Source organism: Sturnira hondurensis, unplaced genomic scaffold, assembly GCF_014824575.4.
Source record: "Sturnira hondurensis isolate 20B ecotype Veracruz unplaced genomic scaffold, ASM1482457v3 Scaffold0006413, whole genome shotgun sequence".
Lineage (NCBI taxonomy): Eukaryota > Metazoa > Chordata > Mammalia > Chiroptera > Phyllostomidae > Sturnira > Sturnira hondurensis.
Genome location: NW_028079044.1, coordinates 48443363 through 48982416, shown reverse-complemented (window position 1 = coordinate 48982416; position 539054 = coordinate 48443363). Strand labels below are relative to the sequence as shown.

General features: G+C 51.8%; 7 protein-coding genes across 21 annotated transcripts; 4 read left to right on the top strand and 3 right to left on the bottom strand.

The window, feature by feature from the left end:
* The first annotated feature begins 53471 nt into the window (after positions 1-53471).
* Positions 53472-93686, top strand: NDRG1 (N-myc downstream regulated 1). 2 transcript variants are annotated; one of them, XM_037048588.1, is made up of 16 exons: positions 53472-53609; positions 64224-64304; positions 66359-66394; positions 75514-75619; positions 77503-77623; positions 78149-78211; positions 79024-79084; positions 80227-80313; positions 82355-82411; positions 84970-85073; positions 86274-86330; positions 87106-87157; positions 87839-87886; positions 88750-88785; positions 89090-89141; positions 91798-93686. In XM_037048588.1, the coding sequence occupies exons 2-16, from the start codon at positions 64242-64244 to the stop codon at positions 92037-92039; spliced, it is 1185 nt and encodes a 394-aa protein (XP_036904483.1). In that variant the 5' UTR covers positions 53472-53609; positions 64224-64241; the 3' UTR covers positions 92040-93686. The 2 variants fall into 2 exon arrangements, with proteins under 2 accessions (XP_036904483.1, XP_036904484.1); XM_037048589.1 differs by lacking the exon at positions 53472-53609 and adding an exon at positions 60217-60316 and having other exon boundaries at positions 91798-92699.
* A 5763-nt stretch (positions 93687-99449) lies between these two features.
* Positions 99450-125009, bottom strand: CCN4 (cellular communication network factor 4). 3 transcript variants are annotated; one of them, XM_037048584.1, is made up of 5 exons: positions 124739-125008; positions 112908-113187; positions 107934-108194; positions 105340-105623; positions 99450-103540 (listed from the first exon to the last, which is right to left on the bottom strand). In XM_037048584.1, exons 1-5 carry the CDS (start codon positions 124805-124807, stop codon positions 103241-103243), a joined length of 1194 nt encoding a protein of 397 aa, XP_036904479.1. In that variant the 5' UTR covers positions 124808-125008; the 3' UTR covers positions 99450-103240. The 3 variants fall into 3 exon arrangements, with proteins under 3 accessions (XP_036904479.1, XP_036904482.1, XP_036904481.1); XM_037048587.1 differs by lacking the exon at positions 107934-108194 and having other exon boundaries at positions 124739-125009; XM_037048586.1 differs by lacking the exon at positions 124739-125008 and having other exon boundaries at positions 112931-113142.
* A 35226-nt stretch (positions 125010-160235) lies between these two features.
* On the bottom strand, positions 160236-363020 carry TG (thyroglobulin). Its single transcript, XM_037048581.1, has 48 exons — positions 362954-363020; positions 361842-361950; positions 360635-360732; positions 359309-359512; positions 358835-358994; positions 352476-352582; positions 351844-351987; positions 351435-351629; positions 347058-348140; positions 346055-346642; positions 344149-344388; positions 340945-341079; positions 340490-340567; positions 339818-339930; positions 338859-338961; positions 337537-337737; positions 333916-334128; positions 332582-332736; positions 329511-329667; positions 328060-328284; positions 323014-323163; positions 320124-320294; positions 315194-315310; positions 314560-314679; positions 313245-313349; positions 309186-309377; positions 303929-304093; positions 297635-297700; positions 295704-295784; positions 292025-292162; positions 291226-291399; positions 289845-289956; positions 288163-288242; positions 287330-287473; positions 284641-284703; positions 262821-262955; positions 261213-261377; positions 257046-257265; positions 255238-255331; positions 253104-253263; positions 246724-246926; positions 193171-193335; positions 192082-192249; positions 178643-178824; positions 175864-175971; positions 163075-163209; positions 161396-161586; positions 160236-160428 (listed from the first exon to the last, which is right to left on the bottom strand). Exons 1-48 carry the CDS (start codon positions 363018-363020, stop codon positions 160310-160312), a joined length of 8298 nt encoding a protein of 2765 aa, XP_036904476.1. The 3' UTR covers positions 160236-160309.
* Positions 209681-242373, top strand: SLA (Src like adaptor). Of its 2 annotated transcripts, XM_037048583.1 has the most exons (8): positions 209681-210109; positions 221194-221291; positions 229851-229950; positions 230743-230829; positions 232935-233038; positions 235467-235598; positions 239322-239454; positions 240322-242373. In XM_037048583.1, the coding sequence occupies exons 2-8, from the start codon at positions 221231-221233 to the stop codon at positions 240533-240535; spliced, it is 831 nt and encodes a 276-aa protein (XP_036904478.1). In that variant the 5' UTR covers positions 209681-210109; positions 221194-221230; the 3' UTR covers positions 240536-242373. The 2 variants fall into 2 exon arrangements, with proteins under 2 accessions (XP_036904478.1, XP_036904477.1); XM_037048582.1 differs by lacking the exon at positions 209681-210109 and having other exon boundaries at positions 220949-221291.
* Positions 363021-368739: 5719 nt separating the features above from the next.
* Positions 368740-434986, bottom strand: PHF20L1 (PHD finger protein 20 like 1). Of its 4 annotated transcripts, none has more exons than XM_037048577.1 (21): positions 434701-434986; positions 432518-432637; positions 414465-414636; positions 414242-414326; positions 410509-410597; positions 410208-410297; positions 405946-406159; positions 405257-405385; positions 400082-400164; positions 396390-396642; positions 394244-394432; positions 393773-393979; positions 384912-384968; positions 383856-383963; positions 381246-381410; positions 378765-378946; positions 377757-377856; positions 376161-376356; positions 373899-374265; positions 372490-372649; positions 368740-370758 (listed from the first exon to the last, which is right to left on the bottom strand). In XM_037048577.1, exons 2-21 carry the CDS (start codon positions 432598-432600, stop codon positions 370616-370618), a joined length of 3072 nt encoding a protein of 1023 aa, XP_036904472.1. In that variant the 5' UTR covers positions 432601-432637; positions 434701-434986; the 3' UTR covers positions 368740-370615. The 4 variants fall into 4 exon arrangements, with proteins under 4 accessions (XP_036904472.1, XP_036904474.1, XP_036904473.1 ...); XM_037048579.1 differs by having other exon boundaries at positions 405257-405382; positions 410208-410285; XM_037048578.1 differs by having other exon boundaries at positions 432518-432633.
* A 5886-nt stretch (positions 434987-440872) lies between these two features.
* Positions 440873-463496, top strand: TMEM71 (transmembrane protein 71). Of its 7 annotated transcripts, none has more exons than XM_037048572.1 (10): positions 444203-444464; positions 444868-444956; positions 446094-446170; positions 447399-447459; positions 449166-449378; positions 450835-451007; positions 457352-457537; positions 461013-461088; positions 463002-463063; positions 463154-463496. In XM_037048572.1, exons 3-10 carry the CDS (start codon positions 446131-446133, stop codon positions 463252-463254), a joined length of 912 nt encoding a protein of 303 aa, XP_036904467.1. In that variant the 5' UTR covers positions 444203-444464; positions 444868-444956; positions 446094-446130; the 3' UTR covers positions 463255-463496. The 7 variants fall into 7 exon arrangements, with proteins under 7 accessions (XP_036904469.1, XP_036904467.1, XP_036904465.1 ...); XM_037048570.1 differs by having other exon boundaries at positions 444203-444525; XM_037048574.1 differs by lacking the exons at positions 444203-444464; positions 444868-444956 and adding an exon at positions 440873-441087.
* A 19795-nt stretch (positions 463497-483291) lies between these two features.
* DNAAF11 (dynein axonemal assembly factor 11) lies at positions 483292-538287 on the top strand. 2 transcript variants are annotated; one of them, XM_037048568.1, is made up of 12 exons: positions 483292-483390; positions 489715-489882; positions 494342-494419; positions 499929-500098; positions 504343-504536; positions 509549-509737; positions 512326-512403; positions 515075-515140; positions 518306-518375; positions 519244-519339; positions 530607-530692; positions 537928-538287. In XM_037048568.1, exons 1-12 carry the CDS (start codon positions 483381-483383, stop codon positions 538103-538105), a joined length of 1383 nt encoding a protein of 460 aa, XP_036904463.1. In that variant the 5' UTR covers positions 483292-483380; the 3' UTR covers positions 538106-538287. The 2 variants fall into 2 exon arrangements, with proteins under 2 accessions (XP_036904463.1, XP_036904462.1); XM_037048567.1 differs by having other exon boundaries at positions 512326-512478.
* Positions 538288-539054: the final 767 nt, after the last annotated feature.

The following is a 539054-nucleotide window of genomic DNA, read 5'->3' as shown; positions in this document are numbered from 1 at the left end:
CCTCCCCGTGAAGGCATCACCAGTCCCACTCCACGGTGGGGGGGCAAGTCAAAGTGGGAGTGGCTTGCCCAAGGTCAAAACATGGGGAGCACAGGAACTTGAACTCAGACACAGTGTTCTTTCCTCTGGACCCCCTGATAGTTTTTGGCGAAAGTAAAGCGCTGTCGATGTGGAGGACCACCATGGTCTAGTTCAGGAGAGGAAGCCAGGGAGCCCACCTTGTGCCTGGTCTATGCCTTGCGCCAGGGGCTGGGGACTGTAGCGGAAGTTCAGTATGCCCTGGCTCAGGAGCTCGCAGACCAGTGAGAGAGATGTAGAGTTAGACACGCTCCTAGGGACTCTGAGAGGCTCAGCCCCTGAGCACCAGAAATACCTTCGTGGAAACTGGAGCAGTCACGAGGTCGGAGTTAGAGGGGGTGGTCTGCTTTGCTCTCCTCAAACCCCCAAACTGCCACCGAGGTGGCCTCTGGGACCCGCCAGCTACCAGAAGTCTTCCAGTGGGAACCACCCTCTCAGGCTGCAGGGAGACCCCAGACCCGGATCACCCGCTCATGGTTCTCTTGTGTCTGCCTCGCATATTTCCCTGAAAGGCCCCTCGAGCGCCCTGAACACTCACTTTTGTCACGTCCAGCACAATATTCTTCCTTTGAGGATTGGCGACAAGTCCAAACAAACCACCCTCTGCACAATTCATATCATTCTGTCTAAAATCACCAGCAAGGAGGTGGCAGGGCGATCGCAGGGAGAAGAAGGAACATAAATTTCTGGATTACCGAAGAAACAGGACAAGGGTCAGGACTGTTGCAAGAGGGCCCAGTGTGGCTGAGTGTGAAGAGCTGCTGCCCCTCGCCACGCCTCACCGCGTCTGCCATCTAGGTCACGCTGCGGCCACGGGCGCCATGCCCAGGACGAGACGGGACTGCTGGCTTGTCCTAGAACACGCGGCCATTTTAACGGCAGGAAGGGAGGAAACTGAGGCTCGGAGAGGGGGAAATGCCTTGCCCAAGGGCACCCATTGAAGGTGGTCAAGTGCAGAAGCCCAGTTTTAAAAGGCTTTAAAACCCACCCAGTAACTGACCAAATCAAGTGTTAGGCTGCTTTGTTTTTCTCTTCTCTGTTTTGTTTTCCATGAAATCCAAGGCTGGGTGGGTAAGAAAGGAATCGGATACACTTTCTCAGGCCTGGAACTTTTCCCAGAGCCCTGGGGGCAGAGAACCAAAATGTGCAGACACACCCTCTTGGCCCGAAAGTTCTTTAAACAGCCCTTCCAGCCCGCTCAGTTCCTGTTTGTCCCATGGCGAAGGGAGGTCAGAGCGCAGGGAGGCACCAGGGCTCACCGAGGGCAGGGCAGACCTCACTCCTGGGCATCCCCGAGCCGGGCAGGCGGCGGGCACAGAGCAGAGAGAGGTCAAGCTACCTGCCTCAGGCTGCACAGCAGGAAGAGCTGGTGCCAGGATACAAGTGGGTTCTGCCAGGTCACAGGGCCCCTGTGACCATCCTCTGGAAGCAACTTAAAGGTGAAGTAGCCTTGGAGTCAAGGGTCTTGAGCCAAGTCCCTCTCTCCGGAGGCTAGTGGGGGTCACCTTCTCTCCTATGGCCGGTGGGGCCTGGAGTTCTGACCGGGAACATCTTGCATAGAACCCTCAGCCCCAGGGGCCAGGTGGTTGAAGCTGGTGAGCCAAGCAAGAGCCTGCCCAGCCCTGTCATGTTGCTCCAAAGCCACACAGAGAGGCCCAGCTGGCGCATCGGCCCAAGGACCCCGGGATGTGGCCCACGGTGGGGCACCTCTCTCGAAAGCAGGCTCTGACCCAGGAAGGTGGGCAGGGCTCCCCCTCTCAGGACAGGTCAGACACGGGGAAGGCAGCCGAGGCTCCTGGAGCAGGGCCTCCTTTGACAGCCCTCCAACATCTGATGGGCACAGCCATGCATCCTGTTGGGGCTCTCCCCCTGCCTGCCTGTTGGCCTCACTCAGCGCCCACATTGCCTGGGCCACCCTGACCTCCTTCCGGTTTCTCGCCCCAGGGCCTCCCCCAGGTGGCACAGAGACTCGGGCTCTCAGTGACTCCCTGGGTCAGTGACTCCCTGTGAGTGACGGGGCTCATCGCTTGCCATCCTCGGTTTCCTCACCTGTCCACCTGTCCCTGGGGAGCTTGAGGCTGCTGCGGCTAGGACCCCTCCATTCTCAAGTGGGAAGACCTCCATTACCAAGAGGAGGAGGCCAAAGAGAACTCCATGACCCCATTGAGCCCACCAAGGGCCACCGCCTCTTCTGCTTGGGTCTCCCAGGGCCCCAAGAAAGAGCCACCATCACCCCCATATCAGAGGGAAGGTGGGCAGAGCAGGGAACAGAACCAAAGTCACAGGGGAGACGCCCTTCGGGAGTCTGGGGAAGCCCAGTGACCCTGCAGGGAGTTGAATAATGTCCCCCAGCCCAAAATATATAACCACCAGGGACCTGTGAATGCTGCTTGGTTTGGGAAAGTTCTTTGCAGGTGTAATGAGGGCTATCTAGAGATTGTGCTGAGTTAGGCAGAGCCTCAGATCCAAGGTCAGGTGTGTTTGTGAGAGAAGGAGTGGGGATCGGAGGCATGGAGGAGAGCTCACCAAGAAGGAGGCAGAGGCTGGAGCAATGGGCGTGCCCCCCGAGGAATGTCAGGGTTGGGGCAGCCACAGGCAGCTGGGCCGAGTCCCCTCCCCCCAGGCCTCCAGAGGGAGCCACCCCGCTCACACCTGGAGTTCACTTCCGGCCCCAGAGCGGTGCCAGGACTCTGTGCTGGGACTTTTAAGCCCCTGGATTTGGGGTGATCTGTTTCCCAGACACAGGAAACGAATGCAGGCCTCTTATCAGAGCAAAGCAGTAGAAAAATGGACTGTCACATACCTAAGGTGATCAAAGAAACCAAATGCCAGAAAACTTCCCCCACTCCCTGCAGGCCCCAGGCGAGTCCCCTCCCCTGCTCGGGCCCTGAGGTCAGAGAGGAAGGGAGTGTGTGTGGTGTGAGTGTGTATCTGTGCTTGTGTGTGACGTGTGAGTAGGGTCTGCGTGTTCGTGTGTGTGATGTGTGCGGTGTGTGCGTGAGGTGTGTCACATCCCTGTGTGGAACCGGAAGAACCCAACTGCTGTCCTTCTGGACTTCTTGCTGGCCCTGTCCCCCCACCGCCTGGGGGACAGAGCGCTCTCCTGAACCCCAGGGCCCGGCGCTGGCTCAGATCAGCAGCTGTCACGGGGCAGAAGCACAGCCTGTGGTGGGCGAAGGGACACTCAGTCTCTGCAGCCCAGTTGTGGGCCCCGAACCTCTCTGGCCTGTCTCCGTGAGCACCCCCTCCCTCCCTCACAGCCCCATGGGGAGGACAGCACTGTGGCTCCCAGAGGTCTGACGTGGCTTGGAGTCCCCTTCGAGGACATCCGTGTCCCGCCCAGCAGCGGGGCAGGCACGACGGGAGCACCTGTGTGCATCCTGGCTGCGACACGCCCCAGCCCAGTCTCTGCCGAGCAGCCCCGACCTGGCCCAGAGCCCCAGCTGGACAGGAAGAGAGGACTGTTCACTGTGTCATGTTAAAAATACTTCATGGGAAGTGACATTTCCCTTCTGCCCAGGCTGGGCTGGGCTCAGGGATTCCAGAACATACGCCCTCACTACCAGGGCTCAAAACCAGGCTCTCTACTCCCAGCTTCCAAATGGCTCAGGTCCATCTCCCCAGATGCAGCAGGACTGGGGGGCGCTCCCAGGCACCCAGATAAAACCCCAGCCCCTCCCCACCAGCGCTGAGGCCCTGTGGGTCTAGCCTCCCCGCCCACCCCCCCTTCTCATCCTCATCCACTTCCTGGCCCCATCCACTGCCTCTGAGTAGCTCAGGCCCTTTCCTCCCCACCAGCTCACGTGCTGGGTCGCCACCCCTCCCCAGGCTCTCCCCACCCTCGCCAAGCCTGGGCTTCAACATTTCCTTTCCAGAGACGCTTTTCTTTAACCACATTGTCCAAGTCGGTTTCTCGCCCCCGTTACTCACTCCGTCCTCGGTCCTGCACTCACTTCCCCTTCCCAGCACGTGGGACGACGGCATGACAACGAGTGTGCATTTGTTGGTTTGTCCACCTGTGGATTGCATTTTGCCCGCCCAGGACTGTACGCAGCCAACGCTAAGGAGTATGTCTTCCTTGTTAACCAGTTTACAGACAGGGGCTAGTTTTTGGTACGTAGCCGAGGCGTACGTCGGCCAGGATAAGATGGGTTATGCTGCAGGGACAAAGGTCTCCGGATCTCAGTGACTCAAAGTCGTGAAGGTTTCTCTCCCACTCATGCTACGAGGACACTGTGGGGGACTGGGGACTGGGGGCTGGGGCCGCACCATTAAATCCCTCATGGACTCAGGGTCCCGAATAAGAGGCCCTGTCTTGACCTTTAGCCTTCTACATAAGAATGTGGAGAATTGCACTGGAATTTCAAGTTTTGTCCAGAAGTGACATAATTCACTTCCTTTCATCAGCCAGAGCTGCTCCCACAGCTCAGAAGACCCAGAAGGAAACAGAAGCAAAATATTTCACAACAAGCCCACGCAATGAGCCTGAGGCAGCCTAGTGGAGGGTGAGAGGCATGGGACTGGTCACTCGGGGCACACAGCCCACGGCAAGCCAACTGCCAGATAGACAAGTGAGGCCCCTTTATACCTGCCAGCCAGCCTGCAGCCGGTCTACCAGAAAGCCCAGCCGGGAGCAGCCACGGCCTGACCAGAGAGTTACCATTGCCCATCTGCCTGTGCGCAACAATAAAAATGCTGACTGTTTCCAGCCACCAAATGTGGAGTGGTTTGTTATAGAGCTCAGTAAATATTTGTTGAATGAGCAAAGAGGAGCATAGCAGCTTTTTTCCCTGCTGTGCCTTATCTACCAAGTTCAGGCTGGGCCTCCAGAGCTAGGAGTCCTGATTGGAAATGTCGAGACCCCCCCCGCTGCCCCCAGCCCCCACCAGTGGGTAGAGAAGGTTTTACTGGAAGGTCCGGGTTTTGCTCTGACTCCATCACTCACTTGAGTGGTTCTTGGCTGAGTCTTTTTCCTTTTGTGAGTCAGTTTTCCTGGATGAAAATCAAGGGGCCCATTTTAATGTTCTCCCGTGCCCCCCAACCCCAGCCCAGCCCTGTGGGTTGTTCCCTGCAGGCTGGGGTGTCCCAGAAGACAGGCCACCAAAATGTGGGGAGGACAAGATCTGGTGGCCTCCCAGTGGCGTCCTGGCCCAGCCTGATGGGACTGGAAACTGCGGTTCTAGCCCAGGGAGCTGGGTTCATGCTGCCCTTGAGTTTGGGACAACTCAAGCCAGGGGGAGATTCCAATTTCCTGAGGGCTTCATCTACCCATCAGGGGCTCACATCCCAAAACAAACCCCACCAACACGTAAGCACGCCTCTCCACGGATCCCGGCCCAAGGTCGAGCCCTTGGGGTGCAGAGGCAGCCACCGTAGACCCCAGGTTTGCAGGAGCCCTTGGTGCATTGCAGGAGGTAAAGGCTCCTTCCAAACTTAGGGTTACCCCTTAATTCTGCTGCTGAGCTCATCCGCTGGGCTTTTCATTTCACTTATGGTATTTTTCAGTTCTCAAGTTCTGTTGTGTTCTTCTGTCTTCTGTTTCTTTGCTGAGACTTTCTGTTTCTCTGACGAGGCTTTCTTTTTATTAGTATTTTTTCCAGCATGTTTATAATTACTCACTGAAGCAGTTTTGTGGTCGCTGATCCAGAACCTTTGCCAAATAAGGCTAACACCTCCGTCATCGTGGTAGTGGTACCTACTGGTGATCTAGTCTCAATCTCGGTAAGAATTGCCTGGTTCCTGGTATGATGTGATTGTCAGTTGAAACCTACACATTTTGGTAGTGTGTTATGGAGACTCTGGGTCTCATTTGTCCCTTTTGCTTTTTTCCCCCGTGTTGCTCTCGTGAACAGTGGGGGATGCCTTGTTCTGCCGGACGAAGGGAGAAGTTTAGGTTCACTCTCTGACCTCTAAGGCAGAGACCCTGGGGAGTTACCTGTTGGTGGTCTCAGCTAGGCCCCATAAGGCCTTAAAAAAGAAGGGAAGCAGCCCTGACTGGTGTAGCTCAACGGATTGAGTGCAGGCCTATGAACCAAAGGGTCGCTGGTTCGTTTCCCAGTCAGGGCACATGCCTGGGTTGTGGGCTGGTTCCCCAGCTGGGAGTGTGCAAGAAGCAACTGATGTGTCTCCACACATCATCAGTGTTTCTCTCCTTCTCTTTTTCTTTCCCTTCCCCTCTTTCTAAAAATAAGTAAATAAAATCTTTAAAAAAATAAAGAGGGGAAGTGGGTACAGTTGCGGCCCCCAGCTGTGACCATGACACTGAAGAAAGGAGAAGGTCCTTTACTTGCTCGATCACACAGCCGCCGTGTCACGTGGCGAGGCTGGGAGCCAGCCTGGGCGCATCCATTTTCTCTCTGGCCTGTCCGTGGTGGCCGTGACTATTCAGGCAACACAGGGAAGAAGTGACTGTTCAGGCAACCCAGGGAAGTCCTGGGCAGGGCCAGGCCTAGGCGTCCATGCATGCCCTGCTCACCTGGCTCTCCCTTAGTCTGTTTTCCCGTCTGACAACTGGGGCTCGCTCATAAGATCTTTACGTTTCAATGAGACAAACGTGCAAGATCGTGCAGCACAATTCCTGGGGGGCCGTAGGTCATCAACGTGTCTCCTCTCATCCCTGCTCGTGCGAAACCCTGTGCCGTCTGGAGGGAAAAAAACCCACTGTGGGCCCGAGGGACGGTCACCCACCAAAGAGCCGACCCCCAGAGAGCCTGGGAGGAGACGCAGGGGGCGACCTGGAGACGGGCTCCGCACAGAGGAGTCCCAAGCTGGCCCAGCTCAGATTCCAAACTCAGTTCCAGGAGAGTCCAGAGGACACTGCAGCCCGAGAGGCAGGTCTCCAGGATGAAAGGCACCGGGCTCCCCTCCCTATGCAGAGGAAGAGGAGGGACTGGGCGGTCAGTCACGCCTGCGATCTCAAGCCCAGGGCTGCTGCACCCCAAGCCAGGGGAGCGTTGGGGGCTGGGGTCCCTGCAGCAGGGGGCCCTCCAGTCCATGTGGCCTCCTTGGGATTCCTGAGCAGGTTTTCAAGGGCCTGGGGCAGCTTCTCCCTGAGGTCCAGACTCAGGTCGGGAGAAAGGATGGTCGTCCGTTGCTTCAGTGGAAACCAGGGAGTGAGGAGGGTTTTGCATCTGGTGGCTTGTTCAAAACCATTTCAAGACAGCTTGGCTTCCAGTGGCCTCCCAGACACCCTCTGTCTCCCCAGGTCTTCCCATGGCCCGCGATGCTCTGGGGCACCTGGGGGGCTGCGGCCTCTACCGCCCCACCTGACATTTCACACCATTGCTGTCTAGGCCCTCCCCGAAGGGCCCTCCCTTACCCCCTCCATGCAGATCCGCTCTTTTCCACTGGAAGAGAATGCCGTCTATCCTCACCGCACGTCCTCGCCGCCCAGGGACAAGCCGAGTGCTTTCCATTTCAGCGGCAATGTCGTCCCATGTCATCCCATATCCCTGCGACCTTCTGCCCCTCTGCCCCAGGCCCCCCTCAGTACCCGTTTGTCCTCCTGGTCACTGTGAATTTTGTGACTACTTTTTGTATCTTGCTGCTCTTCTTCTTTGCAGCCTGAACCCAAATTCCTTGAACGTGGAGATGTCAAGTTTTGGGTTCCCTCGTATGTCCCTGCTGTCTAGCAGGGTGCCATGGCACAGTTGTGCCCACAGATATTTCATGAACAAAGGAACCACGCTTGGAAAATCTGCTTTTCCTGGAGGTCAGGGAGCTGAAGAGAACTTGCTAGAAGGGAAAACAAAGTAGGCCAAATATATAAGTAAGTGTAAGAAGACCCCGGACAAAATTGGGAATTTATTTCAATGGTATAAAATATTTCTTACTATTTATGGCAGACTTATGATGTGCCTACTATGCCAGGGAAGATGGTGAATTCGACAGCCAGACCCTCTCCTCGGTCAGGACCCTGCGGTAGAGGGCTGCGTACTCTGAGCATCAGCTCCGATACCCACTTTGTTCTGTAATGAGATAAGACAGTCCTTGACCCACACTCAGGTGAAGAGCAATTGGTGTGTATGGGAATTGCCCTCTAGCAGGAAAGTGGCGGTAACTGGAGAGGTTCTGTGAGTGACAGAAGACCTGAGGAGGGAAGGTGATTTTGGAGGCCCCTGGGGGCAGGGTGGGCCCATCTGAGTGGACTCCGCAAAGCCAGGAGCCGGAGAGGGGAGGGATGGGCGGGGACCATGTCCAAGCTGGTGCACAGGACGTGGTGGAGAGTTCTCGGTGGTTTGAGTCCAGGTGCAGAGCAGTCTGTGGTTTGGGAGGTAAATTTAGAACCCCTTTCTGCCCCCGGTTTGCCTGGTGTTTACAGAGACTGGAGACCTGAGAAGGCAGAGGATTTTGGAGGGGGGAGCGGCCGGCGGGGGGTGGTGGTCCAAGTTGCCATCCAAAGGACCCTTGGGAGGAAGGGGCTGCAGTGGGAGGAGCCAGGCCAGCCACACAGCCAGGGGAGGGAGGAGAGGGCCAATTCAGGCCGATCGCAGGAAAGAACATGGGGCAGGGTGGTCCTGTGGGAGGATTGGTGAGCAGGCCACGCCGCAGGGGCCCTCTGGGCCTCGCGGGTTTGCAGTGGCACCTGCGGAGCACGCCAGGGCGAGGTGTCCAAGCACTCCCACCCAAAGGTCAGGAAAGCTCAGGCGGCTCCTTCCAGAAGGATTCAGGGCTGCTGTTGTCTGGCTTCTTGGCTGTGATGTGACCTGCCAGCTTGGCTCTGCATCTCACCTGCAGCTCCGGGCAGGCAGGGCCTGTGTTCCCAGGCGCGCCCCCCCCCCCCCGTCAGTTGCATTTGTCCTATCGCTTCTTGGCCTAGAGCCAGGACAGTCAGCCCGGTGTCCGGGAGGAGAACCGAACCCGTGGCCCAAACCCGTGGACTCGGTAACTTCACGGGCCATTGACGCTCCCTTGGACTCAAACAAAGGCCCGAAGGGAACATGGCGCCTGGGGCTGTGTGTGGCCCCGGGCTTTTTCTGATCCACCTTCTTCGTCTCTTTTCTTCTGGAGGTTAATGCGCGTCCTCGGCACCCCCATAAGAACAGGGGGGTGTTCGGGTACCCACCATGCCCTGCCAAGTGATGGTACAACCGGAGGCGAGTCCGCGGGACCTGAACCCCCCACCAGGGGGCCGAGCACTTTACCGAGATTCATTCGTTGATTTTATTTTAGTCACTTTTTCACCGACTTCTTTTATGTAGGTTCTCTTCTCTTCTTTTTCTGCCACAAGGAAATGGAACGGGGAGGCATGTGGCCGGTCCCAGCCAGGAGTGACAGACAGGGTTACAGCGCCAGGCCCCTGGGTTTCCACCGCACGCTCTCCCTCCTCTGAAGGGCAGTCTGCCCCTTTCGTCATTTAAACTTTAATTCCTACAGATTAAAACAATTACCTCTAACTTTTATTTTCCCACTGAATTGCCCCACATTTTTATGAGTGATACTTGTTGTAATCCGTTTAGTGGTGACTGAGGCACACAGCCTTCCCTGGAATATCGGGAGGGGAAAGGCTTCTACAGATTGTTCCTCCAGCCTGTTTTTCTAAATTGTGTGTGTGTGTGTGTGTGTGTGTGTTGGGGGGATCTCTCGTAGGAATGTGGCTCTTTGAGAATAAGAAATCTTTCCAGGAAAAACAAATCAACACTTGCAGAGAGATGGATTTCTTCTGTTGGTGGAGGCTCGGCTGCTCCCTTACTTGGCCGGTTACTCCTCCCAAACGAACCCTCAACCCCAGCCCTGTGCTCTTCTCTCTGAACTCCAAACATTCCTAACTCTGCCTCTGCGGCCCCATCACCGTGCGTCTGCACGTCGCTCCAAAGCTGCCTTTGTCAGAGGGTGAGTCACACACTACAGTGAGATGCCCCCAACCCTGAACATGGACCATCTTTGCAGCAGGGACCATGTCTGCTCCTCCTTGTATCCTGGGAACCACGCTCACTGCCCGGCCAATAGCATATTCTCCATACACGAGAAGTATCCGAGTGTATAGCGCCCCAAGTAGGTAACTTTGAATTCCTTTCTTGCGCCCACCTTGGTGAATCCCACCTGTCTTTTGAGGAAGCAGACCAGCTCTCCAGGACCCCAGGAGTCAGAACAGAGACCAGTGAGTAGAAGCTTCGATGTCAGAAAGAACTTTCAAAACTTTCCAAAGAGCCCTGGCTGGTATAGCTCAGTGGATTGAGCATGGGCCTGTGAAGCAAAGAACTGCAGTTCAATTCCCAGTCAGGGCACATGCCTGGGTTGCAGGCCAGGTCCCCAGTGCGGGACACATGAGAGGCAACCACACATTGATGTTTCTCTCCCACTCTTTCTCCTTCCCTTCCCCTCTCTCTAAAAATAAATAAATAAATAATATTTTTTAAAAAACTCTCCAAAGATGACAAGAAAGGCAGGGCCTTCCCGACAAGAGATATAGTCGAGCAGAGCCTGGTGGGGCACTCGTTCCCTACAGACGATTTGAGTGTTCTTTCAACGAGTAGGCACTGCCTCCGAGCCCTAGATAAAGAGGAGAGTGGGCCTCGGATGATGACTGTGATGGTTCTGGGGCGTCACTGCTGTTGTCTGTCTCTGTTACCTCTGGTGCATCCCTTTTCAGGACCTCTCTGGTCTCATCTATGAAAGGAAGAAGTGTGGGGAGGCTTCAGAGGGGCTGGAACCAGGCATCCCACGCTGTCTATCTTCTCAAAGAATCAACCCACAGTGGTCCACGGTCTTGCATCAGATGTCCGTTGTAGCAAGGTTGATAGGAAAACGGTGTCTAGAAACCTCAGTATGGCAATAGGAAGACTGTTCAATAAGTCATGGTATAACCGTACTGCAGCTCAGTGGCTTAATATTAAACAGATTAGGTTAGAGATCTATGTATGGGAAAATTCTATCTCCATATATGTTTCAAGCAAGCACAAAGCGTGACATCCAGCACACCACCACTTTGTACGTGTGCCCACGTAAATCTACCTTTGCTACAAGTGTAAGGAGACAGGTAGAAAGATGTGACTGTTAGTACCAGGCACAACGAGAAGTGGGACTAGAACTAACCCAGGTGGAGAGGTTGTCAGTTATCATTAGAGCCAGGTCCACACAGTGGAAAACTCAGAAAAGCAGCGGCTTGAGTAAACAGAGGGTATCCTTGCCTCTCACAAGAGGCCCGGCACTGAGGAGGCTCCGTAGCCATCAGCTCACTCTGTCTCTCTTTCTGCTTCACCATCCTTGACTAACGGCCTCGAGCCTCAAGGTCGCCCGAAGTCAAAGATGGCGGCTGGGGTCCTAGCTGCTGTGTCCATCCAGGGACGTGGAGAGAGCTGTTCATGCCCCTTTGGGGGAGCTATAGGAGAAGTCCCGCCAACCACACTTCATTGCAAAGGGGGCTGGGAGATGTCAGGTTTTTTTTTTTTAAAGCTTGCTACGATAATCATATGGTATTATATCCCATCATATTGTAGTTTAATCTATTGGGCCGCCCCAATAATAAAGGGCTGTATTACTAAGAAGGAAATGGAGAGTGGATATTGGGTGGCCACGGGCTGTTCCTGCTGCAGGAAGAGTAACTGTTTAATTGCCACAGTGCCTGGCGAACTACGGCAGGAACACGCCGCTGACCCTCGAAAAACCCAGTTAGGAAAGGTGTTGACAACCGAGGACAGGGGCTCCCTTTTCTGAGCAGGTGCCGTGGGCCAGCCAGGCATTTCCCGTCACCTCACTTCATCCTCACGATCGCCCCGCAGGGAACACGACCACCCCTTCCCCTTTGCCAGAAGAGGAGTCCGAGAGACAGGGGAGGGACACAAATGCCCAACAGTGTCCTTGTCACCAAGGGGCAGAGCCCGGGCTGGGATCCAGGCGTGTGTGATTGTAAATTCTGTGCTGCAGTCTCTGAGACCATTTTCAGGATGGGGGAAATACACACACATACACACAAAAACTAACTCCTGGATAATTCTAGCATCCTAATCTTGAAAGGGGCTGGATTCCTTAGCCAGATTATTAGGATGGCCGCAGGGGGCAGATACCGGTTTGCACTGACTTCTTGCTCTCTGATGGACATCACCCAGTGGGGAGGCTCAGGACGCCAAGCTGGTTTTCCCTCTAGCAGGTATTCATTTCCCAGCAACCTGAACCTTTTCTTTTCTTTTTTGTTCCTCTTGTTAGTTTTCATGCCAGCATTCAGACAGAGACAAGGAGGCAGAAAATAAAGAACACATTTTTTTCTCCCCACCCCACCCCTGTTTCCTGACTTAGGTCTAATTTCATAAGAGCGAGGAGGACGAGCTCCGAGCCCTGAATAAACACTGGCTCCCCTCGGGTCTTCGGGGCTTCGTCGATGGGAATTTATGAGCGAAGCACGGAGGGGAACCTATGGGACAACAGCGTTCCAGCCAAGCTGCTGTCAGCTGCCCGCTGTGTGGGAAAGCACGAGAGCCGTGGGTGTTTTCCTTGAAGCACTTTCAGCTCTGGACAGGAGGGGAGCAAACTCAAGGAGAGGATATTGCCTTCCTCCATTCTCTGCCAACTTGGAGCTTCGTTCTCGGTCTCTCTGTCTTACCAAGGTCCAGTTTCATGCCTGAAAGGCAGGCATTCCTTGGAGAAATGAGAACCTTCTTCAGCGGGGCATCTTCCCCATAGCAGGTTCCGGCCAGTCCTTACACCTGTTTCCCAGGCACTAGTGCTGTCTCGGGAAGCCCAGGGGGCAGGCGGAGCTTCCTGCCGCCCGGGGCTGGCCAGGTGCTGGCGAGGGTGTCTCTGTCCTCACTTGGGGCGTGGAAAGGGGTCAGCCCGACCTGAGGCGGAACTCCACCGCAGCTGAGGGACCTCGGCCAAGGGCTGCACTCCCCTGGCTGGGTTTCAGTGGCTGAGAAATGGAGAGTGGAGCTGTGTCCTCACTCCCCCTGCCCCTGTAGACCACTGTAAGTCCTTCAAGGGAGGCAGAGGGTACCTTACTCCTCTCTGGGCCAATGCAAAGTCACTGTGAAAATCAGAAAACGAACAAAAACATTCTCCTATTAGTACCACCCAAGACTACGCCATTAGCCATGACTAGAGACTGGCTCAGAGGTAGCAGGATAGAAACATGTTACTCTAAAATACTCTGAAACCTAAAAGCCCCAGGTTCAAATCCAGGCTCTACCACCTACCTGCTGTGTGACCTTCAGCACGTGATCTCTCTGCCCTCTCTGTGCCACAGCTTTCTCATCTAGAAGTGGAACTAGTAATAGCGATGAGCTCATCTTCGAGCTGCTTCAGGAAAGGGGCTTAGAAACGTTCTAACAGTACGGACTCGATTAACACGGACAGCTGTCTGTTGTTACTTACCAAGCACTCAGACAAGGTGGGGGTCCTTCCACACCACATTCCCTCCAGGCAACTGCCACTTCCAGAAAAGATGGCTGCTTCGTTGACCACTCCGCTGCCCCTCACAGCATCCCAAGACCCATTGTGGCTCCCCCCTCTTCCCCTGAGTGGGATCCAGGAGGTGGAATTCCAATGAGCCAATGGTGAACTGGAAAACAGCTCATTCGAGCCCAGTGCCTGGTGCCAGGATCCAACCTTCGCCTCCCGACGGGGCTCGTGGCGCAACCTTAGGCTCAGACAGAACACCGATCAAGTGAGGCAAACACCATTTCCTCAGCAGGGAAGATGTGATTGGACGGAATCCGAGGGCCAGGGCTAACTCAGGACACTTGAACTTGGTGCGTTTACTGAGCATCCTGGAATGCTGGGTGAGGTGTGGCTTTATCTCAGGCAAATCCATTTACTGAGCTCCTCCTGAATATCTCCCCTTCTGGTAGCTTCTTTGCATATTTAATTCTCTCAACAGCCTTAGGCTGGATGTGCGGTCAGCCCTACAAGCCGTTGGTTAGGGAGCACACCTGGCTCTGATGTAGCACGGGGGTCGAGCTGGGGGATTCTGGAATCAGTCTGAGGGGTGGGAGTTCCGGGTCTGTTGCTCGATGACTCAGTGCCTGGGGCCACCGACCGGCCCCCTGCGGGGCTTGGCCATCTGGTCGGTAAACTGGAGATGACACCCGTGCAATGGGCACAGAGTGAGAAAGTGTGCACAGCGTGCCTGGCACACATTGTGCCTTCAACAACGGCAGTGAGTGACAGTGCTTGGACAGGGCCTGCGTGGCCCGGGTCCCCGGGTTAAGGATCACCCCAAAGCATGGTCCCCGGCCCTGAGGTGATGGTCTGGGGGAAGGGGAATGAAGCAAGCCTGGGGATTGCTTCACATCGGGCTCCTGTCACAGAGGCCCCTGAATCCCCATGAGGTTCATGACATGCCTAAGAACGCCATGACCCCGAGGGGTGGGCCAAGGACTGCCCTCCGTGTGCTTCATGCCAGCATGGGCTGGTCCCCTCCACACGCAGGTTCTCCACCCTCCCCAGCCCTGCCCCCACTCCAGTTCTTTGCCGAACCCCCTTGGGGAGGGGTTGGTTGAAGAAGACTTGCTTCCCCCAGCATCTCTCTGAGTCTGGGTGAGCCCTCCGTGTGGTCAAGGGCAGGATCCAGCCCCCACCCCCAACCTGCCCGGCCTTGGTGGGGCTGCCTTTGTCTGGAGGCCATTTGTCTGGCACACGGCAGGGAGTGGGGGCCACTAGCCCCATAGCTGTGAAGGGGGAGTACTGGCAGCTGGGGAGGCACCACAGGGAGGGAGCTGGTAGGAGTCAGGGAGGCTGGCCCTGGGTGAAGGCCTAGGAAGGGGACTCCAGAGACATGGAGGGGACAGTGCCTTGTGTGTGCTGCAGCCTGGGCTGTGGCAGCGCCTCCCATGCCCCCCTGCTGGAAGGTCCGTGGCATCGCAGCTACCCAGGACACTTGGTGCATGAGTCTTGAGAGGGAAACCCAGAAAGGAGGGGGCCAGTGCTGCCACCGGGCTCGTATAAACCCCGCACGAGTCTCTGAGCCTGTGGGTACATCAGCTCCCTCTGAAACACTCTCCCACCCAGCCTCCCTTTGCCCTCCTTGTCCTCTGCAAGTCTGGCCACTTGGAAGTGGCCTCCACCTCCACCCCCTTGCACTGCTTCCGTCCAGCTGGACTTTACAGTGGAGAATTTGCCAAAAGGAGCTAAAGCCCATGCCAGCTCTCAGGACAAGCAGCCCTGGGTGGGTGACCTACTGCTCTGTGTTCCTCAGGGGTCCCATTCACAGAACGGCAATCACAATAGCATCTCCCCAAGATGTCCTCCTGTGGGTGGGGGTGCAGGGACAGCTGGGACCTGTGGACCCCACCCTGACCACACATTCGGAGGCGGGCCGAGGACATGTGGCCTCTGTTATGACGGAGGAGGGAAGCAGGTCCTGGAGGGCTGGGAGGGTGTTTGAGCCCACAGAGTGACAGCGAATAAGAGGACGGAGAGCGGGGATGGGCTGTGTAGATACTGAGTCTGGGCCCTCCCTGAGGCTGGGGTTCAAATTCAGCCACTGAGAGCCAAGGCATTGAGCGAGCTCTGTGCCTCAGTATCCTCCCCTGGTAGCCAAAGCTGAGTCTGGAGGCGTTTTTGGCAGGGCGATGACATCCTCTGTCAAATGCAGCTCATTGTGTCCTGCGGTTCATGCCAAGCCCCAGCGTGGCACCATGGCCTGGATAAGCCGGTCCCGAGGCTCAGTCCTCCAGAGGTGAACAAGCTGTGTCTTCCCAAGTCGACTGCAAAGAGGGAAGGCCACCCTTCCCTTTGGACCCCCACGGCCCCCAGCCTGGGGAGAGATGAGCACTGCTCTGGAAATGCTGGAAGCCCAGTGCTCTTGGAGGCGCCTGCCCCAGGCTGAGCCCTGTGGGAGGAAAAGCAGAACAGAAACAGCCTGGGGAAGTGAACACACAAACAAACCCACAAACAAGGGATGTGCTTGTTGGAGAGAGAGAAAGGGCCCATTCAGCCCTGGGCCCTGGGCGCCCAGCGCTTCCTCCAGGCCTGGAGCTCCGGGCAGCTCGCACATCTGTCCTGGGGCCTGGCTTCCCCAAAGCCACCTGTGACCCCTGGCTGCAGAGTCCTGACACGTCCCAGAGTCAGGCAGGGTGAAGGCAGCTTCACATTCCGCAAACACTCACGCGCTCGCGGGCGGGCTCTGCCAGACCGCCTGAGCGGCGTCTCCTTCCCGCTTCCTCTTCCTGCCACTCTTCTCTTTGTCTCCTTTCTCGCCCTTTTGCCTCGGAAGTCCCGGAGGCACACAGTGGGTCTGACAGCTTAAACAGAGAGAGTTATTCCAACCCTCTGGGGAGGGGAGGAAGAGACGGAGGTAAAGTACTATTTATTGAGCACCTACTGTGTGCCGGGAAACGCTGCTAGGCCTTTTCGTGGGCTGCTCCTGGCAGAGAAGGAACTGACGCCCAGAGTATGAGTGGGCGGGGTCTGACTGAGACTTGACTTCACTTCTGGCACAAAATCCACTGGGTGTTGAGGTGCGAACTAGGGCAGAAAAGAGGAAAGGCTACAGTGAATGAGGAGGCAGCCGGCACACAGTAGGTGTTCAATAAATACAGGCCGTGCCTCATCTCGGAGTCTCTACAGTATGTACTGAAGACTCATCTAACGGACGGAAAGAGAAAATGGCTGCTCTGATCGATTCATTTACTTCATTCAACAAATAAGTCCTGAGCACCTACTACGTGCCAGAAACGAATATAGCATGATAGAGACAGCAAATGCCCCTGCTCTCGTGCAGTTTATGTTCTAGTGCGGTGCTAGGGAGGGGCAGTCCTTCCCTGCATTTATCGGATGCCAATGTGTTGAGTGCCTACTGTGTGCCAGGTTCTGCTCTCTGCCCTGTGTGCTTTCTCCACCTTCAGCCAGGCAAGGAAGCAGCGGGGCCACGCTACGAGGGGGCTTGAGGGAAGGGGCTTTTCCTCTGACATCTGCCAGACAAGTTATCCTAATTAATACCCCCAAATCAGCAATAACAACAGTGGGAACAGGCTGCTCAGAAGCTGCTCCAGAGACACTCCGACCCCAAGGAAGTCCCTGTTAACCAAACTCGGGAGGAACATTTATCGAGGGCCCACTCACACTGCAGAGGCTGTGCTGCACGTTCCTGACGTCACCTGGCGCCCCCAGCACTCTGTCAGACAGGGCTGGGGCCTGAACTGTGTCTCCTTCCACACTCATGTGCTGACGTCCTAACCTCCAAGACCTCAGAACGTGGCTGTGCTTAGAGACAGGGTCTCTAAAGAGGTGATTAAATTAAAATGAAGTCGTTTGGATGGGCCCTGATCCAATCTGACCTGTGTTCTTGTAAGAAGAGGAGATTAGAAGTCAGACAGGGATGGAGGAAGACAGTGGAGATCCAGGGAGCAGACAGCTGTCTACAGGCCAGAGAGAGGCATCAGACGAAACCAGCCCTGCCGACACCTTGACCTTGGACTTCCAGCCTTCAGAATCATGATGAAATAAATTTCCATCCTTTGAGTCTCCCAGTCTGTGGTCCTTTGTGAGGGCAGCCCGAACAGACTGATGCAGGTAGGTGCTATGTCCCAGTATACAAACTGACTCTCAGAGAGGCAATGCAACTCGCCCAAGGTTGCACAGCAGAGAACGAACCCAGTGACTTGGGGAATTCAGATCTGTCCGATTGCCAGGCCTGCGTGCTCAGCCACACGGCACCAGGCAGGGCTTTGTTCTCAGATGCCTCTTGGGCCCATGTCCAAGATGTGCCTTTTAAATACCTCTCTGCAGGGAAAGCATGTTGGGGGAGGGAGCTGGCCCTGGGCCTTCTCCACACCCACAGACCTGCCCCTGGGAGGGCCCGGCAGCACCCTGGGCAGTGGGCTGACTGCCATCAGGCCCCGGCCCCTGTAGCTGGGCCAAGCTAAAAGAATTCTCCATGCATTCTGTTTTATTTTCTAAACAGTCCTGATCTTCAGAGGCAGTGACCTTTGGAGAAAGAAAGAAAAATGCAAAATATTCCAAAGATAGTGAGTACTCTGTAAAGATAACTCTCTAGACCAGGGCACTACAAGCTTTTCCTTAAAGAGACAGAGGGTAAATATCTCAGGTGTGGCGGGTCAGGGAGTCTCCACGGCAACTACTGGTTCCTCCGTTGCAGCTGGAAGCTGCCAAGCGAATATGTCAATGAGTGAGCACTTTTGTGCTCCAATAAAACTTTATTTATAGATGCAAAATTTGCATTCGACATCGTTTTCACTGTCATTGAAAGATACAATTATTCTTTTGGGCTTTTTTTTCTACCACTTGAAAATGTAGAAATCCTCCAGAGCTTGCAGGCCCTGGGCCGGATTTGGGTTGTAGTTTGCCTGATGCCGGGTGGGTGGTTGTATCCACCGTTTCCGGGAAGCAGTTTAAGACCATTAGAGCTTGGAGGGCCGAGTGAGCAAGGCCCTCCCACCTCGGCCTACAGATGGGGACACCGAGGCTCAGAGTTGGAGGTGACCTCAGACTTTCGGAGGTGACTTGGGGACCCAGCTCTACCTCTGGCCTCCCAGTCAGAGCTCCTTCTCCCACCTTGGGTGCACAGGCCCCACCACGGAAGCGACAGTGTCTCTTTGTGACGTCAGCTGCACACCCAGGAGCGCAGTCTCAGCTCCTGATGAAAGTTGCAGGACAGCCGCCCACTCAGGTTCAAGTGCTGTGAGTTAGAGTCACAGGGGGTGGGGCCAAGGAACTGGGGCAGTACGGCACGAAGGCTGATGAACTCCCAGCTGGAGAGAGTGCTGAATGGGGTGCTCGGTGAGCGTTGTGTCGGCCACTCCATGAATCCTCAGGACAGCCGACCAGGTTAGTCACCATATTTGCTCTTCAGATGAGACCCTCAAAACCCAGAGACACACAGTGATCCAGGGCAGCCCCAGGTCTCAGCCCCAGGCCTTGCTGGCTTCATAGCTGGGTGGACAGTCAGCAGTGGCAAGTCCCCACCTCACCCTGGTGGTCCCCTCAGGCCAGATGTTGGGCTTGGTAATCTGGTCCCTGCAGACCATAGGGCTGAGCTAGTTAGCGCGTTTCTGGTGCATTCTCAGGGACATTTCTCAGCGAAGGCGGAGCACAGACAGCCAGTGAGTGACACACTCCCTGGAGGCACCGGAAGGCCTTATCTTTCTGTCTCCAGAAACTCCGATGATATCATCACCACCTTACCTCTCTGTTCTGTCAAGACATTTTAAAATCGAGCCTGACAAACAATCACATGGCAAAAGACATGCTCTACAGGTATACCTGTGACCACGGGGTGTGACGCTCTCGCAAGAGAGCAGCCCGGATGTCAGAATAAGAGCTGAGTTGAATCAATGATGGTCCATCCACCTGGCAGAAGAGCGCACAGCTGTTGGAGTGAGACTGAGGGATATTTATAGCTATTGCCTTGGAGAGGTGCTCACAGCATACTACGGGATAAAACTGATTGTACAATCATGTGTCTAGTAAGAGCTCATTTAAATGAAAAACGTATGTATGTGGGACATACGTGCACAGGAAAAGGTCTGGAATTTTATGCGCCATAGTGTTAACACACTGTTTGGGTTCGTTCATTCATTCATCCCACTAACATTTTTCAGTACCTACTATGTTCCAGGAAACCTACTAAGAGCTAAGAACACAGTAAAAAATACAAGAGAAAATTCCTGGGATGTGGGGTGATTTTTTATTTTTAAATGGAGTGTATTTTTTTAGAGCAGTTTTGTGTCCACAGCAACACTGAGCAGAAGGGACTGAGGTCTTCCGTGTGACCTCTGCCCCAGGTGCACAGCCTCCCGAGCTATGAACACCCCCATCATCGAGGGGGTGCCTCTGTTACAATCCATGAACCTGCTTTGGCAGATCGCAGGCACCCAGAGTCCGTAGGTTACAGGAGGGCTCCCTCCTGCTGTTGTTCATCCCGTGGGTTTGGACGAATGTGTGATGACACGCACCCACCATGATGGCACCACACAGAGCATTTTCGCTGCCCTGCAAATTCTCTGGGCTCTGCCTGTTCTCCCCCCGCTCCCTCCCTCCCCCTCCGTCCCTGGCAACCACTGATCTTTTTACCGTCTTCATAGTTTTGCCTTTTCCAGAATGTCATAGCGTTGGAATCAGACAGTATGTAACATTTTCAGATTGATTTCTTTCCCTTGGTAATATGCGTTCCTCCGTGTCTTTTCGTGGCTGGGTAAGTCGTTTCTTTTTAGCGCTGAATAATGTCTTCCTGTCTGGTTGGACCAGGGTATCCAGCCACTCACTGAGGAAACTGTTTCAACACGTTATCGGCATAAAACACACCGCGATGGCTGCATTCCGGTTTCCACGCCACGGCTCTGGAACCCGGTGCGCGTCGCCTGCTGCCGGCTCTCCTGCAATCCTAGCTCGAGTGCTACACTTTCATCTGAAAGATTTGATCTGTAACTGGATATCATAGAATTCGCAGTTGAAAAAGTACATTCACATACCCAACTGGGTCCAAACATTCTTATGAGTTTGCTCATATCTGAATTATTGGTTTTTACCTTTTTATTTTCATGAATTAAAATGGAACCAAATTTATAACTCAGGGGCTCCTTTGCACCGGCCTTACATTCAGTGCTCAAAAGCCACGTGTGGCCACAGGCTGTCACTCTGATACCAGTGCTCCTGCGCTGCGTGTGTGCATCACCCACCTGTCCGTTCATTCACTCATTCATTCACTCACCACTCGTTTGTTGGGAGGCCCTAGCCCTACAAGCCACAGTGAGAAGGAGCACAGAAGCAGCCATGGTTCTTTCCTAGGACAACATCACAGGATCCCTTCTCTCCCCCACCAATCACTTCTCCTCCCCATGCCTCAGTCTTCCTTTCTGTAAAATGGGCAAGAGGGGGCAGAGTGTGCCTGTGACCCTCAGGGGGCCCACCCCACCCCAGTCAGTGAGACTGCTGTGGGGGGAAAACCCAGGAGCCTGGGGGCAGGCTGAGTTGGGTCTGAGTCACAGCTCTTTGCCCAAGTTCTGCCTCCCCTCTAAGCCTCAGTTTCCCCACCCGAGCCTGGCAGGATTGCAGGGGGTAGCTCTTGTGGAGCCTTGAGCTCTTCGAGCCCCCGGCCCTGCACTAACACCCCGGGAGTCACGTTGGCTGACAGGAGGGCAGGACAGACGTGGGAGGTCCCCACCAAGCCAGGTGGAAGGGAACCGCAGGGAGCAGCAGGCGTGGAACAAAGTCTGGGCAGTGACGCAGGTGGCAGGAGGCAGGAGGCACGTGGTTGCCCCGCCCTCTCCCCTCCCCGCTCCCTACCTGCCCCACCGCCTGGCTCTGCATCTGGCAGGAGGCCTTGCTCACATACTGCTGACTCACCCCTTGAGGGATTCCTAGGAGGTGAGTGAGGCTCAGCACGTCCCAACCAGGGTGGGCGGGAGCAGGGAGAGGGAGGATGGCTTTCAGTACCAAGGGCCCTTCTCTGGAAAAAGACGTCAGCCAAGGGCCCTCTTGGGGTTCAGGCAGCCGGACTGTGTGCCAGCCCTCCTGAAGGCCACTGTTCCTCGTGGGAGACAGACATAAGTTTACCCTGAGGCCAAGGGACGTGGGCGCCAGGCGGGGCCGGCGGAGCGGTGATCCTGGCTGGGGCTCTTTGCTCTCTGAGCTGCAGTTTGCAAGCTGGAGAAATGGACATAAAAACACTTGCTCAGCCCTGTCCCTTCCACACTGCTAAGGGCCAGTGCCATGCAGGCAGGCCTCAGATGCCCCTAAAGCCAGATGAAGAGGCGGGTGGCGGCGGGGGTGCTGGGGAGGGTGCCCCAGGAGTGGAGGAACCCAAGTCTCGCAGGCAGCGAAGCCTGGCTTTGCTGCTTGGAGGGTGGAGGGTGGAGGACTGGGGTCTCACTTACCCGCCCCACCACCTCGGTGGGCTTCTGTGCGAAATAACTAAATTCTACCTTCCCCCTGTGGCGAAGCTGTCCCTCACGATGAAATGAGATGGTGGGTGTGAGGCCAGAGGGGGTTCCCTGACCACGCGGGGGGCCTCCTCCACTCATTCTTACGTGTCATCGCTCTCAGGTATGCTCCTCTTGGTCAATTGGTTTTCTGTTTCATTTTCTAGACTCTCAGCTCCATCAGGGGCTTGGCTTTGTTTCCCACTGTGTCTTCAATTCCAGAGCTAAATGAGCCCTCGGGAAATGTTTGTTGAATGAATAAAAGAGAGTGAATGGCAAAGAGCATGCTGAGAACGGCTGTCCGTGGTCCCAGGAGGTCTTGTGATTCCAGAACAATCAGGAGGGGCCCAGGGAGACCCCAGAGGGGTTCTAAGGAGGTGAGTGAGTCTAGGCTGATGGAGCAGAAGGTTCCAGCAGCCTGAAAATACCAAAAGAGAAGAAGACACTCACTCCCTTGTCCCAGGCATTGCCAAGGAGTAACTGTGACACCAGCGAGGGGACCCACAGCAGAGCGGGCAGGACACGCGGACAGGTTCTGGGGAGTCAGAGTGTGGAGGACCTTCTTGGGTTTGGCGACATGTGGGCTCGGCCTGGGCTCTGCGCGGACCGCGGGGGCTGAGGTGCCCTTGTCTGTGAAGTGCGTGGTTGAAAGCGAAACAAGTATCAAGATGAATGAACATTACTGTCACACAGAGAAGACAGCAGGTTGGGCCCGGAGGGTGGATTTTTGCTGCCTTGGATGTTGGCCGTTATTGTCAGTTCCTTGAGGAATGACTTGGGTGGAGCGAAATGCACAGAACGCACGCGTCCTAAACGCATGTGCTACGGCTTCGCACCATGAAACCGCCCATCAAGACGGAGAATCCCCGCTCCCCAGGGACACCCCGGTTCCCCTTCTGGGGCAACATCCAGCCCTTCTGCAAGAGGTACCCTGATTCTGACCTCTCACTCTATCCATGGCCTTCTCTTGCACGTCATCGACGTGGAATCACGTGGTAAGAGGAGGGCATGCCCGGACTGCCTTCGTCCCCTCCCGAGCCCTTGCCACGCTGCTCACAGAGAGAGAGCCCCCAAATCATGGCCTGAGCCCTGGCCCCCCACAGAAGTCTCATGGAGCCCTCCCCTGGTCCCTGTTTCACAGTGGAGGACACTGAGACTCAGACAAGCCTAGCGCCTCGCTCAGTGTCATACAGCTCGCTCAGTGTCATACAGCTCGTTGGTGCCAAAGCCAGCTTCAGAATCTGGTGTGGGCGGCCTAAGGCAGGGCCCGCCCATGGCAGGCGGGTGCCAAAGGGGTTCCTAACGAAGAAGCCGTGGTGAGTAGTCACACCCCCGCCACGTCACCTCCTTAGCAAAAGTCGTAAGCAAGCCCCATCCGTGGTCTCTGTGTGTCCAGGTAACGCACCTTTGGAAGAAGCCTCAGCACCCTCAGGCGAGCAGGCCCCTCTTTAACCACCTAGGGCACCTCGGTCCCGCCTCCAGGGAACCTCCCTCCTCGCATCCCTTGCTTGCTCTCAGCGGCCCGAAAGAAACTGCAAAGCCGTCCATCCTGGGAGCTTTGAAGGCCTTGCTTCTTGCCAATGTTGTCAGGGCGGTTTAAACAGTGTTACAAAAATGCTGGACGGGTCTGATGTTCTGCCGCCACGGACTGCAGTGAGAGCAGGTGCCTAGAGAGCTCTGGGGTTGCCACCAACAGCCAGTGGGCTCTGACCTCCAGAACCGCTTCTGCAGAGCGGGCCCACGGTGGCTGCGGGGACAGATGGAGACCAGGAGGGCCTGGCCAGGGCCAAGCTCCAGAAAGGGGCTGCCCGGGGAGCTCCCCTGGAACCAGGCAGACCCTGCTTTCTCTGGGCTCTCTGGGCCCTTCAAGGGTCCTCTCTTGCTCTGCGTGCGTCCCCTCTCTCCCTCCCTTTCTCCTTCCTCCCCTCCCCCTCCTTTTACTTCCTCCTTCTCCCTCCCCCCACCCAGCCCAGAGATGCTGCATCTCTTGCCCCCCTCCCTCCTGCCTGTGCGTACAACCTGTGATTTTAAAACTCTCAGGGCCCTCAACCTGGTTGTTACTGGGTAAAGCGCCCGCTGACAAAGAGCAGAATGGTTTTGAAAACATTTTATTGTGTGTGCAGCCAAGGGAGACTGGAGCTATAATGACTATGATCCGAGGCAGGGAGTGATAAGGGTCCCGGAGAGAACAGCCCTGCTTCTTCAGTCACGGTCTTGGCCCTTGGGTGTCCCCAGTTCCCTGGGACAGAGACCTAAGCAGGTAATTATGGGAATGAGATAAGGGTAGTAACAGAGGTTGTGCAAAGATGATGTGGGCCAAGGAGAAGCCAGAAACTTTGCTCAGACCCAACAGGAAGCTTCCAGTAGGTGGGGCAGGGCTGGGGGGGCATGTGATCTGGGGGTGGTAGAACAAGCCGGAGCCTGAAGGAGATGACAGGGGTGAGGGGGGTGGTTCCAGGCTCAGGAGAGGCGGGGCAAAGGGGCAGAGGCATGGAACGAACTGCCTTGATTTGGAAACAGCCAGCTGCAGGTTTGTGCGCCAGGAAGCACGGGCTCTGTATTTGTCACTGCCCCGTGCGTGCTTTCTGGGTGACTGGGCAGGACAAGCAACTATAGCTGTCTGAGTGTTTGGGAGACTGGGTTGCATGTTCCCTGTGCTCGAGGCTCCTGTCAGAGTCGGGGTGCTGCTGACAGGATCCCCAGTGCTCTCAGGCTGCGTTTCCACTGGGGCTCCCTGTCTCCCTCACCAGAGGAAGTCCCCAGTGCCAGCGTCTCTGAGACTGCGGTGTGCCGTCAGACCCCTTCATGTCTAAGGAAGAGTGACAGCTACCACATACTGAGCGCCTACTGTATACCAGGCGCTCAACAGGCTTCATCTCCAACCCTCACAAGAACTGCAAGTTGAGGTTAACATCCCACTTTACAGGTGAGGAGACTGAGGCACAGAGACGAGCTACAGTGCCCAGGCTTTGCACGGCTGATAAGGGCCCCAGCTGGGGTTCAGACCCAGACCTATGCCTGGGCGCAGGGGTGCTCAGGAAATGTTTGAGGACCCTATGGTTGTGTGTAAATGAGGAGTAGAACACTCAGAATTTGAGCATTAGACCCTAAGGATGAAGGGACAGGCTACCAGGTAATCCTGGCTGCTCCCTGACAATCCTTCCACTGTTGTTCCTTGATTACCTCCAGCCATGGGGAACTCAGTCAGGAAACCCAGGTTCTGGGCCTGGTAGTCGAACCCGAGGACCTCGAGGGCGGCCCCTGTCTGGGCCTGGTCTTTGGTCTGAAACACCATGGTGTTGATCACTCCAGTGAACTGACCCTGTCCCCTGGGTAAACGGGAGCGAACATTTTATTGTAGGCAGGGTACCTATGGCCAAGACAAGCAAGGCAGGAGCCTGGCCCTACCGTGGAAAGTGGGTCGTGGGAGAAAGAAGCAGATTCCTTCTGTTTTGTTTTGAATCAGGGTGGGGAAGGGAGGGAAGGGGGCAAAGTGTGGAGAGGTGGGTGCTGGGTGCGGTGGGAGAAAGGCGGCCACCAAGAGCTGCTCTCCGCCGGGTGCCTGGGTGGTCAGGGGGTGGGTGGGAGGCCAGGGGCTGCGGGGTTAGGGAAAGAGGACCCTGTCTCCGCCTGGTGTGGAAACTTCTGGGAGTTCCCTGCCCCCCTCATCACTGCAGGACCTATCGGAACCCCTACACCTCTCCTTCCTCGCCTCCCCCCCCCCCACTCCCACTCTCTCGGCAGCGGGACGGCACCCTGGCCCCAGCCCTCCCGCCGCAGACACCTGTTCCACGATCTTCCCTAAGCTGTCTGCGCTGCCTGGGTCATGTCATCGCTCCTCCCCCTGGAAAGTCCTCCTCGTCCTGCCACCTCCTCCAGGAAGGACCCAGGGCCTCCTCCGAGCCTTCCCCCGAGCCACCTTTGAATGCAGTGAGGCGTGTGTGTGATGTCCCCTCCCCTGACGGGGCCCCTCTTCCTGGGGCCGGTCTAGGGTGCCACTGTCCCCATGCCGAATAGGGATATAGAGCAGTGAGGACAGACACACACATGTCCCAAGCAGCTCAGACACCCCTTGGACCTGCCTCAGATGGCCACACTGCATGGGAGGAAACAGCACGGGGACAGCCAGGGTGACACAGTTGTAGGCTGGTTCCTCGGACTTCCCAGCAGTGCCCTGCTTCTTCTTCAAGGCCTGAGTGAGCCCACAGCTGTGACTGGGAGGACGGGAGACCAGGCTCCCTGTCACGGAGGTAGCAGCCGACTCAGTGGGTGAGGGGCAGCATCACGGCTCCGTCTCCGTGGACCCCACCCTCCGCCCTCTGCCTCGGGGGCTGCAGGGGCAGTCGGATCCTCAGCGACATCCCTGAGGCATGTGCCATTAGAGGAGTCACACCTCCCACAGCGGTTCAATCACATGATTTAGTGGAAGTCTCATAAAAACCAAAATTGCCCTCCCACAGCTTCAAAGGTGCCTGTGAGTTGCAGCCCGGGATAGATTCCTTGGTTTGGTGACTGGCTCATGTTTCCCGGAGACCCACAGGGCCTGCTCCCCGAGGCCTCCCCGCTGTCACCCACGTCCCCTGTGGCCTGCTTCCTGGTTTGAATACGATGTCCCACATGCCAGGAATTCTCTCAACCCTGGACAAACCTGGACAGCTGGCCTGCTGACACCACAGCTGCTCAGGGGGGGAAGCCACGTGGCCCCAAGACCTCACCAGAACCGCTGACAACCGTGTCCTGTTACCAACACGTGGGCCCCTCCCCTTGTCCTCGCGCCCGCTGCTCCAGCCGCACCCGCCTCCCTGCTGCCCCCGGAACACTCCACGTTTCCCATTCAGAGCCTTCGCACCTGCTGCTCTCCCAGAATTATTTTCCCCCTCATGTGTGCATTGCCGTCTCCATCCCTTCCTTACATGCACCCCTTCCAGGGACGCCACCTCGTGTAAAACATTTGGCCTCTCTCTCTGCCGAGGAGAGTCCCCAGGAAGGGGGCCTGCAGGCCCTTCCTGGCCTCCAAGCACCTGACACTCTGCACGTCAACAGGTGGAGCCTGAGGTGGCTTTGGGCTCTTCCCACCCGTACGATGGGGTGGGGACGGCATCGCGCCTGTCCAGGCCTACCTCCTGGGAACCTCCTCCTGCTGAAAGCCAGCTGGCCGGGCAGAAGTGTGAGCGGCTGAGGCCACCATGCTGCAAGGAAGCCTTCGCTGGCCGTGTGTGTGTGTGTGTGTGTGTGTGTGTGTGTGTCTGAGGGTGGGGTGGGGAGGCGGTGTTTAACAAAAGAGAGATGCCCGAGCAGCCCCACTTCTGATGAGGGGCCTGCTCTTCGAATGAAGGTGCTGGTGCAGCCCCCGAGGCTCCACGTGCAGCGAAGAGGCACCCGGCTGAGCCAAGCCTGTGTTACGGGATTCTGAGAAATAATAAATGGACTTCATCTGAAACCGTCCCATCCGAGGGTTTGTTACACACTAATTAATAACGGGACAACTGCCATGGGAACGAGCCCCACCAGTGTGCAGCCCGGCGCCCCAGCGACCCCGTGGTCGGGCCCCTCCGCCCCCTGGGCGTTCCTTGTCTGCAGGGTCAGCCGCGCGGCCAGCAGCATTTGTGTCACCTGGAACCGGTAGAAAAGCGAGCTCGCAAGCTGCCCTGGGGAGACGCTGGGGTGGGGAGCAGTGGTCCGTGCGTGGGCTTTACGAATAGGTTTTAGTCTTTTTAGAATGGTTTTCGGTTCGCTGCAGAAGTGAGCAGAAAGTAGAGACTCCCATAGCCTCCAGCACCCCCCCCACGGGCAGCACCTCCCCCCTTATCAACATCCCCACCAGGGTGGGTGGGGGAGAAGGGGGGGCCTTTGTTACAATCGATGAAACCTCATTGACAGGTCCTAATCACCCGCGGCCCACAGATTCCAGTAGTGTTTGCTCTTCTGGACCTTCTGTGAGGTTTGACAAATGCGCAGTGACATGTATCCAATCTGACAGCATCGTGCAGAGTAGCTCCACTGTCCCAAATGTCCCCTGCTCTCCGCCTCTTCAACCTTCCCTCCCACAACCCCTGGCCGTGATCGATCTGTTTACCGGCCCCGTGGGTTTGCTTGCTCCGGAATGTCATAGAGGTGGAATCATAGGGTACGAGGCCCTTTCAGAATGGCTTCTTTCACTTATTCATATATGTCTCAGATTCCTCCACGTCGTCTCGCGGCTCGATAGCTCACTCCCTTTCGGCTCTGATTAGTATTCCGCTGTCTGGGTGCGCCACTGTTCCTTCTCACTCACCGCGGACGGACGGCTTGGCCGAGTGATCTGTGTTTTCACACACCCTGCAGGTGACTCCGATGTTTACTAGCATTTAAAATCATTATTTTTTACAATATAGCTCCACAAAGTTAATTCTGTGGCCAGTCCTTGGCTGTTTTCTATGTCTGGATGTCTTTTTCCCCCTCTCTTGTCTTCCTTCTATTTGGAAGGCCCCTATAATGTCACTTCTTGCAGAAAGTACCCTCAGGTCCCCACCGTCTGAAACAATGGGTCCCTGGGACTGTCTCCGGGGAGCGTCTGTCCCTGTGGTGCACTCCGTCTGGCTCTGCCTGCCACCCCGCTGCCCCTGCCCCACCCCCGGACTGAGAGTTCCTGCCGACAGCACAGGTTTCCTCCAGCCCCTGGCTCCAGGCCGGGCTTACAGTGGCGCACAATAAACGCTCTAGGCTTGGATGGGGCAACCGGGGGGCGGTCTGGTGAGCTCCCTGACAGACTCCCAGAGAAGCTGGCGGCGTGGCAGAGTGATTTTCATCACATTCCCAGGAGCGACATCTTACAAACACATGTCTCTCCAGACCAAAATGCATTTCTAAAAACAGAACTGATAAAATTATTTCTTTCTAACAGCGAGGAAAAAAGGGGGGGAAATAGCATCCATCAAGCACTGTCCATCTGCCAGCACTGTTTTTGCCGTTTTCCTGTCTTATTATTCCTCATCCCCCAGGTGGATATGTGGGATCCTTCCAGGGGGAGGCAGCAAGGCTCAGAGGCGCTCGGTGGCTTGTCCTAGGCCACACAGCCAGGGCTGCCACACTGGCCCAGGGCCAGTCCACTTAGAGGAAGGACCCAGTGCGGGGAGAAACAAACTTTTTGCAGGCATGTGCCCTTCTTCACACAATCCTCAAACTGCCACCTCTTGCGGGGGTGGGGTGCCACATCTCCAGCAGTCTCTGTCTTCGGGAGGCATCGGGGCGGGTGGAGGGGGCCCCGGCAGAGACAAGCAGAGGTGTTCCTCGTCCCACAGGCTGTGTGCTGGGTCAGGCCTGCTCTGGTTGGGCTCCAACTCCGCTTACAAGTGGAAGCTGGAAAACGGGTGCCGTGCCAGTGAGCTGCTCCCCCTCAGCAGAAACGACACACTCCACACTCCGCAGCACCGCGAAGAGCCAGGGGCAGGCGGCCTGGGCCGAGGGTGCAGGCCCGCGCCGTGCCTGCCCGAGTCCGCGTTTCTGGGTCCTCGCGTGCACACTGGGGTCCATGGGTTGTGACATGCACGTAAGCAGGTAAGTTAGTGATTAGTATGCCTGCCGGGTGACCTGGGCTGGAAATCCGGGGGCCGCCGCTCACGGTGGGGCTCTTGCATTGTTCTAAATCTCAGTGACAGGCTCTCCCTCTGAGTGGCCGTGAGGATTCTGAGACGCAGCGTTAGCCACCCTGCTCAGTGCTGGCCCTGGGGCGGCTCCGCGGATCTTCGTTACTGCCAAGTTGGATCTGGGACAGAGTTTTCACACAAGCTGCTTCCAAACTGTCGCAGCCAAACTGGGAGAATTTGGCTCCCAGTGCTCAAGAGAGAACAGTGTCAGGGGTGGAGGGGTGGGTAAGTGTACATCGCCCCGATTCTGGCTGCAGATCTTGGTCTCCTGGGCCAGGTCTCCTGGCCACACCCAGAGTCAAAGGACCAGACTGTGCCGAGTGGAGGCAATAAAGGCTCCAAGCTACTGTTAGGTCAAAGTCCTTATCTGGAATCCAAATGCCATGTTTTACAGGATGCAAAGCCGACCCCATCCAGTGTCCCTGCAGAGCTGTGAGGGATGTGACACATGGCATGCCCATGGTGGCCAGAGTACAAGTGCAAACTCGAGTCCAGACTCCAGCTTTGCTCCTTGGGCAGATCCTGGCTCCCTCCAGGTCTCCATTGTTTCCTTCCCCAGAAGGGGCTAAGGGGGAGAAGTTCCCATCTGCTCTGAAAGGACCCGCAGGAGTGCACAGCGCCTCCAGGTGCAGAGGAGGCGGAGGAGGCACCGCAGACGGCAGCCAGTACCCTCCACTCATGCTAAGGCAGTGTGGTCAGTGCCTCACTCAAGGTCGCCGGGTGGTGAGGGGCAGGGCTGGGAAGCGAGCCCCAGAACTGCCAGGTGGTAAGCTCTATACTCCGACGCCCCTGCCCCCCAACCTGCCCCGCATTCCACCCCTGCTGCCCTTAGGAAGGTCCCATCTCCCTGGGAGTACAGAAGCTGCTCACAGGGGCCGAAATCTCAGTGGGATCCAGCACCTGAAAAAGAGCATGAGGGAGATGTAGGGGGTGGGGGGAAGCCCAGGAGGGGCAGTCCAACTTCGGAGGTAATGTCCAAGCTTCCAGGAGGAAGTGAAGCAAAGCGGGGTCTTGAAGAATGACTGGGGCTGGTGGGGGGGAGTGGGCTGGACCCCGGCCTGTTGGAGCCCGACAGTGCCCTGGCTTTGGGGCAGCTCCAGGGACAGCTGCCGGGGGTTGGCGAGGTGGGACTTGGCCATCACTGAGGGCTTTGGCAAGGCTGCACTGGGAGCCCAAAGAGGTGTTCCTTTCTGGATTCTTCCACACACCCCTCCTTCCTCTTGGCCCCACATCCCTAGCCCCTCCCCTATGCCAAGTCCCGGTGCCCCTGAATTGGTAGCAGAACCAACATTGGTGGTGCCCTCTTAACTAGGCACCAGGATGCATCTGGATACGGAGGTAAAACTCTGAAACACAGGACTAGAGCAGAAGAGAGAGTTGCCTGAAGTCACATAGATGATAGGGGATGGTCAGGATCCTGGCTGCCTTCTCTCTGGTTCCAGAATCTGGCATCTGCCCATTCAACTCGCTGTTGTGAAGGTCGAGGGAGCCTGTGTGTGGTGAAGACAGGCCCAGGAAGGGGTGGCCCCGCCTCCTCAGTGACCGCACAGCAGCGTAGGGACTGCCCATTAGCCAGCATCTGGGATTCTTCGCTGCGTGGCCTCTAAGGGTTTCGGGTCATTCAACTTAATGCTCACCGGTGACGCCCTGTACAGGAGCCACTATTACTGTCCTCAGCCTCTGTTTCACAACAGGAAGCTGGCACACCCAGTGTGAGGGGTGTGTCCAAGGGGACATACTGGCTAGGACTTAAAGGTAGCCTGGATGCAGCTCACCGCCCTAACTGGAGCAGTGCCTGAGGTTGGCCAGCCTGGGCCCTGCACACGTGGAGGCTGAACTCCAGCTTGAATCCTGCTCGCTGGGGCTGTGCCTGCCAGCTGCTCGGAGGAAGGGGCTCCTTGGTGCAACCAACGCCCAAGGAGAGCCGGTCAGGCCTGTGCTCCTGGGAATGGCAGATGCTGACCACATCGTGCCTTTCATTATTTGCACGATTGATTTTTTTTTTAAATCATGACCTTCTCGGAGCCATCTAGGAGCAGAGATAAAAAATGCCAAGCACTTGAAGGCTGTGAAATGGGGACCTAGCACCTGCTCCAGCAGGGAAGGCATGTAAACATCACCCTTTAAGATGGCCTTCCTCCAGCAGATGGAAGTGAGCCCCGGGGCAGGGAGGCTTGGCAGGCCCGTCTGGGTGGCGTGTCCACACCATTGTCCCAGCTGTCCCTCTTCTAGGGATCGGTCTGGCCGATATTCCCATTGGCCTCTACCAAGATCTCCGTAGGAGCATTGTCTATAAGAACAGAAAACCGGAGACCACCCGACAAACCAAAGGGAAGGGGGAGGAGATCATGGTGGTGCGTCCGAATTTGGAGCACCAAACAGACTTTGAAACGAAGGAAGTAGATTCGCTGATAACAACAAGTGGTACAAGATTTGCTTCGAGTGTAGAATATTTAGTACGCCGTGAGACCATTTGCATAAATATTTTGATGTGGGTGTATGTATTTAATCGATGTTGGAGGCAGCCAAGCGTGGGGTTAAGTTCAAGTGTTCTGGAATAAGACCGCTGCGGTGCAGGCCTGGTCTCCTACACTGGCCAGGTGAGTAGGGGTGAGGATGGGTGACTTGCCTGACTCCCGTGTCTCAAGGTTAAGGGCTCAGACCCAGAGCCAGGTGTCTCGGTTTTGCCATGTCCTTCCTGTGTGACTGGGACCAAGTGACTTGCTCCTGCTGTGCCTCAGTTTCCCCATGGGAAAAATGAGCACGCGGATGATCCTTTCTCCCCAGGGCATGAAATAGGTGAAGCCACATGACACTGTCTTGCAGCCTAGAGCCTGACTCGCCCCCAGGAGTCTCCGTGAGGCTGAAGCCTGAAAGAAGACGCCGGAGCAGTATACACAGCTGACCCTGGCCATCAGCTCTCTGAAGAGCATTTATTGTTGAACTCACATGAGTTCAACATTTGAGATTTTTGAAAAAAAGCATTACTTTTGCATTCAGAAAAAGAAGTCATGGATTTCAAAAGAAGATACTAGCGAATGGCCCTCAGGAAGAGGCCCATGTGTCCTCGCACTGCGTTCCCTGGAATAAAGGGGGGTGGACTTGGGGCCCAGGTGCGGGGCTCACCACCTTGGGTGGCAGTCCTTCCCCACCCCCTCACCCTCCAGCGTCCTGTGCTCCTCACTGTCACTGTCCCCCCCCTCCGGGCTTGTCCCTCTACTGGCCAGCCTCCCCCAAAGCCCTGGGAGCTCTCCAAGGACGAGGATGGCACCTACACGTGTCTCTGCATCTCCGGGCCTGGTCCAGTGCCTGGCCACAGTGGGGGCCTAAGGAGGGTTTGCTGAGCACTGGGTCTTGGGCGTGTTACCCAAGGGCTTGTTGAAGGAACTTCCTTCTGCAGCCTGACAGTAAACACATTCCCTTCTGACCCTTCAGGAATGCTCTTGGCACCAGCTCCCGGGTCAGGTCCTAAAAATGAACATTGTGCGCTAATTACACAACAAAACAGAGCATTCTGAACTCAGCCTCCAGGCGGCTGACCCTCTGCTCGGCCATGTGGTCAGCCAGCTGCAGCACAGGCTGTCTCTGGGGAAGGGACCTCCAGCCCCTTCAGTCCTGGGCAGCAGCCGCCGAGGCCTCCGGGGCAGACGGAACGTGGACCTCAGCAGCGAGAGACCCACTCTACTTATTGAACAGAAAGAGTTTTATTTCTAGCTACGAGTGTGAGAATGCGCGTGTGGGCAAACAAAACAGAAACAAAGATAAAAAATATGTAGGACTGGGAACAAAAGGTAAAATCACCCTTTTCTACCTAAAGTTTGTATCTGGCTTTTATTTCCCCTTTCACAAATCTGGAAAATTATTTCTTCCTTGGAAAAAAACCACTTGGACAAGCACATTGCTAAGGGCAGCTGGCCCGGCTGGGCGCACCATGAAGGGTAGTGGGGCCAGAGCCCGGAGAGCCATCCCGGACCTGGGCGGCCACACCCCGCTCCAGCCCGCACCTGTCTGCCCTGCAGGAATGTGCGCCCCAGGACACCAGTGTCCCTGCTCTCAAGTAAGAACCTGGAGAGCTGGATTTTTACTTAAAGTGTATTAGTTTTTTCAAATGCCGCTGCTGGTGGTGGGTGGGGATAGTCACGGAAAAGGAAATGAACAACAAACACGTCTCTGTGGTCCACACAAAGCCCTTGAGTTCCTGGCTCCTGAAGCTGCCCCCCTCCCCCCATTTTACAGTCGAGCCAACCCACGGTCTCTAGGAGTCAGGGGGTGGTCCAGCTGGAGGCCTCTGGTTTTCCAGCCCAGCCTGTGCCCTTGAGGCCCAGGGTCTGCACACCCCAGTGGTGGGGTCTCTCACAAGAGGAGCCAGGCCTGCCTGCCTGCCCTCCAATCTTCCAAAAAACCTCGTGATAGTAGGTTTGTGCTCAGCGTGTAATAGTGAGTCCCAAACTGTTAAGCGGCCCCCACTTGTAGCCCCAGAAGGAAGTCCAGTGGTATGGGACTCGGGCCATTACAGAGACACTGGGATCAGGGGAGAGGAAGGCTTCTCTGGAGTTGGAGTTCAAGGGCAGGAGGACTGGAGGCAGCTTTGGGGGTGAATCAGTGAGCTAAAGCACCAGGCTGTGGGTGAGGGTTAACTCGCACCCTGGGCTGGGAGGAGCAGGACGATGGGAGATTTCATCATGGTAACTCCAAGCAGTGAGCGATTTAAAAGGCATGAATCATTTCAGGACGTTTCCATTTAATATTCTTCAGTGGGAGTTAACCACAGGTTACTGAAACCACTTACCAGGAACTGAATCTGCCTTGATCTTGAACTTCCCAGTGTGCAGAAGTGTGAGAAATGAATATTTGTTTTGAAGCCACCCAGTCTGCGTATTCAGTTATGGCAGCCTGAGCCAGCTAAGGCAGAAAGGAGGAGGCCCCCGCCTGGGCGTCAAGGGGCTGAGTTCGCGTCCCTGGCTTGCTAGCTTTCCCGACTGTGCAGGGGGGACAAAAACCTCTACAGTGAAGGAGATGTTTGCACCAAAACTGACCAGCACTGGGGGTCCCCATATGGATAGCTGCCTAGAAGCACCCCCCAACCACAGCAGGGGAGGCGAGGAAGCCCGGGTGGGAATCTCATGCAGCACTTGTCAGGAAATGTGTGGGGTCTGGGAAGCACAGATACACCAGTCCCCTCTCTAGTTATCCCTTGGCCTGCTCTGGCCTCGGCTTTGTGGGGGCTTGACCAGTCAGCCCGGCAAATGCACTTGGACATGGCCCTGTGCACATGTGCATTTGGCGCTTAGGCAGCACTTTTGCTATTAAGGTTTTTGTTTAACTAGAAGAAAAAAATAGACACGTACTCCCTGCCCCCATATATCCTGCATAACTGCCCAGCTGACCTTGGCTCCACTCAGGATCAAGGTCATCCAGGGCCTGTCAGCCCACCCGGGTAAGGACAGGAGCTGCATGTCCTTGCGCCCAGAGCGCCGGGGGCCGCCTTCTTGCTCTGCCTCTGCCCCTTCACAGCACCGTGGCAAGGATTCAAGATGATGTACGTGCCATGTTGTGTAAGAACCTTGCTCGGTAAGATCCGCACCACCATGAACAACATGATCCCTGAGCCCCTCCGCCAGCTCACTGCCCTCCCAGCCCCATCCCTCCCCCTCCCCCACCCTAGGATGGGTAAGACCCGTCCTTGTCACTCCCAGGCCGTGCTCACCCCTATAAAGCGTACCCCACGATGAACGCTATCGTCATTTTTGCTTGTGTTAACGTTGACCACCTCTAGGTCTTCAGACCCCAGTCAACATCCCTTGGTCTGAACCAGTTTATTCTTAAATGAATAAATAATTCATTATTCTTAAATGAATGGATAATTGGGTGAATGAACAAACAAACCGCCAGTGACCTTTCCAGCTCCGTGGGGAAACATACTAGGTCTTCACCAATCGATAGTGATCTGTGCCTCCCTTTGCAGGCCACGCCTTAGAAAACGATTCCTGGGTTCCACTGCGTGACCCAGTGTTCAGTGGACCGGACGGCCTGGCCGGGCAGAGGCGGGAGAAGACATGGGGGCCAGGCCCGGGTGCACAGTGCACTGTCCGTGGAGGGTGAGGCGACATCGCACGTGCCTGTGTCCTCTCGTTCAACCCGCCCCCCTGCGGTGGGCTGGCTGGGCTCCCAGCCCTCAAAGACATGCCTTACACTGCATCTGAGGGCCGCTCCGGGTGAGTCGGAGGGACGCTTGGCGCCGGAGTGCAGACCCCGTGAAGGAGAACCACTCTCCCGCCATGCCCAGATTCCCCCCACCCCCTTTTGGAAACTCAGCCCTGCGAGGGCCTGCCTCCTGTAGTACCATTGAGGCAGATGGGCATTTTTCTTAAGGATCTTAATGAAATACCAAGACGGGACCCGAAGAGGTGGCGTCTGATTTCCCTGTCATCAGGTCTGTGCTTTATTTTTTGGTGGTTGTGCTTCTATTTCTTGAGAACAGTGCAATGATCATCGCTGCACGGACTCCCTAAGAGTCAGTATTGTTCCCATGTCGCTTTTCTTCTTGCTTCTTTGCTAGAACATGTGTAAGTAAGAGAAAGACACCATGATCACCTACCCTCGAACGCTTCAAATAGCTTCTAAAAATGAGGGCTTGTTTTCACGTAACTGCACCCCACAATCTCCCCCAGAAAACGAACCACACATTCCGAATGTCCTTTCACACCCAGCTCGTATTTAAATGTCCAGCACTGTCCCCCAAATAACTTTAACAGAGGCTTTTTTGTTTGCTTGTTTCAAATCAAGTTCATACCGGGCACTGCGGCTGATGCACGTTGAGCCCCCTTAACCGAGAAGCGACTTTCTCCTGCCTGTAACCTCTGTGTCTTGCATTTTTAATGCTGACGTTGGCCTCTGGTCAAGAGCAGCCCACTCTCAGAGAAGACCCCGCACCCTGCAATGGTCCACCGGCCCCTCGTCCACCTAGAACTGGTTCCTAGCTTGGGCTAAACTGGGCCCCGTTCAGAGCTGGCTGTGACTGGCCGTCAGTGAAAGGACACTCTGTGACACCCTCAGAGGTAGGGGGCAGCACACAGAGACAGGGTCCATGAGGCCAGAGCAGAACACGCGCTTGTATCAAAGGGAAGCCAGCGTTGGGATTGGTCCTGCCTGTCACCCACTGAGTCACCTGCTGTCCCCTCCCCTGGCCAGGTGCACGGTCTCACCAGTTTCTCCTTCCCTGTCCCACGCGCCCACTATCTTCTCACCTCGCGGAGGTCCAGGAAAAGCCCCAGGCACCCATGGATTGTTCCTCCCCCTCCGCCCTGGTTCCGTGTAAAGCCCAGATGGATGAAAACTTTCACCATCACAGAAAAAAAAATAGAGAGGTGGAAAAATCAATACGTAAATAGGAGAAACAAGAGCAGAAATATAGGTGAGTAATAGTGTACTTCATGGAGGTGAGGATGAACTTGAAGTGTGACATTGAAAGCCGACACTGGACGGGCTTGGTATCTGCACAGCCCTGCACAGGTCTGCCCACACCCGGCTCCAGTGGGCCTGCGGGTCTCCCTTCCACGGAAAGGGGAAGAGCCAGAGAAGGGTAGGGTCCCAAGGTCAACTGCAGGGGAACCTCAGACCCCGGCCTCCCCCTCCCAGCTGGCCATCTTTCTCTCTAAGGAACAAACACAACCATACCCTGAAGAGCAAAGAAACTTATTCTGGTGACTTTCAAGGGTGAAGGTACCCGAATGGTCCCTGTATCTTAAAGACCAGGACAGCATGAGCATCATGTGACAGCTCTAAGTGACGTGTAGGACCTGAAAGTCCACCGTGACCATGCCCCCACCAGAAGGCACTTCTTCCCTAGAAAAAAACCAGTGAGTCCATGCACCCTGCTACAAGCAAAGGCCCTCCACTGTCTGAAAACCAAAATCCTGGGTAGTGTGGCCTGCCGATCATTTTAAGAAAATACAGAGAAGGCTCTAACTTGAATACAGATGAAAGGAAAATGATTGGGAATACAGTAATACATAGCTCACTATGCAAACGTCTGGGCAGGGCTGTGCTGGGAGACTGCAGGAGGCAGTCAGATCGCCTACACCTGTGCATAAATACAGTTGTTGTACGTGCAGTTACACACGCAGGCCCGTGTGGGTGTTCTGCTGGCCACTCAAAGCACTTCTCTGAGTGACAGGATTTTCCAAAAACAGCAAATGGCCAAGTAAACCCCAGAGCCGGGAAAGCGCAATGTCTTTGATCTGCCTGGCAGGGGCATCCCAGGAAATTCAGGGGATATTGACCCTGCGCACAGCCCCTCTGAGTGTCTGTGCAAAATGGACACAGGTTCTGGGCCCAGATCATTGCAGGAAACTGCATTACTTGCGTGGATGTCTAGTGGGTGGGATGGGGGAATCTCTGCTGTTCAGTACGTGAGTGGACTAGGCCGGGGGGGTGGGTAGCATGTCTGTAATTTACACCAGTCAGACCATGGGGTATGCGTGGGGTGGGGGGAGCAGCAGGTAAATAATGACAATAAAAATAATCACTAATCATTTACTTGGATAATTTTTACTACATGTCGGAGATGCTTCTAAATGCTCCTGCTGTATTAACTAACTGAATCCTCATGATGACGTTGGTCCCACTTCCACACCCATTTTACAGATGAGGAAGTTAAGGCATGGAGAGGTTACCAGACTTCCTCGAGGTTACACAGGTGCAAGGTTTTAGCTCACGAATATCTACTACATGCAAGGAATGTGCTAGGCATGGGGAGTGTAGAAATTACAATGCTTAGGGTCCAAAGCAAAGAGAACTGCTGTTTATTGAGCATCTATTATGTGCCAGGTTCTCCTCCAAAATGCATCTTCTTCTTAGGAAGGCAGCCAGTTGGTCCAGGGCATGGGAAGGGGGCTTAAATATTCCCAAAGCCAAGAAGTCGTGTGTGGGGCTGAAAAGCAGGTGGGCAGGGGGAGCAGGGAGGAAGAGGAGGGAGGGCCATGTGCACTTCCCAGACTGTATTGTTTGCTCAGGGCTTTCACATTCTGTGCCGTGTCTGTACCTCACCAGCAATGGCACAGAGAGGCTAGGGAGTTTGTTCTGGGACACACAGCTACTAGGATCCAAATCCAGGTCTTGGGATTCCAGTTATAGGCTGTTGTCACTGGTTCTAAGCATGTCCCAAGAGCATCCGGGGAAGCTCCACATGTGGCTGACAGCACGGGAGTTGACTCTATGGGACTTTGCCTCCTGACTCTGCTGCTTAATGCCTTTTGGGACCTTGGCCCAGCCCTTTCCTGGACCAGTCTCAGATCCCACCCACAGAGCAGGACAGCAGAACCTGGTCATGGGGCAGCTGTCTGTGCAAAGCCCGGCACGGTGCCTGGCACATACTCAGCACTTTCTAAGAAGCAACTGCCCTCAAACCGTTCTCCTGGATGGATGGGCCATTTATATCTCTCCTCTTTCTCCCACAGAAACTCCCGGGACAGGTGATAACAGCGGTGATTCATTCCCGGGAGAAAAATCTCAGTTTTGCCCAACTTTATCAAAGGAGCCGTCAGTTCACGGTTTTCTCCCCTTCCAAGACACTGGCATGTGGTGGAATGATGATGTCATTGGCACAAGGTCACCGTGAGCAAGCACCCACCACCAATGGCCCGTGTTCAAACCCCGGTTCCTCCCCCGGCGAGCCCCACCTGGTGGAGGGGCCGCACTTCAGATTCCTTCTTCGTGGTTTAGGCAGCTGTGAGCGTGGAGCTCAATTGGATCTGCTCACAGGGCTGCGGAGGGGAGGAGGATTAAGGAAGTGAATGCATGTGCTTCCTGAAACCATTCTCATTGTCCCCCAAAGAAGGAAGAGCTCTGAGCGCACTTCCAACTGCGGCCGATACTGCTGCACTCTCTGTGGACGGATGATAACCAGGAGTTAATGCTCCACCCCTGTCCACGTGACCCCCGTCGGTCAGTTTCGGACTGTAACAGCTACTTCACTCCTGGAGCAGGCCTGTGCGGGCTCCTCCGATCACAGGCCCGAAGGCCAGGAGCTGTTGCAGAGAGAACAGGCACTTACTCTGTGGAAATGAGCAACCCCACAGCGTGCTGGCAGCCCTGAGTCAGCATCCGGCCCTGCCTCTGCATACAGGGAGGTGGCTTTCCAAACACGAGTCCGTGAAGAACGTGCTCTGGGCCTGAGCTGAACCGTCTGGGAAAAACTGTCCCCAAGGCATTTCCCAACCACGGAAGAACCACCCAGCTGTGTCCCAGAGGCAAAGCCAAGTGGAGGCCTAGGAGGTCCTTAGATAGCTCGGCTAGGGCAGAGGGAGCTGCAGGCCGAGGCCCCCCTCCACTGCCTCGTGGGAACGCAGGGTGGCTGAGGGGAAATCCAGCTCTGCCACTTGCAGCCACTTAGGTCCAGGAGTCCAGTAAACTCCTGGCAGGTCACTTACACTCTCTGATGCTCGGGCTTAGCTGGCAGAGTTGTTGGAAGGATCGGAAATAATGGACTTAGAGTACTTCGTCATCTGGGCTCAGTTCTGGGTCACTTAACACGGACCCGTGTGCCCACATACCTTGTACTTCCAATTCTGCCTGGAGGAGAATGGTCACGGTGGGTAATAGAGCCACAGAGACCCCCAACCCAAGGCACGAGGGCTCCCGGAGCAGGGGACACCAGGACAGTTCTCAGTGAGATGCGCCATGTGGCTCAGGCAGCCTGGGTTCAAATCCTAGCTCTGTACTGTGAACCCTTCAATGTCCACGTGGACCTCCTGACCCTGGGTCCCGTGACTATGACTGTATTTGGAGACCAGGACTTTAAAGATAAAATTAAGTTAAAATGTGTTCATTAGAGTGGGTCCTAATCCAGCATGACTATTGTCCTTCTAAGAAGAGATTAGGATGGAGACAGGAACCCACAGAGGGACGACCCTGTGAGGACCCAGGGAGAGGACGGCTGCCTGCAAGCCAAGGACAGAGGCCTCCGGAGGAACCAGCCCTACTGACGCCTTACCTTGGACTTCCCGCCTCCTGATGTGCAGGAAGATCAATTTCTGTTGTTTAAGCCGCCCGGTCTGGGGCCCTTTGTTACTTAGCCCCAGCCAGCTAACACAAGCCGTGTGACGTGGTTTTTTTTTAAGTTTTTTTTTACTTAAACTCTCCGTGCCCACTTTTTTTTTCATTTATGAAAAGGGGCTGTAATGGTATCTCCCTCATCATCACGTTCCGAGGCTCCGAATTGAGAAAGCACTCAGAACGGGGCCGGAGAGCTGGCGCTCAGTGAGTGTCAGCCATGTTTCCAGTGACGGTGACCCTGCCCCCCACTCCCTGCCCCTGGACCTGAGGGGCCGAGGTTCTTTACCCACCTGGACCTATAGCATTCAGTGCACGAGTGGGCTACTTGGCTCACTGTTGTTGGACAAATGGGTGAACGAGTGAATGAATGCTGTTTCAAATGCTTCTTAGGAGACGGCAGGACTAATTTATGGTTTTAAATGCCCTAAAATTGTATTTTCAGTGGACACCTCTCTAATATCTAATGGGAAATGCTTAAAGACAAAGTGGGTACCCAAGTGTAAACATGTGGGATTTCTTTACTTTGGCGGGGGAGGAAGGAGGCTGTCTTGCCAGACAGCCCTGGGCTCCAGCCAGAGGCTTACCTGCATCCTGGGAGGCGGACGCAGTGCTCGTGGAGGACGTGGGTGACGAGGAGGACGTGACTGAGCATGCAGACAGGTGTGGGCAGGGTGAGGTGAGACGGGGATCCAGGTGGACCGCCCATGAAAACAGCAACCTGCCCCAGCGAGAGCTGAGCAGACAGACGGGCCAGTGCACCCCACGTGCCCGCCCACGGCGGCCTTCTCCGTCTCTTTTGTCTGTTGAGTGTGAACCTTCTCCTCTGTGAGGCCCCCTCCCCTTCCCACTTTCTGGGCCCTGATCTCCCAGCCTTCCCATCGGTAACATCAAAGCCAGTCTGTGGGCCTGAGAAAGAGACGGAGAGCTCATGCATCACTACAGAGAACCCTTTGGCTCTTAAATCTATATGGTTGTGCCCAGAGTCAGGGATTGTGGTGAGCAAAGATTTCCTGGAAATGGCGAGGTTTAAACCCAGTCACTCTGGAGAGCCAAGTCAGCCACCCCAAGCCAGCCTGCCATCTGCCAGTGTGTCCCTCCATCTGGTCAACATTGACAGTAAGCATCTGCTGAGTGCCAGCCAGGCCCCGGGTGGTGGGGACGCGCTGCTGACCAGGAGATTTTTCTCCAAGAGCGAACACCCAGAGAGAAGGGACAGACCCACAAACAGGAAGTGAAGCTTCAGCGTGACATTGCCAGCCCAGAAAGGCTTCTTCAGGAGCACGAGGGGGAACAGGGGGAACACAGGCAACGGAGGCACTTCACCCCTGACGACATCCTGGAGGACCTCAGAAGGAGGGACCCACAGATGCGTCACTGTCTCCAAGTGGCCACGGGAGTCCTATTCGGGCTGGGTAGGGAACATCTGCAGACCATTCTCTGCAGAGAATTGAACTTCTCCCGGTGCTTCTTCCTGCTAATGGTTGCAGGTCGTTCCAGCTGTCCCCGAAACCCAGTGTAGGTCCTTATCTGCCGTCAGTCAGGGTGGAGAGAGTTTGCTTCCCTGTGTCCTCTGGGGACTTGCCCTGTGTTACATCAGCCCCATAGAACTCTCCGAGATGCTGGAGCTGAGTGCTGGCTTATACCATACTCACTGGTCACATGAGTGAACACTTGAACTGTGACTAATTTTTCATTTTTCACGGGGCCATTAAAAATAGCCCCATGTGGTTCCTGGCTATCGCATTAGTCAGCGTGGTCCTGGGCACTGAGGAAGCCACCCATTGGCCCTGCCTCTGCTGCTTCCTGACAACGTTGGTCCCCCAGGTGCACCGTCTGCAGAGCTGGCGTTCCATCCCAGGCAGGTGTGTGGTGGCGGTAAGAGGGTCGGCACAAAGGCAGACACCCCCAAAATAGTCATTTCCTTATTATCTGGAAATCAGTTGAAACCTGATGTGCCGCCCCCACGTTGCCGGTTCTGTGGGAATTTGGTCTTGGTTGTGAATGGGGCACGCCTCTCCCACTCGGGCTGTGCAAAGTGTCCAGGGTTATAGTACAGAGCAGCCAGGCATTGGGCAGTGTCAGCCTCCTTCCCGGGCACCAGAACCTTCTGGAACCTTCTGGAGAGGGTGTGTTGAGGGTACTGCAGCAGCCCCTCCCCCTCCTCAAGGTGCTGGGTCAAGGGCTCAGCCCCCAGCAGAGCCCTAGACCTGTCCACCCCAGGTAGAGGCGGCTTCCCATTCCACCTTTAAGCTTCTCTCCTTCCTGCCAGGGTTCCTGGCATAAAGCCTTGCTTGCTTCAGGCTTAACCAAAACAGAAGCCAGTAAGGGCTGTGCCTTGCTTTGGGCCCAGGAACTCTAACCCCAACCCTAACCCCTGAGTTGGGAGAACTCAAAATGGCCAGGTTTGTTGCCTTGATCCCTGCTGGAAAAATAAAACGAACACTCCCACTGCTAATACTACAGAGAGGTATACTTTCCCACAGAATGGCCACACACCACATCGAGAAAAGAGCGAGGGGCCAGGAAAAGACATTTGCCACCAAGGGACTAGCACATGCACAGGGACAGAGGCCGTTCAGCCCTGTGGCCACCAGATTCCAGTGTGGCACCCAGAGTAACTAATGCTAACGGTGACAGCTTACTGAGTGTCCGCTAGGTGATTATCTCCATCAGTCCTCACGCCAATTCAAAGACGAGGAGACTGAGGTTCCAGGAGGTTCGCCAGTTTGGTCCAGGCCCCCTGGGATGTAATCCCGGCCTCAGTGCCTAAGAGTTTCAGTTTCCACAGCCAGACTTGGACCAGATGAGGAGCAAGGAAGGAAAGGAGGTGGCAATTTGCTTTGGGAATAGGGGTGTCCCAGAGGGGAGAGGCCGCACCCTGAGCCAGGGAATGAGTCAAGGGAGCCAGACGACCGGGAGTCTGAATCATCCAGGTGACTATAGAAATCGGGAGACGGGGCCAGCCCAGTCCCCCAAGCCCTTGGTCTGCCTCTGAGCACGCACAACTTTCCCAGCCGCTGTTAATGGTCAGTCACCGGATCCTGCCCAGTTAATGAGTAAAGACATTATCTCTCCTTCGCAAAATACAGCCCCACTGCCCTGGGCAGTGTGGGGGAGGAGACACCACCAGCGATGCCCTTTTCCCCTCAGAGGAGTGGATTGTGGTGCAACTAGATTCAGAATACCAAGATCTGGGACCTGGGACCAGGTTCTTGCTCCCTGGTGGTCAAGGCCCCCCAGCGACAGAGAGGGAGCTGGCTCCGAGTGTTTTCCCACAGGACAAGAAAGGCTGTTGGTGGAGCACCTTGCCTTTAGAGGTTACTTGGTAGTTTAGAAGGAAGAATGTGGGTTTGGGGGCCATCCAGACTCGGTGGTTGAGGGCAAACTTGGAAGCCAGGCTGCCTGGGTTTGAATCCCAACTCCACCACTTAACCAGCTGGGCCATTTTGAGCAAATGACTTAATTTTTTTGTTCTGCTTTGGTGTTTCCATTTATAAAGTAGGGATGCTAAAAAGAGTATCCAATGTCTTTTAGTAGATGTGGTGAAAGCATGATTATTACAGGCAACGGGTTTATGAGCGTCTCCAGTACCTAAATACTAAATAGGTATCAGCTGTTCTCATTAGCCAAGAACCCTCAGCCCATGACTCCACCTGTCTGAGGCCCAGCTTCCCCACTGCAAAGTGGAGACGTAATAACTTCTTCGTGGCTGGGCTGCTGATATAAGTAAAGACAGCTACTCAGTCCCTGAAAGGCCCCTCCCCTCATTCTCTCCTAAGAATCCTCAGGTGAGATGCTCTGACTTCCCATCAGCCTCCCGGACAGGTGGAATTCAGAAAGGAGAAGGAGACGAGGGAGGGATGAGACATGGGTGGGCACCAAAGAGAGGTTGGGCACTGTCTGGTTCTAGAGGAGCTTGACTAAAAGGGGCCCTGAGTCACCGGGAAGGTCTCCGGACAAGGAGCAGGCTCCCGCCTGGAGGTGTGTGTGGCCAACTGCAGCGATACCACTGAGGGGAAAGAACGAGATTCTCTGAGAAAATTCCCAGATGGAAGTATAGTGTCTTCCAGGTGCCATTTAATAACGGTTGTCTCTCCATGTGCTTGAACGCAGCTGCTGTTGGCCCTGGGTCCTCCAGAGAGAACAAGTTCTTAGGAATCTTCGAGACTCAGTCCTCCCAGCTTTGGGGCCTTGGGGAAGCCACCTCACCTCTCTGAGCCTCAGTTTCCTCATGTGTGAAACAGGATGAGCACACTTGCTTGGCAGGGGTGTTGTAAAATGAGAAGTAAAACGCATCGAGTGGCTGGTACGGTACCTGGCATACAGTAGGTGTTCGATGAACACTTGTTTCAGAAACAGAGCTCATCATTCTTTTCCACTTGTGTTATTTTCTAAGTCGCTCAGCCCATGTGAGCCGAGGAGCCTGAGGCCCAGGGCGGGAGGTGGCGGCTTGTCCCCCACAGGTCCTTGTTAGGGGAACCAAGGACTGTGCCTAAAGGGACCACTGCAAGTTTGGTTTCAAGCCTAGGAGCTCAGACATGGGGTGAGAGAGAGGAGGGCTGGGAAGGGATGTTTTTTTAATCTCTATGGATGAACACAGAGATGATACGTCTCAACCACGGACCTCCCACTTCTCATCCTCGGAGGCCAAGCGTCAATCCATAAATAGATGGGCTCGTGCAGGCTTGCTAGCAAACAGTGACACCGAGATACAGCAAATGTGTCGAGACAGCGACAAGACACTGGCCTTCACCTACCACATGGGCAAACGTTGACAGAAGTCACCGTCATTCAGTTGGTGGGGCCCACTCCCATTCTTCCTGTTGCAAGTCAGATTGCATCAATGCATCAAAAACCTTGACACATGTGTACTTTTTGGCCCAGAGATTCCCCCACAAAGGTTTTCCCCCAAAATGTACAAAGATGGGTGGCAGGAGGATGTTCACTATAGCTGAAAACTGGAAACATCACCCCAAGTGTCTAGCTACCTGTAACATGTTCAATGAATGTGGTCAACCCACATCATGGAATAAATGCTGTGTCTTATTAGGAATGATCTGGACGCCTCCTGGGTGATGGCGGCAGTGGGAAGAGCTTCCAGGGGGTGACCACAGGCCTTGTCCTGCCCCCGGTTGGTGCTGGGTTCTTGGGTGTCCACTTTATAATTATTCTGTGCCACAGTGCGCTTAAAGTAGATGTGTTTTCTGTTCTGTGCATACTGTATTTTATAATAAGAAAGTAAAAAAAATATGTGACAGATTTTTTTCAAATGCAAAGATGTTCCTTGTGTACGGCTATGTGAAGAAAGCAGGTTATAAAAATGTCAGTCTAGTATGAGAGCAGTTTTAAATACTGTCATCCAAATACCTACTTATAATTAAAATGCTATCATAAATTTTTAAATAGATGCTTACGCCCACCTACATACACCCATGCCCCTATAAAAATGTCAGGGAAAAACATACACTAAAACATTAATAGAGATTATTTTGGGGTGTTTGTTTTATTTTAATGTTTGTGATTTATTTTCATCGATGTATGTATGTGCCTAGGTACTTAGTGCGTTTCTGAATTTCCTCATAGTTCTCCATGGAACATTTATTTCTGAAACACTTTTATTTTTTTTATGTGAGTAACAACCATCCATTTCTATAGCACGTCCCCGTTTATAATAAACCAAGGCCTGCTGACGTGACATGACACCGAATGGGAAATCACCGTGGATGTGGCAGAAAGGCATTTCACCGTGACACGAACCGGACATCGGCTGTTCGCTCCAGGCAGGCAGGGAGCCCCAGATGCGGCTCTGCAGCTCTGTCCCTTGCGTCACCTGGCAGGCTGCTGGGCTTGTGGCGGCCACACTTCCTCTTCTCCTGGCATTCCCTGTGCTTCCCCGTCCTACGAGACGGCCACTACTCGGATGTGAGGTCCCACGGCCCTCTCGTGTTGCCAGCATCCTGTCCAGCAGCCACGCAGCCTGTGTGCCGCCGGGGCCGCCACCCTGGGCCTGGACCAAAGGCTGGGTTGCTTTGCGGTGCTAACCAAGTCTCAGCCTCAGCTTCCTCCTCTGCCCTATGGGGCTGAAAGTGCCTCCCTGTCCACAGAACGGGTGGGGCCTCCCGCGGAGAAGCATCTGTGCTCCTCGGGAAGGACTGTGCAGGGGGGAAGGACTGCTATGTACAAACCTCTGTGCCTGGGCGGTGAATGCTTCCAGCCTGGTCAGGTTTTCAGTAAGGGCTTGCTGGTTTCCCCTCCTATCCCTCCTGTGTTTGCTGTGCCCCAATCTTCTTGTACCTCGAAAATAGCAGTAACTCCTCCTGGTCCAGCCCACCCTCCCCCGGAAATGGACACAGGTTCATCCTCTGGTTCCTTGTGCCTCGGAGGGTAAATGCTTGTGCCGTGTCTCGCTACCTGTGAGGCGTCTATTGCCAAATCCCCTCCTCCTGCATTTGATGCTGGCGGTGGTCAAAGGCACACGGGGCGAGAATGCCTGTGTGGGGTGAAGGTCCCAGCTCTGTCCAGGAAGAGGGGACAGCAGGCCTCCCTGCAGAATCAGCACCATCCTTGAGCAGGGGCTTGGGAGCCTCTAGCAAGGGGTGAATGGAGTCAGGCTTAGCTTCGGAAAGCATCACACGTAAAATCATAATCATAATCATAATCATAATCATAATGCAGTAGCTCCGCCTTCCTAGTGGTAATAACACTGGGCAGGATAATGTACTGACCAAGATGGAACTGACCACCAGGTCCAGCAGAGGGGGACTGACTGAGGTCTGATTAACACAAGGAATGCAGAGTCAGGTGACAGTCCTTCTCTAATGTGCTTGGGGGGGACATGTCATGGCTGCTACAGAATCCTTTTGCATTTCCTTAGCTGGGTCCCATGTGACTGTGGACCAGAAGCCATCAGTCAAAAGCCTGGGGCATGGCGGGGGAGATCTACTTAGACTCAAGTCTAATTTCCCTACCAACAAAAACAATCGTTTGCTCAGAGAGACAATGCAGCCTCGGAAGCCAGAGGACTAGATAAATCTTAGGAAGTGCCAAAGAACCATTCCACATCTCCTAATCCTGGATGAGGGACAGTCGTCTCAAGCTGATTGTCTAAGCGTAAGTTCAAATCTCTGTGCTTCCTTCCCTTTCTCCCTCCTTTCCTTCATTCAGGTAGCGAACATCACGTAAGTTTTGTCTGCCTGGTGCAAAGTGGTGCATCCCCAAGGTAGAGGATCTGCTGGCCCTGTCTGCAGGGAGCCCTGCCCTGTCTGCAGGGAGCCCTGCCCTGCGGGGGCACAAAGCTGTGAAGGTGCCTGGCACGACCGGGCAGGGCAGGCGGGCAGGTTCAGCTGGAAGGTGCAGTTGGTGCTGGTGCAGGCGGAGACAGATGGTCAAGCCAGGAAGGTGGGTGGACCATGAAGGGCCAGTGATTTCACCATGAGTGCCTGTCAAGCATACCTGCAGGCTCCTTAAAACTCCCAAGGCCTCTTAGAGAAACTGAGAGAAACTTCCCAGGGGTTCTGCGCTCCTCAGAGATGAGAAGGTCTCCAAAAACTGACCCAAAATTACCTGACAGCCTTCTGATTTAAATGAAAAGGACTTGCCTGAGAACAAGGCCAACAGGGAGTAAAACTGATCTGGGAGATACCAAGAGGTGAAGAGACAGAGGTCTGGGGACATCAGGCCCTGGATCCAGCTGTGCCTGAAGCAATCATCCTCTGTACTTCACTGCTATGCAAGCCTCTAGAGACGCCCTGCCTTTTATTGCTTAAGCCACTTGAAATGATGCCTATGCCACATATACACTGAGGAGTTCTAACTAATAAAAAGAAAGGAAAGCACGCAATGCTCTGGGGATCAGAGAACAGTGAGGCCCCACTCATCCATGCCTAATCTACAGGCTCCCTGCTTCCCGTGGTCCCCTCTCAGGAAGTTTTTTCCAGGTGCTCCAGGGCCATATCGCTCCCTGAGACCTTGCCTTTTTACTTAACACTCCCAGTGACTGTAATTACAGACCGTGCCATTTTCTATTCATAGCACCTCATACAGTGCTTGATGGATTGTAAATGCTCGACAACTATATACTGAATTAAAACAAAATAAATGCAGTTGGAAGAGAAGGAGGGGGGTTTCCTAGAGCAGTTGACAGCTGGCCTGACCTCAGAGGACAGTGACTCAGTCAGGATGGGCTGGGTCAGGCTGCGGCAACAAGGCCCCTAGAGTCCCAGTGGCAGCAGGATTTATTCCTTCCCCAAGTCACAGGTCTGTTAGGGGTCAGCTGGGGACTCTGCTCAGGCTTCCTCCCTCCAAGCCCCAGGGGATGGAGCCCCCCACCATCCCAACACGGCTGGTGGCGGTAGCGGGAGTGAGGAGACAGGGGTGAGTCACAGGCTGGCTATTTAAATTCCCTTCCGGAAGTGACACGGATCATTTCCACACCCCATTCATTGACAGAGCAAGTCCAAGGATGTGCCTAACTCCAGGGAGGAGGGGCGGGAAGTGAGGGCTGGAGAGGATGGCGAACACTCCTAGTGCTTTCCCCTGATGAGTGAAATCTCCGTAGGTGAAGAGGGTGTGGAAGGACTTCCTAGAAGGAGAAACTTGCTTGGTCAAAGATTCAGAGGAGAGAGTGAGCAGCATATTGAAGGAAGAGCAATTGGTAACCTGGGGCCTGGAGGAGACAAAAGTCTGGACACGCGCAGAGCCATCTCCATCGCCATGCCCAGAGCGGCTGCTGAACTAGGCAGGTGACAGGAGCAGAGGCGGGTTTAGTTAGGCAGGACCCGTGACTGAGGGGGTCCGAGACGACAGCCAAGCATGGCATGGAGTGAACTGAACTGGAGAGGGCAGATGACAAGATGGGGCACCTGCTGGGAAGCCAGGCAAGAGCAGTGTCATCGGGGCAGCTGGAGCAGGCCAGGAAGCAGGTCTCCGTCAACGAGCTGCGACCATGTGATAAATACGCAGGACGCATGGACTGGGGTGAATCTTGTCCCTCCCAAATTCCTTTCCACCCAGAACCTCAGAACGTGATCCTGTTTGGAAACAGGGTCTTCGCAGATGTAATTCGTTACGGTGAAGTTACACTGGATTCGGGTGGCCCCTAATCCAACATGGCTGGTGGAGGAACACTAAGGCAGAGACAGGAAAGAAGCCATGCGATGACCCGGGCAGAGACTGGAGGGATTTGGCCCCAAGCCCAGCGGTGTCTGGGACCACCACCAACAACCACCAGAAGCTGGGAAGAGGCGAGGAAGGAGTCTTCCCGGAGCCTTCAGGGTCAGCACGGCCCTGCCCGCCCGCTGACGGTGGACTTCTGGCCTGCAGCACTGTGACACAACACGCGTCTGTGGTTTGAGCCCCTCCGTTTGTGGCAATGCGTTTCGGCAGCCCCGGCAAACCACTGCACAGCAGGAAGGAAGAGAAACGGATTTTCTACGGGCCAAGAGGTGCACAGCTCTCCCGTAGGCCCACAGTAAGGATTCTTTCCGCAGCCTGGACACAGGCTGGTATCCAACGGCATCGGGTTTTCCCCGAGCTCACAACTGGATAATATAGGTCAGGCATGCTCCCAGAGGACGGGGAGAACGTCCACAGGTCCAGAGTAGGCAGTCTTTAGCCCTGCCCCCAACAAAATCCAAGCGAGGCTGCAGAAGGTGGGGACAGATCAAAGAGGAACTTGCATTTACTCACGTGTTCAATCAGTATTTGCTCGATTGTGTGTATGCGTTGGATACTGTGTCAGACGCCAGGGCAGACAGTGACAAGGACAATGATGATGGTGATGATAATGATGGGGAGGGGACTTAAGGAAAGCGGCGGGGTGGGGGGAGGGGAAGATGATGGTGCAAAGGCTATTGTTTTTCCTAACAAGTTTTGTAGAGTTATTTGGCCAGGTCCACCGGGAACTTGATAAATTAAGCAGTGGAAAGTGAAAGTAAGAGGAGATAAGGAAGTGGAGACCACGTGTGTGCGGCAGCTGTTGAGAGAAGTTGGGGGAGCGCAGGCTGAGAGGCGCTGGGCTACAGTAACTGGTGGGAGACTCAGGGTGCAGACAGGATTGGTCTAGTGGGTCCTTGACCGCGGAGCATGTGAACATCATTCAGAAGAGAGGGACACACGGCCCTGGAGAAGCGAGGGGGTCAAGAGGGAGCCCAGAACCGGAGCTGGGAGACACTGGTTTTTCAGGAACCAACTTTCTCATCTCAACAGGAGGAAAAAGAATAGAGAGAGGAAGTGCAACTGAGCAAAGGACATACAGCTCCTAAGTGCTGAAATCAGGGGGCTTCTCCACGAGCTGAAGCTGCCTCTTGGGTCTCTCTCAACTCTCTGTACTCAACACAACCCAGGAGAGGGGATTGGGAATAGAGGGTCGCTATGGTCCTTGCAGTTCAAACCTTCCACGAAAAATTTAAGGGGTTGCTAAATAGAAATCCCCAGGCGACATTAATCCAGAAAAATCCAGTCTCATCCTGTGATGGGTTTGCAGCACATGCGCATGTACCGAGCAACCCAATTCCATTGCTGACCAGCGAGAAAAAGAAGTCATTTAAAGAGCTCAATACAATTGTGACGGCATTTGGCTCCAAGAGCTACTGCTGCCTCAGCGGACCAGGGTTGGGGGACGTGGCAGTGTGGGCACCTCTCATTTCCCGGGGTGGGGCACTCCACAGACTGAGCACCCTCCACCTGCGTGTGTGCCCAGGGTTGCACCAAAGTCAGCCTTTCCTGGAGTGTGACCACCTCGGCCCTGTATAAAAAATCAGCTGCACCCAGCGCTCCATGAGAGCAGCAGCAATGCCTGGCAACAGGAGGGAGAAACTGGCTGGGCTGGGCCTACGGGAGAGGGAGTGCGGGGTCAAGGGGCACCTCTGCAGAGTTTCTCCAAGCTGATGTGGACTCTGCAAGGGTCTCCTTTCACCCTGGTTCTGGAACACCACTGTACTGAGAAACTTCTTCACTGTCCAAACTCTTCTTTTCTCTGTGCTCCTGGGGCCATCTCCCCTCTCCCTTCCCCGCATTTGTTTTCTACCCACTGTCTTCTAGAAATCTGGAGCTCTTAAGCACAAACCCAGCCTCCTGTTGGGCAGCTGGGGGCCTCTGGCTGCAGCTTTGAGTTGCTCTGTGCATTCTGCCTCGAAGATTTCCCCCAAAGGACAGGAGAGGACCTGGCCAGGCTGAGGGCCCTTCTCCAGCCTACACACTGGGGTTTGCATTTGTCACTGAAGGAGTAGGCAGGCTTCTCTAGGCTTTTGAATTTAACTCGGTGTCTTTGGCAGGTAGCAAACCATAGGTGCTCCATAAATGTTTGTTGAAAGTCAAAACAGTGGCGGTAAGGGGAAGGGAAGTATGGGAGGGGTTCAAGAAAGCTGCTGTACAGATTGCTAGATATGGAAGGGTCTTCAGACAACTGGGTGGCTGTGGAGGAGGCACCATTTCAGTCATTGCCGTATCCCCATGTCTAGCATGGTGCCTGGAGATAGTAGGTCCTCGGTCCTGTTACCAGAGGGACTGGCTCAGCTCACCCTTCTTGTGTAACTGGGGAATGGAGACTTAGAGCCCTTGGCTATGCCTTTGAAGGAAAGGACTTCGCCTTGCAGTCCTTTCCCAGTGGCTGAGTGCAGAGCCTGGCTCAGCAGCGGCTCAGTAAATATTTGCGAATGACAGGATAAGTAGATATCAGGGCCTAAGGAGGCAGGTGGGATGTCCAGAGGACAGCCGAGTGCCCCGCCTCGAGCAAAGCATGAAGAGAGTCCTAATCAGCCAGAAGAGGCAGGGTGGGGGTGCAGCACAGGAACCTGCAACCACAAGGGTGGACAGAGGGCCTGGGGACAATGACGATGTCCGGGCTGGGGATGGTGACCTTCCTTTACTGTGCAATGCTGTTCCTCGGGTGCAGTGTCTTTCACTGGAATTCCCCGGGGAGCGTTTAAAACTCCCTAATGCCTGGGCTGCACTCCCTGAGGTTCTGATGAAACTGGCCCTGGCGCTCCCTGTGTTAAAGAAAGTTCCGTAGGGGACTCTAACATGCAGTGCAGGCTGAGAACGCACAGTTGTTAAACAGAATCAAGACAGCAGAGAACAGCTAAGGGAGGAGAGGGTGCTCAGCGTAAGTTCCAGGAACCAGGAGAGGAAGGAGTGAGAGGCTTCCCAGCCAGGCTCCTGGGGAAGGCCAGAAGGACAGGAGGGGTGGGGCTGGGGGGCAAGGGCAGCTGGGTTTAGAACTGGGGAGATGGAGGGGAAGGGGATAGCTCGAGCGTCAAGATGGGGTGGGCAAGATGGACGAGGTTAAATGAGATGAATGATTTCAGCGGAGAGCCGATGCAACAAGGAGAGGGCTGGGAGTGAGCATCGCAGGGGGCTGGGTCGAGGGAGAGCACAGGAGGTCGCGTGCCTGAAAGAAGCTAAATAGGGCTTGGGAGCTAGACCTGGAAGAAGTTGGGGAGACAGTCGCCCCAAAGGGATGTCAACGCATGGCGCGACGGGACTCGGAAGTATAAATTCTGAGACCAAGATGGGAGCCACTCGGTCACACAGGGACACATGAAAGTCCACAGGCACAGGCATGAGCGCGCATCCGTACACGCACAAGCACACAAACGCATTCCCCGTGCACGTCAACCCACTGCGCGCGGCCTCTGGGACAATGCAGGGACAGCAGAGTCGAACCGAATCCCCAGTCGAGAGGTCCCTCCCGGCCGCGCCCCTACATGGGCTTGCGCAACAGGCAGTGGCTCCGCGGGCGGTGGCCGAACGCTGCCAGAGCTGAGCTAGGCGCGCGGGCGGGAGCGGGAGGAGCGACTGCTAGCCCGGCGCGGGCAAGGGGTGTGTCCCCGCAGTCTATGGGGCCCAGGAGGGGCGGGGCCGGGCGCGGCGCGGGGGCGGGGCGGCGGAGCGTATAAAGTCGCCCTCCTCCCGGACATAAACAAACCTCACCGGACTCTCGCCTTAGTCTGTGGAGCGCACGCCCATCCTTTGCTTTCCATTCAAGCCAGGCACCGCCGGCCTAGCTCCAGCTCCTGTTGCCTTTCTCCCTCTACCCTAGGTAAGCCCCATGCCCTGTTGTTGCGAGGCAGAGGGGTTCGGTCGGCCACGGGTGCTGCTGAAACTCCTGGACCGCGCTTTGCGATCCTCTGGAGCTGCAAGTGCGCGGCGACCCCGTAGTGCAGGCGTTTGGAGGGTTTTAGGGCGCGAGCACCTCTGGAGTGGGGGCTTTTGGTTAGGGAAGAGAAGGAAAAAGAAAGATGAGTACCCGCGCTTCTTTCCTGTAGCTGGGGAGGTGGGGTCCTGGGGGTCATGGAGGCGGTGAAGAGCCGGCGGGGAACACCTGGATCCCGCTTCCCACCGTTCTTCCAGAGTCGCTGCTGGCGGCTCGGGCGGAGGATCGCGCTGGAAGTGGGAGCAGGGAGGGCCTAGGCATGTGTGTGGGTGTGGGGGGCTGCATCGCTAGAGTAGGGTGTCTGGGGAAGGAGGGATTGTGCGCGAGCTTGTGTAGAAAGGAGATGGGTAGAAGCTGGAGATGAGGCTGGAGAGGGGGCGTGGGTGTGTCTGGTTCACAAACTGAGCCAGAAAGGATATGCATCTGAGGGGCGGGGGCCGACTGAGCCTCGAAGCCCGGTGGTGTGTTGGGGGGACGGGGTTCGGTCCGAGGTGTGTCACAGATGGTACGGCTAGCACAGGAACGAGTGTGTGGGAGCGCCGCCGGGCAGGCTGCGCCCCCAGATGTGGCCCGGGGTTGGCGCTGTGGTGGCGCGCGTCCTCAGGGCCTCTGGTAGCCCTGGGCTGGCTGGGGCTAGGAGTGGCGTCATTTTCGCCTCCGCCCACCCTCCCCAGCTTTCCTTCTCGCCCCTGACGCCCCACCCGCTTGTCCTGCTCTCCAGGGAAGAGAACAGCTGGAATTGCTCCGGCAGTCCGGGGAGATCCGCCGCGGTCTCTGATTCAGCCTTGGGTAGGGCGTGCGCAACGTGGTGAGGTCAGGGGGAAAGGCGCTGTCCGCCCCCCTGCTGTCAAATTCGTGGCAGAGACTGCTTTGTCTCTGCCTCTGTGGTCAGACACCCCTGCGGGTCAGGGGCAGCACCTGGCAGTGGCTTGGAAGGGGGAGGTGCCTGGCAGCGGGTGTGGGGGGATCTGGTGGGGACCCCCAGTTATCTTGTGCTGGAGAAAAGCTCTGCTTCACATATGTCCTGGGCACTTCAGTTTGTTTGGTCGCTTTAAGTAACTGAGAAAGACTGACGATTCAGAGAACTCAGCGAGCAGCCACATAAAAGAACTTAAGTCTCCTCACAGCATTCAACAGCCATACTGAAGCTTCTCCTAAGCCACCTCAAATGAACAAAATATCTAAATACAACCTTGTTCTGGCTATGAATACCCAGTTTTAAGGCAAACCTCCCAGCCCAGCCTCCTCCTGGGTAGAAATTTTGGAGTCTTTCCTAAGTTTCCCAAAAGGGAATTGAAATCAGCAAGGTACAGAGAGAGCCAGTCCCAGTCCCTGCCTTCCAGGGGCTCGCCAGCCTGGGTGGAAATGTAGGGAAGGCCCACAGCCCAGTCCCGGGTGGCACAGGGTGGGGGCCATGGTGGGGGGAGGTCAGGAAGCACAAGACCCCTGCAGAGGAGCGGTGCTCTGGTGTAAGGAGCGAAACCTGGGGTGTCCCCTGACCTGCAACTTAGCTTTGTGGTGCCCCCTCTCCTGCTCGAGGATCAGCTTCAGGAGGCCGAGGAGGAAGGCTGTACTGGCCTCGCCCTGAAACCTGGCCCCTGGCCCAGGGCCTGGCACTTGGGAGGAGTTCAAATACATATACTGAGTGGATAGTGTGGCTCCTTCGCCGGTGATTACTCAGGTTCCTGGTCCACCTTCCCACTTTACATTTTGGAACTGAGGCCCAGAGACAGGGGGCACCCGCCAAGGCCCCGGTAGAACTGGAACTCACCTCCCAGTCCCCTCCGCTGGGGTCTCCGGGGGGAATGAAGGTGGTCAAAGGTGCTAGGCTATCAGAGGAGTGATCAATTGGATCTTGAGTGAGTTTCTGGTGAGAAAACTTTCCAGACAGCATGGGGTGATTTTTTGTTTATTGACTTATTTTTAGGGTAAGCCAGGTATTCTTGAGTAACAAACAAATCAGCCTAGAGAGAAAGGGCACCGCCTGCCTGCTGAGTGGTGGCTGCCTGGGTTCAGGCCGCCCCCTCCAGGTGGGACTGCACATTTGAGCAGCACTGGAGGCCCTGGGTGCGCTGGAACCTCCTGCCGGAAGCTTGCCTCGGTGTGGTGGGGAAGGAAACCCCACTGCGTTTTTCTGATGTCCTGAAGCTGTGCTTCTTCCAGAGGACCCAGCTCCAGCGCATCCCATCCAAGGCCCTGTGCCTCCCAAAGACAGCCCAGGTGACAACCAGGCATCCAAGATTTAGGTGGGGGGTTGTGGGGGGCAGGGCATCTCTCCCCAGAGCAGCTGCTGTGTCCCCTCTTCCCCTTTTGTCCTTGTCAGAGGTCTGCCCGGGCTGCTCTGGGTCCACTAAATGGCTGCGAAGACCGAGGCCAGGGAGTGAAAGGGACTTGCCTCTAGCCACATGGCTCGAAGTGGAGGAGCCAGGCTTTGAACCCAGAGAGATGGACTTGAAAGCCTTCATTGTTTCCCCTGACCACACGGAGGGCTGACTGGAGACCTGCCAGAATGAGAAGCGTACCCAGGCAATTGGGGGCTTCCCCGATCAAGTGAGAATAACACACTGTCTTGTGAGGACGTCGAATGTGAATGGAGTTAGTTCGTGTGAGAGAGTTGACAGTAGAGCTCAGCCTGTGGGGACACCACTCGGTGTCTGTCGACAACTCTCACAAATGCCGTTCCCGGGGCATCTCCTTGGCCATCGGTGTCAGGAACCTGGGCCTGTCTTTGGAGTGGACCTGGATTCCTGCATGCATTTCAGGCTGCCCCGCCTGCCTCCCAGGCTCAGTCTGGTCCCGGGCCTGCCCTCTCATTGGCCCTTTCCCTTTACATTTGAAGACAGAGGAGCAGCCTGGGTGGCAGTCTTTGTCGCAGGGCCCAAGCTTAATTCCCCAAACCCTCGTTTGGCCTCCTGCTGGGCCGCCTCGGCTTGTGGAGGGAAGGTGTGCAGTGGGGGACGCTGGGTGCCAGTGGAACCCAGTGCTCCAGGGTGGACATCCGGGCCCCATTTGTGGGCTTTCAACAAACTCTCTCCCGGGCCATCCGGGTGGCTCATGCTTGTCCTTTGAACTTCCAGTTATTACATGCGCCCCCTCAGTCACCAAGCCAATTGTTCCACTGCCAGAACCCCACTGTGCACCGACCGGTGCCTTTCCCAGGGGTGTTGCAGAGAAGAGGGTGGGCAGCACTGCCTCCCGGCTCTGCTTCCTGCTGCTGTGTCCCAGACCCTCTCCCGGACCCTCCGAGGGTTCTGGGCTCCATGCAACGTGGGAATTCTGGGTCCTCCACTGCCTCGCCCCCAGCAAGCGAGTGCAGCTGGTGTCTGCCTGCTCCAAGGGCGCTGTTTTTTCATCCATTCAGCATCACAGGGCTCTGAACGCTCTTGAGTTTCAGGCTCACCAGGCCCTCGAGGAATTGCTAGTCTATTTGTCTTCCCAAGCATCATTTTATTGAGTTTGAGAGCCTTGGAGAACTTTCTCAAAGGTCCAGATTGTTGACTAGGTTGGTTATGTAAGAGAAAACATTGAGAGTTAAGGCTGCCAACTTCCTCGCCCTCCCCAGAACCTTGAGTTTTAAAATGTCCAGAAAACATCCAGAAAGCCCAGAAACTGCTTTGTAGCTTGATGTCAAAAATCTCTTTGGCAAATAAAGGAGAAAGAACATACCCACGGCAAGGTGGGGTAGCCAGGGTGTACCCCAAGGCTCCTTTCCTTGAGGTTCATGCGGACAGGGGGCTATTCCCTGGAACCTTCCGGGAAGACGTGAACCAGACAGCAGCAGCGCACATCACCCATCCCCGCTACCACTCCCCACCCCTCTTTTTGGTTCTGTCCTATGAAGAACCCGGTGTGCTGGGAGAACACTGCTTTCATGTGGCTTTGAACCCGGCGTGTTTCGGAGAGTACAAAATCTGGGCTGGCTGCTGATGGTTGCAATTGACGCTGACCTGTCATTAGTTCCCCAAGCCTCCCTCTGTCTCTGTGTCACTGAAGGACTCCAGGAAGCTGAGGTCTTCCCGCGCCTCCCCTCCCCTCCACACCTGCACCCACCTCCAAGGAGTGAGTTTTTCATCTTTCCAGGGAAAGGGGAGCAGGGAGTCAGGCTTTCAGGAAGTCACGTGGACCTTAGCTTTCAAGCCTCTGGGCTCTCCCTGCAGGCTGGCGTGGTAACGCCCACCCTCTCCCATGGCCTCCTTGCGAAACGCATGGAAGGACTAACCTGGCCGCTTCAGGAAGGCCCTTGGGGGAGACCTGAAAACAGGAGTCCTGGGAACTTCAAAGGGATGATAGAAAATCTAAGATGTGGACTTTGCCCAAAGCTTGGCCTGCTCACGGTGGCTCGGTGGTGACTTTGGGGGGTGGAGAGAGGAGCAGGTGACCCCCACTGACTCATGCCAGAGAAGCCTCCCTCCTCGGCGCTCCCTCCTGGACTAAGTGTACGTGTGTGTTTAGAGCAAGCGGATGTCATGGGCAGCTATGCCTTGAGGGTTGTTTTAACCTGTGCCAGCCGGATGCTTGCTTGGTGACCTGGGGAACATTTCTTGACCTCTCTGGGCCTCAGTTTCCCCACCCATGGAAGGGTGAGCGTGATGGTGCCTATTTTCTCAGGTAGCTGTGACGCTCAAAGGAAGGCAGAGCCCGGGGAACCCTGTAGAAGCAGCTCTTGCCGCTGTCCTCTCCGTGTGTGGGGTTTCACAGTGGCCTCCTGGGGCCAGTCGTGCTGGGGTGGGTGCATTCTGGACACCCAGCCCATGTCATGGATGTTTCTTTGCTGGAGATTGCCTCTTCCCTGCCACATGGAAGTTCCAGGGGCCCAGGAGAGTTTGCTGAAGCAGGTGTCGGAGGGGTGCCCCTAGGTGGCTGAGTAGAGAAGTGCCGGAGCTGGACGGAGGCTCCTGGCTCATGAACAGGGAGGGGTCTGGGTCAGGAGCAGAACAGGGACCTCCAGGTAGACCTGGGCAGAGCAGAGCTGGGCAGCGCCCTGGTGAGACCCCTGGGTACACCAGATCTTTGTGTAGTCCTGTACCGCCTGGGCTCCCATCTGCCCCAAGCTGCCTATAGGCCACTCTATGTCCGTGCAACACAGGCTGAGCATGTTACAGATGGAAGCTGAGGCCCACAGAGCAGGTGAGTCCAAGTCATCAAAGTCGTGTGGCAGGAGCGAGGCAGGGTCCCCTCACCCTGACTCCTAAACCAGTGTTCCTGCTGTGTCTCCGAGGCTTTGGGGAACCATTAGCTCTGTGTCCCCTCACTCCCCTGGTGACTGGTTCACAATCTCAGGTGGCCTCAGATACCTGAGATGCCTCTGCCCACTGCCCTCCCGGCCCTCGGGGTCACAGCCTCTCCTTCTTCCAGCGAACCCCAGTCTTGGCTTGTCCTGGGACCCATGAGGTGCGGCCAAGTGCTGACTTCTCCTGAGCCTGTTGAACCGGAAAGTTATTTGCCCCATCCCCTTGGATTTTCAGTACTCCTTGACAGCGTGGCTCAAGGGGAGGAGACCCATGCGGGTGCATTGGGTCCGATCTCTGGGGACTCATGAGGCATTTTCTTAACGTCTTCTGTGTGTCCCCTTCCTCACTGGGCCACTGTGAGGCTAGTGGCATCTAAAACACAGGCAGTGTCCTCATGGGTGGCCCTGTGTCTCTGAGGCAACCAGGAAAGGAAATCACACTGATTAATTAGGCAGCTAGTTACCAGATTCTACGCACCAGTGTTTCATCTAAGCCCCACTGGTACCCGCTGGGAGCTGTGTCATTATGCCCATTTTATAGATGAGCAAACTGTGGCTCAGAGGGTAGAGAACTTGCTGGGGATCACAGAGCCGATAGAGGATGACACCCCAGTCTGCCCCTCAGCCTTCCTTCTTGCTCCTGGCTACCTTTGGCTTGTCTGACTTTGGTTTTCTCTGAATTCCTTTTGAGAGGGAAGTGAGGAAGGAAGAAGTGGGGATAGGAACCAGTGTGGCAGCTGGTGGGGTGACTTGGAGCCCAATTTTTGGCACTGAGTGGGGTTTTAGTGGAAGGAGCCTTGTCCTGACCTAATCCCATGTGTGGGGGGGACTCCATCTGTGCTTCTTGAAGACAGGGCTGGCCAGACCTCCTCACCCACCACCCTGCATGGTGGAGTGGGAGGCCTGGGAGGTTGAATTTGGGGCTCCCACCCACAGGGTAAGGGTGGCCTGACCCTGTCACCCCGTCTGCTAACTGATGGCCTTGTCCCTTTTCAGTCTGACATTCTGCACTGGGGCTTCCCAGGAGGCAGTGGAGAAGGGCATGGACCGGCATCCACTGCTTGGCCTCAAGCCCAGCGAGAGAACTTGCTGAGCCAAGAGGGACCTTGTGTTGCTGGGGGCTGACCCCTGGGCGTGGGCTCCAAGGGGTGCCCACTGGGGCAGTGGTGGGGGCCTCAGCCAGAGCAGCCCACACCAGGTCTCCTCCCAGCTGCCCCTCCCTCCTGGCGAGGGAGGTCAGTGTTGCCTGTAAGGCTGTGTCCACTGCAGGAACCTCTTCTTTCAGCGAGCCCCAGTCTTGGGGTGGAGAATTTGAAGCCCAGACAGGAGACTTGTAGAAGGAGAACGTGGCGAAGAAGTAAGGGTGAGCGTCAGAGGCCCCTCCTCTTGGCCACACCAATGCTGCCTTCTGAGAACAGGGGTGACACTGAGTGACACTGAAGCCACTCAGGCCCCTGGGACTTCAGCCTTCTCCCTCCCTGGTGAAGCTGCAGGGTGGCTGGGTGTGCACGTGCCTGTGTGCAGGATGTGTGTGCGTGCACACAGGATTAAATAAGAACTGCATCTAACAGGTGCTCTCTGGGTTTATACCAGGGACTGCCCTCGATCAGTAATTCCTGCCCGGGGGCAGTTTCACCCCCAGAGCACATTTGGCCAAGCCCACAGACGGTCTGTGTCTTGCAGTGGGGTGAGGGTGGTGGTGGCTGCTGTTGGCACCTAGTGGGCTGAGGTCAGGGGGCTGCTGACCCTCCTCCAGTGTCACACCAGCCTTGGTTACAAGGAGTGACCCACCCTGGTGTGAGCAGTTCGAGGTGGGGAGCTGAGCCCTGGAGGTACAGTGATCGTGGGAGCCACCTCTGCCCCACCCTTAGGATAGTGTGGCCTCATCAGGGGACAGGACAGTTCGGAATGACCTGATGAGTAGCAAGTGCTGGGGGAGGCCAGGGGCTGTGAGCTCCATGAACAAACATGGGTCTGTTTATTTATGGCCATGTCCCCTACTTGTCACATGGCAGGACTCGTCCACAAAGCTGTTACTGGTATTTTACTCAGTGCTGGGCACCTGGGAACCTAGTACAGGAAGCCGCCTCTGAATAAATCACTGTTTCAAACTGAGCTTCCTGAACCCAGACGGTCTTTGAGAACAGGTCTTATCTCATGGGGTAAGGGGCACATGGTGGGGAGGGGGAGCCCCAGGGGCTACTAGGGGGTGTCAAGCCCTTTCCCTGGCTTTATCCAAAGCATGCCAGCTTCCTCCCACCTTGTCTGGGAAATCTGTTTTTTTCTTATTGAACTTCATTATACGATTTTCTTTAGACAGACAGCTTTGAGAATAAAAGTTTGCAGAGTTCTCTGGCCAAGGCAACAGAGGCAGAAGGGTGGGCCCTCACCTGGCCCAGGTTGGTGGGATGGGGCAGCCAGCTGCCTTCCTGCGCATCACCACTGGGGGGCCTGGAGGGGTCTGGAGGGGTCCAAGGGTTGCATTCTGCAGCCCTAGTTTGAGCAGCCTTGCTCATGGCGGACAGGACACTGGCCTAGACAGGGGTCGGGCCCAGCTCTCCCTACCAGGGCACTTGCTCTTCTTACTAACTGCAAGCTGCCCCAGGCCTGCAGCCCCCTCCCCCCAGAGACAAAGAGTACAGAAGCTTTCTCTGCTGTACTCGGTCTCCCTGCAGATTCCCGAGTCCCAGGGTGCTTACTAGGTGCTCCCTGGTGTCGACTGAGGTGTCTCAGCCTCGCACTGTTGAGGTTGGGATGGGTAATCCTGCTCCCGGANGGTCGGGCCCAGCTCTCCCTACCAGGGCACTTGCTCTTCTTACTAACTGCAAGCTGCCCCAGGCCTGCAGCCCCCTCCCCCCAGAGACAAAGAGTACAGAAGCTTTCTCTGCTGTACTCAGTCTCTCTGCAGATTCCCGAGTCCCAGGGTGCTTACTAGGTGCTCCCTGGTGTCGACTGAGGTGTCTCAGCCTCAGCACTGTTGAGGTTGGGATGGGTAATCCTGCTCCCGGACAGTGCTACCGGCTGTAAGATGATTGGCTGACTATCCAAGTCCTTGGTCTCCGCCCACTAGGCCCGTAGCCTATCACGGTCATGACCACGGACAAGGTCCCCAGACCTGACTTCCCTCGGGGTAGTGGGGCGGGGGGCAGAATCGCACCTCCTTCTCGTGAGATTCTCAGCAGCCTCATCTCTGAGCCTCCTCATAAGCCTGAGCCCGAGCAAGGCTCCCTGAGGCCTGTCCAGCTCCCACATTCAGCGATTCTCAGGTATTCAAGGGACACGGGGCAGTTTTCAGCCTCTGCCTCAGTGGTCAGGGAAGCTGGGCTCTAGGAATGAAAAGAAGGCCTGGGGCAGAGAGACCTCACCAAAGACGCCTGGGGCGTCGTGAAGGCCGGAACCGAGCCCTCTCCTGTTCCGAAGGATGATGAGGACCCTAGTGGGGACTGGCAGCCCGAGGTGATCCCAGCACCTGGCAGTCGGGGAGAACTGACCACACCGGGCCAAACAACAGCGTGGGCTTGAGTCCTTACTACGCAGACCTGCTTCCACGCACATTGCTCTCGTGGGTCATGACCATTTAAGAATGAGTTTAAGTACGCACCTTGCTAGTAAGCCGCATAACTGTGCACGTATTTAGCAAGTGAGTTGTGGCCTGACTTCGCCCCTGGTCTGTCGCTAGGAGCTACAGGGAGGCCAGGTAGTGAGATAGGTGGTCTGCGTGTCCTGGGAACCCACAGGTGGGGCTGAAGAAGGCTGGCTTGAGTCCCCCCAGGGGACAGAGGCAGACCGCGCTCTCACCCTGGGTCCTGAGACGAGAAGTCTTCTCACCCTCAGCAGGATGGGTGGCATTGCCTGGGCTTCTGGAAGGCTCTCCAGGCGGTGTAGGCGAGGTGTCCCTTGGGCCAGGGCCACGAACATGCTGAATTAGCAAGGCCAGCTGACCTCAGCTTTTCATGCCTCCGGACTCCGAGCTGGCCGCTGCCCAGGAATGCTCACAAATATAAAACTGACTTTGTTTTCAGAATGTTCTGGAGCCTCAGCTCCAAAGGCTGCATAAAGGAATTCTTGTGGGGCTGGTTATCTACCAGGGCAGATCTTACTGGGGCCCCAGACCAGAGCATCCCCGGAGATCTGCCCCCGGAATGCCATGTGTCAGCACTGGGGCGGAAGAGGGGTGGCCCGGGCTCTGTTGCCACCTGCCCTCTGAGAGGTGCCTCCCAAAGAGGATTCTTGTGGGTTCCAGCAGCCGGTCTTTGGACTGGTCCACCTGGACTGGGATTTCAGTGGCTTGAGCTCTCTCTCTGGCCATTAGATCTGGGGGCCTTGGGTAGTCGGTGGCCTGGGTTTCTGCCCTGGAGCAAAGCAATGTGGTGGCCTCGGTCAGGCTCGTTTTTAGGCAGTTTCCCGATTCAGGGTTTCAAAGGTCTGGGTCTGTGAGCCAGAGGCACAGGGACACGGACTCCTGTTGCTTCCTCCTTCTCCCTGTCCTCTGACCCTGCCTGCTCTCATCCTGGGTCCTTCGTGCCTCACCAAGTATTGGCAGGCACTTAGTGCTCCTAGTTTGACTCGCCATCTGTAGGAATAAAGGTTGTCTCCCCCGCTCCCGGATCAAGCTCCCAGAGGTGTGCTCATCAGTACCTGTCACTACCCAGGCCTTGCTCCCCGGGGAGTGGGTAATGCAGTGTCCCACCATCTGGAATTCTGTTCACGCTAGCTCTGAGCTGTCATCTCCGTGTCCTTCTGCTCCTGCCTGTGTCGGCTCCAGTGGGGGCCCTCCCCTCCTGAACCTTGCCCCCCCAGCACGTGGCCAGGAGCCCTCCATGGAGGTGGGCGTGCGGGGTCCTGTGGCCACCCCCCTGTTATGGATGCTTTGAGGGTGAGAGAGGATGAAGTTTGTGCCTCCTCTGACCTTCTGTCCCCTTTGCTTGTCAACCGGGGACTGCCTGACTTTGGGATCTGCGATGAGGGTCTCCTTCCAAAATGTGGTAAAAAATGTCCCCGGTGTCGGGTGGGCCAGGACTGGATGTGGAGACCTGGTTTCGAGTTGATCCATCTGTTTCACGGAAAGGTAGTTGCGTCCATCTGTGAGCCTCAGCTTCCCGGGGCCAAGGCTGGGCTGGCACCTCGGGTGGGAGGGCCCCTTAACCAGATACGGGCGACACAAGAGGTGACAGTCGCTGGGCAGGTTTTCTAGCCTCGGCTTCGCTTCCTTCTGGAAACATCTCTCAGCAAGAAGTGCTAACCTCCTGGCCTTTGTCCCCTCCTCACAGGCAGGTGACAGCAGGGACATGTCTCGGGAGCTGCAGGACGTGGACCTTGCCGAGGTGAAGCCTCTGGTGGAGAAAGGGGAGGTGAGTAGATATGTTCCTGGTTACTCCCTGTTCACATGCACAATCACACATGAACACACGTGTGTGCACAATGTGAGCACGCACACCCACTACTTCCTTGTTTCCTCAAGTCCCCTTGACCAGGAATGCAAAGGGACAAGATGTACCTGTCCGAGTCCCAGCTTGGTCACTAAGTGCTGTGGCAGTGTGGGCCGGGCCCTCGCCCACCCTGAGGGGTTTCCTGTGCGAAGCTCACTGATCCCATTTGCAAAGTAAGGGCACTGAACCAGCGTTCCTCTAAGCATCCCCTACCCTCAACACCCTGTGGCTCTAGAACTTGCAACAGGAAGCCCACTGTCCAGAGGCCCTGGCTACCCCGTAGCTTAGAGGTTAAGGTCCTGTGCATACTCTGGGACCAGACGGGCTGGGTTCGGATCCTGACTGTGACACTCAGCAGCTTTGTGTCCACCAGGGGCAAATCCTTCAACTTCTTCATGCTCCAGTCCCCCAACTTGGAAACAGTGATGCTAGGGCTTATGTCACAGGCCACAGTGAGGATGGAGTAACCAGATGGAATAACCATTCCGTATGTGGGCGACATGGAGCAATGAGAACCTCGTCTGGCATGGAGGAGATGAGCCACGCCCGTGGGCTCCTTATCATCGTCTTTTTTGTCAAACGTTTCACTGCAGCCAGGCCTCCCTGTTGGACAGTAGCCCCTCCCCTGCGGCCTGAGTGGGCACGATCCATCCCGGACTGGCCGTTCCGATGATGGCTGCCACAGGCCTTTACATTTGCTGTAAAGGTGACATGGTATTTTTAAACTATGTTTACATCCCAATTCTTACTGAGCCTCAAAACGGCCTGTGTGATGCATCTTTTTAAAAATGTAAAGCTCAGGCTCAGACGTGAAGACCTTCTAAGGTCAACCCCGTGTTTTCAAAAATAATACCCAACGTGTGTGACCATGAACGTCCTGCTTGGCTGTCTCTGGGCAGCCGCAGTCCAGGGGTCCTCTCAGGCTGCCTGACAGGGTGACTCTGTGGTTGGGCGTATACCAGGTTCTGTGGTTGTTCCCGTTTTACAGAAGAGGCAGGTGAGCCCTGTGGAGGTTAATTGGGTCACACAGTTACAATGTGTGGGGCGTGGAGCCAGAGCCGGGCCAGCCACCTTGGTGAATGGACGGTTCAGGGAGCTCCTCTGTGACTCTGGGTGTGGCTGCCCTGTTTTAGGTGTGTTGACATAGACTCTCCGCTCTGTGTTTCACAGACACGGGAACTGACCTCTGGCAGGAGGGGGTTCCCTGGCAGGCAGCACACTGGGCCCAGGAGCCTGGGGAAGCTGCAGAATGATCCTGATGATTTTACATTCGGGGTCTGCAAATGCGTTCTGTAAAGGGCCAACTAGTAACTGTCTCGGGCTTTGCGGGCTATACCCTGTGTTGCAATATCCAGCTGCTCAATGACAGCGTGAAAACTGGGAGTGAATGGGAGCGAATGGGCGTGCTGGGTTCCAGTGAAACTTCGTCCACGAAACCGGTGGTGGGCTGCAGTTTGCTGGCCCACGCTGCTCGCTGTGCGGGCCCCGAATCCAGGTAGCTCTGATGAAAGACGGACCTGGGGCTGGAAACTCAGAATTGTAGGATCGAGGGAAATGCCTAGAGGTCTCTGCTCTCCATGTCCACCCCTGAGAGAGTGGATTTTGATCCAGATGGTGGGCATCCGGGGAAGAAATTTAAGGACAGCGACAGGGTCAGGCTTGAGATTTAAAGGTGTAGCACATTCGTGCAGACCAGGAGACCAGTTACTAGGCAACTAGGGTCTGGATCACGCAAGCTTGTGGTCAGCTTGGACCTTCAGATCCTTTTTCACCAAGGCTGTAGTCAAAAAGGAATCCAGGAGATGTGTCTGCTCTTCTGCTGGCCTGTTCTTAGAGATGAAAAGAAAAGTCTCTCTTTGCAAGGGGTGACAGAGGGTAGATATGGACTCGGGCTGGGAGGAGCCTGTGTGGTGCTTTCTGCTGTCTCTGCCCGAGGAGCTGCGACGAGACTGACCAGCTCTCCTGTCTCTCCACAGACCATCACCGGCCTCCTGCAGGAGTTTGATGTTCAGGCAAGTAGAGCCCGCGGACTCCCTGTCACCTCCCCCACTCCCTGTTCTCTCTTTCCTCCTTCCTGCCATTGGTTTGAAGTAGATGTCCCTGTCCAGATGTTGGGGGCGCGCGGAGAGAAGGAAGCTAGTTTCCCACACTTGGGTCCTTCTCCCAGATGGAAGGGGGTTGAAGTTCTGGCCGGGGAAGCCTGTCAGTCCTGTAGAAGCAGGAGGGAGACCCAGCCCCCCTCGACACTGTCGAGCTGTGGGATGTGTGAGGGAGGGAAATGGAGAGACCTCGGGTGGGCTGGATCCTGGATGGGAGGGAAGAGAAGCGAAGGCTTGATGCTCTTGGCTCTGCTTGGGAAAGCGGAACCGGCCTTCTCTGTGGCGTCCTGGCTCTGTCCCCACTCCGGGTGGGCCTCGGGGCAATCGGGGAGTTGGGAGAGTTGGGGGAGGTGGGTCTTGAGTTTTGTCCAAGAACAAACTTTAAGAAGAGTGGGCTGGCCTCTCTCAGCTGAGCCATTGGTCAGAACCTCAGGAACTGGAAACCCTGGACTCTTCGTTTTCCTGAAGTCTGTGGGGACCGCAGGCGGTTTCGGGCCCTGGGGATGGGACAGGAGCCTCAGTGTGGTGGGGTTGTGTGGGCTTCCCAGAGAAGAGGAGAGGAGCAAATGCAGGCAGATGCAGGCTGATATGCTCACCCGAACCTCTGTCTGCACATCGCCCAGGTATCCCACTGCAGCCTGTCTGAGCTCTTCGTCTCCATCCTCTGTTCTTCTCCTCCCCCACCCCAGAGAACTCTGCTCTTCCTCCTGGACCTTGTATTTCAGTGACCAGCCCGCCACCCACGTCTAGAGGCTGGGAGTCTTGGTGTTGTCCTTGGAGGGAGGGGGAGGGTAGGGGAGCGGTTGGAAGCGTGGTCTGTTTCGAGGACCAGGTGTACGAGCGTCTACCTGAGCTCATGTTCAGGCATGTAGAGGCTCGCCCCATCTCGGCTCTTTGATGCAGAGCAAGTTGCTTCAGCTCCTCTCAGCCTCAGTTTCCTCACCTGTGAAGTGGGGAGAGTCACTCCAGTCTTGCGTAAGCAGCAGAGGAGAGAGGACAATGACAGGGGCCCTAATGTGATGTTGCCCACATCGGTGTTGGGTCCATAACACACCCTGTCTACTGACTCTGTTGTGAGGTTTTTTCTTTTCTTTTTGGCGTGTGTGTATGTGGTTAAGTACACAGATGCCAAAATGTACCGTGGGAGCCCTTCTTCACTGTGCCCTTCGGGGGCAGTCAGTGCACGCGCACTGCTGGGCAGCCATCCCCAGCATCCACCCCAGAGCTGTTCTCATCCCGTGGAACTGCTCGTGTCCCCGTGAGACACTGAGTCCCCGTGTCATTTCCCTCCAGCCCTGGCAGTCAGTGCTCTCCTCTCTGTCTCTATGGTTGTACCTGCTCTGAGTGCCTCATGGTGGTGGGATCATATGACATTCCTCTGTGTGATTGGTTTGCTTCACTCACACACTGTCTTCAGGGCTCGCCCGTCCTGCGGCGCGGGTCAGCTTCCTCATCTCTAAGGCCGGGTACCTGTCCGTCGTGCGTAGAGACCACGTGTTGTTTATCCGTTCATCTGTCAGTGGGCACTTGGGTCGCTCCCACCTTTTGGCTGTTGTGAATAATGGGTGTACGAGTGTCTGTTTGAGGCCCTTCTTTGAATTCTCTTGGGTATGTGCCCAGAAGTGGAATTGGTGGGCCGATCGTATGGCTATTGTAGATTTTTGGAATCTTTTTTTTTAATTTCTTTTTTTAAAGATTTTATTTATTTATCTTTTAGAGAGGAAGGGAAGGAGAGAAGGAGAGAAATATCAATGTATGGTTGCCTGATGTGAGTCCCCTGCTGGGAACTGGCCTGCAACCCAGGCATGTGCCCTGACTGGGAATCGAACCGCGATCCTGTGGTTCACAGGCCTGAGCTCAATCCACTGAGCTACACCAGCCAGGCGATTTTTGGAATCTTGATTATGGGTCTGGAAGTAAGAAGACATAGTTTATGTGAAGATCAGCCCTCACTTGTGTGTTGTTCTTCGTCATCCGCCCAGCCCGGCTCTGAGTTCCTGCCCCAGGACGGGTGGTTGGTAGAGCAGGGACCATGAGTTCTGGCCCCAACTCCTGGACAGGCCACCTCGCAGGCTGCTCAGGCTTGGGTGGGCCAGGGTGCTGCACCCTCGGGACATCAGCAAAATGGGGACCTGAAGACCCCAGAGGGAAGCCTCAGGGAGGAGCTGGGACAGGCGGGGGACCAGCCTGGGCTGAGCCCTCTCAGTCATGCACAGCTGTCCTGGGAAACTGGGGGCACTTTTTCGACTGTGGCTCCTTTGCTTTTAATAATGTAAGCCTGGCATCGTCGTAGGTGCTGGGGACACAGTGGTGAGCATGACAGGCAGTGGTCCCTGCCCATTAGTGAGCATGGGATGTGCCCCAAGCATCATTCTGAGCATGTCACACGTTTTGCTCTCCTAATGCTTGAAACGAGTCTTATGCCCATTTGACAGGTGGAGAACCTGAAGCACCGAGAGGTCACGTAGCTTGGCTGAGGTCACAGGGTTGGAAAGGGCTAGGGGCAGGGATGCACTTGACTGAAACCATTCTTCTGACTCCCCAGCAGGGGAGGAGTCCTCCAAGGACAACAACCATAAGAAAAAGGAAGCAAACATGACAGTCTCAGCGACTGTGGGGACTGGGAAGATGATAGTATTGGCTGACGTGATGGGGCGTGGCCTTAGGTGGGGGGTCAGGAAAGGCTTCTGGAGGAGGTGACATTGAACCCAGACCTGAATGCTAGAGGGAGCCAGGCATTGCGGCCCGAGAAGATTCGGCGCCGATCAGCCCAGGCAGAGGCAGCAGCAGGTGCAAAGACCTCTGGCCGGCCTGGGTGCTGAGCCAGTGGGGGTGGAACGAGGTTTTCCTGTTCACCGTCCCAGCCTTCTGGTGAATCCCAGTAGCTGAGCTGGTCTGACTGCTGAACGACGCTTTGTCAAGGCTGGTTCCAGACTCTTTGTGTGAAACTGTTACTTTAGATTTGGCTCCCGGATCTCGCTGACTCGTATTTGTGGAAGTTCCCTCAAATCTCCAGCAGCCTCCAGCACCGTGGCTGTGGAACATTGTAAGGTGTCCTTGGTGACCAATGCTCTCTGTGCCCTGAGGGGTCTCTGCTCCCAGGACTGGGGACAAAGAATGACAGAGCCTTGATGAAGGGTGGCAGCCAGATCTGCCAGCCCAGGGACAAAAGGACAGTTTCCTGCGTGCTGTGGATGTCAGCGTCCTCCGATGAGCCGGGCCGGGGTCCAGGTGTTCCCTTGCTCCCTTGCTGAACCTTTTGGGACTTGTACCACCCTCCCTACTTTACAGAAGAGGAAACTGAGGCTCTCCCCCGGCCAGCAGCTGGGAAGGAGCCCCATGGCACCCAGCTCTGTCTGGCCCAGCCCTGCCCCCTCCACCACGATGCGTCACTGCAATGCTAAACCTGGACCGGCCGCGCTAGGCCTTGTGGCCTGGATTTCAGCTCGCCTTTGCCCTTTCTATCCAAAACACATCTGCTCAGGGAAGTAACTGCACAGAGCTTTGGTGGGCTGTTGAACCCGCGGAGGGTGAGCTGGTGTGGGACTCGAGCATGCGTGTGCCTTCATGGGGACCTGCTTTCGTCCCTGCCTGTGGTTGGTTCTCACCGCGCGTTGAAGTGGCCCCAGCGGCCAGTTCCTCGGAGTCCAGTGCAAGGCATCCGAGCTGCCTCCCTGCCTGTGTCCGTGGGCAGCAGCGTCACTCCTGGCAGAGCATTTGGTGCTCTAGTGTTTGGGCTAACTTAGGCAGACGCACCCCTCCTTTTCCGAAGTAGTCCTGGTGTGTGTGTATGTAAAAACTAGACTCAAAATGCGCCACGTCGCAGCCCAGAGCTCCACAGCAGGGAGGAGATGGGGGAGGGGTCCGCTGCCAAGTTGCTGGGTGGCCCATCTCAGGAGGCAGCTCAGCTGACAGGGCAGATGGCCTCTCGGCCTTATCTCTCCCTGGCTGACATCACCTTAGGGTGCACTGTTTGTCCTGGCCTGGGTGACGCGTAAGGCAAATTGACCATGTGAGGTTCTGCCAGCTGCCGCAGGACCGTGCTTCGGGGCCCTCAGAGCTCAGGGCTGGGTGGGCTGCCGGTCGGAAATGCTGCGGCCACGAGCTGGCTGTGCAGGGAGGGCCTGGCACCGGGTTCTGAGCAGTTGTGTTTGCAAATCTGATGAGCCGGGTAGGTGGGAGCAGTTTGGGTCCCAGCTACTTTCTTTGGCTAGAATTCTAGTATCCAAGAATATCCAAGCTGGCAAGTGCTTTATGATCCAGGCCTACCCCTTCTGCTCCAGGTGGGGGAGCTTGGTTGAAGGCCGCAGGGGGGAGGGGAGGGGAGGGAGCAAATGAATCTTTGCACATTCCCTCATTGGCTCAGGCCTTTTTTGCCAAGGTGGGGAGGCACTACCTCCTTGGCAGACANTGGCTGTGCAGGGAGGGCCTGGCACCGGGTTCTGAGCAGTTGTGTTTGCAAATCTGATGAGCCGGGTAGGTGGGAGCAGTTTGGGTCCCAGCTACTTTCTTTGGCTAGAATTCTAGTATCCAAGAATATCCAAGCTGGCAGGTGCTTTATGATCCAGGCCTACCCCTTCTGCTCCAGGTGGGGGAGCTTGGTTGAAGGCTGCAGGGGGGAGGGGAGGGGAGGGAGCGAATGAATCTTTGCACACTCCCTCATTGGCTCAGGTCTTTTTTGCCAAGGTGGGGAGGCACTACCTCCTTGGCAGACGGCAGACCAATTTGGAGATGTTAAGGAACTTGCCAAGGGGCACTGTGGAGATAGCCCCTCGTGTGGGCCCGTCTGCCTCTTAAATATGAAATGAACACGGGGGCCGTAACGGCTGAGATCTCCAAGCACCGACTGTGCCCCAACTGGGCTGACCTCTCCTGGTACCACCTCACCTTACCCTCACAACAGCCCGGCGGGGAGGCATTGCGCTGTCTTCGTTTCACAGCTGAAGAGTGAGGCCAGGAGAGGGTTTAAGGGGTCACTCGGCGATGCGATAGATGATGAGATCTGACTGGGTCTCCGCGTCTGGAGCCAAAGTCCACGTGACTGGGGGGATGGGGGTAGCAGAGCTGAGTCCACTGCCCATCATTCTGCCCGAGGCCTTAGATCACCTCTCCTGTCGGATTTTCTGCTCCTAATTCCTTCCACCTGGATCTTTCTTTATCCAGAGGGTTTGATTTGATTTGGTTTCCATGGAATCTGTGTTTGTGTGCTCACCCGGGCTCTGCTGGCAGTGAGCTGATGTTCCCACAGGGCCCCGGGGCGCTGGGGCAGGAGGGCGGTGGGAGGGTCTGCTGGAGTCTGGCTCCAGCTCTGGAGGTCGGGGTCTGGCGAAACTGGGCGGGGGGACATCTGATCCTTGTTGGGGTGCCGGGAGTGCCGCTGATTTCTTTCCCCTCTCTTGGAAGCAGCTCTGATCCCAGGGAAAATGGAAATGGTGACCTTTTCCTAATTTATTTCTTTCCACACAGTTGCTTCTCAGTTTCATGCCCCCTGACTGAAGGTGGGCGGAACTCAGAGGCTTGGAAATCCTCCACCTACCCTTTCCCATCCTCACCCTCCTCACCCCCCCCCAACTTCCTGGGGAAGTCATTGGGACTCACAGCAGACCCTGTGGCAGGTGGCATTGGCACTCATCTGGTCAGTGCAAGATGAGGTTTTGCCTCTTCCACTCTCCTGGTGGAGCGGGGGAGGAGCGCCTCCCCCACCCAGCATCCCCACGGTGGAGTCCTCCCGGCTCTGTCCAGTCCTGGTCACCAGGCTGACCCAGTGTGGATACCCTTCTCCTGGTGAACAAGTACAGGGATTTCTGTCCCTCCCAGGGACAGAAACAGGTTCAGGTCAGCGCTATGGTTGCCAGCCACGTGCCCTTGGCCAGTTGCCGGACTTCCCCAGGGACCTAGTTGTCTAACCTGAAAAACTGGGGAGCATCACTGTCCCCGAGGTGTCAGCCTCAGACTTGGCACGAGTGTCTCCTCTTGCCCCGCCCTCTGCTCTGTGGATCTCCGCCCCTCTTCTCTTTCTTCCCTTAAGCCAAGAAAGACGTTGCTCCGAGCTCTTTCCTCCCTGGAGAATTCCGCTCATCGGCCTGGGTTCCATTTCACACTATTCCCAGGTGGACACCTCACTGCCCTCAGCGGTTCATTTCCTGACTCCCAACTTCTTTTCTTCTTCTTGACTGGAAAAAAATCTGAGAAAGGGAGGGAGTAGCCACAGGTCCCGCCTCGGATCTTCCGGTGCCCCAGGGCCCTGCTGCAGGGCCCTGGGGCTCAGGGCCTGAAGGTCCAAGGACCTCGCTGGACCCTGAATTCTACCTGCAGGTGTGTGCCTTTGACCGCTGGGTTGCAGCCCCCTCGGCTGGCTTTTCTTTTCTGTGAAGTGGCTATCCTGGCTTTAGAGTATTTGCTCAGTGAGGGGTGGCTGGCCTTATAGCAAACGCTTTTGTGTTCCTGCCACACGCACGCCCCTCCTGGTCATCCTTCATTCTTTACGTGCTCCTTACCCAATAGAAAGGATGAGATCGATGGCACCACGGGGCCTTCCCCTCCCCCACTGTGGGCGCAGGAGAGGAGCCAGGAAGACGGGGGAGGGGTGCGTTAATTTGCAAAAACATGGTGGTCTGGAGCCTCTGTTCTCATGGTTTGCCTCTCCTTCCTCAGGAAGCCTTGACTTAATTAATGCTGTGTCTGATTTGCCAAACTCAGCTTTCTTTGCCTTGTCCCAATGGGTGCCCTCTGCTCTTGGGCCAGGCCTTGACCTGGGCTTGTTAGACTGTGGGGAGGGCAGCCCAGTACGCCAGCTGACTGGGGGCCTGTGTGAGCCTGTCATCCTCTTAGAGTCCAAAGCCTTCAGTGTCTCCCTAGGGCCTGCTGAGCAAGGATCACGGAGGGAGGCAACAGTAACGGGCCTCAGAGCTCCCCCGGGTTATTCAACCAGTGGACTTAGGCATCGGGCTTGGCTCTGTGGCTTCAGGCTAATCACCCCCGGGACAGGTGTCCATGACAATGGCCATGGAGGGAAATCTACAATCTGCAAAGCATTTCCCCATCGTCTCTACTGCAGTTTCAGTCTTGGGAGCACTTATCTCCCTGGCCAGATGGGCTTGCTATTGACCGCATTTTAGCTGAGGGAAGGAATCTCAGAAAAGTCTGGCAGCGTGGCCAAGGGTGCATGGTGGATGTGTCATTGTCCGCCGTCGTTCGTAAAGCTCTCAAGCCAGGGCTGGCAGGCTGAAGAGTGTTGGGTGCTGTTTTCACCACCTGGCAGGTGGCAAGCTGTGGGGACAGTGGGGACGGGTGCCATTCCAGCACTTTCCAGTGTGTAGGTGGTGTAGACCGCAGATCTCTAGGTGCTTCTGCTGGGCCAGAACCTGAGGGAGGCAGAGCCGGCCTTTCCCTCTGGGAACTGGTGGTCAGCGGCAGGAGGCAACTATGAAATAGGTGTTTGTTCTCGAGAAGATGCTGCAGCCAGAGAGCAAGGGTCCGGATACACGTTTGGAGAGGGGCGGCTGTTGGTTCTCTGTTCTCTGTGTTGCTTCATGGAGGTGCTGGGAGATAAAAGCCGTCTACAGTCCCGTCAATGGGGGACCTGGCCCACTGCTCCCCCCTTTCGAGAGTCCCAGTGCACGCCACACATTAGTTTCCTTCATTCACGTGGCTCCTGGTACAGAGTAGAAACCACGTCAATGGGCACAGGCTTTGGACTTGGATGGTCTTGGGTTCAGATCCTGCTGCAGCGTTGCAGCTGTGTGACCTGGGGAGAGTTCCTTCCCCTCTCTCGACCTCGGTCTCCTGTGGATGGTCATTACCCAGCAGGCCCTGAGAACCTGCTGTGAGCGGGCAGCCGGGCCAGGGCCTGAGGACGTAACAGTAAACAGCAGAGGCAGCCCCCGCCTTCTTGGGCAGGTTTAGTTCTGGTTCCACAGCCATATAATTTTAAGGCCTCCAGAGCGATGAGTCAACATCTGTTACTCATCCCCACCCATGGGGGACTTCTGGGGACATACTGGGTGCCAGCCAGAGCTGGGTGTCTCATACCTGCCACCAAGGGGGTGTCTGGGCCACCAAATACTGAGGATCCCCTTTCCACCAGACCCCAAGCCCGTCTCCTCTGCTCAGGAACCTGGGGCCGAGGTGGCTCTTTCTTCATCTTACAGGTGCAGACCTGGGGACTCGGAGGGAGTGGGGAAGGGTGGAGCTAGGATTTAAACTCTGATGTCCCTGGCTAGTGGGGACACTGCCTGGTCTGGCCTGTTTTTAGAGAGTGCCATGTGGGTCAGCTAGAGAGACAATAGAGAATGTGGTCCCCACAATGCACCATTATTCCTGCAGCAGCTTCAGGGCCAGGCTGGGCCCAGCAGATGATCTGTGGCCCCCACTAGGGGCTGGGCCGTGGCTCCCAGGTCTGGATTTCTCCAGTGCTTGTGTAGGCAGGAGGGAGGGCGTTGGGAGACGGGCAGGAGACTTCCTTCCTTCCCCCCCTTTTTTCTGAGATATGTCTGTAAGATTGACAACCACGGATTTCAAAGAATGGGGAGCCAACTTGGTCTGATGCCACAGCCCCGTCATGGGTTAAATCCTTTCTCTCCATCAGCTTCTGCTGCCCCTGTCCTGCCCAACTCCAGGACAGGGTTCTCTGGGCAGAGCNAGGAGGGAGGGCGTTGGGAGACGGGCAGGAGACTTCCTTCCTTCCCCCCCTTTTTTCTGAGATATGTCTGTAAGATTGACAACCACGGATTTCAAAGAATGGGGAGCCAACTTGGTCTGATGCCACAACCCCGTCATGGGTTAAATCCTTTCTCTCCATCAGCTTCTGCTGCCCCTGTCCTGCCCAACTCCAGGACAGGGTTCTCTGGGCAGAGCGTTACTGCCCACGCCCAGGGCGCTCCTGACCAAATGAGAGGGCACTTGGCACTTTCTCAGCACATAGCCGGAAGCGCCCTGGTGTCTGCCATCCCCATGTAAACCATCCCCATGTAAACCACGCTGATGCTGCATGGCCCACATGACAGGCCCCTCTGTCTGCTCTCTTCCCGCAGGAGCAGGACATCGAGACTTTGCATGGCTCCATTCACGTCACCCTGTGCGGGACCCCCAAGGGGAGCCGGCCAGTCATCCTCACGTACCACGACATCGGCATGAACCGTAAGTTCCAAGAACCCGTGGTTTTCCAGTGACTCTGTTCCCACCGAGGGTGGCGGGGAAGAGGGAGGCTAGGGACGGCTGGTGGTGGGGACTTTCTGGAGCTGCCCTGGGAAGAACTCTTGCTGCGTGTTGGAAAAGTCTGGAATACACTGCATGAAGACGCAGACCGGTCTGTGTGCCTGCAGATGCTGGGAACTCGGGGAGCCCCCACCGCCTGTCTGTGTGACAATGACTTCTTTCAGCTAACGAGTACAATGGTTTTTAGTATTTTCAGAGTTGTGTAACCACCATCACAATCAACTCGAGCGTGTTGCCACTCTGAAAAAAGCCCTGTTATCTATCCCCCCATTTCCCTTTCCCCCCAGCCCCTGGCAGCCGGTACTCCGCTTTCTGTCTGTCCGGTCTGCCCATCCTGGACATTCTGTAGACACGGGTCACATGGTGGGGCGTCTTTCTGACGGGACTGGCCTCTCACGACGGTTTCAGCTTTCATCCGCACCGTGGCACCTGTCAGTGCTCCCTTCTCTGCTACCGAAGGACCTTCCGGGGTGTGGAGGGACCGCATTGCGCCTGCCCCTGTTTAACTGATGGACAGCTGGGCTCCCACTCCTGGCTCTTCTGAGTACCGCTGCTGTGGAAGTGGAGACTGTGACCTCTTCGCATTACCAGAACATGTTACCCTGTGTGCGTTCCCCATTTGTCACAGATGGGAATGCAGTGAGAGCTACCCTGTGTCAAAATCATGCCGAGTAGACGTGATGATTCAGGGGCACTCAGAGGCCCAGTGATCTCTGTAAACTGGGACACGGCAAGCTGGGCGCTGGCTTGGCTCTTGATGGACAGACCGCCCGATTTGCATTTTTGCTCTTTCCGTTTATTAGCACCCTTGAGGCTGGAGATGATGCCAGTCAGTGAAAACCATTTCTTTTCGTCACTCTCACGCCTCTTTTTATCTCATTTCCTCACCTGGGTGTCCCTGTGTCCGTTACGTATCCGATGGCCAGTACTTTGACAGCAGTCAGCTTATTTCACTGACTCTGATGACGAAATGGAATCGCAGGGGGTGGAGATGCTACCTGCTGTAACAAAGACCCCAAACCTCTGTGGCCTACCACAATGTATGTTCTTTCTCACTCATTTAGCAACCTGAGGGCATTCTGTGTGGCTCCTTCCACAGGGTGATTCAGGCTCCAGGCTCCTGACGGCTGTGAGTCTGCCATCCCCTGGAGCCTCAGAGGCTTCTGCTGGCTCCGCTGCAGCTGGCAGGTAGCTGACAGAAGAGAGAGAAACCTAGAGGACTGAGTAGCAGGGGTTGCAAGGAGGAGGCAAGACTCACATGTTATTGGCCAAAACCTGAGCACGTGACTGCCTCTAACTACAGGGGAGGCTGGGAAATGTAGTCCAGCTATGTGCCCAGGATGAAAAGAGAAATGGTTTGATAACCAGCTGGCCGTCTTTGCTTTGGGCTGTCAACTCACCCACAGCCACATTACAAGTGGGAGTTCGTGCTTTGTCTCCTGTGCTGCTCCCCATGGGAAAATCTCCTGTGCCCTGGCCAGTGTCCCCCATAGAGGGTTTAGGAGACCCAGGGAGAGTCAGTGGAGTAGCTGCACTGGAAGTTTAAGGTCATCCACCAGTGGGTACAGTAGAGTTTATGGACCATCCCCACCTCCACACCCATTCCCTTTCCCATGGCTCACTCTTGCCCTTTATCACCAGAGGAAAGTGGGACAGGGAACGACACGTAGACCTTCTTTCTTATGAAGCCGTTTCCTTCTGCCGCATGGGAGTGCAGCGAGCAAAATGGATACGCTTTGCATGGAGCCAGCTGGTTCATTCCGCCCTTACTTCCTCTTCTCCTCTCTCCCCTGCCTGATCTCCAGACAAAACCTGCTACAATCCCCTCTTCAACTCCGAGGACATGCAGGAGATCACCCAGCACTTTGCTGTCTGCCACGTGGACGCCCCTGGTCAGCAGGACGGCGCTGCCTCCTTCCCCGTGGGGTGAGAAGGGGAACTCGTGCCCCAGGAGAGGGGTAGGGAAGCCTTGCAGGGTGGAAACAGGTAGTGGGGGGAGGCGTTAGCCTGGCTTTTAATTTTTATTATTGCGATAGAATATAATACTCTTCCGTGAAGCCAAGTCTGTGATAGAGCCCCTCAGCCTTGGTGATATTTATAATCTTTATATGGAGGGAGAGCATAGCAGCTTCACTGGGGTTTTGCGAAGATTAAATGAGTTCACAGTGCTCAGCAGGTGCCTGGGGCGGGACCTGGGGCACAGGAAGCAATCGGCAAAGGGCTGTTTTACAGAGAGAAATTGGAGGATTAGGGCTGGAGACATCCTTGCCTACACGGGGCAGGCTGTGCTCACCTGGGCGCTCCCAGCGAGCGCCACCTGGCACGTGATGGGGAGTCTGGGCACACAGGGCAGGTTGCCTCACCGTCCCTCCCCTTCAAGCCTGTTCCTATGGCACGGTTCCTTCCCACCGGGTCCAGCCCTCGCTGACTCCTCGTGTGGCTTCTCCCAAGGTACATGTACCCTTCCATGGATCAGCTGGCTGAGATGCTGCCTGGAGTGCTTCACCAGTTTGGGTAAGCTTGAGGGGCCTGCTCCCCCACCAGCCTGCAGGGAGGGGTGGCTTCTAGCGTCTGCCTTTCCTTTGGCCTCGATCTGACCTGACCACTGACATTTAGGTTGGAGTTTGAAGCTCAGGGAAGAAATTCGCTTGGCTCTCTTGCACTCACTGTTTTCTCTCTTTCCTGCAGCCAGCTCCTTGTAAGTTGGGTTCTTCTCTCTGAGTGATGATGTCCCCTAAAGATAGCACCCCACTCCCCTCCCCACTCCCCCCTTCTCTAACCCTTCCCTGCCTTCTCTTCTTTCCTTGCTTTGTCTTCCCAGTGGAACATTCTGGACTAGGATGGCCTGATCCTTCAACTCTTCTCTCTCCAGGCCCTTCTTCCAAGGCTCATTTTCTTCTTATTTGAGCCTTTTGTGTGAGGATGACACCTCAGACTTCTTGCCCAGTCTATTTTCCTGCCAAGTTTTAGAATCCAAAAAACAGCTCAGGAGCGGGAAGGAGCAGTGATGGGCCTTCCCGTAAATGTCAGACGGTCTCCGAGTGCCTGGGGTTCAGTCAGTTGGGGAGTGAGGGAAGGGGACGAGTCCCTCCAAGGTCATGGCCTTCTGTTAATCCATAAAGCAGGGTGCATTTCAGGCCACAAAGGCACAGGACGGCAGGGTGTCCCCACTCTGCCTCGCCTGCAAGCCATCTCGGCAGGGACCAGGATAGACACTGGGGCGGATGAGGTCCCCTGGGGATGAGGAATGGGGACGGGGGTTGGGGGGTGGGTAGGGCGCACGGCACCACCTCTTCTGTGACGTGAATTTTTGTTTCTGCTCTTAGGCTGAAAAGCGTCATCGGCATGGGAACTGGGGCCGGTGCCTACATCCTCACTCGATTTGCTGTGAGTTCTTGGGCGTTTTTATAAATTACATTTTCTCTATTTTATTTTATTTTTAATTAATTTATTTTTAGCGAGAGGGGAAGGGAGGGAGAAAGAGAGGGAGAGAAACATCAATGTGGGGTTGCCTCTCATGTGTCCCCTACTGGGGACCTGGCCTGCCACCCAGGCATTCGCCCTGACTGGGGATCAAACCAGTGACCCTTTGGTTCGCAGGCCTGTGCTCAATCCACTGAGCTACACCAGCCAGGGCTAAAAATTACATTTTAAATGAAATTAATTCAAGATAAAGGAAGGAATATCGCTTACACACCGACTGCTTTTCTTTTCCCTTCCCTGAAGTGTCCCACTAGACACACTCTGCACCAGCAGCTTGGTGCACTGAGCGGTCGACTCTGGGCAGGCCCTCCTGTCCCGGAGTGTCCTGCTGTGCTGCTTCCGTGTGACAGCTTTTGTACGTAAGGGACTCTCGGATCCTGGCTAATTCTAAACTAGAATCAGAGCCACCTGTGTTAACATGACAGTTGTCACTTACGTTACTGTGGACCCAAGGCAGGGCTGCTGGGTCCCTGTAGCCAGTAGCAGTTGTTTGAAAATGCGACGGAGCTCGTTTTGTTCGACTGGAGGTGTTCTGCCCGCCCATCATGCGTGAACTTTGCTAGAGGTTAGCAACGCTGACATAGGTACAACGTGGCCTGACTATCTGGGTCGAAACTGTATCGTGTACATACATGTGTATGTATATGAGATACATGTAGTCTTGTAAAAGTAACAGAATTCTCATTGATGGCTAAAGAGTCTTTCTGAGCCTGTCTGATTACAAAGTTGATCGTGTGACATACCCATTTCACAGCTAGGGCAGCTGAGGGGCGCCAAGGTGACGTGACTTGTCCAAGGCAGGCCTGCCAAGCACGTGTGCATCTGCATCTTGGCTTCCTCTGCCTGTTCCCTCGGGGGCCCCATGCAGTGTTCCCTGAGCCGAGACCTGAGTTCTGCGTAGGATGCGGTGCTCTCGAGAACACCATCCACTCTGGTGGCCCCCATGAGCCCTTTCCTGGCCCTTCTCTCCACCTTTGGTTTGACTTGAAGTTCATAGTATCTCAGATCGCCGGCTTGTGTCCCTCACCTTGTGTCTTGAATTGCAGCTGAACAACCCGGAGATGGTGGAAGGCCTGGTCCTCATCAATGTGAACCCTTGTGCGGAGGGCTGGATGGACTGGGCGGCCTCCAAGGTGAGTCTGGGGGCCTGGACTGGCAGGACCCCAAAGCACAGGGGTGTCCTTGCCTCTGCCAGAGGGGTGGCAGCACCAGGAGACCCCTCCTGGTCGCACCCTTTCACCAGCCCCGACTCCCCTCCCTGGGCCCCGAAAGCAGGTTCCCTCTGCTTTGCTTGGAGTAGTACACTGGCCTCAGATAGGTGCCGTTTGGAATCCCACAGGACGCTGCTGGGTGAGCCAGCAAGGCCAGGGTCCCTGAGCCAGCTTGGACAAGCACTACGGGCAGAAGTACTCGCTGGGGACCATGTGTCTGCCAGGCTTTTCTCAGGACACTGAGAATAAAAAGATGAATAGTCCCCGGCACCCATGTGTCATTGATGCAAAAGAAATGTGTAGTTGGTACTGACACCGTGCTGCTTAGTTTACGACAATAATAATCAGCTAACGTGTATGGAATAGTTACCAGTGGCTGTTTGTGCTCTCTGTGGCTGTGTGTGTGCATGGCCTTATTAACCTGTCGTGGGACTGCAGCGGGTAGGGGTTGTCATACCATGCACAGAGGGGGAGATGGTGAGCAAGGTGGTTAAGGAAGCTGTCCAGGGCTACACGCACTCGGCAGAAGGAGAGTTGGGGCGGGATGCAGAGCCCCTGGACCCGTGGCTCTCGGCCTCCCCTGTGATGTGCTCACAGGCCCTTGTGCTGCCCGTTGTCAAAGGCCCCCTGACCCAAGCCCTTCGGGCTGGGCACGGAAGGGGCAGGACATGTCCCTTCCTGGAACACTGGACCCACATTATCTCGGGAAGCTCTACTCTGGCTGGTGGTCTAGGGTTTCTTGTTTACTGAAAATGATCATTGTTTTTTTCATAAACGCCCCAGTATTTGCCAAAGAGACGGGGAAACCATTCCAGTTGAAACAGGACAGAGCCTTCCACTGGGGCCATCCTGGGGTGTTTTTGTGCCAAGGCTAGGGTGGTGGCTGTCGGAACAGGAGGGTCAGAGGGGTCATGCCCCTCCCCACTCCTCCCGCCCCTGCCCTGGCCAGCCAGTCGGATATTGCCTTTCTCCCTGGAACGTTCTGCCAGAAGGTGGGAGGGAGCCCTTCCCTCCAGTCTGCATGACATTTGGGAGTGGAACACACTCCCTGTTTTTTATTTTATTTTCCAGCCAAGGAAGTGACATTCCAGGCAGCCAGTTTGGCTCCTCGATAGCTGCCCTGAGCCAGACGTGGAGAGCTGGGGGCATCAGCCATGGGCTGAAGTGCAGCCTGGGGGGCGGTGTGCAGTTTTAATACCAGCACCATATCCCTCCTCTCTGACCCCCACCCTGGAGGCAAAAGACCTACATCAAGGGTCTGCTGTGGGTCAGGCATTGGGGTCAGAGCCTGTGACGTGTGGAGTTGCTCCCATAATCCTCACCGTGACCTGTGACTTGGCAGTTCCTGGCATTCTCAGCTGCGGATGAGCAGTCTGAGGCCCAGAGGCTTTGTAGCCTTCCCTGGGCGCCCAGCTGGGGAACCCCTGGGCCCTGCGTGATGCTGCAGGTGGTCAGCACACGTTTATGGAGCTCCTGCTGTATACCTAACCCAACATTGTTGTTAGAGGTAAAAAGGAGAAAGTCATTTGTTTCTTTAATAAGCTCAGTTTATTTGGGAGAGGAAGGTGGCTTGAGACAATCTGTAGGATCACTCAGGGAGAGCGGGTCCTGAGGTTTAGCCTCGGACGGCTGTGCGTGCGTTTAGGGGAAACAGACAGAGTCCTGCTCGCTGATGACCAGGTGCACCATGCAGCCGGAAAGCTAGGAGTGAGTTTGTCTGTTCAGCACACATGTGTGCATCTTCTGTGCCCAAGGCTCCGAGAAGAAGCAGCAGATGGAGACCCAGGCCCTGCCTGCCCAGGCCTCAGGTCTCATAAGTCCCCAAAGACAGGTAACCAAGCCCCCCTTGATGGGGCACTCTCAGACCCGAGTGCTGGGTGCCCCAAGGGCCGAGGGGTTTGGCTAACCTCGTCTCACCACCGCTAATACCCTCTTCCTAACCCCACTGTTTCTGTCCCCCCAGATCTCTGGATGGACCCAAGCCCTTCCAGACATGGTGGTGTCCCACCTCTTTGGGAAGGTGAGTGGCGCGCCTGGCATTTGGGCCTTTGCTCCGAGTGGTCGTGTGCTGCCTGCTCGTAGGGCATAGACACAAACCAGGCAGCACCGATGTCACCAAATAATAGGACTTTGTTCATCTTCACCAAGTTGTCTGTTCTGTTTTTAACGTAAGTCTTTTTTTAAGCCAAAGTGTAAAATCTGACAAATTCTGACCAGTTCTGAAATACCCCTCAGCCGCCCAGGGCGAGGTGACCGGCTCCGTCTCCCCTGGGTGGCCCACTCATCCCCACCTGCTCCCGAGCAAACAGGTGTGACCGCGTCAGGTGTGGCTGTGGAGCAGCCCCAGGGGCAGAGGCTCTGCTGTGGGGCTGGGGAGCTGTGGCCCCTGCCTTTGGTGCTGGGGGGGTTCCTGTGGCTGCAGTGGCAAAGGACCACACACCTGGTGCCAGAAGACCACAGAAGTGAATCCCCTCACAGTTCTGGAGGCCGGGATCTTGGACCCGAGTGCTGGCCAGGCCACAGTCCCTGCACCGGCTCCTAGGAGGGTCCTCCTGACTTCTCCCAGCATCTGGGCGCTTGGCGTTCCTGGGCTGTGGCCGCCCACTCCAATACCCACCCCTATCTTTAACATGCTCTTCCCTGTCAGTTTCAAATCTCCTGCCTTTTTCTAAGGACACTTGTCATTGGATTTAGGGATCCCCCCTGCCCCGCCCCGCAGGGATAATCCGGGATGATGTCATCTCAGGATCCTGAACTTAGTTATATGCACAAAGACCTTTCCCCCCAGTGAGTTAATATTCACAAGGTCCAGGGATTTGATGTGGACACATCCTGGGGGCCTCCACTCAGCCCACGGCAGACCCTTTTCCTCTTTGGGCTGCATCTCAGTCTGGTGCCTGTCCTCCCCGCGAGTGCGCGGTCCGCGCTGGTGGGAATGTGGAAAAACGGAACCAGCGCTGGGTCTCCTTGGAGGAGGGCTGTCCAGTGGAGGGTGAGAGTCTGGCCTGGCTACACTGTAAATTACTTGGGGTCTCTTGGCGCCCCCAGGTTTCTGCAGTTGCGTTTTGATCGGAAACCCCAGCACAGCCCCTCAGACTACATTTTCCTGACTTTTCTTTGAACAGCCGATTGGCCTCTTTGTGGCTTAAGTTCTGATTTGATGACGTCAGGCTTGGTGTCGTTGGCCCCTTGCACCTTCCCACTCGGGCTCTGGCTGCCACCGATCAGTCACAGCGGGCTGTTTTGCGGGACCTACGGCATCTGCCGCTGTGCAGATGAGAAGCAGGGCCAGCTCCTAGTGCATTTGTCTGAAATCACATTCAGGAAGGAAGGGGGGAGAGGAGGGCCTCTGCAAAGCTCTGGCTGGCCCCTCGGGGAAGCAAGATTATCCTTCCTGGCAGCTTCCTGTTGCATGAGTTGGTTTTTGTTTTGCAAACATGAAAATCTCCACCTCTCCCTGTGAAAAAATGATCATTGCTAATAGTTGTGTGGATTGTTACAATTTACAAAGGGCTTTCCAAAGCGCACAATCCCTGATAAACCCCACAACCTGATGAAGCGGGTAATATTTATACCCTCCCCGCTTCTTTTGGGGGGCACCGAGTCTCAGAGAGGTTAAGACGCTTTCCCGAGAAGGGGCAGTGATGGAGTTGTGAGGAAAGGAGAAACTCTCCTTTGCCCTTAATGTTCTTCGGCTGATCAGATAATCCAATAGATGTGAGACACATTGGCAAGAGAAAGTGACCAGATTTAACTATATAGATACAATGTATGTGTGGGACTCCCACGTGCATGAGACAGTCTGAGACAGAAAGGGAAACTGAGGTGGATTTGACCTTCTCACCTAAGGAGGAAGCAATGCACCTTGGGGCCTCTGCAGGGAGAGAACACAGCCAGTAGTTAGTTTGCTGGTCACGTGGGGAGCTAAAAAGCCATTTCTGGTGATGACTCTTATTTGGGGCCAGGTGCCTGGCTTCAGTTCTACTAGGCCACAGGTGGCAAACACACGGCCCGTGGGCCGGACCTGGCCCTCCACCTTGTTTCTGCCTGGCCATAGCACCGAACTTGCTTAGCTGTTAAGGAAGAGCTACGTTGATACCGTCCTAAAGTTACCTTCTGCCCCTTGAAGGCCACCCTGAGGTTGATGTGGCCGCCAGTGACAATGAACGTGACACACTTGTACTACACAGTGAAGCAGCTGGGATGCGGAGCTGCTGTTGCTTTCAAGCCTCCAGGGTCTTGGTTGTCTTTAGCTCGAAATAACTTGAGTCCCACTGAGGAACATCTTGGGGTGGCTTGTTCTGAACCCCTGCAGAGTCAGGCTCCAGAGCCAAGGAGACTGACTTCCACCTGAGCCCAGAAGGGTGTGCTTTGCCTGTCTAGGTTTGTGTCCCTTTATGCTACCGGCTGATGTTCGCCCGGCAGCCTGCACCTCGGTGTGGCTTCCTGAGTCTCCATGGCAGTGTTGTGACTCGGGCATCTTCTCTTTCTACCTCAATAACCTGGAGAGTGGAGAGGCTCACGACCAGCCCAGGGCCACGGGCTCAGTGGAGGACATTTCTCTCTCTCCAAATGCAGGATGAGATGCAGAGTAACGTGGAGGTCGTCCACACCTACCGCCAGCACATCGTGAACGACATGAACCCCAGCAACCTGCACCTGTTCATCAACGCCTACAACAGGTATCAGGAGCTGCACAGCCCTTCTTACCAGGCGCCCTTCATGGGCCTGGATCGTGGGGTGAGGCAGAGGGGGACTGTAATATTAGTAGAAGCAGCAGCCCCTGAATTTGAGCAAATAGAGGATCAGGACGAGGTGCCCTTAGCCAGGGGCTTCCTGGAGTTTGAAGCACTTTGCAAGGAGCCGAGCTACCATTCTAGACCAGCGGGGATGCAAACACAGCTGGGCCTTGGTCACGCCTGCAAAGGGTTGGGAGCACATGCCAGTGACCATGGTGACCACCGGAAAGGACAGGTGAGAGGAGAGCTGAGAGAGTAGCAAAGCACTGGGGGAGGGGGGAGCCCAGGGAGGTGCCAGGCGGTGGGTGAGTCATTCCCAGGATGGCGGACCCCTGCGCATAGCCTTTGGCAAGGCTGTAGCCCTCTGTTCCATAACCAGACGCCTGTCTGGAGCTCAGCTAGGGGAGGAGGCAGCTCAGGGCCACTGGTGCCAGCCAGAAGTTCTGGAATCTCCAGGGAGATTCCACACAGCCTGCTAGGCCAGCTCCGCCCTGCCCCCGCCGATGGGGCCCGAAATGACTTCCTGGGCTCTGTCCTCCCATGCTAGCAACACGACTTCATGATGTGCCTTAGAGTCCGTAAGGAAGTCCGGTGTCTGCTTCTCCCCGCCCCCTCAGGCGCTCAGTGCAGGAGGGAGCAGCACTGTGTGCCCAGTGCGTGAGAGTGAAGACAGGGAGGCCGAGTGGTCCCTTCATTCTGCAAATGCTTCCTGAGAACTGGAGCGGATCAGGCTGTCGGCTGGGCAGGGGGCACATGGAGGGGACCGTGGAGAGCCCAGGACTTGGAGTTGGGGGTGAGAGTGAGGTTCAGACTAAGGGTGGAAGCAGAGACTGATTGGGGGGCTAGCCCCTGGTCAGGTGGGGGCTCCAGGAAGGCAGGGACCCTCTGTGGCAGAAGACGCGATTTATACTCGTATGAAAAGAAGATGTTGGGGCCCATGATGTGGGCTCTATGGGACATGTCCCCGAAACCACTTCTATGGACCCCAGGAGGCTGTGGTGTGCCAAAAGCCATGTGACCTCACACAGGCTGTCCAGTGGGTGGCTTGCCAATGGCGGGACCTCTGGGGCTTGACTCAGGGTGAAGGGCTTCCTCCCAGGGTGAGTCTGCTGATGCCATCAATGGTGATTTTGTCTTCTGTAGCCGGCGGGACCTGGACATTGAGCGACCCATGCCCGGAGTGCACACGGTGACCCTGCAGTGAGTTGCTCCTCTCCCCGTCACGATCTAATTCGCTCAGCTCCCAGTTCCTGGCAGGGTCTGCTCTTCCAGTTTGGCAGGACATGGGGACCAGTGGGACTGGCCCGGGGCCATGGCACGACCCCGTCTTGCTTGTCTTCACCCTGTGTAGGAACTGAGCTCCCAGGGTGGCTCCCAGACCTAGGTTGGAGCCTTGGGCCATAGATGAGTTCTGACCGCACTTTGGATGGAACCTGTTGAGCACCTACTTTGCAGTGAATACTGTGTTAGCTTTGCCTCACAGCCTGGGGGTGACTGAAGCACAGAATGCCGCCCCCACCCCCAAAGTGCCCTGTCAAATTAGTGGGAAAAGGCAGGTTTGGAAACATGCAACTGTGTTCCACTAGCAGCAATGGTGCCAGTTTTGGGTTCCTTGAATGAACCACATTATCGGAACCTGAACTTGGCACATGCCATCTCCTGTGTCAGCCATGTCCTTTTTGTCTCTGATCTTGATTGCTGACAAAAAGCCTACTCATCCTTCCTTGATGGGAGGGTGTTTCAAATAAAAACCTCAGAGTATAGAAATTCTCTGATGAAATTCATACTAAAGTGTAAATGATTTACCTACCTATTTTATTCTAAGAACAAAGCAGAGGGTGGAGGGAAGATGAAGGAAAATGAGCAAAAAGTACTGGGGAAACCAAAATGATTTTTTAGAACCTTGGCAGGCCTAGGAGCACAAGAAGCTTTAAAATAAACTTTGTGTTAATCCCCCTTTTCTCCCTGCCCCCAGGTGTCCTGCTCTCCTGGTGGTTGGGGACAGTTCTCCTGCTGTGGACGCTGTGGTATGTAGAAACCAGCCCCTGGCCCTGTGCCTAATTCAGCAGTCCAGATCCGACTGGCTTATACGACGTCTCCCTGCCTCCCTCCTTCCTTCCCTCTGTCCTCCTCAGGGCAGGTGATGTCTTCTAAATGCCATATTGGCCTCCGGGCGGAGGGCCCAGCCTTCAGGCAGAGGGCCCGGCCACCAGCCTCTTTCCTGGTGACTGTCAGCCCTGGTGGCTTGGCAGTGGCCCTCTGTCGCCTCTCCCAGGCCCCCTCGCCTGCCCGTCTGCCTTCTGTTGGCCTGTTTGTATGAGCGTGTTTTCCGCTTGGCTTCCTGGCCAAGAGGCGTCCCTGCCATTCGGGAGACCCCGGTGGTGCCCGATTGTCTGACAGGACAAGGGGCACTGGGGAGCTTGGCTTAAGCAAGGCTTTCTGGCTCGTTTCACCCCTTAATTTCCTCCCGTGATCCCGTGGAGACACAACAGGGCTCTGCCTTTCCAGCCTCCCCAGAGCGGGGGACACGGGGGACACGGGGGACTCAGGAGTCTCATCTCCTAAGGCCACCTCTGTTGAGTCCTAAATCCCACGTTCTTCCCTCTATGCTGGTGGGAACACCGGAGCATCTAGGGAGGGGGAAAGAAAGGTTGTCACTTTGGCTCCAGGTCGAAAATGAACACATTTCTCTCCCCTCCCTTGTCCAGGTGGAGTGCAACTCGAAACTGGACCCAACGAAGACCACTCTCCTCAAGGTACAAAGAAAATGTCGAGTTTGCATTTGTTCTTAGAAATTCTGACGTTTTCCACCAAAATTGAGTTGTAACTCATTTAGGCAAAGCTGGTGGTCAGAAATGAGAGGAAATAGTTATTTAATGTACCTGTTAGCAACATCTTTTGGGTGCTGGCTGGTAAGATGAGAAGATCCCTCTGTGGGACCCGAGAGGTCTCCAGGCTACAGCCTGTCACCCTTGGGATCTGACCTTGAGCCTGGGCAGTAGTGGGGCCTGGCATCACCCACTCTCTCTGACTCCATCCATTTCCCCCGAAGGCATCCCTGTGCTCCTGAGCCAGGGCCCGGTCAACCCCGCTCCTGGGTCAGTGCTCACATAGGCCTGGAGTGACATTAATAAGTGCTGATAGCTTTAGGTTTGGTGATTTAGTAGTGGCGTGGGGAGTGAGCCCATTGACCAAGGCAGCCTGTCAGGAGCCCCGGGAGGCCTGGGGTCTGGAGCCCAGCAGCTTCTTTCTGTGGGCACCCGTGAAGGGAGTGTGTGCCCGGGGCCGTGTGTGGCTCCCCCAGCGCTCTCCGGCCCAGTTTCTGCCTCTTACAGGGGACAGTCTACCTTCCAGGGTTCTTGGGGAACAGAGTAAAATTATCGACAGGGCCTGGCAGAGTGCCCTGTGATCAGAAGCTACAAGTCACAGTGGCCAAGAAGACCCAGTTCAGTGCCGAGACGGACAGAAATAGAAGCAGCCTTGCTAGAAAGCTGGGCGTTTCTCTGTAATGTGCCTGGAACCCCTTAGTGGGCAGGGCAGGCACCCACGGGTGGCCGGCCCAGAGTGGGGATTGCCGTCGCTGAGGTCTGTGGCACTAACTGGCCTCCCTATCTTCCAGATGGCGGACTGTGGTGGCCTCCCACAGATCTCCCAGGTGAGTCCCGTGTCACTGCCCCCCAGCATGGGCCTCTGAGACCTATTACTGCTTCTCTGCTCACTGCTTGCTTGGCCCCCATCTCCCTGTGACCTCTGACGACACATTACTGTTTGTATTCGGAGCTTGCACCACAGGACTCTGCATCCTGCGGTGAGCATCCTTCCTATTGAGTATGGAGGCCTGGTGGCCTTCCCTCCTGGGCCAAGGGCTTTAATGAAGGTGACCACAGGCGCAGCTCACAGGGCCATTCCTGAGCTGGAGCCCTGGTGACTGACACCACTGTCCCCCTGTCCTCTCACAGCCTGCCAAGCTCGCCGAGGCCTTCAAGTACTTCGTGCAAGGCATGGGCTACAGTAAGTACGGCATTTCCCAGCAGGCGGGTGGGCGGAGGGGGCGAGGGCAGACGGGACCCTGGGAATGCGATGCCCTGCACCAGGTTAGGGTGGGAACTCGGGAACAGCTTGGCCAGCCGCAGCTTTCTGCCAGCCGGGTGGGTCAGGGGTAGAAAGAGTCAGGGCACAGGCGGCAGTTCTGACCGAGTGTCTCGCCCCGTGGGGACCCCTTCTCCCTCCATGGTTGAACAGGAGACGTGTTTCACACCAGGAACGTTTGGAGATGTAGGTGAAGCACCAAGAAGGAAACAATGAAATGATGAAAATCTGTTTTTAATTTTGATCACTGCTGTCTGCAGAGACTTTTGGTTACAGTGATGGTGGTGGTGATGACAGATTAGTCATAAGTCCTTTATTTGTTCTCGTTTAACCACCCAAATAATCCTGCGAGATACTCCCACCTTCATTTTGCAGGTGATGACATTGAGGCTTTGAGAGATTAAGCAAGGAGCAGAGCGGGGATTCCAGGAAAGTTCTTTAAAAACTGTAAAATAGCTCTGAGTAAGTGGGTGATAAAGTTGCTTATATGTAGAACAGAGTGTCTTTGCTAGAACATTAGATCCGGGAGTTGGAGGGTCAGGAGCAGCAACATGCGGCTGCTTGTGTGGCAGTTACATTGTAGCTTATTCGTCAGACACGCGGCCCCAACCCGGACAGACAATCCCGGGCCGAAGCGCTGTCCCGGGCGTGGCCGCAGCTGGTGCCCGTTGGTATCTCAGCCGTGGTTCTGCCCTGACGTGGTTTCTTTGGCTCTTTCTGCCCACTGCTTGGAACTATCATGTATGTGCCCATCTTAACTAGGAATTCTTTGTACTTCCAATGTCTTTCACTTTTTCCCTGAGACTTAAACTGTTTGCTCGTTTAAAATAGTAACAGTCTGTCTGACCACAGTTCTAAGATTGGCCTCAGCCGTGTTTAGTTTCTCGTGAGGCCGAGAACGGACGAGGCTGATTTACTGGCACGTGCTCGGGGCAGGGTCTGTGTCCCCAGGTGCCCTCTGCCAACAGAAACCATCTGTCCTCGGCTCTCCTGCCTTCTGAGCGACCCTCCCTGTGAGAAGGCGTGCAAGCAGAGCGGTGGCCGGGCAGCACAGGGCCTCCTGCATTTCACCTGCTGGCTGTGAATTGCGGCTCCTTTGCTTGGCCTCCCCGGGTCCGGATTCCGGCTTGGAAAATTAATCCTGGGGAGAAAGGAAGCCAAAGCCAGGCCTTGTCCCCCAACCCCCGTCGCCGAAGCATCCTGCAGGTTGCAGGGAGATGACAGGAGGAGCTAGAGCCCTAGAAATGTCCCCTAAAGTGGGAGAAAGCAAGCACATATCGAGCTCCTACTCCAGATGGCGGGCGAGGCGAGACCAGCCCTTGGTGTCCATGACAGGGTCCTGTAGTGGAGGAGGGCATTCAGTATGGCAGGGGTGGCTTCTGCGCATGGGTGTCTGCCACAGAAAGCCAGCGCGTGTGCCCATGGAGTGAATGCTGTCACCCAACACCCATGAGTGTGTTTCAGCTGCCTCGGTGTGACGTCCATTGTTCCACGTGGCCTTTGCTGGGAGGCTTTGGTTAGCTGGTATGGCTGCCGTGATGACCCTCCACAAACTGGGTGGGTTAGAACAACAGAAATGCACCCTGTTACACCACCACTGTTGTGGGGGCTGGAAGTCTGAAGTCAGGATATAGGCAGCACCGTGCTCCCTTCCATGTTTCTGGAAGGTTCCTTCCTCACCCCTTCCAAGCTTCTGGTGTGTTGCCAGCAGCCCTTGGGGTCTCTTGACCTATAGCTGCATTGCTCTGATCGCCGCCTCTTACCTCTACATTTTTTTCTCCTCTGTGTGACTGGGCCTCTGTCACCTCCCCTCAGAAGGACAACAGTCACAGAATTAGAGTTGACCCTAATCCACCAGGACCTCACCTTAACGTATTATGTTTGCAGAGACCCTTTTTCCAAATAAGGCTCTGCTCTGGGATCCCAGTGGACAGGAATCTGGGGACACTGCTCAGCCCAGTACAGATGGGGGACTGTTTTGTCCTCGTTACATTTCATCAGCCACCTGCCCCGTGCAAGGGCGTGTTGAGCCCCAGAGGATGAGCGGCACTCCTGATTGTCCCTGGGAGCCCAGGGGCTTCTCGGGAAAGGGATGCGGCCACTGACAGCTGGCTCTGCCATAGGCATGCCATGTGGCCTCGGTGTCCCCACCTGTGGCCGGCTGACCTCGTTGACATTCGAGTGCTCGCTGGCAGGACGGGGCGGGGGGTGTGCACACGAGCACTGATTCTGTGGGGTCCACACGAGCGTTCCCATTTTGCAGATGGGGCCGCAGGGCTCAGAAGGGGACACTCCCAAAGTCACTGAGCTGTTGAGCAAGTGACAGAACTGGGAGTCAGATCCAGGTCTGAGTTGAAACCACCGTGGTGGCAGCAGGTCCTTCCCCCATCGGGGCCTCACTGTTCTGTGTCTGTGAGACAGTGTGAGGGTGACAGGGAGCCCGGTGGCTGGATCACTGTGAGGCTGGGTGGGATGCAAAGATGCTTGGCCAGGCCGGGTGCAGGGGGCCCACTGCTGCCGGGGGTGCAGCTGCCTCTAGCGTCCTGCCACCCCTAACGGTTCTCTCCTCTCTCCCCAGTGCCCTCTGCCAGCATGACCCGCCTGATGCGGTCCCGCACGGCCTCGGGCTCCAGCGTCACGTCCCTGGAGGGCAGCCGAAGCCGCTCCCACACCAGCGAGGGCACACGCAGCCGCTCTCACACCAGCGAGGGCACACGCAGCCGCTCGCACACCAGCGAGGGCGCCCGCCTGGACATCACCCCCAACTCCGGGTCCACTGGGAGCAGTGCCGGGCCCAAGTCCATGGAGGTGTCCTGCTAGGCGGCCCGGGTGGATGGCCGCCCCCGGACTGTGGGGTCACCATAGCTGCCCCCTCCTGCAGCCCCTTCCTGCCCCCTGCCTGCCACACTGCACGTAACTCGGTATTAATCCAAAGCTTATTGTGTAAGAGTGAGCTCTGGCAATGCCAATGTTAGAAGGGATTTGTCGAGGGCCGGGCGGGGGTGGGTCGAAGGGAAAGAAGCGCCCCCGTGGCCCCTGTCTTGCCCCCCCCAGAAATACCACACTGCCAAAACAAGAAACCCAGCGGGGCCCGGGTCAGGATCCAAGCTTAGGCCGACCTGGGCATCCTGCTTCTAAGGGGTGTTTTGTCAGAAGTCCAGCCCACCTACTTCCGGTTTCCTCTCCAGCTAAGGGCGCACCGACCCAGTTTCTGGGAACAACACCCTCTTCTGGTTTGGGGAGGAAGAGAACAGTGAATTGGGGGTTCCTCATTTAGACAAAACAGGAAGTGGGAAAAAGAGGTGGGTCTTATGCAGAGGCCAGGACAGTTTGGAAAAGCAAATCTACGCAGCTACGTTGAAATAGATTTTTAAAGTTTGTGCATATACACACTTAATGCCGAGGCATACAAGTCTGCTTTTCTGATGTTCTTGTAATGAACAGGAAAGCAGACAAGAAAATCTGGCTTTACAAAAAACAGAGACGCAAACGGTCTCAGCAAACATTTGGTGTCCTGGATTTAAGGCACTGGCTCTGTTCTCTGCCTCCCCGTCCTCGGCCCCTGCTTCCCACCCCAAATGTGTGAGTGAATGGTTATTTCATTCATAGGCAAGATCCTTTAAGTATGTGGTTGCTTTCCTTGGGATGGAGGGGACATTGGGAACAGCTGTATCTGGCTGCCAGGCGTTTCCACGTATTGGGGCAGGGACGGGGGTAGGGTCGGGTGGGGTAGGGTGGGGTGGGGCTCAGGTACTAGATGTCAGTTAGAGGGTCCTTGTGGTTGTGACCAAATCCAGTGTGGTAGTGACTCCAGTTGATCCCGTCCTGGTTTCCAGGAATCTTCTGTGATTGAGTTAAATCTTTGGCCTGACGTTTTCTGGCCTGGGAACCCTCCTGGGTCTTCCGATGGCCTGGTTGCTTGTGGCCGGGGTGGGGACTCAGGTGGGGGGGGGGGTGGCTGAAGACACAAGGGTTCTGGAATGTTTATTCCATAGGATTTCCTCCCCTGTCCTGCCTCCCGCTCTTCCCCACCCCTCTAACCCCCTTTCTCCAAATGGGGTGGCACCACTGACATTTTGGGGCAACGTCAGCGTCGCTGTCAAGTTCCTGTACTACTGCCTTTTGATCTTCATTTTGGCTAACATGGATCTTATAGGAAGTTTGATCAGAGTGAATGGGACATTGAGAATCGGCCGCGGGGACCTCGTGATTTCCGGGACCCTGGAGTTGGTAGAAGGAGGTTGCCAAACCTTGTGGGGAGCTTGAGGAGTGATGAGTGATTCGGTTTACCTGCCACTTAGCACCTGAGAGGCTTGCCCTGGCCTTGTGCAGAAGGGTCAGGGGTCAGGGGTCAGGGCGGGAATGGCCGAATCCAGACAGAAAACCGCTGTGTGTGAGTCTTTCCAGAGGAGTTTCTTAATGAGATATTTGTATTTATTTCCAGACCAATAAATTTGTAACTTTGCAGTGGCTTGTATTTTTTCCCCTCTACCCGAGAGAGCGTGCTTGTGGCCGTGGGACATAGGGACAGGTCTCTCCCTACCTGGGGCCACCAGCCACGTGCCCCTCGCCTTGGGTTCAGAGCATCGCTGTCCAATACAAATGTAATGTGAGCTCCATATTTTCTGGTAGCTACAGCAAGAAAGACAGAAACAGGTGAATTTAATCTGAAGAATGCATTTCATTGAACCCAAGGTACCCAAAATATTACCGTTTCAGCATAAAATCAATGTAACAATTATTCAACTATTTCAAATTCTTTTCTTTCTCTTTTTTCACATTCTCGCCTTTATACTACGAAAACCAGTGTGCATTTCGCATCACAGCCCCTCTCCCGTCAGACTGGCCCCCATTCCAGTCCTTGAAAACTTGGACAGCACAGGGACAAAGGACAAAGCTTTCAACCTACAGTTGGAGGGAAGCATCTATTTTTATGTTTTATTTTTATTTTAGAAATGCATGTGGGAAGATCACTCCTTTTCTCACATCGAATAACAACCACTGCAATGCTTGTTTTTGCTGAAAAAAATTACAATAGGTTTTAGTATAACCTCCCATTTTTCTTTAAACTTTTAAGATCAGTGTAAAATTTACAAAACAGTTACACAGAGAGCACAGTGAGCCCCCATGTACCCCTCCCCCAGTCCTCATTATTAATGTCTCACGTTATTATGGTACATCGGTCACCACTAAGAAACCCACATCGGTACATTGTTATTAACCAAGCTCCACGCTTTACCGGGATTTCACTTGATTTCCCCTGTGGCCCCTTTTCTGCCCCAGGGTCCCTCCAGGAGACCGCAGCACATTTAGTCGTTGTGTGTCCTCGGCGTGCTCTGGCTCAGAACAGTTTCTCACACTTGCCCTGTTCTGACCTTGGCAGTTTTGAGAAGCACGGGTCAGGCATTCTGCAGAATGTCCCTCCGCGGAGGTTTGTGCGAGGCTGCTGGGTCAACGTGGCTCATCGCCGAAGAGCGGAGCTTCGATCCCCCGGCTCTGGCAGCATTTGCCAGGCCACTCCGCTGCCCTCACCTTTCCCACCTTCCTTTCAAAGTAAGGTACCCAGCACAGCTCCCACCTGAGACACGCCCTGCTTTAAACAGCTGTCATGCTGTTATCTATAATGGTTTCTCTTCACGTACCTTGGAGCCTGTCTTAGAGTGTGTACTGACCGTAAACACAAAGCGCATTGTCGTGGGGAGTGGATGGGCTGTAATCCGAGGCTCTGTGGTGTAGGAACTGGCTTTGGAGCGTGGAGAAGGAGTTGAGTGGGTATGAATAGGGAGACAGCGTTCCCAGCACGGGACCCAGCACGGGACCCTGGCACAGAGGGCAGAAGGTGTGTGCATCCTATGAGAAACCTGCAGCACAGACTCGGGCATGTGACTGTGCTGTGCGTGGCAGGAAGTGGGGCAGGAAGAGGTTTGCATGCATACAACACAATACCTAAGATCACAAACGAAACCACTCACCATGGAGTACAGCCGCCCTGGTGGTGCAATCGTGGGGCATAGCATCGTGGGATGTATGCAAACAAGTCAAATTGGAAGGTGGAGGCAGGGCTCCGCCTAATTTCCAAGCAGCGATCAACACAATACCTTGGATATTTACCACAATCGTACTAAGAAAAACATAACGTGATTTCAACTAGATGACATTAGGGTCTGTGCCTATGTTTACATAGAGAAAAATGCTGAATTGTAATTAGAGGTTAGTAAAAACAAAGATGCATTTTCTGCCACCCAAGGATGTGGCCCCTGAGATCTACTGGTGGATTCTTGGTCTGAGGACCCAGGTTAAGAAGCCCTGCTCCGGAAGGGGCGGGAGGAGGAGCATAGAAGCTCCTCCGTATTGTATTCCACAACACAGTCAGTGCCTGTTCTGCTGCAGCTCCTGGGCGGCAGTCAGAATAAAGAAGGGGCAGGCGGTGGAAAAGCCAGCCGGCAATCAGCAGGGCAGTGGGTGTACACATCAGCTTTGAGGAGGGGGCCGCACCAGGGAGTGAACCGCCCTGGGGCTTCTTGGTGCTGGGTGGTGTTTACACTCAGGTGCTCTGCCTGGAGGCTGTTTTGCCAGCTGGGGAATCTTCCTCAAGCTGCTTATTTTGGTTCCAATGGTACGTTGTTCCTGCAGCAGCAGGGAGACCAGGTGTGCACGGAGATCAACCACCTGCAGGTGTGCAGGGCCAGCCCCAGTCTCCATCTGCTCCTTCCTCACAGTGCCTTCTCAGACACAGCCTCAGAATGTGAGCCGTTTTGTGGGTTCTAGGTGCAGCTGACATCCGTCTCATTACAGATTTGTCTTGGGCTTCCCGGGCTGCGTGGAAACACTTTGTGGCCCACGGGGAAGCTGACCTTACGAGGTGGCAGGCGAGATCAGGGAGGGGTCTCCATGGGCAGATGTGCCTCCTTCCTCCTAAAACCATATTGCTCTGCATCTCCTAAGCCTGGGCCTACATGACCTTTTGGCCCTTGGACCCAGAACCAATCAGGTATTTGGGCCCCAAAGGTGGAAGAATCTAATTGGCTCAGCCAGACTCAGGTGTTTCCACTCACTGTCCAGTCAACTATGACTAGGTTCATTCTACTCCCGCCACCTCCCCTCCCCCACGTACAGGCAACAGGGGCTCCCAGTCATTGATATAGTTGCAGCAGGTGAATTGCTCTGTCCTTTGAAGAATGAAATCGGTTGATAGCAAGCTGCCTGCTGTAGGACAGGCTCTTCCTCAACCCTGCTCTGAGAAGTGTTTCCGGAAGGGCCCTCCCTCCCGGGAGGCACTGACTCAGACACGACGGTGCCCTGGCCTCAGTCGCCAGTGCGGCATCTCTAACGGGCGTCACCTTGCATTTCCTCTTCCCTGTCACCAGCATTTCCTGTGTATCTCCAGGGGCTGCACAGTGTCCAGCACCAGAACATGAGGTTGTTGCTAAATAATGAGCACTTCCTCTAGTAACCGCAATATTCAGCTCATCTTTTCATTTCTTTTCCGCCTCTTTATCTGTGACACTGAGTTATCTCGCCTCACAGATAAGAAATCCGAGGCTTAAGAGATGAAAGGGCTTGTGCCGCCACGTCTAAACTAGACTCCATCTCTCCTGCCTTTGAAACGGTTACTGAGCACATGGCTCACACAGGCAGCCACTGATGTCCTGGGACAGTGGAGCATCAGTGCCCTGGGGACTAACATCGTGGGCGCCTCTTCAGGCTGTTATTGGCTGGAGGGGTGGGGCGGGTTTCTCCCTCCACGAAATAGTCCCACCCAGATGTGGCTGACTTACTGTATTTTCTAGCTCATCCTCGACCCTTTTGTTTCCTCTGCTGACAAGCTGACGTTCTCTCAGGGCTACGGACAAGCGTGCTTCTAGCAGCTTCCTTTCCCTCTTTATGGGAGGGACTAAGAAATCCTCTCAGTTAACACTGTGTGAAAAATAAGAGTCATTGGTTTGGGCATGGAGGTCTGGAAATGCTTTTTATGGAATATAATGGATGGCACTATCCGTGGGCCAGGTGCCCACTTTTTCATGGCCTTACAAGTCACTTTCGCTCAGTCCTGCATTTGGAAAGAACCCAGGTTCGGCCAGAACTTGGACCCATTGAATATACCCTTTATGAGGTTCCCCCTTATCAGTGAGGGGTGGGGAGAGCACTGGTATGGTTTTTCTGCTATATGGTTTTTTACCTTCAGAACAAAGTGTTCTGGCCACTCCATTCTGTTAAAGAGCAAGGGTAAGTGGAGTAACTATGAAGGTCTAGTTCAGTGGCTTTATTGAGTGGTTCACAAATCAGGTAGGATCCCACACAGCACGCAGAATGGTGCTCCAAGGACGGGCACAAATGGGAGGTTTTTATGGGCAGAAAGAGGTGGGGACAAGAAAGCTTTTAAAAAGTGGATCATTTCAGACAAGGTCATTTCTGTTAGGGGAAGGCGGGGGTCTCAGCAGGCCGATCACCTCTCTAGTGGCGACCAGGAAATTCCAGGTGCATTTATTTAACATTCCACTCCTGGCACACTCTCGCTCCAGGGAGCATGCCCGTGCCTTTTCTTCCCTCTCAGGTGTGGGTCTCCTAAACTGGAAGAGTCCCCATAAGAGTTGCAGCCAGGGGAACAATGGGCAGTCACAGCTAAGTTCTCAGCACCTGTCCCCAAGGCCCCCTTTCTCTGACTTCCCGGTGAGCCAAAGCAGCCCTGCCTCAGCTCACTCCTTCAATCCTAAGCCCTTCCTTGTTTCACAGCCTCCAGCTTTAATAAATAAAATAAAATAAAATAAAAATAAAGTAAATAGAAATAAAAAATAAATGAAATAAAATGTATTTTAAAAAATTTTCTCATTAAAAATGGGAGTAAAATTTTACTGACACTGAAATTAGTTTGGGTAGTGAGTCTTGACTGAGCTCAGCACAAGCCACTCCGTTTCTTTTTAACACTTCAAATCTCATTTTGCCGAAACTTCAAGTATGTGATCTCACCAGAAACCTCCCCCAGAGTCTGCGAAGGCTTCCACAGGACTGCGCCACCTAAATTCCAGATTTGGAAAAAAGTATGCTTCAGGATAGAGGTGTTCTCGGAAACAACATACGTCGCAATTATTTTTATTGTAATGCAGTCTCTCCTTGATTTTTATTATAATTGCACAATGTGTTTTGAGGAGAGGTGGGTGGTGGGGATTTGGCTGGAAAGTATCAAATATGTCACTCATGTCATTTACTCCAGTCATCTGCACATCTGGGCACCGGGCCGGGTGGCACGCTGGTTTGGGAGACGCAGTAAAACAGGACACCCTTCCTGCCTAAAAGAAGTTGACCATGTAATCAAATGAGAGCATCCAATGAAAACGTAAAAATCAAAAAGGGGTCAGGCAGTATCTGATTAAAGTGAAAAAGCATTCAACCGAATATTGGTGACTTTTGCTTCATATTTGCTATTTGGAAATAAGAACGAAATAAGTAAACCACGCAGATGTACATCGACTCCCATTTTCATCTACCTCGCTGATTGTCTGGTTCATGAGGAAACGGAGACTCGGATGGTAAGGGAGGTGCCTGCAGGTGCTCACTGAGCGCTAGTCTGAAACTCTGCACGCGGCAGGCATTCGATCGTCGTCTGTCCTCAGCACCACAAGCAAAGCACTATCATTTCCTACGTTCCACAGTGGAGGGAACGGCAGTTCAGATGAGTGACATGAGGGACGACTCCGAGAAGAGATCTAAGAGCCATCGGACTCCCAGAGTCAGACCTGTGTTTGCTGTATCAGGCAGCCTCCTTCACACTTCTTCTGCCTCCCTTGGTTCCGAAGGCAGCGGGCGGCAGCCCCTCTGTCCATCCACCTCACCACCCAGTGGCTTGCCTGGTTCCCGACAGGGGCCAGGTGCGGCCCTCAGCTCAGAGGACACAGTCACAGTCCCTGACCGCAGAGTACCACGTCTAGATGGAGGCACAGAAAAGCACCAAATAAATGAGTGGGTGACTGAGTAAATGCACGAACGCTAAAATTCCCATTTTAGGTTTAGGCGAGTTGTCTTGCAGCCTGCATACCTTTGTAGGCTGGTCTTTTCTGAACGTCAGAATTCCTGCTTTCATGTGCATCTCCAAACTTTTAGCTCTTTTTATCACCATCCATAAAATAGCTGGGACCCAATTTTCCCTGTCTGTACCTTTACCGAACATGCTCGGTGCTTCCTCAGGGCCGCGTAATGACTGAACAAACAAGAGAAGCCACCACATCCAGGAAGTCACTTTGCTCATGATTTATTGCTTTAAAGAGAAATGCTATAAACAGGGAATCTGAGCAATGAAAATGCTTCACATTGAACAAACATGTTTACACAACACAACTCATGAGCGGAATGAGGAATGCAGTAAGTCAGGACGGAGTGCCCAAGGGCGATTTCCTCTCTATTGGGAAATTCCAAGATGATTTTTTGGTACATGTTTTTAGTCACTTACAGAAACTGCTGGAGGAACACTTAAATATTAAGTCACAGTTTGAAAACAGATACAATCACACGTATATACAAACACACGCACATACGTGTGCAGAGGCACAGGACTGACTGGTTTTGACCATCCGGGAGTCCAGGCCGTGCAGGGTCATCACGGCAGTTACCTTGGATCCAGCTAAGCCTCCAGAAGCAACGACCTAATCCAATACAACCATCACGGGCCCCGCTGCTTCCCCGCAATCCCCACGGAGACTCAGCACGCTGTTGGTGCGATCGTAGACACTTACGTCATCCGAGTCTACTTCCTTGGATCGCTCTCTGACTCAGCTTCGGTTAAAATCACAGCTCTTGTCTGCAAAGCCTCTTGTACCATTGTGGTCTGGGGTGGCCAGCTAACTGGGCTTATGTCAGGAGAGGTGGCTCAGAGGACAGACTGACCTTGGTTTGCCATCGGGGCCTGTAGTTCAGAAGCTGGTGAGAGCTGGAGCGAGGGCCGGAACCTCGGTGAACCTCAGTGAACCTCAGCTGCCTTATCGCTAATATGAGGATAAGATAACGATGCCTTATCTTGAATAAGATACTTCAGTAAAGCACCTGGCACAGGCCTGGCACGAGGTAAGCATGCTGCGAGTGCTTACGGTAAGGCTTAGCAAGAATGAGGGTTTGGCAAATTCAGGTCTCCCGCCCCTCCCACACCTAAGCACACCAGAGAAGTCCCCTCCGGGCACGAACATGAATTCCTTCATCAAAGGTGCACTGACCTTTAGTCTATCTTTCCCTTGGCCTAGAACATGGAGTTACAGGGGCTGGAGAGATCATGTGTCTGAGGAATTTGATCTCCTTTGCCATAGTGACCCTCCGACAGGGGTCATTTTCACTCTGTCTGGAGTCCCCCTTCCAAGGGCAAGGCAGAGTGGAATGAACTGAAATTTGGGCTTCAGCTTTTTGAGGGTTGATTTCTCAGCCTCTCTGAGTCTCAGATTTTCCATTTATAAAACGGAGAAGAAAAACTTACTCAAACTGCCGTGATAATTAGTAAAAGCACAAAAACTTAGCATAGTTCTTAGCATCAAGTAATCACTCAATAAGGGGACATTCTTATCATTGCAATTGTTATTCTTAACTTGCGTTGAAGTAGGTCGTACAGCTGCAGGCTAATTCCCACTGCTTTCTCACTGGCCCCACGTGGATTTGAGACCTTCCCCACATGGTCCTGCAGAGGATGGCTCTATTTCTGAAGACAAATACTAACTGGAGCATTCCAGCCCTTGCCACCCATTCCCAGGGCAATCCCCAGCTCCTCCAACCAGGTTTTCTAAGGTCCTGGGAGCCATGCTCGTTTCCCAGATTGGGCTGTGGATTCAGCGAGAACCTCGCCCTTGCGTTTGTGCTGAACTCCAAACAGGGTTAGCTGTCATTGGTCCTTGTCCTTTGTAGATGGCTGGTGATTTCATCCTTAGAAAAGCCCACACAGGCTATGGGAGGGATTATTTAGGGGGAAGTTCTCTTCACAAAGAATTTTTTCAGTAACATATATGTTTCTTGAAATACTAAATGCCTCTTTTCCTATGGGATGTAGAGTAAGACCCAGCTGACAGCAATGGGATGGTCACACACCTAAGCAAAAAGGGAGCTTCTGAATGAATGAAGAAAAGCACACCCCCGGTTTCTTTTATTTGTCAACCCCAGGGCATGCCTTGCACTGGGCTGAGCATTCAGGAGGCCACAGGATGGAGAACACGTCGTGGTTCTCTGTCCCCGTTCAGGGCCCCTCTGCGCACAGAATTCCCTTCGCTGCACACCGTCCAACATGCAGCGCTGGACCAACGAAACCGTCTCTTAAGTGCCCGGTGAGCACGGGCCCTGACACGAAGGAGGGGACTAACTACGGGGACCCACGGATTTCGGTCCCCCCACCCCCAGTATGTGTGGACGCCCAGGCACCTGCTTGCTTTGAACGTCAGATTCTTGTAGCTGGCAAAGGGGCCTAGAGAGGCCATAGAGAAGGGCAAAGAAGTCTCTGACTTTAAGCTACTTTCCTGCTCGGGCGCGTTTGGAAGCTCCGAAAATCAGGGGACACGGCGGCTTATGACGTCAGCCCAGCTGGGATTGGAATCCTGATTCCCCCTCTTACCAGGTGGGCGACTTTGGCCGAATTCCCTCACCTGGCTGAGATTCCAGTTCACATTTGTGAGAACAGAAATAATTGTGGGCACTTTAAACATGGTTCCGTACACTAGCAGTGCAGCGTGAGCAGGGCACGTAGACGGCACTGCATGAAAGAATAGTGACCTTAAGTACTTCTATTTCACTAGCACAATAAACACTCGCCTCACCCACACTCGTGACGGCCTTCTCTTCGTGTTAGCCTCAACCCCTTTCTTTGGCTTTTACTCCCCGTGAAGTAGGTTTCTGTTTCTACACAGCTAGTAACCCGCTGTCTTCGCTCCAGAATTGCGTTGTTTGGGTCAGCAGGCCCCAGTCTGTAAAATGGGCCACTGTGGTGGAAGGGGACATTGTATCCTGAGCCCTGTGACCCCGGCCACCCAGGCTGACACAGACAAGACCCACTGCTTGGTTTGACCCCCACCTGGCCGGAGCTCTGAGTCATTTTGGGAAGCTCTGGCCTGGACTGCATCTGAAGCTCCGCAAGTGCAGAAAAATGTCTCAGGACCCCATTCTCAGGGGTCAGACAGGCCACCCCAGGGGCTCCACCAACTCCCATAAGCCCCCAAGCTGGGCAAGGGTCTGGATTTGAGGAGTCCAGCCAACCCCTGGTGTCCTGGTGGCCAGTAGCAGGTTCACGCTAGAGTCCTCCCTCCTTCTGGAAGCTGACTGCCCTCGCTCTGCCCTGCAGCGCTGACTGGGGACTTTTCCATGAACAAGAAAGAAATTTGTCAAATTGCATTTCTGACCGAAATGAACCCAGGTATCCTTCTCAGTGCAGGAATGGAGAGGAACTCAGCCTCGACGATGCCCGGACTAATAGACACGGTGTTTCGTGAGAAATCGAAGCCAAATAACCATTCACCTCACTTGGTGAGTGCTGGGTGGCCTGTGGCATGTAGATCTTTGGAACCAGAGGTGCTTCGGTGCGCTGTGCTCAGAGGCAGGGCTGTCTGTCACGGCGCCTCCCATCAGGGCCCCAGTAGCAGACTGTCCCACTGAACTAAAGCCCGCCTATCCTGCGAATGGATCTGAACAGTTTTGTGCTTGGCATCTCAAGGGGGAATCAGGGATATTCAATGTCCAGCCGATTCGGCCCCTCGAGACTCAGGAGGAAGCCCCCGTGGCTTGCACAGGCCAGATCAGGCTCCATGGCACCGTCTGGGACAGGAGGAGCCAGGCACTTCCTCCAGAGCGCCTGTGGAACGCAGGCAAGGACAGGGCGCGCAGTCTGGGCCTGAATGGCAGCGCGGCATCATCTGAGTGGTCGGAGACAGGAAAGGGGCCGTGGGTCTGGGTCAGGGTCATTAGGAATGAATGGGAAGTGGACGGGAGGAGGCTCCATGGGGGGCCTCCAGGGGCCGGCTGCTTTGCCGGGACTGGGCCGGGCCCCGGGTGCTGTGTGGCATGCCTGCCTAGTTGGCGATTTCTGAAAAGTCGGGGTAGGAGTCCAAATCAGCAAAGATGTCATTGGGGTTCCGACAGGTCAGGTTGCAGAAGCAGGCATTAATCCAGAGCACCTGGCGAGAGAAGCCAGGCCCATCAGGGCACTGGAAGGAGACGCTGATGGTCTTGGACTTGTACGGGATGCAGCACCTGTTGTCCGTGCAGACCCCGCAGTACTTGGGCCGGTAGACACGTGTGCTGACGCAGCCGGCGAGGGTGAAGTTCACGGGTGCTTCTGGCTGGTATACAGCCAGACATTTCTTCCCTTCCTACGAGAAAAAGGTGTCAGTTGGGGGTGCTCTGAGGACGAACAATGACCTCTTTCCTCCAAGCCCTCAGTGGTCCCTCCTTACTCGCCACAGGAAAGCCCTCCACCTTACTTTGAGACCTGCAGCATCTTCAAGCTGGGAAGGCCCTCCCTGACACAGCACGGCCCAGCTGTGTCGACCCGAGGACCACAGAGGGGGCCGGCTTGGCTCACTCAGCTCCTGCCTGTCTGTGATTTCCCTTCTTTCTTCCACTTCTGCCCAGCCACTGCCCTGTCCTTCGTCACAGTTTCAGCAACACAGGGTGCCTTTGTAGCTCCTTCAGTCAACCAAATGCCCCCAGCTGGTCAGTGGCAGAACCACCAGGGGACTCCATGACTGGCAACACGCTTTGCCCCGCCCTGTCCCTCTTCAGCTTCCCGTGGCCCCTCACACACCCTTGTCATGCAACTTCTTTAACTCGATGGGAATTATTCAAAAGGAGCCCCGGCTCTCCACTGGGCTCCGGGCCGTCAAGAGTGGGGCTCCTTCTGGGTGTCTACTGTCTCATTCCATGCCTGGCGCATAGTAGGCACATACTAAACCCATTGAACTAATGGTTCTGGGGTCTACCATGGACCAGCACTATGCCACAACGGAGCAGGGAGGGGGAGCAGATCCAGGTGCATGGGGTGCGGGGCTCATGCAATTTAAGGAAACAAAATTGGGTGGTAAAGGTGGGGGTCAGGGTGACAGAGGAGACTTGAATGAGCTTTGTGGTGAGCCCCCGTCTACTGCGAGGTCACCGTGCACTCAGGGAGCTTGGGACTTTGTTCTTATTTTTCCTGTGGCTGCTGGCTGGTACAATCATGCTTTCATGGTGAGATGTCTGCAGGGCACCTACTGCCCACAAAGTGCCCAGAACACAGAGGCCAGTGGGACAGGGAATATAATCAGAGAGGGAGGGGAGAGCAGAAGAGATGCAAGAGAAGGAGGTGGTAGAGGATCCAGACTGACAGAGGGCTGCCCATGGCAGGGCACAGGGCACAGGGGACAGGGCACAGGAGGAATCGTTGGCAGCTGGGCTGTCAGGTCTACTGGGCAACCCTGTCCCCAAGAAACCATCAGTCCTGAATTGTTTCTTTTTTCCTTTTCAGTGGCATCGGGCGTATGAACAGTCCCATGGCACAAGTGAGGAGGACTGGAATTCGGGCTGTCAGGCCCATTTCTGAGTGAGGATTGGAGTGCAGTCGGCTGTGTCTGCTGCAGACCGTCCTCAGTGTCCTTTATTTTGATTTTTCTCGACCCTCGGAGCTGGAAGGGCTGTCTGAGATCAACTCCAGTATCTTATTGGTGTGGAGGCTGGGGCTCCGAGATGCGAGGAGACTGTTGCTGTCCCTTGCAGTCAGCCGCAGACAAGAATGCCCCGTCTCCAGCTGTCCGGCCCCGGCCCTGTTTAGTGCTCCCCTGTCACCCAGTGTGGCTGTCATGCAGTGCATGGGGATGGCTGGCGCAGGAGCAGAGAGAATGGCGGTCAGTGGGGGTTCCTCAGAGTCACCCCAAGAGCCCTCCTGAAGGCCCTGGGTTCTCTCCAGAGCGACCTTGATTTGAACAATCTGCTCACCACTCTCACTTTCATTGAGTGAAATGTGCAACACTCCAACCTGGTAACACTCGTTGCCCCCATAACTGTTGGGAGGGGGGCCTGGTTATTCCCATTCTACGATGGCCCCATGAGAAAGTTTAGGAGCCGGGCTCAAAGCCAAGCTTTTCTGGGCAGTCCAAGTCCTGCCCACCCCCGCTCCCCTGGGAGGCGGACCCACCTTGATGAGTGGACGGATGTCCGTGTCACAGGGCCGCAGGCTGCAGAGGCGCCGCTCCTGCTCAGGCCAGCAGTGGGCATTGGCATTGGAGACCCGCGTGGAGACGCCCAGGCCACAGCTGGTGGAGCAGGGACTCCAGGGGCTTGCGTAGGCAACGCAGTTCCTGTGCCAGGGCTCAAGCTCACTCTCAGCCGCCGAGAGTGGGGACCACGTTCCCCATGAGTCCCCAGCTCTGTCACCTCCAACGCCCCCATCACTGCCCTGCACGCTGGATCCCTGAAACTCTGCAAGGAGAGAGGTGGCAGGCTGGCTTCTATCTAGTTGTGGGTCCCCAGGGAGAGGAGGACTTGTTCTGAGTTCCTTCCACTTCTCTGGGGGGAAGACCATCTGTAAAGACGGGGGAACTGAGTTCAAATCCTGCTCGTGGGATCCTAGACAACTCACTCTGGCCTCTGTCTCCTCATTGGGACCATCGCATCTGCCTCGTGGAGCTGGTGTGGGAAGAAAAGGACTCTAGATACTGACGATGTCTCGGTCATCTGCTTGGTGCTGGGCATGCAAGGTTACGAGACACTGTTCCTGCCCCTGTGAGGTTAAGGTTACCTGGGGAAGGCCAAAGGCGGTGGCCACACCCTAGGACCCAGCATTTCCTCTGGGCAGTGCTGAGGGCACAATGGTCACGGAGCACATGGGCTTCAGAGTCAAACAGCTTGGGTTCAACTCTAGCACAGCCACCTGCCAGGGGGATGGGCGGGGGCCTCTGCCTCCCAGGGCCGGAAAAGATCGGGCACACAAGTGACAGCACTCCAACCGTCCCTGGCCCTTAGTAAGGCCTCAGTAAATGTGGGCTCATGTGGTTTCTCGATCATCGACCAGCAAACACCAACTCTCGGACGGCACTGTTAATGTTTACGTCCCGGCATCCAGAGTGTGGTGAGTGCTCACCGGTTCTTGGAGAGATGGAAAATGGAAAGAGCTAGGGATGGAGGTGGGTGGAAAGCCAGGGAGACAGAGGAGGGGTCCCACAGGAAGATGGAACGAGGTGCACAAGAGTCAGACCCCAGGAGGAAGCCAGTCTCAGTGTGCAAGAGAGCAGAGAAAGGAACAGGCAGAGGGAAGGCGAGGAAGACAGATGGAGAGAGAGTGTGGGGAGGGGAGGGGAGGGGAGGGGAGAGGAGGGGGCCTGGGAGAGAAAGGTGTTACAAATGGTGGGGTGGGGGGAACAGAATTGGAAAGGGAAGACCTCCAATGGGAGGAGGAGGAGGAGGAGGAAAAAGAGGGAGACTCCGTTCCCCACATGCAGACCTTCCAGGCTGACAGGTGTGCAGGGAGCATGGACGAAAAAAAAAACGAGGGGATGGAGGAGGGAGAGAAGCAGGGGAGGTTTGGGAGACAGAGGGGAGAACGGAGAGTTCTCGGGGGGAGGGGCAGGGCTGGGCTGGCTGAGCTGGGTGTGCTGTCAGGCTGAGGGGAGGGCGGGGTGTGCCTGGGAGGACAAAAAGGGCTTTGGTTTCTGGGTCACGCACACGGCTCTGCCTGTGTTCGGTCAGAACGGGGTCACTGGGCCACACACAACGGGCAGACAGCTGCTGCCACACCTCCTGGTGACCCTCTGTGGCTCTGCCAACTGGGGGACCTGCTGGGGCTGCTGCGGCCCCGGGTTGCTAGGGACACAGCTTTTCCTGTCACCTCTTTCATGGGGCTGGCCCAGGAGCTGAGGGGCCCCCCAAGCTCCCTCCAGAAAGGCAGTCCCAGCCTGAACCAAGGCAGGGGATGGGGGTGGGGGAACCGCTGTCCCTCCCTCCCCAGTGCGCCCTCTGCTCTGCTCTCCAGTGAGTTCCGTTCTGAGACACTCCTCACTTGGCTTCTGCAAAATCTCTTCCTGCTTCCAACCTGCCTCTTGGATCTGTCTCTCTCAGCTTTTTCCTCTGTCCCCACAGAAAATGGCAGTGTCTCAGGGCTGCCCGGGAGGCTCCGCTGAGGGCCACTCTGTCCCCCAGGACACAGGGAGGTCTGCAGGGAGTTTGGGTGGTGACTGTTTGCGTGGCAGGTGTGACTGGCAGCCAGTGGGTCGGGGTGAGGGACGCTGCTGACGTCCCACAGTGCACAGGGCGGCAGCCCCATCGCAGAGAGTCACCTGCTCCCAACAGTGTCAGGACCACAGGAGGGGCCCTCCCTGCCACCGTGAAAGGTCTCCTGCCTCTCCTGCCCTTGCACCTGCGGCTCCCGCCGCTCCTCCCCGGGTGCCCGCCACGCACTCACCCCTCCTCCACCTCCATACCCCCACCCAATCGCTTAAGTAGGATCGTGAAGAAGCACATGTGCCTGGCTTTGTTCTGTATAGAGCCCTTCCTCATTCTATGCTCAGAGGATCCCACACGACATGCAGGGCAGAGGGTGTCACTCCCATCGTGCCCACGGGAAACAGAGGCCAGAGGAGATGTGACTCTGCCAGGGTCACTCAGCTAGCGAGTGGAGGACTGGGAACTGGACTGCGGGCTTTGTGGTCAACCATAGGCAGGCAGTCAGAGCTCCAGGAGGGTCCGCCCCCCTCCCCAGGGCCAGCCCTCCCAGGGCCCACGCGCAGCACCCACCTAGGGCTCCCGTGTGGCGTGGTGCTGTCTTGCGCAGCCTCCTGGCCTCATCGTCACACACCCACTGTTCACAGCAGCGGCCAGGCAAGCTGACCCGCCGTGGGTGGTGGCACCAGAGGCGTGGGGGGCGCACTCGGAGGCACAGCGGCGTGCAGCCCACGGCGCCATCCACACACGTGCAGTTGAACTTGCAATTGGGTTGGAAGGACTGGCCATTGCTGTAGCGCACCCCGTCCAGGACGCAGCCCACGCCGACCACCTCTGCGAACACAGCATGGCCAGGTTAGGCCTGGTGCCCCAGCCAGGGCAGCCTTCCACCGTGGACCTCACCTGACCCGGGAATCCCTCACCATGGGGGAGGGGGAGTCAGCAAAGGCAGGGACCCAACAGCGATGGGGAGTGGGTGGGACTTGAGCAGAGAGAGAGCAGGAGTTCCTTTGGAGCTTCAGCTGAGGCTCATTGAGTAACACCTGGTGCCAGCGTAACAGGACCGAGCATCGCAGGACTGGGGACCCAAGCGGCAGCCCCCTGTCCTGTCCTGAGCTCAAGGCACAAAGCCTGGCACCGACAAATATCACCAGGGCCATGGTTCTGAGTGCGGCAGACACGAAAAACCAATCAGAACACGTGGAAACAAAGATTCAGTCATTCCCTGCATGTTGATGGGATGTTCCAGGCATTGGAGATTCGGCAGTAAACAAAACAGGCCACAGCCACACTCGCTGACCGATGGGAGGGCCAGCGTCAGTGAAGCTGGGCGAGTCTCCTTCGCCACCTCCTATCACGTCTCCGACTTGCAAGTCTGGGTGTGGCCTGGCCGTCTTCCTTCTTATTGAAGGATTTCCAGGGACTCAGGTCACCGTGCTCTGCCATTGGGCCCTCACTCCCCTCAACAACACCCCAAAGGGCGGTCAGCTGCACGAGAGCAGGGACGGCAGGTCGGGCCTTGTTGGAACCCTGTCATTGTTTCCCTGCACGAATGCATCTGTGGATGGATGGACAGACGGACGGATGGATGGGAGCCAGGGGAACTGCTCTTGTGGATCACCTGACATCCCAAATGCCTAAAGAGACAGGCACATTTGTCACTTTTTCCTTGATGATCAGCCAGCCCTGAGTCATCACCCCTCATTAGTTACGTTGCCAGGATGCGAACTCAAGTTGTCCAGCTCCAAAGACTATGCGCGTGGGTTTTCTCCTCCCTCACGCTCCACACTGGGGTGTCTGAGCCTAGAACTGGGCCTGCCCCCTCTGAGGATGACCTCAGACAGCGCCAAGGGGGTGTCGCCAAAGGAAAGTTAAAGCACAGAACATAGCAGTGGACACGGCAGCCAATCCCACCTGAGGCTCGAACGCATTCCCTAGCTGACTTTCAACAACCACATGCGGTTGGTCTGGCTAAGCTCCTTCAGCAACGAGCCCAAGGTCACGTAGCCGGCAAGCGCCAGAGCCAGGATTCAAAACCCAAATCTGCCGGTCAAGTTCACGATCCTCCAGCAGACCACACTGCCCCGGGCCTGCCCCCGCGGCGAAGAAGGCAGAATAGTGTTTATGCAACAGAAATAGCCAAAGAGGAGAATTCAGAGGCTGTTCTCTGCCCACGGAAGTGTTTAGTTTGGCTCATAGAGTATTTAAAAAATTTTTTTGAATGTGTTGCCAACATGTACAAATTATACCCAAATCTGGATTTTTGGATTTTCTCGAAAACAGAGAGGAATGGCCGAGACCAGGCTCACTTCTCCGCCTGCCATCGTGGCTGGTGCCCAGGACCGGCCACCTCTCTAGCCAAAGCTTGCACTCGACATTTCGCCAGAGTCCCCACCATTCTCGCTCTGCGTTTTATGACTCCATATTACAAGTGCTCATTTGTAATTACCTGTCTTGTCCTGAACTAGTTATGGGCTCCTCTCCAAGGACAGGCTTAGCTGGTCTGGGAACTGTCCTTTGGCCAAGTGGACCATTGGATGAGGAATTCGTCCTTCTCTCACCCCCTGTCCTTGCCCCATGGTGTCTTCCTCTCTGTCACCGTCAGGCCCTGGGCTCTCCTTCCCTGAACGAGGGGCTCACGAACTCACACACTATGGCAGTGTTTCTGGGAAGATGTCCAGAAGCACGCCAGGGAGTGTGTGTGTGTGTGCAGGCGTACACATATGCACAAAATGTGGTTGTCTGTGTGTGTGTGTGTGTGTGTGTATGGTGGGGTGGGTGGGCAGGTCAAAACCAACAGGGACAGAAGAGTTCATTGTGCAAAGAGGCTTGAAAAGAGAAGGCTTCTGCTGACGGCTCCCCTTTTGGGAACTGGACAGTGGACAGAAACACTCAAAACCTCTGAGAAGCTCTGTAACACCTTTCAACTTTATTTATTCCAGCGTCTGCAGACCTTGGCCAGGGTGACACCTATGAAAGTCTCCTGCAGGCCACAGTCTTCCTCCCAAATGAAAGGAAGGAAGCACACAGAGGTGCATGGTGAGCAGGAGCTGAGAGGCCGCCGTGGCTGAAGACACCGAGGGGTGGGTGGGCTGGGGTGGAGGGGGCGGTTTCCAGGTGGGGAGGGGCAGGCAGGGGAGGCAGTTCAGGCCTGCACAGGCTCTGAGTCCATGAGGGCCTGTCTGCAAAGGTGTGGTGCCTGGCACATGCTAATAGGTCAATATAGCTTTGGAGATTGTTACAATCCCGGTGAACTGACTGACCTTTCCAGTAACCTTGAAGAACAGCTGTGGAAGGGGAGAGAGATGAGGAGACAGCCTCCTCTGCCGGGAGGGGATTCGAGTGCCGGAAGGCTGAGTCCAGCCTCCAAACCTGGGTTCGGGGAGCGAGTGTGGCACTGATTCCATACAGTGGCACCCTCCCCTCATCCACGGCTTTGTTCCCCACGGTTTCAGTCACCTGTGATCGACCAAGTCAGAAAATATTCCAGAAACAAACCATTCAGAAGTTTTAGATTGCGGGCTGTTCTGAATGACGTGCTAAAATCCCACACCCTCCTGCTCTCTCCCACTCGGAAGAGGAGTCGCCCTTTGTCCAGCGTGTCCACTCTGTGGACGCCCCGTCCCTCACTCACCGTGCAGCCGGCTTGGGGATCAGATCAACTCTCACGGGGTCGCGGGGCTTGTGTGCGAGTCACCCGTACTTCACTTCTAACACCTCACGCACTCAGCGCTCATTACGTACAGAACACAGTGACGACTGCTCTATTCGTTACTAGTCGTTACTGTCGGTCTCCTGCTCTGTCTAATGTATACATTCAACTCTACCGAGGTGTGCAAATATAGGAAAACACAGAGCATGTGTAGGGTTCGGCACTATGTGTGGTTTCAGGCCTCCGCTGGGAGTCCTGGAACGCACCCTGCAGGTAAGGGGGGGCTGCTGTATGTCGGTCTCCCACTCGGACACACCCAAAGATCACTCGGGGAGCTTGTTAAGCGTGTGGCTTCCATGCCCACTCCTGGCAGTGCGGGGGCTCAGAGTCACACTTTTAACCAGCACGTCGGGAGATCCTTTGCAGGCCGGTGCTGTAAGTCCCATTCAAACACCCAGCTCTGGGGGGCATGGTGGATCTGAACACCAGGAATAACAGAAGGATGGGGTTTCACAGGCGGTTACTGGCAGAGCCGCAGACAGGTGACTTGCTGTGGAAGGGGACACACATGCCAATGGGAAGAGAGCAGGAAGCACTCACAGGTTAGCCCCTCGGCTCAGATGGCATTGTCTGACTTGGAGTTACATCCACAACTCATCCACAACCCCTCCCGGGGGTGCAGCGGGCTAGCTGTGGATGAGAGACTGTGCTGTTTGCAACTACGAAACAGGGTGCATGTAGAGCCAGAGTTATGGTGAAGGCTTGATTCGTCACCAAAGAAAAACAGAGGCTCTTGGGTTTACGAGGCTTTGAGGGACTTTTCGGAGGTTGGGCTGCCCCGTCCTGACGCCTGGTCACCTCTCTGCATCGTGCTGGGTCATGCTTCCTGGGTGAAGGCTTAGATGACTCAGGCCAGATAAATGCCAGTCAGACAGAAGCAAGGGATCAGAAAGTGGCAGAAAGGAGGTCTTCGGGAACCGAAAGGGCCATGATGTGGCACTCAAAGAGAAAACAGAACACAAAGACCAGCAGCCCCCCCTTTACATGAGGATACTCTAAAGACCTAGAGGGGGAAAAAAAAGCAAAGGCAAATAGAAACGCCAGGAAAAACACAGGGCTTCATCAGAAAGGAAATTCAAACGAGCACAGGATCTCCTGCACAGCAAACAACGCTCGAATACGCATAATAGCGAGGGTTGGGATGGCCGTGCAGACATAACCATGACAACGCTGGAGATAGGGAGGTGCCACGTGACATTGAGGAGCTGAGTCATTAGCCCACTAGCTGTCATATAAGGTCGCTGATAGACGTTTTAAGTCGGTCCAGGTAGAACAATTGATCTGTATTGTGCAGTTACAACTACCAACCAGAAGAGAGGGCTGAGAAGTTGAGTAACTGTAGTAACTGGGCATGGGTGGGTGGTACGAAGGAATGATTGCAGGCTGCTGGCTTTTGTTCTTTCAAGACCATGGAATTTTTAAAGTGTGTATTATTTCAGCTTACAGCATCACTAAACTAGCTGGAGCTCGGCAGGGTCCTAGTGGCCCTGGGAGGCCACGGGCACCCAGTGGGGGGTCCTGCCACTAAGAGAATGCAGCCAGGCCGAGCCAGTCCTGGTAGCCCCTTCCCCCCTGGCATCTGCCATGGATGTGCCTCCAGGGCTGAGGAAAGAGCAGAATGCCGGGTTCCGGAGGCAAGAGGAACGCAGGCATCTCCCCTTGTCCCGTAGGGCCCAGCCTCCAGCCTCTAATGATGGCCGGGGGGTGGGGGAGTGAGGGACACCTCCTGCAGAGCAGGAGCCTGGCCAGAGGAAGGGTCCAGGTGAGGGGCCCTGGGCCAGAACTGGGGGGTGCAGGGGGGCCAATGGCCAGAAGGGAGGGAAGGTGTCACTTACGTGCACACACTCCTATTGCGTACCTCGGGCGGTCCCCGCTGTAGTCACAGTAGAGGCCCCGGTGGGGGTCGCAGGTGGCAGCCTCTGTGCAGTTGTCCCCGAGCTGCTGGGCACACACCTTACAGCACTCACAGCCATCAGTGATGAGGCTGACCCCCAGCGGGCAGCGGGGTGGGGATGGTGGGCACTCGCAGGGCCACTTGCAGAATTGGGGCTGTGAAGATGTGTCCTCCGGGGGTGCCGGGGTGAAGATCATGGCCGTGGGGGCTAGAGACAGGGCCTGTGGGGGGGGATGGCAGAGATAAAGGGGGGCTGCCAGGCTAGGGTCAGAGCCCAAAGGGCCTGCCAGCATCTTCCCACTTTCACGGTGTTCAAAAGCCTTACATGAAGTCATATTTCTCCTGCATGCATTTAATGGCCCATCTCCTTTCTCCTCAAAAGGAGAAATAAGGCCAAGAGCCTGGAGTTCAGGGACATGAAGCCAGTTGCTTGAACCCCCCGTTGGTGGGCTGTGGGCCTGGACTCTGCATCAGAACTCTGGCCACCAAAGCCCCATGGCTGTGTCCTTCCCCCTTCTCTTCTCCCTCCTCCCTCCTCCTGGGGGTCGGTGAGTTGGCCTTGAGTGACACATGTGGGAGCTGAGGCCCTGTTTCCTCCACAAAGGGCCCCTCGGAGCTCACAGGGACCCCAAACTCAGACTCAACACCTGGGCTCAGCCAGCCAACTTGTTTCTACGGCTACTGTTGTTTTTAATTGTCATCATTGTTTTCCCCTCTGAGCACAGGAAAGGACAGCAGGTACGTGGGCTTCAAGCTGCCTCTACCTCTGGGGTCCAGTCACCTTCCCTCCCCTCCCTGGACAACCACCCAGACCCCCACTCTTTACACAGGAGGAAACCTGGGCCCACGAGAGTCCGCAGTGCACAGAGAGCGGGCCTTCGGTCAGCCTTCCAGGCTGGTGCGGTCCCTGCGGGGAGGCACCCAGTCCAGGCGTCTCACCCGTGACTTCAGAGTCTGAGGTGGGCAGAGGCACCCAGGTGCAGGCGGGCCCCAGGCCACCCCTGCATCTGAAACCGGAGGAGCCCTCATGGTGGAATTTGCAGAACTGCCCGTCATTGTCGAACCACAGAGGCCGGGACACTCAGTCTCCTCCCTTTGCCGAGGAGGAAACTGAGCCCCAAAGAGGCAGAGGGACAGGTCCAGGGCCACACGGCCCCCGTCTGGGCCCAGGCGCAAACGACTCTCTTAGCTCCCCTTTCCACCCCCTCCGCCTCCTCTGGGCTCTTTCAGTCACTCAGCAAACGCTTGCGGAGCTCGCTCTTAGTCTCTCTGAGGTTGTCAGCATTTGCAGAAAAAGGGGAACATCTCCTGCGCCCAGGGGACCCGCAGCTGATAGGAGGGACAGACGGGGGGCGATTTGCCACAACATGGGGCTGTGTGCAGAGGGCTGTGTCCCGGCTGGGATGCTGATCTGCTGGACTCCAGTTCGGAGCCCAGTGCATGGTCAGTGTGACAAATCCCTTCCACCAGGGCAGGACCTGTGGAAGTCAAAAAGGCAAGCCCTGCCTGGAGGTCCGGTCACCTCCGGGCTTGGTGTCAGATGCGTCTGCTGGGGTGGAGCACACTGCTGTGGGGTGACCAGGGCCGGTCAGTCTTCACTTGGGATGTAGGTGTCTGCCTACCTCATTCACTTTTCCTTGAAAGCACCGCGTGACCACGGACCCCCCAAGTCATTAAATGCAACCCCACATACGCGAGCGCACTTCACTCCGACCGACTGACTGTACAGGGAGGAGAGGCTTCCCTGCTGTGCTGGAAGGGGGGGCAGCCTCCCGCACTGGCGGAGGGCAAGCAGAACCTTATTCTCCACCCATGGAGAGAGTGTGAGGCCTGTGACAGAAGTGGCCTTCTCGGGGGGCCTTGGACAAGCTTCCTAGCTGTCCCAAGCCTCAGCACCCCCATGTGTGATGCGGTCACAGGAATGCCCCCCAGAAGCCGCTGGGGGCCCGAGGTTTCACAGCGTGTGCAGATGTACTTGCGCAGGGGCTGGTGTGTGGCACTTAAGAGCATGACTTCTCCTCCCTACCCCCCTGTCCCCAGAGTGTCCCCCAAACACTTGGAGCCTGGACACTGCGAGTTGAGTTGGGTGAGCTGTAACCTGGTGGGACCCGTCTCCACACCATCACTGTCCAGCTTGCTGTCTCCACACCAAGTTAAAGATCCCAGGGAGGAAGTGGCAGAGAGGCCCCCTGGATGGGCTCCTCTGTGCCAAGCCCTTGCTGTTGGCGCCATCTAGTGGTGTAAGACCTCCCAGAGTCACGTACACTCACACAAGCAGGGTGGCGCAGCACGTCCACTGGCCCTTTGCCCTACCTAGTACCTGGATCATTGTCATAAAAATATGGACTCTCCGTTTTCATCCTCAAAGTAGCAGGAGAAGTGTGTCGGCTCAAGAGCAAAGAGGCGCCCAGACAGTGTGTGCATTGACCCCCCTGAGAAGTGACCCAGACCCTGGTCCCAGCTCGCTGGCCCTGCCACGCCTGGAGGCCAGCCATCAGCTTGGCTGTCATCAGCCCTGCTGTAGAGCCCGTCCCCTCTGTGGGTGGCAGGAGGTCTGTTGGAGCTCCTACTTGTGCTGACCTAGAATGGACAGTCTGGGGCCGTTTGGGGAGGGTGTCTCCAGTCACTCAGACCCCCTGTTGGTGCCTGCGCAGAACGACGTGGCCATTGAGCTCATACCCTCTGCCACACTTTGTCCCAGTGACCACGAGAAAGTATCTCTTGTGATTCTCTGTTTTCAACCCAAAGCAATAAACCTGTTCTTGTTTTATGGGCGAAACTCATAAAGCACAGAGGCTCACGCAGGTAGGTGGGGACACAGGAAGATTTGGAGAGGGCTCTGTGTCACCAGCTGCGGTAGGCAAGGTGCCAGCGCCCTTGGGGTCCCCTGGCACTCTCACCAGCCTCCTGCTTTCTTTGAATTAGAGCCTGACCCTGCTTTGCCAGGCCCAACGGGAGCAGACGGCAAAGCCAGAACCTCCCCAGGCAGCCCTGATGGCTGTCTTTTTATCCACAGCCAGCTGCTCGGCCAGGGCCGGCTGCACCCCTTGTACAGAGGGAGAAACTGACCATGGCCAGCCCGGTGCCACACGGGCCAGCACTGTTTTCATCTCACAGCAGACGTGATGAGGGACATGAGGTGGAGGCAAAACATTGTCCCAGGAAGGCCAGAGAGAGTGGAGCCCAGCCTCGTGTCCGTCCAAATTGCGGGTGGTCACATCAAAGTCTCTTTGATGATGGCCCTCTGGAATGGACTTCTGCAGATGCCACTGCATTTACAGGGAAGACAGGAAGGAGGAGGCAACGCCGAGACACATCCCGGCAGAGCAGGGTGCCCAGTGCTCCCCAGTCACAGCCTGTCCTTGCTGGGTTCCCCTGGTGCAACACTGAGCACACCAGCCTCACCCACCTGTCCCACCCCCCACCCTCCTCAGTAGCCCCTCCCAACAACAATCCAGCCCCTGCTCAAACAGCATTCCATTGGAAGCACCTGGAATCTTTAATATTAAACACCTGTGCCTGGATACTGCCCCACCTCTGCACCCCCAGGCACCCTGACTAAGGTGGGCTGGGCAGGAGCCTGGCACTGAGGTTTTTCCAGGGGCTCAGGGTGCACCCAAGGTTGAGAAGCACCAGCAAAGGCCTGTGGACCTTGCTGAAATGCAGACTCCCGGACCCCGCCTTGACTACGTGGCTTCCCTTCTATTAGGCCGGGCCCAGAATCTGTGTTCTGACCTGGACTTCTGGTGATTCTTGCAGGATGGGAACCACCCCCTGGGTGCTGGGCAGGGGAGGCAGAGCGTGGGGACTCTGGATCGGCCTCCTCTGTTAACTCGTGACTCGAATGCCACTGCACCGTCCCGTGTTACTCACAGCCTTCCGAACACCAGTTGGTGCAGAACACACACCACTCTGCACCATCCCAGGCTGCCCACCACTCTGTACACAGGCCAGGCACAGTTCACTGCACGTGATGTGCCTTGCCTTTGCTGTTTGGTTAAAGTGACTTAAAAATGGAAAGAGAAAGGAGCATAGTGCCTGCTGAGATCTGGGTGTTTGTGTTCCTCCCCAGTTTGCACACTGACCTCCGAAGAGGGTGGTGCTAGGAGGTGGGGCCTTGGGAGGGAGGTAGGTAAGGGGGGAGGAGCCCCCGGCTCTCACCCCTCCCATCATGGGCTGATCCATGGAAGATTCCAGGGAGGAGCCAGGGAGAGAGGCAGATTGTGACCACGCCAGCACCTGGGTCTCGGGCTTCCAGCCTCCAGAACTGTGGGAAACAGATTTCAGTTGTTTATCGGCCACCCAGCCAGTGGACAGACTGGGCCGTGTCAGGCACTTAACCGTCTGGACGAGGAGGGGATCAGGAGGTGGTTAAAAGCAATGAGTTGATCCCCTTTATCCTACTGGTTGGATGAACTCAGCACATGACAACTGGGAAGGGAAAGAGCAAAGCTGCTGTAGGGAGAGCCATAGGCGCATGGCGAGGTGACGTGGAAAGGCAAGCAGACGCCCTGGCTGGTGTAGCTCAGTGGATTGAGCGCAGGCCTGTGAACCAAAGGATCAAGGTTCGATTCCCAGCCAGGACACATGCCTGGGTTGCAGGCCAGTTCTCCGTGGGGGATGCATGAGAGGCAACCACACATTGATGTTTCTTCCCCTCTCTCCTTCCCTTCCCCTCTAAAGATAAATAAATAAAATCTTTCTAAAATTTTTTTAAAAAAGGAGAAAAGAAAGGCAAGCAGATGCGGATCTACTGGTTTCTCCCCGGCTCTCTGAAAATGGACCTGGGGACAGGTCAGTGTCTAACTTGACTTTGACGCATCAGTTTACCTCATTTTCACAAAAACACATGGCTGTGGGCATGGGAGCAGGAAGCGTGAGGCTAGTGGTGGTGGGCGGGCCCCGCAGGGGACCTGAAATGTCCTCTTGGGTGACTGGAAGGTGGGCCCGCCTTCTGGTGAGAGAGTGTGAGGCTCATTGGCGAATGAGGCTCTGGGGCAAAGCGCAAGAGGCATGACTTCTGTCTCGAGGGGAACCTCCCTCCCCAGCCCCTGGCCCTCCCAGCTCTGTGGCCTGTGCCCACGCTCCCCTCTCTGAGCTCCTACCTCCTCTGTTGCAAAATGGTAATGATGACAGCATGTGCCAGCGGCCCAGGCAGAAGTCACTAGAATTATCCCCATTTCACAGATACGAAAACTGAGGCTTAAAGAGCTTAAGTGACCGGAAGGCCTCACAGCTGGGAAATGGCCCACGACCCGCGTATCCCTCCAAATCCCTTGTTTGTAATCCAGGTGTCATTGCTGCACTCCTTCACCATTTGTTCCTTCACCCATCCATCATTCCTCCGCCCGCCCACCCATCGCACCCCTGCACTAAGCATCTCCTATGCGGCTACAGCTCAGATGAAGAAGACCTGGTGCATCACAGCACAGAGACACACGAAATGAGACAACACGGTGTCGAGGATTGTGTGGGACTGAGCCCAAGCTACTGAGGGTCCCCAGAAAAGGGTAGGGGAGCCTAAAATGTCGGGGGGCTTTTTAGGGATGAGTTGCTCTCTCTGGCCTCTTCTGTGGCCAGCGCTGCACCTGGCACAGGCTGGGCCAGCTCTCAGTGAACAACAGGGCAGGTCCCAGCATTGGTTTGTTGGAGCTGGGGAGGCTGCACCCAGATTGTCCTCGAGGGGGCAGGGTTGAGACAGAAATGGCCTGAGCTGGCCCAGCTGGGCTGGGGGCTTTGGGAAGGGGCTGCCCTGTCTGGAAAGCAATCTGTGTTCACCCCTCCCCTGAAGAGAAGGGAGTGGGGGCTGGGGGAGAATGTAAGGCCGGGCAGGGGCCCTGGGGCTGTGCAAGTGACCCACTCACCCTCCCCACCCGCGTCACCACTCTGTTCCCTGGCTGCTGGTGTGACTGACTGGGGCAGCCACCGTGTGAGAGGATGGACACCCCTTTTCTGAGCACCTCCCAGTAGTGAGCCCCTAGGGATTTCAACCTGGGTCCCTGGTGGGCTGCCCTTCAGGTGCCAGCAAGGAGCTCCTTCGACTGGTCTCCCGGCCATCCCCGCGAGGCCAATCAAAGGTGGGATTATGAGTCCCCTGCTCTCTCGGGAGATTCCCTGTTCTAGACGCCCTACCGCCCGCTTCCGGCACCCAGCCCAGGGCAGGCTCGTAGCACAGGTCCCTTCCCTCCACTCCTGGACTCAGAGAGGGATTCCGCAGGGGCTGGGGCCCCTCCCTTTCTCTCACTTCCCCCTCCCCCCCACTCGCACCTCCACACCAAAACTCAGCAGACCCACAGCCCTCCCAAGCCTGGACTTGCCTCCAGACTGGGGGCCTTGGGACGGGCGGGCACAGATTTTATCGCATCCCCTGGAATGTCCATTATTCCTGTTCTGCCCAGTTCCTCCTCCGATTCTACCCCCCTCCTCCTCCACTCCCTTCTCACAGGGAGAGTCTGAGAAGGGGGAGGGGGAGGAGAGTTGGCTGATTAACAGGATGTCAAGGCAAAAGGAGAGACTGGAGTCCTTCTGATGCAATGGTTTCTAAGTCGAGTGTGCACAAAAGTCTCCGAGGCGCCCCTTCACATGCACTGCCCCCCAGGAGTCAGAGCTCAGGGCCCTGGAGTTGGTATGTTTCTCCCACGGGCCTCTGGTTCTCAACACACTCCCCTCTGCTAGTGTAAAAAGCCACCTCCCATGTGCGAGCCTCCCTCCACAGTAGGGACCAGGCAGCCGTTTATCACCACATCTCTGTAGACAGGAAAAGGTGGGCCCAGAACGGAGCTGTCAGAGTTCATGGAGAAATTATATGGATGGGCTGTGAAGTCCACGGTCAGCAACAGGGGCCCTGACTCAGGGTTGTAAGACACAAGTCTCCCTGTAAGAGTCGTTGTCAGCACCATCAGCACCACCACCATCCTTACCATCCCCACCATCAGCACCATCATCATTAGTACCACCAGCATCACCATCCCCACCATCAAAACCATCATCATTAGTACCACCAACGTCACCATCACTGCCATTGTCACCATCACCACCATCATCACCATCACTATTTCTTTCTCCTATGTGACAAACCAAACGTGGTCACTGACTCTCTTTAAATGTGCAGGGAAGCTGGCCAGGATGTGGAGACCCTGGAGCTTCAGAAGACCCCACGCCCCCAGCACTGATCCCCGCACATCCCCCCAATCAGCCTGCCCTCTCCCTGCCCACCGGGCGCTGAGCCAGGTCTCTCCAAACGCCTGCACACTGGGAGGTGGAACTCGTCTGCCGTCAGCGTTTCAGCCCAAGCTAGGAACCCCTCGCCCCTGCTGCTGGAACCGAGGGAACCACTGTGTGTCTCACCTGCACTTCATTCTTTAACTCCCCCAGCACACCCAAGACACACGCACTGATATTAGGCCTTTTACAGCCATACCCATGGCTCAGAAAGGCTGGGCTCCTTGTCTGAGGATGCCCAGCTAGTAAGTGAAGGAGCTGGGATCGGAACTTGGTATTTTTCCTCCCCACCCATGACAATTCCTCTGTCTACACCTGCGTCTTTCCAGATTAACACTGTCTAGTGAAACATAATGTGAGCCCTATATGGAACTTGACATTTCTAGTCACCACCCTAAAAGTAATAAGGAACAGGGGGAATTTGTGTTAATGAAATATGACGTATTTCGTTGAACCCAATGTGAAAATTATCATGTCAACGTGGAGTCAATAGGAAAAAAATTACGAGGAGAGCCCCACAGTCTTACATGCACGCGGAGTCGCAGGGACCCGGCGTGCATCGGCTCTGACAGACCCTCTGGGGCTCGCCACATGTCACGTGCTTGGCAGCCTCAGTGCCAGTCTAAACTGCGAGGGCCCTGCTGGCCTCGCGGGCATGTGGCGCTCCAGTTGGTGCATGCGGAGTGCTCAGGACGCTGTGCCCAGACCCAGAGGGCTCCGGTCCTGGGGGCACAGGGCGTCCTGTCGGCGCTGTGAAGGAATGAGCACAGCGTCCACCGTGCTATTGTGACCCCTCCTTCCTTTCCGGGCTGCAACAGGCATCCTGCCTGGCCCCTCCCAGGTCCCCGCCCTGAACCATATGGAACCCGGTGAGTGTAGCAACCCTCCCCACTGCCCTGCTGCCCGCTGTTTGCACAGAGCCAAAGGCAGCCTCCTGGTGTTTGGCTGCTTTGCTGGCAGGGTTGGGGGGGCAATTTTCTGAAACCTGGGGGAGGCGCCTCTCCCCCATGCTGCTCATGAACCCAGGGAGACTGCCCAGCCCGAGGTCAGGGTCTGGCCTCCCAGGGAAAACAGTTCTGTTCCCGTTCCAGAGGGGGAGCCTGCCAAGGGCTGTGCCAGGTGGGACGATGAGCTCGTCCCTGCCGAGCTCCCACCGACGCCCCACAGAAGCTGTGGGCAGAACGGCCGTGAGTTCGGAGCAGCATGCCCAAGTGGCCAGAGAGGCTCTGAGCAGGGGACGTGTGGGTCTGGGGTGTGGGTGGGATTTGAAATGCTTCCTCAGACCCCAGCTGCAGACAGAAGGTGTCGTGAAGGCATCGTGGTTCACGTCCTCACTCTTCTGAAAAAGGGCTGTGCCACAGGCTCAGCCCCCGCCTTTCTGCAGGGGGCGCTCAGCAGGGAGAAGGAGCTTGCACTGCGCACCCAGCACACCCTCCTCAGGCACGCACGTGCACCATGGGCACTTACGAGTTCAGGCAAGCCACGCACACACGTGCCATGCGCACCACACACACGAGAGGTGGTATGGGTGGCCGACCAAAGACCTCGTGTTCGCTCAGAAATTTGTGAGCACGACATTTGTCCACCCAGTCCCCGCTCCGACCCTTGAGGGGTCCCGTGTTCACTCCCCAGCTGCAGGGAGCTGGGGGCTGCCATCATGGCCCCCTTAAAAAGGGAGGGCAGTGAGGCCCAGCACAGTTCAGGGACTTGCTGAAGCTGGAAGGCCAGGGCAGAGCCTGCCCCGGCCTCTTTCTTCTGGTGACATCTGCCTTCTTGCCTCACTGGCCTGTAAGCTCTGGTAGGGACAGGGACCACAGGCTCATCACCTCTGCACAAGTATGGGGACCATAAAGGCAGTGGGCTTGTGGCCAAGAGCTAGACCTGGGTCCAAATGTTGGCTCCACTGTGTATTCACTGTGTGAGCTTAGGCAAATGACTTAACTTCTCTGAGCCCCAGGTTTTGCATCTACAAAGGAAGATAATGACATCTGCTTAATAATATTGCCATGGGAGTCATGGGAGGCACTTAATAAGGGTTTGTTGGCTGAACTGAGGAGGCTCTTAGTTACCTACACAGCATTCGGCCCAGGACCGCACCGAGTGCCTTGGCCCCTGGCGGGCACCGAATCCCGGGGAAGGAAGAAGGGGGCAGCGAGAGGGGAAGCAAGTCTGCTCCGCATGCACCTTTATCACCTATTACGTTCCGGAGATACTTGGCTCGGTTTCTGCACTGGCTGCCCATCCCGCCCCTGATTTATCTCTTCCTGCTTCGATTACAGACCCTCCAGATAATGCTGTTCCTCTGATAGGGTGAGGCCCCCCCAGCCCCACTTCCTCAGCCGCTCCTGGCCGTCCGCACAGGCGCCTCCTCCCATACGCACATCCATATCATTTTTTCCACTGGAAATCCCACCGGGGCTCTGTGCGGCCTTGCACTCCCCTTACGTGCCAGGGTCGGGGACAGCTGCGGCTGGGATTTGGCTGTAAGCACAGCACTGGTTGCCATTTGTCCCACGGCCCTCACAGAGGAGGGGGTGGGGGGTGGTAGAATGCCCCGAGTGGCCTGGCACCTGGCTTTGTGCAGGGAGTTCCTGAACTGGGGAACGAGTGGGTCGCATGGGGTTCCTGGAGATGGTCCCAGAGGGGCCTGCACAGAGGAGGGGCCCGCACAGAGGAGAGGTGCCTTGTCTCCTCCTGGGACCCTGCCCTCCATTCTGCTGCCTGGGACCGCCTGGGCTCCTGGGTCCTGTGCGTGTCCCCTGGGCTGAGCCCATGGCTCAGCGCCCCCTCCTCCCCAGCACCAGTGGCTCTGCAGACACTCAGGGCTCCAGCAAGACACCCCCGGCAGGCTTGTCCCCTCCCCTTTTCACGCAGACCTCACCGTGCCTCTCACCTCTTCTCCAGCCAGCCCCTGCCCTCCCAGCCAGAGCAGCCCTGAAAAGAGGGCTGGCTTGGCTCTCTCCTGTCTGCAGGAAATGCTCAGTTTCCCCTAAGCTGGGAAAGCTCTGGAAGAAAGAGTGTGATTTGGCAGGAGAGATCTAAGTTTGAACTCTGGCCACCAATTGATTCGGGGACCTTGGGCAAGTCCCTTACCTGCTCCATCTCCGTTTCTTTCATTTGCAGAAATGTTAATGTATGTGTTCTGTGTACGGCAGACGGACATCACACAAGGCACGGAGGACTTAACCGTGAGTCAGACAGACTCTCCCTGCCTTCGTTGTACCCTGCACAGTGCTGGGGGAAACCACCACCCTGCTCCCACGAGGCACCTGGCTTATNCTGCAGGAAATGCTCAGTTTCCCCTAAGCTGGGAAAGCTCTGGAAGAAAGAGTGTGATTTGGCAGGAGAGATCTAAGTTTGAACTCTGGCCACCAATTGATTCGGGGACCTTGGGCAAGTCCCTTACCTGCTCCATCTCCGTTTCTTTCATTTGCAGAAATGTTAATGTATGTGTTCTGTGTACGGCAGACAGACATCACACAAGGCACGGAGGACTTAACCGTGAGTCAGACAGACTCTCCCTGCCTTCATTGTACCCTGCACAGTGCTGGGGGAACCCACCACCCTGCTCCCACGAGGCACCTGGCTTATAGGTGGCGTCAGCTCTCAGCCTCAGGTCCAGCCCAATCAGAATCGGTGTCTGGGGGCCCACAGCTATGCTACTTGCTTCCTGAGCCTCAGTGTCCTCATCCATGAATGGGGCCCATTGATCCCAAGGGAAGCCATCCGTGTGAGTGGGCAAGAAAGCCCCTCTCGCATCCCCCCTCCAGCCCTTGGCTTCCCAGGGCCAGGCGGAGGAATCCTGGATGCAGAGGCTCTGCCAGCTGCCCCCCAGCACGCCCGTGCCTGTGCCCACGCCCACGCCCACACCCAGCCCTGCAGACGGCCTCTGTGCCGCCACGTGTCTGGCTCCCTGAGCTTCTTGGAGGTACAGAGCTTCCTCCCTTCCCCTTGGCGTGCCCTGGAATGGAGGTGGGAGACAGAGAAGCCTAGGAGGCCCCAGTGACAGTGGGCGTCGTGCACAGGACCCAGCCGTGCGCGCTGCATAAACTGGAGGTCCGTGTCAGGCCAGAGCCGTGGCGGTCGGGGTTAGAAATTATCCCGAGCACTGTTTACTCAAGAGGCTCTTTTGTTGGAAGCTGGCATTTTCCTTTCCAACTTTTCTTGGCATTTTCCACGTCCCCTTCCTGTGGTATACCCAACCCTTGGGGACTCATTTTTTCCAAATCGAAAGGCTCAAGAAGTCTGCTAACAACTTGTTCACTTTATGCTGCTCAGAGAGGGTGAGGAACTAGTGCAAGGTCACACAGCCAAACCTGGCAAAGCCGAGTCTGGAGTCCAGCCCCCCAGCTCCCAGGGCTCCTTCCTTTCAGCTTTGTTTCAGGTGTGAAGGGAGGCGTGGAGGGCTTGTTACTTTCCTTCCTTCAGGCTGCCCCTTCCTCCTGGCCCTGCCGGAACCTGCTGACCCCATGCAGCCCTCCTCCTCGCTCCCGCTCCAGCCCCTCTGGCCCTGTGGGGGCCCCTCTCTGAACCCCTCCAGGTAGGACTCACCGTGGCCAGGGCACTGCCCGCAGCTGCTGTGGTCACTACTGCCAGCATCCAGCGCAGGAACCACCTCATGCCTGGAAGTCAGTGGCAACGGCATGGACCGAGCAGCCCAGCAGACCCACCACCTCTCGGGACGGCTGGGCCGAGACTGGCCAGCCCATCAGGAGCACCAGCTACAGCTCTTCCCGCAGCCCTCGGGGGTTTTATTAAAGCAAGATCTGACGTCAGGGGTAAGGACAAACCCTGCATTTTCCTCTGAAAAAAAACTTTTCCTGCCTCTCTCTCTCTTTTTTCCCTTTCTTCCCTCTGTCCCCACCTCCAGCCCAGGCTTGGCCGGCCTCCCCGGCTCTGACAGTCTTAAAGGGAAAGTTACAGGGTTATGATTTCACACTGGGGCCGGGCGGCACATTCTCACAGAGGACCTGGGTCATCCTGGGGAGTCCGTCACACAGGTGGGGCGGGGGACGCCCTGGGAGGGTGCAGGGCGGAGGCGGAGCTACAGTGACCCTGGTGGGCGGTGGGAGCTTTGAAAGCCCTCCCAGTGGAGAAAATGAACCCGCTCTCCTTTCTCCGGGCTGCTCCCATTTCTGGTTTCCATTTGCCATCTTTCGCTCTCCCCCCGGCTGTCAGCAAAGAGGGTGGCTTTTAGTGCGAGATCTAGAAATGATAGGAATTCACTAACAAACTCCGTGCTGTGCTCAAGGTCCCACCGTGATCTCCGCTGCAAACTGAAGCTGTGGTTACACATTTGCAGGAATGCCTTCTCTGCTCCGGGGCCAGGCCCCTTGGGGCTGGTGTCGTCTCCCCACACCAGGGCGGTTGTCCTGCTGGGTTTGGGGTGTCTGGCCTTCACCCCCTGCTGATGCTTGCCACACAGGTGAGGGGCCTCCCATGGGTCCTGTTCTGACCCCGTTCAATTCCCTCATCCCCATGTGGACTTCAGGCTCAGGGACAGCCTCCTGGGTGGTCCCCCAACCTCCCTTCCCCCACACTGTCTACCGTCCACACTGCTCAGAGCCAGCAGGGTAGGCCCTGGGACATCGCATGAGGCATGGCCCTCTCTGGGCTGCGGTCTCCCAAGGCCTGCCCACTGACTCAGCATGGGCTCCCCAGGCCTGTTCCTGTCATGCCCTTCTCTTGGCCGCCATGGCCCCCTAGCTGTCCCTTCACACCCCAGCAAGTGTCCTCTCTGGGCCACAGAGTGCTCCTCCCAGTGCTGGACGGACGCGTGGCCCATGGGATGTCTTCAGAGACCGCTCTCCGAGGCTGGAACAGCAAGTCGGTGAAAGAGGGGAGCTGAGCAGGGGCCCCATGAGCCTGGGTGACGGTAGGCGTGTACAGGGTGGCGTGGGGGGGGGTACAGTTTGCGTGTTCCCAGGCATGAGGCCAGGGCGCCATACAGCATCACTAGTTCCTGTTGTTCTTGGTAATTTATTTTCAGCTGTGCCGCAGAGGGTCCAGGGCCCACTGCCAAGGCCACGCAGGGCCCCCTCGGACCGTAGCATTTACCTGCTCACTCCCACCCACCCCTGCGTCCCACACCTGTCCCCCATCCTCCCCAACAACAAGGATCTGCAGCCTCGAGTTCGCCCGATTTACGTGTGTGTGTCACATAGGTAGCATGGCTGTTGACTTGACAATGGCATGTAAAGCACCCACTGTGTGTTAAGCACTGCTCTGAGTACCTTGCAGGTAGGTACTCATATGGTTTTCTCTTTATAGTTGGGGAAATCAAGGCACAGAGAACTGAAGGCACTTGCCCAAGTTCACGCAGCTAGCAGGGAGCAGGTTCAAGGACTGGGCCCTAAATTCTGTGTAATTTTGAGTGTTTTACGCAGGTAAAGGCTAGGATGCTACAGCTTCCTTCCCCTTCTGTTCATTTCCACAGAGTCCTAGATTTTTCAGATCCCTTGGGCTGCCTCTTTCTAGTGCATTGCTTCTGATGGAGGCCTCAGTTTCCCCATGTGTGACCTTCAGGCCCGGTGTCATCTCAACCCCCCTGGGAGGGGCCCTCATATTACCTCCACAGACACGGCCCCTTACAGGCCCATTGGTCTGTTCCGTAGGATTCGCACCTCACCATTGGTTGTGACCGTAGCTGATGGCATTCCCACGTGCAGGTCACCCAGTGCTGCGGGCACAGGTCTGGGGCGGACTTCCATCTCCGGTCCCTCTCCCACTGCGTGACCTTGGAGAAGTCGCAGAAACTCTCCGTGCACTGGTCCCCCCCTCTAAAGCAGGGATGAGAAAGGGGCTGATCACTCGGAGTGGCTCGTGGCGTTGGGAAGTGCTGTGGAGGAGGCAGGAGGCATGCTGAGCACACAGTAGGTGCTCAGTAAAATGCTGCAACTGTGGTGGACCTTCTTACTCAGCCTCTACAGTGGGAGCTCTGCAAGGACGGGGTCTTGACTGGCCACTCTGTGTCCTGCATTCTGCCCCGACACACAGTAGGGAAGGATGGGGGCCCACACTGGGGGCAGTGTTGGGGCTGGGGTCTCACCTCTCCCTGCCTGGGTCCCTGATCCAGCTGTCCGCATCTCCCTCTCAGCCTGAGCCAGCTCCCAGGCGCTTCCTCTAGCAGATGTCTCAGGGCAGCTGTAAAAAAATTCCAAAGTGGGGCTTGCGGGGAGGGGGTCTGAGAACCCAGGCCAGGCGGGAGCATTCCCATGCCAGACAGAGAGGGCCCCTTGAGCGGAGCCAGATGCATAGAAGATCCCAGGAGCTTGGAGGACCAGGCGCCTGGAGGCTCCAGATCCGCTCACAGCCTGTTTGTTTGTCATTTGTTTGTCTCACGAAGGCACACGGAGCCCACACAGGGCAGGCAGCACGGCGCCAGATCCTGGGGCCACTGAGACACACGACGTGTCATTGCCCGGCACAGAGGCTGCATCTGCTGAGCCACCCCGGCTGCTCCACAAGGCAGAGTGTGGAGCAGGGGTCTGCTCTGTCCTCTGCCTCCCTGCCAGGCCGCCTCAGCAGCCCAGGTGGGGCTCTCCCTCTCTTGCTGGGGCCCAAGCTAGAAGGGCGGAGACACTGAAAGGTGTCAGGGTGAATGTTCTCCAGGCCCCAGCCGGGGTAGCTGGCTGTGCTCTGCCAGGCTGGGCCACTGGGCCACCCATGAGGGGCTCCTGTACCTGTCGCTCAGTTCCTGAGTCACAGCAGGAGCACACCTCTGGCTTCAGCCTTGGGTGCAGGTGGGGGCCCCCAGGACTCCCCACTTCTCTCCTGGGAAGGTGGAGGGGAAAAGCAATGGCTTTGGGAGCAGGCTGGCCTGCATTAACCCCCCACTCCATTATGTGCCAGGCAGGAGGTCTTGGGGAAGCCACGTCACCTCTCTGAGCCTCAGTCTACCTGTCTGTCACTTGGACGCAACCAGGACATCTGCCTCCTGAGGTTGCCATGGGGCACGAATTGTGTGGAGACCATGCCGATGCTGAGTAAATGGTTGTCAGGAATATTCTTCAGTGCTCGTCATCACAGAGACTCCATCTTCGTCCCCCACCCGGCTCACCTAGATCTCAATACTCACTCTCTTTCCAAGTCTCCTCTCTGCAGCACAGCTGTGGGTTGGGACACAGTGTCCCCCTTCCTCTCTGTCCCTGCCCCCTCCAGTGATGCCCCAGGGCTCCCCGAAGTCCGGGTGAGGCTTTCTGTCTGTCTCTCTGCTGACACTAATTGTGGCACAGGCAGATGAGGAAACAGACGTGGAAACAAGGAGACAGACACATCAGCGCCCGCCCCCCGGGTCTGACTCACACCCAACAGCCCCCAGCAGCCTGTGGGGTGTCTCTCCTAGAGCGGAGAGAGGTTCAGCTCACCTCAGACCCCTTGCCTGCAAATGCCCAGGCGTCTTGACCTCTTCCGCCCGGAGACACCCTTCCCATCTGGACTGTCAGGGTCTCTGTGGCTTTTGACTCAGAGAATCTGGGGCATCTCAGTTTCCAAACACCGGGTCCTGCAGGGCTGCGCCTGCCCCGAGGACAATCCCTGAGACAGTCAGGGGGCCTTGCGCATTCGTTCAATGCACTTACGATGATGCGGACTAACCATTATAGTACACACGCTCTGTGCCCCACCCATCCCTCCCTCCCTCCCTCGGCCCCTGGCAACTCTTGATTTTTTTACTGCTACCACGGTGTTGCCTTCTCCAAAGTGTCACAGCGTTGGAAACATACAGTACGTGGTTTATTTCACTTCACAACGTGCCTTTATGGTTTCTCCATGTCTTTTCATGGCCTGACAGCGCACTGCTTTTCAGCGCTGACCCGCCCACCTACGGCAGGACCTCATGGCAGCTTCCACGTTTCGGCAGTTTCGGATAAAGCTGCCATACACATTCACGCGCAGGGTCTGTGTGGACATAAGTTTTCAAGTCCCTTGAGTAAACACCGAGAGGCGCAATTGCTGGAGTAGGTAGGAGCACGCTTAGGTCTGTAAGAGAGAGCCAATCTGTCTTCCGGGGTGGCCGCACCGTCAGCACCCCACCAGCAGGAGTGGGCGATCCTGCGGCCCCAGGTCCTCGCCGGCACTGGGTGTGGTCAGAGTTCTGGGGCCGGGCCGTTCTAATCGGTGTGCAGTGGTACCCCATTGTTACTTTAATTCCTCCCCATGTGTTAGTTCGTCCCCCCAGAGTCACTGCATGAGGCGGTGCTGACATCACTGCCTTTACCTACGTGGAAACCGCGGCTCCCAGAGGTAAGGTGTCACCCAAAGTCATGGGAGGGGCAGAGCCGGGGTTCTGACCTCAGACGGCAGGTGCCCTCGCTCAGGGGTACGCCTTTCTGATCAGGAGCTTCAGAATGTTCGGGGTGGGGGAGTCCGGGAGTTCTGGATTCCTGGGCAGGTGCGGTAAAGAGCTGGGTGCCCGCTGGCTCATGGGGATCGCGCTGGGTTCGGGTTGGCAGAGGGCAGGCTGGACACAGGTTCCAGGCTGGGAAGCCACCAGCAGCCCTGCGGTGGAAGGGAGCGTCGTGCTACACTTGTCCTGGGTGCAGAGGCTCCCCAAAGCACCCAGGCGTGAGAGGAACGTCAGAGGAGTAGGTTCAAAGCCAGCCTATGCCTAGAGACACCCCAGCAACGGAGTCATCCAGGGGAGCCAGCCAGGGGCCAGGTTAGGCCAGCGATCGGACTGTCTGTTTTCATCCCTGACCTCCTGGGCAGCAGAGCAGCTGTGATGCGGCCCAGTCTCAGAGTAATTGTGCTTGGATTCACCTGGAAGCTTTGACATGGGCAGGTTCCCAGGACCGAGGATCAGAGGTTCTGAGTCAATGTGTCTGGGAAGCGCTGTGGAATCTGCCTTCACAGACACCCTTCCTAGGGCGTGTGCAGGGGGCTTCCTTGGAGCTGGCCTGGAGAGACTGGGCAGGGCGGGTAGGGCGAGCAGGCGTGTGTGGTGGGTTCCTGCAGGCCAGTCTGGCCCAGCTCCTTCGGGGGAGCTCCGTCTGGGGGGTGGGGGTGGGGCTGCTGCTCTCGTGCCCTGAGCCTCTGACACCTGAAGCGGGCGACAGCATGTTTCGCCTGGGCTTGTGAGGGTGCAACGAAGCAGCTGCTTCAGCAAACCACTATGACCCCGGTGAATGAAAACCTCAGGGACTGACTCTCTCGTGGTTCTGGAGGTCTGAACGCAGAAACTAAGGTGCTGGCTGGGCCCTGCTTTCTCTCGACACTCTGTAGGAGAAGCCTTCCTACCTCTTCTGGCCTCAGGGGGCCCAGGGGCTGGCTCTGTGGCTTTTGGGCCCATAGCTCCAGTGTCTGCCTCTGTCTACACATGGCCTCCCCTCCTTCTCTCCAAGTGTCTGTCATCGGGGTCTCTTATCAGGGCAGCGACTGAGTTTACGGACCACCCAAATAACCCAGGATGACCTCATGATTTCAAACTTAGTAGCCTCTGTAAAGGCCCTGTTCCTGGAAGGGGTCGCATTCGCGGGTTCCGGAGACTGGGACACAGACTTTCTGACGGTCACTGCTCACCCCCCTGCACTGACTTACATAAAAAATCCAAGGACAATGCCTGGCAGAGTAGGGGCTGAATAAACATGACCCCCCTTCCTCCCACTGCTCTGGCTCCTCTGTTGGTAAGTCTCATTGCCACCTTCCAAATAAATACCTGCCCGACCACTTCTTACCACCTGCACAGCCTCACCAGGGATGGTGCCCACCCCGGGGTCGAGGGGTGGCTGTCCTGAGAAGAGCCAAAAGGCTATTCTGACGGCCGAGTTGCCAGCTGAGGCTGGACGCAAGGGGTTCAGGGCAGTGGCCGTGGTCGATCGCAGGGCTCCCCAGGTACAGCGATGGAGCCTGGCTGGCCCTCAGGGAGCCTGGCTGGCCCCCGACATTTCCTGATGGTGTGAGGCAGATCAGCGCCTCGCTCCAGGCCTCAGTTTCCCCTCCGTGGGATGAAGAGGAGGCCCCCACTCTGCAGCATCAAGGCCGGGTGACTCTGCATTCAAATGACTTATCTCTATATATGGACAGCGCTGGTTTCAGGGGAAGGGGCCATGGTCAAGAGGAAAGTGGGGTTTTCTAGACGTGAGAGACCAATTCCCTTAATCTCGTACCCAGCACCGTCCCAGACGACCTCCCTGCCTCTCTTACCACACGCAGCTCCTTCCTTCTCAGCTCATGCTGAGCGACCCGTGGCTCCCCCTGAGCTGCGCCACACCTGAGCTGCGCTGTGCCTGAGTGCCAGCTCTTCCCACGGAGCCTACGGCAGGTTCTTCCCTACAAACTCTTACTCATCCTTCAAGGGTCTGCCCGGGGCTCATGTCCTCCAACAATACTCTGTATCCCCCAGATTCAATGGGGAGCAAAGAGCTGTCCCAAGTACTGTGGGAATAGGGATTCCATTTATGTTGCAAATGGGAACCTATTTATAGCATTGACTCCACATGGGAGTTTCAGGTAGTAGGAGCTTCACGAGTGAGTGTGGAACTGGGCCAGGGAAGGTTTGGGAGGAGGGAGTGTGTGCAGGCAAGTAGGGAGGGCCAAGAACGCTCCCTCATCAGTCTACCAGGTTTTGATTTTGACCCTGTTGCCCATTAGGGTCCCTGTGTCCACCCGGTCTCCGTAAGTTCCCACTCTGGAACCCCATTGTCCCTCCTGAACTCAGGGAGCCCACTGGACGGGAGCCCCTTCCTCCATCAGCACGACGTGCGGAGGGTACCCCACCAGAGGCTCTCAGGGATGCGGGCCTCCCGCACCCTGGTCTTTCCCTGGGACTTGGAGAAGGGTGTGTCCTCTGGATATGCCGCAGGGTAGGAATCCAGGGCGGGCGAGAAGATTGCATGAAACCCACTCCAGAAATCCCGCCCCCCTAAGTCCGTTCCAGAACACCAAGGAAGTTCTGCACTTCAATGTCCTCCTGTATTGTCCACCTTTTGGGTCAGTGACTACCAGACAAACTGTGAGGATCGCTCCCAGCTGCTTGGGCTGACATGGTGAATCCAGTATCTCCAGCTCGTGAGTTCATGTCAGTAAAAAAAGCCTGATCCAATATCCTGTTCCTTTCACCCTGACCCAACATCCCTATGAATCATTTCAGTACACGTGACCCAGGCGCCTGTTGATATAAATTAGCAGCGTGTGCAGGTGACAGATCACATTCCTGAGTGCTGCTGGAAATCGCATCTGGTCATCGAAACAGGGAGGGATGGTGGAGGTGGACCCTGGGAGGGTTGCCACCCCCCTGAATGCAGCTACCCCAGGACATTACCTAAGGGGTTCTACAGACACGGAGGGTGTCCCTCTCAGCTGGGGCAGGAGGGTTACTTCAGCTTAAAAAAAGGAGGCTTGTAGAGGGAGGGAGTAGGAGGTGGTCCTCAGATTCATTGTGATTTCCCATCTCCAGGTGAAGGGCCCCCTCCTCCAATCCCTCCTTCCTTGCAAGGCTGTGGACTCAATTTGCATTATAATTCAGCCACCCTGAATTTGCACCAAAAGTCAGGATTTAGTGTTGGGCGTGGCTTCTCAACCCTGCAGCCACAAAAGACAAGGATTTCTTTCAGGACCACAGTACAAGTGTGGGTGTGTACACACACATGTGTGCATGCACACACAACTCCCACTAGTTCATGGTTGTTCTCAGTAGAAAAACATTCTAGACCCATGGCAGCCTGCTATAGTCCCGGTTCTCCCAAGCTCTGGATGGGGACTGTGTGTGTCTGCCACGGGTGGTCTTATCTGTCCACTGTTCAATGCTCGGGACCCATGGCTTCGAGTCACGGCATTCTTAAAGCCACATCCACCCACTGCCCCCGCTTCCTGGAGATGGTCCATTAAAGATGCAGCCTGCGTGGCCACGTGCCCCCTGGTGTCGGCTGGGGAGGCTGTTCGGCAGATCACTTGGGCATGCGCCCTGTGGCCCAGCAACCCCAGTCCCCGGACATTGTCCTAAGGACCAAAGGGACATGTGGGAAGATGTTCATCTGGGCTTTGCTCACACCGGGGAGGCTCTGGAGGCAGTGGGGCATCCATCCGAGGGAGTGGGGATGTTCAGGGTGGACAGTGTGACCCGAGAGCCCCACGTGGCAGTTTGAAACAACACACAGGTGCGCACGGAGCAACAGGAGAGAGCCTCCAGCCCAGTTTTGAAGGGAAGACACAAAGCCGGAGCGAGGTCTCCAGCCAGCACTGCCCAAGTGAACACGACTCAGCCACGCTCCCCTAGTTACAGATCTATGTGCATGTTCAAGGGCACACGCTAGAGATGCTGCCCATGTATGAGGAAGAAAACGGGTGGAACTGGGGAGGAGGGAGAACAACAGGGACCCAGAGAAGTGACTGGAAAGCATTAATGCTACAGTGCAACATGCCAGAAAATATGGTCAACCTCACCAGTCTGCTCCCTGGGGCAACAGCACAAATTTAAGAGAAATTGAAGAAGAAGAAGAAGGAGGAGGAGGAGGAAGAGAAAGGAGGAAGCAGGGGGAGGGAGAATGAGGAACAGGAGATGGGGAAGGGAAAGACATGTTTGCACAAAAACCTCCGCAGGCTCTTCACGGCTGCTTCGCTGGCGAGAGCCCCAAACTGGAAACGACGGAGGAAACGCCCACCCATGGGCGATGGTCTAACCCAGCAGGGCTCAGCCGCAGGGAGGAATCCTGCTCAGCACCAAAGAGCAAATTAGAAACCAGTCCCAGTCCATGCCTGCTGGTGTCGGGGAATGGAGGGTCACCTGGCTGGTGGTTGAGGACCTCATGGGTCCTGGAGATCTGACCCTGGGCTCTGAATTGAGGGCTTTCTCTACTTGCGAATCTCTGTGGGTACAAATAGTAGGGAAGACCTCAGATATTCCTGCTTAGGTGGACTTGGAGCAAGTGCCTGAACTGCTCAGTACTCTGTTTTCCTTTCTGCTAAATGGGGGTACAGCGCTTATGCCATGGGGGGTGGTGTCCATGCGGCAGTGAGCTGTGATCTTAGCCCTCTGTGGGGGGCTGGTGCAAGGGCAGGGCGCCTCCCCTAGGGTCAAAGGCACGGGTTGCTGGCTTCTGCAGCACTCTCGGGCACTGCTGCACTCTGAGCCCCTCTCTGGGCCTCAACTTCCTGTTCTGTAAAATTAGAGGTTGGAAACTTCTGCCTCTGACTCCCCCTGACTTGCCTGGCCAACCTCAGCTCCTTCCTCAGAAGCAGGGGGTGAGGGTGAGGGGCAGCCACCTCGCCCAGGGAGCCAGCAGCCGCCTGCAGGGATGGCACTTGATCCATTTGCTTTGAAGACTCCTGGGGCATCTCAGGCTCTGCGTGGGCAGCTTGGCAGGGGGCAGGTGCCTGGCCCCCACTGTCCCCAGCCTGCATGCCTCCCTCAGGCACAATGCTGCCTGTCTTCTCTCTTCCAGATCTGGGTTAGATAAACCATCTGCTTTTTTCTTTTCCCTTATTTGCTAGGAGTTTCAGCAAATTCTGCCCCTGAGGAAGCTGCCAGGTCAGTGGGAACCTGGTATTTTTCAACAAATTGAGCTCCATGCGATCTTCCACAGGAAAACCAGCCCAGACTGGTTTCCACTCACCCAGTCCACGTGCTCAGCAGACGCAGGAGGTTCCCGGGTGCAGGGCACGCCCGGCACTCTGGGCCCTCGGAGAGAAGGTTCCGTGTGAAACCAAACCCTGCTGCTCATTTGCTGGGATCTTTGAACACGCTCCTCAGCCTTCCAGTTTCTTCCCCTGGAAATGACAACGACCATTACTGGCCCAGAAAGGGCTTCTGTGAAAATTAGAATGGAACATTTAGAAAGAGTCTGGATACATATCAGGCACACAGAGAAACACTGGCTCTTTCAATACCCATTTATGTGTGTGTGTGCATCTGTGTGGGTATGTATATATATAAATACATAATTTATAGTTCTTTAAAAGCAATATTTCCTTATAAAAAAAAAACCTTTTAAAGAAGGAGTTCAAAAGGTGCAGGAAGATTTACTCCCAGAGATAAGCACTGTGGCCATTTTGGTGACTGTCAGTATTTTTTATACTCATGTTACAGGTATACTTAGAAACTGAAGTCACGCCACTTTTATTTGAGATCTTGAGCTAAAAGTTGTTGTGCCTTCAACGCCCCAGGGGGGGCCTTGTCTGAATGGCTGCCTGACATCCCCTGTGTGACTCATGAGAGCAACCCCCAACAGCAGGCACTTAGCTCGCGTCCAGCTCTGCCCACTCTAGAAGTGCAGGCGAGGGATTCGAACCCAGGTCCGTCTGAGACCAAAGCCCAGGAGAATTGTGTTACCCATGATGCCCTCCCATGGGGTTTAGGCTTCTACACCCGTCAATCTCTGAAATTTCTCAAACACCACCTGAGGTCCGTGGTGGCTCCTCCCTCGACCTCTCTCCAGAAACCCGGGAGCTTGGTGGCCACACACAGCCCACTGAGAAGTTCCACGAGCAGCCACTGCTTCCTCACGTGGCCTGACTGGGCGGAGGGGAGGAGAGGGGCCTTTCGGGATGGGGCGGGGGATGGTGAGGGAAGATGCCAAGTGCAAGAAGAAAAGTATTTGCTGAGTTTCTTTTTCATCCTTCAGGGCTTGGGCCAGAGCTTCAAAGCACCAGTTCAGAAGTTTCTCTTATTTTGAAAACCAAAATCTGGTTTTATTTTCCTAAGTGGGAGAAACCCGGTGTCATGTGTTTCTGAATCTGTTTATTCCACATTTCAGAGAACACCGCGAGGGGCGGGGAACAGCTCAAGGTCAAGGTAGTGGTGTGTGCAGGAGGAAGCTCTCTCCCTGCTGGGCAGGACTGTCCTGAAATGCATCTCCGGCGGCCAGATGGCTTGCAGAGGCCAGAACTCCCCACCTCTTGGGCTGGTCTCTGCAGCCCTGCGCCGCCAGGGCCCCCTCTCCCAGCTGCCTGAGCATCACATTCCCTTTCTTAAAATCCAGTTTTCTTTTTGTCCTCAAGGTATGACCGAACCCCTTGAGCTTTGGGCTGAGGGATGCGTCCTCTCCTGGCCCTGCACCCCCAAACTCCTTACACTTTTTGCCAGACCCCAGCGAGGGGCTGGGGGCCTGTGGGTTCTGCTTTCTGGCCTCCCCTCCAGGCCTTTCTCATTCTGTTCTCTTGGCCAGGAAGACACACCCCTGATCTCACCTTCCCTCACAAGCCCCTTCTCCTGGCTGCCTGGGAATTGTAATCAGCGTGGGCTGTGGGTCCAGCAGTCTGGGTTCCAGTCCTGGTTCAGCCACATTTTATCTGTGTGGCATTTAGCAAGTGACTCAACTTCTCTGAGCTTCACTTTTTATGAATTAAAATGAGGCCCACAATTACAGCTCCCTCTGGGGGTTCGTGATAGAGGTTACAGGGGGCCATCACCTATGCAGTGCTCACAACGGCACCTGGGCACCGGGGGCAATCAGTGCTAGAACATTCCTGACCTCGGGCACCGCCTCCTTCAGGAGATTACTAATGGTTGGAGATTCTTTGGTAACCTAGTCAGGCAGAGTCTATTTCTACTCCCCTTGAACCTGGACCAGGATGTCGCTATTTTGACTAAGAGAATGTGGAAGAAGCCCCTCAGTTTGGGCCCTTACTGTTAAAAGGGGGTGGGGGAATCTCCTCCTTGGCCTCTTACAGCCAACCAGAAGGACCCCAAGACGATGTGGACAGACAGATGTGCCATCTGAGCCCAGGCTGTCGCTGTCCCCGCCATGGTGCCACCTCAGAGCGGCCCCAGCTGTCCCCACTGCTGTCTGTTGTGTGTGTCGGAGATGAACCACCCAGCTGAGCCCTCCGCTGTCCCTCATCCATAAAACTGAGAAGAATAAAGTGGTTGTTTGAAGACCCCGAGTTCGGGGTGGTTTGTTATACAACAAACCACAAGAAAGAAGTAAAGTGCCTTCTCCAGGAAGCCTCTTGGATTTTCCAAGTCTCAGATTTCTGTGCCAACATAGACAGTCACTCCTGGGAGTGACTCCTGCCACCTCCGCATTTCTGTTCCCTATTCTGCAACTTGTCCTGGGATGGGCTCCCTCTTGGGACTCAGCCCTTGTCTTCACACACACATAGACACACAGACACACAAACACACACAGACACACAGACACACATATACACAAACACACAAACACCGACACACACATAGACACACAGACACACAAACACAGAGACACATATATACATAAACAGAGACACAGAGACACACGAACACACAAACACACAGGCCTCTGCATGTCACAAATCTTACCATGAAGCCTGGAGGGTCCGGAAGGAAGTTCACTCACAGTAATACCTGCACTTGAAAAGAGAGGGAATCACACTCATGTCTCACCCCACCGCACCATCGGCCTCTCGGCTCTGGGGTTTGGGCTCACTCTTCTCTTGTCTCACCTCCCCTCGACCCTGAATTCATCTTCATTTCTAACACTTCTCAGTCTTTGTCTCGTATTCATTTATGCCCTCAAGCTTCCAGTATCAGCTCAAGCTGCTGGCCGAAGTCCCTTCCTAAACAAACTTCTGTGGCAAGCTGTCACCTTCGTACAGGGACCTCTCAGACCAGCATAGCAAAAATGGGCCACCCCTAGAACCTGTCTTTACTTTCCCTGATACTGTACGTATTTTACATGTTTATTATTGTCTCTCTCCCTCACACTGTAAACTTGAGAAGTTCAGGGACTTTGTTATCCTTACAATTAAGTCCACAAAGTCCAAAACACTGTAGACACATCATGGGGGCTGAACGGATATTTTCTGTATGAGGACATAAATGAATTGAAGGGACTATGGTGCAAACTATCAGTACCTTTCAATGAATGTATTCTGCTACACAGTTACTAACCTGGAGCCTCTTGTTGTTAGAAATTGCGCATCCACAGGCCGGGTCTAAAGATCAGAAATTGCACGAGATCAGGCCGGAATAAGAATGCAAGGGAGGAGGGGTAGGGAGCCCCGGTATGTTCCTGCCCAGCCCTGGGCCTGCACCGCCCCAGCTCCCCAACGACACCACCTTCCTCCTGCTCTCCCGCTGCCTTCCTTGCTCTGGGCCTCCCAGTGGCCAGGCCAGAGAATTGCCTCCTAATGCTTCAGAGTTAATGTTCTCCAGGCCTTTGCATCTTTAAGGCGAACCCGTGACCTAAGGCCATTCCATGGGTCTGGAACAGGGAAGTTCTCTCTCATGGCTGGACATGATGCTGTTGCAACCCAAGTCCAACCTGTGGTTCCTCTGTGGCTCGCCCACCATGAGCTCACTTGCGCGGCATTCACATCACCCCCAATTTGGCTAAGACAAGCCTGCCTTGGACTTGGGCTAGATTTGTGGTTGGCCAGAGGCATCCAAAGCCAACATTGAACCTCAGACTTCAAACCCCTGAAGCTGGTGTACTGGACTTGTTGGTTTCATGTTCTTGCTGGGAGTAACTCTAGAAGAACAGCCAGACAGTCTGGGAGTGGAGAGGGTACCAGCCTCAGCCAGGCGTCCTCCTAGCCAAGCGTGGGTCACAGACTGAAGGTAAGAGGTCAGAGTGGTGCCTAGATGGGGAAACTGAGGCCAAGAGAGGCCCAACAAACTAACCTGGCTGACGTGGTCATGCCCTCAGGCCAAACGCAAACCCTGAGCCCCACTGTTAGGATGAGACAGGTACCTGCTCAGGTCTTGCTCTGCCATGTCCTTTTGTGGCTTCCAGTGGGCCTGCCAGCTGCTCCAAGCCTCAGTCTTCTCATCTGTAAAATGGAACAAACACATTCATTCCAAAGTATCTGCTGGAGAGATTAAAGAAGAAAATGGACTTCGTTCAAAAACAGTTCAGCTGCTTCTTGAGATACTGAACTAAAGGTCCCAGCACCTGAGCCCTGGCTCCCTTGTTACATTAACCCGAGAGGACAGAAGGACTTTGAGGGACTTGCAGGAGTTGTCCTCCCATCCCAGCCATTCCAGACCCTCTGGAATTCTCTGATCTCCCTACTGGAGCCCAGGACTCCTTTGGCTATGACGTACTCTGCTTGACCATGTCCATAGTCAATGTAGAATGCCCTTTGGGGGTGACAGGCAGGGTCCAGAGCTCTGCCCCGCACTGGAGGTGGCCACTGAAGGCTGCCCCTGTGTGATCTTTGGGGGCAGGGTGCTCAGTTGGGCCTCTGCTGTCTCTTTTGGGGAGTACGTGGTAGGTTACAAAGGTCATCTATTTGGTGTTAATGGTCTTCGGAAATTAAGAGGTCTCATTAATGAATGAATCAATGAATTAACTAACACTCTCTCTACGGCAGGTCTGGTGCTCGATTATGAAAAGTCAGAGATGAGCAAGCCATGACCTAGTAAGGAGTCCAGTCTCCTGAGAAAGGCAAACAAGCAAACCCATTGGAACCATCCAAACCTCCCGCCTTCTCCCAGCTGGTCCTACTACTCCGGGTGGCCCACCTCCACAGTCTCAGCTGTCACTCTGTTCCACTAGAACTGTGTCCTCCTCTGGCCCCTTCAGGTAATATGATGCCCACCATCGCTGGGTCCCTGGTATCACCACATCTGTCCTTTGCAACCGCATCAAGGGTTCCTCCATGGATGCCACTTCCAAGCCCCCTCTGGCTGTGTTTTCTGTCTCCTTCAGGGATCCTGGCTGATGTGTGCGTGGGGATGTCACCACAATCACCCATTTCTCACTCAGTGACCACTGGGCCACGCCCCCTCTGTGTCAGGCATGGCACTCTGTACTGGGTGCACGAAGTCCCATCAGCACAGGCTCCTGCCTTCACGGAACACACAGACCAGTTGGGAGGCAGCAAATTAAGGTGAAGAATACAGCACAGTGTGAAAAGCATTGGGACAGCAGAATGATGGGATCAGAGAGGGGGTAGGAGCTGGAACAAGCCAGGGGAGGATGAGAACTACAAAGCTGGAGGCATCAGACAAGAGGAACAGGGTGTGGGCAGGAACGGAGCTGCAGGATGGCCGGGAGCTGCAGTGGAAAGACACACACATCAATAAGATCGAAGAGAAAGGTGTGTGGGGAAGTGGGCACAGTAGACTGGGAGGCTGGCACGGCCATGCTCTTGAAGCCCCTGGATAGCTAAGGACCTTATTTATTTATCCTCAGGAAGCAGGGGGACTCTGGCAGAGTCTTATATTAGAGAATGAGAATGAGATTAATGAATTAGAAGGATGGGGCAGCTGTGAAAAGGTGAGATTGTGGTGATTGGAAGAGATTTAGGATGATGAGTCTCCAGGCAAAGAGAGGCACGCAAGGATTGCTGGAAGCCTGGCCCGAGGTGGTGACAGTGGATGTGGAGAGGAGAGGACTGCCATGAGTGATGCTTCACACGTCAGAGCCCACAGAATTCATTGACCGTGGCAATGGGGAAGGGGAAGGAATCTTCACTGATGGTCCATCCTTCTTTCTAGCTCAAGCAATTTGATGAAAATGATGCAGAAATTAGCAGGACTGCGTGAGGGTTGGCTTCAGAGGAAAAATAAAGCATCAAGACCTTTGCGTTGGGTGTAATAAGCCAGAAGCTCCCGAGACAGTCTGAGTGGAAATACTGGGTAGGGAGGTGGCGATGCGGGGGCAGGTGTCTGTGCTGAGGACAAACTTGAACATGGAGGTGAGGCAGAAGGCACTTGGTTTTCTGCAGCCATGCTCTGCCTGAGAAAGAGGCTCACACCGCCTCCCTCCCTCTGCAGGGTCCTCTCCCTTCCCTGACCCCAGAGTCATCCCTTTTCTTATGTCCGCCTTGCCAACCCTCCCCGGCACACATGCCTCTGGTCTTCCCTGAAATATTATAAAATCCCACAGACCTGGCTTGCTCCTTTCCACTCTAGATGCCTGTGACTAATACTAACTGAAGCGATAGCACATGAAAAAGAAGGCAGAATGTTGTGAAATCCCAAGAACCTTCCGAGAACTTGAAGACCGAAGTCCCATTGTCTGGGGGCAGGGGTGGAGTGGAAGGAGGGGGGAGGGAGGAAGTGGGATCTCAGGGCCTGGCCCGGGGACGCTGGAAGGGATACGGTTTCCAAGTGGGCCTGCGGAGGACTGGGGCCAGCAACATCACTCCTGCAGCCAAAGATGACTGCGGAGCCGAGCACTGTGAGGAGATCATTCTAAAGCCTTTATTTACAAAATCCCCAGGTATCTGGGTATTTCGTTTGGACATAACTGAGCTGGTTTTTGAACTTTTTCAGGGTCTCTTCGTTGCTTCACCTGTGAGCTCATGCATTTCAGTGCTTTCAAGCACCAACTGTGCACCCGCATGTAAGTGGCCTCCTGGGCACCCTAGGCTCGTATGTCCAAAGAACGTGACAGACATCTACAGGACAACAGGTCCACCTGGGCTCTCAGCGGGACCTCCAACACGCCCTTCCCACAGGCATGTTCCTTGTCTAACCTCTCAACAAATCCTCTTGACTTTCTCTGTCAAAGGAATCTCGACTCTGGAGATACCTGCCCTCCTCCACTGCTGCCAGCCTGATCCACGCTGCCCCCTGCCCCCCCCCGCCCCCCACCACCGTGGCAGCGGCGCCTCCTCATTGACCCCCTCGTCAGAGACAGGGAATGGAGTAGCATCAGGCCCTGGGAGTTTGCTAAGACCTGGGATAAAGGATGTGAACCTCTTTGAAGCTTATTTTGACCCAGATTTACATGCCTGTTAATTTCAGACGAGATCGGGCATGTTCAGGGTGGTATGGCCGTGGACTACACACCTGTAAATATCAAATGTGTGAGTGTGTGTGTGTGTGTGTGTGTGTGTTCTAATGTGCTGATTCTTTCATTTCTCTGGAATTAAGTCCCAAAAGTAGTGGGATTGCTGGATTGAAAAATACATGTTTCAAAGGTTTTAATAGAGGAGAGGTATGTTCCCTTGTTCTTTGTAAAACTGCTTTGGCTATGTGCGCCAGCATGCTTTTTATCACGTTCCGCCCACAGCAGGTGTTACCCATCTTTTCGGATCTGCCAGTCAGGCAACTGCAAAGTGGAGGCTCCTCATCACATTCACTTTTACTTTCCTGATGTCTCCTGAACTGGAGTATCTTTTCATATGCTAATTGTTTATCAGGACCGCTTTATTTTGTACTCCTGCTCATGCTGTTTTGGGGGGTTTGTGTTTTCCTTGTGCGTTCACAGTGGAGATCTCTGTATGCTGTAGCCGTCCATCCTCTCCCCAGCGCCTGTGCGATCTGCTGCAGTCCCGTTTCGTGAGCTGGATGAAATGAACACGCTACCGAGTTCTGCACTGGTCAACCCACAGAAAAGCACTCCATGCCTCAAACCTCTGCTTCCTCCCCCCTCTCTCTCCCTGGGCTTACTTTAGTTCCCCTCCCTCCCCCAGGGAGTGGCTGGGGAGGGAGGGAGCAGGAAAGAGATACTGAGCACACTTGACGCGCCAGAGAATGGGCTGTGTGACTTGTATGTTACCATATTTCATGAAATGAGCTTAAAAAATTGTAATCTCCATTTTACAGATGAGGACACAGAGGGTCGAAGGGGTGAATGTCTGCCCAAGGTCACAGACGTGGCAGATTGAAGATCCGGACCTATGTCTGTCTGGTTCTGAAACCTGTCCTTCCAAATGCTCTCCGCTGGCGCCTGGCTCTCAGAGGCTCACAGCCACCCTGGGGGGTGTGGGGCAGGCTCCGTCTCGCCCCTTCCTAGACTCAGGGGGCTGCATGACTTGACTTCGTCACATAGAAGGTGGGCTGGAAACCTACGGCTTCCGTCATCAAATCTAGAATTATTTCAACTCTGGTGGTGTCCACCTACCCTTTTTCTCTGGAGTTGGGAGCCCTGGGGTGGGGTGGGAGGGGTGTTATTAGATGAACCTTCTTTTTTCAGTAGATTTGTCCCCCAGGGGGCTTAGGTGAGTGGGAGAGAAAGGGGCGAAATGTGTAAAGGGAGGGACTCTGAAATCCCCAGGACAAAAATAACCTCACTTTCCCCCACCTCCACTTCCACTCCCCATCCAAGGAGGAGCAGCAAAGTATCTGAAACCCTGAATGACTAGAAGCAAAAGACAAATATTCTGGTTGCCCATATTTACATAAGAATGCTCTTACATTTTCCTTTCCTGTTCTCAGCTTATGAGCTGGCAGGCAGATGTGGACACCCACCCACATGCGCACAAGGATGCGTGCCCAGATACACGTCTCACACACGCAGGCTCCGTGCGCACAGGCAGCCCTCCCCACACGCCAGAGACCGCGGACACTGCAGTGTCACCGGAATGTACTTCATCTTCTCTCCAGACCCATGTCTGTTCTTCATACAAGAAGCCTACAGCTGGGTGTGTCCTCAGAGGCGGCCTCTGAGTTAAGAATTCGAGTGCAAGGGGTTTATTTGGGAGGTGACTTGGGAAATACCACTGACAGGGAGGACCCATGAGTCAGGGGCATTTTCAACCCACGGTGGGGACCTCTGGCAACAGGACCCCATTCCACCAGAAGCTGTGGGAGGCTGTGGAACACGTCTTGGAATCACCCCACCCGAGGGGCTAGGGTGCTGGAATATACAGCGATCCACTTCCTTTCTGTTGCAGCTGCAGACTGGTGTAGGAAGAGAAGCAGGCTTTCTTATCAGCCTGTCTGATGGGCAGGCACACGACACAGATCAAGGGACTTGGCCGTCACATCAAAAGGCCTCAGTGCCCACTCTGTCCCTTTCTTGTCTGATACCTCAGAGAATTCCTCCCTTGTCTCCGAGCCTCAGTTGCCCTCATCTATGAAATGGGAGCACACAGTTTCCCACCAAGACGGGTGGAGACGAACCGCTGACGAACTAGTGCACGTCAGCAGTGACTGCTTGCGAAGTTGACTCTCTGAAGAGATTCCTTTCCTGACTCGCTACCTTCGCTTTCTTCGTCCCTTCTCAACCTCTGCTTGTTGGGAGGCCCAGGGCACAAGGCTCAGGCTCTGTCTTCTCTAGGACACACGCCTCGGTGACCTCAGGGACCTGGAAAGCTCTGAGTGTCACCTGGAACAACACTCGGGGCTCCCATCCTCTTGTGTCCTTTCCGCCTCCTCTGGAATAGATCTGGAGGCTGACACTTGTCACCTTGGCTGCTGTCACCCTGGCCTGGCCCACCGTCATCTTTCTCTGGGATCGTGGTAATAGCCTCCTGACTCTTCTCACCTTTGTTCCTGTTCCCCTGACTGTCCTTTCTTCACAGGAAAGCGGGAGGGGTCCTTTCCTGATATCAGTCAGACTATGCCGTCTACAGTCTTCTAACGCCTTCCCCTCTCACCTAACGGAAAAGCCACAGTTCAGCTCACAAGAGGGCCTGGACCCCTGACCCAAGTCTCCAATCTCACCTCCTCCCCCCGCTCCCGTTTACTCTTCCACAGCTACTCCCACCCCCTCCTACTGCTCCACCTGTCTCAGCATCCTCCGGCCTCAGGGACTTTGCACATGCTGTTCCCTCTGCCTGGACGTGCTCTCCCAGAGACCCACAGGGCTCGCTCCTTCACTGCCTCCAAGACTTTGCTCAAATGCCACCACCCATTGAGTGAGGTCTGCCTTAAGCATCCCATTTCAGGTGTCAAGGCCATCCCAGCTCGCCTCCTCTCCCTTTCCCATTTTGTTCTTCTTCACAGCACGTACTGCCATTTCCTGATGGCAACATGTCTGTGCTCATTTTATTCACAGCTCTTTTCAGCCCATGAGGTCACTTCTTTTTTGGCCTGTTCCGGTCACTGCTGAGTCCTAGAGCAAAGCCTAATGATAGCAAGTGTTCCATCTTCTGTTGAATGAACAAATGAATGAACGAGTGAACGATGTGATTCAGAGCCTGACTTCAGGAGTCATGTGCACCAGCTTAGTCTCATTTCCACGACTAATGATTTGTTGCCTGGTGAGCTTTACTTTCTCATCTAACTCAGTCTCCTGATCTGTAATACGGGGCACACAGCAGTGCTTCCCCTCGTGATGGCTGTGGGGGCTGGTGAGATAGGATATATCGGCCACACAGAAACAACACGGACATTAAAAAAAAACTAAAAGGTTATAAACCTAAAAAATAAAAAGTTACTCATAATCCTACCAGAAATCCCAGAAATAGCTGTTGTAAATATTTTCACATGTTTTTCTTCTGGCCTTTTGTCATGTACATTTACATGATGGGATACTACGCAGCAGAAAGAAAGAAAGAAAGAAAGAAAGAAAGAAAGAAAGAAAGAAAGAAAAAGAAAGAAAGGCTCCTACCTTTCGCAACAGCATGGATGGAACTGGAGAGCATTTTGCTAAGTGAAATAAGCCAGGCAGTGAGGGACAAATACCATATGACCTCACCTATTACAGGAAAATAATGAACAAAACAACAAGTGAGCAAAATAGAACTGAACACATGGAAACAAGGGACCGACTGACAGCGACCAGGGAGAGGGGAGGAAGGGGATAGGGGACAAAAAAGGGGAAGGGTCTAGTCGAGGCACATGTATAAAGGACCCACGGATGTGGGCAACAGGGCGGGATGGACTGCGGGCAGGAGTGGGGGGATGAGGCGGAGCAGGGGAGAGCAACAGGAAAAACCTGGGACAACTGCTATAGAAGAACGATAAACAAATTTTCGTGACAAATCTGTGTGACTTTCATGAGTGAAAACAAGCAACGAGCATGTCCCGAGAAGGAACAGAGGCCTCCGCGGCACGCGGCTCTCTGGGCAGGCGGACTCTTCGCCCCTCCGGTCCACGTCCAAGTCAGGAGAGTCTTTCAACCACGTTTTAATTCTTGTGCGCCACGGAGCTCACGCTCTTATTTACAAACCCATGTCTGTCTTCTCCAAAGCCCTCATTCCTACCACATATCAATTAGCGGCTTATATATATATATATATATATAGTGGCCATATCCGCTCCGCCATCTCTCTCTCTCTCTCTCTCTATATATATATATACTATGTGTGTATATATATATATTTCTCTCTCTCTCTCTCTATATATATATATATATNCCCTAAACAGGAAGAAGGTCCCATCTCAGTTCATAGGGCAAGGGTGACTGAGAAATTCATATATATATATATATATATATATATATATAGAGAGAGAGAGAGAGAGAGAGAGAGAGAGAGAGAGAGGCTGAGCTGTCCTCTCCAGCACCCTCCTTTACATTGCCTATAATACCACTGGGCTCTACAGTGCAGAGCAACCAAAGAGGACATGCACTGTGTATTCCAAGTCAAATGGCCCATTGCTCCTTTATTTTCTGGTTGCAGCCCGAAGAACGGCTGGTTGCGGCCAGGGAGCTGGGTTGTACCCGGCCCTGCCTCTCTCACTCTGGGCCAGGCCTACATGGCCACTGGGTCTCTGAGATCCCCGTACGCAAAGCCCAGATCCTGGAAGAGAGTAATTACACCTGATGGGTGTCATTAGGGGACAACGGGAGGACATAATCCAGACATCCAGTCCCCATCTTTGGCGTACCAGCTGGACGGACAGAAAGAAAGAGATGGCGGAGCGGATATGGCCACTAGGACCTGCGGGGTTTTGAAGATGCTCCGGGACCTCCAGGCCGAGGTGGGGCACTTGAACACGGAGCACAGAAATGGTACAGCGAGCTGTGTTCTGGGCAGAGCAGCCGCGGGAGGAGAGAGCCAGGGCAATGGGTGTGGGGAAGGGTTTCCGGGGCCCCTCTGAGCTGTTGGGAAGGAACACGGGTCCTCAGAGGCCCACCCTGAAGGCAGGGCTGAGCTGACCGGAGTGTGAGGCTTGTCCGTGGCAGGCTGCAGGCTTTCGGAATGAGTCAGGGGCTGGCTGCTGACAGTGGTATTTTCCACCCAGCCATATGGGCTGATTCTGAGCTGCAGAGGAAGACGCTGGGCCAAAGGCAGCCTGAGAAACCTCAGATCATATACAGATTTCCCCCTGTCCCACACCCGACCCGATCTCCATATATTAGCATATATTAGCACCATGCATCGCCTCCAGACCCGGTACCCTGGGCTCATATGCACACACACACACAACTTCCAGCCCCAACTGATTAATACCCCCCTCACCCCACACACATAGTGTGACAGGGTTTACACACTCGCACTGGGCATGTGCAAAAGGAAGAAGTCACATAGCGCATGACCAGGGGGCCTCCCCAGGACCTGACACCTTGCATGATCAGTGTAGCAGGGCGGGTCGGGGGTGAACCCCCACCCCCTCGAGTGCAGGCTAAGGAACTTCCATAGCTGCAAAGCCTGTGGAATGTCTTGGGAATGTCTGATGAAACGGCAGAAAAGATGGAAGAGACGGTGTAGCTAGAGATGGTGGGCGGCTGGCTCTGGTTTATGAAAATGCCGTAGGGAGCCTTTCGAATTAAGAAAAACAAACTTGGCTGCCCCACTCCACTCAGGACATGAACATGGACTGGCAATAGATAAAGAGAACCTACTTGATAATGGAGTAGGAATTCCAGATGTTTTTCTGATGGGCAGGGAGAGAGAGAGGCCAGAGTCTAGAGAGGGGAGAAGAGGAAGATAAGGGAAGAATTCTCTCTAGAATAGCATGTAGGAGGCCAGGCCTGAGCAGAAGGTAGAAAAAGCAAGGTGCCCACTGGTGCAACGGCTGAGAAATCAGAAGGCCTAGTGTCCTGTGCCGAGTTGTCTCCTGCCCTCGGTGGGTCGTGGCTCCTACCCACCCTGCAGAACGAGCCCACCACACCAGCAGCAGGGCCGGGGAAATGAAGAGCGAGGGTGGACGTCGACAGTGGGCCAGGCCCTTGGGGGAGAAGGCACCAGGGACAGGGGCGAGGTGGAGTAGGGTGGCTGGATTCAGAGGTCACACTCTGGAGGGGAGAGGGCATGAGAAGGGCGCATGCGGGGATTCTTCCTGTTACATATGCAGGGCCATTGCCCGGGCGTCGCTGGTATCCAGGCGTTGGGGTTGGGGATGAAGGCCACAAGGTCATGGGTGTAGAACTGGTTTTCTTGCTAAAGAGGTACCTCCCACCACCACACAGAGAGGCAGGGGCCATGGGTGCATGGGTCTGCCCAGGGACAGGGGCCACTGCATCTCCCAGTGGGGGACTGCACAGGCTGCCAAGGGCCGGCCGGTCTGTGTTTGGGTGCCCAGCGCTCAGAGCCACTGTCTGGGGAACCAGCTGCCAGTGCTCAGAGGGCCACAGGAAGTCGCAGTCCCAGCTGCCGTGGCTGCAGGACCCAATCTAGGGGGCAGCTCAGCCTGGGTGCCGTCCCTGTAGCCAGGAGGAGAGGGCTCCCAGCCCCGGGCTCACTGTCCAGGTCACGGAGAGTGGGTTCCCTTGGCCACGTGAAGACATCTTGCTGCTCCCTGGAGTTCATGGAGTGGGCAGGGGGCTTCCCAAGGTGGGAGGGGAGACCGAGATGTTTATTCTCATGAAAGGAAAGGCAACCACAAGAGAACAGGAGAATTTGGATACAGGAGGTCGTCTGCACAGGCTGTGAGTCACGGGAGCCAGCCAGACACATTCCTAGCCCTTGAACTGCTCCCTCACCTTCCAGAGAAGGAGACGGGCAAGTAACTGATAACAGGTCGGCACTGCAAATGGTGACATGGTGACAGTGACATTCTGGGGGGTAGACATTCTGGCGAGTAGAGAAGAAGGTTCCTAGCCTCCTAGAGGGGCCTAGACAGGCTTCACAGGAAGGAGGACAGGAAGAAGGAAGAAGTGAGAAGGAGCTCGCCGGGGAGAAGAGAGGAGAGGGTTTGGGTGGAGGAGACAGCTTGAGTAAAGGCCGACATTGCTTGATCCCGAGGCTGGGGCTGGCCCGGTAAGAAGCATTTCTGCACCATGTTCTTCCTGACACCCCCAAGCTCACTGCCTGCAACAGGAGAGACCGAGGCCTCAGCCAGCAAGGGCTGGCTGTGGATGTCTAGCAGCCAATGTTCCTGCTGCCTTCTCCCATTTCCCCAGCTGGGCGGGGGCGCGGGAGGCGAGGCTGGGAGAAATTCTGCATCTTTAAGACGTGGGCAGAGACTTGAGGAGGAAACGTGACTTCCACATGTGTGTGCACAGTCAGAGCGGTAGGGCCCTGCGGTCACCAGACGAGAACCGAGGTGTATGAGCCCAGGTGGGCCTGCCGGGTCAGGCCCCAGAAGTCACGTCCCCCACACAGAGCAGGTTCAGTTCCCGTTAGGGACAGCATAGCCACCGATATCCGTCTTGTCTGTCCCCAAGCCAGGAACCTACCGGGGCTGCCCCAGAGGAGAGCACCTCTTTCTAGGTGACCTATATGCTCCATGGGGACACGTGAAGGCCCTGAGAACACTGCTGGAGTGAAGAGCCTGTGTCTGGCCCCGCCTTGGCTACACAGAAGGTTCTGTCCCGACTCCGCTTCTGGGGAAGCAGGTCTGTTTCCCTGCCGCCCTGTGAAATACGGCGTGGCCGTGGGTTGGAGGAGGTCACGTGATGGAAAACACCTTGGAACGGGGGTCCAATGACAACACCCAGGAGGCCCCAGGGAACAGCACTGTGAGGTTGGACAACTCACTCACCCTCCCCGAGCCTGGGATTTCCCACCTGTACAATGCAGGTAACACTCTGTGATCTGGCCTGCTCGCCAGGTCAGATGAGTTACGAACACTCATACCCTGTGAGCACTCCTGGAAGGCAGTGTTTACATAAAAGAGGCCACAGGTGGAAACCTGGCGACTCCACACGGCCACTGAGGGACCCTGTGCCAAGCCACTCGCTGGGGCCAGGTTATATCACCCTCAGTGTCCCCCTCCCCCCCGGCCTGCCAGCAGGCCCTGCTAGCTGATGTCCTAGCCACTGTTGGGGTCCCCTCCTCTCCCCAAGCCTCAGTTTCCATCTAGAAAATGGCAGAGAGGGACAGGCTTATCCCAAATGTCCCCTCGAGCTCGACATTGCACAGGACCACGGTGCTATGGGATGCCACCCCAGGTAGCACTCTCCTCGGTCCTCGGGGAGAAGTTGAAAATGGGGCTGAGGAGCACCCAGCCGAGGAGGCGCTGTAAGACTGCGCCCGGGTGCCCTTAACGTGCGACTGTCAGGCTCTGGGCGCTAGCCCAGTAGTGATAACATGGTCAGGGAGAAAACACAGAAATCGTTTCCATCAAATGCCTATAAATGCAGGCCACCTACTTCTCTTTGTGTGATCGACCAAACAAACCGGGACCTGCCCCGACATCAGAGAAAAACAGACAGCCGTGAAAGGGTGCGAACTCTACCAGCCTGTGGAACGGGGTGGAGATCTCCAGGCTTACGCTGGACTGCGTATGATCTTTACTCGAGACAGCAGAGTAACTGCCCCCCAAGGTTGCAGGAGTCTGGGCTCCAGTGACACCAGAGCAATATGAGTACAGGTACTGGATTCAGCGCTGGAGCAATGGTGCCACCACCGGCACTGGTGCTGGACTCTGTGCTGCGGTAATAAACCGCGACGATGGCAGAATGAATGCCCTTATCTGACTTAAAGGTTTTCAAAAGGTAGGCTACAAAATCGTATGAAGCATGGGGGCCTTTTGCTTGAATGCACAAAAAAACTCTATGCTATAGGAATATTTTTCTAAATATAGATGAAAGAATAGACTCCAGATGTCACAAGTGACTCTCTGGGAACTGGGGTTCGGGCACTTCATTTCTCTGCTTCCCACTGGCCTGCTTTCGGTCGTGCGTTTTACGCCTCTGTGACCCACGCCGTGAGTTACCCGCCGGTCTGAGAAGGGGCCGGGGAAGAACTGCCAGGCAGACAGATGCCAGAGGCACAGCCGTGGCTGGAGCTGATGGCGACCCGGCTCTCTCTCTGACTGCTAACCCATGTGGGAGCTATTTGGGGCCTGTGATGTCACCCGGCAGGCCAGCCTGTGGCTGTGGTTATGATTTCACCTGCTGTCTGGCTGGGCGGCTCTGTGGCCAGTGAAGTCACTGGGTGGGGGCATTCCTGGGGGCCGCCTTGTCCTTCGCCTAGGGAGCTGTCTCATCTGGACTAGGTCCACAGGGATGTGCCCCTACAGCCCAAGAAGTTCTAGGGGTGCAACGGAGCAGATGACTGGGCCTGTAGGCACGAGGGGGCGGGCCTGCACCACCCTCCTTGGGGCTGGAACTCGCAGGCCCCCAGTCCTGCCCAGCCTGCTGACCACCTGCCACTCAACCATTGAGAGGGTTCACATCACACTGTGTTTACCAGACTTTGCAGGAGATTGTTAAGGTCAGTTCTGACTATTCTCCCAGGCCCCCGGCATGCTGAGCCCTAACACAGTCCCACAATGTGCCCTCTGGGACCCTGAGTGATTAACACCAACCCACCTTCACAGAGTCTGGTCGGACGTCCCCTCCCCCTCGATCACCAGGAGGCCACCTGCACGGAAATGGATGCAGGCCCGGTGTCGAGTTCCAGGTCCAATCCCTCCCACGGGAGTGGCCTTGGGCAGCATTTCTTCCTCCTCGGAGTCTGGGTGAGACAAGCGCTCACCCCCCACTTCGTGTGAGGATGAATGATGAGGTCTACTCTGGCTCGGCCCGTCCGGGACGCTGCTCACTGTGCGACAAGCAGTCCTCCCGCCTCTGCGTTTCGCCGCAGCTTCTCCTTCCGGATGTTTCCGGACACTCCGGCGACTGGCACTGAACCCTCCAACTCTCTGTCCATCAGTAACAGGCGGGCACAAATAACTATGCGGTCAGGACAGGCATCTTATGTTACACCTGGGGATGGACTCGGAGATACACGTTCGGGGGGGTCCCTTCTCCGCAGGCACCCCAGGATCTGGCAGAGGAGTCACTGAGACTCTGGGGCTCCCTCTGGCCCAGCAGACTGAGTTTGCTGGGTCTCCGTCTGAACCATCAGGCACCCCTGTGTCTGACCCAGATTCAGCCCCCATGAGCCGGAAACGAGGTAAGAAAGGAGAACAGCGGCTCCTACCTTGGTGGTCCGTGAAGCCACAAGTAAAGATGCTCACCCCCAAGTGTCTGGGCATGACCTACTTGAGATATCTAAGTTCAAGGTGGGAGCAGCAACATGCTGTCCCCCATAAGGCCTCCCCCTTCCCTGGCTCCCTGTGCCCACCCCCCCACGCCCGTGACCCATCCGTGGGTGTGAGGCATCGTGCAGTGGGGGGGGGGGTGTCAGCAGTGGGAGGAACTTGCAACATGGGGCTTACAGGATCTGGGGATGAACCTCAGCTTTCTTGAGAACATTCCTAGATTCCTAGAGCATGAAATACACTAGTCCCAATAAAATTCCCCCCCCTCCCAGTCTCCCAGTCAAAAGGTCTTGGTCTTAATTTACCCTGCCTGGGGTTCAAGGCCGAATGGGCCACGGGCTTTGATAGCCACACAATGGGGTATCTCAAAGGGCGCCCAACATTTAAGGAAGAGAAGCATGTGGGAGCCACTGGCACGGTGCCTGGCTTTCAGGAGACACCCCCAGTGGTGGAGACAGTCACACTTCTGATACACTTGCTAAAAGCACATACTAGTCAAGAGCTGGGTGGTTCTGGCTTTTTCATAACCTGGAAGCTCCATGTGTCGATTTTCTACTGCTGGCAGAACAAATCAGCTTACAATGACACAAATATATTCTCCCTCGGTGTCTGTAGGTCAGAAGTCCGACACAGGTCGAATCAGGCTAAAATCAAGGTGCCGTCAAGGCTGCCTTCCTCAAGGGCGGGGGGGAATTCGCCTTCAGGCTCCTTCAGGTCATTGGCAGGACCTAGTTTCTTGTGGCTGTAGGACTGAGGTCCCCTCTCCTTGATGGTGGCCAGCCGGGAGCCAGCCTCAGGCCCCAGAGGCCTCTGTGCGGCCCTTGGGGGGGGTCCCCTCATCTTGGAGGCAGAAGGAGCTCATTGAGTCCTGCTCAGCCTTGACTCTCTCCACCCTCCACTTCCACCGCCAGCCAGAGAAAGTTCCTGCTCTCGGGGACCTTGGGATCGCTCTGGGCTCCAGCTGTGTGGTCCAGAAATCTTCCTCCATGAAGTCTTCATCACACTGGCAAAGTCCCTCTTGCCACGTAACAATCTCCTCACAGGTGCAGGTATCAGGGCATGGGTATCTTTGTGGGTCGTTACTCAGCCCGCCACACCCTACCATGAATTCTGTCCCACTGTGAGAATTCCCTCGCTGAGAGACTCTGGGCTGTGGACCTCTGAGTTATCCTTTCTTTCAAAAAGCACTCCCTGAATACCCACTGTGTGCCGGAGACTCATTAAGTGCCTGGAATATAAAATGGGAATGCTTCTACTCCTAAGAGGACTGAGGAGAAGGAGAAAGGGGCGCTGAGTGTCGAACCTACAGTAGCGTCTCAGGCACACTTCATGCGTGTTCTCTAGTGGTCAATGGCACCCCACTGGACAGATGGGAAAACCGGGGTTCCATAACCTGCCCAAGGTCACCCAGCTGATACATGGCACAGTGTCCTCTCTGACCGTCCAGGTCAGGACACCTCTAGTCCACACAGGGCAATACCACACCTTCTGGGACCGAGGCCTGGACCTCCCACCTTGCCAATAGAGGTGACATCCCTCTTCCCCCAGCAGGTGAGCCTGTCTGGGTTTGTCACCTTCTGGAGGGACGTGGGGGTTTCCTGAGACAGCTGGAAGGGACAGCTGAATAGCTTGCAGTCCCTAGTCTGGTGGCCCAGGATTCTGCAGAAGCCAGGGGAAGACTATGGTGACAAGGGGGCGCTGGGCCCTGAAGTCTCCTCCGGCCGAATTTACATGTTCTTGGGGTCCAGGTGCACTCCTTCCTCTTTCTGATGAGCCAGTGAATGTCTAGACAGTCCTTCAAAGGGCAGTGAGCTGTGGACTTCAGTCCTCAGACGAGAGTTTTAGAAAGAATCGGGAACTGACTGGGTGCTCAGTACCAGCTGCTGAACAGTGTGGAGGACCTAAGCACAAACACAGAGAAACCTAAATTAAAAAGCACGCATCCTAAGAGAAATTCACCTGCAGTCACAAACACTATTCTTAATCACAACCGCCGCCTCCTGTGCAGGTACGGAGCACAGGTGCTTTCATGGGCCCTTGGCAGGTGTTTATTTACTCCTCACGACACCCCTGATCTCATCACTAACTCAGGAGGTGTTCAGAGACATTAAGGAACTGGCGCTGGCAAGGCGCAGAGTCTGGGCTCGAAGGCAGGTGCACCCTCTGCCGATCACAGCCACGCTCCTCCCACCAGGTCACGCAGGGATACCCTTGAGGCCCCGCCTGCACTGCCTTCCTGCGATGCTGGGGAGTTGCTGCTTCCCTCCCCCTGGTGTCTGGTTAAACACACCGAGCTTCAGGAAGGCCAGAGCACCTGGCCAAGGGCACGGTCTGGGGGGGGGGGGGGCGGCTCAGGGAGGAGGGAGAAACAGAACCCAAGGCCAAGCCTTGGTGCACCCACGCTGGGTTGTCCCTCTCTGGGGCCACACCGGTCCAGAGCCCAGACTGGTGTCTGACGCCACATTGATCGCCACCCTATGGGAAAGGCCTGGTTCTTCTTTCTGCTCCGGGACTGGCTGATGGAGGGTGGGGTGGGGGGTGGCTTCTTTTTTCTACTCAGAACATTCTTTCCCCAGCTCTTCCATGGCTGGTTCCAACACGTCAGTCAGATGGATGATGTCATCTACTCTCGAGAGGGATCAGGGTGCCCTAATTTCTCATCACCCCCACCTCAGATCCGGCCTGGCACACGATGGGACTCAAGGATGTTTGGGAACAGCTGGATGAGGGCAAGAGGGAACAGTAGTCTTTTTCAAGGCAGGATCTAAGGAGCTCCCCATGGAGTATAAGGAAGCAAAGAGGATCCCAGGGCCACCTGAGAAAAAAACGGCTGAGACCCCAGACAAATGTGGGCCCTTCTCCCCTTCCCAAGCAGACATGCCCCAGGCCAGGCAGTGCTTGGGGTAAGCCCGGATGCTGGTCACTGCCCCACGCTCACCGGGTGGCCCCACTTCTCTGTTTCCCACGGGGACTCTTACTCACTTTCTGACCTTGGATGGCCCAGAACACTGACTCACATGGGCACAGTCAGGTCAGGGTGTTGGGCCTCAGCGTAGACTCTGCAGTCTGGCTCTGGGGCTGGAACTCAGCTCCCTGGTGGGTGGGAGCAGAGCTGCTGTCGGGAGGAGGACGGGCAGGGCCTCAGGGATCCTGGGAAGATGAGGGGATGATGAGCAAGCCAGGGGGTGGGGGGTGCGGGTGAGGCAGCTCCTGACCGTGACAGGCTGCCTGGAAACAAGCTGTGCCTTTGCTCACGTGGGGGTCGAGGAACATCACCCCACGTGCCTGAGCTTTCCACGCCAGGCTCACCTTTCTCTGTCCTTTGCACTCAGCCTGGAGTCACCTTGCTGGAGAATGCTCTTCGCTCTGACTTGGGTGCCCTCTTCTGGTTCCTGACGCATCTGCTTTATCTTGTCCCTGTCCTCCCCACATTCCACTGCCTCGTGACCTGCAGCCCTCCAGCCTTGGAGCTGGTCGGGCATCAGCACCGTTGTCTCTGTCCTCAGCACTGAGGAGAGGGCCGGCCAGAGCAGGGAAGGAGCCAAACAGGACTCCAGAGTGGCAACAAAAACAGCTTCAACCCCTGTCCGTCGGTGTCGGCTCGCGCAGGACACTCGCTTCCGTTGTTTGGTGGGAACTTCCCTCAGTGCTTGGAGGGCCAAGAACGTCCACGTTTTCCAGCTGGAGCACGTGCCCTGACTGGTGGAGGAGTCTGTGCTGAGTCAGCTGGGGAGCTGCTGAGTCAGAACTCCAACTCCTGTGTGACTAGAAAAGTCATCTATTCTGCTGCCTTTAAGGCAGTCATGCCCAAACCTGTCTGAGCCCCACTGAGGGTGATGTAGAGATACACGCATTCCTTGAAGACAGGCTACAGGCACAGACTCCGTGGGAGAAAGAGGGAAATGAAAGAAGGAGAAAGGAGAAGACAGCAAGGAAGGAAAGAAGAAAAGGAGGAAAGAAGGGAGGGAGGGAGGAAAGAGCGAGGGAAGGAGAGAGAAGAAATTGAAGGAGAAGAAGGTTAGCGTTAGGACTACAAGAAGCATAACATTATAGTCTAAAATATATCATGACTGTAAGCAACTGATGAATTACAATAAAAGACAATCTATCTGATCTTAAGAACCCAGGGTTGTGTCACAGACCAGGGGAATGCGATGCCGGCTTCAAGTACATCGCTTGGCCTGGGGAGAGGCTGGTGGGATTAAGGGAACCGGAAATCGGTGGTACAAGTTGGTAAATCACACAGAGGAAACAGACTGCGCAGAAGCTCGGGGTGACCCGAGCAAACTGTTGAAGGAAGTGGCTTCTGCAGAATGGGGTGATGGCAGCCTGGGGACTACAGGGGGTCATTCCTTAAGTACGGGTCTTGTTCATTTGAAAATATAGACTTCCAAGCTGTATCTTAGCCCACTTATTCTCAAAATTTGGCGGACAGAAATCCGTTTCGCACAAGCTTCTCAGGTGACTCTCATGCCTTCAGACCTGCCCTGGTGCTACTGCCCGATGGCCTTGGGTGGCCTGGGAGGAGCTGTCCGTGCTGCCCCAGCTCCAGTGGCAACCAAGGTGCCCCTGAGCCCCTGGTACTCTGCTGCCTCTGCGAGGGGGCTGGACAGGGGCAGGACCTTGCAGGCTTGCATCGCAACTTCCCTCGGAGAGAGGGACCGGCCTTACTCAGCTTCTTGCCTCCTCAACTGCTTCCAGCTTTGGACGAAGATGACTCAGAACAAACTGCCCTGTACTCAGGACCAATGTCTTCAGTTCATTTCTCAATTCCTGCCTGACTGAGCATGAAAGTCACTCTGATTGAGGTGCTGCCCTTTTCACCTCCTGACTTGGCATGACCTTTGCCTTCCTTCCCTCTGTAGGGGGAGCGGGGTTCACCACGCCTTCAAGGCTGTCTCCTTGGGGCAGAAGAGTGAGAAGCTAGGGAAATGCCTGGACAAGTGGCATAAAGGAGACTGAGACTAAATAATTAAACAAGGCCAAGCACCTTGAGCCAATTACAGCCAGCTCACGAATCACACAGTTCTATCTGCCCTGACCGAGGACACTTAGAACGGTTTATACTTTCCGGAGTGTCCTGGGAACAGAACGGCCTCGGTTCCGGTTCCTTTTTAACGATGTTCTTGATGACGTCCTTTGAAAACAAAACTAACCAGAAAATAATCCTGTCCCCTGTATCCACACATCTTGATGAATCGACATATTGAAAGACATACCTGGAAAGCTAATGAATGTTCTGTTAAGACATCCCGAGACCTCCCCTGGGATTCCTGCCACCAAAGAAAGATATAAAGCCTGAAAACAAAGGACCCGTGGTGTGTCCTCACTAGAGAACTTCCATGCCTCGTATCCCTGCTGTCTTTCTCCTAAACTCTGAGGGTCCCTGTGAGACCGGCACCCTGGGGAGCAGTGGGCAGTGGCAGCTTGTCCCAGGCTTACCCCTGACCTTGCCTCCACGGTCCCCTTTTTCTCTGACCTTTTCTCTCCTGCTGCTGCTTCTACTTCCAGCCCTTCCTTTGTCTCCCTGCTCCCAGTTCTAACACCATACTCTCCGAGTCACCAGCGCTCACGTTGTGAGATCTTCCCTGCACGAAGAACCCACGCATGGCCGACTGGCCCGAGTCAGGGCGGCTCCGGGCCCAGACACTGCCCCGTATTGACCCCACACATGAGCCCATCCCATCTGGAAAGGGCTCCAGGGGAACCTCAGGGGAACACCAGAGTGGAGACACAGCCTAGAGTTCTGAAAACAGCCCTGATGGCAGGGGCCGGCGGGGGGGCCCCACGTGTGCCCTGTTCCCAGCCTCTTCTTTAGGAGGGGCCCAGGGGTCCTCCTGCTCCCACAGTCTGACTCTGTTGTATGTTGTCCCTGCGGCTGTACCTTTCTGAGCGCTGTCCCAGCACACAGACCATGGTGCCCCGGCCTTCAGATCCCTCCCGTTTCCCACGCCTGTCTTCTCACAGGCTGGCAGGTCACAGGGGCCGAGTCGGCTGTGAACCATAAGAGCTTTCTGAACAGCACTTTACATTTTTCTGTTCACATGCCCGAGCACCCTCCGCCCGCAGCGCGACTCTGCAAAGTGGGCGTCGTTACTACAACAGGATGTAATAATGGGTTGTTTTTTCTCACATTTTTCACAGGCTGAGAACAAATAGCAGGCAGCACCCTGTGCTGGACCGTACGTACAGGGCTCACAGAGCAGGCTGCCCAACCTGGGTCCCCAGGCTCAGTCCCCCACCCGCCCAACCAGTGAACAACACACTTTCAGGGCTAGTGACGGTGGATTCGGGGTTTTGGTATTGGACTGGAGTGTGCTTTTTTCAGTCAGGAAAATAATAAGCTATGCCTGGAGTGTGGTCCAAGGGCAGGATAAAATATACCTCTGAACAGGTATAACAATGTATTAGGTTTCAATGCCCGTTGTTAACAAATCACAAATGGGCTCATAACAATGCAAACTGATGAGATGACGGTGGTTCTGAAGGTTAGAAACCCAGAATGAATCTAGGTGGCTAAAATCAAGGTGTTAGCTCTGTGAACGTCTTTCTAGAGGAAGAAATTTAGTGGGAAATTCATGTCCTTGCCTTTTTCAGCTTCTAGAGATTTCTCACAATCCTGGGCTCTAGCCCTTCCTCCATCTTCAAAACCAGCAACACTGGGCCAAGTTCGTCCCCTGTTCTCATCTCTCTGCTCCTCCCTCTTGTCTCCTTTTTCCACTTTTAAGTACCTTTGTGATGACATGGGGCCCACCAGGGCAATCCCAGCTACTCTTCCTATCAGCTGACTAAGCCATACTGGTCTAATTAAATCATGGTAAGTCCATTCCCTAAAAGTGGGGACACAAATATAGATGCAAAGGGCGTTCTACCAGTAATTTCTGGGAAGATTTTCCTACACACAAAAAAAGAAGAACTTGAAGGGAAGGTCTTGCACCCTTCTCTGCTTGCCTCTAGCACAGGATGTTGTGAGGAGGGGGTGTGATATCCGGAGCTGTGGCAGCCATGTTGCGTCAGTGAAGTGAAATGTTCTCTGTGTGCTGAAGGTGGCAGAGAGGAGGCTGGGAGGAGCCCAGGCCCTTGAGGACATGACTGAGCCATTGCTCAATCCCAGGACCACTTGTCTCTGGGAAGACCTTTAGGTTAAAGCACTTCAGTTGGCTGCTGGGTTTCTCATCCTAGCCGACAGAGCCTATAATGTAGGTTAGAGGTCACCTAGGTTCAAGGGTCACCTAGAGGTCAGGAGGTATTGAAGGACACACAATGTGACTGTAGACCAATTTGAAGTCCAGGAAGTACAAGGAAACAGAGAAGTCCGAAAACCTGGGTTGAACTCTGATTCGCTGCCCCCTTGCTGTGTGAATTCAGACACGCCCTAAACCACCAGGAGCCTCACTTGCCATGTCTGCACAATGAGGTGACAGTCCCAGCATGGGAGGTGTCCCTGAGTTTGGTCTGTGCTCAGACGAGACGATGTGTGTAAACTCATCTCTGACAGGCCATGTAAATGACGGAGACTATTAATCAGCTCCACCCACTTTCACTTTGGGTTAATTGTGTGTATGTGTAACTGAGAGAGAGACAGACAGACAGACAGCTATAAATAGATTTGCCTTCATAAGTGTGTCCCTTAGGAGGGTGAGTGATAGAATCAGTTGCTTACCTGGGAACCCAAATCGGCCAAAAGCCGGGGTCCTGATTCCATCTCTTTGCATGTTCCCCTCACATTCGATAAAGTCCCATCAATCCTTCTTCCTAAATGGTTCTCTCAGACACGTTCCTCCCCCCATTTCTGAGCCTCGGGTCAGCTCGTTACCTCTTGCTTAGAATACTGCACCACCCTAGTGGCTCTCCTACGCCCTTTCTGGAACCCTCACAAGGAACCTTTCTAACACACAGGCAAGACTCTGGGCCTGCCCTCGATGGACCCCTCACGTCTGTCCGCCTGCTCTCCTCTCCTTCTGGAGGGCGGGCCTCTTGCCTCCCCAGAACCCGGCACAGGGGCTGCTACAGAAATATTTGCTGGAAGGAAATGGCAGAGAGCAGTCCGGGGTTCAAAATGCAGGAAGATGGGGTAAGATTAGAAGATTATTAGGACACAGTTTGGCATCTCCCAAGGGTATCCTTGAATGAATAAACAAGAGTCACCGATGTGTGACTGCAAGTAGACACTTTATTGAAAGCTCGTGGCTGTTTTAGACAATGAGGTGCCCAGGGTGGCAGCCTGGTGGGGGGTCGGCGGGGTGGGTGGAGGCGTCGGGGGTTGGTCACTTGCTATAGCTCTGGGAGCCTGGAGCTGGGAGGTCCAGGAGGTCCTCTCTCGGGCCAGAGCCAGCCGGCTGCTCCTCCTCTTCACTGCGTGTGGCCAGCCCATCCTCGGCTTCATCTGAAACATGAAGGGCAAGGCTGGTCCTATCCAGTTTGGACTTCCCTTCCTCATCACTCTCTCTTTGACCCGAAGAGACCCAAGCCTCTGAGGGGTGCTCCCTGCTGACGCCCTACAGAGGGCGTTTCCAGATAGGCTGGCCACAGGGACAGGCAGACATAGCCTGGCCACAGGGACAGGCAGAGGGTATGATGGGACTTGGGTGCATTGACAGACAGCCTCCGGGTCTTAGAAGGTAAAAGCAGGGTTGAGCATCCAAAAGGCATTGGACAAGGTCACTTCCCAGATGAATGCTCCACTCTGCGTGAAAAACTCCTGTCGTTGTGAAACACTCAGCCCGGCGCCCCTCCCTGGGAAGACTTCCCAGCCCTCGCTCCGAGGCAGACTTCCCGCCAGCACCAGGGAGCTGAAGGCCAGGCACTGGGCTCAGTCCCTCCTTCTCCCCTCCCTCTCAAAGCTTCTTAAGGGCATTGCTTGTATCTTGATGCCTCCAGTGGCCTGTTTATGGTTCCTTTTCCCTCCTTAACACCTCTTCAACAGGAAGTTCTCTTCAAGAGGAAGTTCTCTTCGACAGGAAATCCATTTTGACAGGAAGGGGTAGAATGCCCACTCCTCCCCTGGCTAGAACTCTCTCTCCAAGACGTTTTACCCAGCTCTCAAGGGCAGCGAGGAGGAGGTTCAAGGTCCTACCTTCTCTCCTGACACCAATGTAGCAGGCTGGCTCCCCACTCAACTGTCCCACAGCCCCCCCCCCCCCAGTGTCCTATCTCTCTCACGCCCCTTCCTGCCCCCATCAGAACGGAGGCCCCTGGCAAAGAGGAGTGCCCCAGACTGGGAGCTCCTCGTGGGAGGCAGGCATGCTGATGGCCCCCCAGTGACCTGGTGGCTCCAGTATGCTCAGTTAACCACAGCACATCAACTACCCACCCACCCTCCAGCTGGCCCCACCTGTTCCAGGCTCCCCTACCTGCAGGTGCCTTCAGGGACCTGATGTACTTGGACCAGAACGAGCAGTCAGCCCTTTTCAGGCCCCGGCGATTGGGGAGCAGGGCACTGAACTCCTTGTAGCTCTCGCCGTCGGCACCAGAGACAAAGTCAGGCCAGGGGACTGCAAACTCAGGTGCTTTCCTCGAGAACTCGTGAGGGTAGTTGGGATTTCTGGGAAAGGGGAAGGGAGAGACACCCGTGAAGGAGGCCTGTCATTCCTTTCATCACTTGGGATTACTTCCTCTAGCACGTGACCTCAGACGACCCGCTTGCACCTCTGTGGGGGTCCGAGCAGGATTTAACTGCTGCGCTACAAGTGGTTAAAGTGTGAAGGCCCGGGCTCACACTCTCAGGCCATCTCCAGGAGAGGAAGGCCTGAGGTCATGACCCAGAAGCTCAGGACCTGGCCACGCCCCTCTGGGTTTCTGAACGCTCAGGGGCTGCTGTGCCCCTTTCTGCCGTGGTGTCTTTTAATCTGGACCCCATAGCTGGTCTCTGGGATGCCTCTGTTTGCCGTGGGCTTGGGAGGGAGGGAGGGCCTAGAGCCAGGCAAATGGATCTGCCACCTGCAGGTCAACTTCCTTTGGAAAGAGGATGTCACATGCCCCCGAAACAGGCTCCTTCTCAGACTCGTCATCCAGAACCCTCTCCTAGCATAGCCATCCCCCACACTAGCCAAACTCCAGCCCCACCTGACCGCCTGACACTCACCAAGCCGGGGTGTTTCTCACCCCTGCCCTGGCTCCCACAGGCTCCTCCCTGGAGTGCCTGTTGTCTGTCCTCGGCACCCTACCTGAGGATCCTATCCATCCCCTGAGGCCCAGCTTCCATGTCACGTCCGAAATGAAACATTTTCAAATTCCAAATGAAAAGTCTTTCTATTCAACTGCCATGAAATACTGGGTCAAGTTCTCTGTCGTCCTGCTTTTAATCGTGGTTGGGTTTCACGTTTCTGACTGCCAGCAGCTTGTCTCTAAACATGACTTTTTGACCTGTTACCTTTCCGGGGGTCCAGGGACCGTGCTAGGTGGCCAGTGCGGGCACGGCAAGGGGCAAAGGGAGACCGGTGAGCTGCAGGTGGGAGGAGCAGCAGGAGGTAATTTGGGAGGTGGGAGCAGTGGGTTTGCTAAAAGGGCCGGAGGAGAGGTGTGTGGGGTGGCTGGAGGCAGATAATGACAAGTCTGAGCTTTTTCACTCAATTTGATAATCCAGCACAGTGGTTCTCAACTCGGGGTGACTTTGCCTTCCAGGGGACATCTGGCGATGTCCGAGATAGCTGCAGTTCTCATGAGTGGGACGGAGGTCAGGTGGAGGCCAGAGACACTGCTAAGCAGCCCATGGTGCCCAGGACGGTCCCCAGCACAGACAGCTGTCCAGCCCTAAGGTCCACAGGGCCGAGGCTGAGAAACCCTGATCAAGGCCCATAAAATGCGATAGAACAAGGCAGAGTCAGACTGCAACTTCTCTTTGCCAAGATGAATCCACACCAAGGTAGTTTTGGCTGGAAAGGGGAGACTGAGCCAGGGAGACCAGGGGCCAGTGACTCCCCAGTGGAGGAAGGCAAGCACGAATCCATCAGTGCAAAACACGGCCCCTGTGTCTAGTGTTGGGGGGGCAGGGAAGCGCAATGAGAGCATCCGGTGCACATGGTCCACCCACCCGGATCGGATGAAGTTGGAAAAGTACTGCATGATCTTCAGGGACAGGGCTTTCTCCTCCTGGGTAAACTGCCCCTCGTAGGCAGGGTGAAAGGGCAGTCCGAAGGCGTATTGAACGTCGGCCAGCGATTCCAGGCTGAGAAAACACACGGAAACAAGGATCAGCAAAGGTAAGGAGGGTAATACACTGCTGGGACAACCAAATGAGCTGGAAACCAGCATTCCTCCCCAAATGAAGACTTCTCTCTCTTTGTGTTTAGGCTTCTATTCAGTGCTTGGTTCAGCTGCAGTCTCGCTGGACCTTTACTGTGGTGGCCCCCTTGGGGCAGGCCTGGGGCCTGTCGGTGAAAGCAAACACCGCATTGATCACCCAAGCCTCGGAACGGTCTGTGAGTAGTTGTCCGAGAGGACGTTCTTTTGACCATACGCCAGCCTCAGTACTTACGGTATCAGCCGAACACCTGTCTGTTCGAAGCGGCCTGTATGTTGAGCCCTTCTCTGTGCCAGCCCTTGTTCACATACGGCGTGTATGCTCCCGGCTCCTCAAGGCTGACATGCACCCATGCAGCCCACCCTGGTACAGTGCCTGCCCACAGGTCACTAAATACAAGTATATTCTATGGCAGAATGGATATCTAACGAGCTGCAGGCAGGAAGGAGATAAAGATCAGGAGGCCGGACAAGTGGTTTGAATGGACGGAGCTGGAGCTGGCCCTGGGGAGACTGGCCCAGGGTATATGGGTCCCTGGGACTGATCAGGGGGAGAGTTGGGGAGCTGGGAGGGACTTTATAGCTTAACAGTAAAGAATCTGGCCTTCCCCAAAGAGAGGTCTGGCCTTTGTCCTCAGTGTCTGGGGGGTAATTGATTTCATCCATGAAAGGAGCATCTCTGTTTAGGAAAAGGCTGGCCACACCGATCGCCCGGTACGTGTGACCACATCCTACCGTGGTAGGGTGGGGGCTGGCCACACCAAAACACCGACCATGTGACTCAGGGTGGGGGATCTGAGTCACACAGTCACGGCCCAACTTGGAGACTGAGAGTAACCACATGGGTCATCAACCAACCAATCAATCGCGCCTGCCTAACGAGTCCACGGTAAAACCTTCAAATGCCAAGTTTGGGTGAGTCTCCGGAGTGGCAGTCCTCAGTGTGCACTGTCACACATCAAGGTCAAGAGAATGACCCCTCCTAATTCCACGAGAGACAGCGACGGACCTTTGTTTCTGGAGCCCCCATGACCCGGGCTCCAACTGCGCTGCTGTTCCTATGCCGACCTTTGTCCGCACCCTCCCCTGCAATAACCATCACCATGAGCACAGCAGCTCTCAGGGGAGGCCTGCGTGACCTTCCAGTGACTGATCAAACCGAGGGTGGTGTGGGGCCCCCTTTGAACTTGCACTTGGGGTCAGAACTGACGTGGTCTTGTATGAAGACTGTGTTTTCTGACCTTGTAGTTGCCCCAAACTTATCCCAAGAGCCAGTCTCTAATTTTTCCGGCAAGGAAAACAAGGTCCAGAGAGGTTTCTCCATTTACCCAGAGACACACAGGAAGTTGAACAAAGGAATCGGATCAGAAGTGTTGCTAGGAAGCACAATGCTAACTGAAAGGCCCAGAGGTATGGCTCCGCCCTCTGTGTTAGGGTGGGTGACGTCTGGCAAGTCACCAGACCTCCCCGATCCCCTGCATCATCGGCTACGGAATGGGTGTTTGAATCCCTGCTTCACAGGGACCATGGAAAGACAGTGTTTGAAGTGAGTACTTCGAAGGTAAACGCAGTGTGGCCCAGTTCTTTCCCCTTCCAGATGCAACCGGCTATCATTAAGGTAACAGCAGAAACTCTGAGCAGGGTACAGGGTCACCAGCGAGTCTCCTCTGTGTGGTATAAGGCAGAGAGCACCTAGTGGACAGATGTCCCGGGGACAGCACAGATTAGATGGCTCCCAGATAAACGCAGATTGGGCAGAGGTTGGCTGAGTACGAAGGAGGACCCTCTGTGAATACGCAGTGTGGCTGTGGCTCTGACTCAAAGCGATTTCCTACAGTTTCTGCAGACTGGGAAAGGGGATTTTTGAGTGAGGCCAGCGACCGTGGGGACTAATGGGGACGGGGCTGGGGCCCAACGGCCAGGTCCCAGCTTAGCCGGGGGACTTCTGAGGGGCTCAAGAGCGGAAATACCTCCTATGACCCCGAGCATCATCACCAGGTGTACACATGACAGACAGCAGGCTGAGTCACTCAGCCGACATGTCGCTCAATCACTTACTGCCTGTGTAACTGAATGTCATCTGACTTCTCTATGCCTCAGTTTCCTCATCGTGAAAAACCAGACCGAACCAGCCACGTCATGTGGCAGCTCCTGGAGACGAGTGTCTTTACCAAGGCCAGGCATTATAACGGGTGTAGTGCTATTGTGTCCTTGCAGGGCCGTGACACCGGCAGGCCTCGTGGGAGGGAGCGGGGACGTGTGTGACCTACAGGGCCAGCTGCAGTTGGTCGGGATGGGAGAAGAAGAACCACGGGTACAGCACTCCACCGCCAGGCACCCGGACCCCCTTACAGTGGGGTCGGCTTTGTTCCTGAGAGGAGAGCAGGAAGGGGCCATGCCGTAAAAATTTCTAGGCTCCGGGGGCCTGAAGAGCAAAGTCCACACCCAGAGCCGGGACTGTTGTGTTCGACCTCAGAAAAGAGCCGGATTCTGTGGGTGCCAAGCTGGCCTGTTTCGCCGCCAGCTCTGCTCAGCCTGTCACAACTGTCGGTTCCCGAGCACCTGGGATGTGCCAAGGACCCGGGAGGCCTTTGAACACCGACCTCCAGGACCAGCCGGCCAATGAATGCGTCATCTGCCTGTTTTCCAGGCAGCAAGGCTCAGGAAAGAGAAGAGACGCAGAGAGCCAGGATGCAGAGGGGAGGGTCTTGGCCTTACTCTGTGCCCTGTGCACCCTCCCTGTGGGCAGGGCGCTGAGGGTCACCAAAAGGTACTCATGAGCTGAGTTCTCAGCATTGTTTGAAGGTCTGTAAAGGGAAGAGGAACACAAAGCAAAGAGTGCCAGGAAGACAGAAGCTGAAACGAGGCCCATAGAAGCCATATCTCACTGAAACCCACACGGGGTAGGTGCAGAATCACTTTCACCCGTATTGCCTCAGGGTCCCTATACACGGACATTATGGGAGCAGGTAGCTGAGTTTTTACGTGGGAGGAACCTGGGTTCACGGAGGCTGTTTTCGTGGCAAGGCCCCACAGCCACTAATGGCGATGCCAGGACTTCAGCCCCAGTCTGTGGCTCCACGGCCCGCTGTCCCCACCAGCTTCACTGCATGGGTTTCCTCCACCAGCGTCACCACTGGTCTCGTGGAGGTCTGCACCTCCTCAAAGCTTCCCCCTTGGGGCTGGCAGTAGAGAAACCGGGGCAGCAATGGGGACGGCCCTGTTGCATCTGCTGAACCACCAGGGCCTGCTCCTTCCTCTCGCAGTAGAAGGAAGGGGAAATGGCCCTTTTCTTATGAGGCCCTTTACAGAAAGCGCTGTGTTTGTTATACTGCTTCCCTAAGAAGTCACCACGCACATGGTCACCTCAAAGGACACACACACAGTGTCTGGAGTTCGCAAGTCCCGCTTCCATTGCACTGGGCAGAAATCAAGGTGCCCTTCCTTCCGGAGGCCTTGGGAAGGGCCCGCCTCCCCATGGGGGTTGTGACCACATGCAGGTCCTGGAGCTTCCCCAGGCTGTAAACTGAAGGCCATCCTGAGCGTCCAGCGGCCACCACCCACAGTCCCCTGCCTCTAGCCTCAAAGCCAGCTGCACCAGGGAGTCAAGTCCTCCGCACACCTCACTCTCTGACATTTTCCTCTGCCTCTCTCTTCTGCTGTCAAGGAGAGACATGTCATTCGACTGGGCCCACCGAGATGACCCCGGACAATCTGCCGTCTCAGGTCCTTCACCTTGATCACATCTGCCAAGTCCCTTTGCCGTGGAAGGTCAGAGAGTCACAGGTTTAGGGGATTAGGATGTGGGCATTTTAGGGGGCGTCCTTCTTCCCCCCACAGTGGCAGTCTACTGCTTCTTCCGAAGAAAGCTGCTTTTTGGATGAACAGAGACAAACTTTCAAGACCAGTGTCTTCAGTTTAAACACTAAGTCGATGGCTTAGTGTCTGTAAAATCTTACACAACATACATAACCTCTCTGAGCCTCAGTGACCCTGTCTGTAAAATGGTGACACACTCATGCTTCCAAACACTGAAGTAGGTTTTGCAATAAAATATTTCAAATCTCTGGCCCAGGTTCTGGCTCATATGCCCATTTATTTTTCCATTTTTCCTGGAAGAAGAAATACTTGAAAGCTTAAGAATGTGGGGTGGGGGGGTCTTTAATCTGGGGGTTCCATTCCAAGGTTTCAGAAGGCCACCAGTTCCTTGATATTATGTGGGAAGCAGTGTGACATGGTCACATGCCTCTCTGTTGGGCAAGGTGACACAGCTTCAATCAGGTTCTCAGGAAGAGCCTCACCAGTGGCGGGCCGGTGCATGTCTGACAGCTGGTGTGCACCGCGTGGCGAGACGCCCTCCTTGGTAGCATGTGCCAATTTCTGTGGTGTCAATACTCCCACCACAGACAATTCCAAATTACCAACAGATGTGATGGAACACGGAGCTGGGAAAAGACATGCACGCTGGCTCTCGAGAACTGGTGGCAGCTGGCGCCAGCCCACCGCCGCTGGTGACCCAGGAAGGCTGCAGAGCACGGCTGCGGGGGCCTGGCATTCCAATCCATCTGATGTGTATGTGCGAGGGCTTCTGCTTCGTTTTCCCTCAGCAGGGCTGATCTTTATCAGGACGCCGGAGTTATTTTGAGCCGTTTAAGGCAGACATCTGGAGGAGGGACAGACAGTGGGAACCTCGGGTGATGGCACTTGGGAGTGGAGGACCAAGCCTGCAGTGAGTCTGGGCCCTGGCTGAGAGTCCCGGGACCCTCCGGAGGAAGAACAGGGGGTCTGGATGCAGCGTCGGCAGGAGGAGACACAGGAGAAGACGCCAGGCCTGACGAGGTAAAAGGAGAAACTCGATAGCTGAGTGTGTGGAGTCTGGGGCCAGACGGTCCCTGCACGTGGGCTTGGCTTCTTCGCTCAGTGTGCGTCTGATCACTGATAAATCAGATAACAAATCCGCTGCAGTGATACGGGAGTACGGTCCTGCTGGTTCTACTCAGCTTTCAGTGGTCATTTGCGGTCTTTGGTCAAATCTTCCCAAGTCTGACAGTCACTTGTCTTGTGCTCAGGTCAGGTCTGGATCTTCTCATTGTCAGACGTGGGTGCGGGGCCTGGGGACGCTCCCTGCCCAAGCTGAGCGGGCTCGGCTTCAACCCCACCTCCAGCACCGGCTCTCTGAGCCCTGGGTTTTCTATTTGTAAGATGAGTCTGATCGGCCCTATTCAGCCTCCCACGTGGTACCATCAGATGCTTGCGGAGACAGGGTGAATGGATTTCCTTCACAACGTACAAACTGCCGCCCGAGGAGGACTGGCTGACACTGGTGACGTGACCGTTGGCCAGACTGGGAAGAACTGAGCAGCCACACAGCCTGAGGGGTGACTGTGTGCGGTTCGGTCTCAGGACGAGAATGTAGTTCAGAGAGGACGGTGGCCAAACGTAGGATGTCGGGACAAGACAGATCTGGGGCCACACTCAGAGGAAGCTCACTGCGTGTCCCACTCTGAATGGGCACTGGGGATAAAGGAGGAGCCTCAGCCATTCTGGGAGGGAGCTGCAGCCTAACAGGAAGTGCCAAGTGGTCAGCATTTAAAACAAAAACACAACTCAAAATGCTGTGAGTCGTATGATTGATAGATAAAGTGACAGATAGGTATCGAATGACTGAAATATTTACAAAGTGCCATGAGAGAAGAGAGAAGAGTGATATTATTTGTTTCAGACAAGGAGATGGAGAGGAGTGTATAGAAAGTCAGATGAAGTCACAGCTGACTTAGGCCTCAAAAGGGGGGCAAGGGTTCAGCCAGGGGCTGCGGGGTGTTTTGGGCAGAGACCCAGAGCATGGGACAGCATGGGGTGGGCTCTGTACCTCGTGTGGAGAGGGGACAGGGAGGTGTGCCTGGGTGAGGGGGCGGCTGCCTGGGACCCCTGTGACAGGTAAGAGCCCCCAGCACGCTGGACCTTGCACATTGTGCTGAGAAGCACATCACGCTGCTGCCAGGTGAAACTGGGATTGTTCCTGGTCCAGAAAAACTAAAAGTCTTAGAATTACAAAGTGACAGGCTTGCTAAGGTCCTTCAGGTTCCAGTTCTGTCACAGTGTGAGAACTGAGGCCAGAAGAACTGAGGGCCACTTTTTAAAAGGGACGGAGATGTCGGCCTTTTCTAAGCAGGCAGTTTGCAAGCTGTCTTTCTTTTAGAGCCCTCCCTGGAGTGGTGGGAGAATAAAGGTGGAAGTGACAGATCTCAGGGTCCCCGAGTTGTCCAGGAGAGGCAGAGGCTGGTCCTTTCTACGTGACACCTCCCCCGCCCACCTTACCTGTCAGCCATCCCTCTCGCCTTAAATCTTGCAGGTGGGGGCCGCACACTTCAGAGGTTATTCACTGTACCAGCTTCTAACGAGAGCTCTGACCCCAGCACAAGGGACCCTCACTGGTGAACACTAGGAGCTAATTAGGGAGCACGGTGACTGAGATGGTGTCGCCAAAGCAATGCACTTGACCTTGGCCATGCTGACGCAATGAGCCGAGCTGGGAAGACGGGTTGAGCTGGGCGATGCTTGAGGTGAGGGGATAGAGGGCAGGTTCTTTCTTGCATGATGGATGTGGTTCTTCTAAGGAAAATAGGTTCAAGAAGTTCAGGCTTCGAGAAGGCCCCTCACTCTGGCCCATCTGATTAGACCAGTTTGAGAGCCTGTTGTTCCAGAAACTCGTTTCCCTGTTGTTCTGTCTGTAGGAGGAAGTTTATCAACCTCATTCCCATAAAAGACTCCCCTTCTTATCTCCAGCGGGCATCTCCAGATAACTTCCTCCAGAGGAAATTCGGGAACCAGGGGAATGAACCCTCCCCACGCCCGCCCCACTTCCCAGGCTTTCCTGTTGAGGGGTTGAAACTTCGCTAAGTCACTTGCACGCAGAAGCCTGTCAGTGTGCTTCTCTCCGGATGCATCTCATGCCCAAGCGTTCGAATCTGCCCATGAATTATGGACCTACCACTTCTGTTCTACAAAAGGGTTCCTACACAGCTCCTTAAAAAATGAGCTCCCCAATTTACTTAAAATACTACAGTCCCACCTCCTGCCCCAAGGGAAATGCTTGCAACATTTCCCTAATTCCCTAAAGCCCAGCAGAGCGGGATGATTTATGGTCTGGCAGTGCCGTCGAAGCTTTCAGTGGCCTTGCTGGATTAACCCGGCCCTCTTATTCCCGACATAAAGCATGAATAACTGTGGCTCAGAAGAGGCTGAACTCTCCTGGCCTGAAGCATCATTCCCACCAGGAAGTTCAGTGTTTACCCAGAGCTAACTGTGTTCGTCTCTAACTGTTTACCCCGTTGTGTTTGTTATCACAATTAGAAAGCTTAATCACGTATCATGTGGATGCCCTACTTTCAAGAAAGCAAGACTGGCAGTCACAGACCACACATTACGTTTCTGCTTTTGCAAGAAATTCAAAGGGAGCACTCCAAATGGCATTCACCTGCTTGTGCCTCTGGCCTTGGGCTGAAGCAATGCCAGCCGAACACATGTGCATGCTTAGAATGAAACCTGAAGGTGTGAGGTAGAAACCTATCTTACTCATTTTCCGGGAGTTTCCATTTTAATTGGATTTTCTGATGAACCAACTGACCAGTGCATGGGAAATCAGGGTTTCTATTCTACATTCTACTTAAGGAAAAACACGTGGCCTTTACAGAGCTGGGTTTTGAATGTGAAAGAAACGACCAATGGGCAGTCTGTACACTGTGTCCTCTTAAAAACCTCCAACGCCTTCCCAGCGTGCTCAGATGAAATACTCCTTTTGGCACATCATTGTTTATAAACTTCCATGTGAACTACAAGACCCTTTTGCCCCCCGAGTCTCCAACCACTTCCCTTTGCTTCGACAAACTCCGGCTCCTGGCCTCCTTCTTTGCCCCGGGAACATGACAGGCCTTTCCCTTTTCCCCTCCCTCGGGCGGCTGTCTGCAGGAGCCCTACGGTGGCCTGTTCTTTGCACCCCATCCTATTGCGAGGCACTCATCGGCCCCAGTCCCTGGCGTGGTGCCGGTTTCCAGAGGCTGTCCTGCCAGCTGTTCTATCTCTAGGATCTGGAAGAAGACCCGGGGCACGGAAGGCAGTAGGTAAATCCCTGCTGAATCAGTGGATGCCAGAAGCTCACCGGTATCTGCAGGCTGCAGTGGTCAGTTTCAGGAAATGACTGACATCTATCTTCACTGGGAACTAAGCTTGTTAATGACTCGGGATGTAGCCAGACCAATGGACCCAGTTCAAGAATCCAGCCACCAAGGATTATTTTCTTTGGTTTGCTAATTCCAACAAACTCACCAAGGCAGTCAATGAGAAAGATAATTTTCTGAGTCTGAAATGTTAAAACCCCCTGGAATGCACAGAACTGTCTCAAACACAAATGCAGTGCTGTACAAAGTGTCCTCAGTCTAGAATTTACGGCTCTGTTTTCCAGAGTTGGGACAACTCAGAAAGATGGAACATTACTGCCTATTCAGTTATTTTAAGTTTTTTTCCTTCTTAGAACCTTATTTTCCCTAAAGGGAAAAGAACCAATATTGAACAGCTACAATGCGCCTTTGATTTAACATTCACCAACTCGAATCTTCACCCTCTGAAGAAGATGTCACTATGCCCATTTTGTAGGCAAGAAAACTGAGGTGCAGGGACCTGCTCACATGAAGAAAACTCCTAGTGGAAGAGATGGAATTAACCTCAAAAAGTCTGTTCTTCCACTGTCCTGAGCCGCTTGTCCCCAAGTTAAAGAATGGACTGACATCCTACATGGAGCCTGGCTAGACTTTCGATCCCAAGAATCCTACCGCCACCCCACCCCCCAATTCAAAATAACTCAAGACTCTCCTCATAGAGTTTGTCCCTCAATTTCCGGGACAAAAATCCCGTCCATAACCACGGTGAGCTTTTCAAGAGCCACACTCCTCTGTGATTCATTAANACTCCTAGTGGAAGAGATGGAATTAACCTCAAAAAGTCTGTTCTTCCACTGTCCTGAGCCGCTTGTCCCCAAGTTAAAGAATGGACTGACATCCTACATGGAGCCTGGCTAGACTTTCGATCCCAAGAATCCTACCGCCACCCCACCCCCCAATTCAAAATAAGTCAAGACTCTCCTCATAGAGTTTGTCCCTCAATTTCCGGGACAAAAATCCCGTCCATAACCATGGTGAGCCGTTCAAGAGCCACACTCCTCTGTGATTCATTAACCACAGTCGGGGAAAAAGTGGTAATTCGTTGGGTTTTGCCCACTGGCCACGCCAGGAAAGCTAATGAGCACTCACAGGGAGGTAGGCAAGAGCCAGATGGCTGGGAACGCACGGCGTACACATGTGCTCTGAGTCTGCAGGCCTGAGCCAGAAATAAATGAGAGAGGTGTGACAGCTCCGGGGCACAGTGCGAGACACCTGCCACCAAGCGGAATCAGCTCCTGGGGCTCATTCACGGGTTCAGGTGTCCGCTCCATAGATGGCGCCTACTGTGCCTGTGGTGGGGAGAGAGCAGACGGACAGGGCACTGGCAGGCACGCCTCTCAAAGGACGCAAGGACCGGATGCGCTCGGCACTTACGGTTTGCCAGGCATCATCTGCTGTCAGGTTAATCACCCCAGGGACCCTCTGAAGTAGGTACCACTCTCCTTATCCCCATTTTACAGATGAAGAAACTGAGTCACCGAGGAGGTAAAGTGACTGGTCTAGGTCACTGAGCTAATGAAGGTCAGAGCTGGTTTCTAACCAAGGCAGTCGGCCGGGGGTCCCTGCTGCAACCAGGATACTTTCCTCCTCTGTTCACGTCCCCACTGTCTCTGCCTGTAAAATGGGTTGGGGGTGCTGAGTGCTTCTCTCCTCCAACAATGACAGAGAGTTAGAAGGCACCTGCACAGGGAGCACACTGGTTTTTCACACTCTCTCAGCTGCAGACCGTGACATTCCCTCCAGGCTCAGATATGAGACAGTGGGAAAGGGGCTGGGGCTTGGGTCCCCCGCCTCACTCCCTCCCCCTGGCAGACCTGGGTGCACCCTACTCCTATTTGCAGGTGGTAAAGCCGAGCCCCAAGGAGCCTGTACACCAGGTTGGAAAGGCCCCACTCCTGCTCCCGCCCTGTCAGATGAGGCAGGTGGATCACTTTCTGTCCTCCAGCGTGATTTCCTAAGCACCTAAGACACCTGCCTCCCCATGCCGGGAGGGTCCCTGGGCCCTGGGGTGCGTGACTATGAAGACCCAGGGGCACTGACTCTAACATGACTGGTGCTCTTATAAAAAGGAGCAAATTGGACACAGACACAGGGGCAGACGGCCACTGCTTGCCAGGAAATGCCTGGGACTGTCAGAGGTTGGGATCCTGGCCTCCAGAACCACAGGATTATTCATTCATGTCCCTGGAAACCTGGAAACCTCTGTGGTGCTGGGCTAAGGCAGCCTTGGAAAAGGAAGTCAGGTGGGGACAGAGCGCAATGGGTTGAGGCTGAAATCCCGTGGATCCTTTTGTTTTGCTTTGACCTCCCACAGAAGATGTACTTCTTATTCATTTATCCATGTTTGCCAGTGTACGTTTGGGTGGTGAAAGGTATGTGTATATTTTTTCAGGGTTTTGATGAACTTGCTGCCCGAGTATTGTACCTTTTGTTGTAATGTCTGCTGGAGAAGGAGGGAGGAAGAGAACTGGACGGAAGGACTGTGCCTGGGGCGTCCTTGCGCTCCTGAGAGCCTGGCCTTCAGAAGTTTCAGCCAAGGCTCATGCTACAGATGCCGGCCCACACTGGGCCTCCCTGGCCGTGGGTGCCACGGGGTTACCAGGACTCCTTTCATGTCCGCCCGCACCATCAGCATCCTTTCTCATGCCTTCTCTCCCAAATGTCTGCTTACCGGAACCCTAGCCCGCCTGTTCCTTTTCCTCCCGCAACCCAGATGCAGATGCTAGGTCAGGTTGAAATGATAAACTGTTCTAAGCAGAGAGACCACGTGCTTTAGTTGAAAAAGAGTTCTGGGGCCCAGAGAAGCTATGCTAGGTCACTGCTAGTCCTCAGGAACATCGTGCAGAACTCCTTGAACCTCAGACTCTTCAGCAGTGAAACAGATGAACTTTAACCCTACCGACCTTACCAAGGTCCTGGATGTGTCGTGAGTGCTGTAAAGCTGAGTAACCAGGAGAAACCAGGGACACCATGGGATCTTAGGGAAGCTAGGTGGCCTTGGGGACCGTACTGGTTTCCCATGGCTGCTGCAAACTTGGTAATAACCCCAAACTTGGTAGCTTTACTGTCTTACAGCTCTGGGGCCCAGAACTCCAAAATTGGTTTCACTGGGCCCAAAAAGGTGCCTGTGGGGCCCACGCTCCCTCTGGGGCCTCTGAGGGAGGAGGCATTTCTCATTATTCCAGCCCAGGGCTGGGTGCTGGCGTATATCAAATCTCTCCCTGCCTCTAACAAGGATTGCATGTCGGGCCGACCAAGGGTGACCCTGGAGAATTTTCCCACATCAAGGTCCTTAACTTAGTCGCATCTGCAAAGCCTGTTTTCCTACAGATTGTAGGGGTTGGGGCCTGGTATCTTTAGGTGGCTATTAGTAAGCCTACTACAAAGATGTTTCCAATTACAATGAGAAATTATATATGTTAATGTTGCATTGTTGCAAAATAACTCAGGTGAAAGCCATGCATGAGCTGGATAATTTGCCTCATTTTGCAGATGAGGACACCAAAATCAGAGAGGCAAAGGAGCTGGCCCAAGATTGCGCAGCCAGTGAACAGTGAGGCTCTAGCTCACCCTGTCACTCACAAAACAGACCCCAGACGCGGGTGATCAGTGGTGACCTTGGAGCATCCTGGCTTCCACTGTCAGATAAAGTCACATCACCCAGTCCTGGTGTCTTCTGGGCTCTGAGCCCTGACATTCGGTTACCGGTGGATGTCTCCCGGAGGCCCGGGTGCTGCGGAGCCGCTGGAGCTAGGATCCAAACCTTAGTTCTCCTTCTCCTTGGCTCCTGAGGAGCAAGGGTCGCATTCTGTGCCCACTGGTGCCCCTTCTCTTCTGCGGACTTCCTTTCCCTTGTACCTCCTATTTTTCTTTTCTATTTTGATCATTTTATCGCAGCTGGAATTTTACTATAAGGTACATAAACTCTATTCTGGGAGTGAGAAAGGCACATAAAGTAGGTGTAAACAAGAGGTTTCTTTTGCTGCCCCCAAACCCTTTCATGCTGTGGAGAGCTGTTCTGTAGGCGAAGCTGAGTGCCCAGTCTTCAGACACCGAAGCCCTCTCCCCACAGGCTGACCCGTTAGTAGCTGCGACTGCACTTTCTGTATCGTGTCACTTTGCTTTCCCTTCCGATGATACCGTAAAGTACAGTGGCTGTTGCTACTGCACCCACGTTTCAGATGATAAAACTGAGGCTCCCAGAGACTACGTGACAAGTCCCATGTCACTGCGTCAGGACTTGTACCTTGGTCTGGCCCCCTTTTCTCTGCTATCCTGGAGATCACAGAAGAACAAGTGACAGGGACCTCCTGCCAGACTCCCCCCACTCGTCAACACCCACTGTGGCCACACAGCCACCTTACCTGTCATGGCCATAGCTTTCGGGAGCATGGTACATGAAGATGTTCCCTCGGGCTGTCCTTGCCCAGAGGCTGGCCATGTCGATCACGGGGCAGGTAATGAAGTAGTCCCTATAGAATGAGGACAGGGAGGGGTCTAGTGACACGCAGCTCTACAGACAGCTGTGCAGGGCAAAGGCTTCTCCTCCCAGGTAAGGGTCCTTTGGCCACCAAGCCCCTGTGCACAGGCTCCAGGGAGCACACACCCTCCTTGAATTCCCCAGCCGGCTTGATGGAGCAACCAGGGGCATGGCACATGCGCCGGTCTGGCTTAGGGCCAGTCATGGCCACACACTGGTGTCCACGGAGATGCATCTCAGGATCAAGACACTCGTGAGGCAGGCAGAACATCGGTGTCACTTACAGATTTGGGCACAAAACATTTCATGGTAAAATAACTACAACATCCTACGGAGCAGCACATATAAAATCATGGGCACCCTAAGACACAGGCACCTCAGGATGCTTCATGCACGTGAACTCTCAACTGGGCTGTCAACTGGGAGACCCTCACTCCAGGGGACATGTGGCAATGTTTGGGGACTTGTTTAGTTGTCAGAGCTGGAGGCGGGAAAGCTTCTATGGCTTCCGGTAGGCTGAGGCCAGAGATGCTGCTAAACATTCTACAATACACAGGAAAGCCCTCCCCAGCAAAGAATTTTCTAGTCTGAATGTCAACAGTGAGGAGGTAGAGGACCCTGCTCCCTGCTTTAGACTCCCCAGGTTTCACACCTGCTCCCCCTTTTCGGGGGCGAGGATGAATTTCAGAAGCCCCGGCTCAGCACAGTGGGCCAGCACGGGGCGGTGTCTGGCTGTGTGCCGAGCAGGGCTGGCGTGGTGAGAATCGGGCAGACCTCAGCGGGCCTGGTGCCCAGCAGGTTTGGAATCCCACTCAATCCCCTGCATCCCCTTGCTGCTCCACCTCCTCAGTTGAGAAACAGGGCCCATGGGGTCCCGCCACGCGGAGATGTTGTAACAACCAAGCTTGATGACACCCATGGAAGTCCCTCGATGAGGAAGGCTACCACCCCCTTAGCCGGTCTGCTGGGCAGCTCCAGGGTTTGTAGGGAAGGCTCTGAGGGGGGTGGGGCTGGGGTGAGGGTCCGGAAGGGCAGGTGAAGGTGGCATAGTCCCCCTGAGAGCAGAGGGCAGAACAGGGATAAGAGCAAACCTATGGAACGGTCACACACTGGCAGCTCCGTGGGAGTGTTGCCAAGGGGACTGGAGGCAGGGAGGCCACCGCCTGAGTCTGGCCAGAAGAGGAGGAGGGCCTGAGCTAGGGGAGGGCTGGAGTCCACAGGAAGCCTTCCTGTGTTACCAGCCTGTCCTCAGACCTTTGCTCTTGCCTAGTGCGCAGACAGCCCTCAAAGCCAGTTAAAGGCAAATCTGGGGCAAGAACTCGAGCCCCAAGCTCTTTCTGTAGTGTGGATCTGAGCCAGGCCTGACCCGGTTGTGAGCCTTTCAAGACTCAGGCACCCGTGACTTCTCGGCGTCCCCAAGCCTGGGCCTCTGGGAATAGCAGCTGGCTGTTTGGTGTTGGGCAGAGCTCTCTGCTAGAGAAAAAATCAAAGCCTTTCTGGTCCCCATGATCCGTGATCCCAGTGGGCGGAATGAAGGTTCATCCTGAGCTAATGGGCTTCCACTCGGAAGCACAGACTCAGGTGGAGAGATCGCCCCAGGGAGTGGGTCTCGACAGGCTTCAGTGTATCCCTTCCCAACACGTCAAGTTCAGCACAGGCCTCTGAACCTTGGTGTTGGCTCTGTGCCCAGGGACAAAGAGCAAGGGCGAGGGTGGACCTCCAGGAGGAAAGAAGTTACAGGACGTTAAAACCACATGACCACATTCTTCCCAGGGAAACAGAGCAGCATGTCGAGGGGCTGAGATGGGCTCCAAGGTGACAGACAGACAGCTGGGGTCCCCACTGTGGCCTCGCCCCCAGGGGCCTCCGCAGGCAGAGAGAGCCAGAACCTTGGCTACGGTTTGATTCCATTTAAAACTCACTTCTCGAGCACCAGCTGTGTACTCAGATGAGACACAGCCCTTGACCCCAGTGAGCCCCCCACGGCCTGAGGGGCAGGCTGGTCCTGACCAGCGCAGTGGGGTGGGGACAGCACATCTTCAGGCAGATGGGGTAGGGGCACCTGCTAACTGCTCCTGGGGTGGGACAGTCAGGGATGCCTTCCCTGGTGCAGGGAAGCTTGAAGCAATGAACTTGACCAGCAAGACACACAAGCGGTGAGTGTGAGACCAGCACCCCACGGGAGCAGGGCTGTGTGGGCATCGGGCAGAACCTTCCCCTGTGCAGGCCTTCACTTCCCATGTACAAGGTAACACCTGGCAGCACTGTAGAGTCACCTGGGGCCGCTCTGAAAAATACTGACGCGTAGGGGGCCTGTGTGCCCAGTGCCCTCTGAAAGCTCCCCACACGGTTCTCAGGGGCAGCCCGGGTCTGAGCGTCGGAGTCCTCTCCACTGGGCTGAGCCCAGCAGGCTCTCCATCAGCACTGGCTGAGCGGCTGCTTCTCAGTGGGGGCATCTGACAGGGGCCCTGGCCGGCACTGTCTGTGCCCCGCACAGGCTCGAGCACTCCTAGGGATAAGTCAGGCCAGCCCCAGCTGTGTCCTGACGGAGCGGGGCAAAGGAAAGTGTCTGTGCCAGGTCCCACACCGCAGGTCTCTTTCATCACCTGACCACCACCTTGGCCCTGGGGGACAGCAGTGGAATGGCATCCCCAGGCTCTTACCGGGTGGCATTCTCCAGGGCCCAGGAGAAGGAGGCGTAGTCGTCAGTGGAGTGCTCCAGGGAGTAATACCACGTGGCGGCGGCCTGCACGTTGGGGTCCGCGCCTTCCCCGCCCAGCGAGTTCTGCAGGGCCTGGTAAAAGGCTGTTTTGCTACTGGTCCGGCCTTGAGTTTCCTCAAATTGCTTTTTAAAAAAAAAGAGAGGAAGAGGGAGATGAAAATTCCCCAGATTCTGAAAGGCTTGAGTCAGTATCCTTCATATCCTGGCTCTAGAATTTTCTGTGGGAAACAGTGGGACATGGCATTAAGCCCATGGGTGCCAGAGTCAGACTGCTCGGATGTGAATCCTAGCTCTGCTCATTCCAGCTGTGTGACCTTGAACGCGCGGCAGACCCCTCTGTGCCTTCCTCTCTCCACCTGCAGCAGACCCCATGCGAGGGCCTCCTTGCAGGGCTATGGTGATGGCCAAAAGCGTCACCACGTGAAGAACAATGACTGGTGCCTGGCTCTCAGTGAGATCTCGGTGAGAGTGAGTTGTGAGCATGATGGCAGGCCACACCGGGGCCTGACTTCACCCGGACCAACGTGTCACCTGGTTGTGTGAGGAGAGCTAACTTCAGTGCCACTCAGTGGCTCCATCTTTCCACACAGGACTGCTTTCTGCACACCTGTACACTGATAAACCCTCTTCGTCTGGCGCCAGCTGCACGCCTGGCCTCGGAAAACAGCCGTGAACATGCCGATCAAGCTCTCTGCTCTCACAGGCCTCATGCACGCGTGGGTGGAGATGGAAAATAAGCAAATAACTGTACACTGCAGCGGGGGCAGGTGGTACGATGAGAGACCGAGCAGGGAGAGGGACAGGGCAGGGGCGGTCAGGGAAGGCATGTGGCTCTCTGGAGATGCATGTGCACATGGAAATACTTCTCTCCTCCCTCCCTTCCTCCCTCCCCTCCTTCTTTCTTCCCCTCCTCCCTTTCTTCCTCCCTCTTTCCCCCTCTGTCCCTCCTCTGTCTCTCTGCCTTCCTTTCTGTCTCTGCACCCCTCCTGTCTGCCCCAGGTAGGCTGGGAGGACCACCTGCCTCCCCAGGACTCGGTTTCCTCGTTTCTGGAGACAGGGGAGCACACTGTCAGCGACACAGCTGCTGGGCAAGTGGCCAGACCCCTCGGCCCTGGTCCAGTCCTGTGAAGTGTGTTTACATAGTTATAGGCTTCTACGTCCCCATCGAGACGGGCTTAGCAGGACCCCCTGGCATGTCTAAATGGTTTCTCTGAACATTTCCACGCAAGCAGGGCCTCTGAGCGGTTGGCAACCCCTCCTGGCTGAGACACTTTTTCGGCCGATCCCCGGGTGCACTGCCTCAGCCTGGCTCAGCAAGAAGAGGCCAGACCAGTTGGCGGAATGATTGATGAGAGGTATGTCCGTGGGCTTCAGGAGGAGAACAGGGAGAGGCAAGCCCAGAGGGCTCTGTTTTAGTTCTATCGTGTATTTCTTAGGAAAGGATCTGAAGCAAGTATGACAAAATATTACTGTCTGTTAAACCTGACTAGAGAACACACAAGCATTTATTACACCAGAGACTTTCAGTTGTTCTTGACCATGATCTCTGTAGTAAGTCATCTTATACCAGGGGTGTCAAACCCATTTCACCAGGAACCACATCAGCCTCTCGGTTGCCTTCAAAGGGCCAACTGTAACTTTAGGACTGTATCGATGTAACTCCTCCTCAACAGTTAAGAGAGAGCTCAGCGCTGCTGCAGGATAGAAACAGGTGCCCGGCAGGTAAAACAAGGTGCAGGGTTGGGTTCAGTCCTCAGGCCTTGTGTTTGCCACCTGTGTTTTATACATACAGATCACGCAGACACACACTCACCCATGGACCTGAAATAATGTTCATGAATAACGTTTGTACTCATGGTTCTTTCCATACATAGTACTTCGGATCATTTCTGTCCTGTCCTGTATTCAAAAATGCTTGCCTGCAATCTATTAAGTTGACAATCTACTAATAGCTTAGGGGGAAAAACTGCTTTGCATTATTCTCTGTTCTTGTTCTGAGCTTTTGGAATATTTCATAGTAGAAATGATGCTGGTAGTCATTTTCATATCTCCAATTACTGCCAAACATGTAACAGGTGTGTTTCTCTCAAATAGCAAAATAGTTGCATCGAATTCCTGCCAAATTCCAATGGAACATGCATATGAAGGATTTAGGACAGTTCTGGGCACCTGGACAATAGACACGATTATTATTGACCTGTCCCCAGGGAGGGCAGGGGCTCCTGTGTGTCCTCAGGATGCTGTGCGGTTGTTGCCAGAATGGCCATGTGGCCAAGGGGGTGGGCAGTGCTCCGTGTGGCAGCAGCCCCTCACAGGTGCTCAGTGAACACGTACCGGACAAAGAACGGGGGAAATGCTGACCTTTGTGGCGGTAATACAGGCTACGGGCTGCAAGTAGCGGTCCCAAGTCAAACCTCTTGGGTTCCCACCCCAGAGATGGAAGGACTTGGAATTGACTGTTAGCTTTCCCACACGTTAGCTGTGTGACCTTGGGCAAATGACTTAACTACTCTGTGCCTGTTCCCCCATCTGTCAAATGGGCTTTATAACACTGTCCTGAGACTAAATGAGATGATACCTACAAAGTGCTTAGTCATTCCTGTTGCTGGATATTGGTAGACCCCACCTTGTGCCTAGTCCAGACTGGCCAGAGCAGCCATGTCGTAGAGAAAGGCCTGAGCGGTGCTTGTCTCACTGGTCAGGAGCCCAGACCCTTGGAACCTCTCTTCTGAATCTCAGCTGGGAAGCGGTCAAGCCCACCTAGTGGGCAGAGTCTCCTTTACGGCTTTGCAGACTCTTCTCCCACGATAAGGCTTTTAGGAGCACCGGGGCACCCAGCCTGGGCACTGCTGGGAGTCCCTCTACTGTAAGCCAGTCTGGACAGACCCCCAGCTAGGAAGCTGAAGGGAGGGGTCCGGTTTGTGCTTCCTTAAGCTTGCAATGAGTTTCACATTTTAAGGGGATCCGAGCCCCTGGGACAAGCTGGGGCACGGCCTTGTTCTCGGGTCCACATTCTGGTGGCTGGAGGGTGGACCCAACCCCCTGGGACCCATGGGAATATCCAGGGACCCCTTTTCAGCAGGACCTGCACCTCTCCGTCCTTGGCAAGGTCAGCCACACAGATGCTGCTGCTGCTGCTGGTTTGACTAGAGAGCCAGCAGGAGGTGGTGGGGCCCCCACCTGACCACCCGCTGGCCGGTGCTGACCTCCATAAGCTGTAATTACAGGCAAGATGGGCCTCCGAGCAGGCTTGCTGCAGGCTGGGCCTCATTAAGGGCCATCCAGAAGTGACCTGGCCTTTATGTGTGTTTTTAAAGGACTGCCGTTCCTATGTCCTGGAGAAAAGTGACAGTCCCTCAGAAACAGAGATGACGGGGGGCTTCAACTGTCACCTGTAATGCCTGGTGGGTTGAGCGTGGCCCTGGCATGTGAGAGACCCAGATTCACATCCAGCTCCAGCAGGTGACTTCAGACACATCACTGCCCACCAAGAAGTCCGTTGGCTGCACAGCACTGGTGGTGCTGGCGTGGACATCAGAGTCGAACGAGCGAGCGATCGGGAAGCGGCTGACATTTGGGTGACAGTGCAGATGGCTTCTCTCTCCCCTCTGGGAAGTCAGTTATTAAAAGCAAATGCCCTTGGGCTCATCTCCAGTTCAGAGACAGGAGGGAGAGCTCTTAGCTTCAGGGTCTTTATCTTCAATTCACCCTTCATCGACAACGTTCCACCCAGTGCTGATGCAGCTCTGGGCATTCGGGACAACACGGGCTAAGTCCTCTGCCCTCCAGGGGCTTCAGATTGAGCTGGGGGACTGATGGCACGTTCAGTGGTAACAAGGGTGACGGCACATGCCAGACCCGTAGAGCAGGAAGGGAACTGGGCATTCTGGATGGTGAGGGTCGAAATGGATGCGCAGCTGCTGCGGCCTTACCCTGCTTTTGCCTCGGGAGTGGCCAGGAGAAGGGTCCTCTGTTGTGGTCCACGTGGAGGACAGACAGAAGGCTATCAGCCAGGTGCCCCTGAGTCACTGTTTCCAGCTCCGTGGGGCCTCAGTAGGGACCCTGCCAGCCACTGCCTCCCACTGGCTCCCTCTCTGGCCACGCTGATCCCATGGTGCCACTAAACACCCCACGTAACCCTCGGGGCTCTCCCCACCTCCGCGCGGCTCTCTGCTGCTCGGGGAAAACCCCCCTCCAAGCCCCTCTCGACTCCTTTCCCTTGTCTTGGACCAAGGAACCCTCCCTCCCTCCCTCGGTCCAAGACAGGGAAGGTCTGCCAAGCAGGGTCTGGTCTGCCTGCCCGCCTCTGGGTCTGTACTCAGCAATCATGTCCGTCAACCCCTCCCTCCACAGCCACCTGCCTCCCCCGACCCTGCACCCAGCTATGCTCTCCAGGTCACTGGTGGCCACAGTGACCCAGCCCAGCCCACGCTGGTGCTGGGGCCGTCCCCGTCCCCACACTGTTTCCCCCGTGACCCATCATCCTCCCCACCTCCTCCTCCCCCAACTGCTCTGTCTCAGGCTCACGTCTAGAATCCCTTCGGCTCTCTTTTAACTGTTAAAACACTTTTAAATGCTGAGGCCCCCAGCTGCCACCCTGTCCCCTTCTCTCCCCCTTCTGTCCACGCACACTCCATTCCCTCCCTTTGCCTTGACATCAGCCTGTGCGTTAATGATTCCTGACTCTCCCTCCTGCCTGCACCCTGGACCCATGTGTGTCCAAACAGGTCCCTTCCCCTAGGGGCTCTCGGGTCCCCCAAACTCCACGTGAGCACAGTGCACCTTTATCACCTAGAAGTGCTCTTCCTCACCTCCAGAGCTTTCTTCCCCTCCTAGTTTCCTATTCTCAGTGTCTAAGAGCGGGACTCAGTCAACTGATGAGAAAAAAGAGACACCTCTAGTCTCCTTCCGTTTCTCCATCTCCCCACATTCTTTTGTACCCCAGTCTCGCTGACTGCCCCCCTGAGTACTTACTAGCCCTCCCCTCCTGTCCACTTTTCTGCCAGGTCCTGCCCTCATCCTCTCCTCCCCATCATGGGGCAGGAGCACCAATGCTGTTTGTGGCAGGTGGCGGGTTGGGGGAGGCGTGTTTTGTACACAGAAAGTCCTTAATGAATCTGTACACTGGTTACTCTCCGAGTTAGGCAACATGGTTATGACATCACAGGTCTGAGAAGAGACCCAGAGAAGAACCCCCAAAGGAAGAGCAGGCAGCCTTCACCAGGTCCTTGTAAGTCTGTGGATGGAGAGATGAGTTAATGAGTGTCCCAAAATTCTCCAGAGCCCTGAGTTAGATGGAGACCAAACACTCGTTTGTTCATTTAACGGACACAACCAAATGACTCCCTGCTGGCCAGCAACTGTGTATCTAAAATGAATGTGATGCAGACCTTGCTGTGGGGCAGAAGGGGTAATATCGGAGAGGACACTCGTCAATGAGCGAAGTGCCCCCTGAGAGCTGGCTGAGTGTCCGCGTCTGGTGGGAAGATGGTGTCGTGGAAAGTGTGCAGTTTGGGGAGCATAGAGCCCCCACCTCGAGCCTCATGGGCCCATGGCCCTCTCTCAGCTTCCCTTCCCTCACTCAACCAAATGGCCCCTATCAAGTGACCCGGGACCTACATCCTGTTAGGTCCAGCGGCCAGACCGCTATCCTCATCTCACACCACTTGCAATGACATCCGACACTTGACCTCGGCTTCCTTTCGGAAGCTTTCTTTCCTTGGATTTGATGACATCAAACTTTCCTGGATTTCTTCCCAACCCGTGTCTGCAGCTCCGACATCTCTCCTGTACAACCTACTCAGCCTCATGGGCCAATCCAAGACAGACTCCAAATGTGGCTATTTTTCACTGATCTGTTGTCTCGCACCCTCTTGGACCTTCCTCGCTTGCTCCCCGGACTTCACAACAGAGTGCAGTCTGGCCTCTGCTTCCTGTGCTGCCCCTCCGGAGTCAACTGTCCACAGATCTGCCAGATGCTCTTTTTAAAATAGATAAATCAACATAATCACTTCCTAGCTTAAAATGTTCCAGTGGCTGCCCACTGCAAGTAGGATAAAACCACTTTTCTGATGATGAGGTCTTATTTAACATGTTCCTCCAACACATCAGCTTTCTCCCCACCCCTGCCCCCGTTACCCACAGGGCTTCCAATAGTCCGACCTCCTCTGGCCCACAAATGAGCCCTACCCCAGGGCCTTTGCACTGGCTCTCCACCCAGCTATCCCAAAGCTGGTCCCTTCTCATCATCCAGCTCTCAGGGCAGTTACCTCCCCCGGCTTCCCTGCTGAAGGAATTCCCTCCATTGCATCACTTCCTCTCCCATGGCCATTTCATTTTCAAGACCTGAAATCCTTAATGCATGTGCTTACACAGCACGGCTTGTGTTCTCGCACCAGAACAAGAACTCCACAAGTCAGGAGCTTCGTCTGTTGGGCAACAACTTCCCCCTGGAGCCTCGGGGAGAGCCCCCCAACAAATAGACACTGGGCATGTGCATAAACTGATGTGTGGGTAGCTCCACTAATGACCGTGGGTGTTAGTGGATGGGGGGGCCTGCTTCTCCATCAGGCCCAGGGCCCACCACACACTTAGGGGCCGTCACAAAAATATGTCCCTTTAAACTTCTTTTAAAATCAGAAAACAAATAAGTAAGTAGTGACTGTATAATACAGAACCCAGCCTGGCTTGCATTCCTCTTTTACCAGTGCCCTGAAGAGGAAATACGATCTAGGAAATAGTAAACATAATCATGGCTCTTATTAACACGGTAACGGGTAAAAGTAACAGGTCAATCCTGCCGATCCCCAGCTTTCTCTGAACTGAGAATGATAACCACCACCCCACCACCCCGGTGTGGCCATGGCAGTTTTTAGGTGAGGTGACAGTGGAAGAGTCAGCTCCGAGGACCTGGCGTGCAGGGCCCATTATGTGCTCAGGACGCCCAGAGCCTGGGGACCGGACGGGCCCCTGGACTGGAGTCCACTCAGCACTCTGCTGATTGCACTGCACCCACTGGAAGGGCAAGGAACTGCATGCAGTTCACTGGTTGAGCAACTCGTCCTGACCGAGTTGGAGCCAGGAGTTGAGACCCGTCTTCTGATCTCAGGTCCTGGGCTGGGTCAGACTCCGAGCCCGCCATACACCCGTGAGTGACAGGGGTTCGGTGCAGCAGCGCCTCTCTTCAGGAAATCGTGTGTCCTTACTGGGACTCCTGCTCGGTCCTCTGCTGTAATCTGTCACCAGAGGCTTGATTTTCCCATGCTGGGGCTGGTGCCAGCATCTCGAGCTGCCAGGTGCCGCTTCCCCACTCTCAGGCGGGAGGCCCTCCCCTGCCCCCGGGGCCCCCCTCCACCTGCTCCTGGACGAGGCCAACTCCCTGCCAAGCTCCGGGCCAAGGCAGCCGTGGCCACACGCTATTTCTGATTTGTCTTGCCTTCCTTGAAGATGCCTGTGTTTGGAGGGGCAGGCAGAACATTGCATCTTGGAACAAATCCGCTTTGATCATGCAAATTAAAGCTGGTTAATGTAGGCAGACTGTCAATTTCACCAGTTAGGAAGAGAGAGAGAGAAGGGGGGGGGAGACTCCCACCACGGCCAGCGACGGATGAGGAATTTCAGCAGAAAGCTGCTACTTCAGAAAATCGGCTCATTCTCCGCGGACGGAGCCTTCCCAGGCATCTCGGGCAGCCCTGATACGCCACGGGTATGTCGCTAACTTGGCAGGTGTGGTTAGGGCTCTGTGGGTGGGCCACGGCTGGGTGGGATGGCAGGTGGGTGTGAGAGTCTTCACTCACTTGGTGGAAGCCCCACCCACCCACCCTCTTTGGTCGTCAGAAATTTGGTGGTTCTCTACTGCAGTGACAGGTGGGTCCCAGGGGCTGCACTTGGCGGGGGCCCCACTGCCCCGTCCTGTGACTCCCCAGGACTCGAATGATGTGTGCTTGTGGGCTGGGCTCCAATGGTCCTGATGCAGGGTGGGCGCGAGGAGAAAGCGTGTGGGAATGTCTGCCACCATCTGGTCTCAGGCCAGGGCAGGCCATTCGGTGACTGGACGTTCTGTGTATTCCTCCTGCTTTCTCTGGGCAGTTTTCTGGGCCAGAGACAAGAGTTTTGAACACAAATCATAATAGTACAGTTACAGAATGAAGTCAAAAGCTAGTATTTACTGAGCACATCCTATCTGCCAGACAGTGGCATCGAGTCCTCTCCACACGTGGATATTCACTAATAACCTCCTGAGTGTACAGACAGGGAAACTGAGGCCCGGGCTCAGGAACTCAGATGCTCCTGACTGCAGTCCAAGGACCCTGCCCCTGCTCTGTTGGCAGACACGGGGGGACGAGGTCCTGGCCAGCTCCTTCAGCACTGCGTCCCTCCTGCTGTCCCTCCCCCACCACCGTCCTTGAGGTCCCGCAGTTGGTGTCCATCTCTCCAGACCGTGTGCATTTCCTGGTGTTCGTTTTCTAGCTCCTCACCCAACTGTGAGCTCTTTGAGGGCAAATGCAATCGGGGCAGACAGTCCAAACACAGGGCACGGTCCTGGCATGGAGGCCAGGCCCTTGTTCAGTGTAGCATGACTCGACAGCTGGTCTGGGCGCTGGGAAACATGCTTGACACCCCACTCTAGGCCGATGTGGTGGTTTTCCACAACTGATGTCCTGCTTCTCTGCAGAGATGAGTTGGGGGGGGGGGGGGCAGGCGCTGCTATTGAAGGTGAAGAACCACTGCATTGAGGCCTCAGCAATGCGCTGTCCTGGGTTCTTCTCAACTGACGGTAGTTGGACCCAGATGGTATAGAGCCTGCTGGGTGGCGGGGAAATGGAGAAAGCCACAAACTCAACTCTAAACCCAGGTTGTGAGCGGGCGGGGGTCAGAGAAGGTAACCCAGAGGGCGTGCACTGGCAGGATGTTTTGAAATAAAAGAGAAACTTCGATACGGGGTCTACAGGGCAGCTGGCAGCCCCGTGTCCAGCCGTGTGTCCACGGTGCTCCCTTGCAGCTCTGTGTCAGGTGGGACGCTGAGGCTGGTCTGGGTTGGGTCGTAGGGCACGGGTGGTCCTGCTCCGGAGTTGAACACGCACGGGGCCGCACCTTGTTCGGAGCCAGAGGACCGCAAGTGGAGACTTGGCTTTGGAAATGGCTAGTTACGTGACCTCGGGGCAATCATTAACCCTCTTGAAGCCTGTTTCTCCCTCAGTACAATGGTATTCGCCACCATTTGTGAGCGCCGATTGCACAGCGTCCTGGTTGAGGTGAGCGAGCAGGTGGCCGGAGCAGCGAAGCTCCTGGCGCACAGTGGCCCCGGCAGTGGCTGCGTCGGTGTGCACACGAGCACTCAGCACACGCACTGGGGAGGGCTTCCCGGGGGCGCTGCAGGAAGAGAGTGCCTCTGGGGGTGGTCCGGCCTGGGTTTGAATTCTGCCTTCTGCGGACCTGGTGTCCTGCCCGAAAAAACAGTGATAGACATTCCTGTTGCATAAGGCTGTTGGGGAGGGATTATTTCATGGAAGACTCCTAGGTCGGATCCTGGCACATGGCTGATTCTCTCACTTCATTCTGTCACTCTAATAAGGGTTCGTCGGGCCCTGACTGCACCAGACACCTCCCCAGGAACCAGAGATGGAGTCGTGGTGCTCACGGGCTCCCACTCTGGTCAAGGCAGAGACACAGCAGAGGAGTACATGCTGTGCCGAGGGGCGTGAGCGCTGAGGACAGGGAACAGGCTCATGGGAGGGAGAGTGCTGGGGCTGTGGCCGCCCTTCCCATCAGTGCCGACCGCTCTACAGAAGCAGACCCCGAAGGAAGCGAGACAGTGAGTTTACCTGGAGAAGAGCATGCCAGGAGAGGAAGAGCCAGTGCCAAGGCCCCAAGGTGGGAATGCGCTCTGTAGCGTTGAGGAATGCTGAAGGGAGCAGGGAGGATGCCACACAGGGCGCCAGGGGCAAGTAGCCAGAGGTGAGGTTACGAGAAAAGAGAGGCCGCATCAGGCAGGACCTTGGAGGTCATTGTGAGGACTGTGGCCTTTATTCTGCGTGAGATAAGGCCACTGGGGGGCTTTGGTAGAGGAGCAACCGGATCTAGTTTTCACTGTGAAGGGACGGCTCGGGCCACTGTGGTTCTTGCAGACTTCAGGGGCAATGGCAGAGCAGGGGCCACCTGGGGGTTAGCATAAGAATCCTGGGCCAAGATGATGGTGCGGATCAGAGTGATGGCAGAGGGGTGCATGGATTCCGGGTACACTTCAGAGACAGAGCCCATGATTTACTGGCAGACCCTGGTGGCGTGGGAGAGGGCAGAGTCCAGAGGGACTTCCGGGGTGCAGGTGCAGACGCACGGGCTGCTGTTTACTGAGGTGGTAAAGCCACAGTAGGGGAGCGTGTTTTGGGGAGGCCAGGGGACAGGTGGAGTCGGCAGCTATTTTGGATATGTTAAGAGTGCGAAGCTATGAGATACCATCCAAGTGAAGATGTCAAACAGACCACATGGGCTACACCAGTCCACAGTCCAAAAGAAAAGCACAGGCAAGAGGTGTAACACAGGGCTGGAGGTAGACACAAAGGAGGCGTCAGCAGCAACGACGTTGGAAGCAAGGAGCTGGCTTCCAGTGCAGCCATGTCTACGGCCCTCTTCCTCTGGATTCCCCACAGCAGCACTAAGGTGAACTCAAGGCAGAACAGGACGCAGGCTCACAAAAACGACCCAGGGGCCACACTAGTGCACGCTCACAAGACAATGAGCAGAGAGGGAGCCATGAGAGGACCCGTCTCACCGAGAATAACTGCAGAGGGGTGTGTCTGGGACCGGGGTTTGGATGGCAGCCATGGCACTGCCGTGCCCTCCCAGGGTCCCCCCATCCTGGACTCGGGGGGCACACTGCCCTACAATTCCCGCCAGGGCCAGCGAGCTAGTGTCTGCAGACAGTCTTCCCTTGCACGTGGACCACAGAAACATCTCCCTGAAACCCTCAGAGGAAAGTGCAATGAGAGGAGTGAACACGCATGGTTGGGGAGGGGTCCCAGTCCTCTGGTCAAGGCGCCTGGTTGGAGGGGCTCAGAAATTGAGGACAGAAGCGAGGAACTCCCAAACGCACTGCCAGGAGAGGACCAGGAGGACCGAGGCAGCCGCCTGACCAGGCAGCCTCTTACAATGGGCTGGAACAGTCAGAGAATATAGACTTGGGCTGCACTCCCATTGGCCACAGCCCCAGAGCCACCAGCAAGAGCCCCTATCCCAGCCCCCGTGGATGGCTTTTCCATGGCTGTGGAAGGGGATGGGAAGTAGCCAGGGCCTGCTTCCTCCCACCCTTCTGGGATCAGCCCCAGGCTCCTGAGGTTGTAATAGTTCTTCCTCTTTTTCTAAAGTCAGAGATGGAGGGGACACATTTTTAGCATGTGGTCCAAAGAACCAGAGCTCTGAGGATACAGTCTCTTCTGCACAAAGACCCCCACGTCCTGCCCCGCAGGGCGGTGTGAGAGGAGGTGCATGGATGGACGAGGGCCGGGGTTGATGGCCGTGTGCCCCCACTGTACCCAGTTTATAGGGTGCCATCTCCAGCGAGGATCCTGGAGAGGCTGCAGCCCAAACACAAGAACCTTTGCTTCCTTGTCCTGCTTCCTGTTTCTGTTGTGTTTGTGAATGTCTTGCAATAGCTCAGCACGTTAGCCCAGGAATATGCATGGGTATCATTTATACTAAAACGACTATGCTGACTCATTTTTAACCAATGACGGGCCTGGTCAACAGTGTTTGAGAGCCCCTATTTTAGAGGGGAAAAGCCGAGGGCCAGTGGGGACAGCAGTGTGTCATCAGCACGCCCGGTGTGCCGGTCTGGCTCAGGAGCCCGGCTGCAGCCCCACCAGGTCACTCTCGAGCGATACGTGATGCACCAGGGTGAAAGCTCTTCATCGTGGGCCGTGAGTCGACTGGACGGGAGCTGATCGCGACTAAGCTCTGCTTGGTGCCATGTACCCCCCCCCTCTCTCACACACCCAGCACAGCTCTTTCCACACACACACACACACACACAAGCATATAGGTTACGCAGAACATATATCTGTACATGTAGTAATATGAGTAATACTAAATTCACAATGTTCTCTTCTCACACTGCCTCACCTCCTGAGATAGCCAATGTTTGTTGCTTGCTGTGTATCTTTCTGCACCTCATCCTTTCAGATAATTCACTTAAAATTACATTCGCATATGCACCGATAGACACAGGTTGGCTGTTTTTGGAGGTGCGAATGGTACCTTCACGTCACATTCCTTAGCCTTCCTATTTCTTGTTTCCCATTTAACGGCACGTTGCAGGCATTCTGCGAGCCAGCACAGATGGATCTAGTTCATTCTCTTCACCACCTGCGTAATATTTAATACTCTGTGGATCTTGATTTATTCAGCCATGTCCCTGCTAATGGACGTTTGAGCTGCCTCCAATGTACTGCCGCAATAACCCACATTGCGGCAAAGGCCCTCGTGTGGCCAGGACGGCAGGACCTCTGCCAGGGTGAGAGAGACCCCTGAGTGAGACAGCACCTGCGGGAGCAGACTGCTTCATGGCAGCCGAGACCCCGTGGGCATGAGTGGCTTTGTTGTTGCTAGCTCCAGCGATGGCCTTGGGCTTGACAGACCCGGATGGAGCCCCACATTCAGGGGTGTGTCCTCCCTGCGTGCATGCACTGGGCCGCCAGGTTTGACAGCCCACGGGGCTGTCCCTGTCAGGAGCACGTTGACCGGGAGGGCTGGGTGGACCAGGCAGAGTGTGCTCAGTTGGCCTCTTCCAGGGTGAGCCACACCCGCGTGAGGGGCGATGATGTCGGTCAGGACAGGAAGAGTGTGTCCAGGCCAACAAAGGGCCTCACAACTCATTCCCACTTGACTGTGCAGACGACACCCAGCACGAGGCTGCTTTGCTAGGGGCACAGTGCCTGCTTTCCAGTAAGAAAACCAGCTCGGAAGGCTGGGCTGGGTTTCCCTGCCAGGACCGGGAAGCAGTGCCCTCCGTCCACCTTCCTCTCCTTCTCCCGGTCTCAGTAGGACAAGCACCCTTCATGGGACGGAGGTATCTACAGGCTGGACCCTGGGGCCACAGAGCTTCCAGGTCGGCCTCTGCTCGCTGTTTCCCGCGGCGAATCACTCACAGAGGCCATCTGTGGGTGTGACTGTGTCTGTGCTGCTTCCAACTCTGCACAAGTCACATATCTGTGCCCCAACCCCAGGACCACACCCTAGGGAGCCACTACACAGAGAAATTTACTCAGCGATTGTTTTGCAAATGAACAAGTAAGGCAATGACTCTTGAACAAGATCAGACCTTGAGGACTAGAGCCAGGGCCAAAACCCTGCTGGGGACCCCGAGCCCCCCAACCCCCTGCCTACCTTCACGGCCCTCGCTCTGCTGATGAGTCCGTCGTCCTGAGAACTCCCAATGAGCAGATCCACCTTCGCCCGCGGAGCCCTCTGCAGCGCTCTGGCCGGAGCCTCTCGGAGGGACTGGCCGTCGACCACGGGACCCCAGTAGTGGAAAGGGCCGCTCACAGCCAGCAGCTGCGTCGGGGGCAAAGGAATGCCATTGTTTACCCGGGCTTTGTTCTTTAGAGCGGAAGTGGGACTGAAGTGACCAGCCGCGTCGCTCTGCCTAACTGTGTGGAACACCGGTGCTGGTTGTCCACTTGAGCCTCGTCTGGGGACCCGCGGCCCAATGGCCAGAACAACAGCAGGCAGGACACCACGTGACAGTGCCAGGGTGTGAGGTTGAGTCTCACTCTGAGCAATGACTGGTCCTCAGGGTCCCGCACTGAGGTGAGGGCACCCACAGGAAGATGGGTAAGCCTAAGCCCAGGGGTGCCAGTACAGCAGGAGACAGCAATCGGGGGAAGGGGTGGCCAAAGGTGGGACATGCCAGGGAGATGGGTGGGCTTTGGCCGCTATCTGCTTAGCTCCCACCTGGGGGGCTGAGGATCAGACCCACCCCAGGTCTGTACGCCTAGGCTCACTGCCGAAGGCATCTGGCCATCAGCTCTGATGACCACAGGAAGCCCTCCTAGTGTCCCTTTGGTTCATGGCAGGTCCAGCCGGGGACCATGGGCAGGATTGCAGGCAGGAGAGGGGAGCACTCAGCTGCCCAATCCAAGGGGCAGGGTGGCCCCACTCCACTACAGTGTGACCGCGTCACAGTATGCTCAGTTGTGACTGCCACCACGGTCCCCACACTGGCTTTCTCCTTCTGCTCCACAAGGCCCACAAGGTCCCACTTTACAGGTAACATCCCAGGTGCAGAGCACCTGTGGGCTACCAGCACCCACACTCGGTGCACCATATACTGGGCCCATACACAGTGCCAGGGGCAGGGAGTGTGCATGGTAGCACCGGCTGGCTGTCAACCTACTAAGTGGCCTTAGGTGGGCCATGTCCCCTTTACAGGCCATTTGTAAAATGTCCCTTCCCAACCTGCACACCAGTGCCCACCTTGGTCTGGGCATCATTGAGGACGTCGGCGGGCTTCTGACGGAGGCAGGATGCCATTTCCCGAGTGGACGAGGTAGGGCAGCTGACCTCCTTGGCCAAAGCCACAGTCTGCTGCTGAGCCGTCTCCTGGCTGATGACAGCGGCGGGGGAGAGCGGAGAGCCACCCTGGAAGAGAGAGCAGACTCGGCTGACAGTCTGACACTCCTTCCCTCCTGCTCAGCCCGGAGACCGCAGGGCGCATCCCAGCACATCCACACTCAGGGGCCAGGACCCGCCAGAGACGCCCGCGGGCACTCGGGAGGTCAGAACTTATCCGTATCACCTCAACACGCTGTGTGACCTCAAAGGGATGTCTCCCTCCATCTCAGTTTCCTTCTCTGCGAAGTGCGGGCACTGGACAGGGTAGGGGTGAAGTGCAGTCTTCACTATGAACTAAGGCCGCACACTGAGGAGAGGGCTGACGGTGGTTGAACAGGGACCAAGATCAGGATGGCGGCATCACATCCCGCCACTGCTCCCGGGGGCCTGTAACAGCAAGCTTTCCCGGCTCAGTGAAGACGGACTTGGACTTTACGACAGATGCCCACCTAGAAGACGACGGAAACGCTGACTGCAGCAGTGAAATCGCTGTGAGTGTCTTCTGAAACTGCAGGCTGCTGGGAGCATGTGCTCTCTAAGAATGTAGGCAGTGGGAGCCAGGCTCCAGGAAGAAACTAGAGCACAGGGAGGCCCAGCATCTTGCCCAGCCTCACACAGCTTGGTGAGTGGCAGAGCCGGGTCTCCAGCACAGGCAGCCTGCCTCTGGGTCACTCATGCCACGCCCGTGCTCTGCCACGGGCGTTTTTATATCCAGAATAACACGGTGTATCCTTAAGCCGAACTGGATGCTTTCAATCCAATGTAAAGAGAGCAGGAATCTGGCTGACCCCACGGTGTATGTCTCCACCCCTGGCCCCACCCCAGGTTACAAATATCAAAACCCAAATGAAACACCGGGAACACAGCACTTGGTTTCCTCACGCATGGAATGGGCCGAGCAGAGGGTGCCTTTCTCGCTGGGTTGTTAAGAGGATCGTTGCAATAAGGCCGAGGAAAGCCTTCTGGAAATTGTTAAGTGAGGTACCCGTGCGCACCTGGGTCATTCCTATGACCTTGATGCCAAAAGGACAGAACCTCCGCCCACAGGGGAGGAGACCCACCCTCCCAAGTACCCAGCTGGACATACATCCTGGAACAAGGGGGTGCAGGCCAGCCCTGCCCTGGAATATTCCAGGAGCCTTTGAGCTTCAGAGTCAGGACTGAGGGTTAAGGGCAAGGCACAGACATTTGCATGGAAACAGGCCATTCTGAGGGCAGCCCTGGGAGGAGCGGACACCTAAAGGGCCAGGAGAAGGCCTAGGACCAGTCCTGGCCACCAGGACCGTCGCAGCTCCAAACCCCAGAAGCTCACTGCAGCACTGCAGGGTAGAAGCTCTGTGCACCAGGCCTGGCTCCCAGGTGTAGGGGATGACTTCATGGTGACTCCGCACCCTTTATCTTTGGGGCACACAGACATGGGACCCATGCCACGTGGCACCTCCGGGCCGAGATGCCTGAGCATCAGGAGAGCTAACCCTGGTGGAGTGTTAGGTGTGTCCTTAGTATTGGAAAGACATGAGTGCACTGAAGTCTCACAACCTTCCCACGAGGCAGACAACACAACCACCTCTTTTTTCTGATGAGGGGCGTTGCGGCACAGAGAGGTGAGCAATGGCTCAGGGTCACAGGGCAGAGGCAAGACCTGGGCGTGGTGCCCAGGCTCCCCACCAAGCCTTTAGCCACTGGTCAGCCTCTCATAGACACCTGGCAGGTCCTTGGTGAGAGAGGTGGCAGAACTACCACTATTGTTACATCTATTTCACTGTCAGGCTCCGGGAGGGACCTTGTGGCCAGAGTCAGAGGCAAGGCTGATGGTCGGAAGCCAAGCTGAGGGAGAGCGCAGCCAGGGGGCAGATCCTGACACAGCCACACCATGACCAAGAGCTCCGATCTGCTCAGCACGGGGCAGGCAGCCTGGGGTACAGACTCAAGACAGGACAGGCAGCATGCGTGTCTTCCTGTCCTCAAGCTGCCTGGGTAGCCGAGGTGAGGCTCCTGCCATCGGTGAGGTGTGCACAAAGCTGCCTGCTCGGACCCCCGCCAGTGGGGCTCGCTCTGAGCTCAGCATCTGTGAACAGGGAGAGCCCCAGGCTCAGGGTGAGAATAAGCAGCAATTATAATAAAATGCCCAGCCAGCCTGGGACGGGGATTCTGCAAAGGAGACAACAAACAGGGTCGGGATTTTCAGCCAGTGGGTTTACCGTTCCGACAAGGAGGGGCCTGCTTTTCTGAGAATCACTGAATGTGCTTTGTCTCGAGAACAGACACGCAAGTGAGCACGCGCGCGCGCGCACACACTCTCTCTCTCAAGGTCCTCAAGGTCAAAGCCCCACATTCTAGGTTGCGAAATGACCTGGCATACAGCAGATGGTGGGGGTGGGGGCCGCTGAGCCCGGCCTGGCCCACAGGGGACTGCAGGGAGACGTGGATTTCGGGATGGGCCCCTCTGAGGTTTTGCACGTTGTCTCCAGCTATAAAAAGCTAGAGTTCCTGATCTGGCCAGGAAGTGGTTAGAGGCGTGGGTTAGACTGATGCTGTAAGATGACTTAGAGAGATTTCCTCTCCAAGTATTCAGTTTTAGTTGATCTTTCTGAAGGAAACCTTTTTCCTCATGGAAAATCGGTGGTTGAACCAGCCGGCAGCTGGCTCAGCCCTCACGTTAAAGCACTTGGTTGGAGACAAGGGACTGGCAAAGAACAGGGGCTTCGGGGGCAGAAGGACCCGGCTCAAGCTGCAGCCCTGCTGCCCCTGATGAAGTGACCATGGGCACAGGCAGGTGACTGACGTCCAGGGCCTCGATGTTCTCATCTGGGAGTGGGGACAATAACTTCCCAGTCATTGCGAGGACGCACAGGAGATGGTGGGAGCCCACTGCTGGGGGTGGGGGTGGAGCGCGTGCTGCTGTTGGTGTGTGGTGGGGTGCCCGGGCCCTGTGCGGGGTTCAGGGGGCCAGGGTCCTGTCAGCCTGCCGGGTCACGCCAGCAGTCCCTCAGCCCTGGGCCGGCAGCTTATCTAAATCTGAGCTTTCAAATGCCAATGAGTTTCCGCTTGGTTTTCTTTTTTTTTTTTTACTTTAAAAATAGTGTAGGGCAAAACCACAAGTGCTGGCCACTGCGTTCTGACCTGCAGCCTCTGAATGCGGTCAGGTGTCTTAACCTCAGCGAGCCACTGCCTTCAGGTGACCTGGGTGAGTCACCTCAGAGCCAGTATCTACCCTGTTTAAGCACACATACAGACACAGTCACAGACAGCAAGACACACTCCCACAGACACACTCAGAAACACACAGTTACAGACACACATGGACACGCAGGCACGGAGAGAAGCACACTCACACGCAGTCACACACATACACACATACACACTCAGACTTTCTTGGAATGGACACCTCAGCGTGTCCCGGTCCCAAGAGGAACCACTCACAGGCCTTTCATGGAGAAGTCGCTGACCACAACAGGGAGGGGATGGCCTCTGTGACAAGTGTGGCAGTCCCAGGAGGACCCACGGCCCTTTCTTGGGGGGATCAGTGAGCCCAAGGATGTAGCTCCAGGTAGAAAGCAAGTCCTCCAGGAGGCAGCTTCTCTGCCTCCCTCACACGTGGCTTTCTCATCGATGAGGGGACAGTGACGTTTGTCTCGTGGGGAAGGAAGGGCAGGTTGGAAGCTTGGTGCCCCTCAGGCAGCACGTGGAATCAAGAACTTAATTCATGCAGACCCCTTGCCACAGTGCCCCGCACAGGGACATACTGCTAATGCAGTAATTATCATTTTGTAAAATGTTATATCATGGCCTAAAGTGCCATTCAATTAAACCCCTCATTACAAACAAGGCTGACGGGCAGCCAGTCCCTTGCAATCTCCTTCCTAGAAGTGCGCTCACACTCACGTCTGTGTGAAATATCAGTGAGACACAGATACTAGCGGCCTCAAGATGAGGCTCCTCAGCACCAGGGCCAAGAGGGAGCCAGGAATCCCCGTGCTGGGAGAGCTCGGAGGAGGGGAGTCTTATGAGCACGAGGGTGGCCCGAAGGAAACGGCTCTGAAGTATGACAAGTGGGCTTTGATGGGGAGAAATGGTTGGGGAAAAGGAAAGAGGGTGGGTACCTATGCTTGGGGGGGGGGGCGGGGCTGGGATGGCAGGGACCTGATTACCCAGAGGAGCTGTACAGGGGGGCAGCTCCTCCCACATACCCCAGCATCCCCCAAACAGGGGAGCCCATAATGTGTGAGTGAGGGCGTGGTGGCTGAATGGATGATAGATGGATGGATGGACCGATTAATCCTCCTGAGTGAAGAGAGGTGTTTGCATTGAGGGACAGTGAGGGACAGGGTTCGGAGGGCATTATAGCTGGCCTAAGTTAGCAGTGCAATTAAGAGGGTGATAAACCCCAGAAGGCAGGAGATGAGAGGACAGTAGAGGCTCCTGAACTGGGTGTTACAGAAAGTACGTTTTTGGAACGTCATGGAGTCATTTGTCTTTGCATCCTCAGTGCTGAAAACGGTGCAGAGCCCTCAGGGGGCGCTCATGGGTGCCTGAGCATGGAAGGGCCCTGCAGATGACCTTCTGATGGCAGAGGCTGAGGGGTTATTCCTGTGCCCCCAGGCCTCGCCCAGCACCCCCACAGAGCAGGCTTCACCAAACAGAGGTGGACGGAATCGAGCAGAAGTGAATGGCTGGATGGGAGATGACTGGCCAGCTGAGTGGGGGTGAACAGGAGAGGGTGTCGGAAGTAGGGGGCCCCGCAGAGACGAAGGGGAGCCCAGGCCCAGAGTGTCACTTCCACTGCCCTGCATGGGGTCCTCACCCAGAACGGGCCCAAACCCGGCAGGCCGTCACCAGGATATTGCAGACAGGTTGACCTGGGGGGTACCATCAAGCAGCCCAGACTCGGAGAGAACTCTGAGCAGAGATGGATTTTTGTAGACTACCACACGTCCAAGCGAGTGTTGGTAGTCTCTAGTGTTTCCACACTCATGTTTTACTCTCACTTGTAGCACCTTCCAACTCTAGCCTTAGGGCGCGAGGGCACACTTCCCGTTTCCTCCTGCTCCTCTCACCCTTCAGAATCAGCAGCTCCTGGGTTTACTTGGTGCAAGCCCCGGGGATCTGGATGAGAAATGCAAGGTGTAGCTTCGTCCTTGCTAATGTCCTGTACTGTTAGTTGAGTCGCTGCTCTTGCCTGGAAGGGTCTCACAACCAGGCCCAGGAGGGGACCCCCTGCTGCTTCTGTGACCGAGCAGCATGCGTGGACAAAGTCCCTCCTCTCTCTAAACCTCAGGCCCCTCGGCAGCGAAGCTTCCTCCCTCCTGTGGGATGGCTCCGAGCCCTCCTGACCCCCTCGGCTTCTCTCTGCCTCCATCTTGCCCCCTCTAAATTGGACAACGCTGAAGGGAAGTAAAAGAGAATGAACATTTAGACAGCCCCTTTAAAGGGCCAGGCCATTCATGCACATCTTCTCTCACGATCCCTCAACAACCTGTAAGTGCACTTGGTGTTATGCCCACATCCCGAAAAGCCAGGTGGGATGAACCAGAATCCACCTTGTTGCTCTGACAGGCATTGATAATTAGTTGTACCATGTTCCGCTTTACATGGAGCTCTCGCTTATACGGTTACATTTACATACCCATAACCACCCTACAAAGTACAAAGAACTGATATCATTTACAAAGAAGCCACACAACTTACATAATTATTCTTTTTCACATTCCCCAATTTGTTCCATAAGGAATCTGGGGTATATGCAGCGAGGAGGGTCAAAGAAGCTCGTAACCTGCTGGCACCAGGTGAAAGCGGTGAGGAACCCACATTTTCTGACTCCAAGACTCTGTGGCTTTCCCATGATGCCACGGAGCCTTCACTGATGGCAGAGGCCGTGTGACATTACGGGCATGCAGTGCCACCTTGCCACCTCCCCTATCATCCATCATTTCACCAGGTCTTTGGACAGTCCGACTCCATCAGGTCCCTGGGTCCTCTAATCAATTCAATGGGAGGGAAAGATGGGTGAGTCCCATTGGCTTTTCATACTTGTCAGGATATTCTAACTTTTCTCCAGTGAATTTCTGTTATATTTGCAGTTAGAAAATAATTTAATTACATTTAAAAGAATCATTCCCCCCTAAAAATCTAACTGACTCTCATTAAGAGGAAAGTGCTCATTCTTCTTGTCATGTCCACCAGTCAGCAGACCAAGTGCCATGGCCAAGGTCGTCTGATAACATTCTGCCAGGGGAACAGAGCAGGACAGAAGGACGACCCCTGAGGGAGGAGGGAGGTGTCCCTGACTGAGAGGAAGGGTCCCCACGACAAGGGTCCCTCACTGTCACTGCAGGCTGGCCAGAGTGACAATCCTCACACCCTAGAAGAAGGCTGGAGAGCACTGCTGTGAATCCACCTGCATTACTCGAGGGCAGTTCCAGGCAGCACAGAGCAACTTTTGCAAAACTGTAGAGCAACTACAGTGGCACCAAACGCAGGGGCGGAGTGAAGGAGAGCGACACAAAGAGAATGGAAATGACCCACAGTCCTCTCCATCACGGAGGACAGCTGCTCCATGCCGTTCGTTAGGTCTGTCTCGTCCGCTGCCGTGTGGCTATTTACATACGCATTTACATGCACGAAGGACGTGAGAGCCTATTGGCCCCGAACCCGTCTTCTTCACCTAGCAGTCCATCACGAACGTCACTGCGGGCTGACGCCTATTAATTCACCAGGCTGCCTCCACTGCCAGCGTGCAATCTGCTGTCGGGGCTGTTACGGAGACAGTCACAGTAAGGAGCACCTGCCGGTCCCGGAGAGTGACAGACTTGGATGCCAGCCCCAGCTCTAACTTGTAGCTGCTGGCTTTGGCTCTCTCCTCCCGTGTCAGAAGGAGTATAATGACATGGATAGTTCCCTAAAGGATTGTTCGCGCGAAGAAGTGAGATGATTTTCATATAACACCACGGCGCACTGCAAATTCTAAGTATTCAATAAGTGATAGCTGCGGCTTCTAATTTTATGATGTTTTAGGCAACGCTGCAATGTACATCTTTATAGCTAAATCTACCCACATATTCTTGATAATTTCCTTACACCATGGAATTACTGGGTCAGAAGGTGTACTTTTTCCCTGAGATATAATAAAAATGTACTGAATGAACTGTTTACATAACATTTTAATAGTTTTCCATTAACTATATATATATATATATATATATATTTATATAAAAGTCTGTATTAAAGGAAGATATTTCTGTGCTATATGGGTAGTCTTTTAAACTACATTTCTTGGCCTCTACAGCTCACTTCTAAAAAGTGGTTTTATTGGACTATAACTGGTATCATAGTGCTCACTCATTCAAAGCAGGCAAGTCAACGTTTTTTAGTGACATGCACAGTCATGTCACCATCACTAAGTTTAGAACATTTTCATCACCCACAAAGGAAGGAACCCTGTACCCATCGGCAGCCACTCCCTGTTCCCCACTAGCCCCATCAGCCCCCGGCGACCACGGACCTGCTGTCTCTCCCTGCAGGGACAGTTGAGAGCAGGCAGTGCACTGAACATGTGGTGTACATGGGGCCACACGATCCGTGGCCTTTGGTGTCTTTTTTTCACTTTACCCATGTCATAGCATCCATCAGTGCCTCACTCCCTTTCATTGTCAACTGCTGTTCCATTGTATAGACATAAAATATTCTCTCCCTTCATCAGCTGACAAACACTGGGGTCAGCGACTGTAAACAATGCTGCGATGAACACTCCCGTTCAACTTTTGTGTGCATGTAGGTTTTCATCCCCCCCCCCCCGGTTGGGTACTAGGAGCGGAACCACTGGGTCACACGGTCACTCTGCGTTCAGCCTTTGCAGAAACTGCCACAGTGCTTTCTAAGGCAACGCAGGGGTGGCCCAGGCTCTCCACATCCTCGCCCGATCTCACGCTCATCTGGTTTATCACTATTATAGCCCTCCGAGTGGGTACGGAGTGGTATCTCACTGGGATTCTGATTTGCATTTTCCTGAAGTCGAAGGGTGCTGAGCTTCTTTGCATGTGCTTTTGGGCCACTTGTACATACTCTCTGGAGAAATGTCTATTTGAGTCCTTTGCCGATTTTTAAATTGGGTTATTTGTCTTGTGGTTGAGTTGTGAGCATTCATTAGGTCTGAGTGTTGTTCATTATGTATATGTATTCAGATACGAATCCCTTATCAGATAGATGATTTGTAAACATATGCCCTCATCCTATGGGCTGTCTTTTCACTTCCTAGAAGGTCTCTTTTGCAACACAACTGTTTTTAATTTTGATGAAGTCCATCTTTTTTCTCTGTTTCTGGTTTTGTAGTCATATCTAAAAAACCATCGCCTAACCCGAAGGCCAGGAGTCTCACCTTGCATTCCAAATATACGTGTTCTCAAAACCTTTTTTCTTTTTACCACATGCTGTCAAGCTGTCCTGCAGGAAGGAGGCACCTTGGTATATTTTTATTTGCAGACTTAAGTCGCCCACCGAGTAGCTGCACCTGGAGGGGAGACGGAAGGTGCTAGCTGTGTCCTCAACACTTCACGCACTATTCTCAGTTTGTGCTGGGGAAACCTCTGAGCCAGGGAGCCACACCGTGCCCCTTGTACTAGAGAGTGACCAAGGCTCAGAGAGGGTGCGTGACTTGCCCCAAACCACCAGCTGCCTGGGAAGTGGGTTCAGGCCATTTATCTCAAAGTCATTGTACAACCCACCTTCCATGCCCCCAAGGAAATAGAAGGAAGTGACTCTCTGAACTCCACCTCTTCTGCAGACATTTTGGCTTAGCTACACACTGCCCCCTTTCACTGAAGGCATCACCATGGGGACCCCTCTATGGGATCCTCCCAGGCCAGGCTTGGAAAAGGGGAGGAGCTGGGTCTTGGCTCTGCCCCATTAGGACGGAGCTTGCTCTCCTGCTGCGTCCTCCTCCAGGTTCTCAAAGACCTGACAGAATGCTTTTTCCGTCTATCACAGCACTGCATCTAATTGCCTCAATCACCTCCCGGCTGTCAGAAACCATTTAAATGCTTGGCACTTGAGAAGAAGTGGTTCCACAGGCAAAGGTGTCTCCTTTTACAAGTGATGCCTGAGTGACCGCCAAGGCGACAGCGATGCCTTATTCCACAGGGAATGCAAGGTGCAGGCTCCTGAGCTGTTCTGTCTGTTCTCAGCGAACCATTCCGACATACACCTGGGGTGTGGGTGCCCTTTTAAAATAATCCCATCGTTATAACTTGTAAAGTGCCTAGATGTGTCATTCTACTCATTTATTCCCATCGCTTTGCTTCCCAACTAACATCCGGACCAGAGAGGCTGCTGTAGACACACCCACGGGGGCTCCTGAGGACAAGTTATCTGCTTGACCAGCTGGAAGGGAACCCTTGGCTCTGGTCTGTCTTCAGGCGGAGCTCACCCCCAGCCCCTATGTTTGGCCTCATAAGTTCAGATGGGCTCAGCATTTTCCACTGTGCTGACCACTTCCTGCTCCCATATGTGGTCCAGCTGGAGTGAGGTGTGAGCCCAGGAAGGAGCATGGCCCAGACAGCCTGGGGCCTGCAGTATGAGCAGAGCCTCCTCCCAGACCCCCTGCATGGGCACGCCCAGGGCTCTCGCTGCATTTCTATACACCTAAACAGGTGCATGCCAGATCCCTGACCACTCCGCTCCTGGGACCCATTTCACATCCTTGCCAACACTGTCCCCCTCAGATGTGCCGGGTACAGACAGGTGTGGATTACTGTGCTGTAGAGAAAACGGACCAGCAAGGGCTTCGGGACTAGATCCATCGTAGTGTGCCCTGTACTGACAAAGTATCACTTGGAGCCTCGGTGTTCCCATCTCTGAAGTGGGTATAGAATACTGTCTCAAGGTGTGGCATCAAAAGTATGGGCCACAGGGCCCATCGGCCCAGGTTCAAGTCCAGCTTTCCCTCCTGCTTGCGGTGTGTCCTTAGAAAAGCTATTAACGTTCTCCATGCCTCCGTTTCGTGTATATGAAGAGTGTGTATATTAGTGTACCTAAAGTTAGTGAGGAAATTGGTGTAAAACAGGGATAAAAATATTCTTTTGCGGAGATGAAGTGATGAGACAATGTCTACAGTGCTTACATGAATTAGGCTTCCAGTAAGCAGCAGCAATCATTCAAATCATAATCAATATTTCACAAAGTTCTTGCAAAAGTAGATGAAAGAACAGACTTGAAAAATATAACCTGCAAGGCACTATACAGACATCGGGGATTACTATTTATGATGTTATTGCCACTCCAACTGAAACAAAAAGTAGTGAAACATTCTTCCTCTAAAGATCAGTTTGGGGGTTGAAACTTTGTTCTGACCAAGGATTTCCAAGCAGCCGAGTTGATCGGCCCGCCCCCGCCCCTCCCCCAGGCTGCCCGGGCTCCTGGTTCAGTGGGCAAAGAAAGTCTGGCTGACCATTTCACACTCATCCAGACGTTCGTCCCCAGGTGGCACCATTTTAAATCTCATCAAGGCCAGTTTTGAACTTGGTCTTTCTCACATAACGACAGATTCTGGTCAGTAGTGAGAAAGCACATGTCCCCGAAGCAGTAAGGCATCACGAAATGGAGAGTTTGAGGGAGGTCTGGCCAGAGCGATTCACATTCCGTTACAGATCGTAACCTCCTTTTGGGCTGTGAAAGCACATTGCTGGGGGACTAAAAGTGATCGACACACTCTGTGCCACTGGGCAAGTCCCAGGTCATTCTGGCACCATCTCAGCCATCTCCCCTCCTCCCCACCTGTGGCATAGGACATCTAGGCAATTGAAGAATCTCACCTTTGGGCAGCGGACAAGACAAGGGGGTGTGTGGCTGGACCCCACCTCTTGCAGAGGTTGAGAGCAAGAGCCCTGTGACCAGACTCTGACTCAGAGGCGTGAAAGGACCAAAGCCCTGGAACCCCAGCAGGAGACGCACTCCTGGTGCTGGCAGATCCTAAAATGAGGGGACGACCCTAATGTGCCATTCCATGTCACCAGAACAGCCGAAGGGAATGCACAGGCAAGCCCAGCAGTGACTGTCCAGGTAGTAGGAGAAAGTGGAAGGTCATTGGGAAGGTGGCTTAGGGCAGCAAGGACCCGCTGAGGAATCCAGACAAATGCCCAGGACAATATGGGGGCTGGGGCTGGAAGGCTGGGGCAGATCAGGACTGAGACTGAACTGATTTGAGAAGGGCAAGTTCATCAGCCTTTCCTAGGTACATTTGAGATGGGCCAGGAGATCCCAGGAGGCAGGATGACTAACGATTGGCAGATATTGAAGTTCCTTCCAACTCCAGAGAAGATGCAACTGACATCCTCTCAAAATGAAACAAAAAATAAGAAGGCACAAATTGAACCTCCTGGCTAGCACTGCCAAAGGCCTAGCCTTAGTGGACTCTGCTCATGTTCAAGGTTGAGCTGAACATCATCCCTCCATCAAGGCTTGGGCCCACTGTAATACGGAGAGAATTTCCTTTGTGTTCCCTCCTCTCTGGAACCCCCACCATGCTGCCTGCTATTGTGGTTCACCCCTGGCCCCTGTTCACGGAGCTCCTAGGTGGCTGGGCACCCGTCCCACTTACCCTCATCGTCCTAGAGCTCAGCCTCATGGCTGGCCTGAGGCTAACATTCATTTACTCTAATATTCATTTAAATAAGGCAATGCCTGAGTTAGACACCATAAATAAAAGAGTGTGCATACTAGTGTATCTAGGGGAAGTTAGTAAGAAAAGCAAAACTGCAAAGTTGCAGAGACCGGAACAGGACCCTGCTCAGAGGCCTCCCCAGAGTTTGGGGGAGTCCTGCTTTTCAACCCTCCCACAGCTGAGGGGCAGCGTGGCCTCCCCAGGTGGACGCAGCGGGGCTGGGTTGGGCAAGACCGAAAAGACTGTCCTAGTGAATCAGCAGGCTTGTGCAACTCCTCTCAGCACGGCGGCCAGTGGAAGTGAAGCTTCTACTTTTCTTTTTCCGGAAAACACTCTGTGCCAGGAGGCCCCCCCAAAGGTACGCAAAAAGGTTCTGATGACACAAGCATTTAGGTTCCGCTCCAGCTGGGAGACTGCAGCTCATCCAGATGGACCACTCACTCATCCAGCTTCAGAGATGGTTCCAAAAACACGACCTCCCGTCTCTAGAGGAGCAATAGTGTTTGACCTCTTCCAGTTGATTTTCGTGGTTGGCTTATCATCTTCCCCAGAGGGGGGAGTCAATAGTCACAAAGCACATGCTCTTGTTTAGAAGGCAGCCCAGTTGCATTCATTCACTCATTCATTACTTCATTCATTTAATGGGTGATTACGGATCATCTCTTTGGGGCAAGGCTCAGTGCTAGGCTCAGTGGTCCTGTGTTAGGCGTGTCCCTGCCTTCCGAAGCTTATATCCATGTTGAAAGGGAGGCGTCCATATCCAGTGGACCCCCACCATGTGCCCTGCACTAGGCTAGCTCATCTACATGCATTCTTCCACGGACCCTGAAGACCCGGAAAGGAAATGGGAATAGTAACACTCTCAGGCTCTGGAGAGATTCAGAACACTTTGCAAGGTCACACTGCTCCCCAAACCGCCCCCTCCTGTTCTCGATTCCAATATGCATGTGTCCTGTCCCTGAGGGGCAGGTAAAACTACCAGGGGTATTCTGAGGGCGGAGCAGCCACCTTTGGTTGGGGGAGGTCTGGGGGTACATGTGGACGAGGTGAGCTCGGGATTGGGACTCGCAGGAAGCAGGGCATTCCATGCAGGTAGGGGATGGGCAGTGGCAAAGTACATGGTGAGGAGGTGGGAGGCTGTCTGGGTGCTGAGGGACACAAATAGTCCCTGTGGGGTGTGGGGCCTGGAGGCCTGGTGTAGGGGGACTGTCACGGGACAATAGTGCAGAACAAGCTGTGACGAGCATCGAATGCCAGGCAAAGGGATGGAGTCGGTCATGGGGCAAACAGAAGTGTATGGTGGGTGCTGCAGGAAGATGGGGGCAGGACCTGTCTTGTTTGGGGGAACAGGACTGGGACACCATGGGAGGGCCCCATAGCAGGCCAGCACAATAGTGGCAGTGAGCTCACCCCTGGGGGGCTCCTGAGCTAGACGTGGGTGGTGTCGCTGATCACCTGGGTGACCTAGAGCAAGTAAGTGAAACCCTAGGAGGCTCAGTTTCTTCAGGCGAAGTCCAGACACACAGAGTAATTAGGGAGAGTCAACAGGTGCCGTAAGCAACAGCCAAGTTTCTTTCCTGGCTCCCCAAACATGAGTTCCCTCTCCCTTTTTTCTTCCCATCAGTGCTCCGAACATTGGCAGCCCTGAACCCTGGCATTTAACATTCACTTTACCTGGTCCTTCTTCCTCTTCATCTTCTCATTGGTGTCACTTTGGGCTCCACACAAACTCCCTTCCCGGGTGACAGTTCTCCTTACTGTCCCTGTTCCCTCAGCAGCTTTCTGTACCATCGCCTGCTTGTTTCTCTAGCCCTGACCCTATAGCTGTGCCTGCACATAGCAGGTGCTCCACAAACACTTGTTGAAGGAATGACTGACTGACTGACTGAATGAATGGGTCAGTACTGATCCAGCCAGAGAAGGGGCACAGACTGGGCTCTCACAGAACTTCTAGCTCGCATGGGAACTTGTGAAGCCCTTGCTGGACACAAGAGTCCCATCAGCCACTCTATGGCACCAAGAACACCTTGTGTTCAGTCCACGCCCACTGCACTTCCCTCCTGAGTGAACTAACTTACCCCTGGTTCTCTCCTTTGAGAAGGAGTTTGCTCATTCTTGAGGTTGCCTTTTTCATCTTCTAACCTTTCCCACGTTTATATAGAAAGAAGAAAAAGTACTTTGAGTAGAACTGGGGATCTGTTCATACTGGACCACATTTCGGGGCTTACTCACTGCATCCCTGCCACACGACGCCAATTGCCCTGAGACTGGCAGCTGGAGAAACAGGCTTCGTTTGCTGGGGTGAGGACACCTGCCATAACCCCAGCTGGGGAATGTGACATCTGGCTCCTGACTACCTGAGTGTGCAAAGCTAGTTGTTCACACAGCAGAATACTTCATTTCTGTAATTTGAGGACTCAAGCCTCGGACTAAATTGATTGATCTTCAACGCTCAGGGGAGTCCTGCTGGTCTGCCCATGGCCATTACCCCTGCCTTGGTAGCTAACGAACTGACAGAGCCCCTGGAAATCAGGTGCTTTCTCTACCGATGGACTCGCATGTCTTCGTGAGCTCGGAAGCATTGCCTCCTGACTCGTCGCTAGGCCAGGACTGACACCAGACTCGAGCATCCCACTGCGGGGGGACATCCCTTGCCAAACATGGGCTCCAACCTCCACACCATCCTTCTGCATGGGCAGTTTTAAGACATTGTCTAGAACGTACTCTGATTCCTGTCAGTTACCCCAAGACTGAAAAAGGACATGATGAAACATCCAGGCCAGGGGACGTTAGCAGCAGCACCCCAGGTCACCCAGTTCCCCAATAAAAAGGGGCGGAGTGGGTACCGCAACCCTGGCCCCTGGGGCTCCACATTCGGAGCTTCTCCTCACAGAAGCTTCTCCTGCTGAAACCTGTCCTTGGATGAATATCCCACTATGGTCCCTGCCCATCTGCCCTCAGACTTGGTGCTTTCTTAGGGCCCCCGTGTCTCCCCCTCACCCCCCAAAGCCTGTGTTAATCCCGCAGTTCTTTCTGCATGAGTCTCTCACGCCCTGGCCCCTCCCGAGAAGCTCCTACAGGTCTCAGCTGAGGCACCCCCATGGACGGCCCCTCCCCCGCCACTGATGGCTGGTGGGAAGGAGCGTCGCGGGGTCCTCTGTCACAGTGACCATTTCCTTTCCTTCCAGCTGTCACCATGACTGGTGGCTGCCGTAGTTCCATCTTTATCTCACGGTTCCCCAAGAGAAAGCAGGCTCCATCGGCATAGGATTTTTGTGTGCAGCTAGATTCTGGGGCCTGGGACTGGCCCCGTGACATTTCATGGAATAAATGATGAAATAGGGGAATAAATTCAGAGATGCTCAGTAGATGTGTTTTTTTTTTTTTTTTGAGAAGTTGCCCCAAAGCTCACGTCTTCTGACTATTGGTCCAAACCTCTTTTATGCCTCTGTGTGAATTTGGGGGAAAAAACTCCATTTGTAAGCAAATTGCCCACTGGGTCTTTTGCAACATTTCCTCTGTCCGTTCCCAGGGTGCCGTGCGCCCTGCGGGTGTTTTCACAGGCCGTCTAAGGAAGCATCTATCTAGTACAGAGTTCCTTCTAAATTTAGAAGCGGCCCCGATGTTTTCAATTCATCTTCGATAACTACAACAAGTGAGGTTTCTAAATGACTGTCCCCCTCAGCGGCCGTGTCGGCCCTGCTGGGTTGGGCTTCTCAGCAGCAGCCAGAGAGACACAGGCCCGGGTTCTGCTCCAGGACCGGCTGTGTGGTTCTGGCAGATCACTGGACACCCTATTCTGTCATGTCCGTGAGGTGGGGCATTGTCTAGGGCTCTCAGAAGCGGCCCCAGCACACCCAGCTCTAGCAGACAACTCCCAGGCCCGGAGTGAACATTTGGCAGCTGCTGCCTCTGCCACTGACAACCCCGTGCACTCCAGGCGCCAGGGTTTCCTGCATGAGCCTGGCATGTTCTGAACAGGGAGCTGCATGTTATTATTTGTAAAAGATTTAACCCCATCAGAAAGTTGAAACGCTACAATGCACACACGCCCTTCACCTAGATTCCTCCGATGTTATTTCCTCTGATGTTATTTTGCCACACTTGCTTTCCGTCTCTCTCAGGTTCTCTTTCTCTTTTTAAAATGTATAGTTTATATTTGTTTCTTTTGGTGTACTGTTTAGACATTCTGATGCCTGACCTCCAAAGACATCCACATGCCTCTCCTAAACCCAGCACGTTCTCCCACATAATGACAACGTCATTATCATACCCAAGGAAATTGGTGCTGCCACGCTATTACCTAACACGCGGTTTATACATCTGAACGCCGCCCCACCGTCCCAATAATATCCTTCCCAGTCCGTCTCCCCTGAGCACGCATTGTATTCAGTTGCTGTGTTTTCTTAGTCAACTTGAATCTGCAACCTGTTTTTCATACCCCTCCTAGTTTCCCCTGGTGCAGCCCAGCCAGGGGCAGTGTGCCTCGTCCTGGGAGGCTGGCGGGCAGCTCCTTTCTGTAGAGGGGCTTTGATGCTACTATTTTAAGCCTCTGCCCATTAAAACCTAGTCCACGGCAGAGCGGGGCCAGAAGCTCTGCTCCGGGGCCAGAAGCTCTGCTCCGGGGCTGACTTGGCAGCGACCTAAGGAAGCAGAAATGATTGGGAAACCCAGGAAAGAGAAGCTGCCACTCCTGGGACCCAGCGAGTTCCAGGGGCCGTGAGCGCAGCCCCCCGGCCTCTTCTGCCTTTTAACTTGAGACAAAAATGTCCCAGGCTCTGAAAGCCGGAACGTGGCCTGCCCTTTCAGAGGAATCCAGCTGCCCATGCTCCCAGTGCCTTGCAGAAAACTCCCTAATGCCGCTCTCTTCCCTGTCCCTGCAGAGAGAAGGCGGCTCAGGGTGGTTGCTGAAAACAGGAACCTGCCCCTCTGCGAGGCCCGCGCCTTCCTCGTTTCTCACAGAGGAAGCGTGCGGCGTGTGTAGCAACTGCTGCTCTTCTTGATAGCATGGGCTTGTCTCCACCCGTGGGAGGCCCAGCTGCCCGCTCACTCTGCCGGACCGACTGCAGCTGATGCAGAGGCGCTGACGGCAATCCTGGCACCCCCGCGTCAGCTGCTCCCAGGGGAGACCATGTCCAGCCTGTGAAGGTACCTTGGGGGATGTGGAAGGGGCCAGGCAGGGAGTGACATCAGGAGCCCTTAGATACACAGCTGGCAGTGGGGGTGACTTTGGGGAGACAGAGAAGCTCTTGGTGAGAACAGGCAGGGCACCGTCTGTGGGGAGGCCCAGTGCCTCACTCAGGGCACAGCACATCCCAGCTGCTCAGTGGATATTTGATGCATAATTACACGGCCCAGAGGGCTGGGCAGCTGGGGCCAGCACGGGCCCACCCAGGGAGGCTTTGAGGCTGCAGAACAGCCTGGCACACAGAGGGCTTCTTACTAAGGACAACTGCTGCTTGCTGTCAGACTTCTGGCAGTGTGGCCTTGGGCAAGCCAGCCTAACCTCTCCAGGCCTTTATTTTCTCCTAGGTGAAGGGAGAGTAATGGGATTCCATTCACACAGGTATTGAGTAGATTGTAAGTGCTAAGATATGCAAAGTGCCCGCCAGTTTCAGACACAAAGAAGGTGCTCAATAAATTCTATCAGTAAGGCGTCCTGTGGCTAAAGGTACAGAGAGCCCAGAGAGGCCAGTGCTCATGGCAGTGCTTCTGGGAGTCCAGCTGTGCGAGCCTTCTTCGGGGAAAATGCCAACAATAATTGGTATAATGAGTGGTAAATATCAAAGGACGTGCTGTGAGTGTGAACGGGGCAAGGGTAGGGTCGGGAAGGATTTGGAGAAGTAGGTTTGTCTCAGGTATATGGCACATTCCATATTCTTCAAAGTTCCTACATGTCCAGAAGTCCTGGTGTGTCAGGGAAATGACCATGGCTCTGGGCTCAGAATGTCCTGATTTGGGGTCACATATGCGAAAGGTAAGAGACGGTGTCTCCCATGCGAAGTGGCCAGGGGAGGCGCGTTGCATGAAAAGCTATTTTCCTACAGCCCTCAGAACAATTTGGTAAGACTGCAATTATTATTTGCTTTTGACCAACAAGAAAATGAAACTCAGAGAGGTTAAGAGGGTTGTCCGAGTCACACAGCAGGGAGAGGCACTAAGGGCGGAGGTGGGGGTGGAGAGAGTCTCAGCGAGAGTAAGAATGTAAAGGGCCGGAGGGTGCATTTAAGGCAGTGCTCTTCATGTTGGGAAAAACACACCCCATATTCTGCAAATTGTCAGTCTGTGGTTTGCTCTGAGATGCTGAGCCGCAAGCCTCTAAACCGGGCTGCGGCCCTTCCAAAACTGGGGAGGTAAGACCAAATCAAAGCTCCTGTGAAATCTTTGCAGTTGATATTCTCCAGGTAGGAGAATGCTCTTCCAGAGCACTTGATATGTTCTGACCAGCCTACCACTGCTAACATTAAAAACCCACGGGCAGACAGACTGAAACCTATTTGGACTCCAGCACCCCAGATGTAGAAGCAGAGCAGTAAGACGGCTGCATGGAAACTCTCTGACTCAGTGGCCACCCCCTAGTCAACACTCTGGGCCAGCCGCCAACACGCTTTGCAACTGTGGGCAAGTCGCTTTGCCTCTCTGAGCATAGTTTCCTTTTCTTAAAAAGAAGGCCAGCTTCCTCATGTGTCTGTAACAAGATTAAATTATATTTGGCATGTAGGAGATGCTACATACTGAATCATGGCTATTAATATCAGCCGTAGCCCAGACGATGGAAGTACATCAACTTACTGGGTACTTCCAGGCTGTATTCACTGCGATGCGTCAAAGGACACAGCCCCACTCCTCGATTTTCCCAAGTGCCTACTTCCGCGTGCTTCCCCATCTGATACAGTAAGTGATGCGGACCTGGGAAGGTCTGCATTGCAGCAAACTGAAATCACTTTCCTAATACAGAAAAAACTTCCCCACTCTGAATTTTGAGAGCTGGCAATGTAGTTCAAGGGGAGGGTACTTCATAAAGACTTAGAAATTATTCATTCTGGTAAACCCCAGCCAGCTTCCTGCACTCGTAAATGCTGCTCAATTTTAATTTTCCATCTGACATCCAGCAAGAGTTTATGTCCCCCAGCTCCGAGAGAGGCTGGAGCTTAAAAACCTCATTAAGGATCCCCAGCACGTCAGGCCAGACCATTTGGCTCCTGTCAGCAACCCGAGGGCACTGGCAGGACTTTCGTTCAGCCACCATCCCCTTGCTCGTCCATCCCTCCCACTAATAAGTATGCAGAGGCCACACCATGTGGCTGACTCTCTCCCAAGGAAATAGCACTCTGGGTGCAAACCACTTCCTCCCACCAGAGAACCACCACGGGAGGGGGCTCATTTCATGACGGTAACTCGAGCTCCAGACAGAAACTGGGGCCTCAAGGGCTCAGCGACTCACTTCTGTTGTCGAACAGCTTGGCGAAGTCACAGTTCCCTCCTCAGCACCTTCCAGGCAGCTGAGGCTATGGCCAGAGGAAGACTCGGGTCTCAGAGGGGTGCGGGAGAAGCCGGGAGACTCCCAGGCCTTCCGAAGGAAGTGAGGACTGTCCTCCCCATTGTCCTGGGCAGGAGGTGGGGGGAATGACCACCTTGAGAGGGACAGGCTGCCCTGCGCACAGTCCGGTCCAGGCTCCGTACAGACAATGCCTCCCACCACCAAACCACATTGAGTAAGCACATGCTATGTGCCAAGCAGCTGTTCAGACGTGGCTTTTCATTGAGGACTGTATTAGCATGGACTGTGGTCTCAGGAAGTTTATTACCTGGGGGTTAGACACACTTGGAGAAATAGATACATGATGACAAATGGTGGTGTGTAGACCCCAAAACAGAGGTCAGAGGGGAGCCAGTGTAGTCAGTAAGGTCTGTTAGATTTTAATTGCCACACTAACCCTGGGAGGTAGCCACACTCCTTCCTGATTTACAGATGTGCCAGTTCCCCCTACTTTTCCCCACATACCGCCCCCCAAGTCACAGGGACAATCGGCTTAACACTTACAACCTCTGAATACAAATTCCAAACACCCAAAGGGTCAGGACCCAATTCTTGATTTACTGCTGAGCCAATACAGACGGGCCCATCCCCGGAACACCTATTGTGCGCCTGACCCTCTAGCACGCAGAGAAGCCTGACGAGAGCGTGTCATAACAGAGGACAGAGATGCTTTCTGTAATCCCCCACCCAATCCCTATGCCTGACAGTGGAGCAGATAAGGGCTGGCCGGGCTCCAACCCTGGCTCCTCCTCTTACCAGCTGGGCCACCCCAGACAAGTTATGTAAATGCTCTGACCTCGGCTTCCTGCTACTCACGAGGCACAAGGAGAGCGGCAGGTCTCTCTCCCAGGCACCCTGACTCTTTCACGTTCATCTGCTGTGGTTCGTTGCCTTAAGGAACGACCACTGTGTTCCAGCCGGGAGCAGAACCACATGTGAGCTGAGGTCTCTGTCCTCACAGTACTCTGTCACTCATCAAACAATGACACAGACACTTGCTGAAATTATTGTCCTCGTTGAGGGCCATGAATGTGTTCTGAGGAGGGAAGAAGAGAACAGAGAGCTGAAAAGGGAGTGACTGAGGGGCAAGGACCCTGAGCAGGAGGCTCAGGATACGCAGAGGCTGTTACGAGGCAAAATGTTACTGTAGATTTCTCTCTCGCTCGATGCGTGTAGGAGCCACACTGATGACTCGTGTGTGTGGAGACGGCAAAACCGAGTCTTGCCAGGAAACGTGACCTAGCAAAGCGATCCCTGACGTGACAGTCCCTGGACCCCGACGTCAGACCGCCGTCAGCCCGCCCTCGACTCTCCACCCACCCCCCCCTCGAATGAAGCCTGTGTCTTCTAGGGTCCATGTTTAAAACGAAAGGAAAAAGCCTACTTCGACCTCACTGTTTCCCCACGCTGTGGAACGGTGCATCTGTGTCACCTAATATCGAAATAGTTGTCTTTACGGCTGCTTTTCCATTGTCAACGTGGATGGCATCGGCCGAGTTACAGGCACTGTGGGCGTCCAGGGCCTGGCCAGGGGTTCGAAGCCCATTCGCGCAGCCTGATTTTTGGCAGAAAATGTGTTCTGGGTCCAACAGAGTCACAGACAAGGTGGCACTGTATCCCACCAACCCTGTGTCTTGGGGGATTCCTGCGTAGGGAAGGCTGATCTAGGAAAGAAAGAACTAGGGGGATTGTTACTTTTGATTTCAATGAGTGATAAAGCCAGATACCGCTTCCCAGACTCCCACCAGGCCTGCGCAGAGAAGGCACATCCCTGGTCACATGACCTGCCTGTGCAGGGACGAGCCTCGGAGACCCTTGTCACATGCTCACCCTGTAACCCCTCTGACCCTGACTTGGGAAAACCCAGCAAGGCAGAGATGGCTATGCCCATCTCTAAAACAAAAACAACGGAAAGAAGTTTAGCGACTTAATAAGGGGTAAAACTGGAACTTTCCCTGGCACCAGGTTGCCCCAAAGCTGGCTTCTTCCCATCATATCCTAAAATGACCACAAAATGGTTTGTACTTTATAAGATGCTTCCATAGCCTCCTGGCTAGTCTCCTGGGCACCCCGAGGTAGAAGAGCTCAGAGCACAGGCTGATGGACACAGGCGTCAGACCTGAGAGCCCAGCCGACAAATGGACAATAGCTCTCCCGCGGCGGACAGAGTGCCACACGCACACCAGAGCCTTGTCCAAACTCGCTGAGTGTGCTTGAGCAGGCCGCTTGCCCTCTCTGAGCTTTTTCTGTGTAACAACACGAGGACACTAAATTGCTATTTTCCCATCAGTGCCCTAGGAAATCCTAGGATTGGGGCGTGGCATCAGGAGGCAGCAAGGGGCCAGAGTGCTGCCCCCATCACGTTTGGAGCTTCTGGGGCCACTTTCTTAGGCCAGATTTCAAGCCAGCAGGTCTGGACTGGCCTGGCTGAGCAAATCCCAGGGCCTCCTCCACGTGGTTCTCAGGGGGGCCCCCAGCTTTGCATCGGGCAGGAGGAGGAGGCGGGGGCGGTGGTGGGTCTTTCTGAGCTGGCTCCCCGCTCTCCATGGGTCCTGCCCTGCCCGGTGCCCCAGGGCCCCCGCTGAACCGCAGCCTCCCTCGGGGAAAAGAGGACACGGCGGTGTTGGTTGGCGGGCCTGCGGCTGCACCTGCCCCAAAAGGAGAGCAGGGAACAATGTGGGTCACACGGCAGGTGCACCTGTCGAGCGAGGTCAGGATGTGGTGGGGTACCCCCGGAAATCCTGCAAGATCCTTGGCAGGGAAACCAACTGGTGTCAAGCCCTGTCCCAGCTCTTACTGTCCCGGTTGCAGAGTGCTGCGACCCAGGCAGCACTGGGCAAGTCCCGAGTCAACAGGGAGGGTAGTGGGCACCAGTCACAGAGCGGGGATAGTGGAGGCCAAAGGGCTGCGAATCACCATCTGGCCCAGCCTTTCTCCGTTGTATGTGAGGACCTTGAGGGTCAGCAGGGACCTGCTCAGCCTGCGCAGTGAGCCGGCAGACCCCCCAGCCCCTGGAGGAGTCAGCTTTGGTAAATCTTTAGCTATCCTTTCTCATCAAACTTATCTTTGCTTTGGATGTAGTCTGTAATTTAATCCTCAGAACAATCTCGCAGGGCATGCACTTAGACCTCAAGTTTATGGATTTGAAAACTCGAGACCCGGAGAAGTGCAGGACCTTCTCACAGGACACACCGCCAGCCTGGGTGGGCAGTCTCTGGAATCTGCACTCAGTCTGGCCTGCTTTTAAAAACACCGTTCAAGCCCCCCTCATTCTTCCCAGTCCTGTGCATGCATGCAGAAGAAAACCTGGGGATTTCAGAAAGGTGTAAAAAAGAACATGATGAATTCACCTTGGAGACATCTTGGAAATAATTTCCTTTAATATTTTTCTACATGTGGACATTCAAGTTTTACAAAATCGGGATGGTGCAAACACAGCTGGTTTTTCTTTTCTTTTCCCCCGGAGCACGAACAGTCCTTTCAGATGGTGCTATGACATTTGCCCCCTGATCACGCCAGGACACTGGGCAGTGGCCCTGACAGCTGAGATCTGAGCAGGCCACGGCCAGCGTCGCCCTGCTGTCCCTGCCACTCCCCACAGCCAGACTCCCAGGCCTGGGCTTCCAAACTTTGCCGCCTGACATCCACAGGACCCCTCGGAATCTCTGTGTCCCTTGTACGAAAGAGTTACCCAGAAGTTTACCATCCCCGATGGGTGCTTTGATGACTTTTGAAAATCACTTTTCTGTTGCACTCACAGACCACTGGTTTCAGAGTCAGCCAGACCTGGCAGGAACCCTAGCCCTTCCTCTTCTTGGTCCTGTAACCTTGGACAAGCCACTTCCTTTACCTCACCTGCACAGTCGAGCTGTGAGCGACCCAGAGGGCGGCAGCTGTAAAGGGCTTAGCCCCGTGCCTGGAGTAGGGTGAGAGCGGATCTCTGGGAAGGAGGGGGGACCAAGGTTCTGGGAAGGCTGCTGGGCTGGGTTCCAGTGAATGGGAGAGCCCCACTGTGGCCTCCCACGCACGCATTTGAAGCAGATCCTGTGAGTGGGCTGGGAGCCATCACACTCTGCGGAAGACCTTCAGAGGCCGCAGGGAGGACTGAGCCCCTGAGTGGGTGTTCATATTCCCACTGTCGCCATGGTTTTTCAGCTGCCCCTGGTTTTACTAGAGTCCAGACCTGCCTGCTCTTGGCTGAGCGTCCTCTGGCTCCCTCCCCCTTCACCTCTTGGCACACTGTGAAGTGGTTCACGCCACCTTCCATTCCAACAGCAAGGTCCCGAGAAGCCTGGCCTCTGTGTTTACAAGATAATGCAGTGCACACGCTGACAGGAGCCCTGGGCTGGTCCGGCAGAAACCTAGCCGGGCGGGCACATCCCACATTCCTGCCGGCAGCTCCCTGCTGGCTGTGACCCCTCCGTGCTGTGCGTCCCCTCTCATGGTGGCCCCGCCACTTGCTGACCAGAGTTCTTGGTGATCTTTGTGCCCCTGGAGAGACAAAGCGTGGCCCTGGACAAAGGACACGGGTTCTGAAGTCAGGAGAGGTAGGTGGGCCCCCGTGTTTCCAGTTCTGGGAGCGTGCACTGCTGCGCTCACTGGCTGACCTCCGCCGGAGGAGGTCAAGGAGGAACCTCTGCCCTGGGGGGCACTGGAGGAGGGTTAAACGCAGTGGCCACTGCTGACTGCCCACCGGGGGGTTGGTTGCAGAGCACACATGAACTGCCTCCCCTGATCCTGACAGAGAAAGGCACGGTTTGCTTTGTCTAATGGGGCTTCATACGAAAGGGATGACAGTCCTTTTCCCTTCTTAATAACGTTCCAAAAGTCACTGAGTCCTGATTGCTAGAGTCAACTCAGTGGCTCTCTCTTTGAAGAGAGTCTTTCCACTCATCTCATTGTGCAAAAGGAGCAAACTGAGGCCCAAGTTCACGCAAAGAGCCTGCGTTGGTCCACAGGCTGGGGGGAAATAAGAGGCAGAGACCCCACTCTGCTCCTCGGACATCACAAAGAGAAGGGACAGAGAAATCAAGAATTTTCAGCACCAGAGCTAATTAACTCATTTCTCTTTTGTCCTCTCCTCATTGTTTCTGGAAGCAATTATATCCCCTACTCTCTCCCACCTCCTGCTCCTGCACAAAACTGTCACAGATTAAATCAAATTGTTCAGCCATTTCATTAGCAAGACTATGGCTCTCATTCTCTGGGGCATTTTCCACTCTTATCCAATAAAAGTCTTTTCCAGAGAAGTTAACTCCTTCCTGGAGGCTACAGGAAGCCAGTGAGCACTACTAAGGGGCTGGTGAGCCCGATGGGTTTCTCTGACCAGTGTGGGATGCGGTGAGCTTGGGCCCCGGCCCCGGCCCCGGCCCGGCCCTGGCCTGCACACCGACTGCCAGACAGACAGGAGAGGGAACGTGTCAGAGCAGAAGACCCTAGATGCCTAGGACCTACTGCACCCTCCTCATCTCTTGACCCTGGGTATGTTTCTTTTCTTGGACGGTCCTTAGCTTTCCCAGCTGAAAATGGCAAGTTTTGAGTCTTTTTGGTCCTATGCTAGAGTCCATGGATCTCTCAAACTAGCATGCAGATGTTTGAGGATCACAAAGCCGTTGGAAGAGAGGTGAGGTCAGAACTCACTTGCATGGGTAACCAAGGCTTTCCCGAGGAGCGTGCAGGGCTGTGGCATAAAGGAAGGAATGGGATGGACCTGGGAGCTGGGGTCACTACTTGGCAGTGACTCAGAGGAGAGGATGAAGCAGGAGGGAAGAGAAGACAGGCCAGAGGGACAGGGCCTGGGGGTGTCTGGAGGGGTAGGGTCGGACACCCCAAGCGGGTGCCCTGGGCGCAGGGTTAAAGGAGCAAGACTCTGTCTTTGCTGGTCTTTGATACCAAGTGCCAGGCTATAGGAAGGAGGATGGCACAGTTAGGAGAGTCAGGGGGCGCAATGCAGTGTGCTGTGGTGCGGGACACGAGAGAGAATGAGGTGGGGGAGGCCTGTGCACACAGTTCAGGGTCATCTCTGCATGATGGGCCTGCTAGGACCTTGCTGCACAGGCCCTTGCAGCTCTGCAGCAGGCAGAGGCCTTGGCAATGACAGAAGGGGGATCTGGGGGACAGGGGTGACTGGTGGGCTCCAAGAAGGCACTGGGAATGGGACAGAGATGGAGGGAGGCCTCGATGGCACATCTGTGTCACTACTCCGAGTCAGAGGCTGCTGGCTTTGCTCCTGCCCCAACACACCTAAGGGGGTGGGACCACAGGGGCCTGCCTCTCACGAGGTGTGGGCTCAGCATCCCGCACAGCAGACCCTCGGGGAGTGTCTGCCGCACTGCAGGGGAAGAGGCTTCTGGTTGCTCTACCAGGCATGGGTCCCCAAGCACACTTTCAGAGCACTATTTTTCTTGACTTCACGCAACAGGCTAGGGGCTGGGGACAAAGGAAACTCGTCCCTGCCGCTGAAGCCACGCCGACACTGTGAAAGCCTGCCAGCCTGCTGGGAAGGCCCTGTCGGAGTCAGAAGTGTCCCCTCAGCTGTATTCAGGGCAGGGCAGGCAAGATGGAGAAAGAAGTGCCCAGCCTCACGTCAGGAGAGGCTCACCCTCACACCCTGCCCTGATGTTTCTGGGCATAGTGACCAGTGCGATCAGAGTAAGATGGAATTCTTAACTTTGAAGGTGAGGCCCGTTCCAGCCACACCTTCTATGGTGCAGAATGAGCTGACAGTTTTTGCAAACTGTAATTATCTTAAGGGCAGCATCTTTATATTATATTACTTTGAGTTATAACTGGCAAATGGTTCATATAAATATTTGAAATATATTCGCTTCCAACAACTCTCATTTTGGCTGTCCTCGTTCCCTAATACGAGAAGCATCCCGCCTCCCCCCTCCTCCTCTCAAAATGAGGAAGCGGTGCAGCCTTTGAAGAGCCTTGCTGGGAGAGCGCAGAGTGCCCCACAGTGTGAGGGCACAGTGCGCGGGGGAAGGCTCTGAGGCTGCGTGGGGTAGGACTGGCTGACTTTTGGACCCTTTCAGATGCCTAAGGCCTTGACCCTAAAAGCAGACAGGGAACGGGAGGCTGCTCAAGTCTCTAGATGGGCCGTGCCCGCTGGGGGCCTGTGGTAGCAGCTCTCCTCTCTGTCCCCAGGAGACCATGCTACAGAGCCCCAGGCCTGGCCTCTGGGCTTCAGGCAGCTGGGAGGATGGCTTTATTCTGCAGTCATCCAAGTCCCCTTCTAAAATCCTTGGGTGAGGCCCACAGTCTGAATGCTCATCCTTAGAAACAACCAGAAAAGGCACTTGAAATGGCAATAACTCACGTGGGTTATTGTTGGGCCATGGTAAGTGTTTCTCATGGTTTACACGTTAATTTTGCAGCCACGACCCAATGTCATTTTCTTATTATTCCCCACAACAGGCAAGAAGAGGTCAGTAACATGCCCAAGGTCACCTAGCTTGTGTGTTCCCATACAGAACCTGAACCATTATGGAACAAACCAGAGATTTAGCACCTGTGGTTCAAATCCCAGCCCCATGGTTACATGCTGTGTGACCTTAGATAAGTCCCCTACCTTCTCTGAGACTCCGTTTCCTTCACTGCATTGGGGTTAGGATGCAGGGACTTTACAATAATCAAAGGTATACAATGACATCTGTATAGATTTCACTATACAGTGCAATAGAATGTTCCTCAACCATAGAAAAGAATGAAATTGTGCCATTTGCCACAACGTGGATGGACCTGGAGGGTATTCAGCTCAGTGAGATAAGTCAGACAGAGGGAGACAACGAGCATATGATTTCACTTATATGTGAAATCTAAAGAACAAAAAAAAAAAAAAAAGCCAAACCAAAACAAACTCACAGTAGAGAGAATAAACTGGTGGTTGCCAGTTTATTAGGAGGGGGGTTGTGGTGGGCTGAATAAAAGAGGGGAAAGGATTAAGAAGTACAAATCGCCAGTTACAAAAATAGTCACTGAGATGTAAACCAGAGCATAGCAGATACAGCCAATAATATTATAACTATGTATGGCGTCAGGGTGATCACCTCGTAAGTTTTATAAATGTCAAATCACTGTGCTGTACACCTGCAACTAATACAATATCGTATGTCTACCAGCACTGAAAAACAACTTTTAAAAACGAGCCAACAGGTATAAAACTGTGACGCATGCAGCAAATTCAAGGTTTTATTGTGGGGCTCTCCTTTTGCCCTGTTAGAGCACGGGAACTCAAACAGAAGAGAGAACGGTGAGCCGGAAAGCCCCCTGCCCTCCCTGCCTGAGTTGGAAAGCAACACGCAAGCACAGTGCCGGGAGCCCAGGCAGCCCAGGGCCCGGCCTCAGGCTTGAGAGGCCCTGCAGGCCACGTGACCTCCCGAGTCTCTCACACAAACACGGCTGGCAGCTCTCTGTCACCCAGCATGCAAGGGAATGGAAACTTTCGCCACCAACAGCACTTGCTAGCAACTTCCCTCTCTGTGGTTTTTCTCTGTCATTCCCTTGATAAAAGAACTCGCACTGCGTAAATGCAACCAACATTCATGAATCTCATCTTCACATGAAAACAACCACCTTTCAAGAGCGAGCCGCTTGAAACATGAGGCACGATGTACCGTAAACTGAGCCATTCCTCACCCAGCGGGCTGGGCGCGTGGCTGACTGTCTGTGTGTACCCCTTGTGCCGCAGGCTCCGAGCGACGTCCACGGCCCGGGGAGCAAGAGAGATGGGCAACAGCGTGCGATCCACTCCCGCGCCTCCCGAGAGGACTCTGCCCTGCCCGGATGGTAAGTCTGGCTTCTCTGCTGCGGCACATAACTCTGCCCTACAGGAGCTCAGGGAGAAGACCTGGTGACAGGGTTGCTGGCCACCATGTGGACAGAGCGATGGGTGCACACGGGGCCCTCAAGTTGCTCCTAGTTACTCTTTCATAATTAAATGTTTAAAAGTGTTGGGCAGTGGCACCCTGGATGGATGCCGATTTGCTGGCGTTTTGGGATGGACCTCTGAGAAGGGCTGGTTCAGTTCCTTCACTTCATAGGCAGAGGAAACTGAGGCCCACGGCGGGAATATAAGCTCTTTGTAGATTCCCGCCCAGGGGGGTCTGGGCTCTTGCTCACCGTAGACCTGGCCAGCCTGTGCTTTAAGGTTTTCATGCGTATAATGTCATCGTGGGTACATGATGTATATCATCCAAGCTCTGCTCGGGCTTTTGTGATGTGACTTGATAAAGCTGGATGCTAGACCTAGGAAATCTTCCGGAAAATACAGGAATTCTCGTGTTCTATTGGTAGGATCACAAGGGTCAGACGTTCTCGGGGGAGGGCACAATGTCCCAGGTTAATCAGTGATGACAAAAGTCAGCCTTTCCCAGGGATGCCAGGTGGAGCCAGACTCCCGAAGCCACAGTCCTTTAGGGGCTGGACAGAGAGCTAGGAGAAGACACCAGCAAGCAGGAAAGGATGGCTGAGAGTAAGATCCATCACGCTCTGGGTTCATGGTGTTGGTTGCTTCTAACAGCCTGGCTCTATTTGTCGGGCATGGCATTGGGAGACACACTGTATGGGTCCACTAGGGAGTTGGGAAGGGGGTGGCCAGGAGGTCAGGTGATCCACTGATGTCCCCAGGCTGAGTCACTGGAGACCCTGGGACAGTCCCTTCCCCATTTCACAGCACAGCACTCGGGGCCTGGCCTCCCTCTCTTTATGGGTGTGACCATGCCTAATTCCCCATGCCCCGTGAGCTGCAGCTCTGGGCAGAGACGACCACTGGAATGTCTGCCAGGCCACAGCTCAGGGCAGGAGTAGACAGAGCCAGGTGTCTGCCCGGCCTCTTCCTGCTGCTCATTCCATGACTTCCGGGGCCTCTAAAGAGGCAGCCTTCTCACTTCTTCCAAAATGGAGACAGCCAGGTTCTGCACGGTCTCACATCCCCTCAGAGGTCCCCACAGGGGTATGTAGAGACCCCACTGCCCTGCTCGCCACCTGCACCAGATGCAGGCACTTCAGGTGGCCCCCCTTTCTAGCCCAGTAATTATCCCCCCACCCCAGCAAAAGAGGGGAAAAAGAACAGTTCCTGGGACAGAGGTGCTGGAAGTGTGTGATACAGTGGGGTGGGGTGTGGGCCCCTGGGGCTTCTGACAGCAGGGGGCCCCTGCCTCCCAGGCAAAGCTTAGCACCGTGTGGAGCTACCAAGCCCGCAACTGATGGGAGAAAGCCTGCCCCCCCCCCCCACTTCTCCAAACCAGCTCAAGTCGTGCTCCCTCCCGGGTCACGGCCACTGCTGGATAACTGACACTGTAATGCCTCGGGGCCGGGCCCGGCTCACTGGGCACCTGCCCACCAAACCCGTCTGGCGTTGTCGCCTCTCACACTGGGGCCGAGGGGGCCTGCATGCCTGAGCGAACCCCATGAAAACATGGGCCTCCAACACTCCCTCATCTGCCTGTAGTTTTTACATGCAAATTGTCGTGAAATAAGTTTCTCTTTTTCCACTGTGTGGGTGGGAGGTCACCTCGAGAGAGGAGGTGGAGGGTCTCCCCACCCCTCCGCCCCCTGGGTAGAGAATTCCCCAGGTCAGACCCAGTTTGTAATCCAGGCGACCACATCAAGGGCTGGCTTTTCCATCCCCCACCCCTCAAAAGTTCCCCTTGTGCTCAGCCCTAACTAGATTTCCTCTTTCCTCTGACACCTACGAGAACGAGGGAGAAGGAAGCGGTACCACTGATGCCACACGCATTAGCCCGTATTCAAACGCAGCAGAGGCTCGGCCTTCCACGGGACACGCACCTCCTCGGCTCACACTCGCGCTCACTCATCCGTTAGTCTCAGGCACCCGGAGGTGGCGCACGGGGCTGCTGCTTCAGTCCCCCTGCATTCGGGGCCTCCTTGCCATCAGCCAGAGCCTGAGAGTTCCGCACCAAAAGCCCTGTGGAAGGCCAACCAGTAGACTTCTAAGACAAACAAATTTTCCGAGCTTTCAGGGGTTCATTCTTCTCTTAAACCAGAACTGTAACTCTTCTCCTAAACTAAGCTTTCTAGAACATTCCTGATTGGTCTCGTTTCCAGAGACTAACATCACAATAGTCGAAGAGGTAGCAGAACTTGTAGAAACAGGGCAGGTCTCAGAGGCTAATGACCTTGTGGGGCTGCTGGCATGGCGCCCGGGAAGCTGTGGGGCCTTAGGTAAGTCACTCAGCCACCAACGAGGCAAGACTCAGCTCTCCAAGGTCAGAATGACCCCTCCCTCACGGGCCGCAACCCGGCACGAAGGAGCTGGCTGATAAATGTGGGGGGAAGCCCTGTTTTTTCAACCCCGTTTGGGGTTCTCTGATTGCACGAGGCTGTGTTTGAAAAGGCCACCCCCCCACCCAGAAAATTGTAAAGCGGTGGAATGGAGGACACCATGCTTGATGGCTCATTTTCCTCTACTGTTCCACACGAAATGCCAGACGCCTGCCCTGTGTCAGACCCAGGTGGTACAGACTGGAACAGAACCAAGTAATGCCTGTGTTGCGGAGAGACTGCGCATTTCCATTTTATAAAGAAAGAGTTTAGTCTCATTGTTGGGATCTTGTACCCCTGGTCCGTTCTCATCCTCACATGGCCTGACCTAAAGTGAAGCCTCCCTGATGGGGTGGCGGGGGGAGCTGCCACCCCAGCCGCTGCTGTGCAGAACCCCTTTCGGGCAAGGATGGAAACATGCTAAGCAGTGTATTTACATAGCATCAAGGGCGCTGCCCTGGTAGAAAAAGGGGTGGGCGGGGTTCTGGGAAGGAAGAGGGGGGCAGGGAAGTCTCAGACCCAGCCTGGCACATCTCAGGGAGTGGTCCGCAGACCCTGGCCTCAGCTCCTCTGGGAAGCCACCAAATGTGGATTCCCGGGCCCTGCCCCAGGCCTGCTCATCAGAATCCAGTGATGGGTGGGCGAGAGCATTACACTGAATGGTTCACGAGCGATTGGTGCATCTTGAACCCCTAAGCCAGCAGACCACAGACCTAGCTTTTAGTTCGGCCCTTACACGGACACCCAACGACAGACAGGATTCCGTAGTCGTCTGCTGTGTTCTCTGTCCTCGTGTGAATTGGGGATAATTAGTTACTTTCTGCCCATAGTGCTCTAGACAGGAGTCCTGGTGCTTAACCCACAGCAAGTCTCAGTTCTCGCGATGGCCACAGCAGATCGCCACCATCATCCTCTCCACTTCACAGTTCAGAAAACTGAAGCACAAGCTGGTTCAATTATATGCCTGAGGCCAGCTCGGAAGGGGACAACTGGGATTAGAAGCTAGGCAGCGTGACTTTAGAGTCCCTCCCTTCACCCCAACATGACAGGCCAGGAGAGGACAAAAATGGACTTTCAAGGTGCTCATATATCCTGACAGGGGAGGTACTCTCTTGAGAGAGGCAGAGCACGGTCCCCAGATTTAATGGCAGAGCCCTGGCGAGGGACACCACAGACAGGCAGGAGGCTGCCTCTGGTCTCTAACTAGATCTGGATTTCTGCTGCTGGGACATCCGGTGGGTTGAGGTGGGACGTGATCATGTACATCTCCGTGCAGGTCGTAGGTGTGATAGAAAAAGGACGAGTCCTCCACGCCCACAACTTCGCACTGATTGAACGGGGTAAAGGTTTTCTAAGGGAGCCGGCAGGCAGGAGAACATCGGGGCATGAGGAGCAGGGGCGGCAGCACTCGGCTGGGACAGGAGGCACTGGTGGGGGACAGCAGAGTCCGTCTGTGTTCTCTGCTGATAGTCACCCGGTTCTGAGATGGGGCCCTGGACTCCCCAGGTGTGAGCCCCGTACCAGCTCTACAGTCTCTCCACTCCTCACTGTGGCGTCTAAGCACCGTAGGGTCTGCTTGGCCCAATCAGCCCCATTTAACAGATAGACAAACCAAGGCTTTGCACAGAAAACAGCTTTTAGATGACTGTGTCTCACTTTCCAGACCACGGGATGGGACCCACAGGCACAGCCCGTGCTTCGTGGTGACCAACAGAACTGGGCTGACCTTCTCTCAGGCCAGCCTGCCCAGCCCTGTCTGATTGGTTAGTTGAACGTGCATGTGTTTCCTGGGAAACGTACGAAAAGTAAGGCCTGCTTTCATCCCTTCGGGGGCCATGAGCTTGGGCATGACTCAAGGGGGGCATGAGCAGAGGCTGAAATCTCTGACTTCCCGTCCTTGCCCACCCACTCCCCTAAGCTGCTGTGCCAACGCTGAAGCCTCATTGAACCCAGCCTTTGTCCCAACTTGTCAAGGGTCAAGTGTTAACTCGGGGGAACCTGGTAATTCGGCGCCAAGGAGAGCTATGTGGCTTTGTGACATGAACATCAGTTTAGAAATCATAATCTCTCCTGGACGTGTTACAAAAACTCCCCCAGTCTTGGTTTCTTCACCCTTTAAATGAGAATAGACTTTCCCTAATGAATGCCTGCTTTTGCTGGATGATTGCAAACGAGACCTACTAACAGATTCTCAGTATTTCAAAAGCAATAGTAACAGTGCTCTAAGAAGTAATAATGCAATAAAAAGGGAGGGGGCCGTCATCTTTGACCTTGTAATATCTGTGGCTGGTAAGTTCTGCCTGGGTTTCCTTCCTTTTTTGGATTCGTTTTCTATTTTTACACTTTTGTACATTTTGTTCAGTCTGACTCATTTTTGAGTTAAGCTATCAGCAAATATTCGGTGTTTTGAATTTCGTCTTCTGTTCTCACCACATGGAGTTTGTTTTTGGCAGATAAGAATGTTATCAAATGTATGTGACTAAGAGGCTTTTGAGAGTGCAGGCCGCCGTGGCCTGCAGCGGGTCTGGGACTGGAATGGTAACCCGCCCCCTTGCACACCTAGGATGCTGGCAGCCACTGACGGAGGAGGCGAGCTCTTGTGTCCCGACCCGCCCGTGCGAGGCCATTTTGATGTTTCCCATTTTTATACATAAAGAGATCAAGCTCGGATTAGCTAAAAATAAACCTTTTCCCAAATCACAGAGCTATCAAGGGGCGGAGGTAGAATCTAAGACAGGTCTGATGGATTTCAAAGCCCGCTCTCTCTTCTGAAATTTCTCTCTGGATTTCTCTTTTCATTCCCGGCGAGTACTCATTTCATCACTTACTGTGCTGTCTTAGCTCACATCCACAACAACCCCGGCGGCTTCCCCAGCGCTCCTCCAGGTCACTCACTGATCTGGTTCAACTCCAACGCCCCGCTCTCCCTAAAGCCAGGGGCTCCAGGAATATGTGACAATACACTGGAACCTGACAAACGCACTTAGGTGTCCTAGTTGCCTTTGTTGTGCTGCAGGGGACAAAGCTCAGGCATGACTTAGGTGGGGTCCGGCCACCGACTGCATGTAGGAGGACCGCCCTTCCATCAGAACTGCTAACAAAACCCTCCTGCCTTCTCCCTTGTCTGTCTTCAGTTTTTTTGGCGCTGGTGACAAGGTGATGGAGGGGGCTGATCTCTTGCAAAGGGCCACTTGAAGGCGATTACCTTTAGGCAAAAGTCCCAGTGCAAGATTTATCTGATTGATGTTCAGGCATTATAACTATAAACACATTGTTATTACGGGGAATTCCACAGGAAACTCACCTTTGCTATTGCGAAATTGAAACAGTCCAGCCCTTTAAGCCTCTTCACCAACCCCCACTGGAACCGTTGTTTTTATAACGGGGTTTTGCTTTTGTTTTTTGTTTCTGCTAGTTTTTGATTTCAACGTTAGGAAAGACGGTTGTTCTGCTTCACAGTCTTACTCTGGAGTCAGAGATCAAAGCCTCGTCCTGTCCGCAGATCCAGGCCAAGGTTCTCTCAGGGGCACAGATACCAAACGCGGTGGCAATATGTGACAATACACTGGAACACCTCTCCTGTCAACACTCGTTTTCTCACAAGGGCTGGTTCTGTGACGACCCGCTTACCACGCTGCCTGCCACACGCCAGGTGGCTTCTCCTGCTTGCTTTACCAACAGTGGCAGATAGCAAGGACCCAGTAGCACTGGCCCCCTCTCCCCATGGTCACTCAATAAAGCTGCCTGGAGCGCCCTTCATGGTACAGGCGTGGTGCTGGGCCAAGGGCCACCAGATAGCTGCTCCTGGGCTTCACGGTCATGCCCCTGATAGTCACAGAAATTCAAAAATATGACCTATCCTGGAGTAACTGCTCCAAGGAAAAGTCGGGGTGGGAGGGGTACAGCAGGAAAGCCTGCCCTCTGGGAGGAGACTTTGAGCGGATGGAGGTGGGAGGGAGGAGAGAGGGAAGAGCAGGGAGTGTCCTGGGCAGAGGGCAAGGGCTCTGAGGATGCGGAAACCAGCCAGTCAAGAAAAACGTAAGTGCCCGTCACTCTGCTCCAGAAGTAGTCAATAGGTGGCCTGCTCACACATGGGGCCATTTGTCCAGATTCCCACCATGACAGCCGTTTCCAAACCCTCATTTCCCAGACTAACCCAGGCCCACGTGGGGAAGGACACGTCCATACTCAGACTGGAAAAGTCAGCCTCCGAACCAGGGCAGCGTGACTGGGCAGTCGCACAAACAGTGTGCATTAGGCCCCCTCGCTGGCAGGGCACCTCTCGGGGGCCTGTCCCAAATTCTGTATTTGCAATTTCACATTCTTTTTCTTAAAGAGGACCTCCAAATTTACATATGCTTCACGCCCCACCAAATCTGGACCCAACTCTTATTAGAACTCAGGACTTCTGCCTTCAAGCCCAACACACACAGATACACACTCAGCGCTGTCTCTGGTTTCTGGCGGGGTCTGGGCTGCACACCCCAGAGGATCCCCTTTTGTTAGTTCAGCAACATGGAATGGGAGGGAGGTCTCCCCTAAGGTGCAGGGCAGGTCGGAGGCTTCACCGGGTCAGCCCTTCTGCACCGACACTGATCCTTGTCATAAGCCCGGAGCCCCTCCTGTGACCACCGCCACCGTGAACCACTTTTGGTTTCCATCGCCTACCCGGTGATGGTTCACACTCTGCAACTCAGTTTCCCCGAATGACTCATTCATTCGTCAGTTGATAAACAAATCCTGTGTCAAAAAGACCTCATTCAACTTCCTTACTCAGTTTAGCACTTAAGCTAAAGTGCCTGTCTGGGGGTGACTGGATCATAGAAAGTGGCCTGTTAGAGCCACCGAGGCTGCCATGCCCCAGTGCTAATTCTCCAGATTTTTCTGGGTAAACGGGGCAGGGAATGACCCCTCTTACCATCACTTGTGTATTCTTCAGAAGAGTCTAGAATGTGGGCTCCATCAGAGCAGGGAGCCTTGGTTGGCGGTGTCCATCACGCTTGGCCTAGGGGAGGCCGCGCTCAGTGAGTAATTGTCAATGAATGAATAAATGTTACCTAAAACTCTGAGTTCCGATGCCCAGCCAACGATGGAGTAATACGTGTCATAGCACACAATTACTGTAGTTGATGATTTGTAAGGGGCCCCAGTGGTACCCTAAATCCAATGCACCGGAATTAGGGCAAATGGCCAAGGCTGTGAAATGAGAACTCTGCTTACTGACGAGAAACAGATTCCTGTCTTATCGCCGCTTCTCTCCCCCACAGCAAGCTGCGCTCATGTCTGCAAAGGGGCGCACTTTCCCTCTCAGAACCTCACCAGAATTACTTTCAATATACAGATGATAAAAAGTTCTGACTTTTTCTTTCGCCCCCGCCCCTGAAGTCTCTGTGAAATAGATCCCCAACGTGGTGCCTTATGCTCTAGATGGAACAAGTGCTTTATTGAGATGCAGAGTCAGTTTCTGGGGTCCAGCGGGCCCTCAGAGCTCAGGTGGCCTAACCCCCAAAACCCCACGATGTTATTATCCATGTGGGACCCTCAAGGCCCAGAGAGGGCACCCGGGGCGATGGCACTAAGAAGAGATGTTTTTGGAGCCCCTTGTCATTTATAAGGTGGTGCCATCTCATCTCATAAGGTCCATCTCATGTCCATCCCATCTCATAAGGACCCTGGAATGGGGTGGTATCAGCCCTGCTTTAGAGGTTGAGAAATTGGGTCTGGTGGGCATGGGGGGGCTTGCCTGAGGTCGAACAAGTCAGTAGACATGGAGGCAGACCCTGAAGGCAGGCCTTGTGCCTGTAGCCCATGGGCCCCTGGGTCCCTGCTCCTCAGATGAGACCATCAGGGCGGAGGAGGGCCTGCCCCTCCGGGAGCCCCCCAGAGCCCTGTGCTGCCATCCCTGAACCGAGAAGGGCCCACTGTGTAAACTGCCGTTTCAGAATAAGTCGGGTGTCTCTAGCTGCAAAGGCCCCAGGAGGGATTCATCTTTGCAGCCGCCCTTGGCAGGACCCGCCTTTAGCTCCTTGTGAACAAGAACCCCGATTGTCCCTGTTTCCCCAGGACTGGACGGCGACTACCTGGCCGTGCTGAGTGATTACCCGTCTCCTGACATCAGCCCCCCAATATTCCGCCGAGGAGAGAAACTGCGTGTGATTTCTGAGTAAGTTGGCTTTCATAAACTTCTACAATACTCTCAAGAAGGATGAACTCGATTTGACGGTCAGGTTTCAGCTGTAGCTGTTCAATTCCACATGGGCCCTGGCCCTATTGCGGGGGAGGCGTTTGGCCCATACAGAAGTCCCTAAGGCTTTATCCCCCTCGATGCTGCCGGCCTTCTGAAGCCTTCAGTGGCTCTCCATTGCCGACTGGGTAACAGTGTAAATTGGTCCTTTATGATCCAAACTCTGCTTCTACAGTAGCCTCATCGCCCACTGCGCATGCTGTGTCTGTGTTAGTCACCAGTGCAGACCCGGGAGGAAGGACCAGGGGTCTGAGAAAAGGCCCCTGAGAAACAAACAGCATTGCCTTCTGTCCCACCGTCTCCCCCTGATTCGAAATATGCTGTCGAGCAAATAGGGGTTCTAATCCCCTTTTATTTAAATATTCTTGGACACAGACATGGGAAACTATCTTGGTTCTAGCATAGGGTGTAAATCAGTACAAGCACATGCTTAGTTTTTAAAAGTCTCCAATTGTGGAACATCAGCTGGAAGCATCTGCTGCTGGTCTCTGGTGGCTGTTGCCAGCATGTGGGGAGATTTCCTAATCAGCATGGAATGGGGGCTTGAAAACTAGATCTTCTCATGGAGAAATCTGGGTCAACGTGGCCAACGACACATCTTTAAAAAGAACGTTCTAATGCACCCCGGGTTAAATCTGATTATTCTGTTTATTCATTCATTCATTTTGCTATTTAGCTGTGACACTTTCCTACCTGTTCTCATTCCTACAGTGAAGGGGGCTGGTGGAAAGCCATTTCCCTTAGCACTGGCCGAGAGAGCTATATTCCCGGAATATGTGTGGCCAGAGTTTACCACGGGTGAGTACAGGTCTCAAGTACCTTCGACACAGCATGATATTTATGCTAATGACTCCTGGGCGTACACAGAGGGACCCCAGCCTGGTGGAGCGGGAAGGAAGGCACTGGTTTGAGAAAGTCATTTCTCCTCTCAATGTAGTTCATAGGGAAAGGTGCCATCTTGGCAAGCCCCTCCCACACTCTAAAACTCGGCAGCCCCATCGGGAGGACAAAGCGGGTTAGACCTTTCAGCTCTAACGTGGCGCTCCTGGCACATGGCAGTTGACACCCAGGAAAAACAGGGATGCAGTCGGGACAAAGGCTAAGTCAGTCTGCCTCGGTTCCAGGCCTGCCTCTGTCCCTCACTGGCTGTGACAGTAGGCAAGACATGCAAGATCGCGCATCAGTTTCCTTTCCTTGCCTGTCCACTAGCGATCGTAACACAGAATTATAGAAATAGTAATACAGAATAATGTGACCGCCATATAGGGTTGTTAGGAAAGGGAGATGGGGTCATGCACAAATAATTCTTGGAACAATGCCTGGCACTGCAGTGAGCACTTGGTACACATCAGCTACATTCTTATCAAATCACATGCAAAGAACACCGAGCACCCAAAACACTACATATCCCACTTGACAAATGCAGAATCAAGCAGAGAAGGAGAGACTGAAAAAAAATCAGGCGTGGAGGGTGAGGAACCATACCACTCTGCCCTGCATTCCTGTGGGAGAGGCCTTGCCGCCTGGAGGGCGGCTGCAGAGGCCAGCGCCCCCCACCCCCCGCCTGCCCGGGTGGGGATGCATGTGGCTCGGCTCCCCAACTTCCATGCAAGAGTTTTCATGGTCTGTGGGTCTTCACACACACAGTGCTTCAGGGGCACTGAGCTGGCCCCGTTGGTGACCAGCTTGCATGCCATGGGGAACACGACAGGTTGAGAAATACCAGAGCATTAATGTCTGCCACAGTGCGCCCTAATTCTGACCCACAGATTAAAAGCCAGGGTCCATTCACCAAATACAGCAGGCAGTTAAAAAACAAGTACAAATGCTCTGAGTACACACCAGCCAGCTGCTAACAAAGCATTTGCTCCCACACGGAGACCGGCCACGCCTGCTCTGCAGCACGAGCGAGGGCCCACTGGCTGGGAACCGCCTTGTGCACAGAGCTGCTCCCGAAACGCACTCACAAGTGCCGGCCCTCCTACAGCAGGTGCACACCCCACGGGCGAGCTGAGTACCATTCTACAATGGCTTTTCTTCAAGTGAAAAAAAGCAAGAAACACATGTGAATGCACAGAGCAATGATAACTGTATTTAAAATAGGTTGGGAAAAAAGGCGACAAGGAAATACAACTAGTGTCAAATGGTGCTTGTTAAGTTGATGAAACGAGGCACCACCAGTTCTTTCTTTCTTTCTTGTGTCCATTTATTCATTCACAAATATATACCCAGCTCAATGACCTGGACATAAAAGTGGAACCCCAAAGGACAGCCAGAGTCCCTGCCCTCATGGGGCGGTGAGGAAGGGGCTGAGTAGCTAGATTGTAAGGGAGAGAGACATTAGAGGAACTACCAAATAGGCACCTTATCAAGTGCCTAGGATGCTTATGGATTACCTAGTACACAACAGGCCCAGGCCAGGTGGCATCTGAGAAAGGAGATAAGAAAGCTGTTTTTTGGGTTTTGTCTTTTGTCTTTTTTTCAGAGACGGGGGGAAGGTGGGGGAGAGAAACATTAATGTGTGGTTGCCTCTCATGCACCCTCTACTGGGAACCTGACCCACAACCCAGGCATGTGCCCTGACTGGGAATCAAACAGGCGACCCTCTGGTTTGCAGGCCTGTGCTCAATCCACTGAGCCACAGCAGCCAGGGTTGAAAGGTTGTTTTATGCATCTTTGTGTTCTCATTACTCAGTGTAACACCTGACATTCAGTAGATACTAAGGAATTTTATTTGAAAGATTAGCAGTATGAATGAATGAACTAGTGAAGAGTCCATCGCCCTCGTCTTTTCGGTCCCAATGGTTCTACATTAACTGGCCCTCGATCTTCATTTCTGAACCTCCTGTCTTTTGTGGGGAGGGTTTGCCCCGCACACTCATGGCTGCCTTCCTACTTCCCAGCTGGCTGTTTGAAGGGCTGGGCAGAGACAAGGCGGAGGAGCTGCTGCAGCTGCCCGACACGAAGATGGGCTCCTTCATGATCAGAGAGAGCGAGACAAAGAAAGGTGAGCACCTCCCATGCACCTTTTCATGCTTGGGTCAGACAGGCAGGTTGGGCTCCTTAAATGGCTCATCTTCCCTCCTCCGGTAAAGCGCACAAATCAAACAGATGTGGTCAGCTACTGACAGACTGTACGCTGCCAGTGACGTCAGCATCAAAGCGAGGGGACTAGTCCCAGATAGTGGGGACCTGGCCCCCTTTCAGGCCCTGCCAACTCCTCCCATCAACTGAGAAGAAAAGTGAATGCCAGGTGTAGGCAGCACCCGGCCAGAGGGTGTGGCTTTGGACTAGGCCTGGCCTGTGCTCTCAAGCTCTGAGACTGAGGCCGGTCATTTACTTCTCCGAGTTCAGTTTTCTTATCTGTGAAACGGAAAGAAAACCCCTCCCTTGCAAGGTGCTGGAGCGATTCCAATGTCATATGTTTGTGCTGGTCTTGCTACACAGGAGACCCCAGCGCTAGTTCCCTCTTTGCCCAACAGTGAAATCAGGCATCTTCAAGAATCGGAACCAGCAGATAGACTCTTACGTACTCACCCTGGTCTTTATCACTGTGATTTCCTTACATCCCACACATTAAGTGATTCAGCAAAAATGACAGGGCAGGCCTTTGCCGTGTTCAGAGCAAGGGTCCCTAATTCTAGTTCCAGCTGCATGAATTATTGAGAAGTTACCCACTCTCTCTGAGCCCAGGTTCCCTCATCTGTCACACGGGATTAAAAGGAGGGGAGTGCTTAGCATGGCGCCTGGGACACAGAATATGCACTCAAGCAGACACAAGACACTTAACAGCCCCGGCTTTCCAAGGCCAAGTAAGATGAATAATAACTACTTAGATATAGAAGATATTTTCCAGTTCTTGGCCTGCATCTTGCACACTCGCTGTCAAAGAAGAGGAAACACAGAATCTGAGAGGATTTTCCCAGCACCTATTAGGCAGCAGAGCTGCTTGGTGCCAGTGCCCTTCACCAAAATGAGCAGCAACCTTACTTTGGGGAAGCAGGGTCCACAGATACATAATAAAATCCAATTACAACTTTCCCCTCAAAAATCTCATATGCTAGAGGAGAGCAAGATCAAAGCGAAGGGAAACTTCCTGTGCATGTCCCAGGGTCCCCAAGCAGGGGACCCAGACCCAGAGCCTCTAAGCTGGCGTGGCCGGGGCAGGGAGAGCCCAGCCTGAGGCACCCGAATTGATCTAAAAATAAAGCTGTGGATGGGCAGAGCTGCAGCTGGGCTGGGCCCGGGTGGGGCGGCAGGCTCCGCTCCCTTGGGTATGCAAAGTTCTCATGAGTTTCCACCTGCCCCCTTCTGCCTACTTACCATACTTCAAGTCCCTGTCGACATTACCGGAACACACATGTGGGGCCAACTCAGAGGGCAGGTCTGGGCCAAGATAGAGATGCCCCCCTCCAAATCCTAGTCCAGAGAACTACTCGGGACAAGGGTCCAGCCCCAGGTCTGCCATTTCCAAGCTGCATACTTCTGGGCACATCACCCAGGGGCTCTGAGCCTGTTTCCCATCTATAAAGTAGGTGGGGATAACACCTCCCCAGATTTTTCTGAGATCTCATGGAGATGTTGCTCCAAGACAGCAGAGCCCAGGCCAGCACAAGCAGCAAAGACTTGCTAAAATCTAGTACCCTCCCCTCTCTCCACCTCAGGCCTTTTTCACCCCTGGACCCCGCAGAATACAGCACAGGAAGGGCTCCTAAACGTGCCCTCAGTCAACCCTCCAATTTTCCAGGGGCCAGTCACGGCTGGGAGAGGTGCAATGCCAGCCCAGGGTTCTGCTCTCACTAATCCATGTCGGGTCACCACTCTAATGGTGCTTAAAGAGAAAGAAGGCACTTTACACATTTCTTAGGGAGACCTGAAAAAACGACTCAACTGCCACTTCTTCAAAAGCTCTGAGAACACCAAGCCTAAGTCAGAGGGAGCTGGGCCGAGAAAATAGGGGCATCACTACGAGGCCCTCTCAAAAGGGCGGTGGCCCTGTGGGGACAGGGATGAGATGGCAGCACAGACAACTTAGTGCACTGGAAAAGAATCCAAGGATGACCCCAGACAGACCCTGCCCTGCAGTAAACCCACAACCCTAACCACTCAATCCCGCCGAAGGGCCCAGAAAAGGGTGTGGAAACACCCCATGTGGTAACCTTGCAAGGCAAAGACGAGGCCTGCGTGCCTGAAAACCTGTCCTGTAATAGGGTTCACACGGTGTGGCTGCTGAAGTGTCACGTGGTCCCTAAAGCGTGAGCCGCGCCTGCACAGACGGGGTTCTCGTGGCTGCTCCCCGGACGGCGTGCCTGCGCACCTTTGCTGTGTCCCAAGGCTGAGAAAATCTCTCTGCCTCGGGGATGGTGGGCCCCTTAGTCAGCTGCCCTCGGGTGGGTTCTCGTGGAAGCCACTGACCCGTCCGCTGTGCCCTGCAGGTTTCTACTCTCTGTCCGTGAGACATTGGCAGGTAAAGCATTACCGGATCTTCCGCCTGCCCAACAACTGGTACTACATTTCGCCCAGGCTCACCTTCCAGTGCCTGGAGGACCTGGTGAATCACTATTCCGGTAAGAAAGGCTCCACCAGGACAGCTCTATGGGGCCTCTTTACTAACTGTCCTGGGGCGCCCTCCATCTAGGGTGCTCCTGGGTCACGCGCACAAGCCGCGAGTGCATGTTGCTCTCTGCCGCTGCTTCCTGCTCCATGTGTGCTTTTCCTGTTCGTTCAGACTGTAAATTTCAGACTAAACCCGGCTGCCTGCAAATGCCGCCTAAGTGAGTGAAACACAGCTGATGTCCCGTTCGCCCTCTCTCTGCCTGTGAATGAAAGCAGCCAGGGTGCCCCTGTGTTCACAGCCTCAGACAGCTGGGACTTGCTGAAGTGGACCATGCGTTTGCAGGCCTCTGGGGGTTTGTTCTGAGACACAGCTCATTTCCCCTTTTCTGCACGTCAGAATCCCCCTTGACCTTCAAGTGTTGAGTCTCTGCTCCAGCAGATGCCAGGGTTCTTAGAACTCCGCTCATTCTGCCTGGAGACCTCGTTAACCGTGTTCTGGCCTGTGTTTCCCAACGAGCTGCTCTTAAAGGCCAAGGGTTGTGCTTCATTCATTCATGTGCCCTTCCTGGACCCAGGAGAGAGGTCAGAATGTTCCACTCGGACCGGGGTGGGGGCCATCTGCCAAGACAGCAGAAACAGAGCGAGGATTTTGACAGAGGAGATGGGAGTGTGGAGTTAGACGAGGAAATCTGAGTCAGACTAAAAGCCCCGAATGCCAGGGCAGGAACTGGACTTTTGCCTTACAGAAAAGGGGGAATAGTGAAACACTGGCTACCCATCTAAACGCTGGGTCTGGAACCTCTGTGTTCGTGTCCCATACCTTCTGGGCAACCTGGGGCTGGTTGTTCAGCTCTGTGCCTCCTTTCTTTCTCTGTGTCATGGAGTCGCTAACTGTCCCTGCCTTGGGGCACTGCATGATTCAGAGTTAGTGTGTGCCAAGTACTGGGGCTCCAGCTGCCCCTCAGCAGGGTGCTCCCTTCCCCCTCCTTCCCTTGAGTATTGGAGAGAGAAAGAGAGGGAGTTGCCTTCACTTTGTTAGTGTCTTCCCCTTACAGGTTCAGAAGGTCCAACCTCACACCCCCAGGGATCTTTAGGGAATGGGGTCTTGAAGGGCATTTCAAGGAGAAAGGAAGAGTCCACAGGGCCCGGGTTATTAGACTGGGCCTGTGAGAAGTGCAGGTCATGAAGGAGGTGTGGCCGCATGGGGGACACAGGCCAGAGCTCAGATGTGGGCTCTGTGGGGCCCTGGACAAAACCCCCTGCCTCTCCTGGACTCAGCCCCTCTCTCACAGAAGGTGGATGCAAGCAGCCCCCCGGTTGTGATGACTGCTGAACACAATCGTTCATGTGCTGCGGGCGTCACAGCCTGGCATGCGGCGGGTGTAAAATAAATGATAACAAGTATTATCTCTGTGATACCCGAAAACCTAGCAGCTTGGCTAAAAATGAAAGAGGAAGGGAGTCCTGGAAACAGTCAGCTTTTACTGATTATGAGTAAAGATTGGTTGTGGCTTTTAATAACAACCATATGAGAGGTATGCAGACCATGAGTTTTGCATAGGCAAAAGCAAACACGAAAAGGATATCACCCCAGCAAGGATCTCACACACAGGGTGGTCCGAGCGGCTTCCAGGCCAGGGTCACCTGAGCACAGTGCACAGCATGGCGCAGGGCCTTCCAGAACTACCTGCCAGCCGCCACGTCAGTTAACAGATTGCAGTCATCCATTTACCCCTGTGAGTAACTGAAAATGAACTGAAACCCTGAAATGCTTCCTGTGCCCCCAGGACCCCAACGTGGAAACAACACGGGCAATTTCACCTCCCACCAGAGTCTTCCTCAAGGCACAGAGTCAGAGCAGCTGTGCACGAAGGGGCTGCTTATACTCATTCCCCGGGGGCTCTGGGGCAAATGACCTAACATCCTGAAGCCTCAGTTTCTTCATCTGTAAAATGGGGATGAAAATGCCTCTCATGGGGTTGTTGTTAAGACCCCCCGAACATCATGCATGTGAAGCGTCTGGCATCCGAAGTGTTCCGTGCATGGTGGTGATGGACAGAACAGAGAGGGTGGGATGTGAATTCGGTTAAAACAGGACCAAAAAAATGCAGGTATGGGATAAGGGGACCCTTGAATGTAGAGCTGGAGCTGAAAGGTATGAGAGGAATGAGTGTTCTAGAGAGTTCTGTAGACAGGGAGAATCAGACAAGCGTGTCCAGGCCCCAGAGGCCACACAGGATTTCTTTCTTCTCCATTTTGGAGGCAATGAGTTGCTTTTGCAACAACTGCCTGGTTCTGAGTCCATGAGACAGTTTGGGTCCCAATTCTGTGCCCTTGGGCAGGTGACCTGATGCCAGGACCCTCAGTCTCCTCATTCCCCAAACTGGGACTCACTGTCCTGACTGCTCAATGACGTGGGGCCTCACTGAAATGATGTGTAACAGGCCAGCTCAGCACAGGGCTCAGGTCAGGTGCTTACATGCACTGGTTCCTTTTCTCTTTGCCAAACTGTCTTTTTCACCGGAAGGACTGACCTTCCTAAGGCAGGACTGTCTCAGAGTCCCCTACCTGGGCTGTGTAATGCCACTGCTTTCTTCAGTCTTTGTGTCTCACTTAGTGCATCCCCCCTAACCCAGGAGGCCATTCACTTCCCAACCCGTGACAGGTAGTTATTTCAGATCCACATCCAATTAAGCTCCCTCTGACCTCAGGGTCCAGTCTCACATTACATGGGACAGCATGGGTGGACGTTCGGGTTGACGGTGAGAGGCAGACTGAACGCTGGAACAAGGCATAACTGACTGCCACCCTCTGACAGCCTGGGCTTGCTGCCTCGCTACAACTTCCCTGCCTTCTTTGGCGAGGTCACCCCTGGCCTCGATCCATAAGTAAGATAGGAGGTGGAGATACCCATTGCTGTAACGTGCTTCCTAAAACCTGGTGACAGATTTGCTGGAGCCAGGTGGAGTGTCCCGCTGGAGGCCAGCAGCACCCAGCACCCTTGGCCAGACACTCCATTGCCTTGTGACATGAGAGCAGTGGGGTGGCAGCCAGAGGAAGCCCACTCAGAATTTGGCCCATTTATCGGAATGTCGGAGCGCAGCCAGAATCCGCCTTTATCGCCATGCCATGGGCTAGGAGAAGGCTTCCGAGAGATGGAGGTTACATCTTCATGTTCCTGGAAAGGGGAGGGACCCTGGAAGCTCAGGCATGTCATACTAGCTGAGGGAGAGAAGAAATGGACTTAATTTTCATGTCCTCTGTGCATGAGTCTCTGGGGTAAAGAAGAGAGGGTTTTGTCACTTTTCATGTCATCCCCTTTGTCTCTTTCGCCTTGAATCTTTGTTTTTCTCCTCCTTTTCTATGCCTTTTATCTTTTTGGACCTGTCTTTACTTCCTCCTCCTCTTCTCTTTCTCTCTTGCTTTCTTCTTCCCTCCTCCCTTCCCTCCCCCGTTTCCTTCCTCCTCTCTCTTCCTTCCCTGTCTTCTTCCATTGTTTCTTTCACCTTCCTTTCTTCCCGTACACATGTCTAGCCCACCATGCTGTATTAAATGCTGCTCTGTGTGCTTTGGGAAAGCCAGTGTTGTACACAGTGCCCCCCACCCCCCACTGCCCCGCACACGAGAGCTTCACCCACGTTGATGGAGCTCTGCTGGACGGTCCCTCAGCCCCACCCCCCACGCCGGCTACGGCACCTCGGCGTCACTGACCGGTGGTCTGTTTCCCTCCTCAGAGGTGGCCGATGGCCTCTGCTGTGTGCTGACGACGCCCTGCCTCACTCAGAGCACAGCTACCCCCGCAGTGAGAGCCACCGACTCCCCCATCACCTTGCGCCAGAAGACCCTGGACTGGAAGAGGGTGTCCAGGTGCGGTGTCTGTGTCTGTGTGTGTTATGTGCGTGTCCTCTATAAACACATGAGCCTGCCACATGGAAACCGAGGCCAGTTACAGCTGTCCCTGCTGAAACGTGACGGAGGGCACACAGAGTGGGTACAGACCCCTGGAGCGCCCCTGTCCCCTGGGAGGCAGAGAAGCCCCGGGGCCTCACACAGCAGGTGGCATGACCCTAGCCACTCCCTGCCAGGGCTCCCAGCCCCTCAGCTCTGCAAACAGTTCCCGAGTCCTCACTCAGTGTTAGCAGGGTATTTTCTAGCTGAAAGATACCATCTTTGTTTTTCTAATTGTTAGGATCCAAGAAAGTAATGTACAAATAAATCTTGTATAGATTCAGTATTATTTTAAACTCCCTTAGAAAGTTGAAACATACCAGCAAAATCCTGAGTTGGCATCTTTTTTTTTAAAGTGAAAACATCTTCCACTCATTTGTTTTCCCTGTCAGCGTTCGCATTTTAGGGACTTGTGTAGCTGTGGATTGGTGGGTTGTCCTATTAATTGAATGCCCATCTAGACATCCCATTGGGACATTCAAAGAAAACTACAGATCAGAACTGCCTAAGAAATAAATAAAACTGCTTCTCCTTATAACAAAAGTATTCACTAAAATTTGCTGTTAGACATTTTAGCCATTGAAGGACACCGTGGTTCAGAGACGTGAAGCGATTTACCTAAGGTCACACAGCCACACATGTAAGAAGCAGAACTGGAACAGTAACCTGGTGAAATACTAACCGGGCTGTTTTTTGGTCTTCCTCTCCTCACTCTCTGGCCCTCCATCCCTCTGTGTCCCTCTCTTTCTTTTTTTCCTCTGCCCCTCCCCGTCTCCCCACTCCCAGACTTCAGGATGACCCCCAGGGGGCAGGGAACCCGCTCGGCGTGGACGAGTCCCTTTTCAGCTACGGCCTTCGAGAAAGCATCGCCTCCTACCTGTCCCTGACCAGCGAGGGCAGCGCCCCCTTGGACCGCAAGAAGAAGAGCATCTCCCTGATGTACAGTGGAAGCAAGAGGAAGAGCGCCTTGTTCTCGTCGCCGCCCTACTTTGAGGACTAGCCGAGAGCAGATGCCACGCCGAGTGCCCGGAGGAACGGAGGTTCGGACCCTCCCCTGGGCTCCTGCAGAGAGGCACACTTCCCTGGCCCCTGGGGAGCCTCGCGTCTTCCAGGAGCCAAGGGAAGCTCCGTGAGACTCTCACTCCCACCTTCCCTACCCACATGATGACCTGGGGAACCCTCTCTGGTGTCTGATCAGTCCTGGGATGTCACAGAATGTTGACTTGTGATGACCTGACTTGGCAGTGTTTCGGGAGAGCCCGACTTGTATGTTGTACACGTGTGCTCGTGTTTGTGGGAAAGACAGACACTCTCATCAGAAAGTGCACTGGGACCATCCTCCGACCAGCTGTCCAGATGGCTGCACTCTGAGCTCACAGAGAAAACTTCTGAATGAGAAATGTCTGAGGAGAAGATGAGCCAAATGCTGTGTCCTGGCCACTGTCTGGGTCTGCAAATTGGCCTTGTACCTGGAACTCTCTCAGCCAGTCCACAGAGACCTTCGGTATGCGTCTTCTCTCTCTTTAAGGGGACTCAGTGACACTAATCATGAACCTTCCTGATAAGCCCTGAATCAGGAGATCTTTTTACCCTGCTGGTCCCAAAGCCACGTATACAGAAGTCAGATGGCCTCCCTACCTCTGCTGGGGGCACGGCAAACAGGAGAGGGGCAGGCTGCTGGCTGGGGGGTGCAAGGCGGGGCCTGGAACTGCACAAGCTTGTACCATGTCCCAGCCATGGCTTTGCCGCCCAGAGAGCTCGGGGGCATGCGGAGGTTCACACCTAAATTAATGCGCCAGGGGTTCATTCATGACTACCTGAAGAGGCACTGTGTTATCTCCTGCGTACGGTGTCAGGCCAAAAAAATGAAAAGAAAATGACCGAGAGAAGGATGACTGAGCCCCAGGTCCCGGCAGAGGCAGTCATAGCGTGAACAGGGAGAAGCGTGTACTAACAAATACTGTGCATGTGGGGTGGGAACACAGAAATCAGCTCCTGGCTTCGGGGGGTGGGGGGTACAGGGGTCAGGTTACGGTGACCCAGGAGCTCACATTTCAGCGAGACCTTCAGAGAGTGGAAGTCTCGACTGGACTAAGGTCAGAATGTTTGGATTTGGGTGGAGGAAAAAAAGGGGAATTGCTAAGTTCTAAAGAATTCAACGCACCCAGTATTTCACTCTGAGGGTCTGGCATCCACATGAATAAAGTGCTGAGCTCCAGGAAGGTTGGGGGTCACGGGGGCTGCACTACCCCTACGCCATTTAGTGATGGCAGAGAGACGCAGTCAGGTAGCCCTGGAGGAGAACCCTGTGTCCCCAGGCCGTCCCGGGACCCTGCTAGGAAGGAGGCTGCAGATGAAGCTGTGACTCATTGTTGCCTCTGCAAAGGGGCTCCGGGGAAGGATGGGTACACATGATGTGGCATCTCTCGCCACCCGATAGAAGTCTGTCTGTCTGGCACATGCATTCCGTACCTCTGAAATCACTGCCCTCGAGGTGTGTGTGCGAGAGTTTACATGATCTTCCATATCGTCAGATTCCGGAGTGTTTATACAACAAGACATCTGTGGTCTCCTCCACGATCTCCAAAGGCTGCTTCAAAGGGACCGGCCAGTGTGCAGGAAGTAACTGTGACACTGTGGACGCTGACGTCCGACATAAAGCAGAGTGGCCTTTCGCACTCCAGATGTTCGTAACAGTGTCTTACGTGCTATTTTCCGTTGTGACTCATGCGGGTGGAACATGTGGGGAGGACTTGGAGGGATTTCTAGGTGGGAAGCATTAAGTTTTGCTAAATCGTGTATTTATTCCTGATTAAAATAAACCTAACGCGTATTTAACCCCTGGAATGTAAGGAGAACTTCCTGGGCGGCCTGGGTGGGTGGCTGATTCAGAAGCTTCTGTGCATCTCAAATTCTCAGAAACACTTACAGCTGGAAAGGGAATAAAACACGAAACAGCTGGAGAAGCCTCGCCAGCTAGAATCCCAGCGCCTTCTCGAGGCGCAGCCTTGAGCAAACCAGGTGTTACAACTCCGACAGTGTCTTATCACACTTGAAGGTGGACAGAAAATCTCAATGGTTGTTATGAAACTTCTGTCTCACCTGGACACCTCCCTGTATTCCCTCTGATACCTCTGCAGTTTGTTCTCCCAAGAATTTCCTTCCACAAATATCTCTGGACACCTATTAAGGACCAGACATGGCTCTGGGTGCCGGCGCTGCTGCCACGTCCAGCGAACGAGGTCCCTGCTACCACAGAGCGTGATATCATAACTAAACAAGGAAACTTCACTGTGCAGAAAAGAGCACTGGCTGCTAGATTGGCGAGTGACCCGTGGGGGCATCGCTTAATCTGCTGCTTAGGAAAAGCCCCCCAGGGGAGGCACTTGAGCTGAGGCCCAAAAGATGGGAAGCAAAGACCAAGGAAGAATACTGGAGGCAGTGGGGTTGGCGAGGTGACTTCTGAAGGCGGGGTGCCGGGCTGAGTGAGGGGTGAGGGGCTCTCTGGACAGAGGTGGGCGGGTCCAGCAGGGCCTGGACTGGACGGGAAGGGGCATAGGGTCTGTTCTAGGAGAAATGGGAACCCCCTGGAAGGACCGAAGTGGGACGTGGCATCATCTCAGTCCCATGCTTCATGGAGCCCACTGGCTGCTGGGTAGAGAATGGATTTTCAGAATTCCCACATTCTATTCTGTACCTGACACATAGTTAAAATGAAAGGTTGCGGAGTTTGATAATAAAGGGGTGGCAATGTTTCCGTGCAAAGATGAACAAAAGGGACATCTGTTGAATGTCGCGGCGCAATGAAATTTAGGTGAAAATGCATTTTTGCCTATGGACAAAGAAAGATGGACAGTAGGAACGACCCGTGGAGGAGATACAATGATTGAACCCAGGTTAATCTAACACAAGTTTCAAAATACGTTAAGCAACTATTACAGGGACAAATAGGTAATAATTTTATCTGGAGATTTTCACACAACTTTCAGAAACTGACAGATTACACAAAGGTAAGTATGTAGCTAATCTCAGTAACACTATATAACTTCCCTACCAACAAAGAACACCAGGCCACAGGGTTCTAAACAAACAAATGTAAGTTATTAGTTACTCCAAGAGTCTATCTCACCTGCTAGTTCTACAGTTCTGACCCCAGGATTTGCAGAAAGACACACTTTTATCAAGAATACACCACCAGCTTGCATTCATTCCCTAAGCATCTGCTGGTAAAAAACACTCTAAAGAACCACTAATATGTTGAAGCGCTTTAGTTCCCTGGATTCCAGACAATTTCACATGCGTCGCAAAGACTGATGGGAGCAGTTGTAAAAGCTGCTCCTAAATGACTGGAACAGACGGCGAGTTTATTTTTAAATACACTACCGTTTGTTAAAACAGATTCGTTTTCAAAATTCCCCAAACACCTAAACTCTCCAGAATTTTCAAAAAGAAAAGTCTGCCTTCTGAGCCTCCTAGAAGACAATCTCGGTGTCTCCTGGGTCCCACTGAGAGCCTGGTTCCTGAGGGGGCCCCAGGGAAACACCTTCGGATCAACTCAAAGTCAGGAAGGTCTGCTTTCAGTCCCAGAAGCTGAGCGCTAGCTGGGCTCAGACCTCCTGCTGCAAAAATGGGACCCCCTGCGGAGGGACAGACTGAACAAAACTAGAATCAAAGGACAAAAAACACATGAGAGGGGAGGGAGGGAAAGGAACTAGCCTGTGGGTCCCCTATTCATCTGCTCGCCCACCCCCTGCCCAGATGTTAATTATGCAACAGTTAGGAGACAGCTGTGCTGGGTGCTTGGGGCTCCATGGAGAGCGAGGCACCCGGGGTCCAGTTCTCCCAGAGTTTACGGTCGTGGGAGGGAGATGGGCTGGGCAGTAGGAATAACTGTGGAGGACAAATAGGGCAGACAAAGAGGAAGCCGGCAGACGGTGCCTCATGCAGAGGAAAGTGTCTGTACGGGGCAGGATGGGTCATGGACTCCACGGAACACGAAGGAGAGAGATGAAGCGGCAGGTGGTAGGTACAGCTCCGGGTCGGGGACAGTGCCGATGCTGACCTAGCACCAGTGGTGCCCGAACAGTGGCACCTCATAGCCTCTTTATGAGCACCGGCTTCGACCCCAGGGGGGCTGGGTAGAGCAGCAGTGTCTGCTAGCTGGTCTGCGGCATTAGTCCCAACCGTCTCCCTCTTTCCTTGAGTTGTGTTACTTAAGAATCTCCTTACTGCTCCCTCTGCCAGCAGCATGCCCCCCCCCATTCATCCTCCACCCAGCTCTAAGAGAAGTCTCCCTAAAGGGAAGCAAGTTTCCCACCTGCTTACGAGTGTTCACAGCAGCACGACTCACAGAAGCCAAAGCGCAGGCACGACCCCAATGTCCATCGACAGAGAATCGAAAAACAAAATGCAGTCTATACGTATAATGGAATATTACTCAGCCTTAAAAAGGAATGAGATTCTGATAATGAACTACAACGTGGGTCATGGATGAACCTGCAGGTATCCTATGTGAAATAAGTCGGGCATGAAAGAGCAGAGCTTGTGTGATTCTGCTAATGCAAGGCACCTAGACAGGCAAGTTCGTAGAGACGGGAAGTAGGGGCGGAGGAGGAGGGAGGGGCGGTTTCACAGGCCCCAAATTTCCGTTCAGGAAGACAGAAGATCTGGGAATGATCAATGGTGCTGACTACACACCCGTGTAAGTGGACTTAGTGCCCCTGACTTGTATTCTTAAAAGGGATTGAAACGGTAAACCAAACCAAACAACAAGCAAAACCTTTTAATGACAACGGCTCCCATGTGCTTGGGATGAACCCCAAGGGGGTCAGTACAGTCCAGCTGCTCTGTACCCTCCACCCCGCCCCCAACACCAGTGCCCAGGAAGACCTGTCCTCCACGGCGTCTCGGGGCGCTGCAGATATCAGTGAAGTGTCAGGCGGTCCCCGGGCACAGGACTCTGCCGGCACAGTCCCACACAGTCCCCAGCTTTCATCCACACAGTGCCTCCCCCAGAAGCCTTTTCCAACACCCCCTCTTTCCCCTGTGTTTGGTCGGGGCTTCTCTCAGAGCCACACCAAGACCCTCTCTCCTCCTATCAGCTCCAAGTGCTTGCCCCTCACCCCACAGCTTCCTAAGGACTAGGACGTGAATTATCTAGTGTGGCATTTCCAGGGCCCAGCACAGCACCTGCGGAAAACCGGACACTCAGCACAATGAGAAGCTGTTCCCTGGCAGGATGGTTTTCAGGGCCTATGCTGGGGTCAGCCAGGTTATTTCTTCCATCATAATTACTGTCGTCACCAACATCATACCGTGATCATCAACGCTGTTACATCAGCAGCAGCAGCTGCAGCACGACCACCCAGCAGGTGCTTCAGAGCATGCAGCAGAATTATGAGTGTTGAGTTCTACCTTTGCCTTCATTCAACAGTTAGGAAGTCGGCTGGTCAAACCTTTGGAGCTCTGTGCCCCGCCCAGGGCTGCTGACTCAGCTGCCTGCCGCTCCTTGAATACTCACGTGGACAGGGACCACCAATGAGGGGGAAGGGATTAGTGAGAGTAACGAATCACCCAGTCCTGTCCTACGGTTCAGTGCCATCGCAGGACAGCACTGGCATTTCCACGCTGTCCTGCGCAATGCCATTGGCGGGGAGGGAGGGCAGGGGTGGAGCGTGGGCTGGTGAGGAAACCAGACAGCACAAGGGAAGATTGGGAGTTCGAACCTGGAGATGAGGAGAGCCACACCGGGAAGCAGATGCGAGCTCTCGGTTTGACTTCTGTCCTGTTTCAGGGGATGCTGCCAGGTGCGGTTAGCACAGTGTTGGCCAAGCTCTACCCTCAGTGTTAACTTCCTCCACCATCTCCACCGGAGGCCTGTTCCTCCTGCCTCCCATCCCTCCGTTGGTGCCTATGGGCAAGGGAGGTCCTAGAGAGTTCAGACCACGAAACTCAAGGGCGGCTCCCCCACCTGGGATCATTAGCACTGAAGGTGTGAGTGGGCAGCCCTTGGGGAACCCCTCAGCCCCCAGGCGCACATGTACATGGAGAGACGGCCACGAGCAGGCCACACACCCAGAACACAGGATAAGGGAATCCAGGCCCTGGAAGCCACTGGCCTCAACAGACAAAAAGCAACTGCTCACTGGGCGGCACCTGCAGCCAGGTGACGACAAAACAGCAACTCACCATCAGCACGGCTCTCCGGAAGAGTCTGGAGCTGCCAGCCCCGGTGGTTAGGAGGTGGATGCCAGCGATGTCAGCTCCGCCGCGGTCAGCTGCCACAGCCACTCGCCGAGCGTCCCCGCCGAACACGCCGATGTGGGTCTGCACCCAGGCCAGAGCTGCCACCTGGTCCAGCAGCCCCCAGTTGCCGCTCACCTCGCTGGACCCTGCAGAAAGAGGAAAGCCTTTTATTTTGTGTGATTTTGCGACTGAAATGTATCCTGGTACTGTGCAGGCTACCCACGTGGTGCCTCTTGGGGGGGAAGGAGGGACCTGGACTTCTGTCCACACGGGTTGGGGCTGTGGCTCCAGATACAGGGTGGCCTGTGGGATGAGCATGGGCTCACGAATCAGAGCCACCCGAGCGTGGGGTTAGAAGACCTTGGACAAGTGTCTGCACCTCTCTGGGACGCAGCTTCCTGACCTGAGACAGGCAGGGGCCAGCACAGCCGCTCAGATCAGAGACAACTTACATCCGGGCCAGCCCCTGGCTCGGCCCAGCAGCAGGGAGGAGATGAAGCTCCCGCCTCACGTCTTCCCCCAGTGCCGGCAGCCCCCCAGGTCCCTTCCCCCCAGCGACGGTCAGGCCCAGCCATGGCTCTGGACCCACTTCCCTGCCACTGCCCCATCTCCCATGACCTTTAGTTGCATTGAGCTGAGCTGGTCTCACCTTCCTGTTTTCCTAGACTTCAGTAACCACATATTGAAAGCTCAGCACCATTCTTTCTACTGGAATGAATCAGATACACACATACACACACACACAAATGCACAGCAAAAGCACGCTCTTCCCCTTGGCATGAGGGACACTACACATCCGTGGCATTCTGACCTTCCTCTGAATTCAAAGGATTCTTCTTGTCAAGCGACACCGCTAACCACTCCAGAACACAGGCCTGTGTGGGTCTGAACTGAGGCCCACACCCGTTTCCCTCTAGAAGCCCCCACAGACCCTACGCAGTCACGGACCGCGGAGATGTGGGTGATGCTCAGGAGCAGGCCGGAGGGCCCCCAGCTCTGGCCCCTCACGCCTCTCCAGGGGCCTCTCCCGCAGGCAGCACAAGTCCAATCAGCCCCACACAGGGGTGACTCAAAGTCTCCTGAGCTCCCCTGTGGGCAGCATTTCCAGTGTCTCGTCTCTCCCCTCCAGTGCAGTGCTGCCCGCCCATGCAGCTCTTGCACAGCCCCCAACCCCGCCCGTGCCCCTGACACTTCTGTCTACTGAGCCCACACACCCTCCCCAGCGCTCCGGCGACCTGCAGGGATCCTGGCTGCCACCAAGCCCAGAGCCACTGGCCAGCCTCCCGGATCAGCACCTTCCTCCCTGCAATGAGCTCCCCCCTACATCCATGGTGGTGTTTTTTTTTAGTGAATTTATTGGGGTGCCATTGGTTAATAAAATTACATTGGTTTTGAGTATACAATTTTATAATATATCATCTGTACATTGCATTGTGTAAGTCAAGTCTCCTCTGTCACCATTTATCCTGGTCTTTTAAACTTATATTTTGATATTTTCTCCCCCCCATCTCTCTCTCTCTCTCTCACACACACACACACACACACACACACACACACACTGTGCCCTACCCTACCTAAAATCTCCCATCTCACCCCATTGTCCCTCGGTCATGGTCTGTTTTTGCAGCACACTCAAGGCCCTGTGGGACAGGGTCATACTTCCAACCTGCACCAGTGCCACAACCTCCCAGGCTTCTGACCAGTTGCTCAAACACATGGCACCATCCTTCCCAGGCCCACTGGGCACGTGGGTGGCCTCAGCCCAGAGCCCTTGCCCTGTCTTCCCTCCCTTCCTCCTCTGGCCCAGCCCTCCCTCCAGTCTCAGCTGCAACCTCGGTTCACAGGCGGCCCTCGGGCGAAGTAAGAGTCCCCTCTCAGGGTATTCTCCCTGAGGCCTGCCAAGCTATGCTGAGCCCCCACTAAAACCAGTGACACATAACAGGTGCTCAATAAATGGCAGGTGACTGAAGGACCATAGTTAGGAGGAACAGGACTTGGTATTAGGTGAGAAACTTGACCTCTGTATTCCCGGAGGAAAAAATCTTGCACCCCCATCTCCCACTGGTACCCCAGTGCTGACAAGAACCCTGGCTCGGTGGACAGAGCAGCAGGAATTTCCCTTCCTGCTGGGGAGACTTTCGGAACTTCCCCCAGTGCTTTTCACGTGCCAGGGTTGGGTGTCGCTGCCGCCGCCCTCGCTGAGGACTTCTGCATCTGTCAGGACCAGTGCGTTTGCTTCCAGGGCCTTAGGCAGGGCCGGAAAGCGGGACGCCCACTGAGTCGGTCCATGCCTGCATGTCCAGTGACAAGGGGAGTTTGGGGAGGGCAGCGCTGACTCTTGCTTCCCATCTCTCATTGTCCCAATCCCGTGATAAGGGCCAATGCTGACACTGTGGGGTGACAGACCCTTAGGAGGCCAGAGTGAGGCAGCGTTCAAGGGGCTGCTCGTCACACACGTCTGGGTTGGACTTGACCTCATGCCAGGCAATATGCTAGATTCGGCAGAGGACGAGACCGACGAGAGGCTGACCCTCGGAGCACCCCGCCTCAAGGGCAGGCATAGAAGGCCGCCACCCAGCTGGTCTGAGGATCACTAGTCCAACCCTTTACTTCACTGGTGAGGGACTGAGACTTTGAGAAGAAAAGAGTTTGTTTAGGTGCCAATTTGACTTAAACTCCAATGCAAACTCAGAACTTTTTGTCCTAACATACCATCCAATTCGACAAACATTTGCTGAAAAGCTATAATGCACAAGACACTGTGTTATTTTCATTAAAAAAATCAGAGAGCTCTATTTATGGAACTTCCTCTGCTCCAAAGCCTTCGTAACTCCCTTCCTCCTGCTGCATCAAGTCCAAACCTCCCCTTGGCTCTTCAGACCATCTCCAAGCAACGCCAGCCTGCACAAGCGGTCGGGGGTCCCTGGGTCCAACGCTGGCCCTTGCTAGCTGTCTGGGCCCACCCACCACATCCACATTCCCTCCCCTGCAGTCCAGCTAAGGCTGGGCCCCGAGTCCTCTTATTCTCAGGGCCCCATTCCTATCCTGCCCAGCTCGGTCCTGCCACAAACATGAGCTGTCCCGTGATGCTGGGGACGTGAAGATGGAGAGGGCTGTTCTCCACTGACCAGGGGCAGGCCATTCAGTGGGGAGACGGGTGTGAGTAGAAGACCTGGCCAATGTGACAACACCACTACCCACACGGCCCAGCTGTCCCCGAGCTGCCCCTCCACCTCCAGGCTCCAGCCCCTCCAGTCAGAACCAACCCAGCAAACACTCGATTGTTTCTTCATTGTTTTATTGGCTCTTGCCTGCAAATCCGATTTCTTCAAGGATCCCTCTACAGCTCCTTAGCACTATTCTGAGCTCACAGGGGGTGCCCGCCCCCGTCCTGTTGATGGCCGTCAGTGAGAGGCAGCTGGAGTGCTGGCTCAGCACACAGGCTACGGGGCTCGAGGAGCCAGGCACAGGCCCGGCTCCACCACCTAGCAGCTCGGAGGGCCCTGGACGAGTTCCTTACCGGAACTCGATTGTCTCCTTCCATGGAGAGGGGATAACAACAGTGCCCACTCCATTCAGCTGCTATTATCATTAAATTGGTTGATACTGGCAAACAGAACAGAACAGTGCCTGGTATAAAGCTCTGTAAAAGTTGTTTGTTTTTTCCTAAATGGAGTAAAATGGGTCCAGGTCCCGGCGTTGTCTCAGAGATGCACTTCGCAGAGCTGGCCTTGGCTCTAGTGGCCCCTGTGATGGGTCCCTTGCTGGGACAGGCCTCGGTCCTGTTGTTCTGGCTGGGGGCATGGCAAACCCCTCAGGAGGCCTCCAAGCGCCCCAAGCGTGATGAGGTCATGGTGACGGGACCCTGTCTGGCCATCTTTCTGGCTCCCTGGCCAATGCTCACTCTCCCCGTTCCCACTCCCAGAGGAGGGCCTGCAGCCACGCCCTGGTGCCCCCACGCTCCCTCCAACCCTGCACGCCCCCAGTTGCCCTAGCTGTGCTGCTCTGCCAGGGACAAAGGCAGTCGCTGCCCACTCTGCCCCCAGGCCCATTTCTTCCTGCAGGATTTAGGCTGGGGAACTGGCCTCTCCAAGCCTGACACCGACCCCTCACTTCCTCTCCAACTGCTCAGTTCATCAAGAGCCATGGCTCCCTGCTGGGTTCGGCTGCCTTGTCCAGCAGAGAGCACGGGTTTGGCTAGCAGGCCACAGAACTGGTGCCAGCGTGTGTGGGCATCTGGTTCCCACCCCTGAGCCACTGACGGCACGCACATGTACCCAATGAGAGGATGCACTCCGCTACTGGGAGATTTCAGGGACAGACCACAGCATTCTCCAAGGTCCTTCCTGAGTTTCCCTCCTGGCTGAACTGCCAGGAGGTGCCGAGGAAAAGATGCAACATCTCGGGAAGGTGGGAAATGCTAGGAGGTTTAGCAAATAACAAAGAAAAACTGCCAGAGGAGAGAGGAATGTGAAAGACCGACCCAACTCAGTAAGCCCGAAGGCTGTTTCTGGACACCCGTGGGAAGAGGCCACAGCGTGTTTCTTCTGCTTTGACCACCAGGGTTTATCAGCCAGCACACCACTCCGAACTGCGGGGCGTAGAGCCCCCTGTCCTCTCTGAGCCTCGTGGCTGCACCCGGAAACCACCACACAGCGCTGGCCTCACAGCGTTGCCCTGGGGATGACACCGGCTCGTGCAGGCCAAGGGCTCGGTGAGCTGGCTTTCCTTCTCTCTGGCTGATGGCTTTAGGCACAATGGACAAGGTGCACTGCAAATCAGGACTGGAAGGGCTGAGGTTCTGGAAGTTCCCTTGGCCTCCCACACCAGTGCCCCGCCGGCCGCTGCAGAAATGAGTTTCCCTTCCCCGAAGCGCACAATTCTCAGTGAGACTGCAGTCCATGCAGTCATAACCCTCCACCCACTCGGGGACAGCGGACACATGGAAATTCTCTCTTCTGTCTGGGAGTGCTCTGAGCCAGGGAGCCGCCATGCCAGTGGCAAGCTGCGCCTGACCGCAGCTCACCAGGAGAAAAGGCCTGGGTTCCGCCTCTTCAGGGAAAGGGGCTGCTGGCCCCGGGTTTGTCAGCCGGGTCTTTGAAAGGGAAGAAAGTCCAGGTGAAGTGTTTTCAGGGTGCGAACAGCCAACTCCGCTCCCCCGAAGGCGCTCTGAAGTCTGTTTATCGTCCACGTCTCCCACCTTGGCAGCTGGTGGTTCTCTCCTAAATTGTTGCCAGTTTCACGGTGGTTGTCCAGGCCCAGAATCTTCGTGGCACTCACGGCCTCATGCCAGGTGGCCCACCAACCCTCACTCCCAGCACCCCAGGGGGTCGCGCTGGATGCCCATCCCCTCACCCACACGCTAGTCCCGATGTCATTCCCGTCAGACTCCCTTCCACCCACCAGACCCCTCTCAGCAGGCGAGACACCCCAGGGGTTAAGCGGAGTCCCGGGAGAACAGAGACCAGCTCAGTGCCCGCCCTGAAGGCCTCAGACAGCCCTCTCCCACGCACCCCCTCCCCTGAGTCTCACAGTAGCTTTGGAAGTTGGGTAACATGGTTCTCATTTTACAGAGGAGAAAACTGAGACTCAGCGAAAGAAAGGGTTTGGGCCAAGGTCACAGAGATAATGGCTGGCTCCTCAAATTCCCAGACTAGCGTGTCAGCCCTGTGCCTGACGCCTGCCTACCACTGGTGGGGGCTGGAGATGGGGAGGATGTGGAAGGAAAATGGGGGGGGGGGTGGCCCAAGCTGCAGGCCCACCCTGGGGTGGAGGTACGGGCAGAGGACAGACATGTCTAAATGGAAGGGACAGGCCGATGTTCACCAGGGAGGTGGGAATCGAAGGGAAAGCAGGCTGCCGACGCAGCCCTCACTCCCAGGCAGACAGCTTCCCTGCGGGCCCAAGAGCCGCTGCACAACCCACCCCTCAGAGTTCTCCAGGGCGAGTCGACCTGGCGATGAATCCTGGCTCTGCTCTTGCCTGACTGTGTGAGCTGGGTCAAGTATCTAACCTCCTGGGGCCTCCACACACACACACACACATCACACACACACATCACACATCACACATCACACATCACAAGATAAGACATGCAATGTCCTTCGGACAGCTTCAGACACAAAGTTCAATCAGTGGTGACTGTCACCATGTCTGTGGGTGTTGGCATCCCTGCAGGGCCTCCTGAGCGTGCTGAATATTTCTGTGTGCTCAGCTGCACTGGAGGAGGGCCAGCGACCATGAGGGGATGAGTCTTTGGGAAGAAGGAGCCAGACACACAGAACAAGCCTCAGCTCGGGGATCGGCAGTCCCCACCAACTCACCAGAACTCAGGAAGCCGAAGACACCCACTCGGTAACCAGCAGTAACCACGATGAGGTTGCCAACAGCAGCCAGGAAGGAGCCATCGAGGACCAGGCTTCCCTTGCCGCCCTGGCTCTCCATGGTGTTGTGGAAGAACACCAGTACAGATGCACTGGGGGCCTGTATAAGTGGGGGGAGAAATATGGGAGCTAGACGTTGGCCCATTTTCACCCACAGGAGCTTGGCGAGGGCTCCTTTTCCATGTGGGAGCCAGATTCTGAGCCTACACAGGACTTCTGCCATCAACTCTGCCCTGCAGGCACACCTGACACCGTGCTATGGGCTGAAATGTGTCCCCCGCAAATTCACACACTGAAGCCCTAACCTCTAGGCCTCAGAATGTGCTGTATTTGGAGACAGGTCCTGAAAAGAGGTAATTAGCTAGTGGTCCCTGATCCAATATGATGGCGTCCTTATAATAAGAGACTAGGACATAAACACACACACGGAGGAAAGACCACGTGGACACACAAGGAGGAGGAGGAGACCATCTACAAGCCAAGGAACGTGACTGCAGAAGAAATCAACACCTTGATCTTGAACTTCAGGCCTTTAAAATTATAAGAAAACAAATTTCTGTAGTTTTAAGCCTCTGTTTGTGGTACTTTGTCAGAGCAGCCCAGGCAAGCTAACAAACCCCGCTTCACAGAGGAGAAACTGAGGGTCACAAAAAGTGAAGACACTTGGCCCGCAGTGCAAAGTGCACATGTGGCCGGAATGGCAGCTCACAGCAGAGGCACAGCCTGTGTCATGGAGCCACTCAGGCATCCAGGACCCCAGTTTCGGCCACTAGTTTATTCCAGAAGGAAGTTCTGGGTCCTTGGTGGTCCTTTCCATCTGACCTTTCTGACTGGAACCCCATCCTGGTAACGCAGAGCTACCTTTGACTGAGCACTGACCAGCAGCCAGGCACTGCGCTAAGAATTTTATTCCTTCAGTCCTTAAACAGCTCTATGAAGTGCCATGTTCTTAGTTTTACAGATAAGGAAGTGGAGGCTTAGAGACGTGGAGTAGCTTGTCTGAGCCCGCACAGCAGCCCGGAGGGAGCGGAGCTGGGCTTCGCGCCGAGGCCGACCCTTTTATATCAGACTGTAGTGTTCCCACTGGAGGCCCCAGCGCCCCACCCCAGGCCGGGGTATGTGCGAGGCCCTGGTGTCTCATGCCATCCGGGTCCTGCCTCTCCCTGCTGTGACTTCCCCACTCCACGGGCCATAGGTTCTGACACACCAACAGCAAGCGCCAACTGAAGACTGGCTCGATGGCTGCTGTGCCCACCTAGAATGTCTCCTTAGAGCCACCACCCCCGTGGTAGGCACTCTGATGACCATAAGCAGCCTGCCCATTCTGGAGGTGTGGGAAGAGGCTCAAAGTGGTGAATTTGCTTCTAAAAGAACCTACGGAAGAGAAGGGGCTGACCCAGAATTCCGACTCTTGGCTCCCCTCCCAGCACACTCTCCTGGGTTCTTCCATCTCTTAGGTGTTGAGTCTTCATATATGATGACATTTTAATGCCCTAGACAAGGGCTGGCTGAGCTGGCCCTGGTTCCACTTGCTGAAGTCTATCAGACAGGTCAGGGCTGGGCCCTGGGCCCCCTACTACAGTGCCCTGAGTTGTTTTCATGGGCAGTGCACCGGCAAGAGGGAAGGCATCACCGTTTGGACCGCCGCAGCAAGAGTCAACGCAGCGAGGGCCAGGTGCAAGGTCAGGGTCAGCCCTTGGCCTCTGAGACCCCGTCGCCAGAGGAAGAGTCCACGCTACTGGCCGCTCCCCCGCAGGGTCTGTCCCTGTGGGGCCCACGCGCTGCTGTAGCATTCCCGGCTATGGCAGCCACACTCCTCCCGCCATGGCCAAGATGGGGTGACAGAGCAGCCAAGACAGGATGGCAAAGCACTCCCGGACCGGGGGCCTCCCTGCAGGAAGGGGCCCTGGGTTTGCAGTCAGGAGGGGGGATCAAGCCCCCATGCAGCCCAGGCACTGTGTGTCCTGCGGGGAGCGTAACCTGAGCAAGGAAGAGGGAATGGTGCTGGTGGCTGCGGGGTCGGGGTGCTGATGGGCAGTTTTCAGGCAAACACGGCAAAGGCTTCGGAACTCACGGTGTTCTGAGGGACAAACACGTTGAGGTACAAGCAGTCCTCGCTGACTCCGGACGAGGTGGGCGTTCTGATTCCCGGCTGCCAGCAGCTGGCCCTGCAGGTACAGGCTGTCTGACTTCCAGGGGAACCAACCAGAGACAGGCCCGTGTCCCCTTCCAGCCCAACACCAGCGGCCAGAGCCCGCCAGCTCTGCAACAGTTACGCAATTATGCCCCCGAATCACTGCACAGAGCCCAGCACGCGGGCCCCTCTATCACCACTCGGACTTCATCGGAGCAAGGCAAGTCTAAGCCACTGACATTTGGGGGTTCATCTGTTAGAGCACACAAGGCCCCCTTAACCATTCACCTCCCTCCCCATGCTCAAGTTAGAATGCACTGCTTTGCCTCTAGGAAATGGGGATGGGAGTGGCAACTGAATGTCAAGGAGAGCTGGGTGGCTATCACTGTCCCTGCCGGGGGCCTGTGGAGGAATATCCTTCAGAGACAAAGGCGCCAACCCAACACAGAGAAGAGACAACAGATGCTGCTCTGGGCCTTGGCTTTCCTTTGCTCCCAGTGTTCAGACCTGTCTCCAGACAAAGAGTCTGGCCTACTTTCTACACCAGTACCAAGTCCAAGGGTACTTGTTCGAGCATCTCCTGGCCTAAGAGCTGAGACCCTGTCTGGGACACACCTAGTGTCGACGTGATGGTAACTGAGCCAAAAGACAACCCTACCATCCTACTCGTCCCCCAGCCTCATCAGCCCCGGGCTCCCATGAACCAAGTGCTCTAATTAATCTCCACTCAAAAGCCCATGCGACTCGTCCACCACATCTGTCCATTGGGTTTATCCCTGGATGGTAAAGTGCTCCGATCAGGGCCGATTTGTTCCCTTTGCTTCCCGAAGGTGGAGAGTTACCGTGGCATTCTGCTCTGCATTCTTCTGCCACGGCCCTGGTTGAAGCCTTTGTCAGGCCTTGCCTGGAGTATTCAGGGGCCCCCATTTCGTCACACTTTCCGGCCTGGGCCTATGCACGGCCCAGCAGCCAGCCATGGGTGGCAAGGGGCAGGGAGGAGACAGTGGCCTTGGGAAAGAGCTGTGCACGCCTGTCGGAAGGGCAGATGCAGGGGGAGGGGGAGAGAGGACAAGCAGAGCTCTTTTCACAAGCACTCTGACTATGGTTTAATTGGAAGAACCACCAAATCTCTCTAACGTGTCAGCTGCTAAAGTCATATAGGCAGAGGAAAGAAAGGGGCAAAACTGGGGAGTTGATGAGGGAGGAAAACAGGATCTGAGTGCTTTTTCCCTTTCTTTTTTGAAAGTTTCTTTCAATATTGTCCTTCTTGGGGAAAAGCGTCCTCTTTCAGTTTTTCTCATTGCCTGCTTTCACATACACATTCCCTTCTCTGCTGTATTTCTCAGCACAGCTGAAGTCAGACATGGCCAGGAGGTGCACGTGATGTGTGCACCCCCCTGCAGGCGTGGCCCCTAGAAACCCCCCGTGGACTCTCCCACAGCCTCTTTCCCTGGATGCAAGGCCAAGGGAGGTGCGTGCTGAAGAAGGCGGAGCCTCCATCAGCTGGGCACCTGGACCCCTGAATGAGGCAGAACACCCTGACCCCTCCAGCACCAGATGGACTCCACAGAAGCAAGATCGTGCGAGTCACTGATATTGGGGGTGGCCAGATGTGAGAGCACACAATGCCCCCTTAACTCTATATCCCACACCCCACACACCACTCACACCACTCTGCCACCAAGTCTGACTTTGCCGGGTTAGAACGGCGGAGGAATTCACCAAAGTGTATTGCACTGGACACTTACCGTGGCTTGGTGGCAGCCCAGGACCCTGTCCAGTTCAAGGACTCTGGTGCCTTGAAGCGGCTTTCCGCCAGGGGCGGGGCAGCATAGGGCACTCCCAGGAACTGGTCCACTTGCTTCCACGAAGTGCCCACCCGGATGGCCTGGGACCTGCCCAGCAGCTGGCCATGGGGGCTGATGGTCACAGAAGGTACAGATGCCCCAGAGCCGAGCGGAGAGACATCTGTAGGGACAGGGAGTAGGGGAGGAGGAGGAGAGAGAGCAGAGGGTGCTCTGTTTACAAGGGATATTCCGCATATGCTTTAAGAAACAAACACTGCTCTTTGCCTTTTAAAAATATGGGTAATTCATTGAGACCCCCAAAGCTTACACTGAGTGAGGTTAGTGCTCAATGTAAAGAAAAACATGATAGCAGAGAGAGCTGGTCTTTCCCAGGCACTGATGGGGCAGAGGGCATCTCTAATCCCCTCTCTCCTGGCCATTGGCCATCTCATCAGTTCCTCCCAAGAGACTGACCCAAGCCCTGGGTCCCTTCCTTACTCAGAGCCTGGGGCCGGATGTGTGTTGAAATTGAGTTGTTCGGGTCTTTCAAAGAACCGAAGGACACAGACACACAGTGTGCGTCTTCCCCGGGAGGTCTCGAGGAAGACCCCGTCTTTGATCACAAGTATTGCTGTGATAGGGCGCCACAAAGAGGAATGAATACAGGTGATCGTTTCTTCAGTCACAAAATCCAGGTCAGATTTTGCAACCAAATGAGTTTGACACAGACTTAAAACTATTTCCTGACTTTTAGACTTTCAGAAGTCTAAAAGCAGCAAAGAAACGGGGGCCACATGTGCATTCATTGGAGAGAAAACAGGTGCAGAGACCTGGGGTGGGCAGCTGCCAGGCCTTCAAGCTGATGTGGGATTCAAGGCCAAGCCCTTCTGGACCCTGGCTCGGATCTTGCCCGGTTCAGCCAGGGTCAAGGGCCTCTGTGGGTGCCTGCAATGTCCTCCTTCCCTTTGCTCACTTCCCAACTCCACCCAGTCTGTTAGGCCAAGGCTGCTGCCACCTGCCGTCAGAGCTCCGTGCTCCAGGGCGCCTTCCACCCCCTCCCTGAAATGCCGATCACCAGACACCAACCAGCTGCCCTGAAGCCCTGGCTTATCTCCTCTACTAACTGCGCCTTCCAGTCGTTCATTTAGTTCAATAAACTGCCAGGTACCATTCTCAGGGACCTGAGACAGGCTTTGTCTGATTCCCCACAGGGCTTAGGGCCCCCCTTCCTGCACAAAGGACAGTCGTACTGGAGAGGACATTCTCTTCCTCCCTACCCCCTGTGTGTGTGTGTGTGTGTGTGTGTGTGTGTGTGTGTGTGTAGTTTCTTACTATTTCCATCAGGTGTCTTTGCTTTTCTCAGCTTCACCATCTGTTGATTGAGAGGAGCTTTGCTGTTCCCTCTGCAGCTGCTTGTTTGTATGTAATACATGTATGATGACTACCAGGAGCCTGGGGCAGGAGGCAGACAGACAGACAGACCAACCGGCCAAGTCTATCCATTTCTCAAAATCTGGGTATGATGCAATGGTACCACCGAAGGTGACTGTGCCCCAGGGGACATTCGACAATGTCTGGAGACAAGTTTTGGTTGTCACAAGGGTGAGGGAGAGAAGCTGCTGGTGTCTAGGAGCCGAGAGGCCAAGGATGCTGTCACACGTGCTGCCGTAGATAAGGTTAGCCCAGATCGNAGCCTTTTCCAACACGCCCCCCCCCCCCCGCCCCGCAGCAAAGGATTCCCCGGGGCCCAGCTGTGAGTGGCCCTGGGGCTGAGAAACCCTGGTGAGCCATGTGTCCGTGACCTCCAGACCCCCGAGGGTCAGCAATGAGGAAGATCCTATGGGTGGTCTGGGGAGTCAAGCAGGCCTGCGTTTTACATTATGGACCACACTTTGGAAAACTTTATAATTTTTGGAGGCTTCATTGTCCCACCTGCAAAATAGAAATAATAGCAGTCCCTACACCCTAGAGATGTCAGGAATAGGTGACATCATGCGTGTAATGGCTCAAGCCCAGTGACTGGCAAATGGCAACTCAACACATGGATGGATGGATGGATGGATGGATGGATGGAATGAGTGAATGAATGAAAAAGAGAGAGGGAAGAAAGAAAAGAGGGAAGGAGGAAGGGAAGGAAGCAGAGAAACTGAATGAAACCTTCTTTGTTGCAAAAACAGTGGAGTGTGAGTTGGAACACAAAATGGAAACTCAGGATGGAAAGAAATCGCTGCTGCTGTTTAGTCTGGCCGCCATTACAAATCATGACTGATCTCTCCCCCCCAGCGCCCTCTCACAAGACTTCCTGCTGCAATTGGAACTCACGGGGGCCCCGGCGGGCAGTTGAGGCTGTGAGCACCACACTGCAGGACTTTCCAAGGCTGGCCTGTTGGCTCTGCAGGAACCGGCCCCATTTCGTGAACGTGGCACCCTCCGAAGGGGAGCAAAGACAGAAAACTCAAAAGCAAAGAATTCCCAGGGAATGCAAGCTGGCTTTCCCACGGGCAGTGGTACTCGGCCCTCCCTCGCCGAGGCCGCCGGAGGAATCCCAGACGAAACGCGAGCCACCGTGGGGAAAATGGTGGGTGTGCTGTTCTCCCTTCTAAACTTTTCTGCAGAAATGGTGGATTCTTTCCAGAATATCCACGTATTTAGGCCACTCAGCTATTTCTTCCCTGCTTGGGTGAAGAGAACTAGCCCCAGCTCTCGGTGCCTTCGGTACTAGCAACGCCTCTGCGACTGCAAGTGGGCAAGCATCTCCCACTGCAGGTGCGCATGTCACGTGGACTTTAAGTCACGTGCAGTTCACAGGGAAAGGGCCTAACTTATTTGACAGAACTGACACCTCGAAGTCAAGGCCTTCCTCAGCAGGACGAACCCACAGACTGGCCATGCTGTGGGTGTAATATTCAGCTGAAATCCAACGTGGCGAAATAACAGAAATGTCCAGACAGAAGATGAGACTTGAGATCCAGGCCCGAGATCTCAGTACTCCCAGGCCTGAGATCTGTGTTCCCAGACATGGGGGAGGGGCGTCCTCAAGGTTTGAGGTGGAGGAAGGGCGGAAGAGGACAATTATCGCTGAGTCCAGACAACCCTGAAGGGCCATCCATGTTCTAGGATGGGGTGGGACAAATCCAACTGCTACCTAGTTTTATAAATAAAGTTTTATAAATAAAGTTTTACTGGCACACAGCCACATCCGGGGATTTATGAACTGTATTGTCTGTGGCTGCTTTCCTGGTACAAAGGCAGAGCTAAGTAGTTGTAACAGAGGCAACTAATATCATGCCTGTGGAATGCTGACCTCAGCCTTTAAGGCAAGATGGCAGATACGGCTGGCATCTCTAAAAATTAGTAATTGTACCCAAGAAGTCTGTTTGGGCAGGCGCACCGCCAGGCCCCCAGCTCCCGTGCGCCCTCTTACACAGACCTCACCAATTTCACTTGGTGACGGATTCAGGTGCCTGTTCCCATCTCCTTACCTGCTTCCTCCCTGCACCCCCAGGGCCTGACAATGTCTGACACGTGACAGCACCTCACAGGTGGTTTGCAAACTAAACCAAGCCAGGAGCCGCTGCCCTTTCTGCAGGGACTCTGACGTGGTTGTGAGGCAGTGTGGTCTTGTGGGAGAGGACTGGAGACCCGGCTCCAGTCCCTCTTCCGTCTCAACTCTCTGTGTGGAACCAGAGGAGTAACTCAACTTCTCTGGGCCAGCGCCTCCGGGTCTCTAAGACGGGATAAAAACCCTTATCGTACTGCCACACAAGATCAGCATGAGGATCAAACAACACAGGCGTGTGAGAGAACTTTCTAAACCACCAAACAGTAATAAAAAGTGGTCTGTGTAATTATTTTACTAAGAAACTCAAAGGCCAGAATGGCTTCCTTCTACAGCTAAAGGAATAAATGAACAAAGATGGCGCGGAGAAGGTCTGCACTGGATAGAGGGGTTTCTGCCTTCCTTCAGTCCATCCCTGGAGAGTGCCGCTGAGCCCAGGAGAACTCCGGCTGGCTTTTCCTTAAGGACCTTGAAAGTCACTGCCCACGAGTCACCACATACTTGAACAGTCCCTCTCAGCCATAGCCAGGCTCCCAGGAATGGCCCCAAAGGCACAGGCCTGGACTTACTCAGCTTCCGGTAGATGTAGGCGGCCTCTTCACGGAGCAGAAGTTGGCAGTACCGGGCCTGCAAGCTGTGTGTGCAGATCTGGGCATCAGGGTAGAACATACACCTCAGCACACCAGGTCGGGTCTGCAAAGTGGTGACCAGGCAGGCTTGGTGACGGGAACACTCTGAGGATTAGAGGGAGAAGACTGAGGGCTGGGCCTCAGAGAGGGCTGGGCCATCACCCATCCATCCATCCATCCATCCATCCATCTATCCATGCATCAGTGCATCAATGCATCCATCCATCCATCATCCATCCATCCATCCATCCATCCATCCATCCATGCATCAGTGCATCAATCCATCCATCCATCCATCCATCCACCCACCCACCCAGCCACCCAAACACACAACCCACCCACCATTTATTCAGTCAATGACTTACTCATTTGCGCACCTGCTACACACCCCAGACACTGTTGTGAGGGCTAGAAATAAAACACTGGTGCAGGAGGACCTGACTCTCCCATCAACCCACTTTCCTTACAACGGCCAGCTCTTGAGTAGTTCGTTTATTCATAAAAGTGCTCTTGTCATTCACCTATTTAAAATACCCCACGGCTCCCCGCTGGTCACAGGATCGAGTCACACCAGATAAAGCTCCCTGTACTCCAGCCTTTGCCTTCTTCTTCCACGTCACCTGCCTCCCCACCAGGGGAACATCTCTGCAATGCTCCACCAGGGATGACACCATTTCCCATGTGTGCCAGCTCCTATACTGGATAGATCATTTAAATTAGGCATGGCACTTCGGCCCGAAGAACAGCTTTGAAAACAGTGTTGCCTCACTCGTTTGGGCCACTGTGTTCTGCCTAAAGGCCTTATTTCCACCCAGACTCTGTGCTGCGGTGCCACCCAGGGTTGTGCGGTGCACGACCCGCACCTCTGTACCTGGCATGTCTGTAAGACGTGCACAGTGTTACCCGCCCTCACAGGGGAGGGGATCCATGGGACACAGCATTGGGGGTGTGACCATTACCTAATCCCCACCTCTTGCAGAAGCTGGTCTTTGTGGCACATTTCCACTGAGTGGTCACCCAGCTCTACCTCTAAATGAAGTGCATTTGTGGACAGCTTTGTCTATAGGAAGTTCTTTATGTTGCACTGCGAACTGTCTCTGGAAATCTGAGTGCCAAGCATAGGTCTGGGCTTTGCCCCATGGGCTCGGCCAGAATGAGCCAGTTTCTTCCTCAGCACCACGGCCCACCTGGCATCTCAGGACAGACGCTGCAGTTCACTCACTGCCTCCATCTCAGACTAGCCAGCCCCCTAGAGCATTCCTCCGACCCTCCCCCAACCTGGTTCAATGTCACTCATTTTCTATGTGGTGTGTATCCCCGTGGGGACCATGACTGCGGCTGACTGTGGCTGACTGTGGCTGACTGCAAGGGTGTGAGGACACTGCAGAGGGGAACGCACCCAGGGTCTCCCCCAGGTCAGTCCCTGCCTGCCAGTACCCCATGGTATCTTGGGGTCTCCTCTGTGTTCCCGAGGTCAGAATCTTGAACTGCATTCGTATGAGGTCCCATCCCAGTCAACGCCACTATGGGCTTGGAGACTCCCCTTACCGAGCAAACAGAGGTCTCGGGCAGCAGAGAAGTTGCTGGTGGCAGCTGTGCTGACGTGGGCAACATCAAAGCTCCTGATGGACGGGTCGATGGCTACTGAAGAGAGGGCCAGGGTCTGCCACGAGTCCAGGGCAACTGGGAGAAAGCACAGAGGACAGCGGTCACACACTGTGGTCACCTGGTGTATGAAGATAGCAAAGTGCCACCTGATGTCCCCAGAGGGCAGCCCCAGGGTACCCTCTCCCCGGTCTTTATTGTAGTGTGATACATTCCTTTATCTACCCCTCCCTTCTACAACCACCTATTAAAAGTTTTTTACGGGCCAAGCTCTGTACCCCAGCTGAGGGATGCAAAGGTTGAAAAAAAAACACAGAATGAACAAGAGCATGGCTGTTTTTTCCAAGCAGGTCATGGTATAATGGGAGGAAGTCAAAGAGAAGACAAACATCGTGCACTTGTTCGAATGCAGTGATTAGAACAGCACCAGGAACATCGATAACAACAGACGTATGTGTGCCTGCACCCATGGCCAGGTCTTCACAGCACGATATCGTGAAGCCCTCCCCCGGCCCACAGAGGGAGGCACTCTCTACACAGACGCTGTGGTGTGCTGCCCGGGCCCCCTCCAGGGCTGAGACTTTCATCTCCCCAACCTATGGGAAGTCGGTGGCTGCAGGCTCCCGGCTGAGTCCCTCCCCAGGAATTGCCTTTGGCCTGGATAAGCTGCTGCCCCTCCCCAGGGTCATCCTGTGCCCCCAAAAGCTAGTCCATGTGGGAACACAACGACCCAGGCCCTTGCCTCAAGATGGGGCAGCTGTGAAGGGCCAGCCCAGTGTGACAGCTCACTGAAGCACCGATGGGGCCATGGCTGAGGTGGCATCACAGCTGGACTTGTGCCCCTGCCCAATCTGTCCCTCACTTCCTTGCAGCTGTGGCTCCTAAAGGCACCACACCCAGAGCTCCCAGCCTGCAAATCTCCATCGCAAAGCCTGTTTCCTGGAAAACCCCGGCTAAGATAGAGACCATGGAGCACGGGCGAGGTTCAAACAGCTTGCCAAGAGTGTGCCCTTCTCAAGGGTGGAGTGAGACTGAAAGTAGGTCTTGCCCCTCCCCCCCACCCTACATGCTGCTTCCCACATCCTGTGCACAGGTCGTGCTGTCACGGCAAGTGAGAAGGACACGCAGTGTAGCTGCCGGGAGGAGGGCTGGCAGAGATCTGCCACAGCACCTGGGTCCCTGTGGGGACAGAGGTGACCCTGGACAGGGGGCTTCAGCTTCCACTGAGAGAAAGGACTCACAGCCTGGTCAGTGGGCACATTATTCTATCTACGAACAGCATTCAAGAGGCGAAGTGCTGCCCCCAACACAGGCCTGCACGCTCATTCGGGAGTGCTCTCTCCAGGGAGCTGTTCCATGGGCGCGCCATGGAGAATTAATGGCGGAAATCTATTTACTGATTTTCGGTTTTGTCTTTGACATTTTTCAGAAGCTCACGGCACTTTGCCTTAATATATTTGCGAGCTTGTACTGTGTGCTAGCAGAGCTCTGAGGTGACCTAGAGACGGCGCTTTGTGGTTTACAAAGCGCTGTCACTCACCAGCCAAGCCCTGTGGGGTGTAAGCCTCACACCCGGTCCCCGCAATGTCCCGAGGGAGGGGTGGGCAGAGATGTCAGTGCCCCCTTCACAAAGGAAGGGTCGGAAACTTGCAGAACTTATGTGACTTTCTAAGAAGAAAGAACTGGTCAGTGACCAAGCCAAAGATAAACTAGACCGCCTGGCTCTAAGCTGTCCCCTCCATAGCCGAACATCCTTTCCAGAAAATCGTCTCCAGGTTAAAAATAACAAGAAAGGCCATTGTTTTAAATACCACCACACTGTGAGGGAGCGCCTGCCATTTTTTTTAAATCAAACCTGCTTCTGACACCAAGCAGTGGGGGCCACCAGAATCAGGACGGCAATAAAGAACCAAGACAATCTTAACACCTCCACCCTTTCTTCTTTTTAAAAATAAAAACAGAAAAAGAGAAGTCACCAAAATATACCACCAGACTCCACCTGGACTCAGCAAGAAGAAGGCAGACCCATACTGGTCTTGGAGCCAGGGGGCCAACTTCAGTACCAGGAGCCCCGTTTTTCTGAACTTGGGACCCATTTGCACTGCCGCACACTCTACACTTTCATACTTTCAAGTATACTATAGAAAGTATACTTTCTATACTTTCTCAGGTGTCTTCCACGTGCTGCTGTTCTCACGGTCAGTACAAGTGGCATTTTGGCAACGTGACCAAACTGAGCAGCACATTTTTGGATGACAAGCACAGCGCCGTTTCGGAGAGCAGTTATGATGGGGCTTCAGGACCCAACCTGCCAATTACGGTCTTAAAATGGAAGCCCCAGCCACACTCTCATTTTGACGGATGTCTCGGGGAAAGCGCTGTAATTGAAGGATGAGTTTCATCTCTAAAGTGAGAGCCAGCTCAGCTGTCGCCATCCTGGGGCCTGGAGCTGAGTGTCTGCCACACCCGCCACCTGTCCCCATCCTCCCATCAGCAAGGGGCCCCCAGGATGAGAGATGGCTGTCATGCCGAATCCAACATCTGGGGTTCACACATCTCACAAACACGCCGAGGACAGTTTCTTTGTGAATGCCAAAGCATGGGAAGCACAGGGCACCTGCAGAGCATTTCGTGAGTTTGCCAAGAACCCAGCAACACCACTGCCTCCAATATTCACTCTCACCCAGGCTGCAGCACTGTGACTGTGTGCATGTTACAGACCGGGAAACAGATCCAGTAGCACTCAAAGGCCTTTGCTGACATGGGGGGGCATGCCAGGGCTCACGTGAGCTCACATCCTTTAAGTTCAAAGCCAGGGTTTACTACAACCTAAGATCTTCTCTCCAGAGAATCAGGTAGTGAGAGCTTCCGGGCACACCCGAAGGATGAGTCTGCACTAGAGCCACATCTGTGGCTTTTTGATTCGCTTTAATTTTTTCTTTCATTTAAAATATATTTTATAAATGGCAATGCTAGCATCACTTAAGTTTTTTAAAATCTCCTCTTGAATTGGAAATGCCATATTTAGCGCACGTGAAGTGCTGCTAAGTAAGGACTTCTGGAGGGCGGCTGCTTTTTCATTCATTTTGTTAATTCTGGTTCGACTCACACACTGCTTAAGCTCCAGTCACTTTGTGATACAGTTTGTCCTCTAAGGGTAAAAGTCTCCCCATATTGTTTTTCTTTTAGAAATATTTCTCAGTTACTGTTGGCTATATATTTATCAGATGGAATTCAAACCATTTTGTCAAGTTTCGAGAATGCTCCTTTGGGACATGAATTGGAAAAATGGGTTTGAGAAAAAGATTTAAAACTCTTTATGTTTAATTTTTGATGTCATTACAAATGAAATAGGACTTTTTCATTATAAATATTTTAAATAGTTATTATTGACCTAAAGGAAAGCTATTTCTGGGTGTGTATTTCTTTCTAACAGGACACTGAGTTGCAATTTAGCCTCTTTCCTCCGTGGCTACTTTGAAGACAGGCTCCAGCTGGATTCCAGATTTAGCAATGACACGCCACAGACCCTGTAACTAGGCATGGCTCTGAGCATCATTAATAGGACGGACTCTGATGAAGCAGCCAGGCTTTTTGAGTTCTGTCCCAGCTCCTCCCCTTAACAGCTCAGTGACTTTGGGCGAAACACTTCTCTCCTCTGAGCCTCAGTTTCCTCGACTGTAAAATGAGGGTAGTACGAGATGCTCTCTCCTCGAGTGGAGATCAGGAATCACTGAGTTCCTACTACAGGGGCTGGGGGGACTCAGTAAACACAGCCATTTGCCTTGGCTCTGGGCCAAGCTGCAGCCGAGTCACTGCCTTTTCAAAACTGTGGAGGTCTGAGCCTGACTTAGGTACCAGGGGGCGTCCTCTAAGGGGTACAGGAGCCCCAACCATGGTGGCAATACCACAACTCGCTTCCTGATTTCTGCCCAACCGCTGCGTCCCTTGCCACACGCTCCCTCCAGCCTGGTCTCGGGGCACCTGCTTCCTGCCTATCAGCACCTCGCCCTCCACCCTCTGGCCCTGTGGCTCCTCAGCACACTCTTCACACAGCAGCACCAAGAGTGTGTGCGCCTGCCTGGCCACCGCATCTCTGTCCCCACAGGAGACCTGCTGCTGGAAACAGTAACGTTTGTGAGTGGTGCCTCAGGTTTCTGCGAGCCTCATGGGCACCCACATGGACCATCCCTGCCTGCAATCCCCATCCTGTTCTTCACCCCCACACTGCAACGCTTCCTCCCCGGGGAATGCATTCAGCACCCACCCTGCTGTCCCGCCCAGGAATCCTGTCATCCTCATTGCCTCCCCTCTCCCTGGGGAGCTGTCCTTTCTCCTCTGTCAAGATTCTGGCCTCACCCATGTCACTGAAGTTACAGGCACTCCAGTTCCTGAGATCCAGCCAGGCATCCGTCACCAGCCTTACCCACTCTCATGTCATCGCCATATTCCATCCAGGCCCCCCTTCCAATCTGATCACCCCAATCACTGCTGAGCACCCTCGGGGCAACAGGCCGAGTCCTCAGAGCCTCCAGCTGCACTGCCCCTCCCACTTGCGGTGCACCCCAAGGGTGCCACACAGTCAGATACCACCACTCTATAAAAGTTGAGCTGTTGACTCACAGCAACTGTCCTCCCAGCAGGAGCATGGGCCACAGGGAGGAAAGGGGACAGGATAGTCCCCATGGCCACAGAGCACTCCTCGACATCACAGGGCAGAAACTGGGTTCAGAATCCACTCTGTCCCCAGCAGCCTAAGACCTCCTCCTTCCCAGCAGCCAGAGCACACCCTCTTGGCCTCTGCCCCAGACCCTGCCCCAGGCCTGCATGGCGGTGCTGACGAGTCTTGGCAACAACCTAAGTATGAAACACACCTTGGAGAACATGCCCTTAGAGGTAAGAGGCCATGAGGGCTCATTAGCAGAGGGGTGATGGTGACCCTAAAGGGGAGAGAGAGTGACACGCAGCCCCTTCCCTCAATGACAGAGTACACTGGCAAGGGTGCTACCATCTAGTGAGTAGGCACCAAGCATTTGACCGTTCCAGACGATCTGACCCCCCCTCACAATGCCCCACCAAGATGAACAGCAGCCCTATGCTACAGAAAAGAGCCCACAGAAGGCAATGACCTACCAAGGTCATGGGGGCAGAGTCAGCATTTGCACCCGGGGCACCCCATGGCTTTAGGTCCCACAGAGCAGCTGTGAGTGGGTGGGGTAGAGGGGAGGGAGGGGCTGGGGGCAGCAGAGAAGTAGGAAGCCTGGTGGGGACGGCCGGGGCACCTCTGGGGCTCTGGGCAGCATGGGCTACATACAGCCTCAGCACAGGCAGGCCTCGGGGGTATGGAGCTTCTTTATTCCCTTCCAGAACGTGTTGTATTCCCTTTTAATACAAACTAAGTTTCTTTCTTTGAGTCACTAGATGAGAACGCATTTGGAAATTTCCACCAATATATGGAAAACTATGTTAATTTCATTTTTTTGTCTTCCCTCCCCCTCCCTTTCTGCCTTCCTTTCCAGACATCAGTTAAAGGAGAAATGTTTGATTTGGGTTTCAAGGCTTACTTAAGAGTAATTGCAACCATTAAAAATAGCTTTAAAAAAAAACTAGAAAACCACATAACTGCAGGCATGTGTTCACCCAGTAGGGACAAGTCTGTCACTTGCTGTCTGGGTAACCAGAGGTAAGTCCCTGCTCTGGCCCTCATTTTCTTACTTGAGAAACGGGGAGGACGTGTTTTTCAGTGTTTCTGAATCAGATCAAAGTACAGAAATGTCAAACCAGTAGCAAACGCCAACCCTCTTTCCAACACTCTTTCCAGACCCATTTTTTTAATGAAAAAAAAAAAGAAAACGGGGTTTTCTTAACGATCACCAAGACTCAAGATGACAAGGAGTGTAAGCCGCAAGGCTTCCAAGGATACAGGATTCTTCCTGTTCTTGGTGCCGTCAGAACCAGGCACAGCGGCTCTTGGAGCTGAACACAGGAAAAGCCTGAGGCCATAGCAGAGGGGCTTCCATGCCCCAGCCGGCTGGCTGGGGTGAGATACCAAAGTCTTGACACCCTTCAGGAAGGAAGAGCGTCTTGGGCCCCCGCACACTGCCGTGACCTCGGGCCTAAGCAGAAAGGAACACACTCACTGATGCGCTGAAGTGCCCAGAGCTGGAGGCCCCCCGAGCTCCCTGGGGGGGGGGGCTCCCGCGCCACAGCCGCTTTGGGGAAGGGCCCACCCTCAGACATCCTGACTGCGCATCACACACGTCTTTCAAGTGCGAACCACGTCACGCTGGGCTATTTTTACCCTGCCAGCACTCAAATAAAAACCAGATGTTCCTTTGATAACAGAAGGAAGAAGAAGAAAAAAAGACACTTGTTGTCATGTGTTCTTTTGAAAGACGATGAGCGAGGGCCAGATCTGCCTGCTGATTTAGCATTTCTCTGGAGAGAAGGCCCCAGCCCCGCTGCGCCTCTCTCCACACTTACAACACGAGAAAAATACCTGGACACATATGCACTTCTGTTCAGCCTCCACATACCCACTTTTCAGCTCCCCGGGGAGCCTGCCTTCATCTGTAACTTTGCCTCTCCAGGGCTCAGCCGTGGAATGACAGTGATGACACCGAGGGTCGGACTGTGTCTCCCCAAGACCCTGAAGTCCTACTCCCACCCCGGTACCTCGTAATGTGATCACGTTCAGAGTCCAGGCCGTTACAGAGGTGATTCAGATAAAGGGTCATTAGTGGCCCTTCTTCACCCAGAATGACTGTTGTTCTCATAAAAAGGGGACATTCGGGCAGAGTCATGCACAGGAAAGATGATGTGACATGGGAACGACATGGTTCAAAGATGGTCATCCACACACAATGGAGAGGGTGCCAGAATAGATCCTTCCCTCGCGGCCCAAAGAAGGAGCCAGCCCTGCCAACACCGTGACCATGGACTTGCAGCCTCTGGGACAGTGAGAGGATACGTTTCTGTTGTTTGAGCCCCTTGTTCGTGGTGCGTTGCCATGGCAGCCCAGGTGGACAAACGCAGCCAGCGACTGCACAGTAGCCATGAACATCCATTCCCTGACACCCAGAGAGCCTGCTGTGCCCCATGGCTGTGCCCCAGCACAGAAATGCTAATCCTAGCAACAATTCTGATCATCTGGCCTAGTACATGTTACAGTGGCTAGTCTTTAGTAAGCAGTTCCTATTTTCCAGACACATTGCAGTGGGCTACATGTGTTGTTTAATCCCTCCAAACATGGCCAGGTCCATGGCTGCTCTGGTCACCCTGCTGGATGAGGTGGCATTGCACGTTGTCAGGAGGGACCACTTTGGGGGCACCAGGTCCAGCCTAACCCCAGCCTCATCAGCTCTGACTTCGGGTAAATTACATTCTAGGTCTCGATGGCTATTTTGTTTTAATCTGTAAACTGGAATAGTGGTGTCCCCTGTGTCACAGGACAGGTCTTTCTGCACGTTAAGGGACACAATTTGCCAGTGATTGTCCCAGCCTTCCTGTGGGAGGGGCTGGAGGAGCTGGGGCTGCCGCCCCCCCCCCAGTTGTCCCCATGCAGGCGCCATCACCCCCAGTGTATGCACGGCACGGAGAAGCCAGCGCTCCAGATGCAGAGTGAGGGCTGAACAGAACAACGCCTGCAAACTGCTTGGGGCAGAAGAGGTAACAATAATATTTAGAAGAACCTGGCCCCCGTGTGTCAGGGGTTTGGACATGTCCAAAGCCAGAGCTCCTACTCTCTGCCAGTGGCTGAATGCCCGAGGGCATCTACGCCATCGCCTGTCCAACAAGGTGTTTCCAACCCAAGTGTGAACATCAATAGTGCTGATAGGACTGCTGCTTCCCCTTCCGCTTGCTGGTCAAGACTGTCCCACCATGGGGCACAGCTCTGGTCCCGGGGCCAGAAAGGCCAAAAAAGACCCACTCGGATGACTCAGGCACTTGGGGCAAGGACAGAGAAGACAGCACATCTCCAGGCTGGAACACGAGTCTGCAAGATTTCTCCTTTGAAAGCCAGACAGTAACTATTTTAGGCTCCTCTAGCCACGTTTCCTCTCCATCCCAGATTACTCTACATTTTCTTACAATACTTTCAAAGTGTCTGAGGCCCATGCTCAGCTCAGGGGTCAAAAGCAGGCTGCAGGCTGTGGTTTGTGGACCCCTGGTCGAGAGGCAGAGGCTGAGAAAGGGTCGGTAGACCCCCAGGGGACGGGAGCCAAAACCCCCACAGGCACCCTGATGGGGGGCGTGCGAACCTCTTCCAAGAATGAGGAGGAGCCTGGAAGATGCCATCTGGAGGGTGAAATACTGTCATTTTATATGTTGACAGTTGTCCTTCCTAATTTGGCATGTTCAAGTCCTTCTACAAAATGGCGATGCTCAGTTTGTTCTGGGTTTAAAAATCAGTCTGGTTTGGTGGAATGAAAAGCTGGCAGCCGGGAGCTGTCCGCCAGCCCACAAGAAGAACGTGAGTCCAGCCTGTGGCCTCTCACCCACGTGGCCTCTGTCGCTCCTGTCCTGTCTCCTCTGCTCTCACCTCTGTGAAATCACCCCGCCCCCATCACAGCTAAGCCCTGAACTTGTCTCATCCTTTCCCCACTCCTTTGTCCTGAAAACAAGGGTCCTTCCCATGACCGAGGTCTGCAGTGTCCCCCGCCCTCATTGTAGGTCACAGCCATCTGGCTATGGAACCTTCTAATTCTCCTCAACTGTGGGTGCCTGGTCATCCTCCCTCATTCTTCAAGTTCTTTGCCAGCCAGCTCATAATCTTCATCTCCACCCCTATTCCTACTACAATCTTGGGTGACGTGACCATCTCTAGGGATAGTAGATGCCTAGTCCACACTCTGGCCTCAGTTTTCTGGCCTCTTCAATCCCTGAGATTTTTACTTCCACCCCCTGCAGCCAAGCACCTTCAAGACCACATCCCAAATCCACCACGGCCCTGACTCCATCACCCTTTCAGTCTTAGCTTCTCTAAGCTCTGCTTCTGTTCCATCTCACGATCCTCTTTGCTTTGGGGCCTTTTCACACATTCATCCCACAAAACCCAGCTTTTCAACTTCACTGTGACTTCTACGCTCTCAGCCCCTCCGGGTGATCCACTGAGACTGACTTCTCATGAACAAGGCCTCCCATGGCCCACCATTCCAGCTTCCCTGCTATCAGCACCTCCACTCCCTTCCATCCCAGTTGCATTAACCCAATAGGCCTGCTTTCTCTGCAGCTTGTCTTGGCCGCTGAGCCTGACTACAGACATGCCTACAGACCGCCCGATGGTGCTTTCACAGCTGTGGATCCTCAGCCTCACCCGAACTCTCAACGCTGCCTGACAGCTCCACCATCTCTCTTCCGCTCCACAACACAACTTCCAACACCTGCCACCCTGTGCAGACGTAGACGTCATCGCACCCTGCGCTCTCAGCATGTGCCTCCCGCGGAAAAGAAGGGACATTAGCAGCATCTGCCCAACTCCCTGTGCCCTCTCCACTCCGCAGTCTGACCCATCCTCCCCTTGTTTCCCCTAAACAGGAAGGGCAGCTGTTAGGAGCCAACCCCCTACCTGTGCTCCCGAGGGTGTTCTTTCTCCCCCTCAGGGGCACCCATCTATCGGCTGTTCCCCATGCCCGCCCCACTCCTGCCCCCCCATATCTGCTCTCTGCTCCTGGACACAGACATGTCACTCTGCTTCTAAACACACTCACATTTCTCCATCACCAGAGTAGCATCTTACTCTAACCCACGAGTTTTTAATGTGGCATCTGGGTCTCAGGAAGCCTATTTCCCTGAAAATATAGGCATAAATTTGGTATGTACCCAGGGGCAGAGTGTTTTCAATACAGTGTCATGGGTGGCCCATGACCTAAAAATGGAAGGTCACCAACTAACAGGCCACAATTTTTTTAAAATGTCAATCCCATGTTTTTCCCTCAGAGCCAAGATTCTTGGGGAAAGTTTGCAGTTTCCACATTCTCCAACGCAGCATTTGCATTTAGGTGCTTCCCTCAACACTCCACTCTATCTGCAAAGTGGTATTTACGACCACATCAGGGAACGTTTGTGGTCTCCGTCTTCCTTGAAATTACTGACCACAGCTCCCTCCCCTGGTTTCCATGACAACACATGCCCATCTTTAGCTATTCTTCTGGCTTCTGTTCTTCCCTTAAGTACTGTTGTTTCCCAGGGATCTGACCTTGACCTCCACTATCTACATCTGACACCCCCCATGCATGATCTCATGATCCCTGTGACTTCAAATACTACTGACATGTTAACCATTATGAAACATATCTGCAGCCAGACCATTTGCCCAAGACTCACGCAGAAATATTCAGTGCTTATGAGACACCTCTGAGCAAATGTCCCCCAACCCGGCGTGTGGAGAGCTGAACACTCCCTCTTACTTCCATCCTCACCAACACTCTTCACCTGGTTCCCTTCTTATGTTCTGTATCTTGGGAACTGGCCCAAGAAAATCACTCCCCACGGGACTGCCCAACCTGAAACATCAAACTGCGTCCTTGACTGGTATTCTAGAAGACTGTCCATCAAGAAAGGGCATCATAAGAGGAAAGCCGGGGTAAGTATTCCTGCAAGTCCAAATTTCTCATTCTACCATTATCATCAGAACGCTCCCTGGGACAGACACATCTTATTCAAATTCCCAACAATAGACATGGCCTCCCGGGTCCCTCGCAGACGGACAGCTGCCTCCCTCACCTGCTTCTTCAGCCTTACCTGTCATCAGCCTACCTCCCACCGCCCCATACTGGCATCTGGTGATCTGGCAAAACACATGCGTTTGGCTTTGCTCACTATTCCCTTTCTGTCAGCATCCACTTAGAAAGTCAAGTCAGTTTACTCACACGATGAACTCATGTCACCCTTCGAAACCCAACTCAGATGTCACTGCCGACAGAAACCCATCAAACACTCCTTCCCCCACCCCTGAGTAGGTTTTCTTCAGCTCAAAGCATCTTATAAATATGTCTACTGTTCCAGTAACACTCTGCGTTACAACTTACTTATATTTTTATCTCTCTGTTGAAATATAAGCTCCTTGAGATCAAGGAATTTGCCTCAGTTTTTGTTAATTCTCCAAGACCTCTCATAAGGGCATGTAAAAAAATGTTAACAGTAAGATTAGTAATATAGTTGTAGCTAACATTTATTAAGTGTTTTATGTGTTAAATAGGAATAACATCACTATTCTGCATGAACAGCCCAGCTCAATTGTATGTATTAAATGAATTAATACCATATTTTGGACCATAAGATAGGTTTTAGAGGAGGAAAATAGGAAAAAAATTTTTGAAGCAAAAAATGTGGTAAAATATTTTATAACATAACATTTCACCAGTGTAAATGTAAACAGAACTCAACAGCAGCATTAACAATCATTATTCCTCCCAAATTTAGGGAAAAAGAGTGCGTCTTAGAGTCCGAAAAATATGGTAATAAGTTAATTAATAAAAGAGAAATAAAATACTAATTTTTTATCTCAACAAAAATTCACACTGGAATTATCCCCATACCACAAAACTTCAGTAATAATTACTGAATAAACCAATTAGCAAGCCGATAATGGGCAATTGTGGCACAGTCCAGTTTATGAAGCACTCTCATGCACACTGTGATATTTAATAACCACATCAACCTGTGCATTAATCATATTGTTATTACTGGCTTGCACGGGGCTGGCCTGCAGCCCAGAGGTGGGGTGTGACATGGCCCAAGCTGCAGCTCGCAGCTGGCAAACCCGGGGCTTGACTGGAGCGCCACGTCCCGATCCCCACTCCGCCACAACTGCCTGTTTCTCCCCGTGACTCAATGGCAGTCCCCTCCATCGTTCCTCTTTAGTGGCATGTACATCGCAAGCAGAAGTTTCCAAGGGCATCTGAAAGGGTCTGGGATCTGTTGAGGTTGTACGCGTGTGGGCTGGTGAGTAAGCATCTGTTACACTGCTAACCTCAAAGACGCTTCTAGAGAAATGTCTAAGTTCCCCAAAACTGTACCCGTAGAAGTGGACCTGGGGCTATGATCAGTCCCTCTCTGTCCTCAAGACAAATTACTAGGCTCATCATGAACCAAACTCTGGGCGGACATTGAAAGGCGCGGATTAAACCGGATTTCTCTCTAGGAAGTTCGACTTTCGTTGAGTGGACACTGCTCAAATCCCCCTGAAAACAAAGGCCATCTGGGAGACAGTATGACAGGTGGGTCTCCTGAGAACACCTGATCTCCTCTTTCTTGGGGTGGTTGTGTGTGATCCTGGGTACCTGGGCCAAACTGCAGAAATTCAGAAGTGCACACAGAGAACCAACATGAGCTCAGCGAAGTAACTCCAATCACACAGAGTCCTCCCTAGAAATGTTGAACAAGAGCCTTGCACAGAGGCCCTCCCGACCTCTCGGTGGGCAGCAGGCAGCCCCCGAAGGTCACAGAGCCGGGTCAGACCCCCAGACTGCACACCTGCCTCTGCCTCTGCAGTCGCTGTGGTTCATCAACATGCGGTGTGTTAGGTACCAGCCCCGGCGCATCCCCTACAAGACGTCAGCCAAATCTCGCAGCAACTTGTGGATGTAGGTGATGTTATAAAGTCCACCTCAAGGACACTCGGGCTCCGAGCAGTGAAGTGACTTGCCCTGGGTCCAACGGCGCCTCCTGGAGTAGAACTAGAACTGGAACTGAAACTCGGATTCGCCCAGGGCCAGTCTCTGCTTCCCCACTTCTGCAAGTGTCTGCCACGCACCTTCTGTTTGCTGCGGCTGAGTTAGCAGAACAAACAGAAGGAAAACAAAGCCACCTTCGAGCATCACTGAGCCAATTATTAGAGAGATCAAAATAGGAAGTGTAGAGGGAAACGCAGAGGCCATTTAAGCCACCCCCTCACAGTGAGGAAATCTCCAACATGCTTGAATCCTCCAGAAGCGGGGAGCTCATCACCTCAGTTGCCATCACAGCAGAAAAACCAATGCCCTGTCCTTCCACCATCTGAGCCCATGCCCCCTCACCTCGCCTCCACTGGCCCTCCCAGGGTGCCAAGCGCTCCATCCACACCGAAGCCTTTCCTTGGTGCCTCCCAGCTGGGCCCCTCCCACCTCCTGGGGCGGGGAAGGTGACTGTTTCCTTGATAAACCAAGTTGCTTTTGCTCACCAAGGAGGTCAGGGAATTCAGCAGAGACCAACAAACGGGGACTGCCCAAAGGATCACTAAAAAGCAACTCTGAGCAGCACTAGCCACTTGTAACACAGCATTACCATTTTGTATCAACTGTTAAAATTAGCACAAGCCACAAAAATGAAGGAAACCCACTGATGTCGGTGGACTGCACTCAGGGATGGTTTGATTCACAGTCAGTAACAGAATGACTTGAAAGGCCCTAGGCAGGGCAGCCTGTCTAAAATATACCCCCCACATGCTTGTCAAATGGCTTGAGTTTTCACTCTGAGAAATGAACTCTTTCTGATTTGCCTCCCTGTTAAAACATGAACACTTTCGGGGGAAATGTCCTATTAAAAAAGAAAAGGTAGGCCCTCGTTTGGCATATTTTGTTCTGGACTTTTTCTCCCTTAAATTTGAGCACACCCCTGATGGACCAACCAGGTTTAAAGACGCACTGTCTGGGGAGGAAGTTATTTAGAGAAGTCGTGTGTTTTCTCCATCCTCTAGGTCCTAACAGGGGTGTAAGGCACAGCCGTGCAGCAAACGCCATTGCACTGCCTCCGAGCACACTACCTGCTCTCACACTGGCTGTGCACTGTCCCACTGCGGAGGCAGCACTCCCAAAGGCCACCTGGCACAGGGTGCCCTGAGTCCTGGCAGGGCTCGACCTGACCTGGCTATTCCAACACAGCCGACCATCACCAGGCATTGCGGGTAGCGATTTTTACACATGATCTCTCTTTCAAGCTCAATGAGCAACATCTTTGAAGATGACATCGTCATCTCCACATTACAGGTGGGGCAATGGAGACTCAGAAAGATCCTCGGAACTGGTCAAGGTCACACACCTAGGGCCTCCCACAGCCCGTGTGGTTTCCGGAACTCCACCACCACGGGCAATCACTTCATTCCTTTACAGACTCCTCCTTCCAACGAACGTTAATGGAATATTAGACTACTGAAAGACTATTCGCTTTAAACACTAACCAAGAAAAGTAAATACACATGTTTTTTAAAGACAATATAAATATAACATTGAGCACCTACTGCATATTAGACATTTTGCTAAGTGTTAAGATTAAACTGTGAATCGTAAAACTTGTGCCCTGGGGAACGCTGTCTAGCAGACAAGCAAACGAGAGAAATTCATTCATTCTTTCATTCAGTATTTCCTGGGTACTGACTGGTACCAGTCACGCTTCCAGGTACTAAGCACAACAGTGACCCAGACACAGGAAGTCCCTGCCCTGAGCAGCTTGCCTTTCAGAGGAGGGGCAGACAAACACACGAGAAGTAATCAAGGGAGAACATTTTGTAGCAATACACTGTGTGGAGACAATGAAGCTGGTGAAGAAGCGGAGAGTGTGGTGGCCGGGGTGGGGGTGCAGAGGGGCTGCTGTGATAGGCTGGGTGGAGGTCCGTTTGAGGAGGGGACATCAGCTGGGAGCAGAGGAGGAGCAAGCCCTGGAGAGAGAAGTTAGGAGGAAGTTCCACAGGGCTGGGCTTTCTGCCGGCTCTGCACAGCCCCGGGTGCGTGGCACGGAGTCGGTGCACACTGAGCACTTGCTGAATGAATGGGGGCAACAACAGCTGTGTCAGAGAGACCATAACTCCTTCCCAGAACCAGCGCCAACGCAGCTGGCCGGAGGCTGCCTCCTGCGTCCGTGGGGAGAGTGGAGAATTCCACACTGGGGCCAGGTTCCTCCCATTTCCTGTCCTCCTTGGATCTGCCACCACTGTGATCCCAGTGTGCCAGCTGTGTCCCTCTCCTCCTCTGCCCCTGGGTCTCAGAGAAGCAAGGACGAGGTCCAGGGAAGCCGCCACATGCAATGCTGTGCTCACAGCACACTCGGCCGCCCAGGCAGTGTGGCAGACAGGCATCTGGGCCACACCCCTGGCCTGGGGGTGGAGTTTGCTGCAAGCCGAACGTTGCAGCTGCCACCTACATGGCCCCCNTTGGATCTGCCACCACTGTGATCCCAGTGTGCCAGCTGTGTCCCTCTCCTCCTCTGCCCCTGGGTCTCAGAGAAGCAAGGACGAGGTCCAGGGAAGCCGCCACATGCAATGCTGTGCTCACAGCACACTTGGCCGCCCAGGCAGTGTGGCAGACAGGCATCTGGGCCACACCCCGGGCCTGGGGGTGGAGTTTGCTGCAAGCCGAACGTTGCAGCTGCCACCTACATGGCCCCCTCAGCACTCCTGAGAGAAGGCAGGAGTGGCGTGTGCTGGCAGCCCTGCCTCGCTGGCCCCTGGGGTAGAGCCTTGTCCGCAGACAGCTGAAGTACCAGTGGGGCACACCGAGAGCTCCCTCAAGTGTGTGAGAGTGTGTGTGTGTGTGTGTGTGTTCACATAGCTATGTACACATTTGGAAAGGAAACTGAACTTTCATACAAACACCAGACAATTTTGGAGTCGGCACCCGCACCCACTCACCTGAACCTCGCAGCTGTGGACGGAGGAGTAGCAACTAGCTTTGGGGCAGTCCAGCAGCCACGATGGGAGGGGTGCAGGGGACAGCGCCCCTGGGTTGGTACGGGACAGCCTGCACAGTTCTGGTACCACCCACTCCACGCTCTGAGGTACCCCAATGAGACTACTGAAGTACAACGTCCCTGGGACGAGTGCCGCGATGCCCCTCCAGGTCCCCCCCTTCAAATTCGGAGCACACTCAGCGCACTGACTGGCAAAGCCCTCCGGACACAGGAATGTTTCAAACATGCAATTTTGTGACTGTGCCATTACCTGTGACTTGGGAAAGGCACCTTCTCTGGAAAAGCCTGGGTTTGGACTTGGAATTAGTGCTGGCTTTTCTTAAGCACTCACCCATTACCCAGTCTGCGCTGAGCACTGTGTTTTATTTATTTCCCAACACAGGCCTACTGGACTGACAGTTCCGGTGTTCCACCATCATCCTCATTCCCCAGAAGCAAACGGAGGCATATTACCAGCCTGGGACTCTGGCCCCGGGGCACTCAGTGGCTCAGGGATGGAGCCGGCCTGGAAGCTGGGCAGACTGACTTCAAAGCCCACCGCCGCCCCAGGAGGCCTCCCGCTTCCCTCAGTTAGATAGTGTGCACACTCCCTGCCAGTGCTGGCTCTTCTTAGGGTCACACGACTCTGTCTCCAGCTTAATGGGAAACACTTGCTGGAAAGATGACTGAATTCCATCAACCTACAAGCACAGCTGAAAGTAAAGGATGGGGGCAGAGCAGACAGAGAGGACAGACTACCATCGTGGCCCCAAAGACCATTCTGGCAGCCACCTCCGAATTCGGGCTCCAGGACGAGGTTAGGGGTGGCGCTGGACAGCTGAACAGGCCGGACTTCATTTAACGGAGTCTTTCTCGGCACCCTGGCACACCCTCTCCGCTGCAGCCTCACTCACAGCTCTCTCTGCTGGCAGCAACCTGTGCTGCCCCCACCCCTCCAAAGGCACTCAGTCAAGGTCAAGGGCTGGAGCATGTCCAGAGCTAAAGGGTCTTTTGAGGTTCCGTAGGCGAGATTAACTTCACACAACAAATTTCTAAAGACTCTCATCCTGTGTTTTCCTCTGGCTTGCAACTCAAATGCTCAATTTGCTTCAGCGGCACCTATGAGCAATGTGCTGCTGACACAGCGCGTGAGAAGTGAAATGCGAGGTGTTCTGGGAATAGAACCGAGGAAGATCCACCTTCGGGTGTACGGTCGGCCTGCAGACGGGCTCCGGTGCCTGAGGCTGCAGCCCGAGCTAATCCGGAGCATCCTCTCCAGATTGGGTGCTGTGGGTCTTTCAAACTGCAGTGGACATTTTTCTCTTAAGAAGATGTAACATCTTTACCACTGTGCTTGTTTAAAAGAGAAAATGGACAATTTTCTCCCAAAAGAGTAACCTGATACTCTATAACCCAGATGACACAACTGACTTCATTTTCTCAAAATCTACCTTGTCCATCCTCTCAGGCATCGTCCCCTTCACAGCCCAAACGAAGAGCGTTGGAGTAGCTTTAAAGCTCATTGTGCCATCACTTAAAGCCCTTCGAGGACGTGTGGTACCCAACACACTCTACCACTCAGCCTCCCGCCCGGCCCGCCCCCTCCTGCCCTGCAATCCTGAACATCTTGTACGCGTATTCCCTGCGTAGGTGTGCTGTGCTAATGTGTGCCCCTGGGATTCTGTTCACGCTGCCTTCTGCCCAGGACGCCTCCCTGTCCCCTCCTGGCCACCTGACCGATGTACGCTCACCTTCAATGTCCTAGCTCAGGGGGTAGGATGGGATGGGAGTAATAGACAGAAAACTGTACTTGAAAAATAATTAAATAAAAAAAATTGGAGAAAAAAGATGTCCTAGCTCAGGCATGATGTGCCCGTGATGCAGTCCTGCCTGGTGGTGGTAAATTTGGGAGAGTCTTCCCCCTCCTGCTACAGCCTGAAGGTAGGTTCACTGTGGTGGAAGTGGTGCAGCTCCCTAAGTTCTACCATCCTGTGCCTTTCTCCTGACTAGAATGTGGACTCCTACCTTCGCCAGCAAGACCTCCGGCCCCCAGCACAGCAGCCCCCCTGGAAATGAGTGAGAGTCCCCAAGCCGTTATCCACAAGTGGCCGGCATGCGCGTATTCACTGCCCCGAACTCAATGGAATTGAAATGATTTGTTTTGCCCTAATTCCTTTCTATACGAACCGGCCCTCGAGCTGCTGTCACTGCTGACGGGTGGATGGCTCACCCGTCCACCCCAACAGGTCTGGCCAAGGCCAAGGACGTTCTCTGGGGCAACACCAATGAAGCGCTTGGAATGATTTCGAGCCCGTGGTTCGCACCCAGGCCTGTGAGAGTTCAGAAGTCCCTCTGCTCTGCACACCATCCCCACCGACCAATCGGAGCATCAGAATCCCCTTTCATGCTAGACCTTGAAGGGGTGGCTTATTCACACACTCCTACAAGATTCAAGGCCAAGAGACTAGGTATCCAGACAAGGGCAGGGACTCGAATGTCCACCTCGCTCACCCTGTCCGGAAGTTCAGACTGAATAGTCTTATCTAACTCAGAGGGGCCAGAAACACATGGGTCCAAATCCCAGCTGGGTCACTGAACTTCGCAGAGCCTCAGTTTCCTTATTTGAAAAACAGACCTTGCCACCATCAAACCTTCTTCTGAGCATTAAATGATTTATGAAATGTTTGGTATTTAATAAATATCTCCTTTTATCCCCGAATGGAAACCACGTGAAGATGAGCAGCATACGTATGCAGAGCGAACACACACACACGCGTGCGCGTGCGTAACCCATGTCAGAATCACGCGGATGTGCCCATATCCTGGAGACAGAGCTGCACGCTCCCTCTGGTTTCCATCAAAGGCACGTGCTCTGACTCCAAATTCCAGTTTGGGAACTCGAAGCACAGATGGAACATCGGCTCTGATGTCTCCCCTGCTTGCAAATCACACTTGTCAGAGGCTCATTTAAAAATACTGTGGCAGCTCACTGTGCCTTGGAAACATCTACTCAGATGCGTAGCATTTGTGTGTGTGTGTGTGTGTGTGTGTGTGAGAAGGGGGGTGGGCTGTGCTCCACCTTTTTTTGTAGGTAATTCACATCTCAGCAACACAAATGTTTAGCAAAAAGAACAGGGTGGAGGCACATAAAATCTCTCTGAGATACTTACATGTTGGTTGATTTATGTGTCTGACAGTGTGCTGTTGACATTTAGCTGTCAACATCCTCTTTACCTGTAATTTCAATCAATAGCATTTTCAAATGATAATACTTAAGGATTCCCAGGATATGGCAGAAAAACCCAACTATTTGAGACTAATTTTAGCGATATAAATCTAGACACTTAAAATATAAAGTTCTCAGCCCTGGCTGGCGTAGCTCAGTGAATTGAGCGCAGGCCTGCGAACTAGATGATCGCAGTTCGATTCCCAGTCAGGGCACATGCCTGGGTTGCAGGCCGGTTCCTTGCAGGCTAACTACCAGCAGGGGATGCACAAAAGGCAACCATACACTGATGTTTCTCTCCCTCTCTCCTTCCCCTCTAAAAATAAATAAATAAATAAAATCTTTCAAAAAATAAATAAATAAATAAATGAAATATAAAGTCCTCAAAGACAATCATCTCACGTTGGAGAATGTGCCCTCAGGAAGTAAACTGGACATGGGCAAAAGTGTATGCACCAAGGTATTCAATGTGGTATTTTCATAATGGTGAAGAATCCTAAACAATCAAACGTCCAAAAACATATGAATGAGTTGCGAACTGCAGCGTGTCTACCTGGTGGGATAATGTGACAACTGTCGCTGATCACCCTGCACTGTCCTCACCTGTTTCTTCATCGCCAGACTGGGAGCATCGTGAAAGTAGGAACAAATGAATGAATGGGTGAGGATGCACAGGCATGCGTGATTTAGAGAGACACACCCGGTGGGCACAAGGAGGTTTACAGTTGTGAGCGCGCAGATGCAAAATTTGTTCATGCATTATTATGTATTAATGACTGTATCACGTTCCATACGAACCGCTGTGAACCTACTTTTGCCCCGCCCTACGTACAGTTTGGAAATATACAAATAATGCAATGTTAGGTAAAAACAAAGAAAACCCTGCCTGACGGGAGTGACTTCCTAATAACTCTGTGGCTTTTCCTTCTACATCTCTGTATTGTTTCAACTTTCTGTGAGTAATACTTGTTAAATTAGGACCAGTCTCGAGGTCTGCATGAGGAGCAAATGTTGACCACAGTGCTGAGGGCGACACAAAGTTTTCGTGAAAGGTTGAAGAGGTTTTTTTAATAGGAAATCACTGCTTTTAATTAAACATGGCACATTTCTCTTCTCTCCCTCCACAAACCCCTACAAAACGGAGTAATAACTAGGCAGTCTAAACCCACAGATAACAGAAGACCGTGGAAAAGAGCAAACAACTGCTGGGGGCGGGGGTTACAAACGTGGAGATGAAGAAAAGGAGAGTAAAGTGTGCTGACAGGCCCAGCAGCGTGGAATAACTAACACGCCAGGTACCCATAGAGCAGGGTGTGGACATGGCCTGTGTCCTCCAGGGGCGGCCCAGGCAGCCCAGGAGGCAGGAGGCCCCCTGGAAGGCATGGATGAAGCCTGGGGCTGGAGCGAGGCGGCTCAGCTCAGACCCCGTTTTGGTGGTTGGTAAGAGCAGGCGCTCGCCATTACCCTGCGGGACTCCTCAGTGACCCATATGGACCTGCTCATCACAGTTCAGTGCACTGTCTCAGTCCCAGGGCTCGGTATTCCTCGGTTTGGAGAGTGAAGGAGGAAGATTAGAAAAAGCCGATAAAAGACAGCCCTGAGCTGTCATCAAGCGAGGCGGAACTCAATCGTCACTTCCAAAACTGACAAGTCAAGGAATAGCAAGAGTCATGTATTATCTAGAAATAGGGAGGCCAGAATAAGAAAAAATAGCTGAAGGAGTCGAAGGTGGTAGGTAGCCTGCGGGGGGGGGGGGGGGGTGTTGCAGCAGGTAACAAGTTGACTAAAAAAACTTCATAAACCTCTGGGGACTATGTGATGATTTCAAATGTTTGCATGCTACCTTGATAAAACTCAGACTCGACTGTGGGCAGAGTCTGGCCTGGACGAGCATCACGTGTTTGGCTCTGAGTTCGCTCCGCCCTCTCCAAGCCCCACCTCTGCGATCGCGACGCGGCAACAGGTGGCCCACACGGACAGGGCTCCAGGAACCAACCTCGCACAGGCCGTGCAGACCGAAAGCCTTAGGCACAGAGCTCGGAGGTGCTCGGACACAGACGTTCTGGATGTGCGTGCAGAAAACACATCACATGGGATCGTTCCCCTCGCCGTGTTCACGGAGAGGAGGAAAGGGGGAACCGAGCACGTGGGCTGAGGACATTTAACCTTTCAGCCACAGCCTTGACCCTAAATGACTGCCTCCCACAGAAGCTATATTCTGTCACTTCAGCCGGAACGGTAATGACAGGTGTCTAGAGTCCCTCAGACATCATGTCACAGGGCTCTCAGAGCCTCTCATTTCCTGACTATGGGAAGGCAGTGAAAGGATGTGCGGTGAGGCCCACGCTGGCCTGCCCGCCCCCACCTACCCCATCCAGAGCGGCCACCTCCCCGAACCTGCTGCTGCCTTGTGACCAGCAGCCTCAGGCTGGGCCGTGCTCAGGGCCAGTGCCCTGCCTTAGACATCCCGGTGCCTCCCAGTGTGCCGATGGCCGGGAGCCCGAGCTCTCCTGCACTAGTGAAGAGCAGATTCTTTCTCTTCTGACCCATGAGTGCCAGCACTGTTGACACTGCCCTGGACCATGCAGGTCTAGCCGTGCCATGACAGGAGGAAACGATCCTTAGAACACAAACTGGGAGGATGGGGCTCAGGTCCCATGCTGCTTCCAGTCAGCTGCACTGTTTGGCCGAGTGGTGACATTGCTGAGTCAGGTTCCTCACCTGTGACGTGGGCTGGTACCTGCCCAGTGTGTGCATGTGCGTGTGACAGATAGGAGCTGGAATTAATGTGTGAGAGGGTCCAGCAAGCTGTAAACTACTGGCCAAAAGGAAGGAGTAAGAGGGAAAGGAGGACTGGACACTGTTGTCAAAGACATGAACGAGCCAAGGACTCACCTTTCTCTGCGGGGGAAGGCAGAAGCGCAGAAGGACAAAAACTGGGACCGTCATTTTGAGCAACTGCAAAGGACAAAAAGGTGGCCTGTTAGCTCTTCCTCACCCTCAGTGTCCCTGAGCTCTGAAGGCATTAACAGAGGAGTGATTTGGTAACAGCAAATTTGGGCTTGGCGATCACGCCCGACTCCCAGCACCAGCCCTGGATCCGTCGGGGTGGGCTCGGGTACGCTCAAGTGGCAATCGAAACACCTCAGGGGCTTAAAACAACAAAGCGGGACCTCCCCTGTGCACCACGTGCCAACGGGTTGGGGCCGGAGACCTGGCATTTCTAACAAGTTCCCAGAGCCTGCTGACTCTGCTGTCCCAGGATGCACTTTGAGGGACACTGACTACGGCTTCCATCGTCATCGGTGCTCTGCGAGCTCTTCGGTCAACTCCCAGGCCTCCTACTGGCTGTCCTCTGGGTGCCACTGCCCCCAGCCAAGCGGCTGGGCCCTGGCACACTGCTCGTTTGTTCAAATGTCTGTCTTTCCTGGAAGACAGCAGCCCTCGGAGCAAAGACCCTGAGCATCGGTGCAGTTTGCAGAGAACAACCTGGCCCTCTGTCAAGGGCAATGACATGTCCACGCCTTGGTGACTGCTTTGGGGACTTTATCTTGCAATTCAAAGTAAGCTTGGTTTGCAAAGGCACATTTAGACAATACAGACAGAATGCTGGAAGGAGATCACAGTCCGATGCCCCGAGAACAGTTAGTTGAGAAATACCAGGCAGCTCACCTCAGCAGAGAATGGGTCACCTAGTTCTGCTGCTATTGGTCACTTGCTCTTGCTCACCCACCATCGAGTTACATGACAGGTGCCACTCATCCTGTGGGTGGGACCTTCTCATCGCACAGGAGTAGCTGTGCTGTGAGGGTTCTCAGCTTCCCTGGGCCCTTGCAGCATTGAAATCATCAATGACCCCCATCCCTGGGAGGACCAAAATTGCCCTGGGGACCCTCCTATGGTGTCACCTCACTATGCAACCTTGAGCAATTCACTTGGCCAATTCACATTAGCAGTGATCACTCAACTTTCTGCTGCTTCCCGACTCTGCCTCTGGGGACATCAAGTTGGCTTAAAACTGGCCACAGCAGGCATATTTACACCACAGCAAGCGGCAACTGCTAGAAACCAAGCTTCCCTCCACCTTCACGGGTTGTAAAATGTCTGCCAGTGCAACGCTGAGGGGGGCATCACAGCAGGCGCTACCTTGCAGGGTTGTTTGGGAACAAAATAAGGTGTTTTCTGCAAAATGCTAGCCTAGGGCCTGGAGCCAACTCGGCACTTAGCAAATACTTAGCTAGCATGTGAATGATGGTGAAGAATGGATTGTACAGAGACTCTACCTACATGTGGCAGCTTCTGTGAAGGGTACAGACAGACCTAATTAGAAAAGCTTGTCATTTCCTTTCCAGGTTATGTTCCTGTATCTAGAATTGCGACAGGGTCCAAGTGCATTTGCTTGGCAGCAGAAGAGAAAAACTGTGAGGTTTCCATTGTAATTTTAGAAGCCACATCAGACTTTGTAAACAAACCAGTGACCCTGCCCTGCGTTCAGGCCTCACCCAGCTGCAGAGAGAATGGGCAAGACTAGTTTCTTCCAAGAGCAGAGGGTACCCAGGCTGCAGGGCCCACCCACTGCAGGAAACCCAGGTCTCTGGGGCAATGCTTGACCAGAGCTGCCTTTGCCCCCTGCCCTCCCACCCTGGATGTAAGAATACTTCCTTCTGGGTCCTGCTGCCAGGAACAGGCAGCAAATGGCCTCATCTGCATTCACGATTGCTCATCCATGCCCTCAGTTCTGTGCTAAGACCCGTGGGACTTGTTGTTCGCTGTGGACAGCAGTCAGAGAGCACATTCCCGCAGGCCCTGCAGGCCCCGTTTGGGTGCACCCTGCGGCAGGCGTGTGCCTCTCCCCTCCCGGAGTCCACCTCGGCCTCTGCCTCATTCCTGTGAACGCAGCTTGGTGGGAAGGCTACGGACGCGCTGGCCGTGGGAAGCTGCCTGAGCGCTGTGATACTTCTGAACAAATGGATTCTTTCTTAAGCTTCTTTTGACTCAGTTCATCCCTGAGCAATATAAGGACGGAAAATGATATGTTCCGGCATTAAGTGGGACGAGGAGATGGGAGGCAATGTGGGAGGAGAGACGTGTTACATTCTAATGGACAAGACAAGAAAACTGAGGGAACCAAGAAGGGTGAGCATCTGTCTGCTCCCCCACCCAGTGACAGCACCTTAAGGGCACTGTGAGAGACCCCGTCCCCACCAGTGCCTATAGCCTCGCTGGACTGTCAATCAAGCTGCCCCGCCCTTGTGGGTGGTCTCCCAGCCACGGACCCAGCTCTCCCCCTTGAATTTAAAGCTTGAATGCAACCACCCAGACCTTCTGGAGGAGGATGGCTGTGACAGTGACGCACGAGGACGTTGCCTGCTCCTTCCCGCTCAGCCCATCCATGTGCTGAGCCTTTGTCGGTCATCTTTCCTCTGAGTTTATCGCTTTCCATAAATTCCTTTTCTGCTTCTGTTCTTTGCACCCAGTGAATTCCAAATAATCTCCTTCCAGGCCCCAGGACATCATTTGAATACACGTCTGGAAACCGGCCAACTAAAGATGCCCACAGAGCAGCCCCGGGGACGCCACTTACCAGGCTTCTGGTACCATCCGAAGGGATAGGTACGGACCTCGGTGTCGGGAGGGCCACAGTCCCAAATGCGCCAGGCGCCTCCGTTTTCCTCGCTGCAGGTCTGCAGTCCCAAGCTGTTCAGAGTTAGGCATGTCACCTCTCCACCTGCAGCAAACAATAACCAGGACCGGGGAAGGGATCAGGACAGAAATTCTAATTGAAAGAGGGAAATTCTGCAAACTATTTGTTAGCGGGTATTTGGAATTCACAACTACTTGTATTCTAGGTATGACCTTAGCCGAGGATGGAAAACCTGGCGCCTGATGACCCCTGGCGACCCCTGGCGACCCCTGGCCTGACAGCACAGGAACGAAGGCAACTGAGACTCAGGGAGCACCACTGAGAGCCCGGGGCTGTGCAGGGTCTGTCTCATCGACCCCTGGTCCTCACACGGCCCTGCAAGCAGGTCGCATTTTCATCCCCACTTACGGTGGAGGAGACTGAGGGTCAGAGATTCAGTGACTTTTCTAGGGTCACACCACTAGCATGTTTTAAATACAGATCACAGAATGGACGAGAAGGCAGCTAGGTGGAGAGTGAAAGGCAGGCGGTTCTGATCGGGTAACAGGGTTTGGAGAGCTGAGTGGGTACTGGACCAGGAGCCGCGTTGCAGCCGTCACATTTATGAACCAGCTCCCTCTCCAAGCCCCCGCTTCCCACCTGCGAATGAGGATCGCTCCTCCCCACCTTCCACATGCAGGTGCTGAGGATTAGACCAGATCATAAGTGCGAATGAGTTTTTTGGACTGCCAAGTGCCCTACCAGGTGGGGGTGGGGGTCCCTACCACTTTTACCTGTTGACTGGGAGACATTTAGAAAGCCAAAGCCAGTGCAGCACGGGTCCAGGTCACACAGTCGTTCGCACTCGAAGAACCTGGGGTGAGAAGGGAAAAGGCCTGAGGGATTTCATTGGCAGCCCAGGACCTGGGACCTGGGAATGGTGCAGGGGGTTGCGGGGATGGCTGATTGCAGTCATTGCTACTTCCGAGGGCCTGCTCTCTTTATGACTACCTAACCTGGGGGTGCTCCGGCCAAGATGCATGCGTGGATTTCTAGCATCCTGAGTCCCCCCTGCCCCGACCTGATGTCCCAGGTCAGATCACTCATTCCTGACTCCTGAGAGCTTGCTCCACCTGAGCTCTTCCCTGTGGGGACCCCACTCAGTCTTGGTGTTCTCCTCCCCTTTCGAGAAGCCCGTTGAACATGAGTCATCCTGGTAGGTGAAGCCTCCATCTCCCAGGCAACCCCTCGGACTCCGGCTGCCCTTGTTTTCCTCTCACCGGTTTACCTTTGTCGGAAGCTCCCTGCTAAGCCCCAGCCTGGAGACCGCGCTTTCCCATCTAACCACCCTGCTCTGAGACCCCAGCCCCGTCCCCACACCAGGGTCAGGCTGAGCCCTGGGTCCACCCCTCCTTCTCCTGCTCCCTTCCCCCACCCACACCAGCACAGGTGGAGCTAGGCCCAATCTCCGGAGACTATCTCATCTCATCGTCTTATCTTTATTTTCAAAAGATCTTAAAAGCCACATGACATGGTTTTACAAATCGAGAATACGGTCCAGAGGAGCAAGTTCATAGCTCAACGACCGGCACCCTAGAACACAAAAGCATCACCAGGAGGAAGCTTATTTACAATTCAGGGGTTTGAACCCCACCCCTGGACCTGCTGAGTCAGTAGGTCCAGGGGAACTCAGGTGTGGCTGGTCACAGGCTGCCCCACCGATTCTGGTGCAGGGTCCACAGACGAGGCTGAGAGAAGCAACGCCTCCAGTGAAAACAGCTACATCGAAGCTAACTAACTAAAAAAATGATAAAATACATTTCTCAAACACTACATAAAATAGCCCTGGCTGGTGTAGCTCAGTGGATTGAGCGCAGGCCTGTGAACCAGACAATCGCGGTTCGATTCCCAGTCAGGGCACATGGCCTGGGTTGCAGGCCGGTTCCTTGCAGGCTAACTACCAGTAGGGGACGCACAAAAGGCAACCATACATTGATGTTTCTCTCCCTCTCTCCTTCCCCTCTAAAGATAAATAAATAAATAAAATCTTAAAAAAAAAACACTACATAAAATAAATTGTAAGTCCATAGACGCCTACAGCCCCGTGAAAAGTCCGAGTTGCTCTCCAGGTTCTGCACGCAGCACGGTGGGACTCTGCCCACCAACTTGACTGGGATGTCAGATCATTGTTACTAACTGGTAAGACTTGGCTCGTGTCTTTTTACATCTCCTTTGCATCCACTGACTGGTGGTCCAGGGCTAAATTTCATGTTTAACACCAGTAACCTGCCTTAGCCAAGTTCTTACACACGGTTACCTTCTTACTACCTTTTCCAACCTCCCCTTTGGGTTTTGCAGTTTTTATGACGTCTGTGCCTTTAACAGACACTGTGCCACCTCCCGTGTGCAGTAAGGAGGCTTCCTCACAAGCACCAGCTGTGGGGCCGGGGTGGGGGTGGGGGATGGGGCAGCTTACCCACTGGAAATGGGCTTGGCAGACATGGGCACCTTGTTTCGGATGGAAATCCCCGTCAGCTTTTGGAACGGCAGGCGGGTGTAAAAGTTCTTCACTCTATCTTGCAGCACAACTACGTGGGGGAAGAGGAAACTTGTATCATTCAGGGAGAAACTGGTTGTCTCCACAAAAATATGAGGATGAAGGTGTACGAACCAGACCGAGAGCTTCCAATGACAGATGCATATTGAACTCCCACCCCGGTCTCCCTACAACAGTAGTGAGGGGACCCCGGTAAAGCCATGCCTCACACACAGACAGACAGGACAGGGGATAAAGTGACACGATTTTCCAAGCCAAGGAAGCACAGAGAAGAGTACCAAATTGAGTTAACAGACCTGAAAACGTTTAGGTTTTTTCTGTAGAAAAAAAACAAGACGCAAACCCCTACACCTTCTGGAATCGTGAAAGGGCTTCATAGGACAGCGAGAGGATGCAGGTGGGATGGAACAGGAGGGTATGAGGTCCCTTCAGGGAGCAATTAGGTCTCCAGACACCCTCCTCTGCTTTCTGCACGGGGTGGGGGTGGGGGGTGGCAACAGCCCTCCCCCAACACAGAAGTAGATCGAAGCCTTATTCTAAAGAGGAATACTTTGTTCTGAAGAGGACGAAAGAGAGAGGGTGTCGTGGGTGCAGCAGGTACAGTTAATGGTGGGAACGCCACACGGAAACTAGAGGATTCTTTCAGGTCAAAGTACTGGTAAATACTGAGACTCTTTCTCCAGACCTTATTCAGAAGCCAAACCCGCAGCCCCCAGCTTTATGCCCCTAGGCCAGATAGTACAAGATTCCTCTGGAGGGAGGGCCCCCAGATACTGACTAGGAGGATTCCCCAGGGGGTGGCCCGGCCAGACTAGTGGGCAAGGAAACCCGAAGTCAGCAAGCTCGGAACTTGCTGGATCAGCTGCAGGGCCTTCGTCTCCTGTCTGAGTGGAAAACCAAACAAGAGTCCCCAGATGACTGAGAAAGGTCTCTAGCAAAGACGGTAGAACAGAAAATGGAAGAAATGGAGACTGCATAGAGTGAAAAAATCCCCCTGCCCTGGGGAAAAAAATAGAGTCCTTAATGTCCTCGGAGAGAAAAATCCACTCTGTTGCAGGGCCCCGGTCGGTGGGGTCCGCCGCAATCAGTGGAACTCTAGCTGATCCGGGCACTGACGGCAGCTTTCTCTGGGGAATTATTCTCAGAATAATCCCAGAGCAGAATTATCCTCGACAGTCAACCTGATGCGTTTCCGAATGGCTCCCCATCTCTATGAGCATGGATAACTTTATTTTTTGTACAAAAGAGACAATCTGCACACTTCTGCCCAGGGCTCAGGCCGCTGCCACCAAGCGCTCACCTTTCTTCCGGAACAGGGCACTTGGCAGGCGGGGCAGGAGGAGTCTGCAGCCCATGGGACTTGACTCCAGGACATCGTCACACACCTGGGCCTCTGGGTAGAGGGTACAGGTGAAGTACGAGGCGCTGTCCATTATCTCCGCCAGTTGACAGAAAGAGGGCTCCTGGACGCAGCCTGCAGGCCAGAGGGCATGGGGTTTAGGGCCTGGGAGGCCTGCAGGACACGGCTCCCTCCAAGGGGCTTCTGAGGAGTCTTCCTGGGTGGGGCAGAGGCCCAGACAGCCGAGGCTATCCAGGCTGGAGAGCCCGAGAGAGCCCCCGGGGCTCTGAGAAAAGGCGGAGTCTCACAGGGAGAGGGTGGGCGCTGCTCCACTGGCTCTCCCCGGGACCACCTCAGAGATAGTCCAGGCCCTCGGACCAGAGGCCACAGGGCTGGGAAACCACTGTGAGCTTGGTGAGTGCCCTCCCGGTTCCCGCTCCTGTGCTGGGCTTTGCCTTGAGCAGGCATGAGCCCTCCGATGGGGGTCTTTTCCCCAGGTTAAACACCAGGCCGAGAACATGGGTTCTATCTGTTGGGTAAAGGGTGGATGAACGGATGGGTGGGTGGATGCATCATCGGTGCTGGGTGCAGAGGAGAAATTAACTACACTAGAAGCCTCCTGAAGGTATGGGTTATATCCTTTCTTTGTATCACCCACGGTACTAACACTGAGGTGACCTGGGAGTTATGCCATTGACTTTGACCCTAAACGAGGCCTGTGGCACTGGACCAGCCTCGGATGAGGTGTTGGGACACTTACGAGACAGGCACCACAGGTTTGCCTGCTGTGGTGAAAACAGGGGTTTGAAAAGCCAGTGCCGCTGGCTGGGCAGGGGTCTGTCCCCACCGACAGTAACCGAGCTAAGGTCCACAGGCACAAAGAGCTCCGCTGTTGTGTCTGAAACAAAAGGAAGGAGTCAACCATTTCTGTCCTCACCTCCAGAATCAATCAATGTCTCTCTCTCCTTCTCAAGTCAATAGAGCTGGGAGCCTGGATAGGCACAAAAGTTCAGAAGGCCCCAGAAAGTCCTAAAAGTCATGTAGTTGCAAAAACCTCAGAATCTTGGTTTGGAAGAAACCATGGGAGCCATCTGGATCAACTTTTCACCCAAGCAGGACTTTTTCCCATGCTATTTCTGGCCGCCGCCCTGCAGCCCGGCATGGTGCATCTGTGCCCTCGACCGCAGCAGCACACCCCACTGTTAGGAAGCCGCGGGGTGCATTCCGACTCTGTAACTTTGAAGCTTTGATGCCACTCTGTCTTCTGAAGCCTCATGGGAGTCCCATGCCCCTCCCAAAGGGCAGCCTTCATCTGAGGACAGCTGTCAGCGCAGCTTAGACCTGGAAGTCCCAGCCCATCCATTCCCCCAGGCTTTTCTTGTGACTTCAGACACTGTGATCTGCACGTCAGGCTCCTCCTGAGCAGCCTGCTTCCTGAAGGCCAAGTACAGGCTCTCCCCTTGGTCCAGGCTCTCCCGCATTTTGAGCCTCATCCCCAGGAGCCTGAACTCACCTTCCCGCTGCAAACCCTGGTGACCCCAGCTCATCACCTATGGCTGTGGCCATGGCCTGTGTTTGCCTGCAGGTTCACCTTCCTCCTCACCCACCCGGTCCTCCTGGGCTTCAGGGACCAGGCTGTCCCATCCTGCTCTGATGGTCTGTGGCTCTACAAATAGGTTCTCCATGCCTGGGGGTGGAGGGATACTTGTGCACCCCAGAGGGACTTACATGGTGGGCATGAAGCAGGTCACGGAGATGAGCTGAGGCCCAGTTACACGGCCCTGAGTGGATCACAACCCACATACACCCCACTGTGCCTTGGAGTTTCCTTTCAGCAACAGTCCTCAAAGGGGGCAGGGCTTAAAGGATGTATGAGCATCTGCCAAGGCCAGCAGTCTACTGCTGGCAGACAGCCCAGGGACCCAGCGGCCAAGCTCTCCTCCAGGCCGCCCCAGCCCTGTGGGTGACTGCATCTCGCGGTGCTGTACGGTGGCCTGTGGAGTGAGGAAGGGAAAACGAGGCAGCGGGCCTAGAGGCTCCCCTGAAGTTCCTTCGATCCACTCTGCCCTCAGAGCCTGTGCATAGGCTGCCCCTGGCCTGGGGCCCCTTCTCCCAGGTGCCCTCCCAGAGACGTCCGCAGATCTCCCCACTTCTTCAGGTCCCTTAGCACCCTTCCTCCCCTGTCCCCTCCCTTCACCTGTCCCCATCTCAGCCCTCGTCCCTGTGTGTGCCGTGGCTAGCACGTGCGACTTCTAGTCTGTGGAAGCCCCCCCCCCCCCGTGTCACAGCGATGTGCTCCGGAAAGGTCCAGAGGGGACGGAGCGAACACCGAGCTACCCAGTGTCCCTGGTTTACAGGCTGTGGTAGGAAGAATCCGCTTTCTTCTCATTCTCTCCAACTTGGCACTCCCCTTGAAGGCGAGGAGGGAGTTCCCATTACCGTCCCTGCGTGCCCTCACGCAGCCTGACCGCAGTGCCCCTGAGCAGAGAGGGGCGAATTTCTCACTTGTTGTGAGTCTGAGAGGCTAGGTGAGCAAGCCCGCAGCCCATCACAGAGGAGCAGATCCCAGGGCTTTCTGCTGCTGGGCCTTTACCACTTTAGGTCCAGGAATGCAATCAGCAGAGAAGGGGAAATGAGCAGAGCTTTGTCTACTCACGCTGAATCCCTCCCAGATCTGGGGTGGGAGGGGGCAGCTCCCCTTCTGGTGGGGCAGGGTGGGAAGGGGATCCTTCCTCTTGGAATCATGGGGTTGCTTTGTGGATTGTAGATGCGGCCCTGGATGGTGTGTACGGATGATTTTACAGCATTCACACTGACGTTGCCACATGTCATCTGCCCACCCTCCTTGGCACCGTCAGGGCTGAGCATACCAACCGCCCCAGGGCGGCAGGAGTGGAGGGCGGTGCCGGGGCCAGAGCAAAGGGGAGGCCACACCCTGATGGAAGGGACAGCTTGTCTCAGCTCGTAGGACGTGGGGGGGCCAGGCGGACATTTGAAGCCAGCGTTTCCAGGGATTTTTCTGCTTTTCTCTACAGAAGCTGAAAATCGGAAAATCTGGATTTTTACATAAAAGTCTCCCAATTTAAAAATACTGGCTTAAAAAAAACACCTGACCCTGCAAATCAAACAAAACCCTTCTGCTCTGTCAGCTCAGGAGTCCCCGGGACTCAGCTCCCAAGTCCACTCTGTCTGTGCCCGGAGCAGCGGGTATTCTAGAAGAATCCAGGCTTCAGCGTCAGCTGCATGCAGTGTGCATCCTGGCACTGCTGCTTAGCCAGCGCCAGACCCACTTCGACAGGGCACACCAGGGCACGCACTCCCTAAAGCCTCACGTTTCTCATTTGGAACATGGGACTAACAGGGCCAACTGGCAGAGTTGCCATGACGTTGGCCACATGATGCCTATAAAGCACCAAAGGGCCCCTGGGTGGAGCAGGATTTGAACCCTGCGGTCCTGACCCAAGAGCCCACACTCCACACCAGACACAACCCCCAAGTCCCAGAACTCCATGAATGCAGAATGAAGCCATAAAAGCCAAGCAACTGCGACGGGATGAGCCCCTCTGGGGTGGCTTCTGTGCACTGTCTCATCTGGTCTGCACAAAAGGCCCGGAAAAGGCAAGATACTAGTATCTGGGGGGGCACATGGTAAGTGCCAGGCAATGCTCCAGGTGTTCTAGCTGGAATGTAACCTGTAATAGTGGGAGGAGAGAGCAAGGTACATCCTACACGTGCGGAACCAAGGCCCTCTGTAGATGAGCAAAGTACCCATCACCACGCATTTCATCTGTCTGCAGTGCAATGGGGTGTCTGGCCCTCAAGCCCTGACTTCTCCCTGTGCCAGCAGACAGGCCTGCCTGCCCTGTCTTCCCCTCATCTCTTCTCTTCCTCTTCTTCTTCCTCTTCCCCCTCCCTCTCTCTCTCTCTGAGTTTTGGCTCTACCTAAGGAGTAACAATTGTAGATGCTAGAGAAAGAGAAGTCTCGGGCATCACATACATTCTGCCCATTATTGCACGCATTTATACTTTCCACAGCATAAAACCACTCCGTCTCAAAGGGCTCTCCTAGGTAGCTCACTAGTTAACAGTTCCACGGGGTTCACATTTCACTTACACTCTTCAGGGCTCACCTAGGTGAAGCCATTGACCCCGGTCGGATGAACCTTGCTTTTTAATGAATGTTGCTGGCCTTGTTCTTAGGGCTGTTTTCTTCCCAGGGGCAGGGGTGCCTCTGGAATGATTTCACCCCACTTTCTGTGCCAGCTGCCCCTCGGAGGAACTGTCCAGACTCAGGGCTGTAGAATCGCCCATACCCCTGGGTCACAAGCCGCAGAGTGGAGCTGTGTCAGTGGGTCCGCTCATCGATTAGACCTTTCGCAGCACTGCCTCGTCTCCACAGCTATTCACCCAACCTGATACAAAGGGTCTGGGGTTGGTACCTGTCTCCGCTGGCACTGTTGGCCTTGGTTCCATGTCCCTTCTACATCCCACCGACTCCGGCCGAGACCCCACGTCAGAATCTAGGAGCAGAAAGAGAACTGCTGTGTCACTGTTGGGGAGAAAAAGAGGACCAACGAATGGCACTGGCCGTGGGAGCGGTCCTCCTGGTCTGCACCAGGGATAAGATCTGGGGACAGCGTCTGCACTCTCTGGCCTCTTATGGACCGTCAGCCAACCTCTCCGTATCAGAACTATTATTGTCGTGGTAGTGAACTTCGTAACATTCACAATCCCCTTTAAAGTTAAGGTACTACTGTCATAAATATCAGTCTTTACAACACCCTGTGAAGGTACAGGACAAGACTTCCATCTTACTCTCGAAGAAACCGAGACTCAGAGAGGTGAAGTAACTCATTCCAGACATGCTGGGGATAAGCAGACAAAACGGCCAGGCTGGGCACAGGAAGTGGAGAGAGCCAATGGGGAGAGTGGGGCATTAGGTGGGTCGGAAGGGGTGCTTCTGTTTCGGGGGGGGGGGTATCTTGGGGAAAAGCAATTTCTTGATTTTCCACCAGCCAGTGCACCATTTACCAGAACTTTCTGATAACTGGGAAGCACTGGACTTGGAAACAGAGCCTGGGCCCCACCCCCCGACCTCCTGTGGGCATTTCACTCAACCCTCCAAGTCGCATTTTTCTTGGCTGAAAAGTGAATGAAAATGTTACCCGGTCATATATTGACCTCATCAGTAGGACTAAAGGAGAAAAGGAGCATATAATCTCATCATATCATTTAAAAATAAAAATAATGATGGGCACTTTCTTCTTTTTCTTCCCCTTCCCTTTCTTCCTCCTCTTCCTTCTGCTCCTCACCACGCAGCACCACCACCACCTACCTTAGTCAGCATTTATCGTGTGCTGGGCACAGTTCTCAGGACGCTGCCTGCAGGCCTTGCCAATGCCCACACAGCTCTATGAGGTCAGCACTATTCTTATTGCTGCATTGCCCACAGGGGGTCCAAGCTTAGAGGTGCTACTTGATGCGCTCCGGGCACCTGGGCGCTAAGCTGTGGGACCAGAATTCCTACCCAGGCACGCTGAGTCCATTCTCTGTGCTCTTGACACCACTTCACAAGCACAGAAAGAGGTCACTGGTTCTCTCTCTTAGGGGACTAGAGATTGGTAAGGAGGGACCATGGGAAAAGGAAGGAAGTGACACGGGAGCCAGGGATACTTTCCTCGTGCCTCTCACCCAGCACCTAGGGCCATGACGTGGACTGGTCCACTCCTTGCCTGCTCCCTCCTGAGACTGGAAGCCTTACAGGTCCGGGCTGTGCCTCACCCACCCCTCTTATCCCATAGTCCTCAGCCTCACCCCAAATGCCTGCCCCAGTCCCTGGCTCTGAGTGGACACATGGTCAATGTTCAGTCAACTTCAAGCAGGACAAACACACAGAGGACGCCAGACGTGCACTTGGCCGAGCCTCCTCATTCTACCCCCACCTGCTCGACACATCTGAGTAGCAGGAGCCCATGGACCACCCACCTGGGGGCGTGTCCCTTCACCCTGACCTCAGAGAGCGAGGCGCCTGTGGCCAGGCCCCCTGGGAGAAATGCCTCCTGCAGTTGGCCACGGCCTCAGAACCCCCCTCCCAGGAACAAGGGCAGCTGTGGTCAGCGAACTGGACCTCACGGAAACCAGGGCTTCTGTCCTCCACCCTTCCTTGGTTTCCACACTTTCATCTTCTTTCAGACTCTGGTATCATATCTGATGAGAGCTGAGGCCCTTCTGTTCCACCCAAAGCATGAACTTGGAAAGAAAATCTACCATTTTCTCTCTGAGGGGCAGAGAGGCCTGTGAGTGAGGGTTGGGGCCAGACAGGCTCGTGCCATCACCCCTGCCCCCGTCCCCCCGCAACCACAGAGCTTACCTTTCCAGAGGTAAACCTGCTGGAAACTGGTCCAGGAGTCCCGAGTCCCTTCCAGGGGCGAAAGACCTGCAAAGGAGGACGTTCATGGCTATGACCTTGAGAGGGCTTGTTCTCATGAGGACCCACATGGCCACACTGCCTCGGTTCCCCCACACTGCCCCCTCCTGGGTGCACCCCCAACAGCCTCCTGGAGCTCCCTTCCAGCAGAGCTGCCAGAGCTCTGGTGTCTTGCTCAGGGCACCAAAGAGGCTGTTGTGGTGAGGGGTCATGGACCTGGGACAGAATCACTTAAGGAACCAGAGACTGGCTTAAAAAGAAAACAACATACTTGAGAACTCTCTTACTATCCTCCCACTTAAGTCCCCCGAGACCCTTGCCTCCTTGGCCAATGGGGATAGTAACTGTGAGGAAGGGGCCAATATACAGACTGTCTTCTGCAATATTTGACATGCACCCTATTATTGGTTGCCACCATTATTTAATTTATTTCTAATATTATTACGTTTTCTTTTCTGCCGAACTACACTCCCCTGGATACCACCCTGGGTGAGACTGGATCTGCCACGCCATTTCCTGATGTCCAGTTGCCTCTCTCATCTCTGTTCGGCCCTGAGATGCCGCCCACTCCCCCTATGGTCTTAAAGGTGCAGGACTGAGCTCAGAAAGCACAGATTCTGGAGGCCAACCACCCACACACGTCAGGAGACCGCTGGCTCACAGCTTGAGACAATAAAAATGATCACATTTGACCTTTAAGTATTAGTAAGAGCCGTGGATTATGGTAGCCAGCGATTATTAGGAACCTTAGCCAGTGACCCAACGTCATAATAAGCACCTTCCACGCACTGTCTGACTTCAGCCTCATAGGTCGGCATTTAATTTCCAGGTGGAGATCAAAATGCCGGAATTAAAATCCCATCTCTCTGGCTCCAAATCCCATGCTCCAATCACCACACTCAGGAAAAGGGAACACGCTATTTCAGAAATCTGTCCATCTCACATGGCAAGCATCCAGAAAGGTTAGTGTGTCCAGAGAGGTGTGCAAGAAAGAGCGAAGAGGTCCAGTTTGACACTGAACTAAATGGAAGACTCGGGTATTAAAGTAGCGAGTCCCCACCGCCAGGATGCCGTACTCGGGAGTGAGCCCCGAACACTGAGCTGCGCTTCCACTCGGTTCTGCTTCCAAAATGGAAATGAACGATGATGCTGGAACTCCTCGGGCTGCCCGACACTGAGGCGGTCTCCCGAAAGGGCCCACTCGGAACTCTCTCCCTGCCTCCTCCGGGGTGCGGGAGTCAGTTACAAACACACGGGGAGTGAAAACCTATGGTGTCCGGGAGATGTGCCCTTGGAATTCTGAAGTCAGAGGACTCACTCCACACAGGAGACCACACCGTACACTCCTGTGACACCAACACAGAGCGGGCCATCTGCTCAGGCTGTGCAATTTCCACTATGAAGTTGTGATAACATCTGTTTATTATGAAGGTCAGCTAGGAGACCTTGAACCTCACCATAAGGGAAATTAAAGAATTTTTAAAATGTATGTTTTTGTACCCCAAACTATTTGGAATAACTCTTTCAAAATATTATAGGTACAGTTTTTTTGAAACATAGATATAAAAAAATAAAACTTCAGGCCACGCATTATGATTCTTAGTCTGTAAAAGTTGGAGAAGTGAGATCTTACCTCTAGGGTACTTGGTTGCTCTCAGATCTGAGACTGAAACCAATAACCACTTCGAGACATAGTTGACCTTGGGGTAACTGAGCTGAGCATTAGACTATGGGCTTCCAACAACTATTCATTCAGATCCCCGTGCCTGGCCCTGCCCACGAGCAGCGACCCTTTACAAGGGAATTCCGAGAGGAGGGGCCCCGCCACTCAACAGTCCCTATGTCTGATGCGGGTGAGTCTCTGAGCCTTCAACATGGTCCTGAGGTTCTCGACTTCGTCTGGTAAGTGTGACCGGCTTTTTGTGGAGTGGAAAGAAAAATCCCGCGTGCCCTCCACTGCCCAGAGAAAAGCAGGCACTCCACACAGAAGCACGCAGGGATCAGGACACACTTTAGCCCAGAATGCACTGCGCTGTGCTAGGAACCAGCCCTTGTCACGCACTTGTGGTCCATCTCAAGACAACGGAGCCCTGCACCTTCCAGGCTGGTAAGCCTGAACCTCACCCTTGGTTTGGGCTCATTTCTACACAATTCAATCCAATGGAGTTCAGTTAAATTCTGCACACGAATGTTAGCACCTTGGTAGAGACAGTGACCACCTGACCAGCATCCACAGACTACTCAGTCCTTAGAAACATCTTTGTTTCCCCCAATGGCGCTAAGTATCAACATGATTGCCTAGAACCTTGTCTCCTTCCACCCAGCTAGTCTCTGTGAATTGCTTGAGCACACCACCTTCAGGAAGGCTTCCGGAAGTCACTGGCTGGGCTCTGTGCACAGCACTAACCAAACACCTGTCTTCAGGCTCCCACTTCACGGTACCTGTCCAGCTCCCTGAATGCGCCAGAGCTTCTCGAGGTTGGGAAGTGGGTCTTACTCCCTTTCACGTCACCCACAGCCAGCATAAGCCCTGCAGAGCACTGGTCATCACCGCGTAAATGAAAGCAAGGAGGAACGAATGAGGAAAGCAGAGCCGACGATGATACGCAGAGCCCACCAAGCGAAGCAGAGCCCCACCCGCCCAAGGACAGCCGCTGGCCGCCAAACTAGTTTCCCTGAGGCAGACTTCAGACCCTTCACTCCCCCTGCAAACTCCGCCGCTTCAGTGCTGCTGACTGTGAGGGGGCACACAGAGCCCCGGCAAACATTACGCCTCCTCTTCCCTGCTAACCAGTATTCTCGGGTAGACCGTCTGGGCTGTCCAGGTGTCTGTCCCACTCCTTCCATGACAGCTGGGTTAGACTGTCCCCAATACACAAACAGGCCTCCAGACTGACTCATCACCCCGCCCTCTGTAATCAAGGCTCCAGGCGCATGTACACATTTAGGGCCCTGGGGGCTTGGCGTGGAGCCAGACTCTCGAGGGTGGATAGGCCTCGTGTGGTCCTGGCTTCATAACACTTCGGCAGAGGTCATGAGCTATATCAGGTGGCCCGTTGGCATGCACAGTCTGGGAGTGGGCAGGGTTCTGCTCTGGACAACCCAGGGTTCAAGGCCACTTTTTACTGGCCACCTTCCCCTCACTGCATCACTTCCCTCATCTCTACTCTTATTTCTTGCTTTTCCTAACTAAGCTGTGCTTCTGGAAGCTTGTCCTGAGCTCTGCTTAGTGCTGAGCACACAGAAACCCACCACCAATGAAAGCTATTGCACAGGGCTGACAGGGTCACCCTGCTTGCAGGGACTCAGCAGACACTGAGTCTGGGGTCATCTGGCGACAATGAACATCGTGGATGCGTTGTAAGTTTCTCCACCAAGTTCCCAGCACCCTGAGATAATGACAGTCACCTATGCAACACGGACGCCTGTGACAGGGACACCAGCCACCAGGCTGGGCCTCGCCATTGCTCAGTAATGAGAAGCCTTTGAGACTCAGAATAAACCTGGAGTGGCTCTGCCTAGGCCTGTATTTCCTCTGGAATGTCAAGTCCCTGTGGGCATCAGAGAACATTTAATCTGCCTGGTTTTCACTCATTTACACTTCAAGACATTGTCAGAAATGAGACACATGAAATGAGAAATGAAAGCTCTCAGCCCCAGAGCTTTCTCAGCCTTTTTTCTGAGAAATAGGACAGTCGGTCCAGCCAACACCTAATCCTTGAACACATCCAGAGACACCGCCTGGAGGCTGAGGAGGCATGGACCCTTCACAGATGCCTCTCAGGCCAACCCAGGCACAAAGGTCAGACAGAAAGGAGTGAGTGAGCGAGCCCCACACTGCCCTCCTCGCAGCTGCTCACGCAGCTCCCGGCTTGTCCCTGCAGCTCACACCTGGCCTGGCTCTCCTGTCCCATTTGTCCCTTCCTCCAACCTCCAATCTGGGACATCACAGATATCCTCAGGCTGCCTGATACCCCCAGGACAGGATATCCTTCTTAAAGTAGCGACTGCACCCCACATGCACACTTATACACAGGACAGGAAATAACCCCCACACTTCAAAAGTCCTTTGGGAGTCGGCGCCCCCCAGGGAGGCCAGACGAGGGCACATTCTTCACGTCTTGGGCACATACCAAACACATGCTCCACGTTAGGCAATCCATGGTGGACCTATTGCCTGCGACTATTTCATCCGTCTTCTATCAAGTGCCTGTCTTCACCCTGGGCTACCTCTCAGAGTAACGCATACCACGTGTTGAAGATCCACTGTGTAAATGAGCTGCTTAATCTTGTTTATCCCACAAGAAACCAAGTGTCTCGGAACGTGCTCACCCGTATTCTGTATTCTCTGTGCCAGGTTTTGTGCGCAATGGTGTAAATGAAAACCTTAATAAGATGCAGTCCAGGTATAAAATACAACAAAAACAGTGACAGGTTTTTACAAAGGTGGTGTTGCCTCACATGGGCACTGTGCGTCGGCCACTCTGTGAGTCCGTCATGTATGTCTCAGGCCAGTGCCTGAACAGACGCGGCTAAGAACGGCACCTGGGAGCCAGACTGCCTGTGGCCAGCCCCCAGCCCTTCTACTGATGAGCTCTGGGACCTTGGGGAGACCTCCCTCCTGTGTGCCTCGTCTCTTCAGCTGTCCAACGGGGACAGTGGCAACCCCAGCACCGCCTCGAAGCGATGCTGAGGATCTGTGAGTTAATAAAGGAGAGGCCTGAGGGCAGGGCCTGGCTCACAGTGAGCAGGATGTGAGATGCTGCTGTTATTGCTACATGATCGTTACTGCTATCGTGGTCATTGTATCGTCCCCTGCATCATCACACAACACTGTGACACGGACTGCCACTGCCCCATTTTGACGGGCAAGCGATGGAGCCCCGTTAACTCACTCAAGGTCGCGTGCTGGTGTCCAAAGCTAGTGCTCAGCAGCCCAGGCAGGCGCTCTGCTGGGCTAGTGAGGCACACGGACAGGCAAGGCCCCACCTCACCGCACTGGCCACTGGCCTCCTCGGCAGAGCAATGTGCGGAGCAGGCAGGAAGCTCCATGAGCTGGTCTGGGAGGGCTCCCGGAGGTGGTGACTGTGAGTTTCCTACTGTGAGGACACTGAGAGCTGCAGTCTTGGAAAGCCCTCTGGGAGGCAGGAGGTCAGGGTCTCTCCCAGCCCTCTGAGGGTTCCACCAAGCCTGCCCCTTGACCCCCCTCCAGCCTGTCTCCTCCAGTCTGGCTGATATCTGCATGTGCGCTCACCCTCCCCCGCTCAGAGGTGGAGCCATGGCGTCTCCGCCACACTGAGTAGCTCTGTGTGGTCAACTGCAGCTCAGGACAGAGCAGGACCCACATTTCCCACACGGGGATCTGCTGAGACAGGGCAGCACAGGGCTTGGGAGCCAAGCCTGGAGACCTGACTGCCCCCTGGGGCCTCAGTGCTAACACCCCCTGGCCCCGTAAAATGAGGGGGTGGGCAAGCGATCTCAGAGGTGACTTTCAGCTCTAATGCTGAGATTGGGGGAAAGGCTGGAAGAGCCTCTGGAAGGAAGAGGGGGAGGAGCAAGTTCAGTGGTGGTTGTGTTGATGGAGCCCATGGAGTGGGGCCCACGATCCCTGCACCCCCTGTGATTAGAATGGACAGTGAATTGTCGCCACGGCAGCATAGGGTGCCCTGGGCATTGGCTGGGGAACGGATGACATTTTGCCATCACACATCTTCCACAGACTGTGCAGTTCCGGCCACTAAAGGGCAGGGTATTCCCCATGCCTGGACTTTCAGTCGGGCCACCTGCTCTGCTATGGCCACTGCAGTCCGATCCAAGCCCAATATTCATGAACCTGGCGAGTCTTTCCTGGCCCTCTGCTCACTCCACCATCCACAGGAGAATGTACTCATAGCAAAGAAGGACGAGAAACTGGGACGAGAGCAGGGCCAGGCCACCCCAGCCCTGTCCAGACCAGCCATCGGCCCCCAGGTGCACAAGTGAGCCAGACTGAGGTCAGCAGCGCCGCCCGGCTGAGGCCCCTCCCTCCGGCCAACTGGCAGCCTGGAGAGCCACCTCGGTGCCCCCTTTGCAACGCTGCTGAGATGCCGGGGACGTTTCCTCCGCATCTGTAGCACGGCCTCTCTGCAGAAGTACAAACCACTCAGGGCGTGGGGAGAGCTCCCAGGAGAGCAGCAGAACACCTTGCCGGAGAGGAAAACTATTCTGAGGGACCACGGGCAGACGGCAGGGACTTACTCTTGAACTCCTGGCCTCCCAGACGCAACATCACCTGGCGGCTCCCCTGGTCGTATGTCACACCAGGACATGTGGCATTCGCCTTGGCCTCGGAGGGGTCCCTCCAGTCTTTGATGTTGCAAAGCAGGACGTCGGGGGAGCTGAGCAGCCCACAGATGATGGGACCTGCAGGGTCACGAGAGGGAGGGGAGGTTGATGTGATAGGAACAAGCAGAGTCCTCACAGAGACTGACCTCAGTGCCCCTATAGGCTGGGGACAGGAGACAGTTTCTTGGGAGTGGACAGGGACCCTAGGGCTCAGGAGCCTGGTTTTAAACTGGGTTGTTCTTCCCTGAGAGTTGGGTTGCTGTCTTCCAGGCAGATTCCCACAGGAGGGGCAGCCAACACGCCTGCTGACCCTTCTCTCCCTCATTAGAGCCCTCCTTCATGGGTCGCAGTGACGACGACGTCTCGTGTGCCACCGTGCATCTTTCCCCCACAGCCCGCTGCCCCTGCTTTCTACCCGCACCCAACAGCAATCTTGCCGAGACTTCAATGAGCTGAATGGCAGCTTCTCTCCCTCTCTCTCCCTTACCCCCCTCACACACACACACACACACACACACACACACACACAGAGGAGATCATTCTCAAAGGGACTGAGAAAGAAGTATTCAGATTCAAAGTCAGGAACTATCCCAAATGCAGAGGTATGCCCGTTAGCACAAGCTCCCCTGGTGGGAAGCGAGCTCCTTGTCCCTGGAGGCATCCAAGCAGAGCCCATGCTCCCTCGTGCCTGGGACACATGGAGAGAAATCTACAACCAGGGGAAGCACTGGACTGTTTTCTCTTGAGTACGTCTTCTCATTTTGCGTTTTCAAAACCTGCCCTATGAGGATGGCTTTGTTTGGTGTCAGGAGGACCATCCCCGGTCTGGCCGAATTCCACAGCGACTTTAGCTACATCTCTGCAATGTGCCAGTTGCTGTGTATGTGCTTTAAGTGTGTTAATCCCCTTCATTCTTACCGACATTATTATTTCCATTTTCCTGATGAAAAAACAGAGTCTCGTATAAGTTCATTGCCCAAATTTACACAGACCTAGAAATAATTTATAGATCTATTCAGCTGCATAATCTTCTTATGTGATTCAGTTGTTCAGACTCTCCTGGGAAAAAATATGGACCACCCCACAAGCCCTAGTCTCTTCCTCTCTTGGTTTATGTCCAAATCCAGATGCAGCTTCAAACCCATCTCTCACCAAAATGTGCCCAGAGTAGAAGACTCACACACGCCTGGCTGCTGGATCTGACAGGAGTCTGCCCGCCCCCCTCTGGCCACTGCTCCGCTGCGGCAGCAGCAGCAGCATCTCCGTGTAAAAAAATCTACCTTAGAGTTCCTCTAACACGGTGGTTCTCAAGCCAGGGCACTTAGACTGATCCATAAAGAATGCTGGGAGAGTTGTAGAAATGCTCGTTCTTTGGCCCCAACCCCGGAGTTCCTGATACATCGTGGCGGCGGCGGGGGGATTGGTGTTCGTAAATGGCACCACAGATGCAGGTGGCTCTAGTACACAGACAGATGCCAGATCCCCTGACCTGGAGGGACCACTTCTCAGATGAGGAAACGGAGGCAGGAAAGCGAGGGCGGTCTGGCCGGTGGCGAGAACAGGAATGGCCAGCCAGCAGTGGTGTGCCCTCCAGGCCCAGGCAGCCAGGCAGTCAGAGCCCGCCGAGGGCCCAGAGGAGATCTGAGTGCCAGGCCAGCCCGTCCCCAGCCAAAACACTCACAAAGTCAAACAAGTGCAGGTGTGCTGCCCCTCTGCTCCCAGACCTCGGGAGAGAAGCCTTCTTCTCTAGGTGCAGGAGTATCAATGAGAACGCTGAGAGGCGGGGCCAGCTGGACAGCAGAAGCCACCTCACTGGTTCCATTGCCAGCTGCCCTCACACTCCCGTGGCCCGTGACCCTGGGGCCATGGGAGTCCCTCTGAACCCCAATTCCAAGTAGTGTTGACTGAAATGTAGGAAGCATCACGTATGTTGCTTGACTGGAAGCATCCCGAATGTTCCTGAATAACTACCAGTAGAGATTAAGCCATTTAGGGGCTGGAGGTAGGAAGGGGTGAGAGGTGGGAAGAGGCTGGAGGGATTGGAGGGGAGAAGGGAAGAGGGGGAGTCCACCCAAAAGTTAAATGGCTTCCCAGATGGCAGGGAAAGGATGGAGCAGGACTCTGCCCCTGGTCATCAGCGGATCCAGCCAAAGCTTTATAGTTAGAAGGCTAAGCCCGCCCGTCAGACAGGACTGGGAAAAACATCTGCCCGACGTTTTATGTCTGTCTCGGAGAGAGCTTAACTCACAGCTCGGCGAGGCGGCCGTCCCACCGCCCAGAACCCACAGATCACTGGTGACGCTTGCCGGGAAAAGCGATCAGGCCGCCAGCCAGAGCGGAGTGGAAAAAGGGTTTTGTGGGCCTGCTGCTCCGCGGAACAAAATAACTCTTCCATACATGATCCTAAGGAAAATGAGCTCAGCCTTTCCACCTTGAAAAGCCATATGGTCTGGTGAGTCATCAAGCCTCTGGGGAGACTGGTGTCTGCAGAAGAGACATTTAGCTCGAATGAGGCAGAAGGCTCCCTGGATTTGAAGTGTGGTGTCTCTAAATACATGTATACATAACGACATGTGTGTACATACATGCACACTATATACACATGTAAGCATTCACGTGTGTGTGCACATATCCACCGTCTATCTGTCCTTTGCTTATCTAAATCTCAGCATGACGCTCACCATATAATCACAGAGCACTAAACCTACAAGGAATGTTAGGGTGCCACTTACCCCCATCCAGCTTCCCACCCCACCACACCAACACAACATCCTCATTTCAGCCACCCTGACGGCTGTGAGCTAAAGTCTGCACTTCTCAGTCACCACCTCGGGACCAGGGAGAGATGGCTATTTCATCCCGCCAGAAGCTATAATCCACCAGGGAGGTGGACAGGTGAGCTCGGATACGAAGAGAAGAGACAGAACGCTGCTTCGGGAGGAGAAATTGTACAAACTGATATCAAGGTTGGGGAATCTAGCATTGGGGGTGGAAGCAATTAAGATAGTAACACAACTGGCAAAAATACTACTACTACTACTACTACTAATAATAATAATACAGTCCAGATTCCAGACAGCAGAAGCAGGGGTGAACTTAATCTCCATCCCCAATGTACTAAGAAAGCAGCAGCAAGAAATGGGAGTGATGAATCAGTGCAGGGAAAGAGAGCGTGGAGAGGGATTCAGCATGATTCCCAGATTCTCGGCTGTGCTCTGCCCTGAGACAGAATTTGTAACAGAAGCAGGTGGTTTAGGGTAGAAGCTATCCACCCCTGCAGAGACGGGCTGACTTTGAGACCCTGGCAGGACATCCCAGGTATCTGGGCAGACCGCAGATGAGTGTGGGCACCTGGGCCTCTGCAGAGACCCAGGAGGGGTGAGGGCAGAGCCGGCTGATGATTAAGCTTCAAAGGAACGTGCTCAAGAGACTGCACGAGACGGAGGGGACTGAGTAAGAGGAGGATGCCAGGAAAGTTGGGAGAAGCAAATTTAAAGAGCTGGGAAGTGGTCGGCGGTGTCAACAGCTAGAGACAACCAGGCCAAGGAGAACGGGCAGACAGAGCTGTAACTGGGGAGGAGCTATGGTAGGAAAGGAGAGAAACAGAACCAGAGTTGGAGGAAAGACCCAAGGTCAAGAGCTCTGTGACGTTGTGCTCCTTTCAGCTTTTAAGGAGGCTGAGAGTCTAAGAACTCTGGGCTTGTGGCATGGGGGCTGGTGAAGGGGGTGGTTGAGGACAGGCAGGGTGGAGAACAGGACCGACGGAGGAGGGAAAGGGCTCTCTAGCACCCACCAGGCGGGGTTTGCTCTCTCGGGAGGAACGCTCTGCAGGTGCTGGATAGGTGCTGGCCTCATCACAGGTGCTACAGAAGGCAGGTGCTTTACGAATGTTTGCTCACTGAGAAGCCCAATGTCACAGTTATTCTCCCAAACACACATCGTCTCCCTGCCTCTATCTCAGCTCACACGAAGGCCTACCCTGGACCAGACTGTCTCTCTTCTCTCGCCATCTAAGCACTGCCCAACCCACAAAAAATACCCCACATGTCTCCTCTTCCAGGAAGCTTTCCCTGACTACCAAGTCCCATTGGTATCTCCCTCCTCTGCACTGCAAGGCTCTCATGGTCTCGATACTCCTGCTGCCTCATTAATCCAGCCTGGTGCACAGCAGTGAGTAGTGCACGCTCCCTGATGGTGGCACAAATGGACGAGTGGGGGTCATGGTCCTTTCACGGCACCCCTGCCTCCCCAACCAGGCTCTAAGCTCCTTTTGTCTATTTCCAACACCCAAGCACACTGGACTTCACATATATGGTGGTCACCGGAAGTGAGGTCACGGAAAGACTATAAAGGCTACTCCAAATTGGTTTTAATCTTCAGAATTCTCCATAAGCTGAATGTAACAGCCCCATGGGTGGTGCAGCTGCGTCCCTCTGTTACTAAATGCATAGCATACAAGGGGCCAAACCCACGTGGGGCCCATTGTATTGGTAACAGTCGTTCCGCAGGTACGATCATTATCGGTATTGTCATCCGTATTTCATGGGCAGGCAACCTGTACCTTAGTTTAAGCAGCTTGTCCAATAGTGCAGAGCCAGCAAGTGACAGGACAGTAAGTGCCTTCTTTACCACCAGTCTGCACAGCCAAGAACATGGATTTATTTCTACAAACAGAAGTCCACCCCCCACTGTTGAGAGATGGCAGAAAATCCCAGTCCCAGTGCTCACAGAACCCGGCATTCTGTCAGCACTCAGCAGACAGCCCTTGAGTGAGTGACCCTCGATGCTGGGAACAATGGACATGTTCTGAGTGGGGTGGCCGGCCCAGGCTCCAGCCCGGTAGGGAGGTGCTGTCAAAGATGCACCTGGGCTTGGATCTTGGCTCTGTCGCTTGGCAAGCCCTGTGTCTAGGAGCAAATGGTTTAAATTCTGAGCCTCAGTTGCTCAGTCTGTAAAACGGAACTCATAATACCTCCTCTGAAGACATTGATAGAAAAAAAATGGTATCACAACGTAAAGGCATGTGCCATGTCGAGAGAGGCACCGTGTGTCCCTGACCTTGTATACCCCCTCACACATGGATGCGGTCACCTCATGCCCATGAAGTCTCCCTGTTATACACCCTGGCTTCTGTGGCCCCGTGTTTCCCACCCTTTGTCAACTATGTTACCTCCACGGACTTGCGTGAGGATGAAGCCGTCACAGCATGCATCACGGTCACATGCAAGAAGGCAGAAGAGATGAGCCTCTGTCAGACTGGTCCCTGAGGCTGCGAACACAGTGGGGCTGTACATTCCAGAGAGTGTATTCTGGAAACCAGTCGGTTCGAAGATTTTCTGAGTCCTTGTGGTGAATTCTTGTCCTGGGGAAAAGGCAGAAAAAAAGCTTTTTTAAAAAAAATATTTTTCATATTTATATATCTTTAGAGGGGAAGGGAAGGAGATAAGGAGAGAAATATCAATGTATGGTTGCCTCTCGCGAGTCCCCTGCTGGGAACTGGCCTGCAACCCAGGCATGTGCCCTGACTGGGAATCGACCGCGGTCATGTGCGGTCGATTCACAGGCCCGCGCTCAATCCACTGAGCTACACCAGCCAGGGCAAAAAAAGCTTTTAAAGATCTTAAACCAATGCAGAGTTTTCTGTGCCATGAAACTCGGAGACATGTCTGTGCAGGTGGAACATGGAGCCAGCGGCCAGGACAAACACCCATGACCCCTCGGCCCTCGGAGGGTCTAAAGGTGATGTGTGGAGAGCTGGCACTTGTTACTATCTGCAGGATGACCCGCCGATACTGAGCTCCAACCACACCCACAGACGCCATGCCACGGGCCTCGCCTGCAGGACCTCATCGTGCTTCACCGCCCTGAGAGCTCCGTTCAACCTGCTCTGCGACCCCGTCTGTTTCAGTAACGCAGCGTGTGGGGCAGGAAGCTGGGCCCCGCATGCTGGTTGATCGAGTTTCCCCCGCACGTCACTGCCTTGTGCCTGCACCCAACAGGTGAAGGCAGAGCAGCGAATGCAGAGAAACGGGCCTGGACACAATGCGCCTCAGCCTGCGTTCTTCCTCTCACCTCAGACTGGCCACTGGCTCTGGCTCCAGTGTGACAACTGTGATTTCCCCTTTTCTTTGTGTTTCGGGTCCTCGGCTCCATAACTCAGGTGTCCCTACCCTTCCCTGCACCTGCCCCCACCAAGCTACCTGCTTGTATGTTTCCTGAGGTGGGTTCAGCATGTCTCTTTTTAAACCGTAGGGTTTTCATTTTCAATGGAACTGTTACTGTTTCCTTGGCCCTCTAGTTACAGTGTTGCAGCTGAGGTTCTGCCCGTCCCTGTCCCGACTCGACTTCTCCAGTCAGCCCTGTTTCCTTTCGGAGCCTCACTGTGCACATGTGGGATGATGCACCACACTATAGCCGAAGTGCATGTCCTGCTATTACGTCCTTTGTGCGTTTGGGGGAACAGAGCCTCACCCAGCTAACAGCGTTGCCTCGGTGCACACAGCTGGTGGGCGCCTGGGCTCGTCACCACTCCGGCCTCCCACCACCCGGCACTCACTGTTCTTAACTGCCTCCTGCACCCGGAGCCAGCATGGAGTGTGCAGAATGAGGCCCAAGTGCACAAGCTGCAGAACAAGGCAGACCTGAGTGGGAACTCCTACAGCACCCAGCTATCAAGTTCCTAATTCCTGAGAGCCTCAGCTTACCCATCTGCACGATGGGGATGACCGTGTGTGATCCTCATGGATATTGAGCGGACGAAAAGACAGGCTTATAGAAAAGGCTGAGCCCTGAGCCCAGCCCTCAGTGGATACTCAGCGGCTATCTTGCAGGTCTCCAAAGGGCCGCTGTGTACTCCCTGCGTGGGCTGGCTCACTCCTCCCTTCTCCCAGACTAGCCAGCAAAGCCCTCGCTCATCCTTTACCAAAGCCCAGCTAAACCTAAAGGGTCCCTCCCTTCAAGTCTTGCCCCGAGGTCCTGGTTGCACCTGAGGCTCCCTCTTTCTGGACCTGCTCTGTGACAGAGGGGACGGGGCTACACAGCCTCCGAGGAGCCTTCGAGCACTGCCTTCTTCTGATTCTGAATGATCTCCAGGCCACTCCTCCATGGTAAAGGCTGCAGACTTGAAGTGCGTGCAGACAAAGGATGGTCTGGTTCCAACACCAAATCAAGCTGTCTTGCCCTCTAGGTCAGTGACCCCCCCACCCCCACCTTTCTGACACCAGGGACTGGTTTAGTGGAGGACAATTTTTCCACGGACCAGGGTCAGGGGGATGGTGTGGGGATGATTCAAGCACATTACGTTCCGGCTCACCTGCTGCCATGCGGCCCAGGTCCTGGCAGCCTGTACCAGTACCAGTCCTTGGCCCGGAGGTTGGGGACCTCTGCTCTGGGCCACATAAGCTCAGGCATGTGAATGAATGTGCACGTCTACCTACCCAGTTGCCACAGACTGTGCTGGGGACATGCAAAAATGTGTCCTTTCCCCTCAGCTGTGACATTTTATTCCCGTTGTGCCGAAAGACAAATTTAAAAGTCACCCCTGATCACAGTGGGTGTCGGACCCCAGATTCAGTTTCCTTTAAGCCCCTTCTCTTCCCACTACACTGGGGTCCAGGATGGCTGGGTCTCCACATTTTACAATTAGAAAAATAGAAAATTTTTCTGCTTAAAAAATAGAAACTTTTTTAAAAGCCAAAGACAAAAATAAAAAGAAACAAATAAAAAACAGTCCTGCCCTTGATTAGTTTGGCAGCAAGTACGCTCCACAGCTTCCTTTGCAATTTTCCCCACAGTGTAAACTTTCGGGGGGGAGGAGAGCAAACACTGTCAAAGACATATAATTGCATTTTTTTAAATGTGATAAAAGACCAAGGTATAGTTTGAAGAAGAAAGTTGAGGGGCTACTCACTGTATTTCTCTTCCTTTTGAGAAAATCATCTCTATGCTTTGCTGTCTTTAAAGTGGAATAAATACTGGGCAGGAGTCCTAGGAGCCCTGGCCCCAGATCAGAGCCTGCGCTCTGCTGGACTCACTGTCCCAGGGGAGCCACCTCCGACACAGGACGGAGGCAGGAGGTGGAAGAAGGACTAGAGACAAAAACACCGGCGCGTGTCCCCACTGAGGACGGAGGTCAGATGAGGCTGTGGGCTGGGCGGTGGCATGGTCCCCACTTGCTGCAAGCTATTCGCAGCATAAGTCTGAAGCTGCTGGGAGCCAGGCCTCCTGCCCTGAGTTACCGACCTAAGAGAATGACATCCTGCCACCTCTTGTCGCAGCCTCCAAGTCCCTGTTCAGACCCCCTTGATTGTCTCCCGGTCCCCAGCCTTAGCCCTGGGTCAGCAGGAATGAACACAAATGTAGAAATCTCCTGCACCTTCTATTTCCACAGGCCAAACACTGTCCCGAAAGCCTCACACAGGTCCTCTCATGACTAGTGACACCTGTCCTACTAGAGAGGAAACATGGAAGCCCAGAAAGTCTGGGAACGTGGCCCCAGATCGCAGGTCACACGGCTGGCGCATGGCAGAGTTGGCACAACCCAGCAGGCAGCTCCAGTGTCCCCACCCTGACATCTGGCATCCCTGAGAAGTGGTGGAAGGGCAGGATCCCGCCCTGCCCTGAGGCATCGGCAAGGGTGGATGGTTTTAAAAGCCCCCAGGCAGCGCTCGGGCACGTGCAGCTGGAGGAGGTGCGGAGGCCTCTGGGTGAGGACAGGGGAAGGGCTTGGAGGTTTGGACGGGTTGTGGGAGCATCCCACTGCTTCTGAGGGCTGGGGATCAAAGGTCAGGAGAGTGAAGCTCCATGCGGGGAAGGCCCGGAAGGCCCGGCTGCAGGAACCCCGTGCCCAGACGCTCCCGGGTCACAGGCAGCCTCCCAGGGTTGTGTGGGGCACAGAGTCCGGACTCTGCACTGTAGTTTCTCCCCGGCAGAATGGCCCTCCCCATCCCTGTGTGAGGCTCAAGCATGCGGGTACCAATGCGAACGACATGAAAGGTCCTCAGCAGCGGACTGTCTGAGGAGGACAGCGGAGACAAGTCTGCCCAAGGAGCAACGGAGCGAAGGGAGGGAACCGGGCTCCGTGTGTGTGTGTGTGTGTGTGTGTGTGTGTGCGCGCGCGCAGGGGTCTGGGGGCGGTCTGGCTCCTCCTGGGTGCGCCTGCTGGGAGGCAGCCCCTAACATCAGCCAGGTAAAGCCGCTGAGTCCAGAGCTGCCATTCCCGCCCACTTACCCTTCTTCAGATACGCGGCCAGCGAGTCCGGATCCCGGCTCCTCACTTTCACCTGGCAGCTGAGACCGCCAAAGCCCGAGGCCTGCGAGTTCCCCATTGCGTCTTCTAGCTGGAGATGCGAGAGGCTGCGTTATCACATCCCGTGATAGCTAATTCGGCAAATATTTATCGGCCCTAAGCACGGCGAGGCCCTGGGCTGATGAAGGTAACAGAGGAACAGTCCCTGAGCACAACTTCCTCCCGGTCTACTGGAGCACACCGACAGTGAGCCGACCCTTCCAGCCCCAAGTCCCAAGTGTCACTGCACAGACACGTGCCACTCAAGGGAGGGTGGTGACAGAGGAGGGACAGATACATCCCATGGAGAACAGGAAGCTAGGAGAGTGCTGACACTTAGGGGCCCGCCCCCATCCGTGTGCCTCCAGGATGTCGTGAACACACGCGCACGTGTAAGCACAGGTACAGGATAAAGGGCATGCCAGGTACTCCTGTCGATGCTGCTACGAAACGGCTAACCAATGTCCTTAATGAGTGCACGCCAAATTACGTACATCCGTAGAAGGGACTGGTACGTGCCGTTAAGAACAACAACGTTAATTAGTGAGATACAGGGACAAAAATACATATTGTACAATGTTAGCAAATAAACAAACAAACAAAGAGATGTTTGTAATGCACAGAAATTTCCTGGATGGATCCAGAAGGAGCTGGGGAGCAAAATGCAGGTTTGCGTGGGTTGACGGCCCAAGGAGTTAGGAGGCAGGAGTGTGTGTGGCTTTGCTGCAATGCCCACCTGCCCTAATTCTCAGGAACGATGAAATTGCCAGTATTCTACCAGCTTTGACTCACAGAAGCAGCTGTCTCGTGAAGTTCTAACTAAAAATGTAGCTGTTTTCTGTTCAAGCCATAGTCATACTTCTACAATGGGAAGGAGTGTCTGCCGGGGTCCAGGGCTGGGAGGGGCCATGGGCGCTCAGGGCTCTGGACGACGACCGGTAGTGACCAGTGCCCAGGGTGCCCCGTGAGTAGGCTGGTGGGAACAGAAGGGGACACTCGTCCTTGACATTCCCTCTTGACCCCCGTGTCAGGAGGCAACACTGCTCAGGGGAGCTTGCCTCGCGTCCATGTCACCACGAGCCATCACAGTTTGCCGCTGGCTCAATCTTCCAGAGTCTCATCGCTTTGAAGAAATGGAGGTAACATGGGGTCTGCTATGGACAATGTCATCCCTTTGCCTAGTCAGCCCAGTGCGGATTCAGTCAGCCTGTGTCCAACAGGCAGAGGAGAGGCAGACGTGCCACCTGGCAGCAACGACTCACCTGACCAGAAGCTGTGCAGGCGATGTTGTCACTTGTCCAAGTGTAGAAGTCACATGTGACATCTGGTCCCACTGCGGACACCGTGAGGAAGCTGCAGGACTCATCCGAGGCACAGTCTGCAAGCACCAGGGACCGTCACCCATCTGTCCCCCCAGGTGATGCTGAGGGCAGATGGACAGCCCCCCACACACACACACACACAAACACACTGGCCTGCAACACGGGATGACAATGACTATCCGTAGATGACTACAGGGTTATGAGATACTCCTTACTCAGACACGCGCTCAGTCAATAAATGGCAGCCGTCACTGCCCCTCTCTGGCCTCACGGTTAAAACAGGCAGATGTACAGCCCAACTCAGACACGTAGCTCCGTAAGGAACCAGTGCCGTCCATTCTGCTCCTGAATCTTTGGTGTCACATTGTCCTTGGCCTACAGTGGACGCATGATAAACCCTGAATGAAATTACGCATTAAGAGTACCTCTGGGGGATCAGCTGACTGCAAAGTGTTTGGATAAAGTGTATTTTCCGTGACAGCGTCAGCAGTTTTGTTTGATTTGCCTTGTAGATCAGCAGAACATATTTCAATGCCACCCCCTGGAAGCCCACCTCCCCACACCCCTTACCTGCCAAGCACTGCGCCAGCGGGGATTCCGAACCAGGAACCTTGGACCTGACTCCCGTGGCCACGTCAGCACTGAACATCACCTTAGATCCTGGGGCCTGCTCAAATTTCTGCATCACTGAAAGATAGTGTGAAACTCATGAAATCTGATGCACAAGCCTTGAAGCCAAGAAGACTGCTAGGTCAAGAAGCCACCTTCTGTCACAGCCCTTGGTCACACAGATGTCCCATGGGGAGAATTCCTTCTAAGTTCGGCCCAGCATGCTGCTTCCTGTGTATCAGTGAGAGCTACTACTTCTGTCTCCACTTTTCTATCTCACTGGCAGGCAGTAAGGAGAAAATGCAATATTACATTAGTCCTTACAACTCATCGTTTCTCATGGGTAGTGATTTTGTATCTAAAGTGATATTTCCCTGTCCTTATTTCTAGGCGCTAATTATATCTTTTTTTTTTTTTAATGAAAATTTTCTTTTTAGTCCTGACTGGTGTGGCTCGGTGGACTGAGTGCTGGCCTGTGAACCGAAGGGTCACCAGGTTGACTTCCAGTCAGGACACGAGCCTGGGTTGCAGGCCACATAACCGATATGGGGCGTGCAAGAGGCAACTACACAGTGATGCTTCTCTCCCTCTCTTTTACCCTCCCTTCCCTCTCTAAAAATAAATAAAATCTTTGAAAAAGAAAAGAAAAAAGAAAATTTTCTTTCTGTGGAACTACTTGACTTCTTTCTGGAAAGAGGTAAGTTGTTTTTAAAAAGACAAATAGAACACGTGCATGTGGGTTCGGGGAAATCCGAAAATGTGGCACGTGGCTGGGGCACTTCTGTGACAGTGTTTGTTTAAATGGGAACTCGCGTGTGTTTTCCTAGCTGCCGCCCACACACCCGAGCTCTGATCTGGGGGGACTCACACAGTCACATGCTCTCGGAACCAGATGAGGGAGGAAAAAAGTGCAATTTCTCAAGGCTACGAGACGTGGAACTCCCGCTTCACCAAGTGAAAAAGGCATCGTGATAACTCTCCAGGAACGAGCTTAATCTCACAAGCCAAATTGCCCAAGGATGCCACTATTTTGCCATAAACCAAGCCCCAAAGCACATGGGTACTAGTTTTTCTCAGATATACGAGTCATTATAAGCATGTACGCACGCACTCATTCTCATACGCATCTACTGCTTTATAAAAGTGATTGTGTCTGGGTTGGTTTTCGTTATGTCAATAAATTAATTCAAGGTCATGCAAAGCGATCTCTTCTTGACTTTCATAATAAGTGCAGGAAAAAAGTTGATTCCTTTTGGGATCAGGTTGGGAGAGGGGAGTGCTAATATAATAGAAATGACATGCTTTACGTCTTCAGAATTGTTCGACATAGAAAGGCATTCTAATTTTACAAAGTGGCTTTCACGCCAGTCGTGGAAGTTGTCAATTTCGTGTGCTCAACCCACACTTAGCCCCTGCTCTCCTCTGCCCTCTCGCCCTCTCTCTGCAATTTTCACACTCCTGTTATCATTCGCAGAGACTGCGATTGCCAGTCCCGCAAACACTGTGTTTCCTGTACCGGTGTGTCCTTGTGGCTTGACGGGCATAGACCAGAACCTCACAACATTCTAGAAGACAAAATAAGATCAGAGAAGTCTTTCAGTTTTCAGTTAAAGTCTTTGCAGTCATGAAAACGCGTGAACTGAGGACCTCAGGAGACAGCCCCTGGCTTTTGGGAAAGGGACGCCTGGGTGATACAGAGCTTCACTCTGCAGCGCTCTGAGAAGAAGCACACGGCCAAGCAGGACAGAAACTGTCTGTGAGCTGGGCTGCCAGTGGCTCCATGGAGTCTTGAGTTGGCTCTCAGGGTGGTCACCCTGCTGCTATAATTTCCCACAGGCCAGACTGCTACTCAGCACAAACATGCAGGGTCTTGGGGACAGCACAGAAGGTCACCATCAGAATGCATTTGATCATGATTCTCAGTATTTCCGTGCCTGTTTCTTTCCAAGACAAGGACAATGTTCCAAGAATATCTGAACCCCCACTGGCTAGGAGAATGACAGGCATATTAGTTTCCTGTCTATTAGACGAAAGGATGGATGGATAGAAGGAAGAACAGACACGTGAACAGACAGATGACCACCGAAATCCCCACAACACCAGGAAATCTGGAAAGCATGTTACGAAGGTGTTCTCTGAGCATCTCCATCCCCTGGTTGTGAGGATTAAACAGCACAGCACGGAACGCCCGACACATGGGAAGGACTCAGTGGGCACCAGGTCCCTGTGCCGCCTGCAAAGGCACCTGCCTAAGTGCTGGGGCTTGTAAAACCGGCTGCAGGAATTCAAGTGACAGGAACAATTCATTCATTCTGACAACAAGCACCATTGCCCTGGAACAGAACAAAAGGTATGATACAGTTCTAGCCCCAAAGGAGAGTCCAGTCTAACAAGGCCAAGGCCAGAGCAGAGGCCGAGGTACGTGGCTTTACTATATTCCGGGAGCAACGCAGGACCTCCGGACAGTCTCAAGGGGCTTTGCATGAACAGGACTTCCTTTGAGAAAAACTGCACGGAATGCGTCCAGTAGAAAAATCATTGGAGGGGGCAAAACCGGCTCAGGACGGAGTTTGGAGGCTACGGCCGCATTCCCTCTGGGTGCTAACCCAGGCCTGAACTAAGTGGGGAGAAGGGGGTGGGGTGAAGAGGGGGCACTTCCTCTCAGGCAGAGACCTGCTGGGGAAGTTATACAATGGAATTCTACGGCTTTTTCAAGAGGACAGAACTGAGAGTGCCATTTCACTTCCAAAGAGACGGTCCTCTAAAGGCAAGCGAGAGGATTCTGAAGAAAAGCTTGTCGACACCCCAGCGGGGGCCCGACTCCCTCACGTGGAAACCCTGCTGCACATTCAGAGAGGGCGGCCAAGCCCTGAGCTCCGCTCACTAAACCCGAGGTGTGGAGGCTCTACTGTGGGCTCTTCCTAAGCCCCAGAAGAACACAGGGCAGAACGAGAGACGCTTGACAAAGCGCATGTTGCCATCTGCGGANGAGACGGTCCTCTAAAGGCAAGCGAGAGGATTCTGAAGAAAAGCTTGTCGACACCCCAGCGGGGGCCCGACTCCCTCACGTGGAAACCCTGCTGCACATTCAGAGAGGGCGGCCAAGCCCTGAGCTCCGCTCACTAAACCCGAGGTGTGGAGGCTCTACTGTGGGCTCTTCCTAAGCCCCAGAAGAACACAGGGCAGAACGAGAGACACTTGACAAAGCGCACGTTGCCATCTGCGGACAGGGACGTGGAGGGGGCTGAAGTTGAGACACAAGCACTTCAGGGATGATCCCAGAATGGCCAGGAGTCACCAGGCCCTCGGTTGTGAAGGACAGCAGAGACCTGCCGGCCTGACCCCTTAAAGCCTTCCAGCTCTCACGCCCCTGGCTACCGTATCTGCCCAAGAGGAGGAACGATGGAAAAAACTAATGACTTCCGTTGGATTTGCAAATCTACCCATGGAAACTGATACACACAGATCCCTGGGACTCTGCGGTGCTTTGCCAGAGGAGAGAAATGATTGGTCTGGGCATTAGAAAATGAAATGTTCTCACTTGCGTTTTCCGGTGTTTTAAGTTATCAGCTGCACCAGCTTCCCTAGAGAGCAGTGTGGCTACGTGCACAAGGGTGCATGTGTTGTGTGTGTGCAAGTGTGCACATACAAGTCTGTCTAATAAGGAAACAAATAAATCCAGGCAGGAGCAGATGCGCAATGAAAGGAATGGGTTTAAGGGCCAGACACACACCCACTCAAGTCAGTGAAACACTCTTTGCCTCACTTTCCTCAACTAAATGATGGGGCTGACGACATCTGCCCTTTGCCTCCTCACTGAACAAGTTTCCATGTGATCACCTAGAGAAACCACCTGGCACGGGCCTGGCACCCTGAGAGCCCATGTGTGTCCTCCCTCTCCTTCCATAGACAGCTGAGTGGCACTGGCAGCCGGGGCTTGCTTCCCTGCGTACAAAGGCAAGCCACAGCCTTCGAGCAGCAGAAGAGATCTGAAGACAGGAGGGTGGGACGAGAGGCCCTTGCAGATTGTCTCAGCCTGCTCCCTGGTCAGCAGATGAGGAGACAAGGCAACTAGTACTGAGACCACTAGTCATTCCGAGATACGTATCACCTCTTATGCACACCATCACTAACATGCTCAGCTCCCCAGCCCGTGGCCTTCATATTCCCATTTACAGTTGAGAAAACTGCTGAAGGCAAGTGCCTTGCCCCAGACGACACAGCCAGCCAAGGGCGCCATTGGGATTAAACTAGTTCCGAGCCCGCTCCCATCACCCTGCGCCCCGTAGGAGGTCTCTCAGCCCGCCACAACGTTCCCGCCCATCATCCCATTGCAGGCCTACGCCCTGACACTGCTCGGTGAGTTCTGTCTTCATGGGAGGGTTTGGCCTGCTCAGTGTCTCAGGGGGCCACTGCAGGGCCTGTGGACCAGAGAAGTTGAGCAACCTGCCCTGGGATGCCCAGCAAGTAAATTATGGAACCAGGCCTGGCCCTCAAGCCTTTCCACAACATCCCACTGAGGGGAAAAGTGCTGACCAGCTCTTTGGAGGCAAACTGCCCCCCAAAAGGGAAGCCTCAGAAGGTTCATTTTTTAAATTCTTTTCTCATGCATCCGCAGGTATTTGGGGGGACTGTTTTATGATGTCTAAACCTTACTTTCCAATGATTAAAAATAAAAGAGAGAGAACAAAAGAGCAAAACACTAATGATTGGTGGGTCTAGGGGATAGGTATTTGTCTACCCTACTACTATTCTTTCAACTTCCACAAAGATTAAAATTGTTTACATAAAAATTGGAGAAAAATGCCTCTCTCCTGTCGGTCCCTTTCTAGGAAGCCCTGGAGACCACCCCATCCCCCACAACGTGGCTGGTCTCAGGGCCTGCACGTACTCAGACACTGGGCGTCCGTGAGCAGGGCCTCTGTTTCCGACCACAGCAGCCTCCGCCCCTCGTCGTCCACACAGAAGGCCCTCCCACTGTCCCTGTCCCTCTGGCTGGCTCGGTACTGGCCATCCTGGTCACACTGCAGGCCCATCTCATTCCTCTGACAGTCGGTGACACCTGGAACCAAGACATGGACACAGCAATCAATGATTGATGACAGGCCTCTGGGGTTCCGCCCCTCAGACTCCCAGGCGCCCAATCGCTAGTCAGATGTGCAAGTCACAGGTCTGAGCCAGACACTCTAGCTTAAAACTCATTGGTGACTCTACCCTGACCATGTATGGCATCCATTACGCTATACTACGTTTAAATACAGAAATGTTTTCCTTTTTCTATCAGACTCTTAACATCTTGAGGACAGGGAAGGTATCTCTACTTGTTCTGATTTTCCAGTACGTACTTGGCACGAGGAAAGTGTGTGCATGTTCAGAAGGGAAGGCCTGGATGGGCCTCCAGGGCTGCGAGGTCAGTGGAAGGCACCCTTTCCCAGCAGCCCACAGACCTGGCTAACAGCCGATTCTCTATCTCTTAACACTGCTAGTCACGTGACTAACCGCTGACTGCTGACGACATGTTCTGCAAAGAGATACAAAGGCTACTTTTTAAATGACATGCTTTATATGCCATATATGCTATACATGAATTAAGTTATCAATCAGTCAATAGCTACTTGGTTGTTAACAGAACCTCAGAAATCATCCAGTGGACCTGCAAGGCTAGGAAACAGGAGAAAAATGTTTTTAAGTGAGAATTATAACACAGACCTTAACTGTGTAGAGAAACTGAAATCCTAAAAGCTATCCCAAGACAAAAGGAAGCCCATGAAATATAAACTGTTGGCATCATTTAAAACCTGGCAGACTCTCCTGCCCTGTGCTTCTCCTCAATACGATTCCATCTAAGCACTCGGACCACATAAGGCAGCAGGCAGGAGGGAGGAGTTAATGAGCCATGGAGAAGCTCTGAGGCCTGAATGAGACACTCAGCACAGGCCCCGCCCCCAGCCCTGGAGACCAACCCATCACTGAAATCTCATCTACACCTCCAGTGGGCTGGGAGTGCGATCACATGACAGCCCTCCCCGCTGCAGGGAATTCTGCCAAAGCTCATCCCCATGGTGGGATGGGGGTGAGTGCTCACAGTTCTTCATAAGCATAGTAGTGGATTCCACTTCGCTGTGAACTAAATGTTTGCCTCGAGTTCACAGGTTGAAGCCATTAACCACAGTGTGACGGTATTTGGAGATTGGGACCTTAGAGAGGTGACAAGGGTTGAGTGAGGTCATCAGGGTGGAATCCCCATGACAGAGTTGGTGCCCCAACGGAAGGGGAAGACCCGGGAGGCCCCCACTCTGCACGCACGCTGCACCCCAAGAAACTAACCGCACTGGCATGCAGGTCTGGGACCTCCAGCCTCTGAAACAGTGAGCAATGTTGGTTGCTGAAAGCATGCGCCCCACAGTAATGTGGGTCTAGCAACCTGACCTTGACAAAGACACGTTTTATAACCACCCTAAGCATGTTGCACCACTGGCCTCATGTAACAAACGAGGAAGCTGACCTTCAGAGGAGGGAGGCGACTCGGCCTGTGTGCCAGACCAGGAGGGAGGGAGGGCAGGGAACGAGAGGATCTGCCTGGGACCTCGTCTCGGCCCCTTCCTCTGGCCCGTCATGCTGGTACCACCCCTCCATCAGCAAGGGTCAGTACGGTATGCTGACCCCCTTAAGAACACCTTCCTCTAACAGTGTGCCAGCCTCTCACGCCGCCCCAAACCACAGAGGCCGGGGTTGCTGTGGGCGCATGGGGAGCAATGCCCCAATGTCAAGGGCAGGGCACACCTGCTGAGGACTGTCTCTCTAGGAGGAAGGTCAGACTCCTGGCCCCCAAACTCCTCTTACTTTCTCAGAATTACCACCCTACTTCCCTGCTCTCCTGACCAAGGAAACTGCCTTTATCAGAGAAGGTGACTTGATCTCTTTCAATTAATTATTTTCATATTCTAGGCATTCTTCCATTTTTAAACAATAACAGTTTTCCTCTTGTTGACACAATTTCAGGCTAACATAGAAAAAAGAAACCGCACAAGGCAAGTCATGAGTCCCGGGCAGGAAAAACCCAGCAACACCCAGGTGACTGTCACGTAAGGAGGCCAGGCGAAATCACGTGACATATGGGAAGTCTGCGAGTACACGCAGTCCCGAAGAAACAGAAGGGCGACAGGCCTGTGGGCTGCATGGTGGTGAGGCCAGGAGGTGGAAACTGTCTTTCACTTCTCAATCTGATAAGGCCAACCCGAAAATCAGAGGTTTCAGAAGCAGACGACGCCCAGATCGAAGGCCAGCCATGCTGCCTACTAGCTGAGTGCCTTTGGCTAAACTACTTCTCTGAGTCTGAACCTTCCTACCTGTGAAAGGCCAGCCCACACTATTTCCCTGGAAGGGGAACGGGGAGGACTGAGTGAGACCGCGCAAGGAAAACACCCGGCCCAGCCCCCAGCAGGCACGGGCGCACACAGACGGGGTGGCAGCGACCCCTCGGACGTTTGGCTGTGTGTGCGTGGTTTTCAATGGTGGGCGATGCTGTCCCCATGCAAACCACTCTGGTGCTCTCCGGAGGCACGTCCCATCGCCATTAGAACTTGGTGGGGCAGAGGCAGGCCTCTGCCACTAACGGGGCCAGTGACGCTGCTGAATCCACAAGGGACATACAAGGGACAGCCCCCCCAAATGAAGAATCATCTGCCCCAGAGCTCAATGGTGCCGAGGCTGAGGCCTTCCCCTGCGGCCCCAGTGCACCGTGGGGTCTGTGTTTCCCAGCGGGACCCTGCGGGACTTACAGTGGGTCTGAAGGAAAGCTCCAGCAGAAACGGTCGTTCTGCCCCTGGGACACGGGACGCAGGTCAGGCTCCCCGCCCGCTCCTGGTAGAACCCCACAGGACAGGGAACGCACTGCTCCTCCTGAAAATAGCTTCCTTCAGGGCACTTGACTAGAAAAGACAAACAGGGAAATGACGTTAAAGACGAGGCTCTGTCTTTACAGCAAAAACCTCACGACACGCAGGGCCTGCACGCGGGACCCCCAGATTGGTGCCAGACCTTGGTCCTTTAACACACGTGTGTGGGGGACCCGATGCAAGCCAGGCCGGAGGGCCAAAGGTGAGCTGTGAGGAAGGCAGACAGGGTCCTGCCCCACAGGAGGTGACAGGCCAGTGGGATGAGAGGGTGTCAGACAAGGATTTCAGAAACCAGTGAGATGAGGCAGGTAGGAGGGCTTGCTAGCGAGCAAGGCCCCGCGGACCAGAGACGCTTGGGACGAATGATGAGAGGCACCCTGGGCAAAGGTCTCAGAGAAGGGACGTCCAGTGCAAAAGTGCCGAGGGAGGCGTGAGTTTGGGTCACTCACAGAATGGGAAGGAGAAAACCCACACAACGCTGGCTGCGGAGGTAAAGCTTGGCAGACAAAGGGAAGAGGTGACAGTGGAGAGCAACTTGAAAGATGAGGTGCCACCGTAAGGTACCACGGGAACATTTCCCAAAGGGAAGGGCACCGTGCAGCACAGTGTGGGGGAACACATGACTTCGGATCTGAGCCCCGTTGTCTCCAAACCGAAGCTTTTCCTCCATCCACCAATTCAACCAACTTCCTCTGACCGAGGAGTTAGCACAGACGTGTGGGGCAGGCCAGGATGGAGCCAATGGTGACTTCACCACTCCCACCACCGAACGCACTCACCCCGGCATTTCTGAGTAAATCAGAAACTCGAGATGCAGCCTGGAAACTGAACCTGTGCTTTCCAGCCTGTCCTGAGCAGTTACCAGCCTCACATAGAGACTGTGGTTTCGTTCCTCCTATGAGTCAGGCTGTTGATCATCTCTGTTTTAACCCCAGTCCTGGGGCTGCTTTTTCAAGTGGTCTCCAAATTCATGGCTGAAGGCAAACAAAACCTCTGCGGCCTACCTGAGCCGCCTGCCTCCAGGTCCGAGGGGCAGGTGAAGGGGCTGCACACTCAGTCGGTCGCAGGCCTCTGGGCGATGCTTAGGGACTCATATTCTGCTCCTTTGCATCAAGGATATCAATGGTCTTGTCCACCCGAAGGAGGCCTTGTGTAAGCCAGAATGAGGCAGTGGCTGCATTATCGTCCTCCTTCCCACGCAGGTGGGCCCTCTCACAGACCAAGTCCACGGCAACCATGGGGCATTCGCCCTTCAGTTAAGCCCCTCTGTGAGTCACTGGCAGCCCCCTGTGGCCTCCATTTGCTTCTCCACAAAACCAGACAACGTGGCCTTTTGTGTTTGTGAGTTTCACGAAGGGTTTGGTCACGCCAGCTTGGTCCCATCGTCCTGCAACCGTGATGGCGAAGTGTCTGCTGCAGGAAGCGTCTGTGAGGAACCTTGATGGTTCTCCACCCCCTGGCCTGCCCCGCTCAATGCCGTGCCTGGCACCGCCACTTCTGGACTTAAAGCTCACCCATGATGCCTCCCCACCAGTCTCAGCCCCTGGCTGTGCCCCAAGGCCCCCCGACTCTGGTCCCTGCCTGTCTCCTTGCCCCCCCTCCTGCCACATTTCCTGAACACCCCATTCTCTAGCCATGTAAGTCACATTTAGTGTCCCCCAAAAGCCACACCACTTCATGACTCCCTGCTCTTGTGTGAATCTCCATTTCTGGGATGTCTTTAGCAGCCTCCACACAGGTGGGTGCATGTACACACACAAGCACATGTACACACATAAAACATGTGCACAGACACATCCTTGCTTGTCCGCTCTTGTCCAGCAGCAGTTGTAACTCACCCTTCAAGTTCATGCCAGCCTTGTCCCCCAACAAGCCGTCCCCAAGTGCCCTGCCTGAGGCGGACAGAGCTCGGTCACGCGATGTTTTAGTTCTCTTCATTTACCTCTCTCCAACCTCTTTCAAGGACCGTCAGTTCCTTGAAAGCAGAGCTGCGATTCGGCTTCCCTGAGTATGTAACATGGCGTGTGACACAGAATTACATTTTGAAAGCTTAGATGGATGGGTGAATGCATAGAAGGAAGAGAGAAGGGAAGGGTGGATGGAAGGAATGAAGACATACTTCTGCAGAAAAGTCCCATACAGAACTAGCTCCACATAAGAACCTGTGGTGAATAAATAAACTTTAGTGTCCTCCAGAATGGAAAATGAAAAACCCAGATGATTTCTCTGGGATCCTCTTTAACGGGCCAGCCTGGCACTCAGGCTGCCAGCCAGTAATTCCAGGGAAATCACAGGACTGGCCTTGAGACCAAAGGGTGAACGTAACTGACCCTCCGGAACTACAAACAGAGCCCCAAGCCCCCGCAGTCTCCAGTCCCTAGATTAAGGCCACCAGGCCTATGGGAGTCGTGGAGGTGGCTATTCCCACCACCCTCCAAGAGGATCACCCAGATGAGCCCCCTGAGGCAGCCACAAATACCCCGCTTCTTCTCCACAGGACAGTGTTCTGCTTGTAGCCCCACAGCTGTGTTCCAGATGTGCTTCAGAAGGAAAGAGAGCCAACAGGGTTGAGAGAAGAATCTCGGTGTGATCCCACCGAGGAACCCCTGGCTGAGTCAGAAGACACGCGGTGCAGAGGACGGGACAAGGACTTTGGGATCAGAGACGCTGAGTTTAAATCTCAGCACGGCCTACCGACACCAAAGCCTACCTGGCCCCTTAGAGAAAAAGATCGCCAACTCCTGGGCTGGAGCTGGTAGCGCAGCCCAGGGAAAACCTTCCATTTCTCCTCCCCCTGGCACCCCCGCTGTGGCTCCCACTCTGTCTGAAGCCCGTCACCCTGGGGCCAGTTCTGACCGAAATACATGCAGGTGTCCCCCTTCGGGAAACAGTCTCAGCTTCCCTCCTCGCCTCCCAGCTGAGCTAGGGGACCCATCCTGGCAGACAGGAACTAAAAACCTAGCAATCCAGTTCCCAATCTGTAAAGCTTGGGATCAGATCTCTAGTCTAGCTCCTTTATCGTATAGGACACGGGTCCCTACCTCCCACCCCTCTCTCCTCCTCCCCAGCCCTGCCAGCATCCCCCCGAGGAACGGGACTTGCTTAAAGGCACAGGCAGAACAGGTGCCTTGACCTGACCCCTCATTGGCACCCATGTCCTCCACCTCCTATTGCTCCACACTTACGGGGGCACACCTGAGTCAGTGCGCCTCGGAGTGGGGCTCCCAGACCCCTTCGCCAGCTCTCCCTGGAGTGACTAGGAAAGCAGCTCCAGCCACACACGCCCACCCCACCCCCAACTCAGAGACGGGCAGTGGAGCCCAGGGCTCCCCGTGGGGAGTCAGAGGACACGGCAGCAGGCGCTAGAGCACACCTGCATCCCCATGACCCCATTTCTCGCACCCCGGCAGGTGGTGCCATCCACCCCTCTGCCAGTTCTTGTCCTCTGTGTCCGGCTGCTCTGGTTCCAGAGGACCTGGGGTCACTCACCCTCAGACCTTCCGTTTCAGGAACCTGAGTCCCTCCCTTGAGTCACCCCCGCTCTGGGCTCCACATGGGCACGACCTCATTTTGTGCAAGCCTCAACCCGCTCCTCTGTCACATGGGGACATTCCCTGCCACCAGGGACTTTGGGAGAAACACTCGTGCAGGTGCGTTCAAACGGCAAACCCTCTATAAATGCCGGTGCGAAGCGGCTGTGTTGCTGGTGTCTGGGTTAAGATTTGGCTGCATCTTAAGCTCCACTTGGAGTTCAGAACTTGGCATGGATTTCATGACAGGAAAGGAAGGCCCTGGAGCTTCTGTGCTGCAACCAATATAAACAAATAACAAAGAAGCGTCTCCCTCAATAACAGTAAAAGTGACTCTGCGTCTGGCGTCACGTGGGAGGAAGGCTTTTCTTCATTAGACCTTGGAAGTTTCTGTAGCAGACAGAACAATGGCGCCCAAAGCTGTCCACGCCCCCATCCATGGGGCCCGAGACTGTGTTCAGTAACACGGCAAAGGGAAAGTAAGGTTGCAGATAGAATTTAGGTCGCTTGTCAACTGCCCTTATAACAGGGAGAGCACCCTGGGTCATCAGCTGTCTTTAATTTCCAGGGCTGAGAAAGGACAGGCAGAATCCAAGGGAGCCGTGACCACGGAAGAGTGGTCAGAGGGCTATGATGCCACTGGCTTTGAAGATCAAGAAAGGGAGCCATGAGCCCAGACATGTGGGCAACATCTTGAAGGTGAAAAAGTCAAGGGCGGCCTAGGGCTTCCAGGAGGAGGGCCGCCCAGATGACACCTTGCTATCAGCCCAGTGAGACCGAGGTCAGAGTTCAAACCTGCAGGACTCTAAAATCCTGAATGCGTTATTTGAAGCCACTAAGTTTGTGGTAGTTTGAAGTGGTAGCAACAGGAAATTCACACATCTCCCATTCAAGGAATTTGCAGCTGCATTCTAGTGAAGACAGCTTCCAAGGCTACTGACGTGCAAGGCCAAGGACAACCCTCGTCAACCTCCACCAGGAGCAGTCCCCTGAGCGGTCAAGTTCAGGGCTCATTGATGGCCCTCTGGAGGGGGGGGCGGTGGCGAGCAACCCGTTGCCACAACCAGGCTAAGAAATCTCATGGAGCACATGGGGTAGGCCCTGGCCTTTGTCACAAAGACAGTGCACCCCAGACCCCGGGGTCCAGGCTTATCAAGAACCAAGAGAAAAGGATAACTTCAGTCATCGGGTTCTCCCTTCTGTCCCGCCATCTGCGCCTCTCATTTCAGCTGCTACCTTCGGGGTGGTGATGACCTGCCCACGCGTGGCGGAGGACTGAACAACTTTCACACATACACAATCCTCCACTCTGTCTGCCCACGCTCTGGGAGCCCTGGTGGCCTTTCCCACGGCCCCACACGGCTCAGTAACAGCAGTCCAGGGAGGGGGGTAGACCTACCGCACCCCAGTGGGTCCTGAGTGGCATTGCTGGCAGCTGAGAGGAGGTGGAATCCTTCCAAGCACCCATATTGTGCCCTGGGAAAGGTGCCAAAGCCGTCCCCTCGGAGGAAGCGAACGGAGGTGTCTGCGGGGAACGGCTTGGAATCCAGATGGAGCTGGAACATCCCACTTTGGATCAGATCTGCGAAGCGCCCAGCCAGAGCCTTGCCCACTAAGGCTTCCTCTGAAAGACACAGGGTGGACAGCAGTGTCATCCCACTGTCCTCTGCGGGGGTCAGGAGGATCGGGGACAGAGCCACCCGGAGCACGCACACCGAAAGGAGACACAGGTATCATCCAGTGCACCACTGCACAGAAGGGGAAACTGAGGCCCACAGAAAAGGACGACTGGCACGACGTCACACAGAGTCAGAAGACCAACTAGCCCTCCAACCCGCATGTGCCACGTGACCCCTGCTGGCAGGGGACATCACGACTTCAGTCACTAATCTAAGGTGCACCATCTCTGAGCCTCCTTCCCCCAGCTGCAAGATGGAATCGCCCCTCTTGCCATTGCCAATGGTGATGAAGGAGACCACATGACGGGGCCACCCCAGGAGAGGACAGAGCCTGCAGGAGAGGACAGAGCCTTCCACTTCCATGTTTGCTGAGCCAGCCTCCTGCTGCCTCACGGCAGGGGCTTCCCAGGAAGAGGGAGCATGAGCCCCAGCATGGAGGAGTGTCCACAGCAGGCTGTCGTAAAGCCAGCGAGGCCTGACACTAGGAGGCAACACCTCTCTGCCTTTTGAAGCTCCAAACGAACCCCACCCAAGTTACCCAGGCTCTTTGTAGAGGAAGACAAGGGAACCTTTAATTCCTCATGCTAGGGGGTGAGGGCAGCGGATGCAATTGCCCCTCCGGTGATCCCCTGGCCACCTCTTCCAGAAGCTCCCCTCACAGGACAAAGGTGAGCCTCGGCCAGTCCGACCCTCGGGTACCACAAACTCCACCAGGTTTCTCCACAGACCTTTCTCCTCCCTCAGTCCACCCGTATTACAGCTGCCCTGCTTGGACAGCAGGGTCAGCAGTGAGAGTGGTCGCAGAGGATTCACCACCCAATGTGGGCGGGACGTGGACAATGACCGGCAGAGACTCTTCCCCACCATTCTCTCCCTCCCACCCTTCCTCCACACCTACAACCCTCTCTGTGCCCAGAAAATCAGGAGGGGAATTAGAAGACGTTCACAGAAACACAATCAGGTGACATGATTTAACTCTAGTGAACTGTCCACCAGAAATATACTGGTTTTTGCAGACTGTCCCATACTTTGCTCCCCCTGCAGGCCAGGTGAGTAAGAGCAGATGCTCACAGGAAGGCATCATGCCTTCACCAGCCCCACCTGCCCGAAGAGAAAACTAGACTCGGGGACCTGACATAGCTGGTGTAGGGCAGCAATGCAGGACACGTACCAACGTCATGCAGATCAGGCAGAGAGGCTGGTGGGATATCCTCCAATCGCAATTTCCACGTGACGTTCACTCCTAAACGCTCCCTGGTCAGACACTCCACCTGCACTGTGGAGTCATCGCAGACGGGAATGGAAACGGGGGTCCCAAAAGTCGGCACCTACAGAGACAGACGCCTGCAGTTCAGGAACACGGGAGGGGGCCGGCTTTCCTGATCCCACAGCAGATCCGGACTCCGTTCATGCTGCTGCTGGAGGAGGTCATCGAGAGGGCGCGACTGCGGGGCGACCTGCCGGCTGCACCCAGGCCATCAGAGGCTCCTCACTCCTCCCCCATACTCAGGACACGCGCTCTGCCCACCGTCCCCACAGGGGAGGCTGTTTCAAGGATGCAGCCTTGAGGTGGACGAGACTGAACCCCATGAAGGTCTCTGCATGAACTTTGAAGACTCTGGCGGGCGGTATGGAGACCTACTCATCTTGCCGCCGCCCCAGACAAGCCAGGCACGTGAGTCCCCTGCTTATGGGTGCTGTCACCTACCAACCTGGAGCAGTCTCACTCTCTTCCTCTCTCCTTGCCCTCCGCATGGGGGCCAGTCTATCAACCAACCGGTACTTCCTTTAGTCCTCCCTGCGACCCCCTCAGGGCATGAAGCATTATTAACCCCTTTTACCCAACCTGAGAAACACCAGGCTCAGAGAAGGTGAATAACCTGCCTTGGTCACACAGCTTACAGAGGTAAGTAGAGTGAGAACTGAGTGTCCTGTGCTTCAAGAGCCTGGAAGCTCCTAATCCATGGTACCATATTTCAAGAGTGAAACGATGTCAGCCGACTGGGCAAACGTCCTCACAACAGGTACACCCAGCAGGAGGGACACAGCCCTTCCTCCTCACACACCGTAGTGCCCACGGGCTCCTCTGCTGTGGCCACCCAGCCTGGCTTCTCCTCCCAACCTGGGTGCCGACGCCTCCGGTGCCCCCTGAGTGTCTGTCACCCCAAGGCTCTCTCAGGATGGGTGGGTGGCGATGGGCCCGGAGTGCCACACCAGCTCACCCCGGGAGCACTCTGAGCTCCTGGGGACGACTCTGGGGGGCAGCCTGTACTTCAGGACATCATCGGTATGGCGCGCCACGCACAGACTGGCACCACGCTGTAGTACGCGCCACATGCCACACAACACCCAGGATGAAGGTGATGTTCATACTGTTGTCCCTGGATGGGAAACGGCTGATGCCAGCCTGGCAGCGGGTTCCATGCCTGAGCATTCCCCGTCAGTCAGACCTTGTGCAGAGTGCTTTAAACACATGAGCTAGTTTAGTCTCTAAAACGATCTGTGGCGTCAGGATTATCATCACTGCCCACTACAGATGAGGAACTGCCAACAGTCACACAGCGAACAAACAGTAAAGCTGGGATTCAAACTCCTGCTAACCCAGAACCTGTGACCTCAACCTCTCAGCAGAGTGTACCAAGCAAGAGCTTCAGCTGCCCATAGTATAGCACTTAATCCGACCCTCCAGGCTAGGTCCTCTTGGCCTCACTGCACAGATGGCTGACGTGATGGTTAGCAAGACCACTCAAGGCCCAGGTCAAGCAGGAAGGAAGTGGGAGAACCAGACTCTGAACCAGATCCATCCGACTTGAAAGCCTGTGTATCATCTCTGACCTCTGAATAACACCTGCCCCTGACCCAAGAGGCCCTCTCTCTCACTGTCACACCCAGACACCTGTTCCTGGAAGCCCCCGCCACCAGGCCGCTGCCCTGACTGCCTTCTCACCCATCTGTCTTCAGAGGGCTCCTCTCTCAGGTCTGGGGATTCTGGGATATTTCACCCCTTGCTGTGCGAGGTTTTATTTCATTTCACTAAATGGCTGCACCGTGTCTACACCCAGCCCTCGAGCCCAAACCTTACTCCCCCTGACGTCCCCTTTCCCCACAGTGCAGTGTCTACTAAGTAAGCCATCCGGGCAGCCCTGCCTCCCTGATGTGTCCCAAATCCTTCTGCTTCCAATCCCGTATGAAAGAGCCTGGACGGACCTGGACGTACAGAGCAATGTGCGATCTTGGGCGACAGTCTCTACAGCCACCACCACGGAGGGCGGTGGCACCCGCTGAACGGTGCACTGGACTAATGAGAGCTAAGGCAAGTACAGCCCCACCCCCCACGCTGGGCTCAGTGAGCAACGGGAGGGAGCGCTGGGATTGGTGCCAGGTGCACTTCTTTGGGGCAAAGGGGACAATGTCTGTTTCTGTTTGTTTTAGAATCAACACTCTCTGGCCTGCTTGTGTGAAAATGCGTTTTCTGCAAAATTCTTAGCACTGGGTGCTAAACACGAGTTGCTCCGATGAATTAGCAAACTGTGAGCAGAACAAGGAATTACTGAGTTGAGTGACTTTTGAAGACTCACTCTGTGAATCCCGGCGGCTTCAAACCACCCGTGCCTGTTACACGGCGAAAAGCCTGACGTGCATTGTTTATGGTTTCACGTCCTTCCAGCTGGCGTGCACCAACCTCCAAGCAGGGAGGACCCCGAATGCCTTCTCACGGGTCTGCCAAGAAGCACGTCTGTCCCGGTGGCACAGGGAGTGGGCCGCGGCACCTCTACCGCCCTGTCCTGCATTCCTAGGCTCTTTCTCCACGGGCAGCGGCTGCACTCCGTGGCGTCACAGCTCTGCCATTTCCCAGCCCTGTGCCCCCAGGCAATCACTTAACCCCTTCATCTTCACTCCCCCCGATCCACAAAGCAGCAATAACAGGGTCACTCTGAAGCCTGCATGAACCCATCCATGGCAAGGGATGCACAGTGCCTGGCACACGAGAAGTGCTTAGCACACATCTAGTCTGACATCTTCATGTAGCGAGAGTGGCCGGGAATGAGATAGATTCAGACTCCGCCTCTGCCACTGCACAGTTGGCCTTGGCCGAGCTGCTTTCTCATCCCGGGCCTCAGTTTGTCCACTGGTGAAATGAGTGGGTGTCAAACTCTAGGTTTGTTTGAGCACTGAGGGTTCCTAAGACCACACCCCTGAGCTGAGGCCCAGTGCCCGAGGTGGGGAAGGCCGGGCACCTACCTGGATCTGGCAGAAGCCTCGGGCGGTGAGCTCATCTAGGATGAAGACCTGGAACGCCAACAGCAGGCCCGCATAGTCCGCACTGCACACCTTGCCCAGCGGGAGCCGGAGCTGGAACTGTGCTTGGGTCTGCAGGGCCTGCCACAGCTGCAGCCCTGCAGGAGTGTCAGAGGTCAGCAGGCGCAGGGGACAGCCCTGTGGGACCCTTTGCTGTTCCTTCTTTGGTCTTTTTACCCCTGCAAAAATGACCCTCCTTCATTCAGTTTGGAACACACAAGCACTGCCATGTTGCATTGTCATCCTCAGAGCCTAAGTACTTCCTAGCCTGACAGCTGGTTCTGGAATTTCTCAGCACTCACAAGCCAGCACAGCCTGCCTCAGTCTCCAACCAGGCTGCTTTCCACATTGGGGGCCCTAGTATTCTTCTTGGAAAAGCTTCCATACTATCTTGCATTCCAGCAGGGCAGCGCCGTGTGGTTTTGCCAGTTAAGAGCAGACACCACAGCCCGTAGGAAAGGCATGCCCAAGGTTGTTCAGTGCACCCTGCACCCCTGTACAGAGCAGACCTGTGCTCGGCTTTCGGAGTTTGAGACCCACACCTCTCTCCTCCCAAGTCCCTTGCTCTTAATCCACTTGTGACCAGCCTGCTCTGGATTTCAGCTCAGGCCATTTTGTCATAGTCAGGGTGACAATCCACTTTATTTGTGCACATCACACTTGGACTTTTTCTGGATAGCCTTCTCTATCCCAGAATGCTTTGCAACAAACACTGTCCTTTGACACTCTGCCAGCCACTCAGCCGTGAGCCAGTCCCCGCGCCCGCCCCTGCCTTGCCTGGCTCAGTAACGATGCCAGCCTTTGCCCAGGCAGACACAGTCGGGAGCCCAGGGCTGCCTCCCAGCCAGTGCACGTGGACGTGTGCTCGTGGCCGGGCAGGGCAAGAGCCCTGCTGACATTCAAACAGGGCGCAGGCCCACAGCTCTGCCTGGCACTAGCCCCGGAGTTCCAGGTGCACCTGGGGGAGGGAGCGGCTTGTGTGGAAGAGTCTCACTCAGATGCCAGACAAGCAGCTTGGAGCTTGTCAACACCAGAATAACCGACATGGCCACTGGAGCCCCTGCCTGTGAACACAGTCCTCTATCCCAGACACCCCAGCGGCGCCTGAAATGATGGCAGCTCTCCAAGGAGCAGGTAGCTCCAGAGAAGCCACAAAGGGGTCTGTGAAGCACACCGGCTCCTTCTAGAAATGCTCCCCAGGCCCTCTCTCCTGCCCCGGAGGCCACCCGGTGCACATGGAAAGGCTATACCGGTGTGGAAAATGCAAGGCCACTCACGCTGGCAGGCCCGGGGATGAGGCGGCTGGGACAGCCAGCGTCTCCTCTCAGGGCTGCACACCAGCGGCCCAGCTGGGAACACACTCTGGGAGCCCCGGCGGCACAGCAGCTGGCACAGCTGGATGGCAGTGCCCTCTGGGCTGGAGGCTCTCTCACACAGGATCACTCCATCAGCCACATCTGATGCATTGAATGGCAGTGGGCACTGCGGGCCTGGAGGAAGGAAAGAGGGCCAGCTGTGGGTCTCTGCCCAGTGCAGGCAGCTGAGCACCCCTGCCTCTCTCCTCCTCTTCCCTACCCACAGATATGCAGGGCTCCTCGGAACCTGGCCTGGGCCTGCTCCCTCCCTCCCTGCCCCCTTCTTGGAGGAGCCCGTTGTCACTCAGCTTCAAAAGACCCTGCATCGAGGGTGACTCTCAGATCTTCATCTCCAGCTCAGACCTCTCGAGCTTCTTCTCATCTCGAATCCAATCACCAACCAGTCCTCTCCACCTCAAGGCCAACATGTCATAACTCACTGCTGCCCCCCGCCCCCCCCCCCACACACACCTGTCCTTGCTTCAGTACCTGGCACTCAACGCACGCACAGCCCCGCCCACCACCCAGCTATCCCAGGACAAAAACATGGCAGCCCTCTTGGACAGTCCCCTCTCCTCTGCCCAGGGGCCAGTGAAGGCTGTGGCTGCCCGGTTCTCAACTTCTCTGCATCTCCACTGCACTCCCTTCGCCTTGTCTTTGGACCCTTGGGTAGCTTCCTCATCCAATCCGGCCCCCATTCCCGACAGAGGAATTGTAGCCAAGCTGGACGTCAACCCTCCGTGCCCCGGGTGCCTGCTAACCTGGCCTTCTCTCCCCACTCCCCTCTGCCCCCAGGAATGGCTGTCTTTCCCTGAATGGCTCTTCGCCGCACACCTCATGCACCTCCCTCTGCCTGCTCATCTGCCTAGAGGACACTCTGTGGACCCTGAGTTATCAGCCCGACACCCCCAGCTTTCTAACACCTTCCGTGGTTCTCCTAGGCCTTCCTAGGGCTCCTTTCTCCAAGCTCTTCGGCAGCCGGCATCTTTCTCCACGTTGTCAACGAGTCAAAGAGTCCAATCACTGCCCACCGTCTCCCCACGGGACAGAGCCACGAGGAACAGAGGGTGGCTTTCCTCTGCTCACCCAGACCGCAGCACAACGCAGACCATGAACGTGGGTGAAACAGGCAGGTGAGTGAGTAAATTAAAGAGCAGACACACTCAGTGGGATGATGTCGCACCGGACCAGAGATTCAGTTAATTATCTGACTCTGGGGCACAGCCTCCCTGCCTGTTTATGTCTGGGCCTGTGATCTGCAATTCACACGTGATCATGGGGACTCGGGGGCCTCAAAGATGGACAGTGACTCAGTTTGAACTCCAAGGTGCAGCCTTGACTTCTTTCTAATAAGAACGATAGCCTCTGGCCAAGAGTTTGCATCGTGATTTGCAGGGGGCTGAGTTGGTTCTTACACAGAGTCGGCCGTGGGCCCTGCGGCCAGTCTGCCAGGCTTTGAATCCTGGCTCAGTCATGTACCAGTTGAGAGTCCTAGAGCAAGTTACTTAACTTCTCTGTGACTCAGTTTCCTCACCCTGAAAATGGTGAGGATAGTGAGAATGCCTACCTAAGGATGGAGTGACTCAAAATTAATTAAGGCATGCAGGGAACTTAGAAGAGTTGCTGGAACATAATAAATACCCGACAAATGTCAGTTGTCGTCACTGTTATTAACAACAAAAGGAGCATGCACTGTTGCCCACAGTGACAATTTTAGGATGCGGGTGTTTGCGTAGTTGCCCTTGGAGGAGACCCCTTGTCCCACAGACGTGGGTGCTGAAACACGGGAGGCTACCTCCTCTGCCCCACGGCCCACAGCAGCAATCGGAGAGCCGCGGGTGACCCCAGAGGCTGTGCACGGCACCACCGGGCTGCACAGTTCACAGAGACTGTTTGAGTTCACCCTAATGGTGACTCTAAGAAATCACTATGACCCCGCATGCCCATTTCACAGAATGGGGAACTGGGATCCAGAGAGGCTAAGGGACTCACCCGAGGCCACCCAGCAGGGAAGAGAAGAGCTGACATCCAGTCTGTCTGGCTGGCTCCCACCTCTGAGCTGTCTCCACCTCACTCGGCAGGAGGCCAGGAGGAGGAGCCTTGGGGAGGCTCGTGTTAATGTTGGCTGCTCCACTTGCTATGTGAGTGCCTTGGGACATGCACGTGAACCTTCGAGCCTCAGGTCTGCCATCTGTAAAACTGTGGGACTGTCCTATCCACCTACCTGCTCGGGATCAGGGATGGGAAAAGCACCTGTTAGCAGGTGAATCTCTGCACATGTGAGCTATGATCACGGCACCCTACAGGACCGCCACGTAGGGACTTCCCAGCCCCTGAAAGAGCTGCGTTCCCAGGCCTGCTACTGGAGGAGACACAGCGGTCTGCTCCCCGGGGCCCTGGGAATTAAGAAATGGACTGTTTCCATCCTGGGACTGGTACCACTTCCCTCAGAAGCACACAGCAGGAGTCCCTCTCATAAACACCCACTGTGTGCCCTGCATGGTGGCAGCTGCCGAGGGCACAGAGGTGTGCATGACAGGGTCCTTCCCTGACCGCGGCCCCTCACAGAAGGGGGCGAAGCAGGGCTCGGGAGAAAAGCTGGGCCGTGAGACTGTGGGCCCATCACAGGTTGGGGGCGTGAGGCGGGCGGACTGGAGGGGAAAGCACCCCCACGAAGACTCCCATTTTGTCTTTACAAATACAAACACAAGTTCATGAATACAGGAGATCCTCTTTCCACATAAAAATCACCAGACTTAATCAAACGTCTCTGCAGTTCCAAAAGGTCGCTCCGAGATGGCAAAACTTAAAAGTGATGCTGAGCACAAGAACCACAGACGAACACTGCTTCCATTGGAACCAGAATCACTTGGCGCAGCAGCTGTCAACGCCGCCAGACCCAACACCCCGATCTGTGGGAAACCCGCTGCAATGTCTTTATTTATGGTCCTGAAAGGAGATTCGGAGTCTGCCCTGCTTGCTCAGGTGAATTTTAAAATGATTGTAATGCCCTGTGACTTGAGTAGACAAGAGAAAGGCCAGTAACTGATCATTAAATAATAGATTTGAACACATAATAATCTATTTCAATATTCTAATACATACTCCTATGACATAGTTTAATACTTGATATCCAAATAGTTTTTAAACTAGAAATAAAAATAAACAAGTCAACACCTGCCCAAATTCCCGTGGCCCAGGCTGACACGGATGCCTCCCCACCGAGAATGTGCTCTCGGGCCCCTTTTCCCCCCTTGACATTGGGAGACCAGGACCTGGAAGCCCCTGGCCAACCAGCCTGCGCTTCCTGGGTGCCAGCCTGGAGGATCCCCACAGGACCTCTCCCCAGTCTCAGCTCCAGGGCTGAGCTCTTGTAGGAAGTGGACACCAGTTTCAACCTCATGGGAATCAGTGGCAACCCCGTCCTCGTGCTCACCCCATCGCCCTGCCCCACTGCCCTGCCCCTCTGGAGTCCCTCCCGCCCCTCCACAGCCCACACCCCCAGCCTGAACGAAGGAATCGATGAGCAGGGCCATGGCTTACTCTCACAGGCTGGCTGGCTCCCAGCCACGCGGGTCCCGGGCACTTCCTCTCCGCTGCCCCGGACACACCAGCAGCTGCCCTGGGCTGGGTCACACTGCACGGGGTAAAGGCCTCTGTCCTCTGCCCCACAGGCCAGGGTGTCGCCTGGGCCAGCTCGCCTGGAGAGGACGCCGGTCTGGAGTGATTCACAGAGGCCCAGGCCTGGACACAAAGACAAGCCTGATGGAGTCTTTGCCCACTGAGGCCCCAGAGCCCCCACCACCCACAGGCACCACCCACCACCACCTGCATGCAGGGTCCTCCTGGGGCTGCGCTGCTTCTTGCTGGGGTGCTGACCTCAGGCAGGGCAAAGGCTAGGCCTCACTCTGCTGTGCCCCCCACCACACACACACAAACACACACACACACACACGCACAGCCTGCCCTCAAGGAGCTCAGAATATGCAGGGAGATTTCACATGTGAGCAACTGAAAGCATTTGAGATCTTGCTTCCCAACACACGTCATCAGCTCAGCACAAATAAACTCTCATTAAAAAATATATATAAAAACAAATAAGCGAGCAATTATAGTTTGGAGTGGTAAGAACAACAAGGGCAATTTAAGGGCCCATAGGAAGGCCCCGAACTCAGGACAAGAGGCCTGCAGGGACTTGGAATCAGCCGGGGAGGGTGGAGAGGGGTGGGAATATTGCAGGGGGCAGAACCACAATACAGGAAGGCCTAGGAGGAAGAGTGTTGCCCTCTTAAAAAGCCCGACTAGAGCTTATTACCCCCGGATCCCGAACGGTGAGAGGAGGGGAGGCAAGACATACAGGAACCACGTGCTCAGGGTAGGTGGTGAGCAGCGCGGGCCTGGCCCTCAGGACCACAGGGCATGTGGCTGGCTCTCAGGCAGAGGACAGACATCAGCACATTTGCACTTGAGGGACAGCATCTGGACCGCACCGTGTAAACCAGGCTGCAGGGCCAGGCTTGGAGCCGAAGGACTTGGCAGGGGCCTTCTGTGTCACCAGTGCTGCTCATCTGGTCACCCCGCAAAGGCACGAGTGCCCATCTTAATTGGGGCCAGCACTGGCTTGTGCTTCTGGGTTACAAAGCACTTCCCGGCTCTCTGCCGTGTGCATTTCTCCCAAGAGCCCACTGAGGCTGGGAAACATTGCACCTGTTCTACAGATGAGGAAACTGAGGCACAGTGAGGGCAGAAGCTGCCACGGCTCTGGAAGTGGCAGAGCTGGGACAGGCAGCCAGCTCCTGGGACATCACACCCAGACCCGGTGCACGGGAGGAGCCAGGGGCACAGGGAGAGGGGCGACTACTCACACTGGGCACTGCCATTTGTGCTGGGCACGGCGCCCTCCCCCGAGGCCTGGTCCACACACCAGACACCAGCCTCCGTCGCCTGCAGCCTGGCAAACTCTCCTGTCTGGGACAAAGCCGAGGTTGCGTCACCCTGGGGAAGGTGCTGGTGCTGCCCCCAGGCCAGTGAGCAGATGGCAAGAATGTCCCTTCCAAAACTACCAGTGACAGAATATTCCTTCCAAAACTCCTGCACACGGCAAGAGGCTGTGTGGGGGAGGTACGACTCTAATCCGGACCCTCTCTGCCCATCACCGGCACTGACGGCGGAACAACCCCATGATGCAGGGCCCCGGGTACCCCATTCTAGGGCCCTCACCTGGCTTCCATAAAGCCCCTGGGGGCTGGGCAGAGCAGGTGGTACTGCTCCTACCAGACTGGTTATGGGCCAGGAAACAGGCCCAGGGGCTTCACTCAGCACATCAGTGGTTCGGAGTCCAGCAGGATTCCTTTCTCTAGGAGCTTTCTCTCCCCAAACCCACGGCTGCCCTGAATTATTACAGTCACCCAGGGCGCTGGGGAGGGCCATGGAGTGACGTCTCCCATGGAGGTTGAGAAAATGGGATATAATGTGTATTCGACTCTGCCAAGGTGACTTTAGAGAAAGCACGCACATGTGTAAATGATTTTTCAAAGACTCTTCACGACCGGTACTTCCTTGGGCCCTCAAAACAATCCCAGCACCAGGCAGGGTGAAAATGTGGTCTGATCACATGATGTCCAAAAAACTGACGCGCAGAGAAGGTGAGTAAATTGTCCGAGGTCACTCGACAGACTCTGCCAGGACTAAGACAAAAATTCACACCTGGTCCGTGTGAGTTTTTAACAAAAACAAATTTACTGAAGACTAGAAAATTCATCCTTGCCCCGCAGAAGCAAGTTCTGGCTCCCTCCGCAGCCTGCCTGGGCCTCCAGGGCCTTACCTCCAGGCAGGTTGGGATGAACAGGTCTCCTGGTGAAGGGTCTCCTTGGGATCCAGCCTGTTTCCAACCAGAAAGCAGCGCATTAGCTCGGGATCTCTCACAGGTGGTGGGGCCTACGGAAGAGAGAGAGAGAGATGCTCTTAGCAGCCTAGGGTAGGTCCAGGGCAGAGCGGAGAGCCAGGCTGGCTGAGCATCCGAGCCGTGCCTCTGGGTGGGTGGAGGGACCCTCACGGAGCGCTGGAACCTCATGGAAGAAGCGGGCTGAGGTTCAGGACAGCGATCTGTGTGAGTGCATCACCTGTGAGATGCAAAGTGGGCGGCTGATTTCCTGGGTCGGACACCAGGGAGAGGCTCTGCTGTAGAACAGAGGTGAGCTGGTGGATGGAACCACAGAAGGGGCTGGAACTGCCCAGGAAGCAGGTCTGCAGGGAAGCCCAGGGCCCTTCGCCTCCCCCTGCTCTCTCCCCCCACCCAGGAAACTAGGAAGGGCCAAGGTCTGTGAGGGGTCTTCCAGGCCTGGGGACTTGGGAAAGCATGGTCTGGCTGCACACAGCGGCGGGCCCACGGAGCCTCCACCAGTTGGGTAACAACAGCGGGCACCACCAGCCCTGAGTGCCCTCTACCAGGCCTGGGCAGGGGAGTGGGGTCGGGGCGGGGGTCTGTATCACTTACACTGCGGGGCCTCAGGGGAGTGGGCCGTCAGCGAGGCAGGGACGTACTGTCCCTTCCCATCCACACACCAGCAGTACCCTAGAAAAGAGCCACAGCCAGAGTTCAGGACGTGTACAGGGCTCATCCCCTGGTATCCCACAAACCACTATCCATCTTTTCATTCCTAGCAGGGCCGGAACAATCCCCTACCCGTTCCCCTGGCCGACATTGCTCACAGTCACAGGCCTTAGCACCCTAAGCCCCCCAGCAATCATCCACTTGACCTTCAGGCTGGTAGAAGGTCACTGCTCCCCTTGTACAGGTGAGTCACCCAGAGGCCAGAGAAACTAAGGGATTCGCCACCAGCTACCAAAGAGAGCCCTGAAGTCCGGCTCGCTCGCCCTAGTGCAGGGACCTTTCCACTAAATGAAGAGGGGGTGCACCCCCAGCCTCCCACGGGTGCCCATCTCCCTCACCAGTCCCGGTGTGGCACTGCACAGGCTCCCAGCCTCCAGAGGCGTCGCACCGGGGCACGTAAGTGCTAGGCCGAGGAAGGGACACTGGAGAGGAGTCCCCCAGGGAGAGGCGGAGGTTCTGATAGAAGTCGAAGGCTGCAGTCGGAGACAAGAGCAGATGCGAGCCCCTGACCAGGACGGCTCCACAGCATGGGCTCTGCCACCGAGAAGAGCCACGCGCATCCCTGCACCTGCACGCAGAGGTGACACAAACGCTTCCACCCAAAAAGAGACAGTGGCGCCTCGAACAGTGACCAAGCACTCACCAGGCTGTCCCCGAAACTGGAACGTGAGCTGAAGTTTGAGGGAGTCTTTGTCACCCTCTCGCTGTGACTCCCATATGAAGTCACCCAGGTCAATGACACGCCTTCAGTAAATGAGGTAACGGCAGCGACAAACACAACCCTTTAACATGCACGATGCCCAGGCCCAATCAAAGCTCCTGCTCTGATGAACTGATCCCTCACAACCACGCCCCGAGAGAGGTGGCACTTCCCCATTTCATGGGTGAGAGCGGCTCACCTGCGGGCTCACCGCCCGGAGGGGGCGGTGTCGAATGCAGAACACAGAAGCACGTCTGTGCTCTTCCTCAATCAGCTCCCAGAGGTCGGCACTTCCCCCAAGGCAAGGGAACGGGCTCAATGAGGAAGCTCCACCATTCACAGAGAGTCACCCAGCTGATCACCAGGCCCTGTCCTGGTCCCCACATCCCCCAGTCCTGCTGGCTTCCCCCCACAGCATCCTCCACCAGGGACACACTGGACATCGCGTCTGCCATTTTGTTCCAGTCTCTGCCATGGCAGCCTCTATTAACCCTTTGGTGCAAAGATTCAAGTTTATTTTGCACATGGAGTAGTGTTTGCCTGGTCATAGGCACTCAAGAAACACTTGGTGAGCGAAAGAAAAGACGTGCCTGCGCGAGAGCAGGGGGAGGGAAACAGCCACCTCACACCGGGGGGCTCTCCCACCTCGCCCCCTTTTGGCCATAAGCCTTGTGGCTCCAGGAGCAGAGAGCGCACCAAGCTCAGGACCCCAACACCCCAGTCACAGCCCATTGGAGGAGACCAGGGCCCACTGGGCCCTGTGGATAGGACTCAGGAGTCCCACAAGCTTCTGCCCAATTCCTGGCATGGTATCTCTTGGCTGTGTGATCGTGAGCAATTTGCCAACCTCTCTGAGCCTGAGCTTCCCCATCTGTGAAGTGGGTCTTAACAGGGTAAGTGTGTGTTTATATCAAAAGAGCTATGCACCAAGCCCATGCCGGGTATAGCTATGGACCTTTCCCTCTGCACCCGCCTCACCCGGGGACGCTGCTACCATGTTCTGTTGGCCAAAGACACTTCGGTCCCTTCCTGTCCTGCGGCTCTAGTCTTCGGACTCTCTGGAACCTGGAGGTCTACACTCAAAGCTTCCTCTCCTCTACAACAGAAGAGATGCCTCTCCCCGTCTTGAGGAGTCCTGGGAAAATCAGCCCTTCCCAGTGGAAAATGCCCGACTCCAGCCCGACTCCAGTGGAAAATCCCATCACTGCCACTCAACAAATAAATCTCTGTGGCTCCAACAGCTTCCCGTCCCCTTCCCTACATGTCCTCCACTAACCAAAGTGGTCACAGCTCCCAGGGCAAAATCCCACCCTTTATAAACATCCAGTCCTGTCCGTGCACCCAATGCAAAACAACTGGTTTCCTGCCCAAAGCGAAAGTCCTCAGGCCTCCAAGGAGCAGAGAAAGAGGGCAGGGCAGAGGCAGGACAGATGTCGAAGCAACATTTGCTGGGCCCCTGCGATCTGCCAGGCCCAGGATATAAGGATGAATAAGACAAGGCACAATGCTTTGTCCTCCAAAAGTGATGACAGGGGGCAGGGGGCGGGGGGGAGCAGGACACAGAGCTGGCACGTGGGAGGCGTTCACCTCAGGTGGGATTAAGGGAGCAAAGGGAACAGACCCACCCATACGACAGCAGACCTCTCGGGACGGGGAAGCAGGGCGTGCTGCCCACGGGAGTGGGCACTATCTGTCTTGGCACAGATGGTGGCCAGAGGTGACTGCTTTGCTGTCTGTCACCCAAGACCAGACGAGAAGTCAGCTGAGATCACCTGACAAGGGATGGGGAATGCAGGCAGGCTTGGAGACAGGGATCTTTTGTCCCTCTCAAGTTGGCATGGGGTGAGAGAGCCAGGAGAGGCATGGGGCCCCTGGCCGGAGCGGAGAACGAACAGGGGCTATGGGGCAAGACAGGTCTCGGCTGGGCAGTGGCTGGGCAGGGCACAGAGAGTCAGGGGCAGACCACGCTGCACGCCCAGGCTGTGCTAGCTACTCGCTGGCTCAGCCTGGGCCTGCGACTTAACCTGTTTCTGCATTTTGAAAAGAAGCACAGCAGCCATTATAGCATCGCCCCCAGGAAACTGCTGGGCAGTCAGACCCACTTAGCTCGGTCAGCGCCCAGCCAGGGGTGGGAAAGTGCCCACTGTGGGCTCTCTGAGCGGCTTCTCTGCCCCACACAGGTACAGGCTGGTCTTTTGGAGGTGGCATCAACACTAGGCGAGTTCACAGGTGGGAGGCGCCCCGAACCAGTAATGTCTCAGTATGGAGGGTCCTTTTGGTCCCCACCCCACTCAGGGTGCTCCTAAATTCTTAGAAGTGGATGGAAGCTTTGGAACTGGCTTTAAGGGGAGTATGAGCCTTGGGGGTCAGAGCCCCTCACACGTTAATGAGTGTGTGTGGCTTCATGGGGGGCTCCAGGCACCCTCTGAGATGGAGACTTGCCCCCACTGGCTCTACTGGAGCGCTGGGGGGCATCTTGGAGAGCCATGCATGCCTCCGCCTTTCTTCCCCGGGAACCCACTGGCCTGGGGAAACCAAGGCAGCAAAGCCCTGAGGATGACAGAAGAGCAGCCACCCCAGCTCCTGCCCCCCCCCCGAGAGATGGGAGGAGCCACGGGACGTGTGCAACACTCACTGGACTGGGCTGCCAGACGCACAGCATAGTCGCTCCCACTCAGAAACCGCTCTACGAAGGTCTCCCGGGGTGGGGTGAGTGGAGGAAGGGCGAGCTCCTCGTTGGTCAGCCTGATGCCCTTGGCCGCTAGGAAACTCTCCCCCAGAGGGAACCNCCCCCCCCCCCCCCGAGAGATGGGAGGAGCCACGGGATGTGCGCAACACTCACTGGACTGGGCTGCCAGACGCACAGCATAGTCGCTCCCACTCAGAAACCGCTCTGCGAAGGTCTCCTGGGGTGGGGTGAGTGGAGGAAGGGCGAGCTCCTCGTTGGTCAGCCTGATGCCCTTGGCCGCTAGGAAACTCTCCCCCAGAGGGAACCAAGAGTTGTTGGAAGCCAAGACCACCTCTTCTGTTTCCTTAATGAACTGCAGGACCCGAAGCCTCGCTTCTTCACAAGAGCCGGGACCTGGGGGTGTAAAGACACCACAGACGCAGACAGGTGCATCAGTACGTGTGGCTCCCCGACCCCTTCAAAGTGTGCACACACATGCACACACGTGTGTGCACACAGACATGTCTGCTTCAGCCATTTCCTTCTCACCAGCTCTCTCTCCACAACCCAGACTGCTTTTTCTGATTTGCCTCCACAATTTCATTCACTCGAGATTCATGGAAGACTGACCCCCGGAAGAGGATTGGTAATCACGAATGTCCGTTCAACACCAGGCACTGCCCAAAGCATGTTCACTCAGACTATCCGATCTAACCCCTGCAACAGCCGACATCTGTGTGTTGACTTTGAGGTTAGCCTCTTCCTGGAACTTGAAATCTTAACGGAGGATCCAGTAGAGGGGTCTCTAGGCCACTCCAAATGCCCAGGGCATGGCAGCTCCCATTGCACATTCTTGTTACCGAACATTCTAAAAACCCACTGGCTGTTAAAGCCTAAATTCCAGCTAATGTTGAAACTGTCTGATTAATTTTAACATTATCCAGAAAGGGGTGGGCAATGCTGAACATCGCCATGAATGGACGGAGAGATTTCAATGGACCTGTAGTAATACCTGTAGTACTAGCTACACTGGCTGGGGGCAGTCTGAGCTGATAATAACCGTGTCGCATCTGGCTGCTTGTGGTTTGAAACTGCGGTGGGGGTCTACTTGGTAACGAGGCATTTTACTGTGACACCGTCTGCCTCATCTGTTCATGCCTCATACACCGCAGCTTTCTTACAAGTCCATTGTCACAGACCTGAACTTGCAGACCTCGTTCGGCACCTCTCCTTTCATCTAGTTCCCTCGAGCAAATCGAAGGCAATGCAAAGGCAGGAGCACTTCCTGCGGTCCCGAGCACCTAGCGGCGTCCTTGTAAGTAACAAGACCACAGCACTAGGTGCGGGTTAACTAAACCGAGCACCCGATTTCCGAGAGAGACTGAAGCGTTAGTCATAGAGGGTACGAGCCGGGTCATATTCCCCCGAGAGCCGTCACCAGGCCTAAGAGAACGCTTTGTAACCAGAAGACATCCAGTTAACATTTGAGGCCCTGGTGTGAATAATTACATGAAAATGTAAAGCAGAACTCCATTAGCTTTGTCAATCCCTGACCGCGCAGACGTGGGGAAATGGCTTCCCTTCTATGACCCTCAGTGTTATGGGTGAATGCTTGTGTGCCCCCCAAATGCATGTGTCGAAGCCCCAACCCCCAGTGTTATAGTATTTGAAGGCGGGAGTTTGGGGAGGTGACTAGGTTAAGATGAGGTCGCGCGGATGGGTACACAAAGACAAGAAGCCAGAGCTCTTTCTCTCCCTGCCATGAGGCTGCACAGAAAGCAGGTGGCTCCCTGCAAGCTGGGACAAGGCTGGCACCAGGAACCCAATCTGCCAGCACCTTGACCGTGGACTTCCGCCCTCCAGAACTGTGAGGAGCAAACGTCTGTGGGATCAGCGCCCCAGCCCATGGTATTCGTTTTTAGCAGCCCAAGCTGGCATGCATTTGGTTCGCTCCGCCATACACTGAAGGCATGAACCTGGCCACAACTAAACTCCCATCCGGCTTTGGCGCTCAGTACCCTGCCACCAGACACCCTTCCTTCTAAAGCACAAATTCTATTCTTCACACGGTTTAACTCACATGCTGGGACCTTGCTTGGCTCGGTCCGGGTTCCTTTCAGCTCCTGACCAGCTTCATCCACACACCAGCAGGTCCGAAGGTCAAAGTGCGCCAGAGGGGCGCTGAAGTCTGAGTAGGGCCCCGGGTACCGGCGGAGCTGGCCGTTGAGCATCTGCCAGAAGAGGTAAGGCTCCAGGAAGACGCCCCCTGCGGGCTGGGTCCGGTTCCCTTCCAGCACTGCCCGCGGGACATCTTGGAGAGAAGAGTATCTTGCCAACTCCGGGAAGATGCCCTGCTGGCCCGCCTCATACAGACTTTGAAGAAAGAGACGGAAGCTTTTGGAAGCTGCCTCTCGGTAGCTCGTGAGCTTCACGAGCAGTTCGGTACCAGCCAGCTCCTGGCTAGCGTTGCTGTGAGCCCTCCACCGTTCGTACCACTCGAAGGCCTGCTCGAGGGGCCCGTCGCATTGCACCTGGCGCCACTGCCCGCTGGCACCGCACTGGGGGATGTAGATATCAGAGAGGGCGGGGGCCTTGCTGGAATTGGAGGCCAGGGCCCGCACGGCCCGGAGGAAGGCTTGCTCGGCCTGCAACTGACAGGGTGTGGGGCCTGCAGGGGAACAGTGAATGCAGAGTCAGGTCAGCGCATTTAAAAGCAAAGAACAAGATGGAAGCTCTTGATGGCCCAAATGCCATCCGACACCTTATGCGGCCACAGAGGCCATCATGTCGGCACGGGGAGCCTCCCCTCACTGAGCAGGCGCTGCCACTGAGACCCACTGTCATCACCAGGGCAGACACGCACATGCCAAAGCTCAGAGCCCGCACACATCTGCCTATTCACCCCTTAAAATGTTTAATCTGACTGAGACCTCTCTGACCAATTTTCAAATTAACCAGAACATTTTGCCATGAACAGAAGTTTGAAATCTAGCTGTGACGGAACGCTTTGTTCTCTGTGACGCCTCGTGTCAGGGTCCCCAAAGAGAATCCGAGTTAGTAGGTAGAATACCTAGCAGACTCACATTGCATGGCTTGCCCAGGTCCACTCTGAGTTCCGGGGATGGCCTGGCCCTCCGCGTCCACACAGTAGCACCTGGAGTCGAAGCACTGGACAGGCAAGAAGTACCCCTGGCTAGTACAAGAAGGCACGGACAGGCTGGACCCCACGGGCTGGCTGCCCAAGAGGCTCTGCATCTGAGCCCTTTGCTTTTCACACTCCGTGGGGCACCTGGGCCGCCCGCCTCTGACCCTCGAGCCAGGCAGCTCTTTGCCCCGGGAGCCCACACACCAGCACTCCCCAGCGTAACACTGGACGTCCTCGTAGCTTCCTTCTGCTGTGCAGGATGGGACAAAAAGGCTGCCAGGCACCTGCTCACAGCCCTGAGAGCTGAGCACCATTTCCACCACGTCGCCTAAATCCTCGGCTATGTCTTCTGGCACAGAAATCGCATGTTGCAGGAAGAGGAGGAATTCTGGAAGGTCCAGGAGAGCAGCAAGGGATCTCAGGGCGTTTTGGTTCTCCTGTAAGTCAACTTCAAAGCCAAAGCTGCCCACAACTGGCTTATTCATAGCACCGCCCTCCTGAGTGGCTCCGGGGGGCTCCAGGGCAGGACTCAAATCCAACCGCACAGTGAGGGGTGTGGCCAGATCAACAAGCCCTCCCCTGTTCTGGAAGCCTGGGAGACCAAGTCGCTGGAAAAACTGACTGAAGTTAAAGGTGCCACTTGTGCCAAGGGCTCCAGACAAGTTAAACTGACCAACATTCACCAAAAACTTCCCTCCAAAGAGGTTTTGCTGGAGTCCCTTCGGGTTGTTTGTGAACTGAAGGGCCAGATGAGCCTGCTCGCGGGAGGGAAAAAGCATTCGGATGGCTTCTTTGAGGAGAGTCCCTGAGGCCGGGAACTGCTGATTCTGCCCTTGGACCAGGGGGCGGAGGACCCCGGAGTCCACAAAGAGCTCCTGGATCCAGGGTACACAGGTCAAGGCCAGGCCAACCACTCCCTGAGAGGCCTGCCTTTTTCCGGGAGCCTGGGGCAAGCCCGAGGGCCCAAAGTGGAGTCGGGACAGGGCCTGCCGCCGCTCCAAGGTGCAAGACTGGTCCCCAGCTGTGCCGGACAGAGTAAACAGGAAAATACGTTTTAATGTCACAAACAGCCCTGAGACAGCCCCTCAGGTCTGTCTGGTAGTAAGATGTCAAAAAGCCCTGTCTTTTTTCCGTTTTTTTTTTTCTTGCATTTAGCTTTCACTTGGAACCATGTCCTCAGAGGCCACTTTGGGGAATGAGTTTTCCAGAGGATGTGACTTCCTGTCCTGGCTTTCACTAGTGCTGACCCCCGTGCAAGGCCATGGTCATTGACATCGGCCCCTTTCTGAACACCTGACCACACACAGCACTGACGATGTGATTCAGTGATGCCTCCCCACCCCGTACCCACCCCTGCCCATTACTCATGTCCACTGGAACCTCAGAACGAGACCTGAGTTGGACATAGGGTCTTGGCAGATGTGATTGGTTGAGGTGAGGTCCTACTGGGTTAGAGTGAGCCCTGACCCCAGTGACTGGTGTCCTGACTGGTGTCCATCCAGGGCCATGGATGACATGGAGAGACACACAGGGACCACCAGGACTGGGGCAGGGCGAGAAAGCGTCTTCCCTGGAGTCTGCAGAGTATGCGGCCCTGCCAACACCCTGGTTTCAGACTTCCAACATCTAGAACTCGGAGAGGAGGCATCTCTGCCATTTCCGGCCACCCAATGTGTGGCCACGCGTCACCACGGCCCTAGGAGACCGGTACACCCACAGTCCCTGTTTCTTAACGCAGTGTGGCTTCCCAGCATTCTCTTGTTGGATTCTCAATGGCCTTTAATGGCCTTCATTAAATGGCCTTCATTATACGCTGTTTAATGTGGCTGCCTAATTCTTCCTTCTGGGTTGTCTGGTCTTGGCTAACTAGTTTGTAGTCTCTTTGGGGATAAAAAGCATACTTCCAATGCATTTAGTATTCCCTATAATAAATATTGTTCTATGCTATAATAAGTAATGTCATTATCTACTATAGGAAGTATGATATTTCATATAGTATAATATAATAAATATAATATAATGGTGCACATTTGGCAAACACACTTAGCATATTCTTCTAGGCTTCTTGACCTTTCCCTGAAATTGCTAGTTAAATAGCAATCAACTCAGTCAGCTCCCAACATGGTCTGGTTATTCTATCCGAATACCCCAGCTGAACTGTAGTCACAGGAAGAAAAATTATCTTAAATTCAACTCTCAGCATCCCAGTTCATGGGCGACAGTAAATAGGCTCCATTTCTCTCTGTGGGGCCGTAACTACTGGAGGTTTTTGACCACCCACCACCCTACCTTCTTAGAGTAATTCTCTCCCTCGGTTCACATGGGTGCCAAACAGGAAGTCAGCCAACTTCCTCTGTAACCAGGCAACATAGAAAGAATGGGAACGTGTGGTCAGAGAGAGGGAGAAAGGGCCGCGTCAGAACACGCCGCATACCCCTCGGCAAGGCCAGGCCCCCCTCTGAATGGCCGCCACGGGAAGGCCTGGAAGAGCCACAGGGTGCTGCCTTCCCAAAGCACAGAAGACCCTCCCACTCGTGCACAGTGTCACTCAGGCAAAAACCCAGCTACTGGTGCCATGTGGCGTTTGTTCCCACAGACACAGGATTCATGTGCCAGAGAGAAAAAGGAGACATGCGTGATCCATGCAGGTGGGAGCTCTCTTCGTTTGGAAGCCTATAGCTTTTCATGTCCACCTGAAAATTGGAGGGCACGATATTCTGTAGGTTCTAGTAGAATTACAATGCGACTGTAAACACCTTCAGGGCAGAACTTCACATTTTTCTCTTCCTGCATCTGCACACTTAACAGAGAGATACTAGGGAACAGCGCAGAATGCCCGACACGCTAGGTTGGGGAAATCGTGGGACTAAGGATTTGTTGAGTGAACACCTGAACCTGCCTGTGTTGAGGCTACAAATGGACCCGCATTCCCCACTGGTTTCAAGGTTTGCTGCCTCCTCCCAGTTTGCCCTAGGAGGAAGCCCACAGGGCCCCTGGATTCCATCCTGCGAATCTTACTGGTAGGACCATGTCGAGTCCTAGGGGACGCCTCGCGCCATTTCTCAAGCCCACACCCTTCTCCCCAGCCCACCGCTTTTTCCTCAGCATGTGGTCCCTATACTGGATTAAAGAGTGTCTCCCCAGATTCCTGCCCTTCCTGGACCTCAGAACGTGACTTCCTTTGGAAATGGGGTCATTGCAGATGCAATTAGATAAGATGAGCTCACACTAGAGTAGGGTGGGCTCCTAATCCTATACAATGGGAGGCACCATAGGAAGAGAAGGGACACAGAGGCAGACACGGATGACGGAGGCAGACACAGATGACGGAGGCAGACACGGATGACGGAGGCAGACACGGATGACGGAGGCAGAGCTTAGAGGGATGCAGCCACAGCCAAGGAGTGTCAAAGGCTGTCGGCAGCCACCACCAGCTGGGAAGAGGCCAGGAAGGAACATCCCCTTGAGGCTTCAGAGGGAGCCTGGCCCTGCAGACACCTTGATTTTGGACTTCTAGGCCTCAGGACATGGAGGAAATACGTTTCTCGGGCCTAAGCCATTCCCTTTGTGGCACCTTATTACAGCAGGAAGGTCACATGGTCCCTGAGCCCAGTTCAGGACATTGCACTGACCTTCAATGCTCCTTTGAATCTTCCCGCCGAACTCACTCACAAAACCCATTGTGGTGCTCACCAGCTTAAACCCCCTCAACATCCTCACCTGCCCCCAGGACGGGGCTTCTAAGCCTTTGCTTTCATATGAAAGACCTCAATGTCTTAGCCTTGCCTTCCCCCTACCCATGTTCAAGTTCAGAGCCCCCGCCTGAGGATGCCCCACCAGGGTTTCCCTCTATTCTTCTCACAGACCCAGTGGCCATTAGCCAATCAGTGTAGTCTACTGTCGACATCCTAATAACGTTGTTCCTCCTGCTCTCTATAGAGAGCTCACCCATCCTTATTTTCCTCCTCCAGAGAACATCTTTATTTGAGAACACTCATCGAGCACGACCTGTTCCACGAAGCCTTCCTGAATACCCCCTCTCCCTACACTCCAGGAGGCAGAATCAACCCGCCTTGCTCTGGGCTGCACCTCTCTCGCGGCACATCCAAACTTAACCCTCCTTTCTCTCTCTATCTGCGAGGCCCTGGGCGCTGGCTGAGCTCCCTGAGGAGGAAACTATGTCTGACACAGGACAAGCCACGTGCTAGAAGTTAACGATGAGAAGTGCGTTTTCCATCACGACCACCAGCTCAAAGAGCCTGTGGGGTATCAGCGTTCCCAGGTCCCCGACTGAGAGTCCTGATAGAAGACCCACCGCAGGACGGCGGCTGCTCCCACTGCTCCTGCCGCCGAGTTCCAGCGAGCTCCTTTCCCTGCGCATCCACGCACCAGCACGGCCCCTCCCTCTGGCACTGCGCAGCCTCATAGTCCCCACTTCGGAGGCAGCCGGGCACGTAGGGGTGGCCAAAGTTGGTGGCTGCAAACCGCTCCACTTCACATTTGGTGGGGCCTGGGGGAAACCCATGCAGCAAAAAGCAGTCAGTCAATCACTCCCGCTCTGCTCCCAGCCGGCCTTCTGTTTGCTGGGAGCACTTCCTTACGTCCCTGCACCACCCCCCATCCCCCTTGGCTGGAACAGCCCCACGGAGCCTGTGGCGACTCTAAAACCCAAATGCTTTTCTCCTGGCAGGGGCACACACTCGTGCTGTCGGCTTATTACTCACATCGGAACCTGCCAGAAAGCACTAGCTGAACTGCCAGGAACCGTCTCCGCAATATCCGGTACAGGGTGGTCTCGGCGAAGGTGGAAGCGAGGTCCAGGCCAGTGAAAATGGTGTCGTAAATTTCATCAAGCAACAGCTCCACACCTGAGCGAAGACAGCAAGGGTTTCAAGGCATGGCCTCGCTCCGAAAGGAAGTCCTCTCTTGCCACTCAAAAGGATATCGAGAAGGGCAGGGCCTCCACCGGAGTCACTAGGCTTCTTTGGGTCTGAACAAGGCTTGCATGGTTCCCCGAGTCAAGGCTGCCGTGTAGGACCCGGCAGGCTGCTCACAGCGCAAGCAGCATGGACGAGAGAGAACTCGAGAATCCAGCCTGTCTTCCACCTGCCAACTCAGAGCTGCCTCCGCCAGAAGGGGGCACCCCTCTCCCTTGTGCACAACAAGGCTCCACAAGGGCCAGAGGATCCCCATTCAAAGCACCATAGATGGAAGGAGGCGAGCTAGCCATGCCTCCTGGACACTCACGGCAGCCTGGCTGCGGAGCAGGCCCACACTGCCACCTCTGCCCTGCAGGTGACGAGGCCGAGGCTCTCGGGCCTGGCACATGCCACTCCTCCTCTCAGCCTGGGCTCACCTGTCTCAGTCAGCTCACGCCCTTGACTGTCGGCACAGTGGCAGTACCCAGACACCTCGGGGAACCTTCTCCGGAAGGCTCTGAACGTCACGAACGCATCTGGAAACCTGAAAGGGGAGACTGGTGGTCACCATGTCCTAACAGGCAACTGCTCACGTGTTCTCCCCGTGGAAATACATGAACGTGGCACCATCTTCTCTGGGGAAAAGGAGTGTCTTATTCTTCAGCTTGTGCCCCTCGCCCCAGGCTTCCTGTGGTAAGTGCCTTCCTTTCCTCAGTTGGTCTTAACCGGCCAGAGCGAGGCTGGCCCTGCCATGCAAGTAAAGCTGTGCTCTGCTGCCCTCAACTAATTAGCTGTTTTCCTCACTCTTGGCCTTTGACCGACATACACCCAAGCACACATCTCCTAGGATCAGGCAGAAAACAGGTGATGAACATGGCCTTCCCTGGTCCCCATACTAGAATGTAACTAGAGACCAAGGCCAAGTTTGCCTCTCAACCACACGGCACATTCCAGGTGCCCTCATTCAGGAGATCAAACAACTTCCGAGCCCTTTACAACTGTTCAGGAGCTTGAGAAGGAGCCAGACTCCATCCACCACAGCAGGACATTTCCCAGTTCCATGGTCTGAAAGGCACACACAGTCAGCGTGACATGACTCGCAAGAGCCACACAGCCTTTCCGAAAGTTCAGGAGAAGTGGACCTGACTTCTCAGGTCTGACCTGCTGATGGCCATCGGGAGCTCCTCGGGGGAGGAGGAGCCAGGTCGGGAGACCCAAGCCTCATGTGTCTCCACCTCTACGTGGAAACACACCCCCAAACGGTAAGTTAGAGAGGCAACAGCTCCCCACACAAAGACGCCTGGCACTGTGGAATCTAGTCTAGCAAACTCCTGAGGCGACATCTGTGTCCAATGACAGGAAAACTCAGAAGTGAATTACAGTGCATCCCCTAAGTGGCGTGTACCTAACATTACGTACAAAGGACAGATGCAAATGCAAAACAGCCTGAACACCCACGTGCTGCTGAGACCACTATGCAAATGAGCCAGCTGAGAGGCAACATATCCTGCAGACACCCCTGCTCAGAGCCCAAACACACAGCACAACAAGCATTCATGAACTTGAATGCAAATGATATGCAAATGAATATGCAAAAAAGCCTAGGAAAGCACTACAGAATTAGGGATTTTTCCCACATCATTGGTCTATTACTGCGTGTATGTGAGTTAAATACAAAAGAATGTTATAGTAAGTGAGTCATGCTTAGTAGAGACTAAAACCTCACTTTGCTCAAGTGGCCATGGATTGGAGGTATATGATAAACATTCATTAATTGGAACCTGGGATAATTCAGTTCTACAAGTACTTTTAATACTATAAGAATTACTTGCATTTATTCAGCCACTACTTTGCAAAATGTTTGATATGCATTGACTTGTTTAATTCAACTGAACACTCCTAAAAGGCAAGTGGTACTTTTCCATCCCCATTTTCGCGGCATCCTGAAATAGAGGTGGGAGCTAGGGCCCAAATTCCGGTCTTGGGCTCCAGGACACGCCTGGGCCTGCCGCTGGTGCTACCCAGGGTGTGTCGGGCTGCACCTGGCTCCTGCCCCACAGCCTCTGTTCCGCTGACGCTCTTCTCTGTGTGCCTGACACCCAGCTTTCCCTGCCCCCAATAGATGAAGACATACATGCCGGGTAAAGGCACAGATGGGTCACCTGGCTGTCCGGAGGTTCTGAAACCCATTGCAGCACCAGGCACGGGAAGTTTAAATCACTCTCATCCCATGGGCTGCTCATTCCACCCACAGGCCCAGCTCCACATCCCGTCCCAGGGCCAATGGGGTCAGCAGGGTCTCAGAGCCATCTTTATCCCACTGCCCTAGGGTAGATACCTCTCTCTGGGTGTCTGGCCTTGTAAGTTGCCCTGCACTAGGCCCTCCCTGTCGGCATGCCCCCTTCTCATATACTGGAGAGCACCACGGCTTCAGCTAGAGGAAGGGTCTTCCCATCCTCTTGGGAAGACCATCGTAAGGCCACCTACTGCCATCTGCCCCCTCCTCGGGCTGGCCTCCGCACCCTCTGGGGCAGACCCTCCGCACCATCGTCTTTAAGCCCTCCTTGCCATTCTGTGCGTGGTGAAGAGAGCAAAGAACGCAAGCCAGGTGCACTGGCACTACAGTCCTGGTCTGACCAGCCCGAGTTCAAGCTCAGGTCGTGGCTGGCCTGGAGGCAGAGAAGTCACCGATGAGGCTGCATGGCATGTAAAATGTCAGTGCCAGCCAGCACTCTAGGCCTGCCCATTGGCGCAGGCAGCTGTTAGCCACCCCCACCCCCCACCCCGGGTCAGATTCTCCAACTCCTTCACAGATGGTCCCCCCAAAATCAAACCATCAATTAATAAATTAGCAATGTATTTGCTTCCCTCCTGTACCAGAGCAGCTCTCCTTACGACAGGAGCTGGTGCCTGGTGCACAGACCCCCACGTTGTCTCATGGGAGGGCCACCCGATGACCCGTCTAGGAGGACCTGTCCCCTCGGTCACTCACATTCAGGTTACGATGCCCCTCACCCTTCTCACTGACGTATCTGGATAGCAGGGGCTGCCAAGGCACTGGAGGTGAGACTGGCTACCAAGGAGGTTTGAGTGAGCACAGTCACTAAGGACAAGGGCTGCTTTTTAAAAAAAAACCCTGTGAACTGAATTTAAATTTGGATGGCAAAGGCCTTGGTAATGGCACTAGCTCTTAACACCCTTACCTACCATCTGCTTAGCCAGAATACATTTCCCTGATTTCAGAGTTTGGGTGAGGGCCCATGAAAGAGGGGGAAGAGTCAGAACTGGCAAAGCTTATTCCCCAACACAGCAGGGTTTTTTAAAGTCACCAGCCAAATAAGTGGGGTTAGCAGCGGCCTTCTTCCAGAGGCAAAACAACCTACTTCAAATAGGCAAACACTATGGCCAAGTTCAAGTGTAAATCATCATCCACAACAGGTTGGCCAATGAGCTGCCCACAGGCTTCCATCCTCCCTGTGGGCCCCTGGAAGAAAGTCAACTGCCTGACGCCACTTCTGCATTTGAATTTCCTGCCAGAACCCCCTCGGATTCAATATTTCAAAATCAAACCTGAGGCTTCTCCTTTCCAAACCCCTTGGCTACCCTCTATCTAGAAACCAGGCCTCAGAGTCATCCCAGACTCTTCCTCTCCCACACGCTCCCCTTTATTCCTTCACCAAGGGCTGTGGATTTCACTCGCCTCTCCATCACCCACCTTAGTCCAGGTCACCCCCTCTCACCTGGACCAGCCCTGTAGCCTCCGCACGCCCAGAGTCACCTCCCAGCACCCACTCGGCTTTTCTCAATCCCAGTCCATTCTTTTCTAAATCTAAGTAGAACGATTATTAAGACTCCCAACCCCCACCCCAGGCTTCAGATTCTTGGTGCAGTCACGGGGAGGGACACAATCACTCCTTGCTTATCAAAATTCAAATGTAACTGGCCATCCTGCATTTTTTTAATCTGGCAGCCCCAGGTGCTGAGTGTAGACTTCCCAGGCGGCCTCCACCACAGCCCCTGCTGCCGGGTGGCGGAGTCCCGTGGTGGAGTCCCTGGGCCTGGCACGGCCCAGGTCTGCTTATCAGAAAACTCCCCAATATGGCTGGGCTTCCAGGAACCAGCTCCCTGACCCTTCCCAGGACCTTCCTAAATCAAAACCTGCTCTGAGGCATGCTTGCTTACAAAAAAAGGAAAGGATCCCATTTCAGAAGTAAATCTTTTTGTTGGCCTTAAACAATGCATGCTTAGTCCTGAACTTTTGCATTTAACTCGACTGCCCTCTTGTGGAAGGAGCTGTGAATTGCGTCTCAACCTGGCACCCACCAAGTTCTTTGATGTTTGGATACAAGCAATTAATTGCAGGCCTACTGTGTGCAAGGTTCTGTGCTATGCACTGCAGGGGAAACAGAGGAATCGAGGTTGTGCAGGATTGTAAAAGACACCAGACAGCTCTAGCACCTGCTGAGTGCCCTTCTCAGGGTGAGTTCCTTAACCTCTCGTGTTTCAGATTCCTCATCTGTATGCTAGAGACCATAATTATCCATCCAGTTATTTTTCTAAGTATTAACATGGGCTGAAGGATGTCAAATTCCCTGTCTGTAGAAGCACTCACTTGAACTTAAATTGAGCATCAAAGAGTACCAGTTAATCAGACTATCTGGAGATTTGTATGTGATTGCAGACAGGCCATTTTCTGGGCCTGGGGGTGGCGGTGGGGGGGATCTAACCTGCATTTGCTAAACCTGGATTATGCATAATAATTCCCTACAGACACATAACGATTTACAATGGTCACAGTGGCTTCTAGAGAGGTTTCATCAGATCTTCACCTGCCCTAACAAGTAGAGGGTGGTCTGCACTTTACAGGTGGGGGCGCCGAGGCCCCAAGAAGGCAAGTGACCAGGTCCCTTTGCCAAGCAGTGTCACAGCCCGAAAGGGACCAGGCAGATGGATGGAGCAGAACAGACTAATACTGCCACAGGCCCCAGCGGACCCCCAGCCCTGGCGGGTGTGCAGGGCGTCCGAAAGGAACAGTCAAGCCCCATTTCTCAGTGCTGGGGGGGACGCACACAGCCTCCCACCTGGTTGTTTAGAATGGGAATTCCGAGTTTTGCACATGGGGTTGAACAGATGAAACTGCTGATATTCACAGCCCTAAGAACTCCCCTCGTACACATGCACACGGGAAAGAAACCGGCTGTTTTGGAAGCCAGTTTCCAAAAGTGCGGGTTCCCCAAGAGAATTCCCATCAGTGTTCTCAGCCTAATAGTCTTACTTACTTTTGTCATGGTCCCCCTTATCCTTGAGGGACACGTTCCCAGAACCCCAATGGATGCCTAAAACCATGGAGAGTGGCAAACCCTTCTGATACATACTGTTTTTCCTACCCATACACACCTATGATGAAGTTTAATTTATAAATTAAGCACAGTAAGAGACTAACACCAGTGACTAAGAAAATATTACAGTTATGATATACTGAAATAAAACTTACATGAATATGGTGTCTCTCTCAATATCTTACTGGACTGTACTTACCTTTTCACTTAAAGGAAGTACTTTACTGCTTCTCCACAGCATATCCAAATTGCCAGCATCACTATTCTTGTGCTTTTTGACCATTAATAAATAAAACCAGGGGGACTGGAAGAACACAAGCACTGCGACACCGCGAGAGTGCACGGATCTAATCACCAAGCCGGCTCCCAGCGACTACGGACAGGCCCGCAGTGTGGAGACACGGAGACGCTGGGCGAAGGGGTGATCGCGTCCGAGCAGGTCTCGCGAGATTTCGTCACATGACTTGGACTGTCGCGCGATTTAAAATTGTTTATTTCAGGAATTTTGCATTTAATACTTTTGAACTAAGGTGGACCTCAGGTCACGGAGGTCACAGGAGGCAAAACTGCCTATAAGGAAGGGCAGGTGTGCTCAGGTCGCTTCCCTTCTCCTTGCGCCCCCGCCCTCCCGCCAGGGCCTGTCACAGTGGGAAAGCAGCCATCCTCATTCCCAGGCTAATCTGATTACTTGGGCGGAAATCCATCCTGGACCTCCCCTTTGATCCTTGATACTTAAATCCTTAAAGTTACTTCTAAGTGCATGCACACACACGGTTGACCAAAAACAAGCATAGATATGATCATAGCCATGCTTTTTACAACACGGACTTTTTTCCTTCTCTGCCGATTTCCTTCTCCTCGGCAGCCCTGACCCTGCTGGTTCCCCAGGGCTGACACCCAGCCTGTGCTTACTGATCCCTCTTCGTGCTCGCCTAGCTCTGGGCAGACACTGGCACGGTCATATACTGGGGGATGCACATACGGGGATGCACATTCGGGGGTCCACCAGCTTGTTTCCTAAAATTTACATCTCATTCTGTTGTCTGGGCCATGCATCCTATATCATGTCAGCATCCCGGGGGGCAGAACCCTCTCCCAGTCCACTGGTATTATGTTTAACGCTCCATAAATATTTATGGTGGCTATTTCAGGCGGCTCAGTCACTCTGTTTCCAGTTTTCCCCTACCATGAAAACTGGCGCAGTAGATGCCTCCGTGCACATGGCCACACATTCTGGCTGGGCCTGGGGGCTCCTGTGGCTGTGTCTGTAATTCGAATAGCTGTTGCCAGCTTTCTTTGTTAAAAATGCCACTGCCCTTCAGCTCATGAGAGTCAGGCCTCTGTCAGTTCCCTCCCCACCAGCCCGCATACGTGACACGTCACAGCACCCAGCCCTAAGGTGGATGCGAGCTAAGACAGGCCAGTGACGGGCACACCTTGAGGCCGGCTCGTCTCACCTGTTGTAGCTGTTCACCAGGTCGAAAAACATCATGTCCGTGGTATTGACGAACTTGCACTGGACAGGCAGGAATCCGCCATCTGGGGAACACTGGGGTGGCGACTTGTCCCCCACCCCGTGGAGAAGGCGGCGGTTTCTTATCTCACAGCTTCTTGGACCTAAACATTTCCAAGGACAAGCGTTCCCCTCGTACCCATGAACCAGTGCAGATGCTTCCGCAGTCTGCAGGCATGCACCCATGCTGCTCACCCAAATAGACACCCAAATAGGGATGAAGATCATCGAAATCCTGCTTATGCTTCTAAGAATCAGTCAGGGAACAGTCTTCCTCACCCACCCCATGGAACTGTTACAAGTACTAAGATCTTCCTTCAAGGCTTGGATCTCGGGGCCAGGTCCCCTGCCTTGTGGTTGCAGTGGGGAATGCTGCACCTCCCTCCTCCCCGGGGAGCTGGTGCCCAGTGACACTTACATCTCGTGGGCCTCCCCAGCTGGCGGGTGCCATACACTTCCATCCCTTCTGTGTCCACACACCAGCACTGCTCCCGCTGCACGTCACACTGCACAGGCATGTACGCCCCCGAATCCTGACACTGAGGAAGGTAGGAGGTAGCCGTGCCATTGAGGTAGCCACTCAGCAGGACTTGCTGCTTCTGAAGCTGGCAGAAGGACAGACCTAAGGGCATGAGGAGCAGCATCAGGTCTCAGCCCAGGAGAGCTCAGCTGCCTCCCTGGATGGAGGAGGTGGCCCTTTCCACAGGGGAGAGTTGCCACCAGGCTGTGGAGTCTCAGTGAGCAGGGGACAGGCTCAGGGCCAGCTTTCTGACTGGACGTCCACCTTTATCCCAGGAAGGGCAGCTTTCATCCTGCCCCACCAGCCTCCAGGACACCCCACTGCCCCGCTGCTGCAGAGGTAGGTGTGAACGGAGTCAGGCTAGGCTGTCAACAGAGCTTGTCTGGGTCTGATTTTCCCCATGTGCTCACTGTGCAACCTTGGGGAAGTTGCTTCACCACTCTGTGCCTCACTCTCCTCCTCTATGGGATTGAAACTGCCCTCTTCAGCTACATGAGGGTTAGCAACATTAACAGTCTTGCCCCTGTTGAATAGCCACCATGTGCCTGGTGTTTCTCATGTGTGTTAAACCCTCATGCACCCTGTGAGGCCAATCCTGTGATGCTGTTACAGGCGAGGAGCCATAGCACAGTACAGGCATGTGAACTGGCCAGCGTCCATCAGCCAGAGTGCTGGGAACCCCCGGCCGGGACAAATAGAACCCAGAACCAGCCTTTCCCCACTGAAGGCTTGCTCGGTTCTAGGCTCAATTTCACTGTTCAGAGGTGGCCGGCTTAAGTGGACCTTGTTTTTAGGCTTAGCTATGCCATACTCTAAATGGGGACTGTGTTCCTTTGACCACTCACATAACCATTGTGTTAACAGGAAAGTTCTAGATCTTAGGGGAGAACACACATGGTGTGTACCCAGCAGCTCCCTGCTCAGAGGCCTTGGATGCCTACTCGCTGAGGTGTCCTCGGCACCAGGCCCAGCCGCTGGCATATGGGGGGCTCAGCAGCTATTTGCTGAACAGGTGACTTGACTATCCCACTGGATTTCACAGGAGTCCTGCAGGACACAGGCCTTAGCTGAAGGACAGCCAGCCTAACTCAGGGGGAGAGCTAGCAGCCCAGAGGGGCACTTGCTTACTCACGTGCCAAGCCCAGTGCTCTCTCCCAAATGTGTGTGGTCCTAGCAAGTCCCCCCTTCCCATGGGACAGCCCTGTCCCCCTCTTTCACACTTACATGCCACAGGCCGCCCAGGCTGCCTGCTGCCGGGTACCTCCCTGCCATCAGCATCCACACACCAGCAGGAGCGGCCATCACTCCTACACTGGACAGTCCTGAGGGAGGGAGAAACAGCATGTGGACAGGGCTAGGGGCTCCCGAGGCCACTGCCCAGGTTGCCTTCCCTCTATCCCTCCAGTCTCCCAAGTTTTAATTCATGTACATTAGGGAGGGGTTGGAGCGGAGGGGGTAGGACTTGGGAAAGGGAGAGGACTTCTTTTCTGTCCTGCCAACTCCCGAAGCCCTGGTCATTCGCTCCCCAGATCCATCAGCAAGCCCTGTAGCAAACGCCTGTCCTGGTGTGTGACGCTCCAGCCATGTGGAGGCTGCAGGTGGTAGAGTTGGGGTCTTCCTTCATGGACCAGAGATGGGGACACCCCATGGGGGGGTCAGAGAGCAGGGCCTGGGTTACAGGGACCCAGGGAAGCACATGCCTGGACTCTCCCAAAGGCAGCAATGGCTGCTCTGAGCCAGCGGGTGATCAGGTGCTATTTTAAGAGGAGTTTCACGTAAAGAGAGTAGGGAGGGCTTCAGCGGCTAGAACCAGGGAAACACCACATAAATAAGACCAGTGATGGTGAGCCATCTGACTTTTCCACTGCCCCAGAACCCCCAGGGGGCAGAGCCGGCCCGCTGGACAAGGAGCATCACTCGCCTCTGGGGCGCATGCGCGAGTGTTGATAAGTGCATTTGGGTGCCTGTAAAATGGGGCAGGGAGGGCTGTTCTACATTTTCTTAGACCTACAGAGGGAGCCCCCCAAGTTCAAGGTGACTGGGAGAGCCTGGGAAGATCTATTGTATTTCGGACAAAAGGCTCCTGTGTATTCCGAGGTGGTGGTGGTGTTTGGATTGCCACTCCACGCCACAGGGAGAGAGTCCGGGACCCAAGTTCGTGACAGGGCAGCAGAAAAGTCCTTTCAGGGGGAGCTCACTGGGGACCCATCAGCCACCAGCCTGAAGTCCAGGTGGCTTCGGTTCCCTCCACCTCTGGCTTCTCAAGAGGGTAAGAAGGGAGGGGAGGCACTTGGAGGGGGCACAGAGAGGTGCCCCTCCTTGTGACAGTGGCCACATTTTAGTACAGGAAGGAGAGGGAAGGGCATAGCTCTGGGGCGGGGGAAATGAGATGTTTTTACGAGGCCTCTCAAGACCCCAGTGTAACCCTTACTGGAAGTTGCCATCTTCGGCGCACTGGGGGACATAGTCCGCTTGCTTCTGAAAGGCCCTTTCCCTCTGCAGTTCGCAGGGACGAAGGGGCTGGGCGTCCACTTGGTATTCTATAAAAAGACAAGGGACTCGTCAGAGAAGGGTGTGGCCAGACTCCAGGAACAAAGACAGGGTCCCTCAAGCACAAACACTCTTCCGGGCTCTTGTTTCTAGCATCACCACCCACCATTGGGTTCCCACTTGCAATTCTGCAACTATTCACATTTTTCCAAGTATGACATTAGCTCATTTAATTCTCAACACATCCCGTGGATGGGGGCAAAGGGGCCGTGTTTGTCCATGTGACACTGAGGTGGGGACAGTGAAAGTAACCTGCTACTGGCCACCTGCTGGCAATGGAAAGATTTAGAACAAACCCCTGCACGGCCACTCCCATCCCCACAGGCTGTGTCTGGGTTGGGTCAGAACATCTTATAAAGAGGCTGTTCCTGAATCTATCATCCCTCCCTGCACACAGAGCAGCTGCCTGGTACAGAGTAGAAATACAAATTAATTAGTGCGTCTCATGTGTCTTGTTTTCACTGAGAATGCAAGAAAGGTGCGGGGCTTGCTCAGAAGTAGCAGCCATGCCAGCTTGGCGTCATCTGCTGCCTTTGCCAGGGAGGACGCAGGAGCTCAGACTCATCCAAAGTCATGCAGTAAGCGACTGTGCCAACCTGAACACAGGTCCACAGGCAGGTTTGTTCTTTCCCTACCTGCTGACCATTCAAATACCTCTCCTGAGTAACCTGGACCTTGAGATAGCTAGGGATATTTTTATAAAAAGTCAGTGTCAAAAACTAGCTAACAGTGTGGGGTACGAGGAGTTAGGATCAAACGAGGGAGATCTAATTTCCCGTCTTCTGTCCACCAAACACTAGCTGTCATCTCAGACAACTCAGTCCCTTCCTCTGCAAAGAAAAGAGCAAAACAACACCAAGGGGGACATTCCAGGGATTAAATGAGATCTCGGGTGTTCACAGGCCCTGGGGCAAAGCCTGGCTGGCTGATTTGGGAGCTCGGGCCTGAGGGCTCCCTCCTCCTCCCGCTCCACGGCTTGGGCTGAGGACTCACCGAAGATGTTAGCTGATACCACGTAGGCAGAGCCCAGCAGAGGGAAAACCCACAGAGCCAGCACCATTCTTCTGGGCCCTTCTGGGGGTGAAGGGATGGACGCCGTCCTGCCCCAGGGCTCTGGTCAGGGAGGCTTTATGGAGCTGCGGTGCCCACTCCCCCCACCCCCGTCCTGCTCTCAGGGAAGCAGCCCCGCCCTGTTCTCTCTGCAGGTCACAAGGGCCCCTCCACCTGCCCTGCTCCCTGAGGACACTTGTGTGGCCAGCGGGGGATAAAAATCTTGCTGAGGAGATCGGGGAGCAGGAGCAGGCAGAACTGGGTTGGGTGGCTTCAAAATTCATCTTTGTGTAAACAAGTTGGAGCTCTGAGGTTTTGTGGGCAACAGGCTCAGGCCCATCGGGAGAAGAGCGATCCCTCCTTTTCCTCCCTCCTTCCTTCCATCCCTCCTTCCTTTCTATCCCTCCCTTCTTCCTTCCACCACTATTTATTTAGAGCCTGAGAGCAGCAGACACTGTGCTAGGCAGTAAGGGTAGGGGAGAGAACAAAGGCAAAATCAATAATACAGAATGGAATACTATGCAGCAGAAAGAAAGAAGGAACTCCTACCCTTTGTGACAGTGTGAGTGGAACTAGAGCATAATGCTTAGTGAAATAAGTCAGTCGATGAAAGACAAATACCTTATGAGCGTACTTATAACTGGAATCTAGTGAATAAAATAAACTAACGAGCAAAATAGAACCAAAGACAGGGAACTAACTGGGCAGGGGGCAGGTGGTAGAAGGAAGGGGAAGGGACTAGTCAAAGAACATGTATGAGTAACCCATGGACATGGACAATGGAGCAGGGATGGATTGTGGGCAAGAGGGGTGGGCTGAGTGGAGAGGGGCAAAAGGGTAAAAAGAAATTGGGACAGCTGTAATGGAAGAAACAATGTAAAAATGTAGGTTTTTCTCACTGGAAAAAAGCACAGAACGTAAGAACTGTGTGAGCAGGGGGCCAAGCGCACACACATGCACGTTCCTGTCCCTCCCCTGCTGCCCCTGCCCCGGACCTCAGACACCACCAGCCTCCCACAGAGCATGGGAGCCATGTCTCCCGCACAAATTCCCTGCTACAGCGTGCTTTCTCTTAGCAAAGCCAGCTTGCTTCCTTCACTCCTGCCCCTGCATACCCTGGCAAGATCATCCCGTGCCCCTGAGCCCCAGCCTCCTTCTTGAGAAAATGGAAATGAAAGGAGAATAATAATGGGTGCCTAGTTGTGAAGGGGGCTGCAAGGGAATAAATGAGACATTGGCGAGTATGTGCCCAAGAAATGCTTGTTGATAGTATTGATTTTCTCATTTGCAAATGACCCTGTGCCAGAGGTTGACAGGTACATGTGCAGAAGAACCTGGCGGGGGGGGGGGGGGGGGCAGTGACAAGTCAGGACAGGCAAGGGGTGGTGGCCAAGCAAAGAGGATGTGGCACTTGAGTGGAGACAAAGGGTGACAGAGAATCTAGAGGGACATTGTTCAGGGAAGTGGGGAGGGCAGGGGACAGCCTGGGAGGTGGGGCCCGCTCCACTCCAGGGAGAACAATGAGGGAGGCGTAACCACAGGACAGAGGTCTGCACGGAGGAAGAAGGCTGCTTAGGTGTTGCGAGGGTTAACATTGATAAGGCACTTGAAACAGTGCTGTATGTAAGTATGCAGTACTGGTTCCTGTCTCATTTTTGTGTGCATGATATAAACTACAGGAAGTAAAACTCAATAGTTATTTTAACTGACAGGTATAGGATTAAAGTCGGTGAGAAGCCCTGCTCTGTACACCCTTCCCAAGGAATCACACCAGCCCACAGCTCCAACATCTCCAGCTCTGGCTCCATCATCAGCTCTGGCTCCATCACCAGCTCCAGCACCAGCTAGACTTTTCTGCCTGGATGCTTCACAGACATTTCAAATTCAGTGCATTCCAAGTGGGACTTCCCAACGCTTGTAACCTTAATGATACGGCTGTCTCTAATAGTAAACCTGACTCTTCCATCTTAGACCTCTGCCCCCCATCTCACCAACTTCAAAATCCTACCAGCAAGCCCATCCCTTGGGCATGGGCCCTCCTCTGCAGCCTCACTGCCCCTGCCTCCTTCAGGCCCCCAACTCCAGAGTAGCTGACAAGCACAGCCTCCTACCCAGCCACCCTGCCTCACACCCTGGCCCTTGCCAGGCTGCTTCTCCAGCTGGAGAGGTGGGAATGGAGACACACTTCTCTGGTGTCCAGGAGGAAGCCCAGGCAGGTCTTGGCGCCCATGCAGCCCTGGGGAAGAGGCATAACTAAGAACGAGACTTGGATTTAGGTTGTTTGAGTTGTGCTGGCATGTGCTGGTAGAGAAGACATGAGAGGCAGGGCTCCCTCCGCCCTTGCCTCCCCCCTGCGCCTGAGCTACACAGGCCAAGTTGCACCCCATGCTATGGAGAGCCAGCAGCCTGCCTTCACTGTTGCAGTGTAATGATCGTAGGCTACGTAACAAGCCCACCCCGAAGTGCATGCACAGAGCTGGTGCAGGTCAGCCTGTGCTGAATCATCCTCGCTGGCCCAGGAAGCAACAGAATGGCAGCAGCAGCTCCTGCCCCGTTGCGCCAGGGGTGGGGGGCTCCGCTCCACTGGGTTTGGGGCTTTGAGGACATGGGATTCATAGCCCTGGGGTAAAGAAAGCTGTGAGGTCACGGAACTGCAGAGGGTGAGTTGTCTGCACTTCAGACTGAGCCTGGAGGAGGGCAATGCCCAGACGGCTGGGGCAGCAAGCGTGCTCAATGGGCCAGAACTGCAGGCACACGGGGCACAACCAGCACCCAGAGCCCCTGGGAGAGGTGCTTCTCTCCGCGCAAGCAGCAGAGCGATGAGCTTAAAGAGCACCAGGCCTCCTCACCACGGAACTGAGCTCTCATCGTGACTCAGCAGCTGGTCACGCTCTTGCCATGGAGCCTCTGTGCTGGGAGGGCGAGCAGACTTCCATGGTAACCTGGGTGGCAACGCCCTGGTCTGGTCCGCTCCAGGCTCAGGCCTCCATCACTCTCGCAGGCTCATCACTGGCCCGCCACCTTCCCCCTCTCCTTGGCCCCCAAACACAATCACATAACCTCCTCTCATCCCTTTCCTTCTCGAAGACCAGTGTGCCGTGTATAATGCACGCTCACTGAAGATTTGAGGGAAATGGAGAGTGAATGGGATTCGGGGGAGGAAACTGCTTCAGAACATCACGTTTCTGGTGTCCAGCAGCTGCTGCTCACCACAGGGAACCGCCTCTGCCTTAACCAGGCCAAGCCCCCATTGCCCACACCAGGAACTCAAAGCCACCCCCTCCCTTCCCCTGGGTTGCCAGAGGAATAATCCAGATTTCTGATACTTGGCTTCTGCTTCCAGAAAGGTGGACAGATACGAACAGACATACTTTCCCTGCTCCTCCTGCTAAGCACAGCTGCAAGTCCTGGACGTTATGGATAAAACAGGGCACACCGAAGGTGGGCTGGGGAAGACAGCCAGCCAGCAACCTCAGGATCAGAGGCGCAATGTGGCAGTAAGTTGCCTGGGCTGAATTTTGCCTGGTGTATCTGATTAGGCGTTGGAGATGCTGTAATCTAGAAAGTTCCAAAAAACTCAGACCCTGCGCCCCCAACAAAGCCTCTGGAGCCCAACGTCCAGGGAAGGGCCCCACAGACTTAACTGCAGCTCCACTGCCCCCTAGCTAGCAGTGGCGGACTGGGGAGAAGTGTGGTCTCCCCTCGGCAAGGGTTAGGAGGAGGTTCCCCCAGGCCCCGAGCCAGGGGACCTGTGAGGACCCAGGGCCTTCACAGCAGCTGGGCAGTATCAGCCCTTCTCACCCAGGGTCAGCAGAAACCACGTGGGGCGCCTGAATTCCCACCCCCTGCCTGGGGTCTCTCCTTTCTGATGGTGGGGTTGGAAGGGGCCAACGGAGGGGCAGCGCTGTCACCACTGCCGAGCAGCAGCAGAGCCATCTCTCTGCGGGGTCCCCTGAGGAGCAATGAGGCACCGCACACCCCCCACCCAGCACAGGCCTATTGGGGAGCCTGTAACCCCACCCCAACCAGCAGGAACCTGGGTTTCTGCCCCACCTGGTGGCGGAGGTGGTGTGCCTCTGTCCCCACCACAGGGAGATCAGTTGAGTTCTAACAAGGGAAGTTTAAAGGCGACCTACAGTTTCTTAGATGACACCCAGCTGTCCCAGTTCTGACCAGAAATCACTGGTCACCAAGAACCCTCAAACACCAACCTGAAGGACCGGCTACACCAGACTGCGCTCAGCGTGCACAGTACCTGGCGGTGAGCAGCCCCAGGGAAGGGACCCCTCTGGCCGGGACTGGCGGTTCCAATGACCAGCACACACACAAGGTTAGAACCTCGGCTGTGCCAGTCCCAGGACATGGTCTCTATGAGAAGCGGTGCAGTGCCAGCTGGAGAGGCAGGAAGCAGACAGTCCACGCCGAGGACCCTGCATGTGTACTGACAGGAAGGTGTGTGAACTTGCTGGGTTTCAGGGCGGCCCTCGGAGTGATGTTGTCCCCAGAGAGGAAGTCCCCAGGAGACCCAGGTGACCAACCAAAGGGGAAATGGGGGCTCTGCTTTGAACGTGTGGAATATGAACATCCGAGAGGAAGTCAGTCCATCAAAATGGGTGTTAGAAAAGCAGACTTTATCCCTAAGTTTGAAAATAATAATCCACTGGTGTGGCTCAGTGGATTGAGCGCAGGCCTGCAAACCCAAGGGCTGCTGGTTCAATTCCCAGTCAGGGCACATGTTTGGGTTGCGGGCCAGGTCCCCAGTAGGGGATGCGCAAGAGGCAACCACACACTGATGTTTCTTTCCCTTTCTCCCTCCCTTCCCTTCTAAGAAATAATAAAATCTGAAAGAAAATAACTCAGTAGAACCACACACCAGTACGAAGTGCAAATTACATTCATCAGTAACACACAGAGAATGATCGCTCCTCACCAATGTCTGGGTAGCCAGAGTTACCTTTTCAAGGAACACCCTCTTCTAGTTTATTGTTTATACTTACATATATATCCTTGTGGGTTTTTAAAAAACCTTTTTAATGCTCACCCAAGGATGTATTTATTGACTTGATAAGGAACATCAAGGTGAGAAACATCGACTGGTTTCCTCTCAGACCCACCCCAACTGGGGATTGAACCTGCAACCTTTCGGTGCACGGGTGACACTGCAACCACTGAGCCACCTGGCCAGGCGCTTGTGGTTTCTGAAGTCAGACTAAGCAGAAAGGAAAGCGGCTCATCTGAAACCTCTCAGAGTAACAGGCCTACACTCTCTTAAATAAGGAATGCTTAGCCCACTAGTTTGCTCAAAGCCTTCAATCCTTGACACATTCTATATTAAATGGATACGTACATACAATGAGTTAGGTTTATTTTCAAAATTGAAACTCACGAACTTGGGCTTCCAATCCATAGACACAGGAGCTGAGTAGAGACCCCAGCGATCTACTCCTCTGCAACTCCCAGGTTGCTGCCTGCTAACAAGTAGTGACCTAACTGGACGGAAATGCGCCCCGATCCAACCAGTCACCAGGGGCCGAGACGGTGAGGGCTCCGAGGTACAGAGGGGCTTCTTCAGATGTGACAAGGGTCTAGGCACCGCCACTGTCTTCAGTTCATATCTAGGGTTTAACCACGAGAGGGAAGAGCACAGAGCTGCTGTTTCAAACACAAAGGAAAGATACAGCATCGGTCTCGAAACAGACGTTAGCAAGTTTACTCCACACATGGAATATAGGCACTCTTTTTACTTTAATATGAAAATTTAAGCAACTATCCCAAAATATCACCTCTACTAAAGCTTTTCATTTCTCAGCAAGATCTTTGACAAAGTTAATGTATCACAAGTAAAGACAGGACTGTGTTTTATGTCTACTGCTCTTTGGCACATTTGTCAAATCAAAGAATCTCAAAGGCAAGAAAAACTTTTAATGACTATTTTGCACATTCTTTCAATCATCTTTACATCAAAATATAAGGCCGCAAAAAGGCAAGCTGAAATTTTAAGATATGTGGAATAGTTTTAATCAAGAGTTTTACATACAGTACCTTACATATAGAACAGTGTTTGCAAATTTAAATAGTATCTGAATGTACAGTGGTATGTATTCTTATCAAAGATAAATCTGCATTTACTGCCTACCAGTTCTCAAACGCATTTATACAGACCGCTCGAACTGACACTCAGGACGAGGCATAAAATATTCAAGTGTCATATGCCATCGCACAGCCTCCTCCTAAGTCTTTTCCCCCCTTTTTAAAAGAGTTTCAAAACCTGTACATACATTAGTTTTAAAAACAGTCTGTTAAAAGGTAACATTTCATGTTAACCATCAATGCTTATAGTCTATAGTAAGAAAACTAGGTATGTGTGGATATAAATATGTGGAGGCCAAGCACATACGCACGCCAAGCGTGGGTCCCAAGCACGCACCCACGCGCCCGCACCCCTGCCCGAGAAGCGCAGGCGCGCACCTCACAGGGCCCCGCGGACGGCGGGCCTGGGCTCCGAGTCCAGCAAGAGCTAACACAGCAACTTAGTTGCCTTTGGTTTCAGAAACGTGTCCATTTGTGATCAAAGCTAAAACTTTTGAGTGTGCATGTATTTTTTAAAAATAAAATTCATCTTCAGAAATGAAGCTTTTCCAGTATTCCACTACCAGCAGTTTAGAAACCCACGGCCACGAACCCGTCGGACAGTTCCGTCACTCCTCGTCCCGGCGGAGGCTCTCGGCACTTTCTTCTGAAGGCAAACTCTCCGCGTACTCAGGGCCAAACGAACGCCACGAGCAACCCCGTGTCACTCGCAGCATCTGTGACACCTACACGTCCAGGGACTGGTGGTGCCGTGTGAGACCTGAAGACCTGAAGGCGCCGTGCTCCCCTCACCCCCAAAACCCCTGTCCTGGGGCTGTCGTCCCCGTTTGGCACACTGACCCTCTGCAACCCATTTTGTTTGCTACGAGCTCAATGCCCACAGCAAATTCCAATTATTTGGTGTTTGTTTTTATAAGATATTCGTAGTGAAGTAAGAATTCCAAACAGTTCCCCCAGAAGCGAGACTGCTACGGTCAGTTTTCTGATTAAGGACATCGGTCACCTAGGAAACAGCTCCTGACCCCGTGGCAGTTTCCGTCCCCTGCGCTGCCGTGCAGCTGCGGCAGCCGGTTCTTACACAGCCTGTCGACCCCTCCAGAACTTAGGTTGCCTCTGCAACTGTGTGTTTGGCCAAGTGCTGGTGTATGAACGAGGGTCTTCCTATGAAAAACTACGTAAATATACCGTATGTCTTTCTGCGGGTGTCTCGAGCTCCGGGTAATCAACTACTCAAAAACCCTGCCAACTCAACTCCCTTAGCATAGATTATATTCTACTCTCACCCTGGCATATAATACAGTGTCATTTGTAGCTTGCTCATAAATTCTTTTTCCTGTTCACTTCCTCAATAAAGCTGTTCTTCACTTTCTTTTTCAAGGTACCATCCTACTGAGGTCACGAGTCAGCAAGTGACCAAACACCACTATGCTTGTTAACTACCCACCCAGCAGGCACATGGGTAACAGAAGCTATTTGGCTGCAGAGAGCCGCCCCTCCCTGCGGGTTTCGCAGCTGTCATACAGAGCACAGAGTCGCTATCTGCTGCACTTTGCCCATGTCCACGAGAAGCTGCCTGATGTGGCGTTTCAGCTGGGGCAGTCTTGTGAGAGGGTCGGGTGGCTCCAGCTCCCCCGTGAAGTCCAGCCAGCTTTCCAGAACTAAAAGAGAGGACACACAAACTTAAGTGGACGCTAGAAGAACAGTCAGAAAATGGTATTAATCAGGGCCCTGGCTGGTGTGGCTCAGTGGACTGAGTGCTGGCCTGGGAACCAAAGGGTCACCAGCAGTTCGATTCCCAGTCAGGGCACAGGCCTAGGTTGCAGGCCAGGTCCCCGTTGCAGGGCATGTGAGAGGCAACCACACACTGATGTTTCTCTCCCTCTCTTTCTCCCTCCCTTCTCAACAAAAATAAATAAAAATCTTTTTGAAAGTTGGAAAGGTGATGGGGACAGAGTTCCCCTCCTATTTTCTAGAAAGCCAACATGCACGGCCCTTTAATTCGCTTTGTATCTCATCCCACAAGGGTTCTACACCCTCTCAGTAACCTCCATCTGTTGTTATTTTAGATAATTTTTCACTGTATAAATAAGTAAGTTCACTTCATTTCAAATGTCCCCGTTTACTCTTCTAGAGGAGAAAGCCACAGCACCCTGAGCCCAATCAAGCTTTCCACTGATTAGGCTTAAACCATCTCTGCTGCTCTTGAATGAAACTTAGCTACTCGAACTATTTTTGTCTTAAATCCAGAAGTTTGTTTTAACAAAGGAAAGGAGATGGCAATTTCTCAGTGTCCTTTTCCTTTTTTAAAAAAATATTTATTTATTTATTTTTAGAGGGGAAGGGAAGGACAGAGGAAGAGAAACATCAATGTATGGTTGCTTCTTGTGCATCCCCTGCTGGGAAATGGCCCCTGCTGGGAATTGGCCTGCAACCCAGGAATGTGCCCTCACTGGGAATCGAACCACGATCGTCTGGTTCACAGGCCTGCACTCAATCCACTGCGTTACACCAGCCAGGGCTTTCTCAGTGTCCTTTTCAATTCTATTATTATCATTACTTTTTTAAAACATGCAAGCATATTAGAAGTCTAGGCAGAATGCAATTAATTCGCATTCTCCACTTTTTATTAATAACAGGGATGTCAAGTCACATTTTTTTCCTTTACAAATCAACTCAAAACATTAAACTAACTCTACAGTTAGCTTATAACCAAATGGAAGATGCTTCTGAAATGAGCCTCCACTTCCTCTTCTCTCAGGAAACACAAAGTGGCAGGAGCTACCACTCAGACTAAGGGGAAGGCATCACACCCTTCTGCAGATGAAAACAAGGGGGAGTGCAATCCATGAGACTCGGTGGGGAAAGGAGTCAGAGCAGAGGAAACACCCCGGGCTAGGAACCGAGAAACCGAAACTGCCCTGCTCTCTCAATTACGAAGTGGGGATGCTGTCTTTCCCATCCACTTCGCAGGCATCCGGTGCAGTATTCTTAAAAATGCATGTTTTTTAAAAAACTACCTGAAAACCTGTTTGCAGATGCAGGTTTACCTACTTAACCTTGCAGAAACTTTTAATTCCACCAAACAAATGTGACCAGTGTGAAAACAAAACTTCAAAATGCTTTCTCCCAGATTTCAAATATGCTTGACGTCCTTAGTTTATAACTACAACAAAAACATCCCGTATGTGCTCTATATTGAGCTTGGCAAATGGGCAATGTTTAACTACCTTAAAAAAATCCAACTAAGATTATCCAGTTGCACGGTCTCGAACTTCAAAGACCCCCCATATCGAGCAGCAAGTCCTCTGCAGTCCCCACCCCGCACTTGAAAAAGCATCAAGTGACTTCACACAGCACAGCCACTGCGTCTCGGCTCTCCCGCAGATTACCGTCAACTTCCTTCTCGATGAGGTCCATCCTGCTGGCAACCTCGTTCTGCACGTCCTCTATGTGTGTGAGGAGGTTGAGCTGCCACTGGAGGTGTGAGTCCCCTGGGGCCTCGGGGCCCTTGTCATGACACCCAGACACAGCACTCCTTTCGCCAGGGCTCTTCTCCAGGAAACCACCGGAGAAAACAGAGTGGGATGAAATGCGCCATCATAAGGAAAAAGATACATCAAAGTCTCATCACCCGTAAGGGTCCGTGAAATCCAACCAAACTCCTAGGACACTTTCAAAGGAAGTTTAGCCCATAATCAAATTACATTTGATGGTTCAGGAGCAAACCTTTCCACTGTGTCTCTCTACAATGCCAAGCAGCAAAGTGCCACACAGGGTCAAGTGCAATGGCTAAAACATGCTAAGTAAATTAAGTCACTAGTGATGCTCTATAATTAGAATGTCCAGCTGATTTAGACTGACCCCTTCCTCAGTTCATCTAAACCAGTGACATAAGCAGATGAAAGGGAAAGACAATGATGCCAAAAACTCAGGAAAGTTGGCAAAGACCAGTAATAAAGTCCAATCAACTGCAGACTAGCCCACGCTGATGCAATTACATCAATGAGGCAAAAGGAAGATAGAAATCTTCCAAAAACATAAAAAGTGCAAACTGCTTAATGCACACACACATCAAATCTTAACTGAGAAATTACCCATTTAATAAAAGGGATATTAATTGACAACATAATTTACCACAAGTTTTATGAAATACAAGCTTCCCAAATTCAGTCAAATATTTATTTATAGTGATTACTTGATAAAGGAAGCCAGACAAATAAATAACTAATAACTAATTTTAAAGTAGCTAATCAAAACTCAATTTTTAAATGAAGGTGCATCTCTAAGACAATCCCAGTGAATAAGAAATAAGTTCATAAATATTTATTGTACACAGAGCTCTAAGAATTCAACTTAACTGCATAATGGGATTGATATGTATATAAAAGTATGCTAATGTATTTCTAAAAAGATTAAAGTGCCACCTTTTATCTAAAATACATAAAAAACAACAGGTTATATTAAAATATAGACACACCCATATGCACGTTCATGTTCTCACAGACACTTTCATTTGGAATAAAATGCACCTCAAGTTTTTCATGGGCATCTAGGTATGCTTATAAAATTGAAACTCTGTTAGGACCAAAGTTTACTGAGTTAGTACAGTTCTGAATTAGGGAAAAATTCAATGTCCAAATTGCCAGTGCTTTCTTGTAGAGAAAGCAAAAACTGTCTTTATCCTAACAAGCTACCTGTGAACGTGGAAACAGAAACCCGGGAAACTCAGTGTGCACTACCAACTTGGCCTCTGCTGGTCTATCACATCCCCGAAAAGAGACAAACCAACCAGCCAGACCTTGGCAGGCGCGCCCTCTTCTCTTCCTGAGCACCATAAGCGGCTTTTCTTCCTCACGCAGAGCTCTGGTTCTTCCTCAGAGCCGCTGCCCTCGCCATCGTCTGAGCTCCCGGGCCCCACCAGAGGTCTGCGGTCCTGACTGCAGTTCTGTGGCTTCTGGTAGCTGTGCTCACTGGTTATGTAGGTTCCTTCCGTTTTCAGGGGCATTTGACGTGCTTCTGTATGGTTCTGCACGTGATACTTCTTTTCTTCCAGAACAACTGTGTCTTGCACCCTGATTTTTTTCTCCACCCCAGCAATGATTTGATCTTGTTTTTTTTGCTTCCCAGAACAGGCCCAGAGATGAAGGTCAGGATGGTGTTTATTCCTTAAAACAAAGTCAGAGAAGCAGCAATTCAAAAAAACCCAAAAAACCTCGCAACAAGTTGACACTGAGTATCTCAGTGTCAAGTTCTACAGCTGCAGCTAGCCCTTGGCTCCGCCTGCCCTTGGCTCCCCGTGCCTTTTGGAGCTTGCCTGACTCAGGACCTCCGCCCCAACTCTCCAGCGAGGACCTAGCCTGCCACTAAGGGAACCAGGTTAGGAAGACAGCAGGGACTCCAGACAAAAGGAAAGATAGTCTTAGGTTAACCTGCCTCAGAATTCCACCCAAAATTGGAATTCTCACAATTTTATAAAAATACTTCTCAGAGGGAAGAACAATAATGAATTTAATTCTGTTGATATTTTTCACTATTGGATATATGCACTTCTTTTTCTACCAAATTTTCACTGTATTTTTTAATTGTACGATGTGAAAAACCTTTATGTGAGCATACTTTAAAATCTTCGTCTAGTCAGAAAGTAATACTCACTCATGACAGTAATTCCCACTACAACATGTACGAAGTGAAGAGCTCTCTGCCACAGCAACCCTAATACCTGAGCGTGACCTTGGAGACTCTCCTACACACGCGACACTCTTTTCACAACGGGCAGGCATACCCTTTTCTTTGTACACAAATGGAGTGCTCACACAGTCTGTGTCCTTCACGTGTGAGGCACGTGGGTGTCAGTGCATACAGCAACAGAAGATCTCCTTAGTGCACCACGGTCTAATCATCCAGCCAATCCCCCGCTGACAGACGTGTGCATCTTTGCACACAAGTGACAGTAAGTCAGATAAATGTCTAACGTGGAACTGCTGAATACTATAGGCACATTTTTACTTCAATAGGCACTGCCCACGTGACCTCCAAGAAGGTTATTCTGGGGGCAAATAAAGGCCTGGAGCTACGGGGTTGTGCTCTGGCCGGGCTGGACCTTTGGGGACTGGAGGCGAGGGAAGCCGTGGCAGTGGAACGGCAGACGGTGCAGGGGTCAGGCAGGACTCCATGCGCATGCGCAGGGCCCCAGCCTGGTTCGCGGAGCCCCGGGAAGGCACGGCGGCATCTCTAGCCGGAAAGGGACAAGCTCCTAGTTGTTTTACTTGAGACCACAGTGGCCACTGTGTGGGAACTGGACTGGAAGAGGGCAAGACGGGCACTGCAGAGGCTGGAAGAGGGATGGCGCCTACCCCTAGGAGGAGGGCAGCCTGGGCTGCACACATGGTGAGTCCACGGGATGGGGGCGCCTCAGGCACCAAGTCCGTGTGGGCTGCCGGGCTGGGGACGGAGCATAGGGGACAAGCATGTGGGCCCAAGTCAAAGAAATCTTGTGAAAACCAGAGATGCATCCTGTTTTTAGACAAACGTGTTTTTTTACTAGGTGCTGAAAGCTGAAAAGGACATGGAGAACATTCTGATACACTGTTTAGGGAGGCAAGTGTCTGGGACAACTGAAACACACTCGGTGCACAGCAGAGGGACGGACCACATGACCCATCAGCAACCTTCCAGGTCAATCTTAAGGCAACTGAAAAACACGTGACTGAGTCTATCTCATCTCGACAGCATTCCAGGAGGAGGACACGAAACACAGGGTTCACGGCAGCAAACACTGTGACTCTGGACTAGCTCGCATGCCAAGCACGGGGCAGGGACCAGCATTTGCTAAGACTCCAGATGCTGCTCCGCCCTCAGCCTCACGCATCTACTCTAGTGCAACTGGCCTGAAGCAGCTGGTCATCCAAAAAGCTATTAATCTTCCCTCTTTTTAAGTTAGAACTTATTCAAAGAATGCTTCTGCCTTCCCAGCTGCTAGTCTGGGTCTTCAGAAGGCCAACCGGTCTGGATCGCGCAGGAACCTGGAAGAGAGCGGGCGGCCGCGCTGGGCCGGACTTACTTGAGGATGCCGATCTTCAGCTGTAAGCCATGCAGGACTTCGGTGACGCCACAGACGTCGGCGAGCAGGTGATGTGTGGAAATGATCTTTTTGGCATTTAAATGAGAATAATTCTCTTTTAAAAATGATAACCCACACATTCTCCCGTTATTCAACCAGTCCTTATCATAGCGGTATTTTGCACTCCACCTCTGACCTGGGGAGGAAGTTGACATGAAAGTCACAAAGGAGCCACTCATCCAGGGTGCCTTTGAGCCCCCTCCTAACATTCCTCGGGAAGCAAGGCGAGACCCATGCAAAGCCAAACTCTACAGACGGGCAGGAGCTGGTGCCGGATAAGACCCCCTGCCCACCGAGGGCAGGCCCCATGAAGGGGCGCCAGCGGCAGGCGGCACCTGCGGAGAACACCTGCGTGCACTACTTTACGTTTTTCGCGCAGTTGTTATCTGCCCTCCAAAAGGCTGAAAGGGCTGGAGAGAAACTAGACAGGAACAGCTGCCTCTCTCACTGACCTTTGTTTTGAACTGGATGACACAGTTCTACAAGTGACAAGGGCCCCTCCCCCGCAACCGAGCTCTCAGACCACCCTAGGTAGCCCTGGAGCTCCCCAGGGCTTCCCAGGAGTGTGATGAGCTGTGTATGTGCCTGTGTCCCCTACTGCACTCTGAGCATGTGGAGGTGTCATCAGAATCAATCGCCTTACTTGTCACCAGTTTTAACAAACAGAGGCATCAGTAAATGCTGCTGTAGGAACCAATGCCTCTATTCACAGAGATCTGAATAACACCCCCATCTTAATGTCAATTCATTTTTTTATCCTCACCCAAGGACATGCTCATTGACTTTTTATTTTCATAGAAGAGAAGGGAGGGAGAGGGGAGAGAAACACGGCTCGGCTGCCTCCTGTACATGCCCCGACCAAGGCTCTAACCACACCCTAGGCATGTGCCCTGACCAGGGATCAGGACAAAACCTTCCACTGTGGAGGCATGAGAACCGTTCATTAGGCTTCCGGCTGAAACATCTAGCTGCTTTCTGCCTCTAAGGCTGAAAGTATGGACGCCACACAGAACCCTGCTACCTGCACAGAACGGTGATGGGGAGCCCAGAGGTGCGGGTGTTCCTCCCAGTCCTGCCACGCCCACTACTACCCTTGTCACAAAGTATTCAGCTCTGTGCCCCAGGTGCCTCATCAGTGAAACAAAGGCACCTCAGATGATAATCTGAGATCTCCTGGGCTCTAAACTCCGTTGGACACACAACACTATCTGAAACGTTGGAACACCATGTCAGGAGTGCAAGTTCAAACCAGAGTTCCATTCGAACAGCCATGCACGGACCTGTCTAGAAATCAGTGCACAGGAGCACACTGAGGGGCTAACTCTTCTTCAGGAAAAAGCCTTAACTCTGTCCTTCTAGTAAGGTAGTAACTGTTGATGAATTTACAGGAATGTTTTTGCCCAAGTTATTAGTATGGAAAATAAAACTGTCACAGTGGGGAACACTTGGAAGTTTCAACGTGGAAGCAGGGCCTTCCTGGCAAGGGCGGGGCAGTGTCTGGGGTAGCCCAGTGTCTGGGGACGTGGGGAACCTTACCGGGAGGGTCTCGGCAGACGTAGCAGGTGTACTGCTCTGGGATGCTCTCCTCCAGCAGCCCCAGGCACACGCTGTGCTGCCAGCACAGACACTCGTCACACTGCGGAGACAGGAGCCCACGGTCACTATCGAGTCGAGCCACCTCGACTCCCTGTGCACGCCCCCTCCCTCCACATCACTCCACACAACAAAAGCAAGTGATGTGTCAAGATCGAGTTTATTTGGGGAGCTTCCTCTTGCTGCACCTATTAAAATGTGCTTTGATAAATTATTTGATTCATAAAAAAGTCATGAAACAACTTCTCTCATTTATTTCCCACTGATTTTTTTAGGCAGTTACATATTTAAAACTCTTAAAAATAGCTTAGTAAAATGTGCAGAAATTTTCTTTAAAAAGGCAAGTTCGTAGCAGTACCTGTAATAACAATCTCTTAAACTGGTAGCTCCCTTATTTGAGAAGACTACTAAAGGGGGAGGATAAAGGAGATTACTATTTTTTCATTGCTATAACTAACATCTCCAAATCTTCTAAATGTCATCACAAAAATATGTGTTATACTTCCCTTTTTGTTAAAAATACTGTCTCTACAGGGAGAGGCCTTTTGCAATGGTTCACTCTTGCGACAAAGCTTTCCTTTAATCTTTGAGAACAGTGAGGACTTTCATGTTTCCACAGCTGCCTGTCGGGCGGGACTGTATGTGGATTTTCACAACGGGGGTCCAGACCAGAAAGAGGAGGGCCATGGTCCACCTGTTCGTGTGGGTTTTAGCGGGACACCCTCAAGCTGAACAGCCTAGCAGAGGCAGAGTGCCCAGGAAACAAGGGAAGCCGCCTCCTCTGATGAAGAGGAGCCCCGGTCACTACCACTGGGGCTGTGAGCCTTACGACCAGTGAGAAGCCTCCACCCTCGACAGGACAGCGAGCGAGAAGAGTCAACAGACAGAAGCCCGGGAGTGCTTGCCAAGCCCCTGCAACTGCCGAGTCTGCCCCGCAGGAAGGGGGCGCACCTGGATCATGAAGCCGTTCTCCTCGTCCATTTCACAAATGCACCGCACGATTTCATTAAGCGCTTCGTCTTCATCCTGTGATTCCTCGAAGTTGGTTGAATCGAAGTCCTGATTGTACTCGTCCCCACTGAGAAGCAAGCTCTCTGTTGAAGAGTCATCTAGGAATTCCACATCTGTTAGGTCTGGAATAGACATTCGAGTCCACTCAGGTACTTCCCCATTTTTATGGGGAGTGACTACAAGCTATTACATGTTTAGCAACCAAGGGCAAACAAACAGGACTAGGTCATTTGTCTCTAGAGAAAGAAACAAATGATTTTTAAAGTTGAGGTCATTAGTTACTTTACATCTTAAAGTGTACACTGCTACAGGTACCTCAGAAAGTAGCCCCTAGTCTTGGAGTTCGCAGGCTCCAGCTAAGGTTGATACTGGGTTGGCCAAAAAGTTCATTTGATTTGTTCCGTCAGGTGGCTGCGGGAGCACTTTGTTAACTTCCTTTGGAACAATTCCTGTTCATTCCATTTGAAACAGTTCTGTTAGACTGAATAGCGACAGCTGCCATTATCAACATGCATTTAAAAAACTCACCAAAATGAAGTGAATTTTTGTGTAGCCATCTTAATAGTGAATGAAAGAAAATATACAACATTTCTGGCATATTACGTTTTATTATTTCAAGAAAGGTAAAAATGCAACTGAAATGCAAAAAAAAGATTTGTGCGGTGTATGGGAAAAGTGCTGTGACTGACCAAACGTGTCACAGGTGGTTTGTGAGCTTTCGTGTTGCAGATTTCTCCCTGGACAACGCTCACGGTCGGGCAGACCAGCTGGACTTGGTGGCGACCAAACCGAGAATTGAGAACAACCAGTCCTCTGCCACGGGGCAGACAGCGGCACACGCACAATTTCCAAAGCAACAAAGTCATTGGTGAAAATGAAACATGCGTATTTTATTTTATGGAGAAAACCACCTGGACTTACTGGCCAACCCAGTAACAACCACTTCAGTCTGCACAGGTTCCAAGTGCTTGTGCATGCCATCCCTTTAACCCTCGCCGTGAAGAGATCAGGTCTCGTTATCTGGGCCGTAACAGCACGTCAGAGGGGTGAAGGGGCTCACCTGCCGGAGGTCTAACACCAGTCTCCTCCTTCCCAACAGCACTGGCGTCACCGACTACCGCCGCACTGAACGCACCCCAGGCACAGCGCTGAGCACTGTACATACGATACACAACTTGCTCAGGTGATGCGGCCAGCGGGTGACCAAGCGAACTAACTGAACACCAGGCCTGCCTGACAGAAGCCTCAGTTCTTAATGGTCTCCCCAGTATTTCTTAAGCTGGGATCATGAGCTCTCTTAGGAATTGAAAATATTCATTTTGACAATAATCTTTAAAAAGTCAGTAAGTATATTCTAGAAATCAGATTACATGGAGGACCACTACATACAACTTGATTTAAATCTCAGGCTTCTTTCGGGTTTCTATTTATAAATAGCAAAAGAGTGGGAAGGGGTCATGACTTTTTTCCTAATCTGCCTCCTTCCATTTTTAATTAAAAATCTCAAAAGTGCGGCATGTTTATTTCAGGGTAAAGAACACACTTTCTCCAGCGTTCGAGGAGTCAGTCCTGGGAGACGGCAGGCGGTGGCAGCGCAGAGGGACACACGACCCAGCCTCCACCCTGGGGCGCTCAGAAGGAAGAGGGACAGGAAGCCAGCTCTCCAGGGTCTCCTGGAAGACCGAGGCCCCTTCCCCTGGCCTGCATCCCTGACTCTGGTCCCTGCTCTGCTGGGGCTCTAGTCTCCAGCCACTGCCACCAAGGTCTGCACTTGGGGAGTCTCTGCTCCCATGCTGAGAACCCTGAAAGGTAAGGGCTCAAATACCACCCACAGCGAGGACTCGTAGGAAAAGCTGAGTCCAACTGTCACCTCCGAGGTGGCCTTCTGCCTACGTAAGGGTGTGCTTCTGTCTGTGCTCAAGTCACTGCTCTGACCGCATTCCCAGAGTTTTGGTTATAAATGTATCTGTGAGCACAAATTCAAGGTCCATTTTGAATGCTAGATAAGTATTTAGATAAAAAGCATTACTGTTGGAGTTAAGATCAACCTTGGTTTGAGTTTTATCTCTAACTAGCCCCAAAAGTTACTTAAATTATAACCCTCTGCTTGTTTATTCATGCAATGTGGACAAGAATATCTACTTTGTAAGTTGGTGGTGAAGAACACGAAAACATATGCAACAACACCTGTGGAAAACCAGAGTAGGGTAGAATCAATAGTTCCTTCCTACCATCTGTCCTATAACTAAGTATACAGCCATTTTACTTAATATAAATTAGAAAGCAACACAAAGTGCTAATGCTGACATTTCATAGTAGTCTATAACTTTTCAAATTGTGCCCACTGCCCCCAGGCCCTCAATGAAGTAGGATTTGTGCTCAGTTCTACATTTAAGAAAAATGTTACATGGTTACACATACTTTCACCACTAAGATCAACTGACAGAATTGCCCTCGGGTACTGGTATGCTGTATTCTTCTCCGTGAACATGCTTCGCAGAGCCAGAGAACTCCCAGAAGACCGAGTGAGTGGAGAACAGCACCTTTCCAAAAATTCTAAGGAGCTGTCTTCATAGTCTGAGAAGTCTGAAATGTAAGACACATATAAAGAAATATTAATAAAGCGTCAGGTAATCAAGAGGAGCAACCATAAAAATAGTGGAAAAGGCAGTTTTAGGATTCATTAAATAAGCATGCCACCACTTTCTCTTGTCACCCTCGAACAGCCGGATAAGTCTGCATCTGAGCAACCGGGTTTGGCGAGAACACTGGGCAAACACAGCCCAGACAGCACACATGGGGCACAGACCACTGTGCCCTAACGGCCGCACTGGGTTCCTGCCGAGCAGCCGGGAGTGAGCGATGCCTGCATTAGCCCACAGTAGAGATGACTAGGGTTGCACTCGGAATTAAGACTGCTACTCAGCTGACCTTACAACAGGGAGACTGCCCTGGATTATCTGGGCAGGTCCAGTGCAATCACAGGGTCCTGAAGTTCAGGATGGGGCATAAGAGTCAGTGCTGGAGTGATTGGTGAAGTGAGGAGGACTTGAGTGGCCACCGAGCTGGCTCTGAAGATGGCAGGGGACACATCCAAGACATGCAGCAGCCTTGAGAAGCTGGACAAGGCAAAATGGGTTCCCCTCTAACGCCTCCAGAAAGATAAGCAGCCCGACTGACACCTTGGCTTTAGCCCCGTGAGACCCATTTTCGGCTGCTGACCGGGAGCACTTCAGGTAACACATCGTGTGGTTATGGATGGCTGATGTGTAGTAACCTGTGACAGTGGCCACTGTGTGGTGGTCATCACCGTAACGACTACAGGAGAGCCCGCACCGCACCCGTGTGCCCAGCTCGGCTCTGAGTGCTTTAAACATAGTAACTAAGTGCAGTAACTCTTTCAACCTCCACCCTCACAACCAACCAAGAAGGGAGCTACAACCGATGGAGGTACCTTACAAATGAAAGACCGGAGAAGGAGAGGCTAAATACACTGTCCCAAATACACAGCTATCAATAGCAAAGACAACATTCAAACTCAGACAGCCCGACTACGGAAGCCTTATTCTTAACCAAAAAAAGTGATTGGTGGATTTCAACATTTAGAGCGCACAGACAGCGGAGGGCTTGTCCGAGTGGACTCCTGGGCTCCACCCCTCCCCCCGCAGGTCAGGAGTGGGGGAGTTCTCCAAGGATGCCGATGCTGTCAAACCGCAGGGCAACCTTTGGGGGGCCCACGCCGGTCCGCTTCCCTGGGCCTCACAGTGACCCTCAGACCACCCCACAGTGCAGTTTGTTCAGGCGCAGACTCTGAGAGGGCACTCACGCTGGCCAGGTACTGAGCTAAGTACTTCACCACGATCACCTTACCGAGTGTCAGCAATAAACCTACGAAGGAGAAACTAAGTAGAAACTGTCACTACCACTTCAGAAGTAAGAGAACTGAGCTTGGCGGAGTTCAAGGAACCTGTCCAAAGTCACCCAACTATTAAATGCTGCAACAGGATCTGAACTCACACAGCTCACTTTCAACGCTGCCTTGGTTAGTTCTGCACACCCCATTTTTTCTAGACTTTAACGTTCAACATTCCTCTGTCCCTTCTGTTCTTATATTTAGATTTGCCTCTTAAAAATAACATGTAAGTGAATTTTTAAAAAACTATTATAATGTATCTCATATAGTTATCATTGCTGATCTCTTCAGATTGTTTTCAAATATTATTTTGTAATTTGTATTTTTCTACTTTTCTGTTTTTCTCTTATTGTCTTCTTTTGGATTTTTTAAATTTCATCCCCCCCCCCTTGGAAATTATACCCTATGTCTCTATTCTTTTAGTGTTCATGTTAGAAATTCTAAAATGCAGATTTAATTTATTTAACAATAAATTTCTTTTGCTCTTCCAAAACAATGAAAACACTGCTATCTCAATTTGTAAGCTATTACTACGATGGCTACACAGTTCTGGTCTCTACTTTTTGTTTTGGTCTTCCCCACACAGGACATGCGTGCATCACTGATGTTTAGAGGCATCCACAGACGCATATTCTTTGCTCATTGTTTCTCCTGGCTTCTCGACCTTCCTCTGTCCTCATGCTCCTCGTGCCTTCCAAGTGCATGTGCAGAGTACCCTTCAGAGACCCGCCCTCCAACGGGCCATCACTGCATTTTCCCAAGTTTTCCTGAAAGCTGACTCAAGGCCCTACAAAAGCCTAGGTACGAACAACCCCTCCAGCCCGCTGATGCCGACGGGGGCTCGGGCAGAGCATCTGGGCCGCCACGAGGGTGGGAAAGAGCGTCTCCGGTTGTCGTCGCAAAGGCTCGTTTACAGACGGCCCGGCCTAGGGACCTAGTAAAACAAGGTCCGCATTGTCGCAACGGAGCGAGACAAAGGAAAGCTACAGGAACCCCCCAGGGACCCCCCCTCCAACGTGGGGTCTCGTCCTACCTCCAGGTAGGGTTAAAGACGAGAGGAAAGTTGAAAAAACCTTACAATTTTTAATAAACAGGAATCACCATTTTAACATACTTACCATACTGCTTAGATTTCTTTTTCTTCTTCTTCTTCTTCTTCTGTTTTGGTTTGTAGTGATCTTTGTCTTTCTTCTCTTTTCTTTCTTTATCCTTTTCTTTTCTCTTACCTAAGTGACAAAAACAAGCCAGTCAGCCGTGTGACTGACCCTGAGCCTCTCCTCTGTGGTCAGCCTAAAAGCAGCATTTAAGTTCTAATCAGCTACTCCAGTCGCCTGCCCAGAGCGGGTGGGTTCAATTAAACTGTTCCTGTCATGGGTCTGGGACTCTGGCTTAGCTTATTGGGCTATAAGAGGGATCTTCATTAGCAGTGCTGAGAAATCCCAACTCCTGACACCTTAAAGTTAACACAGACAGTAGTTAAAATCTTTAAATGCGTAATGTAACTCAGCTTCCTGATATGGTAAGAAATAAGCTCCACAATTTAAGACCTGTCTGAGGAGACTCAGCATTTCCACATTGAACTTAATAAAAATATATGAGAAGATTTTTAAAAATCTTAATCTTTTTTCTTTGGAAAAATAAAAGAGATCAAACCAACACATAAATTCATTCAGTCTTTCAATACTTTCCCAGTGTGTACAAGAATGAAGACTAAAAACACAAAGAAAAAGCTTGCTCCAGTTAGCTGATCTGGAGAATAATTAAGACTATCACCCATTATTACAAAATGTTTAGGCATCATAGCACAGAAACTAGGAAAAAATAGCAGAAAACTTAGTAACTTTTTTATACGGTAGGTTAAAGAAGATAGTCTGAAAAAAACCCTTTTCATTTGTCATCCATTCTCAAAGTCTCAACAATAGTAAATGGCAGCTTATTTTTAAACAGCCACAATTTTAAAGAGGTTTAAAGACCCACAGCTCTCAGAAAAAGCCTGAAACTCCACAACAAAAAATGCAAACGACATTGCATCCCAGGAACCAGGGATCTGAAGGACAGTGAGGCCACCACCGCCCCTCCAGGGGAGCCACCAGGTAAAAAGTAAGGGGCAGACCAAGTCCTCCCACCATCAAGCCATCTACCATCTGTGCTTAAAGATTACTTTCTGTTCATACCAAATGCTGTTGAGCTTTTTTCTTCCAATTTCACTTTTTTTTCTGTTTTCGATATTCCTGCAGGTTTAGGGGAAAATATGTAAGTTTAGTCAGAAGGGGTTAAGGCAGGCACCGTGTTTTGCATTACGATCGATCACGAAACTCTACGAAAGACCTTCTCCCAAGGTCTCCTTTATTTTACTGCTGGACTAGTAACAAAGACATGCGACTTCAGACTTCAAACACCGGTAAGTGGAGGGTGATTTCTGTCCCTCAGACTGCCGGCCAGAGCAAGCTCTACCCTCTTAGCTGCGCAGCCCTGAAAGATTCAGGAAAACTCTGAGCGCGGCTCCCTTATCTGCCATCCAGGAACGAGCTACCTGCCGTGTTGTTGCTGGAACTCTGTGTCCAACTCTGAACACTTACGTGCGTTTCCCATTTCTCTTTGTGATGGGGCAGTAATTTGAGACAACAGCATTTCTAGAATGAATACGGGCCTACACATAAAAGGAAACATTACGCCTCGTGCTCTCGGCAGCCAGTGAGGGTCTCCTGGGCGCCACAGCTGCGGCCAACCCTGAGATGCCGACCTGCATCTGGGCGCAGGTCCAAGCAACGCCCCTGCTTCTGTGACAGCCCTGACACCAAGCTGTTCCGGCCGTGCACAGGAAGTACTAAACCTCCCCTACAGTACACTGGCCTGCGACTGCCTGTCAAAAACTGAAGTGACATTTAACCTCTGTTGCCTGAAACAGACGTGCACCTTTGAACGCCACCGTGAATGTGGTGTTACATGATAATGAGCGCCAAACTGGAAATATTTGACACATTTCTGGTGCTTATCTAAATGTAAAATACAAAGGCTTATTTACACATGAAAATATTCAACCTTAATGACATTTGGACATTAGTATCTAATTGTCCAAAGTACATTTTTAAACCCAGAGTGCACCTCAGTAACCATGTAGCTGACAGACACATTCAACAAAGCTTCTCGACTCGCACTCAGCTGGTCCCAATGCTAGAATCTTACTTGTGCCTGCGATTAGTTTAAGAAAAAATACTATAACACATTTAAAATATAACTTCAGTCCACTAAATTACACTTTAATATCACCACTTACAAGTTCTTCAATTTTTAGGTCATTTCGACATAGTACCAAAAAACTAACATTTTATGATCTATAAATATTTTATATAATTTAACTTAAATACAATAAAAATATTAAAATGCCGTTCACCTTGAATTAAGTTATTAACTTCTAATAAGTTTTACATTAAGAATACTGATAATCTCTAACAAAAAAGGACATCAAAGAGAAATACAAGTAAATCTGTGCATCAGGACTGTTGAATAAATATCACTTCCTTTTACTAGTGTTTACTGACTACTACTAAGTGTACGATGAACATTCTACAATTCTGATGCAATTTTCATAAAGAAGGCACTTAACAGTGCAAGCCAAAAGAACTGGGCTTTCTTTTACTTTCTTTTAAGCTTTTATTCATTTATTTTTACAAAGGGGAAAGGGAGGGAGAAAGAGAGGGAGAGAAACAGTGTGTACCTGCCTGGAACCCAGCATGTGCCCTGACTGGGAATCGAACCTGCCACCCTCTGGTTCACAGGCCAGCACTCAGTTCACTGAGCCACACCAGCCAGGGCTAGAATGGGCTTTCTTAACCCCCAGTGATATATTCAGAAGCTGATCGCAGTGATTAGTGCCAGGTAGGCCTCTAACTCCCTGAAGCTCTGCCTCGCCAGGGAGAAAAGTGGAGCAAGGTGGGGAGCAAGACGGGGAGCAAGGTGGTGATGGCCTGGGGCGATTCTGATGAGGAGAGCAGCCACAGACCAGCGCCCCCAGGAACTGCAGCATGTGGACTTCCTCCGGTGCTTAGAAGACCAACACAGTGGTCACAGACCACTGCATGAATGCAGGTCAGCACCGCAGAATACACACAGGCATTCCCAGGGTGCTCTCACCTCTGGACCCGGTTGGTCCAAACCTTTTTATTTCTTGATAAAATTTCAGAAGTAAAATTGGGGGACTGAGTGACAAAGGGTTGTCAGCATTGTACACAAATAAGGACCTTAAAAGAAATTTTCATATACACAACAATGGCAGGACTTTATAGCCCAAATACCAAAACAAAAGAGACCCATTCAACATAAACTTACTGGTTTGAGAGGTTCACTACATTGTCCTCATTTCACCACGTGGCGGGAACTGAGGAACCAAAGTGCTAACTACTTTATAGAAGAGTGATTTTTTTAACAAAATTGTATCAACAAAACATTTTCTTCAACAAAATATTACACAACATCCAATACCGCCCCCACCAAATGAACAGACTGAAAAAGCAGGAGCTACTCGGTTCAGAGTGAGAGCGGCGGACCTCCGGGCCACGCCTGCACGCACTCGACGTGAAGCCCAGTGACAGCAGTGTCTCAGCCCCCCTCCTGTGTGCCACAGTGGGACGCTTCCTGGTCAAAATGAGGCCACCCCTGAGACTCCATGGAAACCCCAGGCTCTGTACACGGCAAACATTTGGTGTGGGGGTGGATTACAGAGCCCCGGATCCAAGTTTTATTTTGTCTGGTTCAATTCCGGGGAGGGGGGGGGAGAAACTGAGAAAGGCTTCAACACAAAAAGTGTTTAGAAAGCAGTGCAAAGTGCAGGTGCGACGTCAGACCGAAAGCTGTCCATCCGGAGCGCTAGCCCGGGGCACCCCAGCAGTTCACAGGTCAGGGCCCCTGGGGTTCCCGGCTCGCCCTTCACACTCCAGCTTCCCTCTTTTAAACTCCTCCAAGAGCTTCCAGCAATTCGGTGTTTGGTATGCATGCACTCAGTAGAAAAGTAAGACGAGGTAACAGTCCCATGTAATAAGAGGATTCCATGTCAACACGAATAGTAACAGAACTGAGACTGTCTCCTGACCTAAAACTGGTTGGCTCTGTTAGATAAAGTACTGATAGTAAAGTGAACATGAAGTCAACGGTTTTTATGAGGATACCAATGACATAACGGTAATGCAGGCAGCAATGACATTCTTCACCTTGGTCAGTCATAACGTGGTATGCAGTGCAAGGTATTATCTCTACTGGAAAAACAACTAAAAGCAAATCTTACCCTCTTAGGAGGTGTATGTAATCGGGTAATTTGCATAACCTCATCAATCCTTTACCATGACAGCTAAACTCAGCAGTGGGCACACACCCCTCACATTATTCAAAAATAGTAATAATAATCCAACTCTGTTAAACTATTGCACAAGTAGTTTAACAGAGTTGGATTCTTATTACTAACATCCTCCTAGTTATAAAACATAAGAGTTTCAATTTCACAAACATAACCCGCAAAATATCTTTGACACAAGTTCTAGTAAATAATAACTAATGTTTTGTACAAAAGTTTTAAAATTCAACAGTAACAAAATTCACTTTTATCATGAAGGTGGAAAACCAAGCTACCACGCAAGTGAACATATTCAGAAAAACAGCAGGGGCAGAAACAGAACCCCCGAGGCTTTGACTCCAGACAGAAGCAAAGGGAAGTCCAACAAAGCCTGCAGACCAGCTTAGGGACGATAGACAAAAATGAGGGCAAGGGCAGTGGTGGGCCGAAAACGGAGACAAATGTACTTGAACAACAATAAAAAACGTAGGGAAAAAACTTGGAGAGGATCTCACAGGGTTGTGAGTTTAAGAAACCGATCTAGGCAGAATGCCTAGAGAGCAGAGGTCATTCAGCTCAGTGAAAAGCAAAGTCACACAGGGACGCCCACTGCACCAGTGACTAGGCAGACTCTGCAGACCGGAGGAGTGGACACTGTATGACAGGTTGGGCTTAGACAGAACTTCCCCCTTGTTTGGACCGTGAAGGTCTTGAATTTGGTGAGGAGGCAGGGGTGGGAAGACTGTCAGGGAGACTGGAGAGAGAGGATTACTAAGTGTTTACAGTATTACAGTGTTTCTGCTAAGATATTTAAAAGTCAAGACAGTTTAAGAATGAGTAAAATTATGCTGATTCAGGGTGGTGGTGGGCTTATTCTCCTCCATCTCTGTGGCCCTGAGTGCCACTATCAGGGCTACGTTCTACCCCGTTGCACTTGAAGGGCCAGAAAGTGGTAAGGAAAAGGAGGAGGGAGAGAAGACAGTGGGAAAGGAAAGGTGACAGTAATCACTGGGGACACGCTTCGGAGCCTGCTCAGGAGAGCGACAAGGCCTGGGGTCACACACGCCGGTGGCAGGCACCCCAACTGTCTGCACGGCAGGCCGAGCAGATAGCCTCCCTTTCCGGCTGCAGTGTCCTCTCTGGCTTGGAAGCCCCATGAGGACAGACTCAGCCTTATTCACTGTAATGTCCCTAGGGCCTCACAGAGCACCTTGCAATACATATTTCCTAAAAAAACAAAAACCCACCAGACGACACCGAGAGGAAATCATGCTGATCACTGGGGTTTCAACGCAAGTCACACAGGTTCACAAGGTTGTCAATCAAAAGGAATCCAATCAGAATATGACCTGAATTCTATTACTTCCATCAAAAAATACAAATGGAAAGGAGTAACAGAAATGAATTACAGTTCCTCCCACCCTGCACTCCAACACTGTGACTGTGTTCAACCCTCTAAAAAAGGAGCTCCCAATTAATTAACGCTTAAAACCACAAATTTCCTTGATTTCAACAATTAAACTGCCAGCCATCGTCATGCGTACAGGACTGTGACTCTACAAATTCATATGAGAAACTTACGTTCTCTACCTTTCACTTTTCTAGAAAATTGACTTACTGCTGTGACTTTCTCAAATGGTTACTTTAATACTTGCAGAGCATTATCATGCCTTTACTCTACCTCGTACATTTTAATAACCATTAGAGAAATAAGAACCACATTCCAATGGTAATTAGCCATTACTTCTGTAAACATGCAAGACTCTGGAAAAAACACTAGGTTAATACTCCGATTAGAAGCAGAACCATCTAAACCAGGTATGTCCGCGCACGGTGGCTACTTTGACATTTTAGGATGTAGAAGCTGGCTAACATCACCCTTCAGTTATGACACAGCCACCGATACGGGTATTTCAGTCTTGTCACTAGTGTTTACACGTGTAAAGAAAATAAAGATGTTTCCAAATGCACATCTAAAAATAATCTCCCCAGTGGACACAATGCACTGTAACTTTAACACCTTTCTCATAGACTCAGTACAGCAACAAATTCCAGATTGGGAAAGAACACCAGGAGACCTTCACCAGGAAAATATCTCCAAGGGACATCGTGGTACTTCCAAAATCTTGTGGGAAAAGGGGAAAACAAAATTAAGTAACCTAGCATAGGAGGGGCTTAGAAAAAGAGTCAAAAGACAGTGGATCAAATTTAGAAAATGACAAGTAATGCTTCAAACCCTATAAATCGATAGACATGGGTACCGATTTTTAAAAAATAAAATATGGCAACACTACCAATTATTATTAATAATATGGAATTGTAGAAAACTATATATTTAAGATTAATTTTTTACTCTGAAAAAAGAAGTAAGAATGTGAAGACAGTAATTTAAAAAGTGTATGTTTATTTTCATATATACCACCACCAGAAAAAAGCGAGTTCTATTTTATGCTTCATCCAAGGAGTTGATAAAGTGATTTCAGGGAAGATGCTATTAAAAGCAATTATCCTCAATATTCTTGGTTGCAAATCTTACTTTTTCTCAATTTTAATCTAGACTTCCTCCATCCATCTAATATTGTTAATTTCCTGGAAAAACATTTGAAATTTGTGTTTGCCTTCTTTTTATTATATGTACTCTTTAGTTGAGGTTAAAATTCAATAAAATTTCTAAATTAAACAATGTAACCTTGTGAAGGAAATATAAATTAATATTCTATTAGAATATTCTATTGAAATATCAACTTGCTAAAACACCCTGAATGGTTTCAGATTACAATATCATAAAATCATCCCCAAAATGTGCTGAGCATGGCTGATTTTACATAAGACTCCCAAAATAACACTCTAACAAATTACACTTAAATTTGAGAGATTCTTTCCTAAATTTGAGGGATTATATTGATGATGCAGGTATACAGTTAAATTTAAGGTGTTTCTTAAGCATTAAATTCTATTAAAATCCTTAAACCTAATTGCTGACCCCATTATTTTCTGGATTCAGAACCAAACACTTTCGTGAATATACCTAGCTTTAATTCCTACGTCGTAAGAACAGGATGTGACAAACACGGAGGGAGGGGACTTCCGGTCGTGATGGCGGATAGGAGAAGTGCTCCGCTAACCTCTCCGCAATACCACAGCAAAATTACAACGGAGCTACAGAGCGACCACCTTCGCGGGTTACCCTGTAGCTGCACAGAAGTCCTATGATGAGGCCCGAAAGCAGCAGCCACGCGGAGACGGTAAGAGGGGCGCAAACACGGAAGGTGCTGCTTCCAGGCCCGCACCGCGTTGAGAACGAGGGCGGATGTCGGGCCTGCGGAAGCTCCCACTGAGAGGCCAGGGTTTCAGGGCCCACACCAGGCTCCCCCGGGCCCCCCGCCACGCTCCCTCGGGCCCAACGCCACGCTCCCCCGGGGCCCACACCACGGTCCCCTGGGACCCACACCACGCTCCCCCGGGGCCCACACCAGGCTCCCCCGGGGCCCACGCCACGCTCCCCCGGGCTGGGAAGTCCCCACCTGACCCGGCTGGAAGAATCAGCGGGGATTCCATCCAGGGTGAGGCCGGGGCTGCCGGAGTCCCGGCTGTTGCTCTCAGAGGGCCCACACTAGACTTACCGGCTGAAAACACGCACCCAGTGTGGGTTCCAGTGCCGGAGAGCGGCCAGGAAAGTGGCCAGGGCACACGGGTAAGGAGGGAACTTTCTGGCTTCAAGGCGTGGCGGGATGGGCAGCTTTCTCCGCCATTTTGTTCTTTTGCCGAGCCCTCCCCCCAAATTCAGCCGTCAGGCACGGGGAGCCAAATCTGGGTCTCCATGGAACCCACCGCACCCCACCCAACTCGTGCAGAGGCGGGAGCCCCTCTCAGGGCTGACACAAACCAGCAGCGGCTCCGGCCCATGCTGTTTACGGACTCCCGTAAACCTCTCGAAGGCCCACAGACCCCGGACAGACAGCAGCAGCCTCAGCGTGCCCTGTCCTCCTTGCTAACCGGCCCAAGCTGGACCCCAGTAGCCGCTGGCCTCGGTCCACAGCCCGGCCTCTCCCAGGCACCTCCAGGCCCGAGCAGGCAGCTACTGACCCGAGGTCGCTTGGTAGCCCCCACCAGGCAGCTGGGCTGAACTCGGGCAACAGCTGACCGGAGCCCACACCTGAAACCTACCCAAGGACCTACACAGCCAGTTTCCGGCTTCAGAACACCACCCATTTAGTGCCACAGAGGACGCGCCCAGAGTCCTGCTAACGTGAAGCTGCGTCATGGACTCGGCCGCCAGCGCCCCCACAACACGCACCAGCTCAGCTGCAGTCACGGGTGGTCCTCACAGTCGGCCTGAGGGTCCAGCCCATTCACCGACGTGCTATAGCAATCAAGGCTCAGTACAACAGGAGGGTACACGAGACCCACACCAGGAGCACCCAGCGCAGGTAACCAGGGAGTCTGGTCCCAAAGAGGCCCATACAAAATACGTCACGATTAGCCCTGGCTGGTGTAGCTCAGTGGATTGAGCACCGGCCTGTGAACCACAGGATCGGGGCTCGATTCCCAGTCGGGGCACATGCCTGGGTTGCAGGCCAGTTCTCAGCAGGGGACGCATGAGAGACAACCATACATTGATGTTTCTGTCCCTCTCTCCTTCCCTTCCCCTGTAAAGATAAATAAATAAAATCTAAAAAAAAAACCCCAAACCCATAATTAAAATGCTAAAGGTTAAAGACAAAGGCACAAGAGAAAAGCAGTTCTGTAGAAGGGAGTTCTCCTGAGACTGTCCAATTCAACAAAAACTTCACAGGTAGAAGGGATTGGCAATAAAATATTCAAAGTGATGAAAAGCAAGGACCTACAACTAAAATTACTCTACTCAGCAAAGCTGTATTTTAGAACTTAAGGGAAAAAATGTTTCCCAGACAAGAAAAAGCTAATGAAATTCATTACCACAAAACCAGTATTATATAGGGTTTATTTAAGAAGAAAAAATTTAAAATACTAAGTTGAAAAAAACTACAAACCTATTACTTGAAATGTAAATGGACGAAATCAAAAGACACTGATTGGGTGGCTGAATGGATAAGAAATCCAGACCCAGTGTCCACTGATAAATGACTATATAACGAAGATATGGTGTGCACATAAAAAATAAAGTCCTACTACATGCTACAACATGAATCAGCTTAACAGTAAAATAAATCAGAGAAAGACAAATACCATGTGATTTCACTTATATGTGGAAATCTGAAAAAGAAACAGTGAAGGGATTGAGAAGTAAGATTGGTAGTTACAAAACAGTCATGCTATGTGGAGTACCTCGCAGGAAACATGGTCCAACACGGCGGTAACCGTGCATGGCGCCAAGTGAGCACTGGGCTTGTCGGGGGTCACTTCATCAGTAACTGTAAATGTCTAACAGTATTCTGTACACCTGAAACTAATATAATATTGAATGTCAACTGTTACTAAATTTTTTTTTTTAACTTAAAAAACTAGAGAAAGGAAGAATCACATTAAGGTGAAAAGAGATATGTCCAGGGCACGTGACAGCAAATGATGGCACAACAGAGCTATACACACAGAAACCCTATCTCCCACAGATGTTCCATAAACGTATTTTGGAAGAGCTAGTAGATATTAAAATAATGTAGTTATACATCAGAATGTTTGCAGCCTATAAATGCAAGCCGAGCTACTGGTAAAATCGAGCTTGTTTACCTGATGCTGTTGGCGCGGCCCTCCCATCAGCTACTGCTTTGGAGGAAGGGTTTGCAAGCGGCTGCGTATCTTCCTTTTCTGCCCTGGGACACTCATTACGGGAAGAGGGAGCTGGGGCTAGCGGTGCTGTAACTTCCAAACCACGACTTAAGTCAAGAGGGAGACAGGGCCTCAGCTTCTCAAGTGACAAATGTGCAACATCAGGCACTACACAAAATAAAGAATGTAATGTGACATTAACATAGATAAACCAGCGCAGTTAATATCCATGTGGGTTTAAATGTCGTATAAGCTAAACAGTGCCTGGCACAAAGCAGTCAATAACTACTTATAGAACAAATGAGGGCTTTTAAGTCCACAAGATGTAAGATGGAAAAAGCTGAAATTTCTTAATATTTTAATAGTCTTTGTCTCTTAGCATTTTCTTTATCCTCTCTTACGTTTGGTCCATAGGAAATCAATATACATTACCCTCGGGTACTGAAGACTCGTGCTGCTTGTGAGGACTGATGGAGAACGCTTTCCCATCAGTGGCTGCACGGGGAGGAGGGGCCTTTTCTACAGAACCATCAGGCACAGGCAGGGTGGCTAAGCGCTGAGATCGTCTTCTCCGCTCACTATGCTTGAAAGGTCTAGGGGGGTTCACAGGCTGTGGAGGACCTAGAAAAAGATCTTCAATGTTCACGAAGCAGACACATTCTGGGATCATCTTATAATATTTAAGAAGATAAATGGGAAAAATTATTTAAATACTACCCTCTGAATTTGTAAGGTATCCACAAGGAATGGCATGTTCCAAAAGTAATTAAAGGCAAAAACTGCGCCCTCATTCACAAAAAGTTAATCAAAACTTCTAAAACCAAAGCCTCCTAGAATCGAAGGAAAATCTCAGGGAACATTACTCTCAGGTAGTTTCCCCATGTGATACTAGTTACTTCTCTAACTGCAGACTGCTGTGTTAGTTGCCATTTTTCCTTTGGGAAAACAGTCTCTGCATAGCCAAAGATTAAAATACATACAAATATAGTTCCTTTTGCCACATCACAAATACAGAAATTCTAAGGGGACAAAAAGGCAGGGGCACAGATGACAGAAATCTGTGACATGCATTGCAGACTTAGTGCTTTACTTGCCGAAGTAACACAGGTGTAAATAGTTTTATCCCACCCTCGTTCCCCAAAATGGACTTTTAGAAGCACATGTTTTGGGCCTGATTCATTAAAAAAAATTGAACACAACTTTAAGCACCTCTATGGGCAAGTGATCAGGATTTTAGAAGAGAATGACACTGTTCTTGGTGAATCATTTAAGCATATTCTAGGTATGTAACACAAAGTTTGAAAATCCCTGTTTTGTTTTGTTCTTTAATTCATTGGTTTTCTTCTTGCTGCGCGGCATGTGTTTGATTATTTAGAACGGGCAGGATTACATAAGGCCAATATAGTCATATTAACTTAGAAGGAGAGTATTTAGAGTAATTTTATAAAAATCAAAATTCAAAAACATGGTGATAATTTTAAATAATAAAAGAATAAAACTGCTCCAACACTGTGGTTATAATAACAAAATACAAAACAATTTCAAAATAAAATAATGTCATGTGACATTGTCGTGACTCCTGACGTCACTTCATGATAAATGCCACAAGGAAACGTTTGAGTTTTTCTGTTCCCAGAAAACCAAAACAAGAAAGTATCAAAACCTAGTCAAAAATTGGTAAATATGGCTTAATAGAAAATACGGCAACTGAATGGGAGAGGAGATTAATACATTTGAATGAAAAAAGGCTTCTCGATGCCCACAGTTCAGTTTTGTGGAAGGTGTCCCGCAGGCAGATTTGTGAGGAGGTGTGTGATATGTATTCCTGATCAGGGCACTGATTCGTGCTGTGTAAGTGGCCAAAGAAAAGTGTCTTTTACCAGGTGACAGGTTCACTTTCTGTCGTTTTTCTCTAACTGAAGAGCCTGAACTAGTGTGAGGAAGAGAGCCGGTCAAAATCTTGCCATGTGTATCTAAACCCATGCGGAAAGGCTGTTTTTAAAAAGGCTGAATTAACTCTTGAACAGCTAGGGGTACTGCAACTGTAAAATCTTTAAACACCTATCAAGGAATCATTCTTCTTCTTTCACTAATTAATAAGCTTAACTGAAGTCTGCATTCTAAATCCCAGAATATGAATGAGTCAAAGGAACTGCAGAGAGGAGTAAGAGAGTGGAAAAGTAAGTACCTCTCTCCAGAACAGTCTTAGGACTTGAGGGAAAATATCCATTACAGGATATATATATATATAATATATATATTATATATAATTATTTTTTTTTGTAATGAATCAGGCCTCTTACTGTGCTTGGATTATTAGTTGAGGAGAACCAAACTGCAGTGGAACTTGCGGTATTCAATAAGGTTTCTCAACCAGCAGGTCTCTGCACAGTTCATCGGTCAGAAAGGTATATGATTTCTGCCCCTGGAATAGTTGGCAAGCCTTCCCTATCATAGCCACTTAAGTTTGAATTCTTAAAAAGCAACTTCATAAAAATACAATATAACTACAATCAAACTGTTTTTCAAAAATGTATCTTATAGGATAAGTAACTATTTTTTAAAAATCTGTGCTCACTAGTTTTATTTATCACTGAAGAAGAAAGCTGAGACACAAGCGTCAAATCCTCGACTTGTATTAATTCTGGGGGAAGTGGTGATTTAGGGGGCTTTATACACCCGGAAGAATCTCCAGATTCATGTTTGCATTTCTTGCTGCGAGCCTTCCCTGAAGACAAAGTTGAGGATAACAGTGCAGGTTTCTGAGTGTTGGCAGAACTGCTAATGTCAGCTTCATTTTTTTTCTGACTTTGAGGTTTAGGTGAAATCGCCTGAATAAATAATAAAAAATTGATATTTTTATTTTGGTTTCTTCATTTTTGTTCTTGTATTCTATTTTGACTGTTAAGCAACTTTAGTATCCAAAAACATTGTTAAGCAACATATAACATTTCTATTACAAATGAAAAACCAAAAAGAACCCCACAAATTATTAACTCAAAGTTGAAGAGGCTGTCTTTAAAGGGATGCTGCCAACTATGTCCCAGTTTGGCTTTTACAAATGTATTATTCATAACATCCTCGGAATATAAAATGTTATCTTAACAGTTTTTTTAGTATTAAATTGAAGTACATCTCTTTTGAAGCCATAATTACCAGTGACAATAATAATTAGGTAAATAAACAGCATTTTCGTGTTTTTGAGCATTAAGGAAATACATTTAAACCTTTGACTTCAGATGTTTTCTTATAAGATAACCTCCTTTATCAAGCTGAATGCAGACGTCTAAGTAGACAGTTCCCCTTTAAAGAAAGATCTTAACAGGAAAACAATGATCAAATTAATGAAACATTATCTTTAACTCATTTTAGTGCTGAAAGCTCGAGTTTCAGAAGCATAATGCATCATGAAATCAAGCCACCAGCAGTTCAGAGTTAAAAGACTAGGAAAACAATACAAAACAAGCAACAACAACAAAAAAAAAAACCAAGGAGAAAAACCAAGTGTAAGTTAAAAACATTGGATTTAAAAACAAAATACGTCGCATTCTTAGATGAGAATTTTTACCTTCTTCTTGCCAACTGATACTTTAAAAAAAAATTAGAACTTTGTCAGTTCTTTATTTGGCAATAAAATTTCCTACATGTGCAAAAATGTATGTGAACGTGTCCAAAGACACCAGAAAATAGCCGCACTGGATGGATTTGTAATCTGTGGTGTTGGAATGCCTACACTGTGTTTTTTCTGATACAAGAATATAAGACGCACTTTCTTGTTTCCTATCTACACTAGACAGGCCTCTGTGAAGAATCACAGCGCTAGCACGCTGCACCTTTCGACTCCCAAGGCTTTTGTGAGGGATGACAATTGGGCCTGCCACCTGCAGCCCTCTAGTACAGGAAGGATCATTGCTGGGGACCAAGCAGCGTCTTCTCCTACTAACGTACAGGGCATGCAAATTTGGATTGAAAAGACCAACAGTGTCTATTTGGTATTAACAGCAGGGTAGCTCTGAATGCACCACAGCTGGCATGTTGGACGTACCACGTAAAAGGGCCAGTGTCAAGTGTCCCATTTATTTGTCATCATTTCTGTCCCTGAATTTACTCATCACACACACATGTGTTCAAGTGCAGACTAATAATTTGAAAAGTACTCCATAAATGGAAAGGGCTCCTACGCTTATCATAAAAGGTGTTGCCAGAAAAGTAATTAGAGCCATTACTTGTAAAGAAACAATTTTATTGTTCATCTTCACATATGTGAGAGACATCACTACAGCATCCATTACTCTCGAGTTACAAAGTTATAAAACAAGATTGTAAAACTTAAGTTAATATCTTGATAAGGTGCTTAACTTCTAAACAAGGACAAATTAACATTTTTAAAAACTTACTGAATTATTCATCTAATGCAGGTTTTATCCAAAAGTAAACATAACATAACAATTCCCTAATACAATTAAGTAACTTATAATTAATAATCTGAGAATCAGGGTTCAAGACCACAGAGTCTGAATGTTTTTAATGTAAATAAAATAAATCCATTATCAGCACAGTAAATTTTGGCTGTAGGCCTGTTAGAAGTCTATGTCATGAGTGACATTATTTTACTCATTAGGACAACAGAGGTTAGTGACAATCAACACCTTTCCTTTGAGTCTACTGTTGATACCAATTAAGATGTTAAGAGTTTTATAACTCGGCTTTTGAACTCTGAAGCAGAGCAAACAGCATAAAAATTAAGAATCTGGTTTCAAACCATTTTCACATGGAAATCAACCTGAATGACAAAAAATGAGGAACAGCATTATGTTCCTTAAAAATCTTGAAACAATTTACATTTTCATTAATGATTATTGGTCTCTTTGTTACAAAACTGGCAAGGACTCTCAGAAATTTTTTAAGTTATGAAAACTGAAACAGCCGAGTTACTCAATTTTTCTTTCTTTTCTTTCTAAACCCAGTTTCAAATTCACGTCTGGTCCTCTCTCTGAAACTGGCGCTACCCTCTACGCTAACCTTCACGTCTGACACATGGTTTCCACACTCACCTCGGCAGGACTGTGCATGACGAAAGATTGACATTGTAATGAATTTTCCAGAAACATTTTATTACCCATGTCCCTGATTTATTGCATTCTGAGAATACCATAACAGTGGTGAAAATACAAAATAATGTTATATCTGGGATGTTGAATATAGTAATACACAGTAAAAAAAGTCACTTAAAATTTGGTTGATATGCTGACAATAATGGCAGAGACTTAACCGTTTGATGACCACAGAAAATCAGAAGGTATGATTTGCTGACATAGGAATCAATTTAAAAGACCATTGATTTAATACAACATAATGGAGGCACCAAAGCAATGTACTGTTATCAATCAGGCCTAAAATAACCCTGAAAAACTCAATACAATATCAATTAAATTTGGAGGATTTTTTAAATGCATATAGGTAAGAGCAAAAGATAATCATTTAGATTCTTCTTTATTAGGCTACTAATAAAGAAAATTAAAATAATACAAAAAGCATATATTAAAACTACATTAAGGCTCAGATTTTAAAACAGAAGAACCGAGGAAATCCAGTTATGGCTATTACTGTGTTCTAGTCTTACAGTGCCCAAGAAGTTAAGCCCTTAGAGAATGTAAAAGCATGCAGAGTTCATTATGGTACAGGTACTGTGGACATCTGAAGGCAGCCAAGGCAAAACCTAGCAACTGGAACCTTCACTTTAAAATTCCTCTATTAGGTGGTTTAAAGACAGACCCTTAATAGTTTTTTAAATTTTTTGTAGTTATTAAAATATACATCCTAGCAAAAAATGTATGGCTCATTGATCAATTCATAAAACACATAGTCTACCAACACCAACTGTTACAATATAAAAGAAACTTCTTACAAAAGAAGCTTTATTAAGATGTCAAAAACCCTGTTTTAACTCACAAATGAAAAGTATCTGTGTGAGGGTCTTTTGTCAGCTAGTTAAAGGCGATCCCGCTGGAAGCTTGTACCCTGGGAGGCCTGTCTCCAGGCCTCCCAACGTGGGGGACACAGGCTTTACTGCCAGTCTATTGAAAACAAACACGAACAAAGTCTGTAGTTCGTATGCCTTCGAGAAGGCAGACTTAAAAATACGTCATCAATTACTTAGCTTTCTATCCCATATCTGACCAAAGGGCAATTTCAGTTACGTGGGTATTATAGCTCCGTGATCATTCCAGTTGGGAACCCTGGAAAGAATCAAACGCTACCGTTCCATACCTGCTCCAGCATTGGAGCCGTTTCACTGTAGTCTTCCTTTTTTTCAGCACCGTCCACCCCAACGGCTTTGGATGCCAACAAACCTTGAGAAAAATTGTACAGAAATTGCTTATTAGAAAAAATGTTGACTTTCATCTAATGAACTTCACAAAAATCTTAGCAGCTGAACTCTCCCATACTTTTTAATATATAGAAGTAAACATTCTCAAAAGTTTACTTGTCAAAAATACAAACACCCTTAATAATGACTCAAAGAAACGAAATTTGAAAAATGCAATTTGAAAGCTATGTAATTAGTTTTAAATATTACTACTAAAGATACTCTTAAAACACTACATACACACACATTTAATTTGTAAAAATTGAAAATTCTATGGCTTAACATCTGAAACCTGATAGTACTTAGATTGTTAGTATTCTGAATTATGGGCTTTGTCTGTTCAACTGAAATAAAATATAAAATTAAGATATGAGAAATCATCCCAAATATCTAGAATGTAAAATTCTTTTGTTACTGTTCTATTGTTAGCTACAAAAAACCTTCCCATTCTTATTTCGCCTGGACCTTTCAACCTAAGCTTGACGGATGGATCTCTGTGCTCAGCTGTAGTTCATCATCTTACAAAGGTGCTGAAAACACCCGTAGGCCTGTTCTTTGTTTATGTGAAAAAAGTATGGCTACTTCCTACAGTGTCTGAAAACTTAATATTAGAGCCTCCACAAATGATGAAATCATCTGGGAGTTTCAGTTTCCTCCAAAGTATACCACTAATTCCCAGTTTTAAAAGACAGAACGTTTTATCTGGAGTAAGTATAATTTACAAGACATTAAAACTCTGCTTTAATTTATGAATTAAAGGCACTTACTTGACAAGTACCTTCAATGAAGCCAAGTTTAAAAGGCTTGTATAATAACAAGTATTTGTTTTTGCTTATAGCCACTGGATAGACAGAAGGTCACCAAAAACCATTTTTGTGGCACTTCAGAGTTAGCCACATGAAACCTTTGCATCAAAGGATGCTCAACAGTCAAAAACACAATAGTAACTTACTACTGCGATTAAACCAGATGTTACAGAAACTGCCTACAGCATAAGTAATAGGAGGAAAAGAGCCCCCCCCCAAATGCCACATAACTTCAAGAGAGCCACAGGGCAGCCTCTCAACTTCTTAAGATCATTGTCTCAAAATGTTAAGCAATCTAAATAGGAATTCAAATACTAAAATTGTATTCTTAAAGTAATGCTTGCGGTCAAATGTTAAACTAAGCAAAAAGCACTTTTCCTTTATTAGAAAGTTGAGTCTCTACCACCCAGAACTGTAATTTAAAATAGAAAAGATGAAATGTAAAAAAAAATGTCAATACATCAACGATTGGTATTAAAACTGACATTTAATCCAATTTGAGGTAACAATCCAATACATAGTTGTTCGAGTCTCAAACAATATCAAGTGTAGATTTAAATGGGAAAAAAGTAATATATAAATCACTTAAAACTGCATTCGCTAGGTTTTTTTTCCCTCTAGCTAATGTTTTATTATTGTTGAGAATCAATACTACTAAAATAAAAAGGAAAGAATAGAGAATCAAGTTCTTTTGTAGGGAACTGAGAAGGATTCTACTTCTAAGGGCTAGTGAAATAGGAAGATGTTTGCTACTCAATCTATTGGATATATGTTACATTTTGTTTCCTTTCATGTACAGGATGGAGATACTTTTTAAAATCTCATCAGTAGATAGACTAGATCTCAAACTCCAAAATTAAAAATTAGGTACTATACATTAAAAAAATAATTTAGTCATACTTTATGAACTGAAGTTAAGATAGAAGTTCTTCAGTTAAGAACTGAAGTTAATACCAATTAATTTTTAGGCCCAATTAATTAAAAGCAATTCTATTCTCACTTAATGGTTTGTGCAGGAAAAATAAGCTTTATAATGTTCTTATAAAAAGCAATGGGACATTTAATAAGAACTGCCTAAAATTAGATTAAAAATACAACACTTGGATCTAGTGAATTCAAAGCCTCAACTGCGATCAGTGAAAAGCGTTCACGTTTACATGCATGACGCCTGACAGAGCTGAAAACATAAACAGTGAGGAGGTGGTGCGAAGTCTGTTCTCTTGACCTGCTGGGCATTCTGGGGAGAAAGGCAATATACTCCGAAAATGAGAATTAATTGGAGGAAAATAGATGCAAATGAAATTAACTTCAGTTATCTGCAAACATGTGTTATCAGCATCTCACTAACAGGTCTTCCTCCAGAATGTACCTACAGAGCATCTCAATGAAATGCATCCGTAAGATATTATTTAAATATCAAGTAGAAGCAGACTATCAAATATTCATGAATCCCACCCACCAAGTTACAATTTCTCAGTACTCCACACTTCAGCTGTAAAACCTACAGCTGGTCTCTCAGTGCCACTGAGAACGAGCAGCACCCAGACCAGAGCACCCTGGAGTGCATTCAGCAGAGGGAGGGAAGCGAGCAGAGTGCGCGCATTGCGTCCCGCTTTCCACCCGAGGGTTCCAAAACACAACATTCTTCCCAGGATTAGAATCAAATATTCTTGCTACTATTACCAATAACATATTACTGGCCAATTCAAACTTCTTGGTTTTTAAAAATTCCTTTTAAAATTCCTTAAGCTTCATGAACAAACCTAAGCTGGCTGATCTGGTAGAACTCCTAGAACTTTCAGAAACAAACCACACACCAACTGCTGATGTTTCTTTTACTTCCCTGACAATGTGTATTTTAAAGTTATTCCAGTTTGCTTGCAGTTTTCTTGCAACTTTGTCCAAAATATGGACAGACTCCTGATTCTCCCTGTAAAATGGTCTGTTCTGAATCATTAAGCGTAAAGTCTCTAACCACCCATACAGTACATTACATAATGAAAAATAAGGCTCTAGAAGAACATATATATATTGTGCTACTGAAACTTCAATGTCTACTCGTTTGGGAACAAAAAAAGCCATCCTATACCACTGTCTATAGGATGTCTATAGACATCCTATACCTCTGTCTATACCTATCTGTTCAGGTTTCAAATCTCTGTATGTGTATATGGGGAAGAACAAGAGTGAATAAATGCATGAATTCAATTTCCCCAATTTATCCAATGGCTGGTCTACTGAATCCCAGCTTGAACTATTTAAACAACCCTCAGAGTAGGCGGGGGTGCCGCTGCAGGCGCAGCCCTACACCTCTCCGCAGCAAAGGGTAAGTATGAGTGAGCCTGGTAAATTTAAAGTACACCATAATTCCATAGCAAAAATTGCTATTTCTGTATTCTCATCTGTGTTCATGGACTACAAACAAAATTTACTGTACAGAAGCAAGCTTGAGTTTTACTCATCAAAGACAGTCTCATGTCTTTTGTCCTCTTGCATATAATTGTAACATGAAACCAGAACTACATGCAAAGAGATGAACTAATAAAAGGATTATCGTAATTTAAGTCTTCTGAGTAAAGAAAGGGAAGAAATTACGCCAGTTCCACATTCTAAAATCTTATGCTCGTCTCCCGCTGCCAGACTACCGTGTCTTCATCTGGATTCCCAAAGGGAAGTGAAGACAAAGTCCCCCATGGAAGATGGGTGTTACTATGCAACCAGCATTAGCATTTCCTTGAGGCACACGGTAAAATCGTTCCTCCCCACTCTCCACTGTCTTTTCAAGGCCATGAAGAAATAATGCATTGCTGTGCAATGAGCTGTTGTTCTTTTTTCACTTCTTGAAATGTTGAGCTTGAACTTCTCAGTAAGACATATGTCTGTGTGTGCTGACTGAAATTAACAGCAGGTTATCTAGATTGTAGGAAACCGGGGTGCTGGCAAGCCGGCAGCCATGTCAGGTCGGTGCCCCTTCCGTCTTCCATGATCTGGACTCCTCCAGTAGTGCTGCTTCAACCTTGGCATCCCAGGGACTGGGAGAAGCAGTCCGCTTCCGCCACACTGCGCAGCACTAGGGTCCGTCCCTCCACTGCAAAACGGAAGTCTCAAGTGGCCATCATAACAATTCCCTGGACAAATTTTGGCTTTCTCCAAAGCTAATAGTTTCTAAGGAAAAGCTGGAATGAACGAGTTTACTTTTAAGTATTTCCTGCCCTGAGACCAAATATATCCTTTATCAGAGAAAGGCACAAAAATTATATTAACAAATGGAAAGACTAAGAAGTCTCACCTGTTGAAACCAATATAAACCAGTTAAATACTACAACAACATGGTGGTTCTGAAGAACCCTCAGCCCCAGAGTCATCCGTCAGGCGCCTTCCACTCTTCAGAAAATGAACAGAACTTTCATTTACATTTATTCTTGAATCTGACAAGGAAACCAAGCCTCTTCAAATTACTTAAAAGAATGCCAACAAAGGTTTGTATAGTTTTATTAAGCCAAAGGCACCGAAAACCATTCTGTCCTTAGAATAAGAACATATGACTGAATAATTAAAGTGTTGTAACTGCCCTTTTAACATTGCTCACAAAAACTATGTATGTTCACAGTTACTTTTAAAGACTAGAATCCTTCTGCTGAATAGGCATAGGAAGTAATGGGCTTCCATTCTAGTACTTAAATCCCTTCTATGAACACTAACCAGGATAGGGTTTTTGATATTTTTCATCATTCTAGCACCGTACTTCTTAAAGTGCAACAAAGCACAGAGAAATAAGACCAGATTCTAGAGATCAACCTGAAGGTAAGACTAGAAATTTTAAAAATGTATACAAGTACTTTTACACTGGGAATTAACAGCTTCACTGTTCATCTTTCCAACCATCCTTAACAAAACCAATCAAGAATAATACGAATATACAGTATTTAGAACCCCGGACATTATGTCACTGAAGGTTGACAAAAGCAGAGGACTCGGTTGGTACGGACACTCTTCCCACCACCATGTGAATGAAGACTACGGAACTTTGTAACTGTGATCCCACCAATCCTCACAACACCCCTGTGAGGTAGGTAAAAGAGGTGTGATACCTTACACATCGCACAACGAAAAATGCTGAGTTTCGAAAGATGTCGATCTTGAAGAACATAAAGGAACTGTCTTTCTAATTAACCACTTATACAACCCAAAAGATACTTGGCTTTATTAAAGACAAAGTACTCTAAAACCAAACCCTCCATTCCCCCCAAAAGAATCATTGTAGTTTACCAGTAATCTTGTTAAGTCGAGCTCTCTTTGCCTGAAATGAGTTGCCTTGATTATTTTTCCTCTTGTTTGATAATGTGCTCTCTGGCTGTGGAAAGACCATCTTTGGAACGTTCTCTACATGAAGTCCTACTTTTAACAGAACACATATATGAGAGTTTGTATAGACTCCAAAGTTAAAACACACGATTTCTTTAAAATAGTAAAACAGTAAAACCGCTTAATCTAGTGTTTGACATGGAACTTTAAGAAAACACAAACCCCTCCAGACTGATACACTCTGGAAGAAATAAAAACTACTGAGCAGCTGTTCTTCAGGAATGACAGCAAGAAGAGAATGACTCACTGCATTTTCCATATTATATATTATATATTGAAATACATGCAGAAGCATTTAAAAAGTTTTAGAAAACGTAAAAGAAGACCCAAAAACCTACTAGCAATGAGTTACAGATCAAAATCTCTCTCATTTCTATTAAAAAATATTGACAGCATCCATTATCAAGTACCCATATTAGACCATTCATCTTCAGATCTGTAAAATGCTAAAGGTTAACCATCATTTATACTAGGGGAAAAGCCTAATGATTTAACGCTATGTTCAAACTACAGGTAGCCAAGGGTTTCGACTTGTTCATTATTCACTGTGAATTCACCACTGCCATAGGAATGAACGTAAGAGCATTTTGTACCAAAGGCATCACTAGAGGTGGGCAGGTCTTCCTTCTTCTCAACTTCTGGTGTGCTTATAGAAGCTGAAGTTTCTTCCTTCTTTGAAGGTACTTTAAACCACTTCCGCTCATCTTTCTCTTTATCTTTATTGCTGTTAGCACTGGTTCGAGGTTTGCTCCCTGTTTTATTCTTGGCTGCAGCTGCAGCAGCTGCTTTGACTAAAGCTATCCAATCCTCCAAAGGAAAAACACAAAACATGTGAGACATTAAAAATTAATCAAAATTGAATTACACTAATGAGTAAAAGCATGAATCACATTTTTCAAAGCTACTTTCACATGCACACATTTAAAAATCTAACTGTCTTTACAAGGTAGATCATCAACGTGGTAGATCACCAAATTTAACAATCTGATGAATTAGTTGGATTTATAACCTTATGTAAAAGAGAAAAATATTCAGTAACAAATAAATGTTCCTTCGGTATATTTTCGCAGGAATAACAAGAAACCTATGACACATATGGAATACTACATGACATTCTACCTTAGTACTTTTGGGTTTACATGCCAAATTGCAGGTTTCTTCTGTAATACAAAAGACCATAAAACAAACGAAAAATGTTTATGTTGCAAGAAAAGAAATGTATTTCATTGAGTAAATTACTCTTCCATGTTTGGAAGAATGTACCACTCAAAGAACGGTCTATTTCATAGAAATCAAGGTGTGATTTTATTAATTTTTAAAGCTTTTAAAGCTCAGATACCAATTTATTATAACTGCTTTATATTCCTAATAGAGTAAAAAAAGAGCGACTTGACCACAGTAGGGTCCCACCATCAGGGTCCAGATTCATGTCCTTCCCCCTACAGCTTCCTGGGGCCTGTGGCAGTTGCTATTCCCCTGTGATGCAAATACTTATTTTACTGTACTACATTTGGGGGGGGGGGTTGCTGAATAATTATTACTCTTTCATTTTTAACTAAAAATGCTTATAATAAAAATATGGGAAGATGTAAAGAAGTGGTGCTAACATTTAAATTTTCACAACTGAAGATTTTTTGAAAAAATCAACTATTTGTAATATCTCTAGAGAGTAACCCCTTCTTCTCAGTCCACTAAGCTGTCAAATAGACCACCAATTGAGATTTAACCAAAATGAGTAAACCATCAAATTCTTAGCCCAAGCAACGAGAAATGACTTCACAGCATCAAATGCGTTTAATTCATGGCTTATGTTCACAACATAGGTCATTAAGCAATACGAGTTGTTAGCTGCTCAGTCTTGAGAATATGTGGTGAGGACAATAAGCCACGAGAAACAATCTCTCACCTGACCGAAATGAACTGAAAACACAATGTGACTGGACCTGACACACCTCACTACAGTGTGCCAGGAAGCAGGCTACGTATTCACAAGACAGCAGCCTATAAAAGCCACTTCCTGAAAACCTCAGAATGCACCGGCCCTGGAGTGACCACATCCTTGCTCCTACCTGGAAAACACCCAGCATGCATCTAGCTTGCCCAGTTTTTTAAACTATGTCCGAATACATGTCTTATTAGAAAGTGAATTCTGACAAAGTTGGGAAATAAAGGTTTATATTTCTAGTTTGTAAAGAAAAACAAAAACATGATGCACCAGTATTGCCCAACTGCAGTTTTATTTACAACCACCCGCTATTTTGGTCCTGCCCATAAGAAACTGACAGGCAAATAAAACTAACTGTAAGACGATGTGACAGGAGAGATACTTGGGGAATAAACAAAATATCATGGGAGATCAAAAAAGAAAGATTAATTTTGCCTGAAGAGGAAGACCAGTGGAAGCCTTCAGGAAAAGCGAGGGGCAAGTGCAACCCGGAGGTGGGATCTCTGGGCAGGGGCAGAGGAGGAAGGCTCCCAGCAGAAGGAAAACCACCGACAAGCGCAGCAGGCAGCCCGAGAGCCCGCGGAGGGGAAAGGGGGCTCTCAGTCGATCTGCATAGCTAACGGAGGATGGCGTGGGGGAGCCCTGAGAGCAGTGTTTTAAGTAGGAAAGGAAGAGACACCACCAGTGAAAAAGATTGAAAGAGCAATGAACACAGCAGAAGGAGAAGCAAAAATACCATCAGACAAAGGAAATAAAAGGGCTAACCCAGCAGAGATACGTGTATGTAGACTTCCTAAGAGCAGAACATTTAATTTGGGGCTGCACACCATGGGGAAAACTTTAAGTTGTTAGAAAAATGCTGAAAAATGCCAAGTATACATTCCATTCCCAGTGGTTTCCCATCTCCAATAAAAAGAAAACTAGGAGAAATCAAGATTCAAGCTGTACCTTTGAAAACTGAAAAGAGCTATGAAAAATAGTTTTTGATCACATGACTTGTTAATCACGGGATCACTGCGGTAGTATGATTAAAGAGTTCTCCCACTATTCTGCTGTTCCATTTTTAAATAGGAAAGATTTACTATCAAAAGTAACTGGTGTGCTCGTTCCACGAATCAGAACTACCGTGTGTTTTTGAAGGTTTCTCAGATATCATGTGCTCTATAGAGGACGAGCACTGTCTGAAACCAAGCCCAGGTTTGGAGCCCCCTGCACAGTAGGGCTGAGTGAAATTTTAAGTCACTCCATTCTCTGAATTCTGAATTGCTCAACTGTGAAATAGAAATATCAGCCATACCTATGTCAAAGCATTTGCTGTAAAATCCAATAAAACAACGTATGCAGGATATGTTTTAAAAGTAGTAAAAGGACCTTATGAGCCAATCCTTAACACTACTGAATTACAACACAAAATTCTTTATTGGTGCTGACCCACTCAAGAAAAAAAGAACAGGAGAAAAATCCATAGAGAGCTTAGAGAAGGGCATTTGCCTAGTGCATTCATTTGCTAGTTTAGTGAAAGAAATTTTATTGTCTATCTCATTAAGAAATTCTCAAAGTACTCATGTGGAAGAGAATACGTAAAGCTGGATTCTCTCAGCACTGCCCAAATGACATCTGATTTAGTATGTTCCCTAGATGAAAACAAGTCAAAAACTTGTTGGAAAAGAGACTCATAAAATGAGGTATTTTTATTAAAAAGAATTCTACAAATGTTTTAATGTGCTTGTAACTTAAAATTATAAGAAAAATGCAGAATTAAAGAAAATACATGGCCACCAATACTATCTTTCAGTAGTTTGTATTTCAGCGTTGATTTTAACTTACATTATGATGTGACTAAAATACTTATTAAAACTAAAATATCCAATAAATAAATTTTTACAACTTGTAATTTTACCACAAACTAAATTGGCTCAATGTCTCAATTTGGAAAATAAATAGTTTTAGAGATAGGGCCATCTCACAAACATTTGAATAACCAGAATAATAAAATAATAGTTTTAAAGCACCAAAGAAAGAAAGAGAGGGAAAGAGAATTTTGTTTAATTAAACGGATATATTTCAAACCAAATTCACAATGTTTTACTCAGTGTCTCTATGCAGTAACCAAGAAATCACACCACTGAATGCTTAAAAGAACATTTTATTTATACATACAAGTAGAAAAACACAGAGCAATTCACTGATTAAAAGCATTTCCATTTTAAATTACATTTCTTATTAGTGGGGAAAAAACTCTGCTAGCTGATCATTTCAAAAGTAAAAATTTGAAAACCTGGTGATTTAAAACAACCATATTTCCCTCAAGATATCCAAAATTGTTTTTTTAATGAGATGGTCTACATTTCCAGAGTTCTAAACGTATACCCTTTTCTGCAGCTGAGCAGGTGATCTCAACACATTTCAGGATGACATTTTTAACTTCATGGTACGGAACAAATATATAGCATATTTCCACATTAGACATTTTTACAGCTTACTTTCAATTTCTTAAAATTAATTGTAGGTCCAGGTGCTGAAAATCCCAAATAACAGCAGAACATAAAAGAAAATATTTTAAATTTCTACTGGCACCTTTCTTTCCAGTACTTCAGGAAACACAGTCCACCAATGAATCATGGTTTGAACTGCACCCCAGACTCTCCTGCACAGGCTTACCGTTCATTCTCAGCATGAGCAGTGCCCAGCCACGTGACACACTGCTCACGCCGTGCGGCTCCGAGAGCCCTGCCACACACAGCCTACAGAGCGTCAGGTAAGCGCCTTTTAAAGAAGATTAATGACTATGATTTATAGAAGGAAAGAGAGGATAAGAAACTCAATATAAAAGTTTATTATTAAAAATTAACTTTCTAAATGATACTAGATACCAGGAAAAACAAAATGAAGTTAAAAAAAGGCACTTACCTCACTTCCCATAGACTGGTTACACGATCCAGCTGGGTCGATAGGACAACACCAGCTTAGTGGATGCTGGGATTTCACCTGGAACAGAAACTAGTGACCTATAACTTTAGCAGGTCTAAAACCAAAGGAGCAAAAATCAAGTGTATAATTTACATTCTAAGCTTCTGTGTCTTGCTGCTATTTGGGGCTATCAGCACATAATCCTACAATTAGTTCGCTTTATGAATATACATGTACATTTTGATCGGTCACCATTCAAGAAGACATCCCTGTGGTGGCTAGGAATGCTGCACACTCTTACCTGCCCCTTAGCGTCCTCGGGCATGGCTTTAATGTGCATTCGTTTTAAACAACGAATTACTCCATCGTAAAACTGAACTGTGAATGTTCCTGAAAGAGGAGCAAGTCAGAATCATTAGAAAATATAATTCAACCTTACAGCAACACTTGAAATCTACCAAGTAATGCCCTGATAGATATAAGTAACTGTGATTACAATAACTGCAAACATACAACCCTGTTCGGGACTCTATCAAATTTAGTAAGTTTGTTTTATCTTTCCCTCTAAAAAGTACACAAATTAAATCCTGATAAGTTAGTTAGTTGCATTTCTGATTTTTACTGAAATATTTCAAAATTCATTTTGTAATAATTTAAATATGCTTAAATAATGTATCAAGTATGTTATAACATACCTAGACAAAAATAAAATCATTACTTACAAAAAATGTATAATATTTCTATAAAAGTATACTCCCTTTCTAAGTCTCTCCCTAATTAACAGACAGAAAGATCTGATAAAGGACAAAACCATTTCCTCAAAAAAAATAATTTCTTTGGTGACAATGAACTAGCAAATAAGAATTACAGATTTGAGGGCTTTTAAGCCAGGCAATACTTCACAGATCACCAGATGAAAGTCCCCCAGTTTGGAGGACACCGCCAAACCCAGAGTGATAAATGCTCACCAGATGCCAGACAGCCAAGCGGCAGCACAGCCGTCACCAACTCCCAAACCCTTGCCTCCCCCTCCCCGCCACCACCTCATCCTTCTTCGAGGACTCCGGACCCTGTCTGCACGGCTTGTACAGAAGCATGTTGTCTTTCCCCTAACAGACCACATGCTGGTAAGGCACTACAACTCAGCACTATTAGAAAATATAAATTATGTAAATTTTATACGTAGGGAAATTCCAATATTTTTCTATCATTTCCTGTACAAATGAAAGTAGAGTGCCACTTTAAGTAAACAGACACCTGACCTTTACAAAAAACATATAAATAAATGTGATAATTGGCATCACTGGCTTTGAAGTTGGCACACAGGCAATGACATACTACATGTACAAAAGTTTTCTTTTTTTATAAACTGAATTTCATGTTCCTATGAGTGTAATACATGATATTACAGATACAAAAATGTGAACCCAAGTTCTGAAAGAAACTGATCGGTTGAACAGCTGGGAGATAAAGACACGGGAGGTCTGGGAGCACACTGCATTCACACCCTACACTGCGTGCGCACCCCAATCCACGTGCACACCCTACACCGTCCTCACCCCTGCAGCTGCCTCTTCCTTCTCCAACACAGCTCTGGGGGGGGCGGGGGGCGCAGGCTGCTCACCACACCCGACTGTGTGTCCCTCCCCCTCGAACTGGCTGCTCTGTTGTGATGCCTCCCCTCCTTTCCTAAACCCAGCCGGCTTCTCACGAGTCAGTCTTCAAATGCTACACATGGTCTGAAAACTGCCCTGACCACTGCAGTGATATATGTCTCTTCTTTTCAACTTTAGTACAAATACCTAAAAAGTTCACACTTCTTTACTTCTGTCAAACTTTTGCAGTGAATAGAGGGCTTCCTCTGCCTTTTTTTCTCTTTTCTGGAGGGGTGAAGGAGCAGGCTCATCCACCATGTGGGGCATACAGAAACCACAAAATGAGTATCTCTAAGAGGAGACTGTCAAAAAATAAATTGTATCTGCTCATGTTTCTCTAAAGTCTCACTGAAACTGCTCCCGAAATGGCGGCGGCCGCAATCAGTATCGTCGGCTGCAATCAGCATCTTCGTTCTGCACTAACGTAAGCCTGATGTTCTGCACTGCGTGCCCGCGGACATCAGCAAGGCTGAAGAACGCGGGCGGTTTTGTTTCTGAGTCGGATGTGGGCATTCCTGATGCACTTTAGGCCTCGAAGGAAGATCACAGAGCTCACTACTCTTAAAGAAACTGCTCTTAATGAAAAGGACATGGTTTAATTTTGCTGTTTTGTGTTGTTTGGGGTGGATACTATTATCCAACAGAATTGATTCATTACTCCTTCCTTTCCCTCTGCAAACGGTTACTGACTGCCTGCTCTGTGCTAGGCTCTGGACTTGACCCTGCAGGACCCCAGGTACGGAGAACACAGAAATACGGGCTCCATCATGGAGCTCTCCAGAGCCTCCTGCAGCACAGGGAGATCAAGGCCCCACCAGAAAAGGAGAAGTAACTGCAGCACTGAGATGTCCCCCAACTCTCCCTGCAGTGAGGTGACTAGTGGTGATAAAATCATAGCCATATTTGCTATTTCCATTCATTAAAACAGTAAACAGAATAAGACCTTTGTAAAGTTATAATTTCTAGCTAGATGACTTTTTCATATCTAACATTAATATAACTCTTTTTAAAATGCTTTTCTATCTTCTTACCTATTTATCTCAAGTTTGTTGTTAAGTTTAAAACCTCAGCTTAAATCCCTTCCATGGTTCCTTTCACCTCCAAATAAAATTCAAATTCTTTTTTACATCTTTAACCTCACTGAGGTCATTTTTTTCATTGCTTTTAGAAAGAGAGGAAGAAAAACAGGGAGAGCGAGAGAAACAATGACTGGCTGCCTCCCACACGTGTCCTGACTAGGGGCTGAACCCGCAGCCTCGGTATGTGCCTTAACTGAAGACTGAGTTCCCGAGTTTTTGGTTTACAGAGGATGCTCCAACCAACTGAGCCACACCAGCTCGGACAAAATAGAAATTCTTTAGTGAGATTATAAGGCACCTATACCTGTCCCTGCTTCTCTATGAAGCCTCTCCTCTGGCTATTCTACTCCCTTTATAGGAACCTCTCCCGTTAGTCCCGTGGGCAAATGAAGTTCTTAACGAGGGGCATGCCTCTCCTTTTGCATACACCATTTCCTCCATCAGAAAGGCACTTTTGCTCCCTCTGCGTCTAGCTTACTTGCTTGTCTTTCAAGGTAAGTTTAAAGAAGTGTCCCTTTACTTAAATTAAATGCCCTTCTTGCAAAGAAGCTGTCATTCAGTGTGCTTCTTTAGTACTGTAAAAATGAGTGGTCGAGTTTGATAATTTCATAGAAAAACTAATGTATTACCAACTTGAAAGATACATTTACGATTATTTCACAGTTGTTTTAAGGGCTATTTTAAGTAATACATTTTAAAAACTAGTGTATTTCCAATAGTTCAGATATTCTCATACCTTTTCAAAGTAATTGTTTTACAAGTTGTTTTTTAAGTTCATCACCTGTTCAGTAGACTGACTGACCTTATGCCACACTGACACACCTGAGCTGTGTTATTTTCAATAGTTCTAATGATATCAGTATCAATATTAAATACCACAACAGGTTACTAGGGAACAGTTAACCCTCAGTTATCTATAGAAACTAAGAAAAAGTGCAGGGGAAGGATGCAGTAAAGGCAACCCTCAAATTAATGAAGTTCCACACTCCACACTGAGGAAATACCGCACAGTCTGTCACCTCCAGTCACACTGGTCTGAACTGCCCTCTGCCTTGAACCGTTCCTCATACTCTGGCTGAGAGGAGCATCTAACAGTAGCTCAGACAACCAACCAGAAGTAGGGAAGGAGAAATAAAAAGCACACAATGTGGGCCTGTGAACGGAAAACTAAAACAAAATTAACCATCTGTATACCTCTACTAGCCTAAACAGTTTCTTTAGGCATTGATTAAAATGAGAAATAGAGTTAAAACTTTACTATTAACCCCACTTTCAATCTCCGGTCGCTTCAGAAACACACCTTCTTTGTTAACTGCTTCAATCTTGGCCGGGTAATAGCGACAGTCTGTCCAACGAGCCAGAACTTCTTCTCCAGCTTGAAAGTCCTAGTTCAAACAACTTTGAAGATCAATACCATGTAGAATAAGAGTTTCCTTAATAAAAATGAGCTTTTGTAAACTTTAACAGATTCCTCTTAAAATATATCATTACCTATCTAGCAGTTAAAAAAGCTTGCTACTCACAAAGAAATCCTCCTCGTCTTTCAGACCTTCTTTCCGTAACGCGGGCCTCTCCAGGGGCCGCAGTCTGTTGCTGTCCCAGTAAATCCACTCATCGTAACGATGACTCCAGCGCTCAAAATGGACCAACATCTTGCCTTCCTCATAGTCAATTTTTTCAATTCGTGATGGATACCTCAAAAATAAAAAGGCACTTCATATCAAGAGAAAATTCTTACATTGCTTTACAAAGTATGAAAGAGTATGAACTGTTGTTTACTGTGAAAACCACAAACCAAACAATATGGGCCCATATTTTTAAACTATTCAGTCAACAAAGTTTGTTTTCTTATTTTTGTCTTTCTAAAATTATTTACAATACCTGATAAAAACTTTGATAAACTCCCAGTATAAATAATTATTGCACAAGAGTCCTGAACATATTCTTACTTTTTACCCGATTAATTCCAATCCTAGCACTACATATACAAAATATTAATAATAACAAAGAAATAGAAACCATCTAAAATACGGTTTAAAAAAACTGAAGACTGTTTATGGGCATACAAACAACAGTATACCCACTGAATGGAGATTTTCCCTTTATTTTTAATATGATTTATGATACTTTTTCCTTTATTTTTATTGTTGACATTAGTACAAATGGCCCTCTTGTCCACATCCATGAAAGGATTAGAGTCTATAAAGGTGGTGTTTACAAATCATTTTTCCGTATTTTCCAGTATTTTATAATGAGAATCAATGGTGGTAGGGAAAGCACAGTTTAACCTTAAATTTAAAAACATAAAAATGCCCAAAATGACATGCTGTTCTGTCTTCATGTGTGGTGATTCTCCTACAATTAATTTGAAAATGTAAGTTAACTCTAAACTTTTAAAAAGGCAAATTGCTTCATTATTCCCTTTTCTGGATTTTGTTTTATTGACTATGCTATTACAGTGGTCCCAATTTTTCCTGTCCCCCTCCCCCGAAGCCATCCCCCACTCCCTCAGGCAACCCCCACACCGTCGTCCCTGCCTGTGGCTCATGCATGTGTTCTCCGGCAACTCGATCTCCTCCACCGAACTTCACAAGCCCCCGACTGTTCCGTAACTACCGATTTGTACTCTGAATGCCGTCACCATTTTTGCCCATCCCCCTCACTCGTGCTCATCTGACAGCCATCAAAATGTTCTCTGTATCTGTGATTGTTCTGCTTATTTTTTTAGATTCAATCATTGATATGTATTTATGCCATTTTATTGTTTATATTTTTTATCTTCTTCTTAAAGAAGTCCTTTTAACATTTCATATAATATAGGTTTAGTGGTGATGAACTCCTTTAGCTTTTTCTTGTCTGGGAAGCTCTTTAGCTGCCCTTCAATTCAAAATGAGAGCTTTGCTGGGTAAACTCAGTTGGTCCTTGCTTTTCATCGCTTTGAATATTTCTTGCCAATCCCTTCTAGCCTGCAAAGTTTCTTTTAAGAAATAAATTAGCTGGCAGTCTTACAGGAGCTCCCCTGTGGGTAACTGCTTTTCTCTTGCATTCCTCATGTACTATGTTAAATGCTCACAAATGATTCAATTTTTTTAAAGAATCATTAAATAAACTTAAGAACTCAACAGCAGCACATGGTAGATGATTGTGCCATAATAGTTTATTTCATATTTTTGCTAGTTTTGGAGGAATCTAAAAATTTTTCGTTTCCTCTGGAAAATTAGCTTTGAATATAGAACGTGATAGACCTTACTTAACTGAGATTTAGAAAATGTCTACTGCCTGCTTTACAGACCAGTCATGCGACACGAGGCGTCTTCCAGAGTCAAGGGCCCTGGCTCATTCTCCGCTGTAGTGTAGCTTCCTCCTCTACTTGGGTTTAGTAACACTGAACTACGGGGAGTTTCCCGACACACCATGCCGTCAAGCACTTGTACTTTCGTACATTCTGTTTTTTCTGCCTCACCCCGAGCTGCCCTTCCCTTCCTCTGTACACTCATCACACCAAACCCGGTTTAAAGTGTAATCACTTGTGTGAAGACTTCCCCGCCCTCGCCCCCCACTGCTGACTACACCCCTCTCCTCCCAGCCAGCTCCGTGCAGCTCTTTAAACTGCATGCTGCCCAGCCTTTAGGGCCCTTGAGATGGTAATGTGCGCACCACAAAAGGAGGGTCCCGTGGTCTGATAAACTGGGAAATACTGGATTTGAAAAAGCTAAACCACTTTCTCTATTGAAAGACCTCCTGGTCCCATCAACAAGGAGATAAAGCATTCACCACTACCAAACCGACAGGACTGTGCAACCTTTCACCACAGACTACTTATTACCTTTCTCCGGACGGGAGCTCTAGGGAGCGTAAGGGAAGCACCCTCGGTCAGGCCTGTGAGCTTTGGGGAATGAGTCAGGCCCATCTTTGCATCCCCCAGCATCTACAGCGTGGCAGACACACCGGCCCCTCAGGAGATGCTGGACGTGAATAGGAAAAGATGGTCCGCACATTTCTCCAGAACCAAGAAGTCTGTCAACCCAGTGAGATCTTTAAGTCAGATCTAACCTTAAGTTGGATCCTACCCTTAGTCTTTTGGGCAGTGGGTGAGGGTGGGGAAGACTCTGTCTAAAAAAAGCCTAAAGCCAAGAACACTGAGGTTACCACAGCCCTCAGTCGGACACACTGAGCACACCCACCCACTTAGTATCAGTGCCGTGATGCTGGTCTTTGGCAGCATTGCTCAGGTTGGCTGGTTTCTGCTGCTCCGGCTTTCTACACATTTCTACAGAAACGTCAATAGCATCGAGGGAAACCTAGGAATAAGGCTTTCATTTCTTTGTCAACATTCACCAGCCACTTAACTCTATAAAGAGATTTCCCGTCAGTTATAAAAATTGGTACATTTCTCCCCAAACATAAAAGCCTCTAATTTCACATACTTACTTTCACATCTTTGAAATTCTGAATAAAAAATAAGGGGCTTACTCTTAGGTTCCTTCACATTCTAAATACACTCAACCCTATATATCTGAAACATTTCTCAAAGTGAGAACAGTCACGAAAACAGAATTAGACATTATCTTTAGTGTCACATGATTCAATTCAGTAAAAAATCAGAATCTGCCCTGGCTGGTATGGCTCTGTGGACTGAGTGCTGGCCTGCTTGCAAACCAAAGAGTCACTGGTTCAATTCCCAGTCAGGGCCAGATTCCAGCAGAGGATGTGCAAGAGGCAACCACACATTGATGTTTCTCCTCTTCTCTTTATCCTTCCCTTTCCCTTTCTCTAAAAATATATAAATAAAATCTTAAAAAAATAAAACAATCTGAATTCAAATAATTTAAATCTGGATTGCATTTTTAAGTAACTTACACTTTTCCCAAAATACTTCAGATTCTTTTGACCGAAAGGATACCAGATGTAACAAGGCTAAACATTACATTCTGGGGAACTTCTTCAGGATAATTTACAGCATGTTATACTCTTTACATGAATATCCAGAGATGTGTAAATGTTGGATGATGGTCAAGAATTAAGTAACACAAATACCTAAGATTATCTATTTTAATTTTTATAATGTTTACAAATCCAATTTTGAATCATAAATGAAAGTATCATAAATATTATTATCAAGAATGTCCAAGTTTCTGTTCGTTCGTTCATTCATTCATTCATTCATTCAACATATATTTGGGCATCTACTAAGATTAAGGCACTTGCTAGGTAGTGCTGGTAGGAAAAAGGAAACATCATCAACTCCTACCTTCCAGGAGCTAAGCTTAGAGCCAGATGAGCTGACAGAAAGAGAAGAAGCAGAGTCAGGTGTGCACCGGGCCCTATGTTCTTTCATGGAGAGTGTCTAAAGCTCTTTATAAACCTCATCTCATTGGATCCTGGCGACCATCCCAGGTATAGTTAACACAGTCCCCACTTAACAGATAAAGATAAAGACTGACCCAAAATACGTGTGGGTAGAGTATTCAAAGCCAAACTAATTGACACAAAAGCTTATAAGAAGAAATGGGATAAGACCTGTATCAAAGTGATTATATCATACATGGTAAACTAGTAAGTATACACAAAAATTTTACATAAGATGCTATTATTAATAGTTCAGAGAAAATTGGAAAGTTCACCAAAGGTCCTTGGGAGACACTGTTTATGTTGGTCTGGGATGGGGGGCAGAACTTTTAGGATTTACACTTAGCGAACACTGTGCAAACGAAGGGAAGGTATCTATACAGAAGATTCCTCACTACTCACTTGGTGTTCATTTACTTTAAATCATCATGACTCAAGGCTGGGCAACAGGCCAAGACAATGAGGATTCAGAGACAAGTCCAGACCTCAGGCACCTCCTGATCAGAGAACGAAGGGGCGCTTCAAAAAAGCAGCAAGAAGATGAATGAAGGAGGACTGTGGGAGCAGATTAGCCCAGTTAGCTAGACTCCAACTAAAGGGCTCTGAAACAGCAAACTAATAAAATGATCCTTTATTCTACAAACAACAGGGAATTCCGTAAACTTTATACTTCATTTGGTCATCAATTATACCCTAGAAAAAAAACCGTAACATCAAGATTTTTGCTATACTTGTTAAAATGCACAAACTGGCAGTTTAACATAGTTTTACACAGTGACAAGGTTTCTCTGTTCTAGCATATGGCCATAGCAGTAATGCTTTGATATACAAAATGAAGGGAAAATACTGTTGAACAAATACATTCACAATGCCTCTCCATCTTGAATTAAGCGTTATTTTCTTTTTTAAGATTTTATTTATTTTTCTTTAGAAGGGAAGGGAGGAGAGAAGGAGAGAAATATCAATGTATGGTTGCCTCTCATGCGTCCCCTCCTGGGAACTGGCCTGCAATCCAGGCATGTGCCCTGACTGGGAATCGAACCCCGATCCTTTGGTTCGCAGGCCTGTACTCAATCCACTGAGCACACTAGACAGGGCAAATTACAGCATTATTTTGATGCACTATTTATGTTTTATAATAATTTTAGTCTCAATGGGACATTAGATTTTTGGTACTGACTTTGGAAGATGTAGTAATAATGTTTCCATTTTGTCATTGTTTAAAAGGCTGAATTGTGGAAAGCTGTTCAATAATAGTGACTAGGCTGAGTCCCAGGCATTTACAAAAGATGATTCAGGATTAAGACAATCAGCAATATGAAAAAAGAAAATACCATGGTTGGCATCACTCAACAGCTCAAAAGAAAGAGACCGAGAGAAGGCAACGTCATTAGCAGTATAATTCATCAATGCCAAAACCTACATAAAGCTCTCTTACCCCTTATCATCCATTAGTGCAAAATGCCACAAAATTCCTCTGTCTTCCCTATTACATGCATGTATCACTTAAATAATATTCACTTGTGCAGAGAAAAAGGAACTGCCTCCACTGCTGGGTCTACCTCATTCTCACATGGTCTTCTGCACTTGAATCCTAGAGAACAGAGTTCACTCTAGGCAAACTTTACAAAAAAAATGATCCACCCTAAAACTGGGTCTTTCTAGTTTACTGGGCTTAAAGGAAACAAATGGAACTCAGAAATACAGAACAGTCCTTATAAAGATTCTTGCTGAATTTAATAAAATTTCCATACATGCAATTCTACTACTGTAATCTCTCAACTGATTTCTTGAATCACTGTGGTCATTCTTCTCATGAACAAGAAACCTGACATGGAGATGACCATCACAGATGAATTCCTGCACTGGCTCCCACTGCTAACTGTTTCACGTGGGCAGGTCCTGACTCACCCACCAGATCAGGAGACTGTCATCCCCCGAAGCTGTACACAAAATGTTGTGTGTTTGGTATGGATGTACATGAGTATTCTCTTGAGGTGGGGTTCCGAACTTGAATCAGACTTTCAAAGGGGTTCGTGATCAAAAAAGAAAAGCCTTCTAGAAGGCAAAATCATCTATTAACACTTTAACATCTATTAACATCTATTAACACTATGATGTGCCACTATTTCTGGAAGGAAGGAAGAAATGACGAGCATGCAGCTATGCTAGAACTATAACCTGACAGGTTTCTTTAAATCCCTTTTATATTCAATGTAATAACAGTAAAACAAACTGGCTTTGAATTTAGGGAACTCATCCTGATTTGTCATCTAGTTTGATATATCCAGATTTTTACCCTTCTTGGTAAAGAAAGTCGACCATGAGAAAATGACAAAGAAAATCCTTGGTATACTTAACAACCTAGGTTATCCTATGCTTAAGCCAAAGGACAGAGTTGTGAACTATTCACTGATAGGTTACAATGCACTGAGCAAGGCCAGACAATATTGAATATGCATCATAATTCACTTGGAGATTTAGTTAACCATTTGAATAAATGCCATATTAATCAAAAAGGCAAAGTATATTTCAAAATTGCCCCTACTTTCAATAAATTATTCATTGAAAATATATACTAAGGTCTGTCTGGAAAAAGTCCATCTATTGTTAATATAACAAGAACAGTTTACACAACATTGATGTAACCTGGCAGCCAAGAAGAGTGGACTGGAATGCATAGACATAAACAATGACAACTTCACTGTACTAGTCAGTGCAGGCAGTAGATGCCACTGAGTGAGCATGTGTACTGTGTGGTTGTCACATTCAAAATGACTGAGTGAGTAGAGCAACAATCTGCATCAAATTTTGTGTTAAGCTGGAACGTTCCTCCATGGAAACTATTCAGATGGTTCAGAGGCTTTCGGGGATGACGCAGTGAGTGCAGCACAAATAAAAGTGTGGCACAAACACTTCAAAAGGTGGTTGAGGATCTATTGAAACCAATCCCCGTTCTGGAAGGCCTGCAACAAGCAGAACAGCTGAGAATGGTGAACATGTAGGGGCTGCAGTCAATGAAGATCGGCAACTGACTGTGAGAGAACCAGAAGCTGACCTGGGGATCCCCAAAACTACCGCGTCCAAGATTTTGGCACAAGATCTTGGCATGAAACATGTCGTAGCAAAACACATTCTGTGACTTCTAGAACAGAAGCAACATCGTGCTACAGTTGCTAATGACTTGATTCAAACCACTACCAATGAACCAGACCTCCTCAAGAAGGTTGTAACTGGAAATGAATGATGGGTCTACAGCTGTCATCCAGAAATGAAGGTACCCAGGTTCTCCACACCCAAAGAGGGTGCAGCAAAGTTGCAGCAAGATCAAGACCATGTTAATAACGCTTTTTGATTAAGAAGGTGTTGTCCATCATGAGTACGCCCCTCCAGGCCAAACAATTAATAAGGAGTACTGCCTCAATGTTCTTCAGCAGCTGAAAGATGCAATACGACAAATTCACCGCAGCTACAGGGAACTGGTAACTGGCAGCTTCATCATGACAACATGCCCACTCACGCATCACATCCCAGGCAGAGTTTTTGGTAAAACACTAAATTACCAAGGTGACTCAGCTCCCTTCAGACCAGATTTGGTGCCCTATGACTTCTGGCTTTTCCCAAAACTAAAATCACCTTTGAAAGGGAAGAGATTTCAGATTCAGGAAAATACAATGGAGTGGCTGATGGTGATTCCAACAAAGTATTTTGCAGACTGTTTTCAACAGTGGAAGAGATACTGGAAGAACTGTGGGAGGTCCCAAAGTGCCTGCTTTGAAGGGGACTGAGGCATCATTGTTCTACGTACAATGTTTCTTATATCTTGTATCTTCTTCAGTAAATGCCTTTATTTTTCATATTACATGGCTGGATACTTTCTAGACAGACCTCATATTTTCAATAAGTAATTTTGTTTATGTTAATAAGACAAAAATTTTCTAATTTATGTAAATTTAAAAATTGACACTTTCTCATTCATTTCATTCAACTAAACAAATACTGTCTCTAATTCACTATGGGATAAAGCTACATATAGAAATAAGATATTATTCCAATCAACCAAATTCAGGAGGAAAGGAAGAGAAAAAGTGAATAAAACAAGTTAATGCATTCACAATATAAAGTAATAGCTAGCTCACACAATAAAAACCTATTACAGCAGCACACAGAAAGAGCATGGAAGTCAGACATTCTCCTGGATAAGGGAGTTCTTCAAGTTTCAAAGAATGAAATGCACTTGATATATGATTTAAACATAGTCTAAATGTTTGTAAGATCTTAAGGAGTTAGGATTAACAATTCAAAACAGTTCTGTGGATAACATCTTCGTAAGCAAGAAACTAACATGGTGTCATACAAAATGACTAATACACATTAAAAGAACTAGAAATAGGTAAGAACTTCCTTACATATGATTGTCATGAGAATTATTTGCCAAATAATAAAAATCAATGTAAAATTTACCCAAAGCAAGCATAATATCCTTATAACCTAGTAACCTTCTAAGAAGTTTAGCTTCCTGGGAGCACTTTAGATTTACATTATAGTTTGCAATTTGCAAAAGTGTTTTCTCCCTCATTCACTCATTGATTAAACTAAAATAACAATGCCACCTAATAATACTATAGTATTTTCAATAAAGTATGTTAATCTGTTTACTTAAGAACACATTGAAAAGAAAAACTTTTGATTAATTCAAACTCTGTACTTCAAAATGAAGTATAAATACAAATGACTCTAGGCTTTTAAGAGCATTCTGATGACAAGAAGTCAAAATCACATCCTCTCTAACACTGATTACTAAGAGTCTGGTCACATTATCCCCGAGGTCCTCCTTTCAGGCCCACTCACCCCACAGGACACAGAGCCAGTACCAACTTGCCAGCCCCCGTGCTTCCTACCTGTCCACGACCTTCGCAGGAGATAATGGGTAAGATAGGAGCTGTTGTGTATTTGCCTTTAGAACCTGCCACTTTCAACGTGAGGTTTCATTCCAGATCCCTTGGATTTAAACCCCCTCTCCTTTCTATCTCCTTAGCACCCGAATCTCCTGCCAGAGATTCATTCATACCATGCGTTCTCACCAACCAAACCCCCACACCACAGCACTTACACTCATGACCATCTCCCACAACAAGAATCAGACCATCCAAAATTCCTCTCCTACTCTACCAAAAAACGCCACCAGTACTTTACTCCAAGTTAACGTACCGCATATAATCTGTTCAGGCCAACATAACCAGACTCATTATTTAATTCTGTCACAAAACACCGAACCCTAGCAGGGTGCGGTCCAGCCTGTTCCTGTTTAATGTTCAGCACTTAAAAAACTGCTTTACTACTCCAGTGTCACACCTGTTTATATGCCCACCCACTGATTAGAGCTGTAAGAATTGACACTGACTTCTGTCCCACTGGGGCCCAGTTTCTTAGAATAACTGATGTTCATGACAGTATCATTACTGGAGCCAACATTTACGTAGTAAGTGCCCACCATGTGGCAGAAACCATGATAGGCCCCCTACGCTCTCTTGCTCAGTGCTCACGGAACCCCACGTTAGGGTCTGCCAGGGAGGCCACCGAGGGTCTGCAAGGTTAAGGAGCTGGGATCCGGTAAAAACAGGTGGTGGACCCCGGACGTTTAAGGTTTGCCTATCCTTAGGGACCGTTTTCAGCTCATCTCTGTTCTGCGTCTTGCGGCTGATTTCCAGCCCCACTGCCGTGTCCCAGACACGGGGCTCTTACCAAGAGCTACTGAAAACAGGTAAAAACAGTATCAAATCATATTATGTTTATTTTTTCTCCAACATTTAATCTTCTGCTTTTGACACAAGTAAAATTCCTATAGTTGGTTTTTGTAGGCCTAAAGAATATAAAAAACAAACTTTATTATATTTATAAACAAGCAAAGGAGCTTAACTTTTATGATGTTTGAAAATTGTCATAATATAACTTTAAAAATTAAGATAGGAAATCTAGGATGATGTGTTATAAAACTAAGAAAAACACTCAGTGACTTCAAAAATGAAATGAAACTTGTCGATCTAGTCTGACAAATATGTTTGGTTTTCAACCAGTAAAGTCACAACTCATCGCCGCAATTTGCTCCAATGGTAACCAGACTTCATGGTATCCCCAAAACTTTTGGGTTCCCTCTTTACCAACTCGCCAGTTCAATAAACGCTGCTGGCACCTGATGTGAGTTCAAGGGGCCAGACCTCACCTACCTGCCATTTCCTGTAAGAAACCTACCCTTCAGTACCTTACCTAACCACAATGTGCAATACTGGAAACAGTCATTCGGTATGGAAGAGGACTGCTCACGGGGGGTGATGGGGAACAGATTTGAAGACACACCGAATGTTATATAATATCCACATCCTTTCTTCAATTTTATTGCAACAACGCTCTCAAAGTTGAGTTCATTATAATTACCTAAATAACACAGTATTTGCATATCAATGTCTAATTGGATAAAAAATATTTATGTGTTGACTAATGATCTGTGGCAGGCAGTGGTAGGGATGGTCAATAGTTCTTCAAATATAAAGTCATATAAAAATACTAAAAAGCCAGGACTCATGAAGAATAGCACAACTAAGTTGCCTTTTCAATATCATATTAATATTTAAAACTATACTACTGATATTTAAAACTTAAAACTAATACAATATGTTCCCCCTCAGTTTAAAAAAATAATTCAAAAACAAAATTAAAAACCTTTAAGCAGTTATACATAACAATATATATACTCAGCAAAACTAGAACTACAAAACATTCTTTTTATAAGGAAGCATTTTACTTCTCATCACTTTTTTAAAGATTTTATTTATTCTTTTTTTTAAGATTTTATTTATTTATTTACCTTTAGAGGGGAAGGGGAGAGGGAGAGAAACATCAATGTATGGTTGCCTTTTGTGCATCCCCTGCTGGGAGTTGGCCTGCAGGGAACCGGCCTGCAACCCAGGCATGTGCCCTGACTGGGAATGGAACCACGATCCTCTGGTTCCCAGGCCTGTGCTCAATCCACTGAGCTACACCAGCCAGGGCAGATTTTATTTATTCTTAGAGAGAGGTGAAGGGAGGGAGAAAGAGAGGAAGAGAGACGCGGATCTGCTGCCTCTACACACCCCCACCGACCGGAGGACCGAACCTGCACCCAGGCATGCGCCCTGACGGGACAACGTCCAACTGGTCAGGGCACAAAACATTCTTTTTAGTAGAAATGACTTCCATCACAGATAAATCATTTCCCAACTAGTGGTTTTAATCAATGCCCCACCACAAAGTAAAGCATTATATAATGCGATGTGACAAGTGTTGCATCTCACAATTCTTAATAATAATATCCAGCAGGAATGATGTAGCAAATGCCTGTTGATATGTGATGGCTGAGCTTCAACCAAAAGTTGGATAAATGGCCCTGGCTGGTGTGGCTCAGTGGACTGAGTACTGGCCTGCGAACCAAAAGTCCCCTGGTTCGATTCCAGGTCAAGGCACATTCATGGGTTGCAGGCCAGGTCCCCAGTAGGAGGTGCACAAGAGGCAACCAAACATCAATGTATCTCTTTCTCCCTCCCTCTCTCTAAAAATAAATAAAATCTTTAAAAAATATTTACTTTCAAAAAAAACTTTTTAAAAATTCAGATAAACAGAATTGTCTTATTTGTTGGCCCAGCCTGTGCCATTAGATGGATACACAAAGCCCAGCACAAAAAGCCTGAGGTTCTTGGACTTTACACTATCATGCATTTATGAAGGAGGCTAGGAAATCATCAACTTGGAGGTTGGATTTGAAGCTAAGCTTGAGAGGAAGACTCTAGAGTAGGCAGACCTGAAATTAACCAGCCTCACAGAGCGCTGCAATTCCCTGGAACGAAAGTGACATGGGCATACCGGACTCTCAGGCCCTTTCAAACGCCAACACTTGTGTATCACTAGGGCGAGTCATGAATCAGGATGGCCTGTGGACATGGAGACCACGTGCTCTTGGAGCTGAGCCTCACAGCTTCGGGGCATCAATGTAGGAAGCAAAGGGGTGTAGTAAGAGATCATGAGACTTGAAGATGAAAGACCTGGCTGCAGGACTTGACTCTTTTGGCTAGATGAACTGGAATTTAACAGTTAACATCACAAAACATCAAATCTGTCACTTCTAAACTAGTAATGACCATCCCTTACCTGACAGGCTTCTTGTAAAATTCAAGTGACTTAATGAATATATTCTAAAGTCCTAAATCATCATAGAGATCATCTCTCTTAAAGGTCAATCCGCAATTAACTAAAACCACGGTCAGTGTTTTGTCTTTAGCAGTAAGGACCTGAACCACAACAACTACCAGGCCAGGTAGGGCTGGAAATTGCAAAAAGAGGAAGAAAAAAACTGAAGCACATCAAAGTATAAGCAGGTCAACAGATCCAATACGTGGAAAAAGCAAAAAAGTATTTCTGGGTCATGCATCACTTCGCGATGCACTTACATCTTGTTTCCTCCAACTAACATAAAGAATTAAAACCAGATTATAAATCCTGGATATTTCCATTACTATTCACCTCACAAACTTTATGTTCAGGTGAACAATTCTATGCGGTATGGACTAGTGGTTCTCACGTGTGGTCCGTAGGCCAGTAGCATCAGCGCGACCCGGAGGCTTGTCAGAAACACAAGTACGTAACGGGCTCCCTCAGACCCGCGCAGGCAGAGCAGCCGGTGTGGGGCCCAGCAACCCGATTCGTCCAACAGACCCTCTCTGGGTGAGTCTCGGGCAGACTCAAGTTTAAGAATCCCTTTTCCAGACTTCACCTGAATCACTTGAAAAACTTTAGTATCAATGAACTTTGTAAGAGAATCAATTTGTTAGTAAATTGATTACTAACAAAGTGATTGGTACCACACAGAAAGTTAGGGAGCTAAAGTATCGTACTGGACAAATATACTTCTTAAAATCAGTAGTTATGATTGTAAGTAACTTCAAAATTAAACAATTAATGGAAAAGCACTGAAATGACAGGGCAGGTTGGATAAAGGGCAGTAACCTGCCAACACTGCTAACCTGCAAACAGTTCAAACCTCTGTATTTTGTTCCAAAATGCACTCACCTTTCTGCACGTCCTTCACCTTCGCCGTCTTCCAGTGACAGCAGTCAAACTACACATGACCCCCCCACCTACTTCTCCCTCAAGTCTGTGACATACGGCCATGTGACATTAAAAATCTGTCACCAGCCTATAGGTGGAAAGTAGATGAAAAATTTAAGTTTCTAATGTAAGGGAACAGAAAGGTCACTTAGTAAGTCACACACCTTCACTTTTAAGGACATTCAAGCAGAAAAGTAACTCTCAAAGTCACAGTTAGTTCATGGCAGAACACACTTACAAGTCGGCTCTGAAATTCCTGGCAGTTAAGGCCCCTAATCTGGAATCCACGGACGAGATTTCTAGGAGTTATTTTCACGTATAAAGGTGATTACACAGGTTTCTGAATCTACAGCTGAAATTGAGTTTTCAAAGGTAGTGACTCAAATTTCTACAAATTTCAAACTCACCTAATTTAAATATGATTTGTTTTTAAATTTGATTTGCATAGTATTTTCGAGAGCGTTCTTGTCCAAGTATAGATAATACAACTTATCCCTACTGTTTTCTTCTGAATAGCTAAATCCAATTAGAAAGAAGCAACCCGTTTGATTCAGAAAGCATGTACTCTTATTATTTAAATTAGAAGGTATTTGTACTTTCTACAATCTAAATTTCCTCAACTTTCCCACTAGATTAAAATTCCGTTCACGAATATTTTAAAAATGCACATTTGCAAATGCTCCATACAGTTCAAAAACCTCCAAATGTGTGGAAACAGCATTTGCCAATTCAAATTTATACTGTTCTATCAAACTCTGATACTTGGAGACATCTCTGCATTTTTTTTAATCTTTCATTTTCCTTTCCTTTAAATACAGGAGAGAAATATTCCCCAAAAGTCAGAAGAGCATAACTTATCTGAATGTTTTAAGCTGACGCTGTATCTCAAATTTCTTTTACGAGTAACACAGAGCACACTACGTGATTTGTTCTCCTAATTAAATCACATGCTACAGAGTAACTGTTTTAATTTCAGTCACAAGACAGAAGTTACATCAACAGTCAAAACCAGTCTGATTTTACCACTTTTCTTACTGAACACTATGTAGAATGATTAGATACTTTGATATTTGCAAGAGTGCTTTGTAAACTATAAAACTCTAGAGAAACACAGCTTTTATCACCTCAAAAAGGATTATAGTTTGTTGCAATGACATAATTTTCCTTTTACATTCCAGGCCATTCTCATGTTCACACTAAAGCTACATTTAAAAACATACACACTTAAGTCTTCACATCCCCAAAGATTTATTTTTCAACTTTCCATCTTCGCTTGCATTTACCTCAGTGCTTTATAATTATGAATGATTGCGTAGAATTTGAAGCAAGTTTAAACATTATTTTATCTGATCCTTAAAATAATTCTGTAAGTAAATGCCAGTAACACTGCTTCCATTTTACTGGCAAGCCAACGAAGTTCAGGACTTACCACTGTTTACAAGATTGAAAGTGACAGTCTGAACTGGAACCTGCCTCTGTGGTCTTTAGAATCCACTTAAGGTGTCTCCAACACAACTTCAACTCAACCCTTCCTTTCCCTAAACATAGTCCTATGTCAACAGCCTGTACCCATGTCCGTCCTCATGATGCTGCCGCACAAAGAGGGTGTAAAACGGACACGTCAACGTTTGGGCGTCCGGAGCTTATGGTGGAGAATATGACGGTGATAAGAGGAAATGGCTGATTGTGTCATTCGAATATTAAAGGTCTTTTAAAGGACTTGTAAACTAAAAGGCTATTAAGAAAGAAATTAAATGCTTTAAGTAAAGTTACAAAATTTTTAAAAATTCAACCAGCCCACACTACTCAGTAGGAATTACGTTTAATTGGTATAGAAGAAACCCAGGAATCAAAAACCACGCGCTGGAACTCAAGCTGTCTGGCTTCTCGCAGTGGGTTCCTGGGACTGGCCCTCACTAGTGCCAGTAAAGAGCCAAACCATCAATGAGTGTTCGAACGGAGCTGTAAGATTACTTAAAAAGTAAGTAATAAATCACTACTTATAAATGTACAGTGTATTTTCAAAGCTCAAATATCTCTATGAACTTTAAAAAACGTGGAATATAACTCACTCAAACAGTAATGATGTACTTTTCCTAAGAAAAATACATTGAGTCTCCCTACTAAACCAAAGCTACCCCAAATTAAAAGTGGGAGCTTACTTAACCTTCAGTTTATTTCTATCCACCAAACTGAGAGCTTATCCTTTTATTTATAGGGCACATAATAAAATTCTTTTCCTTTTGGATACAGGAAAAGCTTTTTACACGTAGGACAAATCCACATTTCAGGTGCTACTGCAACTTTCCCTTTGCATTTCCCTTTAGAGGCAACGGACCAACGTGTGATAAGCTAGCTCCCTAACGACAGACACAGCACTTATCCCAAAGGTCCTGAGTGCAGTGACGGTAAGTAGTATTTGCGTTCCTGCTCCTCTCTCCCTATCCAATTCCTGTAACCATTCAAGAGACAGGTATGTCAAATAGGGACTCAATACCTTCCCGACTGGATGAGTGAGGTGGAAGACTATGCACTCAATGTGGGTGCAACAGAAGAGACTCCGAAAGAAAGTAGGGAGAGAGGGTCACGAAAAGGAGGGGACTTATTTCAGGGTATTTTCAGGGATTAACTATTTTGCCCTCACAAGAATATCAAAGTTTCTCGGCACTCAAGCTTCTATACCTTTACCTGATATTAAAGCAAAAAGATGTAAAACTTACATGAAATACAGAATGGCCCTTAAAAAATGGGACAATGTGAACATTTATCTCATTTAGAAATAAAATCTGTTAAGTCTCATTGAACAACTTTTGTGCCCTGTATAAAACTCAGTACATCTTAGCAATTAATTACTGTCCTACAATAAAGCACTTTAATACTAAATTATAGGATCACTGGGTCTAACTAGTTCTTGAGATTACTGACATTAATAAACTCACAATATTTCCTTCAATTGCCTGGGATATGTAGACATAACGCACTTAATTCCTTTTTAATTAAGGAGTCAACATTTAGCAGAGTGCTAAAAAATGTTCACATAAATAAGCACATAAAAAAATCAACCTGTTGGCAAATTCCAGTAATTATTTTGGTTAATGTTTACTTAGAGAGGCCATTATTATTGGGGTCACTGAAATTAAATCTAAACTTAGTGAGCATACATGCATGTTATCACCCTACCTAAGCACTTAAAAATTTCTTGGTGAGAAGCGTAAGACAATGAAAATTTAAGCTACAACTTTCATTTGTTCTCTGAAATTCCAAATACTCTAAAAGTACACTCAGGCTGAACTTTAAAAGTGATTCTCTTTTATAATCTTTTTACTTTAACTACCGGGTCACTGATTTAACAACTGTTGAATAAGTAAACAGTTCATCACAAAGGATTTCTCACTAATACCAAAGTTAACTATGCTAACATCCCTGAGAGTCACTGAGAACACTAACAAGCTGTGTGCTTCTCCAAAAGTGGGTGTTAGTTCAACTGCACCTTTGTCAGTTTGAAAGCCTAAGAAAATATATTAATATGAATTAAGTAATGATTCAAAAAGTCAGTAATTTAAAAAAAATAAAAAGAACTTCAGATTAACACCAAAGTAAGAAGTAATATTTCTCATACTCTTACATCACACAGAGATTCAAAAAGTGTGCCTTCAGAGTAAAAAGCTTCCTTTGGTCAGTCAGACCCCAAGAGGGCCCGTTGCTGACGACACCAGCATCTTTTGCTGCAGGGTCTAATGCAGCGGCTCTCAATCAGGAGCGTGTCAGATCCCCCAGCAAGCACCTGGCAATGTATAGAGGTGATTTTTTCAACCAGGAGGGACGCTGGTGCCTGGTCCCCAGGTGCTTCCCAAGCCCCTCCTGGGAACCGCTGTGTACACTTTCCACCTGAGTAACAATTATGTCCCCTACAAAGAAGGGACCACTGCGATGGAGCTCAAGAGAATGGGGCCAAAGTTGTGCCTTCCCACTTCACACTGCAGTTTCACACTGTCTCGAAGCAGAGGCCATGAGCCTGGGGGTCAGGGACCTGTGGGGAGTTCCAGTGCCAGAAACTAAGAGGAAAAACCCCTGGCTGGTCCAAAGTCAAGTACATGACGGAACGAGATTTCTCCACCTGCCACTGACAGCCCAGGAAGTTGACTAAATACAAACCAGTCACAGGCAAATCTACAAAATGCCTACTGTGTCCTGATGGGAGTTACAGCAAGAGAAAATGTCAGAAAGGCCGGCAGACTGTTGTCCAGGTGCTGAACAAACAGGCGTGAGAGGGGCTGAGGCAGCACCACCCCCAGGACAGAAGCCCCCCAATGCCCCTCTCAGGGTACAGGGCTGAGAAGGGCAACTAGACACAAAGTTTCAGAGAAACCTAGGGGCCAGCGAGGCCGAATGAGGACAGAGGACCCTTGCTATCCCACTGCGGTCCGGTGACGTCCGTGTGTTGTGTCCCACCTTTCCGGGCAGTAATTTCACCCCATGTAACTGATTTTTCCTACCACTATGAGGGGGGTGGGGGTGTCTGAACTCCACCTATCACAGACGGCCTGCACAGGAGAAAAGGAGAAATAGGAGAAGGTCTGAGAGGGCTGCCCATTTCGCATAGACAGTGACGACCTGCCTGTAGGCCGCTGCTCTCCAGGGAAAGAGGCCAAGTGCTTTCTGGTCTTTGCTGAACTGGTGAATAATGGCTGTGCTAACCATCAGCATACCCTGTGTTTTGAAAGTTTTATTCCAAACTTGGGAAGCTGGTTATCTGGACTAACCCCCTCCCTCCTCCCACCACCATACAGCTCGTGTTAAGTACACAAGGATACAGATACTCTTTATATCTCATTTCCTAGTTAATTATTTGCAGTTCTCAAACACCTAACATGATGGTGACTAAAATGACTCTGACTAGCCATAGTGTTTAAAAGCTAAATCTACAAAGTCTGTTGAAGAGCAGGAAAACTAAAAAGCAATGTATATGCATATTCAAAATGTGAACACATTAATGTGTTCCTGCTACTGTCAAAACAGCAACGAACCAGCAGCGAATGTAAGACTACAAATACTACGCTTTCAGTCAAGAGCTCCGTACTTTCCATACCATTTCTGCAAGTAGTCCAGTGCCTCCAAACGAGCACCAATCTCGAAAGTGATTCCGGGACGATTGGGGGGCTTTTTACTCATCTTGAGATCCTATTCTTCGGTATTCTCTTTTCACTACCTCAAGAGGAAAAAAAACAGTTAGATTCTGATGCACAAAATGTGTAACAAATTAAACAAAAATTTAAAAACATTACAAGAGAAGTTAAAATAACTGACAGGCTTTTAAGAACCTTGAATGATGATTATCAGTATCTCCTGGTGAAATACTGTACAACTTAAAGGCATTAGAAAGATTAACTACTTAAAAACAAGATATAGATAGGCCTTAAAACTAGCTAATGGTTACAATGCTTTAAATTTTAACTTGGAAAATACCAAAAAAAACTCTCCACAAAAACAACTGAAAATGCTTTTCCATCTTTGAAACATCAGACGCCTGAACACCCTAGAATACAAGTACTGAAATTCTTAAGAGAATAAATTAAGCAAACTTTTCAGCAGGTATTTACTGCGTGTCTTTTAATACAAAAACTTTTGGTGAGACACTGAGGCACATGCGGAGAGGGAGAGGCAGCAGACACCCCTCTGCCACCGAAGACTTCAATAACTCCTTCGTGATTAGGGCTTTTCACGACTTACGATTTCCCACCTCAGTAGCAAAGGACTCAGTAACTTTAACCTAACATAAAGTTGCAAAGGAAATCTCTTTCTTACACCTCACATTCAATAAGCCACAATGACGGCGATTTTTTAAATCTGAGAATTTCTGCAGAACCTCGGGATAGAGGGTCACAGCGGTTGCAACATTCGAACAAGAAAACCACAGAGCTGCGTCTCTCCTCCAGAGCGCCTCCAGAGCGCTGTGTGGGGTCTTTATTATCCTTTTGGCCACGCGGGCCACCCAGCACACTTGAGGTGGCCTCTTTTTCCCTATGCACCTAGTGCCTCAACAATACGAATGCATGCATGTTAAGCCAGCTTTATCAAAATACAACAGGTAGTCAGGGGTGCAGAGGACCCCTAAAACCTTTGGTATTTACCATTACTAAAATGACAATGCTCCCTCCCAGTTTAACAAGAACCACACACACATTTGTTTTTAATGGTCTGGTCAAAATTCAAAAGGGATGAAATCTAACAAAAACATAAAAACCAACCGTCCTTTACTCTGAAAAAATCTGAGAGGTAAGGGAAAGAAAAATAACACCAATATTTGCCATAAAAATATGTAAAATCAAACTTAAGTACTCTTAGTTGAGAGAAACTATCCTTCTATCCCAGGCAGCAAGCAAAGCTTAGTGCATTCAAGTTAACAGGAAGCTTGGCCAGAAGGTTATTTGGTGTAAAAGGAACAAAAATATGAATACTTTTAATAGAGGTCTGGTCAGTTTGCAACATATAAGGCAGTTACTTAAATGCCTGGATAGCAATCTAATCAACCTTTCTGCTGTTCATCACAGCAAGAACTTATTAAGGGGTTTTCTAGGCTCAGACTTAACATCCCTAAGAATTAACACAGTTAAGGCTTACCATTCCCTAGTGATATTTTGGTGTGAGTAAACAGAAAAGGCTAGATTTCCCTGTTCTTGGGTGGAGAGGGGAGGGTTAGGAAGGATTTGAATTAAGGAAAAGTAAAACAGAGTGTGTGTGTGGGGGGAGGATGCTTGGGGCAAAAAGAGAAAAGGGGACAGAGAGAACGTAGAGGAGTAAAAACAGTAAGAAAAGCAAAACTAGCGGGAGAAAAGGATGCTTTGGGTTGTGAGAGATGACAACTGAGTGGGAAGAGAAACTGAGCTAGAAAATGCTACCCTGGGAAAGTGAAGCACTGGTCAGAGAATGGCTGCGTAGCCAAAAAAAAAAAAAAAAAAAAAAGGTGGGGAGCGACGCGGGGCGGGAGGACGGTGTCAGGAGACTGGCAGGAAAGGCTCAGACGGGGCTGGCGGGGAGCAAGGAGACGCCTCCAGGTTTGACAGCCGTCCGGCCCTCAGCGCGGGTGGGGGGGGGGCGGGGAAGGAAGGGAGGGGTGAGGGAGCGGCGGCGCCCAGACAATAGGGGCGGCGAGTCCTGGGGAGGGACGCGGGAGGGGAGCGGGCCGGAGAGAGACGCCAGCGTCCCGTAGTCCCGGGCGGGTGGCCAGGTGGGGCCGGGCGGCCGCCAAGCCGAGCTGCCACCGCCTCTTACCGACTCGGCCTCCTGTCCGCACAGCAGTCGGGCCGTCCGGGGCCGAGCCGGGGCACGAGTGGGGCGGCCAGCCCGGGCCTCCGCCACGGCTTCCAACTCCGCCTCCGCCCAGGCAGCGCCGGGGAGGGAGCAGGAGTGGACCAAACTGGGACGTCTGAGACGGGTCGGGCCACGGGTCGGGCGGGAGGGAGCAGGTCCGAACCCTCAAGCCCGCTCGACGTCTGCTGCCATCGCCGCCGCTGCCACCGCCGGCCAGCCCAGACGCGACGCCGGTCCCTGGCGACGTCAGCCGCCCGCGACGCGCCGGAAGCGGGCCTGGGAGCGCCTGTGACTCACGAGGGTTGGGCCCGGGCCGCGCAGCCGATTGGAGTAGCTCTTTGGGAGGCGGGGTTTGCGGCGGTTTGCTGACAGCTAGCGGGCGGGGCAGTAGTTAGCGATTGAAGGGAGGAGAGCTTGGGGAGCCCTTTGGCAGCAGTGAAATGTTTGACCTTTGATAGATCTGGACGAAGCCTGTTGAATATTATTAGTGTGCATTTGACGGAAACTAGGTTCTCACAACTTTTCGACCCCAGCAAACTTATGTAAATGCATTACACGCTTTCTTAGATGTCCAGCCCTTTCCACATTAAAAATAGAGCAAATGGTTACTGTTACAAAGTCAATAAACCTCTATTGAATGAATACCTTGTGGCAAGCACTGTGCTATAAGTGCATCACATAACCACAATCACACAATTGTCTAGAAGATCTTTACAGTACAAAAGGCAGATACAATATTACTCAGATGTGTGTGTGACTTCCCCAATACTACACAGCAAATGATAGCAGAACTACTTTTATTGAATACCTACCGTGTCCCAAACTGTGCACTAGGCACAAAAGAAAGTGTCCCCACTGTAGAGGAAACTGACAAATGAATACATTCAAAGCCTTGTTGGAATGAAGCGTCTTTTTTTTTTCTCTCAAGCTCAAGTAGTGTACTACTCAAGCTCTCAAGCTTTCTAAATGCAACATTGCATACAAATAACACTTATATTTATCATGCTTTGCAGTGTGGAGTTAAAATAGCAAAGCATGCCTTGTTAAGCTTCAATTATAGTGAATTTTGAAAAGTTAAACAACCATATTCACATCCTTTTATTCAACAGACATTCACTCATTGCTATGCTACCAATAGCTACTGAGCTGAACTGGCCATGGGAATATATAGAAAAGGCACATAAGACAATCTCTAGTGGACATTTGTCCTCATGTATTTTGGTTGCCCAACATCTGAACTCCCTTTCCATGTTTAGGAAATTTCACATCGTAGTTACACCATGTGTTTCCAGAATCTTCTGGAAATGCAACGGGATTATACTTTCCACCCTCAGAATTAGGTGTACCCATGTAATGAGCCCGGAACCAACTGCTAATCTCTACCTGATATATAGTATAAAAAATAAATTTGTGTTGTTTTAAACTATTGAGATTTGGGAGGTTGTATGTCACACAACATAAGTTAAGCCAACTAACTGACAGATCCACCACCCTATCAGTCTTGAAGGCAGAGTCAACCTTGCACTAAATAATATAAAAGTGTTAGCAACTTCCATTTCCAGTCTCCATTGCAGCTAAAGGGCTGTTTTGAGCCATGCTAATTAGTCTCTAACTGAGGACCATGTACAAGATGCTGCTAGTGATGTTCAAAATAAGGAAAGCTTTCTCCCACAGCTCGGCAGTCCAGTGATCAATATCTGACTTTCAGCCTAGAGTTAACTAACTAAACCTGGCTAGCATCCCTGCTCACTCACAAGTCAGTAAGTGAGAAAAAATAACTATCTGTTGTTGTGCATCACTGAAAAGTTAAGGCTGTTTGTAATTTAAATAAAATACATACACAAAGGGTACGTAGATTCTATCCACTAGCCACTGTTTTTTGAGAATCCACCAAACTACCCTGAAAAACACATTGTTTCATTTAAGTTGGAAATTAACAAGGAAACTCTCCAGCAATTCAGCTTGAAAAAAAATGAAGATCATTATGTAAATGATCCTTGGCTTGGGTGCCCTCTATGTATAGGTGTGTTCTCTGTGGAGTTAATGCCATCCCCTTAGAGGACACTTTGAGAATGGGGACATGTGTATTTTTAGTTGTCACATGATTGGGGGAAGGCACAGCTGCAGGTTAGTAATGAAGGCCCAGGACTGCTAGACGTGCTGAAATGCATAATGCCTCCTATATCTTTAACAATTACCCCAGCCCATACGCAACTTCTGAGTGCCCCTCTGGACATTCATGTAGAAAAACCTGTTTATAATGGAGAAATAGATAGAAAACCCTGTTTATAATGGTCTGAGCCCAGAACTCAGTTTTACGTGTAAGAACAAAGTATCTTTGCAAGATTTTAATGTACACTCGGTTTTCCAGGAAAAGCTTCTGTGGAATATGAGGGAAGATTGTCCTTTTTATGAACATTCCCAAGAGTTCATCCCATTTTTAAAAATCATGTCACCAATGGCAAAGCTACTCACAGCATTTGAGGCACTAACAGAAGGGCCAGTATTGCTTTGCATTTGTAGCTGTTACATTCGGGGTAAACCTCAATTTTGATTCAAGCGCTCAGCCACTTTATTATGTCTCTATGGATCATGACCAGACACTTATGAATTGAAATATGTTATTTTTATTATGAATCATTTCCATAAAGTTTGTTCATATATTACATTATGTCATTGTATTAATGTTTAGGAAGACATACATGCACACATTAATGATATCATGTATGAACTTAATTTCAGATAAGTGCAGAGGGTGTTCCATAATATTAACTCCAAAGTGGGGACATTAAGTCTAATGAAACTGGTTAGCTCATGTAGGCTACCATTGCCTCTGTAGATCATGCAGAGTCAAAGGTCAGGTTTAGGGTCAGGTTACCAGGTACAGAAAAGTCTAAAGAGGATGCCCCAACCATGTAGTGAAGCTGTGCACTGCTACGGCCCCTCCCCTCCCCCACCCGCACACCCCCATCCAGATGGTTCATGTTATCCATCAGTCACTCCATCTCTGAATATAGAAAGAAAGAACTTGCAGCTGTGTTTGAACAGAACCAAACAAGCAGTTTGGGCAAATTATCTTGAAACAACAGTCCTTAGGCAGAAATCACTGAACTAAAGTCTTCCAACATTAAAATATGAAAATGGAACCATAAAATCTCCTGGAATATTGAACAATAGTATACACCTACTTTAAGGGAGGAAAAAGTCACAACTAAATACTCGATATCCCCTGATTACATATAAAACACAAGAAAGCTATTTTTTGTGTGTTGCTTTAATATTTATAATTACCACCGATGAAGTAAATCAAAGCAATTCAAAGCTTTTTTAAATGAACTAGTTTAGTGAAAATTTAAACTGCTGTACTAGACAACTTTGGCACATTGCTCAATTCCAGGTGCTTAAAGTCTTTGGAAATGGTCCTGCTCACACGCTCTATTTCCCATTGGTTTCTGGGTTTTTGCCCTGCCTTCCTGGAGTGAGTAAATTCTAAGGATGAGGGGACAGTCTAGACAACTTTATTTTATTCATTTATTTTTTTTACTGGAAGTTCATATACTATTCAGAAGCTATTGGAGATTTTTAAGAGTTTTAGACTTGGCAGTAAGGCTTTTAAGATGTCAGTCTCCGCTAACAAAAGTCATTATACACATATATGGCTCAGCAAAAGCTTGTAAATGTAGCAAGAGGCCTGAATGATGAAAAACTTCTTCTTCTTCTTCTTTGTGTGTGTGTGTGTGTGTGTGTGTGTGTTTGTGTAGATTGCCCTGAAGCAATGGGCTGACCACGAAATGTCTCATCCAAGCCTGGGCACTTTTAAGGGTGAAAGGAAGTGCTATCAATGATTACTCGAGAACAACAGGTGGATTGCCCGGCAGCCCTGGGGCAAACCGAGACATATGACCATGCTGCCTAACCCAGGATGAAATATGAACGAGAAATAGGGTAAAGATTTCCCTCCCCTAAATGGGAAGGGATTGACTATGGAATCGATTCCTGACTCCTCAATGGATTTTCCCCTTTGCCTACCAAGACCAAGCGTGGGCTAGTTCAGGTGTTTGGTTGAGACTTCTTATCTCCTCTGATTTTCATGGTTGACTGTTACAATGACCATGAACTGTACCAGTGTTTCTCGTGTGTCCATTCACCAACAATCTATATTAGACCTTCTGGGGCTGTTCGTTACAATGCAAGTTTCTGGGCCCTAACCTGTATCTTGGGTTTGGAGACTGGAAATCTGCATTTTAAAAGCATTCCCAAATGATTCTTATGTACAGGAAGGTTTTGAAACATCTGCTAGGAGTCTTCTAGTTGCATGTGACTGGAATTCAATGCAAGCAGACTTAAGCATAAATGGAATTTATTTATGGAAGGAAGATGGGAAAGGGGAGAAGTCTGACTTCTGGGGCATGGCTCAAATTAAAACACCTTTCACTCTGCTTCATATGGTCTGGCTTGATTCCTGGGGTCCTCATCTGGGCCCACAACAGCTTTAGACTTATCGTTACACAGCCTGATCAAATAAAAACAAGTCCTAAAAGTCATTCTCTCATTGGCCTAAATTGAGTCAGGTGCCCATCTCTCAACCAAGCATGGTGGCCACGGGAGCGACTTGTACTAATTTATCCTGGACCTGAGTCCAATTCCAACTAGGCAGGTAGAAGTCAAGAATGGCCCTCATGGGCTGACACATGGGAATGAGTTGGACCCTTAAAGAAAATTGGGGTGCTGTTAGTTGAAAGAAAGAGAATGGAAGCTGGACAACAAAAATAAGATTTATTACAACTGATTTACACCAACTCTAAATCACAATTCACAGCCATCCAACAAAGCAAAGAATACTCCTCTTGGTGTGCAAAGCTAGAAAGGCAAACCAAATGAGACACAAATCTAGGGAGAGATTGACTTAATATTTACATTCCTGATTCCTTCAGTGCTCACTTTTAGAAGCAGTCCCTACAATGCAGGAACACATTGCAGGGGTTGTTAAAGCTGGGGGAGGAGAGGGTAGGCAACAGAACCTGACAGGTGTACAAATTAACAGTGACCAAATAGTCAACACCTTTAACCTCTTAGTGATCATGATTCTCCTTGAGAATGAAGCTCGCTGCAGTCCAGTGGCACCCCCAGAGATGGCAGACGGCATGCCTGCGTGCGTTCTTCCTTCGTTTGCTTGTTGATTTATTCAACACACTTACACTGAGGTTCTACCTAATGCTAGAAAACGGGTGATGCAGACAGAACAGAAAGAAAAATCTAACTAGGTGTCCAATTCTGAGGTGACTTGCCGTGATGGGGAGGCAGATACAGAAACAAGCAAGTACAACAGAAAACTAGATGTTAATCAATGTGGAATAGGGACAATGCACCGTAGGGGTGTGCTCCTTCTGACTCAGCAAATCAAGGAAGACCACACAAAGGAAGTGGGGCTTGAAATACCTTTTGAAGGATGAGTACACTTCAAATAAGAGTTCTGTGCAGGCTCCAAAATTATCATTGCCCTGTAGTTCCTTAGAGTTGTGATTCAAGCTCTGACAAATAAAAAACAGCGTCCTACTTCCATTTCTTTCCCACAAGCATTTATTGAACATCTGCCAGGTACAGTGCTTAGGTCCAAGGAACATAACAATGAATAAACTCAATTCCTGATCATGAGGCCTTTAGCCGTGTAGTCAAGGAGACCAACATATCAAGGGTGACTTCAATACAGTATAAGTATCAAAAATCAAAATTGTAAGTGGCATGCAGGGTGAATGGGATTGGAACATGGGCTCTAACTGGTCACTTGCAATCTGGCTAAGTGTCTGTCCTCTTGATCAGTGCCAGAAAACAGCACGAGCATCTCCACAGTAAGTGCCTGACATTCAGATGAAACAAGTGCCCTTGTGGGGGAGAAAAGAGGGTTGGCGGGGGACAGAGGCTGTGGTGGCACTGGTGTTGCCACAGCCCTTGGTTTTGCCGCAGTAGAAAACACTGAGGCAACATTTCGTGGTCGGGGCCTGAATCGCTTCCCCTTTTGTGTTTTTGCAAAACATTCAACAGAGCCGGCTCCAGCAGGCTGAGGGGAAACGCCCTTTGTTTTTGTCTTTTCTTTCTTTTTTTTTTTTTAACAATAAGTATCATGAAGATCACAGGAGACTGTAGTTTTGAAAGAAATCAAGAGGTTAGCTTGCTTCTTGCCACTGTTTTTACATAGCAGCTTAAAATAAGAAAGCGTATTGGGGCCGGTGGTCCGGAGGAGGACCCGGAGTAGGAGTTGTAAATCAGCCCCGAGGCTGTCACCAGAGTGGTCAGCGTCACTAGAGTGGTCGGGGTGGAGACACTTCCTGGATGCTCCCTTCCTCACAGGTAAGTGGGAACTTTAACCCACTTCACAGAGTTGTTTTCAGGATCAGATTAAACAGAACAAGCCTCCCGTGCTGGGCACATTGTAAGTGATCTGCAAATGCCAGGTGGTCCCAACCTTCCTTTCCCACCCTCCCCAGGGGTCCGTGTATCTAGTCAGGGTCATCTCTGAGGGTCCTCCCCGTTTCTCTCTTTGCGGATTCCACAAAAACACACATTTTCTGGGGACTTTGTGCCGAGCCCTGAATTTGCTCCCGAAGATTACAGAGATGAATGAGACACTGTTCCTGTCACCAAGAATATAACTTCTGTTAGGACCATAGTACAGAGTTCTCACTAGATAATCGGTCCCTCCCAAGCCTCCTCCGCCCCACCCTTGCTTTCTCAGTCTGCCTCTCTCCTTCTCTCCCTCCCCCACTTTCTCTCGCTCTCTTTAAGAAGAAATATTCCTGCTGCAATTCCAATTTGAATCTGAGCAAACAGTAAGAATGTATCTGGAACATCTTTGAGAGACAGGAATCCTCCCAGTTGCAAGAAAGACTGTATAAATCCTTACAAGACACATTAGCAACGGTAGAAAAAAAGCCGAAGATCATCAATGATAACAAAATTAAATCTAAAGGCAAATGATGAAAGGACAGCAGTGAATCTGTGTGGAAATCGTGGATTCTAAAAATCAAACGGAAACCTTTAGAGATCCTATTCTTGTCTCGCTGTCAGAACGTGAGAGACTCCAGTGTCATTACAAAGAAGCTCACGTGGACCGGTTTCAACAAACCCCCATCTTGGCTTACCACTTCTCTGGTTTCTTCGTCTTTTCTTAGTATACCACTTAAAATTAAAATACTATTTTCTCCAAATATTCATATAGTTATCCCCACCTTCACACACCTGCAAGCAACATAACCCCCAGTGACATTCTGACCTTACGATCTGCTCACAACTCGTACCGCCAACATAATGTACTTGACGTAAAACCAAACAGCTTGAAAATTGCTCCAAGGCCGTGCCCATGAATTACTCATATAACACGCGACGAATACCCAAGGAGTGGACAGCCAAGCTACCAGAGAGAGAGGTGTGTTTCCCCATGATGTAGGTATGAATACTGGCCCAGACAGCTGATTGGAATCAAACAGACAAAATGTTGTGACCGTTTTTTTTACAGCCAGAGACATGCCGGCTTGGTAGCAAAGAAACTGTGACAATTCAAGGCTCCGAAGGACTTCTCCACTTTCCAATGTCGAGGAACAGATGGCAGACTGAGAGCTGTGGGCACAGACAGAGCAGAGGGCCTTGAAGGAGTCAGAAGGAGTTTCCCCTCCTCCTCTGGACGACAGTAGCCCCGGCCGGAAGGAGAAGGGTGAGAAATAAAAGAGTGGGAGGAACAGGAAGAGGATGAGCAGGAGGAGAGCTATGAAGGACAAGGAAGAGCATCCCAGGCCCGCAGAACAGCTGCAGAGCAGGGTGGCTATCCGGTAAACCTGGGCAGCTGTGACTAGACGCGGTGCTGAATAAACGTGCCTGTGCTCTAATGCTGGCCCTGAGTGAGACAGCAGAGACACGCTGACCACATGGCCCGGAGTAGTCCATGGCTCAGAAGGTCACCTTTATTAGGACGATATGTTACTAGTTATCTATTGCTGTATAGAAGGTTCCCCCAAAACTTGGTGTCTGGAAACACCATTTATGGTCACACAGTGTCAGTGGGTCAAGAATCTGGGCAACACTAAATGGGCTTCTCTGCTCCTGGGTGTCTCTCGGGCTGTGATCAGAGCGTTAGGTGGGGCTCAGCTGGAGGCGGATCCCCTTCCAGGCTCTCTCCTGCGGTGGTCGGCTGTGACGCCCCCGAGGGCCTCAGTTCCCCGGACAATCATCAGGTCTCTGCCGTGTGGGCTCCTCAGACCATCAGACTGTGCAAACCGAGAAGATAACAGAGGTCCCAGCACAACAGAAGGTGCAGTGTTTGTAGCCTAATCATGGTTGGTTACAACCCGGCACTTTTGTCTCATTCTGTGTATTAAGAAGTCAGTTTCAGCCCACCCTTGGGGGAGGGGGATTACGGGAGAATCCTTGAGGGTCAGCTTTGAAAGCTGCCTACCACAGGCAAGGCAGGCTCTCCTAACAGCTTGCGCTCTTTGGGATGGGTTCTAGAGAAGATCCCGCCTGTGGCGTTATCTGAAGGGGAAAGGGAGCCCCAAGCAAAAATGGGATTAACTTTTCTACCAGCCTAACCAATGGGGGCCTCCGAAGCTGGTTTATAGGAAAAAAAAATAAGAAACACATCTCACACATCTGAGCTGAGGACTCACTTATTTTTCATTTTTTGCTCTCTTTTCATTCTCCAAGCCCCAATATATATCCTTTGAAATATATTAATATGTCATTACGCTTGTCATGGAGAAAACTATAGGTCAGACGGGTGAGGCCACAAATCTGCGCACATGCCACTGGGACGGAGCAGAGAGTTTGGACCTCAGTCTGTGTGACTCCAAAACCCACTCTCTTCCCGTGACTCCGCACACCTCAGTGTTGTTCAAACGTGTATTTCTGTGATCACTTACAGCAGCAGAGATCCCTAAGCACCCACCAAGATCAAGTTCGCTGAGCTCTGCTATAATGTAAATCGTAAAATGTGAAATGCCACCCATGGGTAGTTTCCAGCAAAGCCCAGCCTTGGATGGATCAGCATAGTTCCGGGGCAGACATCTCACAAGGTCAAGCTCCTGGTATTCAATTGTGTTGTACATTGAACAACACCGGTGCATCACCACTGGTTTGAACAAAGCCCTGCTATGCGCTGTTGATACTGAAAATGGCCAGGAGATGATCAGCGGGAAGCGGGGCTTCTCTGAGTTCCTCTCCTGCTCTTGCAGCGAGGGGTGCCGAGTGAGCCCAGACAAGCATCTCCTGGTGACCACGGTGTAGCCAGCTGGCCTGACTCACGGCCACACATCCCCCCCCCCCCCCCGCTGCTGGTCCAGGAGACGATCTTGAGTCTTCACCCGGCTCCTCAGCGCGAATGTCACTGATGTGAGCCCCACAGGAAGTGTGACCTCATTCTGCCGCTCAGCCTCTGGTTTCGCAGGCTGTTTTTGAAAGAAAACAAGAGCAGTTTGAAAGCTGACTTTTCCAAGAGCTGTGTGCTCTTCTATTCTAGGAAACGACCGAAAGAACAAGAGGCGGCTGAAGACAGAGCTTCTCTGCAAACGCCCGCGCGGCAGCGTGTGCAGGCATCTCTCAGAAGGAGGGCAAGATGGGATTTCCCACTATTAGGAGATGTCTGCACCTGTTGACTTGCTGACGTTATTTTCAGCTGAAGAACCGCTAAGTCCTGGATTTCTGCACGGACTGTCAGACTCAAGAAGCTTCGTATTCCAGTAACTATTTTATTATCTATCAGTTGGAAGGAAGACTGGGAACTCCCTTTGGAAAGAACGTGTATGGGCAAATAATTTTTCAAAACAGATTTGTTGCTTAGAGAGGATCTGTTTCTTGAAAAGTTTCAGAGCTGTGACTGAAGTCTTTTTCAGTGTAGCTAATACCCAGTTAACTGTTTCTGGGGTGCCTGGAGCTTGCTGCACCTATCAGTGTAGTGAGTCACAGCCGTGAGACCGCGCTTCCTGCCTCGGGACTCCTTAGCTTCAAATTAAACTCAATGCTTGGGGAAAGCTAACAATGGGTAATTTGGGCTGGACATGTTTATAGTATATGGACCAAAACTCAAAAGGACAAATGATCTACTATTACATTACGGTGAAACAAAATTATTTTATATTCCAGACAGACGAAATCTATGAATGTGGGAATCAAATGCTTTGATTTAGGGATCAGCCAAGGGATGCCAGAAAGGTGTCCTGACTTATCTAGAGGTGTATGTAAGCCAGGATCAACATTTTCTTTTTTTTTAATTTTTTTAATTTTAAGTGTTGTTCAAGTACAGTTTTCTGTCTTTTACTCCCATCCCAGCCCACCCAGCCAGCCCACCCCCCATTCCCACCTCCCCTAGTCTTTGTCCACGTGTCCTTTATACTTGTTCCTGTGAACCCTTCCCCTTTTCCCCTGAAATTCCCTCCCCTCTCCCCAGGATCAACATTTTCAAACAGGTTTTGTGTGTAACTTACTGGAAGACTCGATCCAGAGCTATGGAATTATCCTGGTTTAATTTCATGTATCACAGTGACAGAAACAATGCATTACTAGCTATTACATTTAAAAACTGTGGATAGAAGTGGGGAATCAGAAAAGCCTCTAGTCCTTCTTCATAAAGGTGTTAGGACAGTGACAGGTACAAGTTTAATAACTAACAGAAGGTAGACCTCTGTGATGAGGGGTGAATGATCCGAGTTCACACAATTTGCACCCTCGGATGCGTGTTTCATTTGTAACTGAGAATGTAAACAATACGTGTGTGGGAACTGAGTTTTGAAGCCTGCCCAGCGGTGTGCTGTTTTTTTGTGCGATGCCACTCGCGCAGCTTGGGAATGGGCATTCCTGATAACAGGCTGGTAACAAGCACTGCACCAAAGGCCGCTGGCCCTCTCTGCGACCGCCTGTCAATGGTTCAAGGTGCTGGACAAGAGACAGGCACCAGTCCCAGGCATTATTTGAAGCTGGTCAATGAAGTGGATGTGTTTCAAATGATGAAAATATAAGTACGTCTGTTCAGAGGGCTCTAGAATACATCTTTCTTTTTTCAGATTTCTTCATCCACGAACTTATTTTTATTATTTTATTTTGATCATAAGTCAACCTTTACAAGTCTAGCTTTCCCAAAGCAAAAAATTATCTAGATGCACCGAGCCAGACGGTGGAGAATGTGGTACAAAATCACAGAGGCAGGCGCAGCCTCCGGGGCCCTTCAATCTGGTCTCCAGCCTCCCCTCCTGTATCTCCGAATTATTACAGCCCTGGGATCTGACTAGTGCAATTAGTAGATGCCATCTGTTTTGGCATCACTTTTCTATTTTTAATGTGTAACCCACCTTTTTTTTTAACATCTTTTGCAGAAAAATCTGTGAAGTTTGAACCAGCAGCTTTCCCGAAATGTACGGAATACCTCAACGGATGTCAACACCAGTGGCAAGTAAATGTGGGCGGATTGCTGGGTGCAATTATCTTCTGAATGATTAGACTCCTTTTAGCAATTTCCTCGCTTTGATTTTGCTGATACTCGTGCCATTAACCATCTGTCAGAAGCTCGTGCTTCTTAAATGCCAGTGTTCACTTTGGCAATGATCTTGGCTTCATTTCTTTCCTTGAGAGAAACGTGGTACTTTTCCTTTTAGGAGAAAGGAAAAAAGCACTGGTTTTTTTTTAGATGCCTGTGCACAAAAGTGAAAGGAGATTGTTTATCAGCTACTGTTAAGATGCAAAACTGTTTGTCTATAAAAAAATACTATATGATTTTGATAGCTCCTTGCAGAAAATAGGGCGTAACTTGTTGAAATGGTAGTGGTTTCGAGTTTCTTCCTTCCTCTTCTCATTTTCTCCCCCAACCCTGCTTCTGCCCCTCCCCCACACACCTACTATTTTCTCCGTATAAATCAACCAGCCCAGGCTGAATGTCTAAACCTCTTCCTTTACTTAGATATTGTCAATGATGGAATCAAGTTTCACTGAGCCTGTCTAGTAGAAGTATGCGTGCCATTTCTGTATAATATAAAATTCTGCTTCAGAGCTTAGAATATTCACTAGCTACGACTTTCCCCAATGGAGATCTGTTGCCACACTTTGGGTTAAACTGGAATGACTAGGTGGATTTTTTTTCTTAATTAAGAATACCCACAGGCTTCATGCATTAGAAAATCATTTATATGAAACAAAACTTTACTTTTTTCCCTCCACGACTGCCTTTTGCTCATTACTTTGCAATCGAAGTGCCTTAAAATGCATGAATCAGAGGGACTCTGAGCGGAAGACTGAATCCGTCCAAGCACCGAGTTAAGCTAAAATAACCTGGGCAATTGATTTGGGTTTTCTATAGCTGCACACAAGATGTTGTTTCCTCCTTGTCATGAAGCAGTCTGATGCTAATGAGCTATTATTACTTCATCCTGCACCAAGGGACCTTGAAAGGAGTGCTGAGCAGGGGAAGAAACAGAGGACAGAAGCCCCTAGAATATTCCTGGCTTCCCGTGGAGGCCTGGTGACAGGTTGGGTCAGTGCCGACTCGCTGGATGGCCGAGCCAGTTAGAGTCTCTGCTGAAGCTGGACGTCAGCGGTCCGCACCTTCCTCACAGCCTCTGTCGTGTGCCCCGTGAGTGTGGGGTGAGGGCGACAAATGTCCAGTTCTCTCTCGTTTGCGTTTGCAGGTTCTTCCAAGCCCGACAGAAAATTCGCCGGAGAGCTGTCTCCCACGTGCATTTTCCCGAGGTATTCTACGGGGCTCTTCCCGAGAGAAAGCAATCAAATTCCCCTCCCACGTGCATTATTTTGTTGTCTTCCTGGTGTAAAAACGCTAATTCTAGGTATCGTCCGGTCAGGGGTGGGTATATATTTTCACTCTCACGCACATACAAAAGGAAGGCTTATCTAAACCTAATAATGGATTTTTGGGGGGGAGGGAGGTGTGAATGTGCAGGCAAATGTGAATTGTTTGTTGGTTTAGTGAGTGGAGAAACTACTGAATAACGACATGTGGTTACTTTTTCTCAAATTTACATTCTCTTAAATATGCTTGTTCTGTCTCGCTTTACAAAAGCAACACGATTTCATAGCAGCGCACAAGCTGGCCAAATTTCATGTTCCACTGAAACATGGGGAGTCTACCATTTCGTCCGGTTTTCTGCACTGAAGTCTCTTTCCCTTCCTTCCTCCCCGCCCTGCGTGTCTCTGTCCATCGTTTACTCCCTGGGCGGGTGCCAGCTGGACCCTGCACTGGCGTTGGGACCTCTGGTCAGTTCTCTGCCTCCTCCCTCTATCAGTGAACCAGCCCGGGAGGAGCAAACAGGCCGAGTGGGGAGAGCACGTCCTTTCGAGTCGGGTGGACCAGGGCGAGAATCTGAGCCCCGCCACTTACTAGCTTGTAAAGTATCCAAGTCATTCGCCCTTGTTCAGGCCATTCTGTTCCCCAGCTGCACAACAAAGATAGTGCGACTTGGGTTTTAGGGGGGTTTGTCTGAACCAGATAAAGAATGAAGGAGGGGCCGGGCCCATAGTGACTTTTGATACTAAATGATACCCATTTAAAATAGTATTAGTAGAGTTAATGCATGTGTGAATTATGAATAGGCTTTTACATTTAAAAAGATATCAGAAATTCAGCAGCACATGAGGCTGCCTTCCAGTCACACGGACGAGTGACCGTTTTTTCAGACCTAAAACACACACAGGTTCACGTACCTGAACAGGAAACTTCCCTGACACTGGGTCAGGACAGGTGACCACACAAACATCTGTGCGGTCGACGCAGAGAGGAGCTGGCAAAGGCTAAGGCTAGAGGGATCTCGTTGGCTGCATGCTCACCCTGTAACTTGTGTGTGTGGGGGGGGCTGTGGAGTTATAACCTGTCTATTACTACTATGAACTCCTAACACCCCAGAGAGGCTGTTCTAAGGGTCAATATCAAGGGTGTAGGTGCCCGGGATGGTGAAGAAACGGTGTTTGAGAGAAAGAAGCCCCAAATGTTCTTTAGTCCGCGCTCACAGGGGAGGAGATGAAGTGGAAATTATGAGCGACATCCTTAGGGTCGCCGAAGCAACTGCTGGCCGTGAATACAAAGAGGCCTTTTCCTTCACGGCGACTAGAGATGTGGATTTTGTGTGACTGGGTGTTCTAAACACAGAATCGAAGGACTTTCCTTATTCGCTTCACCTTTGTCACTCAGCCCCCCAGCCCCCTTCTGGCAACTATCAGTCTGAACTCTGTGTCTTTCAGTTTGTTTCTGTTTCATTTGTTCATTTACTCTGTTCTCTAAATTCTGCATGTAATCAAAACTCTGGCATTTGTCTTTCTCTGGCTGGCTTGTTTCCTTCAGCGTTATACCTTCTAAGCCCATCCATGTTGTTGCAAATGGTAAGATTTCATTCTTGTTGTGGCCGAGTAACATGCCACTGCATACATCTTTGTCCCCTCTTTAGTTTTGCCTGTGACTTCCTGGCCGGTGACACCTCCTTTGACTGCTGCTCCACGGACCCCCTGACAGGCTACTACCTTCCCTGTCGCCGAAGTCCCAGGCTCCTCACCAATGGCTACTACATCTGGACGGAAGACAGTGTCCTCTGTGACAGAGATGGCCACATAACTCTGAGCCCGTCCCAGACCAGTGTGACGTACAAGGAGAACTCGGTTAGGTGCGCAGAAAACGTTACTCAGAGAACGCAAAAGTCCAACCATCCACCAGCGCACTCACGCATTCAGTCGTCCATTCAGCATGAAGCCCAGCGCTGCCCCAGACTGTGGGAGCTCACGGGCTAATCGGGGGCAGTAGAGCCGACATGGAAACAAGCAGGAGCAAGGCACTGATGCGGGGCCAGGGTAGAAGTCCGCACGGGGCGAAATGAGGGGAGAAGGAGGAAGGCTGCATTTACCCGGGCGGCAGGTTGAGACAGGCTTCCTAGAAATGATGGAGATTGCTGTGGGCCTTGAGAGAAGCAGGACGTTAATTAAAGGAGACACGGGAAAGGAGACTTCGGAGAGAGTTCCGAGCGCCCCCGATACAGTTCTGGGAATGGCAAGTCGTTTGGTAGACATCTAACTTAGGATGAAAAAGGCCAGCGGCCCAAAGACAGGGCTCAGAGCGGGGGCTGGGCAGAGGGGGTCACATTCCAGGCTGAGGAGTCTGGGATTTATTTTGCAGATGAAGAGAAATGTGCCCCAGTGTCAGATTTCTCCTCAGCAAGATAACACTGAGTTCGACGTAGAGGATGGGTTGTGGGGACTTTGGATGTGCATGAGGAGTCAAACTCTTTCAGGAAAGGCACACAGTCATGTCGCCCCCACCCTGTCCCCTCGACATACATCGGTGATCTCCCGTTGCTCAAACCTTAAATGCCAATACCTTCACGTAACATTCAAGGTTCTTCATTATCAGCCCCCCCCCTTTTTTCACCTTTCTAGCCTCAGTTCCCAGCATGATTCAATATGGGACCTACTTGTGCCTCCGTGGGCAGCTCAGGTCACCCTGTGCAGCTCAGAGCCCAGCTGCCTCACAAAGCCCCCTGGACCCCAATGAGCACCACCCCTCCCGTGCTCTTGCAGCCGGTGCTCCCAACTAGCAGGGCCCCCCCCAGCAGTTCTGTGGGCGCTCACACTCCCACCCCCACCCCAGCACGGTGACACAGCAGAGGCTGTGGAGTCAGACTTCCCGGGTTTGCTTCTCAGACAAGTTACTCGGCTTCTTTGTGCCTCCGTTTCTCAGTTGGAAAAATGGGATAAGAATGGGGCCTTCTTCAAAGGGCCATTCTGGGGACAATGTGAGCTACTGTATGTAAATCACTTAGAAGGACACCTGGCACAGAATACGCTCTATGAAAGCATTGACTCTATCTGCATTTTTCCTTTCTCTCATACTAAACTGTTTGTACCCAAGGTTTTGTCTTTTGTCTTGCTATCCTTGACATTGACCCACACAGAAACTTAAGAAACTTCTGTGGAATCGGTAGAGAGAACAAATAACATGGGCTTTGTGAACCTGAATTGTAGAGATGTGCTCTGTTCATCAAATCACTGTCACTGGATTCTGTTTTGACTTGAGGTGACTGCTGTTCATTATCCACCATACGAATCCACTGTTTCATTTCCCTCCAGGATATTTAGAAAGAAAAAGAGAACCTGTCGCTCCTTCTCCTCTCTCTTCAACCTCAGAGCCTCTAAAGCCTGGCTGCACGGAAGTATCTTTGGCGATGTCGACTCTTCCCCAGGTGAGGACATCTGGTTGGAGGGAGTCAGCAGGCTGGACACGCACCATTGCAACGGAAATGGTGAGTTTGCATCTCCTTCTCCACAGTGAACTATTTCCAAACGGGCAGTAGCCACATTTGGTCCTGGGCCAATGTAAGATCCAGAGATGACAGTCATTTTGATGGACAGGCTGGGCCACGTGCTAAACATTCGTCTGAGTTCTCTCCAGTACTTACATGATGCAAATACATATGTGTTTATGTCCTGCAAAACAGACTGAAATTTAAATGTGTAAATTAGTAAGTAAAACCTGGCAAATATTTGCACATCTGCAAGGTGCCTTTTCTATGTGGAATATGGATGGAGAAAGGGTACTGGAATCCAAATTCAAGTCCTCGTCTGAGCACATTGTGATAGTTACTCAACTTGGCTAAATCTCAGTGTCTTCGTTTTTAAAACAAGATATGTATGCATAGTGTGATAATATATTTATAGATTATAACATAGATCAGTATATACGATACTAATATAAGAAATATTCTGTTAAAATATGCTGGATGTGTATATTAGACATCTCATATATGTGTATTATATAATACATATTATACAACAATATTCTATGTAAATATTTATGTACATATAATATATAGGTATATAAAACAGAAACTCAAAGCATATTTCAATATTAAATGGGACAATAAGCATCAGGGATAGTGCAATGCTTGGTCCTCATAATTTATAGTTATAATTGTTTTTTTACTAGGAAGGAAACAATGAATATTCACTGTGCACCTACCATCTGCCAGGCACTGCACTAGGTATGGAGGTACACGGTGAACAGAAACGACATAACCCTTGTTTCTAGTTTAGTGGGTCAGGGAGTGGGGTTTAGGCCTTTGTTAAATAATTGCACAAACAAATACAAAGCAATAATTGTGGAAAGTGCCATGAAGAAAAGTTATATAAGGTAATGGGAGATTCGCAACAACACAGAGTACATTTTATTCTACACCCATTTGACAGAAGGGAAGACTAATGCAGATTAGATACCTTTCACGGGGCCTCACACCCATAAGTAGCATAGCCTGGATTCGAACCCAGGAGTCTTGAGCAGGTGCTCACTGTGCCGCATCCAAGAAAGACCCTTTGGGGAAAATTTCTCAGGCAGGGAAGCAGAAGAGCATGGCATCGCCAGAGAAAAGAATATAAAGAAATGCCTATAGTCAGCCACAAATAAAGGTGAGATAGTGCCATTTGGGACAACGTGGATGGATCTTGACTCACATGACGAGTGAATTAAGTCAGATGGAAAAGGACAAGAACCTAACGATTCCACTCATGTGCAGAATATAAAACAGAAAGCAACAACGAGAAACAAAACAAACACGCAAGCGAACAATCTCATGGACACAGACAACAGAATGGTGGTTACCAGAGGGGAAGGAGGGTGGGGGAGGGTGAAGGGGGTCAAAATACACAGTGGGGAGAGGAGACTAGATTCGGGTGGTGAGCACACAGTGGAGCACACAGGTGCCGTGTTATAAAGCTGTAACCTCAGATGTACGTAATGTGAACCAGCGCCGCCCCAGTAAATTTAATAAAAATAAATGTAGAACTCTGTTTTCAGCCTCATGAAGCTATTAAAAAAAAAGAAATGGCTGATGGTGTACAGCTTCCCAAAGAGGCTAGTTCCAGTGTTCTGCAGCCTTGAAGAAATCTCTGGTAAATAAGTTGAGTTTGGGGTCTTCAGTCAGAAGGCCACGCGGAGCCAGCTTGTCTCACTGATGGTCAGCATCCTGGCAGACGGCACGAACGCGAATGGAAGTAAAGAGCGCTCATTACTTTTTAACTGAGTTACAATTCGCGTATCATAAAATTTACCATTTTAACGTGTAGAAGTGGGCGATTTTCTAAAATATGTTTACAAGGCAGGTTAGGCCGTCAGGACCACTTTCTAACTCCACACCATTTCATGACCCCAAGAGAAAACCCTACTCCCAGTCTCGGAGGCTCCCCATCCTCGAGGGCCCCTCCCAGCCCCTGACAGTCGTGGGTCCACTTTCTGTCTCTACGGATTTGCCTGCGTCAGACTCTCACGCCTTTTCAAGCTGCGTCTTCCTCTCAGTGGGAGCCCTGCTGCAGAAGTGGCCTCCGACATGCAGACCTATCTTGTGCCTTTGGAAGTCTGCATCCCCTGGCTCTGGGCTGGCTTTCTGCTGCACGAAGGGCCCCCCTCTCCTCAGCTCCGAAGCTGTATTTCCCAGAGGGTGGAGTGGGGTGGCCAGTGCCTCTGGAACCCGGTGGTGAGGAACAGAATCTCACAGTGAGAGAGCGGCCGGCACTCCTCTGGCAATGCTGCCAAGACCAAGGTCGGTTTGAAGCCTCAGTACCTGTGAGACCCTTGAACTCTGTCTTTTTTTGAACAACGTTCTCTTAGCAGAGGACAAGCTCAGAGCTTTCTGCTTCAAACAGTATTCAGTGCGAATTAAATAAGGTCTCATGTTCATTGTGCTTATTTTTGCATTGATTTTCTCTTTACGGCAGTTACAGGATTGATATCCTCTAAAGTAGCAGCACTCCCTTTAAAGTATAAGACTAAAACGGGACAATTAGAGGAAAATGGAAAATGGCTAAGGGCAAGCAGGCTCTGGGATGTGGCAAACACTGGGAAAATGATGCTCGGATGATTCGAGTTTGGGATTTTCTGTTCTAAAGGCCGTGTTGCAGAGAGACGGAAATTCACGTCTCATTTTCCCGTAGTTCCCTCTGCAAAGCAAATACATCCAAACAGTGTTAAAGCAACTGGACCACAGCACAGCCGCACGCGCATGAGGTGTCTTGTTAAAATTCTCATGGTTTCCGAAGATCTTCTAAATATAACAAATCAAACCACCCCCTCCAAAGTCTGTAATTAGTCAACCCGGGCACATGCATGGGTGCCGGCTCACCTCTCATCTTGGCTGTCAACTGTAATCAAGTCTCCCCTGACTCCTTTCCCGGATTTACTCGAGGACCGTGACTTCGATCAGCAATTTATTTTCCTCTGGAAATATTGCCTAGTTAGAAGGCTCGAAAATTCAAAATTGTTTTGCTGTTTTCTCTCTGGGCAATGGATGCAATCAAAACTTACTTCCCCCGACTTTCTCCTCATTTCTTCGGGCTAAAATGACTGTTTTCGTTGTTGCCTATTTTGTTTATCCTCAGTCCGCCCCTTTCACAGCTATGTTAAGACACCTTTCCTCGTTCGCGGCAATTTGTTCTTTAGCCAGCTTCCTAGACCCCAGGACCGCCACTGGGGACCAGTCCCAGAGCCCTGTGGGGATCCGTCCAGAGCCCGTGAGTCACACTGCAAAGGGACACAAGACTCACCCAATGCAAGGAAGATCAGCAGGACTTCCCACTCTATTTCTGCAGTCCTGGGAAAGAAAGACGAGAGGACCGAGGCCCGCCACCCCAGCTTGAGGTCTGCGATGTTCCCCAGAGCTAATGTCTGCCTCTCCACGGATACCTGTGACGGGAACTTCTGTGTGAGGCTTTGTGTCCCCTTCTCCAACAGCAGTAGTGCCCACCTTCCATAAGAGCACATGGAGACGTGCTTGGAAGAATCAGACCACCTCTCCAAAACAGGAGAGGAGGAGGAAACGGCACGGGATCAACCAGGAGACACAGGATGGGACTGGTATCTTCAAATCCAGGACACAAGGGCCAACTGCTGAAATGTTTCCTGCGTTGTGATCCTTTCATTTACCACAAAGGGTGGAGAAAAAATGAAGTGTCAGTTGGGAACACTGTAAATTGGGGGCAAAAACATGTCTTTTCAGAGAGGAAAAATCCTTGATCTTGTTTTTAATGTTAAGAATTTTTTTGCGGTTGCCCTCTGTAATGCCATCTCTTCTTCCAGAAAAGCCTATGTAGTATTTCCAGGACTCCACGTAGGACACAGCTTTTCACTCCCACCGACTCTCAGGGGCAAAGCTCTAAGTTCAGCAGGGCAGGCAGCTGGGGCAACAGCACGGGGCCCTCTGTGCTGTCCCCACAGCTGCCCCTCCATCTCTCCAGGCTGTAATGAACTGCCTCTCGTGAATAATTAATCCGCTCAGGAAGTTCCCAGTTCTTTCTCCCGTCCACCTTGATGTGACCATTTGCCTCTTCTCTGTGTGAAACAGCTTTGTTGAGGTATAAGTGATGTACGAAGAACTGCACGTGTTTAATGTGTGTACTTGTCATGTGGTGAGTTTAGATCGATGCAAACACCCACGATACCATCACCACACCGAAGGTAATAGACATCCAGCACCCCCAGAGCTTCCTTGTGTCCCTTTGTCGTTTGTTTGCTTTGGTTTCTTTGTTTTTTATACTAAGGACATTTATCATAAGATGTACCTTGTGGACACATTTTGAAGTGTATAAAACACCGTATTGTTAACGACAGGCAGCGCCCTGGTCCGCAGATCACTGGGACTTACTCATCCAGCAAAACTGAAACTCTGCGCCCTCTCCCCCATCCCCCATGGCAACCACTATTGCTCTCTGACTCTGTGAAAACGATGATTTCAGGCACTTCCAGTGCTATCTGTCCTCCTCTGACTGGCTCATTTCACTTAGCATAATGTCCTCCAGGTCCATCCATGCTGTCACAAAGGGCAGAATGATTTTGATGTATTCACCTACTGATGAACTTGAACCCTTGGGTTGTCTCTGTGTCTGGGCTGCCGTAAACAGCATTGCAGCGACCAAGGCCCCGACCTCCTCTGCTGTGTCGGGTGATCATTCCTGGATGGTCTGCACAGTTTCTTCTCTGCAGCTTTCTTCTCTATAGCAACTGGAGGGGTGCTCCTGCATCCAGTGGCCACAAGCTGTGGGGAGAGCGCTGGGAGGAAGAATGCTGGGAGGGAACCTGCAGGTTTGGCAGGGGTACCTGTGTCCGAAAGCACTGGTTCACTGGGTCGGTACCCAGGCTGGGCGGGAGGGCTGGGCCACCAGTGGGGTCAGCCCACCAGCTGGGGCCAGGGGCCAGAAGGCCGTCCTACTTGAAGCCTTCTAGGATTTTTTTTAAATGTTAGAGGGGAAGGGAAGGAGAGAGGGAGAGAATATCTATGTATGGTTGCCTCTTGTGCGTCCCCTTCTGGGAACTGGCCTGCAACTCAGGCATGTGCCCTGACTGGGAATCAAACCACGATCCTTTGGTTCACAGGCCCGAGCTCAGTCCACTGAGCTACACCAGCCAGGGCCTACTTGAAGGCTTCTGTTCGGTCAGCTTTAGCCTCTGTGAGGGCAAGAGCTGACCTGCTGTCTCCATGGTCATTGTAGCCCCGGATAGCAGGCCCAGGCTAGACCTGGTGCATAGAAACTTCGAAGGTCCCGGACTGCCCCCACCAGACACCCCAGTTACCCACTGATCTTACTGAGTGCCAGCTGTAAGCGAGGCATTATTTGTTGGCGTCTGGGACAGATGAGGTGACTTTTTCTTCATGGAGCTTTTAGTCTAGTGAGAAAGGCAGACTTTAAATAAAAAGTCACACAAATTATGTATTATATAGTGTGTGTTTACATAGTAATCACAAGATCACAAATTATCACCTGCCCTCCAGATGCAGAGAGCAGGGCTCTCTGAGGAGACTGAGATAAGAAGACACAGAATGTGCGGTGTCCTCACTGGGGGCTGGCGTGTCTGTCCCCTGCATGCTGAGCAGGGCACATTGGGGTGTCTCTCTGACGCCCCACTCCCAGCCCCTTGCCGTGCAGCATGTGCCGAGTGAAGGGACAGCTCGGCCTGCCCCTCGCCCACAGAGCCGTGCCCTCTCCAGTCCCCTTGCTCCAGACTCCAGTCTCCTCTGGCGTGGGGCCTTCTCTGGGGGTGTTGCTTGTGGGCGGCCTCCGTCTTTCCTCTCCACTGTCATTTCTTTAATCACTTGGCCCACACCCCATGGCAGCCATCAAACCAGAGAAAGCCTTTCCGACTTTTCCTGATTTTTTTCAGAACCACCTGAATATTTATTCCATATCAAACCACAGTGTTTACATAGAAATGCACAGAAGGCTGCCCAGGACGCCGGCCTCGCCTTGAGATGGTCCATCACTTCACTGGCTGCAGCCTAGGTTCCAAACTCCTCAGCCGAAAGTCCAGGTGACCTGGTGACCTGCCCTCTGTCTGGCTTCCCAGCTCCCTGTTCCACTGGGTTCCCTCGGGCACTCGGTCACTTTGTTCCAACTGCACTGGTGCTGACTTCTTTCACTGAACCCTGGTGCCTCTGGCCTTGGCGGGTCTCTGAACTGAAGATCCTTTTCCTCTCCAGACTTCCAGGACAATGACGGCCGGAGATGCCCTCACACCCAGAGACTATTGCTAGGGTCACTGGCTGCAGTGCACTGTGACGTGTGCGCTGCACACGCACACACACATGGAACCCTTCTGCTTTTCCAGGAGGGGATTGTGACAGTTCTCTGAGTGATGACTTGGAGTCGGAGACGCCCAGAGCAGAGCCTATGGCAGACTCCTCCGCAGGCCCCGTCACACCTGAGACTCCCAGGAAGAGCCCCCACAGCTCGTCCCTGCGGTCCCAGCCAGTGGCTTCTGATCGTCTGCAGGGGAACGTCTTGGATCATTCGAGTGAGTTGGGTTTGTTTTTTTTTTCAATCTTTGCCACACCCAAGTCATTCTTCCTTCCAGGAGAGAGGCGTAGCAATGACTCATGAGCTCTTAGGGACTGGCATCAACCTCTGTCAGGAAGGTAGGGCTTGGGGCGCAGCCAGCACCTGTGTGAGGTACTCACAGAAGAGGCGACTGTCGCCTTAAAGGCATCAGAAGGACTGAACTTGCAGTGTTTCATTTGTTTTAAAAAACCCTGAAGACATTTAGCAGAACGTTAAGCTTTGCTAAATCTGGGTGGTGTGTGCACAGGTGTCTGTTTTTTATCTTCCTACTTAGCTGTGCATCTGACATTGTCCACAGGAAGAAGAGAGAGGGGAGGAGAATTATCCTTTAATGCTATGTTCCTGGCAAGGAAAAGTCAGAAGACTTAGAGTTAGTGAGATTTCCTTTCAGGAGTCGGTCTGAGCTAGATTCGGCTAGATCTGGCAAGCGTGCCCCTTAATCTCCAGTTGGCGATATAGGACTGATCCCCGCGGCACCCAGAGTCACACTGTGTCTCTGCCACCGGCTTGCCAGGGTTTGAAGCCCCACTCCCCGCTTGTTAGCCACGCCTCAGAAACAATTCACCAAACCCTCTAAATGTAACATTTTCCTCTGTGAATGGGGGGTCATCGGAGTTCCTACCTTACACTGATGACAATAATTTAGGTAAAGCGCTTGGCATCCTGTGTGATGTATATTAAATATTCAAAAACTGTAAAGCTATGACCACATCAGGTTGAGGTTAAACGGAACCATGTCTTCACTTCATTTGCATTTACAAAGTCATGAGTGTTCACTTCACTGACCATCTCTTCTTCTCCCAAAGACCAACGTGCCCTGCTCCACGCTGTTCCCAGGACAGCTATCAAAAATACATGTTAGAAAGGGGTTGCCAGTTTCCTTTCCAGGTTTTGGGATGACCAGAAAGCAGCTTTCACTGTTTAGACAGTTTTCAGGTGATCAACACCTACTAAGGGTCCATAGCCACCCCCTCCAGGGAGCCCACCATGTGCTCTTTGGGAGGACGTGTTAACTGACCCCTCTTTGTGCTCCCCTCTCTCATCCTTGTTTCCCTCTGTGTCTCGCCCACGGGGCTATGAGCTCCTTGAGGATGGGCCCTATGTCCTCGTCATCTTGGATTCCACACTGCCCGCATAGTGCCAGGCAGAGAGCAGGGCCTCCATGATCTGGGCGGAACAATCAAATGCCCTGTATCTGTCTCAACGATAAGAATAGTCAAGTTCAGACAGGTCAAGTGAGCCGGTGCCTGTGTTCTTTGCTGTGTCTGGGATGTGTCTCCCACTGACTATAGCTAAGACCCCAACCCCTTCTTTAAGGCTGGAATCAACCAAGACCTCCCCTGTGCGGCATTCTCTGGAAGGAGGAGGTGGCTCTTTCCTTCCCTGTGATTCCCTGGCGCTCTGCACCTCTCTCCATCAGAACTCTTTTCCTCTTCCTTGCCTGCCTAGGAAGCCGTGGGTGGGCATCCACCGAATTCCATTTTACCTCCTGCACAGGTGGGTTTTGCATGTGCATTCTGTTCCAGGTGACACTGCATGTGCTAAGTGTGTAGCACACGTGACATGTGCTTATCAGTCAGGCACGTTTGAGTTCCAGCAGGTGGAAACCCAACTCCGAACGCATTATCAGCAACAGAATTTACTGCTTCACATTAAGGACAATTTCAGGCATGGATTGCAGGTGTCTGTTGGGGTCCACTCTCGTTCTCTCTTCTCTTCAGTGTCAGCTTTACTCTTTAAAAGGCTGTTGGCCTGTGGTGGCCCTCCATGACTCAGCGCCTGCAACTTCCCAGGATCCAGTCCAGCAGAAAAAGACGACAGTCTTCTGGAGCAATGTCATGAGGCCTGTGCCATTGGTTCTGAAAGGTTCATAGTTATTCAACAAAACCAATCATGGTCAGTAAGGATGCAACACTCCAAGGGCTTGGAGCAGGCCAGATGCTGGAGAGAACTCGGTCTCTCACACGAGCCATGAACAAAGAGAAGGGGGGAGGTGATTCCCACAGAAATTATGGGCACTGCCACCAAAGAACAGCAAATACAGGTCAACTGTTCTCAGTGAGCTTGCAGTGTAGTGAAGAAAATATAGAGAAACAAAACAGCAATTTCGACTCATCGCGAAAAGAGCACCAGTGGGGACATGCATGAGCCATGGATCTTGGCTAAGGGCCAAGGGGGAGTTGAAGGAATCAAGGAAGGCTTCCTGAAGGAGGTCACACTCCAGCTAAGTCAAAACAGGTACTAAGTAAATGGCCACTGATGGAATTGAACCAATGAACACCTTGTCCAAAATTGCATAACTCATATCTTTGCAGAACGTGAGTTTAAACCCAGTCATCCGCTAATATTCAAGTCTAGTGATCTTTGCAGTTTGTCAAACTAGGCTTGTTTCCATGAGCAAAAATTTTCCAAATTCCACATGGCATCAGAGGGGGCTAAGAATAGAAACAGACTTTAGAAAGATGATTGAGTGCTCAGCTGAACCCACAACAACCTACTAAATGTGAGTGTCCATGAAAGACACGCATTGGCTGTGACGTCATTCATGGCTGCTATGTTCTGCATGGCCTCTCTCCAGGGTTCTGCCCACACAATAGACTAAGTGCATCCTACATGCTGACTCGAGTCTTCCTTCACAGCATCAATAACAACAATCAATGCGTTCGTAGCAAAGTCATTCGAGTTTTCAACAACGTGCAAACTTGTTGAAGTGACTCTCAACTGTTGAGAACTTGGGCTTTTGAAGCACTGGCAAAAATAAGCTGGGGGGTGTTTATGTGACAACCCTCAAGCCAGCTCTCATTTCTTTTAGGCCATCTGACTAACCCTCAGGGTTCCATTGGTCTAACTCGTGCTTGTCACTGCTGGAGAATTTGCGGTCAGTCCCACTGTGGCTCGGCAGCAAGGCTTGATAGCAGAGGGGTTTGCTGTCAGCCCGTGAGATACGATCCTCCTTTGCCCTTGAGAGACTCCCCGTGTGCAGAGTTGCAATTCTCTTTCCCCACTTCGACTCAGGCGAAGCGTTGTTGTGTTGATTAAGTGAACCGAAAGCTCTGTGAATTATAGGGCACTCTGCAAATTCGGGCGTCATCATCATCCCGTCGTCGTCGTCATTGTCATCACCCTGCATTTCTGACACTCGTATGCATTCTACAAACCCTTTCCCCAACAGCAAAGTAAAAGGCAAGCCCCAAATCATTTATGTAGCATAATCATTCGCTGTTTTTATGATACAAAAAATCTAACTATTGGCAGTATTTCTCTAGCATTTCGTAACAGTATCATGTTACTCCTGACAAGTTGTTTGGGATGACATACGTCTTACAACGGTTTTTGGTGTGTAGAAGAGACGTTTTAGTGCGATTTTGCTGCTCCAGCGTTATTTAATCAGCCATGATTTCTAATGCATTTGTTTCTACTTCTCCTATTAGAAACCAGTCTGTTGGGAGAGATCTCTCTTCAAACAATTCTGCTCGCTGCGTGCTTGATCGTGTCTGCATGTGCAAGGTGATTCCGGTTTTATTTTCCTGTGGTAGTGTTTCATCATTAATGAAGCTGTCATTGATGGATGATTTACGTGCCTCATTCCCCAAAGCATTTGCAGGTGGCTCTGCGGTTAAGGTTTGTCACTTGTCCGTGCACTCCTTCATCTGTCCCCTCCCTCCTCTCACGATCTCACAGAGCGTACAAAAGCTAGTGCATCTTGCTAGAACTGGAGTCTACTATGTATCACCCTTTGTTTAAATCCTCAGAGACTCTGTTTTAAATAGAGACCTAGGACCTCTGCCTGGAGTTCAAGGGCACTTAAAGTTCCCACTAGGGGACTTGGAGTCCTGCCGGGACTCTGCCTTTCCCATTATATTTTATACCCTAAAATAAACTGTCTGTTCCAGGGATGCCTACTCAGCATCTCAGAGCTCTTCTTGCCTGATCACGATGATGTTTGCTTGCTCTAGTCTCTGTCAAGCATGTCCCTCCTGTCCTTTTCTTGCTCAAGTCTCCAGGCCAGTGATTACGCACCTTCTGTGCTAAGCTCACTGGTACTTCTGGGCCTTTGCACTTGCTGTGTGCTCTGCTGCCTCGCACAGTCTTCTCCAGAAAGCCTTGTAATGTGTGTCCTTCCTCTTCTCTGAGTCTGTTCCAATGTCACACCATCAGAGAGCCCTCCCTTTGTCACCCTGGGTAGTAGCACACCAGTTCACTGTACTGTTCTCTAGAGCACTTATTGTATGTTTGCTCGGATGCATGTTAATGACCTGTCTCTCCCTATAAGGATGTGAGCTCCCTGAGAGCTGAGACACTGCATGTCGCCTTCACTACCACAGGGATGGTGCCAGGGGCTGGCCAGTGTGTGTCGAGTCAGTGAAACGGGGAGGAATGGTACAGTCCTGGGGCCTCAGCAAGTGCTACTTGCTCTCAAGGGAACTGTGACAGGCACCAGAGTCTGTGTGATGACATACGAAAATAAACCTCAAGAGAAGGCAAATGAGTCCGTTGTTATTTAGATGTAAGAACAGTGATCAATTCCAGTGGATAGAGTGGGATGGGCCAACAAAGGAATCTGCACAGGGTGCTGGAAATATTCTGTATCGTGATTTGGGTAGCAATTACAGGGGCTTAGGTAAAAAAAAAAACAACAAAAAGCATATGCACTTTATATGCTTTAGTGTACCTTTCCTAAAGCTCAACTTCAATGCATAATTTAAAATTAGATTAAATAACTTAAAATAAAAATGCTCCATTTAAAAATGCATATAGAGGTGTCTAAATGGTTATACATCAGATTTGCATAATGACTGTTTCAGGGCGATGGGATTTTTGATATTTTCCTTCCCCCTCTTTGCATTTCTTTGTAATCTCTTTCAATAAGTCATAATTTGAACACAAAAGCAATAAAAACATTATTCTTTAAAAAATAAATCCACCCTGCAACAGAGTCATTCACCTGATTGGCAAAACCCCAGACACTCAACACCCTTTTGGGCAGTGAGCACACGCATTTTGTCCTTTGGTTTTTTTCTAGAAGTTTTATACCTTTGTTGTTTATATTTTGAGTTAAATTTTGTGTTAAGGAGAGACGTTAGGCATGCCAGTTCATTCCTTGCCCATGAATAGACAATTGTTTCAATACAGACAATTGTTTCAGTACCATTTGCTGAAAAGACTCCTTTCCCCCACTGAACAGCTTTTGCAACTTTGTTAAAAGTCACTTAACTGTCTCCATTTCTGGGCTGCCTCCCCTCTTCCACGGATCTGTATTTCTGTCCCTTTGTCAAGACCACACTCTCTTTGTTACCGGAGTTTTATACAATAGCACTGATGAATCCTAACATCACACGTCTAAAGTCAGTCTAAGAGAACGTCCCACGTGCTGCAAATGCCTAAGGAGACGGCTGACCCTGAGCGCTTCCTTGTTGCAGATGGTTTCTGGGTGGAATGCTCGCCAGTGCCTTCACGTGCTCCTGCATGGTAACTGTTGCTTGTAAGTAACCGTTTCCCAAATGAGTCCTCTGATTCCCCTGTTCCATTCCAGCTTTGGTCATTTCAATATATTTTCTTTTTCTCACTCTAGATATTGTCAAGTTACTGTTTCTCAGCCTCGCAGGCTTCTTCAAAGCCACCCCCTGTGCTAGGAGAGTGTCACCTGTGTTGTCAACGCCTAGACCAAGATGACCGTCGTCCGAAACCGGGGACTTTGTGTTGAGTAAGGATGGATGGCACAACTGCATACAGGAAAGGCCCGGATTGTTTGTCCTGAAGATGACCTCCTTTTAAAAGCACAGAAATCTAACAATGTCGTCAACCTGTGTCCAAGTTCTTACATGAGAATAGATAGAATTCACTTTTAAGGCAGCGGGACTTAGGAAGTAATGTGGATTTTTAATTTTTAAACAGTATTAAAGGCCTTTCATAGATCCATAGCACTGCATTTTATAACGCCTCCTATGGAGAGAACTCTTTCCTATAGCTTCTTAAATAACAGGCAAACGGCGCACGATATGGTCTCGTCAGGAACCTCAGTGTCTCCGCTGTCTCTCAGGCACTTAGCAATCCCCTGCAGGCTGACGGCCACGGTCAGCATATTTCACAGGGTGACCGGGGTCTGGGTGAGAGGCTCCCGGAATTCCAAGCAGCCCACGGAGCACCATCTGTGGCAAGATGGATTGTGTTAATTACCTCCCCTTCAGTGTGGCAGCCGCAGGCCGACTCCTGGAGCTGGGAGGCTGGGGTCTGTAATTCAAATCGGTCCGCAGGCCTTTGCTCTTGCACCGTGTCGCGCCTATTTACACACTCCCTGTTCATTCTGAATTCACAGTGATGCCGAGGGAAGATTTATTTTGGTGAGGACTCCAGCCCATATTGATTTACCGACACTTTGAGTGATGCGTCCCTTAGTTTCCCGGCAATCCAGGCTTCTGGGTGCAGGCATTAATATGGCTAAATTTTGTTTAATCTGATAGTTAGGAAATTGGGTCCTGGGGCCACCTGCGAGAGAAACCCTTATGCTTTAGCCCTTGCGCACGAATGACATTTGTTTAAAGCTCCTCTAAGGTAGGTGCCCTCCCTGGGGCTGGAGGTGCTCCCCACCTCCCTTGCCCTTAGCTGCTCTGTGTGCCTGCTCAGCTTTGCGGGCGGGGATGTTGCCCTAGGCAGGGCTGGCCAGACAAAAGACTCTCACCCAGGGAGTCCCTTTGCGACCCAACTTTCAGATGTCAAAACATCATTTTTTGTCACATGGGGTGAATTGTGTAAATCCATTCTCTGTGGGTTTGAAGATGAACATGGACCATCAGCCTGAAAGACAACACCCTGTGGTAGGAAGCTCTGTAAGGAGGGCAGAGCTGGTAGGAGGGCGCCATGGCAACGACCTTTCCAGAGTCAACCTGGGAGCTTGATTAAGGAGCAGATTTGTGTACCCTGAACCCAGCCCTTCCCAGTCCAAACTTCTGAGGGGTCTCCCCTTTCAACAGCCTCCCCAGGTAACTCCTTGTACATTAACTACGGACAACTTGGAAAATGGTTTGTAAAACCCTGCAGTGGCCTCACTTTACCTACTGAATCTTGATGGAGGCCGTCCGTGCGCTGTGCAGGACTGGATGCCCAGCTCAGCTCTGCAGACGTTCACGGTGTCCGGCAAGAGTCAGACTCTATCACTAGGTGACAGAGTGCCGAGGCCTTAAGAGTTCAGAGCACGGAAATGACAAGAGCATGGAAAGGGCAGAGTGAAGGTGACTTTTAATATGTAATATGGGAAGTGCAAGTGGAGATTAGCACAGAGGCTATGGGGACACCAGGAGGGAGGTTTTTCCAGACCAGGAGTGGGGGGAGGTGGGGGGGAGGCTTCCGGGAAGAGCCAGCCACCAACCTGCTGCTCTGGGGGTGGCCCGGCTATTCCTTGTTTGTTCTCTCCTGAAAGTGATTAGGTTGGGACCTCGATGCCATTTCCTCCAGACCGCCCTCGTCCACAGCCTCATTTCTGGAACGAGATGGCTTCTCGGTTCCTTTGTGTGCACACTTCCAACTTGTTCTCTTGTTCCCTCTCCATTTTCACCCACTCCCTGCCCACCACAGACATACACACTCTTGCATTTAAGACCTTTGCAAACAAGGACTTTTGATTTCCCTTTTGTCTCCATCTCAATGCCTTGAACATTGTACACAGGCCATAAATACTCATTAAATTGAATGTATCCACTGCATCATTTCTTATTATACCCAAGGGCTCTGTGCCTATAGAATACAGATTTTGCAACCCTCTCCCTCACATATAGACACATCCAGAACCTAATGAGCCAAAGACATGGTAATGACCATCAAGAGTGAAGAACGACTCATACGTCTGTTTCAACCATCAGGGATGAGGCTCCTGGGGGTGGAGGGCAGGCTCTGAATCCAGTTCCACAAACTTTGATGGAGGAGCCCTCCCTCACCTGCCCTGCACGCTGCATACCTTAGGTCAGGTGCCGACCCTTTGGCACTTCATGCTTCTCAGGTCACATCCCTTTTCATCCCGTAATGCAATTCTCATTCAACCGCCTTCTTTGTTAAAGTCTGTGCATTTGGGACTGCCTTCACTGCTCGCCATTGACCAGAGAGTCCCTTTCAAGTGATGGTCATCACAGATGTCCCACTTGCCAATAATGTGTTAGCATCAGCCGTGTGCATTTTGCAAATTTATGGTTTTAGGGTAATGAAATGGGTACCGTCTGTTCTCTCTACACTTATGTGCAGGAAAGCATGTTTACATAGGTGGTGAATAAACGGATGAAACTTAGGGAGTGGAAACATGGGGAAAACCCACCCGTCACCCTACAGGCATTTCCGTTGCAGGGGAGGTGGAGAGAGAAAGCAGTATGAAAGGGCACTGAACTGAGAACCAAGCTGGGACTAGGGGCAAACCTGCTGCAGCCTGTCCGAGGAAAGGGGGAGAGCTGAGACCTGCTAAGGCAAGAAACAAATACAGACACGTTACTCGAAGTTGAAGCTCCGCTTCCCTGGTTCCAATCACTCAAGCTCGTTTGTTGGTGTGTGTGCACATGTGTGCGTGTGCCGTGATTAGCACCAACACTGCATTTCCTGTGCGTGCGGGTGAATTATGCATTTCCCCTCTCCTTTCTCTGATCTAGGTTTGCCAAAATTTGACGCGCATTTGGGAGGGTCTCTGACAAACGTCTTCAATCGGAAGATCCTGGAATCGTCCGATGTGCAGCCTGCTTGGGGTCAGCTGCTTTGCTGGGAGGGAGGGAGCAGATAGATACTAGAGAAACACCTTTTCATTTTGGTTATGAGATAATTTAAAAAATCTCGGGTTTGCCCTCATCATATGTTCATGAACATAATATTAACTCATCCTCCCCTTGCCAGCACTAGCAGGGGAGAGGGAAATGGCACCGGGAACACACCACCCTGGGAAGATACTGTCCTGTTACTCCCTGAGGCCATGGTGCTCAAGCATTAATTTTCATTTGCAAATTCTAGGGGAAGCTTGTAACAAGGCAGGTCCCTGGGCCTGCCCGCGTGGACTACTCCTCACTCAGCTGCGTTAGTTGAACAAGGAAAGCCAGTTGGTACTGGCGTCACCACCGATACCAACATGAAAGTAAGCAAATGCAGCCCGCACTTAAACCGCAACACAGACAGTCATTCTGTTTCCTGGAGTGGCCCCATATTTGGTGGTGGCGGTGGCCAGCGGCTGATGGAGAATTGGCAGCACGGGGCCATGTTCGGGAAGGTACATTCTTCTTCTGAACCGTTGCCTTTACCAAGTTTTCAGCCTCTTTGGGGCTCCTGAGTATGTTTCACTAAAACCACAGTTAAGACTCAACACAGAATTCCTTGAGGGGAAAAGAAAGGCGAAACTCCGGTGCTTTGAGAGACGCAGCGGTGGTGCCTCAGCAACACGGGCTGTGGGTGGCCGACGCGCCCCCTCGCCATCCCTCTAGCTTGGGATGCGTTCCCGATTAGTGCCTTGCAATTCAAATTTGCTCTCTGTGACGTTCTCTGAGTGGAAACGTGTGCGGAGAAATTTGTCGTCGCTTAGAACAGTCATGTCAAAATATCAGTTCTTATGTTATTTGTATTTAGAGCATTTTGGGTTGAAAAAGGCAGTGTGTTCTCCTGATAGATGGAGGCAACAGCAAGTTATACATGCGTGTTGCAACACGAGCCATCGTGGAGGGGAGTCGTTCACGGAGCACAGTATTAGTTTCTCATAACTTCTGAAACAGATGGCCACAAGCCAGGGGCTTAAACAATGCGAATTCATTGTTTTACATTTCCAGAGGTCGGAAGCTAAGCTCAAGGCATTGGCGGCCCTGTTTTCTCTCAGAAGGCTTTGGGGACACAGATTCTTCCTGCCGCATTCTCCCGGCTCCCTGGCTCTGGTCATGCTACTCCCGTGACTGGGTGGCCCGCACCTGCCTCTCCCTCTTGGAACCTTGTCATCCTTCTGGAGTCCCCTGAGCCCTCACTGCCACTTGTGAGGCTTTCCTCGAGTCCTCCAAGATGACTCACAGCTTTCCTCCCTGCTGCTGTGCCCTCTTTGATCTCAGCTCCTTCCGGATGTCTCTAAGGGTTTGCAGTTCTTGTTTGCTTCTTCCAAACTAGTTGCTGACTGCGTTTGAAGACCACGTGGTCATCACGGTCCCAGGCTCGTCCAGTTCTTCACGGCCTCTGCTCTTCTGTTACTACTGAATCCCTAGAATTTCTCCCCAGGTGTTTTCCAGAGTGTCCAACGTGGCCAGGCTGGAGCTTGGTGTGCACACTAGGGCTGTGCCACACGGCCCTGGCGGAGTTTCCATGGGTCTCACGTTCACGTTTCCGCTCTCCTGGCTTCTCAAAGAGGCTGGGGTTTCACTGTGTTCTGGCTTTGCTGCTCACTTTGTTAAATGTTAGTGGGGGGGATCCGCTAGTCAGATTTGACTTCAGAGTGTCCACAAAACGTCCCCGACCTTTACATGCATCGTGACGTTCTTGTTCCTCATTCCCACTGCTGGGACCTTCAGGAATGTCATGGCGCCTTCTCTGCTCTGGAAACAGCTGACTCTGGAGGAAGATGTGCAGCTCCTCCCTGTCTGCTGGTGGAAAGGCCTTCCACAGTAGGGCAGTCCATGGCCTTGGCCTCCCAGCAACTGCTAGTTGGCCCAGGTCAGCTGCTGAGTGCTTTAGGGTCACACGGGCACCTGGGTTCCCTCCTCTCCTCTCCTGGCAACCTTCCAGCCCTGGAGCCTGCCAGGTGGCCGCACTGTGCTCACAGCCCAGTCAAGGCTGGCACATGTCCTCTCCAACAGCATCACCGACTCCGTGTACAAAGGCTGGGGCTCATGGGGGAGAATAAACACAAATGGACTACTTTGAACTACTAAAGTTCACAAATGACCTTTAAACTCTGCTGTTTCAAGTTCCCAGGTGGACAAAGCAACTGTGATTTGTAAGCTTCATTTAAAGCTTCGTGAAGAGGTAAAAAGAGCCTGGGCTTCAGAAGGAACCCAGAGCTCAAACTGAATCCTGCTCACCACTTATCTGGTGAGGTTCCTTGACACCTCTCAGTCTCGGTTGCTTCATGTATAAAACAGAGATGGTAATTCCTACTTTTCAGGGTTGCCCTGAAGGTCACTGAGAACGTGTTTTGTGACGGGGATGGTTCTGATCCTCCCTGTGACACCTGCATTCGTCGTCTGTTTCTGAGTAACAGAGTTGGCACAAATTTAACAAACAGCCCCCATGGTCTAACGCCCGTGGCTTCCATGGGTCAGCAGATGGACATAGCTTGGTTGGGACCTCTGAAGTCTGCGATCAAGGTACCGGCCAGGGCTGGGTAAGGTTCTCCTTCCAAGCTCATGTGGTTGTTAGGATAGCTCAGTTCCTCTGACCCACTGGCTAAGGCCTTCCCCAGCTGAGCCTTCGGATGAGAGCTCGACCCAGACATGTCTTGTCTGCGGCCTTGCAGAGAACCCAGTGAGACTGGTTCTAGACTCCTGGCCCACAGGAACTGTGAGACAATACACGTGCGTCCGCAGCTGCTGGTTTGTGCTAACATCATGACGCAGTGATAGATAACAGGATATCCACAAATCTCTACCAAGGTACTTTATGAGTGTTATGCAAGTAAAAGCCGTGTGTTGCTCTGCGAAATNATGGTAATTCCTACTTTTCAGGGTTGCCCTGAAGGTCACTGAGAACGTGTTTTGTGACGGGGATGGTTCTGATCCTCCCTGTGACACCTGCATTCGTCGTCTGTTTCTGAGTAACAGAGTTGGCACAAATTTAACAAACAGCCCCCATGGTCTAACGCCCGTGGCTTCCATGGGTCAGCAGATGGACATAGCTTGGTTGGGACCTCTGAAGTCTGCGATCAAGGTACCGGCCAGGGCTGGGTAAGGTTCTCCTTCCAAGCTCATGTGGTTGTTAGGATAGCTCAGTTCCTCTGACCCACTGGCTAAGGCCTTCCCCAGCTGAGCCTTCGGATGAGAGCTCGACCCAGACATGTCTTGTCTGCGGCCTTGCAGAGAACCCAGTGAGACTGGTTCTAGACTCCTGGCCCACAGGAACTGTGAGACAATACACGTGCGTCCGCAGCTGCTGGTTTGTGCTAACATCATGACGCAGTGATAGATAACAGGATATCCACAAATCTCTACCAAGGTACTTTATGAGTGTTGTGCAAGTAAAAGCTGTGTGTTGCTCTGCGAAATGACTTCAGAACAAGTCCCCTTGTAGCAGTCTGGGGCCAGACTGCTGCCCCTGGGCCTGGCCACAGAGAATAGCTATTCCAACCTTGAACTCCTGGGCTCCTTCCTTGGTGGCCGGTGCAGAGAGTCCGACTGCAGACCCATGTGCGGTCAGGGAGACTTCCTCATCACGGGCTGTCAGCCTTCTGCTGACGGCCAACTTGCTCCCTCTGAGCATCCCCTTCACCGGTGCAGCCCTGGCAGCGGGCATGTCGTAATGGAGAATGAGGCCTGTACACACCTGAGGTATGTACTTGATCCTATCGTCTCACTCACTCATTCATTCAGTAAATGCACATTCAGTCCCTACCATGTGCCTAGACCCAGTCTAGTTCCTGGGGATACAACAGTGAAGAAGATACATCAGGTTTCTGCTCTCATGAGCCTGCATGTTTACGGAGCTTCTTTTCACTCTAAGAAATAGGCAAAATAGCCATTAAAAAAGTTTTAATGTTGAAACAACGTGAACACAGAAAACAGTGTAGAGCAAATACATAATTGAATAAGTTAGTATGAGGCAAACGCCTCTGCAAGAACCAAACAGGAGAGAGAACAATGCTAATACCCACATCAGGAGCCCCGCGGGGCCCATCCCCACGACCTTGCCCTCAGTAACAAGGGCCTGACTTCATGGTGACCACCTGTGTGTCCCTCTTCAGAGTTTTAGCACCAGTGTTTACCCCTAAAGACTGTGGCATAACTCTGTCTGCTTTGTTCATGCGTCTTTGGGGCCTTTTTTAATGTGAAGAGTCTCCTTCCCACTGTCTCCCTACCTTTGAGGTTTGTCTCGTGGAGACTGGGCCCTCCGGTCCGCGGTGTTTCCACGGCTGGAATGTTGCCAATTGCATTGCTGGGGTAGGGGTTTGTGTTTTGCTCTGTCCTCTGTATTTCCTGCCAAGGGGTGACTGATTATAGGGGCTTACTAAGTTGTAGTTTTGAATTTTTTAGGGGAGGGGACACAGCTACCTCCTAAGCAACGTCGCATTTCTCAGCAAGAGGCACGTGGCATCTCCTTGTGCCGTCAGCGTCCGTCTGTGCCTGATGCTTGGGGCCTCGACCCATTAGGGGCTGAAAGTTGATGATGTTCCCATTTGATTCCTTCATGTACCCGCTGGGCTATGTCTTTACCGACAAATACCTGCCATCTAACTACCCAGTAGTTCAGCTTTTATAGGAAAGGAAGGATGAACGCTCAGTCTTTCCCTTTGTTTATAATTTTCAAAACAAGGAGTTAGTTCCTTAGCATCTTTCAAAAATGACCAGGATACTGCTTTTTCTTTTTTGATTTTTAAAGACTGCATTTTTTAGAGCAGTCTAAAGAAGTATTTATTTCTTTAGTGTAAAAGAAATTGAGAGTAAGGTACAAAGGTTTCCCGTATTCTCCTGTCTCCACATTTACATAGCCTTCCCCTTTATCAACATCACTCACCAAAATGGTACATGTTCTTCTTCTTTTTTAGCCAAAAATGAACCTAAATTTGTTACAGTAGGTAGTGATTAACAAAGGAAGGGAGCAAATGGAATCACACATTAAGCCTCCTTCAGTGTGACCCTCCCGGGGATAGCCACATTGCCTTCCCAGGGCGGGTTAGCTTCCCTCTGTCCCTCTGAGTAGCGATGAAGGGCCAGCTTTCCAATCTCCCTCAGGAACGACTAGCCTGTTAGCCAGGATTATGGCAAGGGCCGGGGGCAGCGTGTGCAGTGGAAGCCAGGATGGCGCAGGGGGAGGTAAGGTCATGGCCAACAGAAGCCAGCTGACTAGGCAGAACTTGGGGGCATGTGCAGCAGGAGCCAAAATGGTAACATGAGGGGGAGGAGTCTAGCCTGGGAAAATGTGGGGGAGAGTCCAGATAGGATTAGGTCACGAAACCCTGGAAGATCCCAGATAGGGATGAGACAGGGAGAGGCATGAGCACAAGCCCACAAAGAACTAGGAAGAAGATGGGTTAGTTTGAAAGAAAGCTTACCCTTTCCCAAACCCAAGGAGATATAATCAGAGCTGAACGGGACTCGTTCATGTGAAGGCTCCCGCTGCGTAGGCCTGACAGCGGTGTGGGCCAAAGCGTGAGCCCACGTGTGGTGCAGGGCAGGGCCCGGGCCCCACTGGGCCTTGGTGCGGATGTACAGGTGGGGACATGAGGCACAGAGAAGTTCTCCCTCTCTGTGTCTTGGCCATCCTGGGCCCGACAGGTACAGGGTGGGCCCGAGGCCCCAGAGGCTGGCCTTCTCCTGCAGCCGGGTGGAGCTGAGCCATCCAGTCACCGGGGCAGCATCGAGCCCCTGGGGGCAGTCCTCTATGGCTTCAATAAATGTTGCCGTTACTGCTCACATCCTCCTATGCACCAGTTCCCGAAATGCTTTTCTCATGACCCTGTGGAAGAACCCTGTTTCCACGGGCAACATATTGACATATCAGTTTCACCCGAAGTCCACAGTTTACCTTAGGATTCATTCTTAGTGTTGTACCTTCCATGCATTTGGATAAACTGATTCTAAAACTTATGTGGAGCAGCACATTTTAATAATAAACAAAAATGAGAATTTAAAAAGCTGTGTGTAAGTGCCCCCCCCCCCCCCAGTCCAAACTTGCCCTGTTCAAGGGCCCGCTGTATTTTTCATCCACGGTTGGGAAACTGGCTCGTAGAAAGAGCTGCCATTTGATGAAGCACCTACCGAGTGTCCACCGCTTTCTGTGCCTTATCTTTAATCCAGGCCACAGCCCTGCCCCTGCCCGTGATTACTTTCTGTTTCAGCTGCCTCAACAGGCAAAACCAGGTAACGCCTGTGATGTGGGCCAGGCAGCCCTCCTTTGTGTTAGGACAATGCCACTGGCCACATCCGGTCTCCAGGCCTGCCTGTTTAACTGCCTCTGATGGGGAGTGGCTTACCCCTTCCCTGAGCTGCCAGGAGTGAGGCTCAGTCACATGACCCCACCTATGAGGGGGCAGCTGGGAAGTGCAGGGAGGCATGTGGGTCTGTGGTGAGCTCCAGGAGACCCTGCCACACCCTCACTTTAAAGGTGAAGAGGGCATATCCGGGAGAGAATGCGTGGCCTGCGTGCATACCTCAGGTCATCAAGGCTCCCATGCCGTTTCCTACACCTTCCCTCCAACCTGCAGTGCTTCCCCAGGTCAAATCCACTGCAGTTGCTGCAAAACAACTCAGATACAGAATAATCTGCCTGTGCTGCAGGGGCACCAAACGCCCCTCCTCCCCACCAAGAGGAATCCCACTCTCACTCACACAATACAGCAGAGCAGACACCTGCTAACTTGGCTTACTTCGAGTCGGCACCACAGACCCCTACCAGGCCTTGAGGAAAGACTGATCATGTATTTTTTAAAAACCTGCCCTGCTGTGATGACTGTGTCCCCTCCATCTGTCCCATGCTGGGGAAAACCAGCTACACCTGCTAGGGAGCCAGACGGGTACCTTGAGGGTGGGGCAACTTAGCAGGTGGATGCCAAAATCTGGCAATCACTTACAAAGATTTTTTGATCTCTTTGTAGCCTTAACAATTTTTTTTAAAAGGAAGTGAAATGCAGGGGTGGGGTGTGTGAAACCAGAGACTTACTTTTCAATGCGAAATGTCATTTTGAATTTGCATTGGGGGAAGAAAGGGTGACCACCCTCCACCCGACCCCGAACTGAAACAGCATACTTTTGTGTGAGTGAAACTCAAGTTCAGGCTCAAGTGATCCGCTCCAGCGGCTTCACTACCCCCTTTATTTTTAGCAAGAGGAAAAATCGAGGACCACATTCCAGAGCCTACTACCTTCCTCATCTTCCTTGAGTCCTCCCCACGCCGATTGGATTCCTCAAACACAAGCACCACAGCACAGTATGACATTCTACGCTGGAGTCTCACTGGACTGGGGCTGGGCAATGACCCCACTCCGGACCCGCCGTGTCACCCCGGACGAGGTCTTTCACCTCTCACTCACAAAATGGGGTGACAATGCCACCTAAATCATAGCATTGCTGTGAATGTTTTTTTTAAATATAATTTTTATTTAATTCTTGTTCACGTACAGGTTTCTGTCTTATATTCCCAACCCTGCCCGCCCCCCACCCCATGCTCCCTGCCTCCCTCCCCTTTCCACCCCCCACCCTTAGTTATTGTCCATGTGTCCTTTATACTTGTTCATGTGAGTCCATTCCCTTTTCCCCTATGATTCTCTCCCCTCTCCCCTCTGGACCCTGTCAGCCTGTTCCATATTTGAGTGTCATTGGTCGTATTTTGCTTTGCTGTGAATGTTAAATGAGGCCCTGCAGCAAAATACGTCAAGTTTAACCGAGTGCTCGATACAGAGTAAGCTCTTCCAAAGCAGGAGTCGCCGTTATTACCATTATTATTATTATTATTATTACTACTCATTATTATACTAGTAACAGCAGTGGTAGTGGGAGTAGCTTTTCTGGCTTCTGGGACCAGGTGAAGTTTCCAGGCACAAGGTGAGAAGGTAGGAGGATGAGACAAGCCGCGGGTCCAGGCCCCAGCTAGGTCAGTCTAGCTGGATAAATACTTCTTCCATTATCACACAAGGCAGAGTGGCATAAAGACAACATGGATTTTGAAGTGAGACAGACAGGGGTCTGACTCGGCTGCCCCGTCAGGTGCAGCTTGGTGGTAGTGGGCCTGTAAGTCAGCTTCTTTGAACCTCATGAGTTCATGTCCGTGGTTCTCTCTGAGGTGGAGTACAACTTCATTGCCGTGGAGAAGACCAAACAAGAGGGGGGCAGGGGATGACAGAGTGGTGTGAGAAAGGATTCACTTTAAAAAGAAATGACTTGATTTTCTGGATTTTGAAAGTGATTCACCATTACTATACTTAAATAAAAATACAGAAATTCAAAGAAGCAAAAAGTCACCCATCATCCCTCCACTCAGATAGCCCCGCCAACACCTTGGTGTTTATCCAAGAAAACTGTCTTGGTTGCAAGGCTGAGGAGACAGGAAAACAGGCCACCCAGTGAGAAGGACTTTGAACATGGAAGCAGCCACCATCTGGGGTGAGTCTCGTGGCCATTGCCCTGTTGGAAGTAGAAAGACCCAGCAGATGACGGGCCCAGCCCCCTGCTGTGATTTATTTTAAGGGCAGTGCTATCAGCTGCCACCCTGGAGGAGGGTCACCCCACCTCCCACCCCCAATGTGGGGTCATGGACCACACAGTTAGTTCTGAAGGCCCTTTGTCAACAGGGAGGCCGGGCATAAACTCAAGGCTAGTGTGTCAGTGTGTCAGTGTGTCCCTGCCTCCCTGTCTCCCCTCCTTGGTTCAGCTCCTGCCCCTGTGTCACTTCCGAGCTCCATGCAGCTCAGGGTTCACAATTCAATGAACAAGATCGACAAAGAGGCGGTGACATCAGCGATGAGCAATAAGACAGAGGGCAAGTCCAGCCATTATTCTTATTTTAGAGTTGAGGGTCCCAGAGGGTAACATGGCCACCTGAGGTCTACTGTTACCCCCTGCAGGGGTCAGCTAGGCACCCATGTCCAGGGCCAAGTCTGGGAGCTTCCTCCCACCGTGCTGTTGTGATGATTCATAATGAATGAGAAGCACACGCAGGCAGCATTCTTCTATCACTGATCCCAGAAGTAGCGTAGGGGTCTTTCTTGCTTCTCATGGCTACTTCTGGATTGTTGTCCCTCCTTCCCAAGTGAGTTTTGGAGCTCAGGCCATCAGACGGCGCCACCTGCTGCTATTTCTTGGTGCAGTCGCCCACCTTTGAAGACTTACCACTTCCCTCATCGTCTCACTCTCCAGGGCAACTTCTGTCATTCTTGGTGGTTTCAACACACGTGCAGATGCCCCTCTAGTACTCCGGCCACTTGGTTCCTTCCCTCCCCCCTTCCTTCCCTCCCTCCCTCCCTCCCACCTTCCTTCCTTCCTTCCTTCCTTCCTTCCTTCCTTCCTTCCTTCCTTCCTTCCTTTTTTTTTTTTCCTTTTAAAGCTCCAGGAAACCCCTAATCTGCTTTCTGTCTCCATAGACTTTCCTTTTCTAGACACCTCGTGTAAATAAAATCATACAATAAATATGTGCCCTTCTATGCCTGGATTCTTTCACTTATCGGAATGTTTTCAAGGTTCATCTATAAAGGAGCATGAGTCACTACTTCAATACTTTTTATGATAGAATAATATTCTATTATAGGAGATAGTACATTCGGTTTATGCACCTGCCCACTGACAGATATTTGGGTTGTTCCCACTCTTTGGCTGTGGTGGATAATGCTGCTATGAGATTTACACACATGTCTTTTTAGTGACATATGTCTTCATTTCTCCTGGGTAGAAACCTAGGAATGGAATTGCTAGGCCATATGGTTAAATTTATACTTAACACTTTAAGAAACTAATTTTTTTTTGGTCTAAAGTAGCTTCACCATTTTACATTTGCACCAGGAGCACAGGAGGCTTCCAGTCTCTCTGCAGCCTCATCAGCACTTGGGAATGCCTGTCCGTTCATTGTAGCTGTGCCCTAGGGGAGCGAAGCGGCACCCACTCCCATCTGGATTTGCACTTTCCTGGTGGCTGACACCTTCGATGTGCTTCTTGTCTGACCCCCACTTTCTTGATGGCCTCTGTGCTTGTCACCTGGTCTTCCCCCTCCATCAGTCATACTGTCAAACCCCGGATCTTGTCATTCTGTCTGTCAGAATCTCCATTTTGAACATTCCGCTCTTCACCAACACCATCTTTCCAGCTCGCTACCTCTCCACCTCCAACAAGTTTTCATGGCATCAGATGGTATTGATCTTGACTCCTTTTCACTGTCTCTCAGGTCTCTATCACATCTTCATTTTTGTTCTTCTCCTTGGACTCCGTGGCCTAGCATTAAAGTCGCTCCCCACACCTTCCCCTTTTCATTATGTTTTCCTGGTAAAGTCACAACTCTGGTTTATTGGGAACCACCCTGCCTGGTTTCAGAAGCTGTAACCACCCCCCCACCCCCGCCCCAGGGCTAAGGCTGAGTCAGAGACCTTGGGACCATAAGCCACTAAGGAGACAAGTTCATCTCCCTGCTTGGACCCAAGTGGATGACCTGTTAACCAATGACAGGTAAAATTCCTCAAGGGAGGGACAACTTAAGACAGGCATGTTCACAAAGGGGCCCACAGGGTAGGACTTAGGAGGCTATAAAAAAAGGAAATGATGGACCCTCGCCCTCAGCTTTGACAAAGCCTAAGTCCTTATTATGTCTGCAAAAAGTCTCCTAATCTCTTGGCTGCCTCACTTCCCCTGCCTGGCTTAAGCCTGAAACAATGCGGGAGGGTGGTGCAGTCTTGGGCAGTAATGAACAGTTCCCCAGGCAATCAGGCCAAAGAAAGAATGCTTAAAATCCTGTGAAACCTGCTCTGCTAAGAATGTTCTCAATTTTCTGATAAGGGTCCAAGCATGAAACGAGTGTTTCCCAAAGTTTTATAGCTCCTTAGCTAACTGACCCTGACTCAGAATAAGACCTAGTAGTTCTTTGTATGCTATCTATCGTTTGATCCTTACTGCCTGACAATGATTGATGAGCTTTACCTATTCCTGTGCAAACTGAACCCAATAAAAGCCCACTAAGGAAAAGGCTCCTGGCCCTTCTCCTTTGAGAGATCGGCCACCTTTCCTCCCCAAGCAGATCATGTCTTGGTAGACTTATTCTCATCTGCAGTCGTTGGGGGGCGCTCTGCGGGCAAAGCTCCCCCACGCTGGTTGCTTCCAATGCTACATGTATTACACAACTCTACCTACACTGAATGGGGCTTGAGAAAAAACACACATGATCAAGCCTTTCTTTCCATTTATGACCGTAAAGCCCTTGTGTGCTGGGCAGTGCCCTGCCACAGTCTCAGCCCGCCCTGTGTGCTCAGTCTCGCGTGCCCCCAGGTGACTCTTCCACACCTTGTTCTTTCTCCTCACACCTCCGGGGTGTCCCTTCTGAGTCTCCTTGGCCGATGCCCTTGCTTCCCATTCCTCTGAGAGAAGAAAAACAGTCGTGAAGGCACAACTGGCCGCTGGCAGCCTGGCTGCACACCCACACGCATCTGCTCCTGCGCTCGTGCCTCCCTGCTCTTCGGATGGAAAGTCCTTGCTGCTGCCTAGGGCCCGTGCACCACTCACAGCTGCCCCCCACCCCCCTATCTATTCATGGAAGGCACCCCCGGCATTGCCCCCCCTCCCACAGCAGCAGCACGCCCACCTGCTCTAAACACCTGCCTTAATTAAGCCCCCTTTGGACTGCACACCCCTTATAACCACTCCCTTTGCACACTTCTCTGCCCCCTGGAGCAGCCAAATGCCTCAACAGATTTGCCTTCTTACATCATCTGGTCTCCAAGTCTTCCCCTCTGAGTCCTCCTCCAACCACTCCAGTCAGACTTTACCCCGCCCACCCACACAGCAGCGCCCCCCCTCATCCCGTCAATGTTGCTAAACCCAATGTGTAGTTCTGAGGGCTCGTTTGACTTGACCTACAGCAGCATTTGAGATAGAGCCCCTCCCTCATCCTTAAAGCACTTTTCTTATTCCGCTTTCCCTATCACTTTACTGATTTTCTCTCTTCTGCTAATCCTTCCACATCTTTGTCAACTATGGGATTCTGGAAGGTCCCCAGGCTTAGTCTGTGGGCCTCCTCTCTGCTGCAACTCGGCAGTCTCGCCCACGCGCCCGAGTGTAAATACCTAAGTCAGGACCCCTCCAGCTGCTCTGCTGCTGGGCCCCCGTCCCCTCTCACACTCCCCGTCGCCCTCCCAAACTTCCCAGGGGTCCAGAGCACATCTCACACTTAACCTGCCCGAGACAGAGCTTCTACTTCCAAATGCGCCCCTCACTGACCTCACCATCTTGGTTAACAGACATGACCTTTCTTTTTCAGTTTTCCAAATAAAAAATTCAGGAGTCATCTGTGATTCCCATGTCAGTTTGCTGGAGTTGCTATCACCAAGTGCCACCAACTGGGTGGCTTAAATGACAGAAATTTGTTTCCTCAGCGTTTGGGGGCTAGAAGTCTAAGATCAAGGGGGCGGCAGACTTGCTTCCTCCGGGGGCCATAGGGAAGGACCTGCTCCAGGCTCGTAGGTGGCCCCTGTGCCTTCCCCTGCTCTTCCTTCTGCACCTGTCCCTGTCTGTCACTTGGACGCACACCCTGTCCCCTGACATGCACACACAGGAGTGTGTGCCTTCTAGCTGCCTCTCCCCTCCACATTTCCTCTTTGCTCGCCTGCCCCCTCACCCCAGCTGCCTTTTCCTGTTCCTTTCACGCGGGCCAGGCGCTCCCCAATCTGAGAGCCTTTGCTTTCTCTCTCCCCAGCAAAAATCTTCCCTTAGCTCTCCCCTAACTGGTTCCTTCTCACGCTCAGTCCTCACCTTGAACGTGACCTACTCTGACTACCTAAGGTATCCCTCCTCCTAACCTACTCCATCAATGCACTTTTCTTTCATAACATACATCATTGGAAACTACCTCATGTTGTATTTATTTATTTACTTGTTTACTGTCTGTCTCTCCCTATGAGTATATAAGTTGCTGGGTGATCAAAACTTACCAGTCGTGGTCACTAATCTACCCCCAACCCTAGGGGCTCAATACACGCTTACAGGGGAAATACGAACGAACGGGTAGTGGGACCCTGGAATGCCTCCCCAGATTAGCGGTCTTTACACCAACTGCATCGTGCACTTGAAGCAATTACTTGGACACACACACACGTTTGGCAGCTGAGAGGAGATGCACAGGTTGAAGATCAGGTTGAAAACAGAGTTGGGAATAGACTGCACGTCAGTCTTCTTTGTTCGGGTCACCAAAGCCTTGAAAACACTACTCTTCTTAAGCTGAAACGCGAAGCCATGGGTTCTAGAAGACTTTGTGGGGAAGGTCTCTCTCTGCCTTCGGACAAATGGTGCCCAGCCGAGCTGCGTGACAAGGAAGGTGAAACCACTCCCAGCCGCTGCCAACCAGCTTGAAAAGGGTTGATTGATTCGACAACGTCTTTCACAAAGAACACAAATCAGAGGAGATGACTGACAGCCGAGTAAACAGGTTAGAACCAGAGTAATTAGGAATACATTAGCAATTAAAATAAACTTATTATCATTAGCAGAATTGGCAGTTACTTGCAATTTCCCCAGGGGCCTCCTTTCAAGTTTATCCTCGCAGATTATATTAAGGCAGAATTAATGGTTTTGGAGACACAGTTTTGATTTGTCTCATTATTCGTCACAGTGCTTGGTGTATGGAAGGCACTTGATAAATATTTGCTGACGGGAGGAAGGATGGAAGGAAGGGTGGAAGAAAGGGGGGAAACAGGGAGCAACTGGAATTCTAGAGGGGCTGGTAAACACGGGAGCTTGTTCGCCTGCCATAAAGTTGCAATGAGGAAACTCTTCTGAAGGAAAATTAATGTAAGTACTGTGGCCACGGTATTAATGTCAATACTGTAGCCACAGGATTAGTTACTCAGCCTCCAATACTAAATTATGTACAGTAGTGAAGATAATAAGAAGAGCTTTCTAGGGCAATGTCCCTGGAATCTGTCCAGCACAAAAGAAGTAGGAAGACTGTTTTGCTGTTATTGGAATTTCAAAACACTCTCTGCAAGATTTACTTCTCCCACTTATGTTTACAAAAATGTAGTTAGCAGTTTCCTCAGGAAGCGCACGTGTCTTGTTATATTTCCAGGAGCCAGAGAAATGAGTCTATTTTGAATAATGATTTGCATACACAGACACACACCATGACTCTTTAAACAGTCTCATTCGGTTTGAGTGAAATGAACTTGACTTTGCTTGGAGCTGTCACATTGTGTGATTGATTTCCCAATTTCCCTTCCTGTCATGGAGCCGTGGCAGTCGCGGCCCAATTGTACGCTGGTCCTTCATGCCACACGGGTGCTCTGTTTCTGAGAAGCACAGTGACTGTGACACCGGCTTGAGGAAGGACGCAGCACGACTGGCCCAGCCTGGTCCATGACAAATTCCTGAGATTCCCAGTTTTGCTGATTTATTACCCAAGGCTCTTCTCTGTGTCACCAGAGTGGTGACAATCTGTCAAAGCCCTGCGCCTGGAAGGAGCTCTTTCCTAGATTTTAGTGAAAAGGTCCCAAAGACAAGGAAGTGTCTAGTGACCAGAAGAAGGGGGCACCCTCCTAGGGGATCCTGCTAGGTCTCCTTAAACAACAAACACCTTCGTGATGAGCCTGCTGAAGTCACGAGTCTCTGCATCCGGGACAGCCACGATCTTGGGGAGACTGGCTCACCAGCTCATTCATTCAGCCATCCCATGGTCACTGGGCACAGAACGAGAGTTGGGAGGTGGGAATGGGAACGGGGATGTTCCCAGAGGAAGGGCAAGTTTCATCAGAGATGAAACCCTCAAGTAGCTCTCGGTCTCAAAAATGGTGCAGCATAGGATGCAGGTTCGGGCCCAAAAGCCTGGACCCACTATCCTGGTCACATAATCCCCCCGGGCCCCAGTTTCCTTACCTGTGATACGCAGAGGGCAACGCTGCCTATCCCAATGGCTGCTGTGAAGATTAACTCACAAATCAAAGCACCTGGGCAGCATTTAGGACGTACGCAGGATGGCAGTGCCATTGTTTAACGTGTGTGTGTGAACCAACAGAGACCCCCCATTACGTTTTTCAGGAAAAATTCAAGGCCCCTGTGATCACCAGAGAGTAAGAGTGAGGTTTAGGTTCAAGAGTGAGTTTTTCTGAAGGTGAGGATAGAAGCTCAGAGTCAATATATCAGACCCTTGGGTGGAAATTGCTCTTGAGAACTTTCTAGAGCCCTGGACTGTCTTCCTCTTTTGACCTAGACATTGAGGCCCTTTATACTGGACTTGATTTCATGCCTCTGTCTCTCAGAAGCTATCTTGTGACCTGGAATGCCCCCAGGCCCAGCTTCCAGCCAGAAGCCAGATCCTTTTTAGCCCCGAGGAGTTCTGTGCTGTCACAATGCACTGGTTCCACACAGGCACGTTTGTGCGTGTCACCTGTCACCTCCTCCACAGGCCATCAGCGCACACACCTGCCAGGGGCACAGCCACAGATGACTGTCTGAGTTGCTACCTGCGTGTTCACTCCGTAAGGTGGAGTCGCCTGTGTGATGCTACAGGAAGACAAATCTGGGGGTTTACAGGAGATCTCTGAACCCAGAGGCCATATTCTCCACCCCACACTGCCCTACCTCCAACAACGGTGAGCTGACCAGAACCAGGCTTTGGGGTAGAAACGGTGGATATTACCTACATTTATAGTTGGAGAGCTTTTGGGCATCTCCTTTGAGCTCCAAATACTTCTCCCACTGTGGGGACACAGTGCCCGAAACCCCACCATTCCAGTTCCCTTCCTTCCCCAGAGGGCCTCCATCACCCTGGGGGGCAAATTTCTCAGGCAGCTGTCTCTGCAGGTGTCCCCTCCTTCACACTGGGTAGTCCCTCCTTCACTCCACCGGGTTTGCCTTTCCTGCCTCTCCCTCAGTCCATGCTCTCGCCTCTGTCCCACGCACCCTAGTAACGGCCCACAATAAACAAGGAACAGGAGTCTGCTTAAAGAACATTTTTCTTTGCACTCAACTCTGCCCTGTGAGTCTTCTTTGAAAATGCGAACATATACGAATATCAAGATAAGGCTACGACTGGGAAGGGAGGAGGTTTTTGTTTTAATCTTTTACATATTAATAATAATACTTAAGCACAAAGTTACTCTTGGGAGGTCGCAGACATCAAAGCGCTACCATCAGAACAACCGAGAAGAAATGAGTTTACTGATGTCCTTCCTAGTCCAGAATTGGGGGGCAGTATGCGGGCGTTTTGGGCGGGAGGCTCGGGTTACTGCGGGCGGGTATTGAGACCCCAGGAGGTAGACTTCCTACACTCCGTGACACCGCTGCTTTGGAAAGTTGAGGGAGGGGACAGTGGGTGGGGCTTTCTGAAAACTGATTGGCAGGAAACTGATTGGTGTTGGGCGGTGACTCTGAAGAGAGTCCGTCGTTTTTTAGAAAGTGTCTCTCAGTCACTCCAGTTTTCTCGTTAAAGCTTCACAACCATCCTCGAAGTTATTATCACTCAGCTTACAGGGGGAGAAACTGAGGCTCGGGAAGTTTAAGGCCTCCTCGCTAGTAAATGGAGTGAAGGTCAAATCCCCATTACCTGGTTCTGGAAGGTGTCAAATAAAATACAAAAAAGAAAAAAAAAGATAGAGGGCAGGCCAAGAGACAAGACTAGGAGGCCTAGGAGGTGGATCCCATCAGGAGATGGGAGCCCGTGCGGATCTCGGTTTACCCTGGCCAGTTGATTCGGGGCAGGGAGGCGGCCCGTGGAAGGTCAGGCGGGGGTCGTGGAACCCCGCGAGGTCTGGAGTGGGGACAGCCCTGTCTCCGCCTACGAGCCCCCCACCGCGGGGTCTCACCTCCCGGCTCCTCCCGAGCTCACGAAAGGCGGTGCCGCCTGGTCCCGCGCGGCTTCCGTAGAGTCCTCGTTGCCATGGTTCCCAAGGACCGGTGCGGAACTGCAGGGACCGGAGAAGGGAGTCCCGGGGATCCTGGGTCAGGCTCCCGGGACACACGAACCGCAGAGGCGCCATGGGCCGGAGTAAGCTCCCTCTTCCACCTTCCGCCCTCGATCCTTCCCTTTCCAGGCATCGTCCGGGGTCCACTCGGACCCTCGGCGCCAGCCCTGACCTGAGCCCAGCGCGGCACAGCCCGTCCCTTCGTCCTGTGCAGACCCAGCTGGGCCAGGTTCTCTTCCGACCCTCCTGTCAGCCTGGCCTCTGAGAGGCTCGGGGTCACCCTCTGTTAAATGGGGTGCACGTGGGGTGGATGCAAAGGGGCAGTGGGGGCGTAGGGGTCACACACACTGCGTGCGCACCTGCGTGCCCTTGCCCGCGGCGTGGTCGCGGGCTTGTCGCTGTCCCAGAGCAGCAGCTCCAGACCCTTTCGGGAAGGCAGTGTGTGCCCGGTGGTCCAGGGATCCGCGTCGGCCTCCCTGCTCCACCTGCTGCCTAGGAGCCAGTGACTTCAGCCCTTTGGGCCCAAGCCTCCTCATCTCCACCAGGCAAGAACCGTATCGTTTGCAGACATAGGGCTGTGAAAGGGCTCCTTCGAAGACACGGAGAGAACCGTGTGAAGTGACGACGGGTTACCAGGCATGCAGGTCAGGTGGAACCGTACATAGTAGAAGGAACCAGTCTGATGCGGGCACCATATTTGTCCTCCCAGAAAGGTGATTTGGTGCAGTCTGACCTAATCCATCACTTATTGTAAAAAGTTATAGTTAATGTTCTAAAGCCAAGAAACTGTGCTGGATGAGCTGACACCTGGCCGAGGAGGGTGCCGGTAATTTGTAAATTTACCGCCCCATTCCTAAACCAGCTACTGCTGTTTCCTCTCATACACATTCATAAAACAATAGGAAAAAATTCGACAGACGGTCATAAAAAATTACATGAAAGTTTTCTTTCTGTCGTGTGGCGCACTCATCTTACCCCTGGGTATTACCGATGAAAGAGGAAAACCTTTGTCCACATGAAGACTTGTATGTGTCTGTTCACAGCAACTGCTCTCCTCGTAGCTAAGAACAAAATAAACAACCCAAATATTCTCCAACATTTACACTTATTAATGGATTAACAAACTGTGGGGTCACTGTGCATTGCACGTGGTGTGACTGCACTTATTACCTTGACAATGTCCCCCACACGCTCCCACTCTAATAAGGATACCTGGACAATGCTTTGCATTTGCCGGCATTCTTGTCAGCTCGAGCCCCTTTCCCAGCCTATGATTATTCAAGTAGTGGCCATCAGTTTGTTTTTTAAAGGACTGGAGGTATCATTGCCATGTAGGCTTGTTACGGTGTTGCAGAGGCCTTCCCTTTGGGGACTCAGCCTCTCAGTCAGTGAGCTGTTAGATAAAATACAGGACAATGTGTGTATGTGTATGTATGTACAGATATATATATTCCCCACTCCCCAAATCTGACAACCTTTGTTTCAGGTCCAAGAACAGGCAAAGGCCTGGAAACTGGGCACGAACCTGTGAATTTTTATGGAGGAGATGTCCTTCTCCTTCAGGTCATCGACCTTTGTATGTTGATTGTCCAGACTGAGTAGTATCGTTGTTGGCTGCCCATCTATATTGTCCTTAGGGGTGTCATGTTCTGTTAACCTTCTCACTGTGGGGAAAGCCCCCACTGGCTGTCACTTTGACCTTGCCCGTCATCATAACACCTACCCAGCAGTAATGGTTGGTGTCCTGGTAGCCGCCTGGGCATCAGGGGATCTGATTTCAAAGTCCTGTCTCAGCCTCTGCTTTTGGGATCGCTTCGGCGTTAAGTCTTCCAGGGTGGGCCCCCCAGGAAGCAGCCTTTGGGTGGAGAGCAATGTGCAGGGGGGTTCCTGGGGGGTGTCACTGGTGGCTAGGAAGAGAGCGAGGTCCATGCTGGAGAGGGGATTTGCGAGGCATCTTAACAGGCTTCCACTAGCCAAAAGGATAGTTGCAAGGAACTCGAAACTTGGAACGGGGGNGGCGGGGGGGGGGGGGGGGGGGGGGGGGGCCATCGCAAGCTGGGGTAAGAGGGCTGGGCCTTTGTAGCCCCATGGCAACCAGTAACTGGAGATGGGCTTTGCTGGGGAGGGGCGGGACCTCCGCTGAGGTGTCTTCATCTGAAGTGACTTCTGAAGAAGGTGGGCAGCTGGGGGCTGTCTGCTGGCAGAAGGCCCAGCAGGAGGAGTTGCTCTTTCAGAGCCGCAGGGGCAACCCACGGCACAGCCTAGCAGGTGCAGCAGCTGGGCTGCCCTTTCCTCGTTTGCCTATCGGCAAACATCACCTCCCAGTGCCAGATTCAGCTCAGGCTTCTCCTTGAGGCCTCTTTTGACCTCCCTCTTGTCGCTCTGTACACCGATCGTACCTCCCGTTGTGCAGTGTGGACTTCCATCCTTGCCCCGTTGCACTTGACTGATGTTTCCAATAGCGCAGTACAGGGCGCGCATTGCGCTAACACAGCAGGGAAAGGCAGGCCAAATGAGTCGTCCTGTATTTGAGTTTCTTTTTTGAAAAGTAGCAGAAAGAAGAGTTGTTAGATGCTTCAAGCGGTAACCACTTATTTGTAACCCCTTAATTTCTATTAAATCTCTATTTCATGTACAGGGTGCAGCAAAAGCAGGTTTACAGCTGTGAGCATGCAAAACATGGCTTATTTTTGTACTATTATTTATTAATTATTGTATTATTTTCCACATGAACAGCAGTAAGCCTGCTTTTGCTCATCCCTGTATGTATCTGCTAGGTCTTTCGAGATGTTTTAAAAATTCTGCAAAACCTGCCACAGACACATATTATTGATTTTGTTCTAGTCTAGCGAGAAGCAGAGGGCTGTTCACAGAGCGTGGTCTGAAGGCTGAAGGAACGAACACTAATTTGCTGGCTCGGGGAGTTTTTGAGACTCTCGTCACACCACAAAGCTTTGTGGAAACCAGCCCAGCATGGCAACCCCCCCACATGCCACCCTCAGCCCTCTGCTCCCCCACCCACAAGTCTTTCACTCCCTCAAGGTATCAAGATCCAGTTGTAGCAAGGATTTGAAAGGATGCCTAGGCTGGCTGATCAGTTTGGGCTAAATCCCTGGATTCCTCAGCAGAATTCTTTCAGTGAGAGAAGCAGGAAGCTGCAGCTAAAGCTGTCAGCACAGTTAGGGGGCCACTCATTCGTCCAGTCGTGTGACATTGGCTTGGACCTTCTGTGGCCGAGACATCATGCAGAACCCAGCAGAGTCCTGCATTTTGCTATGTGCATTTTCCCAAAATAAGGAAGTGAAAGCAATATGTTGCACTCAGTGCCTTGGCATGTTCTTCGATACCAAATGATAGACATTGTAAACCACCTCGCTTGAAATAGGCCTCCGATGACATATTAATGCTTCCAGAGCACTTTGAATCCCTGGAGTGATTTCTTGTAAACACTGTGCTTTGTCGTTTAGAGTAGGACTCTCTGAAGGTGAACAGCGCTCCTTGGGGTTAAAGAACGTTCACTCTAAATTATGGGGTAAATAAAACGGCAAAGCGCTTTTGCATTGAAGAGCACGAAACTCTGTAATCTCCATACAGCACGTGGAATGCCCCAACAGGTTTCTTCTTGGGGACTCCGGTTTTGGCACTGATGTTTGTCACTACAGGCAAGGCCATACTGTGTCACAACAATTTCTCGAGTGCTACAAACGGCATGCTCCCCAGCAGCTTGCTTAATATAGCAGGGTTCAGAAAAGGGCCTCTGGGAAATTCACGACCTTCCCCGTTTACTAGCTCCTGTGATTCTCCGGTTTGCTTTTGTTTTGTTTTTCAACCTATGCTAATCATGTATTGTTGCTGTTGAGCAGGATTCCCTGTTGTGCTGAAGGAACTCTGAGCCCCTCCTCCCCGTGGTGTGCGCCTGTGTGCAAACCAGTTCTTTCCAGTAAGGGAGATTCCCCTGCCCCACACCCTTCTCAACTAAATGCGATTACTGTCTTAATTCTCTCGATCAGGAGATGTGAATCAACATAATTCCTTTCTATTAGCTATGTGCCCCCCAAAGCAAAGATTTGACAACTGCATGGAAATGATCAAATTCACACGTGTGATAGCGATAAAAAAGAGTTTTCTTAATTTGAAGAAAGGTAGAGCAAGAGAACATAAGAAGGGTATTTGGTACCAGTAGGAGCTTGGTCAGCCATGGAAGGAACCTGCAAGACTTCAGGTTTGGATAAATCAGAAGGACCTTTCAGACCGTAGAGCTGAGGGGGCTGTGATACCTGTAGTGTCCCGGAGACCCAGGAAGCCTTCCGTGGGCTGAGCAGATGCTGATGCAGCCACCAGGCTGGGGACCAAGTGATGCCTAACAGAATGCTTTCAGAACCCGCCCCCCCCCTCCATTACATCCGACTTAACCACGCCTGCAGTCTGCAGCTCCTGTGGAGTTTGGTTAGGTTCAGGTGTTCCACGTGGATATCCCGCTGAGCCTTCCCAGGCACCTGGGCATCTGGTCTGGGAAAGAATATCAGTGCAGGACCATGTATCAAGTTGCAATCGAACTGCCCAATATGTTTTCCTCTCTAGAAGAATGCCTTCATAATAACCCAGAGGGCTGCATTTAATACACGTTTCTCAGACTTTTCAGGGTCTGCGCAGGGCTGAGGGAGGAGGTGGCTCCCTGGCCCACCCCTACCCCTCTGTTGTTCCCCTCCCTCCCCTGGCCGGGCTCTATCCTGGTCCCTCGTGCCATGTATGACGGTGGATACTGCCTACACACCAAACCACCCACATTCCAGGGAAACAGCTGCTCCTCGGACACCCCTGGAGGAGAGATGCACACCTGGTGCAGTCTGCCTTCAGGGATGAGCCTGGAGGCGCGGCCGATGCAGGGCTCGGAGGAGCAGGCGTGGGGCAGCTTGGGCAGAGAATTCCACTGCTCCCGTACCCGGAGCATGGTCTGGAGGGCCGGGCAGGGGCTCTGGTTGGGCACGTCCTTCTGGCCCCATCAATTCCAGGTCTGATGGCAGCAAGGTCCCGGAAATCCACCCTCTCTCAACCATGGGTTTGTGGAGCTCACTTAGAGCCTCAGGATCGCTCGCCCTGCTGGGTGTTTTAATCTCTTACCTCCACATTTCCCTCGTCTCTCTTCCAAAGGACTGACGTTGCAAGCCACCGCATCCCCTATCCCTAGAAGTAGCAGGGGGTCCAGCCAGCTGAGCACAAATGATGGGGTTCATTTGTGCATTTCTTACTAAAGGCAAACCCCACTTCCGAGATGTGGCATGGCGGTGGGGCAGTGGAGAGCTCAGCTAGAGGGGCCTGTGCATTTAGGACCTGAGACACGGTGAGAGGTTCTTATTAGTGCACGTCGGGGACAGTGTCGCCAGTTGAGAGCGCCAGGTGGGTGCCGGACTCCTGCATGTAAAACGTGGTTCTAGCACTTCCCTAGGAAGCCCTTGGACGGGTTGGCACACTGTGCCTTCACCCCTCGTCTGACGAGTGTAAAGGGACATTGTGTCTGCTCCTGTTACTAGATGCAAAGCATGTAGGCGGTTCCCGGCACCTTGTCAACGGGCAGTAAATGAGTCTTTATGATCTCGTGGGGCAGACAGGCTGTATTTTCAGATTCCTACAACACAAGGGTTCAAACGGACGAATAGCCCTGGGAATGCAGGGTTTCTCCATCCTCATCCCTCCTCGACTTGAGAGCATCTTATGCAGATAATTCTGTATGTCTTGTCCTGGGCTCGAACCGTGGACCTCAGGGTACTGTCGCCAGTCCCTTGGTGCCAGCAGCAGGCCAGCCCCGTGCTACCTGCCAGTCGCTGGGGAGCAGACTCCTGTTACCGCTCTCCCTGTCAGCAGCTTCTTGCATGCCTCCCGGAAACAGACTGGGGGCGGTGGCTGTTCCCCCCTTTTCTCTTCAACTCTAATTAAGGGAATGCTTGTCAGTTGAGTGAGTGAGTGGGTGAGTTTCCTTGTGGAGGGGTGGGACACGCTTTCCCGTCTCTGCCCTGTGCCAGCCCCCCTCCGCGGAGCCTCTCAGCAGCGAGTTTCTGTCTTGGTTTAATTAGTGGGTCTCACTCGGTCTGCGAGGCACCCCCACAAGATTCCCTATCAGCAGTCTTGTAGTCCTTACCCATCAACCCTGTCTCCATCTGGACAAGACCCCGCTCTGGAGACAAAACTGGGGCACCATCCTGTCTCTTCCCGCTGACCCCATCATGGTGCCACAGAACCTCCAGCAGGGGGCAGCACTTCTCGGGGAGCTTTCCTTTGGACAATCCCCTGGGCCTGGAAATCGGCTTACGCTGCCCAGAAAGACCCACAAAGACCCACGTGTCGATGATGCAATAACCCGGCGAGGACCCCGAGGCCAGGGGCGGGGTGTGAAACGTGCATTCTCTCAGTCACAGAAGACCTCATCAGACGGAACGCCGAGCACAACAACTGCGTGATCTTCTCCCTGGAGGAGCTCTCCCTGCACCAGCAGGAGATAGAGAGGCTGGAGCACCTGGACAGGTGGTGCCGGGACTTGAAAATCCTCTACCTGCAGAACAACCTCATCGCGAAGATCGGTGAGTGCTTCGGCCTCTGTTCTCGCGGCTTCTTCGACCCTGTGGGTGGGAGGACCTGGGGAAGGCAGTGCATTCTCTGGGGAAGGCAGTGCATTCTCGGAGGAAGGCCGTGGCTGAGAGGAAATTGCCCGGGGCTGCGTGTGGAACCTTCCCAAACCTTCCCGTGGGATATCCACTGAGGAGGGGGGGGCATTCAAAGTTGGGGGCGCGTTTGTTGATCTTCTCGTACATAGCTGGGTTTTTGAGAAGTTGGCCAGGGAGGAGGGGACGCGATCCAGGAGTGTGTCTGGGCTTCATATATTGGTAGGAGACTGGGAGGGTTTTGTGGGGATCTAGTGAGTCCTCCCCAGGCTGCGGCAGCCTGGGGTGGCCAGTTCTGCCCCATGTGCCGTGGGTGTTTATTCACAAGGGAGGCACGGTGCTCGGAGTTGGGTGTTGGGGGGCTTTGATGATTATGTCTTTGTTTACTGGTCCAGTTTGGAAAGGAATGAAAGGTAAACAGAGGAGTCAGGTGGATGAAGACTGGAATATCAGCATCATGACGGGCATCACCTTTAGAGAACGTGCTTGCGGCTGACAGCCCAGTGGGCTTCCGCCCTATCAGAGCAACAGCAGGGAACAGCCACAGGGTCCCTTACCGGTGCCCCCGGCCCTTGCTTGGTGGCAGCAGCCAGAGGGGACCCTGTGCCCTCCACTGCAGGGAGATCCCAGAAGCCAGGAGAGAGGGCGGGTCGGGGCATGCGGGTTTCCTCCTCCCAGTTCATCCTTGGGACAAGTTGGTCCTCCGCTGCCCCACCCGGCCAACAGTGAGCTCACGCAGGTGGAAAGGGGGGCCTGTGGAGTCATTCTAACAGGGGCCCTGCCACGTGGAAACAGGAGCAGTGTCCCCCAGCACTCAGAGGACACCGGTGTCACTTAGGGGTTAGAGCAGGTGCAAGCCCTGCCGTCAGGTAGACCTGGGTTTGAGCGCTGCCTCCGCCACTTACAAACTGTGTGGAGTGAGGTCGGCTGGGGAGGCTGTGGAGGCTCAGCCTTGCGGTGTGTGAAATGAGTCAAAGTGGTCTCTGGGCTACAGGAACCGCTCGCTGCAGGTGGCATTGTGCTGGCTCGGGAGATGAAGCTGCCGCCATTGCTAATAGTGCTGTTGACCCTGGGGTGCCCCAAGCAAGGCCAAAGGTCAGCACAGAAGGGAGCACCTCGAACAGAGTCGGAGGAGAAGGGCTAGGGTCAGGGTTGACGGGCCAAGTGAGCGGGACCCCGTGGGTTGTGGCACTGGAACCCAGAGGCCAGCTTCTAAGTCATGGTTTCACTTTCCACTGTGATGTGGCCATGTCTGGAGATGTTTTGTTGTCATAGTGTGTGTGTATGTTGGCTGGGGTGGGGGCTGCTAATGTCCGGCAGTGTGGGGAGGCCAGGGACTCTGCTGACCGCCCCGAGACGGCACCACGCACGAGGTACCAGGCCCGAAATGCCAGCATGGCTGGGGGGAAGCAACCCTGGGTGACGTGGTCGCCTCTGGTTTGGTGGGTCATTCTGAATGCCAGAAGGTTCCAGAAATCCCAGAATTTGCATCATTCAGAGGGGAAGATTCTTTACATTTCTCCAGAAAGTTATTTTTGGCATCTCTGGCACATTCAGAAATTCAGAATTGGCGCATCACTCCGCTAAAAGGCCATTACAGAGAACCCCTGCTTCATGCCCAGGGCACGGGAGGGCCGTCCTCATCGCTCAGTTCCGAAAGGGTTCCCGAAGTTTTAGTCTGCACAGCTGGGCCCGCCACAATGATTAATTAGCAGCATAGCATTTCTGTCCCTTCCGGAGCTCTGAGAGGGCCTACGTGCTTGCTTCCCAAGTATTCTTCAATTAAACACCCTTTTGAATTGCGATAATGGGGGTTGTCAGGGCAGCTCCACCCACAGGCACTCGGCACTTATTTAGTGAGTGCAACTGTGTCTCTGGGATTCGACGTGCTCCTGTGCCCTGGGGGTGGAAGTCTGCAAAATGGTTGTGCTTCGTGTTGGTCCAGGTGTGAGCTGAGGACCCTCCGGGGCACCCACAGGCCCCACCCCAGACCTCCGGACTCAGAATCTGTGGACCTAGGCTCCCAGCATGGTCTCCATTTGTAATGACCTTCCATCGAGCCTGGGGTGGGGCAGGGTTGGGAGCCCCAGAGCCGCTTGAGTTGGGGAGGGAAAGGTCTGTTTACGGCAGCTGGTGACAAGGGCTTCCAGCGTGGTTTGGGCCAGGACACTCAGACACCCTCCCTGCTGATGGAGGCTCTACCCNGTTGTGCTTCGTGTTGGTCCAGGAGTGAGCTGAGGACCCTCCGGGGCACCCACAGGCCCCACCCCAGACCTCCGGACTCAGAATCTGTGGACCTAGGCTCCCAGCATGGTCTCCATTTGTAATGACCTTCCATCGAGCCTGGGGTGGGGCAGGGTTGGGAGCCCCAGAGCCGCTTGAGTTGAGGAGGGAAAGGTCTGTTTACGGCAGCTGGTGACAAGGGCTTCCAGCGTGGTTTGGGCCAGGACGCTCAGACACCCTCCCTGCTGACGGAGGCTCTACCCACTGTTACTTATGAAACATGTTCTCTCCTGGCCCTTTGGCCCATTGCTCTTCGGTTAATTTAGGACATCCCTCTGGAACAAATCTTAGCTTTATTTTTCTACAAGGTGACTCTTGTAGCGTTTAGAGGGTTCTACGTGTAACCAGGGTGGGGAAACAAAGGGTATTCTGTGGTGGGCTGGCACCTGTAACAATGTTAATGTTTTTGCTCAGGATGCAGACCAGACACTCCTGTCGATCAAAACCCTGGCACTCAGAGCTCCACAAATCTGTGGTCTATCGAATGCTCAGATGTTGCCTAGAGAACCTTCACTGAACATCTGTATTACTCAGGAGAATCTAACCGCTGAGAGACACTTGAGAAAATTTTTCTAAAATTCTCATTGTGAAAAAAATCAGTCAACTGAGACTTAAAGAGGGAAAGTGTTATTCTTGGGTCTGTGGCAGCATATGTAATATTTTGTAAATTGTAAATGAAACCGGACGACAGGGGTGATGATTATAATTAACCCTACTTGATCTTTAACTAATCCCTGAGCAGAGGGCAGAGGAGTCCCTCTCTAAGTGGGGCTGCAGGCCACGAGTTTCCCGGCGGGGTTTCCACACTCACGTGGTCTTAGAAGGGACCCTCTTCCCAGGTGCGGCGTCGTGATTTCCTGCCAGGTTCCACGGTCAAGTGTTCTGGCTCTGGCGCTTCACCTGCACCAGATGGGTTGTTCTTCACACCTAGGTGTTGTCATTTGTAAGAGGGAGATAGTAATAGAGTTTTTACCTTATAGAATTATCATGAGGATTGATGACATAATATATGCTTAGAAAATTACACGGCACATAATAAGCACTCAGCCAGGGTAGCTATGGTGTTAGCTGTTTTTATTTATTTTTAAAAAATATTTTCAAAATAATTTACTTTTAGAGAGAGGGGAAGGGAAGGAGAAAGAGAGGGAGAGGAACATCAATGTGTGGTTGCCTCTCACATACCCCATAATGGGAGCCTGACCCGCAACCCAGGCATGTGCCCTGACTGGGAATCGAACCAGCGACCCTTCGGTTCACAGGCCAGCACTCAGTCCACTGAGCCACACTAGTCATGGCACTGTTCGCTATTTTTAAAAGGCCCCATCTTACATTGATTTCTTGAGTGACTTGTGGTTGTTGTTTGCCTTCATGGGTTTTCGTATTTATTAAAAATGATCATTCTGTATCAGCATGACTTGGGCTTTGAGTAAAGGAAAAAAACTCGATTCAGCGTGGTTTTCCAGTGAGGACATCTAGTATCCTACCCAAAGATGAGTCCAGAGACAGAGCAGCAGGCCTCTTCTCCGGGTTGCTCCAGTCCTCCTCTGCTCTGCCAGCCACAGTGGGCTTCGTCCTAGAGCTGGTCCCTCCGGGTTGCACGGTGACGTGCATAGCTGTAGGGATAACACTTCCTTCCTTTTCTATCAGCCAACAGAAAAAGAGAAAGGCAGTCCCCAGGCACGAAGCCGGTCTTCACCCGTCCTCTGGTTGGGAGCATTGGGCAGCCTGCCCTCTCCCGCATCACGCGTTGCCAGGAGACTGCTGCCGTGGGCCTGTTGACTCCAGCCTGAGCCCCTGAGCTGACACTGGCGAGGGATGTGGGATTGCCGTGCACTGGCCCAGCGTGGCCAAGCCTGACCCCTGGAGGTGGGGCCAGACAGAAACAGGAGCAGAGTAGGCTCCAGTCAGAAAGACTGGAGGAGGCGTGGCTGTGGCATAGCCCGCCTACAGCGTCTGGGGGGCGGGTGTAGCTGTGAAAACCCAGTGTGGCTTCGACAACCGGAATCATCCTTAGATCCCCTTTATCGCCATCACAGTAAGTTATGTAAACACGGCTTTTATCTCGAAGGTTAATTACATTATTTGTATGTTTCAGAAAATGTTAGCAAACTGAAGAAACTTGAATATTTGAATTTAGCTTTAAACAACATTGAAAAAATTGAAAATCTGGAAGGTAAGTGTTTTATCTTATTTTGCTAATTAGAATTGAGATTGAAAATTTCATGTAAATAGTGTGGATTAAACAATATATTCTCTCATTTTTGTGGGTTTTCTGATCACCTTTCTCGATGGTGTCCTTTGGAGCACAGTTGTTCTCTTTAAATGGTGGCTTCATTGAGGTGTAATTGATACACAGGGACTGTCACATACTTCATGCACAGGTTTGATGAGTTCCGACACAGGTACACACTCATGAAACCGTGAACAGATCAAAGGCTGTAGACACACCCATCACCTCTGTTTTCTCGGGTCTCCCCTCGGACCTGTTTTAAACATATTTGGGGTGTACCAGATCGACCCTACATGCCTTTTAACCTGCATTCCTTCCTTCAACCTCCTTGTCTTGTTCTACATCCCAGAAGGTTTCCTGTTTTACTCCGCAGGCTTCTAGTTCGTGCTGTTAGTTTTTTCTTAGTGTCTGGGAGCACTCGGTGTCTGTTCATAGTCACATGGGATTTGGTGGATCCGGTGGCCGGTGTGGGCTGTGCCACAGTTGGCAGGCTGGGTTTCCACGTCCAGTCCCTTGCCTGGGGGGCCAGGCCGTGCAGGCTCTGTGCAAGGGGGCAGGCACAGGGTGGCCGAGCGCAGGGCCAGGGGCGGTGCCTGCCTGCCCACCCCACCCCCATCTGCCAAGAGCTAAGACTGGGTTGGGTTGTGATAGACTGTAGCCTGTTCACCTCCTAGTGTAGAAACTGGTATTTCAGTGGCTGTCAGAGGTAGGCACCAGCATAAGTATTCACCATGCATTTTGAATTTTCATCCTCAAAACCTAGTGTATCATCACCGCCAGAGCCCCCAAGCGCACGACAGCGCTGGAGTCGAGAGGGTTCCTCTGTGTTGGAAGGGGAGGCCCGGCTCCTCTCTGTCCCAGCTCCCACTCTACAGCCCCATTACCCCGTTCTCACTTGAACAAACGGCGTGACAGAAGCTACTCAGTGTCCATGTTTTGTGGCAGTGAGCTATCGATCCGAGATGTCGGAGGAACCATGAAACTCTCATGTGGCAGTGAGCTATCAATCCGAGAGTCGGAGGAACTCTCATTCTCCTTTGGTATGTCCACTGCTTGCTATTTTTAAGAAAAGTATCGGAAAGGACAGGGAACATCTTCTTTTCGCTGTGTGTTTTGGTCATCTGCCACTAGAGGGCAGCATTGCCGCTGTTGTCTTCTTGGGCTGTGGAAACCTGAGTCCATCTCCGTCTGGCCTGTTGCCTGGACGCCACTCGCTCCTGGACCTCCACCTCCCAGCTCTAGTGCGGATGCTCTGGCTGCAGGATGGTTTGAGGATGTGGATGGCCGACCGGTGTCTCATCTGCTGGCAAACACGCCCGTTTTGTTTAATGTTGAAGGTGAGAGAGGAGGAAAATGGATACACACACTCAGCCCTCCTACTTGAGTAAATCTCAATATAATTTTAAACATAAGTTAATAAATTTTTTCTGTAGCTGGATGGCAAAAAAAAATAGCTAGAACCCTTTTATTTCCCCTGTTGTCGAATCACTGGGACAAAATAAAGTACCTTCTTCTTCCATCCCTCCTCCTCATCCCCCCTAAGCTAGAAGGAGAGGTGGGCCCCTGCTGATGTGGGCTTCCTCCCTGGGAAGTCAGTGCGGTTGGTTTCAGTGACCTTCAGGACCCGCCCCCACGGGGTCACTGAGCTGGACCGTCACAGTACGGGAGAGAGAGGCTGAGACCCCGTTGGAAGAAGAGGTGCCTCACCCCAAAGAGGAGGCTTTCTCCAGTGAGAATGGCTTGTTCAGTGAGAATTGTTCTTTACGCGAATGGCAAATGTGGTTTAGTTTCTCCTGTGCAGGTTGAGTAGAAGAACTGAGAATCCATCCCTCTGAAATACAGGAGGAACATTTGGAGGGTCCTTCATCTGTAGCATTCCAGCAAAATCCAAAAATACATGAATTTTCGAACTTGTTGGAGTCGTTCAAATGTCAGGCTGTTCTTATATGAAAGAAAAGCATGCTTGAAATGGCTCCCAGAATCTGTCGGAGCGAGCTAGAAAATACCCGGTCACCTGCATCTCAAGTTAGAGTGCCCCAAATATATCTTTCTCACTTCATAAAACTTTTCTCTCCAATGTGAAACAAACATACATAGAGATATAAACTTAATTATATTTATAGATCCATGTAGTTTCATTCTTCATGTAGCTGCTGAGTCCACATTTTTGTACTTCCATGACCAAATTACCAGATATATTGATGTGTTTTAAATAATCTGCATTGCTTTGTGCTTGAAGTGTTGGTAATTATGTTTGTTATTGTGAACAAAACTCTTCAGAACAGCTTGGTACAATTTACCTGTTTTCAGTGGGTGTATCCAAATGAAATCCTGGATCCAGGGAAAAACATTTAAAAGCCCATGTGATGATGTGTTGTCAGACAGAATACTGGGAAGAAAGTGTACCTGTTGTCTTACAGGCTGAACAGTATTTTTTAAAAATTGTCCCTATTGTTGCTAGTTTAATAGAAATAACAGTTTCGTTGTCCTTTTTCATAGATGTGATTGTTTTTGAAGATGTGAAGTTAGGAATTTCCTTCACCTCTAGAATCTAGAATATGCGAGAGTGTTTGTTTGTTCTCGTACATTTTGGATGTTCCTCTTCATGATTAAGGTTTACTAGAGTAGCACAATGCACAGTTGGAAAAGTCCAAGTGAGCTCTATGCTTTTGTTAGGAAACAGCAGTCTTTTATCTTGCCCTCTGACCCCTAAGTCCTGCCCATAGAGGTGGCCACTCCCATCTCCCCCACTCCTGCTGCGGCTTCCACACAGTGCGCTCAGACGGCTTCGTCTGCGCTTCCTCCACAGCCCCGTTGTGGGCACCGTCTGCCGTGCTCCGGACATGGAAGACACAGACTTTGTTCTTACATACCACGTCCAGGGTTCTCTGTCCCCCTCCGTCCACCTGCTGACATTTATGTCACACAACGGGATACCCTAGTGAGGTATGGGGTGTGGCCCCATGTACAGTGACTGGTGTTCTGTGTTAACACTTTGCTGGGGGAGGGATGGCTCTCGTCTTTGCTGGCTCTGGTCTAGCCGCTGGCCTTCCTTCTGCCCCCGACCCCCACTGCCTTCCTCCAGCTGCCTTGGCTCTCTCAGGCCCTGCTCCGAATCGCAGGCCGGTCCCATGCTGGGCCCGGCCATCCACTGGGTGTGACTACCACAGCGTGCACTTACACACCCCAAGCTGTGTTCCTTGTGGGTACATCTGCAGGGATGCCTTTCTCAAGCCTTGAGCTGAAGGATTTTAAAGTGATGGTGGAGCTGATGAGGCTTCGACAGTAATAAGTAGCCCTGTTGGCAAAGAGACCTTCTGAGGTGCCAGTTTCAAGAGGCTCTTCTGCTGGGCAGACCTGGGTTCCATGTCCAGTTCCCCGTGTCACAGCTGTGGGAACCTTGGCAGTCCCTTACCTCATTGCGTTACAGTCCCAGCTGTCCGCTGCAGCGAGGAAAATGACCCCGAAGCTTCCTGCCTGAAAGCAGTGTCCCCCCCGACACACTCCACTGTTTTGTGGGTCAGGAGTTCAGGAGGAGTTTGGCTGGGAGGTCCCTCCCTGGTCCTGCCATCAGCGTGGACCTTACTCCACTCAGCCTCCCGTGCCTGCAGGAGGCTGTCCCCGACAGGTGTCCTCTTCTCCCTGTGTGCGCTCCTGCTTCCCGTGCGAGGGTTTCACCCCCCACCACACTGCAGCACCCCCCTGCTCAAGCTCCCACGCCTGGCTCCTGGTTTTCACCCCATCTGGATTCTCTCTTTCCCTGCTGGGTCTGAGCCGTGGAGTGGGAGAGACGATGGCGAATTCAGTTTCGGACATGTTCAGTGTGGCACGTCTCACAGGCATTTGAAAATAGTACGATATTCCTTTGGAAGGTCAGATATTGGGGTTGTTTGGGAGCCCCCGGAATCTGGGTTAGTTAAACCGCCGAACACGGCTGTTGTTGCCGAGAAAACCGTGCAGAGAGGGAGCCTGGGGTCAGCAATGGAGATCCGTGCTTCGCCACCACCCACGGAGCAGGGCAGGGCTGAGTGTACAGGGGCAAGAGGAGCGGACTGCGTTCCAGAGGAGAGAGTGGGGTCCGGTTTCCGAGACGCCGAGGGGTTCAAGGCAGAGTCTGGGGCCAGTCCTGCTGCGTGCAGTGGATTGTTCCGGGGACATGATGGGTCGAAGAGGGTGTCCCTGAAGGCCCGTGGTTGCCCGTGGAGGAGCAGATGCAGTAGAATGTCGGGGGCAGAGCAACGGGGTGAGCGCTGAGCGGGGGCTGAGAGAGAAGCCGCAGTGAGTGTGGACTGGGTGGCAGGCCTCCTCCTGGGCTCCGCCCGCTGCTCCGGCTTCAGCTCTCCGTCTTTGCCCATGAAAATCCCTGTGCCCATCTCTTCTTCCCCTTCCTGCTAGACATAGACACGAGGTGGAGCACTGTGGAGTTTTCCACTTCATCCAGGAGACCTGGCTCCGTGACTTGTGCTCAGCAGGCACCCCTAACCCCTGGGTGGATGCGTGCGCACAGGGTGGGGACCTGCATCTGGGAACACTAGAGGGGAGCTAATCTGGTCGGAAGGGGCCAGCTTGGGATATGACTAGACAGGAGGAAAACTTGGAGTTCGGGATGAGGTGGGTCAGGTGCTAGCCTGAAGGGGGGTAAGGGGGAGAGAGCACTGCCCTTCAGTGGAAGTGGTTCTACTACTCAGACTTCAGGAACGAGAAGAACTTTGCCACAGGTGACATGGCTGCCGAGCTGTGAACCAATCTGAATTGAGTGTGTTTTGGTGAGCTTAATGTAAGACACAAGGAACCAAAGTTCACTCTAAGTCACAAAGCCACAGAACCGTGGCAGGGCAGCCGTGTACGGTCAGGAAGCCCATGGGAAGGGCGGCGTGCAGAACCAGGTAGAGCTGGGTTGTCAGCTGGAGGTGACTCTGAAGATACCGAAGGCCGTGACACCTGCCACGCCAGCCCCACGAGCGTGCGCAGGTCACAGCGAGGGGCAGCCTCACGCTGAGCCTAGTGCCCTGGAGGCTGCTGTCCAAACCAGGCCAGCTCCTCCGTAGTTCCCTGGAAGGAACCGCGAACTCCCATGGCAGCCCGAGTCCTTCTTTGCCTCGGGGCACAGTGTCCCAGGGCCACCTGATGGTCCCAAGGGTGCTCATTGGGCTCTTCCTAACCCTAAACCACGTTTCCTAGAGCTCTCCAGGTGGAAGGCACTTGCTAAGTGAATGCTTTGCTCGGATCATCTCATATTGTCTTCACAGCGGCCCCTGCCCTGGGCACCAGTGCCGTTCCACTCCTGCGGGGCGGAGCGGAGCCCGCACACCGAGGATGTGACGGGGACAGGGTTTGGCATGCAGTGCGAGCAGTCAGCGGGCTTAAAATACGGCGACTGCCACTTCTGTTCCGTGCTGTTGCCCACGTTGTTGCCGGTGTGATTTTGCCTTTGTTTTCATTTCTCTGACAGGCTGCGAGGAGGCAAAACTTGACCTGACGGTGAACTTCATTGGCGAGCTGAGCAGCGTGAAAAGCCTGCAGCACAACATCCACCTGAGGGAGCTGTTCCTCATGGGGAACCCGTGTGCGGACTTCGAGGGCTACCGGCAGTTCGTGGTGGCGGCTCTGCGGCAGCTGAAGGTGGGCTTGTCTCGGTGACGCGGGGACCTTGGCAAAGGTGGAAACCGCCACTGCGGCAGTTCCTGACTTATTCACAGCGTTGCTGGTCTGTGTGGCTGCAGAGGGAACTATTCCAGGAAAAGAAATTCTTTGACTGATTGGGTCTGATACGACACCCAAGACTCGCATTTCTGGGGGGGGGGTAATTTTTAAAAATTTATTTATCTTTAGAGGGGAAGGGAAGGAAAGAAGGAGAGAAACATCAATGTATGGCTGCCTCTCATGAGTCCCCTCCTGGGAACTGGCCTGCAACCCAGGCATGTGCCCTGACTGGGAGTCGAACCCCAATCATGTGGTTCGCAGGCCCATGCTCAATCCACTGAGCTACACCAGCCAGGGCACATTTCTGTTTTTTTAAATTATTTTTTTGTTGTTCAATTACAGTTGTCTGCATTTCCCCCCCTCCATTCCCCCCCACCCGCTCACCCCAGCCCAACCCACCTCACATTTCCACAGCTCTCAGACGATGCTGGCTGGTCCTGCAACCTCATCTGAGGAACAGCGCTCTGCGTTCATCTCCCATGCTGTCTCTCCCCTTATCTGGTATTTTTGGAATGGGAAAAAGCATATGATTTTCAGAGAAATCATACACCTGAGCACGTTAGAGAAATGACGCTAATTTTCCTACAATTCCAAGAGTTCCCGACCCGCGTGGGGCCCGTGCTTCCACACAGAGAGGAGGCCCAGGGGTGCTGGCTCTCTGAGAGGCATTCTCTTCAGTTCTCGGGGAACGTTTGTGTTTCGACTGCTGTGTTCCGTGTAGCTGAGGTTTCTGGGTTAATGGGACACATTTCTTCTCATGTAGAATTTCTTTAAGAGAATGAGTGACTCAGATAATTGAATCCAGAATGTAGGTTTAGAATAAATGAGAAATTGTCTCAAATGGAATCCAGGTTGATCCTCATTGTACAACGACTTCTGAAGACCAGAGCGTCCCAGGCATGCGTGGACCTGCAGCCTCTCGCTGTGAGTTCTTTCCTTGGGAAGGTGCAGGGACACCCCAGCCCAGCCGGCCCTGCAGAGCCCTCTAGAATGGTGCTGCTGTGGTCCTTCTAGAATTCTGTGAGTGCCACAGACAGGCACCCGGACCCTGGGCCAGGCTGCTCCGGGTGCTTTCGGCACAATCTTCCCGACCCTCCTGGACCCCAGCAGGCAGATGAGCTGCACACTCAGAGATGGGGAAGGCAGGGCTCGGAGAGCTGGTGGGCCTCCTTCAAGCTGACCCACTGGCAGATGGCTCAGGTGGGATTCAAACCACCGTGTGCAGTGCAGCCCTTCTCACTGCTCTCCCCCAGGTTCATGCACAGACTCAGGAGCAAGACACGGGAGAAAGGCGTTCTTCTCGCAGAGCCTGTTCTGCCCCATGATAAACAGCACTCACAGGTGTGCTTCCTGGTGTTTGAAAGTAGGCTGATCAGCTTTAGAATCTTGGTCGCCACTTACGTCTTAGGAAGCTGTGATCTGCTCGGAGGGAATTGTGTTGACAGATGTATCACTTTCCTGGGACCGTCCGAAACAAGGCCCCCGGACTGGGTGACTCAAACACCAGACATCTACTGTCTCCTAGTTCTGGAGGCTAGGAGATCGAGATCAAGTTGTCAGGATCGAAGGTGTCAAGATCAAAGGGTTGCCCCCCTTTGAGGGCTGTGAAGGAGAGTCTGCCCCCTGCCCCTCTCCTAACTCCTGGTGGTGGGGGGGCAGTCTTGGACATTCCTTAGCTCACAGAAGCATCGCTTCCGGCTCTGCCCCCATCCTCACATGGCATTTTCTGTGGGCGCCTCTCTGCACATGGCATTCTTGTTATAGGGACACTAGTCACATTGGGTTAGCAGTCCACCCTCCTCCAGGGTGGCCTCACCTTCACTAACGTGTCTGCGGTGACTATTTCCAGATAAGGTCACAGTCTGAGGTGTTGGGGGTAGGGCTCCAACTGTTTTGCAGGGGAGACACAATTTAACTCATAACAAAGAAGTAGTTATTTAGACAGACACGAGGAAGAGGCGCGAGGAGATTCAGCCCTTCCCAAGCACCCTCTTCGAGTGGCCGAGCCAGTCCAGGTAGCAAATGGACACGGTAACAGGGTGGGTGAAGTTGGGCAGCAGGCAGAGCAGGGCGTGACTTTGGTCCCCACCAGCTATGAGCCAAATGCCTCATTTTCCTAATCTGTAATGGGACAATAGCTCTTCCTTTGAAAGAGTTCCTTGAGGCTTTCAATAAATCTTTGTTTCTTTTTCTCCTTGCCATAGCTTATATGTTCAGTGGTCATCAATAAACGTGGATACTCTGCCTCTGCGTTTCAGGAACCCTAGTAAAGACCAAGACATGCGTATTATGATGCGCAACTTAAAACTTCATCCGTCACTTCACAAGGCTGTCTACACTCACGTGTGGTTTGGGCTTCGTGGAAACTCGGCCGGTTTCAAAGACCACCTAACGGAAGTTGTTAAATAAGTTGAGATCCAGTGGGAAGACCCCTGGGACAGGGACTGGCAGACGTGTGGCACAGTCTCAAATTTGTTACTAGTTTCCAATATGAGCTTTTCTGGTTCCCATTTGTGTAGTGATGGGGGTTCATTTATCATAATCTTTTTTAAATAGGAGGTCTGGATTAGATCAGTATTTACTTAACCTGAAGTAGAAGGTACACACACACAGTACACATACACACGTGTATTTTAAGGTACATCCTTAGATCCTTGTGTCCCAGATACAAGTGAGTATCTTTGCTTCCCAGTATTTGTCAAAATGCCAATGGAAGAAATTATATATATTCAGAATTTGTCAAACCGTTTAGATCTTAATGTTAGGTTGAATTGGGTTAATTTAAAAAGGAGGGGGCTAAGTACTTGGACCACGATCACTTATCCCCTGAAGGAGTAGGTAGTAGTGAGTCGGATCTTTCCTTGGAGGATGTGGAAGAAACAGCTTTACGACGCCCTCCGTTCTTCGGACAACGTGCCCCGTCTCTCCAGCTCTCCATGCTGAAGCTCAGCTTTAGGACTGTGTTTCGGAAATAGCTATTAAGGGAAAACTGGACACTAGACTATTTTCTATGAAAGACAACACAAGGCATGTGACGGATCATGCTTTCCTATTTTGCTTCGGCCTCTGGGTGTGCTTTTTCCTTTTGTATTAGTTTCCTATTGCTCGGGTGAAGAGTTACTGCAAACTCGGTGGCTTCAGACAACACAGACTGATGCTCTTAGATTGTAGGTGTCAGGAGCCTAAAACAGCGGTGTCCACAGGGCTGCGTTCCTCAGCAGGCTGCAGAGGGGGTCTGTTTCCCTGTGTGTTTCAGCTTCTGCGCGGTGCCTGCGGTTTTGAGATCCTGGGCCTGCCCTTCTTCTTCAAAGCCAGCAGTGAAGCGCCTTCTGATCTCTCCCTAACTCTGACCCTGACACTTCCGCCTTCTTCTTTCTTTTCCTCGGAAGGACTCTCTGGATTACACTGGGCCCCCTCAGGCAATCTGCCTAATCTCCCCGTCTCCAAACCCTCAATTTAATCATGTCTACGAAGTCCCTTTTTCGGTGTAAAGTTAGAACTTGTCTATTCTTGGGAGGAGGGGCGTGTTTCACCCGACCACACCTTCCTAAATACCTCCCCTCTGTGTGCAGACCCGAGCTGGGTAAAGAGAAGGGTATCTTTAAACTGGTAGCTTTGAAGCTATAGGTTTTGGGTTGGTGTTTCCTTTGTCTATTTCAACTTGGAAAATCACTATGAAAATACCAGTGTCAACAGGGACCATAACAATTAATAGCCCACTCAGTCGGTGACCTCTCCTGGAGGGGGTAGAACGTGAGGTCATACGTATTAGAGCGAAATTTCATGTGATGTACAGTATAAGGCCCTTTCTTGCAGAGAGCATTTGGGAAGGGTCATTATTATACTTTGGAGCTACGGTTTGACCTGGGGCATCGAAATCCTTGATACAATGAGTACTTACAGAATTAATATACTTGCATTTGGAGAGCTCGTCATTAGTCATCGGTTTCCACAGAAGACCTACTTATCAGAGACCATTTATAATCTGTGTCAATTGTGCGAAATAAACATTGACTTAGATCAGAGTGTCTGATGTCTCCCATATCACTATGGTGCATTATTTATTATTTCTAAGTTTAAATATTCCAATCAATGTCACCTTGGGGCCAGTTCAAATCACAGCTCTTGAATAATTGCTTTGTGTTGGTTGTTTTTTATTCAAGTGGTTGGATGGTAAAGAAATAGAACGTTCTGAAAGGATTCAGGCGTTACAGAACTTTCCAGAAATTGAACGGCAAATCAGAGAGCAGGAGAGAGCTTACTGCCTCAAACGAGCCAAAGACAAGAAAGAGGCTCAGAGGAAGCTTCAAGAAGAGCATGAACACGAGGAGGAGGGAAGTCGCCCGGACTTTGACAGGTGCTGGGACACAGGCATCCGTGCCGCTCTGTATGTAAATTATCAGTTTACTTTCACGCTATCTTCTATTAGGGGCAGCTGACCACATTCTTTTCCCAAGGTGTTCACAGCGTCGTTTGCATTCCAGACGATGAATGTGAAGAATACGTTATTATGTGAATTTCGGGGGGAGGCTGTGAGCATCCCACTGTTTGTGATGATCCCTCAAGGCTTTCTTCCCTTTGAAAATAGAGCATTTCCAAACTAACAATTTACGTTTGCATCTAAACTTATCCTCAGACAGAATCTGCCTGAAAGATGCACAGCAGAGATAAATTAGCAGGTGCGTTAGACTTTGGCTTGTAGAGTAGGGGTATTTTAGATAAGTCAAATGCAAATCACATTATTATCAATTGCTTAGTTTTGATTGCATCATAAAATATTCTATTTTGTGAATTACATAATGAATACATTTTAATGTGATTAATAAGCCTTTAATTGGTCTTTTTTACAAGCATGAATTATTCTTGTTCAGGTGAATTGCAACTATAGTCAGTTGATTTGATTCTATACAGTAAAAAGCTTTAAATATTTTGATAACAGAATCTCTTAGGCTTCAGAAAATAATGATTATAAAATTTTCAGACATAAGTAAATATTAAAATATTAGGCAGCTATAATTCCATCATGCAGACTTAATAAATGTCAATTGTTTGCATGTTTGCTTTGATCTCTCTTTTTTAAAGATTTTATTTATGTATTTATTTTTAGTGAGAGGGAGAAAGAGAGGGAGAGAAACATCAGTGTGTGGTTGCCTCTTGCACGCCCCCTACTGGGGACCTGGGCAGCAACCCAGACACGAGCCGGGACTAGGAATCGAACCAGTGACCCTTTGTTTCGCAGGCCGGCACTCAGTCATTAGCTGGAGCCAGAGCCACACCAGCCAGGGCTGATCTCTTTTAAAATAAGAAATAGAATATCACTGACAGAGCAGAAGCCCCCCCCCCCCCGCCCCACCCGAGGGTTCCTCCCACACCCTGTCCTCCTTGTGGTCCACAGTGGCATCTGCCCTGCAGACAGTACACATCCGAGTGTGCCGCTCCCACCCCGATCTTATATATTTACGAGGTGATTATGCCTCCTTACACAGGTGAGGTTTGGTGTGTGTGTTTTTTAGCGTGAATGATTGTCTTTCTACTGATCTGATTTTCATTCAACGTTGTGTTTCTGAGATTTAAGCATATGAAGACACGTGGAACTAGTCCCTTTGTTCTGACTGGGGACTAACACTCCGCTGGGTGAATAAAGCACAGTGCACCCCACAGGTGATACGGAAAGCACCTGACAGCTAGTGACTCACTGGTCCTGACCACTCAGAGGGCGCACCGGCCCGGACATCATGTGCAGCCCTCCCTGGGGCTGGTTGCCCGCTGAAGACCAGCCTGTCATCCTCCGGGTGGCTGTCGGGTTGTTCTGCCTCTTTCGTTTTTCCACCCGATGCTGCACACGCCCCCTTGTGCAGGGGTCAAGGCTTCTCCAGGATGTTGGCGATGATGTTGCCACATCATCAATTAGGAGCATCTTTTCAAGTTTATATGCATTAATTACCAATTGTTTTTGAAAGCGTATTAACTTATACACATATAATCTTTGCCAGTACTAGATAATGTGAGATTTAAAAACATCAGCCAATCAAGGCGGTTATTTGCAGCACTTTATACTTAATTCGAATATGTAGAATTACAAGTGAGTTGAATATCTCAAATATCTTCCTATATGTTTATTGGCTATTTAGCTTTCTTCTGTTTTGGTTCTGCTCAGGTTCTCTGCCTATTTTAAATCAGCTGTGAGTTTTTTTTCTCATTGACTTACAGTTCTTCTGCGTTCTGAATGCAGTTTCTTTGGTGGTTATATGCTTTGTAACTATCTTTTCCCAATATGTGACTTCTTAATTTTAATAAGTGATTCTCCTTAATAGAATTCAAAAATATCCATGTAGCTGACCTTATTTTTGTCCTCTGTCGTCTTGTTTACGAAATTCTTTGCCTCCTCAGCATGTCTGTCTGGAATCAGCTTCGCACTGCAGTGTGGGGTACTAGTCATTTCCCAGACGGGTAGCTGCCTGTCTGCACCAGCTGCTCAGGTGCGGTCCTGACCCCACCGACCCGTGACCCTGCCCTCACCACGCACCCCTGCTTGTGGGCTCGTGGGCCCACTCTGGCCTCTCAGACCTTTCCAAGGGAGCCCCTTCACAGGGTCTGAATCCCTGTTCCTTTATGCTAAACCTTGGTATTTGGTAGGAGATAGTCTCAGTCTTCAAAACTACTTTGGCTCTTCTTAAATTCTTCTTCTTCTTTAGAATTTTAGACTCTGCTATTCAAAATCCCCTAAATCCCCAGTGTAATTTTGATTGGAATTGCATTTAACTTATACATTAATTAGGGGAAAGTTGACATCTTCACGACATTGGTTCTTTTCATGCTGAACTTTTTAGAATGGCTCTCTATTTATTTAGACCTTTTGAGTCCTTCAGTAAAGTTTTGTAATTTTCTCGATAAAGATCTCACATCACATTTCATTAGACTTATTTTTAAGTATCTTATAGAATGGGATTTTAAGAAGAAACTTGTAATTGGTTCTTGCTGATGTATAAAAAGACAAATGATTTTTGCATACTGATATTGTGTTAAACTATCTGGATGGACTTTTTAAAAAGATGTGATAATTTGTCAGGAGATTATCCTGCCTTTTCTAGGAAGAAAAACATTTTTTTTATAAATAGCAACTTATTTTTTTCCAATCTTTCTACCTCTGCCCTATGTATTTTTAAGATTTTAATTTATTTTTAGAAAAAAGGGAAGGGAAGGAGAAAGGCATTGTATTTTCAATGTGTGGTTGCCTCTCGCACACCCCCCAACCAGGGACCTGGCCCACAACACAGGCACGTGCCTTGACTGGGAATCAAACTGGTGACCTTTTGCTTTTCAGGCCAGTGCTCAATCCACTGAGCTGCACCAGCCAGCACTGCTCTTTGTTTTCTTTAGGATGTTTGCTGAGCCTCAAGAGTGGGGCAGAGTATCAGCAGTAAGACTGGTGTTGGTTCCTCTTCCTGACTTTAAGAAGAACGCTCCCGAAGTTTACCATTAAATATTATGTTTGCTGTGAGGTTTTGGTAGGGTTAAGTTTTCTTTCATTCCAAGTTGGTGAAGAGCCTTCATCGTCGCAGAGTCTGGCTTTCACTGGATGCTTTTCGTGCATCAATTGAGATAACCATGTTTTCTGTTAACGAGTGGAATCACATTAATAGCTTTTCCAATAGTTAGCCATTCTTGAATTTCTAAAATAAACTCACTTTGTCCATTATATGTGTATATATATATTTTAGAGAGGGGGAAGGGAAGGAGAAAGAGTGGGAGAGAAACATCAATGTGTGGTTGCCTCTCATATGTCCCCTCCTGGGGACCTGGCCTGCAACCCAGGCACATGCCCTGACTGGGAATCGAACCAGCAACCCTTTGCTTCACAAGCTGGTGTTCAGTCCACTGAACCACACCAGCCAGGGCCCATGATATATTTTTAATGCATTGCTGCATCCATTTTGCTAGTGTTTTAAATACTATTTAACCTATGTTCACAAATATGTTTATGTTATCATCTCCCTTTTTCATTGTATTTTCCCTGGTGTTTTGCATCAGAGTTATAATAGGCAGATACATTGTGTTGGGACCACTTTCTATTCTTGGTTTACAAAAATTTACAGAAGCCTAAGATGATTTGTTCTGCACATTTTGGTAGAAGCATCCAGTTGGGTTTCTTACAGGTGCCCGCTTGTTCCCCCCTGGGACTGGCTGTCCCTCGGGCGTCAGCCCTTTCAGAACCTCCTCATTCTGGAGGGGACTCACTGAAACAGTGAGTCACTGACGGAGTCAGGGTCGGGGACTAGGGGCGGCTCTCCTGTCAAGAAGAAACAAGGCTGTCCCTGTGTCCTGTGGGGCCACGCTCAATTTCTCTCGGCTAGAACACACTCTCCCAAGGCAGGGTCCTTGTCTGTCTTGACTGGGCTTGTGTCTCTGGTGCCTGGCACACAGAAGATGCTCCATAAAAATTTCTTGAGTCCGTATTGAACAGACATTCAGTATCTCATAAAATACTGACCTGATCCCATTTAGAGGTATCCTTTAATTTGCTGACAGTCCACAAAACATGAATAAAAAAGAAAGCATGGCCCTGGCTGGTATAGCTAGGTGGATTGAGCACGGGCCTGCGAACCACACGATCGCGGTTTGATTCCCAGTCAGGGCACATGCCTGGGTTGCAGGCCAGTTCCCGGCGGGGGACTCACAAGAGGCAACCATACATTGATGTTTCTCTCCCTCTCTCCTTCCCTTCCCCTCTAGAGATAAATAAATAAAATATTAAAAGAAAAAGAAAGCATGGTAGTCTTACCCCATAAAACTACAAACTCAAGTTATCCACGAGAAGTAGAGGTCGTTCCATGGGGACCTCACATGTCCCACTCGGGAAGTTCGGAGCTAGAGAACCTGGAAATCACATGACCTAGTTTTCCTGTTAGAAAGATGCTCTGGGAGGGTCAGGTTGAGGGGTGCAGTTCTGGAGAGCGGGTGATTGCCAAGGCCGAGCAGCCCTGTAGCTTGTCTGCTCATTGGAGCCTCCTGCAAAATACTATAAAACACAGATTGCTGGGCCTCACTGCAAATCTACTGAACTAGACTCTGTTGTGGGAGCCCGAGAATCTGCGCTTTTTATAAAGCTCCCCAGTGATTCCCATGGGCCTGGGTGTGAGCGCTTGCATCAGACTTCTGCACCCGCCCTCCTGGTGCCAGATGAGGAGGGCCTGCCCTGTGCTCAGCAGTAGCCCCTCCAGCCCGGTTCGGGTAAGCCCTGGTTCAGACCCGTCTGGTTGGGGTAGGAAGGTAACACAAGGAAAATGGGTGTGATGTTTCAGGGGCCGCCCTAAGGATGAAGCTCACACAGCCACCTTACCTGCTGGGTGTCTTTTGGTCCTTTCCTAGCCCGACTTCTGCAGAGAGCAAAGGTCACCTCCAGGCACCAGAAGCGCAAGGCGGGGACCCAACCAAGAAGTTAGGTGACAGTGAAGATGACCTGGAATTCTGGAATAAACCCTCTCTGTTCACTCCCGAGTCTAGACTGGAAACTCTGAGGCATATGGAGAAACAACGAAAAGACCAGGAAAAATTAAGGTATTCTATTGTTTCCCTGTTGCCGAGAGTGAGCTAACGCTCTTTTGGAGACTGTATTTTTATGGTTGCACGTCCCTTTGACTCGAGATCTGTGTTCAGCCTTTGTTAGCCATCACATGTAAGCTTCGCTTTTTTTTAAGTTCCGTTTTTTGTTGAACTGTATGCACTAACATGTATTACTACCAAATGACCTTCTTTAGAATACCTCGAATCAATGGCATTTTGGGTAGGGTTTTGTTTGTATGTCTTTGGTTTTGTAACCACTTTAAATGTGTGGAGTCAGAGCAGGACTGGGTTAGAGATACAAGCCATCACGGGACTAGGGACAGGGCCACTTTGTGGGATGAATGAGTTCCTTTTAATTTGCAAAATCAGTAATTAGTTTCATTAGATGCTATATTTTCTCCTAATACAACTCTCTTGGACATTTAATGGTAAGCTTTCACTTTCAAATTATTTAGATATAATTTGTTAGCAGCTAGAATGCTTAAGCTATTATTTTCAGAGCAGCTTTTTAAGAGATAGGCTCTGCATCATTCCACTTCACATCGCTGCTTAAGTCTACTGCGTAAAATGTATCACTTACGGGAATACTTAAAATTCATGAGCTTGGGAATGCGATCAATTAGCTCTGAAATATAGTAAGAAACCAGAAGGGTAGCAAAGCAATTAGCAATCTCTGCTGCTTTCGTAACATTTTCTTTATTAATGAGATAGTCAGGGAGATGCAAAAACGAGAGTAGGATTTTTGTCCAAAGCACTTGTTTATAAAATTTGGCGGTTTGTGTACCGAGAGGCCAGTCAGTGGTTGGGAAGAGCATAGCATCACGTCGGAGGCCGTGGGTCCACGTGGCCACTCTGCTGCTTGCTTGGCATGGCTTTGGCTCGTACTTAGCTGCACCTCGTCTGTTCCCTCACCCATTAAACAGGGACTCACACCCCTGCCTTACCTCCCCCTGTATTGTCAAGAGAATCAGACGGGCCAATAAACATAATAGTGCTTTGCTGGCTCCAAGACTCTTTGAAATGAAAATTCCGCAGGTTTATTGAATAAGTACTGTATTTCTGATATATATGTACACATATATATGTACATGTACATATATAATATGATATATATAAGTGACATTTTGTTGAGCCTGAGAGATGGAGAGATTTTTCTTTCTCCAACAGCCTAAGGAAAGAATGGCTGATGTGAATGAAAGCCCAGCCACTCTGTGCAGGGCGCACGCAGCATTCCACCCACACCCCCGGGTTCTGGAGTTGTCTGTGCTTTGTGGACGGGCGTTAATCGTCCTGGCTCCTAGAGAATAAAATAGTTCATGGGGATATCAACTTACTGGACCGGGGGACCCAGTGTAAGAGGCAGAAAAGTTTGAATAAATTTATGTTTTAAAATAAAGTTAACTGACATAAAATCAATACTAAAAGAACAATAATGTTGTAGAAACTATGTATGGTGCTGGCTGTGTACTGGAAATATTGGGGAGAACACTTTGTAAAGTATACAGTTGTCTGACCGCTATGCTGTACACTTGAATCTAATGTAAAATAATGTCGAATATAAACCATGGTTGAAAAATAAAATTGAAGAAAGAAAAATAGAAATCCAAGGCAAAGAATTGCCTACAATTTTGTTATCTAAACAAAGTTGTCTGTCTGATCTCCTATTCTTCCATCTGATACATGCCTATTCTAATTTTCATATATTTTAGTAATATTTTCAATGTAGAGAACTCACATCTCCCATTTTTCCACGTTATCCATGAATCCTTCCCTCTTTGCTGCATTTCTTTGCCTCCTGTCCTTGCGCCGTCAACACAGTGAGTGTTACGGCCTCGGGTCAAGCCCACCAGAAGGTCCTCTGCCCTCTACGATTGAACAGATTATTTCTGCAAATGTGGGATTTGGAGTCTTAGTTTAAAAAGTGAAAATGGACTTCTGTTTGGTACATTTGTTCTCACTAAACACATCATTCACACTTTCCTGTCAGTTTTTATATCGGTAGGTAAAAAGCGAGCACATTTCTAACCGCAACACAATACCCCCTCCTGGCAGGACAAGCCTGCCACTGGCTGAGTCACTCCGCCGCTGGCATCTGGGCCCCGTCCAGGCTTGGCCACCACAGGTGGTGCAGAGGTTAGACCTCCCCTTACACAGGCCCTCGTGGCCTGGTGTTTTCATTTCTATAAAATGGATGCTACTTGGCATTTTAAAAATTGCAATTTTAACTAAAGCAGAAGCTACATACACAAATGGAGAATTGACAGTGATCTGGGTAAGTCATGCATAAAATAGACCTATTTGAATATTAATGGGTATTTCATGAAAAACACTCCCCCTCCCACCCATTAAATCATCTGGCAAATTGTCTCGGTCCCAGATGTAGATACGACCACACAGACATTGGCTTTGTCGATTTCCAGCATGGAATGGACTTCCTAACAGTAAATTGTTGACATGTTCTCAAATATCTGATTAATTTTTCCTGAACTGTTTCTCAAAAAATATCAATTACTTTTATATTCTCCTTGTTTGTTTTCCCCTCTTCCCTCCGCCCCGTGTTCTCACCCACCCCTAATCTGAAGTGCAAAGAAGAAGAAAGTGAAAGCACCCAGGACTTTGATCACGGAAGACGGGCGAGCCCTGAACGTCAATGAGCCCAAGTACGTGAGGCCGGGGACTCTGCAGGCGCTAACTCTGTGGAGTTGTCATTGTGATGACAGGCGTGCCTGCGGAGGGTATGTCTGACCTCCTGACCTCCCTCGCAAGCTCCATGCCTAGTAAGAATGACATTTGTGCACGTCCGAAAGCAAAGTGTTCATTATGTTTTCAGGTGCATAATGTCACACTTGGTTTTCTTGGTGCCCAGAAAATGACCTTGACATATAGAAGTCCTTGGTATTCATGCATGGCCTGAGACTCCAGACTGTCTACAGTTTCATGCCTGAGAATTGCCAGTGTGTTATTGCTGTGTGTATCAATTTTTAAAACTCTGCCATGAACAAGCTGGCTGAGAATATTGACACATCTCCTTTCCTTCGACTTTATACCCTGGAACACATCCTCAAAGCATCCGAGAGCTAAGGGGAAAAATCAATATAAATATCTCCATGAAGTTAATGAGAAAGAAAAAAAATATTCAAACTGGAAATTCTCAAGTATGATAATACATGATCTACCCTCTCTGGCTATCTTAAAGTTTGAAAGTAGAAAGCCAGCTATAAAGGCCTTTTGTAGCCAAAATACAGACCAAAAAGCCCGTGGTCTAAATCTTGTTTGCCTCATTGTATTACTCAAACCCTGTGTACTTTCATCACTGGTTTGCTAGCCATTACCATGATAGAGGTGCCATCCTGAAGGATTGCCAGGCGTTACTCATTTCTTCTGTGTGGCAATCCTACATGACAGGTTGTCTTTCTTTTCCATAGGTCCAAAGCCAGAGCCTGGGAGAGGTGAAGTGACTTGCCCTAGATCACATAGCTGATAGGTGGTGTGTCTGACTTGGTCATGCTAGCCCAGCTGTAGTGATGTCCACAGTCAAGGTTACAACCTCCCCCTCGCCCCCCATCCCATAGACCTTCTTCATCCAGCAGGCATGAGTGCGGCACAAGCCATGATGCTGGGCACTGGTGTCACAGCAGTGAGTACGACAGGTCCCTTCCTCATGGAGATTAAAAATCAACTCTCACAGGGCTTAGGAGACCCCTAGAGCTCTCTGGGCCCCTAGTGAGACCACCATTTCTCCCACCACACCCAGCACTTTACCTGCGCCTAAAACCTATACTGTTAGGAGGATTCTATGATGCCCTGATTACCTGTCCCCTCTACCACCCATGTCTGTCGTGCTGTGGTTATCCCTCCCAACCCTCCTGGGTCATCTGTCACCAGCGAGAGTCTTATTTCCACATGACTCTGTACACCTTCTAATCGAATTCATTCTCTTTCCCCTCTTAGACTGCCCCCCCCCCAGCCCCATCCACTGTGCCCTCTGGAGCTTATGCATTGTCAGCAAGACCTGGACAATGACAATAGCGTGTTAAGCAGTTTCTGTGGTTCCTCCCTCTCTTGGCCTCCTGTAATCTCTTCTACTCCGTTGAGTAATGAAGGAGGAAGAGAGGGAAGGACACACAGCAACTCTCTTGAGGAAAATTCCTGGAAATTGCCATATAACACTTTCCTTTATAGAACCAAATCATATGACCTCATCTAGCTGAAAGGGATGCTGGAAAATGTAGTCTTTATTCTGCAGAGCCATGTTCCTAGTTAAAACCAGGGGTCCTATTCCTAGTGAGAAAAGGGGAGCAGGTAGTGGGGAATGAAGGGAATCTCTGCGGTAGAAAACCTCTCTGAAATGACCTTGCAAGTGATGTATGAAGGGAGGGTTTATGTCGCCTGGCTGGAAAATTGGGGAGTAGCAATGGAGGCAAGGGGCCAGCGTGTAAAACAGCTCCTGAAATGAGATAAAACATGCGTAGGTCATTTGAGCCACTGAAGTTTTGCACAGCTGGACTGTTGAAATCAAGGACAGTGACAGCCAGAAGCAGACATCCTGCTGAAAGGCAGAATATGTTTAGCTTATATTCTTCAGTATGGTTGGGTTATGTGTTTTACAGAGTAATGTGATAAGTGAAGTGCTCAAAATAAAATTTGACCGAGTAATTCTGAAATAGTCATTCTGAACAGTGTGGAAGTTACCCCTAGGACTCAGCCTCAGGGTGGAGTCGAAAGACTTGGGGCTTTCAAATCCTGCCTCTCCAGGCTCCTGTGGCCTCTTTTGCAGCCACCGCAGCTTCTCTGAGCCTCTGTCTCTTCATCTGCGAGATGCAGATGATAAACCACGGGCAGTGCTTCAGCATTTCCCAAGGTGATGGGAAGGTCAGCGATGAAAGGAGAAGAGAAAAGATGGTGAGGAACAAGGAGCCGAGGCTGTTTAAAACTTCAGAAACAGAATATTGGACAAGGGGAGAGAAGTACAGCGTTTAGTTCTCCATACTATTTGCAGTGTTGAATTTGCTCCTAGCAGCTCCAACAATGTGGAAAAGACGACTTTAACCACCAGATGTCCCCATCTCTGCACCAACGCTCTTTTGTTTGTTGTAATTTACCTTAAGATTCTCACATTTACACAGTGCCAACAAATAGTTTATGAATATACTACAGATTCCTGTTGACATTTTTAAATTAACATAGACATCCTATTGTTCATTGGAAATTATTATATAATTACAATGAAATTTACTTTTGATAGTGGGATGAGGGTGTTTTGTAAAATATTGCTAATGACATCATCTTTTTCCTTTTTGTCTTTTTCCCCCGAAATGGATTATTCCTTAGACTTGATTTCTCTTTGAAAGAGGATGAAAAACGTAACCAGATCATCCTGGACCTGGCTGTGTACAGGTAAAGGCATTTTATTGTGCATGTATTTAATGGCATTTCCGCCTTTTCATTCTCAGGGGCGGTCTCTTGAGGTGTGAAACCTTTTGAAATGAAACTTGGTTTGATACAAAGCAGCACCTACCACTCTCCCAACACTTCTCGCTACGCCCCTGCCCCCACCCCGGGCTTTTAGAATTCACTTGTATTTTTAAAAATTTTGGTCAAGGCAAGAACTTTGTTTTGCTTGTTTGTTCCTCCCTCCTGATATCTCCAGCACCTAAAACAGTTCCTGGCCCCTGGTAGGAACTCAGTAAGCAGAGGAATGGCTGGGGGATGGAGGTGTGGAGGGATGGATACTGATGATAGGGACCAGTGAGCATTTGTATGCATGAGTTATAATAAAGGCTTTTCTCGGTTTGAGGACTGTTTTACATGCTCTATTTTATTTAATCTTTCATAACCCAGTGAAGCAGGAGGGATTGTTATCCTGGAATTACCCAGGAAGGGAAAGTTTTTCAGAGAGAGAGTCTTGTCAAAGTGAAGAGAGGAATTGGAGAAGCCAGCACATGCACCCCCAGGCTTAGTTCCAACTGTTTTTTCTTAACTGTGGTAAAATACATAAATTAAAATTTATCAGTGCCACCATTTCAAGTGTGTAACTCAGTGAAATTTAATAAAGTTACATGTTGTGCAACCATTACTACTGTCTCCTTGCAGGAAGTTTTCATTGCCTGGAAAGGAAGCCCCAAAATGTTAAGTAGTCACTCCTTGCTTCCTCTTTCCCTGACAACCCCTAATCTGCCTTCTGTCTCCATAGATTTGCCCCCCGCAGACACTTAATGTGCATTGAACCACATGTGACCTCTGTGTCTGGCTTCTTTCACATAGCGGGATGTCTTAGGCTTCATTTGTGCCATAGCACCTGTCAGAATCTCCTCCTTTTCGTGGCTGGCTAATATTCCACTGTGCGGATATACCACATTCAGCCACTCACTCACCAGTCGATGGGCATCTGGGTGGTTTCCCCCCTTGGCTGTTGTGAATAGGGGCTAGTTCTTGGTGTGGTCCCTTCTTCTGCACCTCAGCTGCCTCTCCCATGTACCTGTCAATCCTCCAGCCTGCCCCCTAACCCTGTGCGGCCCGGTCGCCTGACCTGCCTTGAAGGAGCTCCCAGCCCTTCGCCTCCGGCTCCCTGCCCGCTGTTCCTCCAGCTCCCCAAGCTGCCCCCTCACTGTTTCTCCAGTTAAACATTCTCTGGTACATCTTTTTTGGGCCTTTCCACTTTTAGGCCTTATTCCTGGAGTTTAATGAATGTGCAGTTTTTTCTCTTTTTAGCTTTGTTGACTGCCTCACCTTCAATTTTTAAAGGAAAACTTCCCCCACCCCCGTGTGTGTGCATTTTTAAGGAGCAGGGACATGTCTCCTTGTCTAGTAGTGAAATCCTTCCATTCCCATGATGCTTCTAAACCAGTGAAACTAAAATCCCTTGTTATCTTCATTGTGGCCGCACTCATGAGGTTCACTCATTCATTCGCGTATCCTGCCTGCCTTCATTCAATGAATACCAATAGAATACCTACTATGTGGCAGGCACTGGGAGACCATATCTGGCTGGTCCTAAATACAGTCACCACTCTCCTGTAGCTTGAGGCCCAGCGGGGCAGACAGACAGTCAGCAGGCAGGCAAACAGTAAGTCCTCACAGCAGGAGAAGAGTGCCCTGTGGGAGAGGGACAGAGGCTGGGGACAGGGAAGGACAGTGTGTGTAGTTTGTCACGGGGGGTGTGGTCAGGAAAGTCAGCAGGGCGGGCCCTGAAAAGATGAGGAGGAGAAAGCAGTGGTGAGGTCTGTGCAGCACGGCAGGAGGTTGTTTTCAGGGAAGGAAAGGCCTGCAGAGATCTCGTGGGGGGCGGTTGGGGGGGGCACAGGTGAGCACCTCAGGAGGCCCTGAGCATGGAAAAGAACATGTCATCCATTCGTGTGGTAGATACTACACATGACATTTCAGGAGACCTTGGTGCTATTCCTTATTATCATAAACTTTAAAAAGATGTCATTTATTTTTAGAGGGAAAGGGAGGGAGAAGGAAAGGGAGAGACATGTTAATGTGAGAGAGAAATATCCATTGGTTGCCTCTCACACATGCCCTGACTGGGAACCAAATCTGCAACCCAGGCACATGCCCTGACCGGGAGTTGAACCGGCAACCCTTCACTTTGTGGGATGATACCAACCAAGTGAGTCACACCAGTTGGGGCTAATGTTGTAATTTTTACTAAATACAACTGAATGGTGCTTTATAAACACTAACTGTGTACTAGGCACCATGCATGTGTCTTCATAGCAATCTAAGGGAATAGGCACTATTCATATGCCCATTTCACAGAGGAGGAAACTGAGGCTTCGAGAGGTAAAAGAACATAGTGCAAGGTAATAAAGCAGGAAGGTGTGGAGTCCTTGTCACAGGACTGTGTGACTGAAGCCCGTGCCTGGAACCCTAGGGTCACCTACCTGCTGGATGTTTCCGATTTTTGAATCATCACTGCATTTTCTAATGTTCATAATCGCTATTAAAAATGTGTGATAATGGCTATTTGGCTAAAGGAGGGAGGTGAGATCTGCATGTTTCATTTGTTCGGGAAGGGAGGAGAGTCACTGGCCACCTGATCCTGGGGACACTGCCCCAGAGGCGGCTTCGCTCTCGCTGCAGGGTGTGCCTTCCCAGGGGGCATGGCATCAGGGCAGCAGCAGTGGGTGGAGAGCCACGGAGGAAGCAGGAGCTGGGGGTGGGACCCCCCTCCCCGCCCCACCCCCACAGAGTTCAGTCAGCAGTCCCGGCTGTTCAGGTCGGTCTGAGGGGCCTAAAATAAAATATTCATGAAAAAACATGTCATTCTGTGTTTTTTGCAAACCTCTGGTGTCTCAGGCCTCTGATGTTTTTGGGTGAGGGGCACTCAATGCCAAGTGCGCTGGCAGGTCTAAAAATGAAATCGCTGATGTACCAAATTTCCTTTGGTCTGAGGCTTTAACTCAAGGCTAATTTCTTAAGACCTGTTTAGCATGGAAAACTCTGCATTTACAATGGTAGGTCCCATATGTGTGAGTTTGTATTTGTAAATGAACTTGCACACTTAATGTTTTTGAAAAATCACAAGATTTCTTATGTGTAATATGTTGGATTTTCAAGGTATATGGATACCTCTTTAATCAACGTTGACGTGCAGCCAACGTACGTGCGGGTAATGGTCAAAGGAAAGGTAGGTGCAACCCACACCCTCACGACTTCTGAAGCCACGACACCTTGGACTAAGCTAGGCTGCCTGAACATTGTTTCAAGTAATCTTAGACTGGAAAGGGGAAGCCCAGTCAGAGAGCTGTTTGGGGGCACACGATTTTATGTGGCGGGAGCGCTGCTCATCGGCCATGGTTGCTGACCGCTGTGCCACTTGCTGAAATTAATCATTTTAACCTGCGTCTATTGCGTGGGTACTTTTTCTCAAGCTATTATGTATGTTGTAGCCCGTGCTTGAAATTGGATTTAAGTAATATCCCAGTTTTATTTTACTTATTTTATTCTATTTTTTCCCACTACCATTTAGTCCCTTTGTACCCCCTGCCCCACCCACCGCAATCACCACACTGTCGTCCGTGTCCGTGAGTCCTTTCTGCTTTTTGCTCAGTCCGTCCACCCCTCCCCTCTTTTAAATTGAAATTGTCAGTGCTTTCATTTATAGTAACTGTAATTTCATCATTTTTGAAATAGTAGTTTTTGCTAATTCTAAGCATTCATGTGAGGTAGCTTGAAGGCTTTGAAATGGAAATATGTTTATGTTTTGTAACAGTGGCATTTACCTACGAATCCTTTGTCAGCCGTGTGGACGTAAACGGGTCAGTGAGTGTTGCATTGTGTGTGATCAATGATTGTTCTTTAGACTGTTCGTTAAAACAGGTGAAATAGTTCATGCATATCAAGCATAGCCCATTTATTATTTTTTCTAGTAAGTTTAAGCACATTTTAGGAAATTGAATGATGGATCTTAAAATGTAATGAAAGTATCTCTTGAAGTAACTACTCCCTCACGTAAGATGCTCCCACACTCCGTGACACGCCCTCTTCATCTTCAGCCCTTTCAGCTGGTCCTCCCGGCAGAAGTCCAGCCTGATAGCAGCTCTGCTAAAAGGTCTCAGACCACAGGCCACCTAGTAGTCTGCATGCCCAAGGTAGGTAACGCCATCTGGGTCAATTTCAAGTCTGGTTTTGTTGGTGCCTGCAGGTACTTGACCTGTCAGAGTGAACTGTGACTTCTGATCCAAGTTTTGTTTTGATTGAGAAAGCCAGAAAATCTACATACACCGGCTTAGGCAGGAGAGCAAAGACCTATGAGAACAGAGAACCAAGACTAGGATGTGGCTGGGGCCTCAGGGAACTCGTCCTGCTGGGAGTTCCTGCCTCTGTGGTCTGCCCTACCTCTGCAGACCAGGGTGTGAGTGGGAGTTGGCTTGTGCAAACCACGTGATTTGTATTTGTAACCACGAGCATGTGTATTACGTGGCGATCAGTACTCTCCTCGCCTGTGACTGTGAGAGATATCGTCGGCCTTGGCTATCTAAGAACATGTTTGAATTCCAAATATTGAGCTTACCAGTGTTGTGACTTTGGGCAAATTATGAACCGTTCTAGGCTTCTCTGTCCTAATTAACACTTAAGAGAGATAATACACATAAAATCCATTGTGCAGTAAGAGTATTCCACAAATATTGCTAGTATTATTTTGCACATTTTTATGGTATAGACAAGATATTATTTTAGCTAAAATTCTTTATTGTCTATTTTTTGAGGGAGGGGTGATGCAGATACACTTTTGATGCAACTCACATAAAGAGACGAAGAGATCTTTCCAATCACTGTGGAATGAAAGTTCCCCTGGATTGATCAAGCCAGTTTAGCTGACAAGTGCAAGTCTGTAGCTGAACCCTGGGCAATTCAACCAATCCCTGGCCAAAGACATGGTAGCATTTTGTTCAGTTTCTGTTATTTTATATTTGGTTCCTATTATCCCATGGCATGAGCTAGAGGCAAGGTCAGCTTTGTCCAAGTCACTCAGGTTTCAAAGGAGAAAAATAGATAAGCCAGTTAAAATGGGGTTCTGCTTCTGAAGAAAAGGCAAATGGGTCAGGCGCTTCCACCACAAAGAGTATAAACTTTATTAACCAACAAGGTTTTGATGATGGTTTAATAACCCTTCATTTTCCTATAGCCGGTTTTGCAACAGATTGATTATGGATAACCATTTATGCATTTTTACTCTGAGGCAATAAAGTAGCAAATATAATTTGTTGTCAAGCAAGAAAATAAACATAACAGTAACAATTGCATTGTCCTTGGTGACTGCAACAAATTAAGGAAATATATGCTAATTAGAATGCCCTACAGAGAAATCGAAGAGATAACTTAATTACTGCCACACTCTGATACAGACATTTGTGTAGCCCTATGATCAGCAGATTTGGGGGGGGGGGGTTGTTGTTTTTTTTAACTTTCATTCTAATGGAAGAGCCAAAGCCTAAATGGTAGCTGCTGCCTCCTAGAAGGAAACCAGGAAACCGAACCCTGGTTGGCGTGCCCCGTGCGGGCGCCCAGCAGCCGATGGGAAGGCCTTGCCATCCCTGCTTACTGATCTTTTAAACAAGTACGGCTTCTATTTCCCTTTTCCTTTTCATTTTTATACCTGTAAACTTTTTTATGTTCAATATACCTTAGAAGTACAAAAATTATATATCCAGTGATATGTTTTTCCATTTATGGCTCTTATTTTATGTCCCTTAGAAGCTTTTTTCATAGTCTTTTCTCTGTAGCTGCCTCATACTCCCTCAAGTTTATTTACAGTTACCATACATATGGTTTCATTCCCATTTTTAGTGGGAGTGTTCCCCCATCAGGTTTTTGTGGAGTTTATGCGTGGCCTCCCGTGCATTTTTTCAAGTGTGGGGTCAGGCTGAGTTCTGTGGCCGTAAGCAATCCAACCATCTATAGCCTGGCCATGCTGGGCGCCTGACGTCATCACCGGCCCAGTTAACAAGATCTCACTGAAATTTTGCATTCACCGGAAAGCTTGCATCGAGTCATTAAATTAACTCCCATCTAGATTCTCAATTGACAAGTTACAGGAGCGCTCCAAGAATATGCTTTATGATTTCCTTTGGGTGTTCTTGCAGAATAATTAACTGAGTTAAGGAAGTTGCCATGCGAACAGAACAGCAAAATGTATTTACAGCTTTCCGCTGGTGAACATACTGCTCGGTTCTGCTACACTGAGCACAGAGGTGAAGGTCACGTCGTACTAAGGTCAATGTTACAGACCATGATTCTAAAAAACACAGCCTCAAACTCTCTTCTCCTCATTAGTTGGACATCTGTACTTTCTACTCAGATGTACCTGTCCTGTGCCCTTGTGAGTTCACTGTTTGTCTCCGATTGTTCATTTCAAGTGGCCCCGTAGTGAGGGCCAAGAGGCGGCTCTGTGCCATTAGTACTTCTACCCTTTTTAGTACATCATTTCTCATGCGTAAAACTTCCAGGAGCATCAAAAGTTGACTTCAAGCGTCATCTCTTCCCTTGCTTGGCCTTCCTTCCTGGCTCTACAAATGAACTGTCTGTGGTCCACCCAGTCTCTCCAGATGGGCGTTGGGCCCTGTTTCCACTTGCCTTGGAGAGACCACGGCCCCCCTCTGACAGTTGCCCATTCTCTCTGCTGCTTCCCTGAATTTCCCCTGTCGGCCTTTTACATTAGAGGACACGCAGACTCATCTGCCTTCCTAAAAACAGAACAAAAGGACAACACCCCCCTCTATGTGTTGCCTTGATCTGCTTTACAGCAAAACTCTGAAGACAGAGGTTGATGTTTGCTCACTAGCTCTTTCTCCTACCCGGCCTCCACGAGTCGCCGTGTCTGGTCATTGAATTCTGGGACCCCCCTCTCTTCTTACTTATTTTCATTCCCCGCATAACCCCTTCTAATCTAGTGACTTCAAATAACATCTCTAGATCTCCATCATCTGCTAACTGCCAACTAGGTAATTAGGAATAGCAAACGCAATGAGGAAAATTTAGGGAGATAGAGTATGTCTTTTTAAAATAGCTTAGTAACAGCGATACCTATTAAGGGAGTGAGCAATTTCTGTCCACTGGTCCAGGAGAAATGGTGGAGAGGATAAACCATATTTCAAATGAGTACACCGAGATGAGAACAGTGCAATTTCAGAGGCTGCCATGGTGGGGTTATAAACCTCCCCCACTTTGCCATATGACTCTGAAGGATCATGACCTAAGAGGTGAACGAGAAGCCAGCCGATTCTCAGAAGGTCTTGCAGCCTGTCTAAATGGCTATCTAAAGGGCCCCCAAACTGGACCTTGAACTTGAATGAAGGTAGTCTTGGATGAATACCACCCACATGTGCCTCACAAGTAAACATTACCATGGACTGAAATGATAGATAGATAGAAAGATAGTGTTTTAGAGAGTACACAGCACACAGAGTGAAGCTAGGCACAGACACGTGAGTGGGTCCAGTGTTTTGGAGTCTGGAAACCCAGCCAGTGTTTTGGAGTCTGGTCATACCAGGCCGTTCTCTTCCTCCTGAGAGTCCCACGGTTTTGCAGATAATAAGTTGTGAGACAGTTTTAATGTGAGGTCTCCCAGGAGTGGAACCTAGTGTAGGGCTTTGGGTGCAGCAGTTTACTTGGTAAGGAAGGAATGCTGGTCAGGAAGTAGGGACGGGAAGGCAGCAGAGGGTCCTGGTGAGCCAGCGTCCCCAGGGGGAAAGCTCAGGGGCACAGTGCAAAACACCCATCTCGGGGGAGCTCCGCGCATGGGCTGATGGGAGTGGGCTGGTGGTGCCCCAGCCCCTGAGACTCTCCAGGTGCCCGCTGCTGCCCTCGGTGGAGATCCGGGGGTGGGGGTGGTATAAACGCCCCAGCATTTCTGAACCGTTGCCGACATAGACCAAGCAAAGTGATCACGCGAATGGAAGATATTTTCAACTGAGACTATTCTAGCAAGATTGTGAAAAAGGATATTTTTCCTTTCTTTTAAACATCATTATCATCCTTGGTGTTTGAGCTAACTTCGCACAATATTTTCGGTTTGGGGCTGTGTTATGTAGAGGATCCTCAATGGAGACCTGTCAAGTAAGATTGTGCTTCTTGAGCATAAAAGCGTCTTGAAGGAGCCATTGTTAGTTGTATTTGTTCTACTTTTATTTCAAAGTCTTATAATTGTCAATACTGGTTCCACATATTAATATCAGTAATCGCACCCTTTAAAAATTCCATCAGACAACTTGGGAATACTAACTTTGCAACCAAAGCTAGTATTTTTATGCTTCTTACTTTTTTTGATCAGTTTTCAAAATTTTAATTTTCTTTTCTTCCTAGTATGTATTTCTTTGAGATAGAACATACTTCTGAAATGTTTGACTTACAACAGGTATTTTTATCTGTTCAAAGATTTTATATATAAATGTAGTTTAATACAAATATTTTATTGATTATAAAGTTTTATATTAATAATATTCCTTTATGGGAATCTGAACTTGGCGTACTCAAATGTTCAATGCCAGAATTATGGACAATTAACTAATCAATTTGAACACCAGAGATACATAAAAAGATGTGCGATTCACAAGTGACCCAGTTCCTCTGAAGCCGAGCTGAGGACTGTTGGAGAGTCGCCGTCTGTCTCACTCCCAGGGCTGGGCCTCATTGCCACGGATGGTGCACCCAGCAACCGATTCCCCGGCCCTCCAGGTCGGGTCACTGGCTTACAGCAAGGCAGCCCGGTGTCTAGTGGACCTAGTTTGGGAGACTAATTATGAAGAAAAAATGTGGAGACATTTTTAGAAATGACATCGTAGTGGAGATGTTAGATGTACACCCTTAAGCAAACTGATGATGTGCCCATAAATAAGTTACATGGAAGGTATTAATATCAGATTAGGGAAGTAAGGTGCTGGAACTCAGAAACAGAGAACTTTCTGCAACATTATGAAAAACTGTAGACCATTTATGAATTACTAATTAATCAGTTTAAATATTTATTCAGTTCATCAAAGATTTAAGAACTTAGCACAAGTAAAGTGCTGTGAGAATTACTGTGGAAGAGAAAAATAAATGACACAGGTCTCTCTGGTCCTTCTTCCTGTCTTGTCCTTGTTGACACCACTGACCTTCAACCAGAACTGCCCTCACCCGGTGTCTAAGTCCCGGTTTCAAAGAGGCTCACGCTCTTGTCAAGCAGCTCCTCTTCCCTTCTGCCTAAACTTGAAATTATGTCCTTGGCTCAGAGACCAGGGTCACAGTTGTAACTGCTGGGACCTTCTATGGGCTCCCTGGCCCCGTTTTCCCTGGTCAGATGCAGCACCAACAGGGCCCTGCCTGCCTGAAGCTGCAGCCCGTAGGACTCGTGCCCCTCCCACTGGTAGACATGATGGGCAGGAGCAGGCGTCTTGAGCTGGTCTTCTCTTAGTTCTAGTCTGTTGACATTCATTCATTCACTCAGATATCTTGGTGCTCATTGTTAATTCTTTCCAACGAGTGGCAAGCGAGTGACAATTGATGAGACATTTTTCTCATCAAAATGCGACACGTACCAGATTTGACAAGTTCCAAAGCCAATGAGTACCGAGGTATGACTGTATTCTATACATTTGAACAAATACCTACTGTATGCTAGGCCTCCATGCAAAGTTAAAGGAAGAGAAAGGAGGCCTTGCACTGAACTAGACACCCGAGGGACGTCTCTTTGCGGAGATGGGACTGAGCCTCTGACACCTCCCTGCCGTGAACTTCCTCTTTCTTACCCTCATTATACACGTCCCAGACTTGGCTGTTCTTCTCTTCACAGTAGCCTCGTTTTCCCCACAGGACTTGTACGTGCTGTCTTCTTTTCCTGCTAAGGGTGCCCGGCCCCTTGTTCTCTCCGTGTCTCCTTGGTGTGGTGCAGGCCTTCCCTCCCATGTTACTTTCCAGGGGCGCGTTTCCTGATGGTCAGAGCTGACGTGGCCAGCCACACGCCCTCCCCAGCCATCTCCCCCAGCCACGTCCCCCAGCTCGTCGCCGCTGCCTTATTTATCACGGAAAGGAATGTCCTTGTTTGTTCAGTTTCGTGTGGTTTGCCTTCCCCTGTGTAAGCGTCAGGTTCACGGCAGTAGGGGCCTTGAGTCACTCGATGCGTGGAGCAGTACTGTGGTCTAGCGAGTACCTTTATGGGTACTTACCAGAAGTATGAGTGCTGGAGGAAGTACTGTAATAGTCTAAAAAGAAAGAAAAGTGTATTTTTATCTAGTGAGGAAAGACTTTTTTCAAAAACCATGAACTTGGTACTTTTGTTAACATCATACATATTGGCTCCTAAAAAAAAAGAGTGCCTTTAGAACGTGCTCTTTCACCCAAGATGAAGAGCTGTGTCACTGAAGGGCGGGGTGGGGGGGCACTGCGAAGGATCCCATCATTCACAGACAAAGTCCAGGACCCTTAAAACGAAGACTCCCGAGACCCGACCTCCGCCTGGCTCCTCAGCCTTGTTTCCAGCTGTCAGCTGCCTGACACCTTGTGCTGATTTATGTGGTTCTTTGCCTCCCCGTCTTTGCTCGTGCTTTGTCCTCTCCCCGGAATGTTCTCTACCCCCTGCATGACTTCGATTTTCTCACAAACTCTCATCCATTCCTTAAAACTCATATCCACGCTCGCACCCTGCAGTGGGCCTCCTTGGATCCCTGTCCCCTGTCCCCCCCAGGATGTGTCCCTCCCCTGGGCTCCCTCACAGTCTCTGTGACTGTCTATCAGTCACACTGTCATCAGTGTATGTTAATTGCTCATGTGCCTCTATCCTGCATGAGAAAATCAGGGATAATTTTTTAATCTGTCATTCCATATCTACCACTCATTCCTATGCTTGGCACGGAATAGGTGCTCAGTAAATATTTCTCTGAGCAGAATTAATGGAAATAATATTTGCAACTATGACACAGAGAGAAAGAGAAATTTACTCCTGATTTTCATGAATACTGGTGTTTAAGAAGCAAGGATGAATTTGCAGGAAAGAGTTAAAAGGTTGATTGTTTCATATTTTCTTTCTCAGCAAATACTTCCAACTATGGACATTTTCTTTGTCCATTTACTCTTTTAGTTTACCACTAGCGAGTCCTCATCTGAAATAAAGTGACATTTGCCCGTTCTTATTTAATGTTATATAAATAGTGAGTTGAAACCACTTTAAGTTGAAACCACTGCTTTGTGGGTCAGAAATAGTCAGATATTGGTAATTTCTATGGTTCAACCTAAATATAAGCATTAAAAGCCATGTCTCTCTTCCTTGCATCTGTTTACCGTCTTTTTACACAGCTCACCCAGCCAGGGCTTCTTGTGTCAGTAACTTCTGTAGTTGGTAAGGCCACCACACGCGTTTGGGTAAAGGAAATGGAGATTGTCTCTGTGCAGTGTGTGTGGCCTCGGAGGTCACAGGTTCCATCCCTGTGAGGGTGCAGCTTCGGTCATGGCCGGATGGGCACCTGTCGGGAAGGCCTTGGAAGGGACTTCCAGCTTCCACATTTCGTAGGACAGTGGGCTCCATTACCACCCCCTCGCTCTCTCCCGTCCACTGCAGGACTCTAAGAGTTAAAATAATATTTGACATCATCGAAACAGTGATGTGTGCCTTTGTGCCTACCCCACAATGGAATGTTCAAGTAGTCGCTCACATTTCTCTCTATGGATTCAGGAAACCATTAGTCCCACATTATCTGATTTACTAAACGTATCTTGGCCCCTACAGCTATCCCATTAGTCACCCCTAAACACACTCAGCACAAATGAATGAGATGGTTGATGATAACCAGCGTGGCTTCCTAGAGGAGGACTTGCCCTGTGCCTGCAGGTGCAGGAGGAAAGCCAAGGTCAGGTTTTCAGGGCCCTGGGGCTCTGAACCTGCGGTCCTCTGCCTGGGAAAACGGGGCCTCTGATCGGCAGAGTTGTACCTGCTGTTTCTACGAACGTTGGTGTTCACGTTTTCCCTGCTTCTGGTTTCTTAACCCCTTTTAACTTTTAAGCTTAAAAGAGCCTTTGAAACTAACTGAGCTAGCTGAAAATATCTTTTAAAAATAAGAAACACATTTAGATTCTGGTGCACAGCAAATTCTCTGTGAAGAAAAGTTCCAAATTTGTGGCTCCATTTGCATTTCCATAAACACAGAGAATCTTTGTCTGAACTTATGATGTGACAAATACCAGTGTTAGAAACGGGTGTTTTGAGACTAATTGTGCCTCTGCTCCCATTCTTGTTAGTGCGTTTGCACCGCGAAACAACACAAAACTCGTATTTGGGGCTCAAGGGCTTTTTCCTTGAAGTTGACATTTTAATGAATTTTCACCTGTGTTGCCTTCAGTGGTGTAATTAAAATATTAAAAAGTAACAGTAGGTGCCAAGTTGCCTCCCCCCGCAGGAAGTCGATCCTGAGATGCATGTAGCATGATGTGTGGTAGGTTGCGGCCTCCCCACGGCATCTGTGGCGGGGCGGGAAGGAACCAGGGGCTGTCTGTGATGTGGGCCCAGCACCCACCTCACCCAGCACCTCCGGAAGCTCCGGGCTGACACCGTCCTTGGCGTTGTCCTGCCGGACAAAGCGGGCAGGCAGCCTCAGACCCCACATGGCACAGAGAGACTTGAACACCTGGGCTCAGGGGTCTCACACCTACACAGACTTCCAGGCCCCAGGCAGGTGGAAGAAGGAGCAGAGAGTTCCAGAAGGGCACTGGCCGCGCAGATGAGGACCATGAGGAATTAGGGATGCCCCATACAGGTGACAGTGCTTCTTCCCCACGGGGAGTCACGCAGCCCACGCCTGGGCCTGGGCTCAGCCCGGTCATGTTCCCAGCTCTCTGGCGTGGTTGATGCAAACTGAAATTACTTAAAATTACAACGTCAGTGTCTCCACTGCACTATCCGCATTTCAAATGCTCAGCAGCCGTGGTGGATGGCAGAGAGCGTTTCCATCAGTGCGGGAAGTTCTGTGGGGCCATGCTGCCTGCTTACCACGCAGCCCGTCTCTCCCAGGTGCTGCCGCCTCCCCAGATGCTGCAGGAGGAAGGGGCTGAGTCTCCCGGCCCCGATGCACCCTTCTCTGCTGCCCTCACCTGGGGGGCAGCTCCATTTTAGCCCCTGGACCCCGTCTTTCTTTCATTTTGGACAGTGATGTGGCTTAATAAACCAGAACTGGGATCAATAGCAACTGAAAAGTACTTCCGTTTCCATAAGGCCAGGCCAGAGAAGTGGGGGAAATATTTGTGTTCATCGCACCGGTTCTGTTAGAGAAAAGGAAGAAAACCAGTTTAAGTTCATAAATATTCACACCTTGCAATGGGAACATCCAAAATTATAACATCGTTGGCCAGCAGGAGATTGGTGGAAAGCAATCCAGCTGTGGCATGAAATATATTTTAGAGCAGAACAACCGAAACATTTTGGAACCAGCCTCCTCGCAGATAAACTGCATTTGATGGTGATGGAAACCTGCGCTGTTGGGCGAGGCTGTCTGCGAGTCGCTGCCGTTAATCCTTCGGTCAGCGTGGCAGGGGCGGCTTCGGTGGCTGGTGCTGCCGCCGCGTTCTGCCGCGAGTGTTTGTTCTGCAGGCTGCACCGCTTTAAAAAACATTTCTGAACAAACTCTTCCAGGCTTCCAGTTTAATGTCTTTAGCGCATGCAATATGCATAGTTTTTGTTTTTCTTCTGGAGTCTCAGCAAATGTCTGGCCATCGCACAAAGCGTCTGTGATGCTTAAAGGTATTTCCCCCGCCGGCTGCTCGGGACGCACGTCGAGAAGCTGGTGTGTAAGCAGATCTTTCCCTCCGCTTTGCTCGTGGGCCCTCCTGTGGGGTGTGGGGAAGGAAAGGCAAACTCACGTCCATGTTCTTCTGCGTAAGGGTGCGTAAACAAGCCACACAGTCACACACAGACTGAATTTTTATAAAAACACGATAGAAAAATACACAACTGCGCCAGCTTAAACAAACAAAGTTGTCCTTGTGCTGTTTCATGGAAGGATTGCTGTCGGGGGGGGGGGGGTTATCCATAAGAGCACTCACCATACGTGTGCTACACACGGGCTAGGCTTTCGGGGGTTCCGGCCCCTGGAGCACACCACCGACAATTGCTAGTCAGGTGGAAAGTGCTAACGTGAGTGAGCCCAGCGGTCCAACGTGAAGGACTAGGAAAGGTGGGATGGGAGAATCTGCCATTGACTGCAGGCCCAACAGGGGCGCCTAACTTCCTTCCCAAACTCAGATGGCGGGTCCAGCTTGCCTGCCTGGGCCTGCAGATGGGACCAGGGGTCAGGGCTGGGCCTTCAGGGTCCAGGCCTGGTCTTTCTCCTTCATCAGTTGCACCAAGGTGACCGCCACTATGCAAGTTTCAAGCATAGCAGAGAAGGGGGGGTGTCCCTTGCCTGCCAGAGGAGTGACCCTGGCCACCACCAGTGAGATGTGGCCAGTAAATGAAGGCTTTCCTTGTCAAAGAGAAGGTGCGGGTACGGGTGGGGAGGGGCGTGGACACCCGCCTTGATCTCTCCCTTGAAAAGCAGGGACAGAAGCCCCAACCTTGCTCAGCAGACCACAGCAACACGAGGCGAGAAGTTTCCACTTTTCTTCTCCGCCTACAAGTAATCCCTGTCTTGTTGGAATACTGGGAAGCTGGGGGGATAAGTAAATAACAGACGTGCAGTATCTAGCTAGCGTGGGAAGCATGTGCCCAGCCCGTTGTCAGTGCCTGACAAGTACTCGTGCATTCTCTTCTCTCCCCAGCCCCTGCCATCTTTGAGCTTCCCCAGGGCAGGTGCTGCCCTGAAGGATCTCCTGGATGTTTGTTGAATTGAATCAATCCGATTTATTTATTGGAACCTCACACACTTAGCCCTGAGGTTACTTAGCTTAAAAGAAGTAGTAAAAGTATAGGATTTTTCAGATCCAGGAGGGACCTTTGAGATCACTCTCATGCCTTCATTTTACAGAAGACGAGACCAGAGTCTGAGGGGCTGGGAAGACGGGGGTCCGAGCCCCCAGCCCAGAGTGCTGTCGCCTGTGGCACACTCACAGCCAGCTGCTCGGAGGCAGCGTGTCAGTCCCGTCTGTGTCCCCAGCTCTCCCAACCGCGTCTCGCATGTTGCTGGTTCTATGAAAGCTCTTTGTAAAGTGAATTAATTCACCATATCCTCCTGCTTGCCCTTTGGCAAATGTAATATAGCCTGTGGCTTTGCAAGACTGTTGCGAACAGATACTGTGATATAACCTTCCAGGCCCCACAGAGGCTTCAAGTTAGCCTCTGTCATGGACTATGTAGTGAACGTTAAAATAGTTTAGCATCTTAAAAATACATATGTATATAATGTTTTTAAAGACACAGCAGAGAGCCACTGAGCATGTGCTGTGCTTTTCCTTTTAGGTCGGAGAAGTCGTCGCTGGTGGCCAGCGAGCATCCAAGTTCGTGAAGAGAACCTTGGACAGGGGCCGAGAGCAAACGCAGGAGAGGTACCACCTCCTGGCTTCATTACAGTGTTCCCTTCGGTGTTGTCGGTGGCCACCTCCCAAAAGATACAATTCCTTAAAGTTGTAAAATGACCCCTACCCTGAATGCTAGTCCCCAAAATGTAGATTTCTGATTTGGAAGGCTCTTGATCCCTAAAAACAAACCCATGTACACAGAGGCCCCGGTTTCTCATGATAGGCAGGGTGGTGACGTCCACACCAGTGATGCTGCTGCTTCCGGCGCCCTGGCTGTGTCCCCAGGGCACAGCCGGTGCACAGTGTGCAACCTCAGTTTACGGAGGGGAAAGAGAGGGAGAGGGACCTTTGGAATGTTTCAAGGTCACGTAGCCACAGCATGTCAGGGCAACGGCTGAGCCCTGCTCCTAACGCTGCTCACACTGCGTGCCTTCTGTCACCCACATGCCACCACACAGGCTCCAGATCTATCAAGGCTGCAAGGTGCCAAGGGGCCGCTCATGTGTCCCCTGCCAACCTCCTAGTCGCAGGTCGTCTTCCAGCCTCTGGAAGCGTCTTTCCCACCAGGACCTTCAGCCTCTCAAGAGAATATTCACCCCCTTCTGAGCATTTCCTGGTGGTAGGAGGGCTCTCTGATTCCTGACCGAAGGTTCCAGTTCTGCCACTGGGGACCCTCGGGACAAAGCCCACCCCCGTCAGCAGGGATACCCTGTGAAGTGTTTTGGACGAAGCTCCCATCATTTCTCAGTCTCTCCTTACAATGAACGTCCCAGTTCCTCCAACTTCCCCTCCACTTGTCATGATTTCCAGGCCTTGTGTCCAGATGGCAGCATCTATTTTGAACCGGCACAAACTATCTTTGTGGTACAAATGCACAGGCTAGATTTATCATTATAAAAATACCTGAACAGGAGCTGTATTTATGTCTCGCATGGATCCAAGCATGATCCATAAATAGGCATTTCTATATTCAAAGACAACCGTCAGAGCTCCGTGGGGTTCGTTTGAACAGGTATGGAACTGAATTCCTATTGAAAAGTAGGGAGCTGTTTTTAACCTTGGAAATCCCCCCGCATTTCCCAGCTTCGAGATTTCCATTTCAGATACATGTGTGATTTACAGAGATTCAAGGGTATTGGGACTGCCGTGAATAGTCAAGGTCATAATTAACCCCCAGCAGCATCCACGCACGTGAAGATGTGAGTCTCATTTGTGAGTGATTGTGCCCCGTGGGAAGCCCGGTCACTGCAGGCCGCCTGGAGCCGGTTCTCAGGCTCAGGAAAACCGTCCTCGCTGGGATTGCACGTGGTGACTAGGGATGTCTGCGCACCATACTCCCCGTAGCGCCTCCTGTGTTATTTTTGAAGAGCGTTTCCTTTCCGTCTTTGTTAATAAGAAATGATCACCTCCCAAGCATACATAATGCAGGGCCGGGCAAAGTAGGTTTACAGTTGTACGTATGGGAAGTAATACAATGGTAAAGAAATAGTAATACGAGAAAAAACTCTGTTTCGTGTACTCACACCTGTAAACCCACGGTGCTTTTGCCCCCCCTGTTTGTCTGTGTGAGGTCCCCCTGAATCATGGCAGACTTCCTGATCCACATCACCTCGGCCTCCGGCTGCACAAGCCCATTAACCAGAGAGCTGCCTGCAAAGGCCGCGCACAGAACTGAGTGGGCTGGTGTGTGGTTTGAGGGGATGAAGAGCCGCTGACACCCCAGGACCACGGAGGTCTCTGGGGCCTCCCCCAGCCAGCACGGTCCTTTCTTCGTGCTGTGGAGACAGGGCTGGGGGAGGCGGAGGAGCAAATGGAGTGGGGTTTGGCTCACCCAGACTGGATGGGCTTGTGCTCTGGCGGGAGGTGACTGGGTCAGTGAGCCCTTGTGGTCCTGCGATCCTGTGCAGCAAAGGAGGACACGCAGCTCCCACACACGTGGGTTCGCTGAGTATTGCGTGTCTACCCTGTGCTGTGATGCTCTGCATTGTCTTACCTTTGACGTTCAAAATGACGACAGGCTAAATCCCCTTATTCCTAGCATACTGAGGTTCAAAGAGACTGAATAATTCGCCCAAGATCACGAAGGTGCTAAGAGAGTGGTGGAACCAGGATCATAAATCTTGGAGCATTCTTGGGCTTGCCTCCGTCCTCTCTTCATGGTGTCTTTTTAAAAAATATTCTTCCCTCTCAGGATCAGTCTCCGGTTTAAGTCTCTGCATCCTTCTCAGGGTCCTTCTTTGCAAAACTGAGCAGAGAGCACAGAGTTTTTCCATGCGCCCACTGCCCCATCGCGTGCGGATGCCCCCTCATCATTAACGTGTCCCCCACCTGAGCGGTGCATTTGTTACAGTCAGTGAACCTACACTGACACCTCCTTGTCACCCAGAGTTCCTCGTTTCCATTAGACGACACCAGACTTAGTGCTGTTCACTCCGTGGATTTGGGCGAGTGCCCAGGGACGCGCAGCCACCGTGACACCTGTCCTACAGAGCAGTTGCACTGCCCTAAACGGCCTCCAGGCTCTGCCTACGCAACTTCCTCTCCCTCCAGCCCCCGGCAACTGTTGAACGTTTTGCTGTCTCCATAGTTTTGCCTTCTCCAAAATGTTGTGGAGTCGGTATCATACAGTGTTTAGCCTTTTCAGATTGATTTATTTCCCTTAGTGATAGGCATTCAAGGTTCCTCCATGTCTTTTCGGGATTTGATCATGCATTTTTTTTAGTGCTGAATAATATTCCATTGTCTGTATGGACCGCAGTTTATTCATTTTCCTACTGGAGGACATCTTGGTTGCTTCCAGTTTGGGGCAGTTATAAATAAAGCTGCTATAAACATCGTGTGGTTTTAAGTTCTCAGCTCCTTCGGGTAAATACCAAGGAGTGTGATTGCTTGATCGCGTGTGTAGTTTTATAAGAAAGAGCCAGTCTGTCTTCCAGAGCGGCCACACCATTGTGCTTCCCCACACGCAGTGAGCGCGCGCTCCAGTTGCTCCCTGTCCTTGCCGGCATTGGGTGTGGCTGGTGTTTGGGGTTTTGGCTGTTCTTCTAGGTGTGCAGTGACAAGTCCTTGTTTTAATTTGCATTTCCCTGATGACGTGCGGTGTGGTGCGGAGCGTCTTTTCCTGCGTTCATTGCCAGCGGCACATCTACCCTGGGAGGGTTCTGTGAAGTCCTGCAGCCTATCTTTCAATCACGTTGTTTGTTTTCTCAGGGTTCAGTTTTATGAGTTCTCTGTATGTTTCGGCTAACCGTCTTTTATCAGATGTCTTTTGCAAATATTTTCTCCCAGCCTGTGGCTTATTTTGTCCTTCTCCCTCCTGAAATTATCTTTCATAGAGCAGCAGTTTTTCATTTTAATGAAGTCCAGCCCGTCAGCAATTTCTTTCACGGCTCACGCCTTTGGCGCTCATCTAAAAGTCATCCCCGTACCGAGGTTTTCTAGGTTTTCTCCTGTGTTATCTTCTGGGAGTTTTATAGTTTTGCATTTTACATTTAGGTCAGTGATCAGTTTTGAGTCAGTTTCTGGGAAGCCTGTGAGATCTGTGCCCAGGTTCTTTTCTGTTTGTCTGTTGCTGTTGCACAGGTGTCCAGCGGTCCCACAACCGTTTGTGGGAGAGACTGCCCTTGCTCCGTGGTACTGCCCTTGCTCTTTGCCCGAAGATCAGCTGACTGTATTTATGGAGGTCTGTCTGTGGGCACTCTGCTCTGTTCCATTGATCTATTTTGTTGTTGTTGTTCTTTAGCCAATGCCACTCACCGTCCTGATTGTAGTAAGTCTTTAAATTGAAGAGTATGGGTCCTCCAATCTGCTCTTCTCCAGTGTCATGCTGGCTGGTCTGAGTCTTTCGCCCTCCCTGTAAACTTAACAATCATTTTATTCTGTGAGCTGCTCCATTGCTTAGAAATTAGTCTGGGGGCTGCTCAGAGGCCTGGGAGGTACTCAGCCAGGAAGCATGTACTTTGGGCAGACCCCACGGGTGCCAGTTTGGAGCCATTTCCTCTCCATTCAAGCCTGAGGGTCTTGAACCACCAGCTGCTATAAACTCGGGGAGGCATCAGCTTGTGGCGACCACTCAGCTGTCCCCTGTCCCTCGGAGGCCACTCAGTGGGCGGCCTCAGTGGGAGGTGAGTGGCCTACATTTTATTCACTCGTACTCAAGAGAGAAGCCCTTGGGGACCCACCCTGACTGGGGAGAGGGCCTCTGTCAAACTGCCCACCTGGCATGCTCGGGACCTTGACCTCTGTCCCCGGACTCCATGTGGTCGGCGTGACCGAAGGGCAGTGTCAGGGGCTCAAGAAACGGCCTCTGCGAAGGTGGCATCAGCACCCCTGTCCCTCTCTGGGTTTCTCCCTTCGCTAAACTCTGACCTCTGGTAGTTCCTTGTTACCTTGTCAGATTCTCAGTGATCTCAAGGACATTGCCACTGGGAACGGGATCTCTGGGCCAGCTATGCCAGCCCACCATACTACTGGAAGAAAGCTCTTACGCTCTTGAATCCAAGGAGTCAATCTTTGATGTGTTACCTAGTAACACTTTTTTTGCTTCCTTTTTTGCTAATAAATACGTTCATTTTGTGTTCCAGTCACTCTTAGTAGACTCTAGCAGGCTTGGCCCTGGCAGCCAGGTGGTGGGTCACCTCTGTGGGCGTCTGTCCTCAGGGCTGTGACTCAGCGCCTGTTGGGGACCACCCTGCCTGGTTTCAGGAGCTGTAACCCCCCCAGGGCTAAGGCTGAGTGAGCGACCTTCGGACTCTAAGCCACTAAGGAGACAAAGCTTGTGTCCCTGGCAGGGGCCCCCAGTGCTTGATCAGTTAGCCAGTGATGGGTAAGATTCGCCCAGGGGGGAACAACCTAAGACAGGCATGATCACATGGAGGGCCCAGGTAAGGACTTGGGGGGCTATGAAGAAAGGGGGTGATGGACCTTCGCCCCTCGGCTTTGACGAAACCTGACTCCCCTGAGTCCGAGAGAAGTCTCCGAAAATTCCTTGGCTATCTGCCTCCTCGGCCTGACTTAAGCCTGAAACAATGACAGAGGGCGGTGCAGCCCTGCGCTGGAAAGGGCGGGCTCCCTGGGTGATCAGGCCTGAGAAAGGATATGTCAAATCCTGTGAAGCCTGCTTTGCTAAGAATGCTCTTAGTTAAATGATAAAGGACCGAGCAGAAAATGAGTTTGTTTTCCCAAAGTTTTGTAGCCTTTTAGCTGATAGACCCTGACTCAGAAGAAGCCCTAAGAGTTCTTTGTATGCTGTCTATCATTTGATCCTTACTGCCTGACAATGATTGATGAGTTGCACCTGTAGTCCTGTGCCAATTAACCTCAGTAAAAGCCTGTCTAGGCAAGGGTCAATGTGCTTTCCCCTCAAGAGGGCAGCCAGGCCGCTCTGAGGCGCTCCCCCCTTGAGGGAGCAGCCGTTCAGTCCCTTTTCCTCCACAGGACTCAGTAGTCCATGTGAATTTGTCTCACGTCTCATCCATGACGCCGTGGGCCCTGGGAGCCAGTGCGTGTTTCAAGAGGCAGGAAGCAGCAGGGAGAAAAGTGCTCTCCTCTTTGTTTGGGGGGGTTAGTGCACCCTCCAATGCCCCAGGCCTGGCCGCCTGCTATTTATTACCCAGAGCTTCAGGGGTAATTAAAGTCTTGCTTGCCTATTGCCCCTCCACTCCCCTCCAAGTAGGTGAGTGTGGATAACTGTGAGCCCGCCAGGCTCACTTTTTATTGCTGAGATCCGGACACTGTGGCCCTGGAGACAGGCTGGCAGTATGATAGGCTGCTCTCCTTCAAAGTCAAGGACAACATCATTATAACGGATAAATGTGGATATTTACTTACTTAGCCCACCATTGTCATGGCCTTTTAAATAAGAATATAGTAATTAAAAAGTAGAACTCTAATAATGGCTGTGATGTAGGTCTTTGAAAACTGTAACTTCCTGCAAAATTTGTAGAGTACAATGTGGGTCTTCAGAATATGCAGTTTTGTACTGTTTGTGTTCTTTGTATTTGTATTCAGTGGGTTTATATGCATTGGTCAAAATACTGAGAGGAATCAAACACTCAAATGCCTTTGTGGGTTGAGTAGATTACAGACCTGAGGGGAGGGGCTTCAAGAACAGTGGAGAACTCACACTTTCCAAAGACGAGGGAGACGGCCTCCAGCCCCCAACTCCCCTGCAAACTGTGCCCCCTGCAGGAAACGGGTGTCGGTGCTCCTGCATTAGACTGTGATTTCCTCTAGATTACAGATAATTTTTTATATACTTTCATTTGCCTATACACTGATGTTTTTCTTCTTAAAGATGTTTATTTTTCAATTGCAGTTTACATCCAATATAGTTTTGTATTAGTTTCACGTATATGGCATAGAGGTTAGGCAATCATGATTTTTAAAATTTATTCAACAAGCATTTATTCAGGTAAACTGCATGCCAAAGATAACAAGTTGAAAAAGACACAGTTTCTGCCTCCAAGACGTCAGTCTAGTGGAGAAACAGACCGGTCATGGGGCTGTTACACGGCAGTGTGATCAGTTACCAGGAGACTTGCCTGTCTGCTGCGACCGTTGCACTTCCGGTGCCTAGAACATAGTAGGCACTTAATATACGTCTGTTGAATAACTGACTGAGTGATGCAGTGATTCCAGAAGAATGCGACAGATCAGCTAAACCCTGGGGGAACTTTATGTACATACCAACTACTGGGCCCAACTCCGGGCCTTTGGAATCGAAGTCCCCAGAAAAGCAGCCCTGTGACCTGCAGTATCTCGAGATTCTGTGACGACGATGAGGGGCACCACTGGCCAGCAGCCCTCTCTCTCGTGAGTTCCACTCTGAGCGTTGCTGAGTGGACTGGGTGTGGGTGCAAGAGCAGGCTCCTGGGCTGGGTCGTCTGACTCAGCGGGATCCCTGAGCCTTACGGGCCTCACCCAGGAGTGAGACCTGCCTGGGGTGACTCCACTGTGGTCCTGGCCGTGGGCTTTGACTTGGTGAGCAGAGCTCTGACCTGCTGACCTCTCTGCCAGCTACCTGGGCCTTGGCAAGCCCGGCAGCACTTTTGACCATGCTGTTAATCCAAGGCAACTCTCTTGCTCCTGCAAGGTTCTAAGCTCCTTAAAACCAGGCGCAGTCTCTGACTTTTTTGTCTCTATGCTCCAGAGATAGAACACTGACAAGTGTTTGCTGAATAAATGAATGAGGGAGCTGTATCTGTCTAAAATTTAATTGCAAATGATCTATCAATTTCCTTTGGCCTTTTTTGTCATTATAGAAGCAAGCAAACTGAGAAACTAGAAGTGGACCCTAGCAAGCACTCCTTCCCCGACGTGGCTAACATAGTTCAAGGGGAAAAACACAGGCCCAGAAGAGTCCGACCTGAACCTGAAGTTATACCAAGTGAGGAAGACCCAGACTTTGAAGATAACCCTGAAGTGCCTCCATTGATTTGACACATGAGGCCGCACTGACCATGACCCTGGGCCCATTCTGCTCAGTGTAAAGAGTGTACAAACATCATTTATGGGGTAAACACAGAGTCATTCATCAATGTTGCTACCCCAATGTTTTGGCTTCTACTTTCTACACTAATATTCTTAACCTAGTTTGAAATTAAACGGTGCACCTTAAGTAGGCCATAACTCATCATTTGTCTGGATAAAGTGTTGGCTAGTGAAAATGTTCAGTAAATCATAGAACTAACCTAATGCAGATATCTCTTAAATGACTGAAAAACATGCTGTTATGGACTGAATGTGTGTGCCCCTCCCAGTTGGCATGTTGGTGCCCTAACCCCAAATGTGGTGGCATTTGGAGGTGGGGACTTTGGGAGGTGATCAGGTTAAGATGAGGTCACCAGGATGGGCCCCCATTTAAAACACAGGCCCTACCCCTTTAAAACACAAAAGAACGGGAAGAGGCAATGTAGGAGACCAGCTCTGTGGCGTTCAGACCATGGCTCCAAGGTGAACCTTTGACCTTCAGCTTATACCAACAGGAACTCATGGGCCTGGGTCCCCTGCATCCCCTCCCCACTCTGCTCCTGCTCATTCCTTGTTTCCAGAAGGCTCTTTGCCTATACCCCTGAGTTAGCCCCCCAAGTCAGCCCCACAAGGGCAGGAGAGGCCTTCTGTCCTCCTAGTCCCTGTTCCCTATGCCCACTCTCCATCTGGGCATTTTTTCTCCTGGTTTTCAAGTTTTTCTTGAGCAGCCGGATGGCCCATCACATCCCCACGTCCCCATGTCCCCACGTCCCCAGCACAGCCACTCACATCTCCGAGTTGTGCTCCTGGCTACCACAGGGAGCCTTGCAGGGGGAGCCCCTGCATCCTGAGTGGTCAGGGAATGTCACTAGGAACCCGGTGACAGCCCTCCTTCCCTGCTCACTGCAGGCCTGCCCTC

Coding starts and splice junctions, on each gene's coding strand:
- TG (XM_037048581.1), bottom strand. CDS start 363,020: ATGGTGCTGGCTCTGTGGGTTTTCCCTCTGCTGGGCTCTGCCTACGTG. Junction 359,513..360,634: donor GCCTGGGCGGCCTGTGGCAT/GTAAGTGTGAAA, acceptor TCATGCCCTTAG/GTCTGTCCTTCTGCCAGCTT. Junction 344,389..346,054: donor GCCAAGCAAGGTCCCAGCAT/GTGAGTTAAACC, acceptor TTACACCCCCAG/GTCCCGGCTCTTGTGAAGAA.
- TMEM71 (XM_037048574.1), top strand. CDS start 446,131: ATGTACGGAATACCTCAACGGATGTCAACACCAGTGGCAA. Junction 461,089..463,001: donor ATCGTGTCTGCATGTGCAAG/GTGATTCCGGTT, acceptor TCCTTGTTGCAG/ATGGTTTCTGGGTGGAATGC. Junction 463,064..463,153: donor CTGCATGGTAACTGTTGCTT/GTAAGTAACCGT, acceptor TTCTCACTCTAG/ATATTGTCAAGTTACTGTTT.
- PHF20L1 (XM_037048577.1), bottom strand. CDS start 432,600: ATGAGTAAAAAGCCCCCCAATCGTCCCGGAATCACTTTCGAGATTGGT. Junction 394,433..396,389: donor TTCAGTGATAAATAAAACTA/GTGAGCACAGAT, acceptor ATCTTTTTCTAG/GTCCTCCACAGCCTGTGAAC. Junction 383,964..384,911: donor AAAAAGCTCAACAGCATTTG/GTATGAACAGAA, acceptor TTTGTCACTTAG/GTAAGAGAAAAGAAAAGGAT.
- CCN4 (XM_037048584.1), bottom strand. CDS start 124,807: ATGAGGTGGTTCCTGCGCTGGATGCTGGCAGTAGTGACCACAGCAGCT. Junction 108,195..112,907: donor CGCAATAGGAGTGTGTGCAC/GTAAGTGACACC, acceptor CTGTGTTCGCAG/AGGTGGTCGGCGTGGGCTGC. Junction 103,541..105,339: donor ACATCCGTCCACTCATCAAG/GTGGGTCCGCCT, acceptor TTTTTCTCGTAG/GAAGGGAAGAAATGTCTGGC.
- NDRG1 (XM_037048588.1), top strand. CDS start 64,242: ATGTCTCGGGAGCTGCAGGACGTGGACCTTGCCGAGGTGAAGCCTCTG. Junction 66,395..75,513: donor TGCAGGAGTTTGATGTTCAG/GCAAGTAGAGCC, acceptor CTCTTCCCGCAG/GAGCAGGACATCGAGACTTT. Junction 77,624..78,148: donor GCTGCCTCCTTCCCCGTGGG/GTGAGAAGGGGA, acceptor GCTTCTCCCAAG/GTACATGTACCCTTCCATGG.
- SLA (XM_037048582.1), top strand. CDS start 221,114: ATGTACCGTAAACTGAGCCATTCCTCACCCAGCGGGCTGGGCGCGTGG. Junction 221,292..229,850: donor GACTCTGCCCTGCCCGGATG/GTAAGTCTGGCT, acceptor CTGTTTCCCCAG/GACTGGACGGCGACTACCTG. Junction 229,951..230,742: donor AAACTGCGTGTGATTTCTGA/GTAAGTTGGCTT, acceptor TCATTCCTACAG/TGAAGGGGGCTGGTGGAAAG.
- DNAAF11 (XM_037048567.1), top strand. Junction 500,099..504,342: donor CGGCTCTGCGGCAGCTGAAG/GTGGGCTTGTCT, acceptor TTTTTATTCAAG/TGGTTGGATGGTAAAGAAAT. Junction 519,340..530,606: donor TAGTAGTCTGCATGCCCAAG/GTAGGTAACGCC, acceptor TTTTCCTTTTAG/GTCGGAGAAGTCGTCGCTGG.